The sequence below is a fragment of the Cavia porcellus genome, unplaced genomic scaffold (genome assembly GCF_034190915.1).
Source record: "Cavia porcellus strain 051 isolate PalLab524CR breed Dunkin Hartley unplaced genomic scaffold, mCavPor4.1 scaffold_2, whole genome shotgun sequence".
NCBI classification, from domain to species: domain Eukaryota; kingdom Metazoa; phylum Chordata; class Mammalia; order Rodentia; family Caviidae; genus Cavia; species Cavia porcellus.
The window spans coordinates 119,945,373-120,522,088 of NW_026947485.1; the positions used below are offsets into that span (position 1 = coordinate 119,945,373).

At 39.9% G+C, this 576,716-nt stretch overlaps 3 protein-coding genes, 2 long non-coding RNA genes and 1 other non-coding gene across 15 annotated transcripts in view; 2 read left to right on the forward strand and 4 right to left on the reverse strand.

Moving 5' to 3' along the window:
• LOC134472877 (uncharacterized) overlaps positions 1 to 4,742 on the reverse strand; it is a 14,079-nt gene extending 9,337 nt beyond the window's left edge. The window contains exons 1-2 of the long non-coding RNA XR_010042874.1: positions 4,631 to 4,742; positions 1,757 to 1,843 (exon numbers count right to left, since the gene is read on the reverse strand). This is a non-coding gene — a long non-coding RNA (uncharacterized LOC134472877). The remainder of the gene's footprint in view (positions 1 to 1,756; positions 1,844 to 4,630) is intronic.
• Positions 4,743 to 107,462: 102,720 nt separating this feature from the next.
• On the reverse strand, positions 107,463 to 123,760 carry Tmem167a (transmembrane protein 167A). Its single transcript, XM_003479469.5, has 4 exons — positions 123,605 to 123,760; positions 113,422 to 113,531; positions 111,018 to 111,052; positions 107,463 to 107,869 (listed from the first exon to the last, which is right to left on the reverse strand). The coding sequence occupies exons 1-4, from the start codon at positions 123,605 to 123,607 to the stop codon at positions 107,799 to 107,801; spliced, it is 219 nt and encodes a 72-aa protein (XP_003479517.2). The 5' UTR covers positions 123,608 to 123,760; the 3' UTR covers positions 107,463 to 107,798.
• On the reverse strand, positions 112,753 to 112,888 carry LOC111754527 (small nucleolar RNA U109). The gene has a single exon (XR_002789205.1). It is a non-coding gene; the product is annotated as a small nucleolar RNA U109 (small nucleolar RNA).
• Positions 123,761 to 123,821: 61 nt separating the features above from the next.
• Positions 123,822 to 383,255, forward strand: Xrcc4 (X-ray repair cross complementing 4). Of its 7 annotated transcripts, none has more exons than XM_013143659.3 (9): positions 123,822 to 123,885; positions 147,147 to 147,295; positions 153,708 to 153,883; positions 216,939 to 217,105; positions 226,080 to 226,232; positions 227,267 to 227,373; positions 230,173 to 230,232; positions 260,024 to 260,171; positions 346,638 to 347,249. In XM_013143659.3, the coding sequence occupies exons 2-9, from the start codon at positions 147,157 to 147,159 to the stop codon at positions 346,747 to 346,749; spliced, it is 1,062 nt and encodes a 353-aa protein (XP_012999113.1). In that variant the 5' UTR covers positions 123,822 to 123,885; positions 147,147 to 147,156; the 3' UTR covers positions 346,750 to 347,249. The 7 variants fall into 7 exon arrangements, with proteins under 7 accessions (XP_012999113.1, XP_012999114.1, XP_063101367.1 ...); XM_013143660.3 differs by lacking the exon at positions 123,822 to 123,885 and adding an exon at positions 134,756 to 134,833; XM_063245297.1 differs by lacking the exons at positions 123,822 to 123,885; positions 346,638 to 347,249 and adding exons at positions 134,870 to 135,372; positions 382,546 to 383,255.
• On the reverse strand, positions 171,482 to 180,567 carry LOC134475275 (uncharacterized). Its single transcript, XR_010046393.1, has 3 exons — positions 180,332 to 180,567; positions 174,923 to 175,081; positions 171,482 to 172,187 (listed from the first exon to the last, which is right to left on the reverse strand). It is a non-coding gene; the product is annotated as an uncharacterized LOC134475275 (long non-coding RNA).
• Positions 383,256 to 437,582: 54,327 nt separating the features above from the next.
• Positions 437,583 to 541,631, forward strand: Vcan (versican). Of its 4 annotated transcripts, none has more exons than XM_003479467.5 (15): positions 437,583 to 437,885; positions 448,899 to 448,974; positions 454,614 to 454,991; positions 458,970 to 459,144; positions 459,234 to 459,361; positions 475,572 to 475,865; positions 481,576 to 484,491; positions 499,543 to 504,708; positions 507,766 to 507,879; positions 511,614 to 511,727; positions 516,439 to 516,597; positions 518,543 to 518,625; positions 533,906 to 534,050; positions 539,239 to 539,421; positions 539,558 to 541,631. In XM_003479467.5, the coding sequence occupies exons 2-15, from the start codon at positions 448,905 to 448,907 to the stop codon at positions 539,683 to 539,685; spliced, it is 10,053 nt and encodes a 3,350-aa protein (XP_003479515.2). In that variant the 5' UTR covers positions 437,583 to 437,885; positions 448,899 to 448,904; the 3' UTR covers positions 539,686 to 541,631. The 4 variants fall into 4 exon arrangements, with proteins under 4 accessions (XP_003479515.2, XP_063101369.1, XP_063101371.1 ...); XM_063245299.1 differs by lacking the exon at positions 437,583 to 437,885 and adding an exon at positions 447,080 to 448,536; XM_063245301.1 differs by lacking the exons at positions 437,583 to 437,885; positions 499,543 to 504,708 and adding an exon at positions 447,085 to 448,536.
• The last annotated feature ends 35,085 nt before the right edge of the window (positions 541,632 to 576,716 follow it).

Here is a 576,716-nt window from a genome sequence, read left to right on the forward strand (position 1 = left end):
ACCTAGAAAATGATCCCATTTGTAATAGCTTTGAAACATAAAGGGCACACAATATGATGTGAACTTCTCATCCCTGATTGAATAAATACGCTTGCTTTCTATTTTATTCAGATTGGATTATACGTTAGTTAGCTTCCCATTGCTGGACAAGTTAGCTAACACCCTCAGTTTAAAGGAAAAGAGGTTGAGTTGTCTCACAGTTTCAGGGCATCCCTCCTGGTCAGCTGGCCTCTAAGACAGGAACATCATGGTGGATGGTGTGGTGGAGTAGATACACTTACTTCATGGAGGCCAGGAAGCAGAATGGGGCACAGTGTCAGAGAGGAAGAGTCCTGAGACACGAACTCTCATGGTCCAGCCAGACACACCTAGAAGCACGCTTTACTAATTTCCTGGGCAGCTCCCAATCCAACAAAGATTGACAATTACACCTAACACTAACCATGTATTTATGCCTTCTAATTTGTCTTTAATGATCATCTGTGTCATTATAATATGTTTTCCAGCTATTGCTAGTTCACTCCAGTAATTTAAACTATTGCCATTCATAAAGGCTATGGCAGCATCAGATTCAAATATGTTTGTACACCCTTTGTTATTTTAAAAAAACACAGAAAAAGCTGCTCCTGAACATAGGGTTAAGACATATTTCTCATGCTCTATACAGTAATATCAGTTAGCATTTAAAAGTAAGAAAAAGAAGTGAAAAAGGAAAAATAAAGAGACTGAATCACAAAACCACCCTATTTAACAACTTTTGTGGACTCTCCATCATTCAGAGGCTCTGTGAAGATTGACCTTGATCCAAGGCTGCTTGGAAGATAAAGGGCTGTTGGCTTCTCGCAACAAGTGTGAGCATCCCTGATGTACAGCAGCAGAAATAAGCGAGGCTAAGCACTGTTACCCTTGGCGTGGCCAGAACAAGAAAGAATTGTCTTGCCCAAGATGCCAGCTATACTCGCCATTGAGAAATCCTGCTAAACTAACCTCTCTGAATAAAACACAAGACCCTCACTCCCCAGCGCCTGCTTGGTTTTGCAATATCACCTCTTTCTACTTCTTTCCTGCTTTAGAACCCTCTCCATCTCGTCTCAGTTTCTTTCCTCTCTACCCCATGCCTTAACCATATCAAATTGCTGGCAGTTCTCCTAGATTTCCAAGAAGTATTGAGTTTCTCAACTTTCATTTGGTTTAGATTATTTGTTCTTCCTAGAGTAGACCTTCCTACTCATTTTTATGATTCAAGTTAATCATCTTTGTGGAGACTTTTTTGGGATCATAGATTCCTCCCATTTTACAAAACACTTTATATATATATGTCAGAAACAGTTCTTATTTTGTCTAAATCTTCCCAGTAGAGGTGAAAGTTCTTTAAGGGCAAGGAAGGAACAAAGAAGGAATAACTACTCATAGTTAACCCCTAGCAAAAGGGAAAAAAGTCTCTGTCACATAAAAGAAACTGTACAAACTCTTGTTGGAGGAAAACTAAAACCAAATTTAAAATTACCAGCTCTTTTTACCGGCATTGAAAAAAATAGAAATAAAGTGAATTAAGTCAGTAAAAAGGCCGAGGCAGGAAGATCTCAAGTTGTCGCAAGACAAGCAACTTAGCAAGACCCAAGCTTGATATAAGATTTTATTAAAAGATCAGGCTATAGTTCAGTGGTAGAGCACTTGCCTAGCATACGCAAGGCCTGGGCTCAATATCTTAAGCTCCCAAAAACGAAAAAAATAAATAAAATCAGAAAATACTGACCTGATGGTGTCCAAGGTGTGACTTCAATAAACAAAGAACTGCCATCCCAGAAAGGAGGAATTGTGGGGGGAACTTCCAGCAGGTTCCCTGAGGTGACAAGATAGAGGAGATGGAGCTGGTGTAGGGAAATGTCCTCAGAGATAACAAGTGACAGGTAAATGATAAGCCACAGGGCAAATGACAGGTTGCTAAGGCAATCCTTAAACTTCTGGTTTATTCCCAAATCTTAAGGAAAAATTCTGCCAACTCTCAGCTACAGCCATTTTGTGGAAACTCAGCAAAGCTGACCTTGTTGGAAGAATTGAAAATTGACTTTGAGAAGCTCAAATTTTTGACTATTATCTCTGATAATTTGCCGGAAGACTGAGAAGTGGCAATGACCTAGGACATTTCCCTGCTGTGACATCGAGCTAAACTTGTACGGGCTATTCAACCTCCACGTGCCTTAGTTTCCACCTTTATAAAATTCCAATAGCAACAGTACATATTTCACATGACTGAGTTGAGGGTTAAATAATCATACATAGAGCATTTAGGTCAAATGTATCACATACACTTGATTTTAGACGTAAGATCAAGATGCATTAGAGTTAAACTATTAGAAGTTAAAAAGTTTCCTGTTACAATCTGATCCACTGAATTAGAAGAATAATCAGAACCCTTCATTGTAACAAGAGGTGTATGTTTTTCATTGAAACAATAACTCAAATCATAACATCTTAGCTGGCATGAAATGCTAACTGACTCTTTAACACGTGTACTGTGTTTGTGTGCTTGTGATGCATCTTATTGGAAACAGAACTGTCTTCACGTTTATGTGTCTGAAATAAGTTTAAAATGCACAGCAGAGTGTCTTATCAAAGAAACTGAAATCTCCCAGACCCAGAAGACGATGTCTGAAGACAAAACTAGACCACCATCATTTCAAAGCAAAATTGTTCTGTGTCAAGAGACAGCAGCTGGAAAGGTGACATTTCTTCCTCTGGATTCTCCTGTGCTTTACCTTAAAAGCCTGACATTTTACAGTGAACACGGTGAACTCTCTAGGCTCTCAGTGCACAAGCATGAGAGCATATCAGTGTTTTCTACCAGCCGCGGACACTGAACTGTGTGTTTTCTAATTGTTCTTGAAACATCTCCATTGGACTCTGGCAGAAGGGGGACCTCTGTGGTTGGTCAGACAGCAAGCATCCCCTGAATGATTTATCTTCATCATTTAAGTTTTCTAGGGATGAAAGAAACTTTGGGGGGGGAGGGAATTCCTAAGTAAATATTTTCGAGCATCAAAATTAGATTTCTCACTAACGTTTTGAATGTGTCATCCGAAAGGTAGATGAGGTGCATTTATGTGGGAAGCTGAGCAGTGGAGTAGCCCACAATGAGTTCCAGATGCTGCTGGTATAAAGATCTCTGCTTCTACCTGGGTTTTGGGGTCTCACAGAGCGAGAAGCTCGAGAGGATGAATTTCATTTCAAAACTGAGGGGCTCAGAAGAAGAGGGTTTCCTTACCCTGTCAGGTGGTGCCAGCCCGCTGAACCGGACTGTCGTGGAACCAGGTTTGTGGAGAGATCAGAAGATCTCAGAGGAACTGCATGCACGAAATATCAATTCACCATAGAGCCTGCTACTGTTTTAGTTCTAGAGTCTAAATGAGTGCAATAATATCTCAGAAAACAACCAAAGTCAGAAATCACTTACTGGATGGCTCGTGTTTCGAGGATTTTGTCTACAGAGGACCTTAATGGCTTTTCGACTATTTGTTAAGTAAAAGGTTGTATTAGCCACAAATGCTTTATGAACTAAGTCAGGTACATTCTATGAGAAATTCTCTGTGAATTTTGCTGTTTTCACAGAGAGTTTCATGCATAATAATATGTTTCAATCAAACTTACTTCGTGTAACTCTGCTAAAAAGAATTTCGCTGGGTTGTGGTAGTATGTGCCTGTAATCCCAGCACTCAAGAGGCAGAGGCAGGAGGATTACCATGAGTTCGAAGCCAGCCTGGGCTACAATGTGAGTTCAAAGCCATCCCAAACTGCAAAGAAACTGTGTCTCAAAAAAGCAAAGCACAAAACAGACAAGAAGGAAGAAATTTCTGTGATCAAGTTTACAAGTTTTAGTCACGGCCTCCAATCATACCCATAGATGTTCTCTTACACCCAACTGTCCTTCCCAGCTTTCTTGGTCTTAAAACTCTCCCCTGCTTGACCACTCTGTGTGATCCCATAGAATGAGATCCTCATAGAATGCAGATGTGAGTCTGCTGTGATTCTTTTTCCCCTGGGACTCCAGATTGGCAAACAGTGGCCTGTGGGTGAAGTTCCATCCCTCTGCTTGGTTTTGTAAATAAAGTTTTATTGAAACAGAGTCACACACGCTCATTTGCACATGGTCTCTCACTGTTTGTTTGCTGTAACAGCTGAGCTGAGAAGTCAGTGCAGAAGCTACAGAGCTAGAAAAGCCCAAAACATTACTGTTTGGCACTTAATAGAAAAAAAGAGGCTAGACTTTGCTCCTGAAAACAAAGGATCATTTGTCTTTCATGACTTCAGTCCCCACACCTAGTGTGGTATCTGGAACATAAAATGTTTTTCAAAAATCATCATCCTTTTTTTTTTTTTTTTTTTTTGACTTTTTGAGACAGGGTCTCACCACATAGCTCAGGCTGGCCTTGACTCACTTTGCAGTCCAGGCTTGTCTTGAACTTGCAGCAATCCTCCTGCTTCAGCCTCCCCAACGCTGGGATTACAGGAGTGTGACACCATTCCCGGCTTCCTGCACTTTTATACAAATTTGGGAAGATGATGCTTATTGTAAATTAACAAATAACATGCCTGCCGATGAGTGATTCTGCAGAAGTAGACTGTTACAAACCTGGAGGACAGCCTCTGACACGGCTCTTCGTCTGGCGCTGAACAACTGCACCCTCACATTCAGTTCCTTCTCCAGCCTCACGGCTGTAGTTGAACATTCTGAAGAAGGAGTCTGAGAAAAGAAAGAGGTCGCCAAGAAATCCTCCCGCAAATGTAAAAATGTTTTCATTCCTTATTTTTCTGTGATACGGACCCCTTCGCAATAGCTTTCGCCCACACTCACAGACTAAAGTTTGTAAATCCTTGGAAAATCCCATAGAGGGACAGAAAGTATTGAAGTTACAAAGAGAGTGGACATCCTGACCATGCTGCTCTTATGCTCCTTGCATTTGCCTGGTTTGCATTTGCTTTCTTAGAGGACAAAGAGAGAAGGGGGCGATGTCATTCTGCCTTTAGTGTCACTTCTTCTAGCTACGGACATGAGATACTTGTACCAACATTTGCATTTTAATATGCTATGTTGTTAAGTATCCTATATAACAAATCTCTCTTTGTCAGTTCAATCTCTACCACTGTTCAACTGTCAAATATTGAACACCTGCTAAAGAGTGGAATCTAATCTACATGGTGTAAATTTATTATCAGAAAGCAACCACCAAAGGTCTTGCAAAGTAAAATCATAGAGACTGTGTTACACTTCAGGAACGTGAGACTTTAAAGGGCTCCTCACTCATGCGTGCATGTAACTGCTAAGTACAAGGGGGCTGAGCAAGCAGGGACATTCTTTTTTCTTTTTTACCCAGGCTGGTACGTACCTATAACTACTTTGCCCACCTGACTGGACGTCAAACTTCAGGGGAATGAAGTCAAAGTCATAAATGGAAAATTTAACAGAGGATATCCTCTGATTCGTAACTGAAAGTTCAATCTTTAACCCTAGACCACCAGTACATGTTTTTCAAAAGAGGAATCAGAGGAAGAGTGAATACTGTCATGTAAATCCACCACAATGCTGGAAGAAGTACCCAGAAAGCATGTTGCTGATAACCAAAATCACAGTCTTTTTCTAAAAACAATAGTAAATTGCAGTAAAGCAATGAAGTCTGTAATTTTCACTCCAATAGCCAGGCAATCCGAAAAAGAAAATCAGAGAACAGTTGAATTGTACATCACAAGTGACTCTCTCTGATACAATCCTTTCACTTCACAGATAAGAGAATAAACTAAAATTCACAAGAGAGGACAGAGGCAGAGGTTCTTGGGTTATTTCCCCAGGCTCTAAGCCAAAGGTAGAAAGCAGAGAATAGAACTGAATGCTTCTCTGCCTCTGGGTTTGTGACTTTCTAACAAGTTAAGAGAAGACTGTTTTGTGGTCTCAAGGAAATGATTTGCTTCACTCCTTCTGAACGTGAGGGGTGTGTGACTAACCTACTTCCAAATGCAGAAGGAGGAAAGGAGATATTGCATCCCTTAGGAAATGTCCAATTCTGTTCTGCTCTTTGCTCAACATCCAGTGAAAAATCCTCTACAGTTACTCCTCCTAAGCTTAGTGAAGTTTACACTGATAAATGTTCTTCTTTCCGTCTTGCTTTCCCTTTCTTTTTCTCACAGTCCACAGTCCTCTCTGGGCAGTTGAGGACACCTGCAAAGTTGTCTTTCATCTGTAAACACCAACCAGCCCACTTCATTTGCATGGTTGCAAGAACTGTGCAGGGTCTTGATAGTCTACATAGAAGATCTCAAAAACTCCATCAAAAGACTACAAGAGTTAATAAGCAAATTCAGCAGTGTAGCTGTATACAAAGCCAACACTCAAAACTCAACAGCATTCTTGTACATGAACAACAAACTCACTGAGAGAGAAATTATGGAAATAACACCTTTCAAAGTGGCATCCAAAAAAATGAAATACGTAGGAATCAATCTCATAAAAGATATAAAAGATCTATGCAATGCAAACCATAGTATTCTTAAAAAGGAGATGGAAGAAAATATCAGAAAATGGAAAGACATCCCTTCTCATGGTTAGGAAGAACTAAACTTGTGGCCATACTCCCAAAACTGTTATACAGATTTAATGCAATCCTTAACATACCTTATAGATACTCCCAAAACTGTTATACAGATTTAATGCAATCCTTGACATACCTTACAGATCTAGAGAAAATATTCCTAAAATTCATTTGGAAACGGAAGAAACCTAGAATAGCAAAGGTGATTCTGGGCAGCAAAGACAAGCAGGAGTCACTATCCCTGATTTGAAATTATACTACAAAGCTACTTGTGATGAAATCAACATGTACTAGCAAAAACACAAACCTGTGGATCAATGGAACAGATTAGAAGATGCAGACACAACTACAAAGACACTCAGCCATCTTATATTTGATAAAGGGGCTAAGTATGTTCACTGTAAAAAAGATAGCCTCTTTAATAGATGGTTTCGGAAAAGTTTGCTCTCCACATGCTGAAGACTGAAACTAAACCCATGTGTATCACCATGCACTAAAGTAAAAATGGAGCAAAGATTAAAATATTAAAATATAAACATTCAATCTCCTGGAAGACAAGGAGGGTGGAAATCTTGAAGACACAGGGATAGGCAGAGAGTTCATGAACAAAACACAAACCACATGAGAAGTACTTCAAAGAATCAACAAATGGGATCTCATCTTATTAAAAAGTTTTTACACTTCAAAGAAAATCACCAATAGACTGAAGAGAAAACATATAGAATGTGAAAGAATGTAGCCAGCTGTCCTTCAGGCAAAAGACTTATATCTAGAACATATAAAGAATTGAAAACCATCAGGCTTCTCAAATTCAAAGACCCAATCCTAAAATGGGCATTTGAGATGAACATGCACTTTTCGGATGAAGAAATACAAATGACAAATAAATACATGAAGAAATGTTGAACATCACTGGTCATTTGAGAAATGAAAATTAAACTAACATTGAGATTCCATCTCCCAGAAAGAATGGCTACTGTCAAAACCACTAACAAATATTAGCAGAGCTGTGGGGAAATAGGAACCCTTCCCCACTGTTGGTGGGAGTGTAGACTGGTGCAACCACTGTGGAAATCAGCATGGAGATTCCTCAAAATCTAGGGTTGGAGGTCCCATTCAATCCAGCTATTCCTCTCCTGGGTATTTTCTCAGAAAAACTGAAAATGTCACATCATAGCAATATATGTGCATCCATGTTTATAGCAGTACAATTTGCAATAGCTAAATCTTGGAAATGACCCAGATACCCATCAACCACAGAATGGATAAAAAAAAAATGTGGTATTTTTATACAATGGAATATTACTTAGATATAAAAAAGATAATCTTGAGGGTTAAAGGTAAATGGAAGCAACTAGAGACCATACTCATAAATGAATTCAAACTCACATTTATAAATATTTTGTCTCCCTAGTGTAAAAAAATAATAAAAATAAAAAGCTGAAACAGTAATAAGGCAAAAATGTACAACAGATATTGTAATAATGAAAGGGAAAGAAAGTGTTTATGAGGAAAGAACAACTGGGATTGAAGAAAGGAGAAAAGGAAAAAAGGAAAAATTCTATGTATGTAGGTATATACATATAACTGTATGTGTGTTATATGTGTGTAAGATAGATAACTACACTACTAATCTCTGTTAGTTCATCAAAAACAAAAGTTTGTGCTGCCATTGTTTAATTGTTTGATCACTTTTTATGTCTAGATCTTGTAACCTGAACAGCTATTTCTAAGATAACAATATGCAATATATTAACTAGTGTTAATTTCCTAGTAGCTTTTTGAAATGGTGCATCATTTCTATCCTTTTTTCTGCTTTGCTTTTCAAAATTAAAAAAAAAAAGAATTATGCATGGTCTTATGGAGTTCTTTGCTTTCCTCACAGGAAATTCTAGAAATTTTCTAGGAAGTAAGTGACTTTTATAGAAGCACTAATTTCTAGCAGATGTTTCTCTATAAAGGTGGATTCACCTTTCCCCTTTAAGTTGTGTAAATTGGCAGGTAATTGTCAATGACAGAAAGATTTGGTAATGGCACAGAAGGAAAAATAAAATTGGAATCTGAATTTTTTAGTACATATGTGACTTGCATTGATTACTCTTTATTTCCAAGAAGTAAACAAGAAATGAATCTGATGATGTATATAGCATTAGTAAAAAGGCTTGTTTAAATCAAATAAAAATTTAAAATTTTACTTTTAAAATTGACTCTTATCTCCATGAAACCCAAATGAAAACTGTAGATAAAATAATTGCACAGGTTTATCCCAATTTCTGTTATGTTTGCTTTTAATTACTCATAAGCTTGAAACAATGGAGTTGGCAATTCTCTTTAATTTTTTATATCAGTGGCTCTCAAGTCTAGTGAGCACCAGAGCTTATTAAAACCAGATTTCTGGGTTCCCATCCCTGAAAATCTGCATTTCTATCACGCACCCCACATGTAAGATTGATCCTAAGATAACAATTTGAAAACCACTGATTTAATACCAAAAAAAAAAAAAATTGAATTCTTTCTTGGTATAAGCAGATAACATAAAAGCACTCCAAAATTAGCCATTGGACAAAATTGGGGATTTTATAGATGCCTGGAGGAAATTGGTGTAGGCAATTTCACTTTACCTCTTTTTAAAAAGGTTACTTGGACCAAGTTTGATTTTAGTCACTCCTTCCCAGACAGTCTGCCAAATCTAATTCCCAATACAAGGATATGTGGAAAATGCAACAGAATGTTTATGACAGCAATTGATCTGTGAAGACCTCACCATGTTTTTGGAAACTGGAAATTCACAGCTCAAGTTAGGACAAAGATGCATCATTTTGGTAACAGACAAATGGGAAACACCAAGAGAAGAAGGGAGAGCTCAGCAGTTCTGTTATTAGACACTACCTGGGTGGCACTGTTCCCTTAGCCTTGTTCCCATCCCGTATGAAGTCAAAGTCTCTCCACAAAGCAGTCAAAATAAATATTAGCGAGATAAGAAGGAAGGAAATAACAAGAAAAGATTTATGTAAATAATTGCCTTGCAGCAGCTTGCAATATTATTGCAGTTTTGAGGCACTATAGAAATGGCTCCCACTTCTTTCTTTTCCATTAAAAAATTGTAAACATAAATAATGATCATTTATTTCCACACAGACAGTGTCGGCTTTAACAGTGCAGTCTGCAGAGATTCACTGGGAGAGACAACTGTTTTCAATCCAAAGAAGCCTCTTGGGGAGACAGATAGGAATAATGTAGCTTGGGAAATGCCTGAGTTTTGCTTCAGTGTGGTCTTCATGAATACTTGCTCTTCCTGAGATCAGCCCTCCCCTCACTCCAGATGAAAACAACCTATTTTGCAGTGGATCTTAATACCTTTTGTTTCAAACTTCTTGTGCAAAGCCTGAAGCAGGAACTGCAGGCGTCACCATATGAGTCCTTTCCAGAATGGCCAGAAAAAGTTGCAAAAGGACTTTATACTTTAAGGTGCAGAGGCACGACTAGGAGTCTTAAAACCCTAAGTGCAAAAGAGCGTTTTAAAGAGAAGAATGACAGCCACATCAGTAGTAATGCATCTGTATTTGCATCTGACCTAAAAGCCCTTTCAACATTGACAAGGACAGAAAGAAAAAAACATTAGCCAAACAAAGGTTGCTTGGAATGAAAGGTGAATACACAGCTCACTGTCTCATTGTGGCAGGAGAGTCTTACATCTGGGCATTGCCCAGAATCCGCCGTGGAAGGAGCTCTACCTTTAGGGTCATATATTTGTTTTCTTGCAGGCTAAACTCAGGGCATGGAAGACAAAGCCTTTTCATCTTTAATTGCTGTGAACCCACAGGTACTGAGTGGAAGATGGAGACTGAGCTGTCTTTCAACTCTGGTAGGTATGTATTCGGTAGACACTTTAGCAAAGAACTTCCCTGTGGTCTGCTAGTGGGTTTGTAATTTTCCACCCCCAGCAGAAAAGGTTGAAAAAAGTGTCAGCTTCATTACACTGAAAATAGGTCAAATTTTGTTGACAAAGTTTTGACAAAGGAAGACAAACAATATTTCAGTCTTAGACTTTTTATTCTGTTTAGCATAATATACATGAAGTTAGCGTAAAAGTTTACAGAGCTTGTTCAAACTAGAGAAAAATATCCAATGTTTCACTTAGAGCTATTTCTTCATTAATCTTGGGCCTCTGTATTTGTAACATGATGTGAATTCACAATTTTTGATTCAAACTTTGAATGCAACTGTATTATAGTGTATATTGTAAAAATATGGAAAACTGATTGAACGCATTGGCCTTTTGTAAAAGGAGAGTTGCGAAGTAATTTTATGGTATTTTCCAGATATGCTTAAGTCCGGTGTCAGCTGTAATTAACATAAAGAGAGCTCTCTTGAAGCTATTTACAGAATGAAATGTCTCTAGGGGTTAGTAAATTGCACACTTTGGAGGTAATTTCCATAGGAAGAAGCTTTTATACCTGACTCTGAAATCTCTTGCACACCTCCTGTGGAGCTCTGGTCCACTTTCATAAACAACATAATGACTACGTGTCAAAGACAGAGTGATAAACGGTGGGTCTTCAAAGACGCAGAAGGAACCTCCAAGCTTTCTTTCTTCTGTTGACATGTATAACATAAAATGAGATCACAGACATTTGAAAGTATACCTTCTTTGCAAAGGTAGGTAATTATTTTCAACACTACAAAGCCACTGTAGGTTCCTTGTTTAAAACACTCTGTTTATTACTGTTTTATTTGAGAAAAAGAAAATTCTTCAATGGCATAATAATTTTTTAAAAAATACAAATCTTTGAAAAGATCATAGTAAGTACCACTCCAGTGTGTGGAGGAACAGTATAGAGCATGATTTGAGTTTAACAATTGTTGTTTATTCCCTTGCAGAGAAATGTAGTCTTTGTTAACCTCTAAATCCTTAGCTATTACTGATGAGTAAGTGCAAATATGAACCACTGTATTTCCCTTCACACATATGACTTATGCTATACAGTCTTGGTGTTTAATATAATACAGATTTTATATGCTCTTTGTGGAAGAAACAAAATGTAGAAAACTTTGGGGAAAAAAGCAAAAAGCTCTTAATGTAAGTTCCCAAGAACTTACCAATTAAAGGCTATGAAAGAGGAGTCTGACAGGGTAGAGAGCCTCTCTGAGAAAAACAACTCAGATGCTAGAATTTAACACCATGGAGAAGACCAGATGAAAGAAGAGGGATTCTCACAACACAGGAAGAAACTGGGGCAAAAGAAAAAGAAAAAAAAAAAAGAAAGAAAGGACGGAAAAATGTGGATGAAAGGCTAGAACCAGACACTCTTGCGGGACTGGTCCCACACTGTGCTGGGCGCACTTTGGAGTCATATGACTCATGGTCATGCTGAAGTTGAGGTGGCACTGAAATTGGTGATTGGTGAGCCTAGGGCCCTTGGCGGGAGGAGGCAGTGCAACAGAGAGCAGAACCAACATGGAGAGCTGCACAAACCTGTGGTGAGTGCTAGGAATTGGGTGCCACAGAGGGGGTGACTGGCTGGACGACATATTGGAGTTGGGCAGGACAGGCCTGAACCCAGAACCACAGTGGCATCAGTCAGCCGCTGCTGGCCCAAAGAGTACTGGTGGGATCTGCTTGGGCTAGGTCATGCCTCTGTTTGGGACCCAATAGCCAGGGACAAAACTGTCCCAAACCTGTGACGGCCACACGGCACAGACTAACATGCTGAAGGCACTTGCTGGTTGACTGGCTCAGAGAAGAGAGGCCAGCCCACACTGCCCCTGCATGCACTTCACAGATCAACAGTAAACTGGAGAGGATAGCACTCCCCTAGCCAGCATGCTTCAGAAAAACCATAAGCAGTATAGAAAAGGCCCGAGACCTCCACCATACACCTGTGTGAAAGAAACCAGAAACACAACAAGAGAAAGAAACAAGAAAAGGCCTCTAGCTTCTGACTCAGGAAAAGTAAGTCCAGAAGAGGTAAATACAGAAGAGATCGAGAGCAGCAAACATGCAATATCAGACACAACATCAGCAGACATAAAGAAATAGCTTCAGGACCTCATAAACAAACTTAAAAGTGAAATTCTAATTCAAATGAGGAAAGATATAAAAAGGTTAATAAAAGAAATGCTAAGCACCTCTCAAGAAGATACAGATGAAAGAATAGAAGAACCTGGGAAAAGGAGAGAAACTTTAGATGAACAATATAAACAAAATCTAGAATACATGAAACAGATCCAAAGAGATTACCAGGAAATTAAAAACTGCATTGAAAGCTGGCAAAATTCCTTGACTGAAACTAAAGTTAGACTTTCAAAACTTGAAGATAGATTTGCAATCTGTGATCATGAAAGGACAGATCTCTTAAAAATAACAAGGAACCAGGAAGTAACAAAGGCTAGAAGACAAGAGGATCTATAACTTAAGAATAAAAAACGTGAGTGAAGAACCAGAAGTAAACACTAATGAAATACAAAGGCTATTCACAGAAATAATTAAGGAAAACTTCCCAAGCATAGGAAAAGGAAATGATCTTTAAATATATGAAGCATACAGAACTCCAGCCAGCTACAACCAAAACAGATCTACACCCAGACATATAATAATCAAGATCCCAGAAATTCATCACAAGAACAGAATATTAAAAGCAGTCAGAGAAAAGAAACAGTTCACCTATAAAGGAAACCCCATCAAAATCATGACAGACTTCTTGACACAAACTATCAAATCAAGAAGATCTTGGAGCAAAGTATTCCAAGTCCTGAAAGAAAATAACTGCCAACATAGATTGATATACTCTGAAAAACTGTCTCTCAAAATTAATGGAGAAACAAGATGTTTCCATGACAAAGAGGAACTGTGGGAGTTCATGGCCACCAATCTAACTCTACAAAAAAATACTGAAGAACATTCTAGATAGAAGGAAAAAAATCACCAGGATTCTAGCAACAGTGGCAGGGAGGCCTCAATGAATGGGCAGACAGTGGAATGAAGGAGAAAAGTAGGCAACCAACAGCAGAAAAATAGCATAGCAGAGATGAGGTGGAGAAGACTGGCTTATAATCTCTAACACAGATGGCCTTGATACACTAACAAAAAGAAACACAGATCAGGAGATAGGGTCCATTAAGATGCTCTGAATAGGAAATATACTCAACCTGAAAGAGGGTTACTAAACTGAAAGTCAAAAATGAAAAGATGATGCTCTATGTGACAGGAAACCATAGAGAAATAGGAACAGCTGGTCCAGCAGTTGCAGATAGGCTGGAAAATCATGACACTTTTTGCAGTGGAGAACTACTTAGCTATAAGGAAGGAGAACCTTGAGGCTTTAGTAGATAAAGCAATACAGCTCAAGATCAAGCTCAGGGGTAAAAAGGTTCAGAACCACTTAGGTAGATAGCGGGTTGCCCCCCTAATCTAAAAGCTAAAAGAGTTAATGGGACCCAAAATGTAAAAAGTACCCTGAGAAAGGGAGAGAGGAGGAAATGTCTAAAAAAGGAAGGCAGAGGACATTGTTAACAGTGCATCAGGATTTAAAAGCCACATTAGTCTTATCACTCTGTTTAGTTTGATTTTATTCTGTTCCAGTCTGTCTACTCGTATAGATTTGAGGGCACAAAATAGCAGGATATACTGTAGTAACTATCCTTAATTTCCTATTAATTTAACCTGAAGCTCTGTATTACTTACATTGTCTTACTATGACTAATCTTATTTGAATCTGGTTTGTTAGATCACTGTTTTGTCTTGATTTATTTTATTTGAATTTGGTATGCTTGATAGTATCAAGTCTAAGAACAGACGCAACTACTCTGAAGATGACAAGATACAATAGGATACCCATTCTGGTTTGATTATTAACTGCTTTTGAAGTCCTATAATGTCTCCAATGTTTTGCTTTTATTATTATTGCTATGTATTGCTATGTTCAATTATATTATGTCTGATGATATAGACAATTCTACTCATAATAACGAGACATCGGGGCTGGAGGTTTAGCTCAGCGGCATAAGCGCCTGCCTTGCAAGCAGGCAGCCGTGAGTTTGATCCCCAGTACCGATAAAAAGGAAAAAGACAAAAAAAAAAAAAAAAAAAAATCATAGTAAGTACTGTAGATCACCTAGTATTGTGGTTTAATAAGTGTTTTTTGTTTCATGCTTTTCTAGGAATTTGTGTTGTTGCCTTGTTTTGATTTGTTTTTCCCTCTAATACAGAAAGTATAGGTGTACATGTAGAGATTCATGGATATGTAGAACTTCTAAATAGTTTACAAGAATGGATTCTATAATGTACAATGTAATGAACAGATACTCTGAAGACACTAGGATACCCAGTGCTAATCCCATAGTGTCATGATATAACACCTAGCAATACTATTATGCTCTGTCCAGAGTGATATTAGTCTGTTTTCTTTTGTTTACTTTCAATATACGTAAAGATATGGACAGCTGTTTTGAAGAGAACGAGAGACATTATGGCAGCCATTGTTGCCTTCCCTATTCTCTGGTCTTGAAGACCTAAAATGCCTTCATCATCCTGTTTTGATCAGGTTAGTACTATTTGGTTCAGTATGAATTTATTGTGTGTGATGATATGGACAACAATTTGGAAGAAAACAAGAGACAATATGATAGACAGTGAAGATCTCCAGTGTCTTGCTTTTAAATCTGTGTTTCTTAAATTGTTTTCATATGATCTGTTTTGTTCTGTTTAATTTTATCCTCTTTAAAATAAAAAAGGCTATGAAAGAAAACAATTCACATTTGTAAGCAAATATGCCTTTTTTTTTTTTTTTTTTTTTTAGGATTTAAGGAGTCCTAAGTATTCCTTTTCTTTAAAATTAGCACCATGTGGGGTTGGGGATATAGCTAAGTGGCACAGGACCTGCCTAGTAAGGATGAGGTCCTGAGTTCACTTCCTAGTACTGCTCTCCTTCTCCCCCAAAAGCTAGCACCATATGCCATCCTGTTTTATCCTCTGCACATCATTTCCTGCGTACAAAGAGATATCACCAATGTTCATCAACATCTCATCCTTTTATAGTGATTTAGTATAGAAGTATTTATTCAGATCCAAGGACTTTGCATGTGTCAAAATTTACTGCACTATTTTAAGTGGAACTAAATGCCATAAACCAGGCCTTTAAAGGAAGAAATTATCCTGCCAAAACCAATTAATTACAAGAATACGAAATGTTCTGAATGAACTAGTTTCAATAGTAAATATTTCTGCAAGTGATAGAAATAATATAACCAATCCTATTATCTTGGGCATTTAGTTCAAAATACATGTCAGGTTCTTCAAGTTAAAAAAAAAAAAAAAAAAAAAACAGTCATATTGAGAAAGTGAGTGCCATAATACTATTGAATTTCTTCAGTGCTCTTTTTGAATTTTTAAAACACTCGCTGCCAGACATATCTTCTTTCTCCAGCCTTCACAACAGCTTCCTGAGGAGACAGGGCTGGCTGTTACCGTCCAAATGGTACATGGATGCTCCAAGTGCTGGCGTCCCTTGTCTAACTTTGCACCATAAAATATGATGAAGTCAGGCCTAGTGATTATTATCCAGATTCCAAGCCAATGTTTTATCTGTTTCAATTCCTATAATACAACTAGTTATGGAAATATTTTCACAGGGTATACATCCCCAAACATCTATTATACACAGATTCCCACTGAGCTGGTACGGCTGAGGAGTCACTGTTTAATAGTGACTTCCTTCTAGAAGTTTAACTCACATGCACAGGGACTGCCCACAGAAGGATTAATGCATAGCTAAGTAGGAAGCCATGAGGACCCTCCTCCCGCTGGGTCTAAATCCAGCCTTGTAGTTGGCTTTAAAATCTATTTGAAACAGATACAGGACTATTAGTAGATGTTGGAGTTTCTGAAAATTTTTGCTTTTTTTTTTTCTCAATTTTTATGTGTCCATATTTGCAGTATATTTCTCATGGAGAGTTGGTGCATGGACATCACACAACTTTGTTCTTTCTTCCAGCCTCTCCTAGTCCTTTCATCTCTTGGGCTCCTCCCTTTTTGCAAAAAATTTTATGTCCCTATTTCCTAGTACCTATCTTTTATCTTGATCTTTAATTTATTCATACTTTGGCTTTCTCATGTAAGAGAAAACATGTCATATTTAACCCTATGTGTCTGATTTATTTCACTGTGGTCTCAATTTTTGCTTTTTAAAAATACCTTAATAAAATGTTTCCTGAAATCTTGGCAGAAGACACACTTTGCTCTTCTTAGTACAAAAACTACAGCAATTTATAAAACATGCTGAATTTAAATTCTTCCTTCATAAGTATATTCAGTATTTCTAGATATCTTCAATATGAGGCCATTTCTATATCCAGCCCAGATATATGAAGTGAGGTGGGTTTGCCTGTCAAAACAATTACCTGCAGCAGACATTAAAAAAATATCACTGAAATGCCTCCTTGTGTGCTTGGTCAAACAGATCAAGGCAGGAAAATTGCACATGAAAGCAGCTTTCATTGTCCGAGGATTAACGCATCTTAGTCCTTATTGTAAACACAGGGACTTCAGCTATGGATTACTGTTTTTCTCTAAGCAAAGGTGTGAGAGGAAACTGACAAAATTTAATCCTAAAATGACCTAATTTTGAATCATAGACACTCTCTTCAAAAGGTGACGGGTAGATTTAGCCTGTTCTGCTTTTTTTTTTTTTTTTTTTTAATTAATTTCATGTGTTCGGGCTAGTGAATGTGTCAGCCTTCATGTTTCATCTCAGATGCTGAGGTCTGAAGGGTTCCACAGAAGTAGTAGATTTTCCTCTAATAGGAACCTGAAATGTTTTCCTTTCTGAAGGTCTGAAATACAAAGAGAGTTTAGTGGAAGAAGTGAAATTCTTCAACAAAGACTGCAATTCACAAGAGACAACTTGTGCCTCCAAAGGAACAACTGTGAATCCTGCAGGTTTTCTGTGTAGGGCACAGACCACTTTCTCCCAAAAGTCATCACCAAGGTAATAAACCAGGGAAAGTCTGTGTCATAGCTGTTCATTAAGGAAATATGGATTGTTTGAGAGCTGTTGTAAATTCACTCTTTGAAATAAATGTTTTATTCTAGAAAATTACAACGGTATCTGCATACATTAGAAAAGCACATATATCATATCCAAGAGTCTACTAACAATGAATGTACCAAAAAGACAATTTTTCAGTTTTTTGGAATGAAAAACATACCAGCATAATAATAAATGAGGATAGTTTAGGTACAAGATACAACAAAGGCATCAAACATTATCCCATTCAAACAGTTGAAATGTCCACACACCAGTCTTATGTTTCTGTATTCTGGAAAGTATAAAACATAGTAATTTAAAGATTTAAACGGCAAGAGTTAACATGTATTCTTATAGACATCATTTCTTAATTTACAAAACAGAAGTAAAATCTAAAAAAGAACACTGCTAGAAAATTTTTGACAAGTAATCAAGTTGCATTCTGCCATTTAGCTCTTTTAAAGTAGCATTCATTTGAACATGTTTTTTCCATGTAGTCTGAATAGATAATCTCCTACTTACATATAGGAAGTATATAAAAGTATCATTTTTGAGATTTTAATGTATATTTAGATTACTTTTCATATTTTTTCCTTGACTTTATCCAAACATGGAGCTCAGGGGGTCACAGAAATCTCTATCAGGGAGGGAAACTTGTTTATTGACACCCCTGGAAATTCAAGTGTGGATGGAACTGAAGCTCAAATGCTACTACCTGTTTCTGCCCATCTCCTGGTTCTTTTTTTCAAGACTGATTTTATTCTGCTTGGCTCTCAGTAGCTCTAGGCCTATCACCCCAGTAACAGTCTCTCTTCCTTAATCCCCATCATTCCCGGACCATCTTGAGTGTGCTGTCCATCTCCTAGTCAATCACGATGGTCTGAGGGGTACAGCACTGTTATTGGCGAGGGTTTAATGCTGTGTCTACTTCAAGAAAGACGGCACCCGAGTAAACTTCATGCAGAGGAAAGGGATGCATTCCCAATGGAAAGCGAGATGCGTGCCAAACTAAGAAAATAGTAACTGGGCCAGAAAAAGCAAAACTCTTCAAGTCACCCAGTCATGGGAATTTTTACAATGATGAAGACAGATGTTTGCTTAAGGACCATATTCTGAAGGTCCCAGGCTACCAGAGTTCCTTGGCAGCCCAAGGACCAAGAAGCAGCTGGATGGAAGGGGGACCACAGGCAGTGGTAACTAATGAGGGTACAGGGTTTGCTTCCCACTGTAGTGATGCACAGACCCTGAGGGCCTTGATATAAATCTGCAGAAGACAACAACAGACTCCCCTGGCCTGGGGGACTTGGTGTTTGATGGTTGATATGTATGTGACCACTAATATTATGCACAAAATTATGCAAAGTACATATAGATTTGTGCCATCTTTGAAAAATTTGTGCAATACTCTAGGAGTCTGTAAACTGCAGATGAAAAGCCACACTCTGGATCCAGGTTAATGTTTCTCTGATTTGCAAGCTGAGTGTGTTCCTAAACAAGTCTGACTCTCCAATAACAGAATATGAAACACGGAGCCATCACAGGATAGTCAGAGGAGCACAGTGGCCTCTGAGCACCCAGGATTTGTAGTTAGACTGCCAGGGTTCAGATCCTCATCTCAAAAACCCAAACAAACAAGAAACCGTGTGTAACCACTTTCTAGCTGTGTGGTCTTGGTAAAGCTAGCTGGCTTCTGTAAGTCTCTGGTCCTCGTCTTTAAACTGGAAAGTAAAGGCGTACCCACTTCACAGGTAGATGTGAGAGTGAATGAAGCTACTGCTTAGATGATATTTAAATAACTAACATGCAATCATTTCCCCAAAAAGTCAGCTACTCTCTCACGAAAGAAGTAAAAGATCTCTATAGGGAAAATTATAATACAATGAAAAAAGAAATTGAAGAGGATCTCAGAAAATGGAAGGACATCTCTTGTTCATGGATAAGAAGAAGAAATATTGTGAAAATGGTGATTCTCCCAAAACTGTTATACAGATTCAATACAATCCCAATGAAAATACCTCATAGATCTAGAGAAATCACTCCTAAAATTCATCTGGAACAAGAAGAGACCTAGAATAGCAAGGACAGTTCTAAGGAGCAAAGGCAAATCAGGAGGCATCACAATCCCTGACTTGAAGTTGTACTACAAAGCTAATGTAATAAAATCAACATGGTACTGGAATAAAAACAGATCTGAAGATCAATGGAATAGATTAGAAGATAGAACCACAACTACAAACACACTCAACCACCTTATCTTTGATAAAGGGGCCAAACATGTTCACTGGAAGAATGACAATCTATTTAATAAATGGTGCTGGAAAAACTGGCTCTCCATATGCTGAAAACTAAAACTAGACCCATGCTTATCACCATGTACTAAACTAAAATCTAAATGGATCAAAGATCTGAATGTTAAAACAGAAACACTAAATCTATTGAAATACAAAGTAGGTAAAACTCTTGAAGACATAGGGATAGGTAGAGAATTCATGAACAGGAATTAAACCACATGGGAAACATTTCCCAGAATCAATAACTGGGATCATGTTTTATTAAAAAGTTTCTGAATATCAAAAAAAATCTCTAGCATAGTGAAAAGAAAACCCATAAACTGAGAAAAAAATCCTAGTGAACTGTCCCTCAGACAAAAGACTTCTGCCTAAACACATAAAGAATTTTAAAAAATCAGACCCCCAAAATTCAAAGACCCAATCCAAAAATGGGCACCTGAGATGAATATACAGTTCTCAGATGAAGAAATATAAATGGCAAATAAATATATGAAAAAATGTTCATCATCATTGGTCATTAGAGAAATACAAATGAAAACAACACTGAGATTCCATCTCACTCCAGAAAGAATGGCCAGGATCAAGAAAACTACCAACAACAAATGCTGGAGAAGCTGTGAGGAAAAAGGAACTCTCCTGCACTGTTGGTCGGAGTGTAGACTGGTGCAACCACTGTGGAGATCAGTCTGGAGATTCCTCAGAAAGCTGGAATGGGAAGTCCCTTTTGACCCATCTATTCTACTATTCCACTTCTAGGCGTATTCCCAGAACTGCACACATCATACCATAGTGATATATGTGCACCCATGTTTATAGCAGCATAATTTGTAATAACCAGAACTTGGAAACAACCTAAGTGTCCATCAACTGAGGAATGGATAAAAAAGTTGTGGTATTTTTATACAATGGAGTACTACTCAGTTATAAAGAATGATTACATTGAGATATTTATAAATAAATAAACCCAACTCTAGACCATACTCATAAGCAAAATAAATCAAACTCACATGTATGAATACTGCATAGTCTACCTAGTATAAGAAATGGTAAGAGTACATAGAGTTTATGATAATCATCATTTCCCATCACATTGCTTTGAAGCCTTATAATGTTTGCATTCATTAGTTGGAATGATTTTATCCTTGTTTCTTTGATTTTATTATCTGTGATAATATGAATAGCTATTTTGAAGAAAACAAGACATTATAATAGCCAGGGCTGATTTAATATCATCTTACTCTGAAGTCCTACCATGCATTTGTTCTTCTGTTTCCATTGGTTCTATCATGTTGTGTCTTATTGAATTTTATAATGTGTGGTAGTATAAATAAATTTTATATGGAAAATGAGAGAATATAGTAGCCATTGTTCATTCTCTGTTATTTGCTTCTGAATGACATATAATACTTTCATTCTCTTGAATGGTTTTATACTATCTTGATATGTTTGATACTATTATATATGAAATTATGCTCAACTATTTCAAAGAGACATTATGGTAGCTACTGTTAATGACACGTTGTCTTGTGGTGAAACCCTGTATTGCTTACGTTGTTCTGTTCTGATATGCTTTGTTATATCCTCTTTTGTCTTAATCTCTTTAAAATAAAGAGATTTACTACTGTTATCCATGCATATGAAAACAGGAAAAGTCAAGTGTGTCCATCACCACATTTCAACCACCACCGTATGATGCTTAGCCGCAGGGTTTTCCTGTGCAGCTGGCTATGTGGCCAAGGGACACATTTGCCAAGCACTGCAGGTGTCTGGCTAGTTTTATTCATATTTATTGAAATCCAGTTTTCACCCTGATGTCATCCTACCTTCATTCACAGCCATCAACAAATCAACCCCAGGCTTCCTGCTCTCACTTGTGTGCTCCCAAAGCAAGATCTGGGTATCATGGGCATAAACTCCTCCTTTTGAAGACCAAGAGGTTCTGTGCTTCCCGTAAATCTCTGACCAGACCCATACTATGTGTGATCTTCTCTCCAGCTCTGTGCTGCCTCCTTTCAGCCTCTGCTGATCCAGATCCAAAATTCAGCTTGTTGGTTAAATGTTTGCAAATATTCAATCCGAACCAAGCACTTCAAGCGTACTAACAGCTTCCTGAAGTTTCACAAGGTCATGGGAAGAGATCACATTTCTCAGTGCCATTTGCTTGGACTCATCATCACACACCGTCTTTTTCTTTTGCTTTGACCTCTCTGAAAGAACGAGTAGGACTTACTTGCATCCCTTGAAATAAACTTACTGACTTCCAAACCAAATGATCCAGATAGAATTTTCCAAAAAAATAGTTTTCCTTCTGAGGAATTCTGTCACAGATAATATTTTTTGCTCACAGCTTTGCGCTGGGCTTTATCAACATGACCATTGGAGGGGTATGAGCTGCACACCCACTTTACAAAAGAGCATTGCAGGAGATGAGACAGTAAACAGACATGCCACCACCTAACTGTGTGCATCACTTTCCTGCTGTTGGGGCAAAACACTCAACAACCACAATTTAAAAGAGGAGAGGTTTGCTTTAGTTTATTCTTTTCATTTGATCAGCTGGCTCCAAGCAAAAACAAGACATCACAGCGTCATACTGGGAAAAAAGGGGTGCTCAATGCATGACAGCCAAGAAGCAGAGCAAAATGGGAAGAGCTGGGAGGATGAACACTCCCAGGTCGTAGCACCGGTGACGACCCCCGGCCAGGCTCCACCTCTGAGCAGCACAGTCTGCTGCCAAATTCATCCATGGATGAAACCACTTACACATACAGCATCCCAATGATCTGATCACCTTCCACACATATGAGAATTTGGGGAGCATGTTAGATCTAAACTCTGATGCCAACTCACGACAAGATGTAATGATACCTTAAGGTACCAGTGAAGAACAGAAATCTAACTAATTCATAATTTTTAAATGAAACATTAGTATATTTCAACACACAGAATGATTGCAGTTATTGAAGTAATGATAATGATCAGTCTGAAGACTGTGACTAAGACAAAGAATTTGATTTTCTTGTCTTAATATAATTAAGATTTCCTGAAATGATCCGCACTCTCAAGAGAACTCTAAAGTTACAAAGTTATTTACCTAGAAAGATAATCATGAGCAAACTCCAAGAAAGTTAGCAGTTTGATCTCTTTTTTTCATTAATATATTTCAAGTTCCTGGAAAGGGCCTGGCAAATACTAAGTCTACACTTAACAAATTAACAGAATAACTTCCAAAACTTCATTTACCCAACACACATGGGTTATATGCTTACATATCTGACTGGTTCTAGGTGAATTACATACACAATTTAAGTTCCCAAAATATTGGAATTCCCATTTTCTTAGGGAGATTAATAGCTCTTTACAGTGTAGAAGTCTTCCCTAATAATTGCTGTTTCACTTTCTTTATATTTCCCCTCACAACTCCATTCATGAATTTCCAGTTGAATTGCTCTCTTCACTGACGAATGTGTAATCAACCAGCATCTTTTTTGAACTGTCTGCCACACCCAAACAAAGTGTAATGTCCAGTTGTGACCCCTCACATCATTTTCGAAGGACCTAACCCTTCTCTAGGTCAGGGTAAATGTTTAAATGTTTGTTTGTCTATATTTTGAGGTACTCAGTTTGCTTTTCACTGATTTTTTTTTTTTTTTTTTTTTTTTTTTGTATCAGGGATCGAACTCACAACCATGTGCTTACCAGGTAGGTGCTTGTGCCACTGAGCTAAACCCCTGTGTTCTAAATTTATTCTTCTAATAATACCTGTTTGGTTTACTTCTGACACAGAAATTATTTATTCTTTAAAAAACTCACTCAAATTAGTTTCTAGTTTTCTCTAATTTCCTGTTCTTTTCTTTCTTGAGTTCAATTTACTTGAACTTATTTCCCTGAGATTCATTTATTAGTGCACTGAATTAACACACCTCAAGGTCACCAGTAGTCTCTTAACTTCACATAGAAATTAATTCATTCTTGCCAATATTCTGTAGATATGACCTGGTTTTGCCTCCATTAAGACCACCAAAAAGTCATATAATATTAGTTGTGAAAGGAAAGTTCTGGGCTATCTAATTCCGTGCAACTTAATTAGTTTAATTATTTTATAGATGGGAAAATTGGGTCCAAAAGAAATTGAGTGACTGCCTAAAATCACACAGTTAATGGCAGGTGTCCTATGATTCTGCCTCTGTGCATTTAACAATGCCTCTTCATATGTAATGCAGTCTACTAAATTCGATAAACCCCAGTACTTCAGGAAATGAGCACAATTCCGTAATGCCTGGTAAATTTCATATGCCACAACCATGAAGTCTGCATAAAATGGGCACCAAGTTGAACTAAATTGATTTTCAAGTCTTGGTGGAAATCAGCATAATTTTCCATAGTTGGACTACTTCTTGAACACTAATTACTACTACAAATTAATTTTAAGTACTTTTTGGATCACAAAGTTGATTTGATGATAGAAAAATGTTTTGGATACAATGTAGATTGCTTTTTAATACAATCAAATAGACATCAAATAACATGATTTTTGGTAGATTTTTCTCTCCTTTGATGTTGATATTTAAGGATTAAGATATTCATATGTGCTTTCTGTAGAAGTGGGCATTCTTTTGTTTTGCTTAGCTGTTACATGGTTCTCAAAACCTCCCAGGTCATCAGAGTCAGTCCTGGGAGCTTTCCACAAGTACAGAATTCTCACTGTGCCCCAAACTAGAACCCAAGAGCAAGTGAGATAGATACCTGTATTATCTCTAATATCTTTCATAACTTGGCTAGGTGGTCAGGTTAGGAAGGATAGCTCTATAACAATCTATAATACACAAGTCTGGAAATATTTTACTGTTAAAATGGAAGTCACCTGCAAATAAATCTAGCCAAATGCACAATGCATCTTTTCCCATGGACACTGAATGATAGGTGAAATTGTAACCACGACAAATGGTCACATTCCCTGTGCTGGTAAAAATAAACCACTAAACAAAATCTGAATTTCACTGACTCCAAGATGCCTGTGGTTGTAAGATGCATGGTTATTCATGTGTCACTACACAGAAAGAAGGGTATTAACTAAGCCGATACGGCATCAATTATAAGATGTCTTGAGGGTTCAAAGATGACTGAAGATTTGGGTCCTGAGCTAAAGGGAGTTCATTAAGCTTGACTCTCGTCCTTGCAGGTACAATGGTGCCTGCCCAGTGGAAAGTGAATAAAAGAGAGAGCCTGACCTTTAAGGTTTTAGATGGGGGAATCTGCGTGATGACACTAGCAAGACCCCTCTGGACTGTAATGAACTGATTTCTGAGGCTTTTCTAATACTAGAAATCATCCTGAGGCCCTCTCGGCTCCTGTGAGGTCTGGGCCTCCCGTCATCCACAGGTCTGACTTTGCTATGAATGTTCACAGGCGCACACACACACACACACACACAGACATACACGCGCGCGCGCGTGTGTGTCTGTGTGTGTGTGTGTGTGTGTGTGTGCCCCTGAGAGGTTATTGAAAAACAAAGCATCAAAAGCAAAATACGCTTAAAAATGTTAACTTTTCACAAAGAGCTTTCGATGGTTGTTTACGGATGTGGGAGGATTTAACTTTAGTGGGTTTCCTATTATCACTGCTTGCACCAAAACTGTAGGAACTGTATTTCCTATCAATTTATTCTCTTCTCTAATTGTAAAAATACTTTAGTTTATCTCACAAAAAATCAAGGTTTAAATGAAAAGTTTTACTTTTAAAAGAAGAGTAGTTGTTGAAAAATATGAAAATTGTATTCTGGGCAAACGAAACATCTTTTCCAAGTTTCACTCTGATATTCATCATAAATAATGGCACACTTGGATTTATCTGTATTTTTTATCTTTTTTATTTGTATTTCTTAACCATTGCTATTTCTTTTTTCTATTTTTATCTGTATTTTTAATCTGTATTTCCTTTTTTATTTAAGAAAAAGAAAGACACAGAAAAGAAACACAAAAAGCAAAAGAGACAAACAAACCCAAAACAATAACAGTATAGGTTTTCAAAACAAGATGATAGGAATTTAACAATGGTTGTAATACTGCATATTATTACCTTCAAAAGAGTTGCTTAGATTACCAGATATAGACACACAGAATTGATCTGATCATGAGTATTAACTGTTCTTTTCCAAGAACAATAGAATTAGTAGTATAGTCATCTTAGCTGTCTTATATATATTTGTGTGTGTGTATATATATATATATATATATATATATATATACACAAATTTATGTCTTTTCCCTCCTTCTTTCCTCCTTTCCCCTATCCCAGTAACTTTTCCCCTTTGAGGAGGTTTAACTTGTATTTATTAACCATGTCTACTTCAGATACAGCATCCTTCCTTATTTATGATATCACTCTCTATACATTTCAGAACTTTACGCTGGTTGCTCTGTTAATTCTATTCTTTGCTGGAGTGCTCTACCTTGATTCTGCAGCTGGCCTTCCTTAAGTGTGCTACAGTTTGGGACAGTGCTATCACCTATGCTTTGAGAATCTTGTGCAAAGCACCTGTCTTTGCAGTTTCTTTGGGAAAAAGTGGGAACTTCCGCCATATCCTACACACCATACTGCTTTCAGGAGGGAAACGGAGGTGTGAGATACACCCTGGGCAGCAGCTTCTTTCATGGCCATGGCCTGAGCCCTCAGGAGAGCTACCCTTTGACTTCGACCAGAGTGCTCATTTTTATTCTTCAATTAGAAACAGACTTCGTGTTTAGGCTGTGTGAGCCAAGGTAAAGAGATGAACAGCGCTCCATCTACATTTCTGTTCCCTGCTTGAACTCCAAATAATGAATGAGCCTATGCAGTACCTAGATCCCAACACTGCTTGACTTCTTTCGGCTCCGAGGCCCACCATTGGCACAGCTCTCTGCACTTTCTGATTCTAATTTCTCTGCTGCCTTTGATCCAGTCTGCTTTTTTGAGCGTTTGCGAATTCATTCCAAGTTTTAGTCTTCTGGGTTGCTTGCCCAGTTTCGACAGCAGCTGTACATGTGTGCACGCTGCTCATGGGCTCACCGAGGCTGGGGAAAGAAGGATTGAATGTCAGTTTGCCCTTTGCTCTTTTTCGTTTCACATTTCAGAGACCTGCAGTTTCTAGGTTTCCTGGTCTACTTGTGGGTCTACCCTGCCAGACACTGGCCGAGTAGCAGACAGGAGACAGTAGGAGGCCCAGTACTTCTCTTCCCTTTCTGTTTCTTTTGGAAACTCTAACAATGGCTCTATTTTCTCTGCACTTGGGCGCAGACTGAACCTCAAACTGGATGGCTCTACCTTCTTCCCTGCTCCAGGTCAGAGGAATGGCAGATTCCTGCTGTTTTACAGCTTTTGCTCATCTCATTGTCTCCTGTTTTCTTTTTCTTTTGCATTTCAATCACAGTAACTAATCTGTACTAAATTCCTTTCATTTAAAAGAGCTACAGATGTACTCAGTGGAAGAGAGCTTGCCCAGCATGTGCAAGGTCCTGGGTTCAATCCTTGGTACTGCTAAAAATGCAAAACAAAATTCATTTGCCTCTCTGGATGGTCCCTGAATGATGACACAAAGTGAGAGATAAAGTGTATTTTGAGGCCACGCTCTTGAAATGAATGTCTAGATATCTTACTATACTTTAAGAGCACAGTCTATGTACTATCTAAAATCACATAGAAAACCATGAATGCATACTTTCTTTTAACCCCACGATGACCTAGCTAAGTGACACCTCTGGTCATCACAAAGTAGTACTCATTTTCCTGTTGTCCTGTCGTGGGGCATAGGTGATGATGATCATTATCTAATGCTGCCAATTTCTATCTTGACATTTGCAACCTGTTCTAAATAAAAACCATTTAAAATGTGTAATGTGTTGCTGTCTAATGTACAAATGAATTCTGGTGTTAACTCTAGCCAGGATTGATAATTTATTGAGTCACTTCAGGACTGTCCTGCTTGGTATAAAACACATTGATCTGGCCAGCAAAAATCTTCAATTATCTGTTCATCTTTTTTTGTAATTTTTATTTTAAAGAGAATAAAATCAAGGAAAATAAAACAGAATAAAGCCCATCAAAATGAAACAGTATGACACAGGACTTCAAAACAAGATAATAGGAAATCAACAATGGTTACCATCATGGTTTTTGTAGTCTTCAAAATAGCTGCTCACATGTTCAGACATAATCAAATCAAACAAAATAGAACAAAATAGAACCAATGAAAACAAAACAATGACCACAATAATGGACTTCAAAACAAGATAATAGTAAATCAAAAATGGCTACCATAATATATCTTGTCATCCTTGAAACAGCCGCCCATACTATCAGATATAATAAAATCAAAGAAGACAAGACAGAATAAAACTTAACCAGACAAAACAATGAAAATATGAGGGGCAGGAGGACCTCAACTCTTCTTGTCTCCCAGCCTGTGCACCAGAAGGCTAGAGTCTGGTTCTCCCCCAGAGGTCTGCACATGGTGCCAACTCATAGGGAGGGCTGATCTGTTCATTTTAACTGCTCTGAAAAGCACATCACCTGTGGTTTCCAAATAATTTAGGGACATATCCTTAACTAGAAACTCTGAAGTGCTCAAATTTCTTTTTTATGGATATTTACACTGTTGAACTAAGATGAGAACACTAAGTCAGCCAGAGGATGATTTGCTCTTAGGTATCTGCAATTAGATCAAATCTATTTTAAAAAGTTCTTTCGTATATAGACATGTTTATGCCATAATTCATAAATATTAATGATAATTAGATATGACAATTCAAATTTTCAATTTAGATATTTCTTAAAGTTTAAAAACACTTTAGAAATTTTTAGGCTTTGAGTGGTTGCAATTTTATAGTTTTTAAAAAGTGGTGCTTGATAAAACAGCTGTTAAAAACAAACTGTTTCCCTAGTGTGTTTTAATTCCCTAAAGTATTCTTCCTGCCAGAATTTGGCTTTCAGGAAAGAGGTGCATAATGAACATCTTGGTTAAAACACCAAATCAAAAGAACCTGTTGACTTATTCAGTCTCAAAGTTTCCACAGAGCCAGGTCACGTGAAACCTGCTACTATGTAAGAAGAAAGTTTGTATTTTCCTTTCCGAACTTTTCAACAGATCTTTCTTCACTCTCTCAAACTCACTCACTACTAGAGTTTCTTTCACCCCCTGGCCTGATGAAAAAAAGTCCTACCCCCCCCCCACTTCCATACATTTGTCCTGATGGAAAAGTATCTTATTTCTGTGGGCAAACTCAAGACACCATGGAATAAGAGTCCCTTGGTGGCTAAGACCCTGAACAGAGGGAGTTGAGCCTGTGTATCATTTTCTACTCTAATTGACTTTCCTCAGCTTTCTATCTGGAACTGTGAGCACCCCACACATGTGACAGACCAGCTTGGCAGGCCATGTGAGCACTCAGGTTTTAGAAAACTTTATTCATGGCAAGGCTGGACCCACCTTGGAGACCAATATGGCACCTCGAGCATCAGCGTTTAGTCCCAGTTCTCCCCTTTCTGCTTGATTTTCTCAGCCACACATGTTTTACTTACCCTAGCCCACTGACGTGCTGAAAAATAAACACTGAGGTGTTAATGAATTAAAAAGTCTGCATATTCCTTTCCAACAACAAATTAAGTATATCTTCCTGCCAGAATTTGGCTTTCAAGAAAGAGGTGTGCAGTGAATGTCTTTACATTTTGGCTTCTGTTGTTTTTTTCATCAGATTCTCCAAGCTTTGATACCTGTGGGTTCACATTGCTTGGGTTTCCAACTTTATTCAAAACCTATATAACTTCCACAACCAGTTGAGACAAATCAGATGAAAGATTTAAACCACATCCACTCACCAAGCCAATTTGTTGCTATTTTCTTAGGTTTCTGGTTCCCCATCTGTGTGGCTTGGTTGGTGTGAGGCTGCATTCAGAAATGGGTGGGAAAATACTGTCTCACCAAAGGAGTGTTAATCATTTCCACTTAGCAGAGGCAGCATTTTTATTGTTACTTTCCGGATGGAATCTTTTCCCAAGGCAAGAAACAAAAACAGTATCCCTCCTACCTGCTTCTCTCAAAAGAATTCTGATCCATCTGGGAAATAACCATCCCCAAGAAATGTTTAGTGAATGTTCTTAGAGGGGACGGTCCACAGCAGGATGATCTGGATATTGTGGTCCATTGAATTAAACAGATGGACAGAATAAACTATGAACTTGGATTCTAGAGATTCCGGGCTCTAGAGCCAGTCTGCCTGTGGCAGCTGGAACCCTAAGACAGTCACACACAGCCTGCATCGACTGAACACCTACCTCTGCTAAGCATTTTACACTCATTTTGAAAACAATCAACAACACTACAACAGTTACTGAGCCCCATTTTGCAGGTAAATACAAAATAAAGCCCAGAGACAATCAATGACCTATTCACGTCCAAGCAGCCAAATGTATACCAAGCCCAAAACTAGCTCCAGATTTTATGTTTTTCTGACTCCAACGCCTCCTGTCTTTCGTTACACTATGGCAAATAATTTTTTTTGCCTGGGTTTTAGTTTTGAGTTATTTTAATCTGAAAAATAAGGTGACTGGGCTGTCCCTCAGGCCCCTTTGTACTCGGGTATCCTCTGATCCTGTAATTGTGTGTAATCTTTAAACCTGGAGAGAAGATAATTTGGTTCACTTCAGCTGAAACAATACACTTATTTATAAAATAAAGCTGAGCAGCCCAGATCAAGGGTCTGGGATTAATCTGGGGCAGCTTCCAGACCAAAGGGTTTTCTGGTGGGACGGGCAGAAAGAGCGGCAAAGTAGGTACCAGGTGGGAGGAGCCAATTTAACCCTGCTCTGAGCTCTGGAAGCTCTGGCGAGGACCCTCAGCAGGTTGGCCAGATTCTGGATCAGGCATGCTGCTGAGGAAAATAAAAATAGGCCCTTCACTCAGATTGTTCCGCCCCTGGGAACTCAGGAAACATGACTGACTGACTGACAGACTGACAGACTGACAAGACCTGATGTACAGAATTGCTTCAAAGCCCACAACTGAGAAACTGTCAAGAGATTCAAATTCATGGAAAACCAGGAAAGAATAATGTTTTCATGTTTCAGAGTTGGCCAAAATATAGTTTCCTTTCAGCTGTTCATTTCTTCCTCCTAAGTCATTTTTTAAATAGTTTTCCATCAAGGAGAATTTTGCTATGTAACTATGTGTAATTAATAGTTAGTATCTTTCTCTTCAGAATCTTCAAAATAGTAGAAAATGTCTTTTTTCAAACATATACTAATAAAAAAATGGTTCCTTAAAATGATAAATGTGTGAAGAGAAAGAAATGCTAATTACCCTCATTTGATCATTACACATTTATGCCCCATCCAACTGCCATGCTGTGTAGCACAAATATGTATGAATTATCACGTGCCAATTACAAACACGAAACAAAGAAAACAGATCCCTAAAAGTAACAAAAAAAATTAAAGAAGATACAGAGATGGATTAAAAGTATATTTTATATATCAGGCATTTACACAGACTTTATATATGAGTTCACATAGTTATCATTTCTATTGCTCTTCTTTGTTTCCTGGGGGTCCAAGTTCTGCTCTGATATCAATTTCTTTTAGTCTAAAGAACTTACTTTCTATTTCTTGTAATGTAGGTTGGTTAGCAGTGCAGTTTCTTAGGTTTTTTTATATGAAAGATCTTGATTTTATGTTACTTTTGAAGTAGGCATATGTTTACCGAACACAAGGGTCCAGGTCATCAATTCTTTTTCTTTCTGTAATTAAAAGCCATTCAAAAAAATTAAAAGTCATTTCATCTTTTAAAAAAAATCTGAAAATGTTAACTATGTATCTTTTCTAGTATCCCAGGGAGAAAAAGGCATTGGTGTAAAAACTGCTCTATTCTTGCCAGAGGAAGTGAGAAATTATTAAGAAAAGAATTCTAAGGCCCATTAAGATCAACAGCTAGAAAATGTCCCCAAAGAAATGCAGGCTGAAGCCGAAATATAAATAGAAAGCAAAATAAAAGTTAAATGATAGAAAGTAGAAAGATCTTTTTCAAATGGAAAGGGGGGGGGAGATACAGGGACAGGGAGGAAGGGAAAGGAGATTGGAAAAAAAGAATGTAAAGAGAAAGAATGGACACTGACTTTCTAAAATTTCTTTTATTTCAAAGAGACTGGCTCTTTGAAATAAAAGAAATTTTAAAAAGTCAATAAAAATGATATAGAAAACAGTATGATAAAATAAAATGATATGAAAACAATAAAAAACGAAATGATACAGAAGTTCAAAACAAGATGATAGGAAACTGACAGTGGTTATTATATTGCATATTATTAATCTTCAATATAGTCGCTCAGATTACCAAATATCGGTATGCAAAGTTGATCAAACAATATAAGCACTTGCTGTTACTTCCAGTGGATAAATAGCATAATTATCTTAGCTATCTTATGTGCATGTGTTTATATATTTATATTTTTCCCCTTCTTTCTTTTCTCCTTTCCTCGATCCCAGTTGTTCTTTCCTTTTGAGTAGTTTCTTCCCCTTTCACAATATCTGTTTTAAATTTTGGGTCTTATTTACTCTTTCAGCTTCTCACACTAGGGAGACAATACGATGTCTACATCTGCAAATGAGAAGGGAACCAAGCTTTGGAAGGAGCAGGGAGGGATGGAAGGGAGAAAGGTCAAAAAAAGAACTAAAATGTGCCACGTGCATGTACCAACTGCACACAACAAATGTAATCATCATGTACTGCAAACAATGATGCATGCAAAGTGGAATTTTAAAAAAGGGGTACAGCCGAGGTAACCAGACCAGAACTCTTCCTGGTAAGATTTCAGCATTATTTTCCTCTCACAGGACATTAATCATCTCCTCCTAAGTGCAGCTTTGGAAATGTGATCCTTGGACTCATAAAACGAATTACATCTACTAATATGCCAGGCACCTTTGGTCCTTTCTATTGTTCTCTTTAATCCTCAAGGTCAGTCTCTAAAACAGAGATTGTTTCGAAGCACAGTGGCTCAGTGACAGTGGAGGCGGCAGCTCTGGGATTGTGACTGACGCCTAGGACCTTGTACCTTCCCTCCTGGTTTTTGAAAGAGATGGGTTGATGAACAGGTTGTCTGTTAACAAAATCGCTGACATGATGTTCAGTGATTCTTTACAGTATCACTTAAGATGTTCCATAAGTCAATAGCTACAAAATATTTCCCTCACGTTGCCTGAATGAAAGTGTCAAATTTTGAAGTTAGTGGATAAAAGTATTTTAAGAAGGATAGTTGTGAAGAAATCTTTGCCTGAAAGTTAAAAATTGCTGTTGAACTGGATCACTTAAAAAGAAAAAAAGGCCAAGTTCGGGGCTGGGCAAACTGGGTGGATGGGGTCCTCCTATATTTTTAGGTGCCACCTTGGAAGACGGAAATCCTTGCCCTGCGACAGTGGACACCTAGATTCAATAAGACGGGTTTGCTCTAAAAGTAGACGCTGGTTTCCTAGATTTAAGGGAGCAAGAGATCAGAACAGAAGGAAATGTCAAGTATTTGCTGCAAACAATCTCCTGTCTCCCTTCTCACCATTAAGTAAAGTGGAAAATTTAAACAACTTTTGATTAAGTAACGTTCCTGGTTAAAGTTTCCCTGAATTTCTTTTGCCAAAGAAGAAAAGTACAAGCACTTTTGGCAAAGTGGCCCCAAGACCCAACTTTCTCCAGAAGAAAATGAGAAGTCACAGAGCACAGCCTGAGGTTTCAGCTGGAAAGGTCTGTGGAATTACGGGCACATCTGTCTCTGCTGACAACTCTCACTCTGACCTTTTGTGTGGTATACTTGGCTTCCTCCGAATATGAAGTCACTCTGTATCCACTGTGTGGGTCTACTTTCTGTGCTTCCAAATCTGAAAAGCACTTTCCACTGAAGCTGAGAGGAGCTGGGTAAACCTGGGGTTGGTTTCACCCAAGGAGCTACAGGCAGAGCTCCCTGGTGAGTCCTTGCTTGCCACGTGAAACCTGAAACCTTCCCTCACCTTCTTCCTGCCTGCTCCTGCTAGGGTTTCAAGCCTGATACTATTGGATCCTCAGAGCCTTACAACCTCAATTAGAAGAACCTCTGAAGGGTGATGAAAGAGGAGGAAAATAGTCTCCCGGATGCCATTTCTTCCCAGTCATTTTCCAGGCTGCTTGTTAGCTTAAAACAAAAAGTCCTTTACTGGTCTTAGCCATCACCTATTGTGTTTTCTGCTACTTGTACCCAAAACAATCCTAACTAACAATACACGCATTTTGGAAACTCTTCCTTCCAAGTGCCTAATCGGCTCACCAACAGCTTAATAATCACATTCCAACCGTGACATAGTATATTGATATGACACCTCAGATGGATTTCATTGGTTCCAGAAATGAGCAATGACACAGGGCAGTGTACAAATCAAGTGCCTTGCAGCAGCAATGTCCCACGTCTGTCATACGGGCACTTGGGAAACTGAGACAGGAGGACCGCAAGTTGGAGTTCCACCTAGATGATTTAGTCTGGTCCTTATCACAAAATTCAAACATTTTAAAGCGGGGAGAGGGCTAGGAATGTGACTCAATGTGAAGGGCCGGGTTCAACCCTCAGGTAGTGCCTCTACTTCATAGAGAAGACACCTACACTTCAGCATCCGTGCCTCTGTACAGGTGAGTGGGAACGCATAGCCTATTTATTTTCATTTAATAGTATTTTAATTCATTCTTTTTTTACTATTTAACTTTCTAATGAAAACTCCGTGATTGACAACCCTCGGGCATCAAGATTTACTAGGTTGAAATGTTGTTTTGCTCTTCTCAAAGAAGCCACATAATATAAAGAAGAAACTTACTGCGTACATGTATGAGTTCATCTTAAGTAAAGGCATGGGAGGTCTCAGAAATTAGAGTCATGAGCTCATTTCATTTTACTCATGAAAAAAAATACAAAAGCCACCAGAAAGGTAAGCATCAGACAAAGCTAGTAAAACAGGACAGGGGCCAGAGGGTAAGGGAATCAGGAGGACACAGCGGACGCGCCTGGCCCCTGGCTTCAGTTCCATCACATTCGCCAGACAGCCTCACGTCTTTGGAGTCTGCAATTCTCTGTGAAACTTGCTGTTTTTTGCTTTATTTTGCTTTTGTGCTTCTGGGGGTCAAATTCAAGGCCTTCATTCTGAACTATGTGCCAACCTGGTGTTTTGTTTTGTTTAAATTTTGAAACAGGATTTTGCTAAATTACCCAAGTCGAACTCAGACTTGTGCTGGGGTTAAGGTGTGCAGCACCATCCTGGTTACACTCTTGTGTTTACAGACAGAAGTTCGGCACAAACACCAGGAATGAGACAGAGGTAAGCGTGCAGCTGCCCTATGAGCTCAGAGCTGTTCTACCCTCTATGATATTTTTTTCAAGTCAAAACAAATTTGTAAACTAAGAAGTATTTCTTGGTGAGTGCCACCAGCCTGATTACTCCCACAGGCATTCAAAAAGCCTCAGCCATAAAAGTGCTGTTTGGAGGCCATAACTGGGAGGCCTCCGCCAGCAGGAGTGTGTGGAACAGCAGCTACTGTGAACACAGCCACTCCAAGACCGCCAGCAGGCTTCCCTTTACTTGAATCAGACGGTCAGACGGTCTCTTCTTTCTGTGTTTCTGCACTGACTCCTGCACTAAACTGGAAAGTCCTTTGCTCAAGCCAAAAAATTTTAAAAAAGGCATTTTTAAAATATATTTCGCATCTTCATAGTAAATATGCTGTCTTCTCACCATGGTACCAGATAAATATTGCAAGTTCTTTCTTTAAATCCTTGAATCAAAATAGACCTTCAAGGGACAAAAATTTGAAATCTCTAAAGATGTACACGAGGTCTTTTTCAGTCCCTCTTAGCCAATTCTTCCTTTTTCTTGCCTTTTTAAAATATAAGGAGCAAAATAAGAGTCAACCAGATTTTTATTTTACCAGTTCTAAAATGCAGTTAGAAAAACTTCACCCATTGCAACAAGTATCACTTTAGAGCCATTTCCCCCAAGGGAGCTGGCAATAGAGTAGATCTCTGGAACATCAGTCACCCCATACTGTCAGCTTTTCTCTTCAGGGAAACGACGCTCCTACATGAATGCTGCATGCATATTTTTTAAGGAAATTATTAATTGGAGAAGAATCAGGGAAGTGATCTGTGTTCTATAATCTGTGTTCTGTGACTCTTTTGCAAACTTTTAAGATTCATTGCTCTCATGTTTGTAACTTTGTTCTCACCAACTTCGGTCATGTAGTACCCCTCGGTTTTAACAGCATTCTAACCAACACACTTGCCCACTCACTGCTCTAAACCATCTCCGACCTGAGGGCTAATTCAAGGCAATCACAGCTGCCAGAGTCTGACATCTGCATCATCCTTAATCACACTCTGCAGCATTACATTTTATTATGAAATGAACAGCAAGCTTCATGTTAGAGACCTGGATGAGGAACCACACCATCAAGCTCAACAGGCATGATCTCCTCTAAGTAGCAGTTTTGCAAATACAAATGATTTTATTTCCCATCACCATGCATTGTGTATATTAATTCTATCAATGTTATTCATCCCGATGGCTACTCTGCCTTGGCACTAACTATGGTTTTAAGGAAATTGTTTCCCAGAACTCCTTCAGTGCTATTCTTTTTTTTTTTTTTTTCAGTGCTATTCTTCAGAGGAAAAAACTCACGGACACTTGGAGCATGATTTTTTTCATACCATTCTGCAAGACGAAGTGGAAGGCATTCCTGCCTCTATGAGAAAGGCATAAGAAAGAGTAGAAAGTAAAGGGGAGGGGGAGATGTAAAAAGCAACCATTCCACAGTAAGACCTCATTCTTCCAGAGTCACTGACAGTTACGAGACCCTAACCTGCTTCAGTTTATGTGGATGAATGAATGAACCTATTCACCTATATACTTACTTATAAAAGCAGGCACCAAGGAGAGAAGCTGATACTACGGGTTTTAGCAGTGAGGTTATAGAAGAAGAGAAATAAGCTTTAAATTTTAGGCAATTTGAGTCGTTTTACCAACACTTCAAAGGAAAAAGTGGTGGAAGGATCCCATAACATTTATCCAGACCTTCTGAACCCAGCAGAGTAAGATTCTTAAGCACAGTAGGCTCACCTAGGAGGAAATATCTTTAAAGCACACCATGTATTCCTACTTGCCCTAGAGGAAAAGCTCCACACTAATCTTTCCTACTGGGAACCTTTATGTCCTATAAACTTACCCTTTATGACAGTAGTTTTTGAATATGCTGCAGTTAGATCGCACCTTAGTCGGTATAGACACACAGAACTACTCCACATGTCCTGTTATGTACCTGGAATACGTTTCAAATAACATGTGTCTCTCAAAATGTTTAACACTTGTCAAGACTTGTGGTTTTTTTCACAGTATGAAGATGAGGTAGATTATAAATTCTCTTTCTGCCGTTACCATGTGGCAGTCCCATTTTAGCTGACAAATGGAAGTACTTGTCACCACTGTTGACTCCCATGGAAACATTAGTCTGAATTATGTGTATTATTCAAGGTAATCAGGAAGGCTTGTTTGGCATAGACCATGTTCGTGCCATTATTGAAGAAGCTGGGAAAAGCATCTCAGTGGTTGGCATGAACTATGTATGCACTTGGGTGACAGGCCTGGAATGGCACAAATGGGAAGATGTCATTTCAGAGAAAAAGGATGAAGACAAGTAAAGACCGTGTTAGGGAAAGAGCTGATGGTCCCATTCACCCGCAGGGGAGGCCCAGCACCGGCCTGGGGAGCAGGCTGCTGGCACAAGCACTGATACTGTCGGGATGGAATCGCAGGCAGGCTCCCTCTGTGAGGTTTTATACAGCGGCACTGACCAGAGGAAAGCAGATAGCAAGAAGCTGGAGGACGCTAAGTGTTGATTACTGCTGGTAGATGGGTGACTGGGACCAGAATTATTATCATTATGCCTGACTGCTGCCAGTCTTTCTCACCCATTTATTCTCTCAAGAAGAGTCTCACTGTTCTGCACCACTTCTGCGCTGTCTCCAGCCACTCAGAAGAGCACTGCAGTTTTTTGGTTCTTGCAATCCAAAATAAAAATTGCACCAAAGAATGTATAATGGGAGAGGCAGTGGCAGGTCCGGACCTTTGGTAGTGGGGTAGAAATGGCATGCGGCAATCTTCAGAAAATTCCAGCACACAGGGTAAAAACGCTTTTCCTTTAAAAATAAATAAATAAATACATTCAAAGCAAAGTTGGCTGATCAGGCCCAGCAGTTTTAAGAAACATTCTGCAGGAAGTAGCTCAGCACCTCTGTAAGCTGGGCGTACATATTATTTATAGTCATAGGTTAGTGCGATCAGGGATAAGAGATGGATGAGAAGAGGCTGCTTCATCAGCCAGGGTCCAGGGAGATCTGCAGTACTGCTGAAAAGCAAAGTGGTGATGTGATTAGAATTTCTCTTTACGAAGAGTCATCTAACAATTAATCAGTTAAATGAGAGGAAACGGGAAATAGAAGAGAAGTGAACCCAGACAGGAGACTGAACTATGCCGGGTGAAAGGAAATGAGAATTACATCAGGTGGGAGGGAATGAATCCGTAGAGAAATTAGGAGGGCAGCTACTAAGTTGCCAGACAGCAGATCTGGAGCTGTAGGAGACTATTTCCTATCAGGTAGGAGTGCACACAGAGAAGGGAAGACAACCAGATGGAAAGGAAGGGGAACCACCAAGAAAGACGCGAAAGAAAAGAGTGTGATGCCCAAGACCTTGGGAGCTGAAGGAACTGAGGCGAGGATGCTCTAAGAAGGAGCAGCCTCTGCCTCCTCTGACCTAACTGCTTCCGCTGTAGAGCGGGACACCCAGCTGAGGATGCCCAGCTGCAGCCCCGAATGCCCACGGCCAGAGGCGTGGTCACGCCCAGCAGGTCCCCTCTCACCACTGTGTCCTGAGGTCCAGCGCCAGGAGGGCGGCAGGAAACGCTACAGCGAGGACGAAGAGGGCTGCAAGTCTGCTTGGCGCCCGAAGGTCTAGGTTTACTGTTGCTGCTGCCGCGATTACGGTTACTTACAGACGCCGCGTTTTCTGTTTCCCGTTAGCTCTCCTACACAGTGTGTGGTACATATGAAGCTCTCAGTACATATTGCTGAATTAACTTAGCAGCTGCCCTTCCAATTCATCTACAGATTTATTCACGATTTTTCTTTTATATTCAACAAAGGATACAGTCATTAAATGTGGGTTTGGGGGGTTGTTTGTTTGTTCTTGTTTTGTTTTTTACTACACTGGGGATGGAACCCTGGACCTTCTCACTGAGCTACTTCAACAGTCTTTTTATTTTCATTTATGTCATTTTTTAAATTTTGAAACAGACTCATTAAATCCCTAAATTGCCCAGGTTGAGCTTCAATATTCAATCCTCCTGCCTCTGCTTCCCAGAGCTCAAGGATCATCATGCTGTTTTGTTTTCATGTTTTAAACTGAATTACAGTATCCCCAGTCCTTTTAGCCTTTTAGTTTTTTTTTTTTTTTTTTTTTTAATTTTTCTCATGAGAAAAGGCCTCAGCAGGTTCCCCAAACTGGCCTCAAACCTGGAATCCTCCTGCTTCAGTCTCTGGAGTACTTGGGATTAAAGGCATGTGTCCCCTTACCCCAGCAAACAACTGTGCATTAGGTTAATAAGTAGATGACTATGCCTGTCAAGAACACTTTTTATTTTATTTTATTTTACTTTACTTTATTTTGGTAGCAGAAATTAAACTAAGGGCCTCATGCTTGCCAGGAAGGCACTGTGCTGCTGAGCTACATCCTCAATCAGGAAACTTATTTTAAAGAAAGGGTAACAGTAGTAAGTCATGGCTTTGTCCTACTACTTTGGTAGAATAATCTACCAAAGTAATAAATGTTTGGTACCTAAACGTTTGGTAATTTGACTTGGGCTATTGGCCTACTTATAGTTGTTGGAAATTATATTTCCTTTTAGCTGTACACAGCCTGAAAAAGACCTTTGGGGAACAACTTGAAAATATATTTTTTTAATTTTTGTTTTTGTTAGTACATTTTCAGCAAATAGTGATTACAGACTTTGTGGAGAGTTCGTCCATGTACATCCACCCTGCCTTCCTCCATCCCGTGGTCCCATTCCTATTTGTAAAGGCTCTATCTCCAGCTTTCCTGTTAGCTATGTTTTCTTTTGTTCTTTATTTATACATTGACTTTCTTTTACTGAAGAATCCATGTGATAGTTTAGCTTGTATGTCTGATTTATTTCACTTAACATTATGTCTTAGAGTTTATATGTTTTCTTACAAATAACTCAAGAAATGATTTTTTGGCAATAAAATAACTACTTATTGGTGCTCGTATATAGTCATCAAGAATGGACTTAACCCTCCCACAGAGAGTTTACAACGTAGCAATTGAAATCAGGTATTAAAAAGTAACCAGCAGCACAGGGGTGCTACAAGAAATATGTAGCATGGCCCTGACCCAAGTAGCCAGGGACTGGATTGAAGCAGGGTAGAGGTGCAGGGCAGGCTTCCTGGAAGAAATAGCTGCTAACCCTTGGAGACAGCTATAGACGGAGGAAGGAGATCACAAAAATGCTTCCGAATGTCATGAATGACAGAGCTTACTCAGCACTAACATATGACCCACAGTTGTGCCAGAATACATTTTTGGAGCAAATTCGGACTGTGAGAAAGAAAGCCTCACTGCGTAGGGAGCCATTGGAAGCTGGAGATTGATCATGTGTGGGACTAAAGCAACGCCAGCCCTGAAAACACAGAGAGCCCACAACAAACCAGGTGAACAAGCTGTTCCAGCTCCAAGAAGACAAGGGGCCCAGGCAGCCAGGCAAACAAGTTGCTAGGCAGCGGGGTTGAAATTGACATCATCCTCTTGAGTGTATAAATAAAGGTGCTGCATGGTTGAGCAGTTCCCTCACTCCCATCAGGAGACCACCTGACCCCAGTTTTTGGCTCTTCTTTACTTTCTCATCCTCTCACTGTCCTTCCCCTTCCAGAATATCTAGAGCTGCAGCCAGTCACTGTATCGCTATGCTGCTACTGCTGGCCGGGACTTTGCTCCACCAAATTCTCTAATCCTCACACGCCATTCATGTTGAGTAGCCAGGGGAGACACACTGAACCTGTCTGAAATTTGGAGCTCTGAATTTGGAGGCTGCTTAGTTCTCTCCAGCTGCACAATGATGTCACAGTGAAGGACAGGCAGTGAGTGAGGCTCAGACCTTGGTTTTCCTCTCTCAACTATGCTGATTTCCTTATTTGCAGGAAAGCTCAGCAACTGACAGTAAGCATGTAAAATTTCTTGGGGGGAAGAAACTTTAAGCCTATATAGTGTTTGTCACATACAAAATGCTGGACACATTTAGACACTTTTCCCTCAAAACATATATTCTACCTCTTGAAATTGTTGCAAAGACTCTTGAATTCATTTACAAACAAAAAATATCTTTGAAATGAATAAATAGTATGTTTTTCAAAGCTACATAACTCTAAATTATGTATTTCTAGGCTTTTGGTCTTATCCTATATGCATTTAAAACTTATTGAAAAGTTTTACTGTAATTCATTATAAATTTTCCTGATCAACAATTGCTTAAAGTGTTGTTAAAAGTATAGGTGGAGTACGAAGGTTTTGGTTTGAAAAAATAGACATTATTCAAAAGGAATGGAAATTGATATTTCAGGGAATTTTAGCTTTTGAACATCAATCAACATGAATTTGTAAGTATAATATTTTAAAAATCAGCCTATCAAATTTGATATTGATTTTGAGAGATTAGAAGATCTTTTTCATTTACAAGTTGTATCCTTTCCTTGAATATGTCTCACCAACTAAATCAAGATTGTATTGGGTGTAATAATCATACTTAATAGTGAACCTCTTTTTTCCCCTTGTCTCCTGTTTCCAGGGATGTAGGCTTGAAATACAGAGTAACACATGTGAAGGTAAGAAATGGATTCTTAATTCCCAAGATTCACCCAGACATCAAGAATTCCCAAAACAAAGATTAGAGAGTGATGATCTCATTAACATATATGTGTGCATAAATTCAGCATATTTCTGTATCTTTTAGCATGCTGTCAGTGACAAGTTGTAAAGAACTCGAAATAGCTTAAACATCCGGGGATGATTGTTCTGCATAGCCATAAACCCAGAGATACGATGAATTTAAGGGAAGAATCCCTGGCCGATGCTGGCTAGCTTCCAGTTCTGCCCCCTGCACAGACAGGATAACAGGACCCTCGGGATGGACCAGGATGGTTTCCAATGACACTAAACCCAAACCACAAGTGACCACAGCCAAGAGAAAAAAAGAGATTTCAGGATTCCTTCAGAAATGGGAGAAAATTTCATTATGAATTCCTCAGCAACCTCAACTATTTGTCATAAAGGTTGCACTGCCAGGCCACTCAGTCAAGGCAGTAGGGTGGTGGAATTACAGCACACACACAAGGTTTCCCCTGAAGTATTTGACTCCATGAGAAAAGAGTAATGAAGAAAACCAAACCAGAGTTGCACAGGAAGGAAAAAGTGGAAAACACATTCAGTACATACAACTGTTCATAGCCTCTACCTTCTCTCAATCTACCCATTCGTTTTCTATGGTGTATTAACTAAGTTAATCCAGGTCATGAAAAATCAATGTTTCTTCTTAGTTATCCTTAGAATAAAAGTACAAATGTACAAAAGTACAAAAATATTAAACAAATGTTCTTGAGATATAAAATCCCTATACTATTGGCAAGCACCTATGTCATAAGGCATTAGACGAGGTTAAAACTTACATATGATGGGTGAAATAAGTCTAAGAAAACAGACTTCTGCAAATGTGTTTCATGTGCATATAATGATGCATGTAGTCTCTTAAAAATGCAAATCAAAAGATTTCCTATACACTAACATTTGAAAAATTAGATTTCTTACAAACCTTGAGATTGGGCTTTCAGGAGTGCTGTAGTATCAAGATTTTCACAATGCCAGTGGCTATCACAACCCATAGGTTAATTTTTCCCAAGTGATTTGTTCAGGATCTACTAATTAAAAAGAACACCCTCCCTGAAAATGAGAAGATTCGTATACTGCTAGTAATATTCACTGTAATTTTAAAGTGGAGGATTCTCAAAGTTCTCATGAAACTAAGAGGAAAACAAAAACTTTGTAGAAACCATATTTTGGACGTTAATGGCCTCATTAAAGTAGGATTTTTTTTAAATCTTAGTTTTTTAACTCACTGTCTTATAATTACCATAAAAGTAATCCCATTTATCTGTTCCAAAGAAGTAATTAAGCATTCTCTAAAACTAATTTAAGTCTGAAAATTGATTTAATTTTATAATTTGATTGTTTAGATATTTATAGAACAGATTCTATATATGCAGAAAGAATTATAATGCCTAACTCTCACCTTTAAGGAGTTTAATCTTTATTTGAAAAGATCCATCCAGAAAAAATTTTTAAGAAACAGTGAAATGCAAAAGATTATACTGAGTAAACTCCTAAGCTGTATATAATAGCATGTTGTAGAATCACACTAATAGCTAGTAAACAGTCACTGTGTTCCCAGGCAGTTTCCATAACGTATCATTTAATCTCACCACAACCCTATAAATTCCAGTTATTATCACTGATATTTTAAAGACAAAGAAATGAAGCCTGGGAGAGATGAATTTGCCCTAATTAAAAAATTTAGTAAAAAGCAGGATTAGAAATTAAGCATGTATTGTCAAATACTACAATGTTTGACTAATTCCTTATATACTAATATATTTTGCCTTCATGGTATAAAACAAACTGAATTAGCTCTGCAGAATTAACAGCACTTCTTAATCAAGGACGAGGAAAGATATTTTAGAAAGAAGGAGGACTACTATGAGTGAAGGCTCTTAAAATGCCCAGACTGTATCTAAAGTTTGAACAAGGAAATAGGGAAATAAAAGCAACATTGGGCAACACTGGTAGAGTTTGGACTACAGACCTTCACAAAGGCATTGCTTGCTTTATGAAAAATATCTCACTATAAAATAACTGTTAAAAATCTCTCACATCTCTCCTCTTTAGCTGCATTTTCCAGCTCCAAAGCCCTTCAAAAGAATCATCAGGGACCACCCACCATCTTTCAGATGCTTAGATTAAACTCCAAAGTGTGGACGTGCTCCTAATAGCTACAAGGTTAATACTTTTCAAATCCTGGGGCAGATTACCCAGGGAGAAAGCAAGAGCCGTTCTGGTGACCTGGAGACCCCGCCACCCCCAGGAGGCCTCCGCAGCTGGTCCTCCTCAGCCTCCCCTGACAGGGGAGAGCGCCCAAGCCAGAGACACTCATGTACATAGTGGCAAATTAGCTTTTTATTGAAGGTGGGCATCCTTCAAATCTGCATGCAGAACCCCTCTGGTTTCTAGTTTGTTGTCTTCTCACCATTCTGGTTAACATTTCTCTGGTTTGTTGCAGTCCTCCAAAACTTTTGGCACCTAAAACTAAGATGTGTAAATATTGATTGCTTCAAAAAAGTAGGGGAAAGCTATGCTGTATCTCCTAGATACCATGACTTCATTTGTGCAGCCTCAAAGTTTGACTCATTTTAGCAGCTGCAAATCTCCATGAGTGCAATCAGCTGGAAACTCCGAGTTCTGTTAGAGTTTCATCTTCTCCAACACGCACATCCATGAATGGCATTTTTCATTCATATGGTTCCCTATTTGTCTCTGTTTTGACTCACTGCATTTACATTTGTCCATTATTTGACCTGTCAGTGGCATCTTCAGGATTTGATTCTAGAACTCATCTTCCTCTTTCAGCCCCGTAAATTTGATGTCAGTGTCAGTAGTTTCTCTGTGAAATTGTAGAAAAAAAAAAAAAAAAAAAAACCAGAAAAAGAAAATATCTAGCTGCAGGGTGTCCTTCCTTCAGATTTCCAGATTAAACCCAGTCTTTCTATACTTTGGGGTTTTTTGAGAATGGGCACTTATTGGTCATTGACTCACCCATTGCTATTATAAGTTTTCTTATGTTGTTTTGAAGAATACAATGAAAAGAAAATGTTGGTTTTCTATGTAACGTGAAAATAAATTAGCATATTCATGGATGAGCTTCATAGGATGTGGCTGGTTAACAGAAAGCTGTATGTGTGTACATGTGAGCACATGTGTACACAGGACATAAGTGCATGCTTTCCTTGGGATATAATGCATTGCTTTTTCTGTTAGGAAAGTTTCCTAACACAAAAAAGATGAAGCATGATTAATTTAGTAAATTCTGCTGATACATAATACATGGACCAATTCTACTTGGTAATATATAATGCTCTCTATTGACTGAGTACTTCTAATATGCTAGGACCACACCAGATACTGAGAACACAGATGTTAATAAGATGCCACTTATGTTTCAATCAAGGAGAACTCTAAGGCACTGACAACCTATCTTGGTTAGAAAATGCAGGGGATTTAGCTGGGGCTGGGTATTTAGCTCAGCGACATAAGTGCCTGCCTTACAAATGTGTGGTTGTCAGTTCGATCCCCGGTACTGATAAAAAAGGAAAAAGACCAAAAAAAAAAAAAAAAAAAAAAAAAAAAAAAAAAAAATGCAGGGTATGTATTTAATACTGCCAGGTGCTAAAAGGCAAAAACAAAGCAGATCAAGGGAACATGAAAAGGGGATCTCACTGAGATGATCTTTATGTAAAATGATCTAAATGCACTAAGGCAACTTGAGGAAGAAAGAAGGGCCAAGACAGAGAAGACAGGAAAAAAAAAAAAAAAAAAAAAGCAGCACCATAGCAAAGTCTTTAGCTGACAGAGCAAGCAGCAAGAGGGTCTCAGAGACAGAGGAAGCCACAAGGAAAGGAAGCAGAAAGGGATGAACTAGGAACAAAGTGCAGGTAGGAGCCAGAATTCTTCTCCCCTGGATCCTGTCTTGTCATTTCAGGGGCCACTTGAAAATGCATGTATTTTTGGTTATCCAATAACCGTGGAGCCCTGTTGACACTGGAGACAGGCAGGGATATCAAAGATTTTCCAATATGATACATTCTGATCGGGGGAAACAACTTTTATTCAAAATGTCAACACCCCCTGAATAACTTTAGCCATTATAGAAACTCTGGATTTGACACTGAATGAGATAGAAAACCATCAGAGGCCTTAGTGCAGAAGAATTAGTGGCCTAACCTGTATTTTTTAAAGGCTGGATTGAATTGGAGATGAGAGGGACCAAGGCAAGAGCACAGTTAAGAAGAAGCTGTCGAAAAACCCATGCGAGAGATGACAGTGGCTGATGGCTCCTTCCAGCCCCGTTGGTAGGCAGGAGTAGATGGGAATTAGCTAGATTCCAAATAGATATAAATAAAACTGGCTCAATAAATATTGCTGCTGTATTAGAAGGAGAGTCAGACAGAGACAGGAATAAATTCAAAATTTTTAGCCTGAGCAATTACCCTGCCATTGATTGTGATGGAAAGCAGAAAGGAATATGTGACTGGGGCTGGAGGGATCAGGAAGAAAGCCCACCCGGGGCACAGCTTTGGTGTAAGTGTGCATGCATAAGCACTGTGCAGACACAGCTGCAAGGAGATGAAGGCAGAGATAAGAATGGCAATATACATACAGAAATGCCTAAATGTAGAAAGAAATCTAGAAGAGATTTTTAAAAATGTGTGACAGAGCTACCTTGGTTTGTTTGTTTGTTTCTTTGTTTGTTAAGAACTAAAGCGGCAGTTTAAAATAAGAGAAGCCAATTTACTTTAAAGATAGATAAGAAGGAAATGAGATGACAGAAAGCTACTCTGGATGAGTAGGTAGAATTTGAAAGGGAATTCTCCATCTACCTAGGTTTTTAAGACATTGATCTGTACCATTTTTTCTTACATTTCTAAGCTAGTTCCATTAAATCTTAATTTTATGAAATGTAAAATCATTATGCATACCCCCAGTATGACCCCACTTCATAAGGCTCTCTTGCGACAGAGCTCTGACTGGATTTTTCTTTTTTACTAGTCTCCTTTTCCACTCCTCTCCCTCTGATTGTTTACTCATCAGCTACCAACTGGCTCTCCACTTAACAGACGCCACTTCCAGGGACCTTAGCTCTCAGCCTGTCTCCCCTGCTCTCCTGTGGTCATTATCGCCATGCAGTGCATTTCCAGACCCCAGGGTTTCATTGCAAGAAGAAATGGTGAAATCGTTTGCAGCTGGATGCCCTTTGCAAGAGCAAGCCGCACGTACTTACAGGAGCTTTGGGGGACTGGAGGAGGAGAGAATCGATTGTCACTGCAGTCCTTTTTCCTGGCAACACCTCAAAGGCTGCCAAGTAAGAACAGCAGTGCCCAGCTGCCCTGAAAAGCTAAGGAGAGAGGGAGATTTAAGACTTGAATTGCCTTTCTCTTCTCATTATGTGTTATTTGTCAATCATGGATAAAAGGTAGCTTTTGCCCTCGAGCTCCCAGCCCTGGGCTGCTTATATCACATAGTGGTACCAGTTTTTTGTGCAACATTGCGAGAGAAAAAAAAATCAATGATTGCGCCTTTCTTAAGGTGGGCTTTTCTTCCTTGCTTGCTTTTTCTTTCTTTTTTTAACCAAATGGTTTATACTAAGCAAGCAAATCTTCTTGTGAGGGATAAAATGTTATCCTCGTGGTAAAAGATATTTTAGGTTTTTGACTCTATAAGAACCCATATGAGCAGTGATTTTCCTCCTTCTCTTGAAAGCCAAAATATCTGACATTTACTGGATTACTGTAGCTTGGTGGTAGGGAGAGCTTGTCCTCCTTCGTGCTGAGCTTTGCAAAGGAGCAATAGAACGCATCCTGTCACCCAGTGTGAAGAGCAGACCTTAAATAATAGACCCATTTTTTTTTTTTTGTCCGTTTCTTTTTTATCGGTACCGGGGTTCGAACTCACAACTGCCTGCTTGCAAGGCAGGCGCTCACGCCGCTGAGCTAAATCCCCAGCCCCCAATAGATCCATTTTGATGTCTACCTTTCAGATTTATATTATGACATGAAAATATGTCATTTGAATACTATATTCTTGTGTTATGGAAATTGTTAAACATTTTTAGCCCCCCTTTAGGGAATGAGTAGCTTTCTTATGGAGCTATAAAAAGAAGCAAAAACAGGAAGCTCAGAGAAGTTTGAAATGCATTTGGTAAGTACACATTCAGCCATATAACACATGGCTCCTAAATAAACCACCATGAAAATTATTCAAGTACACTCATGTAGGAAACTTTTTAGCATCCATTTTTTTCTCTTCTTGTTCATTCTCTATTTGTATTTATGTATTTAATTATTTTTGCACCTATTTGGTTTCAAAGTTTGCATTTTTTGGTTTTTTCATAAAAGAGAAAATCCCAAATGGAAGTAACACTGAACTTCTGTTAGTAGTTATTTAGCCAGGAACGTGTACCATAAAATTGGTAGTTGCAGCTTTTATTCTTTCATAAACTAAACATCCCCAAATAATTTCAGTAGAAATTAAATGTAACCAATGAATGCATTTCACAGGTCAATTAAAGTGCTAACACAATTGATCATTTGCAGTGAAAAGGAGCTTGTTGAAGTCAGCTGAACATTTTCTCAGTAGTATTACCTCTTTTCTTTGTTTCATAATTCCATCTAGGAAGCCTGGTTGGTGCCTGCTGGAAGAATTCAGCAATGGAAGTCCCAGCAAGCCAAGCTCCTGGAAATGGCAGTTGATTGCATCATTGTGAATTTTACAAAATGTAGACTCAGTTGGCCCACCTGTTTCCTCAATTTCTTATTTCCTGTGGGCAGGTAGGCACCCTGCAGGAGGTCAGGCTGAATCAGGAATAAAACCACGCAGAGACCCGCTGGACAGCCGGAACTGGCCAGGCTTCCGGCTGAGGCTGTGCCATGTCCGGCAGTCCATATGGTTCCCATCGGAAGCTAGGCAGGGCTGCGGCACATCTCTCTGTACCTATGAGTGTGTTTTCAGGACTCCCCTTCGGCTGGTTCTGATTTATGCCTAACTCACACCAGGCTCCCTAGAGCTGAACTTTGGTGAACTTGGTACAAGTTCAGCATTTGTAACCCAACCTGGAATTCCAGAAGTTCTAGGATTCAATTTGAAAATACAGATATGTCTACCCAAGGTCCCCAGCTTTTTACTGAAAGTGAAATGTGAAGCCTGTCACACTGAACACTTGCGTTTCCCTTCTTCATCTCTGAGTCCCCAACTCTGTGCCTTTCTTTTCCTGACTTTTCCTCAGCCAACTTTTTTCTTTCTGCCATATACTCCCAGCCCCAGTAATTACAAGGCTCAGTTCACATCTTCTTCATCCTTGGAGCCTCCCCAGACCCTGCCAGCTAGAAGTGATCCCTCTCTGCATGGATTTCCACAACTCTATGGAGGGAGTGGTCTCTTCATCACCAGGTATGCACGTGTATTGTCTCCCATACACAGTTGTAAGATATTTGAGGTCAGCACTGACAGGCTTTCCCCATTTAGTTGTTAGAAAGATTATGGCAGTCATTAATATTTGATATGTGTTGGAAGAATAATAAATGAATGAATGTTCCTTGTATACAAACACAAACACGACCGGACAGTAAGCCTCACCACAGAAGAATACAATGAAATGTAAAATTTAGGGAGGCAACACAATTCAGGATTTTATTGCTTTGTGTTCTAATTATCGCCAATCTTACTACCACCCAGAAGGGCAAGCACCTCATTATCCTCACTCACTGCTCTATCCCGCCCCTACCTAGCATAATGGTACCGGGCCCATAAAGGACTCACTAAAAGTTTGCTGAATGAGTAACACAGTGGATTTAACAAGCAAGCACTCTTTAAACTGTATAAGTGTTTGGACTAAGAAGGGAAATTTTTTAAATGTCAGAAGACTGTAGGATAGACCAGCAAAACAAATCCCAAAGTAAAAAGTCCTTAAGGCAAACTATTAAAACTTGCCTTTGAGTTCCTCCCTGCCCTGGACTCGGCCTCCTGGAGCTCTGAGCTGTCCTCCTATGCAGTATGAAGCCAGGCACGCAGCCACCTTGATAATCTTTGCAAACTGACCCTCTCTCTCATTAGCCCACAGCAGACTGTAAAAACTGATACTGGCCCTTGAGAGTTCTTCTCTAGTGCAGTCTCTAATTTCCAGAGTAGCTCCCAGGCGAGATAAAATCCAGACCTTTGGAAAAGAGATTAGCATCAAGCCCAGTGGGGATTTCTTTAATCACATTAAAACAAGATAACAAGTTATCTGAGAGAAATTAATCCTCACTTCTTGGCTGTGTTATTTGTGCAACTTGACACATGGGAACCCTTTTTACTGGTTATCTGGTCCTTTTCATTTCATGGGCTTTATTGCTATGACATCTAAATGTCTTTAATTTATGAGTACTCAACTGGTCCTTGATTAAAACAATGAGAAAATTTTACTATTATCTCACGCTTCATAAAACAAGTAATGAAATCAAATGACAAGTATCACATTTCCGATTAGAACTCTGGGTTTATAACATCAGGAACCCAAGCTGACAACACAGACAAATTTATTTAGTTTTGTGCAATTTGATATTAGCTAGAGCTACAAAAAAGTATACAGTGGGCTACTTTCATTCAGAAATGGATGAAGAAAATTTGATACATGTTTTAATGAACTTACTAAAACAAGTACTCTTGACTTTAAAATTCTTCATATTTCCAGATAGTTTTGTGATTTCTAAAGGCATCATATCCTATGATTTTTAAATAGTCTTCATTAATATGATTTCTTTAGAAGCAGAGAAGGAAGTTTAACTTCATTTAAGAAACTATATCTTATTAATAAACATGAAAAGTTAAGACTAAAGGGAAACAAGTTTTATATATTTTAATATTTCAAATGCCTTTATCAATGCAGTATTATTTATATACTGACTGTGTAGCTAGGATATGTTTCGCAGTGTCTAACACAAAAGAAAGAAAATACAGTCAAATCAGTTTATGTTCAGTTGTATGCAAATTATTGCTAGTGAATTACTGATTACTTTTACTTACCAATCATAAATAATGCTAGTTCTAAAAGATCGCTTTGTTAATCTGTGTTGTTACTATGCATAACAATTATATTAGCAATCAAATTTTAATAAAATTGCTTAAAAATCACATTAATATCATAGTCTCACTTAAACTCTCATTTCTTAATAAAACAAACGCCAACCACTGAGATCAGCCACTTACTTCATATGAAAAAGTTAGGTCACCCAGTAGCCTGTGATACGCACTCTGACAAAGCACTCACAGTGTACATCCTAAGCTTCAAACACACACTGTCATTAACTGTGTGACTGCACTTTTGAGCTGGACTAGTTCAATCAAAGGCATCAGGATTTTAATAAGGGAAGGCTTCTCTCAGTGTTTTATACTTTTAATTTTCACATGCAAATACAGAGTGACTACTTCCAGGATGAGTTCAAGCATGATTTTAGGTTCTTAGGGGTTATATTAGTCCATTCATGGGGGGTAGCCTCAAAAATCATCTCTTGTTCTCTCTCTTCACTTACAGAAATGTTGTAATTAGGGCAAACCTGTGTTATCACACATTTTGTGTTTGAAAATCAAAGCAGACTTAGGAAGTGAGCAGAGCAGCCTTTTCTCCCCATTTGGCACACTAGGAGGGTGAGGCCCAGAGCTTTACACAGATTACACAGTTGACAGGCAGATGACCCAGCAGCCAAACTGAGGGAAGCTGTTGAGAATGTGTGATGCAAAAAATGAATGAATGAAGCATTATGCACTCAGGTCAGCCCGCACCACTAGCCTTCCTTCTTACACTTCTTTCGGGAGCCCTGACTTGAGTTCCTATGAGTCTTTCATACTGGCCCCTTTTCCTCAAGATCAACACCTAAGTTAGGTAGGAATATAACAGGCAGTGAGACAGGCACTGGCCCCTGGGGGAGTCTGTGCAGAGGGTGAGGCATGTGACAATCATGGGTGGAGGTGCACCTGTGAAAGGCAGGCCTCAAGATAAAGAGGAGATGACCAGACCTACACGTCTCCCTGAGGGATAAATAATAATTGGAGATTGTACTATAGTTAGTATCACTTGGTCCAATAGAGTCTAGATAGACATCAGTCACCAGGTGGATGACCAGAACCTCCAGACCTGTATCTTCTTAAAATGTCTTTGTTCTTTCCACGTACCTGTGTGTGACCTGCTTCCCTATGGGATCAATATTATCTGAGTGGCTATACTTGTCATCTTATTGGTTGATCATAACTTTGTTTCCATGTTGTACTCACCTCATGATTTTGCTCCATAAACATTCTCAGAGAAGAGGGCTGTGTGGCAGTCATCTGCCTCTCAAGAGCTCCCTCTCAATAATCTGTTTAACCTTCACTGTTCCTTAGAATTCATTCTTCAATTTCGGGGAATGCAAAGTCAGCATTTTTGACATCTAGCAGGTTAGGAGTTACATTTTCCCCTATACCAGTGCATTTCTTTTACATATGCACTACTTATTTCAATCAATTTCTATTTTCTATTGAAAACTGTGTTTTATTATTACACACTTATTTTTAGATCATCAAGCATCTTACAAATTTTTCTTCCTTTCAAAGCAACAGACAGAAATCTGAAGACCAGGGATAAAATTCAGCCAGTTCAAAACCTTTCCTAGGAGGATATTTGTTTTGCACATTGTCATTCAACTAATATTCACTGAATTCTTCTCCAAAGTCAATTCTGTAGTCAATATTTTCCTATATATTTGTTACAGAGCTGAGCGTGGAACTCAAGGCCTTGTACATACTAGGCAAGAATTCTACCCCTGAACTACCCCTCCAGCTCATATATCTAAAGTTAAAAAAAAAAAGTTTATTGGAGAGTCATCAAAAAAGTATAAAATACTTAAGGACCAAGTCTATGTTCTGCACTGTCTGGCTTTGCACTCTCTGTGCTCCATTTCTAGAATATTAGTAGGCATCACAGAAAGAGGGCTTCATTATCTTCCAAAACAGCATCCCAGAGTCCCAGGGAAAGAGCCCACCCAGCAGGACTTTAATTGCCTCTTTAACCCTCCAAGTATCTCTGCTGTCTTCTCTTTTTATGAATGGCATGACTCATCAGACCACCAGGTAAAAAGCCCCAGGTCAGCAATCCAGCAGCCAAGGAGAGCTCAGAATACAGAAGCACTCTGAAGCCTCTAATTTCCAAATGCTCCTGTAGTTTATTCTGGCTCAGCAAAAAGTAACTTTTGAACAGTCCACATTATTGATACCACAGTGCTACCAGTTGAGATTCAGTTTGATATAACACACACACACACACACACACACACACACACACACACACACACAAATTGGCTTTCCATGCTAAGAAAAACAAAGCGAGTGACATTTCTTCAGAAATCCATACCTTATGCCATGAGCCCTTTGTCTGAGTTGTGGTCATATGTCAACAAGAGTGCTGTTTACTTTTTTTAACCAGGTGTCACATGTTTCAAGGCATCATCTATAACCATTTTCTGGAGTGAGCCAGGCAACCAGGACCATTTCTCAAGTGCAAATCCTGAGAAGAGGTCAAACTGGCAGCTGCAGTCTTTCTGAATGGGCTGTTGTGATTCAAATGTCTCATTTGGAAGGGGAGCTGGGAAGGTGACACAACACAGGAAGCAGGGAAGTGAGAGTGTTTGTGGGGGTGGCTGAACTGTGTGACCTTCTAGAGCTGCCCTCCAGTCCCCAATCTCTGAGGTCAATGAATGGGCTTTTAAGAAGTGCTAGGAGTTGCGGGCAAGCTTCTTGGGAGGTTTCTCTAACAGAAGAGAGAAAGTTAGGCCAGGAGGAGGGGGATATGATGAAAGAAGTTGCTTTCTATCATCTTCCACAGAAATGCATCCTAAGTAATTAGTAAAGTAGTACATGTCTATTATGGCCTTTACTGTGAAGGAAGGAAGTTCATCTTCTTAAACCAAATTCATACATTGGAGGGTGTTTGGGTAGCCGTAACAGGGAAAGATCAAGCTGATCCTAGCACTGTGTTACCTCAGTTCTAGGCACCTCTTACTTACTGTTAGAAAGAAAAAGAAAGTGGAGAAGGCTAGAAGTGGAGGAGGGAAGGAAGGAAGGAAAGAGGGATGGAAGGAAAGAAGACATCTTTACTTTCTCATGAAAAAGAAATCCTGTTTTTAATTGTGAAATTTTAATTCTTAAATTGTATCCTGAGTCATTTTTTATTTGCAAGAAACAGTATCATTCAGTCAGCACTCAGAAATGCCTACTGGATTTCCACCTAGAATTTGGTTTGTTGTATTATACTCTCAGAGATTCAGTTACATAAAATTCCTAAGGCGTAACTTTTAATACTGGCCTAAATATTCAAGTCAGGGATGATACTGATGATTACTGGGATTCTTTGAAAACATAATGCTTTGTTGGGCTAAGAGCATTTTTTAGACACAGTGTGTACAATATACACTTTGGAAATGTTCGAATTAGTTTAGACCTTTTATCAGTGAAGTTCAGACTGCCGCTAAAGCCAGCATTGGTGTGAAGGTACCATGAGGACCTATAACAGCATTTGAACCATGTCTGCATGCAGGTCCTTGAGGTCACTGGGGGTGCAGCCTAATTATTGTGGTAACTGATCATGTGCCAGGTCCTAGACCTCACTGTGAACTCTGAATTTATGTTCCCTGTGATATACAGCCCCAATTTTGACTCCAAAGGAGCTAGAAGTTACTGGTATTTAATCACTTCTGTTATATATTGAATGAATTTCTCATCCTCGATGAAAGCTGCCTCATAAGTTTTACGAGCCTGAAATTCCCCATGGGCCGCCTCCATGTGTACCCGAGTGCTTTGCATTTCTTGGATGAGGTGCTCTCCTTACAGCCTTTGAAGGGCCCTATGATGGTTTCCAGTGACTTCAGACCATGGGCGTCTGGGTACAGATGTCCTTATCACTGTCCTCTTGGGGCTGTAGATGTCACATCTCCTGCTGCTTCCGCCCCTACTGACTCCTAGTGTGACACTGCTCCCCTAGCACAGCTCAAAAGCTGAGCACGATGAGTTTAGGAAGACCAGATATTGGTTAAATTTTCAAACTGTATATGATAGAAGTTATATTAATATGCTTTATGTTTATTTATTGCTTTGCTGTTTTAGAAAATTTCTACAGAAAATGTCTCATTGAGCTCCAGGAATGATAGGCTCGGATGATAAGGCAAATTTCATTTTAGTGTGACTGATAGCTTTCTTCAAATTGACCTCTCCAAATGAAAGGGCAAGCTTCTCAAAGAAGCAAGTTCCTGGCAAGAAAGATGTTTTGCTAGATGGTAAAAATTGACTCATACAAACTTTGTGAAAAGATCTTTGATTTGATGAAAATTTGTACTAAATGATCCTACCATGTATTGAGGGATTTCACACTGTTTGAAATATATTTTCTAGAAAGAATAATTGAGAACACAGTCTGTTTAAATTTAGTTTCTTAATATTTTGTAGTTGAGCTCTCAGTTACAGGGTTTTAAGTAATTGTAGTTAAGCAATTCATAAATTTTAAGATTTAATTTCAAAAACTCAATAAAAGTCTGAAGTTATGTTGGCCTAAATCATGGTCCTTGGACTACACCAGGGTGTCCATGGTTTATTCTTTCTCAGACCAAATCAACTGGAAACAGATGAGTTAGGTACAAGTGGAAACAAGAGATGCAGACGACTGAAGCTACGATGCAGGTTAAGATCGAACAAAAGAGGTAGGAAGAGAAGCAAGCTGTAAAAGGATGTTGGGTGGCCAGATGAAGGGAGCAGGATCACCAAGCCACTATGAAGCCGGCTAGAGTGAGTTCACTATTGGGTCAGAAGCACAGGAATCAAACAAGTGCTACAACTGGTTTGCATCAAGAAGGAATATTTCTTCCTTATTCCCAGACTGGTTCCAGGGGTCTGGTACAGCAGATTGAACCCAGGACATTTGCACTGAGCCACAGATCCAACCCTATATTTTATTTTTCTAATAGTTTTTGATATTTTGTCTTACCAAGAGCAAAGCTGCCAAGCTGGGTTCAAACTTGGTATCCTCCTGCTTCAGACTCCCCAATGCTGAAATTACAGGAATGTGGTTCCCATGGAGGGTTTTTGTGACATACTCATTTAAGTTAGTCCAGCTTTTTCTTATGAAATCATTACTCTATGACTACTTCAAAAAAGATGAATTTGTGATACTGGTGTAGGTAGTCATTAAAGAATAGCAGAAAAAATGATTTGATAATTTGATAATAGAGGATTTGATAAAGGTGTAGATCAGAGTACAGTGTTATTCCATGTAAGCATCTGTTCTCTTAAGAACAGAAAACTAGCTGGGCACGATGGTTTATATCACTAATCCCAGCATTCAGGTGGCTGAGCCAGAAGTATCACCATAAATTTGAGGGCAGTCTAAGCTACACATCTAGGGGTCTTGCATTTCCTTTTTGATTATTTAAGGGTTATATAATTAATATCAAAAATTAATTATAATTCAGTTTAGTACTTTAAGAACCAATTATTCTGCCTCCTAGTCACTGTACTTACAACAAATCAGTAACAACGTAATTGTTAAAGGCTTTACGGTCCAGTGAACACACAAACACCTTCCCATAATTTAATCTTTTTTCAGTTGAATAGTGATCATTCATGTCTCTTTGAGCCAGTACATTTTCTTTATAATAAGGTGATTTTTCAGGTGGTATATAACATAACATTTCTAATCCCTTGCTATCTTTCATGTTTGACTCCAAGAAAGAAAATGAGTCTAAGAAGCCTTAGTTTCCCTGATTTCAGTACATTTACTGTTTTACCCTGGACTGATGTTTATAGGCATGCCTTCATAACAGTGCTAGAAAATCTAGATAACCTTTCACATTTTATTGTGTGTGAATCTGTCACTTGGAGATAATCAAGATGGTATAGGTTGTTGACTCTTTTGCCAGGAAGACTTACAATACATTACTAACAATGCTTTATAAAAAGGTTAAATACCTAGCACCCAAGTTTTGGTTTTCCTGGGTTCTTTTCTTTTCTTGTTGTGTTTTTGTAAACCATTCTTCAATAAAAGAAGCTAGAGATTGTTAGAGAAATACCTGCTTCTAAGGTTGGAGCCCGGATTATATAAAAGTAGCCTGGCACATCTTGAAATATGAAGAATTAAGAAAGTTGTCAAAAATAAAACAAAGCAATAAGTAAAATAAAAAGTACACCCAAAAAACCACAATGATGAGACCATGTCAAAGAGAAAACATAAGCCACCTGAAAGCCTGATGACGAATCCTGGAGTATTTCACAACAAAATAAAGTACTATAGATTATTACCCAAAGTACAAAATAATATTCCTGAGTCCTAACTGATATAAATAATATGATTGGATAAAATTAGGGAAAAAAATTAAAAGTTTATTTAGCTAGTTTTCTCTTAAAGGACTTCCTTCTCTTTATGATTGGCTATATATAATAACTTCCTCTAAAAGTGTAGCAAGGAAGAAACAAGAAACAGTAAGGCTAGGATGCAGCAACCTATCACCAGCACAACGAGGTGCGGGAGGACAATGTCAGGATTCTAAGTAAGGGAGACAGTACCTACATGATATAATTAATAAGAATAAGTTTACCTCTATGATCTTCCTCCCAAAAACCATATCCCTAAGCTCATGATGAAAAAAAAAAAATTTGAACCAATTGCAACCAAGGGACACACTATAAAAATCTTGACTAGCACAACTTTAAAACTCTCAAAGTTACTAAAAGCCACAAAAGTAGTAGAAACTGTCATAACTAAAATAAATAAAGCCTCAGAAGTCCAAGGAGAAGGGATGATAAAATGTAATAAGGTAGGTATCCTGGAAGGAACTGTGAGTGAGAAAAAAGACATTGTATTACTTAATTTCTTATCACTGGTACATAGTGATATTTAAGACTTAAAGGAAATTCAGTCTGTTATCAGATGGCTCTAAGTTCGAAACACCATTATAAAATGCTGCTCACCAGCCTGGGGGACCTCTCTCCCTCACCTGGGGGCCAGACCACAGCTTCCTGCTAGGACCAGTGAGTTGGACTGAGGCACAGAAACCCATCCCAGCCTGGGGAACCTCTCTGCCTCGCCTGGGGGCCAGACCACAGCTTCCTGCCAGGAACAGTGGGTCGGGCCAAGGCGCGGAACCCCATCCCAACCTGGCGGACCTCTCTCCCTCACTTGGAACAACACTTAAAGCTCGAAAATATAGGAAAATAACAAAACGAAAGACCAAAATGCAATCTCAAACATCCAGCCCATCCCAAGAAAGCTTAGGAGCCATGTGCATAGAAAAAAAATACATGCCACATACCTGAAACACCTGAAATAATAGTAACTGAAATAAAGAAGGAACTCTGGGAAGCCTTAAAGGAATTCAAACTAGAAATAATCTCTCAAGTAAAAGAGGAAATGATAAAAGAAATAAAAGAGATGCTGAACATATCTAAAGAAGACACAGTTAAAAATCAGAGGAACTAAACAAAAAGATAGAATCCCTTGATGAACAATATAAGAAACAAACAGAATATAAAAAGCAGATGCAACAAGATATACAGGAAATCAAAAATTCCATTGAAAGTTGTAAAAACCACCTCAATGAATGTGAAGATAGAATTTCAGACTTCAAAGACAAGATTGCAGCCAGTGAACAGGAAAGGAAAGATCTTTTAAAAATAACAAGAAATCAGGAAATAACAATTCAACACCTGCAAGATGACACAAAGAGGAACAACATAAGGTTGATAGGGATAAATGAAAAAGAAGGAGAGAAAATAAAGGATGTCAGGAGGATATTTAGAGAAGTAATAGCTGAAAATTTCCCAAACATGAGAATGGAAACTGATAACAAGATCAATGAAGCATATAGAACTCCAAATAGCCATAACCAAAATAAAACTACACCCAGACATATAATAATGGCCATCCCAGAAATTGAACAAAAGAATAGAATATTAAAAGCTGTCAGAGAGAAAAGTCAGATCACCCATAAAGGAAAACCTATCAGAAATACAGTAGACTTCTCCACACAAACAGTAAAGTCAAGAAGAGCACGGGGTGAAGTATTTCAGATCCTAAAGGCAAATGATTTCCAACCTACACTAATACACCCTGCAAAACTATCCTTCAGAATCGATGGAGAAATAAGATACTTCCATGACAAAGAACAGCTGAAAAACTTCATGATCACCAAGCCAACCCTGCAAAGAATACTGAAAGACAGCCAAGTTACATTTAGGGAAAAAAACCTCTAAACAAAGCAGACAATTAAACAGAATGGAAAGATAAAGATGCAACAGCAGACAGACAGCACGTCAACAATAAACCAATATATAACAGTTATAACCATTAATGTAAATGGTCTCAATGCACCAATTAAAAGAAACAGACTAGCAGAATGGATCAAGAAACAAAATCCAACCACATGCTGTCTACAAGAAACCCATCTAACCCAAAAGGATACTCACAGACTAAAAGTCAAAGGATGGAAAACAAATACTTCAGCAACAGGAACCCAAAAAAAAGTGGGGGTAGTTATAATGTTTGGAGACAATGTGAACTTCAAGCCAATAATGATCAGAAGGGATAAAGAAGGTCACTACATACTGGTTAGGGGAAAATTCCAAGAGGAAGAATTAACTATCTTAAATATATATGCACCAAATTCCAGAACACCTAGTTATATAAAACAAGTACTAATAGAAATGAAAAACCAAATTAGCAGTAACACAATTCTAACAGGAGATCTTAACACACCATTGATACCAATTGACAGATCAACCAGACAGAAAATCAGCAAAGAAATAAAAAAAACTGAATCGAACCTGTGAACAAATGGACTTAATAGACATGTACAGAGTATTCCAACCAACAACAGAATACATATTCTTCTCAGCAGTCATGGGTCATTCTCTAAAATAGACCATATATTAATTCACAGAACATATTTAAATAAATGCAAAAGGGTTGAAATTATCCCTTGCATGCTATCGGACCATAGTGCTATGAAATTAGAAATTAATGATAAAAGATACTGCAAAAATCCCACAAACACATGGAAACTGAATAACATACTCTTGAGTAATCAGTGGGTCACAGAGGAAATTAAACAATACCTACAAACAAATGAAAACACAAACACAACTTACCAGAATCTGTGGTATGCAATGAAAGCTGTCCTCAGAGGAAAATTTATTGCACTGAGTTCCCACATCAGGAAAACAGAACGAATACAAATAAATAACCTGATGTTATACCTCCAACATCTAGAAAAAGAAGAACAAGTCAAGCCCAAAGCCAAAACAAGAGAAGAAATTATAAAGATCAGAGCAGAAATCAATGCAATAGAGACTAAAAAAAAAAATCCAAAAAATCAATGAATCAAAGAGTTGGTTCTTTGAAAGAATAAATAAAATCAACAAGCCCCTAGCCAAACTTATTTTAAAAAGGGAAGAAAAAGCTCAAATTCATGCAATAAGGAATGAAAGAGGCTAAATCACTACAGACCCTATAGAAATACAGAAGATAATACCTATTTCGAAAACCTCTACTCTCAAAGTTTGATAACACAGAGGAAATAGGCAGATTCCTAGAAGCATACGAAGTACCAAAGCTAGGTCATGAAGATGTAAAACTGCTGAATAACCCAATTTGTATTAATGAAATTGAAAATGTAATTAAATCTTTACCTACAAAGAAGAGCCCTGACCAAGGAGGATTCACTGCAGAATTCTACAAGAAATACAAAGAAGACCTAATGCCAACACTCCTCAAACACTTCAATGAAATTGAAAGAGAAGCAATCCTTCCTACATCATTCCTAGAAGCAAATATTACTCTAGTACCAAAATCTGAGAAGGACCCAACTGAAAAAGAGAACTATAGATCAATCTCCCTAATGAACACAGATGCAAAAATCCTCAATAAAATATTGGCAAATAGGATGCAGCAAATCATCAAGAAGGTCATACACCATGACCAAGTGGGATTCATCCCAGGCATGCAGGGATGGTTCAACATATATAAATCAATAAATGTAATCCACCATATCAATAAAGCCAAAATCACATGATCATTTCTATAGATGCAGAAAAACTTTTGATAAGGTCCAACATTCATTTATGATAAGAACCTTGCAGAAAATTGGAATACATGGTCTTTACCTCAATATGATAAAGGCCATCTATGACAAACCAACAGCCAGTATCATAATAAATGGCCAAAAATTAAAGGCCTTTACTTTAAAATCAGGCACAAGACAAGGATGTCCCTTATCACCACTCCTATTTAATATAGTACTGGAAATACTAGCTAAAGCAATTAGACCAGAGAGAAAAATAAAAAGCATAAAGATAGGAAAAGAAGAAGTTAAATTATCATTATTTGCAGATGACATGATACTCTATATAGAAGATCCCCAAAACTCCATTGAAAGACTCCTAGATATAATAAATAAATTCAGTAATGTACTTGGATATAAAATCAATACTCAAAAATCAATAGCATTCCTATACACTAACAACAAAGTCTCATAAGAGAAGCCACACCCTTCACACTAGCAACCAAAAAAATGAAATATTTAGGAATTACTTTCCCGAAAGAAATAAAAGACCTATACAGGGGAAATTATAATACACTGAAAAATGAAATTGAAGATGATCTCAGAAAATGGAAAGACATCCCTTGCTCATGAGTAGGAAGAATAAATATTGTGAAAATGGACATTCTCCCAAAACTTTTATATAGATTCAATGCAATCCCGATAAAAATACCATCAACATACCTCATAGAACTCGAGAAATCACTTCTAAAATTCATCTGGAATAAGAAGAGACCTAGAATAGCAAAGGCAACTCTAAGCAGCAAAGGCAAAGCAGGAGGCATCACAATCCCTGACTTGAAGTTATACTACAAAGCAACTGTACTAAAATCAACATGGTACTGGAACCAAAACAGAGCTGAAGATCAGTGGAATAGATTAGAAGATACAACCACAACTACAAACACACTCAACCATCATATCTTTGATAAAGAGGCCAAACATGTTCACTGGAAGAACGACAGTCTCTTTAATAAATGGTGTTGGAAAAACTGGCTCTCCATATACCAAAAACTAAAACTAGACCCATGCCTATCCCCCATGTACTAAAATAAAATCTAAATGGATCAATGATCTAAACATTAAAACAGAGACACTAAATCTATTGGAAGACAAATTGGGTAAAAACCTTGAAGACATAGGAGTAGGTAGAGAATTCATGAACAGGACTCAAACTGCACGGGAAATACTTTCCAGAGTCAATAATTGGGATCACCTCTTATTAAAAAGTTTCTGCACATCAAAAGAAATCTCCAGCATAGTGAAAAGAAAACCCACAAACTGGGAAAAAATCTTAGTGAACTGCCCCTTAGACCAAGGACTTCTGTCTAAAACATATAAAGAATTTAAAAAAAATCAGACTCCCAAAATTCAAAGACCCAATCCAAAAATGGGCATATGAGATGAATAGACAATTTTAAGATGAACAAATACAAATGGCAAATAAATATATGAAAAAATGTGCATCATCATTAGTCATTAGAGAAATGCAAATTAAAATCACACTGAGATTTCATCTCACTCCTGAAAGAATGGCCAGGATCAAGAAAACCAACAACAACAAATGCTGGAGAGGCTGTGGGGAAAAAGGAACTCTCCTACACTGTTGGTGGGAGTGTAGACTAGTGCAGCCATTGGGGAGGTCAGTCTGGAGATTTCTCAGATAGCTGGGACTGGAAGCCCCATTTGACCCAGCTATTCCACTTCTAGGCATATTCCCAGAAGAACTGAAAGCATCATACCATAGTGACATATGTGCACCCATGTTTATAGCAGCACAATTTGTAATAGCCAGATCTTGGAAACAACCTAAGTGTCCATCAACTGAGGAATAGATTAAAAAAAAGTTGTGGTATTCTTATACAATGGAGTACTATTCAGCTATAAAGAATGATCACATTGAAATATTTATAAATAAATGGACGCAGGTTGAGACCATACTCATAAGTGAAATAAATCAAACTGACATGTATAAATACCAAATAGTTTCCCTAGTATAAGAAATGATAAAATACATAAAAGTATGTATTAATCATGATTCCCAATCATATTAGTTTGAAGCCATATAATGTTTTCACTCATTAATCGCAATGGTTTTAACCTGGGTTGTTTGATTTTAGTATCTGTGATAGTACGAATAGCTATTTTGAAGAAAACAACACATCATAAAAGCTAGTGCTGATTTAATATCATCTTGTTTTGAAGTCCCATCAAGCTGTTGTACATTTGTTTCCAGTGGTTTTAACATGTTGTATCTTACTGTATTTTACTATATGCTATAGTATAAACAAAATTTTTTATAGGCAAAGAGATAATATAGAAACCATTGTTCATTTTCTGTTAGCTGGTTCTAAATACCCTGTAATTCTTTCATTCTCTTGAATGGCTTTACACTGTCTTGATATGCTTGATGCTATAGTATATGAAGTTATACTCAATTCAAGGAAAGAGGCATTATGGTGACTACTATTATGTTAGATTATCTGGTGGTGAAACACAATGATGCTTAAATTGTTCGGTTCTGACCTGTGTTGTTCTGTTACAATGTCCTCTTTTATCTTAATCTCCCCCCCTTTTTAAAATTAATCTATTTTTTCTTATTTTTTTTCAGTTAAGGGAAAACTAAATTTAAAAGTATCAGGATATTTTATCGTAACTTTTTTGTTTTCCTATTAACCTGATTTGAAGCCCTGTATTGCTCCAACAATCTTGTTCTGACTGATTTTACTATATTCTGTTTTGTTTGATAGTATCAAGTTTGAGGGTATAGGCAACCACTTTGAAGGCAATAAGATTTACTATGATGCCCATTATGGTTTGACTATTATCTTCTTTTGAAGTCCTGTAAGGTCTCCAGTGTAGGTTTTATTGGTCTTGTTCTGTACTGTTTTGATCAATTCTATTATACCTGATGATATAGGCAATTCTTTTTAAAAATAGCAAGAGGCACAATGGTAACCATTTTTGATCACCTGGTATTCTGTTTTTGCATTATATATACCCATCCTTCTGTTCTAACCGACCCTGTATTGTTTAGTCACATTTGGTTTTATTCTCTTCAAAAAATAGTATAAGAACTGTGGGAGTAATAAAACCTAAAAAGTGTAATTGTTACTGTAAAAAAGAGAGGAAAGGAAGGTGGTCTAAGGGATATAACTGCATGTATGTTTGAGTGTGTAGGATGGAAAACCATATTACTGAGCTTTTGTTGGATCATTGAATGGAACTGTCTGCAATCTCACTGTATGAATGTCCACTTTATATGCTTTAATTTTATAATTTGGACAATTGTTTCTAAGATGACAATATGTAACCTATTGACTAGTGATTTCTTACTGTACATTTTTTCTTGAAATTCTGTATTACTTGTACCCTTTTACTGCTTTTTAAAATTTCCTTTCTTTTTTCTCTTTAAATAAAAAAATAAAATAAAATGCTGCTCAGCTGATTGTAACCGGGAAGTAGAACAAGGGAAGAGTACCAAAGAGGAAGAGGGGAGGAAATAGAGGCAGACCCCAAGTCTATACACAGTGACCCTCCCAGACACACATAGAAGCATACTCCATCAGTCCCACAGGGAGCTCCCACAGCCAATGCAGTCCGCTTGCCACCATAATCGTAAATCACACCTCTTGTCAACCACATACTCAAAAACATCTTCTTAAGCCATATTTAATCTCAAATACAATAGCAAGTTCTTAATTTTAACATACTATAACTATCCTGCGTATGACTGGGGAAACAATAATCTCTTCTCTAAATTCTTAATGTTTCCACCATTTTTCAAAAGTCACAATCAAAATCTCTTCTGAGACTCAAGGCACACTTAGCTGTGAATCTGTATAAAAATAAAAATAGGTTCTACAATCCTAAGGTACAACAACATAGGATGAACATTCCCATTCCAGAAAGGAAGAAGAGCAAAAATACAAAAGAATAAGAACAAAGTAAGCAGGGCAAACATTAAGTCCAATAGCTCCATATCTGGCTTCTAGGGCACATAATGGTAAGATGTGAATTCCAAATTTGAGGCACAACTCCACGCTTGTGGCCACTCTCTTGGCCTGGCTTGGTTCACTGCCTGCAGTATTCCTCAGCCAATATTCCATGTTCCTGGCATGTCTGACTTCCTGAGGTCTCCACTGTACTTGTGCACCAAAACTATGCATGAAGCATATGGGAACTCTGTATGAGCTCCATAGTTGCTCTATAAACCTAAAATTACTTTAAAATGTTATTAAATGAAACCAAATATTTTTGATTTCCTGCAAACTACAGCTAAGCAATAAATTTTGTTGGAGAGCAGGGAGAGAGGCTGCTTTCTTCATGATGGGTTGCTGTTTTGTTTGTTTGTTTGTTTTGTGTTGTTTTGCTTTGTTTTGTTTCCTTTTCTTTCTCCTTTATTTTCCTTTTCTTTCTCTGTCAAGCACCATGATTGCTAACAGGAATGTCTAGCACCAAGATTAGGGTTTGGCCATGGCATTGAGGATTTCTAGTGAAACAACACAACTCTTCACTACTTACTATCAGCACAAGAAAGGGACTTTGTCCCACAACAGTGGGGACAAGGAGTGAGAAACCAGCTCTTCCTGGTCCTGCACCCATCGACCAGCAGAAGCACCCTTGGGCCAGGAAGTCAGCACTCCCTCTGACTTGTGGCCACCAGCACTGGATAAGGAGGGCAGAGTGTGAGAGGAGCCAGTGGTATGGAATGGAACAGCCTGTCCTAGGTCCTAGAGGGGCCAACTGTACATTGGACTGGAAGTAGCCTTGTGTTGTCTCTGTCGGAGGTATCACAGCAACCAAGAGAGCAATGCAGAGACAAACAGGACAATGAGGCATAGGAGGGCGACATCCAGAAATCTCTTGACTGAAGGCTGGCTGTCACCCGTACCTCCAGAGACCAAGATCAGCCTCACTTCCAAGCCAGTGCTAATTCTACAACACGACTGGTGGAGCACTGAGTGAACACTGAACACCAGAGAATTTTTTTTTTTTTTTGTCTTTTTCCTTTTTATTGGTACTGGGGATCGAACTCACGACTGCCTGCTTGTAAGGCAGGTGCTTATGCCGCTGAGCTAAATCCCCAGCCCCGAACACCAGAGAATTTTGATGGGGGGTGATACTGGGAATTGAACTCAGGACCTTGAGCTTGCCAGGCAGGCACTGTGCCTCTGAGCTACATTCTCAGCCCAGCAGCAGAAAATTTTACTTCATTTTTTTTCTTTGTTTACGTGTATTGCTTCATTTTTATTGTCTAGTTGTGTTTTGTTTTTTGTTTTTCTTTCTTTTTAGATTTAAACATATATTTTTGTTCTGTTCTGTTTATCCTATTGATCTCTCTCCTTAGCTCTCTTTCTTGATCTTATATCTTAATATGAGTGAAAACTATCTAACTTTTCTGATTTGCTTCAATAATCTTTTGCTTTCTCCTTCATTCTTTTTCTCGTTTGTGTGATCATCCTTTGCCCTCCCACCTTTCTTCAACTGTATTCCTTTTCATCTATCACTCTATTTTGTCCCTTTAAATTTCCCCACCACAGGGTAAAAAATCACTCTTTGAAGGGGAAAACTCATTGCATACAAGTTCCTAATTTATGTGGGGTTTTATTGCATGATTGTAGATCTTGCCCCTATGGTTAAAGATACCAAATGAAGAGTTATCACAGTTAGGCAGTTTCAAGGCTGTTCTTGATGCTATTGTTATTGCTAATTGTCCTACTTTAGCCAAGATGTCAATCACTGTTGTATCCAATTGCTTTCCCTTCAGTAACAACACTGTCTAGAGCCATAACCATCATCATAGTCCAGAACAAAAGGACAGGGTCTAAGCCAAATAGATAGAAAATCTCATCCTTAAAAATTGGGGAGGTAGGATCTTGGCACAGACAGAAAGATGAAGAACCTCATATATGTAGAAAACATATCTGAGGAACAGATGTTTCCTAGGGAGGCTTTGATAACAGTGACAAAGTACTTACTATAAGAAATGTACAGGCATCAACACAGAAAAAATAAATTAAATTAAAAACTAGAAAATGACAAGCAATAGAAGTAAAACCCAACCTCAGATTTCCAGTCTATCCAGGAGAAGTCCAAGGAACCATGAGGAAGAGGGAAATGGAGGCTACCCTTGTGAAATTTCACAAAAGAGCAGCAAAAATTCAAAAATAGGTGCTTGAGACTATAGAGAAAATAAGATCAGAAATAATCTCCCAGATGTAAAAAGAGATGGTGAGCATAATGAAGGACTTACCCATCAAGTCTAGAGTATATGTATATTAACAAAAAATAGAGTAGCATGGGAAAATGATGGAAATCATGAATGCCCAACAAAGGAAAGAAACATAATTCATGAAACAGATTCAAACAGATATCCAGGAAATTAAAATTCCATTGACAGTTTGCAAAACCACATGAACAAAAGCAAGGACAGAATTTCAGACCTAGAAGACATCAATGTAGCTGGTGATCACAGAAAAAAAAAATCTCTTAAAAATAACCAGAAACTGTGAAAAAAAAAACAATCCAAAAGCTGTAAAATTATACAAAGAAGAATAATATTAGATTGATTGGAATCATTAAAAAAAAGCAAGGACCAGCACAAATGACATAAAATACTGTTTGCAGAAGTAATGGCAGAAAACTTCCCAAGTATCGGTAAAGAATTTGGCATACAGATAAGTAAGGGATAGAGAATTCTACTTAGCCATGACCAAAGTGAATCTACATTAAGGTGTATAGCAATCAAGATTCCAGAGATTCAGCATAAGAACAGAATATTACAGTTAGTGAAAATAAACAAATCATCTATAAAGGAAAACACATAATAATTACAGCAGACGTCTTAGTTCAAACCCTTAAGTCAAGGAGATCTTGGAGTGAAGTATTCTAAATCCTGAAAAAAAGTAACTTCCATCCAGATAGATGGACCCTGCAAAACTGCCTTGCAGAATTAATGTAAAAATAAGAGACTTCCATGACAAAGAACAATTGAAGAAATTCATAACCACCAAACCAGCTCTACAATGTGTCCTGAATGATATTGCAGAGAGAGACAATGGTGTCTACAAATCTAAGAACACACATAGAAAGAAGCCACCAAGCAGGGAAACAAATAAAATAGAAGGGAATGATGAGGAACAGTCAACAGATAATAATATGACAAGGATAATCCAATACATGTCAGTGATAACAATCAATGCAAATGGTATCAACTCACCAATCAAAAGAAACGTACTGGAAGAATGGACCAAAAAACAGATCCAACAACATGCTACAGATACAAAACATTTATTTATTTATTTATTTATTTATTGTTTTCTTTTGGTACCAGTAATAGAACTCATGACCTCACACTTACCAGGCAAGCACTTGAGCCACTGAGCTAAATCCCCAGGCCACAAAACACATTTAAATAAAAAATTCATAGACCAAACTCAAAAGATGGAAAACAATATTCCATGTAACAGAAACATGGAAAAAAGCAGAGCTAGCTATTCTATTTGCAGAAAATGTAAACTTCAAACCAAGACAGATTAAAAGAGACAAATACCACTAGATTCTTTCAAGAGAAAATTTCAAGAAGATACAACAAACATGAATATAAATGCACCAAATTCAGGGAACACTCAGCTACATAAAACAAATATGTAATGGACAAGAAAAATCAAATAAGTACTAATACAATTGTAATGAGTGACCATAACATCCCACTGTCACAAATAGGTAGATCAACTAGACAAAAGAATCAATAAATAAATATTAGAACTAAACCATACCCATTAAGAAATAGACTTGAGTCTACAGAGTGCTCCATGCCAAAACATCAGAATACACATTCTTCTCAGCTACGCATGAGACACTCTCCAAAACATAATATATACTAGCACATAGAATATATGTAAGTAAATGCAAAGGAATTGAAATTATCACATGCATATTATCTGATCATAGTGCTATGAAATTGGAAATCAACAATAAAAGAAACCACAAAAGCTCCATAAATACTTGGAAATTAAATAATACCCTAATAAACAACAAATGGGTCACATATGAAATTAAAGGACACATTGTAGAGCTGGTTTGGTGGTTATGAATTTCTTCAATTGTTCTTTGTCATGGAAGTCTCTTATTTTTACATTAATTCTGCAAGGCAGTTTTGCAGGGTCTATCTATCTAGATGGAAGTTATTTTCTTTCAGGATTTAGAATACTTCACTCTAAGATCTCCTTGACTTAAGGGTTTGAACTGAGATGTCTGCTGTAATTATTATGTGTTTTCCTTTATAGATGATTTGTTTCTTTTCACTAAGAAGAAATTAAACAATATCTATAATTAGATGAGAATGCTGAAAGAATATTTCAGAACTTATGAGATACAATGAAAGTAGTACCAAGGGAAAAATATATAACAATGAATACCCACATTAAGAAGATAGAACTAGCTCAAATAAACAACTTAATAATGAAGCCCAAACTTCTGGAAAAAAAGAAAAAATCAAGCCCAAAGCTCATATGAGGGAAGATATTATAAAGATCAGAGCAGAAATTAATGCAATCTACACTAAGAAAACAATGGAAAGAACCAATGAATAGAAGAATTGGTTCTTTGAAAGATTAAATCAAATTAATACTTAGCAAACCTTGTCAAAAAGAGGAAAGAAAAGATTCAAATTGAAGCAATTAGGAATGAAAAGGATAAAACTTCAAAAGATCCTGCAGAAATCCAGAAGATCATCAATACCTACTTTGAGAACATTTATTCTAATAAATTGGAAAACAGATAAAATGGCCAGATTCCTGGATATATATGAACAACTAAAGCTGAATTAAGAAGATATAACATTTCTAAACAACCCAATATCAGTCAATGACACTAAACATGTAATTAAAAACCTACCAAAAACCCCCAAAAATCTCCCCAAAAGCAGATCCAAAAGGATACAGTCAAGTTCCACAAGAAATTTAGAAAAGATCTATTGCCGGAGAACATGGCAGATACATTGCAGCAGCTACGGAGTCTCTCTGAGATACCCCACTTAAAATCCAGGAACGGTGTGGGGCGAGAAGTCCTAAGCAAGGGGAGATATACCCTGCCAACCCAGGAACGAACTAAACTAAGAAAAACCAACTGCAAACACAATCCCCGTGCTATAACAGGAACAGATAAGGTCTCAGCGCGGAAGCTGGAGCCCATGACACTGGAAACTGTGATTTGAATTTCCTGCAGCAGTTGCTGCATCCCAATCGGCATGGCAAGGAGAGAGGTGCGAAAGTTCTGAGAGTGGGAAGCGGTGAATGGAGTTGAGAGCGGGATTGGCCATGAGCCCTGCATCAACCTGTGGTGAGTGAGTGGATCAGGGACCCTTCCATAGAGTAGGAGGCTTCAGCAAAGGACATACTGGGACCAGGCAGACTAGCCGGAACACGATGCTGCAGTGTCCTTAGTCACATATTCCCCTCTCAAGCAGGATTGGTGGGGAGTGCCTGGCCTGGGTGTCGCTGCTGACTTAAGACCCAGTACGCTAGGCCAAACCATGTCCCAGCACCTGGAGGTGCATCCTAGCAGTGAAGCCTTCAGTAGGTTGACCTGGAAGGATGGGCCAAGCATAGGCTGCCCAGGTCTGTGTCTCCCTAGTACACTACAGTGGGCAGGAACACCTAGCCGGGGCAATTCAAACAAACTGTAATGGACAAAGAAAGAAACGGGGCCTTCTATATATGCTTGTATGGAAGGAACAAAAAATATGGGAAAAGGGAGCAACAAGAAAGGGTCCTCGGCCTCCAATCCTGAGAAACATGCAGTATCAGACATGGCACCAATAGACATAAAGTGTTAACCCAGAGCCTCATAGACGAGTTCAAAAATTAAGTTATTCATGACCTAAAGCAAGATATAAGAAGAATAGAGAAATGCTAAGCACCAGCCAAGAAAAAACAGATGGTGGAATGGAAGAACAGAAAAAAAAGGGAGAATTGTTTGATGGAGAAAATAGAGAAAACATAGAATACATGAAGCAGGTTCAAAGAGCTTACCAGGAAACCAAAAACTCTATCGAAAGCTGGCATAACAGCTTGAAAGAAACTAAGATAGATCATCTAAACTGGACGGCAGATTTGTAATGTGCGAGCATGAAATAAAAAACTTCTTAAAAATAACAAGAAAACAAACAGCAATAATACAAAGGCTTGAAGATGATAAGAGGATCTATAACTTAAGAATTAAGAACATAAAAGAAGAAGTAGGGACACAAACAAATGGCCTACAAAAGCTAGTCACAGAAATAATCCAAGAGCATTACCCTAATTTAGCAAAAGGTAAAGATACTCAGATGTATGAGGCATACAGGACCCCAGCCACCTACAACCCAAACAGAACTACACCCAGGCATATAATAATCAAAATTCCAGAAATCTAATATAAGAACAGAATATTAAAAGCCATCAGAGACAAGAAACAGATCACTTACAAGGGAACACCCATCAGAATTACAGCAGATTTCTCAGCACAAACCATCAAATCACGAAGAGCATGGGGGGAAATAATTCAAGCTTTGAGAGACCATAACCTCCAGCCAAGATTGATATATCCTGCACAACTGTCCCTGGAAATTGATGGAAAAACAATGTGCTTCCAGGATAAAGAGGAACTAGGGAATTTGCAACCACCAATTCAACTCTACAGAGAATACTGCAGGATATTCTAAAAAAGGAAAATACCAAGATTCCAAAAATAGTGGCAGACAGGCCACAATGAATGGAGCAGAGAGAGAAATGAAGAAGACAAACTAACAACAAACGACAGAAAAAGATCTCAACAGAAATGAGACAGAGATGATTGGATGGTAGGAACAGCTATTTTGGAGAAAACAAGACATCATAATAGCTAGTGCTGATTTAGTATCATCTTGTTTTGAAGGCCCATCAAGCTTTTATTCTGTCTCCATTGGTCTTAACAGGTTGTACCTTATTGGATTTTATTATATATGATAGTATAAGCAAAAACTTTTATAGACAAGGAGATTATACAGAAACCATTGTTCATTTTCTGTTAGTTGGCTCTAAATACCCTGTAATAATGTCATTCTCTTGAATGGTTTTATAGTGTCTTGATATGTTTGGTGCTACAGTATACGAAGTTATACTCAAAGATTTCAAGGAAAGAGACACTATGGTAACTACTTTTATGTCAGGATACCTTGTGGTGAAATACTATTTTGCTTAAATTGTTAAGCTTTGACCTGTGCTGTTTTGCTGTTATGCCCTCTTTTATCTCAATCTCCTTTTTTTAATTATTTACTTTTTTATTTTTATCTTCTTAATTAAGGGAAAATAAATAAAAATAGCAGGATACATTATAGTAACCTACTTTGATTTCCTATTAACTTGATTTGAAACCCTGTATTGCCCTCACCATCTTGTTTTGACCAATTATCCCCTATTCTGCTTAGCTTGATAGTACCAAGTTCGAAAGTATAGGCAACAACTGTGAAGACAATAAGAATCATTATGACTCCCATTCTGGTTGACTATTATCTTCTTTTAAAGTCCTATAATTAATGTCTCCAATGTTTTGGTTTTGTTCTTACTGTTTTGTTCAATTTTATTATAACTGATGAGATAGGCAATTCTTAAGATAGCAAGAGGCAGTATGGTAACCATTGTTGATCACCTTGTATTTTGTTTTTACATTATCTATTATGTCCATCCTTTTGATTTGACTGACTCTGTTCTTATATGTCGCATTTGCTTTACTCTCTTCAAAAAAAGTATTAAGAACTGTGGGAGCAATAAAACCCAAAATGTGTAATTGTCATAGTACAAAGGAAAAAAAAAAGTGCTCTAAAAGTTATAACTGCATATATGTTTAAGTGTATAAGATAGATAACCATATTACTGAGTTTTGTTGGATCATTGAACAAAACTGTTTGCAGTCTCACTATTTGAAAGTCTACTTTATATGCTTTAATTTTGTAACTTGTACAACTATTTCTAAGATGAGAATATGTAATCTATTAACTAGTGATTTCTTACTGTTTATTTTTTAAATTTTGTATTACTTGTACCCTTTTTCTGTCTTTTTTTCTTTTTCTCCTTAAATAAAATTTAAAAAAAAGAAAGGATCTAATGCCATTTCTCCTCAATCTTTTTAATGAAATAGAAAGGAAAGTAATACTCCCAAACTTCTCCCTGGAAGCAAATATTGCCCTAATATCAAAACAAGAGGAAGAGCCACCCAAAAAAGAGAACTATAGACCAATGAATATGGATGTAAAAATCCACAGTAAGATACTGGCAAACAGAATGCAGAACATTTTCAAGATTATACACCATGACCAAGCAGGATTCACCCCAGGAATGCATGGATGTTCAACACATGCAAATCAATAAATGTAATACATCATCTCAATAGAGTAAAGGACAAAAGTCATATGGCCATCTCAGTAGACATGGAGGAAAACATTTGCACCCATCCATAATAAAAATCTTGGAGAAAATTGGAACAGATGGTCTTTATCTCAATTTGATGAAGCCATGTATGACAAACCAACAACTAAATGGTCAAAAACTGAAAACATTCACTCTAAAATCAGGAACAAGACAAGGATGTTCACTGTCCTATTCAATATAGTTTTAGAAATGTTAGCCAGAGTAATTAGACGAGAGACAAAGAGAATAAAGACAGGATAGGAAGAGGTTAAATTACCATTATTCACAGATGGCATGATATTCTATTTAAAAAATTTTTATTTTAAAGGGGGTAAAATTATACACAACAAAACAGAACAAAATAGAACATAAGAAAGCAATGTAAGAGATATAAATTTCAAAGCTAGATGACCTGAGATCTTCACTATCATATTGTCTCTTGTTTTCTTCCAAATATTTGTCCATGTCTTTGCATACAGAGAATTCATACAAAACAACATAGTATAAAACTAATCCGAACAGAATGAGGAAGGCGTTTTAGGTCTTCAAAACCAGACAACAGGGAAGTCACTAATGGCTGTCGTGGAGTCTCTTGTTCTCTTCAAAATAGCTGTCCATACTTTCATGTATATTGAATTTCAACAAAACAAAACAGACTAAAATAACACCATTAATTAGAACAAAGCAAAACAGGTATAGAAGTATTTGTCTTCAAAGAGATAGTAGAAGGAAGTCCTCCCTATTTGCCACACTGCCTATGTTCAACCTCTCAAGGGATGTCCAGATCACTTGCTCCCTCTTGCTAAAGGAGGGGGTGGGGAGAAGATGTGATCTTTGATTCTCAGCCCGAGCACAGGCAGGCTCACAGCCACTCACAGTGTGTGTGTGTGTGTGTGTGTGTGTGTGTGTGTGTGTGTGGTGGGGGGTGTTGCTTGCTTTCCTGGAGCTCCAGGTCCCAGCATGGCGTGGGTCCCAGTAAAGACTGGTGGCTCCCATTCTGGGCTGCCACAGCCTGCAATGCTCACAGCCAGCCACTCCAGTTGCATTGTGCGGCTTCCTGGTGTCCCAGAGTCCTTCCCACGTGGCCCACAGCCAGCAGAAGTCCACAAAGGTGGTCTAGTGAACTGAAGAACTCTGCAACGTGCTCAGGACCAGATCCATGACACCAGAAGTTCCCATAGCATGATATTCTACACAGAAGACCCCAAAATCTCCAAAAGACTTCTAGATTTAATAATCAGATTTAGTCTCATAGCTGAATACAAAGTAAACACTCAAAAATCAATAGCATTCCTGTACACAAATAACCAATTTCCTGAGAGAGACATTAGGAAAACAACATCTTTCAAAATAGCATCAAAAAAAAAAAATTTAGGACTAATCTAACAAAGGAAGTAAAAGACCTTTACATTGAAAATTACAGTATTCTGAAAAAGGAGATTGAAAAGAATATCAGAAAATGGAAAGTTATTACTTGTTGTCCGGTAGGAAGAACTAACATATTGAAATGGCCATACTCCCAAAATTGTTATACAGATATTGTGCAATCCCAAACAAAATACCATTAGCATACCTCACAGAACTAGAGAAAACATTCCTAAAATTCATTTGGAACCAAAGGAACCCTTCAAATAGCAAAAGCAATCCTGGGCAACAAAGTCATATCTATCAGGGGACATCATAATTCCTGACTTGAAATTATGCTATTGTAACAAAAGCAGAAAAACAAGACTGAAGATCAATAGAACAGATCAGAAGATAGAATAAATAAAACTCCTGAACACACTGGTGTAGGCAGACTTTATGAGCAATGTCCCCATCTCATAGGAACTATCACAAAGAATCATCAACTGGGATCTCATGTTATTAGAAAGCTTTTATGAAGCAAAAGAAATCACCAACAGAATGAAGAGCCAAACCACAAAGCAGGAAAAAAATTATGCCAGTTGTTCTCCAGACAAAATCTAATATCTAGAACATATAAAGAACTGACAAAAAAAAATCAAACCCTTCAAATTCAAAGACTCAATCCAAAAATGGGCATCTGAAATGAATAGATACTTCTTGGAAGAAGTACAAATGGCAAATAAATATATGAAAAAATGTTCAACATCACTTATCAGTCAAGAAATGCAAATCACAACAATGCTGAGATCCCATCTCACTCCAGGAAAAATGGCTTGTGTTACGAAAACAACAAATAGGGGCTGGGGATTTAGCCCAGCGGCATAAGTGCCTACCTTCCAAGCAGGCAGTCCTGAGTTCAATCCCCGGTACCGATAAAAAAAGAAAAAGACAAAAAAAAAAAAAAAAAAAAAAGTAAAAGAAAAGAAAACAACGAATAACACTTCTCCAATGCTGCTGTGAGTGTAGACTGGTATAACCACCATGGTAATCAGCGTGGAGATTCCTCAAAACACTAGAATTAGAGGGCTCATTTACCAAGCTCTTCCCCTTCTGGGTATCTCCCTGGAAGAATTAAAAGCATCATACCATGGCAATATATATGCACCCATGTTTATAGCAGCACAATTTGTAATAGCTAAATCTTGGAAACAATCCAAATGTCCATCATCCAGTGAATAGGTAAAAAAAGAATTGATTTTTTTTAACATAATAGAGTATTACTCAGCCATAAAGAGAGATAAAAATTGAGACATTCATAGCTAAATGGATGAACCTTGAGACCATAATCATAAGAGAAATAAATTGGACAATGTGTATAAATATTGCATTATTTCACTGGTGTGAGAAACCAAAAATATAAATAAGAACAAAAATGTACAATAAATATTGTAAAATAGAAAGAAATTGTTCAAAAGGAAAAGGGAACTAGGGAAGGGGAAAGGAAGGAAGGGAAAGGAAAAGGTACTTAGCCATTATGTTTTTATTAAAAAATCAGTAAAAAAAAAAAAAACTTAAAAGTAATGTGCTGCTTGTAGTATGGAGACATATTAATTCCTCTGCTCCCTCAGGCAGGGTTCCACATCCTATTAAGAAGCAGCAGACTAAATCTGCCCTTGTCCAGTCTTGCAGTTATGGTACAGCACATGAGCAGAGGCTGGACGTACTTGAGATGTGAGATAAATTCAAAATACACTGGATTTTTGACAGCAATAACATATTGCATTAATATTGCTTCCATGTTATAATGATGTTTGGAACATGGAATTAAGCTTAATATATTAAATATGTATGTCACTTCTTTTTATTTATTCTAGCACAGCTCATAGGAGCCATTTAAAATTTAAAATGACACGAGCAGCTCAGGTTACATCTCTTTCCGATAGTGCTGGATTCAGTGGATCCCAAGAGTTCGGGAGAGTTTGTGCGTCTACCAAACACACACAAGGTTTCTTCCAGAAATTGTCAGACTCTGCTGTGAGTTTCTGGATCCCTACTGCAAACAACTGGAATTTGCTACATCAAAGCAATTTCTCAGAGATGAATTTTGCCACCGTGAAAAATCACCTGAAGAGATAAGAGGCTTTCTTGATTTTTAAAAGTTTTATTTCCTTGAAGGTTACCTTTAAAAAGGAATGCCAGAGAGTCACCTCTTGAAGGATGGGTAAGCCAGAAAATTAAAATGTGTAAGGAAATACATGTTACTACACGGAGCACCTCGAATGCTGATTTGGGTTTGTTGTTTAGCTGCTCGTTATGGATAATGCCAATTCTTTTAAACGTTTGGCCCATTTGGAACAACATTCTTAAAAAGCATGAAAATACTCCAAGGCAGTATCACATGACAAAAAAGCAACTGGCAGAAAAATGAAATGTTAATAAATTAGCTGTTTAGACAACATGCACTGTCAGACAAGCATCATGGACAAAGACTAGAGTATGTCTTACTCCACTAATAGTAAATTTCCTCTGCAAGATGAGTGAGGCAATATGGGCTCCAGCTGTTATGTGGGGAAATTGTGTGTGGAGGAGGGGAGTCTCGTTTTATTTTTAACAAAATTTTGCTAGACTTTCTTGAGTATATCATTTTGAGAAGAAAAAGAAGCAAAGCCACATGGAACATTTTAGTCTTACATAAGCAATAGAAGTAGATCTGACCATAATTCCTATATTTTACTGAAGTTTGGATTTAAGGGTCCTTTAATTCAAGGACTTGTCACGTCTACTTTCAGGGGCTGATAAGAAATAAACCCTTTGTGTCCCAGTAAGAGGCATGGGCACCAGGGATCAGTGTGGCATTGACCCACTTGCTCAGGCAGAACCGAGTGTGGGCTGTGGGTATGCACAGAGTGAAGCTGCTGAAATTTAGGATTTTAGTCTTTACACGAGGTCATTTTGGTTCGACTTGCCAGAGAGTTACCCTAAACCTGTAGGGGATAACCTGGAGCCTCAGTCTGTGCCTTGATCCTGCATCAATCAGCCCATAAGGCTCTGCAAGCCCAAGTTACTTGTGGCCACGCCCTCGTGGGGATAACTCAGGCCTGGGATCTTCCGTGAGCTGACCCTGTGTCCTGCACCAGCACCATCTCACCGCACCCCCACCAGTGCAGGCTGGATGGACGGTGCCCTGTCAGGCTGCGGAAGCCCTGGCTGACTGAACTCGATTCTTTCCTTAAGCAGGGAGCAGGAAACCTGCTCTCTGTGGCCTTCCAGTGACAGTATTCCTCCTTAGCATCACCACAGCCACTCCTGGGGCTTTGTGCTTTATTTTTTAAATTTTTATTAGCCCACGTTTGCAGCATAAGTGATTATACTCGTCATGAGGAGCTGCTGCAGGAGTAGAACACAGTTTACTTTTTCATCCTCGCTTCCTCCATCTCTTGGACCTCTCCTTCAGCAGAAGATCTATTCCCCGTTTACCAAGATCTATCTTTTATTCTGCTTCTTTGTTTCTTTTTTTTTAAACCAGGAATCGAACTCCCAACTTTGCACTTGCCAGGCAGGTGCTGTGTCTCTGGCCTTACTGTATTCTTTAATTTGCTTATATCTTGGGTTTCTCATATAAGAGGGTCATGCAACACTTAAGCCTACATGACTGATTTATTTCACTTAACATGATGGTCTCAAGATGTATCGATTTTCTGACAAAGGACTTAAATTTATCCTTTGCAGCTACATAGCCCTCTATTGTGTGTGAAAGCATATTTTTTGTCCATCTATTGGTGGACATATAGCCTGCTTCCATGATTCAGCTATTATGAATTGTGCTGCTCTAAACACGGGTCACTGGAATGTGCAGCTTTAACCCTTCCAGGAAGATCTAGAAGGGGAATAGCTGGGTCAAATGGAATTTCTATTGTGGCTTTGGTATGGCTGTCTGCATGGTTTTACTTTGCCTCAGAAGCTCCATTTGATCCACTCAGATCTCTGTGCAGAACCTGACATGCCTCCAGATCAGTTCTCCTGGGCACAAGGTGGCAGTCTTCCCATCGGTCCTCAGGCACGTGACAAGCAGGGACTGTGCCCTCTGACTTCTGCAGCTGTACAGGACCAATATATTCACTGCATCACTGTTCACCCTTTATCCCAGCTCTGGAGTCAAGGTCAGAGTTCAGCATCAGACCAGCTCTCCCCAACCTGGGCCAGCACTGCTGTCTGAACCAGAGAAGCAGCTAAGCAGTAGCTAGCCCTTGGCACCTGCAGGAGCAGTGGGCCCTGTAGCAGCTCCATCCTCACTTTGGTACCCAGCCCAGGAGATGAGGCAGGACTGATGACACTGGGACAACACAGAACACAGTCCCCTGCGGGAGCCCTACCCAAAACTCTGCACCATAGCAGCAGACACAGCAAACTTTTTGAGACCCCTGCCTCAGATCCCATGGTTAGAAAAATTATCTGAATTTCATGGTTTGCTAATATTGTGATTACTATTCAATCTTATTGTCATAAAAAGAGGATGGAGCCATTCAGTAACTAAGAGGTTATAGGGAATGTCTTAGTTACTTTCCTCACTGCTGAGACAAAATAACGGAGACTCAAAGTTTAAGGGGAAAAGGTTTACTTGGCTCACAATCTACAGAGGTTTCAGTCCATAATCAGCTGACTCCAGGGCAGGGTAGTGTGGTAGAAAGGCGGTGGGCAGAGGATAGCAAAGCAACGAGGGACCTTAACAGTGCTTTCTGCCCCTTTTATCTCACTCAAGAGCTACAGAGGGCAGGCAGCACTCACATTCTTCATCCTAGGGCCCTGAACCTAGCACTGCACAGGGAATCAATTCCACCCTCACACACTGTAGACACAACCACTTCTGCAAAAGCCCCTGCTGTGACCACAAGAGTCTTGGGGGTAGCGGGGACAACCAGACATAAGCCGTTAACAGAGTAATTCATGTGAATGGTTGTATAGTGAGAAATCAATGAACACATTATAATGAGCAGAACAAGACTGAGAACACTTACTTCTGGGTGGCTTCTAAGGAAGACCCAACTTTAAATGCACAGCTTGTGGAACTCAATGCGTTTTCTAAAATACATAAATAAACGGGCCACCATTTCCCTCTTGCCTTATCTCAGGATGGTTTTCTGGAGCTAAGGAAGCATCACTCTTCCTTAGTTCATCACTCCGCAGACGCGGGAGAATCAGTGGATCCCTTGTGGGGGCAGCGGTAGGCTAGAGACTTAGCTGCCTGGCCAGGTGCTAGGCTCTTCAGATCTTTCATCCCAGTGCGAAATCACACCCTGAGACTCTCTAGTTTTTCACTCTCTGTCTTATCTCGATCAGATCTGTGATTTCAGCATCAAATATGGTGCTCTGTTCACCATAGCCGCCTGGCTGCAGCCTCCTTGGGCCATCTGGATTTGTGTTTGTTGTCAGCCTAAGCCCAAGGGGTTGAAATTCATTTAAATAACAGCAAAACAGAGGGAAACCTTCCTTTCACCCATCCTAGGAAGTTGGGCAATTTGCATTAAAATTCACAGAATCTATTCAGGCTGGAGAGGAAGTTTTATTATAATTAGATATCTTTTTTTAAAATGCAAAAACCCTAAAATGACTACTTGGTACACATGAAAGGCAGGCTTCAGCAAAACTTTCCAATGCTAGCAGTGAGTTAGTTCTGATATTTAAAATAGGTGGCAATACTGTGGTAGTCAAGATGTTTTACTTTTTTGTGTAGATCTTTTTTTCCCCCAAGAAAGCAACCCCCTAAAGCATTCTGAGGTCCTAATCTCTTAGATGTTTTTAAGGAATGGTTTAGTCAATTAACAAAGCACTCCTTCCCTTTGAAAGTCTTTGAAAGCTACCATTTGTGGTGAGCAGGGAACATTGGTTAATCACATCTTAGGGACTATTCCTTTGTTCCTTGTGTGAAAGTGGTTTCGGGCAGACATTCTTACATTTCAGTACACAAGGTTTATCTTCTGAAAGTCAAACTAATTCAAACAAGCAAGGTGACCTTTAGACTGCAGTGTCGTTTTCTCCTGTCTCTTGGCAAAAACAGTTTGAGAAGTTGGACTGCACAAGAGAGATTTTCTCTGCTTTCTTTCATATTCATTTTCCTTCTGTCCAGCTACAAACTGTGCTCATTCTGGTCCTGTCAGCTCCAGAAGGGAGAAGACTCCTCTTCTTTCCTAAGTATCCCCAGAGCAGCTTTCATCTCCAGAGTTCACTTTGCTTTACTTAATAAAATCCAACACTTCTGTTATCAGAATCATTACGGGAAAGCAGTACTGGAAGAAGGAAAGCTCAATTTATTTTGGTGCCACATGTAATTATATCATTTGAGTGGGCTCTGTGTTTTTCTATGACCTTTTCTTTTTTCTCTTGCATAGTATTTCTGAAGGAAAACCCCTTATATGGGAAATCAAGACTGAAAACTAACACAATAAAAAAAATAACTCTTCACTGACCGAAGTAATTCTAGTACAGGTAATTAGCAAGAGTGTCAGGATGTCATTCTTCCCTACATAAACCAAATCCCTGCTGTTGTCACTTTGCTAACCCCCCCCCCCAACTAATCTGGAGCAAATTGCTTGAGCCAAATGGGCCTGTGACCTACTACAAAGGAATTTGAGTCTGATCATTTTAAAGGGCTGTGAGTCTCTGTGGACTGTAGACACAACCTGTGAAGTTTATAAGGTATAATCAAAAATACAGTGACTGTTTAAAATTTTTAAAATTGTCTTATAGCAAAAGCCACATTGCCATTCATCTTCCTCCCTTTTCATCCCAATGCACTTCTTCTGTTCTTGCCTCTTTCTGAAGCTGTTCTGGAAATCCTCTTTTATGACTGTCTATAGTTGTGTCTTCATGGTTGCTTCCATGTTCGAATGGCTTTAAACACTCACTTTCATGGTCATTTTTGACGTTGGAGAAGAGCCAGAAGTCGCAAGGTGGCAGAGGCAGGGAATGAGGTCGATAAGGACACAACGCTGTAGTTTCACACACCAGCCTTCTGTTGGGTGGCCCTCAGCAGTAGCATTCACTCAGTTTTGATCACACCTTATAAAGACACTCAGGAAAAAAGACTTCTAAAACTGCTTCAGAAGGTGGCAAATATGATGGGAAAAGTATGTTTGAAACAAGGGGGAAGATTTGAAGTGAATTACTGCCACTGTATCTTATACTGCAAGATTTTTTATTTAAATATCACCATATATTTTGATTGCACTTCATATAAAATGCATCTTCTACAACTAAAATCAGATAGCCAGTATTACACCAGCACATGGTAATACACTTAATGAATTATTCTTTTTCAAAAAAAGATTAAGATAAAAGAGGACATAACAAAACAGATCAGAACAGAACCATTTAAGCAACATAGTGTTTCACCACAAAACAACCCGAACATAACAATAGCTTCTTTCCTTGAAATATTTGAGTAAACCTTCATATACTATAGTATCAAACATAACAAGATAGTATGAAACCATTCAAGAAAATGAAAATATTACAGGATATTCAAAACCAACTAACAGAAAACAAACAATGGTTACTATATTATCGTTGTCCATAAAAAAATTTATTTCTCTTATCACATATAATAAAATCCAATAAGATACAACATGATAAAACCGATGGAGACAGAAGAACAAAATCTTGGTAGGACTTCAAAACAAGATGGTATTAAATCAGTACTAGCTATTAAAATGTCTTGTTTTCTTCAAAACAGCTATTCATACCATCACAGATAATAAAATCAAACAAGCCAGGATAAACCCATTCCAACTAGAGAATGCAAACATTATAAGGCTTCAAAACAATGTAATGGGGAATCATGATTACCATAAACTCTTATGTACTCTTCCCATTTCTGACACTAGGGAGACTATACGGTATTTATACATGTGAGTTTGATTTATTTCACTTATGAGTATGGTCACAAGTTGCACCCATTTATTTATAAATATCTCAATGTGATCATTCTTTATAGCTGAGTAGTACTCCACTGTATAAAAATACCACAGCCTTTTTTTTTTTTAAGGAGAAAAAGAAAAAAAAAGCAGAGAAAGGGTACAAGTTATACAGATTTATAGAAAAAAATAAACAGTAGGAAATCACTAGTTAATGGATTACATTTTGTCATCTTAGAAATAATTGTTCAAGTTATAAAATTAAAGCTTATAAAGTGGACATTCCAACAGTGAGACTGCAAACAGTTCTGTTCAATGATCCAACAAAACACAGTAATATCATTATCTATCTTATACATTTAAATATACATGCAGTTATATCGTTTAGAGCACTTTCTTTTCCTCTCTTTTGTACAATGACAATTACACATTTTGGGTTTTGTTGCTCCCACAGTTCTTATTACTTTTCTGGAAGAGAGTAGAACCAAAAGTGACATAATAGAACAGTCAGTCAAATCAAAAGGGTGGACATAATAGATAATGTAAAAGCATAATACTAGGTGATCAACAATGGTTACCATAATGCCTCCCGCTATCTCTAAAAGAATTGCCTACATCATTAGTTATAATAAAATTTGAACAAAATAGTAAAGAACAAAACCAACAAAACCAAAACAAGACATTATAGGTCTTCAAAAGTAGATAACAGTCAACCAGAATGGGTGTCATAATGAATCCCACTGTCTTCACAGCTGTTGCCTAAACTTTCGAACCTGGTACTATCAAGCAAAACAGAATAGGGGGACATCAGTCAAAACAAGATGGTGAGAGCAATACAGGGCTTTAAATCAAGATAATGGAAAGTCAAAGTGGGTTACTATAATATATCCTGCTATTTTTAATTTATTTTTCCCTTAATTAAAAGGATAAAAAAAGTAAATAATAAGGTGGAGATTGAGATAAAAGAGGGCATAACAGCAAATCAGCGCAGATCAAAACATAACCATTTAAGCAAAATAGTGTTTCACCACAAGATTATCCCGACATAAAAGTAGTTACCATATTGTCTCTTTCCTTGAAATCTTTGAGTATAACTTCATATACTGTAGCATCAAATATATCAAAACAATGTAAAACAATTTAAGAGAATGACAGTATTACAGGGTATTTAGAATCAACTAACAGAAAATGAACAATGGTTTCTGTATAATCTCCTTGTCTATAAAAGGTTTTGCTTATACTATCATATATAATAAAATCCAATAAGACACCACCTGTTAAGACCCATGGAGACAGAAGAACAAAAGCTTGATGAGACTTCAAAACAAGATGATACTAAATCAGTATTACCTATTAAGATGTTATTTTCTCCAAAATAGCTGTTCCTATCATCCAATCTTCTCTGCCTCATTTCTGTTGAGTTCTTTTTCTGTCATTAGTTGTCAGTTTGTCTTCTTCATTTTGTTTTCTGCTCTATTCATTGTGGCCTCTCTGCTGCTACTTCTGGATTTTTCGTATTTTTCTTTTTTAGAATATCTTGCAATATTCTCTGTAGAGTTGAATTGGTGGTTGCATATTCCCCTAGTTCCTCTTTATCATGGAAGCACCTTGTTTTTCCATCAATTTCCAGGGATAGTTGTGCAGGATATATCAATCTTGGCTGGAGATTATTATCTTTCAAAGCTTGAATTATTTCCCCCCACACTCTTGGTGATTTGATGGTTTGTGCCGAGAAGTCTGCTGTAATTCTGATGGGTGTTCCCTTGTAAGTGATCTGTTTCTTGTCTCTGATGGCTTTTAGTATTCCGTTCTTGTATTGGATTTCTGGAATTTTAATTATTATATGCCTGGGTGTAGTTCTGTTTGGCTTGTAGGTGGCTGGGGTCCTGTATGCTTCATACAACTGAGTATCTTTACCTTTTGCTAAATTAGGAAAATTCTCCTGGATTATTTCTGTGAGTAGCTTTTGTAGTTCATTTGTTTGTGTCCCTACTTCTTCTTTTATGTTCTTAATTCTTAAGTTATAGACCCTCTTATCATCTTCTAGTCTTTGTATTATTGCTATTTGTTTCTTTGTTATTTTTAAGAAGTTTTTCATTTCATGCTCCCATATTACAAATCTGCCCTCCAGTTCAGATAATCTGTCCTTAGTTTCTTTCAAGCTGTTATGCCAGTTTTCGATAGACTTTTTAGTTTCCTGGTAGTCTCTTTGAACCTGCTTCACGTATTCTATGCTTTCTCTATTTTCTCCATCAAACAATTCTCCCCTCTTTTTCTGTTCTTCCATTCCACCATCTGTTTTTTCTTGGGTGGTGCTTAGCATTTCTCTAACTATTCTGCTTATGTCTAGCTTCAGGTCATTAATAACTTCATTCCTGAACTTGTCTATGAGGCTCTCGAGATAGCGCTTTATGTCTATTGGTGCTGTGTCTGCTGTTGTCTCTTTCTCAGGATTGGGGGCCAAGGACCCTTTCTTGTTGCTGCCTCTTCCCATATTCTTTGTTCCTTATATATGCAAGCGTATATAGGAGGCCTGGCTTCCTTCCCTGTCAGCCACAGACTGATTGAATTGCGCCGGCTAGGTGTTCCCACCCACTGCAGCGCACCAGGAAGTTGCAGACCAGGCAGCCTATGCGGGGCCCGCCACTCCAGGTCAACCTACCTTCAGGAGCTGGGACCTGGGCTCTGCTAGCCTACTGGGTCTCAGCCAGCAGCATCCCGTGGGCTAGGCACTGCTCACCGATCCTGCTTGAGAGGGGGATACATGACTGAAGTCACTGCAGTGCCCTGTTCCCGCAAGTCTGCCTGGTCCCAGAATGTCCTCTGTTGGAATCTCCTGGACTGTGGAAGAGCCCCAGTTTTCCCTCACTCACCGGAGGTGGATACACGGCTCCCCGCCCGTCCCGCTCTCAACTCGGTTCACCAATTCCCGTTCTCAGAGCTTCTGCGTGTCTCTCTCCCTGCCAAGCCGATGTAGATGCAGTGGCAGGGGCGAGAAACCCAAATCACTGCTTCCAATGGCGCGGGCTCCAGCTTCCACACTGAGGCTTTATCTGTTCCTGTTATAGCACCAGGATTGCATTCCCAGTTGGTTTCTCTCAGCCCAGTTCGTTCTTGGGTCACCAGGGCATACCTCTGCTTGCTTTTGATTCCTTGCTCAGCTCCATTCCTGAATTCTAAGCTTGGTGTTTCAGAGAGCCTCCGTAGCTGCTGCTATCTGTCCTCCATATTCTCCCGCTACCACAGCCTTTTTATCCATTCCTCAGTTGATGGACATTTAGGTTGTTTCCAAGATCTGGATATTACAAATTGTGTTGCTATAAACATGGATGCACATATCACTGTAGTATGATGTTTTCAGTTCTTCTGGGAATATGCTTAGAAGTGGACTAGCTGGAACAACTGGAACCTCTAATCGCAGCTTTTTGAGAAATCTCCAGACTGACCTCCACAATGGTTGCACCAGTCCACACTCCCACCAACAGTGTAGGAGAGTTCCTTTTTCCCCATAGCCTCTCCAGCATTTATTGTTGGTAGTTTTTTTGATCCTAGCCATTCTTTCTGCAGTGAGATGGAATCTCAGTGTTGTTTTAATTTGCATTTCTCTAATGAGTAATGATGATGTACATTTTTTCATGTATTTATTTGCCATTTGTATTTCATCTGAGAACTGTGTATTCATCTCAGATGCCCATTTTTGGACTGGATCTTTGAATTTTGGGGGTCTGATTTTTTAAAATTCTTTATATGTTTTAGACAGAAGTCCTTTGTCTGAGGGACAGTTCACTAAGATTTTTTCCCAGTTTGTGCATTTTCTTTTAATTATGCTGGAGATTTCTTTTAATGTGCAGAAACTTTTTAATAAGACATGATCCCAGTTATTGATTCTGAGGAGTATTTCCTGTGTGGTTTGATTTCTGTTCATGAATTCTCTACCTACCCCTATGTCTTCAAGGTTTTTACCCAATTTGTCTTCCAATAGATTTAGTGTTTCTGTTTTAATGCTTAGATCTTTGATCCACTTAGATTTTAATTTAGTACATGGTGATAGGCATGGGTCTAGTTTTAGTTTTCAGCATATGGAGAGCCAGTTTTTCGAGCACCATTTATTAAAGAGACTGTCGTTCTTCCAGTGAACATGTTTTGCCCCTTTACCAAAGATAAGGTGGTTGAGTGTGTTTGTAGTTGTGGTTATATCTTCTAATCTATTCCATTGATCTTCAGCTGTTTTTATTCCAGTACCTTGTTGATTTTACTACAATTGCTTTGTAGTATAACTTCAAGTCAGGGATTGTGATGCCTCCTGCCTTGCCTTTGCTGCTTAGTGTTGCCTTTGCTATTCTAGGTCTCTTCTTGTTCCAGATGAATTTTAGGAATGATTTCTCTAGATCTATGAGATATTTTGATGGTATTTTTATTGGGATTGCATTGAATCTGTATAACAGTTTTGGGAGAATGGCCATTTTCACAATGTTTATTGTTCCTATCCATGAGCAAGGGATGTTTTTCCATTTTCTGAGATCCTCTTTGATTTCTTTTTTCAAGGTATTATAATTTTCCCTATATAGGTTTTGTACTTCTTTCGTGAGATTAATTCCTAAGTATTTCTTTCTTTCTTTCTTTCTTTCTTTCTTTCTTTTTTTTTTTTGGATGCTAGTGTGAAGGATGTAGCTTCTCTTATTTCTCTCCCAGTGATTTTGTTGTTAATGTATAGGAATGCTATTGATTTTGTCCAGCTACATTGCTGAATTTACTTATTATATCTAGGAGAATTTCAATGGAGTTCTTAGCGGTCTTTTATGTAGAGTATCATGTCATCTACAAATAATGATAATTTAACTTCTTCTTTTCCTATCTTTATGCCTTTTATTTCTCTCTCTTGTCTAATTGCTCTGGCTAGTATTTCAAGTATTATATTGAATAGAGCAGTGATAATGGACATCCTTGTCTTGTGCCTGATTTTAAGGTAAAGGTCTTCATTTTGGGCCATTTAGTATGATACTGGCTGTTGGTTTGTCATAGATGGTCTTTATCATATTGAAGTAAAGACCATCTATTCCAGTTCCCTGTAAAGTTCTTATCACGAATGAATGTTGGACCCTATCAAAAGCTTTTTCTGCTTCTATAGAAATGATCATGTGATTCTTACTTTTGGCTTTATTGATATGGCAGATTATACTTATTGATTTACTCATGTTGAACCATCCCTGCATGCCTGGGATGAATCCCACTTGGTCATGGTGTATGACCTTCTTGATGATTTGCTGCATCCTATTTGTCAATATTTTATTGAGGATTTTTGCATCTGTGTTCATTAGGGAGATTGGCCTGTGGTTCTCCTTTTCAGTTGGGTCTTTCTCAGGTTTTGGTACTAGAGTAATATTTCCTTCCAGGAATGACTTAGAAGGACTGCTTCCCTTTCAATTTCACTGGAGAGTTTGAGGAGTTGTCAGCATTAGGTCGTCCTTTGTATTTCTTGTATAATTCTGCAGTGAATCTGTCTGGGCCTGGGCTCTTCTTTGTAGATAAGGACATAATTACATTTTCAATTTCATTAATAAAAATTGGGTTATTCAGCAGTTTTACATCTTCTTGACCTAGCTTTGGTACTTCATATGTTTCTAGGAATCTGTCCATTTCTTCTGTGTTATCAAACCTATGAGAGTAGAGGTTTTTGAAATAGGTGTTGATGATCTTCTGTATTTCTACAGCGTCTGTACTGATTACACCTTTTTCATTCTTTATTGCATGAATTTGAGCTTTTTCTTCTCTTTTTAAAGTAAGGTTGGCTAGGGGCTTATCAATTTTGTTTATCCTTTCAAAGAACCAACTCTTTGATTCGTTGAGTCTTTGGATTGTTTTCTTAGTCTCTATTGCATTGATTTCTGCTCTGATTTTTATAATTTCTTCCCTTCCTTTTGGCTTTGGGCTTGACTTGCTCTTTTTTTTCTAGATGTTTGAGTGTAGCATCAGGTTCTTTATGTGAATTCATTCTGTTTTCCTGATGTGGGAACTCAGTGCATTAAATTTTCCTCTAAGGACCACTTTCATTGCATCCCACAGATCCTGGTAAGTTTTATTTGTATTTTTGTTTGCTTGCACGTATTGTTTAATTTCTTCTTTAATATCCCCTGTGATCCTCTGATCGTTCAAGAGTATGTTATTCCATTTCCATGTGTGTGTGGGATTTTTGCAGTATCTTTTTTTATCATTAATTTCTAGTTTCATGGCACTATGATTTGATAACATGTATGGGATAATTTCAATTCTTTTGCATTTATTTAAATATGTTCTGTGAGCTAGTATATGGGCTATTATAGAGAAAGACCCATGTACTGCTGAGAAGAATGTGTATTCTGATGTTGTTTGATGAAACTCTGTATATTTCTATCAAGTCCATTTGTTCACAGGTGTGATTCAGTTCTGTTATTTCTTTGCTGATTGTCCATCTGTCCTTTGGTGTCAATGGTGTATTAAAGTCTCCTATTATAATTGTGTTATTGCTAATTTGAGTTTTCATTTCTATTAATACTTGCTTTGTATAACTGGGTGCGCTGGAATTTGGTGCATATATATTTAAGATTGTTATCTCTTACCTTGAAGTCTTCCCCCATCCAGTATGTAATGACCTTCTTTAGCTCTTCTGATCATTCTTGGTTTGAAGTTCACATTGTCTGCAAACAGAATAGCTACCCGTGCTTTTGCGGGGGGGGGCTTTCTGTTGCATGAAATATTGTTTTCCATCCCTTGATTTTCAGTCTGTAAGTATCCTTTTGGGTTAGATGGGTTTCTTGTAGACAGTATATGGTTGGATGTTGTTTCTTGATCCATTTTGCCAGTCTGTCTCTTTTAATTGGTGCATTGAGACCATTTACATTAATGGTTATAACTGTTATATATTGGTTTATTGTTGATGTTATCTTTCTGCTGTTGCATCTTTATCTTTCCATTCTGTTTAATTGTCTGCTTTGCTTTGTGTTTTTTGCTATGTGTATCTAAATTGTCTTTCAGTATTCTTTGCAGTTTTTGGCTTGGTGATCAAGAAGCTCTTCAGCTGTTCTTTGTCATGGAAGTATCTTATTTTTTCATCCATTTTGAAGGACAGTTTTTCAGGATATATCAGTCTAGGTTGGAAATCATTTTCCTTTAGGATCTGAAGTACTTCACACCATGTTCCTCTTGACTTTATTATTTGTGCTGAGAAGTCTGCTTTGATTCTAATAGGTTTTCCTTTATAGGTGATCTGTCTTTTTTCTCTAACAGCTTTTAATATTCTGTTCTTATGTTGGATTTCTGGGATGGTGATTATTATATGTCTGGGTATAGTTTTATTTTGGTTATGGCTATTTGGAGTTATATATGCTTCACTGATCCTGATGTCATTTTCCATTCTCATGTTTGGGAAATTTTCAGATATTACTTCTCTAAATATTCTGTTGATATCCTTTGTGTTGTTCCCTTCGTTTTCATTTATCCCTATCAATTTTATGTTGTTTTTCTTTGCATCATTTTCTAGCTGTTGAATTGTTATTTCCTGATTCCTTGTTATTTTTAAAAGATCTTTCCTTTCCTGTTCACTAGCTGCAATCTTGTCTTTGAGGTGTGAAATTCTATCTTCACTTTCACTGAGACATTTTTGACAACTTTCAATGGAATTTTTGATTTTCTGTATATCTCTTTGAATCTGCTTTATGTATTCTGCTTTTTTCTTATATTGTTCATTCAGGGATTCTATCTTTTTGTTTTGTTCCTCTAATTTTTCTCTCTATGTCTTCTTTAGATGTGTTCATCATCTCTTTCATTGCTTTCACCATTTCTTCTTTTACCTGGGAGATTATTTCTAGTTTGAATTCCTTTAAAGCTTTCCAGAGTTGCTTCTTTATTTCAGTTGCTATTATTTCAGGTATTTCAGGTGTATGGCATATATTTTCTTCTATGTACATAGCTCCTAAGCTTTCTTGGGATGGGCTAGAGGTTTGAGATTGCATTTTGGTCTTTTGTTTTGTTGTTTTCCTATATTCCCTGTTTCAAGTGTTTTTCCAAGGCTTCTCCTGGGCCTGATGGAAATCAGGCCCTCAGCTCCTGGGATTTCAGCTGCCCAGTTCACTGGATTGAGAGAGGGTCACTGCGGGTGGTGCAAACAGGCCCAAGATCTGTGGAGGGGCTTATGGAGAAAGCTGGTAAATTCCTTGGCCCATAGGAGCAAGGATCTTAAACTCCCAGGGCTTGGGATGGTGCGCGGACACTCACCTCTGGCTGCCCAGTTCCCCAGATTCTAATGAATTATTCTTAATTAACCATCTCTTTGGAAAAAAATTAAATGTTATAGTTAAAATGCAAAATATCCTAAAAATGGTCAGTGCCAGGGCCAATGGGGAAGTGGATTTTAGTAGCTGTCTGCCAGTGTCACCTGTGTCTTTGTCCTCTAGAATTCAGTTGGTTCACTATGGGTTAAGCCCTCTCTATGATGACCATAACTCATGACTAAATCACATGATTAAAAATGGGGAACTACATCATCTTAGATTTTCTGAAACAGAAAAAACACTTAGAACTCATAAATAGTCTAGAAGTGGTTTTTTTTTACACTTGATGAAAAATAAAATTTTACAACCAAATGATTAGTAACAATAATTATTACACTGTATCTTCAATGTAGTTATTTAGTACAAGATTTCATAAAAAGAGAGACACAAGTGGGGTGTGGTAGTTCATGACTGTAATCCCAGAACTCAGGAGGCTGAGGCAGGAAGACTGATGTAAGTTCAAGGTCAGACTGGGCTACATAGAGACTCTGTCTCAAAAAAAAAAAAAAATTCAAATTATGCCTTTCAAGTGTCTGCCATCTCAACATGGTTCTTTTTTCTAGTATAAAAAAGGTCAGATTTCTATTATTTAGTGTGTTTTTGCCTACATTTGATTTTTGGCAGTAGCTAAAAGTTTGTTTTCATTTTCTTCCCCTGCTCCTACTTCTTCCAAAAAGAAAAGCACATTGAAACTTCTTATATCATAGACAAGATGACCAATAGAAACTCTCACAGCAATAACGTGGAAAACACAAAAAGCATTAAGTGATTGCAATCTAAGCATATGATGAAGATCCCTTGTTCAAACTGATTAGGATCAAACTGATTTGGAATTCAAGATATTTCCATGTTTTGGAATATTTGCATACATATAATGTGGTATCTTGGAGGTGAAATCTCGATGTAAGCATGAAATCCACTTATGCTTCATCTATACTTTGTGCACAGCCTGAAGATTATCTCATGATATTTTTAGTAGGCCTGTGCAGGGCTGTGACCCATGGTGTAAAGTCAGCGGACATTTTCAACTTATGACATCACACTAGTGCTCCAAATACTCCAGATTTTGGAGCAGTTTAGATTTACAATGTTCACATTAAGGATGTTCAACCTATAGCTAAAAAAACATAAAAGATTCTTATAATCTGAAAATAAAAAGGTAAAGAAAGTAGTTGTGCTTTTAAATTTTATGTGTAATGCACAAAGGTGATTACAGAATGCAGAGTAGACAGCCACAAGTGATAGAAGTATGTCATCTAGAACTGTGTAATGAAAGGCCACGTGTCTGGTATAATTGGAATTACCTGCCCTGGGAAGAACCGAATGGAGTTATTTTATATAACTGCATTGCACGACCTAACACTAATGATATTCACATATGGCTTTTTTCTTTAGCAATACTTGGATTGACCAACATACTGAATGCAGAGCTGCAGGAAAAATGTGGCCCTCATGCTAAGACTTTCTTGGTCTCACCTGGAGCCACAGTGTGCTGACAGGTGACTAGCTCTTCAGTTACTGAAAGCCTTGGTTCATTTAGCTACACGAAGGGGAGGATAAGCAAGTGGATTTCATAGACTTACTGTGAAGTTTTTTAAAATCATGACTATGAAGCCAAATATCTGACACAACTTATGTCATGAACATCACAATTATTATTATTATTATTATTATTATTATTATTATTATTATTTTTGTCTTTTTCCTTTTTATTGGTACCGAGGATCTAACTCACGACTGCCTGCTTGTAAGGCAGGCAGGCGCTTATGCCGCTGAGCTAAATCCCCAGCCCCAAACATCACAATTATTAACATAGTTTTTATCATTGCTATCTTTTTTTGATTTGTGCAACTGAATCAGAACATTGGTGTCCCTCTCATTGGAGCTTCAATCCACCTATGCCAGTGGTTAACATCCTTCTCGACCAGGGTGGGTCTCAACAAACACAGTCACCTGGAAGTCTTGCTCAAAACGTGGATTCCTGGACTGTACTCCCACTTTCTGCATCAGAAGTGTGGAGTAAGCCCAAGACTTAGCACTTTTAAGCAGTTTCCAGATGGTAATGATGCTGTTCATCAGGGAATCACACTTTGAGGACAAGTGTTTCATACAAGGGTTGGCAAACTCTTTCTGGAAAGTACCAGACAGTAAATATTTCAAAAGCAGTCACAGACAATACTTAGACAAATGGCTGGGGCTGTATTTTGATCATTTTATTTACATACACTGAAATTTGAATTTCATATAATTTTCAAGCCAGGAGATTTTCTTTTTGATGTTCAAAACATTTTAAAAACATAAAAACTAGTGGTATGAGTTTTCCTATGTTACATGGTACTTTTAAATATTTTAAACTGTGACTCATTTAGAACTTTGAGAAAGGAGACCTAGATGATAAAGTGGTAAGCAGCAGAGAAAACAGCTTCTCTGAGAGTCACCATCCAGACCCTGGAATATAGCACCAATAGGAGGACAAGAAGGAGGGAAGTGGGTCCACTGGACCAGGAAAAATCTGAAGTGCATATAGAAGCCCATGGAGAGACTCAAGTGAAAAACTTCAACCACAAAGAAGGCAGTATCCAGTGGCACCTTCTCTCTAAGATTGGACTCTGCATGAGAGGAGTGGCTCAAACCTGTGGGTGCATGGTCATGGTGGCAGTGATGGTGATGACTGGTGACCTTGTGGCCTTTGCAAAGAGATGCATCAGTGGGATGGAACTCCACCGAGAGATGCACTAGCTGGTGGTGAGTGGACAGGACTCGAGCCTCCCATGGGAGACAACAATTGGGTAAGAGCCATCTTGGAGATGGGCTGATTGAGTACAGAACCCAGAACTGCTGCTAGCTCCATCTAGCAGTTCCCAGATGGGTTCAGAGCAGGAGAAATCGCTCAGTTGGCAGCAAGCATAATATGTCTGGTTTTGGGCAGGCTCACTGAGATTATCCACTGCCCTACCAAAAAGCTACTGCTGACTTCCTGGGATAGATCGGCATGATTCAGGACTCTGTCTTCACAGGTTGTCTGCTAGTGAACCCAGAGAGAATCCTGGAAGTGGACTGCTTTGCTTCTTCATTTCTCTTTCTCCTTCATTGTTTTTATGAGTACGTTGTTCCTAGCATCTTTGTGGATGTGGTTATGTTCTGGTCTTCCTTTTATTTCTTCCACCTCTCTTTTCCTTCAGTCTTCTGTACCAGTTTCCCCAAGTTGGTGAGATCCCCCTTTGCCCTCCAACCTTACTTCTAATCTCTTTCTCTTCTTCCACGTCTCTATTTTCTCTTTAGTCCATTTTAAATTTTAATCCCTAAGGGCAAAATTGACACACTAAGGACTTATATACTGCATATAATTTTCTGGTTGGTTTTACATTTTGTTACATAATCACAAATCTTTCTCCTTCTGCCTCCACCCATTGGATGATGATAGAGTGAAAAGGTCCTATCAGATGCCTCTCTCTCAACCCTGAACTTCCCAACCACGTAAGCCAATGAATTTTATGTTCATCATAAGTCAGGTCATCTCAGGTATTGTGTTTATTATCATAAATGGACTAAAATGTAAGTATTATGCCTAAAGAATTGATATACTTTGATACTGAATACTGTTACTATCTTTTTCCTTCTGTGATCTCAAAAGCATCTGTAGTTTTGAGGACCACCACTAGAAAATTACAGGACTTGGTAATGGGAGGCTGAACTTAAGGGCAAGAACAAAGGTTTGGTACTGGACAGACATGCGGTCCAATTTTCTTTTCTGCTTTAACTTTTTATCTTACTTACTATGGATAAGTTACTTAATTTACTAAGCTCCAATTTCTTTAAACAGATTAACAGCCTCATCAATGTTGGCAGGTGTTTCCTAGGATTAAAAAATGGTGACCTGGAAATTTTCCTCATAGTTTCTGGCACTCTGTGTGCTCAGATGGTAACTGTGATTATAGTTCATTAAAAAATTCTTTGATTTAAGCAACCATCAAAATCTTCATAAATCTTTCTTTTCTCCTTTTTTCCCTTGAGAGATTCACTTTAATTTAGCATTACACCCAGAAGTAAAGGATAAAAGCGATTAAACCATTTCTATAATCATAAATACCAATAATTTAATGAAACTTTTGGTGTGGCAGGATAAAACGGTTTCTTCCTGTCTGTCAAATCAAAAGACCATTGGGGGGTAGAGAAATTATCAAGGCAGGCTGGCAAAAATTATAAGCATCCTTTGATTTCCTGTTACATATTGTTTCTCATTATAGAATGAGGCCCTATGACTTATCTAGAAACATCTGGATGCTTTGAGGGACCTTCCAGGAATTCTCTATGAAAGAACTTGAACGTAAGCATCTTCCTTTGGCAGCAAAGTTTAAGACATTTATTCTCCTAGACCAAGGTCATTTCCATACTTGGCCTGAACAAAAGAAGAGCAACGGGCAACGTCCCTATCCTGGACCACAGCTGTGAACCAGTCCAGCCTAGCCCCTCTGGTTCCCTAAGGACCAGCTACCTTCCTCCCTCTATTTTCCCATCTTCTCCAAGTCATGCCATTGGTGCTTACTCTAGACACTGCCCAGCATGTACCTCAGCCTCCAGTCACATTTAGAAGGATTACAAAAGTAAGAGATTTGATGTGAGAATCAAATAAAATTTGCCTCAAATTTCTTTTTTGTTCCACAGATGAGTCAAGGTGTGATTGTTAAAATGCTTAAAGAGAGAAAAAAAGTAGTGTTTGTTAAGAGAATTTCATGATGTGTTCTTGCAGGCTTTTCACTTTTGCTCCTGGGATGGGTGCATGCTGGGGACTGAACACCTTCATAAATACTGTAGGAGTGTCACTTTCTCTCCATGGTCACGTATACTTGTTTCCAGTAAATCTGGGCTATGTAGACAAGAAGATGGTACGTGGATTCAGGATTCTGTGTATAGCAGGACAGAAGTCTCCTGAGTACGATAATCTCATTATTTTGGAGAACACGATGCTTTCTACCTTTCTACTAAAGTCAGTCTCCAAATCCCTACTGAATGAATTTCCACTTTTCAAGTATGTAGCTGCTTTACTGTCTGCTGGAGTTCACTGAAGACAAGAAAACACAATGGTTGGCCACTCCTGTTGCAAATCAGTTCCTTTACCAACTTCTCATACTTTGCACACTTTTCTTATAGACAAGGGCTTGGCTGTCCAGTACAAAATAAGGCCCTTCATTCTTTGGAGAAATTGGGGTTCTTCAGAAATGCTCTCCTCGGGGATTTAGCTCAGCGGCATAAGTGCCTGCCTTGCAAGCAGGCAGTTGTGAGTTCGATCCCTGGTACCGATATAAAAGAAAAAGACAAAAAAACAAAACAAAACAAAACAAAACAAAACGCTGAAATGCTCTCCTCACTTTTTGGAAGTGAGTCCATCACAAAATCTGAACTTGAACAACAAAGAATTGGCACCGGAATAAGTTAAAATACTGGTCCAAATTTTTCATCCCATCCTGTGTCCAGGCCTTTTGCATCTGATTTCACAGCTCTCTGCACTCAAAGGGGGAATATTTTTCATGTGACTTTGGGCTTGACAAGACTTTCTTTTGCCAGTGGAAGATAAAGAGATGTGAAGCTCTGCCATGCTGAACTTCCGCTGTCACTATGAGGAAAAAAATGTCAGGTAACACATGGATTCACAAAGAATGAGACCAGCATACAGACTGGACACTCCCAGAAGTTCAGGGTGAGTCACACCTTTGGTAAAATAATCACCACTTAACTTGCTGATGCCCACTGGCAAGACTAAATGGTTTTTGTTTGAATACTGACTTAGGAATTGTTTTGCAGCATGTATGTGGCAACAAGTGACTGACACTTCTAATCGTGGGAATTTGAGTCAGTAGCCCTTGATGCAAGGGATGGAGATAAAGTAGAATTTATTTCACATGTAGAAATTCACATTCAGGGATGAACAGTAGAGGGATAGTAACAAGGTCCAGTGTCAGTCCAAAAGGCACAGTGGCATTAACATGGCTTGGCTTGTCCAGCTTTTTCTGTTTTACTGAATTTCTGAGATGCTCTATGAGGCAAATGAGAACCATTTGCAAGTTTATTTCCTGCATAACCTAGTCTGGGTCAGTATCTGTTATTGTTGTTTTTTGGTACCAGGGATAGAACTCATGACCTCGTGCTTGGTAGGCTGGCGCCTGTGCCACTGAGCTAAATCCCCCCGTATCTGTTATTTAAAAATAAGAGCCTTCAGGGCTCACCCCTACATTTCATTAGAGGGTGGGGACAAGTGGAGAGTTACACTGCCAAGGGGAGGGATAGTAAAGACATGGGTCTTTCGGTCTACAGTTCTGGGGCAGTGGGCAGAGCAGGTGCCCACTGTAGTGCTGGAAGTTCTGGTTCTGCCTCTGAAGATCATTCAAGGTTTTGGTGATCCATGCAGCATTTGAATAATGGGGCAGATAAGTTAGACTATGATTCAAAAGGAATGACTGAGTTTTTTTTTTAACCAATAAACTGTGCTCTATTTTGTAAACTAATAAATTGTGTCTCATTAGCACTGCTGTTCATTATCTAACGGTTCCTATTTGGATATCTTCTGATATGCTGAGAACTAGTGAGGAGAGGGAACAAATAGTTGAATGAAAAGCAAGATTTCAAGGGACAGGCATACATCCTATTTCATCTGTTTCTTCAATGTGCCATTCAAAAATCTTACTTCATAATTAACATCATTTCAAGAACATTGCTAATGTTCAAAGGCAACTCAACTACCACAAAATAATTCAGGCACAAATTTGCTGCTTTTCTTACTAGTTGTCTCCCCGACCCTTCTCTTTATTCCAAGGGCGGAAGGGGGTCCTGCTTCTTGGAAAGGCTTCAGTTTTTCAAACATCTCAAAATGCACATGATTGGATGCTATAATGAATGCCAGATTCTCCAGGATTTTAATGCGAATGGAGACATATTGGCTACTATTGTCATACACCAGAAAATCAGGGAAATTTATAAAGTTGAAATTTTTGCCACGTAACTCCTGAGAGATGTATTTCATTTAAGATAGGTAGAAGAGAATTGGATTTCATCACTCAAAAAATAAACAAATTTACTTGGCATTAATTTTTATTTAATGAAAGGCATTTATTTCTGGAAATTGGATCACCGTGTTGTATACATAAAACTTTCATTGACTAGTATATACATTTTAAGTTTATTATCTTTTGCCCTTATACAAAACCCTTGGCAGACTATTCTTAATGCATCTATTTTGAAGATAAGTCTGTTTCTTGTCAGTTCTAAATGTAAATGACTTGCTTCTCCCGATGGTTGAGAATGCTTGAAGTTAGCACATTAGAGGTAAATCCAGTCCATTTGTGCTTCTTCAAAGAACGGAGAATTTACATGATAGATGGAAGTTTACTAAACAGTGCTCACATTCGGGATCTCCCAAAGCAAATAAGGAGTGATCACGCTTTAAAGACTTAATTCACAGGAAACATCTAGTTTGACAAAGTGTGTGCGAGAAAGTAGAAAAGGAGATACAGCAACAAATTTAGAAAGAAAATGATGGACTTCATATTCTCATGGGAATGAAACAGAGACAAACCAGTAAAGCAAGTTGTTCTACATTTGATGGATTAAAACTATCAAGCACGTATATATAAAAAAGTAAAATGTGACTCACTCAAATGTACACACTTGCCACATATATTTCTACCATGAAAATATAGGTCTAAAAATAAAAGAAAAAAGTCATTGTTATTTCAGTGATTTATTCGGGTAAAATCATTATGTGGTAACCTATTGGTATGCCTGTTTATAGTTCTTTTCTTGTGAATGTGTGCATATATAAATCTATATGCATACAGAAAAACTTTCTAACACTAAGGAATTGTAGTCTAAAACGTATTTTGTAACAGGATTTTATCACTTAATTGGGTGAATTATTCAAAAAAATTTACTTATGTACATTTAATGGTTGTGTAAATATTCCATTTTGTAGAATAAAAACAAAGTGAATGTTATCAAAACTTATATAAATCAATTCCCTCCTAACCCCCACCAGTGGAACGGAGCTCTGGGCCCCAGGCACCCTAGATGAGGGTGAGCTGGCAGCAGAAGCTCTGAGACAGATGGCAGCTTTCAGGCGGTCCTGTCCGGATTTGCTGTGCTGTCTACATGGCCAATGGTACACCCCCAGCCTCGGCTCACCCCTCGAGCTCCTGATTCTGTCTCTAACACTTTCCAATGCCTAGTTTCTTTTTCCAGTCTGAGTCTCCACACTGAGAGTTTTAAAAACATAGCTGCCCTTGTCCATTGCCCTGAAATTTCAAATAGAACTGGATTCAGATATGATTGATAAAGCAGCTGATGCTTTCAAGAACCTCACCCCAGGAGTCAGGGTAAAGAGATAGAAATGTTTCAAGTGTGCTGCTCAAAACCTTCTTCGAAGGGTTATGATGTAAATGTTAATCTTTATAGAAGCATGATTTCAGGTTACAGGAAATGTGGAGGGGGGAGACATTTCTAAGGGTTCCCGAAATAAACAGAAGTCAGCAGTCAAATATTTTGTCTACATCTCAAACTTATCCTGAACAAAATGTCTGGTTATGTAGCTGTAAGTGGGAATTTCAGACCTCCTTTTACCTTGAGTGTGATATAAATTAATCCTTAGGGGCCACTGTTTATGGGAGTCATTTCCACAGTGGAAACGATTTAAGCACCCAGTAACAGACTAGTGATTTAAGTTGTATTGTGTTCTACAATGGAATATTTTCCCAATTACTTTTAAAACGGCAGAAGAGCAAATTGTGCACAGATGTTCATGATATATTGTTACATGCATGAAAGGCTAAAACTAGTATGTATCATTTTATTTCATTTTGTGAAAAATTATTTCATCTTTACACGAGTATCTTTGTATAAACTAAATGGTATTTTGCATTATGTGGATTACTGGAAAAGTTTTTCCTTTTTGTGTACATACTTTGCACATTTTCTACAATTAATAGATTTTAGTTTTGTAATGAGGGAAAATGGACCATCTTTTAGTTATGAGACTAAGATGTCATGGAGGTTTGTCTCCTAATTCACAGCATAATTCTGAAGGGCTCCTTATTGCACCATCTCCTGAGCAGAAGGCCTTTCAAGCACAGGGCTTGATATACAGAGGAAATAAAGCCCTTCTTGCCTAGGGACTCATACTATGCTATGAGGAACACAGTCAAGGGACAGCTGTGTGAGCCTGCTGCCTCAGGACGCAGCAAATAAAACCATGTGGTGGGCAAGAATGGGGGAAAGAAGGAGTCAAGGGTCTAGTAATAACGTTTTTCTTCTTATCCTGAGTAACTAGACATTTCCCTTTGGGTGGCCACTGAATGAGTTGATCTTTGCTGATATTCCTAGATAAATGAGGTTAATTTAAGAATCAGATCAAGAAAGGAATAATAACTATATACTCCATGTATGTGATTACTGCTGGTGTACTGCTATAACTCTTCACAAAGAACAAAATGAGCCTTCATGTAACTCCTGGAAATGATTCACAAATGCAGAACTTCGAGCCGCCCTGGGATTTCCAAGGACATACCTGGAAGAACGACTTCCCATTTTAAGTGCTTTGTCCATGTTCAGTAACTGCTGAGAATCGCTAAGTGGGGATCACCAGAGAATAGCTAATGCTACAGACACAGGACTGCTACTGGGGTTCAGAGCCAGAGGGCTTTTAGGGGTCTTTCAGCCCAAGCCCGGGGAGATGAGGAGTCTTGCCCACAAACTCTGTAGCTCCCATGTAAATGGAAACAGAACTACGTTTATTTTTCTGGGCCTGAGTTTATAATGCCCTTTGGCATTCATATCCTAACTGTGGCTGTCTATACTTCATTGAAAGGAAAAAGTGGGAGGAGAAAATGTAGTCTGAACTGTGACTAGAATATATGTAGAACACTAAGTATGTTGTTCTCAGTGACATTTGTTCCCTTAAAAATTAAATATAAGCAATGAGTTATTTCAGTTACAGAGCTTTATGTTCATTTTCTGAGATGATTTCCATGAGTAGTTAAAAGGTGACACATGTAGACGAGCAGGAAAGGGCCTGATGGGACAGATTAGAGGGTGTTAATATACTTAAGCAGAAAGACAACTTCTGTGGAAGAACTGCCGATACACGACTCAGGTAACTGCAAGGTTCTGCAGTCACCTGGTCTCATACGCCTCACCCGTCCCCCTTGGTGACTTCTTTCCTTATAACTCCACTGGGTGTGACGTGCAGAACTCCAAGACCATCTATCTTTTCACTGGACTCCTTCACAGTCCCTCTGTTTCCTGGCTCAGTTATTTATGTAACATGATTCCACATGGGAAAGCCCAGCTGTTAGTTTTAGAATCAGAAATAAGAGCACATTTTTATTAGATCTTTCATCTTGTCTGTAGTGTTTTTCTTGCTTTAAGTAATGCTAACAGCATGCTAGCTCGTCTAACATAACTCATCCCCCTGAATACATTTTCGGGCAAATGCCCTTTCTGTATTTCTTGAGTTCCAGAAGGAGGCTTATATCAAACTAAACTTGAAATCAATGTGTGAGACAGTGTAACCATAGCTGAGTCTGAACTCACACACTCAGGCTGAGCTCTGCAGAGGTAAAACAGAACTAGGCTGCAGATTGGTGGTAGTGAGATAGACATAAGGCAACCTTGTTTATGTTTAGAAAGTTTTGAGAAAGGTGAAGAATTTTGTTTGGCATAATTTAAGTTTGAGCTGTGGCTGGCAGGAAATACACAATGACTGTGTAATGTGTCAGCTTGGTGAACCTGGCCTGTTTCCTAAGGTCCTGATTTGTGGGACCCCAGGAAAGAACTGAGTGAAATCTGTTGAGCAGAGGTGAAGCACCAGCATTTTGTATATGAAACCATGGCTCTGCTGACAAACCTTGGTTAGTTGGAGTGGTTGATGAATCATCAGTAACTCTACTTTCCCTGGGATGCTATGCATGGGTCCTGGGCCAGACAAGAGGGCAGCAGCTCCCTTCTGCAGGACACCCACAGGTTTTAGTCTGTCCTGAAGATTTTACCCTTCCTTCCTGGATAAGCTATCCTGTGCATTGCAGCTCCCCAGACATAGCCAGCAGCCTCAGAGACTAACTGTATCAGTTCCCAGTTGTGTGGGTCCAAATCTTCTGCACGAGTCAGACAGCCCTTTCTGTGTCCCAACACCCTTCATGGTTTGGCTCATTTACTCTTTCCAGTTTACGCCATTCTTTGCCTCACCTAGTGTATTTATTTATTTTTTTTATCGGTACCGGGCATCGAACTCATGACCGCCTGCTTGCAAGGCAGGTGTTTATGCCGCTGAGCTAAATCCCCAGCCCCCGCACCTAGTGTATTTATTCTTCTTAGTTTTCTATCAACTTCTCCATCACTTAAGTCTCCGCTCGTCCCTGCCTTTGGGTCTTGGAATCTGTTGTGCCTTCTGCTCATGCTCTTCACCTGCAAACAGGTCTCACCCCAACCCTCACCTCAGACTGAACTCTCATCATCCCACCTAAGTCATCCCTCAGCTTCATTTCCTGAGTTCTTACTAGTTCCACATGCTCACCTAATGTTTGGGGTAGTATTCAGCTCTAGATTCCACAGCTGTATCTGTCTCCTTCATACCAAATACCCTGGCCTAGCATTTTTTGGCACAAGCCAACTCTCAAACCAAAGGATGTGCCCAGGCATGGTATGGGAGATATGAGTGACTCTACTTAATGCGTAGGAAATACAATTAATCTTTCATTCTTTGTAGTGGCCAAATGACGGTCCTGAGCTCTACCCTTATTTCTGGTCTTGGCAGATCAAACTAATTGCATAGGGATATAGGGACTATCTAAGGTTCTATGTCAAATGTCTGTGATTGGTTAACAGACTTAGATTTCTTTGAAAACAGGTAGGTCAGAAATATTGAAAAAATGAAGTCACTAGCACTGTGGATTTAGAATTGTCACCATATTTTGCTCTTGCTTTTCAGAAGTCTTAATAAGTACTAATAAGTCTCAGTATTTTCATGATTTCCAAGGTCAAATCTTTTGGTGTTATTTTGAACGATCTTGAGAATCACTTTAACATTTGGATACTAATGAGTCTTTTTTGGATATTGGCTTTTTTTTTGGTACCAGGAATCAAACTTATAACCTTGTGCTTGCCAGGCAGGCGCTGTGCTGCTGAGCTAAATCCCGGGCTCCAGTACTGCCCTTCTTGAAATGTTTTATGTCCTAAGTATTTCTTTATTTCTTTTGAAACAGTTTAATACTTTTGCACACTATTTTTTTTAGTAGCCTGAAATAAGATCAAGTATGTTGAAAGTGGCTGATAAGTTCCAGGTTTTGGGACTTTGAAAGCAAGCTCCAGGTCCGCACACATTTGTTCCTAGGTTACTTTCCTTGTAAAATAAAGTCCCAACAGCAGTGACTGGATACCACACAGTTCCTGTATGTCCCCATCTTCCAAAGTATACGAAGCAACTTATTCTTACTGCTACTGTTTACGTTTTTCGCTTTTTCTCCCCTTGAAAATTGTTTCCATCAAGGACATAATGTAAACCCTCAGAACTGAAAACATATTTCACTTTCTTGGATGTTAAGTTCAATGGTCTAAAAAGTAAAGCCAATGTGGGTTCTTCTGACGTGAGCTAGAAACCCAGCTTCTGCAGTGGAGCAGCGAGGAAGGTTTAGAGAGCACATGCACCGAAGGGAACATCGAACATGCCACTGTCCTAGTCACAGCTCCAGCTTCTTTGAGTTTAAAGTAACCAAATAACAAAGCTGTGATCTACTTTGTTAGGCCAACTCTTTCCAGTAATAGGGCTAACACCGGTTTGTGTCAATTCAATTCTGGGAAGAGTGCAGTAGGTAGACCATGCTAACGTACTTGACTGGTCTAAACACTTCGCACAGAAAGGGATTGCTATTTGCATAATACTTGAATATCTGAAGGCTCATCGTTGAAAACAAAGTATACACTGTCAACTAATAATAACTGTCAACTTTCATTCTGATTAGATTTTGATCACCTCTCTGGGAACTAAATGTAAGGTAAACCCACTGAATCTTCAGGTTTTTAGAAGAAACAGAGCAATATGATAGATTTGACAGCTTAAAGACAATAATAAATAAATAAGCAAGCAAGCAACATTACCACCCTGAAACTACTTGGCAACCCATTTGTTAAAATTTAGGTATAAGTCTCAGGAAATTTCTCCATTCCCACCTCACTATTTTTTTAGTAGTTGACAATTTCAAATTTTTAACCTCCAAAAGCTTTCACCCATGTAGCAATAAGACAAAAGAAACTCTCGCTGTTCATTTTGCTTTGCTGTACATGACGTATATGAACTAATCAGTAAGATTAAACTCAAAAATCAAGTGAAATGTATTTCCATCTCCTTTTTCTGATTCAGAGTATTCTGAGATTAGTTCGAGGTTAATAAATCAATGGAAGGCAGTGCATAAATTAACAATTATAAATCTATTTATTAGAAGTTAGTGGTGACTTCCGATTTGGAATGATGAGGCTGTGTGATATTCACAGTGCTCTCAGCAACTATGTGTGCTGAAAAGTTGTTCTGCACGGATGTCAACCTGGAGAATGGTTCCCAAGAATCATTCACTCTTGCTTTCAGTTTGCAAGGACTCAGGAACTTCTCACAGGCTGGAAAGAAAGAAATCTTTGCTAATTGAAAATATGTAGGGTGTGATCCTTGAGTCTCTTGCGCAGGGTGTGCTGACCACTGTGACCGCCCCCATCCAGCCCACCCCTGGACTGTAGAGCACTGTGCTCCTGCTCCAGAGTAAGGTGGACATGGAGATGTTAATTCTTATTTGCAGGTGGTACCAGGCTTCTGCTTTCTTCCTGAAGAAGTTAGGCAGGATGTGTTAGGCAGGATGACGAACAGACACCACTTCTGCTGAGGTAGGCAGCAGCAGGAATGAGAAAAGCACAGGGCCCTGTAGGGCCTGCCTTCACCCACCTTTGGCTCACACCATACCATGCTGCAAGCGGTGCAAGCTTGGCGCTGAGTCCTCAGCACAGCACGTTTCTGCATGACACCCAGGTCAGCGGATCCACCGCTCTCTCAGAAGTGAGCTCACACCCAGCTGAATGTCACCCTGCTTTACTTTCAGGTAGAGTCCTGGGATTATCTCAGTCACGCTAATACACTCTAGTGCGTGTCTGTAATTTCATCTGTCAACTTCCTTATGCCTATGAGCAAGAAACTGTATACTTGTCTGTTTTCAGGAATAGGCCACAGGCATTCCATAAACGCTTTTGAAAGAAATATAAATATTTTATTTGTAAGTCAATTTTGTTTTCTAAACAAAAGGAGGTTCATTTTTGACTTGTAAACTAGGAAAATTCATTCAATCCTCTATTTTGTCCTAGGGTAAAACGAATCATCTTAGTATTAAGATGAAGACACCTTCTACGAATTATACATTGCTGCTATCCCCTAAACGGAAAGCTGTTCTGATCACATGAGAGCATTCAGGGCAGCGCCTGGCACTAAGGAGACCCTGCCGGGCTCTGCAGCCTTAGGCCTGGTCCCTGCCCTCTTAGGAGGGGAAAGGAGACCTGGCTCCCCGAGGGCCCAGTGAAGCTCACCAGAACTCAACGGTGGCGCCAAACAATTCAAAGACCTGAAAGCCAGAAGAGCTGATAGGAAGCAGCGGACTTCGGGGTTCACCCTGCCTGCAAGGCAGGTGGCAAATCGGCGAGGAAGCACCTGCTGCCCAGGGTGGTGGTCTTTAACCCCCTCCCACCTGCACTCCCTCCCCACTCTTCCATAACAAGACTGATGTCTGAAACGTCTGTGCGCTTCAAGCCACCCCCCCACCATATGGGTTATGGAGCAGGATTCAGGAGTAAGTCTTCAGAGCGCAGAGACTAAAGACATCCTTAATGGCTCGCCTCCACAGCACAGGCCTTTCCCCTGACTCCCGAAGAGCTGCTGTTTCCACGGTCAGATGAGGCTGGATGGAACTGCACTGCTCTGCTGGGCATCCATTCGTGCCTTAGGTGCTCCCCTGAGGGCTCCTGAGGAATGGCTTCTTACTCACTTGCCGCCTGCCTTCTCCGAAACCCCAAATGACAGCAGTGTCTTCCAATGGAGTCCCTACTCTCCCCTCATGGGGTTTGCATCAGCGCACGGGAAAGCAGTTCACAAAGCTCCCGTGCAGCCCAGCTGGCGGCAGACCTGCATTGCGGACACCACCTGCTGGAAAGCTGACGTGAGCCCTACTGTGGGGTACTCTGAACCCCCAGCCTGACGCGTGTCCCCGGGGCCTTGCAGTGCAGCGAAGCGCAGGCGCAATGACCCTAATGGGACGCCCTGTCCGGGGTAAGACTCACCACTTCTTACTCCCACAGACATATCAAAAAGGTAAGACAGACACACCAACAGCCTACAACAGCTCTTTTTAGGGAAAACCAATGCTTTACTAGAAGTTTTCTAGAAATCTCCAAGTTGTTGAAAGGTCTGAAAGATTGGTGGCTTCCAGTTCATATTCTTTACTAAAACTGCTACTGAGATTAAAAATAAATTCTAATGAATTTTCTTTCTTTAAAAAGAAAAGTGCATTTCTTCTTTTAACCTTCATAGGAACTTTAATTGAAAATAATAATATGCAGTAAATACTACCTGTAGTGTTTAATTTTTAGCTAAGATTTAATTTCCTCTTAGCTTTGAAATAGTAACAATTTCAGGTAAATCTTAAAAAATAGTAATTAGAAACTTATAACAACTCTGTTGTAAACATCAGAAGTCATATTCTCAGGATTTCTCTCGTCTAGACAAAACCTGCTGGGCCTTCAAGACATGTATGCCCTCACACACAGAGCGAGGCAAGGAGCCCACCCACGGTCACCAAGAGTCCAGTCCAAGGTGGCAGCATACGCTAGCGTTAAAGTGCTCTACTAAAAATAAAACAAAACTTTGTCTGTTCTGGGGCAACTGAAGTAAGTGTTGTATTTTGAGATCCTGAGATTATAAATATAAGCCAAGTATTGGCTTCTCGCTCTGTAACTGCTCCGTTTTGCTCTTTCACTCTGAAAGCATTGTCTTCCCAGAGAATGTCAGCCAAGCACCCAGCTTCCTGCTGGCAGGCAGCCTGTGTCGGTACTCGGCAGGAGGCGTCAGAGGCTGCAATGTCCACTGGCTAGTCTAAGTCTCCTTCCGCTAAGGAACATTTTCCCTGTACTGCTTTTAAGTCACATCTCATTCATCTTCCTCCTTTAAGAACTGTATAAATATTTCTATCGCCAATAACGTATTAGAGAATTTGCTAAAAGTAGAGGTACTCTGGCTGACGAGGAAAATGCTGTGGCCAGAGAGAGAGAGTACTGTTCAGTATGAAATCAAACCAACACAAAACGAAACCACTGCTTCATAAAAAAGCTAGTACAAAAAAGAGGCTCATTTTATAAAGAGTAAGATTCCAAATCACAAAGAAAGGAACTCGAGTAATTTACTGATTTTGTTGCTTAAAGATACCTTACTAAAACTGGTATCTGACATGACACAATAACATTTGCAGAATGTAACATTGTAGTGACAGTGTTGAGGTTAATTGCTAAAGACTACTGAATTCTTTCCGTATAAATGCTTACATCTTAATTACTTATATAGAACATTGGTCCAGTAACATAAAAATAGAGAACAGCATCTGGAAATTTATCTCCCTCAGTGTTCAGAGATAATAGGGCTAGCACTGCTTTCCATTATTTTCTGCAAGCAGGTCCTTGTTCACACTGAAATCCACAGCAATCGAACTCTGGCATTTCCCCGAGCTACTGTATGAAGAGGATGCTGAAGGCCATCACGACACAGCATATTGCAACATAAGGACTCTTTCGTTCACCTGGTGACAAAGAGAGATTCATCTTGATTAACAAGTGACCACCAGGAGATAAGGTTAATATTAGGGGACGGAGATACACATTCAAGGTAAAGGTCTTGCCTATGAGGTGAAAAAACTGGGAGGGAGGAGAGAAACAAAGAACTGGAAGTAATCAAGCACCATATTCAAAACAGAATGGTCTAAACCACACTCGTCTATTTCTGAGAGCACCTCCTTTGCAGGTATGCAGAAAACATGAAAGGTGCCGCTGCTGTTAAGCTCAGCCACTAAAAATAAGCAAAGAGCACGTAGGACAGAGGTCCAAGGAAAAAGGTTTTCAGTAACTCAAAGCCTAAGAGTGTATCATCACCCCATAAAAGCAGCTTCTATTTGTACAAAATATGTATTATTTAGCTATTTTTCAACACTGGGAGCATTTATGACCCTTAGAAGGAGAAGGGAGAGAAAGCCGTCATGGACAGTAACAGCAGGATGTACTTAAAAATGGACTCAAAATGCTTAACGAACACTTCCTGAGTTATAGTATTTCTGAGTTATAGTACTAAGTCATCTATACATTGAGTATTTCTTACCCAAAGGATAATTACCCTAAGGATAATTATTTCAAGTTTCAGTATTTTTCAAATTTTGGAGTATTTACATGGAATCACTGGTTGAACTTCTTTAATCAGAAAACTTGAAATCATCCAAAATCTGAAACTTTTTTAGTATCATATCCATGCTCAAAAATCTTAAATTTCTGAGGAATTTGTATTATCAGATTAGGAATGCCCAACCTAATAATATGATTACTCTGGGTTAAAAATGTAGACCTGAAAACAACCCCTTCTGTGAGAGCTGGCGTCGCCTGTGCTAAAGGAGGGCCTGCATTAGGTCTTTCCTTTGTGTAGTGATGTGGACCTGAAGTCAGCTTCTGAAATGGTCCTGCACACAGAGATCTGTGATGTGAGCTAACGAAACTCAACTCAGCCTTTTTCTTTATTTTAAGAGGCTGTGCTAATTCAGGAGGCATCAGGCAAACATGAAAGGACAAAGCATGAATTTGCACCTAGAAACAACCCTGAAAAGGATCTGGTGTCCTATAGTAGAGACAGTTCATGATCTCCTCACAAATGCTCTACTATGATGTTTAAAATTTTTCCTAGTGAGTAAGACCCTTATTTTCCATAATGAGTTCAGCCAACAACTGCTGGAAATGTCAGTGCTGACCATCTTCACTCCCTACAATTCTCTAGTCATTTTCAAGGATTCCTTACTGAGCAGCTCAAACTACTGGGGCTGTCAGTAAGCCTGCATCTTTGTGTCTGTCCCATGATGACAGTCACAGAGAATATTATGCCCATGAAGAGGCACATGTGTGCTGTTGTTTCTGAAATTAAAAAAAAAAAAATCTACCTATGTTTAATGGACTGCATTCCAGATAAAAGAAAACAGAAAGTGATACAAAGTGTTTTCACTATGCCATTATTTCAGCTAGAAAAAGAAATCTTCAAACAATTTCAATTCTCTGGAGGTAAAACAGCAAGGGATCACACAAAACCCCAATGCACATAGATTTCAGACAGATTTCATAAGGAGGTGTGTAGCCCTCACTGGGGCTGGACTTCCTCACTGTCAAGGACAGTCTCATTAAAAACACAAAGGAAGCAACTAGTACTGTCTTTAAGTTTTCCATCTGCTAAAAATTAATTCCTGAGGAAGTTCTCTTCCTCAGCCTCTGACTTAGAATCCTTTAATTTACATAGGGATTTGATTTTCCTGTTTTTAATTTTCTTAAAAGAGACTACCATGTGGTAGAGCTGGCTGAACTTGGGTAAGAACGTTACTTCCCATCTGGCCTTGGGGCTGTGTTAAGTGGATGTGAAATGGTTGCTGTAAGGCGATGTGTAATGCGGTAAGATGATAGGCTAGGTCGCTCCCCTTAGCGTGGCACCCTTGGTGGATGGATCCTGGGTCAAGGAAAAGAGGAGCCTGTACTTGGCAGAGCAGCATGCGGGCAGCAAGGTTTTCTAAGTTACTTTGCCAAAAGAAAACCTATTGCATTCATTTAATTGGCAGAATGAACAGTTCAATGGAACCATTCAACCTAGGACATGTTGTCAAGGAGTAAAATGGGAATGATAAGTAAGCAAGCAAATAAAGCAGCAACAACAAGTCACTCCATTCCCCCTACAGTATTTACATGTATAATGAAACAAAAAGCCAGGTCGTATTTTAGGAAATCATTAAGATATCTATGAACTGGAGGTGTTAAACTTTTCAAGTAATAATTATAAACAAAAAAGGTTCCCTTGGGCTGGCTACTGAATGGAACTGTACACTTTGATTGGTTATATAAAATGGATTTAAAATACCTTAGTATTCCCTTTAGTAGTAAGCAACTTAACATAGTAACTGAGACAGGAATTCAGTCCCCTAGCTCAAGGTCAGCTTATCCGCTTTCTCTAGTTTACCTGGGGTGCCCCTCTGCCTGGTGCTGTCCAGGCACAGTTCTGTTTTCTGGTATCTGGGGTGAGCAGCCACTGCAGCTAGCAGTGTGGTTTAAACCCCACCTTACACATACCGTTAGCTGCCAGCATTAACTGTCCCAGGTGCTCTTTGTTCTCTGTCTTTCTCTTCTTGGTTCTTTTGGAAGCGATTAAGATTTCTCCTGTGATTTCTGGGTTTGCAGTTGTTGCGCGCTACCAGGCGTCAGCTAAGCCCATACCACATTATCTCTAAATTCAGGCCACGCCTCCTTCGTTAGAGACACTACTGCCGTCCTGGCCCGGATAATTCTGCCCTGAGCACCCTAGGGTGCTTGGCAGCATCCCTGACCTAAACCCACTGTATGCTCCCAACTGTAGTTTGGACAATCGAAACTGTCGTTAGGCTCTAACCAGGCCCCTGGTTAATCAGCACTCATCTGAGCTCCTCAGCACTCATTCACAGCTAAAAACAAAGATTCCTATGCCCATCTCTGTAAGAAAGAATGAAGCATGACAAAGATCACAGGACAAAGATCACAGGACAATCTAAGTTTTAGAAGCACTGAAATCTCCGGGGATAATGTTTTTCTGAAGCTGTCGCTTGGTTTGTACAAGTCTACAGAAAGGAACTGGCTGACACTTTATAGATGGTGAAATAGAGGGAAACTGAGGGCACTTACCAATTCTGGCACACTTCCAAAATATTCCCAATAGTCTGCAAAGAATGAAAAAGGAAAAAAGTGGCTATTGATGACTGGGAAAGTTTTATTATGTCAGCATCACATAGCAAATGAACTGTACACTGCCCTTTTAACCTTTGATGCTTTGCTTCAAATTTGAAATCTGCTTGTTTCATGTTGAGCCATGCATGAAAATAATACATAACAGTAATGTTAACTACTGGTAATTGGAAAATATGTGGTATTACGGGACAAAAGCAGGTTAAATTAATATGAACAGAAAAGTTTTTCATAAAGGCTTGCTATGTTAATTTAGTCAACTTTGCTTTACTGCCTTCAAAAGCAGGAAGTTTACATGCCAACTTGATTGAATATTAATTTTGAAAAATGATATATGAACACAAATTTGGACAAATTTTTGGATCATACTAAAAATTTCTTACAGCATATAGCATGTATTTAAATAAACTATAATCATGAACTATAGGGACAGTATCCTACTTATTTGTATCAGTAGGAGAAAGAGAAAAATGTGAGACTGTTATTAATATAAGAAAAGTTTCCTAGCATAGGTGAAACTAAGTGAATGAGTTTACAGCTTTGCAAAAACCCAATTCAATCATGAATGAACTGATATCTATATAAACCTTGTAGATACTATTTTGTTGGTTTAACAAAAGACTAGCTTTATAATAAGGGGTACTGTACATGGTTACACATTCAGATGGGTCTGCATGATTTGCTGCTATACTAGGATTAGCTCAAGAAGTTTACACATCATCATCCCCAAGAAATCTTTGACTAATCAATTATTTTGCCAGAAGAGTTAGGAGTAGAGGAAAATATCCATTTAATTAAGATCTCTGTATATTCTTCAGTTGAGATTAAATGGAATGAAGAAAAATACAAGCTTATATCAAAATACAGACATTCTATCTGGGAGGCAAAATAATTTTACTATAGGTACAAAAAGACTATATAGACAACATAATGAATTTAAGCTAACATAAAGGTCAGACAATGCTTAAGTCTAATCTTTTCTCTTTTTAATATTGGCATCCATCCTGAAGGAGAGGAATACACGAGTGGATAATGTATAGAAGCCTTTCCAGGGCTAATACTCTAGAAATAACAAAGCATTATCAAGAAATTGGCATAGAAGTATATTAAAAGCTTTTAAATGAATCAAAAAATTCTAACGTGGCAACTCAAGAGACAGTACCACTTTAGCTTTTTTGACATAGTCTTCTACTGAGACCTAGTATTTCTATAATATCCTAAATGCTGTCTATTAAAAAATTGGCACTATTAGTTGCTAAAACCAATACATTTAACCTGTTTCTATGGCTATGTATCAGTTAAGAAAATCTGCAGATCAGTGCTACGAGGGCTATGAAACTAGAAAAGAGACAAAAGCAGCTGCTAAGCTGTACATGTACAATGTGAAATAGAAAAACATGAAGGTAGCCCAATTAATGAAGTCATCAAGAACTTGTTTGATTCAATCTGTCTGCATATCACCTAAGCATATATAGTAAAAGTTTATGGTGAATCTCATGAAAAACATGTAATTGTAATAGGACAGAGACGGAGTCTGTAAAAATTTGTATACAACACTAACATGCAAATCAAAATAAAATGGTGCTTAACATTTGTAAGCAGAAACAAAGATTTTTAAAAAGCTTTCTAATAGTTTATTAATTTATATCTTGAAGTGTATAAGTTGGCATCCTTTTTATGTAGGAGAACTATACTACCACGCAACCTCTACTGAAAGGTTGGCAGCCCTGAGAACTCCTTTATTCATGTAGCATGTTACGGATGCATTTCTACTCCCAAAGCAAGGAGGGGCAGACACGTCCAACATGCAACTTGCCTCCTTTGGGAAGAATATTTTATGTTCTTTGGAGCACTGGAAAAGTACTAATGTGCTATTCTACTACTACGGGATATTCTGTAGTGACACAGATCCTTAAAGATTTTATTATACAGATAAATCCCAGAAAACTGTTCAATAATAAAGTACTGAAGAATAAGTACAATAGGAGTTGAGAGAAAAAGGTGGCATAGTGAAGACAATGCCTACAAAGGTGGGGTTTAGTTGTATAACTGATGGATAATCTTTTTCATTTTCACTGGGTTAAAATCCTTCATATGCATTTTTCCAATACATTAAATTCCAGGTCACTTCTGAGACTTATTGTTTTCACTTAGTAAGATATTGTGAATATAAAGGCTTTGGAATTTTATTTATTGATTTGAATTTTAAAAACAGGGAGCAAATAATGTAAAAAGATCTGCCACCACCTGCATTACAAATAGGATTACATTCTGTAGTGACTTTTATTTAGATTTTATGTCTACAGAAACTCATTTGGGTGATCAGACATCATGAGTCACATACCCAGTTTTGTTTTTGTCCAGGATGCTGGGTGCCAGGGATCGTATATAAGCACAGGTACATATAAGCAGCAAGATTACACTCAACAAACTCTGAAAATTGAAAATGGCAGACTAAAAAGAGAAAAAAAAATTAGTATCATAAGAAAACTACCTTGATAAAATAACATCAAACAATTCCACATTAAGAATCATGCTTTTATTTCTTTAAAAGGGCAAACAGAATGATGTGTCCAACTACACTTAAAACCAAAATAATGCAGGGCTCTAAAGGGGGTATTTTTTTCTCTCTGCTCTGGGCCAGGGAAAGCAGGAGATGGCAACAGAAAATATAAATTCAAGAATTTGAAAAATGTCACGAATTTAAAATAGCTGACAGTAGCTGAGTAGTACATCACGTAGGCAGACGTCCCCGACCTTGCTGTTTGGAAGAAAGATTGAATGGTGACTAAAGTTTCTTTCAATTTTGAACTTTTTCGGGGACAAGGATGCTTTAAAGGTAAGAGCTCACGTTCCATGCCCTGCGCAATACTAGACTATTAAACACTGCTGAAAGAAAAGCACCTGCTTTTGTTTTCCGCGGTTGACTTTTCAGTTCTTCATTCTTTAACAGTTCACTCCCTCTTCTAAAAGTTAGCACAGGAGCTGTGGGAACCTGTGCGTTTCCAGTCAAACACAACAAAGCACCCCTTCCAGTCCAAACACAATAGGGAAGCAGGGACACCCTTCTCAGCATCAGCTCAACCTGTCTATCACCTCTTCAAGGAGGCCTCTTTGACTCTACCTGGCTCTCCCCTCCTAAGTCACAAAAACTTTCTTTTCCATTTCTCATAGCAAACTAACACTCTACCACCCATTCTGAGGGGTATAGCTATAGTATCAAACTCTCGGTTGCTAAGTCCCTGAACTTGGCACAGAACAAAGAGATGTTTGAATATACAAAGGAGCTTGAAGAAAGCACAGGAACATTACTGTTTACAATAAAGGGTAACATTTCCATGATAGGCAGACAAAATAGGTCAGTCGTACATAGCAGCCAGCAATATGCCTATTTAATAAACCGACAAGTACTTCCTACAGGGGAAAAATCAGAAATAAGACAAAGAATAAGAATTGTAAGAAACAGAAAAAGGTCACATTGCATCTTGCAAATGACTGTTCACCTGAAAAGCCCCAACATGACCGGAGACCTTAAGGGAATTGAGGAAGGTGGCTAGGTACCTGTTGAGCATAATGAAATAAATGTTCATAATTACGCTATCACTCACACTAGAGGAGAGACAAAGGAGAAAAAGACTGCGAGTATGACAGGCAGCAGAACGAAAACATGCAGTGTGGCCTCAAAGAAAAAAGGGACAGAACCTCAAACTGGACACACACACACGAAAAAGAGAGGCCTCCCGTGTGGCTTTACTGGAAGGCACAGGTCTGTGTGGACATACACATTTAAAGTGAATCCCGTGGCAACGAATTATTAGTTTATATGAAAAAAGCAGAAAGGAGATCTTAAGAATGAGCCTTGTGAGAAGTCATGAAAACATTTTCTTCAATGTTTTACGTATTATCATCATAAATATGTACAAGCTACTGGAAAGAGGTAAAATGCACACGTAATAAAACAAATGGGTGATTACCTCTAAAATAGTTTCTAATTCTCAGCTTTTCTGGATTTCTTAAAATTTCCCACTGTTAGTCTTATGGTCTAAAAACAATAAATATGATCTTCAGTGATCACTTGAATACTTTTCTATGCAAATTAATGTCTTCATTGATACAGGAAAGATAACGTTGAACATGCCTTGGTTTGTAATTGAATTGGATTTTAACTTCGAACCCATGAAAACGAGTGATAACTGATCAGTGATACTGATCAGTTCTAGATGGAAAACAACAGAATCTCTCAATGCTTGTCTTGTACAGGTCATGTATATCTTTTTTGTGTGTGTGTGTCCAGTTTGAGGTTCTGTCCTTTTTTTCTTTGAGGCCACACTGCATGTTTTTGAAATAGTACAGGGCAAAACTTCATGGAATGCGAAGCACCTTTCCTGGTAGCCACAATGCCTAAATGTGAAGGAGTGAGTCTAGATACTGGAATTTACACAGGTATTTGGCAGGATTCCTCCACCACACGCGTTTACAGGTAAAGCCAGCCACTGCTAGCCCCCAAGGTTCGCCTAGCACAGCATCCACACACGCAAGGCAGGCATTATCATCACCCTCCTGCTGCAGAGGAAACACCAAGGGGGACAGCCCCACAGCCAGCACTGTGGCTCGTGCGAGTGGCAGCTTCAGGCCCCGGACAAAGACTGTTTTCAAAAGGAAAAGATTCCAGGAGGAGGCAGAACAGAGTGGGTCAAACCATAAAGGGCACAATTCAAATGGGCAAAAACATGGGCCGGCTCCACAAAGAGACGGAATCACATGGGGGCAATCCCCCCACAAGGAGGAGTTTGTATGTTCAAGGAATAATGCACAGACTTACTGTACTAGGCAAAACTGTACTAATAAAATGCTTAGGAAAAAACCTGCAAAGGGGGTTTATCAGCTTCTTGCGGACCATCTAGCTAACTGGGGGATCCCTGATTCATCACCTATTTCCTCCCTCCCCTGAAGATCCATTTTAGTACAGAGCTCTGGCGCCCCAGACCAGCTTCTCAGTATGCAGGTGGTGGGGAGGGGTTAAACCACCCAGTATGGTGAGGCTCATCTTACCCTGTTTTTACCTTTGTATGTTCGAATTTTTTTTCAAAATAGAAGATAAAACGGCACTTTGAAACATATCTATTATTAAAGTGGAGTGCGTATATACGCATTTGTGTTTGAAACCATTTACAAATGAAAACCATTTTGAAGTATGCAATCCATGATATATACAACTTTGTTCTGGGGAGTTAAAAGACTCTAAACTTTAAACAAATAATCTCAGATGGCAAAGTCTTTTAGACGTACTCAGACTCTGGTCACAAAAGTGTTTCTAAGTTAAGGACATTAGCCTGTCACCTACAGCAATCCTCTTAATGGTTAGCATCTGTTGTCCACTGATATAAAATTGTAGTCTCACAGATAAAGAAAACAGATGTTCCCATTGAGCAAAAGAAAAAAAGGGAAGGGAGGAAGCTCTGAAGTAAGAACACATGACCACCAAACAAAGGAAGAGGATAAAAAGGTACAGAAGTAAACCTGAGGTACTGAATTCAGTGCTTTACAGATTCTTTAAATTATGAACTTTTTTTCCCCTCAAAGTACTGTTTTTGTCTTACTGGAAGCGAAATTACTCATTCAGCGTCTCAACTTAGGAATTGCCCACTCTGCGATGCATCCCTACCCCCACAGGGAACAGAGCCAGAACCTGGGGTCTTCAGATCATACACATTCTATCCTGGGACTGCACCCCTCAAACCATACTGCTACTGCCTCCTCGGTTTAATGAGATTCTGACCAATCTCATCACTATGAAGAGAACAGCATGGCTGCTGCAAAACGGTGAATGAACAAGAATGAGTATTTTAAAAACGCAGGGAATACTTAAGATTCCATATTAACAATGGTGTTATTTAAAAGACCAATGTAAGTCAGACTGGGAGACAAAAATTCTTTCACGTCATTCATGAGAAAGTGCTGTACATTTATATTTACTTGCCAAAGATAATTTCAAAAACCACGTAGGAAAAAACAAATTTCTTTAGGTTTACGTGAAAGGCCTGGGCCGCAGGGTAAAATAAAGGCTTCTGATAATTTCCACACTATCTATCACTGCCTGGGAATCCATGTGTGTGCTGACTCTCAATCCCCCAAACAACCCTTCAGCCCAAGTTTTACACACTTTGCTGTAGTAGTCTAGTAGCCAACAGCATTACTCTTTGTGCTACAGGTTGTGACATTAATGTTTCCACAGTCCCCAGCTTACAGTCGTTTGGCCTAACAATGGTTTGACTCTACACATCCGGCAGAAGTAAGTGTTCAGGTCCAGATACTTCCCACTGCCTGCAGCAGGTGGATTTTACTGTCTCCTGACGCTTGGCAGCGACATGGAGGGGCAGCTCTGGCTGGCCTCATGATTGTGGGGGTGAACAACTGATACTCTGCACTGCTGCTACACTGGATGTTCCCTGGGTCTGGTGTATGGACTTGATTTTCTACACACATTTTCAACTTCAGGTACGTTTAGGAAAGGCTATACCCCCATTCGAAGTCATGGAACACCTGGACACCCAATTAGGAGCCACATTAATACACATAAAGGTGTTTAAGCAAGAAAGACTTCCTTAATTTTAAAGGTCTCAGACTTTTATCAGTAACACCAATGGAAAATTCACAGTATGTCAATTTATTAAAATACTGCCTAAGTTTTGCCAAGAATGGCTCAGGAATCTTATTAAGATATTCAGACATAAACAGGATATAACCAGATATGTAAGAACAATTTGTCTTATATTGTATGCCTTATTTCCAAAGCATGTTAGTGCTGAATAGGTAAATAAATCGGATAGTACTAAATAGGTTACGAAATCGAATGGCACGCTTTTTTTCTATACCTGCCAGGTATCATCACAAGGTGTGCTGATTTTCCGAGGTTTCTCATCCATTAAACCAGTGTAAACCAGTGTGAGCAGAGCAATATGTATTCAGAGGGAGGTGCTGGTTGTTATCTGGTATACTCCCAAGTGGCACTTGATTCTACGTTTCAAACAAAGTTTTCTCTCTTATTGGCATCCTATTTGGGGCTTCTAATTAATGACAGGACTACGGATAACATCAGTCTTGCAGCACTGCTACAGCCAGTCCTTCCTGCTCCACACAAAGAAAGCAGATGCTCTAAGGCTGTCCTCCTACCTCTATGAAAACTCTGTGACCTTGGTTTCAGTTTCCCTAAAGTCAAGCTGCTTATTTTTGTAGATGGTGATCAAATAATTTGACTTTGAAAAAGAAAAAGGGAACTCTGGGAAAACATCTTTCCCTGCACACTTCTTCCAAACTGCCCAAATGATCAATAAAAAAGGGACAGAATTTTATGAGCAAGGATATTAAAGCTTCATAAATTCATCTTAACATAGATGCATAGTTTCTTGACTAATGGAATAGTAAATAGCTGATACTTTACATAAGAATTGTAATTAAAAAAATAAGGCCATGCAATAATGAACTAATGTATCTTGAATTCAGATGTACACCTTATACCACTGGTGGTGAATGTATGGTACGGATGCCACAGAGGGCTGTCTGTATCACTGAAAGCTCTAGGAGATTCGTTATCACAGCCTTACACTTTTTTATATCTCTGTTTCTGAAAATATCACATTTTCCTCACACAAACAATAATGAAAAACAAAGACTTTATCCCTAACCGAACATGAACAACAGTATTATAAAAGCAAAGCTAATAGTTTGTAATTATCTTTATAGTCATACAAAACACAATCAGTACATTAATTAGCAGAAACTCACAATATATTACACTTTTTAATCTAATTTGCCAGTTACAAATAATTCTGCTTTTAAATTTTATTTTAAATACATAATTGTAAATCACTTGGGTAATATACTCAAAATAAAATATAACATCTTCACCCTGCTCTCTTCTCATTCTTTAGAATAACAAAATGATTATTAACAACCTGATAAAGTCATTGCCTTTCGTGCAAATATGTATTCATGAAGTTCTTTAAAAATGGGAGGCTGTTGTATGTATAACTTTTCTAAAACTTTCCTTAAAAGCAAACAACACTTTATTCTTTTTAGTAGTCTAGGATACTGTCTAACCTATAAACAAGGGGCTCCAGAAGAGAGAGCTCTGCATGCTCTATCTACTTCCCAGCTACTATGACTTGGCCATATTTCCTTTATCTGTGCACACTTAATTTATCTAAACCTGAAAGAAACTTGATGACTCAGTTACTTCATAACGTTATTCTGAGGTAAGTTACAATTAGTTAGGTCTTTTGTAATAATAACAATAATTCACGCACCTTCATTTGGGCTACCATTACAGTAGCTGCAATGATTTAACGGCAGACAGAGGCTGATCAGTGCAAAGCTTAGTGCTCTAAAAATGAAAATTACTTGCAGTGTTGACAGATCTACACTAAAATTCTCTTGTCTCATGCTCATTTGAAGTTAGGAATATTTTTTCCAGATTCAATTTTTAAGTTGTTTTATTGAGATGTAACTGTTAAATTTTCAGTCATTTTGAACGCTAACACTGTATCCATACTATATTTATCAAGTTAGATTGTAAAAATAAAAATTAGTGTTTGGATGTATAAATAAAAATATCAAGTCAACACTTTTAGAAATCTTAAAAATAAGCCACCAAAATCATCAGAAACAGTGGAGACAAAGGGAAAAAAATCTAAGCAACATAAAGGTTAAAAAAAGACAACAACTGAGAAAAGCAGCAAAACAAACATATTAATATGCTAGATATGCTTTGCTTGGCCAGTGATAGCAAACCTACTATAGAGCTTTCAATGATACAAACAGCTGGTTGTGGCCTTCCAGCCCCAGGTTCACCTCCACGCCCACAATGCTTGGTGGTTACTTTCTCACCATGCTTATCTACAGACTCACTGAAACTACAGTATTTCCATTAGCATCGGATTACTTTGCCTACATGTAGCTTATTTTTGCAATCATTGAAATGAAAATAGTTTAAGAAATGTGTTGAATAAAAACCTTCTTCACATATACTTTTTTCTTGGGAGTCTCAAATGCTGACTGCTTGTGTTGGAAATACGTTTTTGCTGATGTTATTAATTCCTCTAGTTTAACTCAAGTACACTTTAAAACAAGAAATGAATAATAAAGACAAAACTTTTAAAAGTCCCAATGCTAGCACTTTTACTTGTATTAGTTTACTTCTTTCATGGGAAACTGAAGTAGTTTATTTCTTTCTAGGACGGTTGAGAGACACAGATAGGATACTCCTGACCTCATTATGGTAAAAATACAGGTCTGGAAAAGTGGGCCTGCAGTTTATCAAGTGTAAATGTAGGGCAGGGCAGCCTTTTCTACCCAGTTTTTATGTGTAAACCACTACTGTATCTTCAGATGAAACATGGATATGAAGGGGTAAATGTTAGCCTGCAAATGAGCAATGCATACCCGCACCCTGTGACACCCGCTTGACTCTGCAAGGGGCTAGTGAACATCTGGTCCAGGTAATACATATGCATACATTTGTCCCTGGATAAATGAACACTTCTAGTCACCAGTTTCATCTGTAACAAGAGGAAGCTGGATGATCATTTGATCTCACTGGTCCTGTTTCTCCAATTTATAGAGAAAGATCTTCTCTATCTTTACTTCCTAGTTAAGAACTTTCATGGCTATGAGGAGAGCCAGGAGTAGCTATCCCACAACTCTGTTCTCCACTGGCAGGCAGTATTGGTGGTCTTTGCATTATTATTTTGTTGTTAAGAAGAAACCTATGGAAAGCCATGACTGCTTCACATGACTCCTTGATAAAATGCTTTGACAAGAGAAAGCATGTTGAAGGACAAAGAGCATTCTGCATTGGAAAAACAGTACTTTGACCAAGGAATCAAGAAATGACAAAGACTGACTAATAAAACCAGAAAACCGTGTAAATGCTGGGAAATAGACATAGTACAAATTCTGGCTTCTCATTGCAGTTGGTGGAACTTTTAAAAGCAACCAGTGCTCGCAAATGTAGACTTAACTGTTCTTCAATCTATAGTTTCTCAAAATTCCCCACAAGCTTTGACTTGCAGAGTTATGCATACATTGCTAATGGATCACATCTCATGAGATTTCTATTAGTTTAATAGTACTTTTCAAAGTGAAGTTCACTGAATTCTTCTTCCATGAGGTCAAAACTAAGTTTATAATACTAAGAAGATATTTCTCTTTTTACTGTGGTACTACTTTCACTGAAAAAGCAAGAGGGATTTCCACAATAGAACTACACTTTAACCTTCCCTTCCTGCTATACGAACTTTGTGACATTTTTTTCTTAAGAGTACTTAAATCTATATATGAAGTTAAAAACAAATGAACAAACCTAAAATGTAAAACAGTATCTAGGAAAAAGTATTTGGCCCAAATTCTTCTCTGACATTAGCAGTTTCTTGTATATTGTAGACATACTGAAATATATACATAACCCTGGGTATCTGTGGATTCCACATCTATATTCAACCAAGCATAGACTGAAAATATTGAAAAAAGAATTGCACATCTGTAGTGAACAAACCTTTTTCTCTTTATTCCCTTAATGCAGTATAACCATTTACACAGCAGTAACATTAGGTATAAATAATATAGAACTGATTTAAGGTACACATAAAGCTGATTTAAGGATGTGTACAGGTTATACACAAATACTATGCTGTTTTATATGAGGGGAAAGCCATGATAAAGCCATGATAAAGAGTCAGAAAGTTGCTTTGCAAGACTCCTTGGTAAAATGCTTTGACAAGAGAAAGTATGCTGAAGGACAAACAGCAAATTCTGCATAGGAAAACATATTTTGGTCCTTGGGAAGTCCTAGAACAAATCTCCCATGGAGGATAAAGGAACAACTATATGAAACTGTATGAATGTTTAAGGGCAACAGATCACTAAGGCTTATTTTATCCACAGTTCAGTTGTGTTCCTATTATCAGCACAAAGACTTTTGGCTTCTAGCCATTGTGATAAGAATGAGTCCTGGTTTCTTCATCCATGAGATACATGATCCTAGGCAAAGTTAGTTTCCTTGTTCTTTACTTCCTTCACCTTAACTATCCGCTTAGTTGCTGTGCGTTTAAACAGCACTACACAGGTAGCCTGATTTTTTCAACAGAGATTGATACATGAAAGCTATTATTGAAAAATAAGCATGGCAAGACAGTTTCAACACTGCTAATCTTAAAAGGAATATATCTGGGACTGGTATTATGAATAAAATACTGAATGGAATTTCAGCTTCTAGGAAAGACACATGAGAATTGAGTGAGTCTTCCTACTTTTTTAAATGAAAAAGGGGGAAATTTCTAGGTTAGATAACAGCTCATTAAGGATACCCTGAAGAATAAATGGTTCCTATCCCATAGTAGATGAGAAACGAGGCTGAAATGCAAAATAAAATCCTTACCAAGAGAACACTATGCCAATAAACGTCTTCTTTATCAGGTGGAAAACTAGTACAGGGAAGCAACTAGTACAGGGAACCAACCACAGTCAAGGAGGAACTTCTGGGAACACAAGTCAGTAACTTTTTACCATAGAAACTCTTGACGTTTATGGGGCGGGGGCGTTTTCGAGATTGTAAGAGGGATGTACAGCAGTCTTTCCCTATTTGCTTGTAAGAACGGAACTGGGCCCATAGGCCAGTTCAGTCTGCTGGCACTTACCATAACAAGTGTAAAACGCCTTTTGAACACAGCTCCTGAGACGTTTATCACTATCAGTTATTACATCTATCCCTAGCCACGCCGGCTATATAGTATTCTTAGCCTGTAATTTCTTCCGCGATTTTGTGATTCACAAGTTCAAGCTATTCGGAGAGGCCTAAACTACCAAAAGAATGTACAACACACAAATTAACACATCCCTGCCTGCACCACTGACGGAGGTGGGGCTGTCCTGAGGCAGAGCATCTTCAGAAGGACAATGAACTCACAAAAAGAAAAACCGCCTTCGCGGAAAATCAGAGTCTTTTAAGACCTAGTTTGTAGAGGTCTGGGATACAGCTCCCGGGCAGCGCGAGGTCATGAATTCCATCAAATAAATAAACAAAAACCTAGTTTGTAAAGCAGCATCTTTAGGGTTGAGAGCAAGATGAGAGAGGACCCACAAAAGCCACTGAAAACACAAGTTAAACTACAACTGATGTTATACCAACACCCGGGGCAAGGAGAAAGGGCAAGAGAAGGGGGCGGGGGTCGAGCGGCTGCAGTCTCTCCAGCCTCAAGGCCCGTGATCTATAAAACCGACGGCCTATGCCACACTGGCGCGGTTCTCGCAAACCAGGCAGCCAGGGTCCCGCCGGTAAGAGCAGCCCAGATCCTCCTGGGACCCGCAGGCACAGGCCACCTGACCCTGGGCCTGCGTCCCCGCCGCGCTCACTCGCGCTAGTGCCAAGGCTCCCTGGCCCGAGCACTCAAGGCCGCCGCACACCCGCCAACCCAGGCCCCGACCCTCAGGCCCTCTGAGAAGCTCAATCGCGCCCAGCAGCCAGTTCTTACCATAGTGAGGCCAGCGCTGGCCTAGCCACATCACCCTTCCGGGCCCAGGGCGGAAGACGTGTGCACAGCCCTCCTGTCCTTCTCGCGCTCTCTAGCCCTCCGATTGGGTTTATCACAGCACCTCCTCCAGAGCGGAGCTACTCCAACGACTTGATAGGCTTCTCTTTCCGGAAAAGGCGGGACTTAGGTGACGATAGGCGGGGTTGTGGAAGTAACCGGCACTTTCATTGGCTACCGACCCCGGCGTTTTTTGGGAGACCGGAAGTGGGGGTCACTGAGAGGTAGGACCCGGAAGGGGCAGTGGCGTCTTTAAATAACAATATGCTATTCTTTATCGTTTTATTTCCTTAAAAACTATTTTTTAAAGTTCTCTGATATTTATCTCTAGAACCGCGCAGTGGTGAGCTCTGGGGTCTTCCGCTTGTAGGCTCTGGGGGGTGCCAGAGGCCAGGCCTCCTCCGCAGGGATTGCACCTGTTGGGTTCCCCTTTTTAATTTCACATTTTGCACCCGACCCGTTCTTAGGAACTCAGAGCAGCTTTTAAACGGCCCGTGTTGATTGTAGAAATAGCAAAGAACCTGAATCCGAAGGGTTTTGTTGAGTAGGTTGGTCATTTCTCCACTTCCAGACCAGTAATTGATTCAGTTCCCTAAAGAAATGATGGAGCAGCAAGACAATTTGGATGCCAGCTTTTTCTTTTATAAAAAACTATAGCAAGCTTTTGTCACTTCTGCGTGACTTATTTTTTTCCTCAGGCAGCACAAGGTTCTTTTCAGAATGTTCAGAATTAAAAAAAAAATGGTGCAGAGGTAGATAGGGAAAGGAAAGGGAGGAAGCTCGTGAGTATGCTTGCAAAACTGTGAGACTTAAATATTTAGGGCAACACACTGATTAGAAGATTTGGGTCTCTGCTGTGGATGATTAGATGGTTTACTACTGTGCACAATGATTTTGTTTAGTTTTAAATCCTAAGGAACTTGATTTTCCAGTCCACTATATGGAATTATCAAAAGGTAGTCAAATACACACATTTATTTTTTTTATTTTGAGAGTGGCTAAGTCACTGTGTTACCCAGGTTAGGCTAGAACTTGCCTCAAGAGTGCTGGGATTACAGGTGTACATCCCAACACCAGCTCAGTTATGCAGTTGTGCTTCAGGCTACCTGTGAAGAGCTCCCAGAAGCTGAAGTTATTAGAGATCACAATTGATTAGTTATATTTATGAATTTAATTGATTGGTCCATAAATTATTTTTTGAAATGGTATTTCACCAGGCTGTCCTAACTAGCCTCAAACTCGGGTCTTTGCCTCTGCCTCACTGGCTGTGATTACATACGTGTGCCACCACTTCCAGTTTAGTTCATAGGTTTGAATGTAGTTCAGTTGAAGAAAAGTGGAGCATGATATGGGCTAGTTATTTTTAATTATTCTTAGAGGAGCCAGTAGTTAAGGCCCAGCACATGTGAATAATATTTGTTGCATTCGTATAAATAACAGTCTGACATGTGATGAGGTCTTTGGGGAGACAGTACTTAAGCTGCATGGTTATGAAGTCTTTCTGGCAGCTCTTCTTTGAGTTTTCAAATCATTTTGGTTCATTTTCTTACAATAAACTGACTATGACATCCTGTTGTTTGGAAATTATTGTGTTTCCTGCATCTGGAAGAATATTTTCAACTTTGGTTTCTTTGTTCCCTAGAATTATAAATAAAAATAGTACATATTTAATTTTTTTGTGAAGAGTATGCACAGGCTTCCTCAGTGTTGAGAGGATTAAATATGTAAGTCATCTAGCTACACATTTGGCTTAGAGTAGGCACTCAGTGAGTGCTATTATGTGTGCTTGGCTTTCTTTTTCACTAAAGTAAAAGCTCCCTGAGGGAAGGGTTAATGACAGAACAATGATTTGCATAAATTAGGCTCTCAGTAAAATGTTTTAAAACACTAAATTGTTACTGCTTTGTTACTGTCCTACCACTTTCTCCCCATTTTCTCTTTACTTTGTCTAGTATTAAGAATAATACTGATGCTTTTCTTTTACATTAATTGCCTCTTTTTCATTCTGATGTATTCACTTTATTAAAAGAGAATGTTTTTGCTTTGTTTCTGATTCTCAGCTAGACTCCATAGCCTGAGGTTGAGGTTATTTGTTTTTCAGTGTTCGCCTTTGTATTCCCCACCAGTCCCCGTCTAGTGTCCCGTCCCCCCTCTCCCCGTGGTCTGGGAAAGTTTAGTTTGACCTGTGTATTATTGGTTTTTTCTTTGTTAAGAAATGTTTCATTTAACCTCTCTACATTTTCAACCTTATTAATTTTCTCTGCAGGGGAATTATGTAGAATTCCCTATGCTCCATGCCCCAATTTCTTTATTGTTTCTTGTTATTCCTTTCGATAGCACTTGGGATTGAACCCAGGGCCTCCGCATCCCTCACACTTTTTCACATTTTGAGATAGGGTCTCACTGGCTCACCACGTTGCCCAGAGTAGACTCAAATGAGTGATCCTCCACCTCCCAGAGTGCTGTGATCACAAGTGTGCACTACCATGCCAGGCTCTGTTCTTCTTCAGTTTACTCTGACATGGTCACTGCTCCCATTCTTCTCTAAGATTCGCTTCTTAGTCACTATTGATCTCTGGATAATAATCATTCTCAGTCATCACCATATTTGGCCTGCTACCAACTTGGGATATAGTTGATTACTCCCTGACCTGTGATCCGTTTTCCCTAATGGATTTGTAGAACTATATTCTTGGTTTTCCTTTTGCCTCTTTGCTTGCTCATTCACAGTCTGCTTTCCTGGATCTGTCTATTCTCCTCACCCTTTTATTGTTGAAATGTTCTAGCACTTAATCTTTGGCCTACTTTTCCTTTTTGTGTCTCCTTTTGATGACATCAGATCTTTTGATTTTAAAAATCTTCATACCAAAGGCTTCTACATTCAGGTTTCTAGTCCTTTTTCTTTTTTCCCTATCCATTTGCTATCTCTGCATCTCCATTTATATATTTAAAAGATATCTCATTCAACCTCAAATGTACACTCTTCTTTTTTTGATACCAGGGATTGAACTCAGGACCTTGTATTTACTAACCAGGCACTTACGTGGCTGAGCTAACCTCCCGGACCAGTGTACTCTCTTCTTTCCAAATTTGTTTCACTTAAATTCTTTTCAAATTTGTTTCAACAGTTTTCTATAGTGTTTTTTTTTTTTTTAATTAGAGCTCTTGCTTAAATTTCTGTTGCTAGCAACTATCATTTATTATTTGAATTACAGTAATAATTTTCTCCTTGGTCTACTTCTTTAATCCTTCCTTCCTAAAGTTTATTCTCATATGCTAGACAGTGATACTTTTAAAGTATAAGTCAAAAACTGTGTTAAGATACAGGATTCAAAGTGCAATGTGTTGTCCTAGATTCAACACTGGAATAGAAAAAAAGATATCAATGGAAAAACCAGTGAAATCCAAATAAAGTCTATAGAGTTTAGCTAGTAGTAGTTGTATTAAGCTGATTTCTTAGTTTGAATAAATAAACCTTAGTAATAGAAGATAGTACCATTAGAGGAAAATGAATGAGAATGTATGGGCTATTATCTTCGTGACTTTGCTATAAATGCAGAATTAGACCCAAACAAAAAGTTTATTAAAAACAATGTAATGTTATTGTTTTGCTTGAAAATCTTTTGTGACTCCTAATCTAATTCATGGTAAAAAGTGGTTTTTCCAGTGATCTCTGAGACCCTGCGTGATCTGGTCTTCCCTTACCTTCCTTTACATGGTAGTAGCCAGCTTGGACACCATGTTTCTTAAATATTCTGGGCCCACTTCAGTGCTTTTTGTGTAGCTGTTTTCTTGCTTGGAGTAGTTTTCTCAGAGCTTCACACAGGAAATGCCTTCATGTCTTTTATGTATTTGCTCCATTGTCACCTCTTAGAAACCCCCCTCCAGCTTCCCTTTACTTCTTTATAATTGCAAGTTTAAATTTTGTCTACACCCTTGTCCTGCCTATGTATTCACAGTTTGTTGTACCATTTTGGTTTCTTGTTTTACTGAAATAATTATCACTCTGTAGTTCTCATATTTGTTGTATGGATTTGTAATGATTCGTCTTCCCCTTAATTTCCTGAAAGCAAGAATTTTTGCTTTATTCTGTCTTTTTTTTTGTTGGTAGTAGAACTCAAACTCAGGACTTTATGCTTGCCAGGCAGGTGTTGCACTGCTGAGCTAGAGCCTCAGCCCAATTTTGTTCTCCTAAGTAACATACCAAGCATTTGTCAGAAGTTTAGAAATACTGAATAGATTATGACTAGATGAAAGAAATGGATTGTTTGAATTTGTAATGACTGATTTGCTATCTGAAATCATTGATTAGGAGACTCTTGTAGTCAGCAGATATTTAATGTTGGTGACATTTGGCTGTTTTGGGGAGAACAATGCTGAGATTTTTGTTGCCAAAAAAAAAAAAAAAAAATCCTAAAACTTAATACTTCTCATAAGGTGTTCATATATTTGTGAAATGCCAGTTTTATATTAGCATTGGGAGATCCCAAGGTGTGTTTACAAGACTTTGAAAAAGCTTTATTTCAGTCATATGGACTTTTGCAATTAGGTTGATTTAATAATTAGTTTGTTAGCCTGATTTCTGTCACTTGGCACAACAGTTAGGTAAATAAATTTTATATTTAATCCGTTCAATAATCTTAGATAATGAGCTTGACTTCCTAAGTATTTTTTGTGATTGACATTCTAAATCAGGCCTCTCCTCTATATAGATCATTGTTGTAGACTATAAATCAGAGGTTATTGAAACCTTTTGGAGCTTTCAGTAATAACAGACGGCCTGCTGTAGCCCGCCTGCCATAGGTTCACCACTGCCGATTCTAAATCAATGAGGGGGCAGAGGGACATTTCTCCTGTGCTCCCTAAGGTTCACCTTAAGATTAGGAGACAAACAGACAAATACATTAACATGCCAAAGAAGAGCAAATCCCCAGGGGGGAAATGACATTAGTGTGATTACTCACCAGCCACATTATTCAGAAGCTTTTTCTTGGGGGGGGGGGTCCTAGAGAATGTCTGAGAATGCATAATAAATTATTTTAGGGTGACCTGAGGGCTTTGGTGTGCATTTAACAGCTGGAGACAAAATCTGTCTGACCTACAGAACACAGTGATTTGTGAATGTTCCTTTTGGGATCAAAATAGTAGGGGAAATGGTGTGTGACAAAAGTACGCCCAGTGTATCTTTCTGTGGTATGGATTAGTTAATGGAAACTTGGTTTCTTCCTTCGGGGAACAGATTCTAAGCAGGCAAGGAGTTCTCAGAGGAAAGCCTCTCCTGCATTCCCAGGTGCCCTGTTTGTGGTGACAGTCCCTAACCTTTACCAGTGTATCACATCTTCACCCAGGATTTATCGCTAACAAAATAGGAATTGGCTTAACGATGAATTGTGGAAGGCTCAGCAATAATAAATAAGGTTGAATATGATGATTAGGCTTGAGGTTAAGTTAAACAGTCAAAAGCAAACATTATTTAGAGGACAGCATCTCCTGATTTGTGTGCTACTTCCAGTTTTGTTTTTTCCCCAACAGAACTGAACTAAATGTTGATCTAGCAGTGTTAAACTTGGTCTTTGTATAAGAAAATGCTTTTAGCTCCCTTGTAATCGTATCTGAGCACTGAGAGTTTTATTGAATAAAGAAAGACTTTGATCGATTGGAAGAGAAACAAGAAATAAGATGCAGCTATTGTTGAAACTTATCAAAGTCCTGACAGTATAAATATTGACATGGGGAGGCATGTCAATATTTACCACAGAATTGGGTAGTTCCTGTTTAAGAAAAGTGACCCTCGCTTTGAACCGAGTATATCAATAAATAAGGAACATGCCCAAGTGAACAGCTGCCCAGAGAAAATAGGATTATGTGTGAGTAAACTTTGGTGTACTTAAAAGGTTAAATTTTAGACGTTTGTGATTCTTTTTGGTAATTTGTTGGTAGATACTTATCTTGCATACTAATATTCTACATGTGGGTTATGATAAGTGGTTTTTAAAAATAACACCACAGTTGCTATTTGTAGCTTTGTAAATTAGTTTGCTATGATACTCATCTATAATTGAGCTAAAAGTAATCTTGACAAATAGTATGTTTAGGAATCAGCCTCCAGTTTTTAACAGTGTTCTTACAGAGAAATTGACTCCAGTCTTGATTTAGACATTATTTTTGAACACAAAAAATGTATTCCTTGAGAATTTTCTAAGTAGCAGTAGTGAAAATAGAAGTTTTTGAAATTTAGATGTGATGAGAAAATCTGCCTTGGTTATCATCTCTTAAGTATATCTCAGAAGGAAATCTGTGCAATTAAGAATAAAAATTTGGTATTTTTAGTTGACTATCACTGTTAATTTCTTTTTGAATATCACTGTAACTTAACAAAGAATAGTTTAATTCAATGTAGCGACGTTTAGAGTTTTATCCAAAACTCCAACATTACAGGCTTCTAGAAGAAGGTTAAACTTCACATCCTGTGAATTACAGCTCCAAAACAGTTCTAAGAGAATATTCAACAGGAGTATCGGGACTTATGCCTATTTCTCTTTTGCGATAGAAATGTTTAAACACATCATAATGCTACATTCATACTATAAAGAAAATCCAATTGAAGTCAGATATTTTGTCAGAAGCTACATTTGTTTCAATAAACGTCTTGATGTGTATGAAAAGACAAATTTGTTTGTAGGTTTATAAATGACCCATTCTTAACCTGTTCTTTTCAGATGTATTATTCAAAGATAGAGGAGAAAGCAGTGCTTTTTTAAAATGTAAATTGACAGCTTCTTCTTTTAGAGAGAATTTTCTGGTATTATTGATAAGTTGTCAAATTTTGAAGAGAAAACTTTAGACTTAATGATTGGTGCCTTTTACAAGCTTGGGAAATAACTTTCCAGCGTGTAACCAAGACTTGAATCTTTGAACAGATTTTTACGTTATGATTTTTTTCTGGAATCATTAAGGCCTATTCAAAATACTCACCACTTGCCTTCTTGAACCCCCTTTTACCTGTTGCTTATTATGTGTGATAATAAGGTTTTCAGAATATTATGTGTTTCAGATTCACCAGTACTATAACCCTAGTAAGTTGGAAGTATAAGACTCCCTGCTTAGTGCTGCATATTAGGAGTTTAATACAGTGTTCCTGGAAGTGTACTTCTCACACCATTCGTGAAATATGTATGTCTCAGTCAACTTTCTTATTGCTGAGACAAAATACCTGATAGCCACAAATAAAATGGAGGAGAGGTTGATGATAGAACTGTGGGGGACCAGCGGTGGCTGAAAAGATAAGAAGTATGAAATATAAATGACCTTTATTTTGAGAATGCGGGGAGAGAAACCCCCAAACCCCCAGGGCACACCATCTCCACCCCGGCCGGGGTCAGTAATCTCTCCGTGGAACGCCTGGAGTGAGGCACATAAGTAGCCTCGGCTTGGGGTGGAACCTTAAGGGGGCATTAGGGATGCACAGGTAGCCCATTGGTCTTTGTTTGGCGCCAGAGGTAGATTCCTAAGGGTGGGTGAGATAGGAGCTCCTTGGCTTTACTGGCTATAGGGTGGGGCCAAAACCCTTCAGTTGACTTTTGGCTCATGGTGTCAGAGGTTGCAGGCTGTGGTTGGTTGGCTCCAAGGAAGAAAAATATTGGTAGAGGGGAAGGAAAAGGAAGCTGCTTTTCTTGCTGGAAGAAGAAAGAAAGGCAAAAAAGGCTGAGTGAGCAATCTACCCTCTAACACCATGCTGGGTGAGATCCACCCTCTGGACCCCACCTCCTCGTAGCACATACAGCCATGAATGGATTAGCTCATTAATGAAGACAGTTCCTGTAATCCAGTTATCTTCTGCAGGCACCACATGAGACTTTTGGGGTACATTTTCAATTTAAACCACAACAACACATATCATTTACTTTAAACTTTTTTTCGGGTGCTATGAGATAAATGAGGGTAATTAGTTATGCACTAATTTTTGAAGCCCATATAACTGAGAAATACTAATGAGTACTTATACTGAAGTCTGTCTTATTCTGAAGGTAGTTTAAGCAAAAGGGAATTTCTTGGCCTCATAATTAAAATGTTTATATGTATACATATGTAAGATATGTATTCTGGCAAAGCTGGAATTAAGTCTCTGCTACTGTCTTCCTGTTAGTTCTGCTTTCTGTTGTATTGATTCTGTTCTCACAGCTTCAGGCTCACAACCTTATAACATCAGATGTAGTGGGGAAGTCTGTGTCCTTCATGATGTGAGTAGAGGCCTTGGCATTGAGCCTGATTGGTCTAACTTGTCCTAACTTGATTCATACATTCATTTCTGACTCAACTAGGATATAATTTTGATTTGGTCTAGGTCTATTCTACTCCTAGGACCTGGAGTATAGTGAGGCTGTTCAAAGCCTGTGGGCTGAGAATTTCAAAGTGAGAATCATTCAAAGTTTGAGACTGATCAAAGAATCCATGTTGGATGACAAAATCAACAAATTCTCTCTACCTACTGGGTGAATGAATGACCAATGCTTGTAGATAGGTAGCAGTGGTGAATCAGCCAGAGGGACCCCGCCTCCTTTTTTTTTTTTTTTTTTTTAAGGAAGTAAAAAAGAAAATCTAAAGCTGCTCAGATTAGCATAGATTAAATATTCAAGTTAAATGTATTTGACCATTTGAATTAAGGCCATTTGTTATTTCCAAGGGCTGTGTAATACAAATTTGATTCATAGTGATTTTAATCTAAGATTGGATGATTTGTTTGTTTTTTGAGACAGGACCTTCCCATGTTGTTGGGCTGGCCTTTAAGTTCGCTATGTAGCCCAGGATGGCTTTGAACTCTCGGTCCTCCTGCCTCAACTGTCTGAGTGCTGGGGTTACAGGCTTGAGAGTGTATGATTCCAATGATATGCCAGGATAGGAAACTTCAGAAAATGTCAATATTATTATTACTATTTTTTGGTACCGGGGATTAAACTCACAACCTTGTACTTGTCAGGCAGGCACTTACACCGCTGAGCTAAATCCCTGGCCCTATTTCTTATTTTTTTACTATGAATATGATGTGCAGTGACTGAGCATACATATGAAGTGACTCCTATCATAAGTGTTTTGTAACACTTTTTTTCACATTTTGTCTTATAGAACAAATTATTAATATATAACTAATACACATTGACTAAATTCAGATTATTTTGATTTTTGACTATAGTTGAATGTACAATTTTTAAATTTCAGTGTCTTTGATACAGATTGCACAGCAAAATTCCTCAGTACTTTATACTCCATTTTCCTAGTTGTGGAGCCTGTGAGTAGGGATTTTTACTGAAGAGCCAGTACTGTCTCAGTTCATGGTTTTTCCGACAGGCTTCTAAGTTTTGAAGCATAAATTATTTAGCGTACATTTCTAATAGATGCCTTTTCCTTTCGTGTCGCACATATATCCAATAATGAACAGAGTCAACTTACCTAATGGTTAAATAATCTTTGTTGAAAAAACTTTTCTTTTCATACATTTATTAGGGGACATTTCAAACATATACAGAAAGAATAATAGATCCATTCTCAAAATAGCTTCAACTCATGGCCCATCTCATTTAATTTCAATCTCACTCAACTTTCTAAGTTATTTATAAATTACTTACTTTCAGTCAAATTGCAGGTGTTCTATCATTTCATCTTGTAAATATGTATTTTAATACATATCTCCAAAATCATAACTTAAAAATCATAACAATTTTATTATTAAATCTAAACAAGTAGCAGTAATGCATTAACCTGATCTCTGAATCTCTTAAATTTCATGATAAATGTTAACAGTTTATTCTTTAAATAATGGCTTAAGCACTATAAGTTACAGTTGTTTATGACTTTTAAATGTCTTTTAACCTTAATCCCCAATCCCTTTTACACTGAAATATATTTATTGGAGTTTCCCTCCATCTAGATTTTGCTGATTGTGTACTTGAGTAGGTTTTTTTGCTTGTGTAGTACTGGGGATTTAACGTAGGGCCTTCATGCTGAACTACATCCCCAGACCTGATTTCATTTTTTTATTTTGATATAAATCTCACCCAGCTATCCTGGATGTTGTTGAACTTTCCATCTTTCGTTTCAGCCTCCCAGAATGCCAAATTGCAGGCATGTGCCACCGCACCCAGCTCATACTGGATTTCTTTTTTTTTTTTTTTTTTTTTTGGCATGGTATGTCATGGTAGTAGTGTGGAGAGAATTTATAGGTTTTACCAAGGAAACATATTTAAACAAATGTGTTATGAGTTCTTTTCTATTTTCTAGTCCAAAATACAGTACAGTAAGTCCTCAGTTTATGAACATTTCAGCTGTGAACTTTTCCAGGTGTGCTGCATAAAACTCACTTTGTCGGCTTAGGAATAAATCCAGTTTATGTACAGTTCTCCCAGAACAGGGTTGAGACTGTCTTCTACTGTGTGTTATGCACACCCACACACATCCACACACACATTTTGTGGTGTTGGGGATTAAGCCCCAGGACCTCACACATATGAGGCAACCACTCCCCACCCCTTGTTAAGCTTTATTTTAAGACAGGGCCTCCTTAAATTGCCCACAGTGTTCTTGGATTTGTGACCTTTCTCGTCAGTCTCCTGAGCAGCTGGGATTACATCTGTATGATAACACATCAGTTTACTTATAATATTTTATAATGGGAAAATTGAAACTTTGTCATGTTCTTCCAATTGGATGTTCTGAAAGGAAGGCAGTCATCCTTTTTTTAAAAAAAGGAAATTTGCTGGAGTCCTTATCAAGCACAAAGGTTGTGCAGTGCTTCCTTGATGAATGCTTGATTGGTGGATGGAGTGAATTGTTTCAGCTGGCATCTTGAGGATTGATGTCAATTGATTATTTCTACCTAATTCAAAGTTTTATTGTATGTATATATTTAATAAGTCTGAAGCTGTTTAACATTGACTTGCTTTTTAGATCAGCTTTTTAAAGTTTACTTTGCAAAATTAAGCTTTCTTGTATGAAATGTCTTTATGTTTCATTAAACATTTCATTGGTTTCTTTGGGGAAGCATTCAGTTAAAATTGCAATTTTTTTTTTGTTGTTTTCTAAAGGTATCTATAACACTTTCATCTTTCTCCTGATGAGGAACTTGGTCCTGAGATCTGTGCGGTTTGAAGATGGCTGATGACTTCAGTATTTGTGCAGGTCTCTGATTAATTGCAGTGTCAGAACTCTTGGAAGAAGTTGACAGTCTTTTCAGGCTTTAGTCGCAAAGTGTACATTATGCTGTGACCATAAGAAAGGCCATGATGGGTTGATCTTCCTGATGGGTACGGATGGAAAGAGGCTGCCTGTACCCTGTGAAGCCTGCTCTCCAGCTGCCCCTGCACACGGTGCCACCTCTATGGAAGATGATGCCAGTCCCTGCCACTCCTCACTGGACAGCCTCTTAAGCCCTGAGCCTGATAACAAATGACTTCTAATTTGGACTGACTTTACTGCTTGCTTCTACAGCAGTGGAGAGGTGTAGCACATTGGCTTTACCCACCACAGCGGCTATGGTGAACATCCCTGTAACAAAAGACAGATCAACAAGAAAAGAATAGCAGATCTGTTTCACCAGAATTTGACAGGGATGTAGATGTGTGATTGGACAGAAAGGTTTGGTCTCAGATGGGAACGCTCCTCTGCAGGGCTTTTGTGGACCTCTGTTCGTCAGTCTCTGCTTGTCACTTTCCCTCTGGGTATGTGTGTAGGACTAGTCAGAGTAGTTCTTTGTGGCCAGCTTTTCCAGAAAAGGGAGAACGCTTTGGGTAATATTTCATCTTCCTAGCTTGCTTGAGGGAACTGAGTTTCTAGTTCTATGGTATACCCTAGAGAAAAGGTTTGTGTGGCCTTGTCTTGGGAGAAGGTTAGAGAGAAACTTGGCTCCTGAGGCTCCACTGTGTCTTGTATCTCGGAGTGGCATGGTGCCTTGGGAACATCATTTTGTGAGTCCCGACACTCCATTCTGCTGTGGGAGATGCCAAAACATTGGAATCCAGGAGAGTGAAACTAGAATTCTGAAGCTCCTTTCAAAGAATCTCCAGCTTTATACTCCAAGCTCCCTGTGCAGCGACTCTGCGTAATTCAGCTCAGGGCCCTTCCTATCCAAGAAAGAGTGTTGCTTTGAGCATGATTACCCTGATAGCCTCTTATGTTATACTGTCTTCTGCCTCTCGTGGAGGGGTACCATGATTGACAGGACTCTCGGAGGCTAATCAGTGTTATTCTCCAAACTCTCGGATCTTGAAAGGATGCATAGATTTGAGGAATACAATTAATGTTGGCTATTTTGGGAAATGGAACAACATAAGCAGAAAGCAGTAGCAATGACAGATTCAGAGTCCTTCCTATTCATCTTCTAGGTATGAGGCTTCCTTCTTGCAGGAGGAGTGCTGTGACTTTCAAGTGTGAATGATAGGTTTTTTTGATGCATTTCACTGCCGCTTAGTAGATCTCACCAGACTCACTGTTCTGTAAAGTGCTTATGGTATGTGTGTAAATGTTCTGTGGTTGGAGATGTGTCTGTTTTATTCATATATACCATTATTTTGTAATATTTTCAACATCTAGCTAGTATTTAACACCTAGCAGAATCTAAATATGTTTGGCTAGCCATATTTTAAAAGTCACTGAATTCTTGAGAAGTTATTTGGTTCTCTTTATTCAGTGGCAGTGAAAAACATTAGACTTGTCAGGTAAAGATGTCCTATTCAGAGGGCTTGGGGACCAAAGAGTTGGTTACAAACTGAGAGCTTTAACCTTTACACTTAATTGTTTTGTCACTCTTAGTATTTTCCATCACTAACAACCATTCTACAATTCTCCAAAACTAACTAGATGTCTGACGAGTCAGTTCTGACATATCTAGAGCAGTGATGGTGATTCTGTTAGGGCTGAGTCCCCAAACTGCAACCCAAAACTCACTTGTGTATTGCAGAGTGCCGACATTGCAATTAGATGTGAATGCTGAGCTTTTAGTTTAGAAAAAACAACTGTTTTCTGGTACTCAGCTGCCGGGGCTACTTGGCGGGTGGGCTGACAGAGAGGGCTTTGTATGCCTACGCAGCATCTGTGTCATAGGTTTGATCTAGAGTTAGTGTCAGATCCCTCAGGACCACAAGGTTGCCACCCTCCATGCCGGGAGGGAGTCCCAGGCCCTGTCACTTCTGACCGACTAGCTGTAAACCCCCTGCTTCCCTCTTCAGATCTGATACTTTTGCTCTACTGGTTTACAAAACTCAAGGGAATGCATACTGTTACCTGTCTGTCATGGTTTAGTGTGGAGGATGCAGACGAGGAGGAATGCTGTATCCTCGCTGATGGAGGAAGTACGGTACAGGGCTTCATGCCCCCTTGGGGTCTCCTACCCTTCCAACTTCTTGAAGTATTTTACCACTGTAAAGGGTCTGCAAATCTCCAGCCTGGTGTGTTGAGTGGGACTGGAGTGCAAGGGAGAGGAGGGCTGGAAGTTTTGAACCTTAATCATTTGGTGTTTTGAGTGACCAACTCCTCCACTGAGGCGTTTAGGGGCCAATCTTGTCACCTCAGCAGCATAAACTCAAAGGAATTTATTGTGAATAACAGATCATCCCTATCCCTCAGGAAATTTCCAAGGTTTTAGAACTCTGGACCAGGAACCAGGGACAAGGACCCAATATACACACAGACACACATGGTCTGCCAAAAAATGTTTGCATCAGAAACAGGAAAGCTTGTATAAATAGTTTAATACTAAATTTATTAAGACATTGTGAGATTAATACAAGTTACTTAGGGCCTCTACAAGAAGTGCTCAAGGTGGTGGCCATGAGCTTCCAGACATTTATTAGTATGACAAACTGCTGAAGTGTACATTCATTTTCTTGTTTCTCATTCTCTAATCTCTCTCTTTATGTGTATGTGTTTCTGTCTGTGTCTCTTATCTATTTTTTTTTGCTTAGAATCAGTTACTTAGTGCTTTATAAAAAAACATGAGCCAATATTTATATCAAGGGATTTCTGCAAAAATAAATAATAATAATAGGGCTTTGTCAGAGTGTTGAATCAGCAGAATGGCAGAGCAGTAGATACCAGTGCTTATTCATGCTAACTGTGTGCTCCTACTTGAGGGTACTCAGTTTAGCACAGTCCCCAGCCCTCATGCCACCAGCATAGGTGCTTAGGCTCAATCTGCATCACCCCTGAGGTATAGGAACTTTCACTTTTGCTAAAGACAAGAGGGTTGGACTTAACTTTCAGGTGTAAAGTTTCAATTCAGTTTGAGAATGTACCACCTAAGGGAACTCAGAACACAGTCTTTCGCTTGTATCTCGGAATTCCTTCCCACTACTGTTGTGTGGTGTATGTTCAGGGGTGTGGTTGAAATGAACTAGACTCACAAATTGCAGCTTGGGAAACAAGTATGCAGCTATTCATGCAATTAGGATATGAACTTCTGTTCTGTTTATAGCTCTTACCATTATTTGAGTCACGTGAAGTTGACATTTTTACATGTTAAAATTGTAAATATTGGCAATTTCATGATTCCTAAATATTTTTATATGCTTGAGTTAGCATCGAGAATTGATATGTTATAGGATTGACCCTCATTTCTCTCATGCTCCAATCTCCTCACTCACCCCCTTGTTTACCCTTAATAAATAGGCAGATAAATGAGTACAGTTGTAATTAAATGGTGGGTTTGTGAGTGGGGGAAAAGTACAGTGATAGTGTTGTTTCTTTTCTATGCAAATGCTGTTAGTTACATTCAGTTCTGCACTGCACATTTCCAAGGGAAAGATTGTCTATGAGTCTAGCTGATAATGGTTTATGGAAGCACTCTTTTTGGAAATTAAAATATGGTCACTGTCAAAAATTTTAAGTCTTAAGAAATCACAGTTACAAAGTTCTCATTGAAAAATGACTATTGCTTAATGAATGCTGTACTTCAAATACTTTTGTGACAGTGTAGAAAGTATCCAAAATTATAAGTATATGCTCATTCTACTTTTTGCCTGGATCATTTTTAACCAAGAGTGCCCTTTTGGTGATCATGAAGAAAGTCATAGTCTTGGAACTTCAGGTCCAATTTTATCCTTTTGGGAGGAAATTTATTCAAATGTTAGGTCATTTTATTGCTTTTATTTGTAAGGTAAAGAAAAGAAAGGAGGGAAGTGAAATTTAAATAAATCACTAAAGCTAATGATTATTAATGGTGTTTGTAAAAAAAATAAGCAGAGGAGATGATCAGGAAGCATATGAGGTAATTGAAAGTAGTTGCCTTGTTTTTTAGACTTCTAGTTTTAATGTTTTATTCTTAAAGCATCACATTAATTTAATGCCTTCCTTGAACATCTGTATGTTAGAAGCTTTTGAACACAACAATGCTAACAATTCTATTTTACTATCTTAGGATGCCCAGCCATCCTATATTAAAACAGGAAAATACCAGGCAAACCTTGACAGCTGGACAAGTGGCTACCTCATTGTCATTTTGAAATTATTAGGATGAAGTTAATTTTGACATAGCTAGAGAAATATGTTTTTTTTTTTTTGTTTTTTTTTTTTTTTTTTTTGTATTTTTCGGTACCGGGGATCGAACTCACAACTGTCTGCTTGCAAGGCAGGCCCTTATGCCACTGAGCTAAATCCCCAGCCCCCGAGAAATATGTTAATAATCCTGTCAGCTCTCTATAATTGAGGTTTAAAAAATTCTAGCTTGAAAATACTTCTGGCAGGTACTTTTTCTTGATATTTTTATTGTGTTGGAAATTTAAAGGTAAATTTGCTTTGTGGTCATTTTTTAAAAAAAATCTTAATTTACTTCTTTAAACATGAACAGCAAGTGGGCATGCTATTAATAAATAATGGAAATTCTCAAAATAAATGATTAATTAAAAAATACTTAATGTGGGAGCCTTACAAAAAGATACACATGAATAGTCAATGCTTTAAGAAAGAACAAATGCATGTATAATAGTACTTTGATCTGCATTAGTTTTTCTGCACTGTTTTGTGGTCCTCTTCTTGTCAGAAGTAAATAGTGGTGAGTGCATGAATAGTTTTTCGTTTTTATCTAACAATTATGCATGTCCTTGTCTCTCAATTTTGTAAAATAATAGAACTTTATGAAAAGTCACCATTCTCTTGATTTGCAATTAAATTTTCATTCTTTTGAAAAAATAAGGTCAAAATAGTATGACCAGGAGTCTAATTACAGACTATTAACAGCTTGTGCTGTGTGCTAATCTTTATCCTGAATTCACATTAGGTATCAGCCTACTTTTCTCCACAAGGGGCACTTAAGTTAATTGCTTCATTAGGAGCACACCTTCAGCCCTTCTGCTCTGCAGTGCAGCTCCTTGGCAGAGATGCAGAAGTTTGAACACCTGCAGCCCAAGCAGCTTGAAAAGAAGCCACCACTGAAGCTAAAGGAAAATAAAAGCAGCTCAAGTTCAAAATGGTGTTACCAATAATACAGTGTTGTCACTGAGCTGACCTAAGAGTTGGCTTCTGCATTGCTCCTTATCAGCATCCAAAAGGGCACACAAAATTCTTTGTGCACTAATTTAAAAAGTGTCTTGTTTATTCAGAAGCAACTGTGAATGGTATTTGTTCAGACTGTAGATCCCATCAACTGGCATACCAGCCAACAACTTATTTCTCTTCTAAGAGAGAAGCCAACTATCAAAGACACAAAGTACTAAAGATAAGCTTCTCAATTCTCAACTGTTCTGAGGTCTCAATAAAGCCACTGATGTTGAAACTGGGGTGGGACCTAACTGTTTCCACCTGCGTGCTTTTCTTAGATCTTTAGCTCCAACCGGGAGAGGTGCTGATACCAGCCTGACCCCAGTGCCCTTAGCAAACAAAACACAGGCTTTCTCAGGGTCCTAATCAGTGAGTCTCTCTACGGAAGGTTCCGCCCCTTTCCTTAAGTGGACCTGGGGCTCTTCCTATTTAGGGGCTGGTGAGAGCAGAGAGGTAGCTGTTTGTGCTCGCTGAAAATTCAGGAATTCCGAATTGCTCCTCTGTGTATTGGCTGAGTCTTAGAAATGTTTAATTTTGATATTGAATGACAGAGTGACTCAATTTTGATATTGAGTGACAGAATAAGGATGAAACCCTTTAAAAACCGGTTCAAATAGCATATTTTCAAAAATTAAGACTTACTTATTCAAAGGAAGTATTTCTGAGACAACTGAGGCAAAAATGTAGGACACCAAAGTGTCACCCATGAGCTCATGGCCCATGAAGATGTGGCTCCCATGTTGAAGCCAAATTTCCAATCCAAGTGTGCTAAAATCAGTAACTCTTTAAGGCAAAAATCATTTAACTTTGTCAGGAACTCCTAGAATTAATTAGAAAATTGGAAAATATTTGAAATGTGAATAATGCAAGGATTTTTTAAAACTAATTTGCTACCCAGTTGCCTTTGCAGCATTATTGAGATTAAGGCCCTTTATCTTACTGTAAAAGTAGTGCTAGAGACTGGAATACTGAATTTAAATGAATTTGTCCCTATAATTAGAAATTTGTCGCTTCTTTCAAATAGAGGTTAAAAAAAAAAAAAAAGAGGCAGCAGCAAAACCCACTGCTGTGTTAGAGCCATTCTAGATGTAGTATTTTGCATTCATGGCCTTAACACCACCAGTGGCTGTGGTTCTCGGCAAGTTTGGGAAGAGAGGATCCCAGGGAGTGACTCCGCCCGTCCCCTGCTGTGCCTTTAGAGATAAACGTGTGTAGGGAAGTTTTCTTGCAGCATCAAACTCCTCCCATAAATTATGGGTTTTGAGCCCCTGAGAATTATGTGAACCTCTAACTAAGTGTGATTTTCAGTGATTGGCATCAAAAAACAATAACACACATTTTTCCAGTAATTTTCAAATTTAAAGATTACAGGGCATGTAATTTACTGCCTGTCGAGTGTACTAATTGATCTAAACATTCACAAATGAATAAAGCATTTTAGAGTGAAGCGCATCTAGGAAAAGAAGACCTTACTGTAGGAAAAGTTTTGGCAAATACTTAAAAATACGTTTTTATATTCAATGATCATGATGTCAAATGTACAAAATTAAATATTTTAAATTTTTACATGCTTAATTGAGGAGGTTGTAAGTATTGTTTTATAATGTTGTCTTTTAATGGGAGAATAAATTGTTTTCCAAGTAAACTTTAGATAAAGATTAGAATTATTGTTAATTTGCCAATTTGGAGGGGACTTATCCTCTTAATTTTAGGCTTGCTTTCTTTAATTTTGGGATTTTTCTTTGGGTTTCTACATCCTCTAATATAAGAGGGTGCACTCTAGTTCTCTATAATTAACCATTTTTTTTTTTACTCAGAAGGTAGAAATTTATAGTAATTTAGTCCTTGCTAGAAATATGAAAAAAATGGTTGTTTTAATTTTTATATTCAGTATAAACTAAAAAAAGTAAGATGCTTTATTTATGAGACTGTAATAGTTCTGTGAAGTAGTGGGCAAGTTAAAACTCATGATTTATAAATTTGCCATTGGTAACATTTTTATTCAGTTATCAATGAAATGCCAATTTAATGTTTTTATACATTACATATATGCATATCTATATACACTTGAAGCAATTTCATATACCCTTCTTGCAAGTAAGAAAGTAAAGGATTTTCTTAGTTTTTTTAGGATCATCTAAAGATTAATGGTTTGCAATTAAAGAATAATTTTGTCTGGTACTTTTTCATATTTGAAGTATATACCTTGCTTCTGGCATCAATTTTTTATAATGCTCATTCTCTGCATATTTGTAACTTTTATGTTTTTTAAATTTTACCTTTTATCTTCTACAGCTTAAGGGCCTTTTAATGAAGTGCACATAATCCTAGGATATTCTAGAAGTAGAAAAAGTGTAGTTACTCACTTAGAACTAAATAAAATATGTCATACCAGAGTCTAGTAAATGAAGTCAATCCAGCCAAGTTTCTAGAATGATTTACCAGAAGAGTTTTAGAGATATAGAAAAAGAAACTCTAATCATTAGTAATGAGAGGAGAATCCGTACATCCCAGTTTTAATTTGTTCCCCCCATTATAATTTGGGTGGTACACCTGCGCAACCACAACCTCGGCCTTTTGAGAAATGATTGAACCATGAGGGCTTTCATTTTGTCATTTCATTTGCTGATGAGACTGTGATTCATTAGCATTATTGGGAGGCCATGGAAATGGAGGTGGGGCCTAAGAGGGAGTAGATTATGGGGCTGTTATTTCTCTCTGTCCACTTCTTCTCTTGTTCCCACATGGTCTGCTTCCTAGCTGCCATGGGTTGAGGAGATTTCCTCTGCCATACATTCCCGCCCAGTGTGATGTTTCTGCCTCACTATAGGTCTGAAAGCAATGAGGCCAGTTTACCATGTCCTGCAATCACTGAAAGTGTGAACAAAAATAAATCTTTCCACATTTAAGTTGTTTATGTTAGGTATTTTGTCACAGCAACAGGAAACTAATACCTCTGCTTGCCCTGTTTTTTTTTAAATAAGAGTCCTAAACTGATAGGTTTTTCTAAGGGTTATTCTAATAGTCTTGTGACTCTTAGATGGCACCTGGAGGCACACATCTGTCTTGATTACTTTTCTCTCGTTGCTAAGAAAAAATAACCAGCCCCAAAATTAAGGAAGGAAAGGTTTACTTAGCTTACAGTTTGTGGAGGTTTCAATCTCAAATCGGCTGGCTTCAAAGCAGGGTGACGTGACACTGGGGCAACACTTCAAGGCAGCAGCCAGCAAAAGTAGCCAGAACAAAAAATGGGTAATGGCAAGCCTCTTTTCCTCCCTTTCATTGTATGCAGGCCACCCCCTGCCCCCCAGAGCACATATGGCACTCAAAAGATCTCTATGCCTCCTCTTTCTTCAACTGCTAGCTGAAATTAATTAAGTAATTAATTTTCTTACAGTGTGGAGATCAAACCCAGAAACCCAATCATGCTAGGAAAATGCTCTACCCTTGAGTGCCACCATAGTTAACTTGGTAACTTTTAGAAAGTGGTTTCTTGGAGCCCCAACTTTTCTTAACTGTAGCTCTGCTGGACTTTGCATCCCTGAATAACAGATGAAGTCCTTGTACTATGCTTCATTTTGAAGTTTTAAGTTAAATGTCGCCTTCTTTTTCACTCATATAATGGGCATATTAACAGTAGCCCTGTTCATAGGGCTCTGGTGAAGATTAAAGAGTCAGTATATGTTAGGGTGCATCTCTGGATTATTCAGGCACTAAGAATGTCAGGCATGAAGTGTTACCATGTGTGAAAGAAAGGCTTTTCCATATAGTAGGTCTAATATGAAATGTGAACTAATATTTGCGGTAAACCTCTGTATATCTGTAGATAAAGATACAGAAGGGCAATGGAGAGATGAGCATAGTTTGTCTTGGGAATGTGAAACTAGTGGTTTTAAATGTAGGCCTTTCCTCCCCTCCCCACCTCGGTGGTATTAGGGATTAAATCCATGAGTGCCCTACCATCAAGTTACATCCCCAACTCTTCTTTAAAAACTTGAAACAGGGTCTTGCTAAGCTGCCCAGGTTGGCCTTGAACTTATGGGGTTTTTTTTTTTTGCCTCAGCCTCCCAAATATCTGGGATTACAGGTATGTACCATTGCTGCCACCTTAAATGTATATATTTCTGTAAATATTAATAAAGTTCTTGTAGAATTACAAAATATTTATATTCCTAATTCCTTTGTTGCATGTAATTTGGACTAGTAAATGTAATATATTTTATATAAAACAGCAGATTTTGCTGTTTTTGTTTGTGTTTTTTAGGAAGAGAATTATTATTTAGTTTTAAAGGAAGTCTGAAGAACTTTATATAAATAACTTCACAGTTTAGTATGTAATTTTGACATTTTCAAGATATTGATTTTACTGTCCTAAAACTGGGACAGATTTCTCCTAGGGAAAGAATAATTATCAGTGAGCATTTGTTTGGAACAGCCCCTCAGCATACCTCTCAACGGTTTTTTATAGGGTGATGCATACAAGCAGGCTTTAATCACCTCATAATAGTTGAGACAAAGAAAATTTTTCCTTTCTTTTCCAGATTTGTAATTGTCTATTAAGATCAGAGATTCAATAATAGAAATGCAGACTGAGTGTTTAGCTCAGAGAGCAGTTACCTAGGAAGCACAAGGCCTCGGTTTGATCCCTACGATTAAAAAAAAAAAAAAAAAAATTGAAACAGCAATTGTCTATCCATGTGCAGAAGTTTTTATGTTTTAAATGAGGGGATTGCTTGTTTAGAACTTTATTTTTTATAAAATGCAGATGTAGCCATATCTATATGTGAATAGATTGTTTAGTAGATCTTAAATCAGAGTAATGGTATAGCATTTGAGTCAATGAGAAATATACTTTCAAATGCCTAAAATTAAAGGTTGCCATAGAAATGTGCATCCTCTGTTCTTGAAAGGAAAACAATGTCAAGAGAAAGAAGACCTAAACAATCAGGAGATATGCCATCCTTACTGATTTGAGGGCTCCATATTATAAGACATCAGATCTTCACAAATTGTTCTTTTCAATCATAAATAGCTGCTTTTTCAGAAATTAACAGTATGACTTCAAAATTCATAAGGAGCCAAGCATAGTGGTGCCCACGTGGAATCCCAGCACTAGGGAGGCTAAGGCAGGAGGATCTCTGTGAGTTTGAGGTTAGCCTGGGTTATATAGTGAATTTAAGACCAGCTTCAATTACAGAGTGAAATCCAGTCTGTGTGTCTGTGTGTCTGTGTGTCTGTCTGTCTGTCTGTCTGTCTCTCTCACACACACACACACACACACACACACACACAATTTGTATGGAAATACAAAGGTCTAAGATTAACTAAAATGATATTGAAGAAGAACAAAGATGTTAGTTTTATAATACCAGTTCTCAAGACTTGTTATAAAACTAATTTCGATTGTTTGAAAGTCATGGTTAGACAGAGGGACCAAGGAGAATCAGTAAAGACTCTTGCTGTGATACACACGCAGCTCCAGTGTACTGGGGAGCTAAATGCGAGGGGCATAGTCATAAAGCTTTTGGATAACCCAGGGGAATATCTTAGTGACCTCTGATTTCTTAAGTGGTGTGAACCATAATGTAAGAAAGTTGTTGAATTGTACTTCATAAAATTAACTTTTTAAAAAATCTGACGCTGCCATTAAGAGAGTGAAAAGATAACTGAGAGTCGGAAAGCACCCAATGCATATATATAAAAGATTTCCTTTCCAAAATAAGGAGCAAATTAAAAAGGGAAGTGAATGCAGCCTGATAAGAACATTGATGAGAAAAAGACAACTTAGTAAAAATGTTAGTAGGATTGAGCTAAGACACCACAAACTTGGATATTCAGCTGTTCAGTTAATATATGAAAGGATTTAACATCCTTGACTTATCAAGGAAATGTGATTTAAAACCGCAATACAACCCCACCACATATCCATCAGAATAGCTGAAATGAGGAAGATGGAAAATATTTGCAGGAATATGGAGGAATTAGGATTCTCATGTACCAGCTGTAAATCGGTACAGCTTTTAAAGAAGCTTTTGGCCACAGAGGACCCAGAGTAAACCCGTGCGTGTTCTCTGATCCCACAGACCCTGCCTGTATTCCCAGCAGCAGTGACTGTTTGGGGGCAGCACTGTGTGTGTAGTCACGGGCCTCTTGTGAGGAGGAAGGGTACGTCAGTTTTACTTGTCTGTGTAATAGGATAGCACACAGCTTTGAGAGTGACCTGCGTTGTGTTAGTGACTTTGGGGGGCAGTATGGAGGTGGAGAGAAGGTGAGAGGGGACGCGCTCTGAGATCGTACTTGTCTTCAGCACTTCTTTCGTGGCTTTGTTCACTTCTAAAATTCATCTTTTGTATTGTTTATCTGTGCGCATTTCTGTCTGGAGATAACACTGCTTCAGTAAAACAGTTCTCAGACTGGCCAAAGAGTGTAATGGTCTCGTGTGGTGATACTCTGTGTCCCCCATCTCTGTCCTAGGCACCTTTCTCTTAGAGGAGGCAGCTCTTGCACTCTTAGATTGTCTTTTCCTGTGCTTTATTCTTGCTTTTATTCTCAGTCTTCTAGCCTTTCTGCAGATGGGACTAAGGTGCTTTGTCAAATGCACCCTCACTAACTGCAGTCCTGTTCTGTCCTGAGCTCACTCTAGGGTCCATTGCACCAGTCCTTGTGACCATTTCTGTTGACTCTTGGGAAAGGAATAATAAAATGTGCCCTGCCTGTTGTTGAGATGATCAGTTTTGCTTACTTGTGCTAGGTGCTTGCCACATCTGGGCCCTGCTTTTCTCACCTGTGAGAACCGTGATTCAGTGGTGAACAAGTGTGACCTGAGATCAGTGGTTGGCTGCATCATACAGTGTTTGGCTTAACTCACTTCCTTGGTATTTGTCCAGGAGAGAGGCTAGCCAGAAGACATTGTCGTGTGGTACAGTTTCTTATGAAAAATGTGAATTTTATTTTTCTGTTACAGGTAACCAGCAATGGAGAGGAAGATAAGCAGAATCTGTCTTGTTTCCAAACCCAATGTAACTCATTTTTTGCAAGTGTCTTGGGAGAAATCTCTAGAATCTGGTTTTGTTATTACACTTACGGATGGTCAGTCGGCATGGATTGGAACAGGTAACAGTTAAAGCCAAATTTCTAAAAGTAAACTTTAAATAATGTGCTATTCTTCAGTCCTCAGCGATACTTCAAATTAAAACATTTCTTCAGTCTATGGACGTAAGATTAGTATTGCTTTTGCTTTTATGTCTGTCCAGTTTTACATACAAATTTATAATTTTTTTCCAGTTTTGTATGTGCAATTTTTGTATAGAAGGATTTGTAATATTTATTGCTATTTCCACAGTAGCTATTAATAGAAAAATAAGAATGTGTTCCAGTTAATACTGGTTGCCACATGAGTCTGAGGACTTGGATTTCGTTACAGCTTGAAAATGGTCTCTTTATTGAAAATACAACTACTACCTTCCACGCTGATCTCTCCTCTCAGGACCCCAGGGAAGTAGCCGGAGGCAGAGAAAGTGGGTTGGCAGGATCAAGCCTGTGTGCTGGGTTGTGGGTGTGGAGTGGTAACGTTGGTTTTCGTCTTACTTCATCCACTTATTGTTTGAATTATTTTCCAAGGAGCAAGTACTGCAATTGTAACAAGCCAAAACAGCCTAAAGCTTTGTAATGTGGTATTCAAAATTATATATGGTATTTTGATTGTTTTATGAAATAAAGCTTTAGTTTTTCTTGTCTTTTTAAATAGTCTTTTAAAAATGTTGATAAAACAGACCATTCTCTGTGATCCCTCTATTGGGGTGGCTGAGTCAGAAGGATTTCTACAAGTTCAAGGCCAGCCTGGGCTACATAGTGAGTTCAATACCAGCCTGACATACATAGAGAGACTGTGTCTCAAAAACAAAGAAAATATATGCTGGTAATCCTCAAGTCATATATGAAATACACCAAGTATTAAACCAGAAAATTCAGAATTATGTTTTATTCATAAGATAAAATTTTAAAGTTTTTCTAAAAAATTTTATTGAAATATTAAAAATCTATTTCTATAGCCATACAATAGTATTTTTAAAGTTATATTCTGAATGATACCTTAAATAAAACATTTTTATGTTAATTTACATAACATTTATATTTTTAAATTTTAAAATAGTTTCCTCAAATTTCTTACTATAATTATTATGTCATCTTTAAAATTTAAATAGATTATGAAATTCTTTTTTCTTTCTTGAATGTTAGAAATTCAGTTATATGATAGTCGAACTGAACTGAGGGACTTTTTTTTTCCTGTCTTTTTGAGATAGAGTCTCGCTATGCAGTTCAGTCTGGCCTTAGGCTCACTTTGTAGCTCAAGCTGGTCTCTAATTTGCAAATGACTTTCCTGCTTCAGCCTCCCAAGTGCTGGGATTACAGTCATACTTGTGGATTTTTCTTGTTTTCATTTGTGTTTTTACGACAGAGTCTAAGATGTGTTGATGTCATTGTAAAATAAAGAAGTCCCCATGGTGCTGTTTGTAGTGTTCAGCATATTATCTATCGAAGCTGTCAGACTCTGTGTTACAGAAACCAGTTGTGGCTGGTTTTGCACTGTAAGGGAGGAGAATACTTGTCAGCCCAGTGCCTGCATCCCAAGGAACAGGTCCAGTGGATAGTTTGTGTTTATGGAGAAGAGGGTGCCTATGGCCAATGCCGCTACCAAAACAGTACTATGACACTGTGTTTTTGTTTTTATTTTTTGATCGAAAGAATCAAAGGGTATATTAAATATGGAATATTGGTTAGGAAAATAAAAAGAAAATGAACTGTTCACTTCAACACGTATTTTCAAGTGAAAACTCCAGTTTCAGATTTATAGTTGACGTTGAGCATAAATTCAGTATATTCTACCATTTGTTTTTTAGCTAATGGCATTTAGTGTGACAAAAATGTAATATTGAGCTTATGTATTCTCTGGTGATTTGTTAACATTTTAACTTCCTGTACTGAATAAGCTCTTCAGCAGAGAATTTTATATTGCTCTACACAGTCATTTTTTTTCAAAGATATAGTATAAAGTTCAAATTTCACATATGTTTTATGCTCTTTTTACTCATTTCTATTTTTTTGTCTAAATTTTGGGGTCAAAAATAGGTAAGCAAATAATAAATCTTTGCTTCTATTTTTAGTTAAGGCGCATTGCATGTATGCAGTATCGTACTTCATAGATAGGTCATAACATAATTAAAAACATTGAAACAATTAGATAATTGAAATGTGAAAATAGATTTCCTTCCTATACCCCATCCTGTTTTGTTCTTTTTTTCTTTCATTTTGTTCAACTTTTTGATTACCGCAACCTTCAATTTGGACAATATTTTTTCTCTTTTCATTTGAGTGAAATTAAAAGGATGTGGGGTTTCTTTTCATCTCCCACACACTAAAAGCTCTGCCTTCTGTCTTTCCCAGTAGCAGTGCTTTATCTAATGAATGTGTTGGGCGGCTAATTATCATGCAGCCTCTCCTCACTTCATTATTAAAGAGAGTTGTGTTGCAGGATCCTCACCAAGTAGGATAAAGATTGATGACCATTACAAGACTTGTGAGACCTGCTGTCGGCATTGAATGAAGAGTGATCCAGCTTTGGTTGTAATTTCATTATCAAGTGATTAGATGCACTTCAGTTGTCCTAAACATAGCTTTTAGGGACTTGTATGGAAATAAGGTGACACAGCTGAGTGGAAAGAATTTTACTAAGTGAAGTAACGAAGTGGGTTTATGATGTGATATCTACAAAAGTGGGGTGACCAGGCCAAGTGTCTGCTGAGGACGTGTGCGACCCTGGGTAGCGGAGCATAGGCACAGAAGGAGAGACCCCTCAGCACCTCTCAGTCACCTGCGGAGGCTGTGGACGTGCAACTTTCCTGACTTCCTGCTGTCTGTGAACCAGCTCCTTGAATTTTGGCTTGCTTGCTTTTATGCTTTGTTATGATATGGTTCAGCTGCATTTTTGATAAATTTTAGTATTTCCATTGCTTTTATTCCTGGTTGCCGAAGTTTTAGAGCAATGAATGCTTACAGCTGTGGTTTTTCCAGATGTCCTTAGCACAGCGTTTGATTGTGACCAAGTGGGTTTGCCAGTATTGGCGTTCTCTACGCCATCAGTTGTGTACATTCACTTTTATAGACAATGTTCAAGTGAGTCTTCATAACTGGTGCCTTTTAAATATTGTTTCTAAAAGGGAAATACAAATAGAGAGATGATTTCCTTTCATATTATCTTCCCCTCAAAAATCAAGTATTTCACAGTAAGAGCAAAATTCCTAGTGGGAGGTTATAAGAGCCTATCTGAGACAAAATCTAAGATGTCACTTAAGATGTCAGCAGTTGAATATGAGCTCAGTGTGGGTGGCACTTTTGTTTATATGCTTAAATGTTGTATTCATGGTCCCTAGAATAATACCTGACATGTAGAATATACTCATTAAATGTCTTTTTTCACTAGCTAAGTTGAATGAATATATTGTTAAATCTTTTATGAATGATATCCTTTCATGGTAATGAACTGCTAACTTGATGTTTTATCTATAGATATTCCTTATTTTTCTTTTGCATTTTCTTAAGTTCTACTAAAGCTACCCTAAAAATGACATATTTATTTTATATTTCTGTTTGTCTTCTTATTTTTTTTAGTTTAGAAGAGCTGCTAAGATTTTTGAAAAGTCAGTGTAGTTGTTAATGATGATTACCCTAAATACCTACTTCAGAGGGAGAAAAAATGTGAGTGTGTTTAGAATGTGTTCTAAATTCATACAGGAGAACAAGTTATGTTTATTCTTCCCTGTATTCAGAGTCTTTGTGAAATGTGAGAATTTGATTATCAGAACTTACAAGAAATGGTTATATAAAATATATGGACACATGATAAATACCCTTTTTACCTTGCCTGTCATGGGTTTCCAGATATTTAATAATATACAGAGGAAGGTTATGAAAAGATATGTTTTATTTTTAGAGGTTCTGTTATCAAGATTTTCTTGTATTCTGTAATATTTTAAAACTGACATGTTTTTAGAGTTATGGAAGTTCTGTCACTGAGCTATATCCCCGGTTAATTTATTCAATGCCTGTGTGTGCCTGACTTATAAGAAAGACACAGGGATCCCAGCTTCACCACTCACCTCCTTCATGACTCTAAATCATTCTTTGATCTCCTCTGAGCCTGTTTTCTACTTTGTACAACAAAAATTATATCTGTAAAATTGGCAAGATTGTGGTAGTCTATCAAAACCTTTAACTGTAAAAACACACTCTCATCTTTGTGATATCCTGAGCTGAGATAGGAAGCCTCCTAACTACACAAACGTTCCAATGGAGTGTTAGATTTAAAAAGCATACAAAGGAGCAGACCCATTGCTGCTTGGGTAAGAAAGAAGAAAAACCTCCATGCCATTGATAGAAAGCCAGTGTAGGTGCTAGGAACTGAAGTTTAACTGTCAAGTCTTAGCATATCGGAATTACATATGTGTCAAATTAATTTTCTTTTGCAGTGGTAGCGATTGAACCAAGGCCCCCATACAACTAGGCAAATGCTTTACCATGGGGCTACATACCCAGCTCTAGGTATGTGGCTCAGTGTCTGCGTAGTAGAATGCTAGATTGCAGGCCTCTTAGGTACATGAGCTTACCTCTAAATGTGAAGAAAGGAATCTGGAAGAGTTAGTCTGCTTACAAAATCGTCTTACGAAAACACGGCTGCCTGGCCTGGGAATGCAGGCTTTAAGGATTATGCGTGAATAAATTCCCAGAATAGTCAAAGTCAGAACCCTAAGCATGTTTTATGTACAATGTGGGGTTTAAAATTGAACTCTGCCTCAAGTGTAAAAACTCATGTTAAAAAATTAGTTTTCCAAAGAGGTTTAGAATTGGTGAGACCTAGAAGCACTTGCAGAAAGGGAAAACATCAAATTTCATTTGAGCCCCCTTCTGCTCAGGGTACTTGCCACGCTGGCTAGAGGAGAGCCAAGCTCAGACTGTAGAAAGCACAGGAAGAAAAGCAGAGCACACAGTAAAGGACCAGAATTAATATTATAGAAACCAAGCGTGACTTGAGAAAGTCTTAAGTACATTAAAACATTCAAATACTTAAAAGAAGGAGGCTTGGTCTGTTTTGTGTTACTGTCAGGAATCGCCTCATGGTGCAGTACCACTTCCCACCCTAAGGACTGAACCCAGAGACTCATAATTGATAGGGAAGTGTTCTGTCACTGAGCTATAGCCCATTAATTTTTTCTTTGAGATAAGACATGTTTGGGTTTCCTAGGCTGGACTCAAACTTGTGACCCTCTTGCTTCGGTCTCCTGAGTAGTTGGGTATGGACCGTAAGCTAATTTTGAAGAAAAGGGTTTCACCTAGGTCACAGTTTTGAAGACTGAAAGTCCAGGAATGGGTGACCACATTGGTTTGGCCTCTGGTTAGGTCTGATCTCAGATGATGTCACACTGTGATGGCCTGTGTAAGAGGAAACATCTTGTCTTGAAACTGGGAGCCAAAGAACAATTTGGGGGTCAGGCTTGCAACAATTTGCTCTTGCAAGACCTAACCCTGGTTCTCATGAGAACTGCTGTAGCTCCTTCTAGGGGCAGCATCTAGATGTCCTAAGTGCTCCCTATGCAGGTCCCACCGTCTCTCCCATGGCCATACTGAGGATCCAGCTCCCAGCACACAAATCCCTGGGGGACAAACACCTCAAACTACAGCAGAAGGTCGAGCAAGAACAGGACATTATGAAAGAAGGTCAGGGAGAACAGCTAGAATTGGAAGTACAGTTATTGAAATAAAAAACTCAATCCAAGGGCCAAGCATCAGTTTCAGAGATACCTAGAGGACTGCAGGATAGAGAACTGTAGTATGGTCTGAGTGTGGCATGCACGGCAGGAAGTTTCAGGCCCTTCTGATTCCTCATCACCTCCCTTCAGCCTCCGTTCCTATTGCTGCACACGAGATGCAAGCGAACTTCACTTTCACTTAAGGAGACTCTGCCCATGCGAGAACAATAGACGACCACTGGGTATTGCAGGGAACAAAGAAACGTTCTATGGAGTACTGAAGTTCCTCATCATTATAGGAAATAATTTCCCTGGCTGTACCTAAAAGAAGTCACCTAAAGTGGTAGTTTTTAAGATATATTCTGAGGGGTCTGGAGGTTTACCTCAGTAGCATAAGCGCCTGCCTCGCAAGCAGGCAGTCATGAGTTCGATCCCCGGTACCGATAAAAAGGAAAAAGACGAGAAAAAAAAAAAAAAAAAAAAAAAAAAAGATATATTCGGAGAACTGAAGAAGAATTCCAGGAATCTAAGGATTTTCGTATGTGATTTGAGCCTAATGTGTTTCTCAAAAATTGCTCGTGCCATTAAAAGCTATAACTCAGTTTAAAAATATGTAATGTGTAGATTGATATTACTTTTGTATAAATTATTTACATATGATAAATCAGTAAACCATGTTTCACAGTTTTTCATTTTAAAACTTTTACTGATGCTTTCCATAGTTTCTGAGTCCGAGATTGGCCAAGAAGCAGACGACATGGCAATGGAGAAAGAAAAATACGTGGGCGAGCTGAGGAAAGCCCTGGTGTCTGGCGCTGGAACTGGGGATGCATACAAGTTTGATTTTTCTGAAGGGGACTGTTGTTTCTCCTGTGAGAAAAACCTGAAAGATGTTTCAGTAAGTACCTTTTCCCATACCTTCATGCACAGTAAAATGTCCTGCCTCTGACGGAGCTGTGTTAATATTTAAGAACTTTTCGCTTGATACCCAAAATGCCTCAGAAATCAGTGCTTGGAAGCTATTTGGTTTCATGGTTAAAGTCATTAAGAGCTTCAGATTAATGAAGTATGAACAATAATTATTGGAAAATGTACTTTTAAAATGTTTTAAAATTTTGAGTGTCAGAATCATATGAATGAGTAATTTAGAAAAAGTGGAATCAAAAGTTTTAGACTATTGTGAGAAAGTTTTATTAATGTTGGGGAAATACTGAATTTTAAGAAAGACAATGTTTACAATACTTAATACTTAGGGCTTATTTTCCACTTTATTAATATACATTTGAAATTGTAAAATATCATAGTTAAGTGTAGTGAAACATATAATTCAGGATTAAGGATATATTATTTATATCATTATACTTAGACACACTAAAATAAACAAAATAACTTTCATCCCAACCTTCCCAAATCTTGCACTTTTCAGACAAGAATTTCTGCGATTCATCCTATCCATTTCCTGTATCGATTCAAAATAAGGGAATGGTTTTTAAAGGTCCTATAATTACCCATCTTTGTCACCATTGGCTTATCAGTTATGAGATGTATAGTGTAAATGAAGAAATTTTTACTATATTAAATGTATAGTTATTACATATTTGTTTTAGAACTAAATTTACTGTAAAAGAAATTTTAAACCACCTCTTTAACCTAGAATGATTAAGGAGTTTTTATCAATTAGGGAAATATTCACAGAAACACAAGGCATCATTGTTTTCATATATATATATATATATATATATATATATATAATCATACAGATGCTAGTGCAGACTTTGTTTAGTAATTTTTTTGAATTAATGTATTTCAAAGTAATGTTTTTTTTGAATTAATGTGTTTCGAAGTAATGTGTTTCGAAGTTATGTGTTTCAAAGTTTTATACTTTTTCTAATCAGCTTTACTTTATATAAGTTTCAATATACTGAGGTCCTTAAAATGACAATTTAAAAACATTTTGTCTCTAAAAAAGAGGATTTATTACTTTCTCATTTCTGGTACAGAAGAGCTGACACTCACAACTTACAGGAGGAGGGGTTTGTCTTGGCTCACAGTTTCAGTCCATGATTGACAGCTGAGCACACAAGTGGTGTGGTAGGAAGGGGCTGGGAGGAGGAGAACTGCCCACATGGTGGTCAGGAAGCAGAGAGAGAAGAGGAAAGCTGGGAAGGAAGGTACCCCCTTCAGGTCTTTTTTTCTTTTATTTATTTATTTACTTATTTATTTTAGACAGGCTATCATTATGCAGTTCAGGCTGTCCTTGAGTTCACTTTGTAGCGCATGCTGGTCCTGAACTCACAGTGATTCTCATGCCTCAGCCACCATGCCTGGCAACCCTAGCAGGTCTTGTCCTCAGTGACCTGCTCTCCTTGGTGTTTTCTTGTCAGTGAAGCACACCACCTGCCACTTACAAGTTAAAGGAGTAGAAATTTATTTTGGCCCACAGTTTGTGGAGGATTCAGTCCATAGTTGGCTGGCTCCCAGGTAGATAGGCATGACAGAGCAGAAATGGCTCATAACATGACATCCAAGAAGCACAGAGAGCTCCAGAGAGGAGCTGGGGAGGGAGACAAACCCTTCCAGGTCACACAACAGTACCGCCTCTTCCATCCAGCTGGACTCTTCACAGCAAGTCTGCTTTAAACCGTTTAATGCAGTCACCGTCCAGAGGTCCTGCTTTGATGGCCAGAGACTTTAGAGAGATGTTTAGATATAAATCGTAACACCTGCCTCTCCCCGCCAGCTCCTTGTCGTAGCACAAGTCATGCATAATACTCCCATGATTCAGTCACTTTCCAAAAGCCCCATCTCTGAACACATGAGGCTCTCGGGGAACATTTAGATCTAAACCATAACAGGTGCAGTAAGAAGTTTTGAACTCAATGCCAACATTTTGTTATTTATCACACATGTTCTCTCCTGTGGGCCAAGGCAAGAAGACTATATGAAACGCTGTGAAACTGCTGATAGTTTCTTCTAATATTTTGAAGGGGATGATTGTCAGATTGGGATGATGCCATTTCCAATTCACGAACATTAGTGTGACAACTGGCCTCCTTTCGTGCAGGTTCAGGGTTTCATCTGTTTGGTATGCACTGATGCATGTTCCAAGTTGGGGTGTGCCTGTTGCAGAGCTGAAAGGTTTGGCGTTTCAGACAGGGTGACACTGGGGCGGGGCTTGGAGCGATGACGTTAGGCAGCTGAAGGAATTGCTTGGCTTAGCAAGACACCTGGCTTTGTAGCTTCTGTGAAGAAAGGACTTCACAACTTCACGTGTTTTAAAATTGTGTGTTTTAAAATTGGCTTGGTGCATATCTACATGAAAGATGACAGTAACCCTGAAAGATTTTTTGTCTCACATCCTGAAAATAATCAGGTTTTTCAGGGCCATGGCTTTAGACTACTACCTTTTAAACAGATTTTCTCAAAAAAGATGGAAATAGCAGAAGATTCCCAATAATGCCAAAGTGTGTTGGATCTCAAAAGAAAATATCTTGAAGCAGTGAACATACATCTCCTTGTTTACTTATTTGTTTATGAGAAAAAGGCTACTCAGAATAGTTTGACAAAGGAGAAGTTTATTCATGGGTTAGCTTGGTTGAGAGATATTTTTAGAGGTAAAACTTTTCAGTTTTGCAGTTGGCCTTGTGGATTCCACATCACAAGTTTCCTTGGTCAGACAGGATGGGCTTCTGTAAACTGATTTCAAGAGTGACAATGTCTTGTAAATTCACCTGGTGGCACAGTATCTGCTGACAGTTTGAAACATAGCAGAGTCTTTGTTAAGGCTAATTGTGCTTGGATATCCTTCAACCTGAAAAGGAATTTGTTGGGCTGGGGATTTAGCTCAGCAGCATAAGTGCCTGCCTACCAAGCATGAGGTTATGGGTTCGATCTACAGTACCAAAAACAAAACAAACAAACAAAAAAACCCCAAGGAGTTCATAGTCCTTTCCTTGTTGATACACACATCTGGTTATGGCCAGAAATGACCTCCTAAACTTGGAAGAGAGGAGTGCACAGACTATGCACAACTATGGTTGCTATCAAGCGGATACCTCGGAGAGTCTGGGTTTTCAGGTATTTGCTGCTATCCATAAAGAAGGGTTATGTGTGGGTGATCCCTGCACAATGGGAACATTTTGAATATCAAGAGACCCCATATTAGGAACATTCTCACACGGGAGCACATGGCGGAAGGAGCTTCTGGTCTGCTGGACGTTGTGCTGCTGTGTACTCACCGCACAGTGTGGTAGCATAGTGTAGGCCAGTACGGCGGGGGACTTGATGTGTGTGTGTGTGTGTGTGTGTGTGTGTGTGTGTGGTTTTTCTGTGCTTTACATTGTGTTTTTGTGTCAAAGGTATATAACACTCACTTTGTTGAACTTACGAATGAATTTGACTTATAAACGTTGTCCTGGGATTCAAATCATTCCTAGGCAGGGATTTACTCTACTGTGTGAAAAGGGGAAGATGGACTTTGAGGAACAGCTGGCATTAACATTCAGGAAAGATCAAGACATTTATCATTCGGAAAGGTTTGCTTGTATTGTTGCATGAGTATTTCTCCAGTATTTTCATTACAAATATGTGTTTCATCCTATTTTAAGAAATGTTGCCACATACAGAGTGGCAAAGGCTATTCTGTATCTTATTATATATTGTAACTTCTATTTATTTATATTTTAAAGGAAAAATGCGCTCTAAATTCAAACAAACTCCATACATTTGAAATGCATTTCTCTAATATTTGAACGTGAAGTAAGATAAGTTAGCCAAAAGAAACAAAGCTGTCTTAAAAACAGCAGTCTCAAAGCTTATATTATTGCCATGTGTCCTTGTGGTTTGAGGGGCTCTGTATTCAAAGGGCCATTTCCAGATGAAATTGCAGAATTGGAGTGCTCCCCGTGGTAGCCTGCCAGAGGCTTCATCACAAATAGTAATGACTTTCAGGTTTGTGGGAGTTTGGTTGCAGAAGTGTCATATGGATGCCTGAAAAAGGAAGTCATAATAGTCTTTATTTTTGTGATAAAAGTATTTGTGTACATGTGCCATTTTTGCACTAAAAACTTTACAATTTCCTTATCCTTTTGGAATGTGGGAACTAAATTAGTAATGTTTCTGGTGCAGAAATTCTGTTCTAGTTAAGCCATGGAGGAGATTTTAGAACTACTCCTTATAAAACATTAATCATGTTAGTGATGCTCCTTTGTGCTTGAGGACTCCCTTTTGTTTGCTTCTAAGGAATATCTCAAAATCATAATATTTTAACTTTTGTTTTTATCAGCATTGTTCAGGAGAGAAACAGCTTACCATAGGGCCAGAAAGAGAAAGTCACATGTAAAAACTCTGCTGTCGATTGACTTTCGAATGTTGCCGATGTTAACGTTTTCTGATTGTTTTCAGCTCATCTCCTTTCACATGTATTCTCTTATTTCATCAAATGACTATTGTTACTGTGCGGAAGTAGATGCTGAAAATACAAGTCAGTAGCTAAGGAAAACTAGGATAGTACATTACAGCAGAATCCGGGGCTTTTGTCCTATGACTATACAATCAATTTATTAAGTGATTCTTTTTAGGTATAATTTACATGCAACAAAATTCACCTGTGTTAAAGGTATATTTTTACCACACAGTTCTTTAGTCCCCGATGACCCCTTTTATGCTCCAACTCTGCCATTTCTTTAGGTCCCCCGTTGCCAGTGGACTGCTTTGTGTCACTGTGGATTAATTATCTGTGCCTGTCTTGGCATTTCATATAAACGGTACTATAGAGTATGTGTCCCTGCTGGTAGCCTTATAAGTGTAATACAGGTTTTTGAGATTTATCATTGTAAGTCACTCATCAGCACTTCATTCACTCTGACTGCTGAGTGTAGCCCCTGGATGGATGTACCACATTCACCTTTCCATGGTTCTCTAGGTGATTTCCAATTGTGGCCTGGTGTGAATAAAGCAACTACATAAATTGCTCTGCATTTATGTGTATTTAAAAAAATGAAAAAACTTCATTGATACCATAATTAATGTACAATAAAATGTGAGTTTAAAAATGTACAATTAGGTAAATGTTACAATGTGTACCTACCGATGAACCTGTCACCATACTAAAAATAACAAACCTACAACCTGCCCCCACTTTTTTGCACATTGTAACTTTTCTTTCCCCACTCAGTTTCTAAACTATCATTGACTAGCTTTTCATCAATATGAATTAGTTTACATTTTCTATAATTTTAAAATGCAACCACGCATCATGTGCTCCCCACCCTAAATGTGCTCTTTCTCATTCAAAGTAACTATTCTGAGACCCTTCTGTGGTGTTTATGGTAGTAACTTACTCCTTTCTTACCATTTAGCAGTAGTCCAGTGTTGGATATACTCATCTGGGCATTTACTATGGATGGACATTTGACTTGCTTTTGGTTTCAGAAAAGAACATAAAAAGTTATTGTGAGCATTTGGTTATAAGTCTTTGCGTGGGGCTAGGTTTTGTTTTTCTTGGATAGTATTTAGAAGTAGAATAGTTGAATTAAAGGTTAAATATATGTTTAACCCTGAAGATTTTCTCATAGTGATTTTACTATTATTTTATATTTCTGTCAGCAGTATATGACTTCCCTTTCCTCCCCATCTCATTAACACTTGGTATGCTAAGATATTTAATTTTAGAAGAATTTTTTTTTTTTTTTTGGTACTGGGGGTTGAACTCATGACCTTGTGCTTGCCAGGCAGGCACTTATGCCACTGAGCTAAATCCCCAGCCCGATATTTTAATTTTAGACATTTTACTGAGTATGTTTTCATATCTTAATGTACTTTAAATTTGCATCTTTTAATGTCTAATGATGCTGCTTACATCTGCTTATCTTCTTTAGTTTGTTGAAATCCTTTTGCTTTTTTATATTATTGGGTTGTTTTTATTGAGGATTTTCTTTCCTTTTCTTTCTTTTTTTTTTTTTTTTTTTCTTTTGAGACAATATCTGAGTGTGAGTGTATGCTGGCCGTGAACTCACTATGTAGACCAGGCTGGCGTCGAACTCTAGGTGATACTCCTGTTTCAGCCTCCTGAGGGCTGGGATTATAGGTGTGTACCACTCTACCATGCACTTGAGTTTTGAAGAGATTTTATTTTTATATATTCTGGATACAGATACATGACAGTCATGACTTTGGAATACCTTTTTCCAGTTTGTGGGAGCAGAGAGAAAATTTTGAAGCAGTTTAATTTAACTTAATTTTGAAGCAGTTAATTTTTTTCTTTTATGAATTATGCTTTCAAGAATATTGTCTAATAACATTTACATAACACAAATCACAGAGGCTTCCCCCTATGCTTTTATGTATAAGTTTTATAGCTTTAGCTTTTATATTTAATAAAATCTGTAATGTATTTTGGGTTGATTTTAATATATGGTGTAAGTATGGATTGAAACTGATCTGTTTACATGTGGCGGTTTTTTCATATAGCTATTCAGTTATTCCATTTCTTAAACTCACTAAATTTGCCTTGGACTTTGTTGAAAATAAACTGAGTATTTTATACAATTTGTAATCAAACTAAGTACTTGTTTACATTTAAAAAATCGTTAGAGTAAAAGATATGCTGTTATTAATGCCCCTCAAAATCCTCCTGTTTGCTTCAGACACACTTTCCCCATCAGGCTTTTCCTTTCTGAGTCCTCCTCCCTGAGCGTCTTTACACAGGTGGTGAGCAGGACTGCTTTCCCCTAAAGTCAAGATTACCATGAAAGGGAAACGTTTGAATGGTTTCAGTCACTGGGGCAGTCACCACCGTGGGCTGCCTATCAGTGCCAGCCGGATCAAGCCAGTTCATGGCATTACATTTTATATATTCATGCTTCTTGTCTACTGCTTGTAAAGCGTTAAAATCTACAACTGCCAAAATGTACTGTTCGTTTCTCTGTAAAGTAATTCGAGGTATCGCTTCAGTGTTGTTGAACCTTTTTATTAGGTTGAAAACATCACCCTTTTGTGAATTGGCCTTTGCCTGACCCTTTATTAAATGATCCTCTGAGTTCATTGATGGAACCTTTGCAGAAGAATCTTTTTTTTTTTTTGGCATGGAGCATGGTGCCTTTGAGAGCCTTCCAGTTAGTTGCATCAATTGTAGTTTGTTTTTATTTCATAAGAACAGTCCTTTGTATGAGTGGCACACTCAGTCGATTTTCTCACTGGAAAGAATTTGGTTGTGTCAGAATCCTGACTGTGACAGGGCTGCTCCGATTGTTCATGTGTAGCTTTTATTATCAAATAAGTTTTCCTTTCTGTGCTACAGGGGTTGGCAGACCGCGTCCGTGGCTTGGGCTCCCGCCTTGGTAAATGAAATTTTATTAGAATACATGCGTGGCCTGTTGTGCATGTATTGTCGCTTCATGCTTTGTGCTGTGGTGCACATGTGAGTAGTTGCGTCAGAGACATTATGGAGTGCAGTGAGCAAATTACCGAACCCTGCCCTCTCATTAAGTATTTAGGATTCTCAAGGCTGGGTTTTGTGATACGTGTTTTACTTCATAAGAAACCGTGACACTGTCCCTAGTGGTTGTGCAGCATTTTATATTCCAGAAATATATAAAACCAATTGCATTCTCATCGTCCTTGGTATCGCTGGTGTTTTTATTGTAGCCATTCTGCTGGGTTGTCATGGTATTTGTTGTGGTCTGTTTTCTGCTGTTATAACAGAATCATGGAGACTGAGTGATTTATGAAGATCTGAAAGGTATTTTCTGACAATGCTGAAGGCTCAGAAATCTAAAATCAAGGCATTAGCAGCTTCTTCACTGCCTCTGAGCATGGAAGGAGGAGAAGGGCCCCGCTGCCTCCATCAGCCCCTGCAGAAGGGCATCGAATCCATTCTCAGAGGGAGGACCCTGGAGTGCTTGTCTCTAAAGTGTCTGCCTCTGCATACCGTCACATCAATGGCTCCTAGAAGCTGGAAATCTGGGAAGGAAAGCTTTTAAAAGACAGTACCTTGGCTTCTTTCTGCAGTACTGGGACTTGAACCCAGGGCCTTCACACTGAACCTCTTGTTTTATTTTTGAGGCAGGGTCTCATTGATCCACTAAGTTAACCATGCTGGACTTGAACTTGTAGTCCTCCTGCCTCAGCTTTTCATAGTGAGCAGTTTCTTATTACAGCTTTGGCTTTCATTGACCTTCTCCTAGCAGCTAAGGGCCCTGAAAGACTTTTCATGTATGTGTTTTGCAATCTATAAATCCTACTTGTTGAAGTGTCTGTTCAAATCTTTTTTTTTTTTTTTACCCGTTTTTGGTAGTTGTTATTTTTGCTTTTCTTTGTTGCGATGATAATTTGCAAATACGAACTTCCGGTCTGTTCTGGTCTGCTTTAAACTGGTCTGAGTTTTCACCTAACGTCATATAAGTATGCTTTATTCCATTTCTAAATTGTGCCATTTCAAGCTCTTCTTGAAGTGCATTATGACTGTAGTGATTATTTGCTTCACAATTGCTTTTGTTTGCAGTGTGGCTTGCAATCAGAAGGATTTGGCAAAATTCTGTTTTTGTTTGCAAACTGCATCAGGTAGGCAATGTGACCACCTTTTCCAAAACAGTAGATCAAATTAAGCTCATGAACCAAGGTCCCAGTGTACCATCATCTTAAATATGTCATTCCAACCTTGATAGCATGCATAAACTTAATGTAATCACAAGTTCAAAAAGTAGGGCTTGCTTGGGTGTCCCTCGACCTCAGACCAGCCCTGTGAGATGTTAGCTGTTTATTATTGCTGTATGGTTTGTGGAACATATATACTGGTGGATCCAGAGCTTCCAATAGTAAATGATTTTTCATTCAAAACTGAAAGCATCCAAATCAAGGAATTATTGTGAAAGCATATTTTAATGGTTGTCTGTTTAAAAGATGTTCCATTGTAATAATTAAAGGCTGATTCCTTTATTTGTGCAACTCCTGTTGTGACTGTGGTATTTTGCTGCACAAGTGATTTGGCAGCCACCCACTAGTACAGATATCCTTACAAGGACTGGCACAAGAAGAGGGAATTATAGAGACCTTTTCTGGCTTGTGACAGCTCTTGATCACTATGTGAATTGACAGGTAGTACCTATTTTTAAAAAGTGTTTTACTTTTAGACCTAAAGGAAAGTAAAGAAAATTGGAGAAAATATTAGAGAATGTGTGCGCGTGCGTGTGGCGGGGTGGGGGGGGGCAAGAGAGAATGCCTTATCCTTCCAGAAATCCTCACTTACCTCCTCTGTTCTGATCTATTTTCTCCTTTCCTGGCACTCCTGTAGGACTTCTGAAGTCCAGGATTAGAGTCCCAGTGAAGGTTGTTCAGCAGTAGCAGCTGCCGGAGGTCCTGGACCTCCTACCTGTTACACATCCTCCTGAACCGTGCGAAATCACCTGAGTTCCTCATAGTGAGGAGAGTCACTCTGTGCCCTGCGCTGTGCTGGAGCTGCAGGTACGGCTGGTGATTTTATGCAGGAGGCCCTGTTTTCACTTTGGTATTTTTTGGGTGAGGAAGCTGACGCTTTGCCATGTTAACAGGTCCCAAGCCAAATAGCCAGGGAGTGGCGGGGCTGGGGTTGAAAGCAGTTGGCATGACTTTGAAGCATGGAGGGCCAATTACCACGTGCCATACCATGTCTGTGCATTTGTGTGTTGTTGGTGCGCTCAAATGTTTGTTACGTAGGTCTTTTAAATTCCATGGCTTCCAGGGAGAAGCGCCTTGTACTTGAAGAAGTCAGCATTAATTCTATTCACACAGGCCAAGGGAACCCATTTTATGGATGGCAGGATGTAGACATCTCATGGGCTCTTTGCATTATTTCTAAATTGTCATCAGAGATTGCAGCTGTAATTTTATTTTTAAGTTCTGTTCGATGTTATTACAATTTCCTTTGGAGAAATTATTTATTAGTAAATTATTTTTTGCAGTATAGGGAATTGAACCCAGAGACTTACCTATGCTGGCAAGTGCTTATGGTACAGTTGGCCAGCAGAGAATTCTGTCAGCTTTACTTTGTCCAAAATGCCTTTATTTTGCCTTCAGTCTTGAAAGACCTTTGCACTGGACACAGTACACTGGATTAACATTTGTTTGCGTGATTCTGGGACTTCAGTGTGTTGGCTTCCTGCATTTTCATCTCTATTCTTCTTCCTGAGCAGTTAGCACTTCCTTGCTTAGCGTTCCCCTGGTTTATCTTCTCCTCTTTGACATTCACCAAATTGGTCATGATGTGCTTGGAGGTGGACTAAAAATGTCACTTTGTAGACTTTGAAGACAGACCTTCTTGAATCTGTAAACTTGTATGTTTTACCAAAATTGTAAAATTCTCAGCTACTTTTTTTCCAGAGTTGTTTTTTCTCCATTCTCTTTTCTTGCTTTTCTTTTTATAGGTTTTAGATAATCTTTCTTTCCGTTCTTCAAATTGTATAATCTGCTTTGCTTGTTCTTTAAGTTTATTATGTCCTTTCACTTCAATCTTTGATTTAAAATATTCATATATTTTCATTTCTAATATTTCCATTTGATTCTTGCTCATAGTTTTTATTTCTCCCCAGAGATTTTCTACATTTTGATTTGTTATCACATTTTAATCTTTGACCTTTGTTAACTATAATTCTAACTGACTTAAAATCCTTTTCTGCTAATTCCAACATTTGGATAAATCCATGTCACTCTCCATTGCTTATCTGTTCTCCTCAGTGTATTTTTATTTCATTTGTTAAGAGCATTTAGATTTTATACTGGATATTATAAGTGATACATTTTAGAGACTATATTATGTTAGAGGCATTTGAAAAGTTGTCACACAAATATATATATATATAATTTTTCCTGTTTGATTTTTTCCAAGTCTGATAATTTGAGCCTGATAATTTAAATTCTGTCTGCTGTGTGGTGGGGATTAGCTGAAAATTCAGGTCAGTTCGGTCTCCCTCAGCAGGATGCCTTGAAGTCTGTCTCATTGGTACCTGGCTGAGGGTTAGCCAGAGACCTGAACTGTTTGTCTGTGGAGTGGGGAGCTTCCTTTATCTGGCTCTGCTCTTTCTAAATTGCTGCCTCACTTTCCACATGCTATGATTTTCTTGGGAATGTGTCCTCTGATTTTTGAGAAGTGTAAGACTTTTCCTGTGAAATTTTAGCTGCCCTGTGTGGGAGAGGTTGGGCTCATCCCTCAGTTAAAAGCCCTAAGGCGGGACATGTTGTTTGGGATTCTGGGCATTGGAGTTTTGCCTTGAGGTTAGCGTGATCCCCTGTGGAGAGCATCCCTGTAGAAACCCCGGCCCAGGCTGAAGCAGAGGTCCAGAGTAGCTTCTGAGCTCTCCTGCCCTGAGGCCTCAGGGCTTTGCAATGTATGTTAGCAGGAGTGTGTTTATACTGCTAAACTCTCTGCTTCTTCAGAAGTTGGTATTCTGACCTGCTTGCTTAGAAGCAGTCTTTGTGCTGTCCTAGTTTATGTCTTGTCTGATTAAAGTCATGCCTGTATTTGAAAAGTAGAACATTCCCAGGGAAAATAAGCAGCTGGTATTGACACTGAAAAGAGTTTTATGAAATGAAAGTAAGCAAAGGGCCAGTTAGGCTGAACTTCAGGAAAAAGTATCTAATGGTGAGATTTGTGAGACTAAACAATCTGGCAGCGAAACAGTCTGAGCTGTTTCAAACTCAATTGGAAGAGTCAGGGGAAAACAAGTAATAGGCTGGGTCATGCCTTGGCTGATGGATAGGTCGTATGATCTCATAGCCACCTTTCCAGTGGCCGATTGCCTGTGGGTAATAGCAGGAAGGCCCTGTAGGTTTTGTATCATCAGTGAAATGTCTCAGTTGGAGTGGGAAAATGGATTTCTCTAAGAAGCTTGTAGCTGATAACACAAATTCCTCTGGAGGAGAAGGAACTATATGACACATTCGTTTCTATATGGTCTTTGTGAAATTCCACGATGACAGGGATTTGGTCTTGGGCGTTGTTGTATTCCAGCGCCCGGTCTAGTGCCTGGCACACACACACAAGCATTCAGCAAGCATTTGCTGTACTTCACTATAGAGTGACACGCTTTCCAAGTAGAGGTCCTGTATTGAAAGTGACAGATGTGGGGGTGCTTGCTATTATTGTTCATATTCTTCTGTTTCATTTTCTCAGTCCAGTAGCCTGAATTTAAGAAGTTCACTTTTTTGTAATTTCAGCCACAGGAAATATAAAAAATGATTTAACTTTATCTTGACTATGAATTTACTGCAAGAAAAAGAATATCAGAAATCCTTATTGGAGGAGAGAACATTAAACACAGTTTTTAATTATACTGAGTCCAAAGTCAGGGCATCCTGACTTTGAGTCCTGGCTGCAATTACTTGTTTTTACTACTTTTGACAACTTCCTTAACCTGTCTGAATCTCAGTGTCATAATCATTATCTTCAAAAAGTGTGGATACAATCAACCTAAATATTAATCAGTAGATGAATGAAGATATCTATACCTGTACCTATATCTACATCTCTCTCTCTCTCTCTCTCTCTCTCTCTCTCTCTATATATATATATATATATATATATATATATATTTCTTTTCCACTGCATAAAAAAGACCTTTTCTGCACAGTAGACTAACACTAACACTAAGTGCTGTAAGAAACAGAAATTCTTTATTCATAGTCACATGGATTTGCCTGGAGACCTTTCAGTTCCTGGGTTCCTCGCAATGACCTTGCACAGAGGGAGAAATACTGGCTGACACTAGTTGACCTTAGAGAAGCAGAGAGCAGAATGATTACCAAGGTTTGGGCAGTGGAGGCATTTGAAGAGTTGATTAGAAGATGCAAAATTTCAGTGAGGTAGAAAATTAAAAAGATCAGTTGCACACCATATTGTCTGTAATTAATAATGTACATTATATTCTTAAAAATCCTTAAGACAAATTTTACCAGCACTCACTGTAAAGTAGGATGAGAGGCCATGTGTGTGTTCATTTCCTCGATGTAGCCATTCTACAGTATTTGCATATTTTAAAAAATTGCACTGTAAATGTAAGTAGGGATAATTTTTATGAATTGAAAATAAATTGATTTAAAAGGTATCATCACCGATGTCTGTTTAGCATGGCAAGAGTGATTTTAAAGTGAGACTACTGTGTGAAATAATGTAGCCTCATACCAGACACACAGTGGGTCAGTGGTGGTGAATCCCGGAAGCCTGCTGCCGCCAGCTGGCAATGATCCCTGGAGGCTCTAAAGCATTCACCATCACTACCTAGGTCCTCAGGGAAAGACGCCTGCCCTGGAGGCTGTTACTCCATTCATTTCTATCTTCTATGTAGCTTCTTGTTTTTGCTTTAGATATAACATGGGACCTGTTATTTGCTCAATCACCTGGCACACTTTCGGTTATGAAAAGAGGGTTTGATTTCATTCAAGACTTTGTCCTTGTATCGGTTCTTGCTGGTTAGAGGAGCTTCTAGTGCTGTTTTCTAATTACATGGGGCTACTTCCTGGCTCAAGGGAAGGCGTGGTCTAATGAACCAGATGTGACATCATCAGCCAGCTGCTCATAGCTCAACTTTTTTTTGTCTTTTTGAGACAGGGTCTCGCTATGTAGTTGAGGCTGGCTTTGAACTCACTTTGTAGCCCAGGCTGGTCTCAAACTCGCAACAATGCTCCTGCCTCAGCCTCCCAAGTGCTGAGATTACAGGTGTGAGCCACCATGCCCCGCAGTAGCTCAACTTTTAATGTATGAGAATACAATACTCTGTTCTCTAAAGCTAATTCTTCTCTAGTATCTGCTCTCTGTAACACTATGTTCAGTATTTTCCTTGAATTTGTGAGGGTTAAAGTATGAAAAAGAGAATGAATTTTTCTGGACTAGCTTACTTAGGGCATTTTAATAATAAAAATGATAATAGTAGTGCAAGCAAAGGACGTAAGAAAATAGAAGAAGTTGTATCAAATGTTTCTGAAATGCAAAGGTGTACTTTTCTTACAGTTAACTGTACTACTTACACACCTACAAAGTAAAACGGTAGTTTATGACATTTTACTTTTGCAGCATTGTACAGTGATAGCAGTAGCCAGAATAAGCACTTTATCAGAATACTGTTTTGCTTTAAATATCAAATCCTATCTGGCTTGTTAATGTGACCATAGTGCTTTATATTTTCACTTTTTAACAGTTTCTACAACAAAGCACATGTTTATATTGTGCCCTTTGTAGTCTATCTGAGGAATCATGAAATGTGAAAAAAACTTTCTTATACATGGTATTCTGTTGTTCACAGAACTTATCTTGAGATCTTATTCTTTTCAATCAGGTACAGCAAGCCTGTTTTCAAATAACTTTACTATAATGAAATATGTTTCATTATCTTCTTATGTACAATTTTTTTATTTTTTGAGAGTTAGGAAATACATGTAATGCAAATATTTGTACATGCCATACTTTTGTTATATATTATACCTTAATAGCAGCATAATGATTGAAATAAACCTTAAAACAAAATGAATAACTCATTCAACCCAAAACTCCAAATATTCCTAGTATTCTTAATTGTAATTATTGCTTTCTTTTTTATCTTTTAAAGGAGTAATCACAGAAATTGCATTTCTATGTGACTCAGTATTTTAAAACATTCAGTCCTGATTTGAAATAGTATTTTGTCACAAAAGAAAGATTTAGCTCAGCAGTACAAGCGCCTGCCTGGCAGTGTAAGGTCATAAGTTTGATACCCGGTACCAAAAAAAAAGAATTAGAATTCTCTTGTTAGAACTCATTTATAAATGCACCGATATACTCACCCACTTAGCTGTTATCAGGGCAGTTGTAAATGCTCTGAATGGTAGCCCTCTTTCAGGGTTTTGGGTAGTAAAAACAGAGCATGTTATTTCTCTCCATTAAAATAACAGTTTGTTTGGTGTACTATGTTTAAACCAGCTGGGACACCACATTGGACCACCCAGGGAGAGCTGAGTGAGGGGTTAGTGAGCCTTGGCTGGATAATGCCTGCCACCTAAACAAATATCATTCACTGCCCATTCTGTTATTTAGTGCTTGATCTCAGTAAGTGACTACTTAGAAATTAATCTTTTCAAGTGGTCGAGTTACTGAAGTAGTATATTAAAATCTAAAAACAGTGGAAAGAAACTTCTTTAATACAAATTGAAAATCTAAATAATAATTGAGTCCTCTTAACAGTGACTAGATTATATTTTAAAAACTTCTAGTATGGTGTCATAATCATTTTAAACATTGCGCAAATAACTTCTTGTAAAATGTAATTATTCCTCATACACTATTTTATTTTCATTGCTGTCTCTATGGTTTACTATTACAGTGGAGTCTTTGAAAGTCTAAAAAGCAGTGTTTTTGATTTTATTGTGTATCCTTGAATTATGCCCACTTGCAGCAGTCTATCATAGCGAAGTCAGTCCATTACTTTTCCGGGTAAGCTCCTTGGTGCTAAAAGCTTCTTAAGCATGGTGGGGTAGGTCAGGATTTGAATGGCAGTGTAACTGTGTGGTCTGATGATATATTGTCTGAGTAGCCGGGGTCACTTGGAGTACAGACTGTTTCCCAAGCAATTTAACTGACTGCTCAATTAAGGAGAAAAGACTATCCAAGGCAAGGTACCGCATTCAGTGGTCACAGAAAGTGTAGGTGCAGTATAGACGGCCCTGTGTAAATATTAACTACTCATTGTGAGTATTGAGCACTTACTGAAGGCTCAGCATGAGCACTACACACACACACACACACACACACACACACACACACACACACACACCCCGGTACCTGCATCCCCCCTATACCAAACATCTTTGCCTTGGTGGAGGCTGAACAATGAATGAAGCTGTTGGACTTACATGCTCTGACGTTGATTTATTGTGACTGGAATTGTTATTTCCACAATAAAGATACCACTAATCATCCAGGATAGCACAGAATGTTTAACGATTCAGAATATAGATCTTAGTTGATTCAGAGCTTGTGGTTTTGAAAATAGTTTTAAAATAAGATTTATTTACAATGAAAACAAACACCATTATGTAAACATAAGCATAGCGCACTTTGTGACTCTTTGCATGTGGTCCTCAGAGCAGAGCGGTGGGGTTAGAGGAAATGAGTTGGTATAGATGGCAGTGGATCGCTTTACAACTCCAATGTCCGCCTGAGTTGGACTGAATGTCTCAGCCAGTGCCTAAGGTACAGTGTAAGTGCAGACACGGTTACCCTTCAGAGTTGCTGGCATCGCCAGCAGGTGTGGCACAGGCTGTCTGCAGGAGGCCTGGCAAGGTGGTTTTGCCTCTAGTGAGAGCAGACATTGCTGTTTCCTGTGCTGATCACCAAATGAAAACTGTTAGCTGCACCCTGAGTGCTGTGGTGTATCAGGATGAATTAGCGTTATGCAGCTCCACAAGGACTGATGTAAAAAGTAGTCAAAGTGATAAATGCTGGCAAGGGTGTGGAGAAACTAACCCACTTGTGTTGGTGGAAATGTAGATTGTCACAACCCTTTTGGAAAACAGTGTGGCATGTTCTTACACTTAACTTGCACCTAGCAGTGGTACAAGGGTTTTTATCCCAAACAGATGAAAACTGTATTAACAAAAACTACAGTGTTGTGATCACAGCAGCTCATTCTTTTTATTTTTTTTTTTTTTTTTAAATTTTGGGAAAGGGTTGGGCTTCCTAAGTTGCCCAGGTAGGACTCAAACTTGAAATCTTTCTGCCTCAGGCTCAGGAGCCGGGACCTCAGGGTGTGCCACCATGCTTGGTGGCAGCCTCATTCTTGATACTGAAAACCTGGAAACAACTCAGATGTTCTTTAGTAGGTGAATGGGTGACAACCGGTGCATTTATGGAATGGGACTCAAAAATAAAAATGAACCCATTACTGATCATAAAACAACTTGTATGAAAGCCAGGTATGGTGCTGCATGTCTGTAATCCTAGCACTTAGGAGGCTGAGGCATGCAGCCTGGGCTACATAGTGAGACCTTGTCTCAAGAAAAACCAAACCAAACCAGCTTGTATGAATCTCAAGGAAATTTCACTCACTGAAGAAAAAAAAAAAAAGCCAATTCTGGAAGACTGCATGTACTGTAATTTCTTTATATGAAAATTCTCCAAATGACAGTATTATAAAGACAGCAAACATGTCAGTAGTGGGTGTGGTTAGGAATGCAGTCACAGGAGATACTCTTGTGCTGACACAGTGTGTTGCAGGCTGCAGGATGGATGTAGGAACCTACATGAGAGAAAAATACTGTTATTCTAGGAAATAGGAAATGAATGTATCTTTGGAAGCATGCTATTCTCAACCTGCCAAAGTAAGCACTCCTGAAATACTGAATTGTAGACAAGAGATACAGTTATTTTTGAATTATTTTATGTAGATGATTTGATTACATATGCAAATACCACTAGGGCTTAAAATTTACTATAAAAAGAGAATTTGTATATTATAATTTATTATGATTCCTTTTAAAATAGAGCAGGAACTTTTATTAATAAGTTGATATAGTTCTTTTTTTATTATTTTGAAGGTGGTAAAATACAACAGAACAAGACAGAACAAAGCCAATTGAGACAGTGTAGTGAAATTGGTACAGAACTTCACAGCAGGTCATCAGGATAACAGGCATCACAGTATATCTCGTTATTTTCACAATAGTAGTTCTTTCAATCACGTATAGCAAAATAAAATGAAGTACAGAACATTATAGAGCTTGTCAAAACAGAATATTGAATGGAATAGTACCATTAATCAGAATAAAGAAAAACAGTAGTAAAAATATTTGCCTTCAAAGAGATGGTAGAAGGAAATCCCCCTTATTTGCTATGTTGCATATGGTCAACCTCTCAAGAGATGCTCGTATCTCTGGTTCCCATTTGCTAAAGAGGGGCAGGGGAAGTGGGATTTTGACTCTAAGCCCGTGACTGGTGGGCTCACTATTGCTTAACAGGGAGGCAAGCTGTTACTTGGTTTCCCAGAGTCCTAAGTTCCAACATGGCGTGGATCTCAGGAGATGCTGGTAGTTCTCCCCTTGGGGTGGCTGTGTCCTACCACACCACAACTGCTTACCAGGTTGATTGCTGGTTGCTTGGTTTCATAGCATCCTAAGTTCCAACATAGCATGGATCTCAGGAGACGCTGGTGGTTCTTCCTCTGGGGCTGCTGCAGCCGAGTTGATGTAGTTCTCTTACAGTTTCACTTATAATTAAAAGATAACATTGATTGACTTTGATGCTAAGTCTAGGTCAACATTGTATTTTCTTCTCTGAGAATTATATTTCTAAGTGACCAATTTTATTTATTTATTTTTGTTTGTTGATATGTATTCTGGAATGCCTTCTTTTAAAGATTTTTACCTTTCTTCCTTCTCCTTCCCCCTTCTGCTCTTTTTACTCTTTCCTTCTCATTCTCTCTCCCTCTTCTCCTTTTTCTCACTTTTTCTTAAATATTCTGCCTTTATTGTTTTTCCTTAATGTTAGAATATACAGCTAAATGTACTGTGTGGCTTTTCATTATCCTTGGCAGACTTTGATATTCCTTTCTTATGAATGAGAGTAGTGAAAAGTAAAATGTGGTCATAGTTTATGAAAATTATTGAAGGGAGGAAACATTTGCAAAAGACATCTGATAAAGGACTATTTATTCATGTATAAAATAACCAAATTAGACAAAGACTTCCTAAAACTCCAAAGGATAAAAGAAATAACTGATTAAAAAGTGGGCTACAAACCTTGACAGACACCTCATCCAGAAAGATAGCAAATAACTATGCGGAAAGAGGCATTGGGACAGAGGTGCTGCCCATGTCCTTAGAGAAATGCAGGTTAAGAGGGTGAGCCGTGGCTCCCCTGAGTTAAGCGGCCAAAGCCAGCTCTGTTCTGGTGAGGAGTGTGCGGGCAGGAGCCTTCATTCATTACGATGGCCTACAAATGGGTGACCATTTTGCAAGACATTCTGGCAGTTTCTTACAAAATTAAACTCTTACCACAAGGTCTAGCAAACCCATTCTCTGTCTTTTATCCAGAAGAATTGAAAACGTAGAGCTATACAAAAATCTACCCTTGAACAGCGTTATTCAAAGTTGCCGAAGCTTTGGTGCAATGAAGATGCTTTTCGGAGAGCAAATGGATAAGCAAGCTGTGTTACTCCACATGGTGCACTGTCACTAAAAGGCAGGAGCTGCCACGTCAGAAGAATCGTATACTTACAGAGTGAAGACAAGCAGTTTGAAAAGTGTGCATTTTGTACAAGTGCAAGTGGGTGACTTACTGGGACAGGTGTTGGGAGTTCCCAGGGGATCAGGAGGGTGGGGTGAATCACTGGGTTACGGAGGATTTTGGGTTGGTGAAACTCTTCTGTAAAGTATCAGGGTGGGTTCATGTCAGTGTACAAACACAAGAATGTCCACCACCAAGAGTGGATCCATGGACCTTGTGGGGAACCGCAGTGCAGATTCACCCACTGTGACAAGAGCATCAGGGCAGGGAGGTTATTAACAGTGAAAACTGTCTGCATGGGACGAGATGCCTGTGGGAAGTCTCTGCGTGTGATTTCTGCTGTGAACCTAAACCGTTGTAAAAATCTACTTTTAAAAGTACTTGTGAAAATAGAAGTGGAGACATACAGAAGTTTACTCTTGAGTACAAATGTGTGTACAAAATATAAAACATGAAACAACTGAAAAGAAATGAATTTTTCAACCCCGGTGTAGTGGCACATACCTGTAAGCCCCACACTCAAAGGAGGCTGAGGCAGGAGGATCACTGCAAGGTTGAGGCCAGCCTAGATTATAAAATGAGTTCAAGGCCCACCTGAACTATCTAGGAAGACCCTGTCTTAAAACGAACACACAAAAAAGCCCCCCAAAATTTTTTTTCAAGTGATTTTTTTCACATGTTGAATCCTGGTTACTGTATAGCCTTTATTTATGTACTCTCCTCGTTTTTTTTTAAATCAAACTTTGTATCTGAGAGATACTGAGTTTCGTTGCTTTTCATGGTTGTTACTAGTAGAAAACACTATTTGTTATATTCTAAATGTTTTACGATTTTATTTGTTAGATGAAAATACATATGGTACCCTAGTTTTATTTGCCTCTGAGAATGAGACGCATACTCTGAAGAAAGCTAGTTAAATTTTAGATAGCAGATACTATCTGTACCTTAAACTCAAGGAAAACAGTGGCCAGGAGGGTCCATGTGCTAATCACGCGTGAAATGACCTTTTGCACCTTTACTCTCTAAGTGGTATAGCAAGGGTACGAATGCAAGTCCTTCCTACAATGTATGATTTTGTTTTTTAGCCTGGAACCTAACTGGTGGAAGATGTGGACATTGACTTGTTTCATTTCACACGCTAGAGACTCCCCTTACATTAACTTAGGGAAGAAGTTACAGTGTAAGGGGCTGTAAGATATGTGGACCATCGTAAGGAGCTCAGGACAGGAATGTAGGTGAGCCTTACAACTATGGACTGTTTTTCCTTTCTTTTCTGTGAATCTGTTGCCCTCCCCCCTTTTTAAGCTGAATTTTTTCTCCTCAGTTGTATTTAATGGCTCAGGCAACCAAGAAAAGCCACAGTACTTCTTTGGCGGAACTTCCTGTTGGTTCTGAATTTAGAAAGCGTTTCCCCCTTGGTTTGGTCTGCTGTCTGCCCTGGGTAAATCAGCTGGACAAATCTGCAGGTGACTGCAAGGTGCATCTCAGCCACTCTCAAGGGAATGAGTGGCGCAGAGTTCAGATGATGTTCTTCCCTCTGCCCCTCTGGTCGTTTGAGACAAGTATTTCTTGGTTTTGGGGCTGGGCCAGGATGAAGAGATATGCACAATTTAATCAAGATTGAAAAGCATTATAATAATAACATATTTGGAAAATTAATGTTTTCTTTCTTTGCTTAAATTTTAAATGAGTAAACCCATTTTGTCAGAATCGTACCTGCTGGAAATACTTTGAAGTTAGGGTTCTCAGTCATGTCAGAGGAGAACTGTGATCCATTTGATGCAGGAGTTTAGCAAGCTGTTCTTTTGTTGCTCTTCCTTCAGTCATCCTATTTCAGTAGTTGTGTATGAGCAAGCACCAAATTAATGTGCTCATCTAGGATATGAAGATGGAAATGGTTGCATATCAATTCCAAAATAAACATGCACTGGGTGAATCTTGACTTCTGTTCTCAGCAGATTTCATTCATTGTAGGGTGGCCTGTGCCACAGTGATTTAGTCTGAATCAGGAAGTAGTTCCTTAGATGAGCGTAGTTTAGATATTTCTATAATATATCAAAATATGCACCTGAAACATTGTTAGACTGTGAGAGTAGGCATGACTAAAATGTAGTTAATAGTAATTTCAGCATTCGCTACTTAAAAATATTTACATAATTTTTATGTACACACTCATTTCAGTATCAAGACAAACATTAAACACTCCTTTTTTAAAAATTTCTTTTAAAATCATTTTCAAGGTTATTTTGAGCATATTTTGTCTAAATTGATTTTGAGTTTTGCTCAGTTTTCTCTACCTTTTTACAAGTTACATGAACTGAATCCTCTTGTCATTACATATTTGCTTGCTATGTAATTATTACTGTGAAGTGCCTTCTGGAAACTGGTAGCTTAAAAATAACAGTAAAAAATAAATTACTGTAATTGATCTGGTCATGAAATGTTTAATGAAAAAGGACTGTTAATTGTTTTATTTTGAAATGTGTAGATGGGCAAACCAACAGAATATATTTTATATCAAATCAACTCTTCATGTTTTAGTTATTTACAGATACTGTATATCCTTCAGACAATGCAGTGTGCCTTTTTATCCTTTGAATAAGTAACATAGTTGAAAAAGTTAAGACATTGCTCAAAGCTGTTCCTTGCCACCACTAGCCTGTTCCCTGTGGGATTTCCCAGGTGCTTTGCCTGTGCTGATTTTCAAGTGAAGCGGTGGGGCTTTCACTGCATTCCGAGGAAGATTATTTCATCACTTAATAGGCTTCACATTAAGCAAGTGATCGTCTTTAGTCATGTTTATATCATTATTGTGGTAGTATATCATTATATTTTTCTTTGTTAGTTCTATTGGCATTTCTGTATTTGTGTGAAGGTGATTAATTTTACAGAAAGTAGAAAGTCTAGTAAGAACTGATGGATACAGTGTACATGAGCCTCAGGAAGTGAATTTAGGTTGCTAGCAAATCTAAATGCTACTAATAATAATTTCTACCTACTGTTGTTTCTAAATTACTTAGGATTTTCATAGGTCTTTCCCTGTATTATTAAATAAAATATCAGTTATGATTTTTGGGGTGTTTTGAACAGCTTATATTTAAGACTATTCATACCTGTCTTATTTTGAGGCATGGAATGCATACATGCAAGAGAAGGGAATAATAGCAAAATTAATAAAAGGTTTCTTATGAAGGGTAATATAATGCTGTTTAATTTTGATATACAGTGAAATTGAGCTATTATCATATTATATAATTATGTAATCATATTTAGAATTTGTGCCAACATCTGAAACAAATTAACAAATATAATTTTTCTTTGCTTATAACAAATTATAACAATTTATGTACATAGTTGGATAAATAGTCATATAAAAACATCTCAGCCGTAGTTAGTTTATGTATCTTTATAATATGCAATTATATTTGTTAATTTCTTTTGGATCACATTGGAACAAATTCATAATGTAATTACCTAAGTTTGTGATTAAACTAATTTATTTTTCCCAAGGCACAAATTGGCATTCTATGTACCACAAAGGATCTTCTGCAGAGTTAAACTATTTACTAAAAGAACAAAGTGGTAAATTTAGTTATTTTGATTTTACAACCCATTGTGTTTTGTGCAAGAATGATTATGGGATAATAAAATTTTCTGTTTGAGGATGACTGTCCAAAATAAAACAGAAGCATTTGTGTTAGTGATAAAACTATATTTAGAACAATACATAAAATATAAAAAGCTTCAAAATCTGGCAGATTGAACTACCACGGGAAAATGCTATTTGTTAAATAGACCATTCTTGTTCTTTAAAACATTCTAGTGTGTCTTGAGCATTAAATATTGAAATATTCTCAGTGATATACTTTAGAAATAATAAAGTTACTCCTGAAATAGTCTAGCAACCCAAAATCAAATTAATTTTCATATCCAAGATAATACCTTTGAAAATAGAGTAGTTCAAGAAATCATTGAATTTTTCTTAATACACATACTTTTTGTTAATTGAAAAAAGCAATGTTGTAATTAGGCAGTATCTCAAACCTATGATGTAGACATTTCCAATACTAACATCATCAATGTTTATTTGGTAAAATAGCAATTGCAAAAAATTCTATCTTAAAGTGTAGGTAGCCTTCATTGTTTAATACATTAGCAATCTTATTGTAAGACTTTGGTTTAACTAGCTGGAGATACACACATAATTTTCTCCTTGTCTATTTCTGTTTTTTTTTTTTTTTTAGGTAAAATTTATATGCGCTTAGGCACAGGTCTTAAATACACAGCGCGATAAAGTTTGAAGATGTATGTACCCGTGTAACCAGCACCTTAACCTCAGCACAGAGTATCATGACATCAGGACGCTCCCTCTTAGCTGTGCCGTCATGGACAACTGCCCTGCTGGGTTTTCTTATGATAGCCTCTTTTTGCCTGTCCTTTGACTTTATATAAGTAGAAGCATACAGTACGCACTCTCATAGGGACAGTTTCTTTTACTGTGTGTCTGTGAAATTATTCCTTGTTGCTATTTACTGTATAGTTCATTCTCTTTTGTTGTTGTACAATACGCTGTAGTATTGATATTCCACAATTTGACTATACTTCTACTACTGGATGGACTGGTGTGATTATACTTTTCAATGTTGCAACTATAAAACTTGCCAGCGTGTTTTTTTGAATTCTTGAAGTTTTGTATTTCCCAAGTGATCAAAGATGCCCAAGCATTTTATCATATACCTATTGGTCATTTGTACTTTTTTTTGAGAAATATCTATCATTTCAATTGCCAATTTCTTTGACTGAGTTTTTATTTTTGGAGATGTATGTGGGATTATTATTTTTTATTTTGCTTGTTTTGTTTTGTTTTTAGTTTTCTGTCTGAGGAGTAACTGGTAAAAATTTTTTCTCATTCCACGTGTTGTCTCTTCACTCTCATGGTTGTTTTCTTTGCCATGTAGAAGCTTTTTAATTTGATACAATCCCATTTGTTAATTTTAGGTTTATTATGATGTTGATGTTCTGTTCAGAAGGTCATTGCCTATGTCTCCAAGTGTTTTACCTAGTTTATCTTTCATCACATTTAATGTTTCTATTTATCCAGGTGTGTATTTTGATTTTGAGTACAGGGTAAGAGATACGCGTCTAGATTTGTTCTCCCTTGGAAGATAGCCAGCTTTCCCAGCTCCACTTGATAAACGGGCTGCTTTCTGTCAGCTGTGTTATATTCCTGTCAGTGCTATTTTGATGTGGTTTTGGTGTCACCCTGTTTGAATATTGAGTCTACTGTAAATTCACTTGTTGAGTTATAAATACACACTTGGTAAATCTAGTTTGTTTCATAGCAAAGGAATTTTTGCTTTATGTATACCATTCATATGTACTCATTTTAGTTGGGGAACCATACATGAAATAAGATGGTGAATTATTATCCAAGTAATTTTTTTGTTAATATCTTACTTGAATTCTAAAAGGTAAAATGTATTATCCTGGTAGAGTGGTGCAAAGAGAATTTAAGAAAACATGTTCAGATATGGTTGTGATAAATTTTGACAGCTGTGATAAGGAGAAAGTTAAAATAAAAATTTTATGATTGACAAGCAAAAATGACACTTTAAATTATGATGTTCTTTCTTTAGTTTTTGGATTTCTAAGACTTCATTTAGTCCTCAATTTTTTCCACTCATCTATCCTTATTGGCATAATTGGTTATATGGCCTATTAACCTTTACAAATGCAGAATTTCCTTGAAATGGTTTAAATTGCTTTAAATAGTTCACAAGGGTTTTTTGTTAACAAGGCAGGAACTCAGTATGGCTTCACAAAGCTGAGAATATTAGAAGGAAATAACAGATAGACACAAGATTTTGGAGATGAAAGGCCAATTAATGATTTAATAACTCAGTCAATGGTATGGAAAAGGGGTGTAAGTGTTTTTAGGGGAGCTTGCTACAGGGCCAAACTGATTCCTAAGTAGAGACAAGTGAGGTTCCAGTTACAGGAGTCAGGCTGTAGACCAGTGCTGAAACTGAAGAGTTGAGATTCATAAGGAATAGCCCACTGAATAGCATGCACTGCATTCTTTCTCCTTTCATTCTCAAAATAAGAATCAGAAAAAATTGTGGATTCCCAGCACCAAACCCAACTGAAGAACAGCTGAGGGACTGTCCGTAAATCACGGGAACTAAATGGGAGTCTGCATAATTGAAAATGGAATTTTGCTTCTTCCTTTCTTTGCTGAGTTGCAAGAATAGTAGCAGCTAGCCTTACAACTCTCAAGTCCAAGGAGGAGTTGATCAAGAGGAGGCCAGCAGATACTGGCTCGTTGGGGTGGTCTCTGGATTCAGGGTCCACAGGATCTCTGTATGACCAGATTTGCTATGGCTTCTGCATATGGAGCTTCCAATCTGCTTTTCTCAGTTCTGTGCTTTAAATGTACATGGATAACCATGTATTGACATGCAGTGCAGAAGCTGTCAGATAAGTACAGTGATCAAAGCAAATAAAAATATAAAATAGTTTTGAACAGAGACCGTAGGGGACAAAGTCATTCTTAATAAGTTATAATGAGTAGGTTCAAGTAAGGAAGTTTGTATCAGAAATAGGAGAGATGTTATTAAAACATCTGTCCAAAATAGTGCCCTTGAGAGTTAAATTTAAAAAATGTTACAATGGTGAAAGATTAGTGGAGGAAGTGATCCAGGAAGTAAAAGTAAAAGAAGAGACGAATAATGGCAGAGGAAAGATAAAGAAAATTTGAGGATCAATTCAGGAAAATCATTCTGTAGTAAGAGTTTTAGGAAGTAGAAAGAAAATAAGAAACTAATTTTATAAAAGACAAAAATCTCTTAAAATTGTGTGCATATGAAAAATTATTTTTTAAAGAAAACTGTAAACTTTGAATTATTAAAAATATCTCCCCTTATTTTGAAATCTGTTGCCTGATTAGCCACTTATCGGGGATCCACACAGTCTGTTTACTCACACGCGATGTACATGTGTGTTCTCACAGGCAGATGTAAGTGCCACAGAATACTGCATAGGGGGAAGCACTCCTCAAAAGAAATGATAATGTGAGATTCTGTCTTTTGACTACAGTGAGGAAAGCTGATTACATTCACCCAATACCTTTAAATCTGTGAAGCGCTGTGGTTGTCATCAAGTCCAGGGCACTGCATGCTGTCCTGTCACGGCTCTTTCTGTGGTACCGTGAAGTCCATGGCAGCGGGTGGATGAGGTGATCTGATGGTTATTTCTCCAATAGAAGGAATATTTGTTTTCTTTTTAATAAATTCAAAGAATAACCATCGGGCATACGACAGTTTAAAGTAGGGTTGGATCTCTTTGAGATTATGAAAGAACCATTGTGTATATTCTGGTACCAACATAAAAGGGTTTTATGCTGATAACATAAGATCTTTGTCAGCTTATGAAACTGTCTTTGTCTTGAGTATATTTATTAGTAAATCAATAAAATTCACCTAATATACACTAATTATTTCATGCCAAGATATTGCTAATATGAAATATAAAATTACCCGGGACTTTAAAGAACAAATTAGCGAGAGGAAGTAATTTGTAAATGGACAAAGACAATTTTTACCTTTTTATGATTAATAAATATTAAATTTTGTTCCTCACAAGACAATTCTATATCATACAGAAAAATAAAAACAATTTCATATTTATAGAAGTCAAAGAGGAATTTTGTTCAGTATTATTGAAAGAAACTCCTATATTTTAATCTTATGAAATAAAGATACAGTAATCATAGAGAACTAATCTTGTATCAACAACAGCAAGCAAAAACATGAAAACTGTCTTTTTTTTCTGATTGGTGTAGCTATTGTAATTTCTCTTAAATTCTCTGCAGCCCCTCTCCAGATTGCTCTCTTCTTCTTCAGTGAACATGGGTGCACGTCATTAACAGCCTGTTCTACTGTACCCTAAACAGACAGATTAAGACAATAAATATGCTGGAAGTGAAATTTCTATAACTTACACAGTTTAGTGAAATTTTTGTTAGTACAGATTTTTGAGATCAGTAAACAGGGTTATTTGGAAAATGTGAAAGTAATGGTCATTTATCAAAGTAATAGAATGTTTTAGAACTTTTCAAAAACAGTAAGTCTATGTTTTTATTACTTAAAATGTTTATTTTAATTCTGCTTGTATGTTCAAGTCATATTTGGATTTATTTTTAAGGCAAAAGCTTTCCTTTCTCTAGTGACAGCCTAGTGGACGGTCAGGTACTGACTGCAGTGAGGTGATTGGGGAACCTGAGGAAGCTTGAGGGGAGTGGGGCTGTGCATTAGCAGGAAGCTGTACAGTCACAGATGTCCTCACGTGTGCTGGTGCCCGTAGTGTGGGTGAACTGGGTGGGCACACTCAGAGATGATTTGGACTTAGGATATTTAGTGAACGTGCTGGTACAAGGGTGCACATTTAAATTAAAAATCGTGTTATGGTGAAAGACACATCGCCACGAATCCCCCCAGGAACACCCCTCCACACACATACACACACGCGGTTTCCCATCCCTTGGCGCTTTCTGCAGCAGCCCTGGAAGTCTCCTTTTCGGAGTGTCTTTAGGGAGGGTGATCAAATTATGGCACATGCTGTTGCCAGGTGCCTTCCAGCAGAAGGGCAGCTTGTAAAATCATGATGCTGGGTCCTCATGTGTCCACAAGGATGTTCAGAGTGAGGGGGAGGGCTCTTATATGCGGAATTAGTGGCAGTGTGTCTTTTACCGTAATAGATTTTTAGAATTTAGACATTCATTGTGTCTTTCTACCATGCCTCAGCATATAGTTGTGCATGACCAAGATATGTAACAAAGTTGTCTTCCTGTGAAGAGCCATCGTATGCTCTCAGGTTACATCTCTTTTTGAGTTATTAATATCTTTCTGTATGCAAATCATGGACATTATTCTGTAGTCATTGATAGGATTATTTTCAGAGGATGAAAAATGCTTCCAAAAGTTGAAGAGTATAAGACAAAAGAGGCCTTTATTCCAGGAACATCGGGAGAGAGGACTGGGCGCTGGCCGCTGGAATCTGGCGATCTCTCTCGCGGACACTTGGCGTGGGGGAATATAAGTAGCCTAACCTTAGGGCAGTGCCCTAAGGCCATTAGAGATGCACAAGTATTTCATTGGCACACGTTTGGCGCCAGGGGCAGGTTTGGAAGGGTGGGGGGTATAGGGTTACAGGTAAATCTCTAGGGGCGGGGGAGGCAGAAGCTCCCTAATTCCGGCTGAGGCTTTTCTGGCTACAGTGTCTGGTCTGGGCCAGCAACCCTTTCAGTCATGAAAGCGAGGGATGGGGTTTGGGGGAGACTAAAATGTTGCATAAAAATTAATAACTGAAATAGATGATGGCAGGCCAAAAACCTCCTGGGGCAATACGTTAAAATATTTTTGATAGGGAAAACCATATGTCTTAATGGTTTTAACTTAGATATTTTGATACCATTTCCAAGTTATTTTTCACCTACAGTTCTAGGTGAACTTACCTTGATGTGGTAAGAGTATATTTTTATATGACCATTTTAAAATGTGTCCTATTATTAGGTATCACCTATGTTCCACTATGATTATGTCGTAGTTTCTGTAATTTTATCATGATTATAAATATATGGAATTTTATATTAAAATTAGTACTCTGTGAAAGGTTAATATTTAGCACTAAAGATCCCAATTTCACCTTCTTAGTATTTCACTTTTTAATGTCATAAACTAAAAGAACTTAAAAACAATCAGCCTTGGCTTTTATCTTCCAAAGTTTTAATCTGTTTGAAATGAAAGAAAAATTAAACATATCAAATTCCTTTTATGAAAACCTTATAAGGTGCTAACTTTGAAAGTATGTGACATTTGAATCGTATCAAGCAAATTATTTTAAATTATTTGAGGAAACAAAAAGAATTCAAGCAGTCTGTGCATCAGTGTACAGTAATTAATTTTAAAATTGGTGATTGACTATTTGATCATATTCAGAAGCACTTTTATGCATCTGTTATTGAATGCAGTTCCGCGGTGCAGAGCGTGTCATTGGAAAGCAGTCTCGTTAGTTCTCCTGGCTTTGTTACTGTCCTCCTGCCACACTGTAGGTACTGGTGGTGTCAGCCTCATGGCTCCAGTGTTAGATGTCCTCTAGTCCAAGGGAGGTTGTGTGTGTGTGTGTGTGTGTGTGTGTGTGTGCAGGTGTCACCATAGTCCCAGTGGTGAGAACCCTTTGTCTTTGGAGTGATTTGTCCTTTGTAGTTTCATGTTTTGCTGATGCATGTGCGCAGTGCTTACACCCCTCGGGGGCGCTGGTGCATGCACACAGCACATCCTCTGTCCTTCTATGTCTCCTTCCCTGTTCCCTCGTCCCTCCCCTCTACCCTGGATCTCCCCATTTGAGGAAGATCTGGCCCCCTACTTCTTAGTGTCTGTCTTTTATGTTGCTCTTTACTTATATATGAGTTTCTTGTATAAGAGAAGCTCTGTGGTATTTAAGTGTGTGTCTGATTTACTTCTCTTAACACGATGGTCTCAAGGTGCAGGACACGCTCCTTCAGATTTCTGGCCGTAGCCTTTTGCAGTAGATACACACGTGCAGTGTTCCCAAGATTCTGAATGTTTTAATGACTTGGCTGCTTATAGACTCTTGTTACCTTGATGCCACAGAAATAGTGCAGACTGGAACCTGTTTTTTTGTGTTCTTGTTTAATTTTACCCACTTAAGAGGCCATTTTTTTTTTTTTTTTTTTTTTTTGCTTTTTCATTTTAATCGGTACCAGGGATCGAACTCACGACTGCCTGCTTTCAAGGCAGGCGCTTATGCCACTGAGCTAAATCCTCAGCCCCAAGAGGCCAATTTTAAACTTGATTACTTGAAAATAATTTGATTTGCTATGATACTCTAAAGTTGTCATTTTCAAATACTTGCTATGGCGCCTGTGAGAACCAGGTGACTGTTCTAAGGGCTTTGCAAGTGCAGGCTCATTTGGAAATAACAGGCATGGGAAGTAGAGGTACTTATCATCTCGGTTTTGCAGGAGCAAGCTGCTTCAGAAGAAAGCACAGAGCTAGTGAAGTGGCCACCGTGTTTCTAATAAGATAGTATCTGATTGATGAAATCTAGGGAATCCGTGAACAATTATTAATACATGCAATTTTCATTTTGGCCCAAAAGTTTTATACATGACTATTCTTTTGGAGCCTCAACAGAATTAATGCAAATAGGTGTTTAAGTTGCTTTTAGGTTTCTCATGAAATAATATTCTTTCATTCATGTGTCTGTTTCATTAAAATGTAATAGAAAAAATGTAAAAGATTTTGCCAAATATTTTCTGTCTTGACCTTGAATCTGTACTTGTGATTTCACTGGAATTTGGTAACAGTGATCTTTTGGTTTGCTGATACCAGCAGTTTTTTGGTACTGTTGTCTAAAATTGTGGTTTGGCATCTGCCTCTAAATTTTTCAGTCTTTTTGAATAGCTATTGATTTCAAGTGTTTATATCAAAATTAGTTTACTTATTTTCCATAATTAAATTGCTTAATTGCTAATATCCTCTCATTTTTCAATTTATCATTGTCATTTTTAAACTAAATTACAAATTTCACTAAGCTATTCTGTAGTGAATCAAGAAAAAATTAAAGAAATTGTCTTTTATTTCCTCTTGTTTTCAGATTCCCATTTTAATGACTGCCAGCTGATAAAAGCAGACCATTGGCTTTCCCAGTTTGCATTAACTCGTGGCCCCACTTCACATATTCTCACTGCTGCAGGAAGGAAGCTATGTTTGGAAGTCTTCTGACTAACTCTTGCCATCTGCATACTAACGAGTATTAGACTTCACCAGAGTCATTTGATGACTTTCTCCTTGTTTGTAACACACTTTGTTTTTTCTGAGTGAGTGCATCTCTGAAGCTATGGGTTTCTGAGAAGATCAATGAAAAACAGATGGCTGTTTGCAGTGAGCTTTCACCCTGTGCCTGTGTCCCCTGTGGTCCACAGCTGTGGCTGGTGGGAATGATTCCCACTGTGGCATTGGGGTTGCTCTGCTCTGGTGTCCGTCCCCTTTGGAGGAGCTTATTTTCCAGCATCTGGGTCTCTCTATCCTGTATTGGCTTATAAAAGGAGAGAAATTTCAGATATCTCAGAAATCATGAGACTTAGGAGGTGTCTGGTGACATACAAGTGCCCCCATTTAGACTTCCCAGTAGTTGTACAATTTGTTACTCATCAACATTGTCCGACTTCGTACTGAAACCTATTTTAAAAGACAGCTCCTATTGACCAAACACTACAACACAAAATAAAGTAGTGCAGTTTGGATAAATTCTGGGAAGACCAAATATAACAACTTAGATCATGGTTTGTATGAACAGATTCCTCATATGGTGGCTTTCATGGGCCATAACCCTCAGGGTCTCTGATATGGACTCATCTGAAATTTATATAGCTATGAGTTTTGGTTTTGCAGCAGAGATTCATGTGTAGGAAGTTTTCTCGTAGGACATGAGCCGGTGTTCTGTGAAGGTCGATATAGCTACCTCTGAAATGCTCCCAACTCGCAGCTAAAGAACTGGCTTAGTTTTTAATGCGTATTTTAGCCAAAACTGATGACTGATGATCATGATGTGTGTTGTGAGGAAGACAGTATTGACTGCATGTCCTGGAGGCTGCTGCAGGGAGGTCCAGGAGAGCTGAAATCCCCAACTGAGAAAACACCAGTGCCTCTTGGGATGGGGGTGTTCAGAGGGCTGGACGCTGAGGGCGATTATCTGGTAAGTTCCATCATCTTGAGGGATACTTTTAAATTTGTATCCCCAGAGAATGATTTTCTTACAAGTGCTTGATTTAGGATAAGCTGTTGCTTTTTGCCTAAAGAGAGACTTTTTGGGTTTGTTCTTGGGGAAGAGAGTTGAAAGTTGACAAGAGAAAGATGAAACACAGTGACAGCTACCCTCACTGATATGAAGCGAGCAAAAAGACACACTGTGTCATGAGTTTCTTGTCTCCCTCCAGAGAAGACTGGGCCAGCCTGGGCCATCTCTCTGGTATGCTGGGACAGCCAGATGTTTTCCTGAATCTGAAGACTGGATATTGGACCTTACTTGTCTTTTAAGAATTTGGTCTCCTCTGTCCTTTTTGGCTTGCGATCTTGGTTAGAGCACAGTATAAATTTGAGAAAAAGAAATCTTTCTCATTTGAGGATGCAGTATTTAAAATAAATAGACTCTGTTTATTACTGTGGAAACCAGACAGTAAATATGACTATAAACAGAGTGATTTCAAAAGACCAAGTAAGAAAATGCCAACAGAACTGCAATAATGCTGTTATTCTTTCATAATTTTTCACCCTAATTATTGAAGTGCTTTATGAAATAATTGTATGATTTATGCATAATCTTTTTCCATGCATGTATCATTTTTATTTTAGAGTTTTAGCAGAAACAGCATTTTTTCCCACTGACTAGTGGAACTTGAAGATACAGTTTCTTATTGTCATTCACAGGAATGATTGAGGCTATTTTTCCTATTTGTTGACTGCTGCTTGAAATACCCTGTGGCCTTGTGTGCTGTGGCTTGCTGCAGCTCTGCCTTCTTCTATGGTTTTCTCATAGGTGTACGCTCTGCAAATGTAGTTGTATCTATTTGTTTTTGTATAGCTAATGTTATTTTTCTTTCTAGTGGACCATTTTGTGTCTGGCATGACATTTGGATAAAGCTTAGTGAGACCAAAGTTACTGAAAAATAATTTCAACTTGACTCTCATTTCTGGCATTTATGTTGCCCTAATTTTTAAGCCATCATATTTATTCATTTAAAAACCTTTGTCTCCTCCTAAAAATTAACCAGATTAGTTTTTAACTAACAAGTTTTTACAAATTTAGCAGGTAAAACTTCCAGGCTTTGACCATCTCCACTTTCCATGGTTGGAAGTCCAGTCGTGAACAGCTGGATTCTCTGCTCAGAGTCTCAGATGGTTGCAGTCAAAGCGGCAGCTGGGCCACATTGTCATTGAGTCCTTGGGCTCCCCTTCCAAGTTTGGAGCCGTTAACAGCATTCAGTCCACTGCTGCCTGTTAGCTGTGGTTGCTCAGAAGGCCCTTCTTATGATACCTCCATATTCCAGGCCAGCAACAGGAACTTTCCCGCAAATCTCAGATCCCTTCTAAGGAAAGACCCAGTCTACTGTAAGACTCACTTGATTTGATCAGGCTCAGCTAAAAGATTCTCAACTTTGCAATAAGTTAATCTAATTGTAGGCATAAATATTACAGTGAATTTACCAATTCTTACCAATATACAAGAAATAGAGAATATATCAGTATATCAGAGTGTTGGAAACTGGACAGTCATCTTAGAATCATATTCATTTCTAAGATAATAGATGCTAGAAGGTATGTTTTTTTCCATCTGCAAATGTCACTGTTTTGTTTTGTTTTTAAGTAGTGCTGAGATTTACCTAGAGCATCATTCATGCTAGGCAAGTGCTGTACTACTGAGCTACACTCCAAGCCACCATGTCCATATTCTTTACCTCCTCTAGTTTTGGAAAAGGAACAGTTTTCATTCTGTCCTAAATTTCAGTGCCTCTGTCTCAGTCTTTCCCACTCTTCCTGAATGCATGACACTGATGTATGTTCTCACTCCGATACTCAGCTTTCTTCTTGTATTGTCTTTCACTTTTTCCTCTCGGCTTGCTTCCAAACATCAACTTCTGGTGTGCCTGCTCCTTGATTGTTTTTACTCCAGTGACTCTTACTACATTTCTACTGTTCAGGTTCAAGCCCACAGGGTTTTGTTTTGCTAGTATTTTTTTTTGCAAATAACTGAACTACCTGTCTCTGGTCCTCCCTTCACCAGGGTGTATTTCTAAAGTGCAAATCTAATTACACCATTCTCTTATTGCCTTTAGCAATGGGCCAAATATTTTTCTTTTAATTTTTTATTTTATTAGTACCTGTTTATGCGGTGACCTTCGTCCTGGGTATCTGGCCCAGGCATGTGACACATCTTCATTAGCTGTACCTCCTTTCCCCCACCACCCTGACTGCATTTTCTTGGTCCTTTTCCTATTTACAAAAAGATTTCTCTCTCTGTTTCTTATTGTCTGTCTTTTACTTTGTCCTTTATTTATGCTTTGGGTATTATATAAGAAAAATGTACTATCTAAACTCATGTGACTGATTCCACTTAACATTATGGTTTTGAAGCTTTCTAAAATGATTCAAATTTATCTAAAGTAGTGCTTCATTGTGTGCAAATATCACAATTTCTTTACATTCATCTGTTGATGGGTGTATAAACTACTTTCAAAATTTGGCTGTTATGAGTTATGCTACCATCAACGTGGGTATGCCTGGATCACTGTAATATGGAGTGTTGAACTCTTTCCAGAAAATGCATGGAAGGGGAATACTGGGTGGAATAATCCATTTTTAGTTTTGTGAGGAATCTCCTTGCTGATTTCTTCAGTGGTGGTACATAGCTGTTGTACAGCAATTTAAATTCCCACCAACAGTATAGAAGGGTTCATTCTCTCCTGCCCCTGTGCTCTCTCCAACATTTGTTATTATTTGAATTCTTGGTGATAGCCATTTTTTTTGGAGTATGATAGAATCACAGTGTTGTTTTCATTTGTATTTTTGTAATGACCAGATATGGACATGTTAGGTATAGACTACATGTAGTCAGAAATTAAGCACATTTCCAACAATTAAAATAAAGAACGTATCTACAAAATACCTAGATTCCAGGCTCCCCCAAAATTAGAAATTGAAGTATCCGGGGCCACAGTTGCGCTAGATAGCAGTCCAGGACTGTTACCCATGGCTGTGCCTGCCGCAGGGAAATGGCCTGCGAGGTTTGTCATCCCAGCAACTGCAGTCATTCTCTACTGTGTCACCCTGGCCCTGGGGCACACTTCACTGTGTGCGCCCTGGTTGGAGCCTCCCCATGGCACTCGTGCTTCTTCCTAACCTCATCTCCTCAGTGTTTTCACTCCTGTTGCATTTCTGCTGCATGCGTACCTTTCAGTGTCCCCTGCCAGATTATAACTTGCATTAAGACTGAAGTGCACTTTGTGGAGTCTTTCCATCTAAGGATGATTCCTGGCACACATGAAACTCAGTTAAGTTGATTGGAATGGTACAAATTGTTCTTTACTCTAACATACCCAACTTACATGTGTAAATAGTGTTGTCTCTACGTATATGTGGGCTTTGCATTGCTGATTTCAACTATTCATAAACTGAATATTGTAATTTATTCTAAAATTACATGTGTACTGAACTTGTATAGACTATTTTATTGCCATTATTCCCTAAACAATTCAGTCAATTTATGCAGCCTTTGCAATGGATTAGATATTATGAGCAACACTGGATAATGTGTGTGGATTGATATACGAGTACATCAGCCTTTTATATATAAGGATTTGAGATTCTGTGAATTTTGGTTCTGCAGGAAGCCTCAGACAAATTCCCTGTGTTTTACTTTGCTCTTTATTTATACTTTGGGTGTCTTATGTAAGAAAAACAGGATGCGTGAGCTTGGTGATTCTGAGAGATGAATGTAATTGCTCAAAGGCAATAGAAAAACATGAAGAGTCTGTAAGAAAATTTTATTCCCTGTCACAAATAAGTCAGTCGCTTTGATTAGCAAGGAATTTGATTAGCAAGCAGCACTAGTGCAGTGCTGGTAGAAACACTCCAGCATTATCACTGTCTTGATCCCTTGAACTTCCCTGGATCCCTGGCAGTGGGACTTCCCTGCGTGCTGAATATTCAGTCTCCCAGAGCACACTGGGAAAAAATAGGGCTCCCAGTGTGCTCTGGGGCCTTCACTGCAAGGTACTGAAAATGCCTGTTCATGGATGTGTATTGAGTATTTTATAAATCTTTATAACTTTTCTAAATTAGCCTTCTAAGAATTACTAATCATTAAGCACATTTTAAACTCTGATTCTTTAAGGCTTTTACTAATAGTTTCAGAAATTGGAGGGTTAGATTCAAATGATAATATTACTTCCACTATAGTTCTTAATGGTTCAGTTAATACTTGAAAGTAAAGGAAGAAAGGAAAAAGTAAAAAAAGAAAAAAAAAGTGTGTGTGTGTGTGTGTGTAGTTTCTTATTTCATTGAAAAGAACTATGCTATATCATTTAAACAATATTTCATGCTTATGTCTTGTACTCTGAGTAATTATTATATAGCATCAGTTCACAATGTATTAATTATTGTTACTGTCTTATTAGCCTGTTATTTTTTTATTTTTATTTTTTTCAAGATAGGGTTTCAAACTCACTTTGTAGCCCAGGCTGGCCTCGAACTCACTGTGATCCACCCACTTCTGCTTGCTGAGTACCACCACGCCTGGCTACTAGCCTGTTTTGTAACTCTGTTTTATTGTTACTTTTACTTTTCTCTCTAAAATTAAAAAAAAAAATCTAGAAGGTTGAAATTTACAGTGTGCTGTACATTTTTTGCTTGCATTGTCCTGTTAGGTTTTACCTTTTTTTGTCCTTTTCTCTGAAGACTGTAGTTCTATTTTTCAAGCGTTGTATTGAACTACAGGGATACACCTCTTTTAGCCAGTATCCCACGGATGTGTTTTTAGGAGTAGCTGCTCATGTGAAGGAGGAATATAGACTGCTGTTGGCAAGGAGAAGGAAGTAATATTTAATCCAAGACAGGGAGGCTCCCCTGGGTTACTCACTGATGAGACAGCAATGGAAAAGCTGCGTCATCGCTCTTCTCGGAGTGTTACATCCTGAACGCGCTGTGAGTGTGTCTTTTTACCCTGCTTGTGTGCTGTGTCTCACACAACAGGTTTGAAGCTGCCTTCGTGTGCCTTCTTCCTCAGCGGAACTCTGCTGAGCTGACACGAGGTATCATGTCTTCTGCTTGTGTTCCAACAGCAGTTGCATTTCGTGATACTTTGGTTTTATTTTTAGATTTTGTTCCAGGATTTCTTCATTTTTTTAATTAATTAAGCTTATTGGTACATTTAGGTATATAGAATGATCATACTTATCATAGGGGATTTGTACTTGTACTGATATATCTTAATTCTTTTTTCCCCATTCTCTTACCCTCCCTTTAACCCTTCAACCCTTCTTATTTACGAAAGGATTGTTTCCATGTTTTCCTCCTTGTTGTTTTTTCTTTTCCCATCTTTCCTGTACCCCTCCTTTCTCCCTCTCCTTCCTATTTGAACATTTTCTTCCTATTTTCCAATATATATTATATATCTTGATGCTTGTTTACACTTTAGTTTCTCACACCAGAGAAGCTATAACTATTTTTGCATGTGTATCTAATTTATGTCACCTAAGAATATGGTCTCAAGGTGAACCCATTTAGAAATAGTTCGAGCTTACCCTTCTTATGGCTGATATATATATATATATATATATATATATTTATATATATATATATTCTTCTTTTTTTTTTTTTATCCTTTCATTTGTTGATGGACATTGGGGACCGGAAACAGGGAAGCTAACCTACCATGGACTGAAACCTCTGAAACTATAAGCCAAAATTGATTTTAAGTACTTTCAGTTAGTTTTCTCACAGGTATTTTGTCACAGCAAGGAAAGCCAGACTAATATGTGCTAAACCGAGTATCACTACAATCGAACAGGGCATTGCTTCAGGAATTTATTTTGAGGTAGTTGTTAGAAACACTGATCTTCAGAATTACTTCCTACTTTGTAGGGTCAAGTCGGTCAGATTTCCCAGATGAGAGTGGGTTGGTTAAGGGGAAGAAATGACAGAATGGAACGCAGTCTCTTTGGTTCCCAGTCATGCTTGGCTTCTGGTCCTACAAGATTAATGTGCTGTGCATTGGAACATTAGGTCTGCAGTTGGGGCCACCAACCTCATCTCGTGAGGACTGCCTGCTCTTTGTTGGCTTAAAAGCACCACTTTCTTGGTGATTCAAAGGGAACATGGAGTGTGACAGCTGCATTCATTTAATGTGTAGAATCCTGTTGGAGAGGGTTGAGTACCAGGCACTTTGGAAGCACTTAGCCATCCTAGTGCTCCATCCTTGTACGAGACCCTTCAGCTTGTGCATTGATCCGGCTCTGAACACCTGAGGGACATATTTGAATTTATACAAAGCGTGAATCTGTAAAAGCTTGCCATGAACTTGAAGGTGTTTACTTCTTCAGTTTAAACATTAAATCAACCATAGGAGTTGTCTTTCCAGAGGTGTCTGTGTGTCCCCTCTCATAAATTTGCATTAGTTTTCTGAGAACTAGCATCCTTTAGTTTTATGAACTGGCTTATTAGGTGAGTGTTTTTGCCCTTACTATATTGTAACCATGACAATAATTGCCAAAGCATTTCTACTATTTGGGACATAAATCTTTGATCTGACCTTTTGAGTCATTCGCAGGAAATGATCCTTTATTTTTTAAATCACATATTCATTTTGTATTGTGCAGTTTATTTTCCCATGGACATGACTTTTTGTATGACTTTTAGTCTTGGGATGTCCCATATTTTTAACCAGTGAGCACACCATTGAAAGAATTGAAATTTCTTTTTTTCTTTTCTCCTTTTTTTCTGTTTCTTTATTTCATTTTTCTTTTTTCTTTATGTCTTCTTTTTGAGATGGGTCTCTGTGTTCAGTTTGCATTTCAGATTGGTCTTAAGCTCACTTGTAGTCCAGGCTGGTCTCAAACCTGCAGCAATCCTCCCCTCTCAGCCTCCCAGATGCTGAGATTCCATGTGTGTGCCACCAGGCCAGGCTATGAACTGAGATTTCCAAGTCACCAAAATAAAGTGACTGCCATATTATTTAAATGTTTTTGTTGGAAATGAGTAAATGTTCTCATTTGAGATTGCTTCATAACAAACATTTCACAGAAATGGAATTGTATTATGCCAGAAAAATTGATTTCTTTTGAATACAACTAAAGTTAAATTTCTGGTTTTAATATTTACTAATAGTAAAGTGCTATTCTATGTAACATGACTTGGTTACATAGTTACCACAATGCTTGGTATTTCATGCAATATGGACATCATTTCATAGCAAATGGTAATTTTAATCCTATGGTATATCAACTTTTTTCTCAGGCTATGTTTATACTTTGCACATTTCAAAGTTAAAAATTCATCATGATGGTACTTAGTAGTAGTTTGTATTAATTTTTCTAAAATGGATTTATTAACATTGTGAACCTTGTAAAATACCTACTATGTTCTATTTATAAAAATCTGACTGATCCTGTTATGTAAATTGCCATGGACACATATACAGGAGAAACTAATGGAAGAAAGTTGGTTTGAATTTCAGTTGTTCATGTAGGAGTCTACAGAAATATGTTGCCTACATTTCATGTATTTTCTACATCATTTTAACCTTAGACATAAAACTCAAAATTGAACTTGTTACTATTTGACTCCAGAGATTTTTTCTATCAATATGTGTGATGTTTGCAGTGTGATAAACACTCAAGTGCTATTTGTTAGTAGTAATATTATTAGAAAAATGTTAATATTTGTAGACTTTTTTCTTTACTTCATTCCAGCTTCAGCTCATTAGATTTGTATTTGTTGAAACTAAAATGATAGACTTTTCTCTCATCCCATAATACTTGGAAAAAAATTTTAAAACATTTATATTTAAAAAGAAACAATATCTAAATAAGCATTATAATTATTTTTTGCTGTTGTCATCTTTTTTTTTTCAAATCCATATTATTCCAATATAAATAACAAGAAAAAAGAAGAAAAATAAACTGTAACAAAATTTCAAAGCACGTCAATCAGGGTCAACAATGGTACATACATTGTGCATTGTCATCTCCAAATCATTCACCCGGAACACAAGACATCTGTATGCAGTTGTCCAAACAATACCAGAGCAAATCTTTCTCTTTAGTGAACTCAGAAAAATCAGTAGTATAACTATCTTAACTATTTTTATATACATATACATGCACATATCCATGTTTTTTCTTTTAACTTGTCACACTAATGAAACAATACAATGTTTACACATGTATGTTCTATTTATTTCATTGAGTATATTCTCAAGGTGTATCCTAAATAAGCATTAATAATAAACTCACAAATATTAAATAAACTACTCGTAATTCAAAGTACTTTGATCATGGTAAATAACTGCAAATAGATGGTGGCAGTATGGTCACACAGGATTGTCTGTTGATTAGGGCTTGTAATTGTGCAACTCAGGATTGAACCCAGGATCTTCACACTTAGCTACATCTCTAGTGCTTCTTATTTTTGAGACAAGATCTCACTAAGTCACTTAGTTGCCAAGGTAGGGCTCGAAATTGGGATTCTTCTGTATCAATCACCCAGAGCACTTGCATTACAGGTGTGAAGATCACGGTATCCTCCCTAATTAATGTTGTTATAAACTGTTAACCTCTAAATCTTCAGCCAACTGTAAGTGTACTTCGTGAATTCTTTTATCTGACCAACGCATGTTTTTTGGGTGCTAAGGTAATTTGATAATGATGTCGTTAGGTATCACTGATAGGATTTCTAATTGTGAGTGGGCAGGTAGGAAGCAGAGAATACATAAAATTAAAAAAAGTAGTGAAGGTAACTTTGGTTGGTATAAAGTGTGAAGAGGAAAATGAAGCAAGATGGTTTCATACGTAACACAGAGTGGGGGCTAAGGAAGGCTTCTCTGGGTTTCCTTCCCCAAGAGGGCAGATGGGGTTCTGTGGAGTCCAGCTTCTAGGGACCTGTTCTGCAGCGTGGCATCCTTCTTAGTTGGACCAAAGTGCAAATGCACCTATATGGTGTATGATAGTGAGTCTAAGAGAAACTAGGCATATGAAATGTTGGGAAATGATTCTTGATATAATGGTTAGTAAAGTTAGAATATAACCCAGTTGCAGACCAAATCATTAAAATTATATTTATTCACTATTATGGATTAATTAAAACAGTGAGAGTAGCAGATATGGCAAACTTGAAGATTAAATATTTTCCTCCAATGAGTTCCCCCGCCCCATTCCTTTTTGTTTCTGATCCACTTTAAATGTTCTTTACAAAATATGTAAGATAGGTGTTTTTTCTTCTTTGTCTCTAAGTTGATCATTATTCTCTTGTTTTGAAACAATCTTTGAGGTAGTCTTCAATAAAAACAGATAAAACATGCACAAAAGCAGTGACTATAAAGGCAAAAGAGTGGAGCCAAGACATGAAGAGAAAAACAGCTTTTTCAGAAGATCTTTAATTAATGACTTATAACACTTAGGGCTGGGGATGTAGCTCAGTGGCACCAAACCTGCCTGCAAGCACAAGGTCCTGAGTTCAGTTTCCAGTACCAAAAATAAATAAATAAATAAATAAATAAATAAATAATACCTTAATTAAGATGTTTTTACTCCTCAAGGGAAGGTCAGTTTGTTATATTTCTCTCAAGGTCTATGAAATAGTAAAGCAATAAAATTATCAATTTCTTCAATTAAGAGAAAGCTTTTTTATTTTTCTATTTTAATTCTTCAAAGATATTAATCGTGAATCTCACTGTGTAGAGGCCACTGAGCAGCAGTGAAGCATGTGGCTGCAGCAATTATAGATTATACCTGTACGTAGGTTCCCTTATGTTGGGACTCATGAAATCCCAGAATAAATGTAACTCTGACGAGCTCAGAGAGACTTGCTGTAAGCATGCAGTAGAAGTGTGAGAAAAAGCATGAGGCTGGAGGTGGCTGGGGGCTGCACATATTCTAGGTATGGGTGAGACATCAAGCTTGAGAGATAAGCAGGCTTCAAGAGGGGGCTTTACCTCGCACAATCAGATTTCTTTCTATTTTAAAAGATCACTCTGGTAAATGTGAAGAGTCATGGTCCTCAGGCAGTGGGGGGTTGGAGCCAAGACAGGAGCAATTGAAGCACAGATAAGAGGACCTGGTAGAACTGTTTAGGATGTAGAGTTGATAAACAGCCACGACTGAGTGAATGAGGTGATAAGGAAACAGGAAAAACAAAAACCAAGTCAAGTTTGGTACCAGAGCTTTTAATGGGCAGTTTTGGTTACTGGAGATGAACCAGGGATGTGGAGCAATTAGATGAGTTTAGTGTAAGACACCACAATTCGAGCAGTCTCAAAGACATCCAGAGCATGGCAGAGCATGCTTCCGCAGCTGTCTAATCTGGACGCCTTACAGACAGGAAGCTGTTAACATCCCATTGCAGGTGAAGCTGTGAGAGTGCTTGAGATCACTCAGGGAGAGGATGGGGAGGAAAATGAGGAGAAAAACAAGGAATGCAAGCAGCTCAGGAGGAGGTAGCAGAAAAGTAGGAGCAGGTGGAGGATGCTGATAAGGAGAGTAGGAGACGCAGGACGAAAGCCAGGCAACTTAGTGTCATAGACACCGAGCCTGGGCGATGAAAATCCAAGCTGTGGCCTGGCCTTTATTTTGAGCATGAAAACAGAATTACAGCGGGGAATGTAGATGGAGAGGAGAAGGCCATAACATTGGAGGATTAAGGAAGATATTTTAAAATCTAAAAGCACGAACTAATTTAAAAGGCAGTAAAGAACAAGAGTTTGTAAATGCCAGAGATGGGATCATTAACTTCAAGGATTTTTTAGGGTTCTCATGACCTGGTCTTGTTTTGCTTTTCTGGTACATCACTTCCTACTGTCCACCTAGACATAATTTCTCAGAGATTTTGCTTTTGGTGGCTCGAATGCACTGCATTTGTGCTGACCCCTGAGCCTTTCCGTGGGCTCCTATACTCATGCACCCTGGCTCAGGATGCATGCTTTTACTCAGCTCTAGTCTCAGCAGCGTGTCAGCTCGCTTCTCCAGCGCACAGTCCCTTGCTATGTACTGTCACAGTACTCAGGATCTCCCATCACCCAGCAGCGCGCGGGAATGGCACAGCTGGCTCAGTTATCCATTTCCTCTCCTGGTGTCTTGAGGACAGGATGCATTTGTTATTTTGTGTAGAGTTTCGCCTCTGACATGTCTAGCACCCACCGTGTTTCCAGGTGTGCGCTGGATAGAGATTTGGAGGATGGAGAGTAGGACCCCTGGAGAGTCATAGTGCGTGGTGCTAGGGCAGAACTGGAGGAATTACTTTCTGATGTAATAAGAACAGCTCTTTCCCCCAAGGTAAGAGGCAAGGATTTAAAGATGGTAGAAGCCTCCCTAGTTCTATCTTTGAACATGCTGGATTGGGATATGCTGGAGAAATACATGGGGGCAGTATATGTAGCAGAGAGTCCCTTAGGATTCTGGGGGTCACATGTTTAACATCTTCAGTTGTTGAGCATCTGCTGCATTACTGCTTCTGTTTGTACACTGACTTTGCTTCCTTGTTCTCATGGAAAAAGCTGTGTGGGGCCCAGGCCTATACAAACTCATTATGACCAGTATTGAATTCTGTGGTTCCTCACTCACAGACAGGTGGGTAGGCTGTAGTCCTTGCTATACAGTTTCCAGTGGATCAGAATAATTTAACACTGGTCTACTCAGCTTTGGCATGGAGATTTCATTAGGCACGAACAAATCAGTTTAGATTGTGATGTGATAGATTACTTAAAAGATTTCAGAGCCAGGCATGGTGCACATGCCTGTAATGCGGGTACTCGGGACGGGGAGACTGAGGTAGGAGGATCAGTGTGAGCTCAAGAAAAGCCTGAGCTACATAGTAAGTTCAAAACCAGCCTGAACTACACAACAAAACTCTGTCTCAAAAATAGATAAATAAATAAATAAAATAAAACAGATTGAGAATTTAGAAAGGAAAGCTGCAGTTATACTCTGTAATTAATCGAGTGTACATACTTGACTGGGATCTGATACTGAACTCGGAGGCAGGGTCATGGGATAATAAGAAGAAGGGTGGAGATGGTGGCAAAGTGTGGACGTCTTGATACAGAGGGGCTTACTACGAAAGAACAAGCCAGACTTCTCCAAGAGCAAGATGACTATAGCGGTAATGTACTTTCACCGCTTCTCCATCAGCTAGTGCTTATTTGCCTAGCTACAGAAATGAGAAGGCAGATGTTTATTATCGATTCAGATTGGACGAGGTTGTGGTTGAGGGTGTTGAGAATGTGGGTGGAGGTGGATTCCATGGAATCTAAATTAGAGAGAAGCTCATAGGCAGGTGAAATTTAGAAAACAGATTGTCACAGTGTACAAGAGAGAATTGTGATAACAATACAAGAACAAGAGAGAGGTAAAGAGTTTTGGATTAAGGTTCAAAGTCAATGCTAGGACTATGCTTTTTAAAAAACCGCAATGGCTTCAGTTATCTAATGAGTGTTCAGAAGCAGACCCAAAATTATGTATCTAGAGAGGTATCACATGTTTATTTTTCCACTTTGATAAAAACCCCAAGAACTTTCTTATTTGTGTTGCATGTGATTTTGCCTTAATGTTATTGGTAACTATAAGGAAAAACCTGTTGAATACCACTTTTTCACTATTGTGTATTTGTATGTTATAAAATGTTGGCCAAAAATAACCATGTTGCTTTCAACATAGTCAATTCTTAGAAGTTCTTATAGATGATATCTGGCTGGACAGCATTAGGGTTTTTTCTCAGCAGGTTATTTTTTGCTTCTTGTTTATGAAAGAGCCATGCTATCACACTGTAAAAGGACTCTTTTATAAATCTATTGTTGATGTTGTTATCCTAGTAAGGACTACATTAGTCAGCTTTTCATCACTGTAACAAATACCTGAAATAAGTCCATTTAAAAGGAAGAAAGATTTACTTTGGCTTACAGTTTCAGAGGTTACATCAACAATAAATGCTCTGGAGCCATAGCAAATAACCTAAAAGTAGAGCTAGTTCACCTTATCTCAAACACTATTTGATGTTTGTTAGTTTTAATTTGTATCTCATCACAGATATAAATGTCTAGTTTTAAAAATAAAATAGTTCCTACAAAGCTTGCAATGAAAAATGACAAATTTCTACAATATCCCTCCATCCCTGTCCCAGATTCTACTTAATACTGTATTTGCCAATTCTTACTTACCTTCAAGTTTCTAAATAACTAGCTTATGTTTCTGTTTTCCCTTTTAAAAATGTTATCTATTACCTTTTAATAATTAAAGACAGATAAGTTCGCATTGTTTTCACTCCAACAAACATTTCAGTTTTCCTGTAACTTTCCAGTATAGTTTTCACTTAATCTTTTTAATCCCCATTTTTGGTTATGCTAATATTCAGTACCTTTCTCATTACTGCAACATTAAAGACTATGTTAACTAGCTTTCCATCACTAAAACAAATACCTGAGATGACTTAGGTTAAAAGAAGCAGAGGTTTGCTTTGGCTTACGGTTTCAGAGGTTTCAGTCTATGTTTGTATGACTCAGATGTGTTGGGCTGACACTGCATCGTGGAAGTGGCCTGTTCACCTCATATGACCAGGAAGGAGAGAACAGGGAAGAGGCTGGGGTCCCGAAACCTCTTCAAGGCTATAACCCCAGTAACCTGTCTCCTTTTATTATAGACAGCTAAATGCAGTGGAAATACTGTAGGCAGTCAAACACAGCTGGGCCCTTGAGGAATTCAGTGCAGAAGGTAGAAATGCATGGAGACTGGCTGGAGGCACATTAGAAGAAGATTAAAGTCACAGTGGCCAGATTCACATGCTTCCCTAAGGGATAAAGGAAAGCTTGAGATCACTGGTACCACTTGTTTGAGATTTCCTGTGTTAATAAACCATTGTCTCATTAGGGATGGGCTTCTCCTCTCACCCGCTAGGACTAAGACAAAGGCTAAAGACAAGACCAAGACTATAGATTATTGACCATATGCCCTTGCTACTATTGGATCAATATTACCTAGGCAACTGAATTGTAATCATATTGGTTGATCATAATTTTGACTCAATGTGGTACCCACCTTGTGATTTTGCTCTATAATGCTGCCTTCGGGAAGTAGTCTCATTGGCAGCCTATTTGGAACCCTCCTGTTTCTCAGGAGCTGTGCTGTTCTCCATTCCTATGCTCCATTCTCTTTTTCCAATAAAGTTTCTTGCTGTTTCCCTCCATTCCTTAGAATTCATTCTTTGACGTTGGGGAACATGCACTTGGTGCGCCTGATATCTAGCATTTTTCCCATGTCACTTTCTCTGGGTCTTAGCTCTTAAAGGTTGCCCAGCTTCTTAAACATCCACCACCATCAAGTAGTAGCATGAATCAGAGACCAAGTCTTTTTAGGTGACATTTCATATCCAAACTACAGCAAAGACATAGTGTGCTATCATTATATTTCTTTCCTTGAAAAACTTCCTAGAATTTTGAAAAGTAAATGTTTATACTTCTTTAATTTAAATCTAAACTTTCTGTCAATTCTTCTTGTAGTTTGTAGATACTTATACTGCATTAAGGGGTTTTGTTCATTTTTGTATGCACATGACTCATTTCTAGTGCATTCTCTGTCCTTTTCACTTTGGAGTGATAGGTTTGTAAGCCAGCCTCGCAGCTGCTTTACAAGATCTCTTTTCACTAGTAGATTGATAAGGTCCAATCAAGAAACTATAAGGCATTGTAGATACTTCAACAGAGGAGTGTAACCAGAAGACTGCTGGGAGAATGGGCATAGCCAAAAGGAAACACAGGCAAGAAGAGCTGAATGATTATGGGTAGAGGTTACACACCAAAGCTGTGGGGACAGGGTGAGGAGCAGGTGTTTTCAGAGCCCTCTGTTTAGAGCAGTGGTCAGTGGTGCTCACACTGGCCCCATGAATAAGGCAGCGCTGCCTGCCTGTGGGTGCTAAGTGAGAAGCACAGCCGAGCTGCCCGTGGAGCCTGGATGTGGCCTCCTGAGCAGGGTGGCTGCCTCCTGGCCTCTTTGAGGGTTGTGGTGGGACAATCCTGGTGAGCAGCTGAAGCAGAGTGTCACTGCAGGAGGTGGTGCTGAGGAGTACTCAACAAACAAACAAACACCCCTTCTAATTCATGAAGAAAACCTCTGTCTTCTTGGTCTTGTGCTGTATGACACCTGCTAGAATTAAAGGGAAAGCCAAGTGACCCCAGTTGTGGGAAATACTGGCTGCCGGAGCCAGGCTCCAGCATTTACGAGCAGCATGTAGAGGGTTGGCAGCGACTGAGAGGTAGCCCTGCCACACACATCTGAACTTCGCTGGGGCATGGCAGCTGCAACTTCCTTCTTCTGCTTGAGGAGAGGGAACCATCTTCCTTCAGAGATGACCTCGTACTCAGCCATGAGAGGAAACTCTCTGTGTTCAGTGCTTGGTTGTATTAATTTATCTTCTGATTCAAGTGAAAAGCAAAAGTCACCTAAATATTGTGGAATCTAAGTCTTAAGTTGTAAGACTTAGACTTAAATTTTGAGTTTCTTCAGCCTTGTGTTGCTATTGTTTGGATATTTATGTCCTCTCAAAACTCTCATGTTGAACTCAGTCTCCAGTGTGGCATGGTAACTTTCTCGGGGTTCCAGAGAAGTGATTGGGACCAGGGGTGCACCCTCAGAAGTGGGAGTGGTGCCCTTATGGAAGAGGCCCAAGGGAGTTTGTTGGAATAATGTTTTTCCTGCTGGCTTTTTGGTTTTGTTTTTGTTTGGTCCTAGAATTTATAATTATCTTCACGATGGGTAGTCAGTTACAGCTTACTTTAGTGTTAGCAGAGCTGAGATACCTCAGTGTTAATTTCTTTGTGTGTGTGTGTGTGTGTGTGTGTGTGTGTGTGTGTGTGTGACAAAGTCTCACTAAGTTACCCAGGCAGGACTCAAATTTGTGATCATCCTGTGTCAGCTTCTCTAAGTCCTGGGATTACAGGTGTGTAGCATCACACCAGACTTCATTAACTTCTAATGATTTTTTAAAAAGATTTTTGCAAGAAAATCCTGTGAAATGTATAGTTGCCATCCAGTATACTCCTGCAGTGTTTCTTAATCCCATCAAAAATAGATGGTAATTTTTATACCAAATATATAGTTACTTTACTCATTAAAAAACTTTGAACATTTTAAAACTTTTTCAGAAAGTAATTTCTCCTTATTTCTAGGTGAATAAGAGAATAAACATTGCTAGTTTTTTGTATATAAAATTCTGGATATAAATTTATTTTGGAGAGATTTGATATTATATTATAATAAATAAAATATTTTTTAGTATTCTCAGTAAATACTTTTGAATGAAAACTCTGCAAGAGAAGAACTGTTAGTCCACAGTTTAGGAAGATAATGATTAACTTCTAAAAAAATTCTTTAGAAATAAATTCATAAACCAAAGATAAAATTAACATTTAAATTTATATTTTATTATTTTATTTAAAGTGGAAGTTTAGAGATATTTTTATACCTTTTCAAGACCACCAGTTTTGAGCTTATTGGTGTGTATGGTTATTGATAATTGAATTACAGTTCACACAGTAAGCATTTTATGAAACACTTTCGTTTCTCAGACATTTCAAATATTTGTGTAATACTTTTTATCACTCATGCTGTTTCATCAGATAAGGGGTGGGGTTCAGTACTTCCTTAGAGGGGTAGCAGTGTGGGAGATTGGCTAAATACCTGACATTTTTGAATGGGAGAAGTTCAGAATCTTATAGTCCAGGCAAAGAAAAGCTTTAACTACTTTAATTTTCCTGGAGAATGTTATAAGAACTCACTGTTGTTAAACAGGGTAAACTGGTTTCAATTCAGAAAAGAAGTGACCCATTGCTATTTCATATCCTCTCGCGCTCCCTTCCTGCATGTCCCATCTTATGATAATTTGTCACGTTGTAACACCATCCAGTGTTTGCTTGTTGACTGTTTCTGTGAGCAACAGAAGCTACGCAACAGAAACAGTGACCTCAGCCCCAGCTTGCTGTCTCTGTTACAGCCGCTCTGGAATGCTTTTGTGCTGTGTTAAACCCATCAAATGATTTAATGGGCACATGGAACTCAGACTGAGGAAGGTGGGTTTCTAGGTGTTATATCTGTTACAGCTTATTTGCAGATTCCCTCCTGAGCTGCCCTTGATACCGTTCTCAAGTCTCCCACAGGACTCATCATTGCTTTACACATCATGGTGACAATTGCTTGTGCAGAACCCTGCCAGTCGATGTTAATATTGGGGTGGTAAAGTTAGGACTCCTGAGGGGCCCGTATATCATACAATTGTTTTGACGTGAGCAGTGCAGCAACAATGATAACCAAGACTCAATAGGCAATTATATTTTTATTTCTACTTATAGATTATTTGATGGTGTTATCCTGTAAAGGACAGATGTTCTCACTCACAGCTAGGCAAGGAGAAACTTAACCAAAGAAAATAAAAAGTAACTCCTGTCTAGATGAAGAAAACACACTGGCCCTGCATGGAGGAAAAGCAGTATTATAGCTGGCCCACCATATGGTTTCAGCCATAGACACCAAATGGGGTTTGGAAGTATTTGGAAAGAATTCTATTTGTACAAAGTATGTGTAGAATTCTTTCCCCACCCTTATTCCCTAAACAGTGTACTGCAAAAACTTAACTATACAGCATTTACATTGTTTTCAGTGTTTTTAGTAATCTTGGGATGATTTAGTGTTTGCAAGAGGCTGTGTTTAGGTTATATGCAGATAGTGTGTCATTTCATATGAAAGATTCAGGAATCTGCAGAGTTTGGTATCAGAAAGGATCCTGGGTGGCATCCCCCAGGGGCACTGACTACTTTGCACTTCATATTGGCATCTATTAAATCTTTGCCAAATAATATTCAAATCAGTGTAATTCCCAACTGTGCTCCCACATTTAAAAATGTGTTAGTACCAACTTCCAGCATTTTAAAACACCATTTTACAAGGTATGATTCTGTACAAAAAGCAGTACATATTTAATGCATACAACTTAATGAGTTGAGAGCAAAGTATATACCTGTGAAATACATTTTTTAAAGTGCATTCTTTATTTGGTATTTTGGATTTGCCTAGAATTCACAGTCCAAAGTTTGGAGATATTATTAGCAAGGTTAGCTGCTTGTAGGAGTCTTTCTTTTTCCACCTGGAGTACAAGCGGCCAAGATGAACTGGACATCTCGCCATGATAATTTGAAAGCAAACGTCAAACTTTGAAACCCATCTGCACACTTTTGAAGGTCCTTTGAAGGTCGGCTGGGTTGAATTTGCATTGCTGGATATCTGCAACTGAAAATGGGACGCGAACTTGGAGCTCGTGACTCATTCAAAGGGACTGGAATTGATTTGCCGGCCTGAGGATTATAAAAAGGATGAGGAGACCACCCAGTTGGTTGTATTCATTAAACAGATGGGAGAAATCCATGTCCCCCCAAGAGACAGGTGAGGACCCAAGGACAGGATCATCAAAGATGTCTCTCTCTTCCTTGAGGGCTTCTCTGAATACCATCATTTCTGGGATTTTTCTGAGACAGAGGGTCACAAAAGTCTGAACATAGGGGATTTTACTCTACCTCAAATGCTTTATGCAGAAACATCTTAACTGAAAAATAGCATTATATTTTAAACTGCCATCACATCTCTCACTGTTTTCTAGTTCATCCTGCACTCAATCATATTGCATTAGTAGATCAGGTATTCCTTTTTAAATTGGCGGGGTCAAACCTTTCCCCCATGGAGCAGTGAGGTCAGTGGAATCTGCAGGGCATGGTTCTTGAGATTTCCCATGGCTCTTGTAGGGTCCTATAGGGAGACAGCTAGGTCTCACATCCTTATAGTGGTATGCCATGCAGAAGGAGAAGGCTCAGGTTAAGCATCCAAGGTATCCCTTGTGAGACTCAAGTATTTATTAGACAGATGTCTTTGTTCAAAGCTAGGATGACACTGTCTCACACAAGCATAGACGAAAGCCCTATGAAGAGCATTTCATCTCTGTACTGGGGCCCACTGACTCCTTATGGAGAGGGCTTTGAGGCACCTGATGGCTCTACCTTGCCCTGCAAAACTCTGATGACACGAATGTGGAGTTCCTCCCCACTTGGACTCCCTTAGCCACTTTGAGCCGCTGGATGGCTCTACTTAAGCAAGGCAGAGGCACTTGAGGGAACAATATCTGATAGCGAACTATTTTTACCTGATAGTGAGAACTTTGATTCTTTGTTTAAGGCAGTAGAGAGAGAAACATTTTTTAAGCTAAGGATGAGAATGGTTCCACTGAGGCTCATAGTCACTTGAGTTAAGCTTTCCATACTGTTTCTTTTTCCGTTCAGACCTTTGTATGTTCCTAAATTACTGTTTTGTTATAGAAGAAACAAGGAAGGGATCTAGCCCAATTCAAAATAGTTAGAGAAAATCTACATGTTCCTTATAATTGGAAACTCAGCACCTATCCACAGCTTGGGGTTTTCTGGGGACTGTGAAAATCCAGCTGAAAACAAACATAGCGGAACCCACATGGCTGACCCAAAGTGACTGGCCAGTTATGTGACAAGACAAGATGGCAACCCTAAGGTAGCACTGGCTGTCTAGGGGAAAGGTGCAGATTGGAAATTCAACCCCATGTCAGTAAACTGGGGTGGACGGAGACCATGCTAATTTCCCAAGTGTAGTAAAATCTCGTGGAAAATCAAAATGCGAGGAGAGAAAAGAACATAATAACAGGCTCTTTGACTAGTTACCTCATACCTGCAGAGTCACTGCATACAAGAAAATGAAAGAAAAGAGATGAATATGGGATAGGCCCGTAGGCCTCTCTTGGCCAGAAGGAAAACACAGAGGCTTCTTTCCTCTATCCGAGAAATACACAAAGCAGTTCCCAGTGCTTCAGGGAGAGAGAGAAAAAACAATTGTGCCCAAAGGACGTTATCTACTGTGCTTAAGTTACTGAGTTTTGGGGTGCTAGAAGCTAGATTCTCTCCTGGGCAAAGACTTGCTCAAGACAAGCACAAACAGTAGTTTTATTAAAGTTAGGAAAAGAAACAGGCTTCACAGAGTGAGTTTGGGCAACTAAAAGTAGAAGAACACCCTGGGCATGGTGATGGGCCGCCATGCGAGAGAGCACTGTGGCCTCAGCAGTCCTTATTTCAGTAAAGGATGATGGAATCTGGATATCAGAAAGAATGTGCGAAGTCCTGTGTTAGTTTTCTGTTACCACTGTAACAGGGTACCCAAAGCAGTGATTTTTTATGTTTCTTCCAGCTTCCAGGGCCATTTAGCATCCCTTAGCTTGTGACTACATCCCTCACTACTTGCTTATCACATCACTTTCTCACTCTGAGAGTGTGCCTTTTACTCTTCTGATTGCATTGGGTTCACTGAATAAATCCAGACAATATTCTCTTATCGATATCCTATGTAATCATTTCTGCAAAGTCAGGATGTGGTTAAAGACTTTCGGATTCCCATATGCACTTCTTTGGTGGGCTGTTCATTTTATCACAGACCCTGACTTGACATGTTCATCTTCATCCATTGTAACAACTTTCCACAGACTTGCTCTCCTAGAACAACGTGAATTTGCTACATTCCAGTTTGTTAGGTTACAACTGTGATGCAGGAATCACCTCAGTGCTACAGCACTGCACCCCGCTCTGGAAGACTGGCAGGAAACACACTGCTCATCTGGAAAGCCACCTTCCAGCTTCTAGAAAGCACTCATATTTTCAAAGCCAGTAGATTTGCTTCTCTGCATTATGTGTTTCTATAATTGTAGCTGAGGCGGCTTTTCTGATTTTAAGAATTTATGGAAGTAAATTTGGCTCATCCAGATAATCTAGGATGATTACCCAGCTCATGGTCTATAGCCTTAATCGCTTCTGCAAAATCTCTTTTGGCTTTGAAATGTAGCATTGCAAGTTCCATAAGTTTAGGGAAGTATTGTCTGTCTACTTCATTCTGTAATCATTTGACCTCTTCAAATATAGGAAGAAGGCAGTTCGCTGAGGCACAGAAAGGCACAGAGAGAGGGAATGAGATTGGAGAGGCAGTGCTGGACCATATTTTCTATTGGAGAGTATTTATAGGAGAAAGGATGTAATTAAGTGAAGAAGTTGACCAGCACTATTCTAGATAACTTTCTAGGTGACAGGTTCTGTATCTGTCTGTGCTGTCTCTGTGCTCTAGAGCTAAACATGGCAACTCAGCACTGCAGTGTAATTCTTTTTTTTTTTTTTTGGTACCAGGAATCAAACTTAGGACCATGTGCTTGCCAGGCAAAACACCATGCCACTGAGCTATATCCTCATCCTTGCAGCATGGTTTTTATGAGTGAGGAAATGGTTTTTTGTGGGGAGCTGCTGGTGATTGAACCTATGACCTCCTGCATACTAAGAACATGCTGTATCACTGAACTAATTACACCTGCAGCCCAGGGAACTAAACGTTTTTATGTTGTTAGTTCAAATTTAAATAGTTATGTGTAATTAGGAATTATATTTGGACAGGGTTGACAATAGATGCATTTTGGAAAAAGTTTTCCATGATAGGAGGAGAAAAATGGATACCCACTGGGAGCATAGGGGTATAGGATTAAAGGAATCTTAATTTTGTGTGGATTGGTAATTCTAAGGCATATTTGTATTTATTATATATGGCTGAGTGACAGTAACCTTTTATTACAAGTGTGAAACTTCATGTGTTTATTGTCTCATGGCCTCTATGGGTCAGGAATACAGGCGGAACTCTGCCAGGCTCTACTAAGCTGCAGCCTGTGTCAAGACTCCTCTAATGGCGGAGGATCTGCTTTGAAGTCTGTGTAGGTAGCAGTTGGCCTAAGGGCTTTAGTGTTCGGTACCTATGCTGATTAATTTGAGTCTGCTAGGCCGTACCATGATTTACCCATGCAGGTCAAATATTCTGGGTGTATCTGCTTTGAGTGAGAATAACATTTAAGCCAGTAGATTTAGAAGAAAGCAGATTGTCCTCCATAATGTTGGTGGGCATTGTTCAGTCAATGTTTTGAGAATAAAAACTGATTTCTTGGGTTTCAATCACATTATCCTACCCAGAAAATTGTGATCTTGTTTGTTTCCAGAATTGGGTGAGCCAATTTTCTTAAATCTCAATCTCAATCTCTCTCTTTTTCTCTGTATCTATATTGTTGTACATATAGATACTGATATTGATATATAAATATATAGCTCTATGTATACATATGTGAGTAGATGAATATATAGCACTCTTTCTCTTCCACTCTCTTGTATGTATGATTTTGTGGGCCACAGTAAGAAGTTCATATTTTGTTTATAACAGAAATCATTACACACATACACAGAATAGGAATGGAGATGTAACTCATACATATAGCCTTTATTCTTTTAGAGCTTTTATCCCAGTACAAGAAAAGAGTAGTAAACCCTTTAATGTTATTTTTAAATTTTTTGTTTTTTATTTTAAAATACAAGAGAACAAGACAGAACAAAGCCAATCAAGGCAGTGCAGTGAAATTGGTACACAACTTCACAGCAGGCTACTGGGATAACAGTAATAGGTACCATAGTATATCTTGTTATCTTCACAGTAGTTGTTCTTTCAATTGGAAATAGCAAAATCAATCCAAATACAGAATATTATAAAACCTATCAAGACAGAATATTGAGTAGAGCAAAACAATTAATCAGAACAAAGCAAAACAGTGAAAACAATATTTGCCTTCAAAAAGTAGAAGGAAATCCCCCATATTTGCTATATTGCATACAGTCATCTTCCCGAGAGATGCTCAGACCTCTGGCTCCCAGTTGCTAAGGGAGGGGGGATGGGATGGGATGTTTGATTCTCAGCCCCTTAATGTTATAATAGATGTCGCCACATACTTACAAGACCACCCATAAGTACCAGATGAATGGTGAGCATCTAGGTAGAAAATCCAGAAAGGAGTGGCTTAATTAGTGAGAGGATGTATGGGAAGGTGTCAGACAACTGTTTTAGCTTTGAAGTTTGAAGTTGACATAGGACATGCTGGTAGCACCACTTCAAGCAGGAGGTAAATGCGAAGGTGGTACTGGAGCTGAGGAGAGGTTCCACCTGTAGAAACAGATTTGCAGGCTTGCAGCTGTTGGGTAACAGTGGGAGTGTGGCTGCACATACCAGTTACTCTGTAGGGAAAACTGAGATGGGGCGGGGCCACTCTAGGAGATGTTGCTACTGAACACTTGAGAAGATAGAAGAACACACTAAGAAGAGGTTATGGATGGGTATGATGAGATGTGCAAGACCATCAGGTATCCAGGGAAAGATTCCTTTATCACTGTGCACTGCCAGAAGATAGAACAGCAGGCAAATGGCAGGCGCCTTTTCCAGCTATTATCAGCTCCTAGTTGGTGGAATCCATACACAGAATTTCTCATTTTTCATTAAAACACATATTGAGACTAAGACAAATCCTCTAGGTCAGTGATGTCAAACCTTTTAGGGAACTGAATGCCAAACTGCAACCCAAAACTCATTTATTGCAAAGTACCACGCTCTAAACCTGAATATTGAGGTTTTAGCTTAGAGGGCGAAAAAAATAACCCACACAACTCCTACATTAACATCTTTAGTCTAAAAAGAAAAACACATTGATGTGCATGCCATAGTTCACCACCACTGCCCTAGCTATTAATGTATTTCATGTGAAACAAAACACTCATCGCTTCTATTTTAAGAGAAAAATGGAGTGAACATGTACAATATTTCAAATTAAAGTGGCTTTGAATATTTCCTTATCACATAGACTTGAAGTCTTCCTTGTTCTTTCTTTTCTCCATCTTTTCTGCTCTCAGACTATGTCACTTCCATCAGTGATATTTGCACTTATGAACAGTATATTAATTCTTAGGTGTTACTTAATATATTAATGAATATGACATGATTTTAGGATGCTAATAAATTTGTATCATAATAATTCAGCATACTTTTTGTGTCTAGGTGATTACATTTTGAGTTTAAGAACTTACAGCATTAAGAAATTCAGATCCTTGCTTGATCATTTGATCAGCTTGGCATGGTTTTTCAGGAGCCCTGAGAAGTCTATGCAAGATAGTATTTTATTGGAAATGTGAGATTAGTAGCCTCACAAACACAGTTCTCTTATCTCTTTAGGAGTCCTTATTGGTATCCTTTTATCAACCTTAGGTGCTTTGTGAGATAAATTATACCAGTGGTCAATTTAGATATGTTACTGCTGCTTTAGGACATTCATTTGCAATTTTCTTTTTTTTTTTTTTTTTTTTTTTTTTTTTGTCTTTTTCATTTTTATTGGTACTGGGGATCGAACTCACAACTGCCTGCTTGCAAGGCAGGTGCTTATGCCGCTGAGCTAAACCCCCAGCCCCTGCAATTTTCTTTTTAAAAATAAATTTAAAATGAAACTTTCAGAAGGTCAGCATGAACCAGAGTTCATGATTTAAAGATCTTAGTACATATACAATTGAGTCAAAATGTTTAATAGTTAGTTATTGTATAATTAGACCAAGATAATACTGTTTGATCACTGTTTTCCATAGCTTGTCTTCATTTTTATATCATTCGAATTTTACAGCTATGCATTACAACTCTGTATATGTCTACAGTAGATAAAATATTCTGTTATAAATTCCTGTGGATAAATTTTACTTTTTAAAATATACACATTTCTAGATATAGATAAATTTTTCTGTGGTATTAATAAATTTAAAACCACTTACTGAAAAAGTGAAATCCATTCTGACCATTACTTGCCCACTAATGACATTAAAATACCTTTATTCCTCTTTTTCCTGTAATTCACATCTTGCTACCCAGGATCACAATGTTGGGTTAGTTCTGTGTAGTTTTCTTGTCTACTTTGATAATAATCTGAAGCAGAAACCATGTAGTGGATGTGTTCTAAACATACTATCAAATGACACTTTCCTAATCCTCTGCCCCCAGAAACACTTAGAAAAGCTTCAGACACTTCCCCAGAATTAGTGCTAGTCATTGATGATATGTATTTTTGTATACATCACAAATAATATGCTTTTCTGTGACCATTCTGAAGAACCTGAAAACTGAGACTGACACATTACATTTTCTTTTATGAAGTATGATTTTTATTTAACCTACATATTACCATAGGTGAATTGCTAGTGATCAATTTTAACCCTTTTTGTTTAAACTATACTTATGCATAAAGTACACTTACATATATCTCTCCCTGGGCCCGGTGCTGGGGATTGAACCCAAGGACCTGCCCATACCAGGCAAGCTCTGCACCACCGAGCTACACACTTGATTCCTTAAATACTTAAACCACTTAGAATATTTCATAACTCATGTACATAGAATCACTTCCTGAATTCTTTTTCTTTGCTAAGCCCATTATATTTCCTTTATCAATGAGTATCATTCCATAGATACTTTCTCCAGTCTTTATCAAACATATAATGTGTCTAGAGCTACTGGGGACCTGGCCAAGGTCCCCAATCTCCCAAATGAGTGTACGAGGAAGTCTTAAATAAATGAGACAGGTGGTATGATGTTAGGGCTCCAGGAGGATCAAGACCCTCTCGTAGAGTTGGAGACTCTGGGGGCTGAGCCAAGGAATGTCTCTGAGTGGTCCATATTTATTTAGTTTTCAAACAAAGAAGGGGTTAGAATGGAAAACGCAGGAAACTGAGCAGGACCTTGGGAGTGGCTCAATGACTTTTCTAAGCAACAAACTATGTTAATTTAGAAGAAGTATCTTACATTAATTTAGGAGAAGTATCTTCGTTAACTTAGGAGAAGTATCTTAGAAGAAGTCTTCAGGTTGACTTTCACGACAGGAGTGAAATGCCTACAGCCACAATCTCTATCTTGTTAATTGGGGTTGGAGCCAGGTGTCCTCAACTGTGGCCTTATCATGCCCTATGAGGTGTCTCTTTGTTCAGAGGTCAGCCATGCCCCAGCCATGTCACAGCACTGCACATGTTCAACTTCTAGCATCAACCACTCCCAACACAGAGTAGTTCATGGTACTTCAGAAGCTATGGAAGAAATAAAAGATATATGGCAGTTGGCATGATAAGTTTGAAATCTAAAGGCAAAGACTACATTTCAGAACTAACCAGAGAAAATACCCTAAGCAGGCAAAAATCTGAATGATAAATGGCATGTGACTTAATGTAGACTATTCAGTGTAGGCTGCATCAAAGAGAATTTAACCTGAGCTTTGAGAAAATGAGTAACAAGATATGGCATTTAATCTTGGGCCAGAAGGACTGGCCAATGGACAGATCTCCAGAATAAACAAAGCCCTGGCCAAAGAACATGGATTAAGTGTTCTGAAATTGAGGATTCTTAATGAAGATTACATTAAAAATTCTAAAATTACGTTTTGTTAGCATGAATGAACCCATTAAGAGCCAATTCATGAGAACCACTATTATTATTATTAACCTTTAAAAAGTTCATCGTTTCAGCCTTTTTATAATGAAAAAGGAAGACATAGCAAAAAGTCTGTGATGCTAGACTGAGGGTGTGGTTAGCACATTTTCTGTACCCTAAATTCGTTAAAAGATTAAAAAGGACGATGGCCTAAAGATATTTGTTTCTGTTCCTGTCTCTAAAGGAAGGGACATGCTCTTAACATGTCTTTCATCTGTGGTTTCAGACTCTATTTGATAAAGTCAGGTTTTTATATTATAGGCTATTTAAAAATTACATAACTAATAAAAAGAACAGCTGTGCAAGTAGCTCCTCCTCTCCAACAAGAAATTAGAGTGCAACATTTGAAAATTGACACAATATAGCTTTTGTATAAATTCATTGATTTATTTTTGTTTATTTTATTTTAAAGACGATAAAACTAAATAAAACAGAAAAAAGCAGATCAGAAGAAAACAATGTAAGTGACACATTTCAAAGTAAGACTACAGGAGATCTAAATGGTGTCTATAGCTTCACACACAACAAATTCATACAAAACAAAATAGTATAAAACCCAACAGAACAGAGTGATGAAGTCATTTTAGGCCTTCAAAACCAGAGGATAGGAAAATTAACAGTGGCTAACATGTCTCTAGTTCTGTTCAAAATAGCTGTCCATGCCTTCATGTATGTTGAAATTAAACAATACAAAACAGACTAAAACAACTCTAAAAAAAGAATAAAAGCATTACTGTTTTTTTCAGCATGATGATAGGAAATCACAAATGGATACCATAACGTCTCTTTTTCTTTAGAGTATTTGTTCATTTCATCATATATAATACAATCAATTCTCGTAAAATGTTTAGGAGAAGTTCTAGACATGTATAAGCCTTTACATTTATACCTATCCTTTCTGCATTAGAGGGAAAAACAAAACAGATTACTAGAACATTAAAAAAAGACAAATAAATAGCAATAGTATAGAGCCCAAAACAATGATGATATAGGCCTTCAAAGCAAGGTGGTATGAACATAACTAGGATTTTTATTTTACATCATGATCTTCAAGAGTTCCTCAGATCACCAGACACTAACATGCACAATTGTTCCAATCCTATGAATGCTAACTGTTCTGTTCCAAGAACTTATAGAATTTGTAGCACGATCATCTTAGCTATCCTAAGTGTGTTTATTTAATTTTAGATATTTTTCCCTTCCTTTTTCTTTTTCCTCCTTTTCCCTGAGTTATTACTTTTTTCCCCTTTGAACAGATTCTTATCCTTTCACTGTAGTTACTGAGGATTTTGTATCTTATGTGTTCTTACTATTTCTTACACTAGGGAAACAATACAGTATTTACACGAGTGAGTTTGATTTATTTCACTTATGAGTATGATCTCAAGCTGCTTCCATTTACTTATAAATATCTCAATATGATCATTTTTATAGCTGAGTAGACCACCCTTGTATAAAAGTACCACATCTTTTTTTTAATCTATTCCTCAGTTGATGAGCACTTAGATTGTTTCCAAGATCTGGCTATTACACATTGTGCTGCTATAAACATGGGTGCATATATATCACTGTGATATTATTCATTCCCAGAAGAATTGAAAACGTCAATTTGTTGATTTTAAAATGATGTTTAATTCACCGCCTTTTTTGTTGCCCTTGTTGCCAAGTCACATGTAGGGCTGGGATGCAGAGACAAGCTGTGTGGTTCTGGGTTCCGCAGGCCAGGGTGAGGCCCTTACTACAGGGCAGTCTGTTCAGGTATGTGTGGTCCTCAGTGTTTGTTGCAGGCTCCTGACCCAGAATGGAGCCCGGAAGGTGGAAGAGTGCTTCCCATACTGGCTCGGGACCAGCGCATCCAAGACCTCTCTCCATTGGAGAATTGAAAGGGAAGAAACAGTTAATCTTTATCAGTATTGTTTGATGTGTGTTAAAGGACCAGAAAAAAGTGACTATAATTAGAAAATCATTCTAGAAAGTGATTGCCCACTCTTAAGAAGAAATGACATTTTAAATTTATTTTATACTGAATAGCTAAGAAAAAAAAGATTTAAAATTTCTCTTTGAAATTTTGAATGAATGTATTTGAGGGATACTTTGACAGAAGTAATTATTAGTGGTTTAGAATTAGTCCTTTCTTTGCTAGGTAAGAATAATGTAGAGGAAAGGTGTTTATCTTTGCATTTGTATTTCATAAATGCTTCACTCAAGATCGGAGTGTGAGTAAATTCTTTATCCATGTGGCATTATGAAATGCACAAGTGATGAAAAATTCTTTTTCTAAAATTGTCCATCTTTGTAAAAACTGCCTGACAATTTTGATAAGAAATAAAAGATAATTATGGAGTTGTTTAAATAGTAATATAATCTGTTGCCTAAAGATAAAAGCTTAGTTTTATTTTATATTAACTTAAAAAGTAATTTTCTATGGATGACCTTTGTCTTTAACATTTTTATATTTATATTCATAGAAACTTCAAAGGTAAGTGCTCAAATTTTCTTTCAATTTATTTATTCCTTACATAAATAAAGCTTCCTTATATAAATGTATACTTGTAAAATGGGTTCATTTTCATTATTATGAGAAAACTACACATGCTTCTGGCCATTTCATTCTAATTTAAAGAGAAGTATACGAATCAGATGTGACAAATAGTGTGAAGCGAGTTCAACTGAATAAATTTCTTAGAATATTTCCAAGTCTTTTTTGTTAAGCATCTTTCAAGTTGCTTAGTATAGGAAAAATATGAGTCTAATATAAATGTGTGTTCCATTGAAATAAAGGAAAAAATCATCTGATTTTCTTTGTTAAATGACAAGAGACAAGAATAAATTAATGCAGACATGATCTGCTTAGGTATTTTTAAAGTACACATATGAATTTATACATAATTTCTTTGTGACTTGAGCAATAATGTTTATTCCTTTAAAATCTTCTGAAATATGCTTGCAATGTTTTGTAAATGGTTATTGTTTTTCTCAACATTTTAAGTTAATATAAATAAATGTCTCAACACCTACAAAGCGTCAGTATCAACCTTTTGGCAGAATTTCCGTAGTTTAAATAATCTTTTACCCGTATTTCTCTATCTGAAGTTTAAAAGTAAGCTGGCAAGCACAATTTGTATAGAAAAGTTTACTTTCTGAAGTGCATCTAAATGGCACTGAATTAAAGGAATTGCCTGAAATCATTTTTAAAATTTCACTTAGATGTCAAGGGTTGAATTTCTAGTTTAGTGACTTGCACTTTTATTTGTAAATTGCGTAATAAACTTTTCTCTTAGAATTCAGTCACTGCTAAGTACTTCTTCATATGTACATTTTAAGCAGCATTCTGAAAAGTGATATATTTTGGAAATATTTTCAGTAGATACATGGCATAAGGGAATTAGTGATCTAGAAGGGAAAATCTAAAAACCCTAGGACATAGACAAAAGGCTTTTGGCTTTATTCCTATATTACTTATTTGGTGTATTAGAATCTTTTTCAAATTTGTAAGTTGGTTCTGAATTGAATTCTTTCTCTTACTATGTGCCTAGGTAGATTGCCTTCTTATATCAGAAACTAGAATAACAGCATGGCATAGTAGCATCTTGGTTTTTTACCCCTTCAGTGGGTAGAAAACTTACCCTGAACATCAATTTGCTTATCTCTATAATGGGTGAAGATTTGACGGTGGTAAGATGAGTTTGTACTTGTGCTCTGCTGGAGTTATATACTTCACAAGATGTGATGGCTGTGTAATAGTAATTATTTTTTATTTGTTGTGATTTTAATTTTAACATCAAGGAAATTTATAGTTGTTATTAATCATTGCATTTCATTATTCTCATCTGCTGAGTGAGCAGTGCATATATTCCCTTTCCACCACAAAAGCTGTATTACACTGTTTTATTGGAAACTGTCCCCTAGTAAAGGAATTACCATATTTGTAATTCTTACCCTTAAGTAAATATAGACAAGCTTGACAATGTTATGTTGCTAATTTGTAGTAATTAGTTTTAGTCTTTGGATAAAAGAGTAAGTACTGTGTGCTGTCCGCAGGCCTGTCAGTTTTCTAAAACTATGTCTGTTAACTATTACCAGAAGTTTGATGTTTCTTCAGTTATTCCAATTCACTATTTATATTTACAACATCATAGAGTTAAAAGTCCTCATATCTAAATCAGGCTTTAGTGACCAGGTGGTATAGCATGCCTGATGATATTTTTGTTGCTTTCTTTTCTACTAGGAGTGGGAGAATGACTTGATGTTGTAAAGGTTATTTTTAGGTTATTTGTTGATTTATATGAGACATTTAAGAGTAGGAAGCAGCCCAGTTTTTGTTTGTTTGTTTGTTTTTGGTCCACTGCATTAATACAAGGTCAGTGCACTAATTTGACTCTTATACTTCTTTTCCTTTCCAAAGAAGTTGTGTATGTTTAACACCAGACTGCTCAGTCTTGATATTATCCTCAAAGCAATCATGTTTTCCTTCCATTTCAGTTTAGGCTTGGATCCTTCAACCTGGAGAAAGTTGCGAACCCCGCTGAGGTCATTAGAGAACTTCTTTGTTACTGCCTGGACAACATCGCAGAAAACCAAGCCAAAAACGAGCATCTGCAGAAAGAAAATGAAAGGCTCCTGAGAGACTGGAACGACGTTCAGGGACGGTGAGTACCGTGTGCTTGCACTGCGTGGGTCTGGAGGAACGGTTTCTACACACGTGGTATGTATGGACCCGCCTCTTTCTACAATAAAAGCTGTTGTTATTTATACCCTTCTTGATATTATTAAACCATGCTATTAGTGACTAGCTCACGTGTGAAGAGTGCATTATGAATTTGAGGTCACTAACAGATTGTGAAAAATAAGTAGTCATTAAGGATCCAAACCCATTATTGTAATATTAATAAAACATTTAAGTAGAGAGGCGGAAGGGATGCCATAGGTGATGTGCAGGGTAGGTGCTTACCTTATATGATGTGCTGTGAAACTGACTTCTAGTTGGGAATCAAAGAATGGCAACTATATCAATTGATGTTTATTTTAGCTTTAAAATGATTTATTTTTCCTGATTGATTGTAAGTTCATAGGATAAGCACTTGTGACAGACAAAATGGTTGTGGCTACTGGGTAAAACTGGCTTTGCCTCTCATTTTTTTTAAGTGATGAAGAAAAAAAGTTACATAGCTTTCCAAAATGAACTTTCTCAAACAAACCATTCTCCCGGGTGGCTTGGTGCATAATTCACATTTGTTCTATTATGGAAAAAGATGTTTGAAGGAAATAAAGTATACATTGTGAACTCATATATTGTTACAGAGACCGTGCACTATGTGTATGTTTGCGTGTGTATAGTAACGCTTGGTATAGTTATAATGTATGTATATAATGATGGTAATAATCACTACATCCAGTAGATTTTTATCCTTTTATTTAAGCTATTTGCTCTCCAGTGTAAGAACACATATCTCATTTAGAATCTTTCTATGGCAGGCATTGTGATTGTTCTCAATATAGGACAGTTACTCAGGAAATAGACCAAACAAAGCAAAGAGTTTTCCAGCAATTCATGGATGTATATCACAATGAGAATAAATAATTATTTTTCTGTATATTCAATGATAGTCACTAATATTGCAAACTATGTAAAATTCCTTTTCTAAGCTCTGGTTATTAATATTTGATTTTCATTTATTTTATGAAGAAAGTATTTGTTTTGTCTTTTAGTTCTAAATTAATCTTATCTCCAGTTATATGTAGTAATAGGTAAATGATACAAAAACGAGGGCCCTTCCAAGTATTATGATGCCATGTGGAAATTAGATTTTTCCTTTAGCTTCTGTTTTATAATGAATCTAATGTATGTGATACAAAGCATTTTCAGGCTTTTGTCTGTAGTTTGGGTGTGTTTTCCTATGTCATATATGAAATGAATCGGATTAAAGGAGATGCACTGTGGTCGTGATAAGCCATTATATTTTTATATTTAAAACTCAGGGTACCCTTGGGGTGACAGGAGATCTGTTCCACAAATTACCCACAGACATGCACCCTAGGTACTGGTACTTGAACAAATTGCTTTAAAATGTCTGCCAGGGGTTGAAAGAGCTATTGTCTCATCAGTATTCAGCACCACTGCCCTGGAATTGAAAGCAGCAGGGAAGAGGACGCAGCAGGGAGACAGTCGCACCCTGGGCCGTGAGGCAGATCTGTGGGGATACATAGATTATGCGGACTGCAGATGTTTGATTTGCTCTTGGTGAACTACCCGGAACATGCTTTAGTCTCACTGTGGCTAGAGGTTTGCTATGCGCTCAAAAGCGTAGCCATGTCGCCTGTTGTCTACCTTACTGTGCTGTGAGGAGACTCCAGCTGTTTTCCATGGTGATGGTGGTGCTCATGCAGGCTCTGATGTCTGCTGCAGGGTCTGGGGTGTGACACTGAGGTGACTCTGCAGGCAGAGCCAATAATCCACTCCAGAGCATTCCAGGCTCTTGTCTGTACTTCGGATGTTAGATTAGCAGTTTTATCATTTCCCAAATGTAGTTTTGTCTCCTCTATGAGCAGAAAGTGGCCACATCGAGGAACTGTAAATGCCAAGTGTAACTGTAAGTGACCAAGCAGGACTTTCCTTCCCTGGTATCTTACCATCCTAGAAAATGAGCAAAGCATTTGTAGCTCCAGTGTCCATGAAGCAATAGCGTTGACTAAGTCTTTTTTTTTTCTTTTTTTATTTAAGGAGAAAAAGAGAAAAACAGAAAAAGGGTACAAGTAATACAAAATTTAAAAAATAAAGAGTAAGAAATCACTAGTTAATAGGTTACATATTCTCATCTTAGAAATAGTTGTTCAAGTTACAAAATTAAAACATATAAAGTGGACTTTTAAACAATGAGACTGCAAACAGTTTTGTTCAATGATCCAAAAAAACTCAGTAATATGGTTATCTATCTTATACACTTAAACATATATGCAGTTATAACCTTTAGAGCACTTTTTTCTTTTCTTTTGTACAATGACAATTACACATTTTGGGTTTTATTACTCCCACAGTTCTTATTACTTTTTTTGAAGAGAGTAAAACGAAATGCGACATATAAGAACAGAGTCAGTCAAATCCAAAGGATGGACATAATAGATAATGTAAAAACAAAATACAAGGTGATCAATAATGCTTACTATACTGCCTCTTGCTATTTTAAGAATTGCTAGTTATAATAAAATTGAACAAAACAGTAAAGAATAAAACCAAAGCATTGGAGACATTACAGGACTTTAAAAGAAGATAATAGTCAACCAGAATGGGCATCATATTGAATCTTACTGTCTTCACAGTTGTTGCCTATACTTTCGAACTTGGTACTATCAAGCAAAGCAGAATAGGGGAAAATCAGTCAAAATAAGATGGCGAGGGCAATACAGGATTTCAAATCAAGTTAATAGGAAATCAAAGTAGGTTACTATAATGTATCCTGCTATTTTTTATTTATTTTTCCCTTAATTAAAAAGATAAAAAGAAAAAAGTAAATAATTTTTTAAAAAGGGGGATTGAGATAAGAGAGGGCATAACAACAGAATAGTGCAGGTCAAAACATAACCATTTAAGCAAAATAGTGTTTCACCACAGGATATCCTGACATAAAAGTAGTTACCATAGTGTCTCTTTCCTTGAAATCTTTCTGAATATAACTTCGTATACTGTAGCACCAAACGTATCAAGACACTATAAAACCATTCAAGAGAATGACATTATTACAGAGTATTTAGAACCAATTAGCAGAAAATAAACAACGGTTTCTGTATAATCTCCTTGTTTATAAAAGTTTTTGCTTATATTATCATATATAATAAAATCCAATAAGATACAACCTTTTAAGACCGATGGAGGCAGAAGAATAAAAGCTTGATGGGCCTTCAAAACAAGATGATACTAAATCAGCACTAGCTATTATGATGTCTTGTGTTCTCCAAAATAGCTGTTCCTACCATCAGATCTTCTCTGCCTCATAATGACTATGTCTTTAGAGCAGTGATGGCAAACCTTTTAGAGAGCGAGTGCCCAAACGGCAACCCAAACGCAGAGTGCCAGCACTACAATCAGACCTGAATCCTCGGCTGCTGGGGCGAAGCTGGGGTGACTTGGTTAGCGAGCCAACAGAGAGGCTGTACCAGTGCCCACTGCAGGACCTGTGCCACAGGTTCCCCACCATTGCTTTGGATAATTAGAAATAGGCCATATGTGTACTGAGTTAGGTAACTGGGGACATAGAAACATGAGAATCATTAGATTTGAGGCCATGATGTTAGGCCCGGTCCCAGTTTAGGTTTTGGAGCAGACTACTTTCCCTGTCACTGTTAGCCATGATCAATCACTTCTTCCCAATAATGTTCCAGCTGCACATGGGGGTGAGGTAGCATTGCAGAGGGGAAAAGAACACAGAAAGATAGGCACTCCCTAGTAGCTATGGTTCTGGTGTATAGCTAGTGCCAAATAGGGAATGATACTAACAGAGACCGTTCACCTATCCATGTACTGACTAACAGAGAAATGTGCACAGTCTGTCAAGGGGAGAAGTGCATCACCACAATGTAGGAATGCTACCCCATTGTTTCCAAAGGTGAGAGTATCGCAGAGAAACTAAAGCACTCATAAGGCAGATAGTGTGTTTCTGGAGTTGTGGATACTTTTTTCCTTTACTTTTTGTGGACCTTTTTTTGCATGTACTTTGGTACTTGAATATAGGTTACTATTTTCATCAGAGCCAATTAGAAAGATAGTTCCATTTGGAATGATACAAACAAGGCTTGAACGGGAATGAGGAATTACAGGGCTAGTAAACTGAACTTTAATGCATAGAGTCTAACATATAGTTGCTATTATTTGTAGTTAGTTACTATTTGGTAATTATGGTTTTGCTCCATTTTGAACAAGTGGAATTACTGGATAAATTTTGTGCAATTTTAAACAAAGCAAGAAACATTAGAGAACTTGTATATGAATAGCCAGGTTATTAGCTATATTTATTTCACTGGGGTTTCCTACTTAATTTCAAATAACAGTTCTCAAGTTCCATGTTACTGAATAGCTCTTTTGTTTGCCCTCAGACCTCAATTTAGCAATTCTCTGGCTTTATTCTGAGTTATAGTTGTTAAACCCATAATTCGAGGCAGTTTCCAGTGAATTGAGTTGATACTCATGGGTTCATAAGAAGACCTTGAAAGCTCTTTTGCTTTGTCTTTGGGCTTTCTAGATGGAGTCGTATTATCTCCAGATGAATTCAATCTGATTTTTTAAAGAACTCGAGAGATACCGTCATGTTTCCTCGTAGCCCTTCACAGTGTTTAAGAGCAGTCACAGCCAGAAAGCCCTCCCCTGCTTCTCTTGGTAATCTGAGTCCTTCATGGCACAGTCGAAGGCCATTTCCTCTTGTCCTGTCGTCAGAAAGGATGAGGAACAGCTGTTCACCATCTTGTCCATGGCTTAAAGTCTTATTAAATCTTCACCACTGCTTTCTTTTCCAGTTCCTTTTGACATTTTTTAGCTTCTCAACTCTGCCCAGATTTTCTTCTGCTATACAACCCTGACCTAAATGTGAATTTGGCCAGGAGTGATTATTAATATCATGATTACTACACTGTTTTTGTAACATATATTCACATTTATGTATCTGTTGTTTGATTTTGGGCTCTACATTTAATGTGTCATTTTATTGGGGGTTTTATTTCTGCATGATGTTGCTTTGTCTTTGCTCTTATTTTTCTGTAACAGTTTTTGAAGTTTTTCTTGATTGTTTTGCCACCCTGAAGTATTTTATTAATATTCATTATTTTTCTCTACTTAGTTTTTCTAGTGTTGTGTACTTTTAATAATGGCTGTCTTTTGGCTGAGGTCCTTGATACCTCACTGCTGAGGTTACTGATTAAACTGTTGTCGTAATGACTGAGGAAAGGATGTACAGTCATCGGGCCTTTCCTGTTTATGGCTCTGTTCAGGTTGATGTTTGCCATGAAGATGACCTCTGAACAACTGAGGTCTGCTCTGTGTATATATGGGCTTGCTTTTAGTGTAGCTTTTCTGTGAACCCTCCGTCTCCCCAAATGAAGAGTCTCACCTAATAATTCCTGCCCAAAGCTTGAGGCATAGAGTTTGCAGGAAGGCAAGGTAACATCATAGTGGCACAGAAGAGAACTGGCATAGAAGAGGTGGGGAGGTTCTACGTATGTCCCACTCACTGCACAGTGAATAAATACACACCACTCTCAAAGTCCATTGAGAGTATGAGAGGAGTTAAATTCATGTCCTGTATGTAACTGTTCACAGTCACACTCTTTCTCAGCCAGCTGCCACTCTCAACTTTTCTGGGAAATGTGGTTTAGTTTTTGATTAGAAGTTTGGTTGCCAAAAAGTCTTAAAGATATACTAAAACCAACCACGCTTAACTCACATGATGCCATTTGTTCTGTTACTTTTTTTTTCCTATCACAGAAATGATGTTGTCTCTGACACTGTAGTTCTGATACTGGTAATCAGGTTAGCAAAATGTTTTATGTGAATTACATGACATTTTATTTTGATATTCTAAATATTAGAATATTGTAAAATGTTAATTTTAACAAAGTTTTAAGAATTAACTTGGTATTTGGTATGTGTACATAACCTTTCAATCCAGAATTTTTGAAATGATTCATGTGGAAATCAAATATGGATTTCATTAGAATTTACTAATTGACTGCCATTTCTAAAATTTTATGATTGCATAATACATGACTTTTATTGTATATTTTATGTATGTCCTATTCACACATGTAAAATTTGTATCATATTAGAAAACTGCATAAAAGTGAAAAGCATGCTTACATAACACCTTCTATCTGAATCACAAATACAGTTACATTTCCTTGCTTAAAATAAGCACCAACACTGGCAGTACCTCTTCACTTTTGGACCTATGTTTTTCCAAATTTTTGATGTTCTTTTTCAGAGGGCTTTGCTTGATGAAAGCAGTACTGTTAAGCTGATGTTTTTATAACAAAATTTTAGAAAAGCCAATGAAAGTGAAAAAGTATTGTCACAATGATGAGTGGTGTCAAGTGAGCAGAACATACAGTTCAGTCATGCAGGGAAGCATGGTATTGCAGGTGTCAGTGGGCACAGATAGGATATTAGAGTCATAAGATTAAAACGGCTGGAAAATCCTTGTGGCCTAATGATGTGGCTTGCCCAGCAGGTTGATGCACTGTGTTCTTAAGGCATTTGTGGTGACGCCAGTGTGAACAAACCTACCATGCAATCAGTCGCTTAAACAATAGCTCAATCATGTCTAGCAAGCACAGTACTTGATAATGGTAATAAAAAACTGTTGCTAGTTTATTTACTCCACTATACTTTTTATTATTACTTTGAACTATACATTTTCTGCATACTAAACACAAGAAGGCTATGTGAATCTGTACACTGTGATACACCCACAGCAGGCTCACATGTTTCATATTGAGTGTCTCTTGACTGAGTGAAGTGGCCATGTTGGGTGACTGACCTGTCCATTGATGGCGAACCTTTTGGGTACTCGATGATAAGAAACATCTAGCTGTGGCACATGTGCCTTGGTTCGTCACCACTGACCCATACATCTTTGTTTGTGTGAGTATTCTTTACATGGTGGTCATACAAAACCAAAATTGCCTGAATGATGCATTTCTTGAAAGGTATTCCCTTTGCCAAATGACATTGAACTATCAGAATCTCTGGCTTTCTGTTTCCATGTAAGGTGCCCCATTTAGCTTTCTCACTCAGCTGTTCCCCTGCCAAGTAAGGACATAAGCAGGCCATGGTACCTAGCTGGAATGGCATGATCTTTAAGATCCACATCTCCAAGGCCATGTGGTGCAGAAGATGTGAAGATCCAAGGACCAGCAATCTAAAGCACAAAGGATGGGTCTGCTTCCTGCCTCTGGATACCTTCAGTCCATAGTAATGTTGCACAGCAAAGTATCAGACCTTGCAGACACTGGCAGTGGCTTCAGTGTGGAAGAGCTGAGAGTGGCAAACACCAGCTTCTTAAGAAGGTGTCCTGGACTGCTGGAATCTGTGGGTATCCAGAGAAGGGGGACAAGTCCACCGAGTCCCTGCAAACCACTGGGCAGGAACAGTGCCACTGAAAAGTTTCCATTGGTCACCGATCTGGCAAGACCAGTCATGCCTGTCTGGAACATCCACAAGAAGGCCAGAGCCATTAGCAAGGGGAATAAACTTTGAGGTGTCTTCTATTCCATGTGTGGCCTGTGCCTGGCTTCAGAAATAGGGTGTTGAAAGAAAAAGTACAGTTCTCTGGGAGACATGAAAAGCATCAGTAAGGTGGAAGAAATAAGTGCATATTAACTCACTTACCATATTATTTACCCAGTAAATATCTACTAAGCATCTGTTGAGTATTCTGCTAGGCATTGAGGATGAAGCAGCCATTGAAACACTCCACATACTCTCTGCTCTCCTGGAGTTCACAACCTTAGCAAAAAGCATGCTGTAGAAGTCTGCCGTGCTTGGCTCTAGGTGTGCAGCCTCATATGTTCCTATTCATTCTACTAGAAATCAGCAGAGGCAGGTTATAGAAAACATTAAGGTGTGATGTGAAAAGTGTCGCATATCAACATTTTTGTTTCTAATTATTCAATGTAGTATGTCTGTATACATACATATTGCTACTGATCCATGTGTTTGAACAGATAGATGGATAAACACCTATGGGAAAAAAAGTATACTAAGTGTTATTGGAGGAAACAACCAGATCACATTTTAAAGAATATTTTACATGAAATAATTTATATTTATATATAATACATACGAGTTCATTTATATTACACACACACACACACACATATATATGCATGAAGTGTATGCAACTGCTGTTTTTTCTACCTTATATATCTCTTGGGATATTAAAATAAATGCAGTACAATGTTCTGTTAATTCATATAGGAGAATTGCAAAAAATATTATGATAAATAGTTTTTAAACTTTTATCTGTTGTATGTTATAAAATTGAAGACATACATTATCTTACATTTTTCTATTTTATTAATATCTCAGAATATCAAGTAGGATACTTTAATTCATTATATCTATGTGTGTATGTGTTTTATGTATATTTGCATATGTGGTTATGTGTTACTGAAGTATAACTAGTAAATCATGTTCTTCTTGTGGAGCAGTTTGTAGTCTAGTAAGATAATCCAACGGATTAAATTTATCAGTTTATCACAAACATCCTGGTTTCTATTTTATATTAATTAAATACTGAGAAAACAGATGACACATGTTTTTGAAATTCTTCATATGAAAACATTCCTTTGCAAATAAACTGGAAATGTGAATAAATTATTACATTTAAGCCTTTAGATTTTTAAAAGTTTCATTTCTACTAGTTTTAAATTTGATCTTTGTCTCAATATGTAAATTAAAAATACTAATAAGCAGTAATTTTCAATGACTCATTAGCACACTCTAAAACTTCTAAGTCAGTTGAAGTATATACACAAATGATCTTAATTCTGTTTTTCTTGATGTATTTTTTTGAATCTCATGTATTATACTGAATAAAATTAATGTTCAGAAAAATGAAATGACTTGTTTAATATTTTTAGATTTGAAAAATGTGTGAGTGCCAAGGAAGACTTGGAGACTGATCTTTATAAGCGGTTTATTCTGGTGCTGAATGAGAAGAAATCAAAGATCAGAAGCCTTCACAAATTGCTAAATGAAGTTCAAGAACTGGAAAAGAATATTGAACGTGAAAGGTATCACCTTCTGGTTTTGGATGACAAATGCATAAGTTTAAGTAGAATTTCTTCACAAACCTCATGGAAGTTAGGTGCCAACTTGTAATACTCTGAGAGTACCTGGTGAGCTGGGTTTGATAATCAGACTAAGAGTCGGGTGGCTTGGGCTAGAGAACTGTCAAGGAGATCCTTACCTGTCTGACTTGTATCTCACTACGCTTAATTTACAGAACCCGCAGGGGGCCCATTTAAGTATTAGTTAATTAATTTTTAGACATCAAACATGAATTTTAAAAATTCCTTCATCTATAATACTGAAGAATTTTGTGCACATTTGATGTGTAAGTCATGGTTCACTGTAGCATCAGGTGATAAATATGGACTATCAGGGAGCATTACTCATGTTATCTAAGAGTGTGGTCCTTTCTCTTCCGGCTAACAAATTTTCTGTGAGATTGGGTGTGCATTTGATTCATAGGGAAAAATCATAGGTGGCTGGTGGCTTCAAACACAATTTTTTAGACATTAGCAAATACACAAGATTGGGATCTATTTCCTAAACCTAAGAAGAAGCACAGCCTTCCCTATTGCAGAGTCTAAGAAACCTGTTCGCTGTTACTTGGTCCCAGTTCATGTACTGGTCTGGCACTAAGGTTTATCATGGTGTGACATAGGGCAAGTCTTTTAAGCTCTCTGTGCCTCCCTTTTGGGACAGTCATGTGGAACTTAGAACTGGTTTGGGATTACTAAAAGACCACACATTCACAAACCTACAGGGGAAATCTGGTAGGCTAGGATTTGATAGAAAAGTAGTAAGTGATAACAGCTGATTCAGGAATTAATTGTAGCGAGCATTAACAACATCCAGATCATTAGATAAGAGACACCATTCCTGGGAGTGTTAATGTACAGTCTCCACAGTGGTTCTTCTGAGTCATACCTATTTCACTGCATGTTTTTCTAGGTACAGCCTTTTTCTATAACTGATTATGGGTAAATCTGACATCTAACCAATTGTCATACATGGTTTTCAATTCCTCCTTCGTTTCTAGAGAAGCTACAGCCAGCTCGGAAACCCCAGCTGCCCGCGACCCCCTCTATGATGCGAGTACGGATGAGGGAAGTGGAAGTGAGTCTGAGCCCCCGGCGTCAGCTCCAGGTGAGCAAAAGAGGCTTCTTTGCTTGGTTGAGTATTCCTTGGGCTGAGTACATATTTGCTGAGCAGCCACGATGAAAACTGCTACAAGAAAAGATCTTCTGTAAAGACTGTAAAATGCAGCAGTTCTTTAGCAACAAGGCAAGCAAAAATGTGCGCGCACACACACCAGGGTATACTGTGGTGCATTAAGCAAGGATCTCAGAGCTGGGTGCTTTCAGTGTTTGAATTCTGTCTAATGAAGGCAACATAGGGGGCCGTATGGGGTCACTCAGAGTGGTTTAGATGACCACAACTTGAGGCCTCCTCTCCCTCTTCAGGAAAGTCTCACGTTGGAGTCAAACGAGGTAGAGAAGAGAAGCGAACAGGCAGGAAAGCAGTCCCCAGTGCGGGGCAGGGTGACTGGAGCTTGGATCCCGGCAGTAGGGAGATGAGCAGCAGGCGGGGTCTGTGTAGACCGCAGGCAGGCTCCCCTGAACCAGCAAGGGCTCTGAATGCGGTGTCCTGGGGGCAGCAAAGGCTCCTGGGAGGAGGGACAGGGGCCGGCGGAGTGGCCAGGAATTAGGACTTGAGGACTCTCAGCTGCGACTGTGGAAGCGGCGCTGGTGACCTCAGTACAGCCCTGCCAATCAGGTGATGAGGGACAGAGGGAGGGGAAGGAGAGGACTGGAGATGAGACTCCAAACCCAGCAACACTTGGACAGTGTCACTCCACAGAAAAGAAAGACATGGGCACAGCTGGCAGGAACAGCAAGAGAAGGCAGTGTTGTGGTTTTATCTTTAGAAGGAAGAAAGCATACACTTTTATGTCCATGAGAGTGACCCGAGAGCAGGCACACAACCTCAGGGCAGCGGCGGGGGAGGAAAGGCCGCGGGAACACTGTCTCTGAGGCCATCAGGGGGGATGGACTGCGTAGCTGGGGGAGGAGCCCAGGCACTTGCCTTCATGGTGACATCCATGGACAAAGACCTGAGGTAACTGGCCATGGCCAGGACGTGGACAGAGGCTGTTAAAGCCAGTTCATTGATTTAACGTGATTCGAATCAGATTTGACTTGGATCACAATCATTCTCTCTCTCTCTCTCTCTCTCTCTCTCTCTCTCTCTCTCTCTCTCTCACATGCTTTTGTATATGAGAATTAAATTTCTCCTCATTTGTACGTTACGCTTGTTGTACATTTCTCCCCATTGGAAATGGAATCATTTTTAACAGAATCACACGCAGTCAAAAGCTCAGAAAGGAAGAGAATCTGTACTGTTTCCAGTTTGGGCTTTCTGAAGTGTTCTTAGGTTCAGTGGCCATTGAATTTGTTCCTTATTCACAATGTCTTTCCAAATGTAAAGTGGATGAAAATTATTGTTGAAAAGAAAATATATGGTTAAAAACGGGGATATGAGAAGGAGATCTTTTATGTGTTCAGTCTATTTTAAGCCAAGATTTAAGCTACAACTCTACTATTTGAAATTTGGCAGAGTTTTTCTGTCTTCTGCGTTTACTCTGTATATTTGCTGTATTTTACTTATCATTATTGCTTTACCTCATATCTAGTTTACTATGTATTTAATACATACTCTGGTTCAAATTTTTATTTTTCCATTTACTTGTTTTTGGTAAGTTTTTGATGTCAGGAATTAAGAGTGGTTTTATTAGAAACTTTATTTCTTTTCTTCTTTGTGAGAAAACAATATTCAGGAAGCTGACATATGCTACGATACAGAATGAACCTTAGATCCAAAATGTTTGATACTGAATTAGGTATAAGAGTTCATAAAGATGAGGGGAAAATCATTTATATTAAATAATAAAATGGGCTCCCTTATAATTTACCAACTTCTATAGAAAGAGAGTGAATCGTTAGTCTATGATATATTATCTGTTTTTGCTTTGAGAGGGTGTTTTATTTTGTTTTTGAGCATTGTTCTGTTGTTTGGGCTTTCTCTATAAGTGCGGCTATGTGTTTGGGGCAGACTGTACACTTTTCTTCTTGGACTTATTCACCATCTCCTTATAATACAAATGAATACATAGTATGTGTGGATTTACTGTGTTTACTGCAGTTTCATGTGTGCTTTCTCTACAGTAAAAACAAAAGAAAGATTAATGGGGATTAATAAATTTACTCTGTCTTTGACAAAGCCATCTTTTCAAATGGCTAAATGTGTGATTTGATAACAATTTCATTGTAGAAATGGCATTTTCATCATTAGTTATTAAATATCCCATATTCCTCATGAATTGTTCAGATTGTCACTCAATTCCTACATACTAGAAGATGTTTAGTAAAATCAAAATCGCTTAATGATTGTTCTGCATTCACTAGGAAAAAACTCTATTTTTGTGTATATATCAAGAGGCTGGGTAGAGACACTGCAGTTTGAAGGAATTTGATACATCACATTATCTATGAGTGAAAAGTCCATTTTCTTGCCTTCATCTTCTCCCAAGTTTAAAATTTTCCCATGTCATTATGATTGCAGAGGGAAGAATTAATGATGAATAGTCCAACCTAATAATCTGCACTATGCTGTTGTACAATATACTCTATAAAATGAAAAACCTCCAAACTTTTACTTTATTGGCTAAAGTGAGGTGTCCATAGTAAATTACAAGTAGAAACTTAAACATTACAGGCAATGTCACCCCACACTACATTTTGTATTTTTCTGTAGCAATATTTACTTTCCCTATGTCTTGACTTCTGGAGTTTCTAGATAGATCGTAATAATATTAGTGACCTTGTTTCTTAAACTACAACTTCATTCAAAGTCCCTGAAGTTTATAGGTTTTTCATTTTGTTTCAGATCAAGGTTGTATTGATAAGACAGTTGTGGTCTCTACAGCTCAAGCCTCAGATTACAAAGGTACTTGGGTCTCCTTTTCACCATCTACTTGATATAAAGTCCATGTGGCTTTTGAGATGTTCTAGGAGTTTCCACCTCTCCTGCCTACAGAGTGTTGCTGTTCATTAGAAATCTCTTTGGTTATTGAAGGTGTTGTAAAATCCTTCTTTGCAAGAAACTATTTTTTTCTTTGGCTCTACATTGAAGAAATATCCTAGTTTATCTTCATGAGTAAACAAAACTCACCATAATATAGAGAGATGAAAGCACTATAGCAAGGGACCAAAGCTTATAGTACTTCCAGCAGCTGGCTCTTCATTTGCCTCACCAACAATAACAAAAAGACAATTGAACCTTATGCTTGTCTTTTAAATATTGTTGTAAAAATAAAATAAAATATTGTTGTACAATCACTTCAATGCACTGATAACAGTAAAATTGTAAAAATAGATTTTAAATGTACACTAATGCTCTTAAGAATTTTAGCTGTTATTGTGAAATACTTCTCAGTCTTAATGTAATTAAAAAAACATACAAATATATAGTGGAAAATTAGATTTATTTCCTAGACACAGATCTTTTCTGTGAAGCATTTTGAAGTCATGCTTATTTGCTTTCTTAATAGTTATCTGTCACAAAGTGAATTATTTTAATGTCTCATTAATTATTTTGATAAATGATCAATGGTTTTGAATAATTATTTCCTACAATGTAAATTGACATTTCTTACAATTAGCGAATAATTGAAGCAGCCTTATTTAAATTACAAATAAGAAAATGTTCTTCTAGAATGACCTTTCTTATTTTCACATTAAAGGTACCTAGGCATTAGAAAACAACATACTCTTTCTTTCTGCTTTTCTGCATAGTTATTAGCCTGAGATTTAGCACATTAATTTAATTAATCCTGCTTCTTAACCAACAGGAAGGTCCCTGTGTAACTGCTATCAGTCATTTGAGCTCCCACTTAGTTGGTGGGTTTCCTGTGAGGAAGTGTGGTTATAGAATAGCCTTTTTGAAAATAAATGAATGGCTATGCCAAACAGTCGATGAATACTGATATAGTTGCTTTTAAAAATAGAACAGAATCCCAAATTCCCAAGTATCAAAGGGCTTGTTGCTTTGAACAGTGAATGTCTACCCACAGAGGGGACAGCAGCATGTCCTGCCAAAGAGATTACTCAGAGACCCAACTTGAGAGTCACAGATGCTGCCTCCAATCTTATCCAGCAGGATTGTCATTGACACACTTACTAATGTGTTCTCAATAAAAAGCTCGATTCAGTAAAACCTGTCTCCAAAGAGAAACAGCAATTTAAGTATTTATTAGCAACCATGGGCTTTCATGTGTAACCATTGTTGCTAGAAATGACATCATGCACTTCAGAAATCTAGATTTTCTACCATTCTAGATTCTCTAGATTCTCTAGATTCTCTAGGGCAAGTTCACCAGTTTTTCTAGAGCAGAGTCCTAGAAACATTAGTTCATCACTTTTGGTCACACAGGAGAGAAACATGAAGTAGTAAAACTTGAAATTGGTAGCATTTAAATGTACAATTCTGAGCTAGAATTGCCCTTAATATGAGAAGCTTGATATAAGAGACTATTAGGGATACCTTTTATTCCTATACAGAAGAAAAAATCCTATTTGTATATAATTGCTCCAGGAAGATAGACTACATTATCAGATTGAACAAATAAAATACTTCACAATACTTAGCTTCAGAAAATAATTCTAGAATGCAAATGTTTGTATTGAAGTTATTCCTCTATATGTTACTTGCTTCATATTCCAACATTATTTATTTACTTGCAAACTTTCAATATAGCAATAGTTTCTAGCAAATCTGGTATTAAAGGGTAACTTTATTATGACCTCATAGGCAATGAATGACCTTTACATCTTTATATATTCTTAGGGAGACAAAAAAGAAATTTTGCTAAAAGTATTTGTCTTTGTGTCTCTGACTATGGATGGGTATAAAGTTTGGCAGATAGCTTCCTCTAAAAAGAAAAGTAAAATTGACCAAAAAAAGAAGTAAATAAATATTTCTAATTTTTTAGTGTACACTTGCAATACATAATAAATATATTTGTCGTAGCAAATTCATACATATACGTATGTTAGCCAATTGGCAACTATTTATGTCTTGCCCAGGACTCCCACTGCTGCTGGCTGGCCCCCTCCAGATCTTGGTCATTGTGGAGCTTTTGCCAGTACCTTGCAGATTATAAAAGACTGGGACTTCTTGGTCTGGGCCAGTGGAAGCTCACTGCATTTGCAACAGAGGATCATGCTTACACCTGGAGACACTGTCAGTGGAAGTGATGAACTTGGCCATCAGTGGATACATAGGCTTGGCCAGTGATGCTTGTAACCTAAGGTTGTGCTTAGGATTGGAGGATGCACATTCCTGGCTGAGGTGGGTAATGGAAAGACCCATGGCATTTTTGTAGCCACGCTGAAGGTGTATATATGCATGTAGAATGGAAAAAGAGAATCTGAACTTGTGGTGGATTCCCCCACCCACTTAAAAAATAGGAAAGAATTTTATTGGCTCACAATAAATTGAGCACAAACTCTATCATTTTTTTGGCTTACCACTTGGGCACAGAGGCAACCCACTGGAACTAAGCTTAAATGATAAAACAAAACAGAAAACACGAGGAATCAGTGGCTGGCCATCATAAATAGGAAAGATTTCAAACTTAGATTATTAAATATACAAGTAAATCAAAGATAGAAATCTTCAGAAGGAAAAAAAATCAAATTTCAGGTGATACATTATTTGACTTGTCTAGCTTTCAACAATAGTAGCTACAAAGAAACTGGAAAGTGTGATCTATACTTAATGAAAAAAAAGTGGTCAACAGAAACTTTCACATTGTCCCCAGATGTTGAATTTTATAGTCAAAGACTTCAAAGCATAATTATAAATATATTCAGAGAACTCAAGAAAAACATGTTTAAAGCATTAAATGAGAGTATGATAAAAATGTATCAACAAATAAAGATTCCAAATAAGGAGGTAGAAATTATTTTTAAGAAAAGAATAAAGTGCGATTCCAAGAGTAGGAGATATAAGAGTTACAACATAAAATTAATTAAAGCAATTCAATAATAGATACAAGGTGCCAAAAGAATATCACTGTACTTAAAGGCATGTCAGTAAAGCAAATGACTTCTGAACAAAACATAAAAAAAAAGAAAGAGAGAGCGAGACTTGTGAGACAATATCAAGTATAACTAACACTGCATGAGTAGTACAGTTCAAGAATGGCAGGGAAAAGAGAAAGATAGGAAAATACTTGAGAATATAATGCCCCAGATTTTCCAAATTTTATGAAAAACATTGTGTCCAAAAATCTCAGTAAACTCTAAGTAAGAAAACTGCCAGCAGATGCATGTGGCACATATCAATATGGCCAGACAGTTTTGAAAACCATAGAGAGACAGTCTCAATAGCAGGCTCCATATCCCCATATCCCCTGTCGTCTACCAGAGGAACATCCGTGTAACTGACACCAGACTCTTCATCTGGGGCGATGGAGGCCAGTGTGCAGTGGGATGACGTCTGCGGAAGCAGAAAACAAGGAAAATGTCAAAGTATCTTTCAAAATGAAATTGAAATCGAGATGTGTTATTAATTAAGACATTTATTGCTAATCTAGAATATCATCAGAAATGCTAAAGGAAACACTTTTGGTAGAAAAGAAATGACATAAAATTGTAGTGTGAATCTACAGGAAGAAATAAAGTTATTTGAAAACATATATTTGGCTTAAAATCAAATTCCTATAAATATACTTTTAAAAATTCTTTTAATGACTTTGACACCAGATTGTACCATCCAGTAGTTACCATGGTGATGTCAGGCTTATATATGTATGACAGGAATAGGACAAAGTGGAGCTTGGACTCTACTGGAGTGAAATTTCTATGTTTAACTGACCGTATGACAACAGTGATCTAAAATGGATTAATAAATAATGCATGCACTTAGTAATTTTAAATATTTCCTCAGTGGAAACCCTACAGCCAGATGGCTTCATTTACATTTTCTTCTTAACTTTAAAGAATAAATTAATACCAGTCTCTGAACTCCTTCAGAAAATAGAGAAGGTAACACTTTTTATCTCCTTGTATGAGGTAAATATTATGATAGCGCAGGCAGACATCTCCTGAAATTAAAACTAATATCTAATATCTGTCATCAGCATGGATGCAGAAACTCTAAGCAAAATATGAGCAGTGAGGCTAGAAATACACAGAAAAAATTATAGATTACAGCCAATTAAAGTTCATCTTTCTAATGCAATGGAAATTTTGCATCTGAAAATTGATTATTTTACCTTGTTAATGGAATAATGTACAAAAGCCACATGACCTTTTCTGTAAATACTGAGATCACTTGACCACATCAACACACATGGATAGCAAATACCCAACAAAGTAGCACTGTAAGAAAACTTCTCAAACTGATAATGTTACTTGGGCCAAAACTCACAAGTATTATCAAAGTTAATGCTAAATATGGAATTTTCCCCCTTTGACATCATTTTATTCAACCTTGTATTAGAAGTTCTACCCAATCAGTTAAGTGAATAAATAAGAGCCATCTAGATTATAAAAGAAGAGAAACTATTCAAGATATGCTAAATATTCACTAATGAACTATTACTGATAATAAGTTAGGCATGGTTATAGTATACAAGATCAATATACAAAAATAATTATTCTTCTATACACTTAGAAAACACAGTTCAAAAATAAAGAAAATAATTACTTCACAGTAACATCAAAAATAGATTTTAAGAATCTAGAAACAAATTTAACAAAAGAAATTCAAGACCTTTATATTAAAAACTATGAGATACTATTAAAAGAAAGAAGACAAAAATAGATGTAAAAAAAATCTGTGTTCATATACTGGAAAACTTAAATATTTTTAAACTAAATACTCAAATTGATAACAGTACAATCCCTAACAAAACACCAGCTGTTTTGACAGAAATTGACTCACTCACAATAAAACTCACATAGAAATCCAAGGGAGCCAAAATAACCCAGATACTATTAAAAAACAGCAAACATAGAACTGTTCTTGATTTTGAAAGTTAGTATAGAGATACAGAAATCAACACAGTATGGTGCTAGCTTAAAAACAGCTAATATCAATAAAATGTAGTTGAGTGTCTAGAAATAAACCTTTTGATTATGGTGAGCTGATCACTCACAAAGTTTCCAGACAGCTTAATGAGGAAAGGGTCTTCTCCACAAACAGTTCTTGGACATCTGAGCATCCACACAGTAAAAGAAAGAATTAACTTAGAAATGTACTCAATGTAAAACACAGAAATTAACTCAAATGGACCATTGTTCTCAGTGTAGTAGCTAAAACTGAAAGAAAACAGAAAATCAAATTGTACTCCCCAGTCTTCATGAAGCTCTTCATGTAAGCAGGTTTTAGGTCTTATCTCTGAGGACCTACATCTGACCTTGAGCATGGGTATAATGAAGTATAATTAAACATGTAAAGTGATGTATCACTTTTTAAAAAATTCATCACAGTGAAATCAACTTAGAAATGCCCAGATCGTTTATTAGTGTATCCTAGCAAAGTGAAGATAAACATTTTTATTGGCCTTATAGAAGTGAAAGCCATTACTGAGTTGGAAGAAACATGGTGTCTAAATCAGCTGAATATCTATACAAATGGAGCATGTGGGACTCTCATCTCTCTGTGACTGTGACAGAAATCTCTACCACAAACAGCACATGTGGACCTGTGTGCCAGCTTGTCCACATTGCTTACGAGCTGTACTTAAGATCAGAAGGTTACCAGCGCTGAGTTCTGGAACTCTGCCAGCCCACCAGCACTGATGTGATGCTTGCTGCAGCGGGACTCTCGGAGCTGGGGATGTGTAGAGGATGGATACCAGCAGGCTGGCCGGGCAGATTCTGAATGCATGGTGTGTGAAGGGGAGCGGCCCAAAGGCGCTCAAGGGAAGGGTGCAGTGTGAGACCCTAAAGCAGCCCAGCAGTGCTAAGCAAAGGAAATCCTGGTGACACTTGGGATTTTGTATGGAGATGGGGAAGGGATATAAGATATCGTTTATAGGATGATAAAAGAACAAAAACAATTCTTGTCACGTTACTCTTTAGGGTATCTTGATGGTAGCATCTTTTTGTAATTTAAACAAGTAGATTGGATGAAATCTTTAAAAAGTTACAGTTTATGGATGCTTGCTATGAACTAAGGTACATCTATTCCAATTTCCCTTCAGGGACATCAGTGCTTTGGGTAATTGATGAGTATTTAAACAGGGCCTCTAACGTCTCATTTCTGCCCTCCTCACTATGTACTTCCTTTCATCTTGGATGTGGCTCATGGTATCTATCAATATCCCTTGCGAGACAACTAGAAGTGTATGAGTTTGTGACTCCTGCAAGATGACACTCATGCTCCTGGCAACTGCTATGACAGCTGCCACTTCCTGTGTGTAAGGGATTGAGGCAGGAGCACTCGTGTCTGTAGATGCTGAGGTCCCGTATGCCTCCAGAGGTAATATTTGCACATAATCTACACTTAGCCTTCTTGTTAGGAGGCTCTTTATAACTCAGTCTCTGTGCCCACAGATTCATTCAACTGCAGGAAAAAGGTACTAAAAAATAGTTACTTTAATGAACAGCTTTTTAACCTTTCAATATTCACTAAATGATAGATCACCTATTTGCCTATTATTACACTGTGTGGTGTGTTGCAAATTATCTGGAGATGTGTTTGTGTAGACCATATACAAGGCTCTCAGCATCTGAAAACTTTGGAACCCATAGGGGTTCTGGAATGAATTTTCTATGGATGCTGAGGGATTACTCTATTTTACATAGTCTTGGAATAAGGTTTTAATAAGTTGGAAGTAAATCTCTCTCTAGGTCAGCACTTGAAATGCAAATGAACATTTTCATGAATCGTAATACTAAGGTCAGTTGATGAAAAATGTGAAATCTACCTAGGATTTTAAAAGTTGCACAGTAATTTGTGAGCATCAGTTCATAATCAGTGCGCAGAGTTTGCAAAATTATTTCAAAAGACTATTTTGTTTAATTTTTTTTTTTTTTTTTGTCTTTTTCTTTTTTATCGGTACTGGGGATGGACTCACGACCACACACTTGCAAGGCAGGCGCTTATGCCACTGAGCTAAATCCCCAGTCCCTATTTTGTTTAATTTTTGAGAAGTAAACCTTGGCAGTAAATGTTCTTCAAAAGAAAAATTGATTATCCTATTGTGTTCAGAACTGATCCGATCACTGGATGCTTGTTTCAAGTATAACCTCTCTTCTCCAGGTTTGTTGACATGTTTCCCTGTAAGGCTCTTTGTAACAATCTGCTTTTCCTTTCATGCTAAACTGTCTCCTTTTTCCTTAAGATGTGGTTAGAAGTGATGGTCCTATTAATAAGACATTATTTGTAGCACAGTATTATCTATGCTGTATCAGTAGTGGCAAAATATTGGTGGTATCATGAGTTTTAACCTAATGTACCCAGTTCTTGTGGTAGGGAGAAATAGGAACCAGCTCCATTTGAGAAGGGGTGAATGCATATTAACCGAATCCCACCCAAAGCGATTAAAAGCAGCAGAAGCAACTCCAGAGGGTCAACACTAGACTTTACCCTTTCTACATCTCTTACTACGAAGCACTGCTTCCTATATTGTTGGATGTAGAATTTTAAAAATGTATTAGTAGGGAATTGGGAGCCATGTCACCATCTGAACAGTAATCTTTAGAAAACACATTGTGAGACCTGGCTTGCATGTCAAGGCTTCGGCATGTGCAGTGGTCCTCCCAGGTATGGGGCTAGCAAGGGGCTATGGTGCTTCTGGGATCATCTTGGTTACCCCAAAACTGCTGAGGCTCATCACAGGGGTGACAGGAAACCAGGGGTGGTTTCTGGTAGTGTCAATTTGAGAACAAGGATAGATTCTGAGGAAAATACTGTCAAGAAGATAAATTCGGTCCAGAGAAATCTTTATACTTGAGACTAACATTGCCAAGAGACAAAATTTAAATATTCTTTGCAAAAGATGAGTTTTCATGGACAATTTGGACAACTCTGAGTGGATAAAAATTAAGCTAGTTTCTTTACTTACCTATAGTCAGTATTAATATGAATACCATTAATATGCATATCATTAATATGATAATTGGTATGCAGCTTTCTTTTCATTACATTAGGATTATAGCGCCCACCATTTTCTATGTTTCAATATTTGAATTAGTAGAAGGTTAATTAATTTCCAACAGAACCGAGAAATGAAAAATTAAATAAGGGCATAACACTATTTGATAAAAGTTACTTTTAAATTTGTCCTATACTAGAATTAATTTAAATGAAATTAATTTAGGTCTTTAATAAACAGTGCCTCCTGAAATGGCTCTGTGCATTCATTTTTCCTTTCTATCGATTATCCTGTTGTATAATGATACTCATAGCATATTCTGTTTAAAATGTGAACTTATGAAGTTAGGTAATATTACATTTTAAAATAAAAATTTAATAGTATCATTTTGGGGACTTTTAAAAAATAAAAAATAGCATTACTTCCTGGCAAACTATAACTTTCCTTAATAAAAGTAAATTTCAAAAGCTGATTAATGTGTCCTTCCATATGAAAACTTAAAGTTTTTTTTAAAACTTTCTAATTACACATTAGTACTTTCTTTGCTATCTTATGCTGCAGTGTTACAATGTAAAACAAAATGAGTTAGAATTTACATGGTTTCTTGAGTGATTGTACAAAGCATTATATGCCTGCTGTAATTTCTACTACAACGAAAATCAGAATTAATGAATTGTTTTTTGATTTCTAAGTTGACAGCCTGTTTATACTTTCTTTATTTCCAAAGATAAAGAAAACAAACAAAAACAGATCTGATAGGTAGAGAGCCTTCCAGAGATACACTATCAGTTGGAATCTTTATACTCAAAGCCAAGTTCTTATAGCTTCTGTTACAAAGAGTATGATTGGCAGTTAGGTCCCTGAATAACTCAAAATTTAAAAATACATTGCTTTGAGAACATAAAATGAAGATACCAGCAGTATGTTAGCACTTTTCTCATATTTCACCTCATGTTTATTTAGAAGCAAAAGATTAAAATCAAATTTGATCTTTAAGAACTATCCTCTGTTTTCTCTTAGAAGGAAGAGATGGTATCTCTTGAACCACCAATTCTTTGTAATTCTAAAAAGGAAAAAAATTACCCTTTTCTAAAAAGAATTCTTTTTTTAGCATGAGGTGTTTTGCATTGTTCTACCTTCTTGTTTAAATATCACATAAAGTATGACAGTCTACATATTTTAGATGATACTACATTTTAATCCTATTTTCTTATTTCAATTTGAGCATCATGAAAATACATGTCTGTGAAGAGAGGGATTACAGCCTAGTTTAATGGAAAAGATCGAGATTGTGAGTTGAGAGCTTGAAGCTGTTCTTTTTTTGTTATTATTATTGAGAAAATGATACCAACTTCACCCATATGTCAAGCAGGGATTCTGGAAGCCATACGTACATAAAAATATTTGAAATGTGTGGGGTACACAGACTAGCATTATTCTTATAAGTGGTATTCATTGAGGCTCAAGTAAAAATTTACATTTGACAGAACTTTTAAGTGAGCCAGTTTTGTTTCTCATTCTCTTTTTTTCTGTATTGTAGAATGTAGTTGAGTGTTCCTACTGTGTTACCCTGTTCAATATCTTGTACAGAGTAAGTTTTTAAAAATATTTTTATCAAGTGGTGAATGAATTTTTGTAGCATAATGGAATATATTTGAGAGAAGAACAATAAATTTTCAACTTGATTTTTCTTTTTACAGCATTTTGCCTGCCATGTTATTTAAATGCCATTCTTCGAATGGTGACAGATTCGGGCTCTTCTCATTAATATCTGGAATAGCCTCAAGACTACCTAAGAGTTTATTTTAGCCAACTCACATTGCTAAACAAAGCCCAGCAGTTATGACTTTTCTTTGGCACAATTTGCTGCCTACTTCAGGAGGATAAAGTATGGTTTATACAAGTTGTTTTTCTCGAAGCTTCATAACACTTATTTAAACACTGTGTTCTACCAAACTAACCTAAAAGGCTCCATTCATGCCCATTCTTTGGCCAGCGTGCCACTTACTCAAATTCATTGACTGGGATTGCTCATAAACGGCCAGGGAGCCCCACAGCCACAGCTTCACCACTGGATATAGTCTCAGCAAGTCACAGCTCTTTGTGGTGCTGGGCTTCACAGTGTGTGGTGTGACAAGCTGTTTTTAATGCTGTTCCCGACAAAACTTACTCCTTTGCTGTGCAGGTTAGCCTGATTTTTAAATCTATTTGGTGGACCCCACCCTGAAGAAAACTTTTTCGTTTCTCATATCCTTTCCTTTCCATGAAGTGATAGCCTAGAATATTGTAAAAGCCAAAGGTCAAACTAGTTATGCCTCCTTAAGATATTTTCAGGTGTGGTGTTCTCCATCACCCTTTCCACCTAAGTCACTTTATAACAATAATTTCCTACATTCCTGATAAACTTTAGACTATGTAGCAAAGTCACTCTTTCAGTTAGTTGTCTGCATGTCTGTGATTGTGAACTCTGTAAGAAAGCTGATAAAAACATTTTTCATCCCAGCATTGGCACGGTGCCAGATGGAGTCACCCACATATATTGTCAAATTGGAATTGTCCTAATACTTCCATAACAGATCCATGAAAAATTCTTATAGGAATACCCCACGAAGATCTTGGAGGAGCTGTTGCCCAGAGCCATAACAACCAGGAGTAGGACCTGGACTGTTCATAGTTCTCAGGTGTTGGAAAAAATCCTAGGTGTTAGAGCATTGGGATTTTAATTTGCAATTAGCTGCCGGCTTTGCTATAGAAAATGGAATACTTTGGAGTGTTTGCGAAACCTGTCTGGACAAACTCTTGTATCCCCCCCTCCCTGCTTTCAAAGCAGCATCTAAGAGTTAGAATGACTAGGATTATTATAATCAAATCTTGTTCAAGGGTAAGGTCACTTAGTCTTGTAAGTTTCTGGTCAAAACGAGTAATGGGAGAGTGCGCTCATATTGATTTTATGCTGCCCTTTGTGGGATATCGTACAGCCAGTGTTTTCCATAATTTATCTCATTTCATCGTGGCCACAATCAATATCAGGCCTCATAGCTGTCACATCAAGGAAGAGAAGTAGGTTGTTCAAGGTTACACAGTGATTAAAAGGAACAGCCAAAATTTGATCTTATTCGTGAGGAGAAAGCAAAGCCCAGGCCATTAAAAGCCCTCACTTTGTTATTTAGACCCTTCCTCCTTAATCAGCATGTTTCATTGCTATGCAAATCTTAACCATTTTGTTTACGGTTACTAACCAGATATAAAGTAATGAATACTGCAATCAAAAGGCTAAGTTGCCAGGTATCCTGCCAGAAAACAAATACCTGTGGAGGCATCATTTAAATGCCTATTGGATATACAGAATCAATCTGTAAAGAATCTTTGTAGTTTAACAAGGCTAATGTCAATATAAATCCTACTTATTTTTCTAACGAAATGAAAAATCACATATTCTCTGCCACTCTGTTCAATAGGCCAACAGAAGTATCTAATTGATTCTGATTTTCTCTGGGAATAATCCAAAGGCAGAATAAGGGCCTCCTCTATTTTCCTCATCCTTAGGCACTTAGAGGCCATTAGTACGCAGTTACATCACTTCTGGGAGGTTCTTTTAGTTGAATTTAAGTTGAAGCCTTTTTGACTCCTCTTATCAAGGGAACACAGTCTTCTCCAGATTAGACAGGTCTTCCTTGGCTTTGGCATTATCTGGAAGACTTGACTTCTTGGAATATAATTCTAAGTTGTAACATACAGAGAGAAATTCTAGCTATTGGTAAGAATTCCTTACTTCATTACAGCACAGCTCTCTCTGCCTCCCTGTACTGATGAGGGATTTAGTTCCAGTTCAGCCCTTTCCTTAGCTTTCTGACCAAGGCAGTTTTTATTAATGTTGCTGCATCTGTTTGGCTCACTTGTATAATTTAAGGAAAAGAATGAGACAAGCTAGATCTAAACAGTAGTTCTAGTTTTCCAATGCTTTTAAGACTTACGTTTTATCCTCTAACCATTGGGGAAAGCTGCCAGTGTGCCAGGAGGTACTGCACAGTGTTGTGTGGTGGAAGCTGTTCTCACGTTTTCTCCCAATTATAGTCGTTCCAATAATGCTGTAAGAAACTATATAAATCACTTACTGCCAAAATCACAGCTGGATTTTTCCCATCTGTATATGGAGAAGCCCTGAAGTACTTGATTCTGCCCATCAGAAAGGATAATCCAGAAATGTCATCAAAGGGGTCAGGAACTCCACCAGGGAGGACCAGAACATTTCTCCCATAGCACCAGGAGAGTGTGTGGTTCACTTTGTCTGCATAATTAAGGGCTCAGCACAGTGGGGTGGAGGGTCTATATTTTTCCCATGCTTTGGTATTGTATTTCACCTACAGGTACATAACTTGGCTAATTTTTTTTTTTTTTTTTAGGTCTCTTTAATCCTCGGTTTTCCTAGTAATGAAATAGAGACTATAGGTTTAAAGATATTTACATTTAAGCCTCTTTTAACAGTTACAATTTTATATTATATATGAGCCATTATTATATCTAAGTAAATATTCATATACTACAGTTCCTCCTATGTACTCAAAAAGAATTAGTTGCTGCTAGCATTGTTATTAATATTACTGTTGTTATGGGAGTGATATTGGCAATGGTAAGAAGCACTACTGATAAGTACAATGTGTTGCTTAGTGTTCTGTCTAGTAATTTAAATTTCTGTCTAGTAATTTAAAAATGATCCTAGAATTAAATAGAAATTGACAAGTGATGTGTGAAGAAATGTAGTGATGGTCCTCCAGAAATGAGCTCTTGGACCTTAGTGGATGCTTTTGAATTTCGAGAGGGATCTGCCAGCCTTCAGGAATAGTGAACCCTCCTGCTTCTGGGCATTTTCAAAATCTGGGCAAAGCTGCTCTGCTCTAATTTCTTTTAATGTTTACATGGGTCAGTAGGTATTAGTAAATTCTCACAGTGTTCTTTCCTGAACAAATGTTATCACTTGCAACCTAATATAAATAAAATAAAAATCAGCAGTAAAGAATGAAATAGAAAATATAATAAACACTAGTAAATAATATACCCAGTGTTCATTGATGTGTACATGTGAGAGAATTATAGTTGCAAAAGTAATGTTGCTGATAGTGAAGAAAGCTTGGTCTTTCCTTACGAATCAGTTTATTTTCCATAAAAAGAAAACTTGAGTAATCCCTTAGCAATAGGATCCTGCAGTTCATTAATAACAAGACAAATCAGCTTTGTGTCAGGAAATGTAACGGTGATTAAGATAAAAACTGTTGGAAGTTTAGAGAAGAGGCAATATAGTGTTAACTTCTCGGTTCGGCAGTGGCCAGTTGCTAGGACACTAGAAATAGGTGTCAATGATTCCCTGTTTCAGGGAGCTCCTAAGTGGGCTCCAGTGTCTTTAGAAAAAAAATGTTATATTTCTATTCATACTAGACTATGTCATTAAAAATTAAATACCTCACAATTCCATTCCCACAAAATTTAATATCTAATTAGGAAAATAGAAACAATTGAAAAGTAAAAGAAAGTCTCGGTCAGTACTGAATTTAGTTTATTTTTTCCAGTGTTTGTGAAGTGCACCTAGGTGCTGGGCCTGAGGTCTGGCTATAGGACACCGATTTCCACCAGACAGTGCTGCTGTCCTTGGCTTCTCCATCTCATGGAAGAGGGAACCATCTCAACAATTACAATGCCAAAAAAAAAAAAAAAAAAAAAAAAAAAAAAAAAAAAAGCCAAGCAGAAATAATAGTGCTTTGATCATAGGCTATGCTCAATAGATCTGAAATAAAAATGATTATTAAAAATGAATTTTTAAAATGCCATATAGAAAATGTAAAGATGAAAGGAAACAACCATCCATCATTTATGGAGAGACAGAGTTTGAACTGTACGTGAGAGAATAAATGGGAGCTAAAGACTGGGCGTGCTAAGAAAGCATCGTAGAACACCAGCTAGAGAAAACCATGCAAACTCACGAGGGGATTTAAGAAATGAATAAGTGAGGTAAATGACTACATCGTACACCTTTTAAGCAGTGGGAAGGAGTGGCAGGCTGCAGGCTCAGCATGTGTGCACTTGCGACCAGAGGATCACAAGGCAGAGAGGAGTTTAAAGGGTACTGAATCCCAGGAGGGAAATGATTACCTGAGCTAAAAATAGTGTCCTCAGTGATAGCTAGTGAGAGGGAGAGACCACAGCTGCCAGGAAGCCAGGTCCAGGGGCCTGAAGGATTTACCTCCTCCGAGGGAAAGCGCTGTGGCTCCTCTGTGTGCTGTCTTAAACCAGCAGCTAGATGGGAGGGCTGGCACTAAAAACCAGTGTAAAGCGTTAGATACTGGATTTGTGCTCTAGGGGCCTCAGATTTATAGTGTCAAGGAAACAGTAGAGCTGCAGAGCACAGAAGTGGTCTGTGTGTCCTTCCTTTAGCCTGACTGCTAAAGCTGCAGATGTGTGAAGGTCACCAGAGAGCCAGGACCTCCTGCACTGGGAGTTCAGAAGCCTGTGCCTTAAGGACTCTCTCAGGAAGAATAAGGATTTCTGAGGAGTTTCTTAAAAATCCAAATTAAGTAGCCAGCAACCAGTTGTTACACTGAATTAACATCTAGTGAGTGAACATCTCCAAGATTCTTCAAGAGTGAGCTACTCATCATGTTTCAAATTCAGTAATATAAAATAAATATAAAATAATATAAAATAAATGCAAAAAAATTAGGTTGTAAGGTTTCAAAGTTAACCCATTTATTTAATCACTACAAGCTTTAATTTATGTTAAAATCCAAGGACCTCTACATTATAGACCTGTTTATTTGGAAATGAATATAAGATACAAGTGCATAGATTCTGATAAATAGATAAATTCTCAGTACACTGATCTTTCTTCTTTTTTGCCTCAGAAGAAAAGTCTGTCTTTCAAACAGGACTTTTGTTTTAGGTAAGCTTACTGAGACCTATAGTAAGAATGTGTTTCCCCTTCTAATCAGAGTGCACATTGTGTGTGTGTGTAAAACTGCCACACTACTTCCCCTGCTTCACACCTGCAATTCGGTATTCTCTAATGTAATGTTTTCTAAATGATGGCTGTCACTCACTTTGTTTTATAATTTACTGATGGATCATGACCCGCAGTTTGGACATCCCTACCCAGACAGTTTTCCACCTCCTGCATCTCCTCCAGTGGTTTTCTCACTGGTGCTTCTCAGAGATCACCCCTTCCCAAGTGAGACTGAAAAGGTGAAATTCCATGGGACTGTAAATGTGCACAGTTCTCATTTATCTCACAATAATAATTGAGGACCCTCCCTTGCTTTCTATGCTCATTTTGGAAGTTGTTAATCTGGTTACCCTTCATTGATTCCCTAATTTTCAAGTATATACGTAATTGATGGTCACTAGTGCTGCTGTACATCCATGCCCTATTCCTGTGGCTCCTGTTACAGTCCCTCCACAGTCACTCTCCTTGATAATGGCTGGCACTTATGAAGAACTTTACATGCCAGGCTAAGTGCTTTACACATATTCTATGCTTTTCTTGCCGCACTGTGAACCGAGTTCTATTCTTCTCCACCACAAAGTTACTTTGCATACGATTACGTGGGCAGGGAACAGGAAAACAGGGGTTCTCCTCCAGGAATCCTCGTGCCTGACAGGAGGACTCTGTAATGGCACACTGCTGCTTTTACTTTCCACCACGGTAACCTTCCTCCCTCTTTTGCCTCCTAATCTCTCCTCCCCACTTCTCTGCTCTCCTGATGTCTGATGGCTGTTGGAAATCCATCCTTCTCTGGCACAGTGAGATAATAGTGTGGAAGGCGCAGTGGTGGGTGTACCAGTGCCTTCGTGCTTGCATTCCTTTGAAGGAATGATGTGACGCCATCAAGTGAGTTTTACAGCCGCGGGGAGGGTTAGTGAAAGCTCCAGAAGACATGAAAATGCACTGCAAGAGCCTCTAGCTTGTTAGCACTAATGTAACAAACACAGCAGAAGGGCCCGGCTGAGTTCCTCTCAAAATGCGGCCAGGCGGGCCTTCTCCCGCGCCCTGCTCTCCACCTGCCTTCCGCGTGCCCGAATGCACCTGGGGCTGGCCTGTTCCCGCCAGGACTCAGGTCCCATTAGGTCAGGGCTGACCCATATGATCTCATCGTGCCTTGATGTCCACTTGAAGGTCCTGCTTCCCTCCAGTCACCTTCCAAGGCACACTGGGAGTTTAAGACGTCAACGTAAGAGTCTGGAGGGAACACCAGTTTATTAAAAAGGGACTTATCACTTGCCAAATAAAGGGGCAGTGTTCTGCACACCCCGGAAAGCTCTGCGGACCAGGAAGGGGGGAGGGGCAGTGTATTGATCCTGCCGAAGGAGGCAGGAGAAGGGAAAATTAAAAGCACGTTTTCACACTGGGGAAGAAAGGACCAAACAGGAAGATGCGCTGGATCTGTCGGTGTACCCGGACCCCCCTGCTGCAAGCTACGGTTGACTTTCTGGCCTGAGTGTCACGGCTGCCTTGGGAAAGGGGGCAGTAGTGGGTGGGTGTGGTAGGCGGAGGAGCACTTAGACCTACCCCATCTTATTTTTAGACAAAGTTAAATTGCCTTGGGGATCAAAACAGCTCTAATTTAAAGATACTATTAGCCTGTTTTCCAAAGCTTGTCCCTGGCACCTCCCTTGTTACTTGCTCATTATGTGCGTGCAGCACTAGCGGTCTGTTCCTCGCTCTGGCTCAGTTACTCCTGTTAGTTCATGAATTTGGACATTATTAAGCCCTGGACGTTCATACTTCTGTCCTGCAGAGCGTGTGGAGCTTTTGGTTTGGGTCTGACAGATAGATCGCTCCCTGGCGAATCAGTCGGGCCCCCTTTTCTCTCAGCTTGCTAAGTGTAGCTCGGGTGCGGCCGGTGCTCTAGGGCTGTCACCTGAGGGTCTGCCTGTCCGGTGGAGGGCTTGCCTCTGCCAGCCAGAAGTGCTCTGCGTCCCGCAGGTACGCGCAGGACATCTGGATTTCCATTCAGGTTGGGCTCCTGGCTCCCCAGCCAGCTACTTTCTGCCAGGCCTAAGCGGAGTGGGGCTCCGAGCATGCGCAGTGTCGTATTTACCCAATAATTTACTCTCTTGGGGCTCATTTTTTGCGCAGTTATCTCTTCTTTAGTACTCTGCCTCATAAATTCCAACTGTTTTAATGGCCCCAGACTCCAATTTCTGCCTTCTCCGTTGAATGCAGTTATTGTGTGCTGCCTGGACCAGGCTTCCTCCCGGTGGCGTGGAGGTCCGCAGGCAGCTGGAGGGTGAGAGACACACTGGCTGCGGGGCTCACCGCTTCCGTTTCCGCTCCTGCAGGACCTCGGTCCTGCTGGCTCTGGAGTCCAGGGTTAGAAACCTGTGAGTTCTTTCCGAGAGACTGACGGTAGCTTGCACACGAGTTCTGTGTAAAATTCAATGCAACTTCTTAGAGGTTGCCTCTTGCAGAGATCAATTTTTTATCTTTCATACCAATATCACTGTTGTTTAAAGCAGTCAGGAGTGCATCTATCTACAGGCAGCCTAAAAAAGATAAATCACGTCAGCTTGAAACATTAATGAAAGCCACGCTATAAAAACCCCCTCCTAAGAAAGACAGCATGTTAAAATCACTTGTGTTGAGCAGAGTGTTCTGAGAATGGTTCTATTAAGAAAGTTTATTTTCTTAGCTTTTGATGTCCTCGGGTAACAAAATCAACATTCTTCTGCGTTTAATGAAAATAAGTTTGGAAAAAGCAACAGGTGATTTGCCAATTTAAAAAAAGCTACTTTGGGTTTAAGTCATGAGTGTGCCCTGTTTTCTTTATTATAATTACTGAAACAAGAGATTTTGAAATTAATGTGTTGCCTTACAAACTTGTAAAAACGGAGTCTAGGAAGTGGGTTATAGGAATTTATTGATCTTTGGACCTATGATGTTTAGTGTAATTACCTAGAGTTAGTATAGTTTAATGCATTGTCTTCAAACGTAAATCAGAAATATACTACAAAAGCTACTACAAAATAGGAATATAACTTTTATTGTTATCAGAGAAATAGTAGAAATAAAGGAAATGATATACAATTAGTTAAAATTACTTTTTGAATAATTATGTAATGGTTTTTGGGGGGAGCTGAAAATTCATTGATGTTAAAGTGTGCCAGTTTAAGGCTAGAGATTTAGCTCAGTGGCATAGGTGCCTTCCTGGCAAGCATGAGGTCATGAGTTTGATCATTGGTCCTGCAAAAAAAATAAAAATGAAAAATAAGAAATAAATAAATAAATAAAATGTGTGCGTTTATATTACCAATAAACATATCCATTCACTATCTGTACTTAAAGTGAATAATTATTTACCTAAAGGAACAATTATGGATAGAGAAGTAATTGTATGAATGACAATTGAACACATTTCATTTGTCAGAAAAGACAAGGATGCACATTTTCAAGAAGGTTCAGTAAATCTGTCTGCATCTATTCTCCTGCCTTCTCGTTCCTCCTCACTGTTTTCTGTATTTGTCAGTCTCCTTCCCTCTTTCCTTCAGCAGTAGTCACATGACCTATAAATAAATGGATTATTGTCTATTAATTACTCATTCCTCAGGGTCACTGTTTCTTTCACTCGTGTTTTCTATAGATCTGTCTCTGTATCTACATCTGACTCTGTCTGAGCAGTAACACAAATACAGACGTTTTCTCCTCTTTTTCCCAGCTGTGTTATGATAACCTCCCAGTGTTACTGTGGTACTTGACTAAGATATCTGGTAACGATTATTTACAAATAACGTACTCCTTTGTACAGCACTGGAACATTCTCTGCAGGGACATTTAAATGCTGACTCCAGTTTAATATACTAGGCTTTGAATTTAGTACTGGCCTTTTAAAGCGAATTATAGACGCATTTTTTTAGAAGTCATGTTTGAGAATAAATAAATCAGTCAAACTTTATTTCATTGTTTTTATTCAAACCTGTATTTTATTAGCATAGTTTTGCTGCCTTTCAAATTCTACTTATAAATGTTTAGTATTTTCTTGATTTAGTTTTCATTCATCAATGATTTTCATGGCAAAAAAATATGTACCAAATGACATTCATTTAGCTTTCAGCTTATTTTGGAAGCATAAATATCAAAAATCTGAGCATAACTGAAGCTTTTGTTTCATTGGAAAGACTTTCTTATCAATTTTACACAAAATGGTAGTGCTAAAAATTTACTAGCTCTCTTCCATTGTAACAGTTTTTCCATTTTGTTTTAGAATTCACATTAAGGTAAATGCATTTTGTACAAGATCTCCATTTTTTGAATTTCATAAGTAATAATGTGGATAACCTTATGACTTCTTCTATGATAAGTCTGTACTTCCAATTCCAAGATAGAAACGCCATATGAGATTGAAATTTGAACTTCCTGTTCATTTTGGAATCACAGTAGACTGGTATTACAGATAGATGAAGAGATGATAGACAGATAGTGAGAGAGGGATAGTAGACTGGAGATATATATTGGCTTGGGTAAATACAGATTTTTATGAAGGGAAAAGAGAGTGAAGTTTCCACCCAGCTCGGCTGATTGCTTGCCAGACCAGTTACCAGGTGTTTGTCCACTCAGCAGTGGGTTTAATCAAGCCCAACTAGAATCATACTAGTTAGAGACACTTTGGAATCAGCATAAAGAACTGAGGACTTAGGGGTACTGGAAAAGAGATAGGAAACCCTATTTATCTATCTATTATTTTGCTCTTTGTATTTTGGATTTCTAATGTTTAAGCTCCTGTGACTGATTTATTCCCTTAGCATTATGGTCTCAAAGTGCATCCATTTTCCTACAGGTGGCTCAAGTTTGTTCTTTGTGACAGAATAGTATTCCCTTGGGTGTAGATACTATATTAGGTTTATCCATTCATCTATTGTTGGATATGCAGGTTGCTTCCAACATTTAGCTGTTATGAATTGTGTTGCTATCAAAATGGGTGTGTATGAATCATTGTAATATTATCTCATTGGAGAAAGATACCTAGAAGAAGAATAACTGGGTCAGTAGGATTTCTAGTTTTATATTAGTTTTTAAAAATTTTTTTAGGAATCCAAGATGATTTCAATAGTGGTTGTATTAGTTTACACTCTTACCAACAATATAGAAGGTTTCCTTTTTCCAGACTCAGCAGCATCTGTTATTATTTGATTTCTTGATAACGGCCATTCATTCTGGTTTGCAGTGGGATCTCAGTATGGTTTTAATTTCTATTTCTCTAAAGGCCAGCAATTTTGACATTTCTTTACATACTTGTTGGTAATTTGTACTTCTTTGGAGAAGTGTTTGCACATTTTATTTGCCCATTTTGTGTTTGGGTCTTTTGTTTTGGAGGGCCTGTTTTTCTATTGCAGATATTAGTCCTCTTACTGAGAAAGACTTGGCCAAACTTTCCCCCATTCTTTAGGTTGTCTGTTAACTCTATTGGTTGTTTCTTTTGCATGCATATAATTTTTCATTTGAAATGATCCCATTTGCTGATTTCTGGTATAATTCCTGTGCAACTGAAGTTCTGTTCAGAAAGTCCTTGCCTACATCTTTTTCTTCAAGGGTTTTATGCATTTTATCTTCCAGCAGCTTAAGTGTTTCTGTTTTAACATTTTGATTTTTGATATATTTTTATTTTGATTTATTACATGGTGAAGTATATGGGTCCAGATTCACCCTTCTGTATGTGGGTATCCAGTTTTCTCAGCTCCATTTATTATAGAGGTTTTCTTTCCTCTACTTTATCTTTTTGGTCTCTTTGTTAAAAATCAAATAATTGAAAGTTCTTTGGGTTATTTCTACATCCTTTCTTTTGTTCCTTTGATTTACATATCTGTTTTTGTGCTGGTACCATGCTGTTTTTATCACTGTGGCTTTATAATATAACTTTAGATCTCAGACAGGTATGATTTGTTACTCAGGGTTGCTTTTGTAATTCTGAGTGTTCTGGTTCCATGTGAATTTTAGTATTATTTTCTCCCATTCTATGAAGAATGCTGTTGATCTTTTGGCAGATACGTGAGTAAAATCTACCAATAAAGGAAAGGATCATACATCAAAGTTCAATATGGCTGTAGAGTAAGTTGAATCTGGAAAAGTGTATCTTAAAGTACTTCAGAGAGTTTTTTCTTTGTCTTAAAGGTAAAGGGAAATAATGTAAGATGGGGTGTGGATTTTTAGAAAAATTCCATACATGCATCAGAGAGAGTTATTATTAACTCTTCTGGTTATGTTTCAGCTATAGCAATAATCCTGGTAATATTTTGGATACAGAGAATGACTAAGCAGATTAAAGAAATTTTTTAGGTGGTGTTGATTAGATTTGTAAATTTTGAAAGGCATCAAGATTGACCTCTAGTTTGGATACTGACAAGTTATATGTCCAAGAACATTATTCCTGGAGACTGCATAGTGCATACATTACTAAGACAACAGAGGCAAGTGAGGAGTTAACACATCGTCAGTCTTTGCAAATGCTCATGCACATATTCATAATAAGCTGTAGTACACATATTCATAATGAGATGTAATACACATATTCATAATAAGCTGTAATAAATTTCCCACATGTTCTTCTTCTTGCCACATTGGTCCTTAAAATAACTTTTGCTTTTGTCTAATTGTATTAGTTACAAAAGGATATACAAATTACTTACTTTAAAAATAAAAACTATGCAAGGCTTTCATTGGAAAAATAAAAGTTCATAAGTAATAGTAGTATTGCATAAAGAATATTTTGATATTTGAAAAGGAATATTATAGTATAAAGTTTCCTAATTTGGATAAAACATCACCTAATTCTAGCATAAAATCATTTCAAGATGACCTGGAAGCATCTAGGAATTTTATTATTTATTTATTTATTTTAGTACCAGAATTAACTATTTGGACTAACCGCTCCACACTTAGTTTTTAAAAAAATCACAGAATTGTTAAGTGACCTGCTCAGACTCATTTAGACAGTGAATGGCAGACCTAAGTCTGGGATCCTTCTAACATGTTGTATGCACTCAATGTAAATATACCTTACTTCATTTGATGTTGGCCCAAAGGCCAAGAGACGATAATATATCATCCTAGTTATTCCACCATTTGGTGGGGAACTTTTTCTCTATCCTTCTGAGTAAAAATATTGACATAATCGCCTAATCATTTGAAAGCTAACTGTGACATGCCTCACACTGCAAACTGGTAATCTTTTCAAAAATCATTCCACTTTTCAGTGAATTTCTCTGAAATTTAGCCTCATATTTGCCTCTTCAATGAACCATTGCCAAACTTATACAACAAAGGCATTAACCTGATTGCAGAAAGTAAAGTTTAAATAAGTACAGAGAGACAGCTTTTCTTAATGTATCAAAATTCATCCAAACTTACTGAGTTTCAGTACACAGGAGCAAAACGAAGCAGGTATTGTCACATAAACTCCCTCAGATCCCTCTTTCTGCTCGTGTTAATGACAAGAGTTTGCAGCTCATGCCCCATTCTCCCAGGAAGTCAGGCAGCCTTCACTTTTGCCACTTTCTTTAGATTCTGAATTTGGCTTTCTAGTTAACTTGTTAACTTGGCCCAGTTGTAATTACCCAGCGACAATGCAGATAATATGCTGGTAATATAATAGTTTAAGAAAAAGAAACTGAAAGATTTCTTATTCCTGTTCTCAAAAGAGATGTTACATTTTGTGTCTGTCCAATTTTTTTTTCTCTCCATGAATCCTCTCAATGGTTTATTAAAAAGTAAAACGTATTATTTATTATTTATTCAAAGCTCATCAAAATAAGAAACAATAGAATTTCAAAAATCCTTAGCAGTCTCCATGCACAAAACACTAGCTGATGTCATAGATTGGTTAAACTCCATACCTGCCTCATGTGCAACAGTGAAAGCTATAAGCATCTCCAGAACATTCGTGACACAAGTAGCTGTTGAAAGCTAAGAAATTGTAGTTTTGTGTTCTGAGAACCTCTGAATCATTAAAAGTGCTTTCCAAAGCTTGTTAGTTTTAGCTGCAAAATGATATAAATTGAAGGCTTAGTATTGCTCTTTCATAAACTACTCTCTCTAGTAATAGATTTATTTTCTAGATGTTACCTTGACTGACAGAGGCAGGTATAATCAATAGTGTAGTATTTCCCATAGATAAAAATAACGTTAAGAAGTTATTTTTTATTACATCTATTTGTATTTGACAAAGTATAGCAGCCAACAGTGGATATTTATGGAGGAATTACTGTGCTGATATAGCGGTGAATAGAACTCTCAGCCCAGCCTTCATGAAGCTTGTAAATATTAGATGAATTGTTGCTAGTGCGATGAGATCTACAGAGACATGAGGCTGAGGATTATGCAGAGGACCATAGAACATGGTACAGTTTGAATGCAAATTTGTTGTTCAGGGTCACTCGGAAGCATTCTCAAGAGCTAATTTTAAAGTGGTATCTTTTCTTAAATCAGCTTCCTGAGAGCAAGCTGCCCTTTTAATTTGCTCTTGGGAAACCTATCTCAAAGTAATATGATAATGGTATTTATGCTCCAAGTAGAATATCTGCATAAGGAGAAAAACAGCATATGAAGTCAGGTTATGCTAGGTGTTTGACATGATAAGAAAACTGCAGATTTGTTAATTATTTCAGAAAAGAATGATGAAAGTTTGGAAAACTGTGCTAACACTTTTAAATGATTCATTTACAATTTCTGTATGCATTATGGCTTTCTTATGACTGGTCACATTCTTCTTTCCTCTTAATTACAAACCATCTGAGTGTCCACTTGACAGTGCCTGATGAACAGAACACTTGTTAAACATCTATTGAATGAGTGAAGGAACGAATGAATCCCCAAAGACTGAAGACCCCAGTTCCTATAGTGTGAAATTTTAAAAATACTTTTTAAAACTTAAACTTTGGATTGTTCCTTAGATGTGGAACACTACTAATACAATCAAGATGTTCTCTTCTTTTCCCTTCTCCCTCTGTCTTCCCCTGCTCCTCCTCCTCCTCTTCTTCCTCTTCTTATTTTTCCTTCATGCGATGGATACTTCTGGAGTCTGTACTTTGTCGTTGGTGGCCCTCCCTGCTTCTGACATTGAAAAGTTGGGATTTCCCATTTCAGTAGATATTTGTTATTAACAGATTTCCAGCTGTGCTGGCTAACTGAGAAGTCTGATTCTGGAAAAGGGCGCATATATAGATGTGCATCCACTCTCATACTTGTTAGTGGTATGTTAATTATCAGTCTGTTTAGTCATCTCAGATTAATAGGGTTAGACCATTGATCTCTTGTGTAATGTGGTCCTCAGTTACTCAGATTAGATTGTGGAAACTGGATAATGGTTTGAAAAAAGGCTATTTGATGGATGGTAAGGGAAAATAACGTTTGCTTGTTTGGTCAGATTAGTAACTTCTACTTCAAGATAAGTTCCTTCACACATTGCTTTTGAAGTCTGGTGTGGCCCATTTTACCTGCACTTCTCTCCTGTCTGCATTCTTGTCTGAGAGACATGCTGTGGAGGCAGGAGGGAGCTTAGCACACTGACTTGATTTTTGTTTTGTTTTGGATTTTTATTTTCTGTTTTTGTCATTGTTGTTTTATATTTGGAAAGAATGTGTTTTTTGAAGTTTCAGGTTTAATTAGGATTATTTTTAAGGTTAAATTTTGGTTTCTTCCCCTTACTATTTTATATTACTATTTCAAAAATAAAACATAATGTCTTATTGATTAAAAAAAACTTAATGAACACTTTCAAAATGAATAAATGAGTAAAACAGCCCAAAACTGTCTTAGAAGTCTGTGTACTTTATATTCATAGCAGACAGCATGGTTTTGTTACTATTAAGTTATTTTAAATTTGGAAAGTCACTAATTTATATATTTTTGCTTCTATTATTTTTATATTTGTGAAACCATCTAGAATAGATACTCTACATGTTCTTCAAATTCATCAAAATGATCTCAATTTGGCCATTTATAAGACCACACATATTTTGTTAATTATACTGTAATGATACAAAATATACCTGCAACTTATTGATTTCCAAAATAGTTTATAAGTGTGTAAACCGATTTATAATTGATTACATCAGATTAACTTTGTCTCATTGTCTCAGCAGTTGTGGTCAGTAGCCCTCTCTTGACTGAGGAGTTCAGAGCTGCTGTAGTGCACACAGGAAAATGGCAGAATGAAGGCCTGGCTCGAGTACTCCCTCTCTGCTTTCCCCTGCATCTTTTCTGGAGGGTCATAGTGAGTTTTAATTTTAAATAAAAAATAAAATTCAAGACTAATTTTTTAAAATAAGATTTCTGTTTTCATAATACAGAAACAACCTCACATACCTTTAGTCATCTGATCCTTGACAAAGAGAAAAATCATACACGAGGGGAAATTGTCTGCTTCACCAGTGGTGGTAGGAAAGTGTGTTTTCCTTGTGCCAAAGAATGCAAGTGTCTCCCTGGCTGTCTGTACTAAGAGCACAGCAAAACAGATGAAAGACCCAGATATAAAAACACAGACCCTGAAGGTGCTGGAAGATAACAGGGCAAACGCTTAAATCTATGGGCACGGGAAAGGGTTTCCTGAGCAGAACTCTGGTAGTATAAGAAATAACACCAAGAATGAATAAACTTGGGATCATATCAAATTAAAAAGCTTCTGCACAGCAAAGGAAACAACAGAATGAAGAGATAACTACCAATTGCTTCTGATGGAGAACTAACTTCCAGAAAATATAAAAATTCAAAATGTGAATCCTTCCAAACAAATAGTCCAATCAGAAAATGGGCCAATGGGAAGAAAATTTTAAAAAAGAAAAGAAAAGGAGCCAATGAACTGAGTGGACATTTCCCTAGAGAAGTACAATGGACAGGGCCAGGTGTTTAGCTCAGCAGCACAAGTGCCTGCCTGGCAAGCATCACGTCATGAGTTCGATCCCCCGAACAACAACAAAAAAGGACAATGAACAGTAAGGATATGAAAAAAATGTTCCACATGCTTAGTCATTAGGGAACTTCAAGGCAAAACAACTGTGAGATTCCATCTTACTGCAATCAGAATGTCCATTATGGAGAACACTAAAAGCAGCCCATGCCAGTGAGGCAGTGAGGGAGGAGAGCTCTACTTGTATAACCTCTATGGAATTCCACATGTAGATGCCTTGGCAGCCTAAGCATGGAGACTAGTGTTGATCCGACTATGCCTCTTCTAAGTATATTCTCAGAAGAGTTAAAATCATCACGCTATAATAATAATGCCGTAGCTAAGCTCTGGAAACACCCTAGATGTCCCTCAAAAGATGAGTGGGTAAAGAATATATATGTTGTTGTATTCAGCCATAAAGAATGAATTCATGTTATTTGCAGGAAAACTGGTGAACTTTGAGGCCATAATGTTAAATGAAATCAGACATAGGAATCTAAATATCATTTGGTTTCTCTTATCTGAGAAACACATAATGTATAAGTAAAGAATAAAATAAAGGAGTGATGACAGGAAATGGGGAGGCAGGGTTTATCGATACAGGAAAAGGAATCGGGGAAAGAGGTGAAGGGATATAGAGGTAAGGGAAGGGATTGACAATGATCAAACTATGAGATGATCTGTGTACCTATGTACATGTATGTACATATGGATGGATACATAGATGAGATGTATACCATGTCCCCAAACAGGCGCAACCATTATATATTGCAAACAAAAAGAAACAATTGAGTGACATATCAGCAGTATAGCAGAGATTCTTACAGTAGGTTGTTCGTACTGTGACTGAAAAAGCAAGGTAAAAGAGAATAAAATATGTGATACAACCTAAAAAGTTAGTGATTAAATGCTTAAATTCTTCAGGAAAGAGGAAGATTGTTATGGGTTGGGGCTGCATCCTCAGGGTGACTGAACTCTGCCTGAGGAGAACACACAGATGGACCATGAGAGAAGCAGAGGACATGCAAATGGGGGGCCGAGGGGCTCCTGGGAGGCTGCTTCCGAAGACCTGTGGCCAGTGCATTTACAAAAGCAGTGAAGGTCACATCGCAGGAGGGTTTGAGGAATCACTCATGGTTTTGTTTTCACTTTTGTTTTGGTGCCCCCATTTGCAACAGCACATGTTCATTTCTCATGGGGAAGGGAATCTCAGAGCCTGCATTCTGTAATATAACCTGAGAGCTGCTTTGCCGCTGTCATACACAATGTGCTTTAGCACCGTGTGTGTACGTGTGCGTGTGTGTGTGGGCTGAGTAGGTAGGAGTGATTCCGGTCTTTATTAGAAGATTAAAGACTGTGCACAGATGTGCATCAAAGAAGAAAAAACCCCACAAATGTGATGTAATGAGAGCCTGACAAAACAAATTACAAACTTGCAAAGAGGATTTTTAAAAATACTGGATTTAAGAGGCTGTTGGCCAAGGACGGAAGTTTACCAGGTAGTTAACTGCTAACCCTCCCATTCTTGGCAGCTTAGACACCGGTGTCATTTCATTTTGACACCGCACACACCCAGGAGAGCAGCTCTCTCCCCTTGTCCGAGCTCCTCTGCCAATGTCCTGCAGCTCTCCTGTTAAACAGTGTGGCTTTCCCTGGAGCCACCCTTCACAATAGCAGGGCTTGTGTAAAGACTCCCATTTTCTGGATCCAGTGAACCTAATGACAACTTGAAATGCATCCCACAGCTGTGCCAAGCAGCATTTCAGCTGCGGTGGCTTAACTGGCAATACTTTTATCCTTTTCTTTTGTTTTCATTTAAAAAAAATTTCCCAGAAATTGTGAAAGGCACATTGTTGTAACAAAGAAACTAATGATAGTATTAAAAGCTGAAAAGTTGTGAAAGTGGAAAAATCTTCTGTGGCCTATACCAAATCCATACCCTTTTCCCTGGCTTTGAGTGTTCTGAGTTTCTTGAACCTACTCCTTTCTCCTGTCTCCCTTTTACTCCTGCTGTCTGTCCTTGTCTATCTGGCATCCTCCTCTCCCAAACCCCGCTCTGGCAAGGCCATGCACACCCTCAGCACTCTGAATGTTAATTACCATTTCCCAGGGCTCTTCAAGTTCTTCCTCATCTCTAAACCAATTAAGTGTAGCCTGCTGAGCCTAATACAAATGGATGCTTTTTCTTTAAAAAGGAGATGTGTGGCATGAAAGTGAAACTTTGAATTGTCGCACATAGAAATAGACATTGCTATGTCCACAGCAGACTGCTTCCAGGACTCCCGTGGATACCCAGATTCTTAGATACTGAGGTCACTATGAAATGGAGCCTACATCCTCCAACATCTAGACATTTATAATACCTAATACAATGTAAATGCTGTTTCGGTGGCTGGGTACTGTTTTGGGAAGAATGACAAGAAAAATATTGTATATCCAGTACTGACGAATTTTTTTTTTGCATATTTTATATCCCTGTTTGATTGAATCCATGGATGTAGAGGCTGACCCATGTGGATGCTGACCATGTGCAAAATCACAGACGGTGGAGACACTTTGGAAGTTCCTGTACTTCCTATCAATGCAATTCAGTGATCTTTCCTTATACGTGGAACAGCTTTACTTGTTTGGAGATCAAAGTTCAGTTCCACTGCACAGTCACTGTTCAAGCAACCACTGTCACACTAGAAGTCCAGTATCCAGACTCAGGAGCAGAAGCAACGTGAGAATTATTACACACATTATTACAGCTGAAGGGCAGAGTCGGGATGGGTAGAAATTTGAGAAATATTTCAAACTTAAGAATTAGGGTCCGGTCATTGAATAGTGCCTCTTTTTCCTGGCTTTTAGCATTGTAGGATAGAGAGAAAAGAATAAGACGGAATAGTTGCCTTTTAAAAAATGTTTTATTTTTTGAAACAGGGTCTCATTATGTACTTCAGACTGGCCTTGAATTCACTATTTAGCCCAGGCTGGTCTTGAACTCATGGCAATCCTTCTGCCTCAGCTTCTTAAGGGCAGGATTCCAGCTGTGTGCCACCACACCTAGATATTATAAAGATAGAAAAATGTTAAAAAGTCTTTTTATTTTTATCAGTATGTCCTCTGTGTGAGCAGTCACAGAGCTCACACTGCGCTCTTTGCCTTCTCGTCCGTCTTCGAGCCAGAGCCCACGTTTACTGTCGGGGAGACTGGTCCCCATGTCTGTGGGGCTGCCCGGCAGTCACTTCCTAGGCATCACTGTAGCCTCTTCAGGGGGATCTGTGACAGTCACCCTAAGGGTTGAAGCGCCGGATGATGACATACTTCACAGTTCCCCTTCGAAGTACTGCTGTATTCTCAGGCTAAGTCGTGCCACGCTAGACTCGCTAACTAAATGTGTGTTAGTGAGTGGGTACAAGGGGAAGAAATCCCGAGCTCTGTCCTGAGCACACACTGGGTTTAAAACTGCGAAATGACCTCTGAGTTTCTCATCGAAGTTTCCATATCCACTGATAATGTCGATGAGCATCACCCTGGCTGCCTGACTGGTATCGCCCCTCAGTAGTTTATGCTGCTGGTAAAGTGTCGCACACCCCACCTGGGTTAGTGCAAAGCTGCGCAGAGATGGGAGAATGGTTTCCTAGGTCCTGATGATGTGTGTGCTAAGGCAGCAAGACAGACACGAACGTTTCTGGGATTACAGCCTTCCTTTCTCTTGTTTTAGCCTCTTTAAACAAAGAAGACTCACTTATCTCAAGCCCTGATGTCACAGACGTTGCGCCAAGTAGAAAGAGGAGGCAGCGGATGCCGAAGGATGTTGGATCAGAAGCCAAAGTGGCTCCTCGTGGGACGCCGCTTCCGGAAAAGAAAAAGTGAGTCACGTTGTTCTTTCTTTTTTCCAGACAGTGTGTGAGATGCCATTTTAAAAATCAATAGAATGTTTAAAGTTGTATTATTATTTCTGAATTTAGGGTTTTCTTGAAACCAAAAATTGTAATTTTGGAAACTATAAGATGTTTGAATCAATATATGTTCTCTTGCATCTGGCAAACTACTATTAATATTTAATACAGAAATGCCAAAAGCATAAGCGAACTTTTTCTTATGGTTTTTACAAATTAATTTGAAATGGCATGTGTGGTACTGAAAATATTACAATGCATCTTGTGTTCAGTGAAGTGTTTTAATCTAATTTACTGCTTAAAAGAGATCCATATAGCATTCAAATAAGCCCCTTGATTTGATTATATGTATTTTTAAGTAAAAAGTCTCTTTCTAGTCATCCATTTATTTCTATTAACTTTTGGCATTTATTTTATTTTTCGGCTTTTTACTCTGGTTCAGACTACCTTCTATCAATCTACTTTCTAATTTAGTTGAAATGAGTTGCCAATCACAATAATTAACATTTCATAATGGTAAAACCAATGAACACTTACAAATAATATTGTCAGTTAAATCCAAAATGGGTGTTTGTATCAAAATTAGTGAAATTTTCATTAATGTAGCAAGTAGTTACTGAATACTGATCACAAAGCTGATGGTGTTATCACAGTCAGGGGTTTCAGAGTGTGGGATGAGGACCACGCGGGGTTCTCAAGATCCTTTGCAATTCCCTTCTTCAATCCTGTACCTGCGTGAGGCTGCATTTTCTGAATGTCGTTCAGTGAAAATAACATGTCTCAGCTAATTGAATGCAGAAGCTAATGAGAATCCAACTGTTTTTCATCAAGCCTGCCATCAAATGGATTTACAAAAGCTTGAAACAATGTTCTCAAAATTTTTTTGTTTGAAAAATATATTTCATGAGACTATGTTATTCAAGTTATCAAATAACAAATGATTTGTGTTATTGTAAATAAATATTTTTCGCTTTAATTTCAAACATGGAAAACATACTTCAGATAAACAAAACTATAGACTCTTTAAACACTTGAGTCCTTAAGAGTTTGTGAAAACAAAAGATTCTGGGAGAAAAACGTTTTAGAATTCAGGGGAGCAAAGACTGGGTCCCAGCTTCATGCCTCAGAGAGCTGCAAGCTGAAGGAGAGGTTTTACAGTTTCTAACACAAAGATAAGCACAGCAGAGCAGCTGTGGGTTTGTGTTTGTCTGTTTAGCATTACAGTTTTATGAACACAGTCAACCTGCCTTATCTACACTGTGTAAAATACTGTCTGTGTACTTCATGGTGACCATTGTAGGTAGCATACTGGCGCATGGCTTGAGGATCTATACGGAGATGGGGTAGGCACCAAGCTCTCACTGGTTTAGTTCATCATCTGGAGCTCATAGGGCTCAGTGTCTTGTTTGATTCCTTCACATACTGAGTCAAAACTATTTCCAATTTACAAACATTGAAAGAGCTACACTGTTTCTAAAGATTATTGTGGGAGGAATGAACATTACCATGATTAATACTGTTCGGAGATCGTTGTGTTTCCTTTCGTCACTGGTACGGTGTTCATCTTGAGGTTCAGTTATGAGCCAAGCTGATTTGGGAGTGGAAGTCAGATATAATCTGGTCTTCATACAGATTTCAATCTGTTTGATGAAGACAGTGTGTTTGCTTCTACAGACATCTTTATCATTAATATTGTGTTCCTTTTCTCCCATTTTTTTAAAATTTTATTTAAGGAGAAAAAAAAACAGAAAAAGGGTACAAGTTATACAGAATTTCAGAAAGAATAAACAATAGGAAATCACTAGTTAATAGATTACATATTGTTATCTTAGAAATAGTTGTTGAAGTTACAAAATTAAAGCATATAAAGTGGACTTTCAAACAGTGAAACTGCAAACAGTTTTGTTCAATGATCCAACAAAACTCAGTAATATGGTTATCTATCTTATACACTTAAATATATATGCAGTTATATCCTTTAGAGCACTTTTTTTTCCTCTCTTTTGTACAATGACAATTACACATTTTGGGTTTTATTACTCTCACAGTTCTTATTACTTTTTTTTGAAGAGAGTAAAACCAAATGTGACATAACAGAACAGAGTCAGTCAAATCAAAAGGATGGACATAATAGATAATGTAAAAACAAAATACAAGGGGATCAACAATGGTTACCATACTGCCTCTTGCTATCTTAAAAAGAATTGCCTATATCATCAGTTATAATAAAATTGAGCAAAACAGTAAAGAATAAAACCAAAACATTGGAGACATTACAGGACTTTAAAAGAAGATAATAGTCAACCAGAATGGGCATCATAATGAATCTTACTGTCTTCACAGTTGTTGCCTATACTTTCGAACTTGGTACTATCAAGCAAAGCAGAATAGAGGAAAATCAGTCAAAACAAGATGGTGAAGGCAATACAGGGTTTCCAATCAAGTTAATAAGAAATCAGTGGGTTACTATAATGTATCCTGCTATTTTTTGAAATTTATTTTCCCTTAATTAAAAAGATAAAAAGAAAAAAGTAAATAGTTTAAAAAAGGAGATTGAGATAAAAGAGGGCATAACAAAAAAACAGCACAGGTCAAAGCATAACTATTTAAGCAAAATAGTGTTTCACCAAAAGATATCCTGACATAAAAGTAGTTACCATAGTGTCTCTTTCTTTGAAATCTTTGAGTGTAACTTCGTATACTATAGCACCAAACATATCAAAACACTATAAAACCATTCAAGAGAATGACATTATTACAGGGTATTTAGAACCAATTAGCAGAAAATGAACAATGGTTTCTGTATAATCTCCTTGTCTATAAAAGTTTTTGCTTATATTATCACATATAATGAAATCCAATAAGATACAACCTGTTAAGACCCATGGAGACAGAAGAATAAAAGCTTGATGGGCCTTCAAAACAAGATGATACTAAATCAGCACTAGCTATTATGATGTCTTGTTTTTTCCAAAATAGCTGTTCCTATCATCCAATCTTCTCTGCCTCATTTCTATTGAGATCTTTTTCTGTCGTTTGTTGTCAGTTTGTCTTCTTCATTTCGCTTTCTGCTCCATTCATTGTGGCCTCTCTGCCACTGTTTCTAGAATCTTGGTATTTTCCTTTTTTAGAATATCCTGCAAAATTCTCTGTAGATTTGAATTGGTGGTTGCAAATTCCCCTTAGTTCCTCTTTATCCTGGAAGCCCCTTGTTTTTCCATCAATTTCTAGGGACAGTTTTGCAGGATATATCAATCTTGGCTGGAGGTTATTATCTTTCAAAGCTTGATTATTTCCCCCCATGCTCTTTGTGATTTGATGGTTTGTGCTGAGAAATTTGCTGTAATTCTGATGGGTGTTTCTTTGTAAGTGATCTGTTTCTTATCTCTGATGGCTTTTAATATTCTGTTCTTATATTGGATTTCTGGAATTTTGATTATTATATGCCTGGCTGTAGTTCTATTTGGGTTGTAGGTGGCTGGGGTCCTGTATGCCTCATACATCTGAGTATCTTTACCTTTTGCTAAATTAGGGAAATTCTCTTGGATTATTTCTTTGAAAAGCTTTTGTAGGCCATTTGCTTGTGTCCCTACTTCTTCTTTTATGTTCTTAATTCTTAAGTTATAGATCCTCTTATCATCTTCTAGCCTTTGTATTATTGCTGTTTGTTTTCTTGTTATTTTTAAGAAGTCTTTCATTTCATGCTCCCACATTACAAATCTGCCCTCCAGTTCAGATAACCTATCCTTAGGTTCTTTCAAGATGTTATGCCAGCTTTCAATAGAGTTTTTAGTTTCCTGGTAATCTCTTTGAACCTGCTTCACGTATTCTATGTTTTCTCTATTTTCTCCATCAAACCATTCTCCCCTCTTTTTCTGTTCTTCCATTCCACCATCTGTTTTTTCTTGGGCGGTGCTTAGCATTTCTCTAACTGTTCTACTCATATCTTGCTTTATTTTGTTAAATACTTTCCTTTTGAACTCGTCTATGAGGCTCCAGAGATACTGCTTTATGTCTATTGGTGCTGTGTCTGATACTGCATGTTTTCTTTCGTCATTCTCCTTTGCATTCACCTTTCCTGGATCAGTGTTCTCAGGATTGGGGACTGAGGTCCCTTTCTTGTTGCTTCCTCTTCCCATACTTTTTGTTCCTTCCATACAAGCGAATATAGGAAGCCCAGTTTTTTTTCTCTTTGTCTGTTACAGTTTGTTTGAATTGCGCTGGCTAGGTGTTCCTGCCCACTGCAGTGTACTAAGGAGACACAGATCTGGGCAGCCTTTGCTGGGCCCACCCCTGTAGGTCAAACTACTGAAGGCTTCAGTGCTAGGGTACACCGCCAGGCGCTGGGTCCTGGATTGGGCTAGCCTATTGTGTCTCAGTCAGCGGTGTCACCCAGGCCAGGCACTTCCCACCAATCCCGCTTGAGAGGGGAATATGTGACTAAAGTCACTGCAGCATCCTGTTCCGGCTAGTCTGCCTGGTCCCAGTGTGTATTTTGCTGAAGCCTCCTACTCTATGGAAGGGTCCCCAATCCACTCACTCACCACAGGTCGATGCAGGGCTCCCTGTTCTCAACTCCTTTCGCCGATTCCCACTCTCAGAGTTTTCACATTTCTCTCTCTCCCTGCTGTGCTGATTTGGACACAGCAGCTGCTGCAGGAAATTCAAATCGCGGCTTCCAATGGCGCAGTTTCCAGCTTCTGCGCTGAGATTTTATCTGTTCCTGTTATAGCACCGAGATTGCGTTTCCAGTTGGTTTCTTTTAGCTTAGCTTGTTCCTGGGTTGGCAGGGTATATCTCCGCTTGCTTAGGACTCCTCACACTGCCCCATTCCTGGATTCTAAGTGGGATATCTCAGAGAGCCTCCATAGCTGCTGCTATCTATCTGCCATGTTCTCCCCTTCTCCCATTTTTAAATGATTATCTCAGGGCTTATCTTATGTACTCTTACCTTGAAAGTTAAGCCACATGAGCTTTATAAATTACTCATTAATTGTATCATTGAAGTAATGTTAGGCAAGACTCTCAAGAGAAATGAGAAACATGTATTAGTTGTCACTGAGACTTTTGAATAGTAAAGAAAGTTTAGCATTTATCAGTCAGTTGCTGAGTGGTTGATAGCCTGTTTTACAATTCCACTTCTTTTGCCAAAGTGAGGCAAAATGCTTGTATATTTTATACTTTATTTCTTATACTTCAGTATTAGTTCCACTTTGAATAGAGTGGACTGAAATTTTATGTTTCTTGAAAATTTAAAATACTAGTTCTACTAGTAAAATACTAGTTCTACTTTTCCATTTATATTCTGGAAAAATATTAGAAGTTTCTAATCACAAACACCTTTAATTCTACAAATATAAGACATCCTCAAATAATAACAAAAATTAAAATCAGGACCTATCACCCTGCCTGCCTACGTACTCTTATCTCATTGATGATATTGCCTTTTCACCTGAAGGTGCTCCAGCTGTGCCTCCCAAGCAAATGCAGGTGTGGTTGGCTTTGTACTTAGGAGTTAAGGGCATTGTCCCAGCCCTCTAAGCCTCTCATCTCCCACTGCGCAGGCCCTGCCTCTGGTACCTGATGGAGCCTCTGGTTCCTCCAGACATGGTCCCAAAACATCATCTCTCTAGTTGCCTCTCTCTAGTTTCTCTAGTTTCGCATCTCAAGGGTAAAAACAACCAACATGAGGTTGGTTGATCAAGACACTGATCACATGTGTCTTGTTTATTTATTTAATTTTTTTGGTACAAAGCTCTAAGCAAGTCATTGGGTTTTTTTCCTGGCCTTATTTTTCTCACCTACAAATGAAAGGCTTGAACTAGATAATCTTTAGAGTTGTTATGCCTTTTCCTGTGCACCATTTTAAAAATATGAATGTGAAATAAATGACTTACATAAAAGAAGTAAATTAGGTACATATTTATTAGCCATTATCAATTAAAATTCATCATGCAATTAAAAATGCAAAATGAACGTGAGAAAATTATTCGTCATTCAAATGAATGTACTTACAGGTTTTTGTTATGTAAAATTTTAGTATTTTCAAAATACCTTATCATAGGTTACTTTGTATTTGTAAAGAAACTGCACATTATGATGTGAAACAAAAGTATAATATTTTAAAATGTATTCATTTATTTTAATGCTGGGGCTCAAACTGAGGCCTCTGTTCATGCCAGGCAAGTGTTCTACCCCTGAATGGAGTCCCTAGTCCAATTTTAACTTTTAAATTTAGTTGAATGCTTATTATGATACTGTGTCTTTGGTTACAACATGGTATAGTAGAGAGAAAGATACAAAACCAAGTCAGAATTGTAATAAATGCTCTATCATCTTATGTAAATGTTGCATAAACCTTACAAAGTGAGGTAAATTCACCCTTATTCCAGATATGAAGCAACCAGGGTTCAGAAAGATACAGTGATTTTCCCAGAGCAACATGGCAAATGTTCTATTCCCAAGTCTGTGCCTGGTCCTTTTCCTGAAGATGGCCTGTAATCTGGGGAAAGGTAGAGGCACATGTTTGTAATTGTGTAATTGCAATAGCTTGGTGAGGGCCATTAGCATCTGTGAGGGTGTAAGCCAGAGTTACTGGAATTTTATCCCAGAGTTTTCACTGTGCTTTCGTAAGCATGACTGAATTTAGGGTCATTCACTTCAGTACAAGTGCTGAATCATGCAACATACAAACTTGTTTTCACAGGAAAATGTATTTCAAAGCTAGTATGAAAATATTAAACCAAAATTTAAAAAATACTGTTGAGGTATGTTTGTATTATATGAAAGATGGAGAAACGAATTCTATCCCTCTGCCTAATTATGTCTAAAATTACAGGAATTAAATATAAGCAAAGAATGTTGTTGTATAATGATGCCTCATGTCTGTCCTGTCTCTCCATTCTGACATATTCTTAGCTCTTTTCTGCATGCTTCCTTGGTAATAATAACAACAAATATATGTTTTTGCTCCAAACTAATGTAAAGTTCAGGTAAAAAGCAGTGACCTTTCAGAATGTCTGTGCTTTGAAACACAATTTAATGGTGAATAGCAACATGATTAGTGAAAAATCTAGTGCATGATTTATGTTCTGTAAATAAATTAGAAAATTATCATATGGGTAATTTCTCAACAGATTTTGAGTTCTGTCATTTGATAGTCTGACCTATAAAACAAAATTTCATCCTTATAAAGAAAGTAATTATTCTTCAACCATAGAAGAAAATAGCAACAAAAAATGAGGAGGCTAAAGTGCATTTGTAATAGAATACTTTAAGTATTCTAGTGCACTTTTACAAGTTCCAAAAAATTCTACCTTTGATGTAGTAACAATAATTTGTAACCCAACACAGATGTAATTTTCTAAATTTCTAAATGATAATGTGTCAAGTGGAGGCTACTTGTTTTATGGGATAGTAATGTTTTATGATGTTAAAAACTATATTGTGCATAGAGGTTAAATAACTTACCTAAGGTCACACAGGTAGGCAGTAATTTTAAATAGATATTCAGTTGTTCATAAAAGAGAATAAGATACCCTCCTTTACATTGGTGATGTCTTTCGACCTAGCAAAACACGCCCATAAAACCAGCTTAATCACCAGTAATTATTTCAGTATCATACAAAAGTAAACAGTGAGCTCAGCATTTACCAGTCACTTCATTTCAGGAAACTCCTGAGCTGTGTGGTGCCCCTTTAATTTACTGTGCTGAAGATGGTATTGCCTGCCTCTATAAAACTTGTTAAAGTTGATTAACTGCTTCAGAATACATTCAAAGGACACTGAATAGATGTGACTCTTAAAGGACCATCGCCTAGAGCTTCCAAAATTCTAAATACTGCAGACCACGTGTGTGATACCCTACCATATTCGTGTTCCTCCTCTTTTTTGGCCACATTCAAATAAAAAAGTGAATTCACTAAAAGTGAATGTAATATACAGTTTTGTTTACTCCTCAGCAGTGAGGAACCTTTTCATTTCGTGGTTCAGATCACCATAGCTTTTGACCCCTTGTGTGTCGTCCAGGAACCCTGACTTACTTCCTTCTCTTCCATTGTGGTGCTGTGTGGGACCTCCGACGTCTCTGGCAGTCCCTTCTAATACTGCTGTTTCTGCTCTGCTCCTCCAAGGGCCGCGGGAACATCCGTGCTCCCTGGTAGGTGGCCCAGGAGCTGTGCTGGCCACAGTGCTTGGATGTGCTGTTCTTGGTTGGGGATGGGGAGCCCAACTGGGCCCCTGCTCACCCTTCAGAGCAAAGCACCCCTCATCCAGCCTCAGGAAGTCCATCCACGTGAATGGAGACAGCTGCTGAGGTCATCCATAGATAGGTCACAGCAAACTTTGGCGGAAAGTGAGGATTTAGTGGAACCCTACCACAGAAGACATGACTGGAATTGTCACTTGGTCTCCCCGCTGAAGAATAGAGAGGAGTAAAACAGTGGCATAGGCGGTGCCCACCTGGGAGGTGGGGGTGTGCGGAGCGCAGAGGGAGAGGGAGGAGAGGGCTTGAGGTGCCCTGGGGCCTGCACCTGGATGGCCCTTCCTCCTGGAGGAGACCCTGCTCCTGCTTTTCACTTTGCAGGGAACTTTTCTCCTCTTTTCTCACCCTTCAGTGCTGCTTGTTGATGCTTGTTCAAATTTATCAAATAATCAGATAAAATTGAAAACTAATAGTTTGGCCTTTGTTGTACTTCTTAGAACTATTGATTTAAAATTAGTATCTAAAGTGAGTTATTGTATTTTGGGTTTTTTTTCCCCTTGGTTTTTCTTTTAAACTCTATTTTGAAACCACTCAATGTTGTACAATTGTGGGTTCCCAATAATATAACTTTCATTCTTCTGAAACACAGGAAAACAGCAAATTGAAGACAGGTGGTAGTTTATGTAGGGCGCCCACAGGGACGATAGCTTAAACAGTCAAATGGTAGAGATCCAGAGGTGCGGAATCGTACTGCCACGTAGGCTTTTTCTGATATAAATGCTTTCTTTCTTTCTTTCTTTCTTTCTTTCTTTTTTCCAGAAATATGTTTAGATTGTTGATGATTTCCCACTTTTAGGAAGTGGGAAGACTCTGATTCTGGTATACATTGATAAATATTCATTTAAAAAGTTTGGTGAGACTAATCCACTCAATATGACTGTACGTAAGGAGCAGTCACCCTGTTCTGTCAAGTGGTGTTGGTGCTGAGTTAGAATTCAGTGCGACCATATGCTCTGTGTTCTGTTTACCATCTTGCTTCAGACTAGCACTTGGAGAGGTGCTCAGGATGTCCTCTTAATTCTTCTGAATATTAAACAAAATGAACAAGTGGCAAAGACTATAGAAATTGCAATATTTCTTTTATATTTTTATACTTTGGCAATATCAGGTGAAATGGGTGGCTACAAAGAAGACCATTGTAAAATTATTTACTCTAAAAATATATCATGTACAGAAAATAAAAATGTCTCAATATGTATCTAAATAAAATAGGGTTATTGTTGGGCTTTGTTTGGCACCTAGCTTAAAAGGTGAGTGATGTCATGTTTTATCACATAGTATATAGCCAAGGAAGATTTTTTCATTTACATCTTTTAAATTTAAGATCTTTTATTATTTCTACTAATATCTTACAGAAGCTAATACAAATAGGTCCAACTCTGTATCAGTAAGTAATTCTGTTGATGTGTTCTTGAATTTACTTGTGGTCAGTATTTGCTGGATTATTTCAAAGAAATTGATGAATCCATTCATTTTCCACTCAGTTAGAATGAGTCAACTTTCCAGTCAGATCGAAATTATCAGGTGGGGAAGAGAATCAATCCTCTTACCTGCCTGATAACAAAATGCTCCTGTTACGTGCTGTAAGTGGTGTCTTAATCCTCCGTGCTTGTAACTCTTTCAGCCTATTTTTCAGCCCTGTATACTCTGCTCTTCCTTTTTCTAAGTGTTTGGTCTCTTATTTCTGTAGGTTCTCTTTCTCAAAGACAAGTTGGTTTTTAAAGGGGCAGGAATGACCCTATGATCAAAGGCTTAGTTTACTCCTCACCGAGATTCATAAATGAGCACTTTTTTCTCGTAATCAGGACTTCGGGCCTACACAGGTGGCTATGAAGAGACCAGATGATTCAGCCAAGCCAGGATCACTCTGGAGCCTGAGCTGGGAAGTAAAAGGGAGAAATATCCCATGTGTGGCCATCATCAGAGCTGGCAAGGAGCTCCTCCAGACAGGGGAAGAACTGAATAGATTCCTGGGAGCACCCTGCCTCTAGCCATGGGGGTGGGCAGGTTGTAGGAAGAAAGTGGAGACATTTATTCACATTAGGTGACTGAGAGTTCAGAGCACATTCCTGTGCATGGCACGCACAGTCCTCTTTCTGTGGATACTCTAGAGGGTGTTCAGTGTTTCCTAATTGCTCTGCACCGTGGCTCCCATAGTCCTTTGTGTTCTTACCCACAAAGAGATGGAAACTGGCATATTAAAGGTGGTAAGAAGCCCCATAATTCAATTGATTTTAATTTTTCAACTATTCTTAAGCATAATATTCTTGCAATCTGCCTCAGCCAACTAGATAGACAGACAGATGGACAGATTTGGTAGCAGTGTTCTCCAGTGTATGGACTCCAGTTTTTGAATATCAATGATTTTCATCATACGGAAAAATTTTGACCCTAACTATGGAATGTTAGGCATTAAGATGAATTATGTTCCTTTGGGCGTTTCTTGATCTCCCTCCCACCATCCTTCTAGTAACATTTTCTGCTTACTCACAGACAATCCTCCCAAGAGTAGCAGCAGGCTTGTCTTCTAAATCCCAGTGATCAGAACACATTGGAAAAAGCCCTAAAGTAGCAGTTCAATAGCATCTCATCTGTAGCATAAAACCACTAAGTAGTTACCACAAAGTACAAATAAATGCTTGTGTTGTCTCTGGATACTTTTATATACAGTCTTTTTTCCTGCAAATTTGCAAATCAAATTATGCAGCTTTCATGCAGTTCACACAGTGGGCCAGGGGCGTGAGTTCATCTCCTGTGTGGTAAATGTCTTTTGAGGGCAGAGTCCCAACACTTTTTTAAAGTTATCTTAAAAATGTTATTAAAACTTTTCAAATTTAATTCTTTGAGCTATAGCAACAGAATTTAGTGGCATAAGAGTTTTAATCAACCTAGAAGTAATCATGTAGTATTCCAGGTGAAGAGAGGATGGTAGCCATGTGATGTAATCTGGAAGGTTCCATCCTCTGAGTGCAGTCCTTGGGATCCAAGCAGCAGGAAGAGATGCAGTGATCCTCTCTAAGCCCCTCCCAGGGTCCTCCACCTCCATGGGCTGTGGTCCAGGACTGCTACCTTGTGTATAAGGTGTTGTCTTCCTGGGCCTAGAGGAACTCAGTCCTTTGACTTTCAGTGCTACAAAATCCTAGACCGTCCACAAAGGAACTGCGCAATGCATGCCCTTTTGTGTTTACCACAAGTATCAGGCTCCTCTGGCTTCCAAACCAAAGTGCTTTAGAACTTTAAAGAGCTCGCTTCTTCTGCAAGCCTGTTGCAGTCAAGTCCAATAGAATTTAAAGTAAAATAGTCAGTATTATAAAGATTTTTCTTTTAATGCCATATTGAAGAAAGCTGTCAGTTTGCCTGCAGATTCAGTTCTCCTTTATATTGCTACTATCACCATTATAAATTATAAAAATTAAAATTTAATATGGAGAAAGGTTTGTTAATCCATTTACTTTTAATAAAATGAAATTCAATTTATTTTCCTAATTATAAAAGTAGTAAATTCTGATTCCAGAAAAATCAGAACACATAGAAACAAGAGAATAATCCAATGGGAAGCTCGTGATCCCACCCACCCCGAGAGACCATTGTCCTCCGGCGGGCATCCTGAACTTCTGCGGCCCTTTCCTCTTCTGCACTTGATTTATGAAGATAAGCTCATGTCATGTATGGTACAACCCTCTATGCGCCTCTTAGACATGTATTGTAAACATTTTCCACTTTAATAGACATACTCCTTTAATATCATGAATAATATTCCCTTGTTTAAATTTTTGTATTTAACCATTAAAGAAGACTCCTGGCTTTCTGATAGTGCTTGATTTTTTTTTTTCAGATTTCATCTTTTATTACCTATTTCTGACTTGCTCTGGTTTGCAGGAGAGGTCCAGAGGTCCTTGAATTGTGTTGCTTGAAAAAAGCTTCTTCTATCTTCAATATTAAATTTTCATTTTCCTTACTTGTCAGTTTCCTTTTAATTTCACACATGAGGTTTTGTATTTATGTAGTTAGTGGGCATTTGTGTCTCTTTCTAAATAACGGTAACACTTAACATCTGTTAATACTTCCTGTGCCCTAAACATTGTGCTCTCCCTTTACAAATGTCATGTCACTTGCCTGTCCGGTTTCACGGAGCAGGGAGCTCAGACCTGGAGATGCCAAATAACTTCCCTAAGGATAAATGACTTTTCTTGCTGCTTCTATGATCATCTTATTCTAAGAACAATACTGTTTTCTTTAAGCTACCACTATGCTTCTTCAAAGCTAACAAGAAAACTAATAATGATTTGATCACAGTGTTCCAGGTACTACGTTAAGCATTCGAATCGCATCCTGATAATTCTTTTGGTTTTCACTTCAGCTCTGCATCCGGTCTCTATTTGTGTATATCTTTGTGAACAGCAGCTGAGTTCCGGTGAGTTCTGATGAGGCAGACTGTGAGCTTTTCGGGGATTTATCATGGCTCACGGATTTAGGCTGTAGTTGGCTGCTTCGGTCACTGCAGTCCGTGATGAGGCAGACATCAAGATGGAGCAGGCATGGGGGGCATAGCTGCTCACCCCCTGGCAGCCTGGCAGAGAGGCACTGAGGGAAAGAGGGAACGAGGGAGGAATGGGACAAGATGTGTCCTTCAAAAGGGCACCTTCAGTGACTGATCTCCTCCAACTGTGCCCCACTCAACTGAACTCATCAGTAGATTGGCACCATCATGATCCAATTACTGCTGGCTTCGCAGTGTTAGGGGGAAAAGCCTTCAAGGCGGGAGCCTTTGGGGGACATTTGCGGTCCACACTGTGAATGATCACTTGTGCAGTGTGTGGTAGCTCTGTGAGTACTGGCTGGGTGCAGTCCCTCCGTGCCCCCATTCTAGATGCATGTGGGAGTCAGAAGGACCTCATGGGTGGAAGAGAGCCTCAGCGGGAAGTGCTAGGAATGTGATGCTCTGTGAATTTAAAACACTGTTTTCCCACAGCACTTTGGCTGCATCCTAGAATTATTTTTTCTGAGAGTGAAATTGTGTTTATGAAAATTTCAGGACTACAGTAAGCCCTGTCTTTACAATTCTTATGGAAATGACGGTTTCCCATACCCTTTTGTGTGCGAACTCAGCAAATCTTTCTTTCCATTCAGCAATCAGATGAAAATAATACATTAGAAGACTGTGTTTTAACAGCAGTTTATTCAATTTGAGATATAAATCTGAGTGATATTTACTGCATATATTGAAGTTAGTGCTTAGAGAGGAGGGGTCGGATTGCGTGTACCAATTTCAGATGTAGTATTTGGTCATTCTGTTTTTTTCTGTTTTCATATTTTACCCTCATTCTTGGCATTGAATAATTCATTGTTTTTTTCTAATTCAACTCACAAAATATTTGGAAATTGAAATTCTGTATTTGTTTAATCTAAAAGGAGATTGTAATCATCAGATTGCAATATCTAATTCTCAGATTTTTGATATCTGAACTTTAAATTTCTTTAGTGTCAAATTAGGAGCATAAAAATGAGTGTTCAGTAAACTTACTTTGGTCACTGGAAACAAACCTCACCTTTTATACAACTTTAATTTTATCACAATGTTTATGTTCTTTGCAAAAGTAAACACAGTGGTGCTTTGAGCACCAGATAGGTTGTTATTAGTTTCCCTCTGTGTTTACCTAACTGCTCAGGCCGAAGCCTGCCTCTCCTGGCCACATGTTTTGATTAATGGCTTTTGGAGTCTGGCCAGAATACACTGATTATGGTCAGGGCACTTCAAAGATGATTTATTAATTGTGTTTGCAACTCAAATAAGTAAAAATCGATCACATGCATTGTTACATGTTTGCTGATAAAATCAGGATTTACATTTTAAAGTTTGGTTGAGTATTTTTTAAGTGTATGGGAAGAATAAAGCATTAATACTTTTAAAATATATTCACTGTTAAGCACAGCTTTATAGCCCTTTGAAGCACTATTATTACCTGTAGCAGACTCAGTCTCATAATTGCATTTAAGTTCTATTTTAACACAATCTCTGGATACTGTATTTCAATAGAACTTATAAAGGTATTTAAAAATGTATTTCGATGTTTCTGACTCAGCCTGGAACAACCCTTGCTACAACTCCCCCAGGCCAGTACATGTATTTAAATTTCAAATTACTGACAGGCTCAGATTTCTGTTTAAAAATAAATTTAGTAGGAGTTTGCTATAATCTTTCAGAGTTTCAGGTAAAAGGAATTTATCATATGTTTCTCATGTATATGCTTCTATCATTTGAAAGATATTAACACATAAAATTTCCTTAAATTCAACCTGATAGTAGTTATTGTTTCAAAACACTTTAAACAATGTAGAGTAATATGTAAATATTTATTATACATAGTCAGAGGTCATTAGTTGAAAGAAATGACTTCCTGTTCATAATTTATATTTCAATGTTAAAAGAAAAACAGGCACTTTTAAAATATTTGCTATGCCTTGTTTATAATTTACATTGCAGTACTAAATTCTATAAATTAAATTATTAATGTAACATATAACTAAATGTACAATAAATGTTTGCATTAAATATTTTATCACACTAGAACTAAAGTGGTTTCATATTGTCTAGTTGTGCCAAAATAAAAAAGATATGAACTCCAATGTAACTAAGATGTTGAAAAATGGAGAAAAGAAATCAGATACGAGAATAAAAACAATAAACATTAGAAACCCTGGAAATATATAACAATCTATTAGTATTCTTCAAGGATTTTGTTATCTTTTAATAAACCATTACTAAAGGACAAAGAATGTATGAATACTTTATTTAAATATTGTTTAGAAAATATTTTTATGTTTCTGTTTCAACATTGAAAGGCAAATTTTAGGACATGATTTGTTAGTTGAAAATGTTTTACAGTACTCTTGATTGTAAACCATTCCTTTAAAACTTTAATTTTTGTAAATCAAATTTGTATGTATTCCCTTTAAAATGCTCCCTGTAATAGTGAAGATTATCAGGGTAGTAGGTGAAGCGGTTTTATTGTTGCCAGCACTGACTCCTGCGTACCCCACTCTAGTGATACAGAGTCACAGCTGGACGGGGCGCTGTCTTGAACATTCTTTCTGCGTGAAAAAGGAGGAAGGCTGATCAGTCAGTGGTGTATTTTGTGGGGGCATGTTTTATTTTCTGACTCTTATCTGTAAGCACTCCCCGTAATGTGTCTAAAGTGTACCGGATTTCACAGTGGAGGCCAAATCTATGCAGTGTTAGAGGAGCAGCTGGAGGACTATGGAATAAGATAAATATTCCAGAGAAGCCTGGCCAGGAGGAGGTTTTTTCTGAGTTTGGTTTGGAAGATCAACATGTTCCTAGAGGCAGAAACCAAAGCAAGGCAATGCAGAGATGATAGCTGGACCCAGTCTGCAGGCTCCCGGAATTTCCTTTAATAATGCCCAGTTCACTGCCTGCTGCAACTGCAAGGTCAGCAGGCCTCGCAGACCCCAAGGGACGGCCATGTGACACGTGGGAGGAAGTGAGAGGTGCCCCCCTGACTGAGCAGGCGTCTCCACGTCTCTTTCTCACTTTCAGTGCATCTTCCACCTTCAGGGGAGGCACCCTTGAGGAAGACCGAGATAGGAGTCGCGGACGGTGGCAGGCAGCGTGTCTTCCATGGACGGCTCAGCCCCTTGGACTGTCTGGTGCAGAGAAGCAAATGTCTGTCTTGCCTGCAGCCCTCATATATTTTGAATCCCTCAGAGAAACTTGGGATATGCCCTGCCTTGAAGGAGAGAACCATAGATACATGGAGAAAGTCTGGGAGAGGACCAGTGGACCAGTGTCCATACCTCACTGCACACAGGAATAGGAGTAACGCTGGCGAGGTAGGCAGAGGTACGTCCCAAAGAGACTTAAATGCTAGACTTTTATCTAGGCATCTTTATAAAGTGAAATAAGGAGCCTTTAAAAGGTCTCGAAGCAAAGAACGGCATCGTGAACAGAGCTTCTGGAGAATTTTCCTCAAAACCTTGTATTGGATGGATAGGAAGTTTTCTGCTAAGTACTGAAGACAGGGAGATAGTGCAGCAGTCCGGGAAGTGTCTCTGAAGCACCGTGATTGTCATGCTAGTGTGCTTGTAAAGGAAAAGACGGATTGAGAAACACTTCACGTTACCATGGAACCCAGGAAATGCATTAGTTACTGACGGCTGTGGGGCAGGCATGCTGTTTCCCAAAGAAGTCTTCTGTCCTAACTTTAAAACTCGGCTTAGCCCGAAGTTTGGCTAAACAAACTTTGATGTCCCTGGTAATTCACTTCTCCAGACTAGAAAAGTTTCCTTTTCCGTGTTGATGTATTTATTACTCGAATATATAGTACGTAATGCATTAATGTGATATTATTTTACTTCATTGTATATATTTTGTGTTTACAATTAATTTTGCTTTTAAGTAAGTACATTAATCGGTGTGCAATCCTCAAATCATGCTTTGGGAAAATTTATCACTTGGAAGGAGCAGGATGGGTTCTGGAAACTCTTTCATGTAGGGTTTCTTCCTAGCACAGGGAACTATGGTTTCTGTACCTGTATTTTCATTGTAATCTCAAATCACGGAGTTTCTCTTGCTTGGGGATATATAATAGTCTGTTTAAGGGATTACAGAGAAAGTCAACTTTTTCACTGTCAAAGTCTATTAAGGTTATCCTGTTGATTTTTTAAAAAGTGTTTCCTCTAGGATATATGACTTTTCAGAAACTTCCAGATATTTGAGGATGAGGTATGAACTAAATTTATAAATGAATGACAAAATAGTGAAGTAATATAAGATGTTGGCATAAGAGCAAATTGTCTTGTATACCCCAATTTAAAGCAAATCATGAAAACAATAATTTTCCACTTATTAGGTTTATTTCTGAGTAAGCAAATAAATGATACCATACAAAACATGGAAACTGTTGAAGAGGACACTTTTTATCTGTTCTCATCTGTGATGTGGGCAAGTACAGCGACTGGAACTCTGAACTCTTATGGAGTAATTTGATGATCATTCGGTCTAGACTGTTCCATATAAGCTACTGTGATTATTGGCTTCTTTCATTTCATCCTTAATACAGCAGTGCCACGCATGGTGTAATGGATGCACAGCTCCAAGTGGGGTAGCCAGGTACTTCACCTCTAGGAGGGTAGCTCAGAGTTGTAGAAATGGACTGAAAAATAGTTACAATTCCGTGTGCCAACAAGGCTCCGCTGTCACTTGGTTCCAGGTGCATTTGGAGTGTCCTGTAAAAAGAAACATTAGAGGACAGCACAGTGAACAAAGGAGAAGGTATTACCAAAGATAGATACATGTAGAAATACCATATTTAATAGAGTCTAGAAATTTACTTCTAGAATTCGATGTAAATTGACAAAAACAAAAGAAAGGTGGATGCATGGGTGCTAGTAAGTCCTCAATAATTATGTGTTTAAAAAGGTAAGATGAAGTAGCTGCCGTCTGTCTGAGTCTTCCTCAAATGGTCTTACTGTCTGCATAGCAAGGACAGCCTGAAGTTTGAGTCAGTTTTAACTTGTCCTACATTCAGCCCACTTGTCAATCTCGAACTTCCTGATACTAAAGTGTCACCTGGGATTTTACCACTGGTTTACCACTTCCTTGCAGTTTTTTCCACTGCCACAAACTCAGGGCCAAATATCTTCTTTCACCCAGATGAATGACTGCAACCTGCATGCTTTTGTCTTCCATTTTCACTTCTTAAATTCTCATCCAGTGGAGGCAAACCTATGGCACACACGGCACACCGCACACTGCACACCGCAGTGGGCTGTTGTCATTAAAAACTCGAAAAGGTTCACCATCACTGCTCTAATTCATAGCCTACGGCGAGCTTCTGAAGGCAAAAGACTGTAACTTTGTACGCGCTATCTCTCCTGATTCCTACTCCTTCCCTCCAACATTTCAATGTGTTCACATTGTAATTAAAATCTTAACCCACTATCCTATGTTAGGTGCTCTAGGTGATTTTCATGAAACTAATTGGGTGATTCAGTCATTTGTTAAAGAAATGCCGGGACTAGAAATGTGGTTACCATGTATGTGTAAGGCCCCGAGTTCAGTCCCAAGCTCCAAATGTAAGTACACAGGTGCAGATACAGACCCAGAAACAAATATAATGCACACATTTTAATGTGTTTATCATTCACCTTTACAGTGTCAAGAAGTGGTATAATAGTACAGAGAGAGTACTAAACAAGAGACAAAGGATTTCCTTACTTACATGTGGGATGGAGCATATCCTAGTCAGGGGAAGAAAGGAATCAGTCTGTGTGAGAGTCCTGAGAGTCACAGAAGCCTGAACCCTGAGAGCTCTCTATGGTGATCTATAAACTGACATGTGAATGACAAAGAGATGGTCTTGCAAAAATCGGGCAAAGAGCATTCCAGGCTAAATGAGCAGCTACTAAAACTTTCTTAAATCAAGCCTGAGGTTGACCTTTTGCAGGGACAGAAAGAATGCTAATGCAGCAGGAGTGTCATCCATGCAGGTGAATAGCTCACAGGCAATGAGAGCTGTGTCATAACAGACTATACAGGAGGAAGAAAGTCAGATTTTTTTGCCTTAAGTCCTTAAAGGGTTTTAGTTAGGAGAGTGACATTACCCAATTACTGTTTTATACCGGTACCAGTTATAAAATGGGAGACATACTGCTGTGGGCAGGGGTGCTACTTACATTCTTCACAGCCTTGCACAGTGACTCTCATTGAAGGAGGAGATGGAGAAGAGGGCTGAGAGCTTATTCCAGGAATGGGATGATGCCGCTGATGGTGACCAAGGACACCAGGATGCTTGCTGATGGAAGACTGGTGGAGGGCAGGAGTAAGATAGGGGAGGTGGTGTCACGCGTGGTGGTGCATGCCTGTAACCCAGCACCCCGAGGCTGAGGCAGGAGGATCACATGTTCCAGCCCGGCCTGGGCAATTTAGTGGACTTGATGGTGTCCTATGTAAAAATGAAAAATAAAGGGCTGATGATATAGCGAAGTGTCTCAGTACCACCAATTAAAACAAATAACAATAAAGTAGAGGCAGTGATGTGAAAGAAGAGAATCAGTTCTCTGCTCTGCGCTGATTTTGCCTCATAACAGGGATGGGGAGGACTGAGCCTGGGATGACGAAAGGAGGGGCAGACTTAGTGGTGCAGGGGTTACAGTTCCATCTGTTCTGAGTTAAAAGACGAGCAGGGGCTAAGCATCCATGCAGATAGAGGTGCAGGAGGGCGGATGACTCTGTGCAGTTATTGTTCCTGGGGATTGGGAGTGAACATTTGGGACCGTGGGTGTGTGCAGTACCCTGTGTCCTTTGTATTAGAAACACTGGTTAAAGCAGCTCTGTACACTGAAGGAACAAGTACTGAACGTTGCTGATCAGGGTGACACAGGTTACGTCTGGCCACGTCTGTATCGACTGACCCAGGTATTCCTTGTTTTTGTGTGTGCCTATGTGTGAAGACACACGCATTCCAGAGCAGCAGAAGCTTCTCACACACTGTAAAACCCTCTGTACTAGATACAGAAGCCACTTTCAGCAGTGCAGCCAACCAGCGAGAGCACAAAAGTGTAGAAAACCCACACCAAGAAGAGCACAGAAGAGCATGAGTGTAATATGAGAGGGGAATCGAGAAGACAGTGCCTTGCTCCCCCTCAGCTGGGCACAGGTATACCATGCACCTGGGGGACACTGTTCTATCCACCCAGATGCCCCAGATGGCAGAGAAAGTTCTCTGCTGTTGGTTCTGGAGTTAAACACAAATGAGCACGCGAGCTCAGAAGTACAGAAGCTGCAATGAATGTGGGTCCATAGTGGTTGAATTAATATGTACAAGCCTTGGGGCCTGAAGAGATCCTCCAGATTTTGAATAAAGATGCCCCAAATTGAGTCCAAAAACACTTCAGGCTGTGAGGGTCAGAATCTACCTACACTGCCAATTAGAGGCTCAACCCAGCATCACAGGAGGAAAATAATGTAATTTTGATATAATAGAATAAAAACTATTTCAAGAAGTAAGGAACAGACCAGGCATGGTAGCACTCACCTGTAATCCCAGCTCTTGGGAGGCTGAAGCAGGGGGGTTGCCAGGAGTTCAAGGCCATCTTGGGCTACACAGTGAGATACTGTCTCAAAAAAAAAGAAGGAAAAGACAGTTCACTTTCAGCACTCTCAGATCCTGCTGAAAACTTGAGTATAGTAAAAGCGGAGAAGCAGGAGGCTGTGCAGATGAGGCAGAGATGGATGACCAGCGAGAAGTGGGCATTAGAATAGAGTATGGGTGAGCCACTCAGTAAGCTACACTCTCACGGCAGCAGGCTGGGGCACAGTAGCCCCTGGGGCTGGGGGCTTACAGAAGGTTTATGTTCTCCTGCTTCCTCGCTTGTTTCCTTCAGTAGATAAGAGAATTTATTTTTGTTTTTTATAATGACCAAGTCAATTAAAAGTATGTTCTTGACCAAGAACTCAGTATTCTCTGGCCTTGGATTTCTCTTGTATTAAATGAGGGACTTAATCACACAGAAGTGTCTGATGGACCTCATAGGTCAGAAAACACCATGTTAGAATGGCAGAAAGTATAGATTCTAAAACCCACCCTTCACCACCAGCCAGAGGATGGATGTCCCATCTAACATTTCTAGACTGTGGTTTCCTTAACCAGTACAGAGGGTAATCATACTCCCTGCCTAGATGTATGGGAATCCTGAGGTGATGCGTGCAAATTTCTCAGCACAGCGTCCAGCACACAATTAGCACTAGGTGTTCTTAAGGGTTTTAAGTTATGACCATTATTCTGTCATCTCATCTGTAAGACACTGTGAGTTGCGATTCATGTCACCTGTTCCGCAACTCTCTCTGCTCGCTCTTAGTGTACCCAGTGTGGAATCATTTTCTCTGCTGCTACTACCCACAGCGGTCATTTCTATTAGGGAAGTCGTTGGAAGCCTCACATTTGAAACAGAATTCCTTGAAGGAGATAATTTTTTAATGCAAAATTTACTCAACAACTTCTTGGAGATCTGATATTTTCCAGACAGTCTTCAGGGATACAGTAGTAAATAAAATAAAATCCTTGCCTCTTGGAACTACAGTTGAGTCAAAAATAAATCTTGTACTTATCACAAATTTCAACTCCTTTACAGAATCTTGCAGCATATATTTGCCAGTTTATAAAAGCATTATTTAAAAAATTAATTGAGCAAAGAATGAAAGGTTTTAGAAGAAGACAAGACAAAGGAAGAAGGAAGGAAGAATAAAGGGAGAGATACAGAGTGGTCAGGGAGGGAGTTTTACAAGGACAGCATAGAAACGGTAAAATTTAATTTTTCTGGCTGGCTGGGTTCTTGTAAATATCTACCAAATCTTTCTTGGAAGATTACTGCTAATTATTTTTAATGACTTAAACTTTTTGTCATTATTTAAAAACATCTTTTATGTAAAGGTTTTTAGGTCAGTGTCTTTGGTTAGTATATTTTGTCTGTGTCTTAGATTTAAATTCATTCAGAGCCAAGGCCCACATTATTGGGAACCAGGCAGTTCATTTTTCTTGGGGAGCTCAACAGCACACAGATAAATGGGGAACTCCCACGTAGTCTAGCAGTGAGAATCAGTATAAAGTGTCCAAAGGTGATGCTGTATCATGTGACCTTGATGCCTGTCCTGCTGATGCCACGTGTCTCCGGTATGTTCAGAGCCCAAATGTCTTTGCCAACTACCAAATCGAAGCCAGGAAGTGGCCCAGGCACAGAGGGCACAATGCTGGACCAGCCAGGGCTGCTTCGTGGTGGTGTGAACCATGTAAATAAATAAGGATGCCTTGGCCACTGATAAAAACCAAGCAATGAGGGGCTCCCCTTCACAGAGGAAGGTCGGAGAAGGTCTCCTTAGGAACCTGAAATTTACTCCCCACCAAAGGGATGTAAGCACAGAGGTGGTTTCTCCTCTACCCTCTGAAGGCTTGGGAATTGAATCTGCGGAGATAAATCAACTACAGACAAATTAACAGGAAAAAGCTTATTCGTGTATGAAACGAATGGGGCCATGGGAAAAGTGGGAAATCTATAACCCAGGGATATTTAGAGACTCCATTCCCTTTTTATAGGGGGGAGGGAAGTGCACAGACTGGGGAGATGAGAGGGCCTGCGGTGAACCTGTGAGGAAGTCTGTCTTTGGGTCTGTGGTCCCCCTCCTGTGGCATGCATCCATCTCCCCCAGTGGTGAGATTTCCAGCGAAGGCTTCACAACATGGGAGTATCTTCCAGAAGATGTGGAGGACCTGGCATTTAGGTAGATAGGAGACTTTTAGAGAAAGTCCCTCCTTGCCCTTGACAACACTAAGCTCTTTCTGTTAAAGCAATGAGCTGAAGGGCTGTGTGCTGGGGCACAGCTTGCCATGACAAGTGGGCAGCAGAGGGATGCAGAGGCACCGGTGAAGGACCAGTGAGGCAATCCCATGGAGGAAAGGGGGAAGAGTGGTGTATGAGCTGAATGTGAGGATGGGGTCAGACTGTGCAGGGATTTGAAACCAATGGACTTTACATTTTATCCAAGTATAATCTTGTCCATTAGAAACTTCTCTTCCTTCTCCATGTCTGCCCATGATCTGACTGGATACCTGAAGCAGCTCACTTAGAGGTAAATGTTTTTCCTACATCGTGGCTGCTAAGCACCATGATGCTGGGGTTTAACTAAGAGAATGCTGTGATGTTTACCTTTAAAAGTTTCTGTGATTGTGTGTGGAGAACAGATTCGAAGTGGGACTTAGGTTAACAGGGAAACCATTTAGGAGACTTTGGGGAATTCCTAGTAAAGTTGCCAAGCCCTGCCATTTGACTTTTCTTGGGAGAACAGAGGAATCCAAGAGGATTCCTATCATTTAGCTTGAAAAGCTGGGTCAAAGATGTAGTCTGCAAATGTGAGAAGGACTGGGGGAGGAGGACCATAACAGACATGAACGAAGAGACATTGAGATAAATGGCTAGCATTCCTAGGAGAAAGGAGATCTGAGGATAAATATTTGGCATCCTAGACCTGTGGGATTTATAGTTATGACCTCAGAGTGAGAATTGCATGGGTGGGTGTTTTCTCTTCCACGGTGTGATTCCCAGTGCACAGGGGTTTACAGGGCAAATGCAAGAGCAGTAAGGATGGCTGCTCTGGTGGGTCAGCTCCGTCCACCCTGTAGCCTGGAGGGATCATCACAGCTGTGAAAAGGAGATCACTCAGGCTTCCATAGCTATTGTGGATTATACCTGGGTCAGTAACCTCATGGTTCCTTTCCAAGCTTTCAGCTCATTTGAATGATTTTATTGTACAATCTGTCCCTGGCAACTATAATATCACAGCAGAAGTACATATGTAGGTAGGTAGGTCAACATAGATATAATATGGGATATTATATATACTATATATATATATATATATGTATATACTCTGTGCATTTTATATTTCAAGGAGGAGAAAGCTCTAAACACATAATTAAATCACCCTTCCAATTGAGTTGGATTCTTCACGTGTAGCAAATCAAAAGCAATGTTCAAAGGCCTTTTGAATCACAGATTCTGACTTCACAGTCTAGGAAGGTAGAGAAAACAAGGACATCTGAAACCATAAGGAAGCAATTACTCAGGCACCTGGACAGTCATGAGTTCTGTTCATCAGTGATTCCCATCGTGCACCCTCCTGGGCTCGTGGTAAAATTGCCCTTTGTGGCTGTTGTTGAGGGAGACACTTAGATTAGTTCTTGGAACAAGTTTTGATTGAAAGTGACATATGTGACTGCTGAGCCAGCGAGCTGGCTTTCCTTCTGCCTCAGTGGCCACTAGGATGGGTAGCTACCGTGTCAACTTGGGGCAAGGGATGAGGGCAGGGAGTGGAAATCCCCAGGCCACTCGGGATGAGCATAGGATGAAGGAGACATGGAGTCTTTACTTTTGGAAGCCCCCGAGAAGTCAGGGCGTGTGTTACTACATGAAGTCCAAGATATTCTGAGGAATGCAGAGACTGTGTACATGTGTATATCCTAAGCACCATCACCTTCTAATGTTAAAAACTAAGGAACCATGAACTAACATCAGCTGAAAATGAATTACCACTGCTCTGAAGTGATCCTGGACTTCAGGGGCACTGCAGTGTTAGAATAAACCGTTACTTTACCCATGTCATTACCGACCGATGTGTAACATGTGTCCAAAGGCCAGAACCGGGAGGTTTTACCTTCTCAGTACCACTGTAATTAGGTAGTACAGATGCTGTAGTACAACTGGAACTTCTTTGATTATTTTGCAGAACTCAATGTAATATCTTGTTGGGTAAAGAGAATATAATACTGCCAGCCTTCTGTCAAGCAGGTAAAAGGAACATACTATTCACAGAGCTGTTTGAGAAACGCCCTTTTGTAAGCTTTTCCTGTGCCAGTCTGATGCATGGAGGGAAGGTTAGAAGAGAAAACACCCAGAGATTTGACCTCACTTGGCCCCACCTAATGACTTCACTTTCCATTCGGCCTACTCTTTGTCTGCTCACTCACTGAATGAGAAGAACATTTAAAGGCACTCATCATATCAGAGCTGTAGTCCCCACTCCCACCGAGACTTCGGGGTTTAGCCCTAATGCACATGGTGTAGAGATGAATAAATGGGGTTATTTTTAGTCATAGAATTGCTGAGCTACTGTGTTTCTGCTGTGTGTTTAGTGTTACCCATGGACCCATTTGTAATGCAACCAAATGTTACAGGCCGGTACTTCACTAACATTAGGAACTTACCTCTCCCGTTCTGGAGCTCAGGACTGAGGGGCTGGCATTCGTGCCTCTGAGGACCTTCTTGCCAAATCCTCTCTTAGCAAGAGGCTGTGCTGTGTCACCCTGTGGCAGAGGGCAGACAGGGAAGCAGAAGACCTACACCAGCTCCTGCCAGCCCTTCTATAAGGAACTGACCCATTCATTCGAGATTTAAACCCTCCCCAGAAAAGCCCCCCCATCCCAATGCCCCACGGTAAGGGTTAACAGGTAAATTTTGAAAGGAACACCACCTTTCAAGCCAGAGCTGTAGTACAACTGGAACGTCTTTTTTATTGGTAACTGTTCATAGTACGTAATGGTTTCGCTCATGGTATAGAGTCGGTGCATGTACATAACGCGTTCTTTTTACCTCCCTTCCTTCCCTCCATCACTTGATTCCCTTCCCATGGCCCTGTTTCCTACTATCCATCTTTTGATCTTGGATTTATCTTTACCCTCTATTTCTGTGTGAGTGGACATGGAATATTGTCTACTCTAAGCTTGGGAGGTGGGTTTTCTTCATGGTCACTGGCTGGGCCCCTCTCTCTTGCCTTATACTTTCTCTGCATCTCCTCTCTGCTAAACCTCACTGAGTTAGTGTCCTGTTCGCCTGGACTGTGCTAATGATATCTACAGGAGAAAAAAAGAATCTAGGGTTTAAAGGTAGTGTTAGCATAGAATCTCTGTTTACCTTATAAGTTGCAGAATAAACAGTATTTCATTCGAAAAAGCTATCAGTTACACTGGTGTAGTTATAAAAATATCAAGCAAGGAGGCAGAAGTCCTGAATTCAAGTTTTAGTTGTATCCGTCATTTGATAACTTTGTTCCTTGTTTAACTGTTTCCAGTCTGTCTCCTTTCCACTGCCTTGGGTGGGGCCCTTCATAAACACTTCCCTTATAGACTTAGCTCCACCCCTGAAGCCACCCAGGTCTTCCCAGACCTGACTGGCAAGTCTCTCGGTGAGTCCCTACAGTTTTTAAGATAAAGCTCAAGCTCTTAGTTTAGTATGCCACACCTCTCATAAGCTGCATCTGGCCTGACCCTAGTTCTGAGATGGTGAAGTGGCCGATGGTCAGCAGAACTCAGCTCATTTATGTCTGGTCTCTACTTCATACTATGTTTTCTTCAAAATCAGGTACTGATATTAATTTAAACATAAGGGATTTGAAGCTTCTCTTGAAGTTAGGAAGTTACCCCGTCACATGACTGCTCCCTCTAGAGAGGACATTCACTTCAGTACAACCCCGCTTATGAAGTCCCCCCACTGTGCCTGTGGGTGTTTGAGTGTATACTCTCTGCTGGCCTCCTCTCTACACACTTTTTGATCTGCATCATTTGTGCCCCTCACTTTCACCAAGGTCCTCCTAGGGTTCGTGATCACTGTTGTCTGAAATTTACCCCGCCCCAATCCCTGCCTGGTTCTTTGTCCCATTGGCCCACTTGCTCCCCACAAAGTGCAGTGCATGTGTTGCTCGCCCAGCCCCTCTTGCCATGTGCCTGCCTCACCTCATTTACCAGCCACTTCCATGGCACTCACGTGCAGTTCCTGTTCCTGGGTTTCTGTACCCTCTGTTAGGTTATAAACTATGTGGGCACAGACACTGTGTGTCTGTGCTCACCATGTCTTTGTATCACAAGTTGAGCTCCACCCATCACGCTGTGGGCTGCCTATTAAAATTTCTGTTTTTATCAGTGCACGTTTACAGTACAGACTGTTCACTATGGTCTCTTCTCACAGGAAGGTCTGCTCTATGCCACTCATTTTCTGGGAGCTGGAGTTAGAGCCTGCTTTGAACAAATTGTAAGCAAAATTGAGGCACATACTCAACAAAACTTAAAGAAATTTAGAGCCATCATGGAGTTATCCAAAAGGAATGGGGTGTCCTAGAGTGTCAGGTAACAAAGACATAACCCAGGTTACCTTTGGGTAGTAACATTTCTTACTTGGACTTACCTGTTTTCTACATAATTTGTAATGCACACAGAGTACTTCTGTAACCAGACTGAATGATGATTTTGTAGAAAAAAAAAAAAACACAGAAATTGACAGCAATAAACATTCCATGAGCTTGAAAGTATTTTTGGTTTCTAAATCATAGATTTCTAACCTGAAATTTTTCCTACTAGATTCCCTCAGTGGTAGACAACATTAAAAATGCACAGTCCAGTCTCCTCATTGTGAATGCAAAGAAACAATAATCCAGAACACTGAGTGGTTTGAAGCTAGACCTAGTATGTTGTGGGCTTCTGATTTCATTGCTTAGTCTGCTACATACCCAATTTATAGGATGGATAGCTAGAATTATTACACCATTTATTTACCTCTATTGCATTAGAGCATCTACCATTGTGTTATGCATTCATTTTTTCCTGTGAGGGAAAACTAATATTTGTGGTGGACCAGAGGCCAAAGTTTCTCTATTTAGAAAAACTGGCACGAACTAGGACATAAAAACAGGTCCTAAAACTGCCACATGACTCATCGCTCTGATTTATTCACTTGGCACTTTTAATCCATTTTATTCCACTAATTAATTAAATGTGTACATTCAGTCAGATTTAGATTTTGGAACTGAGCCGAATGGTTCCAAGTATTATGACTTTGACTTGTCTTCAGCATTTAGAAAGAAGACGTTCGAAACATGTTCCATCCACCCCACCTTCCTCCTCAGACATGAATGGTCTTGGAAGTGCTGTATTTCCAGATCTTTACTCATCTCAGAGCTATCTCACTGTGCTCACAGTGACTTCCTAAGAGCGTCATGGCTTTGTGCAATATTATTTTTATGTTTTTGTATGTCAGGACCATCCCATGATCCTTTTTCATTTTAGTATTGAACTGTGTAAATTGGGTATCCAGTTGAACTAGGAGAGTCTAAGGAAATAGTGTGAGGTAATGCATTTCAAATACAGGAGAAGAAGAAGGTTCTGAAATGTCAGCCACTCCCATAATCTCCCTGTGAGCCCCCAGCAAAAGACTGACTACATAATCAGAAGAAAGCCATGGAAGAGCTTTATTTAAGGTGGAAACGTTACTGTTCATTATTGATGATACTACCCATGAGAAAATATCATTCTCTTTTGTTTAATTGGTATAATAAAAGAAAAATCAGTATGTCCTATAACAGAATTATAATCAGTTTTTACCATGTTGCACTTTAATTCAGAGAATGGGAAAATTTTTTAAGTATCTCAGAATCCTGATGTTATGACAGACTCAAAATGTAAACTTTCACGCTCATCTCACAGAACACATTTTGCTTAAAAGAATTGTAATTTACACTGAAATTATTTGTGCAGTATGTTTTAACGAAATAATTCCACATGTAGAAGATTGGGGGTGACTTTTTTTTTTTATATTTTTGACACAAGATCTAGCAATGTAGTTAGTTCAGGATGGTCTTGAAATCATTATGTAGCCCATTTGAGCTGACCTCAAACTTGTGTGATTCTCCTGTCTCAGCCTCCCCTGCCCTGGGATTACATGTGTTTACACCATGCTTGCCTAGGGATGAATTTTTAAATATTTGAAAATGTCATAGCTTTGCAACCTTTTTTTCTGACTTAACCATTCTAATTCTTAAGACTATTGCTTATTCACTCTGAGAATAGTAAAGAAGTTTACCCATGTAAAATAGAATTAAGATTGTAAATGACCAATTTAATAACCTCAGCCAATAAGCAGATATATTTTCTTATCACCTTTGATCTATCAAGGTGTTTCCAATGCAGTATTCATATACAGGTAAGATTGTGCCAACTGAAGACTTCAGTGTCAAAATGCTTTTAAGATGTATGTTGTTTAAAATTTTATGTTAAGTACTTGTAGCATATTCTTAAAGAATGGTTGCATTACCAAATGACTTGCTAGGTGGTGTTTCAGAATGATGGTTTATTGTATGGACATATAAAATGGTAAGGCTTTCAGAGCACACATACACATATTATTTCTTCCATTTAGTTTTACACAAACCTGTGAAAGAGAAAAATTTATTCACAAAGAAGTGACAAACTCAAAATCCTATGATATTCTATGACCCTGCTCCTTGTCCAAGCTTGAGTCTTGTAATCTTTTAATCTCTATAAATAAATGAATCTATTTATCTTAGAATTTCTTATAGCTTAGTAACAGCAAGCTATAGACCTATGTATGCATGATAATAGCAGGGGATACAAATAAAAATATACAAACATGTTCTATTAGCACACAAATAAATGTGTGCAAATGTCACTGTTAGAAGTGGTTGCATCTAGGACAGGTAGAAGCTGGCCCTGGCACGGGAGAGGAGCTTCAGAGGGAAAATTAGGCTTTTCTGAACCACAATCTCAATACATTCATGTGTGATGTGGAGTGAAAATTTTAAATTTTAAGGAATATGCAGGTAGTTGTGGGAGTCACTGAGCTGCAGTGACAAATAGTAGGAAAAGTCAGAGACAGAGTCCCTGCTCTTTTGTGAATAAAAAAACAGGTCATTAAGCTGCTGTCTCTGGAACCTCTGTGTGATATTTTTCATCGCCTGTTTTGCCCTACTGGTTGTGAGAAACAAAGGACTCGAAAGTAGGCGCCTTTTCTGCATCCTCTCACTGGCTCACAGTTTGGGGAAATACTCAGCGAGGAAAGCTGGCTGTGTGTGCTCTTGAGCAGCACATTTGGATCAGTCAGAGAGGGGATTGTTTGTTTCATTACAATGACCCTGATAAATTAAAAGTCATAAATTCAGCTGAAAACCAAGAGTATGTTCTTGTAATTCCGAGTTGTATAATTGTCTGTGGTCCCGCTGGTATTTCCTCTGGGCTTTCTTCAGAGGGGTGGAGGCTGGGTACGAGAGTCCCCTCTCACTCCACCCTTCTGGAATGTAGCCGCCGATCTGAAAAGGCTGAAAACATAACTTTTCACAGCAGTTTGTTGTTTCTTCTTTCAAAGTTTGCCCAAATCAGACGTGGGTTTGGCTGTGATATCCCCTGCCCTTTGCATGTTGCTTTACAAAAACGAGACGATCTAGCCCTTAATTCCTGGTGAGTAAGGTAATATCCTTGGGTGAGGTTCTAGAGGTGGAATAACTTAGCCAAACACATCTCTGACTGAAGTCCAAATGGCACCCCAGGGACCAATGGACTGGGCCAGTCCGTCCGAGCGAATTTCAGTGTCCTTTCTCGGCTAATCAGCTTCATGTCTGAAAACCCCTCTGAAGCTGCCGGATTCTTCTCTGACTTTTCTGCTCACACCTGTGCTTTTCTGCCTGATAACTTATCATCATCATTCTGTGAGCAAACCAACTAACAGCAGTCTCTGCCCTGACGTGGTGGCTCTCTGATGTGATTTTCTGAAGTACAAGCTTGTAATATGGATATCCTATATGTCTAGGAAAGCAGTTAGTGATGGCAGTAATAGAAACAGTCACCCTTTATTTAGCACTGCTGTGTTTCCATCATCACCCCATGCAAATTCTCTGTTGGAGTCACAGCAATCTGCAAAGTAGGTAGTTTTTGTTATCTAAGTTCACTACATGAAGAAGCTGAAGTAAGCAGATGGCCCAAGGATGCAAAGAAAAGAAAGAACTGATTCTACGAGATAAACCTGCCCAATAGTAAATCTCATTCTAGAGAAATGACAGCCAGTCAAGGTCCAGTGAAACACACTGCTATCAAAATCAGTTCTCCACAGCCTCCCAGTTTCTTAGTAACTTTGTGTGATCTGTGCATTAAACAAGTACGAATTAAATTATTGAAAGGTACCTGCAATCATTTTGCATGGCATTTTCCTGCTCAAAAGACTGTATGAGGTGATATTTTTCAGGTGTTCATCCTACTCTATCTGCTGGTTGTGTAGTTTTATCCTAGAAAAGACTTTTGTAAAAGCTGAGTACCACTGGCTTGTCCTTCAATAGCTAAAATAATACCAGTATGCAGTCATTGGTTTGGAAAAGTAAAATGATTTATATCCAGGTGAAATTATGCTTTGATTAAAAACTGTTATGAATACAGGTTTTACAGTCAAGTTCAGCTCTCTACCTGCTGTTTTGACTTTTACCGAGTTGCTTCATGTACTAAATTTCATTTTCCTCCTCTGTTCAAGGACATAATGAAATGTCTTAACTGAGAGTTGGTTGTTTTCTTTTCTTTGGTTTTAGTACTGAAAGAGATGATCTAGTGGCATTAGCATTGTGGCTTGACACCTGACAATGTAAAAATTTATTGATGCTGGTCATCAATCATTGCAAGATTTTAGTGAAAGTTTAATTTTCATTCTTAAATTGCGGATGTGTATGAATATATGGTGTAATCTTGAAATGCTTAAAAAGACAGTGTAATTCCTTTAATCAGTGGTAAAATGGAATTATAGTAACAGAAGTTACTGTTTAAGACTTTCAACATGTGAAAGTGAAAGTATTCTTAGATCATTTGCTACTTATATCAGATGAGAAAAATTATTATTGAATATTGTTATTCTATACTTTCAGCCATTGTCACAGTGGCAGAGAAGCAGAACCAATACTGTGTTTGTGTGTGTGTGTGTGTGTGTGTGTGTGTGTGTGTGTGTGTGTGGTGTGTGTGTGGTGTGTATACATCTGTATACATATAAAAATATGGTGGTTTTTTTAAGAAAGTGGCTTACACAGTTGTGAGTGGCTGGCAAGAGTGAGATGCAGATGGCAAGCAGACTGGCCAGAACCTCATGGGAGTTAATGCTCCAGTCTTAGGGCAGGCATTACTTCACACAGATGTCACTCCAGTCACAGAGCACACTTAAAAGAACAGATATTCCACAGAATGTGTTCTTAACGTGTAATGGAAATTAACCAAAAGTTAGTTACAGAAAAGTGAAAATTCCTAGATATTTGGAGATCAGATTATATACTTTTAAGTGTTTATTAACACCAGTCAGAGGAAAAAAATAAAAATTTTAAAATATTTTGAAGTAAATGAAAATGAAACTACAATTTGTCACAATTTGTAAATGCAACAAAAGCAGTGCTTAGCGAAAAATTGATAGCCTTAAAAAGGCTATCTTTTCAAAAGGTGCATCATTAACATTAGCAAACTCTTGGGTATTATCAGTTCAAATATTTTTTCACCCCTGTTTCTCTTCCCCACTACATGTATGGTACACCATCTTTGAAAAGAAGATGTAAAATCAATAACCTAAGCTACTACGTTAGGAAACCAGGGAAAGAAGACTAATTTACTCGGACAGCAAGCAGAAGGAAAGAGATAATCAATATTAGAACAGGAACCACGGAAACTGAAAATAATAAAATCAGCAAACCCAAATGGCGTTTTTTAAAAAGATATACAGTTTATTGCATTAGATGTTGAATGTGAAGTGCTGAGTAGTCTGGTCACATTTTAGACAGTGTGCATTTATTCACCTAAAATTAAGAAAATTAAACATTAAGTTCAATTAAGAAAATTAAACATTTTAGGAAGGACTTTAACACAATGCAGAGTTTCAAAACATAGAAGCCCCTAGTCTTTTGAATATTATGTGGATAAGATCATACCAAACAATCAAATCATTATTTAGGTTAGATTTCTAGATAACTGTCTGTACCTTCATTCTAAGCTACTTATAAGATGATCAAAAAGCCCCTGTGATTATAAAACAGTATTGTACATTGTCAGGTCGGAGTGGTCAGACTTCCAGGTAGTTAATTTTGCTTTATTTTCACTTTGGGTTAATATTTATGGAATGAGCACCCTTCCCCACACCCCGACTCTTGGATTGTTTATAAACCCAGAATATTCTAAGTCAGCTGAAGAAAAATATGTATCCCGATGTTGTTGCATGAAAGATTCTATATCTGTCAGTTAAACCAGCTGAATTTCTGCTTCAATGAATCCTGATTTCCTGCTTCTTGATCTACACATTCCCAAAAAGCATACTGAGGTCTGTAAGAGTGAGTTTGTCTGTTTCCCTGTCATTTTTGTTCCTTTGGCCACAGGTATTCTGACACCCTGATTGGGTGCATATCTTGGTATTATGGGGTCTGTGGTACCCTTTTGTCCATGCACCTGAGAGCGTCTTCATCGGCCTCACCGTGAGGAGTGGTCTTGCTGAATATGGAGTTCTGGTCCCTGAGTTCATTCCGTGCATCCTTTACCTTTCAGACTTTGTTCCTCTACAGGTAGTGTACTTCCCTCCCCATCTCTGACTCCTTTCAAGATTTCCTCTTTGAATTAGGTTTTCTGCAGTGTTTAATACAACATGCTGAGGATTATGTTGTGTGTTTTTTTCTGGCATTGATCCTGCGTAGTAGTCTCATGCCTCCTAGATATGTGGTTTGGGATCATTAACATTGGCAAACTCTTGGGCATGATCAGTTGAAATATTTTTTCAACCCTGTTTCTCTTCCCCACTACATGTATGGTACACCTTTTGAAAGTGGATATCCTGTTTCATTTTATCATTCCTATTTCTCTTTTGAAGTAGTTTCCACTGATCTGTTGTTAAGTTCACTGCTCTCTCTTTAGCTGTGTCCACTATACTGATAAGCCCTGGAAGCTATCTGTGATTTAAGTGCTTTGACTTCACTGTGTAATTCAGGCTGACCTTGAACTCATGATGTAGCCCAGGCTGGCCTCGAACTCATGGCGATCCTCTTGCCCCAGCCTCCCAAGTGCTGGGATTACAGGGTATGTCACCACGCCTGGTCATGATTTTGATTTCTAACATTTTATCTGGATTCTTCTTTGGAGTTTTTAATCAATCTGGTTACATTTCCTGTCTAGTTTTGCATATTGCCCACTATTTCTGGTGAGCTCCTTTTACATACTAACCACAGTTGTTTTAAATGCCCCAACTAATCTGAGTATCTGTCATATCTGAGTCTGGTGCTTGCCTTTACTTTTGTTTTTGTCTACTTTTTCTTGTTTCCTAGTGTATATTATTGTTGTCTTCATTGTCATTGTTGTTGTTAATGCAGTTCAATACTGCAGGTGCCACATCTAGTGATGGAAAGGGAACTGGTGGCCCTGTAGTCTGAGCATTTATCATAGCACGAGTAGGAACTGCATGGTATCCAGTGTACTGGGACACTGTTGTCTGCCATGTCAGGAGGTTTGGTCCCTGGCCCTCTTGTCTCTGTCACCTCTAAGCCTGTGTCTCTCAGCTCCTTCAGGCCAAGTCACTGTTTCTATGCAGAGTCCTGATCGTGTGGCAGTGTGATGTCTGGGAAAGGCCTTCACTACTTTCCTGACTAAATCTGAGGCTTTCTGCACACCTGTATCTTGGGGCTGAGACGTCCACATGCATTTCTCAGTCACTCACCTTTTCTTCTCTCCCTTCTTAGGTGAGACCAGGGGGTGGGAAGAATGGGCTACAGCATGAGAAGCCCACAGTCCAAGTGGGAGAAGTGGCAGGTGTCCACCCATGTGGCCAGCGAGGCTCCTTGCCCCTTGGAAAGGACAGTGCCCTTTCCGCTGCAGAAGCCTCTGAGCTTATCTCACCATAGTGACTTTTCCCCTGCCCTGCTGGAATGGCAAGGTGTTTGCTCTTTGTGTGTTAATCATGACAAACTGGGAGATCAGTTGGTTGTTTTTCACAAGGATCAGTGTAATGACTTTCTTCACATAGTGTAAGTGAAACAGACATCTCCCTTAGATTGAATAAATGTGTTTATCCATAAATAAGTGTGACACCAGCATGCTCTTATTTTGACTTAATTTTATTTTTATAATTGATAGATTATAAAAATAGTTCTGTAAAATAGAATTATAGGTAAAGGGGATACTTTTCTTCTATTTAAAAATTAGATATATATCTGCATTTCATTCACTTTACACATTTTTATTGCATAATTACTACACTTTAAGTACAGTGATTATAATCTATACTTGGTATTTTGAAAAGGTTATCTGCTAAAAATCCAAGTTCATTATGTTAGTACTTCAAAAAGTATGTCAGTAGGGCTCAGCCTGGCAGTTTGTCTGAAAAATACTCAGAAAAACTGTTGCACTTATTATTTACATGAAGGGAGAGTTTTCAATGAACTTCCTGTTAAATAGTTCACACAGTAATTTACAGAGCTTGAGGAATTTCTAAATTATTACAAAGAAAGTCTAAGTTCTCTGCAGTTTTCTTTTCTCTAACCTAAATAAATGACACTTTTGCCTCCTCGTCTATGTTCAAAATTCAGAAATTTATAAATTATGGCAAAATTCCCACCTCTCATGAATATTAGAGGTGAAAGACACCTTCCTCCTTGGGCATTACAGAGTCATTTTTAAAAATAAGTCAGAAGAATATGAATAAATTCAGACAGAAAATAAAGTGAACTTGGCTGGGTAGTTTTTAATCTCTCTAAACATCTAAGTGTGTATAGCACAAATGCATAAACAAAATGTATGAATAGTTTCCTGAAATTTATGACAATTCCAAAAAGAAGACAAAGTAAGAATTGTGGCAGGCACTCCGGAGAACTGGGAAGAGTTTGCCAGGTGTGGTTGTGCATTCCTGTAATCACAGCACTCAGGAGGCTGAGGCAGGAAGATCACATAGTGAGTTTAAGGCCAGCCTGAACTATATAGTGAGATCTGTCAAAAAAGAAAAAAGATAGAAACAAATCCAAAGAGTTTAAAGATGCAGGTTCTAACCTTTGCATTGTACTATAAATTCATGTAACTTCAAGTGTCTGTAATCCCCTCCCTTCCTCTTAAAATTTCATTCTCAAATGAGGACACTGGTGTGGGTAAATAGTAAGAGCAATTTTATTTATTTTTTTTATTTAAGAGGAAAAAGAGAAAAACACAAAACAAAACAAAGCGGTGTAAGGGTACACGTAATACAGAACTACAAAAAAAAAAAAAAACATAACAGTAAGAAATCACCTGTTAGTAGATTACATATTACCATCTTGAAAATAGTTGCTCAAATCACAGTATCAAAGAATACAAGGTGGACATTCAAACAGGGAGACTGCAAACAGCTGTGTTCAATGATCCAAAAACATTGATATAGTCAGCTATTTAACACCCCTAAACACACTTGCTGTTGTATCCATTAGAGCTCTTTTTCTTTTTTTCTTTTTCTTTTTTTCCCTCTCTTTTTTACAACAAAATTTACACATTTTGGATTTTATTACTCCTTAGTGCTTATTACTTTTTTGGGGGGGGAGAGAATACAGTCAAATATGGCAAAACAAAGCTGTCAGTCAAAACCAAGGATAGACATAGCACATGGTGTAGAACAGAGTACAAGGTTATCAACAATGGTTATCAACGTTGTCTCTTGTTTCCTTAAAAAGAATTGTCTATCTCATTAGATATTATAAAGTTGGACAAAACAGTAGAGAAAAAGACCAATAAAACTTAGGCATTGTAAACATTACAGGACTTCCAAAGAAGACAATAGTCAAACCAGAATGGGTATCTTAGTGAATTTTATTGCCTTCAAAGTAGTTGTCTTCAAACTTGATACCATCATATAGAATGGAACAAAGTCTAATCAGTCAAAACAAGATCGTGGGAGTATTACAGGACTTCAAAACAAGTTAATAGGAAATCAAAAAGAGTTACTATTTATATATATCCTAATTTTTTAAATTTTTTCTTTAATTAAGACAAACATAAGAAATGACTAAATAATTTTTTTAAAAGAATAAGGGGGAGATTGAGATAAAACAGGACATAACAATATGACAATAGAGGTCAAAGCATGACTGTTTCAGCAACCTAGTACTTCACCACCATATAACCCGACTTAATAGTAGTTACCATAGTGTCTGTCTTTTTCCTTGAAATATTTGGATAAAACTTCATATACTCTAGCTTCAAATATTTCCATATCAAGAAGCCCAGAATAAAGCCTTTCTAATTAATGAGTGAAAACTTTATAAGGCTTCAAGGCCACATAATGGGGAATCATGATTACCACATATTTTTATATATTTGAATCATTACTTACATTAGGGAAACTATTTGGTATTCACACATGCGAGATTGATTTATTTTACTTATGACTATGGTCTCAAGCTGTGCCCATTTATTGATAAATATTTCAATGTGATATTTCTTTATAGCTGAATAATACTCCATTGTATAGAAATACCACAACTTTTTTATCCATTCCTCAGTTGATGGACACTTGGGTTGTTTCCAAGATCTGGCGATTACAAATTGTGCTGCTATAAACATAGGTGCACATATATCACTGTGGTATGATGCTTTCAGTTCTTCTGGGAATATGCCTAGAAGTGGAATAGCTGGAATAAATGGGATTTCCAGTCCCAACTTTTTGAGAAATCTCCAGACTGACCTCCACAAAGGCTGTACCAGTCTACACTCCCACCAGCAGTGCAGGAGAGTTCCTTTTTCCCCACAGCCTCTCCAGCATTTGTTGTTGGTTTTCTTGATCCTGGCCATTCTTTCAGGAGTGAGATGGTATGTAAGAGCAATTTTAGATCATGAGTTACATCATGCTGGTGATAGTCCACACCAACGTTACGCGATTATGCAGTTAGGAATTTTGTGGACATCCTTACTGGATCATTTTTAATCAGATTTGCCTGGGTTTCCCCTTCATATTTTTTCTATATTTTGTGTTGGGAAGGGTGGGAGGAAACACAGTGAAGGTACAAATAGTTTTCCCTTAATGTAAGAGCAATGCTTTTCTTATATCGGAATTTATGGCTCCTCTGCCGTGTGAGTCAGTGGGTCAATGCTTGTGTGTAGCAGCTGGGAAGTCAGCAGGACAGAGTGGCTCCCTCAGGCTTTATCTACCCGCCTGCCACAATTCGCTGTATAATTTACTTCCTTAGGTTAAGACAGCCCAACCTATTTTTTAAAAACATCTGTGCACACCTGATTACTTACCAATTTATCTCCCCATCATCGTAACTCATTACAGATGCTTTGCTCTGAACTCTGATTAGGAAGCAGTGTATGTGAAAACTTTTGATTTGGAGGGACTGCAGTAAGTACAGCGAAACCCTAAGGAGGTACACACTCCTCAGGAGGGGTAGATGTGATCTCTAGGTATGTTTATATTAGATCGGATATATATTTATATTGATGGTTACGTGGTATAGGGTAAATTCAGGACCAGTGGGCTTCCTATGAATGACATAGAGAGAAAAGTGAAACGAAGCTAGAAAAATTTATAAAGAAAAGTATAATTTTCATAATTTCTTATAGAGTAGACCCTTCTATACAGTTAGTTCCTAAAATGATTTTAAAAAAAAAAAAGCGTCTAGCAAGTTACAGGTCCCCAGGTCACCTGCTCTGGGAGCCTTGCAGGATCACCCCCAAACCCACCACTCCCCACTCCACCCCCAGAGTCCTGGTACACACAGGGATGGCAGCTTATTCGGGCCAATGTTTCTTAACTGCATTTGAATTAGGGATCCTTTTAACTGAAGCACTTCGTGGGAACTGGGGAAATGCTGGCCCAAGCAGTTTCTGATTATAATTATTATTACATCTACTAAGTCCTCCCCAGAATAATTGGGACTAAATGTTTCTTTGCTCAAGAAATCAGAGGGCTTCGTGGTATATGATATTCCTTAACCACAAAATTAAGCTCAAAATCTAATTAAAAACAAATCTTTAAATATGCGTTGGCTTTTCCCACTGTTTGCCTTTGGTTAATGAAATGTCAATATTTTATTTCCTATAAGTGACAGTTTAAGTGGTACTATATTCCCAAAATTAATGAAATGATTTAATTTCTTTTTGAGAGTAAATTAATTTATAGTTTTATAACTTAAACAAAGTTAAACTTTCCTCACACTTCCAAGCTGGTTAACACCCCAGAGAAATGAAGAGAACATTCTTTCCTTTCCTTTTCTTCTTTTTACTTATTTGTTTTTCTTTTCTTTTTCCTTTATTTAGACATTTGAGCAGTAGCAACTAACTAACTCACTTTTAAATCAATTCAGTTTAATCATATGCATCTCTTTTTTATTTATTTCTAAATTATATGACAAAATATATTTCAGATTTCTCTTAGTTCACAAGAAAAGACAGGAAGTTGTCTTTATCTTATTGTAGATGTCATGACGGGATAAAGCGGTCTTTTTATACACAGTAGCCTGGGTAAAATCAGCCATAATTGTCATAAACAATAAGTCATGATGAGAGTTACAATAGGCCTGTTTCTTTCTCAGTATAATTTCATTTAACAATTATAAAATGTAAATGAGGATCTGGAGCTCCGTCCTGGTCAGCTGGCCAAGCTCCCCTGGCTGTGGACTTATCCACAGCAAGCCACACCAGGGACACTGTGCCTCTAGCCATGGCCCGGGAGAAACCCTTTGAAGTTCATGCCTCACTGTTCCTCTTGTACACCGCCATCATTTCTTCCCTTGGGAAACGACTTCTTTCCCATGACCAGATCACGAGGACTTTCACTCCATTCCTCTGTGAGTCCTTTGCTCAAAGTTAGCTTCCTAAAACTCTCCCAGATTTTTCTCATCCCTTTTATGCTTCAAATGCCTTTTTAAAAATTTTTACCTATTGTCTTTGCTTGAAAATTCTTTCGCTTTGAATCTTTTGTTGTCCTGTCCTTCAAAAATTATCTCTTTCACCACCAGGCTTCCTGGGAGCCCAAAGGAGCATCTTTCTCTTATCCCAGGCTCTATAGGCTATAATCCAGCCAAGCACTGCCTGATCCCTTCCCTGCCTCCCTTCTCAGTTTGTAAACTGACGGTGGAGCCAGGAAGCCTGTGCCAGGTGTGGTTGTGGCCCTGAGCGTGGCACTTGCACCCTGAGTGTCAGGCATGCGGCTTATGTGTTACACTGATAAACAAATGAGTGAAGGGGTTTTTATGTCAGACTACTCCAGGAGAAAGGCTAAAATATTAAGTACAGCAGCCTTTCTGTTTTGGAAGAGTAGATTGCAAAAGTTTCCTTTACTGCTATAAATGTAACCACTACACACATATATTTTAAATTGGTTTTGTAAAAACAGTTACATATATTGACATAATGTCTAACTCTTCTGGCTTCTTTGAAAATCTCTTTTCAAAAATGTTCAAGGATGATTGACATTTATTTTCTGCCTGCAGAATAAATAGTTGTAAACAAGCACACTCTGTGAGCTAAAGAACAAAATAATGGCAGAAAGTAAAAAGTACCAGCTGTGGTGACTCACACCTGTAATCCCAGCACATAGGGAGGCCGAGGCAGGAGGATTGCAAGTTCAAACTCATGCTGGCAACTTAGTGAGTTAGTAATATCCTATCGCACAATAAAAAAAAAAAAAAAAAAGAAAAGAAAAGGAGAAAGAGGTGGAGGGTGTGACCCAGTGCAAAGACCTAGAGCTCTCCAAACAGCAAAGAAAGACAACTGACAGTGGGAAATTATCTCCATTGTAGCTTGCTCTAAAAAGGAATGTACCCTCAGTACTCATGGCTAGTGTTGAAACTCCGGGTGAACTGGTAAGGGAGAATGATTTGTGTGCAGGGTACAACTAAAGAATTATGTGTGCTTTAAAAACTACAGACTGAGATGCCATTAGAAAAATCCTACTTGGAAACCTTTTAAAGAATTGAGCAGTCTTCTGGTTGTCTTATTAGCTCTTAGACAATAACAGTATTAACTAGTAGAGATAAATTACCATGTGTCAAAACATCAGCCCCATAAATCAAACTCTGGATCAAGGCCTGTATTTTAGGTATTTGTAAATTATTAATAATTCATTACTAGTTCACATACATCAGTTAGCTTTAGTGAGAATGCTTTTTTTTTTTTCCTAGCACTGAAATTTTTTTCTCAGCATGACTTTATAAAGCAAGAGATTTCTTTGGAAGTACTAAACGACATGATGGTAAAAAAAAATCCTGAATCCATTTATGTGGGTCAATATAAAAATTGAAAGTTGAACAGTTCTTCCCTGCATTACAGAGCATACTTCCTCAAATTTCTGTTTTATGTTGAACACTCTTACATCAGGAGATTAATAAATGAAGATGAGAAGGAGGGTAAGGAGGTTGCATACTCCACTAATTCAAGAATCAATTAACTGAATACGAATCAGTTTTTCCTTCTCAAAGCTTTTAATATCCTAGCATATATGACAGACTCTCAAGGGTGCCATACGGTGACGCACTTGCAAGACTTTGACCCCAGAACTGCGTTCTTGCTAAACATCATGTACTCACATGGAACATATTTTCCACCACAAACCTAATGTTTTTAAGTGGAGAAAATAGTGATCCTCATGTTATAGTCCTAGGATAAGAAGTTGTACATTATGATCATCCCAGAGCCCGCTCACGGGAGAGCAATATTATGCATAACCTGGCAAATGTAGCAAATATTTACCTTGTGTGCTATATGCTAAGAGCGAAGCAAACAAAGTGGAGATAGAGGCTCATGGAGGAACCAACTCAGAGTACTCAGGAAGGGTTCAGGCCTGGGGTAGCCTGGAGGGGCTCGGCTTCTGAAGTGACCTACTCCACGGCTGCAGAAGGATGGGGTAAAGGCTCTAGGGGAGGGGCGTGGTATATTAGGTGCCTGCGCGGGAAATGATACACACATACACACATGGGCACGCCATCAGAACGGGATGGTAGACAGGATCCAGACCCACAGAGCTCAGATGCTGAAGTTGGGGAGTTTGTAATTTATTTGTGAGCTTTGGAGTTTCTGACAAGGGCTTAGCCAGGGAGCCTTGCGATCTGATTTACACTGGCAGACCGGGAGGGAGCTCAAAGCAGAAGACCAGAAGAGGCTGGTGCTGCCCAGATGAGAAGGAAGATGAACGGGCGGAGTGCTGCTGGACTCTAGGGAGAGCTGGCAGCTCTCAGGCCGGAGATGAGAGGGAAGCAGCTGGTCAGCGTGAGGCTGGCCTCTTTCTCCTGTTCCTGCCATGGAGCAGAATCAGCAGTATGGAGCACTGCTTTACTCCAAAATACATAAATTGGACCTTCTCAAGTTCAGCAGTGTGTGTAAGGCTTCCAGAATGAGTGGCATACATCCTGTGTAAAATCCCTGGAAGTCACATTTTCCCTCTGCCCTCCTTGTCCATTGTGTTCCAATGTTTTAATTTATCTCAACATAGTTTCACTTTGAATGAACCTCACTGGCTTTCCCCTTAATTATGATAGGATTGTAGAAGGCTGCAAGTGAAAATTAAATCACAAGTATGAGAAATAAGGATTTCGGGGGCAGGGCTTATGCCCCCATAGTTTTCTCCGTACGGCTCTCCTTATTGCTATCATTTGTACCAGCCTGATGTTATTTCTTAACATTTTAACTGTGCTTCGTGCTATTTTTGGGCTTAGAGTCAGTGACAAATAAAACTAAAAACAACACTAAGTGATGGGGAAGCTCCTCTATGGAGACTGCTTGTGCCACATGGAAGTTTTGCACAGATTAATTTCTAACTTCCTCATTCAATCTGAATTACATGTGCTTTTATGTTAACCAAATTCCATGTTAAATGAACACTTTTAAGAAACTAAACAGTTTGACTTAGCATTTAAAATGCTTCTATGCCATGCATTTACAAGTGGAATTTCCACAAAACGCCATGCTTAGGAAAACTCGACTTTCCCAAGATCACTGAGTGAATACACTAAAATATGTGAAGATACAGCAACACCTCAGTTCAAGAGAACTCACAATTCACAACAATGCACAAAACATTCAGTTTATAAACAGAAGCATTTGGCAAGTTTTATTCTATTGGTGAAGACCACATGGGGTGAGGAATAGGACTGTAGAATCCTGGACCAAATTAGAGTTTTTACTGCTGTCAGTTAACAGGAATAGCAGTCAGCATTTTTGCCTTTGACTTCTGCCTCAAAACTTCTCTTGGTACCTGGTAAATATACACATTTTTATGCTTGTATGTATCAATTTAAAAAATTTAAATTATGCAGCAGTTTAAAGAGTTTAAGTAAAAAGAGAAGACAATTCCACAAGACATAAAAACCTTTTAATTCTTTTCTTTCTAAGATTCCTCCCAATGCATTTTTTTGCATATTTAAGAAGTTTATTCTGTATTTTTCTAAAGAACAAGGCATTGTTTTACCCATATAGCCTGTTTAAGCTACTCTACAGATAGATAAATATTATCTACAGATAGATAAATATTATCTATATAATAATATAATAAAATATATAATATATTATTTGTCATAATTATTATGTTATAATATATTATATTTGTATATTAATAACTTATAATATATACTATATTATAATAATATAATAATAAATATATATTTTCCCTTCTTGTATTTTTGCCTTACTCTCTGAGATTATTTTCTAATTTCACGAAGTGTATTTTTTGGTGAAATTCTCCTAGAGGTGAACTTTCTTTACTGGCTTGAAAATATTTTTACTTACTTTTATTCTCTTAAAAAAATTCTACTGGAGCTAGAATTTTAGACCATAAGTTATTTTCTTTTTACATACTAAGGAAGAGTTCTGATGGGAATTTGAGTTGACTGGCAGTGTCAAGGTCATCACTCTGATTTATTTTGTCTTTGCTCTGTGGCTGTTTTTATGATCACCTCTTTGGCTCTGCTCTGATGAGGTTTCATTATGATACATCCAGGTAACCACTTCACTGTAGTTATTTCAAGGATGAGGATTGATGACTTTCATCAGTTCTGAAAGTTTATCAGCCATTGTTTTGCCAAATATCTCTTCTGACCTATTCACTTGGTCTTTTCCTGTTGGAAGTGTAATGAGACTTAGGTTAGACTTTCTTTCTCTCTGTTTCTTATCTATTAACCTTTCTTTACATTCCATTTCCGTGATTTTGTAACAGAAAGTGACCCCCTTCCCAAGTCAGTATATGTCAGTTTCTTCATTGCCCAGATGATTGTTCCTGTTCCAGTTCTGGTTGCTTTTGTCTCCAGAAGCAGCTGGTCACTGTGATGCACAGCTGGTCACTGGGATGCACATTGTGTATACCACGCCCCAGCTGACAAGCCAGTCTGCTTCTGTACTTCCTGCTTGGTGATACCATAGAAACTCTAGACCAGCAGAGATCAGGGCCTGGTGTTTGGGGAATGATCCTGATCACTACCCGTCAGCGTAAATAAATCTGACTCTAAATCCTGGGTGTTGTTTCAGTGTTTATGCCCACAATTCTGCATAATTTGTCCTAGCCCATATTGTAGTTTAAGAATTCTCTCTTGGATCTTGTACAAAAGGGAAGTGGTCCAAAGGAAAAATTACAAGCGTGAGGTGAGGAGGGTGAAGAGGGTGAGGAGGAGAAACGGAAAAGAAGTAGAATAAAGTTATGCCACACAGAAGAACCTAAGCATCTCAATGAATATAGACATTATATGCCACAACATGAGCATAGATTAATAATATCATGAGAATGAAAAATGGGACAGGGAATTAGCAGAGGAGGGAGGAAGGAAGGGGATTTTAAAATACAGCTGTACTGTGGATATGTAACCACTCCCCAGGACTACTGCAAACTGTGAATTACACACATGTACTTAATAAAATAAAAACAATTTTCCAAAGAAGTCCTCTCGCTGGACATATTTGATCTCTGTTAAACCTGACTATTGAATCTTGAATGTCTGGTATTATATTTTTTTCATTTTAGACACTGTGTCTTTATTTCCAATCTGCTTTGTCAGTCTTTATACTTTCCTGTTGTACCTCCTAAAAGCTTATCTTTTATTTTAAATGTACTAAGTGTGGTTATTCTACTGCTCTGTCAGTTGTAATATTTGTATCTTCCCAGACACCTTCTTATTCCTACTCTTCTGTTCCTCTATGAAGTGACTTTTTAGTGTGTGATACCCATTTTTCTGGGGAAGGCTTTAAGGCCAATCATAAAAGTGTTTTCTATAAAAAAGATTTGACTTTGCTTCTGCCTCCTGGGGAACTACTGGTCTTAGAACACTTTAAAATACCAAAAATTTATGGTTTTAGTTGTTTTTGTTAATTTTGCTTTCAGCTATGACCAAGGGCAGGTTTGTAGTTACAAAGGTGATCACGGCATCTCAGCTCTGTACCAAAGGGCCTCTTTTTAGACTCCCATTTGGATAGGATTTGGGCATGAATACTCTTCTACCTGCTGTGCCACAAAAGCCCAAAAAAAGAAACTTTAATCCACTCAGATCTAGTAAATATCCTGCAGTAAAAAAGAAAAAAAAAACTTCAGTATCTTATCCTCTCTATGTGTCTTCCAGTATATTATTACCCAAGGATTTCCCTCTCCACTGCTACTGAGAAAAGAACTGAATGTGCGTACACACACATCCCACATTTGCAGTCCAGATACTTCCTGATGAAAATTAGAAAAACCTGGAAGTATTATCTATACACCTAGACTATCATTGTCAGAAACAAGCATTCAAATGCTTAAGCTTTGGAAATTTAGCAAGAATTGCAATAGAGGTATAAGGTAGAATAGCCTCATGGATAAAGTTAATGAGATGGCTAAAAGATGGCTTATATGACACACAAATTCATCTTTAATAGAAAAACTATAGAAGATGTAGTTCAAAGACAGAGATTTCATACAGGTTCCTAAGATAATGACAAAGAGCACCACCAACAACAAAATAATAGCTACTACTTGGAGGGACTTACAACAATTTTCCACCTTTCAAAGTGCTTTAAATGCATTAACTCACTTAGTTTTTACAATAGTTCTATGTAATTATTAGTGTTTTTCTTTATTTACATATATCTTACTCAGGATAAAATGAAAACGAAATGTCCACTTGTAAGAACAGTTATTATATAGTGTAGAAGCCAGCATGTAAATGTTGATTGGTGAATAAGATGCCTTTATTATGAGAAAACATTAATTCTAATTGTGGTGATATCATGATAATATTATGTAATAATAAACTATAAGGTGAATAAGTAATGACTGCAAAAAAAGAGATATTAGACAGAGCTTTTAAAATTAGATCAGTTAGGCCAGGTGTGATGGCACATACCTGTAACCCAGCACTTGGGAGGCTGAGGCAAGACTGTGGCAAGTTCGAGGCCAGCCTGGGCTACACAAGGAGTTCAAGGCCCTGAACTACATCACAAGCCCGTGTCTCACTAAAATAAAATAATTAGATAAATTAAAATAAATTAAATTTTTAAAATTAGGTATTATACCTATATAATTTGTGAAAATGAAATATAACCTAGCAAGATAGCAAATTCAATTAGAGATAAAGAATGTCACATAGCCCATATATATTTAATGTTCTGTGGAGTGATCTGATTTTAAGGTACTGATTCAAATGACTTCAAAAATGCTTACAAATACAGTTAAAGAAATCTTTCATACTACTGAAAACAATATTGTGCATGATGCATAGAAATAAGGTAATAATCAGAAAATATAACTAATTACATTGGACTCAATTATAATCAAATCTTTATTAACTGACATAATTGGGACAAAGAGTAGACTGAAAGGAAACCACAAATTACCCAAAACTGTGGTTAAAATGAAACTTCAAAAATAAAAAAAGTATGACTCCCAAGTGAATTTAGTATTATTGCAGAACTAAATCCACAGATACCATCCACAGACAGAAAAAGTAATGCTGGTACCCAAGAACTGCACAAGTGCACGTGATAGGGTAGCCAGCAGACACTGGCTGTGAGCAGTGTCCGGGTGAAGAACCCGGTGCTGTGAGCTCGGAGTCTCGCATTGGCGCATTTGGTCTGATTCATGGCTTCCTTCCCAAGCTGTTTGGCAGTTCACTGGACTGCACCCTGAGCTCCACCGGAAGTAGCCAGGAGCAACCTATGGCTCCACCAGAAGTAGGGAGTAGCAACCTGTGGCTCCACCAGGAGCAGCGAAGCAGGGCTGAGGCAAAGGGCCTAGTCTGCCTGGCTGTTTTAGACAGCAGTACAGACTTAGCGTGACTGCAGATGTCTTTGGCACTGTAGATGACTCACAATTATTTTAATTTTTGGTGTAGGTGATGCATAGTAGTTCACAAGTGTCTCTGAGCCACTGTTACTGTAGTTATCATCTATCAATCAGTGCCCCCCAAATATCTGGTCATTCAGACAAGCTCATGGATTTTGTATGTCTACTTTGCTTCGATAAAATTTTTCCATAAATTTTCTATAAACTATTAATCTTTCTGTAGATAAGTAGCTACATAGGACTGTGCAAAATATATTTAACTTGCTTGGGAAAATTAAAAACTTTTAAGATATATTCAAGTTGGCTAGTACGTTATGGCTACTCAAATTAAATTACTGAACTGCAGGTAAATTATTGCATTAAAAAATTTAGAAAAAACATTCTAACTTATTAATATCTTGGTACCATTTTATAATGATTAGGGAAATAAAAGCTTTAATGTGTTAAATTTAGTGCCTCTTCAGTAACTCAGTCAAGCTGAGACTACAATTTGAATTTAACTATCATTTTTAGAGTTGTTTTGTGTTTCATTTGCATCTTCTAAATTGACTTTTTAAATAGTAAGCGTTATTGTTTAGAACAGTTTAGGATTTGAGATAGTATAGAGCATTCTCATTTATCCACTGTTTAGCTTCCTTTATTATTAACATCTTACTTTAGTATAAGACATTTATTATTGTTAAAGAACCAACACTGATACATTCTTACTTACTAAAGTTCATGCTTTATATATGGACTTTTTTTTTAATTTTACCTAATTAAACTAATTTTACTGGCTTTTTTTCAATATTCCAGAATGAAGGGGAGGAAAAAATGCTTTGCAGTAAAATAAGTTTAGAAAGTGCTAACTTAAATAAAATTAGAATATTACATGCTTGAAAAACCAAAAAACCTTTACAATATGTAATTTAAAACTTGGAATAGTCTTCAATATGTCATAGTTCCCAAAATGGTTGGGCAAGTGAACTTCTTAGGCATAGAATACTTCAAACAACTTATGTCTTGAATGAAATCCTTGGGAAAATTTTTCCCTACACATACTAATCTTGATTTGGTTAATGTATGATCCAAAATCATTAAAACTCAGTTTCTTTAAAATAATTTCTGGAAGAATGGTTGAGAAATGGATAACAGTGTTTAGTTTTTAGAGGTATCTATTAGATAAAAGTAAAAGAATAAAGTCAAGATCTGTTTTTCTTGTGTGCTCTACTTGGTATCAAGTATGTGCATTATCTGCTAAACTTAACAAAACTTTTGAAATTGGGTTGCTCATTAATTCAGTCTACTCTGGAAAATGAACACTTCCTATGTAAATGTAGTTTTTCTACCGTAACTATTAATGATATATGTCTACAACAATAGCATATTGTTGCTGACCAGAGTCATACGCATAACCCCTTCTCAAACTGGAGTTCACAAACTATTTAACATAAAGGAATGAGTCCTTTAGGAAACAAATAATACAAGATGTTCTCAGATAAGATCATATTCAAAAATCAGGAAATTATCCTGCCAAGACATTCATTTTTGTCATATAATGAACCGTGTTGTGTGCCTTGTTGAATATAACTTTTAGCTTGATAGAAATAATGTTATTTTAAAAGTTGGTTACTCTGGAGAAGTTAACCCAGATTTGCCAAAGAATGTCAGTGTAAGGGTTCATTAACAATGTGTTCTGCAAGGAGGGGTTCATCAGTACAGAAAAGTAAGTTTCTCAGCAATTTCACAAAGCAGTGATTGTCCAGATAAAATTATTGTAATATACTTGGTCAAGGGGGCCTCTCTTTTAGCATATTATAGTGATTTATAAAACAGTGATTTTATGCATTTCTTTTCCATACACTTACATTGTTATTTCCAATGTTCTTATTAGTCTACCCTTTCATAGGAAATACATTGCAAGGCTTTCTTGATGCCACATTGCACATCAGGGGACAGACACAGCAGTCTGGGAACCTACTCCAAATTTTTTTGGGGTCTCAGGATGCTGACATCTCCAATCTCTTGACTCAGCTTAGGAACAGAATTAATTAAAAGATAAAAAGATATCTCTTTAACTATATTTTAAATAATATATAAAGAATTTCTGGATACTCTCTTCAGAGTCACAGCACAGTGAAAATTGATTTATAGACAGATTCCACTGGAAGGAGAAGCTACTACTTTATCTACAGCCTCTGTTTATATCAGGAAAATATTAACAACGTATTTTACAGACATTTTCAGGTAACATCTTTTTCATTGATGCTCACTTAACCAGTAAAGGAAGCAATACAGGTGAAGAAGAAAAGTACTAACCCTACCAGGTTTAAGTTAGAAAGTTCCAGTGAATTCTCTCCCAAGAGTGCAAGTTCTTAGTGAGCTGGAGCCCTGTGACCTCCGTCAAGTGCTCTCATGGTCTACCTGGGCTGGTACAGTATTCATGGTCTCAGAAACCTACACTCAAAGCCTCCAGAAATGGGAAGATGAGCAATTATTTAATACTATGGAACTTGCCATTTGTATGTCCATTTTGCTTGGAATAAGCAAAAAAAAAACACATTTACCTCATATGGAATCATTATTGAATTCCCATGTTAGGCTTTCTAGTTGCATTTCAAAACAGAAACAAACTTAATAAAAACATAAGATGATTGAGTGAATCTCTCACAATTGTGTGTTCTTCTCTTCAACTGGATTTTGTGAAGTGCCAAATGATTCAGATTTTATACTTGCATGAATACTAAATAATAAATCAAGAGGAGTTCCTGGTGCCAAGGAAATGGAGCGACACGGTGTTGGTCCCTTTCAGTTGGTCCTTTGCGCGGTTGGGGGCTGCTGAGTAAGGCACGTGTGCTCTGATGGAGAGGGGACCTTAGGAACAAAACCCCAGAGCGGTGCACCTGCCTGGGCTCCAGGGAGGGAACTGATCTGGCCACGGGAGTCAGCATCTGTGCACCGGGCCAGCTGCAGCAGCGTCTGTGTTACGCACCCTGCCTCCTTTTCCTCCACAATGCTCAGACTAGACCAGAATAGAGGATGGACTCAAAAGGAAAGAGGGGAACAAGAAAGGGATATTGCATAATGTAAAGCATCTGCCTTTGCTCAGACCTTGTTTCTGTGGGAGGAAGTAGTCAGGGCTGCTTGTGTTCAGAATTTAGTGCCTTTACTGTGCCGGAGGGAGATGTAACTTCATTCTCACTACTGTATTCCAAGCTCATTTTTGCCGCGTCATGAAAAGGACTGTGAGTTTTTTTCCCACGGTACTCCAGTTCACTACACTTTCTTACTTATGAAAGAGTTTTAGAAGTACTCAAGGAATTCTGATGAGGTTTTTAATCTCATTAATTTGAAGTACTGATGTTTGCTCCTTTGTTTTAGATGGTAACTGCACGTTATTTGTGCCAGTCATTTAGGGTGTGGACAGGCAGTTGTACAGAATAAGTAGCATTTCTATCTGTGCTCATACCACAAGCATTTCTGACAGATTCCACACTGTGTTCAACACAGAAGAGCTACTAGCAACTGCCTGGGTGTAGGAGTTTATCTAAGAGATGAACAAGTACATAGAATCTATGTACGTAAGGCCAAGAAGGATATGTGTGTTAAGAAAATTATACAGAGTGCTTTTATTTTAGGAGAATTATAAGGAGACTGTGCTGGACCAAGAGGGGCAGGATTACTCAGCTCTGACACAAGTAGTATGCAATGTGGGATGCTGGGATGAAAAGTTGTGTAGGAATAAGTTAGCATCTATTATAAAATCTTACCCATTTATATTTCTGAGAACATAGAAATTGTGTATAGAATATATATTTACATGTTTACAAAATAATTTCCTAGTTTCATTAGAAAGAAATACCAGAGCTGGGCACAGTGGCACATGCCTGCAACCCCAGCACTCAGGAGGATTGTTGCGAGTTTGAGACCAGCCTGAGCTACAAAGTGAGCTCAAGTCCAGCCTGAATTGCCTAGTGAGACTGCCTCAAAAAGACAAAGAAAGAGGCTGGGGATTTAGCTCAGCGGCATAAGCACCTGCCTTGCAAGCAGACGGTCGTGAGTTCGAACCCTGGTACCGATAAAAAAGTTTTAAAAAAAGAGCAAACAAAAAAGACAAAGACAGAAAGAAAGACAGTAAGAAAGAAAGGAAGAAAGAAAGAAAGAAAAAAGGCAAATGCCAGAACTTGTCTCATACTTAAACATGATTTTTTTCCCTTCATTCATAGACTCCTTTTTAAAATATTTCTCTGTGTTTTATAATATAGTAAGAGTATTTATAATTTTGGCATGTTCTTTATTTTATAGAATAGGGTTTATATATATATATATATATATATATATATAATCATAGCTTAATATAACAGTAAATTGAATCCTAGCTATTTTAAAGCAAAATACTTTTTACTAACATTTACTCTGCATATAATCCACATCACTCATTAAAATTTAGATTACCTAAATCAATCTTTGTCTAGTGTATTTGTTAATTCATAATTATTTTTGTTAGCTAACATTTTTATCCAAATACCTACAGTTCACATATGGCAATTCATGGTATCAGCATCATCATTTTCATTTACATAGCCAGTCGCAAATATTTAGACTGTTATCCATAGAAATATGATGTGCAATGTTAGAAACTTCTTCATAGAAACCATGTTCATCAGGAGGGGAAAGGGGAGCAAGGGAAGGGGTTGATAAGGAATTAAGATGCGGCAGGTACACATGCCCATTCCCCACGGGACTGTGATCATCACATCCTGCAAGCGTGCACTAATAAAAAGTAAAAATTTCAAAACATAAGCATCAATAAAACTGAAGGTTTCCCTGGGCTCCATCAGATCACTTATGAGTATTTTCAGATATTTTATATTCTTTTTTGAACAGAAAATATTATGTCTGAGTCTGCTAGAAAATGGTTTGAGCCTTTAGGGCAGAAGTGTCTTTTTACCTACCATCTTCTGCCAGCTCTCTGGAGCTGTCAACTTGTCTACATTCGGTGTAAAAAAAACAGCAAGTTAACTGTAATGAGAATTGCAAAGCCAATTTCTGTTGTAAGATATTTAGAGAAAAAATAGATGCGTTCAAGATACTCCTTTACATCTGTAGTGTGAGTTTCCTTCCCTTGGGAATGACAGACACTCCACTACCTGGATGCACAATGCAAGGTGCAGACTGTGTGGATTTGTTACTAAAGGTAAGAGCCAGAGTCTTGTGTGGGGAGGATTTCACAAGATCATACATCTGGTGGTAGTAAAGGCAGCAGGCCCCAGGAACCTCAGGTTTCCTCAAGCTGAATGATGGGGAAGGTTTTGGCACACAGGAAGCATGCCTGTGACTCACTACAGTAACAGGGGATTGCAGTTTTAAGGGGAAGAGAAGGCCGTTCCTCTGAGACCCAGAGGGGCCAAGGTGGGAAGTTGGTCCATGACAGCAAGAGTCAGGAAAGGACAGGCCAGGCGGATCCGGAAGGTGCGTAGGGGAGACCCCTCCTGGCCAGTACTCTACACTGCATTCTTTTTGGGTCATTATTTTACATTTTTTTCTGTCTACCTGTTTGTGGCAGGAAAGCAATGCCTTCCTCTTCCTCTCAGAGATAAAACAGGAAAGCCATCAGATTCCTGATGGAGGAGGCTGTGGCCCCTCACTGCGGGTGACCCTCTAAGGAGGAGGGCATGGTAGGGTGGGGTGCGAAGCAGTTCGGGAGTCACCAGATGCTAATCCTTGGACCCTATCAAGCCACGTCACCTGCAACAGTGGTTTTCACAGCTGAGAATCCATCAAAGATCTTAAGGTTAGGAGATCACCCTAGATTATCCTATGAGCCCTCAAGGAATCATAAGCATTTTATTATGGGAGAACAACTCAGACAAGAGAAAGCAGGAAGAGGCAGGCTTTGAACCTAGAGGAAGGGGTCCTGAGCCAAAGCAGGGCAGCAAAATGCTCTGGATAGGGAGGGGCCCAGGAAGCCAACTCCGAGCTCCTCTGGGGGAGCATGGTGTGTCTACACTTCACTTTCAGCTCACTTTTGTCTTACAGCATCCAGTCGGTGGCACTTGGGCCATAGAAATGTCACACACATCAGAGATCAGGTGCTCGTGAAGTCATTGGCCACATGGCTCTGGGCTCTAGTGGGCCTCTGGGGACCACAATCAGCCTCTGCTGCTAGAACACAAGAAGACACTCTCCGGTTCCCAGAAAGCCCCGAGCCATGGCAGCATCAGACCTGGGCCAGGGCTTAGGAGCGAGTGTCCTAGCCATCGTTCCTCGATGCTCAAGAGAGGGCCTGGGAACTCACTACAGAAAGCCTTCTCGTTCTCCATCTGTTCTTGGCTTATTGGAGAGATAAACTCCAGAAACAGTAAAATGAGTCAAAAAAATGTATTTTTCTGCAAATATCTCACTACTGTTACAGAATGACTGGGAAATGCAGGTTTTAGCTTTGCAAGATTCCAGAGCAATAAAAATCCACTCTAAAAGAAAGTGGAGTGGAGGTGAGTGGATGCAATGCATAGAATTGAGCACAAGTCTTTAAGGTTATTTATGTGACCATTCTATTGCTGCAAATGTTTTTACAGAATTTTGGATTAGCAGCGTTAAGTTCCGAGCCAAGTGTAGAAACAGAGCTGATGCACATGGGGGGGGGGGCACACACGCAGCGAGTTATCTGTGGGAATCCAAGCGGTGAAAGTACACTGGAAATGGATTCAGAAGTCTTCCCACAGGGGAGCACTCTGAAGGAGGGGTTTCCTTTCTCCCAAGAGGCCAGGGCAGAGGGGAATGGACTCACGTGTGTGGCTGTGGGTGGCTGGAACAGGGTCCGCACAGAGAAGGGGAAGGAAGGGCCAGGGTGGATGTAGTTGCTTGGGGGCCACACAGCGCCCATTCAGGAACTGCTTAGTGACGTTGTCACAGCGTAGTCAAACCACTGAAACAACTAGTAAAACCGCTGAACTGGGAAAGGAGTTAGGAAACCACACTTGCAAAATTCACTTCGGGATGCTGAGATGGCATCCAGAGGGCAAAGGGCAAAACCCTGATACCAACTACCAATGATCGTGTCTTTCTAAAACATAAGGAATGATACAGGTGGCTTCCCAGCAAAACGAAATCCACAGCACAGAAGCGTTTCAAATAAAAAATAACTGTTTCTCTGTGCCTATGGATTTTCTGTCTAAGGATTGCTATTCACTTCTGCATCCTGCTGGAAAGCATTAATTCTGTTATAAAGACCATATTACTACCTGCGTAAAGTGGAATCAGGGCGTATAGATGGTACTGACCCTGTTCAGTGAAATATTCTAGTGTACAGCACATTTAACTGTAGTGACCCCTGAATCTAATCATATAGGTTTCCCATGATGCATGTTGCCAGTCTCCTGGGAGCAGATATTTATGTTTGTGGGATTTTTTTCTTCCAGTTTTTACCTGACTGCCTGTTTACACTTCTGAGTTCATTTTTGCTCCTCTCCTTTGCTCATTCTGCCCTGGCCACTGCAGCCTTGCACCTATTTATCAAATGCATCATCTCTCGTCCACTTTGTGCAGGATTCCTCTTCCTTCAGGTTCCTTCCCCTCCTGTTTCAGCCTTTGGTGAGACCATCTTTCCTCACACTGTGAACTACTCTAATCTCGCCCACTCCTAATCTTTTTCCTTCTCAATTTTTTTCATTGGCCCTGTCTTTGTAACGTTCTATATTCTAATTTATAGACTTCTTTTTACTGTGATACAGGCTTCATGAGTAATTAGTGTTCACTGTTTATTAATAGCTATCTGAATAATTTCCAGATATCTTGTGCACAACTAAGAATGCAATCTTAACTAAAATCTTTTTCCTTGTTATTTTTTATTAGTCACATTCTTGTGCTACATTAGATACCTCCCCTTCGATTCTCAAACATCTCTCAATACTGAAGACTTTTCCTTTAGTAAATATTATTTTCATATAAATTATTTTAAACAGCATAGTCATAGTATATGACAGATACCAGTTTTTAAAAATTATACAAACTAATTAAATAGATAATATTCTTTATCCTAATAAAGACATAAAAAACTATAGTCTTTTACTTTGATAATTCTCCTTTAATACCATTTTTAGATAATTAATCTGGTAAAAGAAAATCATTAGGTTACACAAGAGAATGTTCTAATTTTAAATGAAATTGGTAGTTGTAATAGTCTCAATTATCTGTGACTAAAGTGGAAAGTGTAATGATTACAGTTTAAATTTTTCTCTAGAGTTTACTTTTTAAATTTTTATTAGTACATGTTTGCAGTACATAAATTTAAATGATGTCAATGATAGCAGCTTTTAATAGTCAAGGTTGATCCACTGTTACTGAGCAATAGTTTTGGACATTGCAATTGCGGTAAATTTCTATCAGTTTCACTTCATTTTTAGAGTTGCAAAATTTACCACAAATTTCATCAGATATTTTGGAATGGTGTAGTAGAATATATCAAGAAAACTCCAAGTTCTCTTGAAAAGTGTTATCAGAATTTTTTCATTCCTATTCCTCATGGAAACATTTATGTATTCTAGAGAAAACTCAGATTGAATTGTCTTCTTAGAAAAATTATATTATTGCCTCAGAAGCTTGCATATTTCTATTAGGTCACAGAAGATATTTGTTAGTATGTTTGTATGTCAACCTTTGATAATCAAATTTTTATTAATCTGGTAGAGAACAAGAATAGATCATGCTACAAACAATTTAATACCTCAAATAAAGCGTGCAGATGGGTAGAACTGTCTGTCTTTCAGATACACGCGTAGAGTTTTTATGCTGTTGAATAAAACAATGACAGTGGTATTCCCTGAAGATGGGCCTCTATCAATACATTCAGCATCTGTGATCAATATGCAAAGGCATGGACTACACTGTGATACTGTCATTCATGGCCCTTTGTGAAGTCACCAGAGTGGCACAAAGACCAGAAAACCAGCCAGTATCCACCGGAGACATTCATGAAAAGAAAAGTTGAAAAGAGACTTTGAGATATCTATTTGATTTCTGTGATTTAGTGGGTGTTTTGTCTGTTAGTGCCTGTGATTTTAAATAAGATGACTATTTGGGTTGTATTTTTGATTATAAAAATAATAAGCCTGATAGTGAGCTGTATCTTATTTTACCATACAATTCATAGTTTCACATTTAAAGCTCACTGAAGTATTTGTAAATGGTGCTGGGAAGAAAATGTCTTCCATATCTGAAAATTTCTGCATATTGTTAGACTTTGAAAGTGAATCTACTTGTAAGAGAAGTTCAATAATTTACTATACAGGGATATTTAAGCGATCGCACTTAGCCTGATAAACCCTCCCATCATTATTTTGCAATCCTAAATGCTGTTGAACACTGTGAACTTACAAATCTCCATGACTTTGCACTCAGAATTTCACAGCCTTTCTTTATATGTGATCAGCACCTCAGTGAAATCTTGCACATCTTTGCTTTTTGGATAATTACAGAGCCCCTAGCCTGAGTTGGGCAACACACTGAGGATTGGGATCTAGTGGGAGTAAGAAATGTCTCCTTGCTGAGTTCAACCAGCTGAATCAGGGCTCCCCAAGATGTCCTTGGCCCCCTCCTTTGATCAGGGGAATGTTACTGTGTATGGCACAGACTCAGCAGATGTGGTCAGGCTTTTGAGATTCTCCCAGTGTCCTCCTGCACTCTCAAGGTGGACCCGCAGGCAGTGGCCTCATGAGCAGGAGGCTGAGGTGAAGACCGTGATGGGCGGCAGAGGCTGAAGAGATGTAGCTCTGAGTCAGAGACTGCCACAGCCCAGAAGGGGACAAGCCATGGTGTCTCCTGATGGCTCTAGAGAGGGCCCAGCCTGCTGATTTCTCCAGTCTGTCCGAGGCTTACTGATGTCAGTGCCTGGACCCACCGCAGGTCTTTGTGGGTAAACGTGCTTTGTTGAAGCTGCCCAGTTGGTGCTGATTTGTTGCTTCAGTCAAAGGAACTAAGGTGCAGAGAAGCAGAGGAGCTCAGTCCTGATAGGCCTGGGCCTGGGAGCCTGCTGGGAGGTGGAGGCGGGAGGCAAGGCACTGGCTCTGCTGGCTCCAGTTCTGTAAAGCACCCAGATCTACACTGAGGCTCAAAGCGAAACAGGAGTTTCCCAAGGAAGGTGGCCCTGTGCAGAGACTAAGACAAAAGGCACGGCGAGTTTTATGCTACACAACTGTATTTTGAAATTTACATTTTAAAACAGGAAATATTAGCCCCTAAGATAATTTTCATTGATTTTAAATTTTCATCCATCATAGTTATGAAAAGCATTTAAGACCGTGAAGCATTCTTAGAAGGAGTAATATTATATATGGCACAAAGAAGAGAAGAGAATATCGCAGTGATACGAAAGAATAGTGATTACTTTATCCACAGCTTCTGAGGATTTTAGAGAAGTTATTATGTAGAAATGTTAATTAAGCCATCTCAAAATTACCACAGGTTAATCAGTTGAAGAGAGAGAAATTATTCTAGTTATATAAATTCCCACCTTCTCAAACCCTAATAACACTGAGCTATGGTTCTTATAAAAATATTTCCTATTAGTTTGTTTTCAATTATTTGCCTGGAAGATTTTAGCCAAGTGAATAGTAGAAAAAGATGATTTCTCTCTGTTCTTTTGCCAAAGTAGTTCTGATAATGAGTAAACAAAATGTCTGATGCTATGCGTTCCTCCGTTTTGTTTTCCAAGAATTTTTGCATATTATATAGAACTTGCATGAGTTTTGAAATCTATTTTCAACATTGATTTAATTATTTGAGAGAGAAATTAAGTGTTTCAGAGAGAATAGCAAAGAAAAGACCTTACCAACAAAGGCAGATCTGCTATATAATCAGGTGGCAATAATGCGACTGTGAAGACAAAGAGAGGAATAAAAATAAATTATATAAAGGACAATTAGATAATCAGAAATGACATGAAAAAGGGGGAGTGCTGGTGATTTTAAGTTTGTGCCCAGAGCCAAAGAACCTGAGTGAGCCGATCACTCCATATGGGAATTTCATTCCCGCAGCACAGCTTTAGGTATGATCCAGGTTTTCAATTTTGTAGGAAAGGAAGCCAAATACTTCCTAGTACTTTCCAAACTATGAGAAAATAAAAGCTGGAGGTGACATTTAGCCCAACAGTATGCACTGGTGTCCTGTGGAAGCCCAGGGTTTCCTCACCTCCCGAGAGTTCGCATCTTACCTGGAAGCCATGGTGCGCACTACCCCTTCGTAGACCTCCCTGGCTTCCAGCCCAAACATGCTGTTATGGAGTCATCCTCTATGCACCCGGGTTTGCAAACTCAGCCTATCAGGGAGGTCTCATTTCACATTTTATTTTTGGCAGAAGGTTCTCAGGGATAATTGCCTTCAGTGCAGTCTAAACATTTTGCTATTCATGAAAACGAACCCTGAACGGCAAGGGAGATAAAATTCATTTAAACAGATGGCAGTCTTCTATTTGTCTATGTGTTTCTATCAGTGATTGAACAGAAGCCTCCTGTTAATAAAACTTTCACAACATTTTCTAAATATGCAGGGTAATTTTGCTTAGATGATTGTATTGCAGGAAATCCTCTCCCATTATTCTTAGGAGCATAGCTTCTTTTTTTCCTACGTCTGTTTCTTGGAATACCTATAAAAATAATTAGGAAAATAGCTTAATGGTAAATCAATCCCTAGAAAAGTTTGTATAGTAATGCATGCTAATATTCACTTACATTTCTAACATCTCACAATTTTTACTTCTAGTTTACGCAAAGCAAGACTTCTATAACTATTCTAAAATTGTATTTCATAAATGTTGAAGGACTCTGCATATTTTAGTATGAAACTATACTTTTCTGTTAATTTTAAAGATCTTTCATGAGGTGGTCTCATTGGCTACTCTTTTAACAACAAAAATATGGCCTTGTCCTGCCTGTCTCTTAGATTCTGTTTACACCAACATAAGCTCAAAAACTTGTCACTCCAAAATTATTGATCTTCTCACGTCTAGACAACAGTCACCATTTGAATATAGTGAGAATATGAGATTAAAAAATAGCTACTAGCAGGGCTGGGGATTTAGCTCAGTGGCATAAGCACCTGCCTTGCAAGCAGGAGGTCGTGAGTTTGATCCCCGGTACCGATAAAAATGAAAAAGACAAAAAAAAAAAAAAAAAATAGCTACTAGCTTAATGGGTTGCTGTATCAATCTGACTTTTACAGAAGTCACAGCCATACTTGGGAAAGTGCTTAAATGTGCTTTAAATTTCAATAGGGCTTATCCTCATGAAAGCTGTAATAGAAAAAAGTAAACATTGTCCATCAGTGGTTGGGGTTTTGCACATTTGTTTCTGTTAGGTGTATAAGATGGGATTGGCTTTTGTCATGCCTGCAGCTTTCCAGTGCAGCTGGAGGACGGAAAGTGGTTTGTGTTATCTAAGCAGAGGAACATACTCTAGGATTTCCCACATTTAAACGCCAGAGGTCTGTTCCCAGGGCTGTCTCTGTTTCCCTCCCAGCCCACTCTGGTGATTAGCTCTAGGCTTTGCTCAGGCCATGACCTCTTTGATATTGGGAAGTCATCTTAGATGACAGATTTTACAGATTTTGATTGAATCAAGATAACATAAAAGTTGCATTTAAATTCGAAAGCAAATCTACTCCGTAAAATCAGACTAAAAATAATTTGAAAACAGACTGATGAGGAGCTTAGAAGACCAATTTTCATCTCAAGTAATCACATCAAATGGGCTTTCTCCCCACCATGAGGTCCTCACAAGTGAAATGGGAATGCCTTGAGTGGTTACTGTTAAGAAGTTACTTCTCTAGCAGTCTGCTTTAGCAAGTAGTCATCTCTCATGGCCTCTGCTGTGTTGCTTCTCCTAAGTCTGCGTTTCTTTCAAGCAGTGAGGCTGGATTGCCCTCCCTTACCGTCAGAATTCTTACAGAGCCAAGTTTATTGTGTTTTAGAAATGACGATCTTATCTGTTTTCAGCCAGGATTTTTTATTACCAACAAGCAATTTTCCTCTAACTGCCATTTTATTTATTCTTCATATTAGAATCTGTCTCTACTTTTTAAAGCATAATTGAAAGAAATTAAATAATCTTCTTAATCAAGCGTGAGCCATTTCACATTTAATGTTCTTCATAGAAAAATCCCTTTCGGATCTATATATTTTGCTAGCTTCACATTTTCCACTCTAACTTTGAACTACAGTATGGTTTATTTCTTGAAGTTTTGCTTTGACAAGGGTAATTGTCATTGCATAACATGACTTTCTAGTTCTGTATGGTTACATTTCTCTTGGTATTATTGCATCAGTTCTTACCAGAAAGCAGCCTGTAACCTCTTTCTTCAAGAACATAAAAAAAAACAGAAAATCTAAAGAAACATATTAAGCTTCCCTTGACAGTTTGACACTAGCAAGCCTTCTTTTCTTAATTGCTTTTGTCCACTCCCAGAGGATTGCTAAGAAATTCTATTGCTGTTCCACGGATATATATGTCACAACCATGTGCTGAATTTTAAAAATAATAAGTAGGTCATAAAAATAATTAATGGCATAAATGTGCATGTTAATGAAAAATAAAAACTCGTTTTAAATGTTAAATTATTGGAAACTGCTCTTTCAGAAAAAAAGAGTGCTTTTAAATTTTTATTTTGCTTTATTGAGGCACATTGAACATAAAGTAGAATTCATTGCTTCTTAGGTGCTCTGTTCTATGAACTGTAGCAAACTCAGACAGTCAGACTGGGGAATTTTCTGGCATTCCAGAAGTTGTCTCCACGCTTATCTGTAGCCACTTCTGTCTCCTCATGCCCCCTCCCTGAGACTGTTAACCTGATTTGTGCCCTAGTAGCTTTGCCTTTTCCAGAAAGTTGCATAAAATTATAAAATATATAACCCTCCTAAGTCTGGTTTCTTTTGTACAGTACAGTGTCTTTGCTATAATTCTGTACACCACTGTATCAGCATTTCATTGCTGTTTATGAGCAGTAGTTCATGTGGGAATCTACTCCAGTTTGGTTATCCATTTTCTTTATTCACTCTTTTACTAATTATATCACTATTATTAGTCTAAGAATTAACTCATTATTTTAAAGTACTGTGAAGCAGGTTCTCATTGTAGACTTTTAACATAATGATTCAGTGCTGCAAATTACAGCGTAATGTTGCTTAATGGTAGAAATAGACATTCAGATTTGAATCTTATATTCTGTACTTTTTTGATCAAGTCATTTAATGTTATAGTTTATATCCAGATGTCCCTCTAAAGCCACATGAAATCATAGGTGGGACCTTGGGCAGACGGTGGGATTATAGGTGATAGTAGCCAACTTGCGGGTCTCCAGGGGTGAGGAGTGGGGCTGTGACTGGGAGGGTGTGTCTCCCTTCCTGCTCCTCCGGACTGCTGCTTCCTGGTTGCCTTGACCTGAGCAGCTGTCCTCCTCCAGGCCCCTTCTGCTGTGCCTCGGAATATGCAAGGACTGAACCTTCTAAAGCATGAGCCCAAACAAACCTCTCCTTCCTTAAGTCATGAGCATAGAGTATTTGTGACCCAAAAGGAGGAAAATACCTGAGGTGCTCCAGCTGTGATCGGGAGGCCATGATAAGGCGACTTCCCAGGGCTTCCGGGGAGACTAAATGGGTTAGTACTGGTCAGTACTTACAGCAGGATCTGTCTTGGCATGCTCAGTAAATGTCACTTATGTTTCACTGTAGATTTTGAAACACCTTACATAGTTGCATGTTCATGTCCCTAATTTAAGGAGGAGATGGGCTAAGAAAAGCTATCCTTTCCCCAGTGTCACAGATCCAAGATTTCAACCCAGCCTTTTGGGCTCCAAATTCGATGCTTCTTTGATGAATATATAGACTGTTGAATCTTTTTCCAAAAATATAGCAAAATAGGCATTTTGAGGGACCCTTCCACTAAAATAAAACATAGTTCTCCATAAATATTTCTGATGCACACAAGAATGCATTTAAAATGATGCAAAACCTGCAAAACCAGCACAAAGTGAAGCCAAAGCAGGCACCTAGCTAAAAGGGATAAATAGACAAGTGGGCACCCCAAGGAGCTGGTGGGGCACAACAGCTGGGAGACAACACTGATTCCTGGGCACCCTGGGTAGTGCCCCGTCTCCCAAGAAACATACATGTACCCTGCAGGAAAGTCTGGTGGTTCCTCATGGGACTCAGAAACTCAGTGTTATCAAACTTTTCCAGAAAGTAAAAGGGAAAAGACCCTGGGCTCCTTCTAGGAGCCTAACAACCCCTTGATTCCAAAACCAAACCAAAACCAGCAAGAGTTTTCCAAAAGGAAAAATGTATTTATTCCATCTTACTCCAGATGATAAATGTTAAGACTTTAGGCAAGATCTGGGCTGGGGATTTAGCTCAGCGGCATAAGCACCTGCCTTGCAAGCAGGCGGTCGTGAGTTCGATCCCCAGTACCGATAAAAATGAAAAAGACCAAAAAAAAAAAAAAAAAAAAAAAAAAAAAAAAAAAAGACTTTAGGCAAGATCTACCCACTAAATCTACCAGTGTGTTGTTTAAAGCAGTACATGTGTGTGCATGGATGTGTTCGGTTATCAAGAGTGTTTATGTTGTAAACTTCCTAGGCTAATGTGACCGTAGTTCACAAGACTGCATTGTATGCTGGAATTTGCTTCAAAATGCTATAGAATAACAAAAGATAACTATGTGAGGTCATGGATATGTAAATTAGCTCGATTATAATGTTGATTTTAAAATATATTCGTTGGTAGAAACATCAAATTGTACACATGAAATATATAATTTTTGGTCCATTAAACTCAATGAAGCTGAAATATGTAATAAAATATGGGTTATTTCAAGAAGAAATAAATAATTATAGTATGTTGATTTATAGCAAAAACTATGTGATAAATTTAATTAGTACAAGGAAGAAATTTAGTAACATTCGCTCAGATATCATAAAATATCTTTGAAAATTAGGAGTTGTTAGAATTTTCTTTTATGCTCAACAAGGAGCCACACAAAATTGAAACTGTTGCCATGAGGATGTCATGTTGATATTAGTATTCAGTATTAAATGAGAGAGTCTTGCCAGTACATAAAGAAATGAAATTTATAAGTTTTGTAAAAAATAAAAAAGCAAGAAAATTTTTACTATTCACAGTTCATTTGCTGCACAGAAAACTTAGAGAATCTAAAGAGTAATATTTTGAATTAATGTGACCATTTAACCATTGGCTTAATATATAATACAATGTAAAAAGCAAATGTATTCCTACATACCAGCATCAGGTTGTTAGAAAGTGTAATTCAAACTGGATAAAGATTAAAATTTAAAATATAAAGAAAGTTACACAATTTGAAGCATAGGAAGATTCAGAAAAATTTTGAGTCTCCCCAAATTATTTGTAGATTCATTCCATCTGCCATCAAAATCTCAACAAGATTTTATCAAGTTGCTCCTGCGTCTTATGTAGAACAAAAGGATAGGAACAGCTGAGTAGTTCTGGAAAACAGGTCAGTAAGTGAACTTCTCTACCGGATACATGACTCACGATGTAAGAATAGCAGCTAACAAAATGGGACAGAGACCCTGGCATCCAGGGAAGGAGACTGGGAGAGGTAGACAGCACACTCAAGATCCCACCCAAATTTGGCATGTGACAATGTAGTAATGCAAGTCATTAAGGAAAAGATCACCACATGGCTAATATACTAGGACAACTGGTTTTACTTTTGAAAGGTAATGAAGCTCATTACCCCCTACCTACCTGAAAACAAATCGTAAGTGTATTAAAAATACAAATATAAAAGATGATTGTTTAAAACTTTTGGAGAAGATGCAGGAGAATATTTTAAGGTCTTGAGAAAGAGGAGACACTCTTAAGGCTAGAAGAGCATATCCCCATAGAAGAAAAAATGTATAACTTTGCTTAAAATAAAGATTTTTTTTTGCTCATAAAAAGGTATAAAGAAAATGACAACCCATGTGCTTAGAGAAAAAATGTTTGCAACATATAAAAAACAAAGGATTTTTGTATTTCCCTCCAAGTCGATAACTGAAAGCCAAGCAACCCAATGGAAAAATGGACAAAGACTTGAACAGGTATTCCAGGAAAGAAGGAAGATACCAGTAACTTGTAGTTTTTTCTTTCCTTTCTTTTTAATCGGTGTATATTTGCCTTGAGGAATTGTTACACACACACTTCTCATCTTCATCATTTTTACCTCTGCTTGCCCTCTTGGCCTTCTGCCCCCACACGCTTCCCTTAAAAACATCTGAAAGGGTGATCAGTGTCAAGCCCTTGCCACAAGGCTGTCACCAACAGCAAAGGGAAAAGGAAGTTTGCAGGAGGGAAGCGTGGCTGACACCACTTTTGATCAAAGCGAACCTCATCACTGGTGGTACAAATGGAAACCGTACACAACTGATCAAATGCAGCAGAAACAGGCCAACACTTCGGTGACCGGCCTGTGAAAGGGGTATGCCTTCCCTTGTACTAGGCAGAAATGGCAGACAGACTCAGACTGGCAGGCGGCCCACGAGGCAGTGGCCAGTGACTTGAAGTTATACTACAAAGCAACAGTAGTAAAATCAACATGGTGCTGAAATCAAAACAGAGCCGAAGATCAATGGAATAGATTAGAAGATACAACCACAACTACAAACACACTCAACCACCTTATCTTTGATAAAGGAGCCAAGCAGGCTCACTGGAAGAACGACAGTCTCTTTAATAAATAGTGCTGGAAAAACTGGCTCTACCTTTGCCGAAAACTAAAGCTAGACCCATGTCTATCACCATGTACTAAAATAAAATCTAAATGGATCAAAGATCTGAATATTAAAACAGAAACACTAAATCTATTGCAAGACAAATTGGGTAGAAACCTTGAAGACATAGGGGTAGGTAGAGAATTCATGAACAGGACTCAAACCGCACGGGAAATACTTCCCAGAATCAATAGCTGGGACCACCTCTTATTAAAAAGTTTCTGCATGTCAAAAGAAATCTCCAGCATAGTGAAAAGAAAACCCACAAACTGGGAAAAGATCTTAGTGAACTCCCCCTCAGACAAGGGACTTTTGTCTAAAACTTATAAGGACTTAAAAAAAACTCAGACCCCCCAAATTCAAAGATCCAATCCAAAAATGGGCATCTGAGATGAATACGCAATTCTCAGATGAAGAAATGCAAATGGCAAATAAATACATGAAAAAATGCTCATCATCATTGGTCATTAGAGAAATGCAAATTAAAACCACACTGAGATACCATCTCACTCCTGGAAAGAATGGCCAGGATCAAGAAAACCAACAACAACAAATGCTGGAGAGGCTATAGGGAAAAAGAACTCTCCTACACTGTTGGTGGGAGTGTAGACTGGTACAATCTTTGTGGAGGTCAATCTGGAGATTTCTCAAAAAGCTGGGATTGCAAGTCCCATTTGTTCCAGCAATTCCACTTCTAGGCATATTCCCAGAAGAACTGAAAGCATCATACCACAATGATATATGTGCACCTAGGTTTATAGCAGCACAATTTGTAATCACCAGATCTTGGAAACAACCCAAGTGTCCATCAACTGAGGAATGGATAAAAAAGTTGTGGTATTTCTATACAATGGAGTATTACTCAGCTATAAAGAAGTATCACATTGAGATATTTATCAATAAATGGGCACAGCTTGAGACCATAGTCATAAGTGAAATAAATCAATCTCGCATGTGTGAATACCAAATAGTTTCCCTAATGTAAGTAATGATTCAAATATATAAAAGTATGTGGTAATCATGATTCCCCATTATGTGGCCTTGAAGCCTTATAAAGTTTTCACTTATTAATTGGAATGGCTTTATTCTGGGCTGCTTGATATTATTGCCTGTGATGAAATGAACAGCTATTTTGAAGAAAATAAGTCATCATAATAGTGCTGATTTACTATCATCTTGTTTTGAAGCCCCACCAAACTATGGCTCTTCTGTCTCCATTGGTTTTATCATGATGTATCTTTCTGGATTTTATTATATGTGATAGTATAAACAAAAATTGTTATAGGCAAAGAGATAATATAGAAACCATTGTTCGTTTTCTGTTAGCTGGTTCTAAATATCCTACAATGCTTTCCTCCACTTGAATGGTTTTACACTGACTGGATATATTTGAAGCTATAGTATATGAAGTTATATTCAAATATTTCAAGGAAACAGGCACTATGGTAACTACTATTAAGTCGTGTTATTTGGTGGTGAAGCACTAGGTTGCTGAAACTGTCATGCTTTGACCTGTATTGTTATGTTGTTATGTCCTCTTTTATCTCAATCTCTCCCTTATTCATTAAAAAAATTATTTAGTTAAAAAACATGTGTAGGCATAACACTTTCCATTTTAAGGCAAAAGAATGAATCACACATGCTGTAGGGTCGGTTCCTAGTTTTGAGGGCCAGTGAGAAAAATGGCAGGTGGAGTGTAACCACACCAGGGAATTGGGGTGTTTCAGTTAGGTCACTCCAGGAGGAACGCACATTATCAGTATGCTTTCTTATGTGTACATTGCATAGTTTATATACAGTATATCAAGTACTACATTAAAATATTTTTAAATAATTGAAATCACTGGAGATGTGAATTATAACACAGGCTTGGGTTTTCCCCTTTAGTGCTGTGAAGATAGTATTTTAAGGCTGGAAGGAAAGGAAGGGCAAAGATGAGGGAGGTCTGTCCATCTGTCAGGACATTTATGACCAATGTCTTCAAACAGTAAACAAAAGAAAGTCCCAGAGCCACAGCAATAAAGGACAGCATCAGGTCCTTTCCCAAGGGCATGGTCATCTGCAATTCTGTAAAGCTGCCTCGACCTCCCCAGCCGGAGAAGCACAAGGGTAGTTAGCCCGACGCCCAGCGCTCTGAGCAGGGCGTGGGTTCCCAGGCAAAGCAACCCTTAGCAGGGCTTTCTCCTGTGCTGGCCTTCTCTGTCTTAAAGAATCTACTTGAAGCAGAAAATCAGACGCCTTCCAAAAGACTGCTGTTAACTAAAGAGCTCATTTTCCTGTTTGTCACACAGTGCCCAAACACGTGAAGAAAGCAAGCGTGTCAGTTATGTGAAAAGGTGAACAGAACACCTTTCTGAAGAACAGACCCCTGACCCGTGACCCCTCAGGTCCCGCGCTGTACAACACGATGCTTCCCAGCAGCTTGGAGATGTGCTTTGTTTACCTGCAACTCATGCGGAGATACTGATTCAACATGTGAACCATCCGTGCAAAAAAATATTCACAACAGTTCCACCTTGAGCTCTCATTTGGAGAGGTCATAAATGAATTTTTACCCTCATAGTCACTCACTAGATGAGATAGGAGTTATGGGGCCACAAAACATTTTCCTTTCTATTGAAAGGAGGTGACAGCATGTGGACTTCGTGGCTTAACCATCACTGAAGAGGAGCAACAGTGCATCTATCCCAAAGACACTGGATTGAGGACAGAATCACCACTGAACTTGTCAGGAAGACACTAGAGCAAACCAGCACAAGGGGTTTATGTCTGACTTTGCAAAGCAGCCATTTTTATGTTTTCTGCTACTTCTGGATGGCTGATAGCGCCAGATGGCTTCCTTGTAAGTGGACCTGCTACTAATAAGCTAGGACTGATGTGTAATTACGCTTTCAGTGCTTCATCTGCGAAACACCCTGGGTTATTTTACATGGGAGCATCTGGCTCACATGTGTACAGTGGTTACCCCGCGGTGATTGACATGTGTATTCTTCTAATAAAGTCCCAGTGGCACAGATGTGAGCACTGCCTTCTGCAAGCAGAACTTGCATTTGAGAAATGCTTGCCCCTACCCTTCCTGAAATGAACATTTCAGTCTTATGCATGCAGACACACATGGGCACGCACACACACACGCACATACATGCATTGCACTATAACCAGGACATAGCATAAATATTCCATGCTATATATTCCAGTCGTTGAACAGATATATGTAAGGAACTTTATCTTTTCTAACATTTATTTATACCACAGCATCTGTTTTGGATTGCCGGCTTGAAGAAGGCGGTGGCCATGTCAGCTTCACATTAGGCAGACAGCATCCAGGAAGGCATAGTTCTCTTTTGAGTCTTTACTAAGTTTTTGTCACTCAAGATAGTGATGCCAATGACTTTAAGAAAAAAGGGCAGTTTACAATCCAACCTCTGTGCTTTAAGAGCCATCTGCTGTACATGCTCATGTTTTCTACTTCACTCACTGCAGTTAGCCAGGTAGCACAGAAAGCTATAGGTTTTTGCTTTTGTTCTTGTTCTGTTTTAGCATGTTCTTTCCATGTTCTTTCCATGATCCTGGCCACAGACTGAACTGGATGAGAAGGGAATCAGACCAAATCAGATTCGGTGGTTAGGTTCCACATTGACCATATGGGGAAATTTGATCCGGTTTTCGTGCAGTCCAGTTTGCAACCAGAATTGTGGAGAGAATTAAATTCGTGAACTGAAGCAGCACTGTAATTTACTTCTTGTTAGAATAATTATCTAGTGAGGTGCCGTGTGCTATTTTAAACAGGTAAAGTTCAGGGCAGATTTCGCGAGGCACGTAGCGTTCTAGCTGAGCCTCTAGGGTGGACAGAATGAGAGTGAACCTGGGGAGTACCGGGAACACAATCCAGGCAGAGGGGAAAGGGAAGGTGTGGATTAGAGGCCGACACAGGTAGGCCTGGCCTCACAGCCTTTCAGGCCCATCTTTTTTCTTCCTGAGGGCCAGGACTTTGAACACAAGCTCTGCACATAGAGCTCTATCCCCCGTTCTTTTTTATTTTTACTTTTTTATTTTGAGACAGGGTCTCCCTAAGCCTGTAAGTTGCTCTGGCTGAGCTCTAACTTGCAATCTTCCTGCCTCAGCTTCCCAGAGTGCTGGGATCTTAGACATTTTATAAACTGTGAGATTTTGGTAAGTCTGTGTAATATGTTACTTTTTTCCTCATACAGAAAATAGAGACTGTATGAACTTCCTGATATTAGGACCATGATACATGTATAGAACTTAGCAAAGTGCTGGCATAAGAACATTTAATAAATGTTCACTTTAACAATTTTAAATATATTGCAACAGAATTTTAAATGTTGAGCTAAAAAACAAAAGAGACAGTAATTTTAAAAACACATAGAAAGCTCAGGCAATATACAAATATCTAAACTTCCAATTGAAAATTTTATTTCTATGGAAAAAGTTAAAACATTGTCTTTTCCCCCCTTAAGTTATTCTTGTCAGTTATATATATGGCAGCATTGTGTCAAAGTCTAATCATGCTTGGATTAAATTATTAATATAATATTGATAAAAACTTTTCAATGCAGAAGTTACCTTTGAATTTTAATCCGTTTATTGTTCCTCTCGTAGTAGGTCATAAACTCTGTAGGCTGTGATTCTCAATCACTTGGAAAACAATTCTGTGCCTTATTTCCAAATTAATAATTATCTTTTACTTCATGTGTACGAGACTTTGGCCTTGGCCCACACTCATAAGCAAGCATAAGCATAAGGAAATGTAAGAGACTCATCATTTATAATTGGTGAGATGGTCTAATCTAAATTTCCCAAGAAAAATGAACAAAACTCACACTTCATTTACATTATCTGAGGTTCACTTATGATGTGCAACACCGGAACTTTTTGTGACTGCTGAGGAGGAGCTGGGGGCAGTGGTAATCATCGAGAAAGCAGAAGCCTCACTGGTCACTTCCTAGGTTGCTCTGTGTACTTATTTTACTAAATGTCGCCCTGCTCCCCAACATGTAACCCTTCTATTCCAAGTTTAAATGAACAATCATTGTGGGCGTTTCCAGAAGCTTACTTATATCTACATGGGAGTTGAATCTTCCCATGGTGAGAGTCACTTCAGATCAAAATAAGGCTCACCGTAAAACAGTTTAATCTCAAGATTGTGAAAACACGCGTTTGCTACAATCTTAAAAGGGATAATTCTCCCGCTAGCATTTCTAGTGGTAAGAACTTTCAGGAACTGGGGTGTTACAAGCCACCTTTTCCAATTAGAATTAAATATGCCTGTTGCCTTAAAACCCTTACCTGGGAGGAGTCTATTCGAGGACATTTATTGTTTATATTTTTTGCTTTAAATCCAGCTGCAATTGTATTATTAGGTCAACTCAATGACACGGAGTACTCTAAGGTTAATAAAAACCAGTGTGTAGGCCCATAATTATTGACAAAGAAAGAGATTTGCCAATAAAGTAACAAAAACATTATAGAGTATTTTTCATAATATAATTACTTTTAAAAGCATATATATGTATTTATATATACTTATGCATTATATATAATTATATATGCATGTATAAGTTTCAAAAGACCTGCACCAAAATGGCAGTACATGGAGTCACACAGAAGAATTGTTATTTTGTTCTATTTTTCTGAAGTCTTTGTAATATGAATATACTTCTCCACATACCAAAAATGCACTTTGTGGTTACTAGCATCTGCTGACACTGTGTTGGACTTGGAATTTTTCAATTTAAAGATCTAGTTCCCTTAAGAAGAATATGAAAAATTTAGTATTTGTTCATATTGAATGTTTTAGTATTAACTATTTCATATTATTGAATATTTGAGTGTGATGAGCACTCAAAATAAATTAAGAGGAAATAATACTGAAAATTTAGCTTTATAACTTTAGATGAAACCTAGAAGCTACATTTTCCTCTTCTGTCCTAAGAGTACAATAATAGTATTTGGACCCAGAAAGGACTTTCAGATGTGAACATAGCCTATTACCCCATGCTAAAATTTTGGATATTTGTATCAAGTTTGGATTAGAAGGATCTGTCATTATTAATAAAATAAAATTTAGTTAGAATATAAATAATGATTTATTTTAGATATTCAGTGGAATGATACAGCACCACTCCACTTTTTTAACAGTTGCTAGAGGAAAGAAAATAATTATTGCTGCTATTAGTAAAATACTTTTAATCATTAGCATATCTTCAATTATGATGAAAAATTATATAGTATAGACCAAGTAGTGTTTGTATAGAACACGAAAGTTTTAAATCTACAAGTACAAGTATTCCTTCTTTTTTAATTTTAAGGAGAAAAAAGATAAAAATGATGAAACAGTTTCAAAACAGGTTAGGGGGACAGTTACAATAATTAGTACATTACATATTGTTATCTTTGTAGTAGTCATTCAGAGTACGAAAGATAGGCATGATATCTTGTGGTATTTACAAGATAGTTAAGATAGGTATACAGCTAGTTTCTCTTAGTTAATTGAAAAGAAAGGTTTGTGCTAACATAGTACAAATTATTCTTTCTGCAAGAATAAATTTGTTACTGGCACTATCTTTGGGGCTTTTAATTGCCACGGAATAGTTTAATTGCTTAAGTATATTTTTGATCAACTAGACTTTGAAATTTTCAAGGATAGTATTTTTTAAAGTCTTGGTACCTCAGGATTGAAGTGATTGAAGTTAAAAATCTACCTATTGACTGAAGTTAAAAATCTATAATTTCAGTCTCACAATTGAGTTGACTATTAAAGTTTTTACGATTATTGCTTTTTAGTAGTTTATCATAGTTTTTATTTTATCATAATAGTCTTTTTGGAATAATATAAAAAACTGTCATTTGTAACATTTCTGAAAAATGTGCCCTGAGTTTAAGTTTAAAAACAAACTTTTTGAAAAAGCAAGCATTTCTTGAGTTGTAAATCTTCTACACGTGAAAAACCATGGTTCCTGCCTTCTGAGAACCTGAGTTCTTAGCAGTGTGCTTTATAAACTGTCTCTTATAGTCACTTTGAAATGTATCAGTTGTAGAGAAGTTACCAATAAGAGAATAGGAATTATCAAACATCCTTTTTTGTTTTATAGCATGATGAGAGGGGTCATGTTTATGGGAAATCATAAAAGGTTGCACTTTAGACAGTGATTTGAAAGAGTTAATATTTTTTAAGAATTAAGTTTTTTTTTCTGTAGAGACTCAGTAACATTTTGGTGGAAATATGGAGGTTATATATATATATATATATATATATATATATATAATTATGATCAGATTGTAGACTTCAACTAAACATGTCCCATGCATGTTTATAGCCTGTTCAGTTTTTGTGTTTGTCTCTTGGGTAATGCATGTGAGTATATGGATGACAGTTTATCTAATCTCAAACAAACACTAGAATTTCTTGGTTTAATATTTTTATTTTTGCTTATGCTTTCCCAGTTTTGAAATGTGATTCTCCTTCTTGACTGGTTATTTTGAGATCGATGGTGATAATCTCCTATTGATAACAGGGACTGTGTTTCTTTTCAAACTAAAGAATGAATGGATCAGAAGACTTTATTTTAGTTTTAATTTACTTGCATTAATGAGAAAGGTATGATTGCTTGTTGGTCAGGCTATTACTCAGCAGGCGGATAGAGGAGATTTAAATTGAGTAACACTCCTCAAGCTTTAATAGTAATAGAATGTAATGAAACTTAAGTAACTTAATGAAAATCCAAAGGGCAGTTTGATAGAGAGAGAGAGACAGAGAGAGAGAGAGAGAGACAGAGAGAGAGAGAGAGAGAGAGAGAACCATCTGTTGTGGGATTTTAGCTGTTATGATGGCAAGGCTTCTCATTTAACCACAATCTTCCTTTCCCAAGCATTCCAGTAAAGTGGGATATAACTGAACTAATGGTGTATAAACCAATGGTTCATATTAATATGAACTTGTAAGCATATAAATTTCTAAATGTCTAAAACTACTTAGAAAAATAACTTAATTCATATTGGAAACCACTGGCCAAAATTAATTGTCCAAAAATTAAAATTTCCATGCTGTGCCCTACATGAAATTTAAATTATCTTCTTACGACTTTTCTGTCTTTCTGATCCAGATCGATTATATGCAACTCATATATGAAAGCAGCAGTAGTCTTTTTCACATCTTTAAGAGATAAAAATGCAAATACCATTAATGACAATCACTTTATTCAAAGGAGGTTCAGTTCTTCATTCTTAGAAATTACGCCAGGTTCTAAAAGAATCAGCATCACTGTTCTCTTACGTCTTCCCATGTGAGATGCACGGATGAAACTCTGTGGTAGACACTCCTTCCGTCGGGCAATGGCTTTGTGTGTGCCCTGCCTTTAACCCGGGGGTGGGCGACTTCTGCAAGTGTGGAAGCAGTAGAGTACAGTAGCCTGCAGAGCTGCAGCAGGAAAGAGCTACCCTTTGCTTAGGGCGTTCACTTTTACCTCAGAAGTCTGGCCGCCCATGCCTCCTGGCTGCCAGAAGCCGAAGCCGCTGAAGACGCTCTTGTCCTTGAGACACAGTGGCAAGTGGGTCCAGCCTTCGCGTCTCTCCTGGGTTTCCAGGACCCCAGGAGATCATGACATTACAGAACAGAGGCAGGCCGCCCACCCCTGAGCTCCATCCAAATTGCTTAGTCACAGGAGTGGTGTAAAGTGGCCTTTGTGTTTGCCACTGAGTATTAAGTAGTGTGTTACATAGCAGCGGTTACTGCATGACTTTACTGGACTTAGGGTGTGCTTTGAGCAAATAGGAGATGCCTACCTTCTCCCCGGGAGACTCAAGGGCAGCTTCACAAAGGCTGTGACATTTGAATTTGCCTTTGATACACAAGAGCCCGCTGAGTAAGGTGACAAGGAGAGTCTGTGCAAAGCTGTGCAAGGAAGCTGTGCAAAGTGTGGAGACTGAGAAAGAATGGTGCGTTTGATGGGTGAAGAGAAGTCGGAGATGTGAAAGCCTTGGAAGTTAGCACCAAATAGTAGCCGTCAAGCTAGAAATTGTGCCCTGATTTTTCTTTCTGCTGTGGCACCAGAGTTTTAAGCAGAAGTCTTGTAGAAGTGGCAGGTAGTAATCAGATTTGTCTTACTGAAATATTACTAGTTAGCAGTAGTATGAAAACGCAGCCAAAAAAAAGAAGTGAAAGGCAGGAGAATAGGAATAATTACACACTTGCGACAACAGGCAAGGCTGAGATGTCACTTTCTTATAATATCAGAACAGGATCCACCGTAACACTGGCTGTTGGAACTGTTAAATCACCTGATTATTCCATTTGTAGGTTTGAGGCTTGCTAATTAAATGCTTCAACCAACCCTCCATTTTGGTAAATAAAACCAATGCATTTGTAAACTACTGGTTAGCTAAATTTGTTAGTATTTCTGAATGACATCTAAAACTCCTCCATTCTGAATTTTGGGACATTATGATGAAATCACCTTATTTTTATATTTTTCTTAAGTCACCGGTAGCAGTAGGATATCTAATGAAATGCGAGCACATTGTGTCAGCTAATGCTCCAAGGAAACTGTGTGTGCTGTACTTTGCTTCCTCAAAATGAGTTTAATCTGGAAATCCTGGTAATTTACATACACAAAAGATGCGCCCGGTACCCTTAAGAGATAGAATGTGTGAGTGTAAAACAACTGCACGCAGGTCTGACTTTGACAGCTTTGATATTATTTCACCCATTTCGAGTGTGATAAAGTTTATTAATGGCATATAAATTTCTATTCCAATCATAATACCACACAAGTAAAAGACTTTTCCAGGCCAAAACGATTTAGAAAAAACAAAAACTGTCTTTCTCTGGCGGTTCCTGTAATCCTGAGCCCCAGGCCCCCTCCCCATTCCTGCTCTCCTGCCTAGCACCCACTATGGGAAACAGCGGTCCTTTCAAGCATTCTGTGCCTCTCCGCATTTTGGTTTTCCTTCGCGGTCTGGTTATGTTTTAAACATCAACTGAAAAGTTTAATCTTTCTAATTCAAAATCAAAAGCCGCAGCCTGTGATAGATTACTTCCATCTGCGCCGCTAGCGCAGAGCCCTGCCGCCTCGCTGACACGTTCGCTTAGGGCAGCCGGAACATCTCAGGGTCTGAGCGCCACTCTCTTTGTGTTTACCCGCGACTCCCAGCCGAGTTAGTACCTCTGGCACGGAAATTGTTTCATAGTTTTTTCACTTCGTTTAAGTTACTGTGTGAAGCCTCTGATGTTACAACGTGTTTGTCTTCGTTTAAACTTCAGTCTGCAGAGGAGTCTGCGGCGGCCTTTTGTGGAGTGGCTCAGGAAGTGTCAGCAGGCTCTGGTCCAGGAGCAGTGCCTCTGAGACCCACAGAAAGGTCCTGTGACCCTGAGGGTCCCTTAGCAGCCTTCCCTCTTCCTGAGAGCCATCTTAGCCAAACAGGGCAGCCTGCAGCCGGGGTTCCTTGCGTTCTGAGGGACTCAAGGCAGCTCAGAAGGATTCCTGCCCTGGGTCGATCACTTGCTAGCTTGCACCCCAGCTCCCTGGCACCCCAGCTCCCTGGCACCCCAGCTCCCTGGCTTGGTCTCCGGCCGATGAGACACATTCACTAAGTAGTGGGTGGCTGGGAGAGGACAGTGGGGTCTCCAGTGAGTCTCAGTGCCCTGTATCTGCTGATCTCTCAGGAGGTTTCCCAAGCGACAGGTCCCCTTGCACAGACCTAGCAGATGGCCTTCCACCTGCCCTAAGGGCTTCTTTCAGCTCTGTGCCTCCCAATGTCCCACTCTTTTGCTCATCCTATTGAATAGCATGTTTAATCCAGAAGATTGGGATAATCACTGAGCTCTATATGAAGGATAATGCCCCTCCCCCAAAGTCCACATCTTAATCCCTGGAGCCTAAGAATCTGTTAGGCACCTGGCAAAGGAAGTTAAGGTCGGGATTGCATTGAGGCTGCCAATCAGCTGACTGTAAGTTAGTCTAGTTAGCCTGGGTTGTCCAGGTAGGTCCAGTATAATCACAAAGGCCTGTAGGTCCCAGCAAGGAGCAGAAAAGGAACCCAGCAAAAGAGCCCCACAGGTGAGGTGGTGGGAGGGGCACCTACTCTGCTGGCTTTGGAGACAGGAAGAAGCTGGGCAGAGCCAAAGAACAGCTCAGGCACCGCAGCCTCCAGAGACAGGGCCAGCCCTGGCAGCAGCTCGATGTGAGCCCCGAGAGCGCTGCAGGCTGCTGGTCCCCAGAACTGTGGGATGATCGGCTTTGTTCTAAACAGCACCACAGGAAACTGAAATGACAAGAACCTGCATGCAACTGTGGTGAAGTGCTTCTGGCTGCTGGTTCACCCGGAGTCCCCAACCTCTGTAACTGGCACTGCTGTTTGTGCGTGTGTTTGCCACTTCTTTGTAGCTAAAACTAGTTTGGTCCACTAAGTTTGGGGGTTCAGGCTGCTAGACATTGTATTTCAGGGAAGCAAACTGAAATTCCCAACAGTTTAGGAGAGTAGCCCCTTGGTTGCTATAAATTCTTCTCCACCATGACCAGACACTTGTATATCCTTCTAGATCTGTTGTAGACATACAAATATAGATGTAATCCCATTTTGAGAAATCTAAGGCATGAAATGGTTTGCAGAACCCCTTTTGGAGACATGCGGTATGTATCTGAGCTTTGTGAGAAGAGAAAGCTCTGGAATGGAAATACAAAGTATTGGCCCCGAGGATGAGTGTAGTACACAGGCTGCAGATTCTGAAGTGAAGGAGAGAGCCAGGCCAGAAACCTGGCTGTGCCGCCAGCCTGCCCAGTCCCTGCCACGCCTTGGCTTTTGCAGCTCTGGGTGGGTTATTCACCTGTCTGCGGTCCTCTTCCTGACCCTGTCTACATCATATCTTCAGCCATCCGTTCATTAGTTAATATTCTGTGGGACATTCATGTACCAAATCTTGTACCAGGTCAGAGAAGACAGAGCCCCACCCCAGCAGCCTCTGCCCACCCACAGGAGGCGCCATTATAGCACAGCGCACAGCAGTGAGTGCACAGATCCCCCTACCAGGCTTCAAATTAACCTCGTGCAGAGCAACTTTCTGTGAAGGTGATGGTTTTCTACTTTTATAAACATCTCCTGGCAAAAGTAGTTGTCCTCACTACCATTTCAGACCTTAATATAAAACAAAGCCCGGTTATTGCAAGATAGTTTAGGCACGCATTTTCTAAAGAATGCTTAGACTTATCAGTTACCCAGACACTACTAATTATCTGCGTAAACAACACGAGTGGCACAATATTGCAATTTACTATGAAATGGCTGGACATTTTTGTAGATTATTGATGTATTTATCTGAATGATTGATTTAAAAATCAAATCACACAAGTCTATTTTCAAATTCGTCACAGATGTGTTTTACAGGGAGATTTTGGAATTGTCATCCCTTCCTATTATCCATAGCACATGTAAGTGCATTAAGCACTGAATGTATCCACTATTCATTAGTCTATTTCATTCAAAATCACGTATTTCGAATACATGCTTCTATATTATTCTTGCGATTGATGAATTTAAGCAACAAGGTCATATTTTATAAGAAAATACCTTTAGGGCATCAGTTAAAAATAAATACCGCTGTTCCTTTGTTTGCCACTTAGGTTGCCAGAAAGAAAGAGTCAGTGCCTCTCCTTCACACCCTCCTGTAATGAGCAACATGACCCGGAATTCCAGACAAGGTGCCACGCTTGCTTCCCTGGACCGCAATGGCTCCAGTCTGTTAATTTACTTAGGAGACGCTTTTGGATTTTATAAGGTCAACTGGACATTGGTAGTCCTGTTTATTCTGACATCATTATTTTTAAGATACTGGCATTTAATTTGAAAATTCAGTGGTAATTTTGGTGATGCCAAACCTGTCAAAGGATTATTCACAGCTTTTCTATGTAAAAGATGTGTCTATAGTTGAGATTCTTCCTTAATAAGAACCCTGTTATAGACAGTATTATAGCTGTCTAGTTTTCTAGTGGCACCAAATATTTGCTATTTTCATTTGGATGGTATTTTTTAGGTCATTTTAATGAAAATTTGATTTGATACATCTTAAAATGAAACCATTCAAAATTTGGCTTTTAATAGCACTGAAGAGCATATGTCCCAGCCACCTTTGAAGTCTGATTGTCACTTGGTACTTCTCCTTTCCTCTCCTTCGCATTCTGTCTCTCTCTCCATGGGGAAACATTAACCCAAATCCCAGGCGAAAGTTGGACATGGAGTGGGAAGATCCCCAGAGAAGTTTGTGGTAAAATGAAATTGTACTTTATGTCCTTTTTAAATTTTAGCATAAGAGGAAAGACCTCCTGCAAACACCCCGCCTCACTGGCTAGGTAGGAATTGACCATTAGGAACATTTTCCCTGCAGATGCTACATGCCCACGGTTTAAGACTTCATCCTTCTCAGAGGAAACACCTCCTATTTTTCTTTGCTGAAATGAATAGAAACATCCATCCTGATTCTTTTAACCCCAGGTAATTCACAGTGAGTGAAATGATTTACCAAAAATGTGTTTACAGGTTCTGCAAAGTTGTGTGGAAGGCCTGCCTTTGGGTGGCAATGAAAACAGCCCAAGTTGTGCACACACACAGAAAAGCTTGGTCCTTGTGCTCTGTTGCAAAACTGCCCTGGCTGTGCTTGGTGCTTTGAGGTCACTTTTCAGTCTCCTCTTACACATGCTTCTCATTAGCTGTCTGCCCCTGCAAGTTTGATCTCCACTATTCCGACTAAACTTTTTTCTGTGACTGTCTCCTCATTGCGTGACCCTTGAAGCTCACCCACCTGACCCTAGTGGCCAGAGAGACAGTGGTGGCTGCCACCTGCGTGCATCTCCAGACATGTACCCTGAGCGCCGTGCCTGGAAAGTTAGCTACTCAACATACATCTCATGTAGATGTCCTTATCACATCTAAAACTGAACTCTATGCCTAGTTTCCAGCCTGCTTCTCTTCTGTTACCAACCTCACAGTAACTCAGACTATGAAATCTAGAAATCCACTGAGAACATTGTCATGGAGGAGCTGAAAACCCCAGGGCCATCTTCTCAAGGAAGAGCAGCTACGATGCAGAACTGTTCTGCGTCTACACACATGCATACCCGGACCCGTACTGCCCAAATGGTACATAAACACACACCAACATTCCAGATTAGTGCTGCATGTTCCTGAGCTGTGAATCAATAGTATCATGTATTCTTCTTCTTTTATGACTTTCATTTGCACAACGGTTTTGAGATTCATGTGTGTGTATAGCTGTATAATATTCTACTGTGAGAAAATTCAGTAATATTTATGCCCATTTTTTTGAGAGACATTTGGGTAATCCTTACTTTTTCACTATGAGAAACAGCGCACTTATGTTGTGTACATCTCCTGATACACACACACACCAGTGTCTCTCCAGAGGAGCGCAATTCCTGAGTTCCAGCTTCATACATCTTTGCGTACCTTGGGAGTTGCTGACAAATGCTTGCCAAAGTGGTTTTCAATCCCACCAGCAATAATTTACCTACTTGTTTGTCATCCTCTGAAACCTTTGATATTGTTGTAGATGTTAATTTTTGCTAGTCTGGCATAAAATATTTCATGGTGGTTTTAACTCACATTTCCTTGGCCATATTTTAGTGGACTTGAAATTGTTATCATATGCATACATACCTCATTCTTCTCTCCCGGGAGCTCCTATAGTCTGCATGCTTTCTCACTTTGCAGAGTCCTTTTAGGAATTGTTTGTAGGGTCCTTTGGGTGCTAATCTTTTGTTAGTGGTGTACACTGCAGGGTCTGCTTGCTTCCCAGTCTCTGAAAGATCTCTGAGGATGAATAGAGGAACTGTTAATGCAAATGAATTCACAATTCAGGAGTCTATATCTTTGTGGTTTTCCTTTTGCTGTCTTAAACAGATAAGCCTCATTGTCCCAGGATACTAAACCTATTCATTTAACCTGTGTCTAAAAGCTTCACCTTTCTCATGTAAGGGCTTCTTTCACCTCAAATAGAATTTCATGTCTGTTTGCACAGGAAAAGATTTTGTCTAGGTATAATGGATTTTTCAAATTTCAGTACCATTGTTTATGTCAGAAGTCAAATGAGCATTTTTCTTTTTATTTCTTTTTCAGGGACAGGGACAGTGAATAGGGATTAAACTCAGGGCCTTCACAACAGCCACAGCCCCAACTCTTTTGAATTCTGAAACATGATTTTGCCATGTCCCTGTTACTAGGCTGGTCCCAGGCTTCATCCTCCCAGAGTGCACTCAGCTATAGGCTTGACTTTTTACTGGTACATTTTAGATATGCATAATGATCACACTGATCCTTTTTTTCCTGTTCCGCTATCCTCCCTTCAGCATCTCTTCCCCTCTTTATTTATGAAAGTTTCATTTCCATTTTTTCCTTCTATTTGTTTTCATTTGTTTCCTTTTCTCCTTCCTCCTCCTCCTCTTCTTCGTCTTCTTCTTCTTCTCAATTGAATATTTTCTTTCCATTTCCCAAAATCTGTTATACATTTTGGTTCTTATTTATACTTTCAGTTTCTCTCACCAGAGAAACACCATGGTCTTTATACATTTGTGTCCAGTTTATTTAAGATGCATCCACTATTTGGCAATGTCTCAAACTTACTCTTCTTTATGGCACAGTAGTATTATCTTATATTTAAAAAACACTACTTCTTTTTCCATTCATTGACTGATGAGCATCTGGGCTGTTTCCAGGTTTTAGATACTACAAACTGTGCTGCTGTAAACATGGGTGTGCATATGTCACTGTGCAATGATGCTGTAAATTCCTTCAGGAAGATACCAAGAAGAGGAGTAGCTGGGTTGAATGGGACCTCTAGTTTTAGTTGTTTGAGAAATCTCCACACTGATTTTCAAGGTGGTTATACCAGTTTACACTCCCACCAAGAGCGGAGAAGGGCTCCTTTTCCCCCACAGCCCTCTAGCATTTGTTATTGATTGGTTTCTTGATAATTGCCATTCTTTCTGGAGTGAGATGGGATATCAGGATTATTTTAATTTGCGTCGCTTGAATGACCAGTGATGTTGAATATTTTTCACGTATTTATTTTCCATTTCTACTTTGTCATCTGAGAAGTGTTTATTTCAGGTGGCCATTTTTGGACTGGGTCTTTAAATATGAGGTGTCTGGTGTTTTTGAGTTCTTTATATATTCTTGATATTAGTCATTTGTCTAAAGAACAGGGAATAAGTTTCAAGGAATTTTCTCACTCTGTGAGTTGTCTCTTCAATCTGTTGGTGGCTTCTTTTGCTGTATGAAAGCTTTCTAATAAGATGAAATTCCAGTTGTTGATTCTTTGTGATAATTCCTGGGTATTTGAGTTTTGTTTATAATGTTTTTGCCTATACCTATATCTGTTCTCTTTTCTAGCAGATTTAGTGTTACTATTTTAATATTTAGACCTTTAGTCCATTGCTATTTTAGTTTAGTGCACAGTGAAAGACATGGATCCAGTTTTAATTTTTGGCACGAGGATCGTCAGTTTTAACAGCAACATTTATTAAGAGGCTATCTTTCTTCTAGGGAAGGTATTTGTCTCCTTTGTCAAAGATAAGGTGGCTGGATATGTTTATGGTTGTTTTTGCATCTTCTAATCTGTTTCCTGGGGTCCTGTTTTTCTTACCAGTAATATGCTGCTTTTATCACAGTAGCTTTGTAGTATAATTCCAAGTCAAGGATTATGATGCCTCCTGCCTTGTCTTTGTTACCCAGAATTACTTTTGCTACTCTAGGTCATTTCTGGTTCCAAATGAACTTTAGGATTGGATTCTCTAATTCTGTGAGATATGCTATTGGTATTTTGATGGAGATTGCATTATATCTGTATAACAATTTTAGAAGTGTGGCCACATTCACTATATTGATTCTCCCTACACAAGAACAAGGGGTTATTTTTTTAATTTCTTGATACCCTTTTTAATCTCATTTTTCAGAGTACTGTAATTTTCAGTGGAAAGATTTTTTATTTCTGTTGTTAGATTGATTCTTAGGTATTTCATTTTTTGGAGGCTATTGTGAAAGATGTTGTTACCCTAATTTCTCTCTCAGTGAGTTTGTTATTTGTGTACAGGAAAGCTATTGCTTTTCTAGTGTTGACTTTGTATACAGCAACACTACTGAATTTGGCTATAGAATTCTATCAATGAAGTTTTGGGGGTCTTCTATATCAGGTATTATGTCATCCACATGCAATGATAATTTGACTTCTTCCTTTTCTATCCTTATTCATTCCTTTTATTTCTTCTGCTTGTGTAATTGTTCTGGCTAATGTTTGCAGAACTATATTGGGCAAGAGTGGTAATAGTGGATATTTTGTCTTATTCTTGACAAGGAATAAGAGTGAACACTTTCAGTTTTTGTTCATTTAGTGTAATATTGGCTATTGGTTTGTCATAAATGGCTTTTATCATATTCAGATAAACACCTGCTATTCCAATTTTCTGTAGTGTTTTTCTCGTGAATACATATTGGTCTTTATAAAAGATCTTTTCTACATCTACTGAGATGATCACATGGTTTTTGTCCTTGGCTTTGTTAATACGTTGTATTACACTTACTGATTTGCATATGTTGAACCATCCTTATGTCCCTGGGATGAATCCTACTTGGTCATGGAATATAATTGTCTTAATGAGTTGCTACATTCTGTTTGTCAGGATCTTATTAAGAATTTCTATGTCTGTCGTCATCAGGGAGATTGGCCTGTAGTTCTCTGTTTTGGTTGGGTCTTTCTTTGGTTTTGATATCAGGGTAACATTTGCCTCCAGGAATGAGTTAGGGGGCATTGCTTCACTTTCAATTTCATTAGAGAATTTGAGGAATAGTGGCATTAGCTCTTCTCTAAACTTCTTATAGAATTCAGCAGTGAATCCGTTAGACCTTGGGCTTTTCTTTGTTGTTAAATTTTTAATTACACCTTTAATTTCTTTAACTGATACTGGTTTATTTAGAACTTTCATATCTTCTTGATTCAGCTTTGGTAATTCATATATATAAAGGACTCTGTCTATTTCTTCTGTGTTCTCCCTCTTATTAGCATACAGGATCTTGAAGTAGGTATTAATGACCTGGATTTCTGCAGGATCTATTGTGATTTTACACGTTTCATTCCTAATTGCCTGGGTTTTAGTGTGTTTGTTCCTTTTCTTGATAAGATCAGCTAAGTATTTGTCAATTTTATTTCATCTTCCAAAGAACTAACTCTTTGTTTCATTGATTCATTGTATTATTTTCTGAGTCTCCACTGAATTATTTTCTACTCTAATCTTTATCATTTCCTCCTGCATATGAACTTTGGACCTGACTTGCTCTTCTTTTTCTAAAAGGTTGAGGTTTGACATTTGGCTGTTTATTTGAGCTCACTCTGTTTTTCTGATCTGGGAATTCACTGTTATAAATTTTCCTCATAGAACTGCTTTCATTGTGTCCCACGGGTTCTGGTATGTTGTACTGGCATTATCTTTAATTGTAGAAACTGTCTAATTTCTTCTTTAATTTTGTCTGTGACCCATTGTTTATTCAGGAGAGTATTATTTAACCTCCATGTGTTTATGAAATTCTCATGGTTTCTTTTGTCATTAATTTCCAATTTTATAGTACTACAGTCTGATCATATACATGGGATAATTTCAATTCCTTTACATTTACTTTAGCATGTTTTTTGGGCTAGTATGTGGTGCATTTTGGAGAATATCCCATGTGCAACTGAGAAGAATATGTATTCCGATGATGTGGGGTGGAACACTAAATAGACATTTACTAATTCCATTTCTTCAAAAGTTTCATTCAATTCTGATATTTCTTTGTTGCTTTTTAATCTAGTTGATCTGTCTATTTGTGACAGTGTGGTGTTGAGGTTCCCCATTATAACTGTATTAATTTTTATTTGATTTTTCATCTGTTAATATTTGTTTTATGTGGTTGGTATTTGGTGCATATATAGTTATGATTGTTATCTGTTCCACTTGGATTTTTCCCTTTACAAGGATGTAGTGACATTCATTGTCTCTCTTAATCAGTTGTGGTTTAAAATCCACTTTGTCTGCAAATAGAATGGCTTTTTCTGGGTTCCTGTCACATGGAGTGTTGCTTTCCATCCTTTGCCTTTCTGTCTATGACTTGCTTTTTTGAATCACATATGTTTCTTCTGTGCAGCATAGTTTTTGGATTGTGTTTCTTGATTCATTCTACCAGTCTGTTTCTTTTGATTGGTGAACGGACACCATTCACTTTGATGATTATAACTGGCTGTTTAAAATCTGTACCTGCTTTATAGTCATTAACCAAGTCTTACTGTGGTCGCTGTCTCTGTGGCTGTCTGCGCAGTTCTCACTGACTTGCTTTTTTACAGAGGCTTGTCACTTTTACTGTTCCCACTGCAAAGTCCTGGTCTTCTTCTCCTCACATTGCTCTATTCCGGGTCTGAGACTATTTTTCTGCTGTTCATTCTGCTTCCTTCCCAGAAGAAGCCACACTTGTTAAGTATAATGACGATATTAGTTATTATGGATTTTTCTTCCTTGACCTCTGGTTGATGCCCTGGTGCATTTCAGAACTATTATTCTCAGAATATGTTCCAGAGAACAAGTGATTCACCCCAAAACATACCAGTGCTTCTTGAGCAAGAAGATTTGCTATTCCAGCCATGGTGATACTTTTTTAAAATTGACTGAGAAAAATTCTTAAAAATAAGTTAATATCTGAAAGTTTCATATTAGAAAATGTTAGTATTTCAATTCCCAGAAAGTTAACATTTTAGAGACATTTTCCCTAAATGAGACACTTCTTTTGAGAAATCGTTTTTTAATTGACCCTATTAGTTACATATGATAGTGTGTTTTTTATTCAAACTGTAGGGTGTGTGTGTGTGTGTGTGTGAATTTTAATGCAGTATGAATTTAAATTATAGGACATAGAAATATCTGAAATTATACTATTGAGAACGTAAGCCAGCTTTTACTACATCTGATGTCAGCTGGACACGTTTCATTTTATTGTCTTTATTTGACAAAAAAAATGTATGTTTCAGCCTTTACAACTTCTCATTCTGCCACAAACCTTTCCTCTGTTATTCATTTATTCCACTGATATTTTTATTTGAGAATCTGTAGTTTGAAAAATAGTCTATGCTCAAGTAGTTGAACACAACCATCTCAGAAATCAAAGGACTGAAGGCGTTTCAAGGTAATTTATGGTAACTTTCCACAAATGAGATTAAGAAGCTAAAATGACGCAACCAAAACCGCAGAGTGTGGAGAATAAATGGAGAGCCCTCGCCCCAGATTGGAATTCCCTTTATGGACTATGTTGCCCAGAGAAAACTTTTTAAAAACCTACCTGAACCCTAAATATTGATAGAATATTTACAAAGATGTCTAAAGGGACAAATCACTCTTTGTGAACTAATGTGGTATGGTCCTTATCTTCAAGCTATTTATAAACTTCTGAGGATAATAAGACATATTTTAAAAGATTAGATGAAGTGAAAAAGTTTAACTGAACTCTTCCTCAGCATGGTATTGTGTGTCTGTCGCGTTTCCTGTATTTGTTATATTTGCTGCTTACAGGGTACATCCAGCAAGTACTGATTAAATAAATAAAACTATATATTGGAATTTAGGGTGTAGATATTAGGCACTCTAAATGCTTAGAAAAAAGAGAAATTAGCCTGAATGTGAAAAGTTAAGAAAAAATTTTTGTGGAAAGTTAAGAATTTAAGATGAACTGTAACTAATGGCTGTAATTCAGGCAGAAAGGATTGCGCAGGTTTCATGTTTTCTTTAGCTTGCTTCCTAGGAAGACTTCAGTTACAGGTTCTCTAAGTCAGTTGTTTTCAGATTTCACCTCTAAGCATAATTTCTTGGAATAAGTATATTTATGGGAGGGGGGAGAGATGTAGCAATCGTGCAATTACACTTGAAAGAGAGATTCAAACCTGTGTTCTGATGATCCATGAGTTTTCAGTGCTACCAAGCTACTATGATTCCCCATTGCTTTGAATTTGGAAGCATGGTTATTACTGAGAGTGATTGGAGTCTAATCAGGATCACCTCTGAATCTGCCTCTGCTTGTTCACACTAGCATGTTATATTCAGGCTCCTTGGAGAAACAGTGGCAAGGCGTGTCCAAGGACATATACCTGTGTCCCTACGCTTTACCTTTGCCAGAGCCATGTTGTCCTCAGCTCATGGGCAGGACTGTGACCAACCCATTTTCCTGGGACTCAACAAACATGCACATAGAGAGAGGCCAGCCCAGGGGAGTAGTGATCGCTACAGGACTGCACCAGCATGAAGCTGAGTGTTCAAAATGAAGGTAGGCGGAATGTCAGTCAACAACACGTTATTGGCATTTCTGTAAACATGAAGACTCAATTTTCACTTTATCCCACTCATCAGTGGATCACTAGCGAAACTTAGGGAGCCAGAGAAAAATATGAATTGAGATGGAATCATAAAATAGTTTAAGAAAATTATGTATCCTAGCAATCATAAAAGCAATTACGTATCCGGAGGATAGAGTGTTTTATCTCCTGATCTTGATTGTGACTATTGTGTAGGCCCTTGAATTCCTGTTAGCTCAGAATGGAGACAGACTAATTCTAAAGCAATTAAAGAAATGTAATTTTCTTTCTCTTCCTTTATAATTAACAGAATAGAGAAATCGTGGAAAAGGATTTGACTGTCACTTCATGTATGCATATTTTCATTCTCTCTTACTGTATAATGGAATTTTTTAAAAATAAAATTATTTTAATTTTCTTCTGACTCTAGGCTTGACCCTGCAAGGCCTGAGATGTCTGAGAAGGAGCACATCTCCGCTGAGAACACGTCTTTAGAAACTGTGAGAATCAGCAGTCAGGGAGACCTCTTTGATGAGATTTAACAGTCCTGAAAGAATACTTTGCTGTTCGTAAGACCACATTTTTCTACTCATTTATTTAAAATGAAAAAACAATTTCCACTCAGCAGCAGCCATTATTGCACCTCACATCTTACCGACACAAGTGAGCAGCATGTAAAGTAGTTTTCTCCTGTGCGTCCTACGTTGTTCTAAACTCTTCACTCACATGTCTGTGGTTGCATAGAATCTCAGGCTTCTCCCACAAAAGACACATTTACCTACTCCTTCACACGTATGACATAGCATAGCTGCCTGGCCTCCGATCCAAGAAGATTTGGCAATAAGGCAAAGTAAGCGCCTTCCTTAAATGCCCACATTTCTTTTCAAGTGACCATATTCTGAGCAGTATATTTGAGCATTTTAATTTGTGGGTTGATCTATAAAATATGTTTTGCTTTTGTTCATACATGCTTTGAAAATATGCTAGCAAAATTCTTGACATGTTGAAATTTTTGTATTAATAAATGTGTTATTTAGCTTAACTTTTTCTCCATCACAGTCCTATGTCTTTATGAAGTGCTTATTAGTGCTAAAGCATGTCTTCCAGCGGTCACCAGTATCACCACGCATTGCCACAGCCCTCCTTGGCGGTAACTATTTTACCCACTCCACCCAGTCACACCTGGCACCTTGTTTGACAGTTCAGGATTCTCCTTCCTAAGCTCCCATTCTGTGTGCACTTCTCTCCACGCAGCAGCATCCATTCCCTGGGGGGCCAGTTCCGGTGGTCCATCAGCCTCAGTCCATGGCCATATCAGTCACTTGTCCTCTGTCTCCACTTCACTTGTGTAGCAGCATCTGATCTTGTCAGTCCTCTTTCTGGTCATTTGGGGGATTTTTGGACTCCTTTGCTGATTTCTTCTTCCCAACAGCTCAATGTCTGAGCTGCCGGGCTCAGCCTTCAGCACTCTTACCTTAGGCCCTCAGTGTCAGCCTAGATCACCCTAGGTTGTGTGTGGCTGAAACCGTCTGCATGCATCTATGAACCAGTCAGCCTTGTCTCTGTTTTTTTTTTGTTTGTTTGTTTTGTTTTGTTTTTGTTTTTTAATCTGTACCGCGGATCGAACTCACAACTGCCTGCTTGCAAGGCAAACACTTTATGCCACTGAGCTAAATCCCCAGTCCCAAGCCTTGGGCTCTCTGAGGTCATATTTATACACAATCACACACAAGAAGAATATATAAAATCTGTTGTGAATTTGTCACAAAGGAAGTTTCTTGAACTTTCTGGAAAAAAAAGTATTTGTTTGTATCAACCCTTGTACGCTGGGGATCATTGTCAAGCACACGAGAGTGCATTTGTCTTCAGAGGGCTTGGCCTTTCTTCAGAGGGCTTGGCCGGCCCAAAGCAGAGCTGTGACTACATCTCAGCCCTGACGGATGTGTCCATCTTCTCCATCCATGGAACTTTGCGGCCGTGACTGACTCAGGTACTTCTGGGGAGTTTCCTTCACTGTGCATAGTTCTGTCTAGAATTCCTGGTTCTGTCTCTCTGCCTCTGGCTTTGTCCCTCTCTCTCCCCCTCCCTCTCTCCCTCTCCCTCTGCCTCCCCCACTTTCTCATAAGCCCCATCATATCAAAGATAAGGCCGTCTGATTTATCTCTCTAGCTCTCATACCAAGATAGTGGCTGGTCTCCTGGAAGCTTAATGCTTGCTGAGTGAGTAATATATGTCTATTCCATAACAGGCATTCAAATGCTGTCTTTTAAGTTGCTAAGGCATTTTGAAAAGAAATTGTTTGAAAGACTGAAGCTTGACTGGATGATTTGTTACAAAGAAATAATTTCCAGCAAGCTCACACATGCTTTGTGATTAATAAAAATAAAATGCACATGTATGTATATGCTCATATGTTTGACTATAGAGAGAAAATCAAGATGAAGCCACAAATTATTGTTTATATACAAGGAGCAAGGTTTGACTAAATCAAAGGTCTAGCAAAATACTATGAATAAAATTTTCCTATATTTTAATTTATTTTATAGCTGATATTTAAGAGAAAAACTATCAACATATGAAATATAAACATATGATAATAAAATATAAAGTTCCACTCCATCACATCAGAACTGTACTATATCTATATTTTTTGTACCCAGAATTGAACTCACAGCCTAGCACTTGCAAGGCAGGTACTGTGCCACTGAGCTGTATCTCCAGACCTCCACACTATAATATTGCTACATTTCAAGCCTCATCCTGGACCTTTCCAAGGGTGTCATACATGAAGGAGACCACAACTTACTAAAGTCAGTATGCAGCCATGTGTACATTTGTGTGTGCATGTGAACACACCTGCAGTGAAAAAGAAGAAAGTCACCAGGAAGGCAAGAGAACTGTTTGCTGAGTAATTATAGCAATCCAATCAGTAAGTTCGTAATATTTTCAAAATTTTGGTTTTATTTCTGAGGGCAGTGGATCTTTCTACCATTTACGGGTTCTCAGATTACTTTGGTGTGTTAGAAAAGATAGAAAAGAATATATAACAAGACTGTAACCGTGGGCCCCTTGTCTGTTTCGAGTGAGGAAGAACAGACACTGTGCCTTCTGTTCCCTGCCTTCTGGGGCACCTGCGGGTCTGGTGGGAAGATGGCCATGCCCTGCCATTCCCTGCCCAGTTTGTCCTCACACTTTCCATAATCTACACCCAAAAACACAGTGCTACAGAAGAGCATGGAAAGATAAGGGGCAGGAATTGAATTATGAGGCAGGAGAGCTTCTTTTGATCCCTAGGATCCTTACTTCTTTTTTTTTTTTTTTTTTTTTTGTATTTTTACTGGTACCAGGGATCGAACTCATGACTGCCTGCTTGCAAGGCAGGCACTTATGCCACTGAGCTAAATCCCCAGCCCTAGGATCCTTACTTCTAAGACAAGGAGACTATATTTCTGGGGTTTTTCTCCTCTTAATATGTGCAAGTCTTCACCCTAGCAGCAGACAGTGTGCCTCAGGCCTCATTAGTGAAGTTCATGAAAGAAAAACTCCTTTGTCTGGAAGGGATGTCTTCATGATGTGGTTTTAAAAGGTCAGGCAACAATTTTAGAAAAGTTTTGCTTAGTAGCCTATAAATCATAATTATAAAATACAGCACTCTTAGTGTTTTTGAGCCAAACAACTCTTCACTGGGTAATTTTGATTCAACAAATGTTTATTAAGGATCAGTTACATACAAAACACAGAGCTACGCCACAATGGAGGGGTAAGGCATGCTCCGTGCCCTCTACAATGCATCTGTGCCCGTCTCTCTTATGATAAGGGATGCAGATGAGCACCCTGTTGATTGCATCCTGGGTACCAGGATGTGAGATGTGGGACCTCTCAAAGAATGGAGGATACAGGCCAGAGCTTCACTGGGATGGGCGCTGTCACTGCCATGTTACTAACTTGTGATTTCCAACAGAGCTGCTGGCTGTGGATTAGTGTCCATAGCAGACTCAGATTCCGCTGGGAGGTGGACGGCACTTGGGAGGGGCTGGAGAGTGAGCTGAGGGTGGGGTTGTTTGCCTTGCATGAGTGACAGCTGCTGGAGCAGACAGGAGTCAAAGCCTGGACCTGCAAGTTTGCATCCCCAAAATAAGGGAGGCAGCTTAGCGGGTACAGCCAGGGCAGTGCTGAGATGTCCCAGAGGCTCCAAACCTCAGACTAGGCTGTGTGATGGAGACCTAAAGGAAATCACGCTGTGCAGTTCTGATGCTGCCAGAAAACATCGGACCTTCCTGGGCGTCCAGGACCAGGAAAGGAAGGCCCCTTGAAGGGCCTCCTGCTAGACATTGCCCAGAGCAGCAACACCCACCAGCAACTTTTCCTGTTTATGTCTTTAAGCTCAGTATTATTTACATGACCCATCCAATGTGAGTCAGGAGCTGACATCTGAATCCAGGAAAGGGCCCATGAGCTCACCTGTACTAGGAAACCCAGAAAAGAAGTAGTTAATTGCTATACTCTTTGTAAGGGAGAGTGACACCATCACAAAAGAACTGTTCCTGAACCCATTTGTAGCTATTGTCTGATTTTGAAATTCTCACTGCTGATCTGACAGCTTCTAATAAATCCTTCTCAGAAGAGCAGATTTCATTTGCTAGTACTCATGATGTAACCTAAAATGATTTTCTCTGTGTCTATCTTAGAAAAGGATACCTTGAAAAATACATTTGCAGTTATTTCATTAATTAACCAACCACTGTCTCTTCCTGAGTCTCAACTCTTTTTTTAATCTGCTCAACATAAAATGCTCTCCAGATTATACTGATTCACTTCTTCCTTTCATAAATCCGTATCTTTTCATTTACTCAGCATTGTCTTCTTTGTAAAATTTGCTTTTCTATTTGCATAAATTCTGCATGAGTTTTCTTGTTCATACACTGATTTGTCTTCCTTTTTTTTTTGGAGGCCTTTCATCCTAAATTTTCATCTTGCAAACTTACAGAGAATCCATTCCAAAAGGCTCTTACATTTTCAGGAAAGGAGACAGGTATTATACTTTCTTACTGAAGGGCAGAGGCAATGTTGGTAGCTAGACTTCCAGTAAACGGAATATTAACTGGCCCCAAACCACTGTTGACTTAGACATTCAGTTGTGATCTGAGTAATGCAGCCAGTTGAATAAAGGTAGGTGGAAGAGACAATTTTTATTTTCATACGAGATCCTTTTTACCTTGCATTTCTCTAGAAGCTGAGCCTGAATAAAGAGTTTGTAGAAAAGAAATGTGCCTCCTGATGAACGCCCAGGAACCAGGAAGTGAAACTGGAGCTTGAAACAGGGAGGGAGGAAGGCAATGCAAAGATGCCTCATTCAGACACCACCCGTGGCTGGCACATTGCTGCATCCCACCAGGATCTTCTGAGAAAGCTTCTGAAAGCTTTCCCAAAGCCACACGTGCAGGGGGTTTAGGGAAGGAGCAGTAATGACCCATCAGTTGCTTTTCCTCATTGATCCAGTGTATCCTGGAAATGTCACCCCATAGTTCCGTGCCCTGTGTGGAGGTTCGCTGGGTTCCTGCAGGTGACCAGGAGAAGCCAGGCACCAAAACTGTTCAGTCCAGCGAGGCCCCACAGAAACTATTGCCCAAGACGTGACTGGCATTGAGGGGCATCCAGAGGATTGGAAGCCCTCTGCAGGGATACCCAGCACTGCCCCAAGCTTTCATTCTATGTGGGTAGCATGTGCCTAAGGGCTGATGTGCATTACAACACTTTCTAGTCACTGACTGATTTTAGTGATGCTATAAAAATATCTATGATCTTTGACAATATGGGATAGTACCATTGATTTTATAAATTAAAAAAAAATTCAAGTGGGCCAATTTTCACAGTTGGATATCGTCAAGAGGAAAATACATGCATTAATCCATGAAATACCACAGAGCACCCTAATTTTTACTCAGCCTTACTGAATAGCGTCAATAGAATGCTTTATGATAAATCTCTCTCTGTCGCCTTCTCCTATGGAATCTAGTGGACACAGCATGAGTCCTAGACGCTGCTGGGACGAAGTCCATCTAAAGATGATGAATTTGTCATTAATGCTTGGCTAACATTTTAGGGCATTGGAGCTTATGAAATTTTCAGAGGCATCTACTCAATAATATTGGGAAAAAGTGTTGGTTTGCTTTTCAAAAACTATAATTCTTTGAAGGAGTAATTTTTCTTTGCTTTTTTATTTTAAAAAAGCAAAATAGAAAAACATGGTAGAAATGGTATTGGATTTCAAAAAAATAATAGGAAATTAACACTACTTGCACATTGTTATCTTAGATGTAGTTGTTCAGGTTATAGATGTAGGCACAAAAAATGATCCAACAACCAATGAAAACACAAACTGTTCAGAGGAGCATTTAGCTTACTGTGGAAGATGAAATCTTCTCAGTAATTATGGTTTGCTGCTCCATTCATTGATTGGCATTGGCCAAGGAGTGTACATAAAATGATAGATTTGAGTTTAGGTGGCAAGGTCTAGTTCCTGCTTCTGTTTATCCTTTCTGGAGGACGCAATCTCTGCTAGGAGGAGAATGTGTGCCAGGCAGACACTGCTCCTCCCACCCTAAGCTCTGATGACCTGCAGATTAGAAATAAACCTGGTCCTCAAGCCACAGCCAAGGCCACTGTGCTGGAACCTTTGGAAGAGCTGTCTGTCTGAGCTCACGCAGATAACCTGAGCTATACTCAGCTGTGCTTTCTACCTTACTGTAAGGGGCACAACTGCTACACACAGCCACTGACACATGGATGTTCTGTCATTTAGCACTATTTCACAATTCATGAGAATGCAGTTGTTCCTACAGAAAAACAGGCAATTTTGCAACATGTTTAGGAAATTTTAGTACACGCCTGAAACAAAATAAGTTGTCTTCAGCCTGTAACCTGGTGACAAAATAAACAAATTAGAAATGTGAAGGGCCAGATCAAGCTTTCTGCCAGCTGATAACAGTCCATGAGATTGTGTGGCAGAGGTAGGTCATTAGCATTTCATTAGACCAGCACATGATGGATTAACTCAGCTACATAAAACCAGCTGATTGGCTAATTGACCCCTTTTTGGTGCTTGGTAGATAAAGCTCTTTAAACTTCAACTTTCCTAAGTCAGGCGCTGTCCTGAAAATTTTTGTGAGCTCTTGCAGGACGTATTTTCACTCATGATGTGTCCGCTAGATCCCATAGGAGAAGGTGACAGGGAGAACTCTATCCTAAAGCATTCTAAAGTCACTCCTTTAACCCTCTGGGCCCTGAACCTTGCTCACAGTTTACCAACCCTGCTTTATCACTGTCATCTCTGCAGACCCAGTCATGGAACGGGTCCCTTTTTTGGATTCCTGTGACAAAAAAAAAAGCACTCAAATTTCTGTTTGTAGCAAAGGTGGAGTGGTGGGTGACAGAGACGCTATTTACCCTAAAGAAAACAGGAAGCCTCTGGTGGATTTTATCCTAGATCTGTTCTCGAAAGTCTCTTGGCTTCCTGCTCAGGAGTTTCCCGCTGACCCCGTCTGTGTGGGGTTTGGCCTCCTGCCTGGCCATGCGGGCCCCTTACTCTCTTTCCTGTCTCCCACTTTCCTCTTCGCTTTCTCCCGTTCCTCTGACTTTCTCAGCACACAGCCTCTTAGCTGTCTTGTTCTTTTGCTCTTCCCTCATTTCTAACAGATGGTCACTTAATGCGCTTTTAGGTAACACACGTTCTGTAGTGCTGAATATTAACCTCATCCCGTTTCCACCGCTGTAAGGCATGCCATGTCCGGTAAAGGGCAGTGTTCCTTCTGGGCAGAGCTAGATGTGATTGAAAGAATTGAATGATCTGATGAAGGAAAATGACTGGTGGCAAGTAGTAAAAATAAGAAATGGAAATTCCAGAGGAAAGCACTATCTATCTACACAGGTGCAAGAGAAAATCTGTCCCTGTGTTTTGAGTATGTGCACACATTCATTTTCTGATTTATTTACTCCTATTCTTCACCAAAAGGTACAGTAGAAAGTCCTCCAGACTGACCAAACTGGTGTCCTTTCCTTCAGACTTAGAGTGTCACAGAACAGGGGCATCTGAGTTAGAGACAGCTTTTCACATGCAACAAGTTATCACCGAAAGAGTATGCATAATTGGTAAAAAATGCATATTCTGCAAGAATTAGGGCATTTGAGAAGGGGCAGTTAGTAACAATGTTAGTATTTCCTTGTGCGACTGTGTAGAAAGTACTGCCATTTCTAAAGGGCATTTCTCTCTTAGTTTGACTTTTTCAACAGCAGCCCTATTATATTATACATAAAATAGTTAACTTTCATGATTGCCTATAATTAGCCAAGGTTAACTAAAGGTTTGGGACCAATGTATGCTTTTATTTTCACTGTGTTTTGTATCAATAATTTTCTTTACTACAAGATTTGGAGATTTCCTTCAGCTATGTTCAAGGGTATAGGTCTTCAGCTTACATGAAACCCTCAGCTCTTGTGGAGGCGAAAGTCCTAATGTGAGCCTGACAGGTGCTCACCGATTCTTCTCAGGTTGCTGGGCAACCTCGCCCCAGGCTTTCTGCTGGGCGCTGTGACCGTGGAAAGGAAGGTGCTGTCACTGTGACCTGGTCAGGTGTTTGGGCGCCTGGACAGAGAAAGCAGGTAGCCGAGTCTGAGGACAATCAAGGCGTCGCTGCATGCTGGTAAAGTGAGGAGCTCATGGAGCTCCTGCTCCGAGGAGGCCACCTGCTATGACTTCTTTGGAAGGCCACACAGAGGACAGGATGGAACCAAAGGAACCAGAGAGAGGAGGCGGTAAAGTCTGGCTGGGTGCACACAGCCACACTGAGCCACAAAGTCAGGGAGCCAGGCTGTCCGTGTGCACGGGGTGGGGAACCGAGGGCCGCAAAGGCAGAGTCAGTGCCTTGATTTGGGCACCATGAATCATGGCATCAGCCCTAGCGAGCAGCTGTAGATGGACCTGAAGGGAAGTGAGTGCTTGACCTGATCACATCTGTGCTTCTGACTGGGAAAGCTGAAGGAACCGTGAGGTACAGGCATTTGTGCTCAGAGGTCTCCCCTTTCTCTGCAGGCAGTGGGGCTGTTGATGCTACCTTTAACCTGTTGAGGAACTCTCCAAACTCCACCTTATACTGAGAACATTCCCTGATTAAACTTGCCCAGTTCTCATGGGAAGGTCCAAGCCCACTGGAAGGGGACGCTAAGCCTGCCCGCCTCAGGGGCAGCCTCCTCAGGGCTCCCTCCTCCGGCCCTGGTCACTTCTTCAGGAGTGATTATAGCAGTGCTGCTATCCTGCTGCGGAACTGCTGTCCTTCCTGGGGAACCCTCAGCTCTGCCCACACCATTTCTTTAAAAGTGAAGGTACATGTTTGGAGCGATTGTGGTCCCTGTCACCATTCATTCATTTCAGGTTTTACCTCTTTGTGGTGGCAGTAAGGGGAACCGTGCTGTGGGAAGCAGCGTGCACATTTCTTCCTGAGGGCTTCAGCACTTTCTGGCAAAGGTACTAGTACTGGATCCAGTTCTTGGGGGGCAGGGAAGGGATAGGGGTCAGTACACTGGTTCCAAGTGACGAGTGTTAAGTAACGGGAAGCATCGTGTCAGTGAGGGGTGGGGGGCACATAAATCCTGAAAGGAGACACTGTGAACTTTTTATCCCTTGGGATTTTTTGATCTTAGGTCAATTAAGAACTATAAAGTATCCTTTTGCTCTATGCAAACAGTGGCAGCAATTTAACTTTAAAAAAAATCAAACTGTTTTGTTTCTAAGCTGCCACAGAAAATTTGAAACAATATTTTTTATTGGACACACATATCAGCTGCTATTTCTCCACAAATTTCAATTGCATGAGGAGGAGCTTTTTCCACCTACTAATGATTTTTGCAGTAACTGAATTCTGCAAGAATATAAAAAAATTATTCATGAGTCAATCTTCCTGTACAGTTGAAAATAATTAGGTTTTCTATCACTTCCTTTCATCTCCTTATCTGAAAAACATTTGCAACCAGGCCTCCTATGAGTGCAGCTAGAAAATATAATAGAATCATTGAGAGTTTCTTAAATGAAACAACTCCTGGCGTCCCAGGAGCCCAGACACAGGTGCCAGTGGCCCTGCCTGGAGTCATCCATCAGGCCGCTAATAGCTCAGTGCCAGCAGCCTCGCCTTGAAGAGAAATGCAAGGTTTAGTCCTTATTTTATTCCACTTAATTAAAGAACAGCTGAAAATCCTGTCTTGCATTTTCGACACATGGTTCCAATTAGTGCCGCTGAGCAGGACGCTGACTTTGATAAAAGCACTGACGTGTACCTTGGGTGCCTGTACAATGTACCCTTTCATTTTACAAGGTGGCTCTCGCGCGGTTTTAAATATCTTTTTTTAAATGTTAACAAAACCCCAGGGGTATAAGCACAGAGAAAGGTGAAGAGAGGCAAACACAATTTTGTTTAGATTTTGTTTAAATTGCCCACGTAGACTTCTGGACCCTGTGTGCGCCAGGGTGCTTATTTGGCAAAGTCTGCATTGGGCATTTGCAGGTTTGTGTGCAAAAGCATTGAGGCTCCTGAGAGCTGCACTCCGAGGCCATTAGATGTGGGCTCTGTTACCTCAGGAAATACCACTTCCCTACTGTAGACTTGCTTCATGTGCCGCTCTGCTCAAGGGGCCACAGTAATGCCCCTTCAAATAAGCTGTTTCAGACCACACCGGAACTGATGGGAGATTTGCCCTTAGGGGAACCCTTCCAGTTAGCTTCATGTGGTTTGAAGCAGGAAAGTAAAACTGGTTTCCAGAATCTAGGGATAGATGTAGAGATGCTTCACTGAGGTCATCACATCCCATCTTCTGCCAAAATAAAGAAAACTCGTAAGAGGAAAAGTAAAACAATCAAGTGAAGTGCGCTATGACTGCTTCACACGCTGTGCACGCCAGCTGCCATGGGGACGGTGGGGCGATTTCCCCCTCTGGGCTGCAGGAAAGCATGATGTCTTCAGGCTCAGAAGGCTGACACACTTTTCCTGTGGCTCACTGCCAATTGCTTTAGTCTGAAACTTATCTAAAAGTAGCCAAGGCAAAAACGAAAATCTGAGCAGAGCAAAACTGAATAAAAGGGTTCCTGATTGCTAATTTCAGGTTAGGAAAAAAGAAAATAGTGACTGAGGATGTAGCTCAGTGGCAGAGCACTTGCCCACCACACATGAGACCCCATGTCCCATCCCCACCAAAAAGGAGGAAGAAGAGAAGAAAGGAACAGAGAAAAAGAGATGCGTTTTCCCCTGCCTTCAGTGCTGGAGACTGGGAGCAGAACTGCCAGGTGTCCTATCTTATCTTACATAACTATAAAGTCATGCTCCACTTTCCTAGGAGGGGACCCAAATAGGAGGGGACCAAAAGGCCACAGAAGTCTCCTTCCCCACATGCTTTTCCCTCTATTGGGTGAAGCTGGCTCTGTATCCATGATACACCTTTTCTGGATGGCTGGAGGGAAGGGGCCCCTACCCAGACCACTAATTCTTTTTGAGTAGACTTATTTACACATAGATGATCACGATGCATCATTAGCAAATAACTTGAGATTTAGAACACCTTTCAGTCTCAAAACCATGGTCTGAACCAAGCTGTGTCAAAGTACATTTCCCATTTTCTCTTGAAATCCACTACAGTGGAATCATTATTTCTGCATTCTGCTGAAGTCTTCCTATCTGGGTCATCAAGGCTTTCATGTTGCTAAGTTGAGTGCTTGTTCCGGAGTCCTCCTCTTAATCACCCTGCAACCTTGGTTACTTAAAATGCTTTGTGCTTCATTCACTCATCTCTTTTTCTTTTTAATTCTCTTCCAATTCCAGCAGCAATTGCCTCTTTAACACTTGCACTTCTTCTCACTTTCTCCAGTCCCTATGAAGCTCCCAGTGCTTGGATGTATCTTAGGCTGAACCTTGGCTCTTCCTTTGTGCTGAATTGTGTTCACCCTGACTTCATATGTTGAGTCTCTCTTCCCTCATCCATGTGATGGTAACTGGAGGTGGAAACTTTAGGAAATAATTAGGTTCACGAATCAGCAGACTGGACCTCCATGATGAGACTGGTCCCTGAGTAAGGAGAGAGAGCTCCATCTCCCTCTGCTATGTGAAGACCTAAAGAGCCGGTAGTGCTCTGTGGACAGGGCTGATGCATCACTAGGAACTGAATCAGCCAGAACTGGAAGAAAGCAGATTTCTGTTCTTACTCCTCCCAGTCTATGATATTTCGCTGTGGAGCAGGAGCTGACTAATACAGCTCCCCAAGTGATCTCACGCAGACTGGGCTTCAAGTAACTTTCTACAGTGAAAAGCGTCAACTGCCTCCTCACTCTTTGTCCTTGGATGTCCAATCGATGCATAAATCTAATTTTACATGTCCCTCTCGAGCATTCTCCAGTAGCTTTCCTTATTCCATCAATGGTGACACCGTCCCTGATTCGTCTTTGATTCGTGGAACTCACTCACTACCAACTGCCAATTCATAGGCAGATGCACTCAGGGTCAGATTCTCTCCTATGGAATCCAGAGCTCCGATGAGTCAGCTGTGCTTTCCCTGAGTCGGTGACGCAGCTGCCTTCATAGTCTCTGAGGGAAGCACAGGAAGCTTCAAATGATACTCAGGAGCCAAGTTCTTTCCTCAGAACTCTCCCACTCCACTCTTGCACACTCAAGTGGAAGTCAAGGGTTTTGTCATGGCCTCTGATACTCTGGACATGGCCTGCCTTTATCCCCGTCCCTGGTTTTATTCCCTGCCTGCCCTTTTTCTGCGGTAGTCACATCCATGTCATTGCTATACAGTGACCTTTTCCAAACACTGCCCTTCCTGGCTGGATGTGCAGGCCCTCCAAACACACACAGAACTGTGTCCTGGGCTCCACATACCTGCTCATATTCCGTGTTGGCATGGAGGCCTCCCTGACCACACCATGGAAAATGGCCCCCAGACAGGCCACGCTGCACTGCTTGCCCTGGGTGCTTCGTGGTACACATCACGCATCCAAACCTGCTGTGTTACAGTGCAACCACCGCCTGACCATCTCTTCACAACAGAGACAGTACGCACAACCGGAATGGCCCGATCCATTTTCCCTCTGGCAGTCTTGTGCTCAGGGTAGCATGGACTGACCAGTAGTCCATGCTACTAACTCTAAGATCTTGATGTAACATAGACAAGCTGAGAACAACATAAGTGTGGCAGCACCTACAGGGAGAGAGAAAGAAATGGAGACACAGAGAGCAGCAGAGAGAGAAAGAGAAAGGGAGAGGTAGAGACAGAGAAAGTCAGACAGAAACAGAGAGATAAAAAGAGATGAAGACAGAAAGACAGAGATACATAGAGAGCCAGACAGAGACAGAGACAGAGAGACAAAAAGAGACAGAGAGACATAGTGAGAGACAAGAGAGAAAGAGAAAAGGAGAGATAGAGACAGAGAGATAGCAAGAGATGGAAACAGAAAGAGACAGAGACAGAGAGAGACAGACAGAGAAAGACAGAGGGACAGAGAGCCAGAGATGTAATCCACATGTTTTGACAGGGTTCTCCTGGGAAGAAACAAGACACTATTGTAAAGCAGCACAATGCATATAAAAAATGGAAATGTTTTCAGCTGGTCTCTCCCAAAAGCTGTCTTCAGAGAAAGGGTGCTTTTTATTTTAAAGCATGTCAACTTTATATAGCCGAAGAGAAGACCCGTCCTTCAGGATGAAAGTGCCTGAATCCAGGTTGTAAAGTTCTTCTCCAAGAACAGAGATTATTTATTTTTCAGAGTATGAAAATGAATGAGAGGCAGGGGATTTTGCTCAGTGGCACAAGCACCTACCTGCCAAGTGTGAGGTCCTAAATTCAATTCCCAGTACAAAAAAAAAAAAAAAAAAAAAAAGTTATAGGAGCAACAGAGTAAGAATGACTGGGTTTCTGGCAGAGAAAGCTGTCTGCTCTGTGCCCACCTTCCCAAGATACGGAAAACATCAGAGCAGCAGGTTCTGTGGCTTCTCCATTGCGGTGCTTAGAAATCTTGACGCAGGCTGGTGTCACCCAGGAACCCCTATGGCATGTGCCCTCTACATGTTAGTGATGTGTTGGTGCCCACACTGTACCCTGGGCTTCCCTTCTCTGTCAGGTGACACTTTGACTATGAAAGGGTTGCACGCTGCACAGTGACTTCACCCAGCATCTTGCCTGCACTGTGAAATCACAGTGGTCTCGAGATTAAAGATGGTAACATTCTGGCAAATGCAGAACTGGGAGTAGGGAACAACCTGGGAAAACTCGATAAGTGGTTATCAGAACATAAATTGAATCTCACTAACGATGCCCTTGAGACCCTTTGATGTACTGGAGCCATCTCTTGTTTTTTCTTTTATTTCTGTATCGTTGTTATTGCTATTTCTGCAGATACCATGCCACTGTGGAAAAAAAGTTTTCTCTGTCTGCCCCACTGTGTCGCTATCAAAACCTCCACTGTGGTAACCATTTCCCACCTCCCTGCTAAGAAAATATCCCTGCCCGCCTCTGGCCTGTAACATGCCTGAATGGCGAGGTAACGCATTGATTCCAAAGATCCACGAGTGTGCGCTTTCCCTGCTACTCTGCCTTTCCCATTAGATAGCTGAGAGACCTCAGTTAATCTAACACAGAGCTACTGATCTAGGATGTTAGGCTTGGGGCAGTTATTCCTGCAGATTGGTCCTGGCCTTGGTCCTGAGTGTTCTGAGTGTGGCAGCTGCTCAGCAGCCAGTCTGCATGCTATACGGTGACAGCGATACTCGTGCAAGAGCTTCCAGCTGTTTTTAAAATGTGGCTGGGGCCCCATATTTCACTGAGTCCTTCATGGCACCTCAATGGCTCAGACAACAGAAAAGGAGTTGGTGTGGCTGAGGAGAGAGCTCTGCAAGCCGTGGATCTGGGGAGTAGTTGGAGAACCTTGGGAAATGTCTTTCCTCCTCTCAGCGTTAGTCAAGTCATCTGTAGAATGCAGCCCTAATTCCAGGTGGCTCTGAGGACTGTGTGATTAGCACTATGCCTGGAGCTCAATACTGGGGTGAGGGGACAGCTAGATGACCCCTGCGACTGCTTGCATCTGAGCCCAGGGCTGTGCTGGCAAAGGACAAAGCCTCCTCATGCTGAAGAGGACCAAAGCCCCGGTGCCTATGACTAAGTCATCACATCCCCGGGGACAGAATAACAATCCCTTCCTTGTAAGCAGGGTTAAATCACTCTCTGGTGGGGCTAAGGATGACTAACTGGCCAACACAGCAGAAGGGAGTTGGCCAGCAGTGCAAAGCACTGTTGAGAAGTTGATTGTGTCCCGCTTACAGAAATTCAGGTCACTGATATGCTCTCATCCTTACAGCTGCTACAATAGTTTTTCACCCAGAAGACATTTACTTCCTTGTGGAACAAAAGTTCCATGCATGAGAGATGGTTATGGTTTGGATCTGAAGTGTCCCCCTTCCCATCCAGCCTCATGGGCTCACCGGTGGGGCTTTTGGAAGGAGACCGGATGGTGGAGACCTAAAGCTTCAGATTCCAAGGTCAAATCTGGTCCGGAAGGCAGTGACTGGGGCTGCTCCTGAAGGTTCAATCTCCCTCCCGTGCTGGCCCTTGATTCCTGCTTCCTGGATGCCCGGACAGGAGCAGCTCCCCCACACTGTGGCTCTTTGCCATCTGTCCAGTCTTGGAGTCGGCAGAATTTGGACCCAAACCTCTACAAACTGTGAGCCAAAATAAACCTCTCCTCCTTTAATTCATGGATGTCAAACACTGTGTCCCAGCCAGAAAGAGAAAAAGGACTAAGATAGATACACTAAGTATACTTTTCTGGGAATTCTTTACATACTTCCTGAAGTGAAACACACTCCATTAATGGTGTACTAATAGCCTTTTGATACAGCAGATGGTGTTCCCGTATAAGGGATTAGCATGGGAACACTTGCAGGACTTGGTGGGTGACAGATGACGGGGTATATGAGCTGAAAAATTCAATTTGAAAAGGAAAAATTGTCCCTTGGACCATGATCTTGGACTTGTTTTGTTTTCCTCTCAGACAGCACAGTGAGATATGGCACTTCAACCAGGGGTCTTAGAAATGTTTCTGGTTTTAAAGAAAGATGTAGCCATTTGTCTACTGAGAGTCTCTGGAATAAAGTTTCTCATTTTTATATATATTGTATTCTTTGTAATGTGTTTCTCTAGATTGGATCATGATGGCAGTGACCTTGCCTCCCCCCAAAAAAATAACCACTGCCAATAGCATGTGCTGCAAAACTACAAAACCAACACAATAAGATCAAAAAGTTTCTTATACCTTGTCGACCTGTACTGATTTTAGCTTGGTCTGATTTGCTGACCCTAAACTTAAACTGTATCGTCCAGCCTTTGCCAAAATGCTGAGAAAAGACAAGGCCCCTAACTCAAATGTTGGCTACTCCAGGGTTGCTCTTGGCCCCTAGCCTTGCCTCGGCCTCTCTGCTGACAGATTCTCCTCTTCTGCACTGCAGAGAGCCTGAGGAGGGGGTGGCAGCAGCTGGCACCGAGTGTGTGATTCCTGCTGCAGATTGGACCACACTTCAGCTTGTAGATGGTAGAACTCTAACTGTGCCTTTGGCCTGTCTGTCTCTCTGTCTCTCTGTCTGTCATAGGAGGTGTCCCCGAGCTGTGGCATTTCCCCTCTGCACACCTCATGTGGTGGGTCAATCAAACGTGTTCCCAGATAAGGTTCCTAGGACTGGATGAATGGCTGCTCCAGGAGAGCTGGAACTTTTCAGGGCCCCTGTGACCTGTCCACCTGAGCTTCTGATTTTGAAAGGGATCAGCAAAGTCCAGCAGAATTTGTAACCTCTCTTCCACCTCTGCCCACATCTTATTCGGACTCAACACTTTCCAAATCAGTGAATGGCTCCAGTGTGTACCTGGTTGCCCACGGCAGAAACCTTATTGTATTTGATATGGGCTCTTTCATCTCTGTAACGGAGCACTGTTCCCAGTTCTGGTCCCCAACCAGTTTTCCAATTGTATTGTTTCTTCCGTTGTCAGAGCACAATATTCCTCCCTCTACACGGAAGAAACAGCAGCACTAACTGTTACATAGAGTGGGCGTGTTATCAGCTATTGTGTAGGACCGGTGTCCCAGCCTCCTACTAGGCTTTCTTCCTTTGACTCCCCCCAATGACAGCTCTTTCTCCCACTTCAGCTCCCCAGTTCTTACACCCTCCAAAGGCTCAGCCCCGCCTCAGTCTTCTCGACATATCTTACAAGGCCTGTCATGATGTGAGACTGTTTCACTACTAGTGACATTTTGTCACCTTCTTCCCCTGAAATATCCTGCCCGTGATTAGACCCCACTCCTCCAAGTCTCCCCACTCTTCTTCTGCCTCTGTACTCTTACATGGGCTGAGGTTTGGGGCTGAATGCCCTTTCTCACTAACTTCCTCATCTGGGGCTGACTCCTGGTTTTTGGTCAAATCTGGGAGGAAGTGTCACTCTGCCCAGGAAGTTGTCCTTGACCTTTCGAACCCATTTAGGCATTTCTCAAAGGTTCCCTCTTCCTCAGTGCTGCTTACTCACTGAGATGCAACTGCACAAGTGCTTTTCTGATGACTGCAGAAGGTCAACCTTGAGGACAAGCACCCTTCTGTCTTTCTACACCACTGCTATCTTCCCTGTGCTCAGAGAAAGGCTTTCTGAAGGAATGACAATGGGGGAAGCAAAGCCACGAGCGACCAGTATGTGACCTGCACCTGGGAAAGCCGGAGGTCTGGGAACCGGGAAGTCGAGTGCAGAGGACTAAAACTATGACATGATTATGCATAGATAGAAAATATAGACAGGTGGGTTGAAAAGTTATGCCATGAAAAGAGGAAGACAGGCTTCCTATAAAAGGAGAGAAACATGTAAAGGACATATACATGAAAGATTAAGGCAGTCACTTGAGATAAGGTCACAACTGTCATCCCAAAGGCAGACACACAGAAAGGAAAGCACAGCTGGACAGAGACCCACCAGGGTAGGGACCTGTTGAAGTTGGAGACTGGTCATGTGTGGGCCTAAAGCAATGCCAGTCCTGAAAACACAGCGAGCCCACAGCAAGCCAGGTAAACAGGCTGTTCCAGCTCCAAGAAGGCAAGGGGCCCAGGCAGTCAGGCAAACAAGTTGCGAGGCAGCAGAGTTGAAATTGACATCATGCTCTTGAGTGTATAAATAAAGGTGCTGCAGTGGGTGAGCAGTTTCTTCTCTCCTGTCAGGAGAGTAAGGGCTCCACCTGACCCCAGCTTTCCTCCCTTTTCTTTATTTTCTCATCCTCTCACTGTCCTTCCTCTCAAGAATATCTAGAGCTACAGCCAGGAGTGACACACAAGTATATTTTGCAGCCCAAGTTCTAACAAAATGTAGGATAAATGCACTCAGAAAAAAAATTTACAGTGTTACCTTGTGCTCTGTGCAACAAGTGAAGCTTTATTAGTAGAGGTATTTCTTCTTCTTCTTCTTCTTCTTCTTCTTCTTCTTCTTCTTCTTCTTTTCTTCTTCTTCTTTTTCTTTTCTTTCTTTTTTTTTTTTTTTTCTTTTTTTGCCTATGGTGATCCTAAAGAGAAACATCTGGAACTGAGATGAAGAAAGTCCTTTTGATTTAATTTTCATTAAATATTTATATCTTCGAAGTATGAAGAGCCACGCAGCACACAACCACATATCCACCACCCAGCTTAAGGAATAAACTCTTACTACATTCCATGGGAGACCTGGTGAAGCTTGAGTTAAAAAACTTTTATCCCAGATGTTCAAATCTCCACTCACTCAAGGTACAACTCATTTTTTAGCATGAAAAATGTTTCCACTGTGGAAAGTCATAACCAACTTGTCAGAGTTTATACAGAAAACATTTTCAGTAAACACACCAGAGTGCAGAGTTTCGGGGAGCAAGTGTGAGAGCCGGGAGGATAAAAGCAAGGGAAGACCTGCAGATGTGCCCCGGGCCTTCTCATCGTCATCAATCATAGGGCTGTCCCGCTCCGTGTCCTCCACCAGCGGGTTTTGGACCCCTGAGGGTAGCAGAATTTATCGTGAGAGTCTGTGAATCCATATGCACATTCAGTATAGAGAGACTAAATAAATACTGTGTCACACACACTACTATTGTTAAAGTGTCTACAGACAAAATGATGAATAAAACACAATTTCACCTACTTGCTTCACTGAATTAGCAGCAGTCTTTGATCTTCTCAATCTGCAGACCTTTGAGTTATGCTTTCCAGCTCAGCAAGTCCTCATACTCACACAGTGGGGCTGCCAGCGACGGTTGTTTGCTAGAGATGTGTATGAAGCCACTGGGTGAGCATTTCAGCGGGAAACAAATGTTTTATCTGACTTTTAAATAATTATTTGCATCACACAAAATCTGTCCCTTTAAACACTTGCAATATGTTCAAGGAACAAGCTTGCTTTATGCATTCTTTGTATTTGGAGAAGGCTTTTACATAAATCCTTCCTTCTTCCACACTCAACACAACAGTGCAGTCAGATCTCTGACAGAGCCACAGAACATTCCAGAGCCAGGACTGTGGGTCTGAGCAGGGTTTCACCATCTCTTTGGAGCTTTCCTGGGACGTCCCAGTGCAGAAAACTGGAGGGAGGTGAACTGCCTTCTGTCTCCCCACTTTATGTCGGTGGAAGACTCCTGTGCGTTCCTCATATTTCCCCATGTCATGGTGTCCCAGGATCTGTCCCTACAAGGGGTTAAAGATTACATTTTGAGACGCTGGCAAAACAGTGCTCCAGCACATTACTCAACTCCAGTCAGACGTCACTGGCTATCGTTTGAAAAACCAGTGGGTGTAAAACTCGCTGTTCCTTTCCGACTGTCTGTGAGATAATCTTGGCTCTGCCTTTCCTACCAGGATGTAGCTGCCGAAAGCAACAACTCCCATACCCACCTCAGCCATGCTGAGCTCCCAAATAGGAGAGGCAGAGGTTTCTCATTGCTAACTGAAAACATTTCCCCCCAAGACTGCAAATAGCTCCCACGTGTGCTGCAGGGAGAGCTCATTCCCCAGCACACGCACATGCGCTTTGGCACACTCGGGTTGACGAGCTGATCTGGAGTCCCCAGTTGTGATGTTCCAACCTGTGACTCACTGGCCCAGCTCTGCTTCACTCACGCAAGCATAACCTCGTTTGGAAACTTATCTTCCTCCTCAAAGCGGCAGCAAGGGCAGATGCTTCAACTAAGCCCAGTCCACACACAGGCAGACATGGTCTCCAGCAGACAGGGTCCCACACTGGTGAGATCACTCAGCTGCATGCCTAACCTGCCCAGGGTAAGGTCTACGCCAGACAGACGGCGCTTTCTTCTGCTCAAGACTGGTCCTTGCCCTGGTTATCCTCCTCTGTGGTGGTCTTTGCTTGGAAACACAGTGAACACTTTTTCTCCTCATAACTGTACTTCAGAATATCCTCTAAATCGGGCATTTTTCTTCAGTTTTAGTTTGTTGCTTTGATACATAATTTCCAGATATCTGCCAAAATTCTTTCTTAAAAAGTTCTCTTTGCTTCTCAGATTTTTTCATAAGACGGGACTGCCATGTGTTGCCCGCAAGGGCCCTTTGCTTTTTGGTGCTACTTGGAATAGAGAAATGGCAAACTCATGCTGACGTGGGCTGGAGAGCAAAACCGAGCTTAACAGCTCTAAAGATGACTCGGCTATCTTTGCCCTCAATCACTGCAGAGGAACTAGGCCGAGTGGAAATATGTATTTAATGTATAGTAGAAAGCTCCAAGGAGAGAGCAGATGTCACTTGAAAGTGGCAAAACAGAGGCCTCTCACCTTGTGTATGCCCACGGGGGACTTCCCACCTCCTACTCCCGTGCCCCTGAAAGGCAAGTTAGCTTGCCAAGACCAACTTCCTTTCAATAAAAAGGGAAAATTAAGCACTTCAGTCATGCTAAATGCTTTGATGTCCCACTTTAATGAGGAACAAATTAAATTAAATTTAAATCCCTTAGAAATTAAAACATATAGCAAATTTTGATAACTTGTGGGATATAAAACAATAAATGGTTATTTTCTGGAATAAGTTTTTAATGTTACTTTGCTTCTGAAGGGTCAAAGGAATAAGGAGTGACTAACAGGATAAAAAAAAAAAATTGTGTGCACAGAATAGTAGAGTGAAACGTAATTTTATAAAAATCCCCAGAGACATTTTTTGTGCCTAAATGGGTCTAATCTGTTGGCCATTTTGGCTTTGAATTCATCCCATTAAAAATACTCTGATGAAGATTACAAATACTAACAAGATACAAACAGTGTATTAATGTGCTTGAGGTCTCTTTCTTCCTTTCTTTCTTTGAAGCTTTGAAAACTACTCAGTAGTTATTATAATTAAAGATCATTTGGACACTTGAGTTCTCTTTCACCATGATTTTGGGCTGAATCTCCACCAAGGGGAAGTAGCCATGGTGCTAATCCCAACTTGGCAGAAGTTTTGGGTTCCACCCCAGCAGTTACCAAAACATTTGCATTTAGTTAGAACACCAATTCCTCACTTCATAAAACCAAATCTCTCCTCCATCCCACAATAACCTGCTCAGAGGCCACAGGACAGGAAGGAGATGTGGGAAGATTCCTGTCAGATGTTAGGAGATGACCAAGACACTTCCATTTTTTGAGTCTCCTTGAATATTAAAAGATAAAAAAGTCATGACAAAAATCATAGCCCATTTTAACACCTCCAAATCACACTGTAACACATGAATAATAAAATAGCCTTTAGAAAGGGTAAGAGTTGAGACCTTTTGTGAATAAAAAGCCCTAGGTAAATAGCTTTCCTGAGGACTCCTATCTCCCAACTGTCAGAGATCTTGCTTAGAGCTGACAACAATTTCCAGAACCATTTAGTCTCATTTTCTAGGTAAGGAAACTGAAGCTAAAGAATGTAAATGATGATGTACTTCGAGCACAGCCAATGAGGTGAGGCCAGAAGTATGCCTGTGTCTCTCTGCAGGTAGAGGGAACAGGGAAGACCCCTGTTAGGGGTCTTAGGGGTCTTAGGTGGGTGGGTCGATTGCTAGCAATGGATAAGGTAATAAATCTGGAGAGCATTACCACATTGAAAATAACTATTGGGCAATGGAGTCATTGTACACTGGGCTGAATCATGGCCAGATGTGGCCAGGCAAGATGGCAGATGGTTCCACATTATTTCAGTCAAGACTACAGCCATGACATTGTAGGAAAGGCAGCTTCTTCCTTTGAGAAGTTCATTATTTCTGGTGCTCCATTCTGTTTTCAGTTTTGCAGTTGGAGATGATCTATGAGTGACAACTTTTTCCCCATGAATTATTAAGCTAGAAAGCAAGAATGTTAGACACTGGTTTTTCTTTTTATCTTTTTTTTCTTGAGACGGACTCTCTTCTGAGTCATGCTTTAATAATTTGGATCTTAGCAATGACTTTCTCTATTTGGGGAATTTTACTTTTTATGGAGAGCCACAGTAATTCCTCCCTTTGAGATACTGGAAGCAAGTACTGGGAAAGCTGCATTTTGTATCTTTCCCATACTTCTGGAATTCTAGAGTCCTTAATATCTTGTCCAGTCATCTTGAACCACCAGGTGGGCAGGTGCTATGGACTTCTCTCCTCATGGATCAGTTCCAGATGTTAGTATAATACAAACGTGACATCTTTTTGGCCAATGATTTTAAGCACCAAAACCTATGTCCTGAGGATGTCAGGAAATGGACCCCATACCACTGTCTGTGAAAACACAATTTAATACAGATGTTCTACCAGGCAATTTGGTAACATGTAAGAAAAACCTCAAAATACATTTTCTAATTCATAATGGCAGAGTGAACACTCACCTACCTTGACCTCTCATTTCCTCCAGAATTCCACTGAATTACAAATCTAGTTACATCACATAGACTACCCTTTTATCCACATCTCTTGGTGCTTAGTAAGGGAAATCAAGTCAAACAATTCTAAAGAAAGAGAACTTGATGCGCAAGCAATTTCTTGGAGAAATAAAAAGGTACTATTAGGCAGAATACAGTGTGAGCCCTCCAGGAACAGGGGAACTATAATCCAGAGTAGAGAATATCTATGTTGTTTTGATGGTGGAAATGCGCACAATTTGTGAATCCATAGAAAATTTGGGATTGGTTTACAGAAGAAAAGCAATGATCCCCCTACTAGGTACAAAGATAATGGCTCACTTTACAGAAGAAGAAACAGCCCAGGGGAAAGACAGGGCCCAGTCTATTAAAAACATACTTCAGAACTTTTGAGTCTGGTTTTTTTAAGGTAGGAATTTTGCCCTTTATCTTATCAACTAAGCTAATTTAGAGACAGTATCTTTAAGAGATTTGGAGTGTGATGGGGCTGGAAGAAAAGAAGCATAAACAAGCCTGGAGTCTCTAGATAAGAAAAGCCTTGACTAAATTTGAGTCCAGAAATTGAAATCTTAAAAGTAAAATTTTTAAGTCATGATTTTCCTTGTCTCCTTTTTACCTATCCCTATTTCTCTATCCTAACTCATGCCCCCTCTCAAGACTTTGATCTCTTATTCTTAAGGAACAGAAAGGCCGAAGGGCTGCCTTCCCGTGGCTGTTTCAGCTTAAGTGGGACAGTGACTCTGCCCAGCCAGGAATCCAAAGTCTCATGGAGACTGCCCTAAAGGAGACAGAAGAACACCAAATTCTGTTGTTCAAAGAACCATCAGTTTTTGGTAGTCTGGAAAAGGCGACCAGGACATCAGCAAGTCATTGGTGCTTAAATTTGATTTTATGACCATGTTAAACAACCAGTGGCCAAAAGTTAAAAGTGGAACACTGGTGCATAGTGCCTCCAAAAAGTTGTGGAACTCCGACAAAGTTAGGCCCGTGGCATGAGCCTTTAATTTTAATATTAACTTCTATTTGCTCAGAGGAGTCAGCCCAACTATGATAGGTGGTGTTTAAGAGCCTACGTTTCCTCCCCATTTTGCCGATAATAAATCCAATGTCCTATCTGTCTATCTGTGTCTGTATTCAAATCCAGGGAAGGCTGCTGAAGGCTTACACTGGGGGCTGCATGAGGAGCTTGTAGCTTCTCTAGCTTTTACTCTGCTACGTGTATCATTTTCCAGGACAGGTCATGGTCTTGCTTGGCCACATGGCTTCCCTTTCAGGCATGGGGGGATGACTCTGTTTAGGGACCTTCTGTCTGGCATGATGCCCATTGGTTGATTCCTGTCCTCTGGGGTCCAACAATCTCCTTGTTCGGGAGATTACTCACCAGAGTGGTAGGGGTCTTTGAGAGGTGTCCTGTCATGTGTTGGTCCTGGCTGACCCTGGAAGGGCTGAGGCAAACATGTTGGCTGTCCTCTTAGCCTCGTTACGGGCCTGAGTTTTGGCCTCCAAGTTTGTCTTGTTATGGTTCTTAGTTTTGGGCTCTAAGTCGCAGTCGTTGAGCTATTTATAAAAATGCTGGGCGATCTAAAAAGCCAGATAAGTTAGCAATATCCATTGCTACTGCCATCCATAACACTTCAGGGACTAAGGACAAGTTATTACTGGCAAAGCCCAGGACCTAGGATGCTCAGGGCAGAACCTGAGCCCTGGAGTAAGCCGCTTGGAGTCAGAAGGTGTCGTATTGGGTGAGACAGAAGAAATGCTGCTGAATCTACAGAGGCTGCCAAAGCAAAGAGGACTGGGAAAATATCTGCCTTCTTCCTTCTCTCTTCTCTCCAGTGTCTTACCAATGCTTCCCAGCGGCTGAACCTGTGGGGATGCAGCCAGGTGGCAAAGAAATACCCTTTGGAGGAGTGGCTTTCTTGTGATAGGGAGCAGAGCAGACAGATGGCAGGAATGACTAAGTGCAGAAAGGCAAACGTCTGGCCCTGTAGACAACACAGAATAGGGTGTGTACATCCCTGAAGGGTGAGCCTTATAAATTCCTTGAATATAAAATGCAGCTAGGAGGCATTTAACGGAGGAAAAGAGGGAGAAGTCACCAGCCTACAATCAATTGAGGGCTCTGAAAAGGAAGACAGTGCATCTGCCTTTGAACTCCAAAGATGCCCGTGTATAGAACCAGTAGGCACAAGTCGGGTGAGGGAATTAAAGACAGAACTGAAAACAGATTCTTTGGGGTCTGATACACCAGGATTCCTCCAGACAGGCGCCCCATCTGCAGTGTATACACATCGAGCAGACAGGCTACATTCTGTCCCCAGGCAAAACATATGATGAAGCTTTTGTAAAGAAACTGAACAAACCGGGGAAAGCTAGAATTTCTAAATTGCTTGGTGCTCCAGAGGAAAGCCATTCTCATTTTAGGCATTTGCAGACCGTCTGCCCTACAGTCAATTCCCAGTCCACTCTCTCTAAATCAAAGTGACAATCCGGTGTTGTCTGGCCATCAGGAAATTCCAGTAGGAAAGGGAGAGGAATAATAAGAAAACAGTTCTACCAACAAAAAAACAGAAACACACACACACACACACACTGCGTATCCTACATTACCTTCCTTAATAGCAGACAGAAGTCTCTAGCATGGAGGGAAAATTAGCAATGTGAAAAGAGAAATGTCCAATATCAAAAAATAGGAAAATATCCCTGGGAGAAGCTGAAAGAGTTTAGGAAACAAAAATAACTTGAAAATCATTCCTATAAACTTTATTTTAAAATTCAAGGAAAATTTCATTTATCAAATAAAAAGTAGCACAATGAGAAAGTGATCTTGAATAAAATAAATATAGTGCAAACACTAGAAATTTAGTAGATACACTTGAAAACAAAATCAAGGAAATACTGAAAATTTAAATGAACCAAAAAAAGCAAAAACAGATAAATATGAGACAAACTAAGAGGGTCTTAGTCACCTAATCAGTACCTCAGAAAGCGAGAAACAAAGAAATGTTGGAAATATTCAAGCAAATAATAAAAAGATATGTGTGACAGCCAACGAAAAGTCAAGAATCTTCAATTTGGAATACATTCCTTTCCAATGTATTCCAAACAAACCTGTGAGAGAGCTCTGCCTAGCCACACTGTAGTGGTCAATCAGAACAGAATAATTAAAAAGAAAAACCTCAAAGCATCAAAGAAATCATATGTTACAAAGAAAAGAGCCTCACTAATGCCTTTAACATTTCACGGCAAAATCCTTCTCTACCTAGAAAACTGTAACTATGACGCCAGGTGCAATCGCTAAGCACACATACCAGCAACGCGTAGTCTCTTGGGAAGCTGCCTGAGTGTGATCACCAAGTTTTCTCCACCTAGGACGAAACAGACAGCAGACTCTTCCCTGCAGACATGCAAGAGGGGTCACAGGCCAAGGGAACATCCAATCCTAAAAGGAGTGGGGGACAGTAAGAGTGAAGAAAGGCTACTGGGATCATGTGTGGCTTGTCATGAGCTAACATGGCTTAGAAGATGAGGAAACAAATAACAGCAGAAATACAGTTAGAAAGTAATAGAAATCCCAAGGAGAAATAATCAAATAGGAAACAAATTAAATGCTGCAATTTTACGGCACCTCTTTGACCTTCAGTTTAGGAACAGTGTTCTTTGGGTAGCCAAGGTCCTATCCAAGAACCTCTGGACACAGCACTAGAAGATGAGGACCCTGCTTCATGCGGCACATATCTGATTTTGCTTTAAAGTATAACATTGCAAAGTCTGTCTGTCTGTCCATCTATTGGTCTGTCTGTCTCTCTTTCTCTCTATATATTTGCTTGGTTTTGTACTTTAAGAAAAAGAGTGCAGTGGGTTTATCAGTGATTGAAGAGAAGACAAAAGTGCCAACTACTCAGACTATGTAAGTATCAAAGAAAAGTAAGATGGAACAAAAGTTTTCTGAGAGAAAGGAGGAGAGAAAATGGTAGAACACCAATGATCTCATCTTCAGGGGATCAGAAGTATGAAGAAATACCCAAATATAACACAAATTAAGGCTGAAAGTAAAACTAAGGCAAATATTAAAAGGACGTGAGAAGTATAAGGGACAAGGATGCATCTCTGTCATCATCTCAGGAAGTCCCTGCCATTTGTCTAAACTTTCAAACCAGTAAACAGAAAAATGCATGTATTGTCCAGTGCTTTGATTTTCAGAAGCGTAGCCTGTAAACCAGAAAAAAATGGAGTCACTAGCTGAAAAGCCAAATTTCAGCTGACCTATAGGCATGGAATTTATAGTTCACTAAGATCTGTCTATGCTTCATGAGCATTTACAATTTGAATAGTGCTCTTCTAAAGCAGCGTTTCTCAGTCTAGGCTGGGATGGTGAGAGGCAGACAGGGAGATTTTAAAAAGTGCTAAAAAGGAAGACGAAGCCCGGGCCCCACTTTAAGAAATTATATCTTAAATAGGCCACATGGGCTTGAGAAATCACTGTTTTTGTTGTGTGGTTTTATTTCTTTTTAAGAATTTCTGAAACATTTAAAATGTACAGTCAGGCTGAGAAGCAGGATTCTAGAATAACAGTGGTAAGGGACCAATAAAATGAAAACAAAGATGATCGGGGAAATTCACCCGAGGGTCTGCGTGGGCAATGGCCTAGGCGTGGAAAAGAGGACAATGTCACTTCATCATAGTTCCTGATCTGCACCGTGATGTATGAATTTACTTGTCATGTGAAGAAATTCTGATCCAACAACTAGGCTGCTCAGAATTTTCTTGAGAGTAACTCAACAGCTATAAAAAGATTTATGTTTATGGAATTTAATTATCGTATGGTCCACACTTTTAAACAGTATATATTTCCATAAGAAACACAGCATGATACCACAGTAATTGATGCACTGGTATCAGTTTGTTCTTGTTACAGAAATTGCTGTAAGTCCTGAGACATCCTTCCCTCTTCTGTAGCAGGAAGGTCTTTGATATGGGGTTGGACACATGGATGGCAGGAGAGATTTCCTACCTTCCCTGGTAGCTAAGTATACTATATTTTATGTTCCAGCTAATTAAATTTCAGGAGAAGTTGTGTGCACAAATTCCAGAAGGTTTTCTTTTTGGAGAAGATGAGCCACTATTTTTCCCTGCCCTTCTATTCCTGGTTTGAGTATGTCACTCTAGCTGGAAAAGTCATTCTGGATAATGAGGTGATCTGAAGGGGAGGAGGAGCCTCTTTAGCAGAACAACAAGCAAAGAAGATGGGCTGGAGTGCAAGGCCCTGGGTTTAGTGTCCAGTGTCAAATAAAAAAATATATAATGTAACAGAAGCTAACATAGCTTGGTTCTCTGGTGCCATAAAACACCCTTCCATTTGTGAAATCCTTTTCTCTGATCTCCCTCAAGAAAGGAATCAAATTCTAACTCACTTAAACATTAGCTTTGCTGTCCTATTACTTGTGGGAACATCATTCTAGTGAATACAAAACTCACAGCATGAAAAGCTTAAAATGAATTTATTGAAGCAATATATCTTGAAATAGAATTTTGAGAACAACCAGATATAAGATATATGAGAAAACAGAAGATCTGAACATTACTGATCTATTACAGCTAATTAATGGTCACGCCACCAGATAATAGTAAAATATACATTCTTCTCAAGTGCACATGGGACATTCTCCAAAACAGATCACATGCTAGATCACAAAACACATCTTAACAGATCTAGGAAGATGCACATTTTATAGGGCATCCTTTCCAATCACAGTGGAATGAAGCTAAAAATCAATTAACAGAAGGAAAATTGTAAATTCTACAAATATGTGGAAAGCAAGCAATATACTTTTAAACAACCTGTGGCTCAAATAAATCACAGGGAAATCAGTATTTTGAAACAAATGAAAATTTAAAAAAACTAATAAAAGCTAAAAAGAATTCAGTGAAATCAGTCCTAAAAGGAAGTTCATATCTGTGATATATACATTCTAAAGAACAAAGATCTCAAATTTACAACCTAGCTTTAAAACTCCAGGAGATAGAGAGGAACAAGATAAACACAAACTGAGCAGAAGAAAAAAAGTCACCATGATTAGAAAAAAGATAAAGGAAATAGATAATTTTAAAGGAAAGCATCAAAAAAAGTAAAACCGAGGTTAGTTTAAAGGACCAACAAAAAGAGATAATACTAAAATAACAAAAATCAGATATGAAAAGAGGATTCTACACCAAACAAAAGACTGTAAGAAAGTTTCAAGAACAAATTGTATGCCAATTAATTGAATAAAATAGAAGAAATGTGTAAATTCATAGAAACACATAATCTTCCAAAACTAAATCATGAAAAATAGAAAATCTAAATAAGCCAGTAACTAGACAAAAAGAATGTTGGTAACAACAGTGACTGCAATAAACCACCTCCCAATAAGGTAAGCTCAGAGCTGACTCACTAGACTACAGAATTCAACCAAACCTTTAGAGAAGAATTAATACCGACCCTCACTAACTTCCACCAGCAACTCCACGCTCATCCTACCCCTAGCATTACCCTGGTCCTTCTTGAGACATCTCAAGAAAAGAAAATTAGAGATGAATACCTCTGATGCAAAGATGACCAATAAAATGAAAACAAACAAACATAACAACACATTAAAAATCCTACACACTGTGAACAAGTTTTATTTCTGCAATGAGAGGGCATTTTTACATACAAAAATCTAAACACATAATGAGTGTATTAACAAAACAGGACAAAATCATCTTTCATGATTAAAATATTCAATAAATTAAAAACAGAAAGAAATTGCCTGGACATCATAAAGGGCAGATATGAAAAGGCTTCAGCAAATATCATACTCAGTAGAGTAAGACTAAAAATTTTCCTTCAGGATTAGGAACAACAAAGTTGCGTATCCTCACCATTTTTTGTCAACACAGTATTAGAAGTCATGAAGCAATTAAGGAAGACAAAGAAATGAAAAGCATCTGACTGTAAAAGGAGAAGCAAGGTTCTTTTATTGTTGGTGTTCTCGGATGATGAACTTGTATGTAGAAAACCCTAAGTATCACTCGTGCACGCACACACACATGCATGCACTTACATGCAGACAACTCAGTGGGTATTGTGGTGCATTTAATTCTAACACTTAGGAGGCCGAGCCACTAGGGATGTAATTCAAGTCCAGCCAATGCAACTTAACAAGACTGTCTCAAACTTCTAAAATAAAATAAAAAGGATTGGGAGTATAGATCACTGGTAGAGTGCTTGCATATCCGGAGCTCAGGGTTCCATCCTCATTACAAGAGGAAAGGAAAGAAGGAAGCAAGAAAGAAAAAAGAAAAAAATCCAATTTACAATAGCATCCAAAAAATAATAAAATTACTAAAAATAAATCTAACAAATGAAATTAAATGCTTGCACAAAAAAATACAAAACATTGCTGAAAGAAAACACAAATTAGTGAAAGAGAGTCTATGTTCATGGATTATAAGACTATATAGTTAACATGTAAATACTACCAAAGCAATCTACAGATTCCTTGCAGTTCCTATTCAAATTCCAGTGGCATATTTTGTGGAAATAGAAAAAATTATCCTAAAATTTGTATGGAATTCAAGGCACTTCAAATTGTAAAGAAAATTTTGCAAAGCAAAAACAAAAACAAACAAAAAAAAAACCCAAACATTTGGAGGACTCTCTTTCAAAACATTATAAAATCATAATAATTAAAACTCTGGACTATTTGCATGAAGACATATATACAGACCAGTAGAATAGAGTAGATAGTCCTTTCTTGCCTCTGTGATTGTTAACAACAGTCTTAAGGCCACTCAAAAGGGAAGGGTATTCTTAACAGATGATGGTGGGAAAACTGCTTCTCCACAGGTAAAAGAAGGAATTGGAACCCTTCTACTATTTATACACAGGCACTGAAAATAGGTTAAAGTGTTAAATGTAAGACTCAAAGCTGTAAAAACCGCAGAAGAAAATAGGCAAAAAGGCTTCATGATGCTTTGTTGGTGATGACTGATGGAAGTGAAACCAAAAACACAAGCCAAAGTGGAAAACTACTTCAAACTTGAAAAGGTTCATGCATCAAAGAATATAATCCACAGTGTGAGAAAACAAGCTACATAATGGAAGAAATACTTATAAATCATGTATCTGATAAAAGATTAGTATCTAAAATATATCAAATGCATCTACAATGCAGCTATGAAAACTAATCTGATTAAGAATGAAACCTTGAATAGATATTTATCAGAAGATATTTAAAAATTGCCAGCAAATATATGAGAAGACATTCAATATCATCAGAGAAGTGCAAGTTAAAACTATGAGCTATAACATCACATCCATTAGTATGGCTACTGCAGTAAAAGAGCAGAAAACAACACGTGTTGGTGACAAGGAAATTTGGACACTTGTGCACAGTTGATGGAATACAAAATGGCACAGCTATTGCAGAAAACAGTATGGAAGTTTCTCAAACATTAGAAATAGAGTTACCATGGGATCCAGCAATGTATTTGACGGTGTGTATCCAAAAACTGAAAGCAAGCTCTCAAAAGAATATGTGTACACACATGTCCTAAAAGCATGATTACAGTAGTCAAGTAGAGAAGCAACGCAGATGTCTACCAATGGGTGACTGGGTATATGGTGGTATCAGTACACAGTGGAATATTATTCAGCCCTCAAAAGAAAGGAGACTGTCATATGCTGCAAGCATGGATGAAGTTTGAAGACAAGCTAAATAAAAAAGTAAGTACTGATTCCACTTATATGAGGTATCTAAAATAGTCAAATATGTGGAGACGGAAAGCAGAATGGCAGGGGGTGAGGGGAATGAAAGTCATTCAATGGGCAGAGTTACCATTCTATGAGATTAAAAACATAGGGATCTTTTTTTATAGCAATGGGAATAGACTTATCTAAGCTGTACCCTTAGAATGAACATGATAAATCTGATGCTTTTTAGTATAATAAAAAAATTATAAATTTTGGTTGGTGACTCTGTCAATGTATCTGGATGTAATTAAAATTATAGAGGATGACACATTGAAAAGCAAGTAATGGTTATCAAGCCTCTAAATAAACCTTCTTTTCTTGTCCTTCCAGACTGTCAAATATTGATATATTAGGCACCTAGTATTTTCAGAATTATTTTTTAAAAATGGCGCTGCTTCCATTTTGAGAAAGGTAGAAGGAAAATTCCATTTGTGATACCTATGAGTGAATCTATATTCTGGAAACCTATTTTACCAAAGAAGCAATTACAGAATGTACACATTCTTCAACAAATTCAAAGCTTCCCTATCCCTGCTCTCCATATTACTGGGAAGAAGAAGCAATAGGAAGACAGCCTAGAGCACCGAAGGTAGAAAATCTCGTTATTTTCAAGAATCAAGCTTTGCTTCATGAATTCCTTTAGCTCACCAGCAAAGCAGAGGTGGACCCTGGGAGAAGGAGTGGGGTGAAGTTCCTGCTGTGGGCTGGAGTGTCCACCTCATGCAGACCCTCCCATCTTAGCTCCAGGTTGCTGAAAAGAAGTCGTTCGCTATTTCGCTTTTTATTTTAAACAACAGGCCAGATGGCATCTATAAAGGTGGTAAGAAAGGGTTAAAGTAGGAGATCTTCCACATTATTAAAGCCAAATGTTCAGAAAAGGAACCTCGCTATAAATGTCAGGATCCCTCTGTTACTCTGTAAAACTTAAAGATCCTACCAGATAATAAAGTTTATCAATAAACCAGTGAACGTCGTGATCGGAGGGTTGGTGGGTGATGCTGGTCTGGGACTTCTTTGTGGTGTTTAGCAATTCCAAGGAGACTGGTTCCATATGCCAATGCTGTGTGCTTTTTAATCCTGCAAATATTTTATAGGGTTATAAGACTCTTAGAAATCCAGAGTTGTTGAACAAACCAAAATTCCAGAAAACATTAATAAAGGCATTGTAGAAAAAAAGGACATTCAGTATTTCCACCAAGTATTTACAAATCCTACCCTCAATCTCACGTTAGATTTTGCATATTAGTGTATTTCTTCTCTTGTTTTTGGGTGAATATACAGTGTTCATGCATCATCACCATCTTTTTTTCATTTTTGAGTCTTCTCAATTTTAAGGAATAACCTTGAAATGTGACCTCTCTAGTTCCTCTTTTCTGCCCCATAACTCATTTACTCAGTTTAGAATATATGTTCACTCTGTCAGAGAAACTGACTAAAGATTATATTTTACTGTGAAGCTAAGAACTTTTTCACAATTCGGTAGGGTTTTGTTACTATAAGGGAGACACACTTTACGTGTTTCTGTCACTTCATGGTGTTTAAATTTAGAGTCCTGAAGAAGAAGGGAGTTATGGAGGAAGTGGGACTAGAGGGCCAAAGGAAAAGAGGAAAAAAGAAAAGGGAAAGGTAAAAGAAAAGATAAGGAGAGAGAAGACAAACAGGAGAGAGGAGAGGAGGGGCCGGGAGAGGAGGAAAAGAGGAGCAGGGAGGGAGGAAGAGGGAGAGCTCAAAGGAACACGGTCACCCAGCGGGCTTTTCAGCTAAGCGCTTCTCTAAGTATTAGCAATAATCCAAATCTTTTTTTTTTTTTTTTTTTTTCTTTTTCCTTTTTATCAGTACCGGGGATCGAACTCACGACTGCCTGCTTGCAAGGCAGGCGCTTATGCCACTGAGCTAAATCCCCAGCCCCTTCCATCCCAAATCTTAAACAAATATTCAGATCTTCAGAATAAAAATAAGACACATATAAAAATAACCTAAAATTTGCTTTATTCAGTCTAAGAGTATGTTTTCTGTAAAGCATAGAGGTGAAACAGTGTCGCTGTTTTTGAAACAGAACTTTCAAATGCAACTACGCAAAGGGAAAATAAACACCAATTCTTACTGTCTCAGATAATTTACGTAGCGAGCCGCACAAAGCTTTTGAGAGGATTTATGCTGACTTAAAAACATACTCAATATCCAGGTCTTCAAAAATTGTGCTAGGCTTGCGAGTCTACAGCACATGAAGAGTGAAAACTGCCTTAAGATGTTTGTTGGTTTTTCTGTAGTTTATATGTAGCCAGCTGGCGGGTGACCTCTCCGTGTAAATATCCAGCTTTTCACATAATCAGGCCCCCATACTACCGTGTTCTGACATCATCCTGGGAAGCCTTTGATCACTAACTCTTCAAACCATACACATCGACTTAAATAACAATGAGAAGCTTGCTCCTTACCCACTAAAGCCCACTGCCCACGTCACCTGTGTGTATCTATGCGAATATATATGTTTGTTGTTGCTATGTCACATAAACTTTCCAGAGGGTTAGCAGTGCAACCAGAAATACATCCTATTGGAGTCTAAATTTCAGAATTTTCAAACATGTTTTCCATACCTCTGGTGGAACATATACGTAATGTAATGTAAGCTCACTTTCTCTACAAACGTCTTTAGTTAATATTTTTTGTCAATGAATATTTTTTAAGGAAATTGAAGCGCAGGGGTTAGAGACCCTATGACATATTATTTTTCCACATGGATGGATAAAAATAAAGCTTAAACTGTATTTCTCAGCAATCTGGGAGCCAGGCTATACAAAACACAGTGATCTCCTAAATAACTTTTTAAAAAAGGTTTATTTAGTGCCTGATTGAGATAAATGACACAAGGCAGCTGTAAAAAGAATTCTCACTCACCACTGACCCACAAGCCATGGGGTCATTTTTCATTTTTGAAAAATATCAAAATAAACTTAACACCAAATCTTTTACAGTTATAATGATGCATGATAAATTCTGCATCAGAGGGTATTAGCTATACTTCTTAAAGTAAAAATTCATGAAGTCATTCTGATTTTGAATATTGATCACTACCTAAACACAAGTCATTTTCCCATAGGCCTCTAACCCCGTAAAGCCCAGAATGGTACATGGTCTATATCAGATGGTAGAGAAATATATGAGTGAATAAATATAATATTTGAATACATTAAGTGATTGAATATTTGGATAACTGAAGTGGTGTCATGTTCACTAAAGATATATAGTAATAATAAATAGATAACACAAATGAAAGCTTACTGGCTCCTTTTTTGATGTAAAAGGCATTATGCTAGGTAATTAATATGCCTTTCTCTGCTATAATGATCTAAATAACCCTACCGGAGGTGATGGTTAGACTACCTCACATGAAAACCTCTGGCTTAGAGGACAGGAATAATGTGTCAAGGTCACATAGCTAATAAATGATACAGCCTTAATAACGTTCAAATCATCTTGGCTCTGAGGTATACATTTTTAAAACTATGCACCACATTTTTTCTTGACACACTGTGGTTTTATTGCAACTTTGTGGTCTTAAAGTCCAAGTTCTAAACTATAGCTATAAATGGGAAAAACCCTGCATCTTACTGCTTACAGAAGGATGAAGTATTTCCAGGAAGCATTAAGCATTCTATCCACAGATAAGTGTTTTTAAAAGTATAATATGTACAAATATAGATATCAGTCAGTCCTAGTCTTTTTCTGCATGGTACATAAGAATTTATCTTATAAACACATTTTACAAATGAGAAAAGAAATGGAGATAAGGATTCAGTGCTGCTTTTTTTTATACTAGCAAAAATATCTAGAAACTGTCTCTAATGAAACTCAGTTTGCTGGCCAAGCAAATTATGCACACGTGCTGAATGGCTACACAGTTTTTAAAAAGACTGATGAATAAAATTCCAAGATTGAGGAGAAAGTAACAACTAAGTACACAATTATCTACCTTCTTATTTTACTATATCCCTGCTGAAATTTTCTTCCACTGTGTAACTTTCAAACAATAGTATCAGTAAGCCCATGATAATTTTCCTTTTAAAATACTTTTAATCCAAAATATTTTTACTCAATGCAGAGATAAAACAGCATGCACATGTATGATGCATCTCAAATTTCATGATTAAACTACCTATCCAGTCTGAGCAAAAGTTTGTACCCACACGAACCCAGAGCAACAATAAAACATTTAAACTATTTCATCTGTTCCAAAATTTGATAATGAACTTTTTTTCATTAGAAAGACTCTGCTCATATTAAAGGAACAATGGAATAAAGGTAATATGTAATTTATCATGACAAAAACCCGTTACTGACCTTTGAAACAATCAAACTCAGACAATGTTCCCGATGCTAAGAGTTGAGGCTGAAGACCCTGAAATTAATGAAGTGGAACAGGTGTGGAAATCAGGTGGCTTAGAGCCATGCTGACTTTTGACTTGGTAGTACACACTCAGGTTTTGGCTGTTATGAACCCTTCTTGGGCCTCAGCTTCCTCAGCTGTCAAGTATGACTACTAACAGTGTCTACCTCACAGCACTGCGAATGCCACAGGCGAGAATGGTGTTGGAGAGGGAGGTCATTCAGCAATTTCTCTTTCTGTTTGTGGTCCACAGTGCTTTAAGTGTCTGGATTCACATCAATAAGCAGATCTGAGAGCGATGGTGAGGAGAAGTGACCGCACTGCTGTCAACAACTACAATCCTTTCACATCTCAAAGCTGCTTCAAAGACTGTTTCTGATTGAAAGTTCAAAGCTTACTACTTGCATTTAAAAAAAAAGAAGTACCAGACCAATTGTTTCTTCATGTGAGTGCTCATGGAGTGCCAGTCAGAATTAGACTGATTAAGGGACATATTCGGGTAACATTTCAGGGAAGAAACACATGACTGTAATGCCTTTAATGCTGTTTCTCATAGAGGAGAGGCACGGTTTTCAGGACCAGCACGAAGAGGTCTCTGAACTCAGTACCTGAATTTTTCCATGGTCATTGAGTCCTCGTCACAGGCAATGCCGCGGTCACAGTTGGTCTGTAGTATTGCAGCCGACTGCTGAGGCCACGTCTGCTGACCAGGCCAGCTCTCTGAGCTCTCCTTTACTATTGGAAGTACAGTGAATTCATTAAGCTTTTTCAGAATCTGACCACTTGTCATTATTTTTAAATTTTAATTTCTTTATGAAGAAAAACATGTTTATGACTCCAACTCCAAACACTTGACCATCTCTTTTTTTTTGGAGGAAGCAGTGATGGGTTTACACAAGAAACCAAAGTTTCAGAGTTCCTTTTTGTATTCATTTCAATGCCAAAATACAAACTGACCACGGATCCCCAGACTGACCACTTTACATTCATTTCGTTCACAATAAAATGTGGGGCTCTAGACTAGGGTGTGGGGGTGTGGGATCAATGTGAGGGCAGAGATGAAATATTTGTGGTACGCAGTGGCCCCTGGGGAAGAAGTCCGAGTGTCCCAACTCTGTGATCTGCCTCTCTCACGGCTTCCACTTCCTGCTTCTAACTTCTGTTCAGCTTTTGTGAAGCTACTCATTTCCTGACGTGCTGGTAAAGAGCAAAATAAGAGACCGATAACAGGAAGTAGGGACATAGATCTTTGCAAATGGGAAGGGGACTAAGAGATGGAGGGAGAGGAGGAGGGAAGAAGGAGGGGGAGGAGGAGGGGAGGAGGGGGAGGGGAGGAGGTATAAAACAAATTAGAACGAGCTATGTACATGTCCCAGTTCTCCATGAGAAGTATAACAGTTATGTGCTACCAGCACATACCAATAAAAACAAAAATTAAAACCAAATAATAATGCCTCTTAGCGGGCAGCACCTGTCGCCTGCAAATCTTTCCATCTCTACATGTTTGGTGAGATTTCTTCTAGGTACTACTTAATCTTCCTAATCCTGCCTGTGCCAGCACTGGCTGAGATAGCTATGCCTGTGTTAAGGGTTTTCCAGAGCAACAGGACCCAGAAAAAACGTCTCATGAGAAATTCGCTGTCAGGGCTGGGAGACGTTCTTCCATTTACCATCTACATGCCGAAGGCCCAGGAAAGCCAGGGGTGCGATTGGTAGGACCCTGAGGCCTGCCCGATGGAAGCTACCCACCTGCTGGAAGGCACCTGCCTGAGGCCCAAGATGTGAATCCTGGGGCAGAAGGTGGGTGAGCCCCACTCAAGCAGCAAGGCAGGAGAAAAGAGGCAGCTTCCTCCTTGGGTCATCTATTGTTCCACTCAAGCACAAGAGGTTGGGACAAGGGCCCTGCCTGCGTAGAGGAAGGACATCTTCATCAGTGAAATACCTTCTTCACAGACCAACCCAGAAACAGTTCAATCTAGGCGCTTCATAGACAGTCAGATCGACCAGAGTATTAACTGTCCCATGTTCATATTCATACATGGTTTTTGCTTTTGTCCGTGATGCTGGTTTAATAGGATAGATCTAGGAAGGAGGAGACCATGTCCTCCTGGTTTACAGATGAAGTCCCAGCACTAGCACTGTGTGCCCAAAGCAAACCATATCTTAATATGAGTGAATGAAGGAGTGAGTGAGTGAATAGTGTACTTTCAAATATGGGGTATACCAAGTATTTCTCCACTCAAACTTTCAGAAGAAAACCAGGTAAGACAGAATTGAAAAAAGTGACTGATGGAAGCGAGGAGAAGCATGTACCAGCTTCCACTACATTTTGTGAAACAAAGTAAGGCACTAAGTGTTGGGAGCCGTGGCCGAGCCCGGTCGCCTTACTTGGCGGACGTGAGGCCTGTAGGAAAGAGCAAAGCCTGAGCTAGATTACCCCTCCCATCGAGTGTGCTAAGATGGCGCTTATCTCCTGCTTCCTGCTTGGTAAACAACCCGCTCTGTAAGATAGTCTGCCTAGCAACAACTGATGTTAGCCAATCAGCCCGCATCGCGCGCTTTGAACTGATTGGCCACTGTAACCCTATAAAAGTGAGTGCCTCTCCCGCCAATAGAGAAGAAGCACGGAAGGAGCCGCGGAGAGCGGACCAGTAGAGGCTTCGGGACAGACTGTAGAGAAGAAGCACGGAAGGAGCCGCGGAGAGCGGACCAGTAGAGGCTTCGGAGCGAAGCACGGAAGGAGCCGCGGAGAGCGGACCGGTAGAGGCTTCGGCCGGGAAGAATCCCGGGGCAGACTGTGCGGAGAAGGAAAATAAAGAGAGCCTAGCCACTGCCAGATCTTGTCGTGTGTTCTTCCTGCCGGCCGGGAGCGACACCGACAACTAAGGACTGATAAGTGTGCCTCCATTTACATGTCAGCCTGGGAGACATGACATTACGGGGCAGAAAATAGACCAGTGATCTCCAGGAGTTCTGAGAGAGGGACAGGGAAGCTGCACCCACCTGGCAGCCAAGAGCACTTTAGGGTAATAGAGTTGTTCTGCGTGGCACCTAGGTGCCCCAACCCAGCTCTCTGTTTTTGCCATGACTCAGATGTACACGGTGCCATCTGCCTACCAACGTGAAATGAAGCACCTTAGATGCATAGAGGGCAGGAGGTGCCACAGATTGTGATGGGGCATCTGTCTGACTGGTGGATAAGATCACTTAGGAGTATCGGTGAAGAAGAAGCGACCTTAGCAAAGTATCCTGACTGAATCTACGGAGCTGCGAACAGGAGGAACAGTGCACAGCTGTGGTTTGTGGGTGAATGCATTCCCCTAGTCCAGCAGTTCTTAGGGTGTGCAAATCGGAGTTGTGATAGAGAAAGACTAGCTTCTCATGGTCAGAGAAAGGAGGTTCCGATAAAGGAGAAAAGGCTAGAATGGAATTCGTTATGCTGGTTGGAATGGGAGCTGTGAGAATAAACTCATGTTTATTTAAATACAGATATATAAATATGCAGTATATATATTGGCATATATACAAATGAAGAGATACAGAAACATGTATATTTATATATGTTGTGGATAAATGCACAGATATAAAAGTATATAAACACATATACTTCCTGGTTATTTTTGTTGATGTGTTGTAGAAATTGTGACATACCAGTAAAAACGTGACTCCAAGCTTGCTGATTTCCCTTCCCTTTCCTCCCTCCCCTCCCCTCCCCTCCCCTCCCCTCCTCTCTCCTTCCCTTCCCTCACTTCCCTTCCCTTCCTTTTTGGTCTTGTATTTTCTTCTCCTTCTCCTTTCCCTTCTCCTTCTTCCTTATTTCCTCCTCCTTCTCCTCCTTCCTATTCTTATATTTTGAAGTGGAGCTACATTCCCAGCACTTTTCTTTTATTTTGAGACAAGGTATTATGTACTAAGTTGCTAAATTGCCTGGACTGAGTTTGAATCTGTAATCTTCCTGTCTCTCAAAGAGCTGGAATTATAGGCCACCACGCCAGGCTCATAGATTTCTAAATACAATTCTTCAATAAAGAGAATGAGGGTTTCTTGACAAAATTGTTGATTCTAAGATTACATTTGGAAAGTGAGCCTGCAATATCTTAGCATTTGACGTTAGGGATGTGGTAACAATAATTTTTTTAAACAGGATACTGGTGTGTCACAGGAAATAACCTAAAAGAGCTACAAATAGCTAAGGCTATAAGAATTTGGGCAATAAAATAAATAACAATACCACTGGATTATAAAGCTATGCAATAAAATAGATATCATGAGTCCAGACAGAAATAAGTGATTAAATAAACAAGTACATACATCTGAAAAATAGAATTACAATGAATACCTGTAGAAGAATGTAAGGAAATAGAAAGTTACCATTAGAGTGCCATAGTATTTGGCATATTGGTTTTAGGCAAAATCTATTAACAAGACTTAGAACTAATGGGTAAAACTTTAGGGGGAAACAGGGTGCTTTCATAGCCTCAGAGTATCAACCTTCAAAATTTGTTTAGTTACTGTGGTGATTTTAACATGTCCACAAAATGCAGTTAACTTCCCTCTTCTGCTCTGTTGGCTAAACTTAGTGACCTGGTTCTAATGAATAGAATGTGAACCTGGAAAAAAGTAAGTTTGCCTTTCTGTAACCTAGCGCCTGCCAGGCTGACCAGTGGCTCTTGGTGAACATCATCACTGAAAACACATCAGCGTCAGATACTTTCTGGCATGATATTTGGAGAAGGGTCCACAACCTCTGTTGATTTCTTTTCCCCAATCCTCAGTCTAATCATGCAAAGTACCAGAAAAACTCAACCTGCGCGACGTCTTAACAAATACCTGGTCATACACAAGAGAAGAAATGCAATATTATAACTTGTAACGGATTTATTTCATGTAAGGTGGTTCCATTTACCTAAAAATGCCTCGTTTATCCTTCTTTATGCTGGAGTAGTACCACATTGTATATGAATACCACATTTTTCATCCATTTAGCTGTTTCTGGGCATGTGGACTGTTTCCAAATCCAAAGTATAAAGAGCGAAATACAGGATAGATACTAGGAAGCAGAAGAACTTTTTCAAATGGAAGGTGGACCTGGATGGGGAGAGGGTAGAAGGAAAGGAAAGGAAAAGTGATTTAAGAAAAAGAAGAATTGAAAACCAGAAATGGGAAGTGGAAGAGGGTTTAGAGGAAGAGGAGGGGAAGGGAAGGGTGTAAAAGAATTAAGTGATGTATGTGTACAAATTCGCCATGATGCATGTGTTTTGTTATGGACTGAAAACAGAAAATTCTTGATCACAGCAGCATCACACTCATAAAAGGTAAGGAAAGGCCAAGAAATTGGCACAAGCTGCAGATGACTAAAGAGATATGACATGGAAATATAATGTGCTTTCAGGAACCAGATCCTGGAGCCAAAAAAGATAGGAAAAGCAGAGAAGCTGGGTTTACAGTTGCAGATGATGTCAACATGAGCAGGAGCTTGGAGAAGGGGGCACGGAGGCTCTCGGGCCTATGTTTTGCAACTCCCTTATCAATCTAAAATTATTCAGAGGAAAATATACAAAAGAATAAAAATAAGATGGCAGTGAGGTCACCAGATGTGGAAGCCATAAGAATAATGCCAGGCTCCGAAGCCAAACAGTCACAAATGATGTCCAAAGAGGGCAGAGAAATGCACCACCATGGTGTGTCACAGTTCCCGCCATGTGACCTGCAGGGCACTGACCCTGGCCATCAGGTCCACTCAGGGGGGCAGGGTCCGCCCTGGCCATGAGTGCAATCTTCTATTGTGGGAAAAGTCCCTGAGACTTGCGCTTCCTGCATCAGAACCCGCCTGCTTCTCCCGGAATCCTGGGTGTGCTGTGTGATCCATGAATGACACGGGTTAGAGACCTGGGCTGCCAGTGTCGGGAGCATTCTCAGCTTCTCAGGATAGAGGAAGACCCCAGGGTGTGAAGGGAGTTCAGAGCTGCCAGGAAGAATGGCACACTGTCCTGTCTTGGTATGATTAGAACTTTCAAGCCAATATAAAGAAAATCTGAACAATGGATTCAGTGTGTTTCACTGTATTGACAGAAACCTACATAGAAAAGTGAAATAAAGACAAGACTGTTTCTTAAAGCTTTGGAGGGAAAATGTGTTTTGATTTGACTTGACTTCCCAGTATTCATTTTCTTACAGTTCGTCATTTCTATGTCTTATGAATCCTACATCTTTATTGAGAAAAAATAATTCCAGAATTATTTACAGAATAAGAATATGTCTTCCTCTTTCATTAAAGCCATTATATGCAAAACTTCTTCTTAATTTTTTTGTGTCAGGCCAGGGATATAGTTCCATGGCATAGCGCCTGCCTGGAAAGCACAAGGTCCTGAGTTCAATTCCTAGTACCAAAAAAATATTTTTTATGTCATTTTTATTAGTGTGTATGTTACACAAATCAATGAGTTTTATTTTGGCAGATTTGTGGCATACTTTGATCATTTCTTAAATTTTAAATGTTATTAATTACTAAATACATCAATGATGCAGTTTACAAGAAACCAAAGAGCTATTGATTTGTAATAAAGTCTTCAAACTCAAACAAGGACTCCTTTATTTTCTTTTCTCTTTCCTATTCTTCCAGTGACCTGTGGGCAAGTTGAGTTGCGGTGACTGTGTTGCTTTTGGTCACATTTTCGGTCTCTATTCCCACGACATTTGTTTCTTTTAAAAACCTGTAGGCCTGCCTAGATTTGAACTGGAGAGTACAGAGCTGATAAACTCTAGCCAGTGATTGCATCCTGGCCTGCATGAGAGAGTCCAGCATTGACCATGATGAACCATCCAGCAAAAGAGAAAAGGCAAACTTGCTCTTCTTGACATTAATCATTAGCTGTTGTCAGGGGATTTGCAAGAAAGAAATGGACGCCCTGTGTGACATTCACTGCAAATGCCCTCACCCACCAAAGGCCAGGCTCATAATGAAGTCACCTCCTCCTTGCAGCTGTGTGAGGACAGCTGGCCTCGACCTGACTCCTGTAACCCAGCTGCGTTTCCATGATGTCGCCAAGATGGAGAGGGCTTGGGCGATAGAAAGCAGAGGCCTTCTGCTGAACTTCTTGTTGGTTTCTCTCATAAACTAAATCACTGACGTGTTAAATTAGGAATTAATAAGTAACAAGGATTTAACTTCGTCTACAAAAATCCCCACCGGGGGGCTGGAGATTTAGCTCAGCAGCATAAGTGCCTGCCTTGCAAGCAGGCAGTCATGAGTTCGATCCCTGGTACCGATAAAAAGGAAAAAGACAAAAAAAAAAAAAAAAAAAAAAATCCCCACCGAGCTTTGGGTAAAGGGGAGCGGAAACGCCTACCGTGACTGAGATCTCCAGTAATTGTGTCCAGTGGTTGTGGCCTTGGGAGTTTGGGACCAGTTAAAAGCTGGAATTTTTCTTATCATATATGTCTGAAAGTAAGACCAAGAGAAGATTTTTCTGATTGTAAACACAAACTTGAAAAATGGGGTTATTAAAATGCACTCAGCTTTATTATTGCCCCAAGCTTTCCTACATGATAAAGAGAAAGGAGACAAGGTCACTGCCTTTAAAACAAGGTGGGAAGTGTAAGCCTTACTGTCCCAGTAAGAAAATGGTAAGAGTGTTCATGATAACAATGGCAGTAGCTAACATAGATGGAGCATATGCCATGTAAATTTAAAACAATGTACCAAATATTTCGAATTAATTTTTAATCCTCAAAAAAGAATCTTTGTGGATATGCTTCTCTTTATGTTCTGATATAATAGATAAGAAATGGGGCTACAGATACTGCAAGCAAATTGCTAAGTGACCCAGTCATACCCTGAGTCTCTGCATGGCCCAAGGTGCCTCTGATTGGCCAGGGGAGGGCAGGGAGCCCCTCAGCTTCCAGCAGGTGCATGGGGAAAGCAGCCAGATTGGGTGCTGTGCTCTGCTAGAGGTCAGGACTCTTGAGAAGATCAGCTGGAATTGGGCATCCAAGGAAGCTCGGCACGTGCCTCTTCCCAAAGTTATATCGTTAAACAGAGATTGTTATCTCTTGTCTAAGGAGAAAGTTTCAAGTTTTTGCTCTTGGGGCCACAGGGAGAGAGTCACACACAAAATAGCTTGAGAAACTACCTGCTGTCCTGGCAGGCCTGCAGTCAGCTTGTAATGCTGGCTCCTGGTTTTCAAACTGCCTCACTCTTTCAACCTGGTGTTGGTCTTTTAGATTCTGCTGGTAAAGTCATCCCATCTTTTCTTTATCCACCCCCAAAACCACCCCCTTTCATACTGGAAAATGTATCTCTTTGTCACTTTGATGGTATCTTAGCAAACTGAGTTGTTGTGAGCTATTCATTCATTTTATTGATTTGATTTTATTAAAAATTAAATCCTTACTAATTTCTCTAAAGGAATATATGTTGCTAACTTTACAAAATCCTGAAACAAGAAAATGAAAGATTCCTAAATACAGTTCTCAGTGTTGTTGTTGTTTACTATGGAAGATTATCTCAGTACATCAAAAAAAAAAAAAAACCCTCTAAGGCAGGTGCAAGCATGTCATGAGAATTAAATGACTCACAATGAATGATTTAGTTCATCAAAGCATTTGGCATTTCTTACTGTGTCTGCTTTGGAAGAAACCAACCTTGCACTGGGTGGCAGGAAAACAGAGCCAATGACTGCTCATTAGTCAGAGGTGCAGCTTAGGCTCTAAACTCAGGATCCAGAGGCAGCTTGCTTGGGTTTTGTAAGCTGTGTCCTTGGGCAGGTCACCCAGGCTCTTTGAGCCCGATTCTCCTCAACTGTAAAACAGAAGCAGGCTTAGCACACCATATAGGGCCAATGAAAGGATTAAGTGATGTGAATCCTAATGGCAGCCGCAGGAGATGCCTGCTACTCTTTATATTTTATATGTGAAAGGCACTTAGGGTGGTGCTTGGCACATGTTAAGTAACTGACGTAAATTAACCACAGTCATCAGTGTCTGGATCACTTTTACATGAAGACACAGCCCTGACCCCTGAAACTTAAAGGAGGAGTTTTACATTGGATCACAGCTTCAGTCCATAGTCAAGAGGATTCGAGGGAAAAATAGGATGGCAGAAGGGCCCAGCAGAGGAAGATGTGCTAAGTCCATGACAGCCAGGAAGCAGAAGGACCTGGGCAGGGAGATGCATCCTTCAGGACGATGCCCCATCTTATCCATCTCCGCTGCTATCCCACTGATGACAGACAAAGTTCTCACAGCTAAGAGTACTATGAATTCAGCTTCCTTCTACTGGAGTCTCTATTTTATGGGTATTGGTTAGGTGAAAAACATATTTTTTACCTAAGGCTACAGACACAAATTTGAGAGCTTTTTAACAACATGTGAACAGTGCCTCATTGGTACCTTTATTTTCTCAAGAATGAGAATAGGTTTTGTGCTTGTTATGAGGATTCAAAAAATAGCTCTACTACATGTGAAAAGAAATATCATATACTGAGTTTAAAATCAATTAATAGCAAATTTTCTCGGTGGTTCTGTGAAAAAGGAAAAAATTATTTAAAAAGACTTAACTTATTTTTGAATGCAATAAAATTGTATTGATACATTTTAGATATACATCATAATAATAATATCCATCATAAGGAGCTTGTACCTGTGCATAATATATCTTGCTATATCTTCTTCTTTCCCCAAGCCTAATTTTTTATTGACAAAAAATGAAATATTAGAACTATTAACAAATTACACTTTTCTATGCTGCTTCAGGCTGTCACCCTTTTGTAAAATCAGAAAGTCATTTGTAAGTGAGATAAGCTGCATGGAAGAGCTATACATTTGAAGCACATTGCATTAAACCTGCCTCCTCGAGTGAAGTCCCTGTAAGTCTCTGTTATTTTCCATTGTATGCACTGACAAAGACTAAAGGGAAGAGGGCTGTCACCAATCGCTTGAAAAGCTCGATGAATAATTGCCTTCTTCTCGAGAGAGTCCTTTGCCCTAAAAGCCTTCAACTCCAGATCATCTGTCTTTAGAGCTTCATGGGCACACAGGCCTCCTGTCTCTTCTTCCAAATTAAGGGCACTCAGCAGAGCTGCCACATTGGGCACTAATGAATTGTCAGAGACTAATCTGCGCAGTAATGAGGACTGGAATCTGTCATTCATTCTCCTGGGAGGTAACAGTTCACACACCCTTACATCACCCCATTAAAATAACTTATTAGCTGCATTGCTTGTCTGCTGCTCTTTATTAAGAAGGTGTGATCAAAGAGACATGTTTTTGAACAAACGATGCGATTTCATTTGCATTGTTCTTCGTTTTGTTTTTCTGGCTGAATCTATACCGTATACACTGCAAGTAAACCTAAGCATTTTTATATGGGACATAGGTACCTTAAAGTGGTATCAAAAAATCCTGACTTTTTACCTATCAAGTCAAAAATAAAGTTAATTGAGAGTCTGCAATCAGTTCAAAAGTGGGAGGAACTCGTGCACCCCATTCCCTGCATTTCTTTCTCTTGAAAATACTTGTTTTCATAAAAGGCTTTTGTTACAGGCATGTTGTGTTGTACTCTGACACTGTTGCTGAATAATTCTGAAAGTCAAACTGGGGTGGGGTAAATTTAGATGGAATAACCGGGAGCTGAGTGCAACTTTTACCAGAAATCTACCAGATTATGCAAACATTTTGTTGTGTAATTTTTGCCAGTGCATCTCCCGGACACCATGGGCTTTGATGTCATATGGAGAGTCCTGATGAGCCAGATTTCCTTTTTGATAATTGAATGATCTTGGGGATATTATTTAACCTTCTTTATTTCCTTCACGTGCAGAATGAGAATAAAATTATCCAACCTCATAGATGTGGCCCTCAGGAGGATTGTATTGCTTGTGCCATGTAAATTTTCCATAATATCTGTTGTTATCATGGTCACCATCATGGTTCAGTTTCTTTCAATGACTCAGACACTTTTCTTATATTTTTAAATTGCAAACAGTTTGGTTCACTTTTGATGGACCTTTTGAAAATTGCCACTATAGATTAATTTACAAGCATTAGAAAGCAACCTGGAGACCTCATTAAACCGAGCAGACACTTTTGCATCCATGTGGCCCTTTATTTATTTACCGGTCTTTCACTGAAGAGGATCCTATCTTGCATAGGTCTATACCATTGTGATTTTAATGAAGTTCCTTTAACTTTAAAACTTCATGTTCTTCACCTTTGGAAAAGAGGTAAAATACCTCCTTTTATGGCACTGTGCAGATGAAATCGAGTGAATGTTGTAAGCCGTCTATCAACATGCACGGACAAAGATTTAATGAACTGCAGGGGATGTGATTGCTCAGGACACCACTGGACCGCCTTCTCTCTGCCAAGGCAGCCCTGGGTCATTTCCTGACAGCTGTGCAGATGCAGGCCATGCCTCTCTACCTTTTTCTGCTCTCTCATGTGTTCTCAAAAGCCTGAAGTCCCCAGAGATCTAACTGGAGTTGGGCTGGTTTGAGAGCAGAACCTTCTAAACTAGGCCACATCATACTTAAATAGATTGTATAACTTTGGCCTCTTCAGCTCATTCTTTTAGCAAACTATGTACAGCACCTGTGCTAGTGTCCTAATTGTTATGTTTTATGATCATTAATTATCATTAAATCAAATTTTAAATAACATTAAGATTCATGCTATTAATAGCGAAGAACATAAATCACTCATAGACTTTCCAGCTACAATGGTTCCTTGGTTCACAAATTTCCTTCTTTCTATGATTTTGGTCACAGAATTCCTTCCACTGCAACCAGAATCATGGAAAGAATGAAGTTTGTGAATCAAGACACAACTGTATCAGAATTAAAAAAAACGATCTAAGCATCTTATGGACAACAATCCTATGGACACAGTTATTCTATAAGACATAGAAGAGATTTTAGTTCTTTTTGTGTTTTTCAGAGTTCATAAATTCATAAACACCTGACAAAATTTCACCCAAATGCTATTTAAACAAATTGGACTCTTTCTTACATTTGGTCTTTGGCATGAACTCTGAAGAGTTTATTCATGGAAAACATATAAAATGAAGTGTTATCTTTCCATCATTTTGCATGAAATATGTCTTTCCACATTTATATTCCCCACAAATCTTATCACAGTTTTCAAAAATGAAATGTGATTTCTTTAAAAGAAAATTCCTTTAGAAATCTTGAAAATGCACATAAAGGAAAAGATCTAGTGTTGTCTTTTTTGTCTAGTCTGTGACATCCTCCATAGACAGGTTGCCTCTTTGAAGAGAAGAAAATGTAAGTCATACAACAGCACTGATGTTTACAGTGTCTCATAATTCCCGTCCTATACTAAACAATGCTTTCCATGTATTAAATCATTTAATCCTCCCCTCAGTCCTGAGAATTGGTTACCATCGCTATTTCCATCTTACATCACAGCAAAGTGAGCCGCACAAAAATAATTCGCTGAAATTCACACAAGTAGAACTAGAAATCAAACACGGTGATTCTTACACTAAAATATCACCCATCTAGTACAATTATTTGGCCAAAGGCCTTTGCATTTGTTGACATCAAACTTGTGACATATCAGTTGTTGTTGTGGAGTGCTATCTTGAAGTGCGGTACTGGCGTGAGTCCTCACCAAAAAAGAGAAAGAAAGAAAACGCTGTCTCTTAGTGTGAATTTGCTCAATTTAAGAGAAACACTTATGGTTTTCTTAGCTTGTGATAATTTGTATACCTGTTTCAAGTAAAGCAAATGAGAGAGGGTATTTATAAAATCACATTATAAATTCCCGATTCAAACTTGAATGGATCATTACTTTTGAAGGTAATCTGGTGACTGAGTGAATCAGGCTTGGAGTTCAGAAGCAAGCTCTTATACCTCTTTTATCTTTTATTTTTTCATTTTTTGTCTTTTTGAGACAGAGCCTCACTATGCGGCTCAGGCTGGCCTTGAGCTCACTTTGTAGCCCAGGCTGGTCTCAAACTCGCATTGATCATCCTGCCCTGGCCTTCCAAGCACTGGGATTACCGGCATGCACCACCACACACAGCTCCCATACCTCTTTTAGAAGAAGCTGAACTGGGAGATAAAACTGTAAAAGTTGACCCCTCGAATTCCGCAGCTGTGCGGGTCTGGGAGGGTACCCTTACTACAAGCAGGATCTGATTTGACTCAGTCATTTATGATGATTCCACCCCTTTCCAGTCCTACTTGAGAAAGCAGTGCCTAAGCCAACCAGAGCACAGCCTCTCCCCCACCACCACCTGCTGTCATGGGCTCAGGAATATGTCACCTCACTGTCCCAGTCCCGATCAATGGACAGACTTGTCCCAAGCTAAAGGAAGTTATCTTCTCTCCCACGAGGGCACAAGTTTTGGGAGTGAAGTCACCACCGGGCACAGCAGAGGACAGAAGGACAGGCTCCAGGCATGGGAACCTTCTTCAGCTGCTGGGCCAGTCAACCCAAGCCCACACTCCCTGGAAGTTCCCTTTTGTAGGAGGCAGCACACTGCGTCTTAGTTTAAGCTTTTTTGAGATTGACATTCTGTTAATTTAGCCCAAATGCAGCTTTAAAACACATCTCTATTCCTGAGAGCCTGCCACAGAATCCCGGGTTTAAAGGAACGACTAGCACCTGTGAAGTTTCAATCACTGGTAATTTGGTTCCAGGAAATGAAGTGATCCGATTCACCACCACATTAGGGAACACACAACAGAATACATGCGTGTCGGTCACAAAGGAAGCAGTCACATGTACCTTTATTCTATAGCTTGAATTATTATCTATAACCTACATTATCCACACTGCTTAGATGAAGGGGCAAAGGATGAGAGTGGGTAACTTTCTTGAAGTCTGATCATTTGGGGTAGGAAGAATGGGGTGCCCAGGTTCTAGGTTATTTCAGTCAGAAAGAATGTCAACTTGTAGCATAGAACGTGACACGCCACCTTACATGTTACACTATCACTTCTTCCTCCCTGCTTATCTGATGGCCAGTCACCATGTGTGTGACGTTTTGTAATTCTGAGGCTTGCATTTCTCAGGGTTCTTTCAGTTCTAGTATGTGGGTATGTGTATTTCTGCAATATATATGAAACATTTAATTTTGCCTTTAATTTCTTTATTATCTCCGAAGTCTCCTTTTCTTGATTTGCTAACTTATAACATTCTAATGAGATTCTAAATGGAAAACATTTGTTACTCATTCTGGGGCTGCAAACTGAATTCAATTTGAATAACATAGCAAAGAAAGATGACTATCACATGAGAGTGAAGCCGTCCAACGCAATGTAATGTCTATCGCAGATGACACAGTCTCTCTGGAGCACCATTTGTTGCTTTCAAAAGTCTTAAATTCCTCAGAAAATGCTACTGCAAATACTTCTAATTCTCATAAAACAATTGGTCTGGGAAATTTAAAGACTCAAGTAACCAGAAATCTTTTCCTGACTCAAACTGCCTAGTACTTTCTCCAGAGTGTTTTTTGTTGTACTTTTAGGCATTAACCTGAGATTATTTTTATCACCTTCAAAAGCTGGAGGAGTTCAAGCCCCAGGGGCCACGTAAATCATGCAGAGATGTTACAGAAGCTAGGGCTGAATCATAAGGCTGAACAAAACAAGACACCTTGGGAAGCAGAAAAGGTTACATGAGGCTGGCCATTGTGCTAACCCAGTTTAACTTCCAAGCACTCAGAACCAAAAAAGAAGTACAGCTTCCTAAAGCCTGTTCTGAGGGTGGGTAATTTCAGTGTGTATTGAGTGACAGGATTCCATGGACATGGTATGCAGAATTTATTGGATTAAAGATCCAGTATGTGTGGAGGGTGGCATCATAAGGGAATCAAAAATACAGCTTGGAAAGTATTGGTCTATGACGTGGAAGTGCTCCATGTGAAATAAATTATCCATATGAAAATAAAGAAGATATAGCAGAGAACACTTATTTCCCTTTACCCATTTTTGTGTGGAAGTATGGCTTTGAGTCATTGTTTAAGCTGATATAGTAATAGCAGTTTGCACAGCATACGTAGTTTTTTTTTTTTTTCAAAGTAGGTATATCTTCATGTCTTTTTATTTTTAAGGAAACCCTGAGACAAAAATTAGAAAACTGTGGACCACAGGCCAAGTTTAGCCTGTGACCTATTTTTGTATGGTACAAAAATAAGAAATATTTTAAAAGTTTGTTAAGAAACAGAAACAGAAAAAGAAAAAAGGTATATGTGTCACAGACAGTATGTGGCATGCAGAGCCTACAACGTTTAGTATCTGGAGTTTTATAGAAACATTTTGCCCATCCCTGGACTTGGTTAGGCGATCGCACATTAGTCACACAGGACACCCAGAGCTCAGTGATCTCCCCCAGAGAAATGTCAATGCTATGTGCCCAAAACAGCTTGGCGGGAGTCTCTGCTTCTCAGGGTCACTGGGAACCAGTCCTCACAGATCAGAATGTGCTGAATGGTCACCATGGCAACGGGGACCAGATGTGCTGAATCCTGGCTCTTGGAACTTCCTGGGTTCTTCTCCCCACTCCAGTGGCCACGCCCATCACATAGCTGCAATGGTGCTGGAGGAAATGCATCCTACTTGGTGCCTGGAAGTGGTGTATTCAGAAACACTGGCAAACAATGCGAATGCAGGGTGCACACATGCAGGACAGGTGTGTGTGTGTGTGTGTGTGTGTGTGTGTGTGTGTGTGTACAAGGCTTGCTCCAAAAAGAAGGCACTGGAACCACTGCCACAAAACCCAATTTCGATGCCTTCTTATCTATATATTTATAGAGCTATTCCGATTGTATAAACCGATATGTAGACACATTTCTATTACACAGGACTTGAATATCTGCTCTAAACATGTATATTATATGCTCTATAAGAAATCATACATATATACAATAAAATAGGTTTCTGAATATCTATATATCTATCAGGACATCTCTACTATATAATTACTAGGTTATTATATGAGATATGCTCATGTAATGGAGAGCCCTCTGATAAATAGCTTGATACAGATTGATATATATGGGATTCAATACTGAATATTTCTTAGCTATTATAGGATGGGAATTTAATACATATTAGCAATCCATAGTACATGCATTTCAGATGTCATATATGTATGCGTGTGTGCATATACTCTGTCTTAGTGGTACTGCTCGCTAAATATCTTGGTATTTTCTTCATATACACAGGCAAACACAGAGAAGAAGAGAAGTATGCATATGTATACATAAGACTGTCATGTATGAGTTACAAGAAGAATACGAAAATAAATTTAAATATTCTCTTTAAACGTAGTATATTCTAGCCTCAAAGAGTCTAAAGTTTCTTGGTATACAACAATACCGTTTTCCTCAAATCTGTCTGAATTTTAAATTATGTAATTTGTAAATTATGTAATTTGCTTTAAAGCTTATCATTTTAAGGAGCTACTTTCTGAAAGAATTGAAGGAAAAGGATTAGGAAGAAAGAAAGGATGGAGGGAAGAAAGGCAAGAAAGTAGGAAGAAACTTTAGTGATGAAAATAATCAACATTTAATCAAAAATTTTAAAGTTGGACCTTTTGTGTAATAAATTTGCTTAAAATAAGGTATCACAGGTTTTTTCAAATAACTGAAAACGTTTGGAAAATCACAAAAGGATAAATATTAGCATTAACAAGAAGCATATAGTTGATTTTATTGTGTCATATTCTATAGGCGAAGATGGTACAGTTGGTTATGACAGGTTTCTGGGTGGTTTCTCACATGCGTACTTCTTGTTCAATGTTGAACCCACTTCCTTTCTAAGGAAATGTCTTTTGCTTTGAGATTGTGCTTGAGGGACACTTGGAGGAGTTCAGGTGGGAAATACCTACTCTAAAAGAGAACAGTGGAACTTCTGAAAAAGAGGACTCTGCTTGTTCCCAAGGTCACTGTGAGAGACAGAGTCCACACAGTAGGTTGCCATGCACCAGGCCACACTAGTCTGTGATAGTCCAGCTCTGGACATGTGCTGGCCACAGCACACTGCTCAGCAGCAAAACTAGAAAACTGTGGGTGATAAATAATTAAAGGAGCCATTTTATGGGTTTCACATCTGCATCCTTTCTTGGATCAGAGGTGACTGATTTTTAGGCTTGTACTTGGCTTTTCCATCGGCATAAACTGTCTCTGGAGGGCTATCACAACTAACAGCACAATTCACAAATGATTTGTTCCTGGTGGTGGTGGTGGCAGGGTGGGTGCAGGGATCACTGAAAAGGAGAACTCTTTCCAGGAGAATGAATCAAAATATTTAAAAGGAAGAGATCTTGTAAAACACTCACCCTTGGAAGAGTCTGAGCCTCCTTCCATCTGTGTTTGGGGAATGGTTAGCAGCAGTGTGGGAAATCAAACAAAAATGGAGAGCAGAGATTTTCTTTGCTTTTAAAGACAAGGATGTTTGTTTAAAGGAGAGTAAGGGTGGGGCAGGGAAGAGCCAGGGCTCCTGAGTAGGGAAGGGGACCTGGGGAGACTAAACCAAAGCCGTTTACATGAAACATGCCTACCTACCCACAGAGATGAGGCATAGACAGTGTCCAGTTGTGGCTGTTATCAAATCCATCTGATGGGGCCTGACCATGAAAACCCCTGATCCCATCTCTGTGGACATCTCTGGATTTTTGCCTTTTCTTTGAAAATCTCCACTTTTTCATTGAATTTCTTCTGGAATTAACCTGTACCACTGAGGAACAGGACTAACCAGCTTCAAAACCTCTGAGTTCCATCTTGAGAAAGGAAATATAAATGCTAGGTCACATTGTTGCTAGGTCACTTTCAAGATTCCTGGATTTCAGCAGCTTAGAAAGGAAAAGGAGGAAAGTATTTTATCAGGCAGCTTCCAATGTGATAAAAAGAACCACAGCAAAGATGGTGTCTTAGTCACTTTTTACTCAAAATACCTGAAGCCTAAAGTTGGGAAAGGAAAGGTTTATTTCTTACAGTTTTTGGAGGTTTCAGTCCACACTTAGTTGGCTCCAAGGCAGGTGGGCATGGCTGGGCCACAGTTCATGGAGGCTGCAAACAGCAAACAGGAACCAGCAAAGAGCAAGACACACCTTCTTCCTACCATTACATCACATCCTGCCTCCACTCCTAGGTGGGTGTAGCACTAACACCCTCAATCCAAGCACTAAACAACGCAAATGCACAAAGGCACAATGCAAACTCATGAGGCCTGGGGGACACAGACATAAACCATGACAGATGGGGACCCTTTTTCAGTAAGGGGTACAACCATCCAGTAAAGAAGGGTTCATTTTGGTTACAGTTATGTCCATTCAGAAGAGTGAAGCATTTTATATGGCTCATAAATATAACAAACAAATCTTCAAATAGTCAATGTTTCAAACACTTAAAAGGATTCAGTTACATTTTCAGTACTTAATTATCTTCAAAACGAACTTGACCATCTCAGCTTTTAATCAATGAAACACAGACTGTTTGATTCTTTCTAAAGTTATAAAAATAGTAAGATAAATGTAGAAAGTCGTATCCCCTCATATTTAAATCTTTTTTATTTGTATAAATTAAAGTATATGTATGTAAAAGCATAGTTTATATATTTGAAGCAAAATTAATTTTATTTCAAGGATTGTACCCCAATGTACAATGTATCATTCAATTAAGATAAAAAAGTCTTTGAGTGTTGCATCAGTCTTATTTTGCTTCTATTTTGTTGGGTCACATTTAATCACTAACGGGTTAATATTCTGTGCACACTGTGCCTAAAAATAAATAGGTCTGTAAGCTTCGTAATCCTCAAAGGTGCCAAAAAAGACAAATATTTCCCTTCTGTAAAAATACATTTCTAATTCTGAAGCGTTAGTTAAGCCTCCCATCAAGGATTTCTGTGATGTTTGTTCATTTATCTAAGACACATTTTTTCAGATTTATGAATATTTATGAGCCACAGAGTTCAATTCAGCATTATAAGGAGTAAGAGGTAGTGTTTTCCAGATGCAAAGGGTGTTTTTAATTCTCCTGCTTTTCTAGATACTCGCTGGCATCTTGTCATGCTTGAATGAGCCATTCAACATACAGCTGCCATCTAATCAAAGTACCTGAAGGCAGAGTGAGAGGAAGTTTAATGAAGCATAAACTGTCTGTTCAGTTGGTGATACAGGCCCTTTACTGGAGCATAATTAAATAAAACATAGTAGATGCTCTATTCATCAGTTCCAACTACCTTCTGTTCTGCAGACAGGAAACCGACGAGGTCCATTAATGTCTTCATTGTGATGTGAGATACATGGAGGGTAAATGTATTCACACACAGAGACACACAGTAGACACTATGTGTGTGTTTGTAATCAAGAATGTACCATTGCCTGACTCATGCTTCAGAGCTGGCAGCGGATACTAACATCAATAAAAATGGCATCACTACCTATCAGAAACAAAAGCCTGTGTCGGACACCAACACAGCTGGTAGCTTTTAACGAAAATGTTATCATGCACATCTCCAGGCTGAGAGGATGGAAGGGCATTAGAAATTTGGAAGGACAGCAACCACCAGAGTGTTTTGATGGAAGAAGAAATCCTCAGCTACCCTGGAACAATGAATTTTTGATAACGAGTCATGTCGTATTTCTCAGTCTTGTGAGTGTGTCCACTAGGTGACTCCGAGTGGGCAAGCCAGTGGCCTAGTCCTTCAGAGGAGAGGAATCAGCTGGCAGTGAGGGGATTGGCAGGAGCCAAGCACACTCTTTCCTCCTTTGTAATCAATTCTCAAGATCAAGAGGCTCTCAAAATAGGAATAACAACTGGACTAGAGACCAACCCTATCCAGGACAGAAGGCAATTTGTTAGGAAATCAGTCAAGTTCAGAAAATGGGAATAGCAATTACAAGAGCCAAAAACTCACGAAGGGTATACTCTGCACTCATACATTTGCTATTCTAGAAAATGCTTCTTGAGTATCAAAGGATATAGGTGCCAGTCACAAGGTATACAGCAGTGGACATGCCTGCCTCTGGGGTTTATGATCTAGTGGTAAGTGATTGGTGGTTGATGCCACAGACTATCACCTGCCACTTCTTGTACTTGTCAGGATCCAACTCAGCATCACTCATTGCTCTAAGCTGTGACATTTCTTCAGACTTATTTAATTTGGAACAGTTCTTTAGTCCTCCTTTCATTTCCTGGAGCTTGACTCAAAAAAAATTATATAGTCCTGTTAATTTGGTTGTCTCCTGTCTGTTAATATTTAAGAATCAGGTGATGGGTTGGGAGAGAAACACTATCATACTTCCATGTCCTGCTCAGCGCATCACAGTAAGAACACATCAGGTTTTGGAATAACTCAAGCATAAATCATAGGGTTTTTTTTCTTATTATTCCATACTTTCCCCATAACCCTATGGTCTCTAACCCCTGACACACCAGTCTGTGGACTGTTAGGAAACAAACCACACCGCTAGTGAGGAGCAGGTGAGGGAAGGAAGTTTCATGTGTATTTACAGCTGTTTCCATCCCTCACTCAGATCACAACCTGAGTTCCGTACCCTGTCACACCAGTAGCAGCATTAGATGTTCATAGGACCATGGACCTTTTGGAAACTGCACATACAAAAGGCCTTGGTTTTGAAGTCTTTGCAAGCATCTAGTCCATAATGATTTGAGGTAGAGCTGAGGAAATGATGCTAGCGTTGAGGAGCACCTAAGATATAGAGAGGTTTGACTACACAGAGACCACGAAAAATCAGTTACTTGCAGAATCAGATTCAAACCCCATCAGGAAGTGGCAAGTGAAAAGTCGCATGCTTGGCCAGGTAGGTAATTATATAGCTGTATCCGCTGTATGATTTTAAATAAGAACCTGAAACCTATTTTAGTCATATGTGGCTCACTTATATACCTGGTTCTGCATTGCAATAAGCTGTATAATTATTTTATGATATATTACAATGTAGTAGTAATAGAAATGAAAAACACAATAAATATCGTGCACTTGAATCATTTCCAAACCACACCTGTTTGCTGTTCATGGAAGGAAAAAACTGTCTTCCACAAAACCAGTCTCTGCTGCTACAAATGTTGGAACCTAACCTCATCAACCTCTAGACTTTAGATATCTAACCATCCACCTGAGTAAGACATCTCTCTTACTAATATTTACCTACTTTGAACTTTTCCTCTAAACTCCAGGCCTACAAATACAATTGCATGCTTGACAACTTTACTCAAATCCTACAAACATACTTCATACTTGAGACCTACAGCTTCAAAGTCATCATCTTCTACTTAGATTCTTCTTTATTCAGTGCATCCCATCTCAGCTAAAATCATCACCAGCCTGTCAATTATGCAAGCTAGAATCCTGAAAGCAATCTTTGAAATTTTTTATCTTCTCTCTCCCATGAAATCAAACTTGTCCTCAAGTTCTATCAGTTTTACCCAGGGCATAGTTTCTTCCTCCCTCCCTTCCTTCCTTCCTTTCTTCCTTCCTTCCTTCTTTTCTTTCTTTCTTTCTTTTTCTTTCTTTCCTTCCTTCCTTCCTTCTTTCTTTCTTTTTCTTTCCTTCCTTCCTTCCTTCTTTTTCTTTCTTTCTTTCTTTCTTTCTTTCTTTCTTTCTTTCTTTCTTTCTTTCTTTTCCTTCCTTCCTCCCTTCCTTCCTCCCTTCCTTCCTTCCTTCTTTTCTTTCTTTCTTTCTTTCTTTCTTTCTTTTTCTTTCTTTCCTTCCTTCCTTCCTTCCTTCCTTCTTTCTTTCTTTCTTTTCCTTCCTCCCTTCCTTCCTTCCTTCCTTCTTTCTTTCTTTCTTTTCCTTCCTCCCTTCCTTCCTCCCTCCCTTCCTTCCTTCCTTCCTTCCTTCCTTCCTTCTTTCTTTCTTTCTTTTCCTTCCTCCCTTCCTTCCTCCCTCCCTTCCTCCCTCCCTTCCTTCCTTCCTTCCTTCCTTCCTTCCTTCCTTCCTTCCTTCCTTCCTTCTTATTATTGGTACCAGAGATTGAACTCATGACCCTGTGCTTGCCAGGCAGGCATTTTACACCACTGAGCTAAATCCCCAGCCCCCCCCCCCATGCATATTTCATATTATCATTGATTTCTCTCATTCTTTGCTGACAAAATTTCACCTCAAACCAAGCCTACTTGGAATAAGACACTAGCTGTTCCACCCACACTCACCCTGGCCCCCTCCAACCTTTAATAAATGTTATTTGGTCAAGTCACTCTCCAACTACCTTAACCATTCCCTCCTCTAAGTCATTCCCAACACTGTTAGGAGGAAGATCAGAATCACTGAGGGCCCTTTAGGGTACTAGGTGATCCGACCCTCTCTACCTCTCTACCCCATCTCAAGTTAGCAGCTGTCTTTATATCTGCCTTCCTTTTAAAATTCCTAAATCAGTTCTTGACCCATTAAGCCGTGGTATATACTGTTCACCTTATCATAACCAGGACTCTTCCACTCTCCAAGTTAATCCCTTCTCCTGAGCTCTGTTTCAGGGCAGCCTTTCCTGCCTGTCTTCCCACAGAACAAGATGTTCTATTATATGCCTTTACAGAACAGATATCACAGCAAATAATGTACCATTATAAATAGAAATAAGTGCTCTGTATATAAAGTAGTAAAGTACCACAAAGGCAAAGATTATGTTTGATTTTGCTTGCTGTTCAATAGGGTAACCTGAAGCACTTAGCATATGGTGGTAGGTAGTCTACAGAGAGCCATTGAATAATTGGATAGTATAACCTGTAAAGATTTGCCATACAATTCAGTGGGATATCCAGGAAAAAAGATTGTCTATTAGAGTGAAACTTCTGCCTTGAAGATCGCTTCTAGAACAGTTGGTTTTGAAGCCTGAAATATTCAGGGGGCATGCCACAGTACAAATAAAAAGTACTCCTTTTAATCCTGATGGGGTATTTTTTGGAACAATTTCTTGAATGTAATAAATTTAAATGTTTTATCAGGTTATGAGATAGGTTCATAAACTTCATTTTCAAAGCATTAACAATGATGAATGAAGTAATCATGATATTGCTATATCTACATTTAAAAAAAAAATCCAGGCTCTTATTTCCTCAATTTCAGCCTTGACCATCTCTGATTAACCAAACAGCCTGGCGGGATGGACTTCTGCACATCCTTTCACCACCACATCCATCAAGTAGATGAGTTAATTTGATTAGAGTCCTCTTGCAGCTAAACTGCATTTCTCTTGGATTGAAGATCTTCCATGAAAACATAGCTAAGATTATTTTTCTATAATGAAATTTTGTCATCTAAGATTAGGCTGCAGTCAAGACTTGCTGAGTAAAAGAATGTGATTGCATGCTGTTAAAATTCACTCCCACAATTTCAGGCTTTTGATTCTTCTTTTTGGAGACACCATTTATCCTAATAACATGAAGGAATGAATCACCCCATTCAAGCCACATGCACAGTTGTGTTTAAAATCAATGTCAGCGAATCCGATTGTTTTTGAATTTTTAGCAAACTATGCTTGTTATTTTGATTAATACTACAGTTAATTTTTACAAGTGATCTGCCTGGGGGTGGGGTTAAAAGGAATTTTCAATATCTTATCTATTTTGTAATTTTTATATAATTTGAATTTTAATAATGAACATGTAATACTGTTGAATTTTGCAAATTTTTAAAAGGAATTACCTGGTGAATTTTGCAAATTTTTAAAAGGAATTACTGGTGAGTTTCTTTTTCAAAACCTAAACTTTAGCTTTTTCTTCAACTTACAGTTCTATAAATCAGAAGGTTTCATCACTTTTACCTAACATTGAGAAGTGCTGATAAATTATAAAATGTTGATAGTAAAACTAATCAGAGTGATTCAGACATAAAGAAAACAAAGTGAACTAAAATTCAGAAGGTGATTGGCCATTTCTAAGATACAGAGAGATCTATGGTTAATTTCTCTTTTCTTTCTTTGGTTTCCTTTTTCTTTTTGAGTTTAAGCTGACCTTGAACTCTCAATGACCTTCCTTCCTCAGTTTCCTGAGAGCTAGGATTATAGCATGCACCACTATGCCTGACAGTTTACTTTAATTTCTAATTCAATCATGGGAGGCAACATTGGGCAGAGGCCAGTATAACTGAAAAACAAAAGCAAAAGCAAAAACAAACAAACAACAACAAAAAACAGCTAAACTTTCAATGTGCATTTGGCATTTGCATGTGTGAAAAATCAAATTCCAATGAGGACTAGATTCAGTGCGAGTCTCCACTTCCCCACACAACTCACCCCAGGGCAGTGGCGCCCGGGGCCTCTGAGCACCTCCGGCCTTCTGTGAGAGGCAGCAGGCGGCTGAGTGGGCGCAGGTGGAACCTCGCACGAGCTCTCAAGCCTACACGGAATGGGCTATCTCAGCCCTCCGAAGACTAGGGCTCCAAAGAGCAGTAACCATCCAAGATAGCTGAAACCTCCACAAACCCAAAATGCTGCCTCTCATGTTCTGGTAAATGATCTCTTTCCCACAGTCAGGAAGCTGGTGGACAGGCAAAGAGCACAGAGGGCTTGCGAGCTTCGTGAGCACACAGGTCTCAGGTCCTGTGAAGTACAGGTGTCGGCTCCATCACCATCAAACAAACTGGGCCGGACGGCGAAAGTTATGACAAAACCCAGACCAGATCATCTGTACATTAGACCCATGCAGTCCCTGCACCAGCGGCACTGCAGAGGCAGGGCTGGCCTTATTCTCTGGCTAGATACAATCCAGTCCCTATTGTTGATCTCCACACCATGTTGGGCAAGCAGTGTGAAAGCCTGAGTCATGTCAAGGCATAGGAAAATCTGACAGAGTCAAAAGGAGAAGTGGTCGTAGACTCAGTAACACTGTTCATCACTTTCAGTTGTCTCTCCCTCTCTCTCCCCCGCTATCTGTCTCATTCTTTGTCCTCTGATTTCTGACTTTATTGGCTTCCCCAAACTTTGTGCTCTATCTCATTCCCTCAAATAGTTGAAGCAGTGTGTATTGTAAGATTCCTCTCCCTGGGCTCTGGGCCATAAAGCAGTTCTAACAACAAGCCTACACCTCCGTTTCTCTTTTCTTTGGCATAATACTTCCGTAGTTTCTGTTGACCAATGTCTTAAAAGTATTGACTACTATGTTTTGGTCACAACTTCTAATTCTTTATAACGAGCGAATGTATCCAGCCACTTTAAATATACTATAAAAGGAGCAAATGTCTATCATTGCTTCTTGCTATTAAATCTAAAGCATAAATAAGAAAGTTAATGAGTAGGCAGAAGCTAAATACAGAGTGTGACAATAATTTCATTCTTCCACAATGCTCAGCTGCAAACTGGAGCTTGTGAATGGTCAGCTTTTTGGAGCCATCTACCACTTTGCTACCAGAATGGACACTCCCACTGCCCCCAGGGCCCCTTATCCAGTACAGCATCCAACACCACAGTCACCTCTTCTCAGTGACCCCCTGCGAACTTCTTGCAGAACCGACACAAGGACTACAGAACTGAAGTACTGGGCAGATATTCCTCAGGGCGTAGCCAAGCAGACATTGATAGTGAAGACAGACTGAGGATGAGGGAGCAGGCAGAGCTCCCGGAACATGTAGGGGTCTTCATGAAAACTGGTCATCAACCAAAACGAGCCACATTTGTTTGAAATCTTTGAGCATTCCCAAAGAAGCAGATAAAATATGTTGTATTTTAGTTGATCATGTAATAATCCTGTATGAAAGACGGGTGCTAAGCCTGCTTCACAGTAGACATCTGTGAATACCTGGTGGGCATGGCTTCCTACTCCCACTGTGACAAGGAGTAGCTCTTGTCCCTGAGAACTGTATCCCTGGCTTCACCAAAGCCCTCACTGCTGTTTCCTCCCTACACTTACACCACTCCTCCCAATAAAGCAGTTTGGAACTAAAAATAGATGTCTATAACTAATTTACCTGTGGAAAATATGCTAGCTTAGTAGCAGTTGGCAAAACAGCAAATTTTTATGTGGTAATTTGTTATTGGCAGATGAAATTTTACTCTGTGTATCCTGATTTTTCACCTAAGTACTTCCTTTTTAACGAGAGCAATTTCATAGCATTTCATGACAGCAAAACACCTTAAAGGTCAGTTTTAGGACCAGATTGTTCTTTTAGGACTAGCTTTTTTTTTAAATTTAGTGTTTTGAATATACACTTTTATAATCTATTTTTCAATGGATTAGACTTTTCTTAAATGCAAATGATTTTATCCAGCAATTTTTCTTTGCTTCTCTTGTTTGAGCCTACCAGACTTTTTTAAATTATCATGCATGTTTATCTTACCAAATTCACTCCCACAACAATTATTTCACTTTCTAAGAACTATTAGATGAGCGAGAAGCCTTTCAGCTTAATAATCATTCATTCTTAGAAAGAGGAAGTAAACTCTGCCAAGATTAAACAAGCCCAAACACCACAGGTTCAAGGTCAGTTTGAAATAGTAACCACAGTTTTTGATTGGATCTGATCTTGGCAGTGTCAGCTTGTAGGATTGCAGGATTGCCCCTGTAGGGGAGATGTATATACAAGGCTGAACAAAGGGTGACAGGGAGACCAGTTTAAACCGGCAAAGCATTCAGGAAAGGATTAAGAACTCAGGTTTGTTTCCGTGAGCACAGATCCGGAGCCCTGGATCTCAGGTCCTGTCCTGTCAAGGGCTTTCAGAAACATCAAACTCATTTTCTGCAGTGAATGAATAGCGGGCATAGAAGTTTACCAATGACACCTTCATCCTCCAAGGGAACGACCAAAAACAGGAGATGAGAGTTTAAAGGACAGAGTTTAAATGTTAAAAAAATAAACCAAACTAAACCAACCAACCAACCAAAAAACCAAAAAAACCATTTTCTTCATTTACATGATATATTTTGTTGGGCCAGAATTTCTTCACTGCAGGTAACAGAAGTGTAAGAAACACAAGAAAAGATATTCTGGAAGTGTTTTCAAATCACTGAAAAGACAATGGGGGTATACATTAAAATGTTGTCCTTTAAAGTACTACTACAAAAGAAATCCCGACAGTGTTAGATATCTAGAAATTAGTTTTGCATTGTCAGTGAATCTTACTGAATTAAAGAATTGAATTAATTATATTTCTTGATGGGTCACACAACTCAAAAACACAGACCATAGTATTTAAAATAAAAACCTTTAATTCTGAAGTATAAAACAGGAAATAATTCAAAAATCTAAACATTGTGGCTTAGTATAAAACAAAATACCACGGAGCCATCACAAGGGTAAAGGGTAGAAAGTGTCATGTATTCACAGGGACTTCACAAGCTTCAGGACCCAGGGAATGGTTCATGAGTAATGTGTTTGGAAAATAAGAGGAATATTGTGAGTTGCATCTTTAAACATTAGCAGCCAAGACACGTGGCACATTTCAGCCCCACGGAAACAGTCCTAGTAAATTAAAATCAATAATATGTCAAGATTTGTATTTAATTGAGTGAAACATTGAAGATGGGGGTTAAAGAGTCCAACAACAACAACCAAAAAACCCTCAGCTTTGCCTGGCTTCATGATAATGTTATGCTGTTAAACAGGGATCCACTCAGAGAACACAGAAATTTTGTCTACAGGCAAAATTTGTGTAGGAGTGGATTAATATTAGTCTAATGCAGCATCTGTTTTCTAAAATAAAGGAAGAGCTTGTTTTTCTCACAGACAATTACGTTGTGTTTTCGCTTCTGTCTGTTCCAGGGTCCAGGGCTCCCTTGGAGCTGGAAGTGGTTCCTGGCAGCAGGGGCTCACACACAGCTCGTCTTGGCAAATGGGTTCCAAGCCAGCTCCCTTTCTAAGGGACCCACAAATACAGCCACGACATTCCCCCACCCCCAGACACATCTTCAACACAGGTTGAAGTGTGGGTTTTTAAGGTTTTTCATACTGGTTTTGTTAAACATTGATAAGGGTAAAATCATAGCTGGGTAAAATTATCAGGTAAGCTCACAGTCTTTCTCTTCCTCCTTCTCCCTCTTGCTTTATCAAGAAGGAATGCACGTATTCAGAGAGTAAACTAAAAGACAAAACCCTAGGAAGCAGGAAGACAGGGCTTTTGCAAATGGGAAGGAAATCTAGAGATGGAGGGAGCAGAGAGGAAAAGGAGGAGAAGGTGAAGTAAAAAGAATCAAGGTGCTTGCATGTGTGGTGTACCGACTCTGCAAGATGAATGTAATCATCATGTATCACAAACTTGCACAAATAAAAATATTTTTTTAAAAAAGAGAAAGAATGAAGTTCTATTTGTGTGCTCTTGTTAACAGATTCCAGGCTGTCCCTGCACTGGAACTGTTCCTTCTCCCAGCAGAGAGCAAAGTATTAGAATCTCCTTGGCCAGGACAACATTGAATTGCAAACCAGATTCTTACATCCTGACTTGGTTACTGAATCCATGGCTTCCCTACCAAGGGTTTTCCTCCTCACCTCTCCTGGCCCTCTGGCTAGCTTGGCTGGACTCTGGTGTTGCTGGGTAAGTCATCTGGCTCAAGTATGAGTCCTGGACTAAGCCTTGTCAGGGGATAGTCTCCCTAGGGCACACATTGGTTCCAGCTTAATTCAGTCACAGGTTCACTGCCCCCAACTCCTGCCTGTGTTCAACTCCCTGGGCTGTGAACCTGAGAACCCAGCTCCTCTTCCACACATGCATCTTCACCTCCTTGATTTTCTCACTTGTCTCATAACACGTTCTGCTCAGGGTACCAAGCAGAGCTAGCCACAGGTCGTTGTACAATGCACTGTCTGCATTGCTTGTTTCTCCAGCTACATTCCCTCAGGGCTAACGGTAGACATGCTCTGTTTCCACACCCTCAGCAGCCAGCTTTGTGTTTGGAACTGAATACGGATACAATGCACTTTCACTGATGAAAACTTTGAACCTAGATCAGGATGATTGAGGTGACATGGTGTCCAGTCCTGAACTCATCACACTTTGATCCTGTAATTGTCAGCCAGTAATGAGGTCTGCTCTGTTTTCAGCTTCCTCACCTGCAAAACAAGGGTGAGCAAAATGGCCTCTAAATGATTTTCAGCTCCAAAGTTCTTCAACTCGGCTCAAGATTCAGATTTTGACGGTGAAATCTTTCCCCATGGTAGCATGGGGCATCATGTTACATGGCTATCATAGTTGTTTTTGTCACTATTACAACTCTTTTAGACAAACACTATTTTTTTTTAAGCCAATGGTTCACATTTACCTTTCTCACATTTGCTAAAAGGCTTAGCAGCTTGCTCTGCAATTACAGGACCAACCTAAGAGAGGAATCGCCACCTAGTGGACAAATTCCTAGGTGGTGGCCTCCCGGGCAGGGAGAGTTTGCTTTGTTCTCAGCTGGTGGGTCCCACCCAGGGTTTCTCCTTCTTACGCCTGATGCTAGGCTTTGCTTTGTCCACATCCCCAAAGTACTCACTGCTGGAAGAAAAATGTCTGCTTTCCACCTTGTTTAGTTTTTACCAATTTGTTTCACATTTACAAGGTGTTAGGCATTTTAAGGGAACAGATAAGGTCTGGAGAAGTCACTCTGGGTCTTTTTAGTTTCTTATCAATCTGGTTAAAAACAGTCCTTGAGCCTTCAGAGCCGCCTTGGCCAGACAAGCAGAGAAGGGAGCCCAGGGTTTCCATCTGCCCAGCAGAGCAGACTAGAGCCCAACCCCTTCTGGCCACCCCTCACTGAGGGCTCAACGTTTTTTGCTTTTCCTTGACTAAAAGGAAGCCTTTTAGCAATTAATCTAGGACTTGGGATTAGTAGAGTTATTTCCCTGTGAAGTGAAATCTGTGCCTGGATAAGGGTTTTCCTGAATTAAAGGATATCTAAGTGACCTTTTCTGAAAATGAACAAAAGGACATGATTGTGCGAGGTTTTCTTTCTCCACCTCTGAGAGAACTACCCACTCAGATGCCCCGTTGAGGTTCAGAGACGCTTAGGAAAAGGTAGTCTTGGCTAATTTACGAAACATTAAGAGGATTGCTATCTACCTCCCACCCAGCTTCGGATGCCTCCAGGGCACCTTATTTAATTCTCACAGCAGAAACATGCTCATTTAACAGAGCTAATGATTCCCTCCAGCAGCCCCAGGTTGCTAGCTATTTATAGAATAATTGCACTGCAAAGGCTCTATTTCTTTTCACAAACACATTTTCCCTGCTTTTCATTAATTTTTCTCTGCCACTAAGTGCCTTCAGCCAACTCAGAACATTTTGATGTTTTAATTTCGGTTTCCTGCAACCACCAATCTAGCACAAAAATTTCACTTCTCTGTAACTTTCAATTTCTCTGACATTTCTTACTATGTCTCAAAAAAAAAAAAATTCTGAGAACTTAAAAATTCTCTGAACCTAAAAATAATTCTTTTATTGATCCTGATAGCTATTCAAATTAAAGTTGTCTCTCCCTCCCTTCCTCCCTCTTCCCCTTGTTTCTTTTCTTGAAAATTCAAAGCAATTCCAGTGAAAGTATTAATATCATCTTTAGATGTATTTCCCAGTGTCAGTGCTGCCATCTCTCAGCACCCAAAGCACTCTGTCCAGATTTCTAAGCAATGTGCTTGTCCCTCTGTTCTTGAACAGATTTTAGAGATTTGTTCTTCCTACTTGCACTTTCCATAACAAGTCTGTAGGACCATGCAAACAGCAGAATAGGAAGTGCTCTGGGAAACTGAGTAGGGATAACTGTGGAGCAGTGATGGCGAACCTTTCACAGCTTTCAATCATAGCAGAGCTGGCTGTGGCACTTGTGCCATAGGTTCGCCATCCCTGCTCCGGGGTTAGTCATGATTTTTCCACCTTCCACCAATGAAAAATCTAATACAAAAGCCGTCTTTGTCCCTGCAATGTGTTTCACACCCTGGACAAAATCCCAGCAGAGAACATAGACAAACTAATTTCAAAAGTAATGTACCAATAAATAGGTATGAAGTACATACCTGTATCTATGGGGTCATTTTGGGTATTGAGTAGAAAATCCAAATGTAAGGCACAGTTTTTGAATTCTGAGAACTTACGCTATAATTTGAATGTAAGGCTAGTGGGAAACTTGTGGGAAACAGATTATGTAGCATGAATAACATTTATTTTTCCCTATAGAAAAGTAAAATAAAATTCAGGCTTATTGGTTAAAGGATATGATGCTAAATGTTTTGTAGGTACTACGCTGAATAAAGTTGGTATGTTTTTAACAGATACACAAGAGCTCAAACAGAAAAACCTGATGTAGTTGATATAATGGAGGCTAGATTAAAACAGTGAATATGACCTTATTTGGGAAAATAATAGGTTCTAAACAGACAACTAAACTAAAGTAAATTAAACAGTTAAGATGTTAAGGTGAGATCATGCTAGTTACCAAGGCAAGCCCTAAATCCAAGGACAGGTGCATTTATTGGAGATGAAATAGAAGATACAGACACAGAGGAGAAACCACGTGGATAGAAATTATACAACCATGCACCAGTGTGCTGGAAGAGGTACAAAAATCTCCCCACCAGCTTTGAATGGACAGTGGGCCTGCCCAGTGCCTTGATCCCGGAACTTAGTCCATAATCATGAGACTCAGTTTCCCTTGTTTTAGGTCATCAAATATGCAGTAATTCATGGTGGCAACTGAAGGAGACCAATACACAGGATGTCTTGGGCAGTTCCTACTGCCAAAACAAAATAGCACAGACTGGTAATTTATAAACAATGGAGATTTATTTTTCATGGTTCTGGAGGCTGAGGTATTCAAGATCAAAGTGGCTGCCATAGCTTGTTGCCTGGACAAGGCCTGGTCTCTGCTTCCAAGGCTGCCTCTTCTGGAGAAGAGGAAGGCTGTATCTGCACATGGCAGATGGGATGGAACAGTGAAAGGAGTGGCCTATTTTCCTCCAATCCTATTATGAGTATTAATCCCATTCACAAAGCCAGAACCCCAACTGCCAATCGTCTCCCAAGTGTCCCCCTTCCCAATGCCATCAACCTGGGGATTAAGTTCTGAATTTTGGAAGAACGTAACACTCATGCCGCAGCACGTGATAACCCAGAAGAAAATCTTTTGGATGGATCTCATGTTACCCTCTGTAAGCCCCACTCTATCTCTACTATAGTGAGTGGGAAAGTCAAAAGAACTTCTTGGAAGAGCAGTGTCTTTGGAGAGATATCTGGGGATGATAAGATTTAGTGACAGTTATCCACTATATTTGCTTTGCTTTCACCTTTTCCCTCCAAAATCCTGAGTAACAAGCACATTCAAGAATAAGCTTTGGATGGGTCATCTGTTACTTTCAGCCCCATCTGTCTGGCTTCTTCAGGCAATCCTGGTTTCAAAATTGTATTGATTTTCTTATATGTAGCTCAGTTCAGAAAGCAACAACACAGTGCTTCGGAATATTCCAATTCATCTTGGTGAGCACTTTGCTCTGCCACACTGTTTAGTTCATTGTTTTTGGAATCCTGAAAGCTGGGCTTAAATTGGATGACCAAAATCAAAATCACACATTGTTGAGATTCAATCTTGGACAGGCAGAATTAAAAGCATTTAAGATTAAACTTTATCAAATATTCATTGTTTTCCATCAGCACTTTCCACTTAATAGTCATCTTGGGGGAAGATTTGAGCTAAACATCTGAAATAATGAAATTGATTTGCACTCAGTAAATATTTGTTCAATAAATGAATTTATTCAGTGAGGAGTTTGACAGTGACTTTTGGTAAGCCTTGAATTAAGATATGCACACACAAAATAAACTCATTAAAACTGAAGCTATCTGTAGCAAGTCGCAGACAGATAGGGAATAAAGCCCTATGCAGAAGAAACAGCCGCAAATCCTTACAGAGCCAAAGAGTGAGGCAGAGCTGGCATTAGGAGGCTGAGCGCAGACTGAGAGTTGTTGGAGACGCTTGCAGCTGATGGCTACAATACAAAGCGTTGAACTTCCTGCTGCCAACCAGCTCATATTTTTATATGCAGCCAGGCACATAGAGGAGACCACTGGCTGTTGTAAGAGTTAGCAATGAATTCCCTAAAATGGAAAGGAAGGGAGGAAGGAAGTGTTCTGTGACACACACACCTACCCCATGTGCAGGCTACAGCCCACAGTCTGGGTCTCCACTTCTGAGCTCCTACATTTGTCTGTATTCCTCGGCCTTGAATTTCTCTCCAGCCTCTCTTTTTGCTCCCCATCCTCCCAGCTTCTGGGACCACTCGTGGTCTGGAAAGCAGCCTCTGAGGCAGAAGTGGTGTAGTACGGAAGCTCTGGGAAACCGAACGACCTCTGGACAGGTGAACAGGTCAGAGGGCCAGGAAGCAGGCCAGGAGCCGGTCAGCAGCGGTGGGTCTCAGCCTGCCTTTCCAGCAGAACTCACTGTCAGCAAAATAACTTTCAAGATTTTTAAAAAGGCATCTGGATTTCTCAGAAATACATGATACAGCATTTCAGGTAAAATTATGCTGCTTTTCACACACATATTTTTATCCAATCCATGCGCATATTAATTGAACTTAACTTGCTAAACCCTGGCACTCAGTTGGGAGATGTCCCAGTCACTGTGCTTAGGGGCACAGTACCTGACCCCCATAGTTTAATGCAGAAGAGGCTGATTTGGGCTCCTGTTTCATCCTGCAGCTGACTAGCTCCCAGCAGAGCGGCATGGCACGAACACACCAGGAACATGGTGGAGGAAAAGTCACTCGTGGCCTGGTGGACAGGAAACAGAAAAGGGAGGAGCCGGGGAGGGAGAGAAACACTTCCAGGCCGCATCGCCGCTCACCATCACTTCTAGCCACATCTACCTCTTACCAGGCCGGTTAGCTGGAAACGCAGCGGTGTCCTCCTGTGAGTATGGAGGCCACAGCCCTGCTTATGGACACGGCTTTCAGAGGACATCGAGACACAACTTGTAAGAGGTGCACAGCAGAAAATTTCTCCTTTCTTCAGTAATATAAGCTACTTGCAAACTTTGATATTCTCCTTAAATTCCTTCAAGCTTTCTTTTGAGAGTAGAACGCAGAAAAACATCTGATCCTTTGCCGCATCTGTAACCCCTTTGCTGTGCTTATGCCCACATTGTCACTTGTATTTCTAGTACGTAACTAGAAGGTTCGCAGTTCCATTTAATAAATGCTAGCATGGGGTAAGAATTCCTTATTGGAAATGCTTGAGCCATGAGTATTTCGAATGTGGGGTTACCTTTTGTGAACTTTGGAATATTTGACTATACCAAATGAGATACCTATGAACGGGGTGCACAGGTGGAAGGTAATTTCATACAGTAATTTTACTGTCTCTATGGTTTGCCTATAACTTGTCATCACACAAGGTGAGGTGTGGGGTTTTCTACTGTGGAGTAATGTTGACCCTTCAAAACACTTCACGTTCTGAAGCATTTCAGACTTTAGAGTTTGTAATGGTAACGGACAATACCTAAGTACATAAAAAAGCCCCAGAACAACAAACCAAACAGCAAGAATAAAGAATAAAACTCCTACCAGTTGAGCCTGCAGATGAGGTAGGAGAGTAGTACTCAAGGAAATGCTCATTAGCAGGATAAGAAGCTTTATTACTGGCTTGTCTGTGTTGGTGAGAACACAGGGAGCTGGTTGCACTAATCAGTAAACATCCACAGGCAGTGCGAAATGCCTGCACCTTTGCGACCTTGCTACCAGCCTGCCTGTCACAGCTTGGTTCTGATGAAGAGTCAATTGCGTAAACCTGTTTTCAATCACCCATTCTGTGACATCACATTGGAGTCTCAAAACTCTCCATGTTGGTAATACAGAAACTCCAGAGATGGGGAAATGCTAGAAACTGGTGGTTCTCCACCTCAGTGCACAGAGCTGTTTGCCAGCACAATCTAGTTATATCTGTCTGGTTCAAATACCCCCGGAGAATTCACTTTTGCCTTCACTAGTTACAAACTTTAGGAGAGAAACAAACTGGTTACTATGATTAATTTCAGCTTGATAAGGCAAAATTAAGAGACATAGTTCTGAAAGAATGCTGTCAACTGCATGTGAAGACGTTTCCCTCACAAGACTCCAATCATCCATCCCCTCGCCCATCTGTCGTCTGTCTGTCCATCCAACTGTCTATCCATCCATCCATCCATCCATCCATCCATCCACCCATCCATCCACCCATTCACCCATCCAACTGTCCATCCATTCATCCATCCATCCATCTATCCATCCATCCATCCATCCATCCATTCAGCCATCCAACTGTCCATCCATCCATCCATCCATCCATCCATCCATCCATCCATCCATTCAGCCATCCAACTGTCCATCCATCCATCCATCCATCCCTCCATCCATCCATCCATCCATCCATCCATCCATTCAGCCATCCAACTGTCCATCCATCCATCCATCCATCCATCCATCCAGCCAGCCAGCCATCCAACTGTCCATCCATCCATCCATCCATCCATCCATCCATCCATCCATTCACCCATCCAACTGTCCATCCATCCATCCATCCATCCATCCATCCATCCATCCACCCACCTGTACACTCATCTCTGGGTTGGAGATAGGGCCCGCTAATTTCAGTATCTGCCAATTTCTGTGGTTTCCCCAGCCTGCATGAGAGAGTTCAGGGGCGCTGACGACCCTATGATATTCTTAACTGGACTACTTAAAGGCACTAATAAAGGTCTCTCATTCATTTGGCTTGAGTTCATGCTCTGTAAATTGATTTTACTATAGATTCAAGTTATTTCTGTGGTCAGAGATATTTTGGTGGCAAAATTGATTTTTCAGTACTGTATAATAAATCATCCATGTAGCTTTTTAAAAAACGCTTCACCACTTGAGCTTTCTTTTGCCTTTATATTACACTTCTGACTGCTCTTCTGTTTCTCCTCACTTCCAGGCCTTTAGCATGAGAAAGTTAATGTGTGAAGCTCTTGGCAATGGTGCTCGTTTTTTTGTAGGTCTTTCACACTCAGTGAAGGTATTAGACTTCCTTTTATTTTTTTGTCCTAGGAATAGAACTCATGACCTCGTGCCTTCCGGGCAGGTCCTGTGCCGCTGAGCTGCATCTCTGGCTGCTGTTTCATCCCCAGCCTGGACTTGTGTTAGAGAGATTTGTCACAGACACCTTGCAGTGAAGGTCTCTTTACCTCAGACAACACTCCCTGGGAAGGGCTGCTCCACATGTTGCTCAAGCTTCCAGGAGCCAATCTCCTTCTTTCAAAGTCTGACCCTCACATACATACATGCATACACTACGTGGGGTGTGTATGTGTCAGTGTTACACCAAAGACCAGAATAACATTCTCCTTGGATTCAGCTTTCACTAAAATCATATGAAGAAGGGAAGATCACCAAGGAGGAGTGGATATGAAAATGTTTGCCAGTTAGAACGCAGAACCACAAGGCCCGGGAGCTCCTCTCTGGCTCCCTACAAAATGACAGCCCAGAGGGAACCAAGATGACCTCTGCTTTGGGTTGCTGGGGGGGTAGCCATAGCTTTCCCTGACTCCCCCAAGCCACAAAATGCTCTCAGGCCCAAAATGTCCTGTAGATATCAGAAACGATGGGCAGTATCGCCTGGTCTCTGTTAATCAGGCACTCGATTGTCCAGGGCAAGCAGGTTCTCCTGCTTCACAAGAGACCACCTCGATGCTCTGCATGAGAAGTAATGTAGGAAGGCGGTGAAAATGCCTCCAAGTATCCCAGGCAGCGCAGCTGACACAGAATGGGGTTTCTAACACGCTAGCCACTGAGTCCAAGACTTTGACTTAGGTTCTTGCAATGACTTAGGTTCTTGGGCCGAGCACTGGGCAAGTCCTAGCCCTGCTGTTAACTCCAATGCTAATGCAAATCACAGAAAAACAAGCAGCCAGCCAGGGAAGTGTGACATCTCCTCTTGGTTTCTCTCTTCTCAGAACTCACCAGTGAAAACTACATTTGTTTATGTTTAATCCACTATTACTGAGATCTAACATCTACACATAACACAGTATGAGTAACAGACTGTCTGGTTCCCAGTGAAAAACAACAGACTAGAAAGTGCGGTGGGGGACTGCCCGTTCGTTCACAGTCCCATCTTGACTGGTTTACTCATTAAATTGAGCTGCTCACCCAGTGAGACGGAGGACACAAGAGACTCACTTCTGACCAAGATGGAATAAAAAGCTTCCATCTCTTCTCCTGCCAGAAACAACTAAAAACCTGGACAAAATGACTCAAAACAATTTAACACGTTTTTTTTTTTTTAAAGTAAAACATGCACCTACTGTAAGAGTTGGTTATTCCAATCTAATTTACCCAAGAGAATGAGAATATGTCTGTAGAAACACTTGGATACAAACATTCATGGTCTCTTATTTACAGGGGCCAAAAACTGGAAACAAGTCTAATGTTCACCAATACGTGAATGGAAAATAACCCAGCAATATATCTTGTACAATGGAGTACTACTCAGCAATTCAAAAGGAATGACCTGGTAACGCAACATGGTAAGTCTTCATTTTAAGGAGCCAGATAAAGCAGAGTATATGCTGATGTCACTTTTATAAAGGTCTAGGGGTGCACACTAATCTGCAGTGGTTGCCTGAAGGTTCAGGCAAGGGTAATGGGAGTGAATAATTGCCAAAGGGCGTGGTGCCTCCTCTGGAGGTGACAGAGCTGTTCACTCTTTCTTTGGTGTGCATACATGTGCATCAAACATCGTTAAAAATATTGTATACTTTTAGCAAGTGGTATTTACCACGTGCCACTTAGAAATACCTTCTAAACTGTGGTGTGATGTACGTATCATAGAATGTACCATTTTAACCATTTTTAAGTGCATTTTCAATGCATTCATACTGCCATTTTGCCTTCCCTGGAGGCCCCTGGTCCCTGCATCCCAATTAAGTTTAAGGTTAGTGTTAGTTAGTTATTAGAATGCTTAACTAATCATGTACTAATTAGTCACAAAGTTGACTGTTTTTCTAAAATGATGCCACATAGAACAGATGTTTTTCTCACCTTTTAAAGATAAAGATAGATTCCCAGGCTCCTGCTAGATCAATCCTTTTGCTCCCCACGCTTAGTTGCCCCCAGGCTCGGGCTGGGGAACCCTAGGGTTAGGGACGCTACTGTGCAGGTCAGAGGGCTGAGGTCGTCTTTTGGAGGGGAAGCTGAAACAAAGTTACTTTTCCAAGCATATTTAGCCCCCCTCAAAAACCTTTTGAACTCAGGAACTTGTGCCTGTTTAACAAGAAAATTAGCGCACTAATGATTTTAGCTTCATTTTAAGAGCAAATCAAAAGTATCTCTGAAGTAGAAACCAGATGTGTTCTTTCTCATCCATTTGTTCACATTTCCTGCTTCAGAAATTAGGGGTGCAAATTAAAAAATAAACAAACACACAAATAAACAAACATAACCCTTAAACTATCACCCTGGCTCTGAAAGTCTCTGCTCATACATAAGTTATTGTGTACTGGGGTAAATGTCATCAGGAACATACAAATGGCAAGAACTAATTCTCCTAGGAGTCCAAAGCTGGGAAAATACAAGTTTTTGCGTGTGTGTGTGTGTGTGTGTGTGTGTGTGTGTGTGACGACTTCACAAGACTTTGTGAAGCCGAACAGTCTTTATCCAGGCCTGGAAATCTTGGTCCACTGCTCTCCAGGCAGGTGAAAGTGAGGGGCAGAGAGAGAAGTGTGGGTGTTCCAGAGTGGAGCCACCCCCAAAGTCCAGCTGGGCGACCTGATGAGCATTTCTGTTAACTCCCTGTGAGAAGCATGGTCGCCATTTGGGGTGGAAATTTCCAGCAAGTCAAAGCATTCCATAAGAGTTTGTTAGGTTGTTACAATTTCCCTTCAGACTTAAGCATACTACCTTGGACACTTTATGGACATGTAATTTTTTAAAAAAGCAATGAACTTGACCTGGCTGGCTGTGCAGGCACTGCGGGTCACAGTCTGCGACTTAGGATTTAACGAGCTTGGTATCTCTGAGTGGTGACTCAGGAAAAGGAAAATAACGCGGCCTGCACAGAAGTCTTAGTGGGGGACTGCTCCTCGCACCGTAACAAGAGCACAGCAAAGAGCTGACCTCGTGGATGAGTGCTGGGAAACCAAGTGCACAAGCCTGGCATTCCTGTGGAAACCTCACAGAAGGACTTTTCCCTAACCCCGCTCTCTTCCAGAATATGGAACTTTTCAGAGCCCAAAACACTGACTACTCCTTTTGCCCTACATTGTCTTATTCTTCTGAAATCACTGTCCTGACTTTTGTTAGGACATGTTGAGTGTGTCATTTTTAGCACTGTACAAATAGAGGTTTCTTAGTTTTCTTCTTAAGCAATCCCTGGCTTTACTTTTATGGATTATTGACCCAATTTATAAACATTGCATTAACTTTGGAGCAACTCCCAAAGACAGCTTTTTGTTTGGTTTTATTTTTAAAGGCCAGCGTTTCCTGAAGGTTTCAGAGCTGCAGTTCGTGTTTATTATGGCTACCTCAGGGACTGATAGGCGTCTGAGAACGCGGGTACAGTTCTGACAAAACGTCCTACTGAGCTAACTAAGAACATTCCTATCTGTGGACACCAAGGCTGGGGCTATCGCAGTGTTATTTTAAGCAGGAGGAAGGGGGGAGGTAAAAAAAAAAAAAAAGCATTTAATTGAGCAATAGCAATGGAACAAAACACCAATTGATTTTTTTCCATGTTCCTATGTGAAGCCAAATGAAGTAGAGGCCAAATTATCAAAATAAAAATAAAATATCGCAGAACAGTGTTTATCAGAATGTCCAGGATGGGAAGGATTTACAGAGCACTTGACCAAGTCTCCATGCACTTCAGTGTGATAAGTAGTTTGGACGCACACTTCCTGCGCCTTTTTCTGTTTCTTTTTTCTTTTCCAAGAGGAAGGGGATTGGTGAAGTCTGAGTTCTGTTCAGCTTCTGTTAAGGAAGGGGAAAAAATTAACGGGTGTCCTACGGAATTAGCAACACAATCCTGGGAAAAGTGTAGTGTACTTGCCCCTTAGAAATTCAGCTGCCCCCTTTTCCTGAAGACAATGCTCTGTGAGACAGAGAGTGTCTTAGGTCTAAAAAGATGGACTACATCGCAATAAACCCATGCTACTGTGCTTTCCTGAGATATTCGAGCTCCATCCCTGTCCTCCTCTGCCCCAATGGCCTTCTTACCCTGAATCTGGGACCCTCTGCCCATCTGCAGACGAATGCAATATGCAGCAGCAGTGGAATCAGCTTTATCTCAGCTGCTTAGAGTCGTTTCCTTTCTCTCTGCACTTCAGTTTCCTGCGAAGCCAGAATGACAGTACTTGCTTTTCAAGAGTGTCATTAAGATTATGATTTCTCTATATTTGGTGCTCAGCGAGGAGTTCCTGTATTTGTATTACTGTCCCAATCGTGTTTATTAGCATCAGTCATTTGGAGGATGAATGAGATTTAGAGCTCAGCTGAGATTGTTGGATGAAAAGAACCCTAGAAACAAAATATTTTGATTTTTATAACAGGGAGGTAATCTGATGATTTGATAAAATCAAAATAGAGCTAGAAGTCAAAGCTGGCCTTGTGTATTTACTTGAACCAATTAGGACATTCTTCTAACAGGGGTGGCTGCCTTACTCCATTGAAAAACTACTACTGGCTGGAAACCTTTTGAACGTAACCTCACTGGGCTAACGGTGTTACAAAATCCCTGTTTCAAGACGGATAGCAGAACTGTCCTGTGCTCTCTGTAACTCTAGCAACTGAGTCAGGCAGCAACTCTGGGGACCTTTACAGAAGCTGTTTTTTCCCTTCCCACCTGAGGAAGAACTGGGGGCCACTCAGCCTTATGGGAACAAAGGTAGTTTTGAACAATCCCAGTAGATTCCCAAGCACCTCTACTAATCTTAGCCCATGGTACAGTCACACAGTACTGCGATGTCTGTGGTGATAAAAACACTATTCATGAGTAGGACAATAGCCTTGAGGGGCTTTCACAATGTGGAAAAATGACTTTTCAGTGCAGGAAAAACTTTTCATCAATTAATCTATGGAACCTGGGTGTTATTAGAAAAGTGTCTCATAGACCTAAAGAGGTGAAGTCCATCCTCACAGCTACTAACATGAGGCACGTGTGTTTTGGAGCAACGGGCAGATAAATTCAGAACAGTTACATTTCCTTTAAATGCAAACACCGGACACAGCTTTTCTTAAGCCCATGGGGTGGCTTGATACACTTTCATGATAACAACCAGAGATTCTACTTGTTTTCTTAAGCTGCAAATGATTTCAGTCCTCACTTAACTGCCTCTTCCAGTCAAGGTGCAGTTTTAAGTGCAGAAAATACAACTGAACCTATCAACCAGTGGCTCTCCAAATGGCAAGTATTTTGAATCAACTAACTTTGAATCCTATATTTAATCTTTCTTTCATAGCAAGTCTATGGTCAAAATGAGGCTTACCAAGTGGAGTCAGTTCATCGCCCTTTCCATCCTCAAACCACACATTTGGTTCCGAGATCAAGTAATTCTCAGAACAGAGGGCTTGGGGGAGTGGGTTGCCAGTGTACCTGTGAAATAGGGGTGCCCCACCTACACCCGATGCCTGGGAGTGAGGGACCCTGCACAGAGCCTCCTAACTCCCCGGAGCCTGGCTTTCCGCTCCCTGGCTCTTAGGTTTAAGGCCAGACGGTGCTTCTCTGAGAATGTTACACAACATTCAACACAATCCTCCTCTCTAGTTTTATGTTTACAATTCTTACTTTCACTTCTAATTAAGCACTGAGGCTGGTTCTTCAGACTGTTTTATCTGTCTCTAGGCAGTTTGAAATATTACTGTATTTCATTTTCTAATGAAAGCAACATATTTCCCCCCTTAGTTTCAGTTTCTAACATTCTAGTAGGGGACGTTTTAAGGGTGTGGCATCAATTCCTTGAGACTTCCTGTGTTCTTCTGAGAAATGGGACTGTGTTCTGGAATACTGTGTACATGCAGATGCCACACACTGTGAAAAAGGAAAATTGCCTGAAATTTATGTGATAATGCAACTCTGTCAGGTGGAATGCAGATGCAGGGTTTGTGACCAAGTTTCAAAATTACAATGTCTTACGCTCTACGCTTGTAAGTGTCTATGCCTACAAGTTGTAAGTTAATTTCTCTGCTACAGAACAATTTGAGTGGTTGCATGTGAGCAGTTTATAAGTGGCATGTGTGGTTCATAGTATAACAGAAAATACACCCCCCATACCACCAACCAGTATACTTTAGTTTGTTAGTTGCTAGGTAATAGTACTGGTTACAGTTCCTGTTACTTTTGTCTCCTAGAAACGGCTGGTCACTGTGATGCATAGCTGCTCACTGTGATGCATATTGTAAGGATCAGTCCCCAGTTGACAAGCCATTCTGCTTCTATACTTTCTTCTTGCTTATCCCATATAAGCTCTAGATCCCCAGAAATGGGAGCCTGATATTTGGGAAGTGATTCCGATCAATGTCCATCAATGTAATTTGCCCCCAAATCCTGGATGCCGTCCTAGTGTTTTGGTTCACAGTTTCAATAGCATCAGGGTTGCAGACTCTTCCTTTATGGCTTCTCTGCTGTTATTCTGGTACCATCCTCATGTGTACTCCTCTCCTGTCACATTGGCCAGAATGTAGTCTTATGGTCCTGCTCCACTGTAGGACACATGGAAATGCTGTGTTTTTGGCAGCTTGACATAAAGCAAGGGATGACCTCTGAAGTACAATTAGATAGAGGAACCACTGGAAGTCTCTGTCGGGGGAGATGGTATTCTCTCCCATATGCAGAGATAGTCAACATGTGATGAGGTAATGTTCCCTTCACTCATTGCAAGCTGAAAATATTTTAGGTCAAACATGCAGTGAGTACCCCATGCCTATCAAGCACGAGGGCTTAGCAACATAAGACACTGCATTGCAGGAGCTGTTTGTCCTTGGATGTGTGGATGCTGGCAACTCTGTTTCACCACCACTGTGGAACATCCTGAGGGTATCATTCTGCAGATCCTAGCTGGGAAAAGATCAAAATTCATAGCACACTTTTAAAAGATTTTTTTTATTATTGTAATTACTATAAAATTTACATTGACATACAATTGTACATATTTATAGGACACCATATGGTATTTCCATATAAGATCCAAAATGTGAGGTGCAATTTCTACTGCATGTATATCAACTTCACACCATCACACAGTTGAAAAATCTGTAGTTGGACCATTGTAAGTGGGAGACCATCTGTACTACATAGAGATAGTGCAAAGATGGAGTTTTTGGTAAAATAGTAAAATTCTATACTAATGAAAAGATAACTATGGAATCCAAGAGTAAAAAAAGAATGTGAATTCTTTAAATCTTAATAATTATTGTCATGCTGTTGAAATTGACCCTAAACCTTTATTGTGATCCAGTGAGCACAGTAAAAAGAATGGCAACTTTGAGATGTGGAAGATTAAATCTCACCCTATTGATGGGCGACCAAGAGACAAGTAGAATGTTAATCTCCCAAGTGTTAGACACTACAGGAAGCTGCCTCTTCATTTTCTTTGTTAGGAGAGAAATTGATAATAAAATTCTGCTATGAGTTACGGAAGTTGTACCTTTAAATTTAATTTTCTTAGCCTACCTTTATAGATCACCTTATTTAGTTTCTTCAAATTTACAAATTAACTAATGTACTTAATTTGCCTTTAAATTTAGTTTTCATCTATGATCACATTAGTGAGAAAGCTAAAAAATTAGAATCTTCCTTTTGGCTATCTTTACTAATACTTGGAAAAGTGCTGATTGATTTTCATACAAACTAGTTCTCAGCTTCTTTATTTCACACTCCATATTGTTATAGGAAAAAATTACTAGCAAAAACCACAACAATGATGTATGATAAACTACATTGACTGGCAAATTAATTCATTAAGAATGCTCCTGTGTACCTGTTATGTTGCACATTTTGGAATTTACTCACAGAAATCCCTATTTAGTAGGTTTAGAGAAGAGCCCGGGTATCCATAATGTTATGGAAATACAATTCACTTACCATTTAAAGTATACAATTAAATGATCCTTAGTGTAATCATGGAGTTACACATTCACTGAGACTAATGTACTCCAGAACATTTTCATTACCACAGAGTAATGCTGTTAACCACTAGACAATCCCACACACCACACACAGCCACTAGCTTACTTGCTATCTATACAGATTTGCTTATCGTGGTGAAAGACTCATGTAAAGAAAATCTTTTGATATGTGGTCTTTTGTCACTAATTATTTTCCCTTGTATAAAGTCGCCAAGGTTCACCCATGCTGTGCACTGTGTTAGTGCTTAATTCTTCTTAATACAGAATAATACTCCATTATATGGGCATACCACATTTTATTCATCCATTTTTCCACTGGTGGACTTGGGGCTGTTTCCACTTTCTCCCTATTATAAATGATCCTACTGTAAATGTTCATTACCAAGTTTTTGTGTGCACATTTGCTCATTCTCTTAGGTGTACAGCAAGGGATGGAATTGTGGGCTGAAGTAGGAACTATTTTAACCTTTCAAAGAACTACCACACTGTTTTCCAGAGTAACTGCTTCACTTCATGTCCAATCCCCAAACACTGTCACCAACGTTTGTTATTTTCCGGCACTTTGCTTTTAGCCACCCTGTGACTTTGAATGATACTTCCCTGATGGGTGCTTACCCTACTGAGCACCTGCATTTGTGCTTACATGTTTTTGTTACCCAAGAAGTTATTAATATAACATTTTTTGGAAAATTCTTTGCCCATTTTATATCTGTATTATTTGTCTTTTTTGTTGTTGTTGTTGAGGTGTAGTGTTCCTTATGTAATCTGTATAAGTCTCTTATCAGGTATCCTACTTGTGAACTTTTACATCACTGTGTAGAATATCTTTTGAATTTATTGAAAGCACTTTTGAAGCACCCAAGACTAGGTTGTTACAAAGCAGTGAGATTATGTCTAGCTTCCTGTCTCACTGTGTGATCTCTTCAGCTTTCAGGGACCACTGCCATGGGTGTCATCCACCCTATCGTGATGTGGCCAGGGAAGTCCCCACTGGGATGTTGATGTCATGCTCCTGAACATCCAGGAACTAAATAAAACTCTTCTCTATAAAAATAGCCAGTATCAGGTGTTTCAATACAGCAAACAAAAACATATTAATACAACAAACAAGCAAGTCCACAAAAGTTGCAGAATATAAAATCAACATCCTAACTCAGTTACATTTCTGTATATTAATAATAATCTATTCAAAAATTAAGAAAACAATTTCTATATTAATATAAGTAAGAATAAAATTAAATGAGAAGGTGAAATATATCCATGGCGCCAACTACAAAGCCTTGACAAAAGACACTGGTGAAGCCACCAGTGGAAATACCTCTTCTGTTTACAGATTGAAAGATTTGACATTGTTCAAATGTTTCCATTACAAGTACTGTAGTTTCAATGCAAGTCCTGTCCAGATTCCAATGACACATTTGTAATAGTCCATTTTCCATTGCTAGAACAGAATGTCTGATTGCTGAGTAATGTACAAGAGGAACAGTTTATTTGGTTCACAGCATTGTAGGTCTCAGAGCAGCTGGCATCTGTCTGGTTCTGCTAAGGTCTTATGTCTCCATCACAGCATGGAGAGATCACATGCATAGCCTTGAAGCAAGAAGGACTTGGGGCAGGCTTACATTTTTCTTTTATTGCAATAACAATTCGGCTTACAGGGAACTAACATAAGTCCTATGAGAACTGATCTCCCCTGACGGGTGTACCCTGGTGCCTGATTACTTCTATCAGGCTCCACAGTGGAAGTGCCTACCACTTCTCCTTGTTGAGGACCAAGATTTCAGCAATGAATCCTTGGGCACACACTCAAGCTACATCCAAACAATAGCAGTCTTTTTAAAAAAATCAGAATTCCTATGAAACTCAAGATTCTGAGTAAATACAGCCTTGTAAATAAGGACAAAGCTGGATGAATCACACATCCTGATTTCACATTTTAATACAAAGCCATGATAATCACCACAGGGTGGTCCTGGCATGAAAACAGACACACAGACAGATGGAAGTGTGGAAAGCCTAGAAATAAACCCATGTACCTACAGTCAGCTAACCTTTGACAAGTGCATGAAAAATACTTGATGGGCAAAGCAGAGCTCTTCAGTAAATGGTGTTGGATAAAGTGAATATTCATATGCAAGGAAAACAAAATTGGAGCTCTTTCTTACACTATATGCGAAAATTTAAAACAGTTTTTCAAAGATTTAAACATAAATAAAACCTTAATATCCTAAGACAAACAGTAGAGGAAATGCTATATGCCATTAGTCTTGGCAATGACTTTTTGGATATGACTCTGAAAACACAGGCAACGAAACAAAAAATAAATAAGTGGGACTGTATGAAATAGAAAGATTTCTGCATAGCAAAGGAAATCATCAGCAAAATGAGATGGCAACCCATGAAATGAGGAAACATATTGGCAAAACACATATAGAATGAAATATGTATGTACTTTATATATATTATTATACATTTATATATGTTATATATATATTTAGATGTAGTTATAGATATATTATTGTAATTTATATATTATAATTTTTACATAACAATATATTTTACAAATTATAATTTACATAACAATATATAAATTATATATATTTTTGGAATTCAAATAACTTAATAATAAAAAATAATAATAATCTGATTAAAAAATAGGTAAACTACCAAAATGGACAGTTTTCCAGTGCAGATACACAAATGACCAAAACGCATATGAAAAAAATCTTCCTCACTGCTAATCACCAGGAAATGCAAACCAAAGTCACATCATCTTACACTCATTAATATGCCTGTCATCAAAATGTCAGAAGAGACTACACGGTGAGGATGTGGAGAAGTGGAAATCCTTTGTATTTGTTAATGGAAATGGAAATTGGCACATCCATCATGGAACCAGCATGGAGGACCTCAAAAGGTTAAACATAGCACACCTCACAATCCAGCACACTCACTGTTACTGCTGTGTTTCTCGATGTGTACCTCAAAAGTCAGAATGTTGGAGAGTTATCTGCTTTTCCGTGTGCATCGCAGCATTAGTCCCATAGCGAAGACACGAAAACAGCCCAAGGGTTTGCTGCCAGATGAATGAATAAAGAAATTAGACAGCCAGACAGGCAGACGAGGGTAAAGAAGAAAATCACACCACTTGTGACAATCTGAGTGAGCCTGGAGTACAGGATGCTGAGTGAAATAAGCCAATACAGAAAGACAAATGTGACTTCATCAGACCTATGTGCACAATCTAAAGAAACTGAGCTCTCAGAAGGAAAATCACCAGGAGCCACAGGGTGAGAGAAAGGGGAAGCTGATGGCCCAGGGGTGTGGGACTGCTGCTCTCTGATGAACACATTCTGTTGCCCACAGTGTGGCACAGGGAGGAGTGTGGGCAATGCTGTACTTTATGTGTGCAATTTGTTGTAAGAGATTTTAAGTACATTAACTAGTTGGCTTTTGGACGTCACTTCACAATTCCTTTCATGATACATATCAAAATGTCACCTGAAATGTGTGACTTTTAGTTGTCAGTTACACTTTACCAAAGAGATAAAAAGGGAAGAAGAAGAAGTCCAGACAGAGCAAAAGCAGAGACCCCAGAGAGGCTGTCTTGGCTTCGGTCTCTTTTCAGAATCCAGAGGAGGAGGAGAAGAGGGATGAACAGGGCTCTTCCTCCCATGCCAGGGTCCCTCAGCCACCATCGAGAGGCTTTAGGCAGGAAAAGCCTTAATCAGTATTTGAGATTAGCATCTTCAGCTATGTAAGCCAGATCTTCAAGGGTTAAAAGTGGATGGGTAGTTGAGGAATCTTCCCAAGCAAGGAACCTTCATCTCTGTGGGGTTGGGACCTTTACAGATCAGTTTGTTTAGTCATTGAAAATAACTCCCACTTTTTAAACTACTGAGTTGATTTTGTCAAATGACCATATTCTCAGTAACCTTTAAAAAAAAAAATTCTAATTTCTTCCCTCCAAAAATCTTCACTAGAGTGTGTAGGGTTTTTTTTTACAGCCCAACATGCCAGTCTGCATTTGTGAATGGTGGAAACATGGTTCTTTCAGAAAACACAGCTTCCAGGATATAAACTCCTGGGGAACCTGTAGGCTGAGAATGCATGTGAGCAGCACAGAACTAGCAGAATTCTTGCTCAGGACCCCTTAGGACCACCCAAGCATGTCACCACTCTCCCTACTGGACATTTGGCTCCCAAAGCTGCAAGGCAAAGGTACTTTCTCATCCCTGCAGCAATGCATCAAGTGGAGCCCAGGCGTTCCAGTGAGTCCTGGTGACCCCAACATGGAAACCTGTGACAACTTGACTGCCTTCTGCATTTTGGTTCCCATTACTTCCAAAATCCTCGTGCTCTGACTCTCTGTTCCTTTACCTCAACTCTCCCTGTCTTGCACCTTCTTCTTCCTAAGCCCTGAAGAACACACCGGCCTCCTGAGGAAACCCAAACCTGTCCCTGGTAGGTAAAAAGAAAAGGAACGTAAATCAGGTAACAAGATGCCACCTTCCTTTGCTGTGTTCCTGTCATCCCTGCCCTTCCTCACTTAGAGCTGCACCCTGGGACCCTTCAAGCTAGCGCCTGCAGTCTGGTTTTTATTTAGCTCATTGGCCGTTCCAGGAGCTAGAAGTACTGGACCAGGAACTAACTCCACAGTCCAGTTGGCTGAAACTAAGCAGCAACCAGCTCTCCGGCTTGACACACTCCTCACTGTTCTCCACCATCTACTGAGATGCCTGCTTTATTATTGTGTTTTCCTCACACCCTCAGCTGGCATTCTTGTGTAATTCTCAAGGCAATATAGGTATCAATTCTTACAAAAGCATTGTCAAATGAAGTTTGTAGGAAATAGAGTATAATAAATCTAGCCCCATCTCTCTCTCTTTCTCTACCTGATGAAAAAGCTTGATAAACACGTTATGTGTTTGTGCAACATATAAGATCCTGCTCAGGTGAATTTATAGCTCTTCTGATCACACTACCATGAGTTTAAGAGTCATCGAGGGTGCCCAGGACAACAGTTTTCCATTCATATCTGGCTGGTTTTCCCAGGAGTTGAGGTGGGAGGGGGTAGCCCACATCTGTCGTCACTGGGAGGGAGAAAAAGCAGGAACTCAGGCTGGGGATTTTGTGAGTGAGGGAGCACTGAGCAAGCTAGAGACAGGAGAATTGGTCTTCGTGTGGGAGAAGGTGGGCTTCGATGGAAGGATTTGCATTCCTCCACAGTACTTCAAGATTTGCCACCTTATTCTGCACCAACAGGGTAGAAAGCCATTCTAGCCAAACCTCGGTAATGAGGAGGGTGTTGGGAATTGTAGCAGGTGTAACCCACAGCCCCTCACCCTCATCATTTCCATGCATTACAGCCCAACCTTTGATCACAACCCACAGCGCTCACTGATCGTTTTCTTTATGGAAGTAGCCTGGAATCCTGTCTGCTTGCATACATGGTGAAAGTGACAGGAGAGTAGCAAACTTTGGGAAGTTTTCAACCAACAAATGTCTAAATACGTTAGCTCTCTTGCACTTTTTATTAGTCAGCTCCCCTGTGGCTGACACACCCACAATGTAAAGGAAGAAAGGTTTGATTCAGTTCACAGGGTTAAGGGATTCAGGCCATGATCCTCTAGCTTCCAGGCCAAAAACATCATGGTGGGAAGGTGTGATGGAGCAGAAATGCTCAGTTCATGGTGGCCAGGAAGCAGAGCAAGGGACAGCAACAAAGAGGAAGGGGTGTGTAGTAGCCAAGATCACACCTCTGTGACCCACCCATGCACACCAGGCAGTGTGCTTTCTTAATCTGCTTGATGTAAGGAAATTGACATACCATGAACAATGCCTGCACTCTTCACGAGACACCTCTGAGGTGTGTGCTCTAGACTGTTTCTCAACATACTTGGGGGCGTGTGCTCGTTAGCCTTTGGGCAACTAGCTTGAAATGTGCCCTTCACTCACCATCTCTTCTTTCACTCTGCTCCACTGATGTTCCGTTATTTCACATCTCAAATAAGCTACTGGCACTGGAATCCTTGCCTCACAGTTCTCTGCTGTGGAAATCCAAGCTGAGGCAGACATCTTGTGAGATGGCATGGGCTCCCGGGAGGAGGAAGCTCCACACAGTTGCCACCAGAGAGGAAAAGGAACAAAATCACCCTCAAAAAGTGCTGAAAAGGGGAATGGGAAAGAGTACTGCACATTCTCACCCTATTTTTTAAGGGAAGCTTTAAATTGGATACATTAAAAATCACATTATCTTAAACTCTATAGTAGTTAAAAAGAATAAGAAATTTTACCAAATTGTTTTGTTTTTGATGCATAGCTTTGATACCTGTGCCCAGCAGTCTGTGACCTTTAGTGATATATTGTTCATCTGTTCTTCTTAAGATGGCATTTAATGTTTCTTTCCACCACTTACTTTTTTCTCCCCCATACACACATAAAACCAATATTTGATTTATCAACTCTGGAAGAAGTTCAGAAACTTAAATACACCTCAAATGATTTATCCAACAGTTTTTATTATGAGGAGCTAAGAAATGTGATTTCTTCATAAGCAATAAAGATGCCTGGAATTCAATTTCACAGCATAAGTGCATGGGACAGATTTTCTGGTAAAGATGTGCCAGACTATCATTCTTCTCTGATCTTTTTGTAGTCAGTGGTACATTTTGAAAATGGTGACTGATCAAACCAGCTAAAGGAAACCAAAATACATACATACTTTTTCCTCTAAGTTCATTAGTCATTATCCAGAAAAACCTTAGTAGTCTAGTGAATTAAATTTTTCTACAGAGATCTGAAGCCCTTTAAAGGTGAGAGTCAATTCTTACATTTCTGAAAAACAACTGTGTTTTAAAACAATGCACAGAAACTGTACTCAGTTAAACTGGACAAATAGACATTGAGAGCAGTCTGTGTGTGAGAAGTGTTTGCTAAATCATAAATGTTCTTCTAATTCTTGTGTGATTATGAAAATATTTGATGGCCATTGTTTTCTGGCTTCCAGTCTTGCATCCTGCCTCCACTTACCAGGCAGGCACGAGGGACGCCATGGTATCTGTACTACCTGTGCAGCAGCTTCCTGAAGTCTTTGTCTCTGGGTTCCAGTGTGTCTAATTAAACACGTGGAGACTGGTAGCCACTGGAAACAAACAGCCAGCTTTGAAGACTTGCTACTTCATGAAACCTCTGCTCCACTCTCTGCTTCGCCTCCTGAGATTCTAAGGTCTCTACCGCTTCCTTGTGTTCAGAAACCAGACTCTCAGTTCTTCTGGGTTCACACAGACAAATGTTTTGTATTTTTTAAAAAATGACCTCTCTCCATCAGGCTGTGGGGAGGGAAAAAAAGGGTTGGAACAAGTAACTAGGGAGGGGAATAAGATTGCTACTGTCCTTGGTTCCATCCAGTCAGCCCCCTCTCTTCCTGCCTTGATCTTTGGCTTTGTAAGAATGAGAGCCTTGTTGATGCCCCGCTGCCAGCAGCGTCCCTGCGTGAGTGCAGATGTGCCGAGCTGCTGGCTGCCTGAGAACCTACGTAGACAGCCTCTCTGCTCCCTCGTGAAGTCATCTGCACTCCAAGCCAGCCTCTCCCAGCGCTCCATGGTAGAACTTGGCCTTAGCTTGCATAGTTCCGACGTGATGTAGACGGTCTTCTAGCTGAGTTCTGGAGCAATCTACCCAATCGTGTTCAGGGCATTTACAGGAAAGGAGAAAACTGTTCCGTTGAAAAAAACATTTTGCTGTTCCATTGTAGTAGAGGAGCTGGGGAGACATAGGGCCAGTATCTGATTGCTGGGGGAAAACTTTGGGTGGTTTTCTAAGGTCATTTTTCTGTGTTTCATTTTTCTCAGTAGAAAAAAAAAAAACAAAAACCTTGCAGGTTAAAGTATGATGCTTTACCTTTTGCAGTATTTCTTTTATTTTTTAAAGGAGACAACAGAGACTTTTATTACATTTCCTAAAAAAACCGAGAAGGTTTAAAGTGCTGGGAGAATGTCTGTCCCTAATCTGCAGGCTTTTTTTTTTTAAGCAAATGATTGGGATGCAGTCTTCCAGACTTGGCTCCTTCTGCCCACAGTCTTTGGAAGGTGCGTAGATAACCCGCAGCATTCTCTCCCACCACAGTGCACATCCTGCTTCCTGGTACCCAGAACCATTCAGAATGGAACTGAAATGTGAACTCTTGGTTTTCTGTTTCTGAATAGGCCTGGAATCTTGTTGACCGTCCCTGGCACAGCCACACAGAATGCCTCGTCCAGGACCGCTTCACCTGATCAATAAAGAAGAAGTCTGAAATGGGATCCTCTTGGACCTATGGAGAAGGGTTAGGATGAAGATAATGAAATTCCCTGGAGACTCACCTGCCATCTACACCTCCCTTCTCCCAGGCCTCGGTTGGCTGCCCCAGAGCTCGGCCAAGTTCCCAGAGACGTGATCCAGGCAAGGAGGCCAGACTCCTAGCTTTTGTTGGTTTCTTGTAGACACCAACACTGTAAAGGAAGACCTTGGTTTATCTGTGCCTGGGATCTTCGTGTTCACGTAATCAGCATCCCCAGGGAGAGGACATGACTTAAAGAGGGACTCCTAGAATGAGATTGCAATTACCATTTGGTTTAGACTTGAATATAATGGATAGGTAAATCGAGTTTTGGTTAGAAAAGCTACAAAAGTATTTTCCTTTTTGAAAACTTCTAATCATTTTGTCAAACTTGAAGAATCAGAAGTAGCTGCTTTCTCATTCTCTTTGAAGAAAGCAGGTCCTCAAAAGAGCGACACACAGGCATAAGGTAGCTGTAGATAATATCCTGGCTGCACCTGGTGTGATTCCCCTTTTTTTCCACTTTACTCTTTATCTTACGAAAGGGGGGAAACTGCCTTAGCAAAAGAAAGCAAAGATACAGGGCATATCATTTTATTTGAGTTGACAGTCTGCAGAAGTGTTTAGTTTTCTAAATAAACGTTACAAGCTAAAGAAGAGACAAGGCATGCGTATAAAGCTTTTCAACACCGCCAGTAACTTGATTAGTAGAGACTGCCGAAGAAGGTGGCTTGGCCTGTACCACTGCTCGGTCAGTGCTGTGCTGTCAGGAGTGGTATAAGCAACTAAGAGTTACGGGGTCTCATTTGACAAGATAAACGGAAACATCTCAAAATGCGAAGAGGATCTGACTCAACATTACAGAAAATGTTCCATCATGTACAAATGGTATTATTCACAATGAATGCTAACTCTTAGGAGCGCCTCACAGATGGATGTTAATGTACCATTAGTTGCTTGTTTCTGGCCTGTTTCTCCTTTGCGGGACTGTTGTATTGAACTCTGAAGGCAGCGTGAGGTAATGGAAAAATGATAAGCTTTTCAGCAAAACGATCTTGGGAAGTCACTCAAATTCAATGGAATGCAAAGGAGAATAATAAGATGTATCTGGAAGCCCTTTAGTGAAAGAACTATCCAAATGCCTGGAGTATTTTTGCTTAGTTCTTCCCTGACTAATAAAGTCATCTTGAATGAAGAGCAGTCTTCTGAGAAAAGCCCCGTGTTAAAGGAGTGGTCGATTTCCACACTTTAGTTTATTTGTATGCTAAGTGCAAAGGCTAACCTGACTCTATGGCTTTACATTTAATGTCAATCTAATGTCTTTACATTTAATGCAGTCGATTTTAATGTTAGGAGAGGTAGTAGAAATAATGTATACGGGTAAATAAACCACTGTAAAACGAATGGATTTCCAAATGATAGGACTGGTAGTTTACCAAGCGTAGTAAGTTGACAAAATAGAGACTAACACTGTGCCTGGGAAACAGCCAGAGACACAGTACCTGCCTGGCAAGCCCGAGGCCATGAGTTCAATTCCTGGGGTACAAGAAGCAACAAATAGAGAGAGAGGGTGGGGGGGGGGAGAGAGAGAACACATACAAGAGACCTTGGAGAAATGGAAACACAGGCCAGATTTAAAGGTTTACAGAGAGTTTTAAGGCAACCCTATCAAAGAAATTCACAGTGAAACCTGACTTTGTCCTTTAATCACTACTGTTCTGAGGTCCTGCTCTTGGTGCAGTTTGTTGAGCAGAACCATATTTGTGTGGAACAATAAAAGTTCACCATCCCTTCCAGGACCCCTGGAGGTACCCTGACTTGTACCCTAGACCCGTTTTGTTCCGTTGTGTAAAATCATACTGGACTTCAAAGGAAAACCCCAAATCCCTGTTTTCTGAGGAGCAGAAGCCCTTTGTGTCAACTGGTTGACCCTTTGCTCCTAAGGTCCTCTTGGAAACCTTTTGTGACACAAGGCTAGAACTCTTTGCCAGTTTCCACAGCAGGGTGCACCGGAATGAGGAGGGAAATTTGCCTAAACACAGGACAGATTTTGGTTGTATTTCCTGTCAGTGTGGAGTGTGATGGATCGATCCACGGAGTCTCAGCTACTCAAAAAATATTATTAAACATTTTGCGAGACGGGACACTGTAAAAGGGGCAAGAAAGGAAGGAGGGAGAAAGGCAGGCTAGATTTATGTGGGGAGGTGCGGATTTGTGGCAGGGGAAGAGGATTCTCTTTGAATCCAACAAGGGATTCGCCCGGGGGAATTTCCTGTCCAGTTCTTTATTACCGGGGTCTTTGTGTGCGGCGGGAGGCCGCCCGGCTCCCCGTGGCGCGGGTCCCCGGAGAGGGCGGCGCGGGGGAATTCTTACACTTTCCCTGCAGGGTTCAGCAGGATCTCATTTTCTGTGTCCCTTACAGGTTGGCAGGCGCCTTCAGCGTGACACTTCTGCAGCTGGGACGGGCGGGCTCTGTGGGCGCACACGCAGGCTGTAGCCAAGTTCTTGGTTGATTTTACAGAGTTTCGGCGGCTCCTAAGCAGCACGGATTCCCCTCGATTGTTCTGCGCCGGCCTGACCCGCAAGAGCCCGGGGGCTGCGCTCCCCCTCACTCAGAGCTGGCAGCGTGGGGGGCGGGGAGGGGAAGGGGCGGGGGTGGAGGGGAGCGCAGCGCGATGTTCCCGAGCGAGCGCGCCGCTGCACCGGGCGCGCGCTGTCCCCAAGCCGATTGGTACTTGTGGTCAGGAAGAGGCGCGGGGAGGTGGGAGTGCCGGGGAGGGCGGCAGGCGGGCCCTGCGGCGGGCGCGGGCTGCTGCCTTTCCGGCCCTGCGCCTGCTCTCCACAGCCGGGCTCCTAGGAGTGGCTGGAGCCGCGGGGCGCTTCTGGAGCCCGTACGTGAGCCCTCCTCCTCTCCCTCCGCCTTCTGCCCGCCGAGTCTCCTCCTCAGCGCTGACGGTACAGTGATATAATGATGATGGGTGTCACAACCCGCATTTGAACTTGCAGGCGAGCTGTCCCGAGCCTTTCTGGGGGAAGAGCTCGAGGCGCGCAGCCGCCGCGGGCAGTCGTAGGCGCGGCGCTCGGGACCCGGACTCGCGTGCGGCCAGCAGCGCATCCTGCCTCGTCCTCCGGCGCCGTCCCACGCCGCGTCCCCGGGCCACTGCTCTTCTATGTGACCCGCTCTGACCACATCGAGCCCACTCTCACTCACAGCGCTGCGGTGAATTTTCCCCCCAAAACTGCAAAAAGCCGCCTTTCAAGGTAAACACGTTTCTTTTGTTCCCCCTTTAAAGGAAAAAAAGAAAGAGAGAAAGCGAGAGGGAAAAAAACTTACAGGGATAGAAATCGCATGAGGTTTTTTTCAAAAGGAACATTGCGATTGGGAGGAGGCTTTCAAGAAGGCCAAGAGAGCCGGCTATCAGGCGAAGTTGGGAAGCGTGCACTTCCCGCAGGTAACTTTCTCCAGGACTCCTGGAGAGCACGCAGGGGATCAGGGCGCTGGGAAGATGCAGACAAAAGACGCCGGGTGGGTGGGGGCAGAAGGACTAACGGGACGGGGCAGCGCCGTCGCTGTCCTGGAAAGTCGTGGGGTTTGAGCTGGAAGGAAGGGAGGGACCCTGGCACCTTCCTCGGCGGCTACTACCGCAGCCACTGCCGCTATTAACCGACTTGAGGCAAAAGTTTGAATGGGGACCCGCGCGACTCGCCCACTTTCGGGTCCCCAGCGACGCTGACGCGGGCCACCAGGCTTCCTGGATGCGGGCGTGGTCCGTGCCCCGCGTTCCTGGAAAGCCGCTCGCTGTGGCTCCGGACCGTGCGCTCCAGGTCCGTGGCGGGACCCCTGGGAGCGCGCGGGGTCCTGGGGTACGGGACGCGTGGCCCCGAGCGGCGCCCTTCGGACACTTGGGGTTGACATTCGACTGCACCCCGGGTTCTTTTGTCCTGCGCGCGGTGCTGGCGCAGCGGTGACCGCGCAGGGAAGGGGGTGGGGCCGTGGAGCCCGAGAGGCCCGGGAGGCCGAGGCGGGAAGCTTGCGCTTAACCAGCAGGCGTTTGCAAGGATTGTTTTTTCTTTTCTCCTCACAGTGGAGAAATTTGGGGGCTGCCGCTCGGATCTGAGCCGGTACAGCAGCCTGGGCGCGCTGCAGACAAAGGTGGCCCGAGGGCCCGGGTGGCAGCGGTGCACGCCTGGTCCCCATCCCCGCCCCCGCACGGCGCCCGCTCAGTTGAGCAACTTTCCCGGCCCGGGTCGGGCGTGTCCCAGAGTCCTGGAGTCCGGAGCCACGGGGGCGTGGGCGCTGCAGAACGACTACCCGCGCGTCCGGATGTCCCCGCGCGCTCCCTGTGTCACTTGGTGGGCGCGCGCCGCGCTCCGCCGGGTAGAAAAGTCAAGTCGCCGCTTAACGCTTCGGCTCGGGGTCCCACTACATCCCAGGAGCTAGCGCCAAGGGGCGCCCCGCGCCGCACCTTTGTGTCCTCTGCGTCCCCACTTTTGCACCTCCCGGCCGGCGCGGGCCCGCGGCGTCCCCTCCCCCACGGGACGTTTGCACTGCCCGGGAGACCCCCGCGCCCCAACGCGGAGGGAGGAGCGAGCGAGGCGGTGCGCTCCTTCGGGTCCGCCTCCGCGGGGGCCGGGACGGTGCAGTTAGAGTTCCAGAAGCCGGGGTTTGTGATGGGCCCGGGCGCCCCCTGCCGGAGCAATCCTGCGCGCCGGAGGAAGGGAGTCCACACCCACCCGGCGCGCGAGCCCGGAGCCCTCATACTGGGGCTCAGGGGTGAGACAGAGCGCGCGTCCCCCTGGCTCCGAAAAGGATGGCGAGAGAGCACACCGGGGTCTCAGCAAGCCCCAGGGGCAGGGAGCGGGTCAAGATGCGCCACGCACGTGGAACCCACGTCCCAAATGTGGAAGTCGGGGTGCGGGTGGGGCAGGAGGTACGAATCTGTGCCCTGAAGCCCGCGAGCTGCATCGCCCACATGCATCGATAGAGAGGCGCAAAGGCTGCGGTGCCCCAGCTAGCGGCTTGTCCTGGGTTTCCCACTCCGGGACCCGCCTTGGACCTTGGGCTGGGCGTGGCAGGAGGGGTCGCCACGCGGAGCGCGCGGGTCTGCGTCCCGCGGGACGCGGACGGATTTGGGGTTGGATCGGGGCTTCCTCGGCAGAGCCTACTGGTTCCCAGCGCGGCGCCAACCTCGGTGACTGCCGGATGGTCGCGAGCGCTCGGGGAGAGGGCGGATAGGCAGGAACCGAGGCTGCGGGAGTCCGGGCGGCCAGCTAGCGGAAAGGAGCTCAGAGGGGCGCAGCGCCCGGGCTGGGCCGGAACCACCACTGGCCCTGCCCTCCGCGCCCGACTCACCAGCCGCCACGCGGGCTGCAGCCCCAACTCCCGCTCCCGGCCCAGACGCGCGTGACTTCCTGCGCCCCAGACGGCGGTGGCCAGGAGAGCTGCGAAGGCCGGGGAGGCGGGGCAAGGGGCGGGGCGGGGCTAGGCGGGTTCTGGCAGCTGTGGTCTGGTCACCATGGCTGCGCACCTAGCCCTCTACCCAGCTTCCATCCAAACCGCGCTATCTGCTCTTACTAAAAGGCTTACTAGGTTGCCCAGAGCTGCGATTGAACTGGTGAGCCTCCTGCCTCTGCCTCACAGAATAAAGGTTGCATGGCTGGCCACCATGCCTGGCTTTTTTCTTGCTGTCTTTGGAGGGGTATAGAATTTTTGCCTTGAGATGAAAAGGTGAAGATTCACTTCAAACACCCTCCCCCACCTTTTTGGCATACAAATGAAACCACTTTATTCTGCACTCCGTGTATTCTAAATATATTTTTGAAATATACATCTGTCTAAAGACTATTTCTTAATTACAAGATTAATCAGGTTCCACAAGTTCTAAAACGCTTGTCTAGAACTGCAGAAGTTCCCCACATGAGATGGATGGAATTCCCTGGGGAAGCATAAAGGGGAAGGGATTGCTGGTCTAACAGAGGTCGCAACTCAGGAGAACACAGCTGGGGACCCTGAAGAGCAGGGTGGGCCCTGAATCACTGCACCCAGCCTGGGAGCTGGTGGAGAAACTACTCAAAGGAAGCCATCTGATTCTCCTGATCCTTCCACTTTGGAAGAACTGGATTTTAAGGATCTGGTGCTTTGAATTCTTTAGCAAATTGACCCACTTTACTCTTCTGTCTGGTTCCTTTCCAGTGCTGCTTGGAGATTGTGGCCAATTTATTGTGAATATCTTTGTAGGAAGTCCTAAAATAGCAGGTGGTGAGCTTGATAGACTAGGAGGGCACCAATGGGGAAGACAGAACTGGTTTCCCTTTGGGGAATTGGTGTTTGGGAGAGCAGGCCCTGGAGGTGCCCCAGCGACTTCCCCAAAGGTCCCTCTTCTAGTTCTGAGCTCTTAAGTAAAAAACTACTCTGATATTGTTTGAGTTGCCACCACTGATACTGCAAAGGTAACTCAGATCCCTGCGAGATTGCAGGCAGTCTGTTGCTGGCTTCAGCCTTGGGGTTGGTAGTGGACCAAGTCTGAGGTCCAGGACAGTCGACTGGATTCATGGAAGAGTTCACAATTTGGTTTTGCTTGGTAGATTTAAAAAAATAAAATAACATTCGTCCTAAGTTGTATTCCCAGTTTTTAAAAATGAATTTAGAAAAGACCCTGCTTATCCTTATGTGTGTTTAAGGATGTAGGTTTCTGCTTTCTTTTTGCAAATTGGAGGCAGACAAATCCATGATCCCAGACATCTGTATTTAGCTACTAATGAAACTCACTTGGGGAGGTCTACGGAGCTAACTGGGCCGAAGATGATCAACCGTGAGGATTGCTTTCTCTTATTATGCTTAAATGCTCTTTTTTTGTGGGGAGTAGTTACGGGGGATCAAACTCACAACCTTAGGCTTGCCAGGCAAGGCTGTGCTAAACCCAGTGCTGTGTGGTTAATGATTGGCCTAAATGAGCATCACAGCCTTTGAGAGCCCAAAGATCAAACTAACTCTGTCTCCCAGGGTCCTATCACTAGGGCCTCTTTCCTGGTAGAGTTTAAACAGCCTGGTTACCCTTACCCCTGATGCGGCAGGCACTGTGTTAAAATGGGACACAGTGCTGGGAAGGGGTTCTCCAGACACTCCCCTTTGCACCACCCACCTGGAGAAACCGGTTAGGTCCTGGAGGGCTCCTAACTCTGTCTGAGGGGCGGTGCTGACTGTGCCTAGGCTCATTCTCTTACTCTACCAGAAAATAGGAAGCCTGCGCTCCCTCTGATTTGGAATCAGAACAAGGGGAAGTGGAGATAAGTATCTTGGCTGTGCTCCATTTGGCTTAGTGAGTTTTTGCTGGTTTCCTTTCTCATTCAGATATCTATGTACATGCAAGGGTTTTAGACAAAGTGCTTGTCTTCCAGCTGCCAGGCCAAAGGGGCTTGGTTTAATGAGTTTGCCAGTTATGTTTCCTAAGTCCCGGCTAGACCTAGCATCTGTATCTCAAGGACAAATGGAGGTCTACATTTATGTTTATTTCTCTATCTATATATAGCCTATTTGGTTCTTCTAAGAATTTTAAGAGATGTTTATGTGTCTAAGGTGAAATTATATATTTATAGTAAACATATAATGTAATAAATTACAACCTTTTGACTGTTTAATTACTGATTCGATAGTCCTTGAGGTTTAGCTGAATAAGCTTCAGACTTGGAGTCAGAAAGTTTGAGTTGGACTCCTCAGCTGGGAAAACCAAGTTAAGCCAGAATTTCTGGCTGCTCAGCATTGAAATCTACAAGTGGATACGCAGTTGAAGAACGGAAAACTGTGAAAACAAGGGATGCTGATGTATCATGCTTATATGATTCATACTGATCTAATTCTATAATGTTACTCACTACTTAAACTGTGACATATATTTTCAACTACACGTATGAAATGAGCCTAAGAAAGGCACATGCTTTTAAAAATTAACTGATTTTGGGGCGGGGATATAGCTCAACAGGCATAAATGCCTGCCTGTCAACCCCAAGTCCTGAGTTCGATTCCTAGTACCAGAAAAGAAAATAACTGCTTCATCGATCAGAAGACAGAGTCCAGAAATAGATACAAATGACATGGTCATAAATAAGGACTATTCCATAAATAATTTAGGTAGCATTGACTAGTTAACTCAAAATAAGAACCAATCTCTACCTCATTTGTCATCTAAAGGAAATTTAAGGTGAGTTCAAATGAAATGGAAGGAATGATTTTATTTGCAAAATTCCTAGGGAAAAAGAACAGAATTAGAGGAGACCCTGAGATTTTGAAAAATAAACTAGGAGGCAAGAAACTTGCGTTAAGCAAAATATAAACCCAGAAGCTGTATCAGAAAGTCCTGGTAAGTCTGATAAATACCAATGAGATGATCAACAAGAAAGCAATAGATCTGGCAGTTTTCTTCAGTAATAATTCTTGATATACTGGGACAGTTGTGGAGTAATGAACATAAACCCACATCTATCTGTAAAATGGCCAAAATTTACATACAAGTGGTGTCAGAGACATGTAATTGTTTTTCACCACATAAAGATTTGTGCAGTCTTGTTAATGCAAGAAACAGCACTTAAAACACTGTTAGTATGATGTTCCTTTCTTTATCACCTACAGCAAAGAAAAAGTAACCCGAGAAGCGTCTTTGTTGGTTGGGTGATAGAGAAACTTAGTCTTTCAGAAAACATGGGAACAGAAATAGGCCCATCTTTAGAAAGCTGTGCATCAATCAAGATCTTTTTCTTCTTTTGATTTGGCATCAGAAGTTTTAAAAGATAGACATCCGTCCATTGAACTAGCAGTTTTACTGAGAAGGTCTGTCCTTTACATGTTGGTACAAAACTTGAGAGCATCTTCAGAGCTTATCATAGGGGACCTGTTGGGTGAATGTTGCTAACACACCCATCTAACGGAAAGCTTTGCAACTGCCTGAAATGACAAGGAAGGCTTTGGTGGTGTGGAAGATGTATTACTGTTATTACTGTTATTGTATTATAGTCCATGTCTGCAGTACATAATGTTCACACTCTGAGTGTAGCCTTGGTGCATGACCTGACACATTTTCATTCCTTTCCGCAGCCCTTCCCTCTCCATCAAGAGATGGAACATATATTTTAAGTGAAGAAAGTAACATACGAAAAAGTATATGGACAGTGTGGGTCTAGTCATGCAAAAGTGGGGATATATTCGTTGTTTTAACCAGTATTTTCCGGGAGCCCTAGGCATTGTGAACACAGGAGTGAGAAAAGTGTCAGATGCTCTCCTGATGTCCCGTTACAGTGGGCAGGAAAAGGTGACTCCTTAAGGCTGTATGTGCCAGGATAAAAATAAAGCTTGAGAAAGGGAGAGTCGTGAGGGAGGGGCTTTCTGGGCAGGGAACAGAGCAGCCCTGGGGGACAACAACATAGAAAAAGCCGAGCCAGGCCCAAGTTCTGGAATCCAGGACCAGATTAGTGATGAAGTCAGGCGGCCCTGGGGCCACTGGGAAGTGGGTTAGGGAAACTTCAAGTCTAACCCTGGAGCTGCCTCCCTGCGTCTCACCAGGGCTTCTTGGAAGAAGGAATCAAAGAGAAACATGCTCGGCAGTGCTCTTTACATCTGCTGTGTCTGGGGGAACTAATTAGCAGAGTGGTAGACAAAACCACTGTGTCTGTGTCCTCAGGTCACCCTGCTTAGCTGGGCTCCCCTAAGATCAAGAGTGAATACTAACCATCTGTTTAATAGAACTTTGGGCACCCTGGCTGGGCCAGCCCACCCTGTGGGATGCACAGACTTCACTCTAGTGGGCTGGGGTCCTGCTGACTTTGTCTCTTTTGTCTCCCAGGCAACTGAGCAGTTTCGTCAGCTACACCTTCACTGTGCGATGACCTCTTCCTGTTCTCATTGACTTTACTGAAGTGGGAGACTAAATATAGGCGCCGCTATCTCACCAGGTCATTCCAAATCCTAGCCCTGCTATCACCAGCAGCCAGACAGATTCTGAAGCGCAGAGCAGAGCGGGGCTGGACGGAGCCAGAGACAAAGAGATTTCCAAGGGCTTTCCTGCAGAATCAGTCAGACGCTGAAGTCAGACAGTGTACCATCCCAAGGCACAAGTGCAGCTTTAAGAAAGTTAGAGAAGTGAAAGGCACGTGTGTGGCATGTGGGAGAGACCGTACGAGGGATTTACAAAGACATAAACAGTCACCCTGTGACTCCAGCACTGGGAACTCGGGAGCCCACAGGCCCAAGTAGAGGCAGAAGTAGATGAGGGCTCAGTGGGTGGGGACCCGAGGAGTGGCCGCTGCTTGGCTTCTGTATGAGACTGTCCAGTTAAAATGGGCACTCCAGGGTTTCATTTGGGATATTTCAATGATACTTGTGCACTGTTCCAACGGACTTTAGTGCTTCTGATCACTTTCTTACTCTTTTCCATGCACCGCCTTCCTTCCCTTAGTTTAGTCTTGGAGGTAGTCTTAGAGCAAGCCATGAACATATTCAGTAGACTTACAGAGGTGAGGGATGATTTCCATCCTTCTTTCAAAAAATAAAGGCATTTTCCTCTGGATGAAGCATGGCACCAAGAGTTAGACTTTTGAGTGTAGTCTTGGGCAGATTAGGAGGCGGGAGATGGGTTCCTCGCCAGGCTCACACATTTTCCTTCTGGTTTTGTTGCGATATGATATTCAGCCCTCTGGACACCAATGAATATCAGGCATTACATGGGTAAACGCCGGGCGGCTCCGAAGTAATCTCAGTATGTTTCCCTCACCCGTGTCAGCAGGGGGGGCACCTTACATTGCACGAGGAGGGGTAGTCATGCACTTAGCACCGTGCTGCTCTTCCAGAGTCTGCCCTAACGTGGCACCACTCAGACACTGGGAATTAGTAAGTTGAGTAAGTTAGTAGCTCTGCCTTCCAGAAGCTATTGTTTGACAGAGGAGATGAAACATGATTGCACACAACACTTCTAAGTATAGAGCAATTTATTATAATCATGAAGTTGTATACTGTTGTTATAGTGGTTCACTAAGGCTGTAATACAGAACTTCAAATGTTTTCTTTTTTATTATTAAGATATGAAGCCAGAATTAAAACACCTGTAGAAAGCCTGAATGAGTAATCTTAATAATGAATACTGAGAACTAAACACACTGGATTCCTCTGAGAGAGATCTATATCTATATCTATATCTATATCTATATCTATCTATCTATCTATCTATCTATCTATCTATCTATCTATCTACCTATCTATCTATGCATTATGTTTATCAGTTCCTCTAGTCACTTCAGTAATACACACTTGCAGTATCAAATAGCTACCGAAGATGATGCTTAGAGAGGAAGCAGGATGTATCCAAAAGCCAAGAGTCTAAGTGGAGGATATAGAACTGAATTCAGGGTTGTTTGAAAGTGGAGATTAAAATTAACTCTAAAAGTTTTCAGAAAAAAAGAAAAAGAAGGCAGAGGAGACTAATTTTGCTTGAAGAAAAGTAGGAAATTATTGCTCACCTGGATTCAGTTAGTACTTATGGACTGTGTTACTTAATTGTTTATGATATAACATAGGCTTTCATCTTGGTTATGAAATTGATAAGTATATTTTTCTAAAATATTGTAATGTCAGTAAGATATAGGTAAAATATAAAGCTATAAACCATGATGACTTACTGGAAAGTTCAGAAATGTCAAAAATCCAGAGAGTCAAAAATGATAAGAAATCCAGAAATGTCAAAAATTATGACTTCCCACTTAGGATTTAAAATAATCTAATAGCATGTATCACTGACTAAATAATAAATAACACGTGTGACTCTCTTGTTTTATTTAGGCCTACCCAATGTATTCTTTTCTTTGGGAGTTACCAGTTGAGCTATAGACAGAAAATGTGAGATATGGAGTATATTGCATTTAAAATTGCTCTGTAAGGAATACCTAGAGTTACGGATTTTTATAATTTTGTTTTTGGATGCTTCCCTAGAATGAAATCATCAATTTTTACAGAGAAGAGGTTCTTTGGTGTACTGGAGTACAGGGTCTCATGGCAGGATGTGTAAACCACATGGCACAGGTAAACCACAGCTGTCCACCCTGTGGCCAGGGAACAGAGGAGGGGGCACCGGGCACCAGGGTCCTACAGCTCTGGGTAAACGCATAGGAACTCACCCAGGCCACATCTCATAAAGTCTGCTTGGCCTCCCAGTAGCCCCAGTCTCAGGACTAAAGTATAACACCTGGGCCTTAGGACAACTTTTAAGGTCCAAACTATAGTAACAATAAAAGAATGGACAATAAAAGAATCTATCAGCTCAGATGAAGGAAAGCTCCAAGAGATGGCCCCTTTGGCTTGAGGATTTAAACCTTGTCATCCCTGGTTCATTTTCAGCTTGATTCCAGAGCCGTCTCATCCACATATGGATTCAAGACAGCTACAGTGGTTTTTTTTTTTTTTTTTTAGAAATTTTTTTTTATCGGTTCCGGGGATCGAACTCATGATCGCCTGCTTGCAAGGCAGGTGCTTATGCCACTGAACTAAATCCCCAGCCCCTAGACAGCTACAGTAGTTTTAAGAAGGCATCTTATCGTGATAGTATCCAGCGGACAAAAGTGGCCACCTCTCTCTTTGAGCTCCTAAGTTGAATAAACCTGTTTCAGCAGCCTCCCACCCTCAGCTGAGAACAGAGATTGATTCCTGTTTCATTGACCAAAGTTCCATAGCCACCACCATTCCAAAAGCAATCACTGGCAAAAAGAATGAGACCAGTGTAACTGATTTAGCATATCAGGATCATCCTCCTGCCCTGGGGTATGACCCAGATTTCTCTAAGCTATATAGCTTTACTCAGAGGGCAGATACTAGAATGGAACTGTTGGGTTTTTTTGTTTTTGTTTTTTGTTTTAGAAAGGAGAAAGAGGAATGGCTGTATTTTTTGGTACCAGGGATTGAACTCATGACTTAGTGCTTGCCAGGATTTAGGTGAGCTAAATCCCCGGCAGAAATACCTATTTGGAAACCAACCAATAATGATTTTTATAGACCAGTCCTCAAGGTAGCAGAGAGAGACCAAATAACCTACCTTTGAAAAGATTTGCGCTTTGATTTCTAGATGGTCCCTTTGTTAGTCAGCTCTGCATAACCACGGAAAATACCTGAGGTGCCAGCTCAGAAAGAGACAGGATAGCTTTAGCCCCAGTTTGGAGGTTCCAATGTGTGATTGATTATGGCTTGTGGCAAGGCAGTATGTCACGCTGGAAACATATGGCAGAGCCAGTGCTCAGCTCAAGAGTGCCAGGAAGCACAAAGAGATCAGGGAAGAGAGAGACCAGTGTCCTCTAGTCCCTTCAAGGACACGCCCTCCCTTGCCTATGACCTCCAGGAGTCCCTGCATCTTAAACAATTTCCTCTACCTTCCCATAGTGCTCAGCTGAAGACCAAGCCTTTAAGATCTGGCCATTTAGGGACATTTAAGACGCAAACCCAAGTGGTCTCCAACACTGGAGCTGCTTTTCCTCCTCATTAAAGCAGCCCTGGAAGGGGACCACTGTGAGACTTGGATTGCTAAATGTCACACAGTGAATTACAGACTAAAGTCAGAACAGGATTTCTTGGCAGTCCAGGCAGGCTACTTTCCTTCACCATTTACTCTGGAGAGTTGGGAACTGTTGGAACTGCTTTCAAACTCATGGCAAGCACTGGCCACTTTTGTAATTAACAGCTCTTTAGAATACTCTCCTTAGGTTTGCTCAGCCAGCTGGAAACAGGCAGAGCCCAAACTCTGAAAAGCCCCGCTGAGGCCTTGTTCTCTGCTTTGATATCATGTGCCTTGTTGGATGTAGATTTCTTCTATTCTGCATCTTTGCTGTTGCTTCTTCGTCTTCATCTTCTCTTGTTGTCTCCACAGCCAGCTTCTTATTGCTAAAGGTACCTTTTTCCCTTTGCTTTTGTTTTTTTTTCCCACCAGATCCTCACTGTCAGTGGCTCAGGCTGTGGCCTCCAGGATTATTCCTCCAGCCTGCCCCATTGTGGCTTTGATACATATCCCTATTGTTGTGTGTCCCCAAAGTAGATTCTGGGGTTATTTTGGTAACTACTGCCTTGGGTGAGATTCAAGCTAATAATGAGAGGGTTGAGATCACTTCTCCTACTACAAGTTTCCTCCTGTTTTTACATTCCGAGAAGTTGCTACTCCTGCTTTTCCTACACCAGATGCGTGAAGTGGCGTGATATGTGATCGGCTCCGAGGCTGAATGCTCGTGATTTACTTCGGTTTTCTTTATTCTCAGGACAAGATGTTGGTACCTATCAGAAGCATCATGTGGATCTGCTCCACCTTCGTGGTAACCCAGGCACTGCCTGCAGGTGAGTGTGGAAACAAGTTCTTTCTTGCTGGCTGACCTCACAGTTTCAGTATTGGGGGTTGGAAGAGCAGTGTGGTCGCCTACAATAAAGGACTGACTTTCTATCATCTACTCAGTGCAGTAAATTCTTAGTTAAAATGTTATAAGATTGAAAGCAGTGGTTTTAAACCAACCAAAATAAGGTAAGGAGCAGAATGCTGGAGTTCTCAGTGGGGTTCCATCACATGCAGATTCCCCTTTAACTCATGAATGGCATGGGAGATGTTTAAAAGTGCTGCCTTCTCCAATACCACTTCATAAAGACTGTTTCTTATTCTAAAAAGATTATTAAACACTCAGGAGGTTAAGTTTTGAAGAGTTATGAATACAAAGAGAAGGTTGACAGCTAGGATTTGCACTCATCCCTACTCTTTTCTTTGTTTAAAAGTAACTTTGCCAATACACAAGCATCGCTTTTCTTAGCTTTAAGAAAAGGTAATAGTTGCCAGGCAAGGTGGCACACGCCTACAATTCCAGAGCTTGGGAGGCCGAGGCAGGATGATTGCTGTGAGTTCAAGGCCAGCCTGGGCTGTGTAGTAAGCTACAGACAGCCTGAACTACAGAGTGAAAAAAAAAATTAGAAAAGCTGGTGGTGATGCTTCTCAGATTCCAAGCTCATCATTTAATGTGTTGAAGAGACACCCCCGAAACTCTGAAGGAAGACGCTTTGTTGGACTTGACTGGCTGCTTCTACCCAGTGCGCCTCTTCCAACCCTCTTTCCTTTTCTCCCTTCCCCCACACCTTGCTTCTGGCTTTCCGAGGCCATTGGCACATACATAGGCTGTTATCCTGGCTTTTCCTATTTGATTTCTTTCACTTGCTACTTTTTCTCTTCTCTACTGTTTTGTTGTAATTTTTTTTTTTTTTTGTACCGGGGATCGAACTCGCACTACGACCTTGTGCTTGCCAAGCAGGCACTTATATCACTGAGCTAAATCCCCAGCCCCAGTGTAACTCTTTCTTCAAGACTCAAGGTTAAACATCACTCGATCTGCTCATATACCTGGACCCCCATCCACCAGCCCATCTATCTGTCCATCCATCCACCTGTCCATCTATCTGTGCCTCCATCCACCCTTCTAACTGTTCATCCACCCATCCGTCTATCCACCAGTCCATCTATGTGTCTGTCCATCTACCCGTCCATCTATCCGTCCATCTAACCGTCCATCTATCTATCTACCCATCCATTCATATTTCTGTCTGTCCATCCACTCATCCATCTGTTCATCCACTAGTCCATCTTTCTGTCCATCCGTCCACCCGTCCATCTGTCTGTGCTTCTATCCACCCTTCTATCTGTCCATTTACCCATCTGTCCACCCACCAGTTCATCTGTCAGTCCATACACCCATCCATCCACCTGTCCATCTATCTGTCCACCTACCCATCCATCTTTCTGTCTGTCCATTCACCCATCCATCTGTCCATCTGTCCACCAACCCATCTATCTGTCCATGCATCCACCCGTCCATCTATCTGTCCATGCATCCACGCATCCATCTATCTGTCCATCCATCCACCCCTCCATCTATCTGTCCATCCATCCACCAGCCCGTCTCTCTGTGCCTCCATCCACCCTTGTATCTGTCCATCCACTCATCCATCTGTCCATCCACCAGTCCATCTATCTGTCCACCCATCCACCCATCCATCTATCTGTCCATCCATACAGCCTCCCACTCATCCACTCATTTATCCCCAGCGACAGTATGTTTTGTGCACTTTCTTTGAGCCAGGTGTTCCACTGGGTGTCCAGGGGTTTATGAGTAGATGGGCCGTTCACACAGTGTCACAGCCTTCACTGCACCTAGTTCCCTGGTTACATGAGGCAGGGAGTGAACACATGACCAGTGCAGGTCCTGCTTTACTGGTGAATGTTAAGCAGAGCAAAATCACAGAGAATGACTGGGGCTGGAGGTACTGGTGATACCACCCTGAGAAGGCAAGGAGATGGATGGCCATTAATGGAAAAGACAGTAGTGGGCAAAAGTCTCTCCACTGACACGTAGACTTTTCCCTTAAAGGAAGGACTTACCTGTGCAAAACTTAGCAAAGCAATGCACACAGGTATAGTGTAGCTCCTTCAATGTTCTTAAAAACAATGATATGAGCCAATACCGAGTCACTTTTACCTATTGGGCTCTGTTCTTTGTAAATTCATGATCGCTACTAAGGACTGTAATTAATCTGAGGTTAATTTAAGAAGACTTTTACTTTTTCCTATGAAAGACAGAAATTGAAACTATAAAATCTATAAAATGTTTCCAAGTTCATGAGATACACCGCAGTAACTTGTTGAGTGGGTTTTTTTCTGTTTATTCCCTGGTGCCCAAGGGATCAATGACCAGAATTGGTGAACACCTGTCCCCCGCTTTATTGTAACACAGAAGTAGATCTTTGCTTTAGCGGTACTCATATGTTAGATTGCAAGCCATCCGCATGATGGATTACTCAGCATTGATCTCTTGTTTTATTATTCCTCGTGCAGTGAGACATGGAGCCAAGAAGGCAGGCCTAAAGGTGGGCAGAGAATGATACTCATTAAGGGAGTGATAAATCCCATTTTTGATCTGACACTTACTTGGCCAAGGTGTGTGTGTGTGTGTGTGTGACTTGGGCAGATGGAATCTACATCATCCTTGCTCTGCAGAATCCGCTGACTGAATGAAGTAACTGATTGCAAGAACTCTTTACAAGAGTTCTCTCCCTCACTGGGTTCATTTAGACTGGGGCCATCTGGTGGGAACAGAGAACATTTTTGTTAGAATTCATTTTATTACAGATATTGTCAGAATTCCAGACAACTTTCTGTAGGTAGCAGGTTGTTTAAAAACATGCATAGGTGATGCTGAATTTTTTTCAGATATTTGGATTTAGTGAGCTTACTTCTTACAACCCCATGATTTAAGACCCAAGATTTAATAAAACAAAAGATTTGACCACACAGCTTTTTGTTAATCTTATTGGTGAGGTTGGGTTCTATAGGAATATATAGATTTATATCCAACCAAAGCTTTTAATTAGAATAATAAGCAGTCCCTTAGGAAATTGCCTTTTGACATCATTGTGAAAACATTTCATTACAGGATGGCTGTTAGGGAATACACTGCGTTTCAGAAACCTCCCTGTGGGACAGACTCAGGGGAGCTGCACACTTGTCTCCTGCACCTAGAATTCTGAAAATAATTGAGCATTAAATGTTAAGATATTAGAAGGCACTTATTCTAAGCAATTTTATAAGGAGATGATAAAGTCTCACAATTTGTTATGATTAAAGTTGATGGTAAAGCTGTTTGTTTTTCCATTAAGAAATCAGTATTTTATTTATGCTTAAGACTCTACATTTCATTTGCAGTGACTAATTCTTCAGGAAGGAAGATGAAATTTCCCAGGACATATGATGAATATAAATTAGATAAGGTTTTTGGATTACAGGTTTCTCACCTCTACTTTTCTTCTCTCTCTCTTTCTTCTCTCCTCTCTTTCTCTCTGTCTTTTTAAGACAGGATTCATGGTTTCACAGTGCAGTTGAGGCTGGCCTGAAACTCACAGTGATCCTCCTGCCTCAGCCTCCTGAGTGTTGGAATTACAGGCATGCACCACCACACCTAGCCTCATCTCTTTTCTTAAAATCCTTATTTTTGATGAAAAAAAATTCAAGTTATCTGTGTTGTCATCATTTCTCTAAGTGGATACAAATTAAAAGAATATAAACCAGGCAGATTTTACTTTTAAGATGTCCCCTGCGGATTTTATGAAATTCTTAAAAATGTCATGAGATTAGATTTCAGTTCAGTTAGTAATTAAAGACTTAGAAAGTAGGATGAGTGTAGATACTGAAAGGGAACTAAAAGGAACATGCTTTCTGTGGTTCATTTAGGAGCAGAGGAAGAACACTGTAAGTACCAAAGCTAAAGGGTTTCTATCTTAGAAGAGGCGTGTATTCTGGTCAGATCTGTTCTTAGCCAGCTGGGAGCCAGTCCCTGCTCCTCTGTGGAGCATACTTAGTACAGAATGGAACCAGTTCTGCTCCAAGGATGAGCTTTAAGTTACAGACTTCACTGTCTAAGCCAAGAAAGGTAAAAAACCGAGATTATCACCTTGATATTACATTACCAAAGGGGAACAATTCCAGTAACATTTTAAGAAGTAACTTGCTACAGTTCATAGCACACCTCAGGGTCTTTTTTTGTTTAATTTTGCTCAGCACCTTAAATCTGGACAAGCTATATGTAGATCAATAAAACGATAAATGGCTGACAGCAGTGACCATTATACTTTTGGAACAGATTAGTGATTTCTATCCTCAATATAACCATCCTGCATTATTTTACATTTATTTATAGCATATATTTTATAGCTTAAGTCTTGTTCAGGTAAATGTTAGTGTTTAGCAATTTTTTTTTTTTTTTTTTTTTTTTTTTTTTTTTTGCTAAGGAGCATACTATCTACATGCTATCTTTCTGGGATGTTCCAAATGACTTATCCCAATAGAATTCACCAGGTTACTTCTCATGCATGCCTATGTTGGGACTATGTTGCCCTTACTTTGATTACTGGCCCAGTTAGCCGCATGACAGATTTTAAATTACAAAATCAGCATTTTGTGTCAACTGGAGGCAGATGCTAAGTTGCTGACCATATTTCCCTGAGGTGGGCCTTGCTGTGCGTTCACAGCCATTCCTGTTATCACTAACACCTTCTCCAGGTGGAAGGACGGGGCTGGAAGCGGAGGAGGTGGAGGGCAGGGGCGTCCCCTCCCATGCAGTGGTGTGACACTGTCATCAGTGTGTTCTTTATAATTAAAAGTTTAAGGGCTTGCTCAGAAAATAAACGCTTTTGGAGGATGAGAGGACCCGAAGCAAACCTCTCCAGGACTTAATGATATCAGCAAGAGCACAGGGATCTCAGCTGGATTCCTGATTGTCAGGAGGGTCAGGGCAAGGGACCCTTGGATGGATGTCAGGTCCCTGCCTAGTTTCTTTTGTTTTGTTATGCTCACTTCCCTTTTAAATTGTATTTCCCTTTCCTCTAAGGTAACTTAGCAGCCTTCTTTGCAAGCCATTTCCTCTTGGACCTGTAGGTGCAACTTTCACCTTCCAAATGCTGTTCCCAACAATGGTGTGGGCTCTCCAACCTGACCCTGCGGCCTAACCCACCCATCTAACCAAGGCTGCGCCCCTGGGCCCTTTCCTTCTCCTATCCCTTCTTTTCTCGCTCTGCTCCCTGCCCTCCCCCTCTTTTCCTCTCCCCTCCCCCTCCTCTCTCTTCCCTCCCCCTTCTCTCCTGTCCCCCTTGCACATTAAACCAAGCATCTGCCCCCTTTCAGCACGGCTCTAGCCGTGAACCCACCTGCCTGCCTGATCACCCTTCTCTTGATCACTCATTTTTTGTATTCAATATTAAACTGATTGTACAGTTAAAAATGAACTCCAGCACTCGGTGTGGAAGGGACACCAAAGTCTGCGGCTCCACTGCGGAGCTGGGCTGCAGCCCACGGTGTCCTGCATGAATCACGCGGTCTGGTTCCCTCACCCCGTGAGGCTTCCCGCCCACGCCCACGCAAGGCTGGGCTGTAACCCCCCTTTCCGTCCCAGGCCCCATGGGGAATGGCGCGACGGTGCAGGGCTGGCTGGCTGGGACCGTGGTGCTGCCCTGCCGCCTCCCGGAGCTGTCCACATCGCGGCTCGCGGCCCAAGCTGGCGGCGAGTCCCTGCGTGTCAAGTGGTCAAAGATCGAGGTGGACCGCAGCGGAAGAGACCTGAGGGAGACGACCGTGCTGGTGGCCCAGGACGGACACGTGAAGGTGGGGCCGGACTTCCAGGGCCGCGTGTCGGTGCCCTTGCAGCCCGCGACTGCGGGTGATGCGTCCCTGATCCTGGGCGCTCTGCGCGCCAGCGACGCGGGCCGGTACCGCTGTGACCTGCTGCTGGGAGTGGAGGACGCGCAGGCCACCGTGGCGCTGGCCGTGGATGGTGAGGACGGAGGGATGGGCGGGTGTGGTTTGAGGTCAAGCCTGGGCTTGAAGGCCTGGCCATGGGTATGGCCTGGGTGGATGTGGGCGGGACCACGAGGTATGGGCAGGGCCTAAGACCAGGTGGGGTGGCTGTGGGGTGTGGGCATGCCTTGGTGGGCGTGGCCTGTGAGGGGTGTGGCTGTGGGCCTGGCGCAGGGCCAGGCTTGGGGTGCTCTGCGGATGCTGGCACTGTGCTTGTCCATGCACTGTCCTGTACACAGGGCTCCTTGCACTGGCGGAGCTGTGTGACTGCAGCATGGTAGACATTCAAGTCCCTGGCCACTGTGAGAGCCAGTGCTGCTTATCCCTCTCCAGATCTCCCTGTCCGCCTGCCACACCCCGGGGTTCTTGCCATGTTCTTTTTTATTTTCATCTGTCCGTGTTTGAAGAACATGATTACGTTACTCAGAGGGAGTTGGTGCATGCATCTCAATATTTTTTGCTTTTCATCTCTTCTCCCTCTCTCCCCTTTCCTTTCACCTCTTGGTTCCTTCCCTATTTGCAAAACATGTCTCCCTGTTTCTTGTCACCTTTTATTTTGCTGTGTGCCAGCAAAATAGTTTATACTTTCAATTTCTCGCGTAAGAAAAACTGCAATTTAAGCTTGTATGTCTGTTTTACTTCACTTAACATTATGGCCTTAAGATGTATCCATTTTTCCCTCCCATGGCTCAGTTTATCCGTTTTTATGACAGAGTGGTACTCCATCATATATAAATGTCACACTTCCTTTACCCATTCTTATGCTGATGGGCAGGTAGACTGCATTCAAGATTGAGCTATTACGAGATTTTTCTGGAGTCTATTTTTGTGTTTTCAGTTGTACTGTCTGGCTGCCTAAGTCAATTGAGAACACTGCCCTTTTATGATCATTTTCACTTTGAGAAAGAGTCCCAAAGTCCCAGGGTGCCAGCCCTGGTGAATAGGTGGAGGAGGACACAGCCGCGTTGGTGAGAGGCTGCCTCCCCCTGGGTGGCTTTGCATAGCGCAGCCGTGGTGCTTTTGATCACATCTGGTAAAGGTACTCAGGAGAGGATTCCAGACTGCTGGGAAAGTGGCCAGAATGATGGGATACGTGTGTCCAAAGTGAGGGAGATGAGTTTCGAGGAGGATTCCTGCCACAGTGTCTTTTACTGTAATAAAAATTTTAAAAATGTAAACATTCATTGACTTTTTAAATGATACCTCTTACCGGAAATACCGAATACCTCAAAACATGGTGCTTGGTTTGGTAATCACTACTTCAGTGCTGAGATTCATTAATTAACCTGCAAGACTAAACATGCTGATCTACATTTTGTTTTACTTTTCCATACGTGTGTCTGTCCCTGTGTGACGAATACACATCTATACATATATTTACACATTGCATTCCGCTACTGGTTATTACAATCTTTGCATTTACTTTTATGTAAATTTCATCTTAAGGTTTATCAACCCGTAAGATCCTTAATAAATACCAGAGTACCTACTGTACTCTTTAAAAGTGTCTTTAGAGTAGCCAGGACTCAATAAATATTTAAATGGATTCAAAGCAAGACCTCAGTTAAAAAATTTCCAGGTTAATACACCAGTTTTTATCCACTGGGTCTTGCAGTGAGAAATGTTAGTTTACCCCCATTCAGCGGTGGTTTATGTCAGTTGAATTTAAGTTGGGAGACAAAGCAAGGAAAATTGCTTTAATTGGGCACAGACATAATGCCACAGTGCTTGGAAGCCAAAAGTCTTGGCAAGTTATTAAGCAGAATTCTAAAGCCAGACATGATGGGACAGATTTTCTTATAACCCTCCATTTTCCTATAAAATATTTACCTCTCAGAAATATATACACAGGATTCTGTTGAAACTCTTTCTTGTTTAGCCAAAAGGAAATACTCTGAATTTCAGATGTGACCAAGTCATTTACTGAGCATCGTTTTAAGTTCAGATCCGACTGCGCCTCTCTGTCTATCTAGTTTTATGCCATCCGGGTATCTACTAAACTTCCTGGCTTCTTCTAACCTTTTCAACCTTCACTTTAGTTACCTAAGATTGCAGTACTGTGTGATGTAGTTCTCTCTTTTAAAAATTCCCCAAGGAGTTGAACAACACTTTACAAATTTTCATCATTAAAGAATCAGCAGTGGTTTTGCCCCTTGTCCCTCTGAAACAATGCAAATTCTCCACTTAATCTCCTTAGCCCCAGGGTGTCTTCAGATTACTCCAGCCACTGCAGTTACTTAGCCAGAGCGATGTCCCCTGCCTTGGTCTAGGTCTAGACCCCTCTGTTCCTTTTAGTAACAGTCTTCAGTGCTCATGGGGGCTTTTTAATCACCAAAAAGAGTATTGGAAACTTTGGTCAATACGGAACTGACCAAAAACCAAGAAGATTCTCGCATGGGCATCACAGTCATTTTCATCTGCTTCTCATACTTACTGGATGGTATGACACACACTTTCTGGCAAAATTAGAGAGGATCTGTAGAGGTGGAAATAGGTGCCTGGTGATTATTTTGTCATAGAAGATCAGAAAAGAGCAAATAGATGTGAGTTGCAGTGTGTCCACTCGGGGGCCACACAGGACTTCCTGTGCTGATATGGACCACAGGGGCTGACCTCTGAGACGCTGATCTGTCCCCTACAGACACACACCTGTCTTGGTAGAAAGAGACAGTCTGAGAGCGTGGCTATGTGGCAGACAGCCTGATAGTCAGAAGGCAGGCTGGGAAGACAGCCTGCTGGAAAACCCCCAGAAACTATTAGGAATAAAAAAGAGGAGAGTAACATGTATTTCAGATGCCTGAAAGATGACAGCGAAAACAACAAAAAATTTTTTCACTGATGTGATTCAATAAAACTTCATCCATAAGGCCCAGTTGCTTCAATTTCCATTTTCTGGTGATTTCTGTGGCATGTTTAGACCCACTTTGATGTCTTGTAGAATGAGTCCTGTTATTTACCATAGAAACAGAAATTGTTTTCTTGAATGGAAACAGAGGCCAGGCATCAAAACTCCACCCTGTGCTTCCTTCACCCACTCAACAACTCCCTGAGCCCTGAGTACAGGTCAGAACCTATATTCAGCTTACAAGTTGGTGGGCAGAATTGGAGGCAAGATCCAAAACACTTCACTTCTACTCAGGAGGGCTGGAGTGATTTATTTCAGGCCTTCTTTGGCATATAGATGTGAAATTTCATCTGTTCTAGCAGAGACCCTAACTTATACTAGCTGAACAACAAAAATGATAAAATTTGGGTAATAGCTAGTTGCCTAGCCAGCATTTCATCCTTTACCTAATAGGATGTTTAGATCCGTTAAGTAATCAGTAATTTTTAGCTCTTTTATGGGTGAGGAAATTAAACTTTGAAAGCTTGACTTGGAACAAATTAGTGTTGGAAAAAGCCTTTCCTATAAGGTACAGTCTGTGTCCCTTCCACCCCAGTGTACTCCTGGGAGAGTAGGGCTCCTTTGTTTCATGGTTGGTGGAAGTGGCCTTAGTAGCTGTGTCACAGGATGGGTCACTTTTTTCCCTCATTTGAGCTGGCCCTGGGGAACATGATGAAGTAGGAGGTACTGGCTTCATGGATCCCTAACCCTCTGCATTTCTACCAAACCCGCTCTAGTTAGATGCTCCACGTGCCCGAGAAGGCCCAAGTGCTGCTTCTGTTTAGGACAGCAGTCTCACACTGGGGTTTAGTGTCTTTTGTCTTTTTGGGTTGTGTACGAGTTAACAGAAAATTCCCAGCTGGAAAATGTTCAAATAGAGCAGTGTGGGATGCGTAGGTGAAGGGGGTTTGGGGAGATCCCTAAGGGAACACGATTTCTGTGCAATAAAATGATTATGATGGTATCATGACTGTCTCTAGTTGGTTTGCTGTGTGGCTGCAGTGAGAAGTTTTGCACGATCCGGAGGAAACTGCCTGACGCCCTTGTCATGGTTTGCTCTTGTGTTTGCAGGGGTTGTGTTTCACTACAGGGCGGCAACCAGCAGATACACACTGAACTTTGAGGCTGCCCAGAAGGCTTGTGTCGACATCGGGGCTGTCATAGCCACCCCAGAGCAGCTCTTTGCTGCCTATGAAGACGGTTTTGAGCAGTGTGACGCCGGCTGGCTGTCTGATCAGACTGTGAGGTGAGCGTTCCCGGGGCCCACATGCTGTCTGTCAGTCATCCCTGGGGAATGAGAAGGCAGTGGCACTTACTAACCCTCCATGTCCCCAGGTACCCTATCCGAGTTCCCCGAGAAGGCTGCTTTGGAGACATGATGGGGAAGGAAGGAGTCAGGACCTATGGGTTCCGTTCCCCTCTGGAAACTTACGATGTGTACTGTTACGTGGATCATCTGGATGGTGAGATGTCTAAGTTTCTGTCACTTCGCTGGAACTAGGAAAATGGGGAAAGCCCCGGGGTGGATGGGGATTGAGCCAGTCTGCGGACTTGTTTGGGCCCCACACAGGAGCACTTTGCTGCGATGACTGTATGATTTTGTGGTAAAAGAAGCTTAAAGGAGAAACCAAAGGAGGCGTGTGTGCGTTGCTCTGTGGGTTGGAGATGCCCTGGCTTAATGGCAGGTTTTCCTACCGCACCGCTCCTGGGCTGCTTCCAGAACACGTTTAGAGTGTTCAGAATAGAAACTCTAAAGGTGGCTCCTATTCTGGTGAGGACTCCAGATAAAAACTCTGCGGTGGCAAACCATTGTGCGTCCAGGTGTGAGTAAACACCCCAAGACTCAGCTCCAGGCCTCCTTAGCAGGAGACAATGCCGACTTCTCACCTGTTCACATCCTCGCATTGGTATTCTGAGCACTCATTCATTTATTCATTTATTGAACCACGCAGTGCATGAAGCTAAGCCACGTATTAAAAATGCATTAAAAAATACCCACTGCATGGTGGTACCCTGCAAGTGTGAAGCTAGCTGAGGTAAAGCCCTCTCATGAAGATGCTTAGCATCTGATGGATTTGAGGTCTTTCTGCCCCCAGCCTGAGTCAGAGGTTCTGAAGATAAGTTTGGGTTCAGTAGGGCCCCTTTATTTAACAAACATCATGTGTGTGGAAAGCACATACAATTCGAGTTTCTATGAGTTTTAGGGAGGAATTTTCAGATATCCCAGAAACCTAAATACATATGTAATATTACATTGAGTTCTACTTTCAATTTTGACTAGGTACACAAATAAAGAATTCTGTCAAATTGTTTGTGCATAAATTAAGAATATTGGACTGGATAATTTTTTGATACCTTCCAACTTTAAAATCTTTTTTTAACTTTATATTTTTATTAGCCTATCTTTATATATCTAACGATTAGATGCATTGTGGTAAGATGGTATGTGACTCTTTCTCCTTTTTTCTCCCTTCTCTCTGTCTCTTGGTCCTCTTCTGAATTCCAAAATACTGTCTCCCTTTTTAACATTCTGCAATCTAGTTTATTTGTCGTTGGTTTATTTGGGTTTTGCTTTGTTGAGGTAGGAATTTCACTCTGTTGGGCTGACCGGTCTCACACTCCTGGGCTCATGTGATCCTCTTGCCTTAGCCTCCTGAATAGCCAGGACTGCAGATGCACACCACCATGCCTGGCCCGGGGTTCTAGAATTCTGTCAGTACAATGAAGGATCCTGGTACCTAAAAGCTAGAATATTAGCAGCTTGTATTTTTCTCATGCCTTGACTAGTTTAAGGGTGTAGACTCCTCAACTTCAGAATTCTTTCAAGACCAGAGAAGGTTTTGGTTGAAGACCCAGACACTTCTGTCCCTATGTAAGTATTGCTTAAAAGTCTCTATGGTGGAAATCCTGCCAGGGAGCCTTTAGCCATAGTGTACCCACTGAGAGCTGGTCCTTTCGTGTCTGCTGAGTGCAGTAACCAGGGTCCTGGAATTAGGCCTTCAGAACTGTGAGATTGTGAGCAAAGTCCAGAGCAGAGGATTCACTGGTCTCAACAGAAGTCCCTTCCCACCTCCAAATGTTCCGTGTAAAATCAGTCTCCGCTCCAGTGTAACCCAATTCTGCATGAGATTACTTGGCATGAATGTTCCTCATATTTGATATCTGAAAACTTGTAATGTGGAATGTGCCATAACAAATGCAGCAGAATTCAAAACTTTTGTTTCAGTACATAAAAGTTGGAAGAGAAAGAGAAAAACAATAAGCATGACTCCTACATTGGCCACTGGTTTAAATTGGTGTCAGCAAAATAACAAGCTTTTGTTTGTTTCACAGAGAAAGTTTGGCAATTCTGGGGAATATTCAGAAGGCTGATGATGTCACTGATCTAGAAATCTTTCCTTTCTTGTCTCTTGGCCCTTGCAATAGTTAGTGAGTCTGTGGACGCTGTGCTTTCCTCTGCTGACTTGATATTGGGCTGGGATGGAGCTAAAGAGAACTTTTATGACTGGTGATATAAGTGGAGGATCACGGACCCTTCTGATAAGGTTCTCTCATTTCTTTAGTGAATTATATGTCTTCACGTTGAAGTAATAACTATTGACTAAACTGTGAATGGATGACAATTCTGTGGGAAGTTGAATGCACAAAATTACATCTAGTAGTTCGCTTGTCACATTAATAAAAGATTATCTGGAGCTGATCCCAAATTCCTCACAAAAGATTTACATCCATTGCTGTATTTGTAGGTCTAGTAATTTCCGTCAATATTTTATTGCATTTTTGGGAGCCAAGTGCATATGCCTAAGAGATGGCGAAGGCAGTAAAAACCAATGTCCATGCACTCAGAATAGATGGAAATGGCACAGGAGTTATGAGCTGGTGTACACTTGCTTCAGATCAGAAGCTGCGTATTCCAGATGGTCTAGTGAAAAAGTCAGGTAATTATAAAATAAAACCCTGCCCGAAAAGGTCATTAATTTTCTGTTTTAATTTGTCATGAAAAAATATTTAGGTGACAGAATGTCGACTTGTTTTTTTTCCTTTCTTGTTTTATAATTTCATATTTGACATAAGTATTTTATATAAAATTAAAATAATTTACCTTAAATTAAAGCTAGCCAGTTTTCTGGTGTGCTTTTCCTAAGGAAATGGCTGTAGCTTCTTTCTGCATAAGAGTGCCATGTTTAATTCTATTTTAAGCTATAACCCACCAAATGTAAAAGAGCAGTGGCATCAGCTACATACACCAGGAGCACTGCAGTGTCAGCCCGTGTTGTTTGAAGTGTTTTTAGAGGTTACTGGACACGAGTCTGCAAGTGGACACTGTTGTTAATAAATTAATGGAATTAGGATTCTAAAACGGGAACACAGACGTCAACATCCATAAAATGTTTCCTATTAGGGAGCTGAATTAATGTTTCCCATTAAGTAGATTTGGAAAACGTTGAGATCGCTTTAGAACGGAGATGATTAAATGGTTCAGAAAATCAGATTGTAATTGCAGACCTGCTTTGAGGGACGACGGAATTGCATCTCAGCAAACGCACCATGCGTCTGCGATGCATCTCACACGTCTGCACCCCTAAAGCTCAAAGTTTAGCCACACGTGAGGCACAGGATATCTGATCACGAGGCTGAGGAGGCGGGGCAGTTTGCTGCTGACGCCTGGCATTAGGAAGAAACAAAATTCAAAATTGCAAGCATGGTTCCTTCAGAAACCATACTGCTGTTTCGCCTTCGTGAAGTCTGGAAGTCGCCGATAGAGCCACAGTCCATTTGGGATGAGAATATCTAGGAAGGGTAAGGGCAGCGCCTAGGCATTCTGCCTGCTGGTACCAATGGGAAGCACCTCACTCCAGCTCTTCCCTTTCCTCCTGGTGAGACCCTGGGCAAAGTTTACCTCTGGGAGCTCCACTTTCCTCCCCGGCGAAATGAGTAAATAATTTAGTAAATAATGGCTGTTATGAGCTTTGGGGTGTAAGACAGGTCCTTTCCCCCAGTGAGCTCACAAGAGCAACTCAGTGAAACAGCAAAACACAACAGCAAAATTCTTCTGACAGTGCATGGTTTTAAATATTGGAAGAAAACTAGGAAGCTATAGGGAAGCTTCTTCCCTAGAGGTTTCTAAAAAATAGGATCCCTCCGAGGTGTTCCGAGTTCAATACTCTAAATTAACGATGCTTTTGAAAGATATAGAGAGTAAGTGGGAATCAGAATTTTTTGCAGAAGCATCAGTTTTTATTCTTTTGGTACTGGGAATCGAACTCACAACCTTGCACTTGCCAGGCAGGCGCTGTGCCTTTGAGCTATCTACCCAACCCAGAAAGGTCATTTTGAATGTGATTACTTAATGCTTGAACATTATTGAATAATTAAAAATGACACTGGAAAAATAAAAACTCCTAATTGTTACTCCTAAATGGGTTGAAAGTTTCTTCCAGATGAGAACATTAGCTTTCCCAGGTGGGGTTCGGAAGTAGTCTGAGGTCTAACTCCGCACAGCATCTTGACACATAAACAAGCCCATTCTCGGAGTTGGGGCATTTCAAAACCTCAGAAAGGATTTTGGAATTCATGTGCCTCTCCGATAGCTATATTCACTACAAAAAGATTCTTAAATAAGGCACACAAGATGGATTAGAAAGAATAAGACTGTATAATGTAAATACTTCAGTTTAAAAAGCACATCAGACTTAAGAAAACAAACAACAAACCATCCAGTTTCTTTTCAATGAAATTGATAGATTGACTATTTATTTAGTGTCCTTCTGTTTTAAGAACTTGAAAGAAACAGGTTACAGGCATCTTGTCCTCCCAGCAAATAAATCAGGGGTTTCTGGCTGAGGTCCTGCTGTTCCCTCTCATGGCTGACCTACTTAGATCCCTTGAGAAAGAGCCAGCACTGCCAGTCTTGTGCCCAGACCTGACGCGTGGTCAATCTCAGGGCTCCTCTCCCTGTCACCTTGGAGACCCAATCCTATCCCCTTATGGGCCATATTTGCTATGCAGTTTGCACTTTGACTTTTATTTCACCTAGATCAGTGATGGCGAACCTTTGAGAGCTTTCAGTGGTGACACACACCTGCAGTAGGTCCGCCACCAGCGACCTAGATTATGCTCTACTGTTGCAGTCCACTGGCTTCTACGCCCTGATAGGACTGTGCTGTGGGCTGTCTTTCACCCCTTGTGCCTTTCAAGTCCTGGTTGATTGCTTTCACCTGTACCGTCTCTAACCTCGAATGTAGGTCTGTAATCACCTTCTTGCCCTGTTATTTGCCACACTTCCCTCTCTTCTAAGAGAGAGGGACCCATGCAAATCCACGTTTGGATCTACAGCATGCTTTTGGCCTACAGTGGTCCTCCATAGGTGGAACTGAACACAATTCCTTGGCTTCAGTTTCCTTCCTAGATTCCTTAATTTCATTTTTGTTCTTTTTAATAGAAATATTAAGTCAAAATATCTGTGGAAGGAATAGGGCACAAGAGAATACCAAAGGGGGGTAAACCAAGTAAATAATAATTGACACTATTTAGTTCTGTACATCTAGACCCAATCTCTTTTCTGAATTTCACACCCATTTGTCTAGTTTGTAAATAATCTTTTGTGTTTCACCTCTGCTTTTGATTCTTACAAACAGTGCTTATGCCTTTAATAGTAGTCCTCCAATGGTCCTGTTTGACTGTGTCATCTCTCCGTACAGCAGTGGGTGCTGGTTGTTTCTTTGGCTACCTTCACAATCACTCACTAGGCCTGGAATTCATGGCCCCTATTCATGGTCTACTCACCAACCTTTTCTTCCCTCCCTTTTCCCTCTGCGCATTCTGTGTTCTCCTCTCAGAGAACAAACACCTCTCATCCTCCAGCCTTCTGATTTTACCTGTTCTTGAAAACTTACTGCTTCCAAGATCCTTTCTTTGGCTGTCAACTTACACTGAGATTTCTTGACAAGACCTTCTGCTTTATTTACATGTAGTTATAGTTTTGCGTTTTTCAAATATAGTATGTTGTAAGCTGTGCTCATGCAAAAGCATTCTAAGGTCCTCATAGATACACGGCTATAAATGTCTAGATCTTTCCCAACTGTAACCAGTCATGGACATGTAACAGTTACCCAGGAAACGCTTGCTGGTAATTGCAGAGTTCTCCAACCTCTGCCTCTTTTGGAAACTGCCAGCCACTGCCACTTTTCCATTTTGATAACATTGGAAAAACAAACGTTTTATTCTGTTCACCGAATTTTTAAAGATCTGTTTTTAACATTGTTAGATCACCATAGTCCTTTTTCCCTTTGACTTTCTCTTCTCATTCTTCTGCGATGTCTTTTAGAAATGATTCCTTCTTGGGGATCCTCTGTTCTGGCTTCTCAACATGATTTCCCATTCTTACCTCCCCAGTCCTGTGCAGGAAATTGTCCTCTCTGGGATGGATTCCTTATGCGTAGGTCCAAATTACAGGTTGGTTTTCTTTTTCTACTGGTTCCTGGTGTCAGAACCCAGGAAAGCTCTGTCACGTCTGCAGGTTCCCTGATATGCCTGTGCTGCTTTAGTCACTGTCAGTGGGAAACAGTACCTGACTCCCAGTAATGAGAAGTTTATTTGGCTCATAGTTTCCAGTGGGCTCAGTCCCGGTTCAGCTGACTCTGTGCATGGTGGAGGGGACTGGTGAAGGGGAGCTGCTCAGCATGGCAGCCTGGAAGCAGAGTGCAGGCAGGAACTGGGAAGCGGGAAACACTTCCACGCCTTCCTCCTAGTGACCCCTCTTCAGCCAGGCCCCACCTTCCAGCAGCCCATTCAGCTGTGGACTCTTCAACTGATGAGTGAGCGTGGCACCTACATAACACAATCACTTTCCACAAACGTGAAACGTTTGGGGAACATGGGGCTGGGGATGGAGCTCAGCGGTCAGTGCCTGCCTGGCAAGCACAAGGTCTTGAGTTCAATTCCTGATACCAAAAAACATTTGGGGTTCATTTTAGATCTAAACCATGACACATGTCATCTCCGCTGATAGATACAGAACCAGAATTAACTTGTGTTTCTTTATGAGGTCTTTTAGAGATGAAAATCTAAAATGTGAAGGAACGGCCTGCATGTTATCAACCTAGTATTAGAATAAGCCTTGTTTCTAGCTTTTTAGAGGTTTTGATTAGAGCAACACCAATCTGGAAACTGTATGGTTTCTACCCTTTTAATTTCATTTTTGTTGTTGCCTTTTTGAGATAGGGTTTCACTGTTCAGTTCAGGCTGACCTCGAACTCACTTTGTAGTCTGAAGCTGGCCTTGAACTCAGTGATCCTCCTACCTCAGCCTCCTGAGTGCTGGGATTACAGGTGCTGTGCCACCATGCCCGGCTTCCTTTTAATTTTGGACTGCTTTTTAATGGAATTTGCAATCTGTAGTCTACAGAACATTTCAGAGATGAGGGTTATCTAAGAGTTGATGGCCTACATCCTTCCCCAGTTTATTCAGTTACAACATCCCACATCAGTTAGAAGAGCTTCTTGGATGCTGTGGTTTGGCAGATAATGTGGAGACTGAGCCTGAGTTTCAGAACCTCTCTGTACCCATTGATACAGGTGCAAGCAGTTGTGGAAACATTTTTGTTTTCTGTAAAACTCCTAGAATCATAGCTGTCAGCTGAAGCCGGGGCTTCTAATGTAACTTCTTGCTCACATCCTTGATAGCGGAGTGGAGATGAACCTGGGACTACTTATGTTCAGAATTTGGGTAGTCTACCTAGGAGCCACTGAAGAGGGTGGCCAGGCCAGCCTGCTGGTGGCCCCTCTGAATGTTGGGGCCTCACTGAAGTGGTAGTTTCAGTAGATTTGCTGTGAAGGCAATTCTGTGAGCAGAACAGGGAGGAAAGTAATGTGTGGTTGCATTTTTATTTCTCTTAATCCTTGGAGACTCTTCTCTGGTACTTTGTGAAAAATACATTTTTTTTGCAGATGGCAACTGGGAGGCATGAAGAAGTTAGGTGATTGTCTCTGTCTTTTCAGTTTTGCTATGGTAAACTCACAGGACAATCACATATTCCCTAGCACAAAAGAAAGGAGTTTTTCCAGTTGAGAAGATGCAGACTGCCCTCAAACCTCCTTGACACCTCTGATTTCACAGATGAAAACATCTTTATCTGAAATTGGCCATAGTGGCATATGTCTATATTTCCAGGGCTCTGGAGCACCAAGTTTGAGCCCAACCTGGGTAACTTAGGGACCTAGCAAGAAACTGTCTCAAAATAAAAAATAAAATAAAAACTATGAAGGTCTTAAAATGTACCTTGGTATGAAACCCCTGGATTCAATCTCTAGTACTGCCCCAAAGTTATTTTTACTTGAGTAATAAATACTGGTTGGATTCCAGTGGTTGGTTGGGTTATGATTACAATTTGCAGGTCTAATTGAGAGAGTTGTTGAGGAACTTCAAGGCTGTCAGTGTGCCTGTACCATTGTCTACCTCGATCAGGATTATATGGAAACCCTAACTCCTCCACATCTTACCTCCTCTTAAATGACATTTCTGTAAAGCTCTTAGGGTGGGTATGAAGTACTGTCTCACTGTGGTTTTGATTTGCATTTCTCTGATGACTAAAGATGTTCAGCATCGTTTCATGTGCTGGCTGGTCATTTACCTATTTTCTTTGGAGAAATACCTATTTAGAACCTATATTACTCATCTTTTCTTTCACCCATCTGTACCAATTAAAGAAAAGTTTATTTTGGCTAATAGTTTCAAAGGGTTCAGTCCAAGATCAGTGGACTCAGTTGCTTGCCCCCTGGTGGCCAGGAAGCAGAGAGCAGAGTTAACCATGGATGAGAATGCTTTCTCTCAGGTCAGGTCCCCCGAGCTGGCTGTCTTTTAGGACCAGGCTGTGCCTCCAGACAGCATCAGCTACACACACATCAATCTGTGGGGCACAGCACCCCATAGTCTGTCGCCTTCCAAAATCTCATCTCCAAATGTGAGACTGGGGTGGGGGTATTGTTTTGGATCTGAGCTCTAATAGAACATTTCCCATCTTAATTTATTTGTTTGTGGTATTAGGGACCGAGTCTGAGGCATTCTACCACTGAGCTACATCCTCGGCTCTTTGAATTTTTATTTAAGACAAAATGTCACTAAACTTCTCAGTTTGGGCTTGAATTTGTACTCCTCCTGCTTCAGCCTTCCAAGTAGAAGGGACTGCAAACATGTGCCTGGTTTTCAGAAACCTGGCCCACTTGTAATTGCATTGCATTGTTTTTGCATTATTGAGTAGTAAGAGTTCTGTACACGTTGTAGATTCAAGAGTCTTCTTATCTACATGATCAGCAAACATTTTCAACCAGTCTGTGTGTTGCCTTTTTAAATTTTTGAAGGGTCCTTTGGAGCACAAAATTTTTAATGTTAATGAAGTCCAATCTTTCTGTGTAGCTCTGTGTGCACATGTGCTTTGGTGTCATCTAAGAAGATATTGTTAAACTCCTGTTCTTAAAGATTTGCCTTCTAAATTTCAGCTCTCTCACTTTTGTTTTGGTGCATTTTGAGTTAGTTTTTATATATGGTGAGATAGAGGTTCTAAATAAATTTTTGTCCCAGCCCTGCTTATTGAAAAATTGTTCTTTTTCCATTGAATTGCCTTGACATCCCGTTAAAGATTGACTGATCACAGATGCATGGGTTTGGTTTTGGATTCACGATTCTGTTCCACTGATTTCTAAGGATGTTAGTGCCATATCATCTTTACTACTATGGCTTGGCTGTGAAAATGAATTAAAATTGAAATAGTGTGAGACTTCTAATTTTCTTCTTTTCAAACCTGTTTTAGCTGTTCTGGGTCATTTGGATTTCCATACGAATTTTAAAGTCAGCTTCTCGGTTTCTTCTAAAAAAGACAATTGCGATTCTAACAGAATCTGTTCAAGTATTTGTGTACTAGTACATTGCTATTGCTATTGCTAATGCTATAAAATAGGCAACAAGAGGCTGAATGCTTCAAAACTCACCTTCTCTGCTTTGAAGCCACATTATTGCATTTCTTTTTCAGCCTAAGATGAATAAGAAATCTGATAGGTAAGAGTTAGTTTTCTAGGATCATTACTCTCAAATTAGAAAATTTCCAGCTAACTCTGAAGCTGACTCTGGATTGCAACATGCAGTGAAGTTACTTTGGCAAACTCTACAGCTTTGTTATTACTGTTAATGGGAGGTTGGCTTTTGTACAATGTATAGGACCAAGTCTTAGGAGAAACTGACATGATTTTGAATTATTTCTAAATACTGGCCCGTTAATGGTTGTGTAGCTGTGTTGGTTAGCCAGACATGTACAGATGATGGATTTTGTGTTTCAGAGGGTAATGAGTCTTTGTTGCTTTGATGTAGATACAAGCAAAAATGAAAGAGAGGAGAGAGAGAGAGAGCACAAAGGAGAAAGACAGAGTAAATGGAAATTGATTTCTATATTCATGAGTCTAATAAACCTCATCCATGTTTTATTGTATTTGTGGAAAAAACTAAAAAGTCACTGTTCAGAGGCAAGTATTATACTGAGTTCTTATTGTCTTGACATATTTGGTGAGTGGATTTATCTTATGTATATTTAAACACTTATTTCACACGTTACTTTCAATGCACCACATCTATTGAGGCATGCATACATTTCTTACTTGTGTATGAGTTTGACTCACATAGCAAGGAAATGTAGCAGCGATTATGTATTTTGAACTTTTACAGTGGTAAAAAACAGCAGGAACAGGAAATTCTGTTCTCAAATGGGTAAAGAGAATCAATCAGTTGAGAAGAACTGATTTTCAGATCAAACAGTTCAGGAGAATGGAGTCGTGAGCACAAATTACCACTTAACACACTTCTCAGCAAATGACTTCCTCCAGGAAATTGCGGTGAGATCTCAGCTTTGACTACCAAGGATTGCCTTCCTCAGCTGCAGTCCCGGAAAGAATTGCATAATTATCTGTGATCACCTTCTCCTTTGTGATTGCAAGCTGTTGTCTTGAGAGGGAAAAATTGTACACTAGCTTTGCTCTAGACTTAGGCTCTCTAGTAATTGTGCAGAGTGTCTTCGGGGTGTGAACTCTAGCTTTCGAACATCATAGGTCACGCTTGAGGGTTCCATTTGCTTTCTTCTTTGGTTGCCATGTGGGTGTGTGCCAGCTCTGAATGTGCCCAGTGGCTTTTCCACTGAGCAGTCAGAAGTGTAGAGAAAGGACAAGTTTGGAGGGAACCTCACTCACAGCTGGTGGCTAATTTCCCACATTTCTGATGATGGCGCTTCCCATGAGCAGGATGGATTTAGTTTGTGGGGTGTCACAGTATACTAAGAGTCTCACCAACTGCGGCTTCTAGTTTCTTCCAAGAATCCCTAGAAGTTGATATGAGAAGCATAATTCGAATCTAGAAGGATTTAACTTGAAATTTTAGGGAACAAGATGAGTTGAAATATGGTCTGGTTATCGACAGAGATATAAAAATTATCCTGTGTGTGAAATTCTGTGTCTGATGTATAATTTATATGTACATTAGTTGAATGTGACCATATGCATATATATGTCAGTGACATCTTACAGATTAAGTTGACATTTTATCTTAACTAACAGATCATTTTGTATACACAATAGCTGTTTTATGAATTTAATGACATTTTATTTGCTCTCTTTAATAAAGTATTTTCCTATAAATAGACAACCGCGTTCTAAATGTACCCTGTAGGTACATATTTGGTGACAGTCCTATCCTGGTAGCTGCTTTGATGAGGCTGTTACTGGAACTTAATGGTAGACTTCCATCAAACTGTAAAATAAGATTATTTTTTCCAGGAAAGAAACAGTCTGGTAGATCTAAAATTGCCTTAAATTGTTCAGGTACATGTGCACAGGTGTGGAGGTAGGACACAGTCTAGTCCTAGGCTAGTAAATAGGCATTTTTCTTTCACAGAATGTTGTATGTTCCCCTTCCCAACTGTAAAGTGGTACTGTGATAAAAATTTGGAAGGAATTTTTATTATTACCATCAGAGGCAAAAAGGTACCTGCAAGGTACACTTGAGGAAGAAATTTGCAACGTTGGGCCAGTTAAATGGCTTTGAGGCAGAGCAGCTAAGCGAATGTGCTGACTGTTTCGCATGACTGCAACTTTGCTGTGATCAGTGGCTTTCTGGTTTGTCTTGCTCCTTTGGTTCCTGATTTGGCTTCGCCTCTGGACTTCAGATGTTACCTTCTGACACTTTCTTACGTGAACATTCACTTTTGAGTGAGGTCTGGATTTACTACGTGACAGGCATACATTCTATTTTATTGCGTTGTACTGTAGTTTAAGAAATCTAACCTGTAAAGGATTCCTGCCTGTGGACTTGGCAACTGAAAGTAGATCAGTAAAAACGTTGACAATGTTAACATCTTCACCACCTTTTCTTTAGTGTAAGAGAGATATGCGTTTAGCCTGAGCTGCCTTTCTGTGTAGCTGATGGTACCGAAAGGCTTCCTTCTGTAATTTATTATTGAGGAGAAGCTACTGCTTTGAACTTGGTTGGTCCCTGCTTTACTTTTTGCAAAATGAGCTTCTTTTGAAGAAATGTGGTCCTCCTGTGCCTGTCTTAAATTGCTGTCTTACACCACTGCATTAGTCAGATTTTCCATTGCTGGGCACAAAATACCATACATCCTGAATTTAGGGAGGGAGGAATTTATTTTGGCTCATGATTTGCAGAGCACTCACTCCATTGTTGGCTGGTTCAAGGCAGAAAGAGCTCAGTAGAGGAGTCTGACCAAGTAAAATGGGGCAAGCCATGGCATCCAGGAGACAGACAGAAGGGAATCACTGGGAACAGGGGTAAACCCTTCTGGTCACAACCCCAGCGACCCACCTTCTGCTGGACTCTACTTCCTCAGGGCACATGCAGCCATGAACTCATCAACAGATGAGTCCATGAAGGAACATAGCACCCCCACAACTGATCAGCTTTCAAATCCTTCATCTCTGAACACATGAGACATTGGGGGACCTTTCCGGTTCTAAACCATGGCCACTGTTGAACGGGGTTCGGCTCTCTGCCTGTCCCACTTTGTACCTACTTTTCATCTCTGACACAACCAACTTCAGGGCTACTAGGCTCACCTCTCTGCTTGGATTCCCTCACATTAAGACCAAGCTTCTGTCATGACCAGGTTTATATAGGGGCCATCGGAAGCCTAACACTAAAATTATGTTTGTTATAAATCAACCAAGGGTCCTAGTCTCACTTGGAACAAATGTCTTTAGGGCAGTGTTTTCTAAATGATTCCATAAAACAGATTCATGTACAGCTGTCTTGGTGTGAAATATTTGGGCACTGATATGTAGGTAGGACAGAAGTTTGGACATACAGAGTATTACATTTGCTATGGATTGAATAGCAGTGATAGGAGATTAAAGGTCCAGGGAGATAATTCCATAGTGTACAGTTCGCGCTTTAGGTTTCTCAAATAAACAAGGTAGTGTTCATGCTAAAGAATTATGATTTTAAAAGACCTAGGGTCAGAATTAAAGTAAATTTCTTTTATCTTTCTTATTATTCTGAAATAAAGCAACATCTGTGCCCCCTATGAGGACTGAATTTGATTTATCTTTTGAGGTGAATTCTTTCAAGCATCACCTGCAACTCATTGTTCTGGTTAAATCTTCCTTTTTCTATCTGAGTAACATGAAAAAGAATAATGATGGCTCTTTCAATTTTTAAAAATATATTATTAATTTGTTTGGCAAATTCCTACATATAAATGAAAAGAAGGAAAATAAATGGTTTGCTAACAACGATTTCAATCAGTTAGTATAATTATTATTTATCTCTTTGCTTTTTCAAAGAGACCAGTGGAAATTGTATCTTCTAAAAAAAAGTGAGTTAAATAATTGATATTTTGATATAAAGTCAGATTTAATGAGAATTTCTACAGGAAGAGTTCTGTAAGTGGCTATGTACTAATTAGTACGGGAATTCCTATTTAAAAACACCTGTGTGTATCTACTGAAACTTGACTTTCTTTTAATACTCCCAGAACATGTTTTCTGTTTAAAACTGGAAACCAGTTATCATATATCCTTTTTCCTCATTAACCCTTTGGTCTGGTCTTGTTTGGAGAAGCTGGTGTCCTCTAACATATAAGCTAGTAGTACTACAAAGAGAAACAGAGTCTACTCAGTTGACAGTATTTCTGACTGATCATTCATATTACATAGGTGGAACAGTGCTTTTGTTTTAAAGAAGAGGTGTCTCTAACAGTTTGGGAAACTAAGGTCATGAAGCTGTTAATCCAGCTGCAATAACAAGTCTGAGTTCGACCTTTGAGTCCCACGCATTGGCACACTGCCCTCTTTCACACTCTCGTCTCTTTAGGCCTCATGGCAGTTGACATTGTGGGGAATGGGCTGGCTCAGGGTGACATCATCTCTCCATCTACCCTTGTTCTTGGTGCTTGGGCCAAGTCCCTCGTTCAGATGTAATGTCTGTTCCCATCAGCAGCTTCCCAGAGCTTTGCAGCAGACTTAAGTTCTTGGGAAGCATGGAAAAGAGACCTCATTTCTTAATAAAAATTGGAAGCACCATTTATTGATCAAAGGTTATTGAATCCATCCTATGTGACTGGGTACCATGATCTTCAAGCTTTAAAACTGAATGGGGGAGAGGGGATGGGTATTTTTGTATTTCTAGATGCCAGATAACTATCCTTAGCCAGACTAAATAATTAAGTATAAAAACTGAGTCTTACTTTACTATTCCTTTCAGCCAGGCTCAAATAATTTTCTCTCTGTTCTACAAGTTGCCTTTATGAGGATCTGTTGTATTTTCTTCAGGAGCAATTTTAGAGTTAGAGTGAGAAAATCTTATATGTATACTTTGGCCACTTTTTTCCCCATGACTAATTTTTTGTTTTTTGTAATGCTATCACACACCCAGAGGAATGGTGCTATTCATGTTAAACAACAGCTTGTTGTATCTGGCTTGGGTCAAGTGAAGACCTAAGTCCTGAGTGTTGTTGGGATATCTCAGGTCCACTACATCACAGAATTGGCTCTTGCCTTGGTGAGATGGAAACAGGACCTACAGCTGCTAAGATAATGGGTTATCAATGTTTTAGCTTCCTTCCTCTCGTTTTTATTTCTCCTTCTACCTGTTCTGTTTGCTTAGGTGTTTGCTAATTCTGCCTCTGTCTTGTAGCTCATACATGTCTTGTGCTCAGAAATGAAAAACATCATTTAGTTTGAATTAATTTTGGCAGATTTTATACTAGTTAGCCCCTCTAAAAATGTCATTTTAATAAACGCTGAATTTTCTAGAATGTTTTATTATAGCATTTAAATGATCACAAATGGTCCTTTTCCTAATTGGACCCAGTCTTTCCTTGTTAGTCAGTTAGTCAGCAAGTATGAAAGTCTCTTTTACCTAACCAGAGCCCTGGTGGCACTTACAGTGCCTAAAAAATTAGAGCCATGTGCTCATGCTGGGCCGAAGGATTCCAAAAAGGATATTCTCTGGACAAAGCAAGTAGGAAGAAAGAGTTCCTCCAGAGGGGTTTGGCCTCTTGCTGTCTGAGTGGGAGCTGATGGTAGCACCATATGGCCTTGGTGGTAGGCTGCCAAACTGACAACCACCCACATAGCCATCAGGGCGGCCCTGAGCCTGCAGTGGGAAGTTGGTAAACTGCACGCCATATTGTTTCTGTCCTTTCTGACTTCAGACTCCTGGAAGTTTTCTTAGTTAATGGTTTGGTTTAATGGAGTTAATCCACTTTGATGGCAGGGATATGTGAGAAGGAGTCAGAGGATTCCTGTTGGATTCTGAAATAAACGAAGGGAAGTGATATGGGTGGCATTTCAACATAGATTTATTTTTCTACATGAAATTTTATTTAGTAGATTTTTTCATTCAAGAGGAAACCCATTCCTTGGTCAATAATCTGAAGACTCTCTTAGATTTTTTTCATTTAAAAGGAATTTATTAAAAAGATTTATTGTGTGGGCGGGAGGGACCCAGGAGGCAGCAGTGCCCAGCAGTGGCTGGGGCCGGCGGAGCAGGGAGAGAAGAGATCCCCCTACCCCCAGCAACAAGCTGATTCGGAAGAACACAGGCTGAGATGATAGCAATTGAAGTAAAGAAAGAACTTAATGCTTGTAGTGTTTGATTGACTTTGCAGATCTAAAGCAGGTAGTCTGAGCATCTATTTAGAGGATAACAATATGCAATACAGTAGTTATTGTGGATTACAGTATGCAGGACAAAGAAGTGTTGACAAGAAACTCCAGCTCAATTACTTTATATAACTCTTACGTGCAGTACTGTAATTATAGCAGTACGTAAGTCTACATGACTGTACTGTACAGAGCAATCAGCAAAAATGACAGCACTATACAAAAAAAAAAACATGGACATTCTATAACCAAGAAGTATCAAACTGTACAAGAGCACAAGGCAAAACAGGTCCGACCAGCGTGCTTCAGCTGCAAGCCTGAACAGTCATGAAACCAGCAGGCCCTCCGATGAGGAAGAAGTGTTATAATTATAACAAAATAACCATATTTTTTGCTGTGCAGTGTCAGAATCTGTATCGCACCATGAATCTGTATCCCCCTTCCCCATATTTATGCAAACAGGAAAGGAATGAATGGTAAAACTTAGGGCTTTTCTTCCTTTTTCCTTTTTTTCCAGGTGATGTATTCCACATTACTGCTCCCAACAAGTTCACCTTTGAGGAGGCTGCCGAGGAGTGCGAAGCCCAGGATGCCAGGCTGGCGACCGTGGGGGAGCTGCAGGCGGCCTGGAGGAGGGGCTTCGACCAGTGCGACTACGGGTGGCTGCAGGATGCCAGCGTGCGCCACCCTGTGACTGTAGCCAGGGCCCAGTGTGGAGGTGGTCTTCTTGGGGTGAGAACCCTGTATCGTTTTGAGAACCAGACAGGCTTCCCTCCCCCTGATAGCAGATTTGATGCCTACTGCTTTAAACGTAAGTGTTTGATATCTTTTTTAAAATTACAGATAAAAAAAAAAAAAACATGCTTCAGAAGCATGCACTGGTGTTGAGCTGGCCCTCAGAGAGGGTGCCAGGTCCAGAGTATGTGCACAGAACGGAAGCGGTTCAGTGACTTGCGTGAGCATGCGGGCTGAATGGCAGTGACGTGCTTAAAACAGCAGGAGGTTGAACAAATGGCTTTGCAGCCGGGCTTAGGAGATGTCAGGTCAGCTCTTGACTCAGAATCACGGACGTGCTTCTGAATAGTTACTTTATCTTCACTGCAGTCCTTCAATGCAGTGTTTTTGTTGGTACTGTGATACCTAGGCTGATAGTAGCTGAGTGAAATCCTTGAAACCTGGTTATTTTATCTTTCTTTATTATCACCCTTTCTCTGAGATGGTGAAGTTAAATTTCAGTGATTGCAGGTGAGTATTTAGAGTTGATGTGGATAATCATATGGTCCAATTCCTACCTAAAAGTGAACCGTGATATTGATAAGAATGTCCATGTGTCCCATTTTATTCCAAGTAATAGAATATGTGCCTTTTGATTACATTCTCTTATGATTAATTCTATATTGATGATTATTAATGTGATTATTTCTATAATCATAATGATTCATGATAAATGCTATATTGAATTAATTCAAGCACACTATGTCCTCTTTGCAACACATAACATACATAGGGTATCTTTTCTAAGTCCACCACTTAAAACTAGTTTTAAATAACATTTTTTAACATTCGTGATATCATTATTTTATGCATTCAGTTGTTCTTAAATTATTTTACCAAAATTAGTTGCATGATGGAGTATCATGACTACAGATGGCTTGAAACATGCGAGTAATCCAGAGTCTTACTGTAATAGTTACTGTAGGGTCTGTGTTAGGCTAAACGTGCAAGTTTTTGGTGACCTTGCCTATCTCCAACATAGATAGTTTGATAAGTTGACTAGATTTTACATACATCTTGTAGAAATATGTAACTACAGTGAGCAGAGGGCTCGTTAGCTATTTTATACTTAGCTTCTCCAGTGAAATACACAGGCATGTTTCATCAAGGAGAAGGACCCAGAATGGCTCTGTCTAAGTCGTCCGCACAGTAGATGTCAGTGCCATGGAAAGACTGTATTTCTCTTACTTTTGTGTCCTGGCCGAGAGGCTTCGGCTCTGAGGCTCTGAGGGACAGGGTCTCGTATGTTGTGTATTAGCTCCATACAAACCAGCTCACTCATAATAGGCTGAAGAAAAACTCCAGCTTCCCAGGCCCTGAAACAACAGTCTTCCCTAATACTTTTCAGGACAACAGCAGTAACTAAAATCTTATCCTGAAAGCAGACAGACAGACGTTCCTCGGAGCCACATTGTCACTGCAGTAATTATCAAGTAATTCAGGCTCTAAAATCAGTGTTGAGCGATGAGATGAAGGAACAAGGTCAGATTAATGCGTGGGAGGGAAGGGGACAGAGACCCCCACAGGACAGGAGGAAAGAAGAGAATTCCCCACCCCACTATTTTAATTATTTTTGGGGGTGCAGTCTAAGAGTGGCATTAGAAAATTTTTAAACAACATGCCTCACTCCCTGAAGGTAGAACGGAAATCGAGGCTCATCTGTAGCCACAGAGATTAGTATAGAAATTCAGCCTAATGTGCCTTATTTATTTAAATGAAGAAGTCACCCGAATGCATGAAAGAACATGTTTAGATTCCAGTAGAATAACCACCCACTAAAAATCTACATAAAATGGGAAAAGGGACTTAAGGTTTAGATATATTTCTTTTTGCTAGTTCATTAAATGTGTGGAACTTGGAAAGAGAAGGCATTCATATACTGGTGCTTTTCTACCTAAATTGGAGTCCCGAGTTTTGTTACTTCTTCCTTCCCTGAAACCCTATCTTATTCAGAATTCGTTCAGCCCAGGAGCCATTAAGAAAGTCTAGCCATGGCATAAAAACCTTCCTTACACTACACACAGTGCCAACTGCTTCCCAAATTTCTAACACATTTTGCAAGGATTCTTTTAATATGCATTATCAAAATGACTTGACTCTTGCCCACTTTTCCCACATAGTCTGGGAGTGACTAAATCCTGTAGGGTAAACTTTATGAGTTGTGGCCCCAGCTCCAGTTCCAAAAGCCGTTTCAATGCTGAACAGCTGCTTTAGCAGAGGAATTTGGAAATGTATCCACATTTTCTCATTTGCTTTTATCAAATATAGAAAATGTTTTTTGTTAAAACCAGTTGGTGAATGCACATTCCAAATCTTAGTTTGCTGTCCTTCCTTTCTGCCAGTACACTCATGAAACAGCACATTTACAGTTATGATAATAACTATAGCTAAAGTTTATTCTGCTTGTGAAGTTTTGACAAAAAGGTAAATGAATATTCTTGTGTAAGTTTCCCTCTCTATTTTCCCTTGATGACTAAATTAAACTCTGTACTTTTTATTTTTGTTTGACCTCAGCATTATGCAAGTCTGTGAAGGTTAGAAAATCAGGAAAACATATAGGGTTTTGAATGTCCACCCTATCCATCCCCAAATCAAACTCATTCAGGACTTACGAGAATCTCACTTTGTGTGTTATTAGTGATTCCCAGGAACAAAAGACAAGGGCATATTTCCTTTATAATCCATTCTAATATTTACAGCATGGAGACATTAATTAGGGAATAATTTGTACTTAAAAATCTGCTTTTTGGAATTAGTTGGCTTTCACTCCAAACTTTTAAAAGATAGTTTGAATTCTAAGCCCACTTTTCAACCTGGTCCCTTTCCTCAGCCATGAATCCAGAGTCAACCTATTGAGTATCAACCACTCTCGCCACTTCTCCGCATGCCTACATTTATTTATGAGTATCTCGTTTCACAAGAAGACCTGATTTAGAGTTAGTCATTTCTCCATCAGGTAGACAGTGTGATAGACTATGATGTGCTAAGAGGGCTTCCCATTTTATTAGGAAAATCTGCCTCATGTCTTCCAACAGAAGCGCAGAGAAGATAGGCTATAGAACATAAAATGCCATAAGTACAGTGATGTAAACCATCTGTGTGGCAGACAGCTGCAAAGATTGGAAGGGAACTTTTGTGGGAAAAGAAGTATGCTGATTTTTGCTGGCTCCCTTAATAATGAAGTGGAAGGAACACTGGTAGTTTTCCAAGACCAGAATGTCTCCATGTGAACACACTTTCTGGAAGAACTTTGCGGAATAACCCAGTTATGTTTTCATCTTTATGATACTCATCTGTAATACAGCCGTGCTCATTTTTAAGATGTCGCTTTGTAGATATTTGTGCTTTTTAGAAAATTATTTCCTTTTTTGGACCAGCTGAAACAAATGACAGAGATGGTCAGATACAGGGAGTTGGGATGGAAGTCAGCTGTGAGGTCGATGGAACAGCCTTGCAACCCCGAAAGGAAGTCTCAGGCTTCTCATTCCAAGTCGTAGAATTAATTAACTTAATTGTAAACAGATTTTTGCAAACTGGGCTCTAAAATTATTGAAGAAAATCTTTTTTTCTCCTGCAAACAAGCTTTTATAAATCCTGGCTTGGGAGGCAGATTCCCTGAGAAATATTGCTATTTTCTTACCACGCAATAAGGCCAGAGGCAAGGCCACAGCGAGCTGTACAGTAATAATTGACAATGACATACGTTTATTTAGTTTTTAAAATCTGAGTCCATTTTTAAAACACTATAAAAATATTTTCATAATGTTGTAGAGACTTTTGAGCAAAGAGCTTGTCTTGGAACATAGGAAGACCTGACTCATAAGCCCTTTGTTTGGCCTTAAAATAATATCACCTTAAATTAATTTCATCAGCAATGGAAATACTCAGAGGGAATAAGTAAAATTAGCCTTTTTGTTGTTATTGATAATAATATGATTAAATTTTCTCTAATATGCAGCATTCTAAAAGTTTATATTATGTTTCCATGGGAGTTTCTCTGTACATATTTTTTACTATTTCCCCAAAGAATTCAGTTTTAAGACAAACATGAAATTTGGCAATGAAATGAGGTAACGGTGATGGAATTTCAGAGGATAGAGAATTGAATTAAAAGAAAAATAGTTGACCACATTTTTGGTCTTTAAGTTGTTCATGTCAATCAAAGTAAACCAATGCCTCTTCCAGGAAATGAAGGGGGGTGGAAAGGCTTTTCTTAAAAGAGAAAAAAAAAACGATATTTAACATGTTTTTAAAGACCTCAGTTCTGTTTTGTTTAGCTTGCTTTAGTGGGAAGGGATACATAGTGATAGGCTTTAAAGAGTATTTCAGTATACAATAACGCAATGACCTCTGAGTTTTCGTTATAAAATTGAAAAACTTAGACTTTTAAATGATCTGGGGATAAGCACAGCTGGAAACAGCCCATGCTGGATAAATGAAAGGAACCCATTATTGCCTTATTCTGGCTTACAATAAAATCATACCATTCTATCATTAAATTTTGACAGGACAGACGCAGTCCCAAGGTACCCAGTGTTGTTTTTCAGGGGTTTCCTTTTGTCGATTTGAGCTTTGACAGGCATTACGCATTTTATCAGGGAGAGCAGGCATTGCCACCTACCCAGTGCAAAGTCTTAGAGGCGGCCGCATAGCAGTGACAGTAGGCTTTCTGAGACTGGTTCCTTGCGAGTTCAGTGGCACCTGACTTTTGCTTTTCGAATCTTCTGATTTGTTTTTAAGCAGCAACCTTTAAGTGCCAGGCTGGTGTGTTTTCCCCCAGTTGAGGAATTGAGTTGAAGACATGGGTGTTTTCATGCATGATTTAAACTTGAAGCAGGCCAGCCATTCCCTAGAATTCTAGAAGCATTATAATGTAATGTTTCATGATGACAGGTTACTTTATAGCGCCTGAGTCCCTGCTTCCTCATGCTCAGGGCTGTTCCAGTGATTTGTAATTACAGACCTAAAATATATCATGTGGGTACTCTCTTCCTGTGCGCTTCTGTGTCATCCTAAAGAAAGACGGGGACCTAGGCCTGCCAGAGGTACAAACAGAGTGTGCAGACGCAGAACAAAGTGTAGAACTACAGCAAATGCCTGCAAGCCTCTGCCAGACGCAGTTGATAATTTATTAGAGACCAGCCTACAGAGTTGAAAGGAAGATGAGGACGCAGTGTCCAACACCTGGAACCAAATGAAGAGTGCTATTAAAAATTTAATATCCTGTTTTTATGGAAGTCTCCACATTGTGGACGGCATAATGGTTCCTGTGTAAGCCTGTTCCATTTGATGTGGCTTTTTTGTTGTTGTGCAGTCTGAGACACTCCTTCTCCCCCGAGACCCCATGCAGTTGAGAAGGAGGGAGTATGTGGACCAAGCTAGCACTAGGGCACTGTAGCCTGCAGAATGATCGTAGCACCTTGTTCTCCTGCTAGGTTTCAAGTTCCCACTATAGTTTCTAACAAATAAACTGTTGTATCCACACTCTTGGACCCCTCCTTTCCTTTCATTGTCTTTGAGAATAGTCTTTCCTACCTGTGAGTAAAAACCATTATACCCTTTACAATATGAAACAAGTAACCTATTTGTGACTGTTAAGCATTCAGTTATGTGTCTTTGGGTTACAGTGTTGAGATTCTTCTTCCATCACAAAACACTTTGGTCCATCCAAAAAAAATACAACACTGGGCATGCAGCTTTTTTTATGAGTGACTTGTCTAATCAACTCTTTGAAATTATTTTTCTAGCTAAACAGAATGTATCAGAGGCTACCACGATTGAATCGAATATCCTCGCAGAAACTGCATCACCCAGTTTATCCAGAGACCCACAAGTGGTCCTCCACAGAGCGACAACTGTAGGCACTGAGTTACCTAGTATCACAACAGAGTTCCCTCCTGCAGGGAACATGATCGGTTTTGAAAAGAGAGCCACGGTTCCAGCTCAGGCTGTCACACACCTGTTAGCCACTGTAGCGCCCACCACTCCTGCTGAAAGTGCGGCAAAGCCTTGGGAGATGGACTCCTACTCACCTTCTGCCTCTGGACCCCTTGGAAAAACAGATCTATCTGAAATTAAGGAAGAAGTGCTCTACAGCACAACAGTCACCTCCCAGCATGCCACTGATTCATGGGATGGCACCATGGGAGACACTCAAACACAAGAATCAGTGACACAGGTTGAACAAATAGAAGTGGGTCCCTTGGTAACGTCCATGGAAAGCTCCAGACACACTTCTTCCCAGGAATTGCCTGTAACCCAAGCATCCTTTGCATCCACGGAAATGAAACTGGAATCCAAAACTACAGGTCCATCTGTAAGCACTGCTCCTGAGTGGATAAGCACAAACCACTATGGGGTCACCTTGGGAGAAGACTACAAGGAAGATAGGACACTTACAGTCAGATTGGGTCAGAGCACAATGGTCTTCAGCCAGATACCAGAAGTTATCACGGTGTCAAAGACTTCAGAGGACTTGAAGTCCATGGCAGCCCCCACCATTGTTCTACCTGTGACTCAGCCTGAGCACGACAGCTGGGAAGAGAAGCAAACAGACAGTCAAGTAACTGAAGATACATCTGGCCAGGCTCTCTCTACTACGTCTTTCTCATCCTGGCATAGTACGGAATCATTTCCTTATTCTGGTGATAAAACATTAGCAGAGGAAGTGTCCACAGATATTCATCCCTCCTCACAGACAGAAATGACACAAGGAAGAGAAAGGACAGAGACACCGAGACCAGAGAGGAGAACTGAGACTTACACGCTTTACGAGGTACAAGGAAAAGTCACCAAAGAGCCCTTCACGGGTAACGTGGAAGAAGAATTCTCTGGAATGAGGGCCTCTACGTCTTCCTCAGAGCAAATCCATTTTACAGAATCTTCTGTGGAAATGACCAAATCTTTAGATTCCTCAGCATGGACAACAACAGAGTTAAGTGTGAAGCCAACAGCAAGAGATGTGGAGGAAGATACTACGCGAACTCTTGGGTTAGACACCGATCAAGATATTCCCAAGGGTGATGAAGACAGTCCTGCAGCTCATGGGACCCGCAGTACCTCAAGTATGGCTGTGGTCACTGTAACAAAGGGGTCGTGGGATGAGGGTAATGCAACATTCATGATTTTGGAGTCCACAGAGCAGACAAGTTCTCCCAAACAGTCCTCTGTCTTACTTACCACTTCAGGAGTGAATGGAAAGGATGAAGAAACCCCAGGTTTCACAGATCGTGGAAGAGATGCATTTTCTCCTTTTCCAGGTAGCACCCAAAAGCCAACAGAAAAATTAACTGAGGAACACTTGACAGAGGAGGGGAAAGTCACAGTGAAACTTCAGCCCACTACATCCATGGGTATTACCGAAAAGTCCACTTGGAGAGATTCTGTGACTGAAGACAGAGTCCCACCTACCACAAGCACAAAACGCCAAGTTATTTATACCACCCTGGAAGGAAGTGCGCTGGGTGAAGAAGATGATTTCTCTAAGCCACTGTCTACTGTGCTCTCATTTGCACCTTCCTCAGATGTGGGAGGATTAGCATTTGTGGATTTCAGTAGCACGCTGGAGCCCACTACTCCTGCAGACACTGCCCATACCCTTCCTTTTCCGGTAATGCCCGGGACAGACTGGGGAGAGCCAGCTCCCTCTGCTCCATCAGAAGGGGAGGTTCTAGCTGAACCTTCTCAAGAAGTCATTGAACAGCCTTACCTGGAAGCAACGATGGCTCCTGAAACTCTGACAACGACAGTGGAGACCATGGCGGAAGCAACTCAGGAGGAACTTCCTTGGGAAGAACCAATAACCAGGAGACCAGATCACATAGTGACTTCAACAGTCGCCATGCCCACAGAGGCAACGACAGGACTGGACAAAGACGACGGGGAAGGGTCAGCATATATGGTCCCAGAAGATCAATTGGTGACAAGTGCTGAGAGAGTCCCAGTTTTAGAAACAACTCCAGATGGAAAAGTTGAACATCTAACCAGTGCTGTAACTGAGCACAAAGCGGAGGTGGATGAAATGGTCAGGACAACACCAGGCATCAAGCCGGAAGTATTTGTCAGGCCCGAGTCTGGAGAGAAAGAAGCAGAAGGCAGCAGTCCCACAGAATTCACGTCACCCTCAAGTCCCTTCAGCACCACGCTCAGAGAGGAAATCACTACCAAGCAAAGGGAGGAAACGTCCTTGGATTATATCGATTTAGGCTCAGGATTGTTTGAAGTGCCGAAAGGCACAGAATTACCATGGTTTTCAACAACCGAAGCAGTGGTTCCAGGTGATATCACTACTGCATCCGGTGCAGTAGACAGGCGTCACCCCACTTCCACAGCCAGGCCGTCCTCAGTGCCCACCGAGGAACCCTTTCTCATCCACAGGGGACCTGGAGAAGGAATCACGCAGGACCTGCTGCCCCTTGGAGAATCCACGTCTCCCCTTCCTTCCACTACACTTACTGATCTCATAGCTAAGAAAACAGAAGCGGATATTGACAGAGAATATTTCGAGACCACAAGTTCTCCTACACAGCCCCAAAGAACACCCACGGTGGAAGGCAGAGAGGCTTTCAGATCTCAGGCAGTCTCCACTCCACAACCCCCAGAGGGCACAAAATTCCACCATGACATAAATGTTTATATTATTGAGGTCAGAGAAAACAAGACAGGTAAGTTTTTGCTTTCTAGACATACCTTTCAAGGTAATCAGAGTTTTACCTTGAAAGCTACTTTAGCAGAAAAAAAGTTTAATCAACATACCAAATGCTGTCATTAGAAGATGCCTGGAGTGTGAAAAAAAAAGTATTAGCTTCATATATTTGTACAAGAATTGGAAGAATATGTTAAACAATTTGGAATAATGTTAGATCCAATTTTATTTTAAAGTTGTAAGAAGCCCTGCTTTGTCATCTAATATAACCAAACCATCATGTTACATCACTTCAGTACATGCAGAACAAAGTGTTTTAATTCCTGTGTCTTTCCATACATTACTACTCAAGCGTAGCACTAGACTGTGTTAACATTCCATCGGTCTGTAACTATTAACCTTTAGTACTTACAATGTAAACAGCTAAAGTGATTTTGCCTATGTCTAGGGTGGACAGAAAGACATCCAAAGGTTTGCCTTGTTTTTTCTCTTTCAGGATTTTACAGGTTTATTATATAACTTGTGGGGTGGGTAATGTTATTTTAATGAAACTCAACATATATCCTTCACATACAATCTGAGCACATACAATCTAGTTTAGTTCTAGGCATTGCTATAATTGTATCAGGTATAATTTCAGAAGGAAGATGTAAGTATATCTTTGCATCCTAAAACCAGGCTACACTGTTTATATTATGACTTAACTGTTTCATCTCTAGGAATATTTATGATGCCTTCTATTTCACTCAACTATTTTAGCTCTTGGCAAAATTCTTAAAAGCTGTTTGTTGATATTGATCAATATTGCAATCGCCAGTATCACACATCGCTTGTTTTTGCCTGAAGGTGAGACCACACTGTCATTTACATTTGGTCAGCTGGGTTGAGTTCAGTGGATCAATTCAGGTTCGCTTGTTTCTTTTTAGTAGATAACTGATTTTAGCAGAGTACTGTATTCTAATGAATAGAAAAGGTAAACAGACAAACACCTGTTTTTCCTTGACTTGGCTCTGAGAAGCTAGACTGAAAAAACGTCTTTTGACATCAGGGTGTCTTACTGATGAAATCGTCCTCTTGGGGTGCTGTTACCTGAACCTCGATGCTGTCCTCAGTAGCTGCCCGTGGAGACAGATAGGGGCTGTGATTCCAAGCCATTTGGCCTCCAGCATGATGGGGACTTTGCTGCTTCTGCTATCTGGAATGATGTCAGTGAATTCATGAGGCCTGGATAGCAGATAAGAACGTACTCTCCTAGTTTTTAGAGTATTGGTCTTTACTTCTCAGTACAGTTGAAAGAGACTAGGAAAGGAGCATGATTTTCTTGCTAATGGTGCTGTTTCTTTTCTATAGTCTGTCTTTCAGAACTGAAGTAGAAAAGAGAGGAGTTACCAAGAAGTGGGAAAGAGGGTTGCTGTTAGTAGCGCTAGAGAAGGAAGATATAACTATAAAGAAGGGAAAGAAGTAAATGATGACAAATGCTTCATTTGAGAATTTAAAAGTACTTCAACTACTACATACAGATTTTCTTAATTTGCATACTGTGTTCATGGAGATACTTTTAGTCTGCTAATAAAATGTATTCTGCATCCAACAACTCTTCTAAGTGGGAAACCGAGCATTAATAAGATTAAGCCAATCTGTTACAAAATGGGAAAAAGATGAAATTCTTCCTAGAAGAGTTGGCTATCATGAAGGAAAAAAAATGTTCACAAGTTGTTAGTCATAGCAGGTCTGAAACCGTTTGTGTGACAGTGTGTATTTATAAGTGTATGGACCTAGGAGGCATGAATAAGGGTTTCCTTTCTTTTTTCCACTTCTAAAATATGGGAGTATGCTTTGCCTTCAGAGTAATTTTGTTTTGTGTTGATGACGTTTGGCCAGAAACCTCCTTGGAGTACTCGGTTATTGCAGTAGGCAGGATTCCATAGTGCGTGTATGTGTTCATGTGCATTGCATGTGTGCATGCCTATGCACGTGTGCCTGTGTGTGTGTGTGTGTGTGTGTGTGCGCCTGGGTGTGTGAAGGTAAATTGAGCATTAGCGTATCTATGGACTAACCTACCTATCATCTCTATTTTCCTGTGTTCTACCTATGCTATTCCTAGGACAAAAAGCATTGTTGATTGCCTTCCTGAAACTCTGAGCTCACTTATACTAATTTCATTTATTTCCTCTGAGAAATTCAATTTTCCAACATTTTGAGCTTTGGCAAGGAAAAACTCTACAGCAGATGGACAATTAATGGGTTGCAAGGCAGGTGCATACATTAATAGGGGAAAGCACATGCATGCCTAGAAAGCCAACATTTTTCTGTATCAAGAAACAATTTTCCAGACTGGAAAATCTTTGATGCATGTGTGAACTTGTAAAAATGAATCCATCGGTGTAGAATTGACCTTTACATCTACTGCATACCTATGTAAGTGAAAATAACCACCGATGCTACACTACACCAGAACATGTGTTATGTATATATATATATATATATATATATATATATATATTTTTTTTTTTTTTTTTTTTTTTCTGCACTCAACAAGTCATATAAGTCCTGGTGTTTTTTTTTTTTTTTTTAATACTGTGAAACAAAACATGCTACTCAGGGCATGCTTGTCCTTTATTTGTTGAAATGGGGATCTTAATAACAACTTAGGGTGCTGTTGCCATGGGCAACGAGAGTTCAGAAAATCTGAAGGAACTTTTCAGCTCATAAAAATTTTATGAACTGAAAAACGCCATGGGGCGTGTTTAACCATGGTGCTGGGGATCCTGAAAACTCCTCCCGTCTGTGGCAGGAGTCATTTGCACACCTGCATTTGGGGGGAAAAAAATCATGGAAGGATTTGTTTGTGAACAAGACTTGGGGGTTTGGAGGTGTAGAAGAGTTTCTTCGATTCCAGAATTTGTTTTTTGAAGAGTGCTTCAGGAAATCATGTAAAATGACACAGGTTAATGTATCAGAATTATGAATGTTTTAAAAAAGTGATACACCTTTAAGTCAAAGAATAATCTAGAAATCTAAAACTGTTAAATATCAATATTACTAAGGCTTGCTGATGTCATCTTGTTAGTTTCTTTTTATGAAACTTGTTTTATAACTTACATCTATTCAAATGTGAGTGTAAGGCAGGTGAAAAGCCGATATTAAGCTACAGTGATTTAAAGAGATATGGATAAAATTATCAATGTAGTGATTTCACAGGATAGTTAGATTTTGAGAAAGATTGACTGAATTAGAACTCATTTTGCTGAGTTTCTTTACAAAGAAGTGTAGTTTACTGCTTCTGTCATTTTGAAATCACTTCTATCTGATTAATCTCCTCTACATGGTTTTTGTACATCTGAGATATTTATATAAAACTCCAAGTTTATTTGCCAAGTTTTCATTTTTGTAGAATTTTAAGGAATCTTTTATATAGAACATTATTTTTAGATTTTTTTAAAAACTAGAACATCAGACTGCTTTCTTCAACAATGTCTTATCCAGGGCCCCAGTAGCCTGATAGAAGAGTGTTGGTCTGGTTGATATTTGAGGGGACAGGCAGGAGCTGTTCTCTTGGGCCCTGTCCCTCATCACCTCTGGTACTTTCTAGAAGAGCACACACCTCAAACACATAGCTGGAAAGGAGAGTTGTATCATCTCAAGCAGAGATAGTGACTCATTCCTGATTGAGTTGATTTTTTTAGGGAAAAATGTCTTTAGAATTGTTCTGGCTGTCAGTACTTTTGTTCCAGTATAAAGAGACACACTAACATTTGCCTTTGGACAGTTGCATATGTGGTGCTACATAAAGCCAGCTATGCAAAAGTAGTGTTAATCTTACCAACACTAGTGTGTCAGCAAGACAGGACAGAGTCACAGTGTAGGGCGTCACGGGTATGTGTGAGTCCGTATCTCCACGCTTCCGCTTAGGGCTCTCTGGACAGTCGGACCACTTTTCTCATGCTGAACACCTTTTAAACTCAAGAGACAGATCTAGGGAAAGCAGATGGGCAGGCGGACACACTGGGCCTAACTCTAGGCAGTGAGTCCAGTAGCCTTGGCGCTCTGAGGAGAATTTTGGTGGTGAAGTGATATTCTTCTCTGATGGACAAACAGGGACCCTTTCCCTGCTGCTGCAATGCTTCCAGGTCCATGCATGCCTGAAAGACCAAGAACTCTGGGAAGGCCATCTCCCAGGGCTTCCCCCGGTTTGTTAAGAGTGTATGATCTCAACGTCGGTCCTGCCAATCAGGACTCTCTGCATTGCCACGCTCAGATACCTGGCACGAAAAGGCAATCGCATGCTGCTAGTCCACGGTTCTGTGTCGCTTCTTTCCTGCAGAATTGTGGGGCGCACAGGTGGTCTCCATTGCTGGGTTCCACCTGTGGTTAACTCTCAGAGAAGCAACAAAGTAGCCTAGCCTTTCCCACCTTTGGCTGCCTTGACTGCCCCAAAGGATTCAGCTCTTGTTCTATTACTCAAGTAAGGTTAGATTAGAAATTGCTTACCTTCCATGTCTTTTGTAGAGTAATGAAAGCAAGAATTGACCTTCATGCTTCAGAATTCTGATAGAGCTTAACACTGTACCATAGCCTAACTTCCTTAAAACAATTCTAAATGAAGTGTTTTGTATATATTACACATATGTGCACATATAGACACACATATTCACCTGTAGAGTTTCAGCTTTAAGACTGTTCTGTGAATAATAGTTTAGACCAGTGACCTTGAGGAAAAAATGTAAACAATTCAAAGTTTGTTTCAAAAGATGAAGTCTATTAATGAAAGAGGTGTTGTGTATGTAGGCATAGCAAACTTCTTTTACTTGTCCTAAAATAAAGCAGTAGTTTCTAAAATTGACATTTGCAATAATAGTTAACCATTATCGAGGAGGTAGTGGTATTTCCAAAGACAGCTACCTTGAGAAAGATGAGCATATCTTCTGGCAAAGAACAGCCAATCAAAAGTCGTCTTCAGGTTGCTAGGTACAGTGGCTGCTCTGGAGGCTGAGGCAGGAGGGTGGCCAGTTCAAGACCAGACTGTGGAATTTAATGGAGTCTAACTCAACATAAAAAAATAAAAACAAGAAGACCTGAAGATGTAGTTCAGTGATAGTGTATTTACCTAGCACCACCTGCACACACACACATACACACACAGCATACACCACAAAAAAGGAAGAGAAGGGAGTCATTTTTAGGTAAAGCTCCAACATGCCCAGTCCTTTGACCAGTACAAATGGAGAGGTGGGCAAAAGGATCTCAAACCAGCATCTTTGCTTCCAAACCTTTAAGTGCATACTGAGGAGACAGTATTAACATACTTAAGGGCAGTTGTGGTACAAACCCCTATAATTACACAGCAGGTAATGCAGAGTAACAAATTGTGAATAAAAGACGAGGTTAGCAAAAGCAGGGACTGATGAGGGCAGAAGGTTAAAGTATATTTCAACAAAGAAGAGCAGGAGGAGCAAGAGCAAAAGCAGCAGCAGCAGAAATGTAAGCTAGTCCTTTTTGGAAAGGTAGAGTAAAAGAAATTACTGGAAATCACTTACTTGCTTGTTGCTTCTCAACATTGGCTTACTACTGGGTCTGAGAGAACCCAGATATGACCCGCTGTCCTTCTAACTAGGCCTGCAGAAACCTGGTCATAGAGATCAGAGACATTCAACCAGCTTCCCCAGGAAGGGCTGTTCTTACAGCTCCCTGGACTCCAGTGGTTCTAGGAGTTTGGTAAAGATGGTGTCTTCTGTAGGTTAAGTGTGTTTAGCTTTTCCAAATATATTCCCATGTGGTACTGCAGTGCAGAATTGTGCACTCATAAGGCAGAGTGGCACAACAGCTTCTTGTAAGGGAGCACCCACGTGCTGTTACAGTTGATTTAAAGGGTTCTGACATCTGCATTCAAGTGCATGCTGAATCATTGGCACCACAGGGCCAGTGCACCAAGTCAGGGACTCTAGATTTAGTCTCTTTGCTGATTTGCAACGTGGATGCAGGAATTTTTACATTTCCTCATCAGAGGATGGCTGTCAGGAGGATTCTTATAAAGGATATTTCCTAACTTTCCCCAAATCACAGAGGTTATGTAACAAAGAAAATACACATGCATTCATTCATATGCACATATGTGTACATGTCTCTGTGCATATACAAAACTATATCTTTTCACTGTCCAACAGTTAAGTAATTAGAGTGTACTGACTGCGCCAAATTTGGGTTTTTAAAAGATCCGCTCTGCATTGTTCTGAATGAACAGGGCTAGGTGATCAGTTGACTCCATAAACTGTGTGGAAGAGGCATTGGTGTGGTCGAAGGAGCCTTTGGAAAGGAACTTGGATTCATTGTCAGCCCTGTCGTTGGTAATCGGCTTGGTCTTGAATGAAACATTGAACCTTCGTAGCCTCAGTTGTGACATTACAGTTATATAATGTAACTCCAGCCGCACAGGATTGCTGTGAGCAGGTTACTCTTTGAGAGCCTTCTGCCTGTGGATCCCTGGGTCATGCTCCACACTAATCATGCCCTTCAGTGATGGAAGCCCTGAGTCCAGCAGCTGGGGTCCACTGTCTACACATGCCTCCCAGCTCAGCCTGTGGAATTTTTATCACACTTCTTTTGCTTTTCAACTTTTTGGCGAAAATCAGGTGTAGTTTTTCCACACTCTCCAGGAGAACATACACTGTTTTTAACTAAACAAGTGGAAGTTGAATTATTTTAAAATCCAAGATGATTTAGTGTATGAGAAACCATTCTAATTGCACTTTGACACTGGGGGACCAAAAGAACATGCTGCATTGGTGCAGACATCTTTCTTTTCAGGAAACAGTCTTTTCTGAGTCTTTTCAGGACTCAGCACTGTTTGAGTCCTCCGTGGCACATGATGGCTTCTGGTGATGCCTCTTGGTAACGATCAGAAGCAGCTCTAGGTTTTATATAAATTTTCAGTCCCCAGCACTGCTCACCACCCAATTAACTAAACATTGACTCTGTAGGCTCCCAGAGAAGAATTTGTTAGCTTTCTGTCTTCTTTGGTGTGACAATTGGCTCATGACTTGGAGAACTACAAATTTAATATTTTCCTGAAAAGAAAGGTGTCTGCACCAATGCAGCGTTGATGTCCCCTGGTAGTGGACCTGACCTCCTCTTCCGTATTCACAGAAAGCTGCGCATTCCATGGTGTGTCTGTCTTCAGAGAAGCCCCCAGGCCTCTGCACAGGGAGTGCATTGTCTTAGATCTCTTAGGTCATTCATTTGTTCAATAAATTCAAAGTGTGTTCACAGGTCCAGACAGGGTTCAAAAGTTTTGGGGGCACGGCATAGCTAAGGGTTCCATTTTTAAGGAGGGAAAGCTGAAAATACTGTGTTTTAAAGAAGACATCTTTTTTGGTCAGTTTAGAGAAATTTTTCAGTATTACTCCCCAATGAGGCCAGTGTTTCAAGTACAAAAATAGTTGCTTATCAAGGGACTTTGTTGATAGAGAATTCCAGAATGGGTTGTCCATGAGTGAGAGCAGGGAGGCACTCTGTGTGCTTTACTGAAAACTGTTTTGCAGCTTTTTCCTTTGCATCAAAGTATTCTGAGATTTTTCACAACCTAACAGAAGTGATATGAAATAGTCTTTTGTACTAGGCACTTATGCGGCCACTGAGAACCCATGAGCTTGTGTTGTTTAGGGGTGAGAACCAGTGCTGGTCTCAGATGACCGGGAAGGAAACGCAGCTATTGGCCAAAAGAAGGGTGTAATTATTTCTAAAATGAGTGACTCGATCCCTTGGAGAAAAATTAATTGTGGTGGACCTTGTAAATACTTGTTAGAATGATCAGGACAATGTTTATATCCTTTCTCCATTTATAATTTAAGGTTTAAATAGGAGATGTTAAAGCAGAAAATACCTTTGGCGAGAGGAAATTTAGGGTTATATTTCAGAATCTAGGCCTTTGAAATAGCACTTTGAAACCCTGTGTCTCTGTGCTTTTCCTGACTCTCTGGCACGCATGTAATTAGTGTACAATAAATACATTAATTGGTTCTTAGCATCTATTTCTTTTTTTTTTTTTTTTTTCCTTTTTCTTGATGGCAGAGATTCTTGGTGTCTTTCGGGCACAGTTTGTTTACTTTAGCCATATGCTGTGTGTGATGGATTTGATTTTTTAAAACTGAGGAAAGAAAAGAAAACAATGATGAATATTTTTGAAGTATCTAGCAGCATATTTTACAAGCAGCATTTTCACTCTTGAGCGCTTACTGTCCTGAGCTTTACAGGGAGCCTGCCTACCTTAACATGTACAGATAAAAACTGGCTCCCATACGCAGTTCCACAACACCCTTTAGGGGTTCACTGAAATAATGTCATGTGACCATTAGGTGACTGGGGAAAGGAAAATTGCGTTCCTCATGACTCAGTGGGGAAAGCAACCAGCAGTATTAATAAGCGCGAACTGCTTGCTGTGACATATACACTGCAAGCTAATGTGAAATAAATTAAGAAGAACCTGAGGCAGGCAGAGTTTCAGAGCCAACCTCAGAGGGAAGTCTGGGCCCTTGCCTACCCTTCAAGCATGACTCAGTTTACCCCAGAGGGCTGAGGTCATGCCAGCCAGGGACCAACAGCTGATGATGCCCCATGGTGACCCCTGATTGAGGCCACCCTGTGGGATAGATTGAGGGGTACCAAGGAGAGGGGACCACACACTGCTGCTAAGTTTGAACAAAGGAGGGGCACAATTAAAAACACAATGGTGTTTATAAGGCTAGCTCTGGCTATCGCCCAAAGGTCTGAAGAGGACCGCAGGAAGGCTTGTTTCACTTAAGTTGGGCTTTTGTTTACTTCTGAGTTCTTGATTGTAACCCAGGCATCTTTCTCTTATTAGAATATTTGATGAAACTCACCTGTCATTTATTGATCTGTCTTATCTTTTATCATCTACTATCTATTTCTCAAATAATTTGGCAATATTAGAAAACCAAAGTGAAAAATATAATAAAAACCCAGCTCCGTGGGTTTTCTTTTTTTGCTCTATGTCTTTTTTAACTTTTAAAGAAAACTTACAAAGCTAAATTACTTGGATTACTTTTTTCCAGATAGCTCTTTTTCTCATTGTTCAAAAGTCACTCAGAGGTATCAAGATTTTGGAAAGTGCTCTCTAGGTAACCTTGTGCTGAAGCCAGAAATTGTGAAATCCCATGGTCCTTTTGTGTGGTCAGGAAGCGTCCACACCAGTGCTGCCTCCCAGTGCACGTGGCCGAGAGGGCTGCACCCTAACACATCCTCTCAGCATTACTGGAGGACTGTTTGCGATTGGGAAAGAGGTGATTCCCATTCCTCATTCCCCTTCAATGGGAGGTCCTCAGAAGCACTCGTACTGTGTATATGCATACATGATCCTTTTCAAGTATGAAATTAATGAATGGAAAATTGAAATCCTTGCTGCCCAAGAAAAGACTTGGTCAGAGGACCAAGTGAACCCCAGATGTCAGTTAATGGGGAGACGTGGGTCCCAGAACTGTCTATTGATCTTTATCTTAGTCTCTCGTGGCCAGGAGGGTTGAGTATCCACACAAGTATCACATGATATTCAGACATCAAAGTATTAAAGGATGCAAACACATTTGAGAGGACTTGGGGAGATGTTAATATTATGCTTACTGCTGTCAATTAAAAGAAACAGACTGAGCTGGTGCCATTTTTAGTTGGTGTCAATTTTTGAAAATGGTGAGGATTCAAGATACCTGTATCTGCTCAAAATCAGTTGGTTTCCTTCATTTTTTAAGGTACCTGTTAGTCTTTTATTTTTATTAATAAAATATAAAAGATGCATGAAATTAAAACATTCAACCTTTAGGTATGTGTCTGGAAATCTATCTTAGGGGATTTCAAACTTTCTTTAAATTCTGCAAGTAATTCTTAAACGTGTCAGTTTGACTGTCTGCTATATTTGAATTAGGCAAATAAAATATTTTTGTTATATATTTGAATGAAATCCATTTTAAAAAAGAAATACAATCCTAATATGTCTCACAGAGTACATTATAACTTACATTTAATTAAAAGCCTTTTAATTTAAACCATAAAATTCCCCAAAGACAGTGTGAACTTTAGCTAGCTATGCTTGCATTTTGGTAATGATGTTTTCTGTCTGTAGTGTGACCGGAAGACTTGTGCTATGTCTACAAAACTCTGCCATGAAGTACTTACAAATACTTACAAATACTTGAGGTCAGCTAGCAATAAAGCTTTGTGCGAAAAGCCATTAAAAAACCTATTAACCACGGTACCACTATACCGAAGTCAAGCTGTTAAAATACATTCATGTAAACACAGAAAAGATTATACACACACTCTGTAGAGTTCTGTGGCTTGACTCTTGAAATCCAAATAAAAGTTATATTATCCTTAGAGGAAAGTTCTGACACAGAGCAGTCCTTCATAAGGACTTGTTCATCTCAGAGATTGGAATGTCAATAACTCTATTAGGTTGCTCTGTTAGTGTGAAATAAAGCAGGTTGGGGTTGGGAACCGGATGCCGCCTGCCCAGTGGCAGGCACAGGTAGTGCCCTCCCCCACGCCACAAAGAAACAGCTGTGGTTTGCAATAATTACAGCTGTTGCGATTCTCTAATAATACATGCTGTGGGTGGGGGTGGTGACCGGAAAGAGGATGAGGAGGTAATTTTGGACGGTGGATAAACAAAGAGGAGTAGCGGGAATGGGGAACTGGGAGGGATTCGGGCCACGCGGCTGGAGATAGCTTTGCTATCTCTGTGTCCAGGACGTAGACTTTCTACCTGTGCCTCCCCCTTGGCGTGAATTGCTAAGTGTGTGGAAACAAATCAGATATAACTGACAGCACAGAAGGGAGTCAGATGCGTCGGCAGAAAAACTTAACCTCAAAGCCCATGGTAGTCAGTAGCCTCCCCTTGAAGGCGATATTCGGAAACAGTTGTGAGAATATGCCTTTCAGTAAAAGGAGACAAGGAATCTTCACTCTCGGTCTGCATTTGTTTCTTTATTTAAGTTGCATTTAGAGCAACATTGGAAATAACCTGAGGATCATATGTAATAGAATTCCACTGTGTTAGGGATTTATATTATATATTTAGATTTTAGCTGCTTGTGTTGCAAAAATAAATCAGGTTAGCTTGCTTCTTTACAGTTATTGTTCTACTATTCATGGTATATAATAACAAAATATTGGACGTTTCAAGTGTACACAATAGCGTTAATTTAAGAGGAACAGTTGACAGAGCTTATCAAATGAGTGTTTTACCTATGTATAGGTTTTCTTCACAATCACTGCTTATTGTGGTGTGATGATCGTTCTGTGATCATGCCAGGTCAGGGTTTAATGAAAAACAAGATTCAAATAAGTGTTATGTTTCTGCTTTTTGCTATTCTGAAGGCAAGTCTGATCAAACACTTGAGAGGTAATTGAGGAAGGGATCCTAATCTAAATTTAATGATGGGTATATTTGCAATATGTACACTCAGTAAGTTTCCAGCCTGCATAAGGATAAAAGAGTTTGGTTAGTCCAGGTCTCTAACTTGTTGGCAAAATGTGTGTCAGCAGGTAGGATGAGAAGGTACCCATGAGTCCTTGTAAAGCTAATAATAAGCCAGTAGTAGCCATAGGGTCAGGTACATAACAGGTGTTTAGCAAATTTTGTACAAGCAGCTAGCTCCTGAGGAGAAGTATGTTCAACATGGCACCCATGGGTGCAGTAGTGCATTTAATTGCAGACAAAATCTGAAATGGAGCAGTGATGTGCTTGAGATGTATATGCAGATTCATATGTTTATATGGCTGTGATTAAAGAATTGTGACATATATTTCAGTTAGCAAATAGAACACGTTGCATCTACAGATAAGTTTTCAGTAAAATGGCAGTCTAAAATGCAACAAAGTTGTATGGGTAGTAGAAACTCTTGGAGCTCTTTGTCCAGGTGGAATGTTCTATTTCTGTTCATTGAAACTAAAATCAGAGAACACAAAGTAAATGCCACAGTCTCTAATGAATAGAATCAAGTAGGCTTAGTGTGAGTTGGTATTGTTAATTTAGAAGTTGAGTTTTTTTTTTCATTTTATAGACCAGAAAAAAGAAAAACTATATTTCATGGAGCATGGTAATGTATGTTACTTTCTGTATTGTGTTAGCATTTGACATGGCCATGCCTCAGCCAGACAGTCTCCTTCTCTCTATCCTACAAGTTTAGAGCCACTCAAAAGACCTGTAATCATTCACTAAGAAGATGGTGGGAGCTGTTTATATCAGTTTTATTTGTCTAATTTTATTTTTTTATCAGTACAGGGGATCGAACTCACGACTGCCTGCTGCAAGGCAGGTGCTTATGCCGCTGAGCTAAATCCCCAGCCCCTAATTTTGTTTTTTGAAATAAGAAATTTACTTCTGTATCCACGTCTCTATACTAGCAGTGATGTTTTTGCCCATTTCTGGCCTACAAGTTTGAATATTCACAGTATTGAGCAGTTCTCCTCTATTTACTTTTGCATTTGGCCAGAGAAGCTTGGCTCTCTAGCCGAGTTTAACTCCATTATTTATTAGAGGATGTGAAGCATGGTAGAGATTGTTTATATGCTCAGCACTGACTCATTTCTTTAGAAATTCTTTCTCCATGTGACTGAAGGATGCTGTGGAGTGAAGCAGACTTAGTGAGCCTTCTGTAGCACTTTTTAATCATGAATTCATTTATCATTATTTGTGTTTAATGAGCCACCAAGCCAGGGTTTCATGTAAATTGAGAGCGTGAGCAGTTTCAGATAGGCAGGTTTTAGAAACTCCAGGTAACTCCTGAGAAGTTTTAGAAAATAGTTGTTACCGAGCCTGGCTTTATTTATCTGTCCCAGATACTCTTAATAAGGAGAAATGACCTGATTTAGTGATTAGCTTGTTGATGCATTGTCTCCAGAGATTTGTGTATGCAAAGGGCATTAAACATGCACCTTTTAAGCATTTCATTCCCATTCTTTTTCACTGCTCAAAGCTCATCTTTTTTTTTTTTTTTTTTTTTTTGTCTTTTTCGTTTTTATCAGTACCAGGGATCGAACTCACAACTGCCTGCTTGCAAGGCAGGCGCTTATGCCACTGAGCTAAATCCCCAGCCCCCTCAAAGCTCATTTTAACACAAACTGTACTAAGATACTATCTGAAGATTTTATTATGTTCTCTTTTAAGACGTGCAGTGACCACTGTCAGGTCAGTATAATAACCTTTGCGACCTAATGTTGATCAAGCTTAATCTTTTTAGTTATCCTTTTTAAAAGAGCAAAGTATTGTCTTGAACTTGACCGACAGGGATATCTGCACTTAAATTAACCTATATTTGTTTTGTGCTTTTCAGGTACACTACAGTTAGGTGTTAAGCTCACTTTTCTTTATGACAGAATTATTTTCTATTCATTTGAGCTCCATACTCCTTAGCTTACATAATTGAAAAGTTGAGCGTCTGAGTAGGATAAGATGGAGATGCAGGAGATGAATTCTCACGGGTAAAGTTAAACAAGAATAAACAAGGGAGGAATAACCCTGCTCTACATAAACAGTTTTAGGGGAAGAGTTTGGTGAAGATATGCTGGATACCAAGAAGAGTTTTTTTAGGTATTTTTGTGTCAGATAGAAAAAAGGGATCTAAATATTGTACCTGTCCTCTTGTTTGCATAAAAGTCTAGTGACCTTTATTTTTTCCAATTTAAAAAGAGTTGCTAAGATCCCATCATGTTTATACTGATAGTTCATGCAGTACTTCTGTATTTAAACTGATGCATAGTAGGTAGGAATATGAACAGTGTGGTACTGATCTCTCCTGAGGAGGATTTTTTTCTTTTCTGGTGTAATTGTAGATGGTGGATATTGGCTCCTCCAAACATAAGGGCCAGTGGTTTCTTGTAGCTGAGAGAGTCCAGGAGAAAAAATTTTCTCCCCTAAAGATGGTGTGGTGGGCAGGGTCGGCTCTGCCTTGGTTACTCTCCTGTGTGTGTCTCAGGTTCAGCCTAAGCCCGTGTGTATTGTGGGCTTGTGCTATGGTTGAATTTCCTTCCAGGATGTGAAGGCATTGCATAGTCTGGTATCTTCTTCATGGCCCAGGGAATCCAAAGCCTCTCCTCATGTGGGCCCAATGAAGTACAGCAGTGGTGGTGGCCATACCCGCTCCTAGGAGAGTTAAACTCCACTGTGATGAAGGTGAAGCCTTAAAATTTCTTCCTTGATGGTACTCGAGGCAGAGAGCTTTGCTGATACATTTGTGATGACAAAAGTTCACTGAGTTTACTGGCTGGTGCCATTTTGAATTTCTAATCCATGAAATGCGCTGGTGATAAGTAGTATTTGAAGTACGCTATTTAGGTGTGACTGCTGAACTTCCTTTGGAGAAAATGTTTCTTATGACAACTAAAAGTGACCTAGCTCTGGTCACATCCAGAAAGGCTAAGAGTGTAAAGGGACAGAGGCTCTGCTCTCCTTCTTGGTCTTTTCAGTCAACTGTACTCTCAGGACTTCCTGTTCCCAAAGATGGGATGTAGTTGAGTGTCTGTCTCACTCCTGCCCTGGGTGGCTGCGTTCTGAATGGGCTAAGAATAACTCTCCTTCTTCTGCCAATCATAACTTTCTTTTAGACAGATTGCTCAGAATCCTGCAGGGAACTCTTCTCAATGCCTTGTTGGATACCGAATATCAAAGCATCTCCCTTACACATAGAACAGTAATTAATTACCTATTGTAGAGGGTTCGGTGAAATGGTCTTCATTTTTGTTTTTACATTGCTGTCTTTCAAGATTATAATGCGGACGTGATTCCTTGCTTCATGTTAAGATCTTTGTTGTTTTGTGAACCACACTGCAGAGTTTTCCTAACCTGTTTGTACAATCACAAAAGGGACTTGCTCTCCTTGTAGTTAATATGAGGCAACAGATTTTGAAGACAGAACCCATGTGTAGCATGGCCACTTCATGTGGACAGCTCTTGAAGCCTCCTGTGTGTGTATAAATGTGATCAACCTTGCTGTCGATTTCTTCTGTCATTCTCTGCCAAAGCTTTCATTTAAGTGTTGTGAAAACTCTTTGTTTTTTTCAGGTCAAATGAGTGATTTGAGTATAAGTGGTCATCCAATAGATTCAGAGTCTAAAGAAGATGAACCATGTAGTGAAGAGACAGATCCAGTGCAAAATCTGTTTGATGGAATTTATCCCGGGATAATCCAAATAGACATATACAACGGTGAGGAGGATGGAGGGGAAGATGAAGATTGCACAAATGCTACTGATGCGACCACCACACCCTCTGTGCAGTACATAAATGGGAAACAGCTTGTCACCACTGTGCCCAAGGGCCCAGAGACGGAAGAAGCCAGGCGTGGCCAGTATGAAAGTGTACAACCTTCTCAGAATTTCTCAGACAGCTCTGAAAGCGATGCCCATCAGTTTGTTATACCAGAAACAGAATTGTCTACTGCTTTGAAACCTAATGAATCTAAAGAATCTGCTGAATTGCTAGAAATGACATGGAAACCTGAAACTTACCCCAAAATGTCCGAAACGTTTTCCAGTGGTGAACCTGATATTTTCCCTACAGTCCCATTCCAAGGGGGAAAACACCCAGAGGGGGAAGAGTCAACCACAGAGACAGATCCTGGACTTGAAAATGTGGCACCTGGAAGTGCTGAGCCTTTGCCTCTGTTTCCTGAAGAGTCTTCCGGAGAGACTTCCACTGACCAAGTGTCTCAGATCATGGTATTTTCCAGGGCTACAGAAGTAACGCTGGGTGAAGAGGCAGACAGAAGTAGTGCTGTCACGTATACTCCGAGCAGTATGGTTCCAAGCTCTCTGGATCCCATGTCACAGGAAGGCTCAGTTACCCTAACAGGAAATCCACAGCCTGATGAGCCCCTGTCTGCTACAGAAAGTGGGGTTGAAATAACCCCCGGCCAAAGTGTGGAACACTCAGGGAGTTCTTCACTTCTATTTCTGGAGGGCTCTGGGGAAGTAGAAGAATACACAGATAAAATGTTTACCATGGCAGCTGACCTGTCACCGAGAAATACTACAGATGTACTCATTACTTTAGAGACCGGCAAGGTCATAACCACAGAAGGCTTTTCAGATATTGTAGCCACCACCGTTTTTTCCAGTTCTGAGCTTTCTTCTGCAGCAGTGGAGTCTCCCAAATTTGTAAGTGAAGCAGATACCTCCATGCAGGTTTTCAGTACAGCTCTTGAGGGAAAAGGAGAGAAAGAGACAGAGGAGGAGGAAAAGGGAACTACTGGTATGGCTTTTACAACTGAGTCGCTGTCACCAACACAGAGATCAGATCAACTCATTCCATCCCCTGAGTTAGAAAATGCAAATGTAGCTACCTCTAGTGATTCATCCATCCGGCAGGGTTTTATGCCCTTGACAACGCCCACCCAGTCTGAAAATTCGATGCCAAGCTCTCCCCTTTTCTTTACAGAGCCAGAGCTTGTAGTTAACTCGGGGGCACAGCCCTTTGAGCACAATAGTGGCAGCCGAGCTGGAGTCCAGGAAGGGCTGACCACTCTCCCAGGTAGCCTCGTCTCTCTCTTTATGGAGCAGGGCTCTGGGGAGGCTGCTGTGGACCCAGAGACCACCACCCTTTCTTCATTTTCATTAAATTTAGAGCCTGAAACTCGAGCCAAAATGGAAGTGGCCAGCACTTGGTCCCCGCATGTGGAATCCACATCCTCCTCTGAACCAGCGGGCCGAGTTTGGACTGCTGTCACAGACAGTGAAGTCACTGAGCCTATAAACCAAACATCCGAGGGAAAATCGATTTCAGAATCACCAGAAGAACCAAACCATGGGGGAGGAGTAAAGGGCTTTTCTACAGGTTTTCCTTTGGAGGAAGATTCCAGTGGTGAGTTTACAGAGTACTCCACAGTGTCTCAGCCTGTCACAGAGGTGAGTGAAGGCTCTGGAGATGGAGGCTCTACAAATACCCAGATTTTACCCTCTGTAGTGTCCACTGCTGGGCACAGCCATCACAGTTCTGATGCAGGACAGCCCCACAGCACCACATTAAGCACCTCAGCCCTCCTCTGGGAAGAGCTGGAAGCCTTTGCTGAGGGCTCCGGTGGCGAGCAGCTGATCACAGCCAGCAGTTCTTTTGACCCTGTGCTTCCCACTGCAGTGGAAAACTTCTCTGGTACAGATTTCCCATTTATTGACCAAGGATTGGAAGAAGTAAGTGTGATTCATGAAGCCAATCAAAGACCCACCATTTTACCTAGCACAGGGGCAGAGAGTACTGCAGAGTCTGCAGAAAAGAAAGATGTAAAGGTTAACAGCACAGTTTCAGTGGACTTTCTCCAGACAACTGAGCCAGCCAAGTCAGGGACCAGGCAAGAAGGCGATCCCTTGAGACAAGGGGTTGAAGGTGAATCAGCTTCAGAGGAACAGATTCCAGAACATGCATCTCTCAAACCGGAACAAACGACCTTTTATTCACAAATGCTTACTGAAACTGGACTCCAAACAACAGATTATTCCACAAAGAAAATACCTACCACTGATAAGCAAGTGGAGGAGGAAGGTGTTTCCTCAGTTCCCTTCTCTATTCCACGTGCAGATCCAGAGGCCTCGGAACCCTACACTCCTCTCCCCGAGCTTCCTGAAAGGTCAGAGTTTTACTCAGCTTCTGCTGCCGTGACTGTGACTGAATGGACTCCAGCTGAAGTAGTCACAGATCCATCAACTGAGGAAGAAGAAGGCATAAAGCTCTTTCCCCAAGGTGTGAGACCAAGCATTAACAACCCGGGTACTGATCTTTTATTCTCTGGACTGGGATCAGGAGAAGAACTTTTGTCCACACTGCCTCCAATGTCAGTGAATTTTACTGAAATGGAACGAATCATTAGCACATTAGATCCCCAGACTCCTCAAGTGGAAAGTGTAAAAACAAGTGTGTTAGTTGAAAAAGTAGAAGACTATGAGAGAGTGGAGAATGTGGACAATGAAGTGAGATCCTTCATTTTCAAAACAGACAATGCCACCAAATCTGAGGAGGCAGCGCCCAACACAACCTTACTAGAAGTTTTGGGTGGCCCAGGATCAGAAGAACCAACTACCGCACCTGTGTCTTTATCCACAGACACGGAACATCCTCTCCATGAGACCCTCAGGTGGTCAGAAGAAATCCAGACCTGGAGACAAGCTGGACCCGAGCAAGTTTCTCCTGAGAATTCTTCAGCAACACCTTCCACAGTTTTTGTAGCTAGAACTCATGTTCTTGAAATGACCAGAGAGTTTATTACATCAGCACCAAAACCATCGGACTTGCTTTATGAAAATTCTGGAGAGGGATCTGGAGAAGCGGATACTCTTGATTTAGCCCACACTTCTGGAACTACTCAGGCAAGCAGGCCAGAGACCACCACATTTGTTTCCGACAGATTCCTAGAAGACCATCCGGAAGCCCCAAGTGCTGAAGCTGGAACTGCCCACACCCCTCCTCCTGCATCCACGATACTGCCTCTCCACATGGAGCAGAACAGAACCATCCCTGATCCAAGCAGCATCCCAGCACACACACAGTCCCCCCAGAGGCCCACAGAAGATGGGGCAGACAGTTTCCAAGACCATTTTGTGGGATTTACGGATTCTACCTTAAAACCTAACAGAAGAAAAGCCACTGAAAATATTATTATAGATCTGGACAAAGATGATTTCATGTTGACCGGTACAGACAGCCCCATCCTCGATATCCTCGAGCTGCGAGATACCACCACTATCATAGATATTGACCACAGCAGACCTGCAGATGAAGATGCCCTCGGGATGCAGACAGACCTAGATCCGGAGGTGCCAGCAGGAAGTGAAGAAAGTGCCCAGGCCACCCAGGCTCAAGAGCAGCACGAGGCAGCTGGCACCTTGTCTTTCACTGAGAAAGCATTTGAGGGCTCTGGTGAGGATGCCAGCGACACCCAGGCAGCAGATAACCATCCAGTGACTTCTGAGAGTAAAAGCCAGTTAGGTCACACAGGCTTCAACTCTCCCACCAAAATCTCTGTCCCTAGCATGGCAACCGAAGTAGGTATTTTGCTTCCCACAGTCACTTCGCTGCCTACGCCCGGTAAATCTGCCACAGTTCATCCAGAGATCAAAGAACCCAAACCGGAAACGACAGGCCTGGATGACATATTTGAATCAAGCACTTTGTCTGACGGGCAAGCTATTGCAGACCAAAGCGAAGTAGTGTCGACACTGGGCGATTTGGAAAGGACACAGGAAGAGGATGAAGAAAAGAAACATGTAGGTCCTTCTTTCCCACCAGACTTCTCTTCAGGGGATGAGGAGCTGTTGACAGATGTCACTCCCTATGTAAGTATCAATCATGTCCACCTCCTGACTCAGAGCTTAACGGAAGCCCCTGCCGTGCAGGGAGGACCCAGCCCCTCGGTGGCTCTGTCAGCGTTTGAAGAGTTGTCCCATCAGACACCATCCTCTCCATCCTCTATCTTCCCGGGCAGTGGAGCATCAGAGAACACAGAGGTCCCCCAGCCGAGTGTCCTGCCAGGTACAGACGCCATCTCCACTCTGACATCTCCAGAGCATCCTCAGAATGAGGTTCACACAATTTTAGAAGCCACTTTCAAACCATCAGGTGAAGAGCAGGTCCCTGTAACCAAGCCTCCATCCTCCTCTCCTGACACAGAACTTTCAGAAGATGAGAGCAAACCCAGGGTATTTGAAGAAGCGGGAAGTTCTCCCTCAGAACCCATTACCAAGGAGGCAACCAAGGCTCCCCAAGATCCCACACACACAGACAGTGGTCCATTTTCTGGAGAAACAACAGAAGTGCTCCCAAGACTTCCAACCTATGGAGTTGAACCTGTTCCTACAGCTGGCAGGGAGACTGAATCAGAAGGTGCCCCACAGTGGCTGCATTCCACTTCCACTTCTGTGACCTCCAGGGTTGGGGCAGATGTGGTGCCTCAGCCCAGCCCGCAGACTTCTGCGAGCCCCACTGTCCCTTTTTCTTGGGAAACAAACCCGGAAACACATGCAGCAGCTTTTGTCCGAGGGGAGCACTCCACTATAGCAGCACCAGAAAAGGAAATGCCAGCCGGTTTCCTTGATTCTAACAGTCAGGTGACAGTCAGCACTGTGGGATTAAACCCTGAGCTCATCACATCATCATTTTCCCTTCCGGAAACTTCTAATGAAACTCATTTCCTGATTGGCATTCATGAAGAGGCCATGGAGGGCACAGCCGTCTATTTCGCAGGTAAGATCGCAACCTTGGTACATCCGTTTCCACACCCGGAAATGGTCCCTTGATGCTAATGTACAAATTGTTATGGTGATGATGAGTCCATGGAGATTTTTATGTTGTTCATGTAAGGACAGGTCAGGTCACAGTACCGAGCTTACTATGAGGTGTGGTGAAAGTAAGTACCGAGTTTTTCTGAGATTTACAGATCTAATTTTGTAAGTTTTCTGTGTTCCAGAAACAACATACAGTTGAAAAATGGATAGAGTGAAATGATCCTAAAATTTCAGTGTGTTTATGCTCACAACTAAAGTATTGCTGGGTCGTAGGTCCTATGCTTACACATCTTAGTTTTAAAATTTAAAGTCCTTATTTTTTAAAACCCTCCCATGATGGATGTTATTATGGCAATCATCAAAATTTGCCATGTCTTTAGCATTTGAAAGGAGTAATTGGTTTTAATAAATGCTTCCCAGCTTGGGAAATAGCAGTTATCAGTGTATACTCTGAGGTAATTTCTTTGTTGAGAAAGTCTGTCCTTTATTTTTAAGCCTGGCCATAGTGGGTATTTATTTAGTTTGCCTGCTCATTCTGCCTGTTGGAAGATTTCTCTGTTTCCTGAGTATACTGAAGGAGTGAATCGAATTCTGCTTTGCATAGAGCATTTCATCCTGTCTTCACAAAAGGCCACAAAGCAGTTATTAGCTCCATGTCAAGGTATAGGGTGTGGCGATTCCGAGAGGGTCAGTCACGTGACACACTTGGTGAAAGTGGAATTGGAACCCAGTCCCACCCCACTCTGAGGTTACAGTCTTTTTACTGCTTTTTCCTGCTTTCCATTACTTTATAGAAATGAGCAACTCACATTGAATGATATATAAACAGAAGCCTTGAAATACAAGCTTAGTAATCACTTTATTTTTAAGCCCGTGGATATGAAAAGTCAGCTTTTATAGAATTTGTCTGGAATGTTCTTGTTGGGAATGACTTGGCCAGTAGACCCTATGAACAACCATCACCACTTACCTGCTACCTAGAAAAAGAAAATCAGTACTTTAAAGGTTGTGTTGATGAAAATAAACCTTGGATTTTAATAAATATATTTTATGTCTCAGCTGTTGTTAGAATTCTTATTGTGGTTATATTGATTTTATTTTTTGTGAGACTGAAACTTTATCTTGTGCTTCAAAAACATTAAAATGGAAACTTTTTATACACAGATTGAAGTATTTTGTGAATAAAATTTATCAAAGGTGGTTTACACTGGATTCTTTTTTGCTATCATTCTGTAACCAATAACCTGGTGACCTGTTCAATATATACTGTTTTGTAATTAAGTTGAAATGTACTTCACATTGTTAAAAATATGATACAGAAACAACTGGTCCTAATGAGAGAGAGAGAGAGAAAGAGAGAGAGAGAGAGTTAAATTAGTTAACCGAGTGAGCCAATTAGTTGTCTGCTCCACTGTGTTTACCAGGAAGTAGATTCTGCGTCTTCACTGCAAAACAAATTGGCACTTTAGCTCACATGGGAATCTCTAGTTTATCTTGCAGATTCGACTTTAAGAGACTAATACAAACTATTTAGGGAAAAATAAAATTCCTACGTGCAAATTTTTCTCCTAATGAGAGCTCTTCAGGTCCTCAGGGAGCCCCATGGCCCATCCAGCCTTGTTCATGGCCTCAGCGTGGGGCCCCACGTGTGCGGAGGGGGGGGTCAGGAGGAGAGCTTCATGTTGCGTGGCATCTCCCAAAGCACTGTTACAGGAGTGTCACTTGATTCCACACAGATGGAGCTGTGTCCATGATTGTGACCTTGTCCGCAGGCTACTATGCTTTCACACAGCGAGAGCTGACATTTTGAGGGAGTTTTAATTATTTTTTGATCCCTAGGAGAAAATGCCTTAGAAAATTTGGGTTAATTTTTGGGAACATTTGATGTATGCATGCAGATTTACCTAACTTTGATGTGAACCCGAAAAGCAAATGTGCCACCAAATGTGTCTTCTTAGGTTGTCTGGAGTTTTATTCAGCACTAGGAAAGTTTGGATTTGACTTTAGTTAGACATTTGCTTTTCGTGTTTCATTATCTCCAGATTTCAAGACTTACGAATCTTGAAAATATGGTTGCAAACCGTATATAACCCACCTAATTTCAACTGTTGTGTAAAACTTTTTATTGTCAACTGTATTCTTGAGCACTTTGAGAATTAAGCAGTTTTGAAAAATATTCAAAGAATAAATGCAAGTTGAAAGAAAGTAAAATGCACACTTCACATGGTATAAAATATTTGCATGTGGGATATATGTTTTAAATTATTTGTCTTCATAGATTACAGTGATATTTAAGAAGGGCTCATTCTATTTATGTTTTAAGAAGAGTGTAACAAAAATTGGGGTTTTGTTAGAGGTGAGGTTTTTGTATTTGGGTTTGTTTGTATGCAGTAGAGTTTAATCGATGTGTTGCTTTTCTTCAAGTATAGTTTAAAGGAGTACATTTGGAACGTGTTTTTGGAAAAAGCATATTAATGTAGCAGAAGAGACTTCAGTGCACACTTTCGAAGAAAAACAGTTTCTGACCATTAAGTGGTAAAAGGCAATAATAATTCAAATGCTGGTAACAAGCCAACTTGCTAAAAAGAATGCATGTTCTGTGTATCCAGCCATGTCACATGAACTAACCCGTTTAAAAGAATACATTTTCCATTCACTGTGCACATACGTGTAATCATGTTTGACTAAAATCAATCGTCATTATCATGCCAACTAAATCTGCCATAGAATATGTTAGTTGCCAGATACAGTATGAAAATATTGTTTAGACGTAATGATTGAAAGCCTAGAAGTGAATAGATGCAATCTGTAACCATTAGTTATGATGCCAAGAAACACTCCAGAGTAAAGTTAATGTTAATTTCTATATGTAGCATTTCTAAATTGCTATGGGAAGCTTATATTGTGGTAGCAGTCAGTGGTTGCATTTTATGCTAAAGTATATTGAAACGTTAGTGATCTTAGAGATGAGCTTAATTGTATTTTTGTTGTTCTGTTCCTTTCTTGAACGTGACAGGACCTGATCGATGTAAAACCAACCCTTGCTTGAATGGAGGCACTTGCTACCCTACGGAGACGGCCTACGTATGCACCTGTGTGCCGGGCTTCAGTGGAGATCAGTGTGAACTCGGTGAGATGTTGTGGACTGACAGAGCTGGTCCTTTCCAGAAGCTGGACTCAGTGGGGGACCCCATACTGTACAGCCAGTCTCAGAGGTCTCCGTGTGTACGCGGGCTGTGTGCTAAACTAAGTTAAAGCCCGAGTGTCATTGTGTACGGCTGGGGAAGGGGCCAGGAGTTCCCTGATGTCTTTTAATATAAGCAATACTAGATGAGGCTCCTGCGGCCTTTGGTGCCTCTTCGTGGTTTTCTTTTTTCCAGTACCGGGGATCGAACTCACGACCGCATGCTTGCAAGGCAGGTGCTTATGCCACTGAGCTAAATCCCCAGCCCCTCCTCTTTGTAGTTTTAAAAGGCAAACTTTGCAGAGAGAGAGAGAGAGAGAGAGAGAGAGAGAGAGAGAGAGAAAGAGAGAGACGTATTAATTAAAACTCTTCATCCATCCTTCACTTCCGCATATCCATACATAATCAACTGAAATGGATACAGTTTTTCTTCTTAGAAAACTGTTTAAATAGGCAAAAATAAAATGAGGAACTCTAGTTCTTATGTTTTGGATGACTTGAGTCTCAGGTGTGTGGTGGGACAGATGTCCTGCTTCTCTGCTCCTCTGGTCTAAACCTGTCTCTGCCTCAAGGAGTTGTACCATGTGTTTCATGTCCTCTCCTTCAGTTTGCAAAGAATAAAACTCTTCTTTTTATTAGACCAGTTCATTTTACTCATACATGCACAAACTTCCATATATATAATTTTTTTTCTTTTGTCAGGGTTTCACTGTATATTCAGGCTTGTCTTGAACTCACTTTGTAGCCCAGGCTGGCATTGAATTCTTGTGGCAATCCATCTGTTTCAACTTCCCAAGTACTGGGTACATTTCTTTATATTTTTTTCCCTTAAAATTTGTTTCTTAGTTTTGATTTAGCTAAATACAGCCTCACTTTCCGTGGATTCTAGTTGCCCAGGGCAGTGGTTCTCACAGTGTGGTCCCCAGATCAGAAACTTCAGCATCACTGCGAACATTAGAGATGCACCCTCCCTTTTCCTCTGAAGCAGGTGCTCTGCACAGGGCCCACGGTTCGTACCCCACCCTGCCCTCTGGTGACCCTTGCCAGGGATGCTGATCCCTGCTGAGGTCTCCACATCGCTGGACTGGAGTGCAAAGTGTAACTAGTCAGTGCTTTGCTGAGAATGAGTGAACAGTGGTAGAAAGAGTTAGAACAGGCTGATGGAATGTGTTGTCTGAGTGCCCCTTTCTAAAGCTATATGACTTAGTCCCACCAGTAAACCTTGAATGACACAGGAACACTGTGAAATTCCAGGCTTCATACTTAAAGAAGTACTTGTCCCAACAAAAGCCACATAGCACAGGCTGCATTTTGCGCTAACTGGTGCGAGTGTAGGAGAAACAGCAATGGATGATGTTTAAGAGAGAATTGTGCCTTCAAGAGTGTCTGAGTTACTTTTCTCATCTTGCTGAGACAAAATACCCAATGCTCCAAGTGAAGGGAAGAAAGGTTTATTTGGCTCACAGTGTGTGGAGTTTCCAGTCCGTGATCAGCTGCCCCCGTGGCAGGGTGGTGTGGAGAAGGCAGCAGTTCATGGTGGCGGAACCGACTCTGACAGCGTTTTTCTGCCCCCTTTTATACTCTATCCAGGCTGCTGGGATTAGGGTGCTGCCAAACCTGTGAGTGAGCTGATCTCACTCCCTTAACTCCAGCACAACACACCCTAGATCCAACCACTCTGAAAAAGCCCCAGGGCTGCATGAGGGGCTGGGGGCACATCTAGACACAAACCATAACGCAGATCAAATTTACAGATATAGCAGTATGCATCTGGCCCTCATTCTGTGTTCCATTAAACTTGATTAAAATACTTCAGTTGCATTAATGTCTGTGATGCTTTTAGTACTGACTGGCACTGGACATGAATAGGAAAGTGCTTCCTGCCATCACTGCATTATCCTGTGACCACCAAGGCCAACTCTTTAGCTATGAACCTATGGTACAGTTCTTGGATATTTAACTTGCTTTACAGATTTATTTTCAAAAATACTCATTAGAATTAAATTCTCTGTGTAATAGCCAAATACCATGGGACTATAGTCATTGATTTCACTTAAGGGGCCCATGGAGAACTGGATAGAAATATCTTCTTTGAAAATTGACCGTAGGCCAGGGCAGGTTGGGTAAATGGTTGAGGGAGATAAGGACACAATATAGGAAAGCCATGAAGTTGCAGACTCTATTAAGGGGTTGCAAGTTTGTATAGAGGCCTCAGAGCGACCCAGGGGGAGAGGTCATAGCCACAGAGATTAGCAGGCAGGTTGGAGCTAGAAAATGTTGATCTGGGAAGATCCTGAATCCAATGTGCTCAATAGTTTCACTTATATTCTACTCATTTGGTTCTGACATATCTGTGAGGTGTGATCAATAAATATACATGAATGCTTGAATTACAGAAAAACATGGTAGTAAAAGATGTGTTGCTGATGAGCTCCCCTCAGAATGCCTCCCCTTGCTTTGAGCACACTCATCCATCATTCTTGACACTTTCTTCTGTGTGTGTGTGTGTGTGTGTGTGTGTGTGTGTGTGTGTAGTGCGAGGGCTCAAACCCAGGGCCTTGTGCATGCAAGACAATAGTTGTACCCCTGAGCCACATCCCCAACCCCTCTGAAGCAGTTCTAAAAGTCCGCTTTCCTGAGTGTCTTCGCTTGTGTTATCGTGGCTGCCTTTATGTCCTGCATGAATTTCTGCCGCTGACCGTCCATGGGTAGTTTGACATGGGAAAAGAGCCAGAAGCCACACCGTGCTAGCACTGGTAGCTGCAGGAGATGACTGTGGTGTTTTGATGAACCTGCCTTTCTGTTGGACGGCGCTCAGCAGGAGCAGCATTTGCCTTATTTTGAATCACACTTCATAAAGACACTCATGAAAGTGAACTTCCAGAATTGTTCCAGGGACAGGCAAGAAGGGTGGGATAAGTATGGTGGAGGTGAGGGAGGGAATTTTGAGGGCATCCCTGTCCTGCATCTGTTACTGCAATACTTTTTAAAAATTTAAACCTTTGCCACATATTTGATCACATCTTGTACCTGCATTAGGATGACTGGAGGGTTGGATGGGTCACTCTTTCTGTCCTGGGGTGCTGATTTCGTGGGTCTGAGGTGGGGTGGGGGTGGAGTGTTTCTAGTGTTCTCCGTGATGCCAGTGCTGATGGTCCACATCAAGGCCCACTGCCCCAGGTAATTGGCTTCCGTGGAAAGTTGAGAAGCAGAAGAATGCAATGATCAGACAGAAAAGATGCCTATCAGCAGGAGAGAGTCCCAGGGGTTGTAAGGCCAGGTGGGTGTGTTGAGTCTTTCACATGTGTGGGAGTCAGAACACGGGGAATCGCAAGCAGAAAGCCATAGAAATTCTTTCTCTATTTCAGGGCCCATTTCAGGGATAGAGATAGGGACCCTATTCTGATTATATTTAGAATTTTCTTAAGGTAGCCAGATTCAGCAAATAAAAATATAGTTGGCCAATTAAATTTGAATCTCAGTTTAAAAAGGACCTTGTCACAGATAAAAAAAAATATATTAAAAAATGCTGAAGAGGAAGATTAACGCAGACACTGCAGATGCAGTCAAATTTTTCTGGCCATCCATTCTTACCTGTCAGCCTTACACAAAGAAGGATTATTCCATCCTTTATGAAAGTGTATTTGGGGGCTTTTAGCTGTTTCTGTTATCTATTCCAGACTTTGATGAGTGTCACTCTAACCCGTGTCGGAACGGGGCGACCTGTGTGGACGGCTTTAACACGTTCCGGTGTCTCTGCCTTCCCAGCTACATTGGCGCACTTTGTGAGCAAGGTAACAGCTCCTGGGAAGTTTCGGGGATGCACACTGTTGGTTGATGTTTCCCCTAATGTTGGCCTTGCTGTGTTGTCTTCTGTGTGGAGGAGATGCCTGTTTTCCCTGTATGTCACATGCACCTGGGCCACGGTGGTGCTTTACCTTCGTTTCACTGGTAACTGGAATGGAAGTCTCACAGCACTGAATTGGAGGACATGTACTCAATGGAAGGAATATTGTTATGTGGATTCTTTCTGGGGACAAAGGAGGCATTGACTTCATGTGGCCTGAGTACCAGAGAGTATTAGATTCTGTGTTAGTTGCCTATATTTTCTTTCCCTAAGGCCTTGAGACTTAGACTGATTTCCCATGGTCAATCGTAGCTGCAGGATGAGTCAATACGGCTGTTAAAATGTGTTACCCTTGGTGTGGCACATACTACCATGAGTCTGCTCGCTAGAAAATTTTCCTACTAATGAAGCATCCACTATTTTTTTTTTTCTGAATTAAAGAAAGGCCCAGACTCTCATGATCCCTGTACTTTGCATTTTATGGCCAACCGAGGAGTATGTTTTGGGTGGTTAATGGTAACAGTTCTCAGTCCATCAATCAGAAACAGATTGCATGCTCAGCATACTCGGTTTGAGAATGTCGATTTCCCCTGCTGAAAGTTATCCAGTGGTTTGGCTTTGAGAAAAGTGCTTAGTGCCAGACTTCCATCCTCCCAGACAGAATGAAAATGTGTTAGACACCCAGACACATCGGGCCGGCCCCACATTTGGCTTTGCGGTGCTAATCCAGACGTCACTACCATTGAAGCAAAGCTAAAAGCAGCATGTACTGAATTACCGTCACAAAGCCATGGGCGACAGCGCTGTTTTGGGGTTTCTCTTTTTTTAGGGGGTAGGGTGGGTCTTTTTGTTTTAGAAATTTAAATATAAAAACAGACCGAGCACAATTCTCTTTTTAAACTGAAAAGTAAGAAAGCTACCATTTCCTGAAAAAGACGAAGGGATCACACACTTGAACATCCAAACATGTTCAAATGATTCTGGCTTCCCCTTCGAGTACAAGGAGGAATCCGGAATTCATTTGTTCTACAAGTCTGTATGAACACCCACTACTTTCCAGAGGCTGTGCTGCGTACCAGAGTTTGATCCCTGAATAAGACCATTGCTGATCTCAGTCCCTTAGTGTAATTCGTGGTGGAGAATGAAAAGGAGCCTGTTTGTTTGCTGGTTTGTAGTTTATCAAATGCTCCCTGGTGTGGTGCTTCATTTGGTTGATGTGAAGTTTCTTTGCCTTCAGTGTTAGGAGTGGAGACTCAGAGAAGAAAAGTGCTCAGGAGTGCACAGCTAGTGAATGAGAAAAGAGAACCTAAAATGAATTAACTCCTGCGCCTGAGTTTTCCCCAGTGTCTTCACACTTTTAAAGTACTTCTTAAAGATGAAGCACTTCTTGAGTGTGTCTAATGGATTGCTTGTGGCAGATTCTTGGAAGGGACTTTAAGGCCAGTTAATTCCTCCCTCTCTTTTAAAAAGACTGTTTGAACAGAAACAACTTTAAATTGCTTCTTCCTTTTCTGCCGCACCTCAATTACAGGTCCATTCTATTCTCTCCGCAAGCCCGTTTGGCTTTCCTGTACTTTATTTGCTGAGCAACTGCTATCCCCGTGTGTGTTTATCTCACACAGCTGTGATCCTGTGCTTTATTGCCAGGATACTGAAACATTTCTTTTTTCTCTTCTTTTCAGGTTGCCTAAGAACAAATGTTTTCTTTATTAGCAGCAGCATTGTTGTCTAAACAGTTTTCTGTCCAATATTCTGTGGTGACCATGTCAGTATTTCTCCAGCTGACCTTGACTCTCTGCACTAGGAACTTTTTAAGCTGCAGTAACTTGGAAATAGGAGGACGTATTCTGGCAGAAAGTAACAGATATAAAAGCTCGAAGGTGCCCTTGGACTGGTACAGGAATATCTGAGCACACACGGACAGCTGTCCAGGTTGGACAGTAATGCTTATCAGGGTGGAGGTGTGAAGTGTGGACAGTTTCCTAAGGCTGGACAGCTGTGTATCAGAGGTGTTGAGAAAAATCACCTGAAGGCGTAAAAAGATAGATTTCAGTGTAGCTGTCACAGTGATATTTTTGGCTTCTGTGGTCATGCCTATGAGCTCAAAGACTCTAAATCTGAGTCTTTGTAATGGCAGCAACATTGTTACCAGTGACACACATCTGCATTTTATGAATTCTTTTGGTAAAAGACAAAAAAATACTTCACGATAATCTGAGTTTTAATGACAAAACCTAAAAAGAAAACCAAACAGAAGTCATTCAGGCAGACAGCAATCAGAGTGCATAGAAGACTTCTTTTCTTATATTTGAAACTAAAGCTCTGCTAGATTCTGTTTCTTTTGTGTGCTGGATCAAGCCCAGGATCTTCAACATGCTAGGCAAGCACTCCGACACCGAGCTACAACCCCAGCACTAGAATTTTAAACTGTGCATCTTAAAATACACAATAATTTCCAGGGTTAAGGAAAACTATGGTACTACAATACCACAGTATTGACTTTGGCAGTGAAAATGTTCTAAAATTTATTTCCAACTCTTGTTCTTTTTAAAGTAAGCTCCTCAGATAGGGAGATCTGTTTTCTGCTCCCTTCCCATCCCAGTTTTGAATTCTTCTAAATGAACTTCCCGCAAAGAAAATTACTGTCCATCGGACCAAAACATGCTTCACTATGGAAACCAAGTGCTGATTCTGTACCAATCATCTGGCCGCATCCTGCTGCTGTCCTGTGAGGTTGGGTGATCTCTAAACAGCACTTTAATAAAGCCCAAAATTTCCAGTGCGCATTATTCAAAACAATTAGTCAACAGGCTGTAACTAAACAACGGGCCTAATAGACTAAACTGCAGTGGGGATGGCTCAGAGATAAGCGGCATCTGTTCTGAGGGGTAAGAATGCACGGCTCTCTCCGGATGCATATGCTCTTACAACTAAGGAAATAAAAAAGAGCAAATACTGCAGCTGGAGAGTGACAGAGCACAAAGCAGGAGGCTGCTTGTGTTTTAATTTGGCTACCAAAACTAACCTCTGAAACCTTAAATGGAATCGGTTGGTTTTCATTACAATTAGTAAACTCAGAGAAGATAGCATGCTCGTTACATCAGCTGAAAGGTCTCCGTGGGGTCTAAACCCCTACAGACCAGGCAGTTTTGCTAGTTTTTGTAAGTAACTATTTCATTATATTTGTGAGCTGTAGTTGGTGAAAGTCCAAGTCATTGCCACTGATCATTATTTAATAATCTACCTGTGAGTAAGTAAATTTGAGGGAAAACTGCCAATAAGAATACACTACTATGAGGAAAGCTATTTTCTTGAGACTAGCCCAAGAAAAAGTACAGCTAAAGATTACGGCAAACACAAAATTTAAAAATATTTGAAAATATTTTCGTCTCATTGGGATACCAGTTTTGGGATGCTTATTTCAAATGAGAAAAACAGACACACATACAAAGTAGGATCTGCTCAAATTTTTAAATTCAAAAATTTAAATTTTTAAATTCAAAAATTCTTAATAGAATTAAGAATTGATGCAATTGGACACATTGCCATTAATCTCTCTCCTTCTTGCTACTTTCTGCAGCAGCTCTGGAGTCCTCTTTCCTGAGTGTCTTCAATTATGCTGCCCTGGCTGGCTTGATTCCAAAATTAATTCAGAACACCTTCCTCTCTTGATCATTTGATTTGACTCTGAAGAAGAGCCGGAAGTCGCTGGGTGCCTGATCCAGTGAATAAGGTGGATGAGGCCACAGCGTCATGTTTTTACAAACCTGCCTTTCCGTGGATGGCAAACAACGGTGGCATTCACTGTATTTTTGTTCACATGTTGTAAAGATACTCCCATAAGAGGACTTGCGCATCTACTTCAGAAAATAGCTGAAACAGTATGCTAAGCATTTTGGTAGCATGGGGAACATTCTAGGGGGATTAGTGGCAATGTGTCTCCAACTGTAATCAGCTTTTAAAATGTAAACATCCACCATATATTTTGATCACACCTTGTGTGTGAATAATTTGGTGAAAGGGGGCGTGGTGATTTGCAGAATCTAGGCTGTTCCATTTTTAATAAAAGCCTATGCATTTGCCCTGGGGATATGCTGTTTATAATCTGTTTATGAGAAGCAAGAGAGCACACATTTTAGCTATTTCCCCAGAGCTGCCTACTCTGAGTTTTTCCCTCTGTGTAAATCCCACATGACAAGAGTCTGTGGTCTGCCAGCTGTCCCTCTGGTTGGTGGCAAAGGACTACTTCCAGAGCCTTTGAAGTCATTATGCAAATAGAGTGCTCCTGATCCAGTTAGTGGAATTCTTATCTTATCACTCCCCGTTCTCTTAGATAAGTTGTGCAGGTCAGGAATTCACTCCAACTGCTCTCCAGGTTTTTATGCAGACAGTACAGCCTGGGGGGTTCCGCCCGACTGGCTTGCATCAAGAACACAGCAGTTAGATGTTGTCCTTCTGTGACACTCCAGCCTCCCACTCCAGCGGAATCCCCAGGGCTCACTGTATGATGACCTGTTTATCATTGGACCTCTTTCACGAATCAGGGCTTCAGGAATTGGTGTGGATGTTGGCGTGGCTGTCCTGTCTACCCTTGCGTTGGGGAGCCATGTGTGAATGGTGTAGGTGAGTGTTATATGCTCGCACCTGTCTCTTCCCAGATACTGAGACCTGTGACTATGGCTGGCACAAATTCCAAGGGCAGTGCTACAAATACTTCGCCCACCGACGCACATGGGACGCAGCTGAGAGGGAATGTCGTCTGCAGGGAGCCCACCTCACCAGCATCCTGTCGCACGAAGAGCAGATGTTCGTGAATCGTATGTACCAGACAGACTTGAGTTTCGTCATTCATTCTCACCATGTTTTTAGTTTTCTCTGAACCAGGAAAAGAGCAGTGGCTTTCTCAGTCATGATGCAGTTGACTAAACCCGTCCTCTGTGAACTAGTTAAAGCCAGTGTGATTTACCTAGTTCTCCACTGTGGGAAACACTGCTCTGACACATGCAGGGATTGTGTAGTCTGGCAACTGTAATGGACGAAATGGTTGGCAGTGAGTTGAATCATAAGGAATTGCTCTTTTTTTTTTTTTTTTAACTTAGAAAAATGGCCATTTCTGACAGCATGGTAAAATTCCATGGTTACCTTCCTGGTCTTTGTTTTGAATCTTTGCATGTGTTGGCTAGAATTGAAAATGAAATGAAAGAGGAAGTTACTTTTTGTCCAGCTGATTAAAATCGAAGTGTGAATAGCATCCTAATCTTATCTTCTGGTTCTCCTCCAGGTTTCTATTTTAGACCAAAGAAAGTGAGCTACATGTTAGGAACAGGAATAGATGGAGATAAAAAAAGCTAGTGAAACCAAGGGGCAGGATTGTTTAATAACTTCTTATACTTTAGTTAAGAGGGCTGCTATTTTGGTTTTTCTTTGTACTGGAAGTTGAACTCAAGACTTTGTACGTGCCAGGCAGATACTGTGCTGCTGAGCTGCATTCCCAGCCCCAGGGCTGCTGGTTTTTACAAAGAAATTTGTAGAACACTTTCACCTACGAGCCCCTGTGCAACTCTGAGAAACATGTTCCTGTGGTGTTGCCTGCCTTTCTGAAGTTTACTAATTACAAAGTTAATGCTTTCATATTTTGGCCATTGTCTTATCACATGGTAGAAAGATATTTTTGAGGATAGTGTTTCAAAATTTTCTGGCATAGGTGTTTGATGTTTAAAAAACTTAGGTTTCCAAAGTGAGGGAAGAATGGGTCGGTCCCAATGTCTGGGAAATTTTAGTGAGTCGTTGGATTTTTGCCAATGGCATGGATTAACATGAACAGAGTAAGTTAAATGAAAAAATGCACTTATGAGTGAATATGGGAAATATTCAATTATAGTAAAAGGCTAGGGAAATTATTGTGTACGACTAATAGTTTGAGGTTGCTAAGAGTTTAAAAATTGTCTTTATAGTTCAGAGTACACTCGCAGAACAACAGAGGCTAGGAGAAATTTTTTTGTTAACAAGCAACTAAATAAAATTCCAGTTAAAAAATAAGATGCGCCATCACTCTTAAAATACTTTAGTATATTCATCGGTATGTGGGAAAGGTAGGAAGCATACTGATATAGGGAAATGAAATTCCCAACCTACCAGGTCCTCCAGTATGAGTTCCTGTTCTCTAAAATCAAATAATGAGTTTTAAGAACAGTAGAGGTTAAGATCAGAATATATTTATTGAGAGACAAAAGCTTCTAAGAGAGTGAGATAGATGGGGTCTTGAGTGGGTTGCCAAAGCCCACCTATTTAGGGACTTTTATAGAGCAAATCCATGAGGCGAAGCAGGTCTAAGCTGGGGAAAGGTATGGGAACTTACAAGGTGGATGTAAGGTGGAACGGAACTATGGTTAACCAGTAAGATTAATTGCTCAGGTAAAATTGATTAAATTGGGGACAAATGAGGAATCGAGTCGTATAGCAGGTGGGCATGCTTGTAGAGAGCAGTGAGTCTTCCCTAGAGGGTTGGGATAGTGACTTCTGGCTTTCTCAGGGTAACAGAGACCCATTTAGAAAATCAGCCCTTAGGATGTGGGTGCATTTGTTGGGTCTTTTGTCTTGAGATCTGGCCTCCAGTGAGAGGTATCTGTCTCCCCCACAGTGGCAAGGTATCTGGGCTTCAGCACTGGCTGCTCTGAGGACCCAGCCCTGTCTGACTGTCTATAATATTTCTGTCTAGCTCAGTTGCCTATAACAATGTCTGCATTTTTCCTCATCTTTTAGGTGTGGGCCATGATTATCAGTGGATCGGACTCAATGACAAGATGTTCGAGCATGACTTCCGCTGGACTGACGGCAGCACGCTGGTAAGATGCTGACTGAAAGATGCAGTTCTGGGGTCTCAGGGCTGCTGCGAGCCCTTTGCGTTTGACAGAGGGTGTGCTGGCAGGGAAACAGCTTCAAAGACTGGCTGAAGTTCTCTCGCTGAAATAGAGCAAGGATACAGAAATATTCCAAAGGAGCTGATTGAATCACTGATGTTTTCTCCCGTAGCTGCTGATCCCTTCAAAAGAAGGGTAGCAAATTTCTATTGAAGTGGAAAACTAGACAATGAGAACGGTCTTGTGTCTGTCTTTCAAGCAGTTATCTTCTGCTTTTTAGAGCTTTGAAGCTAAGAGGACGAGGATAGATGTAGAGAAAGGCCTTGAAAAATACCTTCGAGTCACCTGCAGGGGGATCTTGGAGTTGTAGTGAAGCTGCTTTGAATTGCTTTTAGTAAACACAAATGGTCTAAAGCTTTGGAGATAGTCTGGGTATGACCAGCTAGGCTGGTGGTATGTAGTGCTGACGTCCACTGGGATGACCAGCGAGACTAATTCAAAATGGTTCTCACACTTGTTATGGCAAAACTTCCAGCAGCTGAATTTCCTGAATGTCCCCAGTTAATTCTTACATGCAAGCAATACTAGGATCCACAATGCTGGTTAAGATGACAGGTGTAAAGTGAATCCTAAATTGGATGGACACATGGAGATCAAATGTAAGTTTTAGGTCCTTTGCTGTGTGTGTGAATTACTTAGGTCCCTTCACTGACCATCTCCCACTGGTCAGGATTTAATGACTTTGGCAAAACATAGGGTTCATCCTGGAACAGAAGCCAAAGTAATCTTTGCCTTTGGAAGTTGTCCTCCACTTAGGGAGGCTTCCCTGGGGTCCTAGGGATACATTCCTCAGTTCGTCTGTGTCCAGGCATCTACTGAATTCATCTACATCACCTGCTTTAAGGTAAAGGAGGGGAAGGTCAGTTAGGTTGAGCTCTTTGTCCAGGGTCACAAAGCTGCTAACTGGAGAAGCCAGCCTTGAATTCACCGAAGCTGTCTCTCCTTGTCTTTAAGGAGACAAGGTGTCTCCTTTTCTTTAAATACAATATCACGTACTCTTCTTTTGATTTGAGTAACTGAAGATCTGTTACTAGATTTCACCCATCGCTGCTGGTTTGTTTTCTTTGTGATTCCTCTCTGTGTTTGTTCAGCATTCTTTGTCATTCAGATTTTGTAAGGTCTTTGAAAGATGGAGAAAAAGTAGGAAGAGTATATTGTCTATAAAGTATATTTCCAGTAAGATACAGGAACCACAGCCTCCGCATTGGCGACCCATTTCCTCTAGTTGTCCCAGCTAGATGTTGATGTGTCAGCAATTCTCACACCTGTACACCTTCATTTTGCTTTACTGGGGGCTCCTGTCTATGACAGAAGCTAGAATGCCCAATGCTCAAGGCACCATTGCTGCTTGGTCTCCCAGGTCTGGGCCACTACTTATCTCCCAGTGTACCTATTGGCTAGATTTCAGTATGTTCCAGCCCAAGCTCAGTATGTCTGCATCTGACCAGTTGGAGTGCATGCAGAGGCTGTGATGTCACCACACACTGACCAGACTAAACCAAATTTCAGCCCCTTTCTCATCTGTTCTTAGTTATCCAGAACTGATTTGGATGTTTGCATTCTTAGCGCATGTGTGTTACTAGATGTTTATTCTGATCTCTGTGTTAGCAGATCACCTCTTCAGAGAGGGCTCCTTCCCCTGACTTATTTCTCACACTGCCTAGGACAGTGCCTTGTCCCTTAGCCTGAGAGCTTGGCTAAGGAGACTGAACATTGGCTTCTGCTGGTATTTAGTAGGGCATCTGTTCAATATCTCCAGGAGGTTGTCTCCTGCACCAGACTCATACAACAGTTGTCATTTCTCCTTGTAAGAGGAAGGCAGGTCAACTGTCTTTGATCTATGTCCATCAATTTTTAATGGAGACACAAAAATCTTGCGAAAGAAATAATTTAATCACTATTTCCTGGAGTCTGGACTATGCCTCAGTTTGGTAGGTGAGCAAGCATGAGCTTTGCACTGTCTGAAAGGAAATCCTGGTCTGCCTGTGAAGGTGAAGCAGGAGGTAAGATCCTGGGATACAGACAGCTGTGCCCCTAACTAGGGCCGCTTCTGATGGAAGCCTAAGGACCAGGCCTGTGCCCAGTCGGAGAGAACTTTAGGGTGGAGAAGGCAGGAATCAGGTCTGTAAACATGCAAACTGTATCCTGGGAAGGAACAAGGGCATCCAAAGAAACTCGGCCAGCCCCTGGCTTCTCCTTCCTTCGCTCTTTGTACAGAGTCAGCGTGCTAAGGAGTATCCCCGAACTCTGACCATTTGGGAATAGTAGTGACCATCTGCCTTGCAGCCGGTCTCCCTCCCATCTGACTGATCTCTGGCCCACTTTCCTGCCTTTGAATCCACCCTTTCCTCTGTCCTTGCCTTTTGGAGATGGCCTAGGTGTCTCTGAAACTCGTTTGTAGTTTTGTTCTATGGTCACCGTCCCTTAACAGGTTCCATATGTGCGCCAGCCTTGGAATAAAATAGTCTCCTTTGTCTTGCCATTTACTGAGTTTCTTATTTTTGGGAATATTCCCAATAGTTGCTCAAGTCTTCATTGTGGTGTTTATGCTTGAAAATGGTGTGAATTTGACTAAATGCAATTTTAATGATTTCATTTACACTTTAGAGTGATTTCTCCTCCATACCCTTTCCTCCTCCTTCTCCTCCTCCTCCTCCTCCTCCTCCTCCTCCTCCTCCTCCTCCTCCTCCTCCTCCTCCTCCTCCTCTTTTGTATGACAGCCTTATTTAAGCTTGTGCATGTTGGGAGTTAGAGCAGTATTAAAACAAAAAGAACTTTTAAAATTTACCTTATATTTTTGTGTGATATTCAGTCTTACCATTCAGGCAAAACCAAAAGTTAATGTTAGGTCTGTTTCTTTTACTGAAATAATTAAACATTGGTTCCAATAAACTTGCAAAATAATTACGTCATATTTAACATGATTATGCTCTATATCTGGATTAATTCCATGCATCAGTTTATACTAAATTAATAATGTTGTTTGGCTCAGTCATCTAAATGGCCTTATTCTTTAGATTGTTTCTGATTCATTCCACATTATTGGCCTCTACAATTGGATGTTGATATAATTGATAAAATGCCAAATTCCTTTTTCTGTTATATTTTGAAAATCTCTTTCATTGTTTACTTGGGGCATTTGCCCAATTGATTTTACAAAAGTGTACTCCTGGATAAAATCGTGTTGAGCCTTACCCTTGTGATTTATGTTTAGGTTGGTTTCTCCAACCTAACACATTGCAGTTTTCACTTAGTCCCCAGTTTTCTTCCAATCAGTTATTCTTTAACTCAACTATTGATTGATAAGTAACCGCAAAATACACCTAGAGATTTATGAGTGATGCACACTTCACTTGAGATTACGTCTCTTGTCACCAAGTTATGTCTTCAAAGAGATTAAGTTAAACCATTCAAGTGAAACACATTAAAGCTGTAGAACTCAAACAAACTTTCTTATCTGGTGTCTGTCCTGTTAGCTGACTTTTAAGCTGCCCCTTTGCCCAGCTGCTAAATGAGTGGCTTGTCCAGAGTGTTTTCCCTCAACTCTATTCCCAGGGTCAGGGACTTCACCTCCCTGGGCTGTGAACTCTTGTTGCCCAATGTTTTCCTGCTGCTCTTGGTATAAAATCCCAGCTATCAGCCTGAGGACAAAGCCCATCGGCTCCTCGGACTTCCTGAGCCAGTGCATCTCGAAGAGCGTTTCTAGAGTGAGTGTGACCTCTCGCTCTTGTGGAGCTTCGAATATCTCGCCTCAGTGCTGAGCATGTTCTCGCCTCTTGCTCTGATTTCTTTTGAGGACATTCAGATACCCTGCATGGCCAAGAGCCCTCTCCCTCCAGGAAGTCTCCTCACAGTCCCGTCTTCCGTGTTCTCTTTGTCCTCTTCCCATCCAAGCATCCAGTCCTGTGGAGCTGACGTCCAGAAACTTCTAAGGCAGGACTTACCTTCCATCTCTGTATTTCACCACCCAGTAGGGCAGTTGTTGTAAAACAGATACCTACTCAATAGTTTTGCAAGAACCAGTGATAATCCTTATACCTTCACAGCTCACTTACCTTTTGGATCCATTATGACCACACGAAGTCTTTGGGCGCCACCTCTTTGTGACACTTCTTGTTAATCCAAGTTGAACACTCTGTTTACATTTGTGCCAATGTGAGAACATGGAAGCAAAGGGAAATATTTTCCTCAGGATGAAAGATACATAGCTGAGCATGCAAGAGGCAGTGTCCAGAGGAAGGCTACTGGAAGTGCTCACACCGTGTCCACGGTTGTCTTGGGAACCCTCTTGTAACCAGTTTTTGGAAGTTAAAAATGGATAGCACGCTCTCCTCCTCTGCCACCCAGGCTTGTCCAAGCAACTTCAGGAAAACAACAATTTGGGGACTATTTTTTTCTTCTCAAATAAGCACTTGTTTAGCCACTGTATTTCCTGTGGAAAAATTACCTTGAACAATATTATTATTTATATCTAAAATCTGGTTAAACAAGTAGGAAGGAATAGTCACCTTTGGATGCTATCAACTAATTTTATATTTAAGAATGCGTGGCACAGAATCCTCCACCTGCTTCAAGTTGGACAGAGACTCACCTATTGATCCCTTGTGCAAGATTAACCACTTCAGTACAAAGGAAACCAAGCATCAGGAGATATGTAGGAATTTCTCTATCACTACACATCCTGTTAAAAATCATTTCCGGTGTTGCGTTGTGTTTTATTTTGTTTTGACTAAAGACCTTGAGATGGCCATGGGACAGCACAATGAAAGACACAGCAGAATCTCTTAGGTGCCCAAATCATGCTGCTTTGTGTAACACAGCTCTCTGTGAGTGATGTGAAATCAAACTCTGGACCTCGGAGATTGAAAACTGTTGTCATCTCGCTCCCCACTCTTGGACCCCCGGGGATAAAATTCTCAAGGGGATTCTCCGTGCTCTGTGTTGTTCATGTCTCTCCTCCCACAGGGACCAACACCCAGCTGTGGTTTCCTCATCCCTAAGTCTGCTGTTGGGAGGCATCAGAAAGGCCTCTTCAGGATTCATCCAGAATATTCTAGAACAATCTAACATTCACAGATTCCTAAGTGTTATATAGGCCAGCTCTAAACAGCTCATCTTGCACCTTGGTCACTGTGGTGTAGACAACAGAGGGGTAACTGGCACGTAATTACTTGTACAGTTTTCCTTGGGTGCTTTCAACTCCTACTTACTGTGAAATGGAACTGAATCTTGACTTTTTTCTCATCATGATGAGTAAGGTCCAGTCCTGGCGAGTGGGATCCCTGAGAATTTCCTTAACACCACTCCCTTCCTCCACCAGGGGCTAGAGTTGATGTGGAAGAGTGGTCCAATGGGTGTGGGCTTGACTTTAGAGCCAGAGGTCCTTTATCTTCTTCTTAGAAATAAATGTTATTCTGTCAAGCAAATTATTGTGAGAAAAACCAACTATGAAAAGATAGAAACCATAAAGAATTCAGGAAGAGACATAATTCAGAAAGAGCCTCTTAGTGAGGGACGGAGAAAAGGGGTAACAAGTCACTGGCTGCAGACCATTATTCTTCTGCTGTGTTGTTATTACCCCCCCTGTAAACTCAGAGTTCTTGTCCACCTTCCTCCCCAGATGTCCATGGAGGAGAATCGGGGTTGCTACCTAGTCCTGGGTACTCTCAGCTGGTTTGGAGGTTTCTGCTGGTCTGCAGCCCAGGACTTGAAGAAAAACAATGCAAAGCAGAAAAACTTAACTGCTTTTTCCAACCTTTCACCAGCTAGCAGAGAGGATTTGAGGTGGTGCTGATGCAGATGGGCAGTGTTTGGGGAGGGGGTGCTGGTGACCTTGGTGTTGGCCATCCTGTGTCGGCACAGGCCTGGGAAAGTCAGGCTGTTTCCCACCTGAAAATGCACCATGGTGTCCCTTAATGTTTTGAAAACTCTACACCTCCCTCCAGAGCCCATAGGGTTTAAATTTTCTACCTGAACATCTGGGAGGACCTTCTCTAAATGACTCACAGCTGTGGTGTGGTTTTCCCTCCAAGTCCAATGCCACTCCTCCGTGAACAAGTCACACTGCAGATCGATATTAATTTAATTATAGTAAACATCATAGTCTTCATTATGTTCATCTAAAAGCCAAGAAAAACATAGGTCCTTTCCTCCTTATTTACCCCCTTCCTCATGAGTGGAGGATTTTCAGATTCCTTATTACCTGACAGCACTGAGTTCTTACTGAAAGTTTTTACTTGTGCTGTGATTTAATTTGAGTTTTGAATCTATATGGGAAAACTTAGGAGCCCTAGAATAGCTCTAGGACCCAAAACCTTCCTCTCTACTTTGCTGTTTTGGGGGTTCAGATAGCTGGCAATGGGTTGAACAGTTGGAAAAACAGTCTGTATTTACCCCGGGAAAATCATTTCACAAAATCATGCTGTAAAAACCAACAAGGAAAAAAAAAGTGGGGGGAGAAATTTTATCAATGTAGTGGTTCCAGGGACGGTTTACACATAGTGCTTTATGAAACTTTAGGATCCCATGCAGATGTTTAAATTTAATCACTAATTAGTTTAAGGCAAAGCATAACCATGAAGGAGGCCAAAAAAGACTAGGACAAATCCAACGTCTTTTGGCATTTTCTCTTTGTGTTTGTATCATTGGCGCAGCATGGCTGAAGACCTGTGCAGACAAGCTGCAGAGAAGGAGCCCATTGGCACCGATCTTTGCAGCGATGAAATGCAAGTTGCTGAGGGGGGTGTGGACCCCATGAACACGCTGTTGATAACTGCTGCTCTGTAGCGCAGTGAGCTCACACTATTACACAAGATTAGTGCTGTACTCAGGAATACGTGAGCCAAGATCCAGAGACCTCCACATAGTTTTCCTTCCCTTCAGCACAGGGGTGGCAGGATCCAACTCTGCGCTGCCAGGAGAGTGTGGAGACACCAAAACAAACGTCCCTTTCTCCTTTAAAACAAAGCTGCTCTTTTCAGTTGTGGGCCAGTGAATTACCCAGTTTAGCTAAAAGACAACAGCAAAATCATAACCCCCCTGAAGACATAAACAGAGAGGACCCAGAACAGAGAACAAGGAGCTGGAGAGGGAATATCTACCTCACAGGGCACTCATTGCCCTGAACAAGTTAAATAAAGTGAAGGTAACCATACCCTACAGACTGCAGACAAATGTCTCTGTGTACCCTGGCCACCGGGGGTGCAGAAGGGGTCATCTTAACGTTACCAGATGTTTTGATTTCTGTAATAAGCAGCTCTCATGCCCTTTTCCAGATAACCATTTGACCAGTTTACTGAAAGCCTGGGGCTGACTCGGTGCTGGTCCTGAGCTCCTTATTTAGTGAAAAGCTAGTTTCTTATCAGCATGTGTCTCAGAGTCCTGGGAAAGTGCTTTCTGTGTGGGGTTTGCTTGCTTTTGTTCCTGGTGGTTATTTGCTTGCCCTTGGCACTGGCTGTATTTGGACTGAGTTTGTAGGTCTGGGAGTTCCTCTATGGCGCTAGCACCCTGCGTGATAAAAGGAATTTGCATGAGGAGATTTGCATGGTACCTGAGGACAGGTATGATGTTTGCAGAGCCAGCCAGATAGGTTTTCTGACTTGCTGTGACTCACGTTGGGGACATTCCACTGGTATGTGTGGATATTTGTTAGTTTATGTTCTGCCCTGTTGTGGGTGGAAGCTCCAGACTCCTTTGCTTCTGAGGAAACTTCATCACTGATAGAAGTCATCAGATAAATTTAAAAGGCAAAAGGAATCTCACAAACGACTGAAGGTGAGTATTCTTAGTGAAAACATTCAATTTATGGCTATGCTGGTCAAAACAGAATAGAGCAGTTGCATTGGAAATACTACTTAGCAGATACCTACCTGCCTTCTGGCAAATACTTTCACCCCTAAAACCAAGATCACACATCTCAGATAGCCCTTTAATCTTTCTTGCTATGGGAGTTAATAGTCATGATTGTTGGGAGGGGGGTGGTTATTTCAGTCCCATTGGATTTAGTCACGGGGGTGGAAAATGGTAATGGTGTGTGGATGTCGCCATCTGGTGGTCATGCTGCATTTCATGGTCAAAACAGCTTTTTCAGGACTCTACCCAGCACCATGCAGGGACGGTATTCCCTGTGAATTAAGTTCCTCCAGTTTGGAATAGTTTACAGTGCTAGGATTGATTGCATGATGTCGTAATGTACAATTTAAATGTGGGAAAGGTGGGTTTTCAAGTCCAACATCAAGCTAGTGCTTGCAATCACTTGCTTAGTAGATCTTAGCAAGAAAGGCGAGTGTTTGGACCGGTCTTTCCTGAGCTTTCACTTTAGACACAGTAACAGAACCCAGCAGAAGGTTTTCCTTGGCTGCTTTCCTTGGCAGGTGATCCTAGAAGTCTTTTGCGGTTTTTGTACAAAGTATTTTCCCCCTGTGAGTCAGATTAGCAGTGTCTGGGGTGCGAGAGGGTAGGTGAGGAGTACTGAGAGGATTGTTCAAGGAAAAAAAAAATATCCAAATTATGGTTTAAAGTTCAGCAAACTCTACCAACAGTAATAGCAAAATATTGTGTCATCAGATGGCTTCTTTGGGTAATGCCAGGTGGATTTTAGTAATGGAAGTGCATGATTATTTAAATGTGCTTAGCCAAATTGTAATAGTTCCATTCATAGTCTCCTCTCTGCCATTCCAGATAATCTAAATTACAGTGAATTTTGAAGACTAAAACATGAGTGCATCTAAGCTGAAAAATCACAGCTAGGTATCTAGATGGATAACACAAACTCTTGGCATTTAGAGGAATTTTCTTTTAGATTTGTGCCAGGCAAACCAGTTTGCCCATCTGAGGGGGTCTCTTGAAGATTTTGGTTCTTCCCAGCTGTATTTTGGCAGGAATTTATCTGTAACAGAAGTCTGTGTGAATAGGGGCATCCCCAGATAACTCCAGAAAAATCCTTCTTTACTGCCAGGAAATGCTGGCAGTGGAGGGTGTGTGCATGTATGTGGGAGGGAGCAGAGATTTCAAATTCATCTCGAGGATAGGTAAGAGTTTAGTTTTATGTAATGTCTATGAAAGTTCTGTTTCCTTTTATAATTTATGTTGTGCCACTTAGGAGCCAACAGGGAGGAAAAGACACCAAGAAATTCTAAAACGGTTGTCTGACTCTTTAGGAAAACAGTAACCATTGATTTTTCTTTTTGGTAGTTATTTTACCAAATGAAGAAATCATCTCAGTTACTCTGAGACTTTATTCTGAAATAAAGTCTAGTTATTGTTCCAGTTTTTATGGAAATACTTGCTATACATTTTTTAATGATTCTGGGGGAATGAAGTAAGTATTCTTACTGAGCTACACAGCCATTTAAAGTTTTCTTCTTTCTTTGTGAATTTCTCTGGGTAACTTGCTGAGTTACTCAGGCTGGACTTGGTAGTTTGATTCTCTACCTCAGCCTCCCGAAGTGCTAGGATTCCAGGTGTGTGCCACCATGCCTGGATGTAAAACTTCTTAGTTGTAAGGTCATGAAACAAGATTTAAAGACAACATTCTGCAGTATTCTAGGGATTCTTTGACTTTGTGTCCCCAGGATTTTGATTTCCAAACCAGCATTTTTTTTTGTAAAGCTTCATTCTAAGTCTTGGTGTGGAAAAACACAAATGGTGTTTGTGCTAGGAATTTTGCAAGGAGCGGTAAGAGCTGGTCATCCTCTGGTTCGAGGACCTCTGTTCCACCAGCCTACCATGCTGGCCTGGCCATGTGTTTCCTCTCAACCCTGTGAATTTATACGGACCACCCAAAACCCAGCAGTGTGTAACAAATATCCTCGGCTTTGGTTTCTTTCACTGAAAGTAATGCTCAGTGCTCAACCCAAGCAAACTTCTTTTTTTTTTTTTTTAAAGGAAAAGGGAAATAAGTGTTCTGGTTGCTTTCTGAGCCTTATAGACAGGTGAAAAAATGCTTTGCTAACCTCAGCAAGAAGGCAGCTACGCATCATGCAAAAGGGAAAGGGCAGTTAGCTGTGACCAAACTTAGCTGGTGATGCTGGTTATCTGCTGAAGTATTGGGATTGTTAATCATGCCCAGTGGAGTGTCTTTTAAAAGATAGAAAGTCGTCTGGTATCTCTGACTATCGGCACCTCCCAGACACTTTGTAATCACAGGTTCACCTTGAACTGATGCAAACAACCTCTTAAGCCAGGACTCTGGCCATGTAGCACTGCCCACGCTCGGTATGTTGACTAAACCAGGTGGAAAAATTGCGGAGAAGAGGAACAGGGAGTCACTGTCCCACCGTTCTCAGTCCAGTCCTCAAGGGGCTGAGGTCGTGGTCCAAGGGCTGCTGTTGTAGGCAGTCTAGGAAGCCTTTGGCAGACCTCCAGGATGAGTGTCTTTTTCTACATTAATGTGAGTCAGAGATCTGTTCTTGACACTAGAGATTATTTGGAAAAATCATTCAAGCATTTGTAGTTTGGATAGACATGGATGAATACCTTCAGTCTGCTTTGAGTTTTTCTGCCCAGTGTTTTGGACTGGTCAGCCATGAGATGACTGACCATCAGTACATGGAGGCAATTTTTATGTGAAAGAACCACACTTTTTCCCCAAGGAATTACTATGTTTATTTTTATTAGTGCTGTATATTGCTATTAGTGCATAGTGATTACATTGATCTCAGTGAGGTGTGGCACATATACAGGTTTTGAAAAATCACTTGATTATTTTGGCAGTTGATTTGTTTGAATCCATTTGGGGGAAGTGGAGAACAATAATTGAAAAGTGACTGTATTCAATTTAATTGAAGTGGCATTTTAAACACATAGATCCAATCATTTAAATGGAAACTTAAAATTGTTTTTATCATGTAATGTATAGTATTCAGCAGTTTCATATGGGATGTAATATGATCATCTAATAAATAAGAAAATTTTAGACCCTTTATAACAGCTACCTGAGTTCTTTAGTTTCTTTTTTAGTGTATGTTTGTGATATAATTACATTCATCTTGGAGAATTGGTAGTACTATATATATATGTGTGTGTGTGTGTGTGTGTGTGTGTGTGTGTGTGTGTGTGTATATATATATATATATATATATATATATATAAGTCTCTTAGTCATTATTTTTCCTCCATGTCATAATTTTCCTTGCTATCATAAGAGAATGAAAGCACAAAGTAATTTAGGGCTCTCTCTCAGAAGATCCAGTTCTTATGGGTCAGGCTACGGTTATTGTGGCCCCTGGGGAGGCTCCAGGAGTTTGGGGTTGGGAGAGGGAATCATGAATAGCCGAGACACAGACATGCAGAGGCATAACCAACATTTATTTTTGTCAAAGGCATTAAAATGACTTTTCCTGACCTATGGCAACTTGTAGGGCTGATTCCCGGTTTGCCTATCCTCGCTAGAAATGGGACAGTGTAGAATGGATCACCAGAATTTGGGCTCAGTATCCCAAGTTAGGAAGAAGAGCTTTGCTGAGAGTTTTCCTGCTCATTCCAAGAGTCTATATTTCTGGACATAAGAGACATCACATGTGAGAGAGGTTCTATTATATTTCTGCAGCCCAGATTAATTTCCTAAGGAGGGATTTCTTCCTAATATCTAACTTCAGAGAAAAAACACATTGTGAAACCTAAAGTCAAAGATTTATTTTTGTACTCTGTCTCCCCATAAGTAAAAGAATTATAGAGGAAACAAAGAAAGTTGTTCAGCAAACTTTCTGAGTCAGTTTGGCAATAATATGGAACAAAATCACCGTGTCTCAGCCAAGATAAATCCACACAGTGAGGCAATAGCACGCTGGTCCTGGGGGTATCAGACGGTTGTCCAGACACCTCGGGGCTAACGTTCAGCCCTGCGCCCTTCCACCGAGCTCCACCATGCAACAACAGGAACCCCACATGATTGCCACAAGCCATGTGTAATTCCTAGCAACAACAATTAAATCTTCTGCAAGAGGCTGAACAGTTTAAAGCCTGAGAATCACTTCAGTGGCCCAGAACCCCGGTCTCATTCCAGTGTGCAAAGGAGACAGTTACTGCTTCTTCTCCCTCCCATCTTCCTTCCTCCTCCCCTACCCTTCTTTTTCCCTCCTCTTTCCTCTTCCCCGCTCCTCTGCCAGCCCTCTTTTGTAGTACTGAGGATTAAACCCAGGGCCTGTCGCTGAGCTACAGCCCAAGCCCAGAGTCATTTTTTTATTTTGAAACAAGGTCTTGATAAGTCACCTAGGCTGGTCTCAAACTTTCATCCCTCCTTCTGCAGCTTCCCAGCGTTCTGGGATTATAGGTGTGTGTCATCATGTCTCGCTGGAATTTTCTAGTAGAATTCTCCTGGAAGTTTGTCTTAAGCTAAATTCAGGCTTTTATGGTAATGCATGCCCCTTTAGTCTGTATTTGGGACTCATTTTTTAATTAAGGAAGTAGAGACTGGGAATAGAAACACCTTCTCCCTTGAAAAAATCCTGAGATGGGTCCAATGAGTATCTTCTCCTATTCCTCAAAGTACTATATGTACACAGGTTCATAATTTGTGTAATGACTCCATTTAAGATTATGCTGTTTTTCTATGTGGTTTTATAATTTTTTGTTTTCACAATTTCCTGAACACTATTATATATTTCAGGCTTTCTACTGACGTAGAACCATCTGCCTTCACAATGGTCATGGTCCTTGAGGAAAGAGGGCAACGCGCGTCATGTAGATTTTTGTTCTTTGAATGAGTTTTTATATGTTAGTTTTAAAATTTTTATTCTGCTTTAATTCATCTTGTTAAAAAAATCTTGTTATGTGTCTGCAAGGGACAGCTTGACTTTTACCCCCTGATTGGGTTACCCAGCAAAGTAGTTTCAAAAACAACATGTCTTTGTGGTTGAAGAGTGAAGGATGATCAGGAAGGGGAAGTAAGGAACCAAGGAAAGAGAGGAGAAACGGAGAAAGAACTGGAAGGCCAGTTTGGAGAAACGGTCACTGGATAGCCAGGGAGCCTCTGGGCACTGTGCTTTGGTGGCTGTGGCCCCACACACCCCAAGGGCCAGCAGGGAGGGACTGCCGTGGTCCCACCCAGGGTTCCAGACTGCAGTTTCAGTCCGTCTCGTTCCTGGAGTAGGTTTTCTCCAAAGAAGTCAAACCACCCTCCATTCTGTGTTTCATTAACTTCCCGGGGTGCTTTCAGTTTTATTCCTCCTCAGAACTCTGCTTACTGCGGCAGGGGCGCTCGGTGATGGGGGAGACCCTCAGAGCAAAGCTAAGCGAAGGGGTGGGAAGAAAAGCAGCCTTCGAACTTGAGGTCTTCCCCACTTTTAGCAAAGATCATGGTGTTTAACACGTTTGAAGGAATTAAAAGACATTTTTTTTCTGAGAATAAAAATATTCTCTAGTAGAATAATTATATTTTTATTGATTTTAAACAAGCTTGATATCACAGGAAACTTGTTTGGCTAAAGGGATGTTTCATGAAGTTGGCATGGTACAAGGAATTGAAAATTAATATACAAAAATAATTTTTTTTTTACTGAAAATACTACAAACAGCCAAATAAAATACTTTGGTAAATGAAACATAAAATGATTCTGACATACCATGCATCTTAAAGGACATAAAAATAACCACAGTATCATGTTGGGAGTACATAAAGAGAAAAAAAAATTTAATATGATTTGAATTTAAAACAGTTGTCTAAATTCTTTGATTATTTCATCTCTGCCTTTGTTATTTGCAAATAAAATCTCATTACTCATTTTATACCTTAGGCAGATTTGAATGTAAGTTAAGGACTTTCAGTCAGTCATTTTAGCTGTTGTCACTTACATGTGAATCTGAGCTACTGTCACACTGAGGAAGTTTCCCACCATGAGTCCCGTGGGTGCCAGATGTGACGAGACACAGGAGTAGGCAAGACAGTATGGAAAGTGACACGCAAGCTGAGTGAAAAACATTGGACACACTCATCCATCCGTCACACACTCTAGTTATGAAGCCCCCACCTAGGAGCTGGCCTCTCACTTAGAGATCTGCATGATTTTTATCGAATCCACCTTTGTTTTTCTTGAACAGGCCTAGAAACAGTGTTTTTCATATAATTATGCATTGCTGTGGAGGCATGCTTTAGAGAAAAGAAAGAAATTCGAAACAGAGTCTTCAGTGCTCAGCAACTCAAAGCTCCACATTTTTTCCAGTTGTGCTAAATCATTGTGAGATACACAATGCACAGCAAGCACCTAGAGGAGACCTGCATCCATTATCGGGGTGGATGATGTTAGGTAGGAAGCAGAGCTGTTCCCGGTCATCCTTGTTTAGCATGGGAAGTCAGTGGCACATCTAAGACATGACATACAGGTAACTGGTGGAAACGTCTCAGAAGAGTAAAATCCTTTTCAGTAGTCTGAGTGCAGAGCACAAGGAAGAAAAACATTATAATAAGATGAGTGTTTGAAAACACAACCCTTGTATCAGTATGCACACATGTGTAAATGTTCCCACTAAGAGAAGACAGCTTCTAGATTAGGTCGTGGAGGAGGAGAACTCAGCCGTGTGGCACGAATGGAAAGCACATTGCCCACAGCAGAGCAATTCTGAGAGATTGCATATAAGGAGGTGAGCATACGTTCATCAGATAAATATGACTTTATTATTGATATGTCAATATTTTAACCCAAATACGTGATCAAGGAAAGTATTTTATAGTGGGAGAGATAAGAACAAAGGCTAAAAGTTTTACTGCACTATGATCCAACCAAATACTGTATGCACATGTAAATCCCAGAAGAAAGCAGGTTAGATTAGCGTAAGATTGGAACTTTTCTCTATTTTTACTTCCATTTTAATGTTATTATAGTTAAAGGGCCAGAGATTAACTCAGTGGCACAAGCGCTTGCCGGGCAAGTGCAAGGTCTTGAGTTTGATCCTTGGTACAACAACAAAAAATGTTATTACAGTTAATGTGATGGGTTTCTTAAATTGAAGGTGTATTGTACATGTAGCAATTTAGGAAACTAGACCAAAATTCCTCAAAGACATCACATTGTCAAAATCAGGTATTTATTGAAAAAAGACTTTGAGATACAGACACAGCTATTTTCTATGCGGAGTTGGAAGTCCTTAATGTGAAGGCGATTTCAGCGCTGTGGTCCACTCCAAATCGCGGGGTCACCCCTGGCAGATCACTGTAGCACTCTCTGTCACCTGACTATTAAGCAGTTATCATCCCTCTCTGTTTTCACAGCAATATGAGAACTGGAGACCCAACCAGCCAGATAGTTTCTTTTCTGCTGGCGAAGACTGCGTGGTCATCATTTGGCACGAAAACGGCCAGTGGAACGACGTCCCCTGCAACTACCATCTCACCTACACCTGCAAGAAAGGCACAGGTAACAGTCACCCGCTACTGCCCCGCGATTATTTCAGCAGGAGGTGGAGGTGTCAGACTTCATCCCTGTGTGCTATTTCTCGGTGATCTGGAACACACCACCCTTCAACACAGTTCAGAAGATAGCATTTAGTACCATTCTGGCCTTAGGCTTTGGGTACTCAGGAGGGCAGTGTGGCATTAATGTAAGAAAATGCTTGATAGTATCTTCCAGACAAACAGCTGCTGCTGGCTTTATTTTAATGAGAGAAATATTAAAAAGATACTTGCCAGCAGTTAAACATTGGGATGTATCTTAAAATAATCTAGATTTTGGAGTTTTTTAAATAAGGAAGTCTAATGTCATTTGGCCGCACTCCAGTGTGTCACTGGATTGTATGAGGCAGTGGGAACCACTGTCTGCTCCCAGTGTCTGCCGTCTCTAGTTCATGCACCCTAGTTCGTTCAGTCTTGTCTGGTACACGCTGTCTGATCTCTGTAAACATCTCAGCTTTTTAATCATTGTTTTATACTTTTAAATTATGGACTAAAGTGTCTGTAGTTGAATACTTTCAAGATATGATAAATCCACTTGCATGAAAGGTCCATGCATGAAACAGAACAAAAAAATCCTAAAAGCGGTTGTTCAAACATGTGTTGTGTTTGAATTTCTATAAACTCTTAACAAATGAAAATCTAGTGCACATTTCCAGGACCTGTTTTGATAGTAATAGTAGATGTCTGCTCCCCAGGCTGAGGCTAACTCACCTCAAGTTAGAGGATGGAAGGTGAATGCCAGATGGAAACCCTCCCTGAGTTGTCTTTGAATGTAAAAATGATAACACTAAAGAGGCATGTTCTGTACATATTTTAAGAAAGATTCAGACATCAGCAGTGAATTCCATTAGAAGAAAGGGAACACAAAGATGCCCAAGCTGTCTTTTCCGAGGACACCAAGTCTTTTCTGCTGCTCCCTGCCCCGAGGTACTGCCCTCCCAAGCGGTCCTGGCCCTGTGCTTCACCGCCTGTCACGAACTCCTAAAAATAACAGATCCAACATTTGCTGCTCTCCCTTTGCCACTGCAGTGAGTCGAGTGTTTAATTACCTGTTTATCTCCCTCCAAAGTCACATTTGCCTCTGTGCTTCTCCAAATGGTTGCTGGAGTCATGCCTTGTCATTTTATGGTCCAAAAACTTACATTTCCTACTTTATTTTCTGCTCTGACAGTTTCTCAACAACAGTGCTGTTGACATTATGAGGGAAACAACTTTTTTGTTTGCTTCTTGATGGTCCTTGGGAGTGAACCCGTGACCTTTACACTGAGCTCAATCTCCAGACCGCCTTGTTTTTTTAAATTTTTAAGTTTTGAGACAATGTCTCATAAGGTCACTCAGTTTCCCAGGTTGGGCTTGAACTTGTGCTCCTCCTGCCTCAGCCTCGAGTGCTGGGATTACAAGTGTGCACCTCTGGGCCTGGCTCAGACATTTTTTTACGTGCAGTGCACTGGAGAATGTTGAACTCAGTCCCCGTTTCTGTGTGCTGAATGTCAATAGCTACACCCCCAGTCCTCATCCCTGTGCACCATGATGGAATCCCCCAAGCATCTAAGCTTGGCCACAGGTCTCCAGCAAAGGGATAAGCTGAGGGACCTCGAAATTCCTCCTGGTCCAGGACCCCTGCACTGCAGCCAGAAAGAGTCCCAAGAGCAGCACTACCGGGGTGGGGTGGGGGGAGTGGGTTTTATAAAGCACTGGCTCTAGTCCACGTGGGAGGAAAATTGTTTTCATTTTCTCTCCCTGCTGCCTGAGTTTTTATTTATGTGTAGTAAATAAATAGGACAACTGTACAATTGATGTGTTTAAGCAGCATTTATTATTTCCTTATCAACCCTCTGGAGATTTTTATAAATGTTCATTTGTTTAATAAAAGAGAACCCTTTCTCTTCATCACTTTAGACAGATGCAAGTGGCTCTCCTTTTAACTATTAAATAATTACAAAGGATAATATATAGACAAATACATTTTTAAAAGAAGAAAGCCACATTACCTGCTGTCCTGTCTCTTTGGAGTGCCTTGTGGGCTCTTTCTGATACCATTTATTTACTCCACAGTTCCTGAGAGAGATAATGACCTTATGTCCTTGCTTTTCCCATTAGTAATAAAGTATGTGCTTGCATCCCCAAACAACAAATTGTTGAATTTTGCAGATATCTGGACTTGACGTAAGTGGAGTGATGCTTACATACTCCCTACCGCACTCTTTTGTGGTTCAGCCTTCTGCTTGTGCACGGTCTCTCTGCTGATTATTGTAGCCATGCGTTTTGTGTTTTTGCTGCTGTATAGAGCTTCATTGCTCAACTCTGCTGTGTTTTCTTTACCAGTTCTGCTCTCTGTGGACATTTGGGTTATAGGCAATGTTTTTACTGTGCTAAGCAATATTGCCTGAATATTCTCCAGCCTGTTCTTGGTAGGTGTTTGTGAGACTCTGAGGTCACATGTCCAGGAGTGAAGTTGCGTAGTCTCTTGGGATGTACGCACCTTCGAATTTACCAGAAAATGCCGGATGACTTTCCATAAGCGGTTACAGCAGTTGGCACACCCACCCGCCACGTGTTTCTCTATATCTTCTCCAGCTTTTGATATTAGAGGACTTGGACATGTCTGCCAATCTGATGGGTATAAAATGTTATATGTTGTTACTTAATTTTCATTTTATTGATTATTTTGTCTTATATTTATCAGACATGGAAAGATCTTTTGCTTTTTTGGTAGCTTCTTTTGTTTATTTTTGAAATTTGTTTATATATCTTTTACATACTGATTTGCTAGAGTTTAAAAATACTTTATAATTCCTTGGCAATTACATAGCTGCAAATACCTTCTCCCCCTTTGCAGGGTGATGGAACCTTACCTTGTAGAATTTTTTGATGAATAGAATTCTTAACTTTATTGAATATGCCTTTATGGCTTAAACTTTCATGTATCTTAAGAAATCTATAATACCTAAAGTCATAAAGAAGCCTGTCCTTTCTAAGTACTTTATAATTTTGCGTTTAAATTTATATGTTTAAACCATCTATAACTGAACTTCTATGTCTTCCCGGAGGTACCAAGTTGTCCCAGTTTTAATTCTACCTTCTGCTTGCATTGCCGTGTTCTTGTCAACTATGAAGCAAGTATGTGTGGATCTGTTTCCAGTCTGTCTTCCTGTCGTTGCCTCTAACACACTCACCACACCATTTTGGCTTTTTATAGTCTTTACATAAAAATAGTTTTGGAAGAAGTACAGTTGTTCTCTCACAGTCATTAAAAACAAGTTCTCTTTTGTCAGTACAGTGCAGACTGCCCTAAAATGGATTCAACTTAGCATTTTTAATTCACTTATATGACCTTGGTCTCATTCCATGTGATGCTACCTAATACAAGGAGTGACTGAAAAATATGGTGGATGTTTCAATTAAAAATTAGTATAATAAGACACACTGCCGTTAAGTTGCCTCAGTCCCCTTCAGTTCATATGCTTTTGCCTCATCATTCTTCACTTTGTGAAGCAGTTCTGAACATTCTTTTTCATGTGGGTCTTTATGAGATCTGACCCAAAATACAGTGATCCTGCTGCTGGGTGCCACTCAGCAGAAAGACAGGCTGGTAATGCACTTTCATCTACCTTACCCACCAGAGCTGGCATTGCGCGGCCTCTGACTCTTTCCTAAAGTGAAAATGACCAGGAAAATTAAGTGTTTTGAACCGATGGAGGACTGAGGTAGACCCAGCAGTGCAACAAGTGATGCTCTTGGAAGACGACTTCCAACTGCTTCTGAAAATGCAAGAATGTTAGGTTGAGTGTCTTGAAGGAAGGGAGGAGATTTTGAAGGGGGTAGAAGGCAATGTGTCTCTTAATTTAATAAAGATACTGTTGATTTAGAAACACACTGTATTTTTGTTCACAGTACAATAAAAGTAGTTTGCAGTCAAGCAAACTATATCAAGATTAAGCAAAGGAAAATTAGGGAATGAAATAGTTAAGTGAAACTCAAATTTGTCCTCATAAAAGAATATGTTTGTAGACAGCCTTCAGAAAATGAGGGGAAATTTAATAATTACCATCTGTTGGTATTAGAGTTTTGACGTGAAAACATTTTGGTACCAAGTTTTCTGGTAACTTTTCTTTCACTGAAGTTTTTCATTTTTTTGTGAGATATGTTATGTTCTTGTGGGTGAGTGGTGTCTAAGCAGAAAATGCCCTTAGGGAGAATTATATCCAAGTGGCTGCTCTTCCATTGGAAATGCATAGCAAAACACAATAATTTCTAGATGGTTTTTAAAATATAATGTAAAAGAAATGCACTAATGTTGCATAAAACTATGTTAATATAAATTTGGGTGAATTACTTTTCCCAGTTCCTTGAATTTCAAAATAGAGAGGGTTCTTTTATTCCTGCATCTTTCATTATTATTATTATTATTATTATTATTATTAATTGCTAAGCTTGTGGATAATGGGAATCTTTCATTGCACTTTAAAAATGATAGCTAAGAGGTCAAGTTTTATGCGTACTTACTCCTCTCAAGCATTTAAATTGCATTAAGATAGTGGCAAAACTGATGTGTGGATATGATTCATTCTCTTCTCTGTCCCAGACATAAGATGGAAGAGAGCAAAAAGCAAAGTGCACCTGACCGTGTTTTACTTATATTCGGGGGTGTACACGCGTCTGTCTGTAAGCACGATGGTATTGTTATAGACTGTAAGTTTTTACAGGAAAGTGATAGTAATAGTTACTAGTTATAAATCCGTTTTCATCCCACATGAAAGAAGGTGACAGATACAGCTTGGGGAATGGCCGTAAGGACAAAACCAGTGGATCACTTGTTGGCGTGAGACAGGTGCTTTTCAATTGGGAAAATTTTCAGAAAAGTAACCCAGCCAAAAAGCTATATATGACTGTGTGACCATTCAGTCCTGTGATTTTCAATAAAATATACTTCAAGCACATATAACCCGAAATTCAAATGAGGCCCAGAGCTTCCACTAAAGTTTTTTTGGAACTACTTCTTAAATCTGGATGATGGCTTTTATGATGGACGGTACATGGGGTTTGGAGAGAGATAGTCAGACAGACAGATACAGACAGAGAGACACAGAGACAGAGAGAATTGATTGCAGTTGTTACATTATTTGGAAGTAACCCAGTTCGCTCTCTCTTAGTTGCTTGCGGCCAGCCCCCTGTGGTAGAAAATGCCAAGACCTTTGGAAAGATGAAGCCTCGTTATGAGATCAACTCCTTGATTAGATACCACTGCAAAGATGGTTTCATTCAGCGCCACCTTCCAACGATCCGGTGCCTAGGGAACGGAAGATGGGCCATACCTAAAATTACCTGCATGAACCGTAAGTGGTCCTTTAGAAAGAACGGACAACCATGCTATAAACACTTCTAGCCATCCTCATTTTGCGGCTTTGGTATCAGAGTTTAGGGTATGGAGCAAGTAATGTTGTTGTGTTTTCTTTCTTTCCTTTCATGTAGCATCTGCATACCAAAGGACTTATTCTAAGAAATACTTTAAAAATTCCTCATCAGCAAAGGACAATTCAGTAAACACATCCAAACACGATCATCGCTGGAGCCGGAGGTGGCAGGAGTCCAGGCGTTGATTCCTCAAAGGGCAAACATAGGTTTTCATCTTTTCAGCCAAAGTCCTAACTTCCTGTGCCTTTCCTACCACCTTGAGAAGTGTTAATCAGTTGGTTTCGATTTGTGGACCACCGTCCGGTCATGTGGGGTTGTTGTGCTCCCAAAGCATTTTTAAATGAAAGTACGGGCATCCGAAAGGAAAGCAAATGAGACAAAAGAAAACGAGGGCAGAAAGTCACCATTTCCAGCCTGTCTCGTGTCGCTAGCGCACTCTCTGCCTCTGGCACGGATCATTTCGTGACGTCTACCAGCCTACTGTACTATTTAAAGAGCTCCATGTCAGCACCGGTGGCCATGTAAATAAGATGATTTAATGTTGATTTTACGCCTGTATATAAATTAAAAAGTCACACTGAATTCGGGCATATTTAATGATGATTATGGAGCCTTCAAGGTCTTTAATCATTGGTTCGGCTGCTTTGGGGTAGTTCATTTAGGTTGGAGATGGTTTTCATTTGCCCTTTGGCTGGCAGCGGGACAGCTTTTCCTGGACAAGTAGCAAACGCAATCTTGGTCACTGCGTGTCTCAGCCACAGGCGCCATCCGCTTCTGCATGATGCCGAAGCCGGAGGGCTCTGGCATGGCGTCCATTGCTGCAATCCTTTTCCTTCAGCTTACGTGGAAGGCCTGCACAGAGGACTTTTCTATGACCAGAAGCATTTTTTTAAAGGGGACAAAGTGCTAATTATTAACTCAACCAGGTCTACTTTCTAATGGCTTTTGTAACAATAACTCTGGTAAGATTACATAGGGAATCAAGACATTTTTGATGGACAGAGACCGAGGGCTCAGGAGGGAGGGGAATTGTTAGAACAACACACATGCAAAAAAGCAGAAAAAAAAATTTTGTATATATAACCATTTTAATCTTTTATAAAGTTTTGAATGTTCATGTATGAATGCTGCAGCTGTGAAGCATACATAAATAAATGAAGTAAGCCATACTGATTTAATTTATTGGATGTTATTTCCCCCAGACCTGAACGTGGATATAGTACGCTAGGAATTTTTCAGTGTTAGCTTTGTATTTTGCTCACACGGTTTGGAACCATACAATGTAGGTACTTTGTCCCTGATTAAATAATGTGATGGATAGAATACGTTAAGTGCTAATTAAGGAAAGAGTGGACAAGTGTGTAGCTTTGGGCAAGTGGCCTTTGGCCATTCTCCACAAGGTTTCTGTGTAGGATTAGCCTGGGTGTTTCGTCTCGATAGGTGCAGTGTATGTATTGAAATTTGTCCTCAACTCTTCCCATTATTTTCTCCCTTCTATTTGAATAAACAGACTGCTGAAGTTGACTTTTGAATCATGATCCACTTAATTTAACGGTTAAAGAAAACTCTGTAGTGCAAAGAAAGCAGGAAGCATAGATGACAAATCAAACGCAAATAGAAATGATAAATGCTTGGAGAGAGGGGTGTTTAACCCGAGTTAAACGGTACACAGGGTTCACAAGGACTGAAACATCCCAGGATACGCACAGTTAAGGGTGATTTTGTGTGCTTATGTATCCATTCACAGTTTAAAAAAATTTTTTTAAAGAAAGAGAAAGAAAACTAGATAAAGAGCAGACAGGTTGGCCCGACGTGGACTCTCATGAAACCTCCTCTGCCCTTGAAGGAGAACTGGAGCTCACCATCGCACGCAGTATATTGCGGGAGCCCCCTTGGTGCCCTCGTGAAGTGTGCCCGCCCTCAGGTGTAGCAGCGCATGTGCAAACACCATGTGGGCTTCCTAGGTCTTTATTCCTCCTTTTTCATTCCGATGCACATAACCCTCTCCTGTATTTATAACATGTATAGTGTAAAATGTGAATGATTTTTCTTTGTGAATGAAAATCTAAAATCTTTGTAACTTTTTATATCTGCTTTTGTTCCACCAAAGAAACCTAAAATCCTTCTTTTACTACACTGTGACTTGTCTGGTTATTTACAACATTTAAACCTAAATGTGTACCAACGCTTTCGTAACCTGATTCCATCATGGAAAACAAGCCATGGCTTGGGTGAAATGAATTTATTACAGTCAAGGGGTTACCTGTATACCTGCAAAAGCTGACATATTAACTCTTGGTAATGTTTTCATCTCTGTACTGTGTTGATTTCAAATCTGAAAGAAGTAGGAAATATGAAAATTTGTTGTTCACGTTACAGGATGTTTCCCTTTAACCAGGCCAGGTGTTATACATTCATTATCTACTGTCTGATGAAGGGTCAGATGCAGAGAGCTCGGGTTATTTCTTGAAAGGTTACATAGTTGGTCTCTGGTGGAAGCAGAAGCCTTTCGAGACCTTGCATGGTGTTTTCATAATGTGTTCCCTGATTGGTATACATTTAGCAGGTGAGTTTACTGTCTAGATAATCATACCTAATTATCAAGAGATAAAAAAGTCAAATTCTCATCCATTTAGCTATCCAATCGTTTCTTCATGTTTTATTCATTCACTATCTGTTAGGTACTTTGTATGTGCCTGGCACAGTTACGCCCTGAGGATTAGGCAGTGAATGAACTAGATAGATTCTGCCCACAGTTTTTATACAGAATTCATTGCATGGGAATTGTTTGAGAGCTCATTTATTTCAGTATCTTTATAGATGATCTGAAAGAATAAATCCATTCTATACCTCATAGTCGCATGGCAATAAAGCACAAAGTTGGGCTGAAAATTATTTTGTGGTTTCTTTCGTGAAGTATCAATGCTACCCAGGGAGTTGGGCACAAATAGAAAAGAAGAAATTCATTTCTTTTTTGGAGCTATTTCTGTCATTATGCGGTCTGTCTTTTCTTTTACACTTGCTAACTAGAAGTAATCCAAGGAAGTACATAAGAATCTGGGTTACTTGCAGAGATGCTCCTTTCTTCATTAAGATTGATTGATTGATCTAGGTGCTTATAGTGAAAGATAGAGGGTGTTCAGAGTACAGGATCAGAGTGGGAAGCTTAAGGAGAAGTGTGTTACTCATAGTCAGCTTCCATGCATTGCACACTCTGACACATTACAGGAGGTCCATGGCCCTGCCACAGGGGACCACTGAAGTGAAGAGGATGTGTGGGGTAGCTGAACTGGACACCTGACGAGAGATAAGAGATTGTACAGGGAGAGATGTGTCATTTTACTGTGTTAGTAAGTAGAACTTTGTTGACCGTCAGAAAGTTTTCAGTATAAAGGAGCAGGAACTGGATTAGCCCATGGTCTGTTTGCTCAGAAAGCATACATCATATAGAATGAACTTTAGAGATTTGGGTATTGATAGAAAAATAAATTATAAAAATGTTCTTGGTTAATTTTGCTCATGACTGTTTCCCAAGAAAAGCTTCAAAGAAGGGAAATGCATTCTAGATAAAGTTTAAAAATGTCAAGTAGACTCTGTGTCTATTTTTAATTTGTTTCTTTTCATGGTCTGTGGTTGTAGAAATGCAGATAAATTTCCTCAGAGAGAGGGTCACTGTGAGGTGCGAATACCAATATTTGTGCATTTTTCTTTTCTCTGTACTGCAGATTTCATTTGCTAAACAAACCAGAAAAATTCACCCAAACAATTCATTTGTAAAACCAGTCTAAACAGAAAGTTTACAAAGGTCCTTGAATGAGTCATTCAGGACTGTACAATCTTTTCTCATTATTTATTATTTCTGTATGTTTGGGTCCCAGCTGAACAAGAAAGAGCAAATGCCAAAACAGTACAATAATAATTTTTGTTGAGATATTCACAGAATAAGCACAGTCTGAGTTTTAATTGGAATTTAATTCAGAATTTTGTTCAAGTCCATCAAATGATCTTTGCCAAGGATTCAAATTTACTGCCCTAGGCAGTTATTCTAAATGATTTTCGATGGTGTTTATTCTTAAAGAAAATTTTAAAAATAGGTGCCTCAAAGATTTTAAGTTATCAATGAAAATATTTTTCATCATAAACAATGATAAAGAATGTTATTTGGGGCATATTTCAAACATTACTATTCTAAAATAAATATATAACATCATTTCAAAATTATATTTGGCAGAACTTAGTGTTTCATATGTACACACCACTGTCCTTTCAAGGAATATGTGAACAAAAATTCTCTTTTTAGCAGCCAGAAATTTTGCAGTTTTCTCATCTTTGGGATGATTTTTTTCACTCCTTCCATGAAATATTATAATATTAAACATTTATGGATTTGAAACTTACTTTGATTAAGCTATCAAACATGCATGGGTCATAATTTACATTTGAAATTTGCAAATTAGTTTTTATAATGAACTTAATCGATAAAGGTTAATTTCTTGAACTGAGATTCACTGTAATTTGGTGATGTAGAATAGATGAAAACAATAGAAAGTCATAAAATTTGAAAGTGAATGTATAAATTATAAGTTGTTATAATTTATAACTCAAAGATCTGAGCAGAGTTGCTTTTCCCAGTTTATGACTTCCATGGATAAATATTAGGTAACAGTAGAATGTGGCATGGATGAGCATGTTCTATTCCTGTTTTTATACACATAAACACTAGGAAAACTGTTTATACAAACAAGCAGCTGGAGATGATGGTTTTATTATGCAATGCCACCCAAATTATAAAGCAGTTTCTGACTTAGCGCCAAAAGTCACTTAGTGATTGATCTATCAGACTCTATTTTCAATTACATCTCAGTTGATGTCACAGTAAAGTTTTCTTTAATTTTTTCATAAACCCCTGACTGGGGGGGCGGGGATTTGTTACACCGTTGTCAGAATCATTAATTTTTAATTTTCTTGTTCATTCAGAACTTTTACATTCCATGCTAATGCACCCTAAGACTCAGAGTGCACAGGCGGTTTAATTCCTGTAGTTGTCGGGTTTTAATTTTTTTTCATTTTTCCATTGGTCTTTGAGATGTGAGATGTGTTCTCTGAAACAGCTGCATTAGTGTCACCTGGGACTCATTGGGGTGCAAATCCTCAGCACCCACCCTACTGAATTAGAGTCTTCAGGAGTGAGGACAGCAATCTGCATTTTTGCAGAGCACCCCAAGTGATTCCAAGGCGATGTGCAGTTTGTCAGAACCCAGAGGAAGATGCAACGGCACATGCGAGCAGCATCAACCACACACTGCCTTATGATGCTGAGTGCCAGGAAAGATCCACGATGAGCTTTATGGCTCCACAAACTGCCTTCCTTTGTAAGACCATGCATCACACGAACAGCCTGTGGGTGCTGTCTTGGTAGCCACCCCTGCTTTAGAGACCCATAAGCCTCACAGTCCATTAAAGCATTCTTGGGTTTTTGGTGCACGGGTCTGAGATTGCATTCTGTTAGGTGCTGATAACTTTCAATATGATTAAAATATTCATTTCATTAAAAATGAAAATACAGGAATTAAAATGAATTTAAAAACCGAGGAAATCAAAGGATGAAGATATAGTGTAACGTCTCAGGCAGCAACTGGAACTTTGAATTCAGTAGTGAGCTCTGAAAGTGGTCTAGGTAGGAGGATCTTGTGGCATGATTTGGTCCGCAAGTTACTCCACCTCTTACACGAGATCTTCTTCCATTTCAGCCAGATTGAGCTCCTCTGTGCAGCAATACATATCGAGAATTTACCACGATCTAGGCACCACACTTGCTATAAAAATAGAGCGATAAGCAGGACCGGCGAAGTCCCTGTTCCCATGAAGTGTAGAGTCTGGTGACTAGAAGTGGAAAGAGATGTGATTTCTCAAAATGTTGTTAGCGCCTCCATCCTCGGCCATCTCTGTTCTGCTTTTCGTCTTGGTCTGATTTCTTTCATAGCCAGTTTCACTGCATCCCTACACTGTGCACTCATGTGACACATCATGCTCTGTATACTTCCAGTTGAGCGGTTCTCCACGTCTCTCCTTAGCCAGATAGGCTAATGTGTAAAGAAGAGAAATTTGGGAGCTCACTGTTCTGAAGGCTGCAACATCCAAAAGTGGGCTACAGGCACCTCCTAGTGTCTTGGAAGACTTTTCTGCTGGACATGGCACAGTGGAAGACATCCATGGAAAGCACACAGAGTTCCCGGCTGGTGTTTCACTGCTTATAGGATTAAAATCCAGCAACCCTAATGTGGGGCTCCCTTGTCATGAGCTCATTTAATCTTAATTACCCCACCAGCCCATCTCTCACTGGTGTTGCAACAGCAGTTAAATCTCAGCATGAAATATTCACACTGTAGAGTAGGCTCTGCACATTCTTCTTTAAGTTAGGAGCCTAAGGGTTCCACATTCTAACTTAATGCCTACACTCAGTCAATCACCAAATTCTATTAATGTTACTTTTGAAAGTTTCTTATATGTATTCCTGTCTTAAATTTCATAGTCTTAATATCTTGAGATGCAACACTTTAAAAATTGGCTTTTAATGTACTGAAGAGTATTCTTCAAAGCAGGAAAGTTGGAGTCAGCATTCTCCAGTGCAGAATGCTTTGGAATAGATTGTCTTCACAATAAAACATAATTTCCTATGTGGAGACTTTATCACCTATCCAATATAATATTCTGCACAACACTATCAAGCAACTATTGTAGGTATTATGTGCTTAAGAAGGAAAGGAATTGACTTAGAAGCTTTAAGCAAATTGCTTTTCTTTTTTTAAACTTTTCTCTTTAGATCAGATTTTTTGCTTTTTGTTTTTCCTTTCCCTGTTTACAGCTCTGCTCAAGAGTCAGACATTTCTGGTAACATTTACGTAGAGGGTAGAATCAGCAGACTGGAAATGGGCTTTGACTCGTGTGACCTAGGCTTGCCCTTCCCCTTGCAGATATAAAACCCATCTTTCTCCAGCTTTGAATCACAAGAAATTGACGGCACAGACTGTTTCTATTGGCTTCCCATATGGGGAAGGAAATGTGGGCAGGAAATCTGGACAACAGAAAATAGTCATGTCAGCTTGGGGTCCCTGTGGGATTGCCAGGGGTGGACAGTGTCCCTGTAATGATCACCAGCTCTGATGAGGCAGCGTCTGCACATCACCTTTCTGTCTCTTGATGTCTCTGCTTTCTCACCTTGACCTTCGAGGACTGGAGTAGTAAGTCTCCATTGTGGTTGGCCCAGGGATACTCCACGGGAAATTGGGGTTTGTATAAACTGCTTATATTTATCAACAGTCCCCTTTTAAAACTCTTCCACTTATCCAATCTAACTGATTGGATTCCTGAGTGACACAGTGACCTCTGATGTGTTTCCTGCCGCCACAGGATGAGCACACTAACTACAGAGCAGTCTGGAAACCTTCACACTGCCTCTCCTGGGTTTCCTCCAGCACACTTGATTTTGTGCTTTTATGTGGTTCTGTCTTCATTCTTTTGTTGCAACCACTGAACATGAACCATGTGATTGTCACAACTGCCAGGCATTTTTCTACTCCAGTGATGCATAATCATGGCCACGCAGCTGACTAGCTGGCCCCAAGACTGTGTTCTCTGGCTTAAGCTTCCAAAATAGAACATGAGAGCCCTTGGCCTGAAGTCACAATCGAGTTTAGTTTTCAATGTTTGCTTTATAATTAGGAGCAAAGACCAGAGTAGCGAAAGTTACATATGTGCCTAACAAGTTTCTCAGAGTAGATCCCGAGATTTTTGAGGCTTTATTTCTGCACATGAGAGAGTAGAATAAGAACAGATAGAGATTTCCATTTTTAACCCATCAGCAAATTTTGTTTCTTTGGATAGAGAAGAATCTGTTCTCTTTGCTTTTGGAGAGGCTATCAGGAATTTGGAGGTCTTTAAGTTACACAAGTTGGAGACAAAGTCCCTACTTTGGAATGAGCTGGCAAATGTCAAAGTTGAGCCACTGTGCATTAAAAAGTAGATATTCTCATCTCTTACGAAATGTTGTGTCTTTTAGATTAGACTTTTACTTTAATGCATGTTCTCTTTATTTTTATCTGGAGTCTTGATTCCAGAAAGTGGAAAATTCTTGGCAGGGCCTTTCCACATCCAGAGGGAAGATAGCTCTCAGACACTGTGGCGGATGTGTTGAGGCCAAAGAGGAGCTGCTCGGAGACATGTGGGCAGGGGCCGAGGGATTCTGGATGCTGTCTGATAAAGGCCAACGCGTTATTGTTCAGCTATCTTCAGATTCTTTGTTTCCTCAGGTGCTCAAGATAACTTTTTAAGACTTACCTTTTCATTTCCAAATTGAAAGATGGAGCAGGCCTTTGTGTGAGTACAGTAGAGAGATGGAAGGATCACAGCAGGTTTAGGAAGCCAGATAGATACACATGGTGTGGTTTACCACTGCAGGGCAGAGAGGCTACCTGGGGTCAGAGTCACATGACACAGGACACAATTCTTTAATGGGGTGTGTCAATAAAGTTTGGACAGAGGAGCATAATTAAATGCGTATTTTTCAAATAACGTGTGATTTGGGGAATGCTGTTTTAGCAGTATAAGGAAAAGCCATTTATCTAAATGTGGGAACATCTGTATTACGCAGGCTTTCTAATAAATGATGCTTTCCTTACTTAATGTGTAATAATATTTTTCCTTTTAACCGAGTTTCTTCTCTTTAAAGTATGAGGCAAATTGAGAGATAGCTTTCATTCTGCACAAGGCTATATCATTAAAAGGAAACTTTGAAGGTAAAACTGGAACAAAGAAAAAAGTAACCCAGCAAAAGAAGTAGAAGACAATTAGCAAAGCAATTTAAGAAGAATGAGTGGTAGAACAATAGAATGGTTTTGAGGAAAAATGGAGGAAAGAAACAACCCTTGCTGGAATTCTGAAGGCTACTTTTCTAGGTTGAGCCCAAACATGTCACAGTGATACTTTGATTATAAGAGGAGAACAAAAGAAAGGATGTGAAGTACAACATACAGCATGCAGAATTGAGAAAAGGAGAAATACTACAAAGCGTTTATGACAAAAAAGAGAAGACAGCTCATGTGGAAAATGAATAAGGATTGGAAACTTGCTATCACAGGACAAATGGTGACAAGGTGCTCGGAAAGTATATGATTACAGAAAGATGAAATACATTTAGAATTATTTTGTATTACTCTGCCACAGGAAAGATAAGCTTCGGATATTTTTAGGTAAATTAAATGCACCTTGAGATCATTTTTATAGATGTAATGCCAGACACATATGTTCAGATATGACATTGTGTGTATGTGTGTGTGTGTGTGTGTGTGTGTGTGTGTGTGTGAAACCAAAAAAGATAAATGAATACCAAAATAGATGACAGATCCTGGGAAATATTAAGAAAGTGTTCAAGTGGGAAGAGGAACAATGGAGGAAGAGAAAGAAGGATAAAGGAAAAAAAGAAAACATGAGAACAAAATGGAAACAAAGCACATAATTGCAGAGTGGGGAGGGTTAAAGGGTGGGGAAAGAATTTGAGGGAAAAGAATTAAGAATTATGGTATATTATGCACAGGTAAGAATTCCCTGTGACAAGTGTGATCAATATGTGTGACAAATATGCACTAATACAAAATAAACTTAGGAAAGTAAAAAAAACCCTGCAGAATGAACCCTGTCTACCCAGGAAGGGGTGTCTAGGAAAGGGATTAGAGAAGGGTAACTGAGAATGAACTCAGGTGGGAATGCACAGCATGGAGGAGAGTGAGCCCCATGCAAGCAGTTAATCTTCCTGCAATCACCTGAACTGTGACTCTCCCTGTGGGGCACCGCTGGGTAGGCACTAAATTATACCTTGGCTTTTTCTGTTCTCCATTCATCCTAAGTAATACCTATTCTTTGTGAGCTTGTTGGAAAACACAGCACATCACAAAAAGGAAGACGAACATTCAAGACAGTATTTATACCAGGTCACCACTTTTTACCTGCGTGGCTGTAAAGTGTGTATGATAGCTGCATACATGAAGAGCTATTTATTGAGTGCCGCCTACTCTTTGGGTGCATTACTGTCTTTTTGCCAGAATATAAGCTCCCTGGACACAGGGCCACCTCTGTCTTTTCCACACCATGTTCCACTCACCTGTGATGGTGCGTGGTATGGGGTAGACAATAAATATTTCTTCCATGAGTGACTTAGGTCACTGCTCTTACTAGTCCCATCAATTTTACTGTCATTCCTATGTCCTGATGAGGAAGCAGAAACCTCAGAGGACCGTGGGGTGCTTAGAGCTGCCCAGTGCCTGCGAAGTAGGGCTAGGAGTGACACCCAGGAAGCCCTGGCACTCCTGTAGCTGAAGGCTGGCGCTCCTCAGGCAGAGGGAAGCTGGTGGGGACAGAGGTGAATGGGTGGTGGCACTAACATTCCAGGATGGAGGGAGACTGCTCACCTCCCTGAGCAAGTTAGTGGTTGAGCAGTTCAGTTTACCAGCAGTACAGGAAGCTGATGACTAAAAGCAAGGTTCAGCCACTCACCTCCTGCTGCCTGCTCCAGAGTCTGGACATGCCACTTGCGGCTGGCTGGCTGCTGCTTGAATTAATGGCCAAGTCTGTTGCCAATAAGAACTGCATATACTACAAGGATTTCATGAATACAGTAAAATAGAATATTTAGAAAGGTATGAATACAGTTGATGCCAACCTAAGCCTGCAGAGGTCCAGGGAATGTCAGTCCTTTGTTAACGGATATGGGTACAACCTTCAGAGTGGCCTATTTTTGTGAGTCAAATATATGGCAGGAGACTTGAAAGGGAACCCGTCTTCTGGCAAGATATGGGCAAATCTCCTTGCGGCCATCAAACCTGATCCCAGAAATCAAGATTTCATTGCACGAAATCTGCATACACAGTCCATGTTAGACCACTAACAACACCCAGTTACACACCTTGTCATGTGTCCTAAGATTGTTCACAGTAGCACGTGAAATGTCAAAGCGAATAAAGATCACATAAAGAAAATGCAGCAGAAAAAAATACTAGGGCACTGCACGCTAAGCTTTCACAACCCTTATGAATTTCTTCAAATTTTACAAATGAAAGACCACAGATTCATTCCCGGGTGTGTGCATTTTTCATGCATTGAATTTATTTCTTTTGCACAATTGCCACACTTAAGGACCCATTCTATTTTATTTCTTGGGTTCATTTGTGACTTTATTGCATTATTTTTATGGGAGGATAATATTCCTCTGGTTTCTAGTAGTTGCTCCTGAGAAATAAAAGTTTTCAGCTTTCCAGAAATGGTCTGCCAACATCCGGCACCTCTTCCAAGATGCGGAACACGCGCACTCTCTGTCTCAGGATTGGACCTTTCAAAGCACAGGAAGCTGTGTTAGAAACAGGAAATCACATGTGAGTTCAAGTGGGAGATTGGGGCTCAGAACAAGATTGTATTTGATCAACAAGCAGTTTATAATAATTCTGTGCCAAGTAAGGATCTCTTCTTATAAATATTGCTTCCATTTTTTTCAGTACTGAGAATTGAGCTCAGGTTCTTCGCCTTGAGCTACACACCCAGTCTTTTAAAATTTTGAATCAGGATCTCCCTAAATTGTACAGTCTGGAGTAGAATGGCAATCCTCTTGCCTCAGCCTACCAGAATTGTGAGATTACAGGCACGTGCTTCTATACCAAATATCTTTTCTGAAGTTATGCCATTTGCCATCTGGTAAATAGATTTACAGTGTACTGACATACTTCCAAAAAGTAGTTCTTTACTGAACTACTTTTGAATGTCCCAGGTACTTGTGTGGGACTCGGAGACTGTGTCCTGATGCTCAGAGTGGATTATTTATAAATTCACAATGCAGTGTGGCAAGTATGGGGTGTTAGAACACTATATATAGTATTATATGTATGCATTTTTAGATACATATATTACTATACTGTTGGTGACATGCATCCATTGTTCTAATGAGACTTCATTTTCAAATAATTGAGTGATCTGATTTTACAGAGTAATAATATTCTATTTAAGTCTAAAATCCAATTTCATATTCTTTCAAAGGAGTCATTATCTACCGAAGCTGTGTTGGTAGCCTCGAATATTAATCCACTAGAGAAGATTAAATATTAATAAGAGTGTGAGGCAGGTCATTTTCTTCCTTTCTTAGATTTAGGACTTCCATTGTTTTTCATCTTGAGAACGTGCAGCAAATGTACATAGACCAAATGAAATTAGGGGCATTAGTGCATCATAATTAATGCCAAATGACAAAAAGTATAATTTTGCAAGGCTGCACCGAAATGAGTTTTTTGGACCCTTGTTAATTATCTGCAGTTTCCAGTTTAATATGAACACCAACTCCTGAAGCTGACTTCAGTCAGCTTCATTCGTGTTTTAACTAATTACTGTTTAATAATGTATTATGCATCACACAGACATTCAGAGAAAAGTCAAGTTTCAATTACCAGTCGCTGCAAATTATGGGCCTCTAGTAATTAGCTTCTACCATGTAACCCACAATGGACCCGACCCAAGTTAACAAAAAGTGAGAACAAAACTGCACAGCCTGTTCAGCTGGAACAGACTACAGCAATGTGCACCTTTCACTATGTTTCTCTGTAGGAATTAGAGAATTGTTTGCTTCACCTTTCTGAGTTTCCCTCATGTGTAATAAAAGAAGTAACAGACTACCTGGAGTGCTGAAGGCGTGCCGTACGCATGTCAGGATTTTTATCGATGATCTGCTGTGAAATACTTTTTAATCCTGTCAGATGATTATTTCTAAAGGATGAAACCACACACACACACACACACACACATGAAATATTGATATTTACAATAAAATGTGAAGTCCTTGTTTGACCTAAGAGGCATTATACCAGTAGCTTTCAATTCTCGGTTCATATAAGAAGTAACCCCTGAGAGAGGATGGGTAGACATGAGGGCTGGGCGTGGCGTCTCTGGTTTGAGAAGCATTTGTAAGTTTCCCCTGCAAGGCCAGGTGCACTCCCTGCATGTTATACTCTCTGGTCATGTCCAGAGCTTCGTCACCTGTGTGCCGTAGAGCTGCTGAGTTCAGATCCTTGCATCAGACTGGAGCTGGGCTCCGCAGGGAAGCTTAACCAGCTCTGGGGGTTGTGCCCAGTGGGTTTTGCCTCCCGCAGCCTCCAGCGCCCCTGGGAGGTTGTCAGACCTGTGGGCCCATGTCTCCACCCAGAGGGCCTGCACCTGAGCACACACTTTAACATGGGGGGGGTGGTAAACACTTCCCAGGAGCACCATGGAGCCGGTGTTTCTCCAGCTTCACCTCAGGTAGGAACCCAAGGGAACTTCAGGCGACACAGGTGCCTGGCACTTGGGGCAGGAGGCCTCCAGGACTCCAGGACTCCCTGCTCCCATGCGGACAATGTTGGCCACATTTCTGGAAGAAGTTTTTGTTGTGAGTGAAAGCTGTCTGCTTCCACTGAACCCCAACATTGGAGGTATCTTTGGCCTCCTCTACTGCCCCCCTCACTGGCGTCTTAGAGAGATCACAGGAGCTGAAAAAGCTGAGTCTGACTCTCGCTTCCTTCTGTACTGGGGTCTCACACAAAGTTCCCCAGTTCCCAAAGTGATGTTGGGCTCTTTGTGGGGGTCTAGGCATTGCCACTGGTCAGTTCCCTCAAGGCTCTTTTATAGAGAGATTTCAACAAAGGAATTTTGTGGGAACAGAAGCATCCTGATCACTGCAGTAGTACATGCCTTAGTATAGATCTGAATGTGTGACCTGAATCGAACTGCTTCTCACTACATCTCGCTCTGTTGCCCTGGTGCACACCACCCACTGTCATTTCTTGCCCTGATCCGAAGCCACCTTCTCTTCAGTCTGTTCACTCTTAACCAAACACATCCATCACACAGCAAGCAGTCAGATAAACCTTAAAAAGGAAGGTTAGTCATGACACTTCCCTGCTCAAGACCTTTCTAGACTTAAAGCAAAATCCCCTTGGAGTGAAACACCATGCTTTCCCCCGGGGGCTATGTGCCATGCTGCATTCCTTTCTGCAGGGCTCTGCTGGCTTGCTGTGGATTTCTGGCTCCTCCCACTTCCATCTCTTCCCCTTGTGTCTTAAGCTTTCTGAGTTTGGAATCTGGGAGGTTCTAGTTCCAGCTTTCACTCCTTGCTCTTCAGAACTTTGCTCAGATGTGCTCTTAGAGAAGATTTCAGTGATCGTCACACTCAGACAGCTCCTTCGTCTTCAGTCCTTCCCCTTCACTTGCTGTTCAGTTTCTTAATGTTACACTACTTGGTGACTGGAGTTTTATTATTCTTTTTACTGTTTACTTGTTCCTTGGTTGTCTCTCTAGCTTGGAGTGCTCATGACAGTAATGACGCTGGGAGCCTCACAAGGATTTGATGAGTGGAATCTTTTACATAGTCTGAAAAATGAAAGAAGTGATACAGGCAGCTGAGTTAGATAAAAATATTACAGGCAAGCAGGGCTGGACCCTCAAAGGAGCAAGTGCAGAAGAGGAGATACCTTGCAGCTGTGGGGGAGACAGATACTATGCTGTGGGCCAGACCTCAAGACAAAAGAGAAATCAAATGCACCCACATACTTCCTAAGGATAAGTATCAGGGATTGATATTCTAACTAGTCTCTATCACCCCAAGGGAGCCAAGAGTCACCAGTCCAGGAAGAGTCTCTGCTCTGTATGCATGCCCCCTTGCTGTGTGACTGGTTTCTCCACTTGTCCCCAATTTAATCAGTTTTACCTGAGTAGTTAATCTTATTGGTTGACCATAGTTCTGTCCCACCCACCTTGTGAGTTCCCATTTTTCATCCCATTTATACCCACCTCACCTTGTGGTTTTGATCTATAAAATCCCTGGAAAAGGCAGGGTCCTTGGCAGTTCGCTTGGGATTCTTTCTATGTCTCCCAGACAGAAGCTTTCTTTCTCTCAATAAATGTATTCTGCTCTTAACCTCCATTATTCTTAAAATTCATTCTTCAATTTTAGAGAACACAGAAGTATACTGGTCATCTTGTAGGTTGAGAGATTCTTTCTCCTGTATCAGAAGGACCAGGTAGAAATATTTGCTTGGTGGGGCTAGGGATTTAGCTCAGTGGCATAAGTGCCTGCCTTGCAAGCAGGCAGTCGTGAGTTCAATCCCTGGTACTGATTTAAAAAAAAAAAAAAGAAATCTTTGCTTGGAGATTGTGAATTATTTATGCATTTTGGATGCAAATAAAAGTACATCTTTTAAACCGTCTCCTTTGTTTTCCTCTCTCTGGGGTCACTGTCCAGTGCTCCCCTGTAGGTCAGTAGCTTAAACCATTCCCTTTACATTTTATCTAGGTTATGTTTTAGAGTTCTGAAGGACAAAAAGATAAATAAACATGGTCCCTTTTACCTACCTGGTGGGAGCTCTACAGCTCCACACACATGATCTTCCTCAGTACAAACATTGCATCTTATTCTTAATGCCAACTCAATGGTCTACACTTTTTGGAAACTTTCTGGACATGATACCGAAGATGTAGGCATGCCAACGTAGAAGGGTCCCCGTAGCATTTCCTCTTCAACTTTATTTTTCTGGGACTCATCTATGTTATTTTAGATCCAGTTGGTTTAAGATAAGTAGGGGAATCGGCGTGGATCCCAAACTAGCTGCCCGGGAGTCCAAAATCTAAGATATAACATGACCCATAAAGAGGCTTTAAACAGTTCTTATTTTTCACTAGGCCTGGTAAAGTATGCATGCTAGAAATGGGAGCTTACTAAGTAAATATCTGTAAGAATTTACTATTTTTAAGTTTGATTTAATATTTTAAAGTTAAGATTTTTCTGTAATTTGAAGTCATCCCTCAGAAATATGTTTAAATACTAAAATTGAATCGATGTGAATTTTTGTTCAATGAGAATTTTCAGAATGGCTCAAAACAGTAAAAGATACTTTCTATAGAAAATCAGGCTTCTATTACATTGATTTTTAGGCAGAACCCTTTAACGGAAATATCCATCTTGCCTTTCCACAATGGAGCAGTGGGTAATTAGATAGGAATCCATACACTAACACTGACACTTCCCTTTTCCATGCTGAACAAAACAATTATTTTCCATCAGTTTAAATGCGGAAAATGGATGAATTTGTTATTACGTAGAAAATGCTCTGTTACTTAATCCTTTGTACACCAAAAGAGAAATGCAAAGTGAACTGAAAAAGCCTTTTCTGTTGGTAATTGCTTTGGTATGTGCTGCCAGGGCTGCATTCAGGCCTGATCTAAGGCCAACAGCTCGTGTATAGAGACTCTTGATGTGTTTGTTACCCTATGGCAATAGGCATGGAGAATACAATGACATAATGGAAGAGGAAACAAAACTAAATTAAACCAAACAACCAGTTCTAATACAAAATGAGGGATATTAATGAATTCATCTGAGCAGGATTTAAGTTTGAGATGTCACTAGAGCAGCGGAAGCTGCCTTTCCTCGTGACTGGTTTGCCCATGTGACCTGACAGTGCCTTTACCTTTGGGATAGTCACTTGGATGAAAAGCTTTGTTGAAACATGGTGGCTAATGAGCCACTTTGAAGACTTAACTTGTGAAAGTCGCATGCTCTGGAAGCCACTGGGAGATTTCTGTTAATCAATGAGTAGAAAGGAAGAGAGGATTATGAAAAAGGAGGAAGGGGAAAGTGATTTTCTCAAACTTACATAAATTCATTCCAAAATGATAGGGTTAAATTGCTCCCTCCCAACGATTCTGGGGCACTGTAGCAAACATGAATGTGTACTCAAATAATTCAACAAAGACATAAATATATGACATCCGAGAATTACTGCCCATCCCTCTCCTACATGGTTTTGAAAATTCAAAAGCAAAGATGAAACTCCCTGGGGTTTATGATGTGGCAGGAGGAGGACCCAGGGCTACACCCCGCGCTGTAAACAAGTCCATTGCAAAGCAGAGGAAGGGTGGTGACCTGGGGGTGCATTTTTTCTTTCTAAATTGTCCATTTGAGTGTCTTCTCTCCTGATTTTCATCTTCATTCTCAGTTTTTCTGTTTGACCAGATTGTTATTTTACAAAACTCCCTGTAGTTTTACTCCCCTTGCTCTCTTGTTTTTGTGTGAAGGTATCCTGGGTGTTAGTGCACCCCATAAATTTGGATAGCACAGATGTAAGCAGAGCCATAGAAGCTGCAGTAGATTACTCACACAGAGAGTTTTTTTCCTGAGAGGCAAGCATTTCTTACCAAACCATGATTAGATGCTACGGTAGGGCACAACCATGAGCACATTTGCCTTCTATGACTTTACCACACAGCCCACTAGTTTTGGTGGGTGTCTCCTACTTCGAGCCCATATTTCAATGTCTCCACTGAAGTTTTGTGACTTTAGTGGTGTTGCTCCACTTCAACAGATCTTAAGGTGGAACCTCTGTCTTCTCAGCACTGTGTGCTTCTTGAGTCTGTGGTCCTCTTCAGCCCTCTACATGCCCTTTGTGTGGAGTTTCGGGGATTTCTCTGCAGCTTTGGACATTAGCTTAAGACTTGTAGGGAAGACCTGCTTCATTCTCTGATCTTCTTTTCCCGGTTCTTCTTGTTCTGTAGCAATTTGCTTCTCAAGGGTGAACCCTAAATGCCAGGGACAGTCTCCTCCCTGCCATGCTTCCTACTGAGGTCTTGTTCCCAAATCCTTCAGTACTGGCAACCACTGGCAGGAGGAGGCCAGGGGAGTGTGGAGCTCGCCTTCTGCACTTCCGCTCCCTCCTGGATTCCAGACCTCATCCAGCTGACTGCTCCGCCAGGTGGTTGTTTTGCATGTCTTATTGTGTTCTCATGACTCTGCTTGGCCAGAGGCGGCTCCCTTACTCTTCAGCTTACTGATTTCCAGCCATTTAAACTGGTCCTAACAGGTCCCCAAGGAGTTTGATGATGCTAATATGCAGTAATTACCTCAGTCTTCATCTGCACCTTCCCAGCAGCATCTGACACAGTGGGCACTTCCTGTCTTTGTTACCATCCACGCCCTCTGAGTTTCCATCCTCTCCCTGTGGCTGTTCTTCCCCAGCCTCCTTTGTCAGTGGAGTGCGTCTTTCCCCCACCTTTATTCCAGGAGTCCTCAGGTATCCAATAGGAGTCTGAGCTGCTCTTTTTTCCTTGCTCTGCAGTCCTCCCATAGGGAATCTCATGGGCACAATCTGCTGAAAATGTTCACATCCACACTTCCAGCCCAGGTCTCCTTTCTAAGCGTCACACCTACGTTAACAGCCTGTTTGAGGTTGCCCCTTGGACGGCTTGTAGGATTTCCAAACTTAACATGGCTAACATCAGACCACTTTTTGTGCTCTGGGCTGACCCTTCCTACCCCTTTTCCAAGTTGCCCATCTCAGCAAAGGGTATCCTCTGGAGCCTCACATAACTCAAGTGCCAGACACTTGAGAGGAATCCTTGATTCAGCCCTTGCATTTCAATACACCAAAACTAAGTAGATTGCCTTGTTTTATTACTAGATGTTTGTAGTACACAGTGATTGCATTCAGCGTGGGGTGACCTATAAACATGCTGCATCTTGATCAGTTTTACTTCCCCACTTCCCAGGTCCCCCTGATGCTTTTCTAACCTCTACAGTGTCTACCTCCCAGGTTATTGTGTGTTTTTTTATTTTGTTCTTTGAATTATTTATATTTTGTGTCTCTTCCATTAAATAAACCACACAATATTTAAACGTTTGTAACTCTCTTAGTATGGTCTCAAAATCCATCCATTTTTCTACAATTAACTCAAGTAGATTACCTTTCCGTCAGACTTTCAACTCTGTGCCAGCCTATCTTTGTCCTGGCTGATGACCTTACCAGTGACCTTTCTGATGCACTGCTCTTGGCTGACTTCACAGTCTTGGGGGAACGGAAATGCATTTTGTTATGTTACTTGGGAGCAGAGGCGCTACGAACCCTGAATTCTCTCTACTTCAGCATGCAGCAGATGCAGCTATTGGTGGGTAAGACCAGAGTCAACAAATAAAAACACATTTATGGTCTTTGTGCTTGATTTTCGATGTTCTGTATATTTACAATCAATTTTAAATGATTTGTAAGAATTTGAGAGCTATGAGGTAGATTCTATAAAGCCTATATTACAGAAGACAGTTACCGTCTTGTAAAATTTTGTTTGTACTTTGTGAGTGGTCGATCAATTTCTATCATATACAGGCTGGGATCTTTGGCCTTTAGAAATCATGGCTAACTGGAAGTGTTAGATTATATTGCCATCTAATCTACTAAAGATCTTAGATACTGAAATGTCTATTAGAAACACTATGTTTCAGCTAATAAAACATAAGAATGTTTTAAAAACTCACTTTAGAAGTCCTGCAGACAACATTGCCTAGACTGTCTTTGGTGATCTTGAGTGGTCTCCTTGTCTATGTTCCTGTCCTCACATGATGGGGATTTGAGGGCTCTGCAAATGCACTGTAGTATAGAGCCCTGGCCATTCCTGTGCTCTTGGAAGCACTTGACTTGTACAATTTTCTTTAACTTTTAACACTATTTCAGATATCAGATTAAAAAAAAATATTCATCAATACTGGTCATGGGGGCCTGTGCCTGTAATCCCAGCATTCAGGAGGCTCAGGCAGGAGGATCTTTGCAATTTTGAGGCCTGCCTGGGCTACAGAGTGAGCTCAAGGCCAGCCTGGAGTGCATAGTAAAACCTTGTCTCAAAAAGACCAAGGTAAAACAAACAAACAAACATAAAACAGAAAGAAAGAAAAAAACATAATAGAAAAAAGGAAAAAGTGGCCTGACGACACCACACTAGTAAACAGGGCAAAGGACTGCCTTGTCTATTTCCAAGGGTAACATTTCCTTCGAGCTGGATCATTCTTCCCCAGTGGGTGATTGTTTTAGGTGACACTTCATTTCAGGTGTCAAATGGACTGGACTGTTTATGCTTGAGTATCTTTGCCTTGTCCTGCTATAACAGAGTACCCACTTCTGAGAAATGTGTAAAGAGCAGATATGTTTTTTCTCATTTTATTGCAGCAGAAATCTTTCAACATCTGGTTAGGCTCTGCCTGACAACACTGTCACACTGAGACTAAGTCTCCAACACCAAGTCCTGGAGGAGACAAATCATTCATTCTGTAGATCCAAGCATCGGGCTTAGTGTTATCCCAGCATGCATCTGTGATGGGTCTCAGAAAGACGTGGGCATGGCAATTGTTGGACAGAGTAAAGCAGATGGCCTCGCCAGTGTGTAGGCCTCACCTGGGTCACAGAATGTCTGCACTGGACAGAAAGGTAGAGGGAAGTGAGTGCACTCTCTCACTGGAGCTGAGACTTTGCTTTACATTTGGACAAGAACTTGCATGCTGGCTCTCAAAGCTGTATGCTGGAATTTACACCTCTGGCTTTCTTGGCCTTGCAGCTCAGTGGTGAAAGACTATCAACTTCTCAGTTCTATAACTGATTCAATATTCTCTGCCTCTGTCTCTGTCTCGGCCACTTCCCATATCTCTGGGATGTGATACCTGACACCAGCAATTAAAAGCAGGAGAGATTTACTTGCCCCTCTTTTCAGCCCATAGTCCCCTGATTCCAAGGCCAGCAGGCATGGCAGGGGGGCATGGTGGAGGTGCTGCTACTCTCATCTTGGTGGACAGGAAATAGACAATCAAAGAAGGAGCTGGGAAGGAGATGCACCCTTCCAGGCCATCTGCTAAGTAAGTCATCTCTTTCAAACACACTCCATCTCCAAGCAAAAATTTAGCTCTAAACTGATGGGGAGACTAAGTCACTGATGCATATTGCATCCACATGATCCAGGCATCTCCTCAGAGCTTAATCTGTGAGTACATGACGAGGCTTATGCGTACATCAGCTATAATCATAACACTCTGCCTCTGGAAACCACTTTACTTCTGGCTGTAGGCATCCTTGACATTGTCTTCTCATGGTGAACATCCAGGTCCTACTAATGCAGGCTGTGGCCAGCTCACTCGACCACCTCATGATTTGCCTCTGGAGTGGAAGAGTGGGAGCCTAAGTTGGCTTTTGTTCCTTGACTTTAGGCTAGACTCTGTCAATGCCTTATTTCTGGAATGTATTTGCAACTAGAACAAAGAAATCATACAGAAGCTAAACCTTACATTACTTATTAACATTTTCTTCTCCAAATCAGATCTTGGGTTCCCTTGACAACCACAAAGCTCTTCACCTCCAAGACAGGTCAGTGGTTTTAGCATTTCATGTCTGAATCCTGTCACCAGCACAGTTCCTTGATACTAGTAATCTGGATTATTGCCGCAGTGGCCCCAGGTAGAAACATACTTGTTCATTTACCATTTAATATCATTTGAACCCTACTGATGAGAAGACCACACCAAGAAAGAAGGGAAAATCATCACATGACACCAGATAAATCAGTGTATGTCAAGGGATGGATGGGGATTGATCCTCTCCACTCAAGGCCAGTAGTCAATAAACATTGCTGTTGGAAGCATCAGAGATGGCTTTCTAGTTACCACAAAGATGAAAACTTGCGCATACATACACAGTTCTAAGGCCACAGATTCAGTTGCTTGGTAAGTTGAATTAAGTCTCCCAGAATGTTATGTTTAAGTCCTAAACTCTGACTCCTTTGAAAATCATCTAATTTGGAATTAAAGCCTTTCGGATGTAACCAGGTTAAAATAAGGTCACATTAGATTAGTGTGGATCCTAGATCCAATGACCAGTATCCTTATGAGAAGTGGGAAGATGCAGAGAGACTCATGCAGGAGTCTATGTGGAGATGGAGGTAGAGACAGAAAGGATGGAGCTCTAAGCTGAGGAAGCCAAGAATTGCAGGCAAACATCAGAAGCTGGGGCAAGATGAGGAAGGACTCTCCCCCTACAGCTCTATAGCTGACTTTATTTCACACTTCACAGTTCATGGGAGAATATGTGTTTATTGTTTCAAGGCACCTTTGGGATCATTTGTTATGGTTGCCCTAGAAAAGTCATAAAGTGAGCTACAGTATTGAATATAATTTTGTTTTCCTCAAATTCAACCTGATGTTCATGACTTCACTTTTCCAAGGGATTTGGGATCTTCCCAAACCCCGAAACACTCAGAAGCAGGGATTTTGGAAGGCGATGAGGTTAGGGGCATTTGTAGCTGACTTGCCGTTAGGAGCTGGAATCAGCTGGTAGAGGCAGGTCACAGGGGTGTGACCTGGAAGAATTGTCTCCCTTCCTGTTCTCTCTCTGCTTCTTCTGATGTCCATGAGGTGAGCAGCTTCTCTTAGCCACACTGCTCTGTCCTGATGTCCAATCTCAGAGCCAGCCAGCTACGGGCTGAAAATGAGAGCCAAAGTAACCCTCTCCCCGTTTCTGCAGAGGGCGTTACTGTGTCTCATTGAGGAGACAGTGACTAAGGCACCATTTTCCTCCAGGCTGCATTTCTTGGCATTCTTCTTACCCATCAATCTAATCTTTTAATTTCTTAAACTTTAGGAACACAAAGCCCCCAACATTTGATAAATTACCTGGCTTTGGGCTTTGTCATATCCACCTCTGAGACATGAACCCAGATTTTTGCTGTAGAGGACGAGGGCAAAGAAAACAGGAAAATGCTGGAACAAAAACAAAGAACATTAGTTAGTTAATGAAAACTGCTGCCTGAACAAATGTGAAGTGGAAGAAAAAATATTCCTGAAGCCAAAGAAACAGACCCAGATGCAGCAATGTGAGTTTCTAGCTGAAACCACAAGTTATATTCGGTCTCAGTGAGACATGGTACTTTCACTTACTAAAGCAGGGGAGTTAGGAGACTTACCTGGAGTTCTTGAGAAACTTAACTGAATAGAATATTGTGTGCAAAGTTGTAGTGTCTCCTTTTAGTCAAATCATGCAGAGGATGCCCAATGGTCAGGCCACAGAAATGAATGGAGTCTGAGTTGATTTCCAAGTTCTTCCTAAAAATCTGTGCTGCATGAAGGCCTTAGTTACTTCACGTGGAAAATCAGTCTAAATACTGGCTTCCGCTGCTGTTCAAGATGCTGCTCTGGGGGGTTTCTGCTCTTTACTTTTGTGAAGGAAAGAATAGCCCAGTGATGAGGAATAGGCTTCCAACTCTTCCTTAGCGTCACTGTTACTGAGCTTTTGTGTTTGCCTAGATCCAAGTGAATATACTGCAGAAAGAAAGACATTTCATAGTTTAATCTTCCTGGCTCTGTAATGGGAGTGCAGTCAAATTCCTCTGGAAGAGGAAGAATGCTGCAATCTTTTCTTTATAATAGATTTCCAGGTTTGTTCTTCTATAAGGGGTTGTTGTGCAGAGGTTAAGCTACTACATGTCACAAATGGGGAAGTGTGTGTCCTTGCTTGCTAGGGTTTGTCCTTCAGGAAGAGGTAATGATCTTCTAGTGCTTCTGTGGTTGGTGGGACCACCAGTGCCATACCAATGCCAGGCTACAAACAGCGCTACTCATCTTGAGAGCAAGTGCCCAGGGAGGGTACATTTTCCTCGATCCTTAACTACAAAGAGGACCCCAAATTACAGATTGCTTGAAAGGACTTCACCTTGAGTTCTGGCCATGCAGGATGGAGAGGGGAGTGAAATAACATGAGTGATCAGAAGCTGGGACTTCCCTGTCCTAGGGATTACCTGTGTCTTGATTGGTAGGTAGTCCCTCTGTTGGTCTGTGACAGTGACAACCTGTATCAGGGTACTCAGGACTACCTATCCACTCACAGCTGTGACACAGGGCATTGCTCTATGCCCTAGAAAGGCAACAGCAAACAAAATCAATAGTTTCTATCATTTTAGAGAGGTTTAGAGAGCATTAAGCAACCTGGAAAAAGGAAAGTTAGATGTATATGGGCATGCAGGGAGTGTATTTACCCTGATGAGCTAATCTTTTAAAAATTATTTCTGTTTTGTGTTTAAATGTTATTTTATGAAATAATAACATTACCATACAGAAATTTGTATTCTAATATTCTTACTGGAAAAATTAAACAGCAGCTTTATTTTGGTGTTCTAACATACTTGGGGAGGGCAAACTTTCTTATTTCTAAAGTTTCATACTATGCGGACTACTGGGTCTCTTTCCCCTAACAGTGCACAGTCAGAGCCCAAAGATGCCTCCTAGTGAAGACTGTTGTCCACAACACATCTGCTACTGAGCCAGTATCACTGGAGAAGTCATCAAAGCAATGAGAGGCAAACAGCCTCCAGATAAATCAAAACTGAAAACAAAAGCAAAACCAGAATCATAAACTGGGTAACAGATAGCATTAAAGATCCCCCTAGGAAAAGTTTTCCTAAAGTTGGCCGAGAGATTGTGGATATGTATTAAATTTGGGTGTCTAGAGTTGCCTTATGAAACTCACTTCTATTTTGCATGGTGTCCTAGTGGGATTTAACCTATTCATCATCTTCTAATGAAATAAAAAGAGAAAGAATTCTCTACCTAAAATAACTGAGCCTAACAAGTAAACACAAGGATCTCTCTTCTTGTCAAAGTCTCTTTGACTGAAATTATAACATGCATACTCTAGAACAACTCACGACAATATCAGCATCTGCAGCAGTATCCCCAAACCAAGAATTCACTGTTCTTCCTGGGAGCAAATGCTGACATTAAGTCAAGAGCATGGGTAAATGAAGGAAATTGTGGTTTTCTTTAGAATGGTGACAGGGGAACAGGTAGAAGGGACTGAGCTCTTCAGGACTGCTACAATCAGCAGCTGGGATACTGCATGTCATGAGGTCCAGAAACAGGAGAAGAACAAGTGGAGCAGAACTCTCCAGTCAAGAGAATTGGGAGGGAAACAGCAGTGGCATGAGCTGCCAGGTGGAGGCACATGGGGTCTCTGGGTACCAAGAGTGTAGATAGGTGAGTGCTGCAAACAACAGAAGAGCCGTGTTAGACACGAACATATGTCACACAGAAAGCCCCTCAGGTGAGGACCACTAAGACTGTCCAGACAGCCGCCTCCACCTCCATTAAGACCATCCAGGCAGTCACTGTGCCTCCATACTGCTCCCAAGCATGCGTCACCCCTGGGTGGCCCATAGCTCAGGCTGCCTGGTAAATAAAGACTCAGACATTGCAGCGCAGGGCAACTTTGAAATATTATTTGAGCCCCAGAACTTCCCCAGAGAGCAGCGGAAGCTGTGATTTTTGCCTCTCCTTCACCAAATTCTCCCAGAAAACTTGATTTCTCTGGCCCCGAGGTAATATTAAGAGACGAGACCTGACTGGTGCTAGGTTTTTCCTTGGAGCAGTAGAGAAGCAAGAGCAGAAAAAGGAAAAAAGGGCTTTTACTACGGACACAAGAGGGCTGAATTGAGTGCACGGAAGCTGCTGGCTTTTATTTGCTTTGACAGTGGGTGGAGCTCGAAGGGCCAGGCAGAATGACATATTGACAACTGATTGGGGGAATATTGGCCATGCATGAAAAGAAAGAAGTTCAATTTCGGTTTGGAAGAAGAACACCAAAATCAATATTGGAGGGGTGCACTGTTGCTCAAGGGACCATCACCATGTTGGGCAGGCACAACGCTGAGTCAGGCAGAGCTTCATAGGAACAGAACCCATCAATTGGGTCAGGAGGGCCTCCCCCTGATAAGTGACAGGAGTGCCCCTATACAAGAGATCCTAATAGCTGACCTGCACTCCAGCCACGCACAGGCACAGCAGGAAGCTACAGTCTATCAAGCAGAGAGTTCATCTCAGATCTTGAATCTGTTGGTATCCTGATCTTGGATTTCTCAGCCTCCAGAACTAGGAGCAAGTTGATTTCTGTTTAAAGTTTACACAGGTTCAAGGCATTTTGGGGCATAGCAAGCCAAATGGATTAAGATGGCAAATGATACCATTCGTGGGTTGCTACAGTAGAAGTACCTAGAAGACACGGATGGCTTTGGGACTGAGTAAAGCCTCAGAGAATTTGAGGTACTCACATTGCCATGAGAACAGTAATGCCTAAGGACAACTTGGTATGAAATAGAAAATGAATTTCCTAACAGGTCACAAACAGAATGTTGGCAGAAGTCTGGATGATGAAGGCGCTGTGAAAATGAGGAACCTGTTAGAAACCGAAGGAAAGGTTATTCTTACAAAGTGGCAGGAACCTTGAGTAGATTGTTTTCATGTTAGTTTTGAGGCTAGAACTTCCGAGGGATAAAATAGGGTATTATTTGGGAGAAGTTTCTAAGCAAAGTGTTGGGGTACAATATGGCTTCATTTGATTTTTTTAAAAGAAATACAAGGTCACTCCGGGAGAACATGGTGGACAGACAACAGCAACTACTGAAGGCTCTCTGAAAGGCTCAGCTCAGAGGCCAGAAATGATGCGGACTAAGGAGATACGAACCAGTAGAGATATGCTCTGCTGACTCAGGAACGAACTGGGCTGAGAGAATCCAACTTAGGATACAGTCCTGGCGCTAAAATAGGAACAGAAAAGTCTCGGTGTGGAGGCTCCACCCCGCGCCATTGGAAACCGTGATTTGGGTTTCCCGCCGCCCGGCGGCTGGCTGCCTCCACAGCGGCTCGGCAGGGAGAGACGCGCCGAGCTCTGGGAACGGGAGTCTGCGAACGGAGTCGAAAACAGGACGGACAAGGAGGCGTACACGAAAACTGACTGGTGGCGAGGTGAGTGAGAGAAACTGACCCCCTACCACAGTTTGACTCAAGCGGAGGACTTTCTGGGCTCGGGCAGTCCTGTAAGAGCAGGGCACAGTGGCAACTCCAGCCACACATTCCCCTCTCGGATGGGATTGGTGAAAAGTGCCTGGCCTGAGTGACGCTGCTGGCGGACTCCCTAGGCTGGCCTAACCCAGATCCCAGAGCCTGACGGTGGCCCGGAGGAGCGACTGACTCCTGCGTAGGCTGCCTCCTCCGCAACTCCCTGGTGCGCAGCGGTGGGCGGGAACAACTAGCCAGCGCAATTTGATCAGGCTGTGGCTGACAGGCAGGGAAGCCGGGCCTCCCATGTAAGCTTGCATTTTATAAGGAACAGAAAATATGGGGAAGGGAAGCAACAAAAAAGGCTCCTCGGCCCCCAATCCTGAGAATCAGGCAATAGTGGACACCGCACCAATATACATTAAGCGCCATATAGAGAGCCTCATAGACCAATTCAGGAATGAAGTTATCAATGACCTGAAGCTAGAAGTATGCAGAATAGTTAGAGAAATGCTAAGCACCACCCAGGAAAAAGCAGATGGTGGAATGGAAGAACAGAAAAAGAGGGGAGAATTGCTTGATGGAGAAAACAGAGAAAGCATTGAGTATGTGAAGCAGGTTCAAAGGGACTATCAAGAAATTAAGAAGTCTATCCAAGATTGGCATAACAGCTTGAAAGAAACTAAGGACAGACTATCTGAACTGGAGGGCAGACTTGAAACATGGGAGAATGAAGTGAAAAACTTCTTAAAAATAACAAAGAAACAAACAGCAATAACACAAAGACAAGAAGATGATAAGAGGAGCCATAACTTAAGGATTAAGAACATAAAAGAAGAAGTAGGGACACAAACAAGTGAATTACAAAAGCTACTCACAGAAATAATCCAGGAGAATTTTCCTAATTTAGCAAAAGGTAAAGATACTCAGATGTATGAGGCATACAGGACCCCAGCTACCTACAACCCTAACAGAGAAACACCCAGGCATATAATAATAAAAATTCCAGAAATTCAATACAAGAACAGAATATTAAAGGCTGTAAGAGACAAGAAACAGATCACTTACAAGGGAATACCCATCAGAATTACAGCAGATTTCTCTTCACAAACCATCAAATCACGAAGAGCATGGGGAAAAATAATTCAAGCTTTGAAAGATAATAATCTCCAGCCAAGATTGAGATATCCTGCACAACTGTCCCTGGAAATTGATGGAAAAACGAGGTGCTTCCAGGATAAAGAGGAACTGGGGGAATTTGCAACCACCAATTCAACCCTACAGAAAGTATTGCAGGGTATTCTAAAAAAAGAAAAATACAAAGAACCCAGAAATAGTGGCGGGGAGGCCATAACGAATGGAGCAGAGAACAAAATGAAGAAGACAAACTGACAGCTACTGACAGAAAAAGAGCTCAACAGAAATGAGACAGAGAAGATTGGATGATAGGAACAGCTTTTTTTGGAGAAAATGACATCTTAATAGGTAATGCTGATTTAGTACCATCTTGTTTTGAAGTCTCATCTAGCTTTTGGTCTTCTGTCTCCAATGGTCTAAACAGGTTGTATCTTATTGGATTTTGTTATGTACGATAGTATAAGCAAAAACCTTTTAAAGACAAGGAGATTATACAGAGACCATTGTTCATTTTCTGTTAGTCGATTCTAAATACTCTATAATGCTGTCATTCTCTTAAATGGTTTTACATTGTTTTGATATACTTAATGCTACAGTATATGAAGTTGTACTCAAGGAATTCAGGGAGGGAGTCAATATGGTAACTATTTTTGGGTCAGGATTATCTGGTGGTGAAACACTATTCTGCTTAAATGGTTATGTTTTGATCTGCCCTGTTTCGCTGTTATGCCCTCTTTTTTCTCAATCTCCACTCCATTATTTACTTTTTTATTTTTATCCATTTAATTAAAGGGAAAAATATAGCAGGATATAATATAGTAACCCACTTTGACTCTCTATTATCTCGATTTGAAACCCTGTATTACTCTCACCATCTTGTTTTTGACTGAGGTTCCTCTATTCTGTTTTGCTGGATAGTATCAGGTTCGAAAGTTTAGGCATCAGCTGAGAAGATAATGAGATTCATTATAACGCCCATTCTCGTTGACTTTTATCTACTTTTGAAGACCTACAATATCTCCAATGTTTTGGTTTTGTCGGTTTTATTCTTTACGGTTTTGTTCAATTGTATTACAACTAATGATATAGGCAATTCTATTAGAAATAGCGGGAGGCATTATGGTAACCATTGTTGATCACCTTGTATTATGTTTTTATATTATCTATTATATCCACCCTTTTGACTTGACCGATTCTGTTCTGTTATGTCACATTTGGTTTTACTCTCTTCCAAAAAAAGCAATACGAACCGTAGGAGTAATGAAACCCAAAATGTGTAATAGTCACTGTACAAAAGAGAGGAAAAGAAAGTGCTCTAAACTATATAACTGCATGTATATTTAAGTGTATAAGATAGAAAATGATATCACAGAGTTTTATTGGATCATTGAACAGAACTGTTTGCAGTATCATTGTTGGAATGTCCACTCTACAAGCTTTAATTTTGTGACTTGAACAATTATTTCTAAGATGGCAATATGTAATCCATTAACTAGTGATTTCCTACTGCACATTTTTTTCTTCTGTAAATCTGTATAACTTGTACCCCTTCACTGTTTTTTTTTCTTTCTTTTCTTTTCTCCTTAAATAAAAATTAAAAAAAAAAAAAAGAAATACAAGGTGAGAGAAACAAAGATTAAGTCTATAATCAAAAGGTAAGCAACATTTAAAGATGTGGAATTTTTCCAGCCAGCCCAAGTGGTAAAGAATTAGAAGGCAAGGTCAGGAGAGAGTGTCAGGGTGTGGCCATGCCATTGTATGATGAAAATATTAGGGTGCAGGAAATCAAAGTCTATTCCCCGTGAGTGACAAGGGGGAGGACTCTAGAGCACTTCAGAGGTCACCAGCCTTGTCACCCCCCATCACAGACACAGATCTCCATCTGAGGCCTCTGGGACAGAAGGATGACAAAAGAAGGGCTTGCTGCCCAGGGCCTCCCCAGGCTCTGATCCCTGCGTTCCGGCAGATACCACATTCAGCTCCAGACACCTCTCAGAGGACAGGAGGACACTGGCTGTCACTTTGACTACCTCCGTGCATAGACTGTGTGGGCAGAGCAGCCAGAGATGCCCCACCCAGATGTCAAAAAGTGCTCTTGAGAGTCCTGGGACACAGGTGGAGATCTGCCACAGGAGCAGGGCCTCCATGTCAAGTCCCACTAGGGCAGGGTGTGTAGTACCACAGGAGTGAGGTCACAGCTGGGACTCCTCACAGAGGCAGTGGCTAGGGGCCTGGGGCTGGCGGCCCTTCCCGTCTGTGTTCAGTGAAGCCAGGAGAGAGGAACTGCAACCTGGCAGAGCAGTAGACCAAAACTCCACCCATGAGAGCGGGGGCAAAGCTGTAGGAGCGCGGCCACCCAAAGACCCGGCGTGTCTGAAGGGTGGACCAGCGAGAGAAACAAGAATCTTCTCCTGCTTTTGGTTTGAACACTTCCCTGTTGATTTTTGGAGTTATCTAGAGCCTATTACCCTTTCCTACTTTCCCGCTTTTCCCTTCTGACACAGGAATGTCTGTCCTAGTTCTCTTCCACCGTTGTGTTTTGGGGGCATAGAACTTGTTTGATTTTAACTGGAAAGGAATTTGCCTCAGGATGAAAACTTGATAATAGAGAGATGAAACTCTGGACTTTGACTTCTTCAATGATCCTAGAATGAGTCATAACTTTGCAGGCTATTGAAATAAAATATATTTTGATGGGAGAAAGGCGTGGATTAGGGAGGCATGGGGATAGAATCTTAAGATCTGAGAATTTGTGTCTCCTCAAATTCTAATGTTGACCAGTGCTGTCTAGTGTGGTAGAAGCAAGGAGTGGGGCCTATGGGAGGTGAGCAGACCAAGGGGCTACACTTTTGGAATTAAGTGTTCCCGGGAAGGGACCCACAGGAGCTGGTCTGCCTTTTGCTATGTGGCATCACAAGAAGGTGAAGCGCACAGCCCTTGCCAAGCATCACATCTGCAGGTGCCTTGATTTTAGACTTCTCAGTTTCTGGAATTGTGAGTGATACATTTCTATTGTTTTTAATAGCTTATTCTAATGGCCATTTTTATTCTAATAGGCTTATTTTAATTGGGTTAGCAGTCCAAAAAGACTAAACCACGCTGTTTAGTAGAACAGCACAACAGCTATCTTCTCCCTGCTAATTTCGCTGCCTTCTGTCTTCTAAAGAACTCTGCAGTAAATGTGGATACACTCATTCCTCCCTCAAGAACAGCTTGTTGTCGACTACGTACAAAACAATAGACTCTAACACCCAGAAGGGAATTCCTACAGTATTCTAATTCCAGACAAGTAGGTGAATGCTTAGTTTTCAAAATCTATTTTAAATTTCACTCACTCTGCTACTGTTTTTTTTCTGCAGCTTCCTCAGAGAAAGTCAATCTCTTCTTTTAATTTGGTCATCAAACAGTTGGTAGTAGTGTCATCCCAAATGTATGAGAGAGATGGAGAAGAACAGGGGCCTTGGGGTAGGCAACATGCAGGATACTGGTGAATTTTGAATAAATGTTAGTAAAATTCATTGAAAGTAAGTTTTTTTTTTTTTACTAGTACCATGCATTTTTCTCAATAATATCATCAACAAAATATTCCTTCCTTCCTTCTCTTCCTTTCTTCCCTCCTTCCTTTCTTCCTTGGGAAGTACTTCTGGCCCTGCCCCATGCACATGTGCTGTGAATCCCTGCAGATCCCTTCACAGGCTGAACTTCATGGCTCAGCGAAACCAGCTCAACAGTTAATACCTGTAACCGCCTTGGGGAGTGATGCCTCAAAGAATCTGGGGAAAGAAGAGGATATTTACGAGGACAGAAACATCCAGAGAGCAGTTCGATGTGGAGTTGGGAGAGAAACCAAGGCAGAAGGACTGGTGTGGATTCCAGCCCTTGCCCGGAGCCTGAGCTTTGTTTACCTCCTGACTGCAGGCATCTGACAGCTCTGGCCCACCGAGGCCAACAGGTGCTTGGACTCTTCTCCTATGGGCGCTCCTCCTGATACAGACGCATTCTTTTCTTTTTCTTTGTTTGGGCATATTTTCCCCTCACAAATCTCCTGCTCTCAACTGCAACGCTTTTCTCTGAAAAGGAACTTTTAGTGCCTTATAGTATAAATCAGTGCCATTAGCTCAGCACAAGGCCCCAGCGACCCAGCTGCTTTTGGGACTTTGATTTATAGCCATGTGAATATGTTCTTTCCAAACTGACACTCCTGAGTCCTCAAATAAAGGCTGTTGTATTTGTGTAGTATCTGAGCTTGGATTGATCAACAAATCTTTTCCTTTTGGTTTTCGTTATTGACTGACTTCGAGGAGCTTATATCTTTCCTTAGGAAAAAAATCTGCAAACTGAAGTGAATGGTAGCACCTATCTCATGAAATGGTAGTGAGGATTGCACGGAATCATGTGGATCTATGGCCCTCTTTTTAGCATTTGGCACAGGAAAAGTGCAAGGAAATGATCACATCTTATTTTTTATGTTGCTAGATGGTGAAAATCGAGAAAGATCCTTGGATCCCTGCAGGAACAATTATGTGCCCTGGAAAACTAGGTAGCATGAGAAGCCACCCTGGGGTTTGATGAATTACAGCAACTGGATGCAAAGCAGTCCCCATTCCCAGCAGATTTTTCTGTCTAAGAGCGAATCAGCCCTATTCACGGTAATCAGTAGTTTCTGCTAGCCCTTTCACATAACCTTAACATCTTCAGCATTTCATTTGCTCATGTTTTTCTTCTTCCTTCCATATCCCATTGTGGTGCTAATTTTTACTTCTTTTAAAAGGATTTAAGAGTGGCAAGGATCCTCCAGATTGGATTCAAGTGAGGAGAAGAATCGTCCCATCTCCCCTTTCTTCCTCTGAGACCACTGCCCTCCTGCAGTCCTGCCTCTTCCCTCATGCCTTAGCCATTTCTCCTGAAAACACCTTGCTTACAATCTCAGTGCTTTACCTTCAGAGTAAAAAAGGGAACAGAGCTCTGATCAGTCAATTTTTATTTCATAAGCAATAACAATGACAACAAAACCTCACTGCCTCACCAACTAGTTGTAATTGTAAGCCAGACCCAATTTCCCATAAAATTCAGACAAATAAAATACTGGGACACAAACTTTCCAAGCCAGAATGATCCAAGGGGATGTTTTCCACCATTCCCATGGGGTTTCATATTCTCTTAAATTTGCTCATTCTTGAATATTCTCAGGCTCTCCCTTCCACACCATTCTCAGAATCCTAGCATCCTTCATTGATGGTCTAAGGGTATAAACATTGTTTTTAAACTCTGTGTTGATGGCTGAAATTCAAGGTAAAAAGATTCTTCATGTTAACTATTTTTAAAATGCATGTGTGTGTTTGTGTGTGTGAGTGTTCTCACACATGTGTAGATGTGGGCAAGTAGGCATAATTTCTGGGAAAAGGATCATAACTATCAGCAATATCCCAAAACTCCTGCAAAATGAGTCACATTTTGCGGGACTCTAGTGGTTCACTCAAACCCTTAGTTCCTATTTGTCCCATTGCACTTATATTATCCTCAGATATTTACCATTCTACGTAAATATTTCAGATTTCAAAGAAGAACTGTCTTTCTTTCTCTCTGCTTTGGGAGTGGTCTTTTCCAGCTGAGTGCTATGTAAGACATTTCAAGTCACTTGTTTTCAAACAGTGCAGGTGCATGGTAATACAAAGAAGCAATAGGCATGGCCTTTGCTGTCCAGTTTTTCATAGGACAGGACAGAATATGTGCTCAGCACCAACAGCTAAATAGAAAGATCTATGGGACAAACAGACGTGGGGATCAGATTAACCATTTGAGACAGGTGACATTGATATATGCCTTGAAACATTTTGGGGATTTTAAAGAATGAACCAGTGTGGGGGGAGGAAATTCTCAGCTAAAATGGGAACAACAGGTAATGTGGCAGTCTCCGGTGCCTGAGGTTTGTACAAGAGGCAGGACCAAGCATGGGAGAGTGTAGCATAGTCAGGTGAATATTCCCTATTGGATGGCTTGGGATTCCAGGTCAAATTACAGGTGCATTCCCGTGGGCATGCATGTGTATACATAAACACTTTTACCTCTATTCCTAGCCAGAGAAAATGTACTTCAGGTACAAATCTGCCTGCTTTTGCTAAGAAATTCCAAGGTTGTGAGAGAGGAGGAGGCAGAGGTGAGCACAGAGATGCCATTGGAGAACAGAGGAGCCCAGTGTCTGATCGCTAGGAACACAGGGGCATGAGTAAATTGGAGAAAAGGAGACAGTTCCTTGAGTTGTAAAACAGAGCTCGAATCGGTGAAAGTGGAAAGAAGCCATGCTCGTAGTGTGCGTTAGTCAACTCTCTGTGTATCATAGAAAGCACAAGGAATACTAAAACACTTAAATACTACTGGCATGCTTATTTAAGCTGGAACCTTTCAGCTCATTTCATTAAGAAGATGGTTGAGGATTGTGGAGAACACTGCACAGTGCTCACAGTTTATGTCATGCAGTTACACATGCACGGTTTATGTTATGCAGTTACCTTCCTAAGGAAACCTTATTGTTCATAGGCAAAGGTCAATATAAAATGAATATTTTTTGAAAAGATGATCTCACAATTCCTGTGCCCTTTAATATATACCATGATAGTGGAGAATACTGTGCACAGCGCTCGCAGTTTATGTCACACCTTGTTCCACCCACAGCTTTTTAGTGTCTTCTCAAAAAGGGCTACACGATATTTTCAGTGAAAAGCCTAATACTTTTGGCAGTGCCTACAGGCTAAACAATGTAAGATTCATCTTCCTAGAGTCGTTTGTATGCTATTGCAGTCTGTGAAAGAATCAGACGTTTGTATCCTTTGCCTGCAGGTTCTTACAAGCCATTTAGCTGTCAAATAAAGTTAGTAAATGGGCTTTTAATTTACTATATATATCAGTAGCTGAGGATAATGTGGCAACTATCTGCAAATTGGCTAATGGAACAAGCTAAATTTGGTTGTTACAGCTGTTAAAGGAGGCATGTTTGAGTCATTGCTTTAGTTTGCAGAACTAAAGTGTTTTTAGGGAGGTATTAAGGTAGTAAAATTGAATTAAATTTAGTGAGCAGAGATACTATGGAAAATTTTTGTCCTGTAAGTACATTTTATCTAAGCCATTCTCCGTGATAAAGGAAAAATATACAGATGGCATTTCGTTTGTTTTGTTGCCAAGTCGTGTCTCCTAGTTGTCTTTCATGATGATACCTTGTTTGTAACTGTCTGTGACTTGGTCTGGGTAGGTTGCTGATGTGAGGTTTAAACCCAGAAATCCTTGGCCCTGCAGGCAGGAGGATATCACTGGATACGGAATTTATCAGAACGGAGGGAGGTTTCTGATGGGGCATTCAGCTGGAAGTTGATTTCCTCCTATCATTGGTCAGAGTAGTCTGTGGAAAAAAGGTAACGTTCTTGGTGAAGTTCTTCTAGGGGATACATGGGGATCAGAGACAGAATTCATTAGTTTGGCCTTTACCAGACTCTAGATCTATATGATACAGACTCATTGCAGAAAGACTGAACCATGTTATGAAGGCTTAAAATTATCTGTCATAACTAGTGCAGTAGTCTGCACACAAAGATGTGACACAGTCTAGGCAGGCCAGGGTAGGGCACAGAAAAGGAAAAGTGGACAATAACACCGACCCAGACAACCAGAACAGGGTTATTCTCTAAACTCGTCTCGTAGAAGGACAAGGATATCCCTAAAGTACATGAGTGAAAGATTCAGGTGTCTTTAGGAAAATTATATACTGAGTGTCAATTTTTGCTTGGGTGGTGGGCTTGCATGAGTTGCAAGGTGTGATGGAAATACATACAGTGAATGTTTACATTGACGACACATCCTGGTAAAAGTCGTACTGCAGTCAGTCCCTGCAAAACGCTCCCCCTTTCTCCCACACAATTGTCCCCTCACTTTTGCCACTTTCGAGGCAGTTCTGGAAGTACCTTTCCTAAGTGTTTTAATGAGGTGTGCTCAAAAAACAGTGAAGGCTGTTCCCGAATGCCAATCATGGGAACACAGGGTCATCAAGCAACATCTCTGTGTCATCATCCGTTTTGTTCACTGAGTCTGGCACTGTGTGACTTCCAGCTCTCCCCCAAAGTCAAAGTGGTTATAAAAGCTTCAGCATTTTGAATCGATTCAGGACATCAAGGTAGCCGGGACACAAGACCTGAAGACAGGAAAGGGTGCTCCAGAGCTGCTGCAAAAAGTGCTAGAATGATGGGATGATTGTGTTCAAAGCCACAGGGAGGACTTTGAGACAGATTAGTGAAAATTACATATTCACTTCAGTTTTTTTTTTTTAATCATACCTTGTATTTTAACTGAAAGCAGTGGAACATCTAGAGAAGACAGTGACTTTATGGAGAGGAATAATTTGTGAAGCACTTGCAGGTGAAAAGTGGATGCCTGAAGATGTGGTACAGATATTGTACCTCAAGGACAAAGAGGGTTTGGGGAGAGGATCACCGCCAAGGAGAGAATCAGGGGCCTGGTGGGAAGATGTACTGCTGTGAGCCATTCTGAATAAGATTCTGTGATTCCCAGGGAAGTTTGTTAACAAATTGTGAGTTTCCCTTTGGCTCACCAAGATACTACAGCACGTTGTATACCAAGAATTCACACATTTGCTAAGACATGCTCCATTGGCTATCAGAGATGTATGCAAATAATCGAACAATAAAGACTATGTCCGCGTTCTGAGATCTGCTCTTTACCCCTTCCAGTACAATTGTCTAATGTTAATCAGAACATATGCTTGATAACGCACTTGAATCTCTGTCTGGACTATTTAAAGGGCAGCTGTACTTGCTGGTTTAACATATCTGTGACTATTTTATAGAGTGAGCTGTAACTGCTATCATTTATAAAGCACATTATTAATCCAATTCTATATACTATTAACATTCACTTTGAATTCTGCTGCTCTATCTAGTTGGACTTCTAAGGCTTCACATACTTCACCAGTTGACAATTTAATACTTTGTACAAATGTTTCACTTGTTCAAAATAAAATCACAACTTACCTTTTTATCTTGGAATTTCTTGTCTATAAATGCAGCCAATTCAAGTTGTGGATAAGTCCAGACACATACAGTTATAGGATATTACTCATGTGAAAATATCACGTGTTTCCTTAACAAAATTTAGTATCAGCAAAACTATTATTGCCCAGTCTGTTACAAAAAATCCTCCACTCTTATGCCTCGCTATGCTTTTCTCCCCAAAATGAAAACTCAGCCAGCATTTGCTAAAAATGTTAGGCACTTCATATGGGGCACTCAGTGCCCAAGCATCTGGTATGTAGAGGTAGCAGAGACCTATGTCAAGATTATTCAAATAGTCATGCTATCAAATGCAATTAAATCAGTGCATCTTGAT

Bases quoted from the DNA above. Each gene is read 5' to 3' on its own strand.
- Tmem167a (XM_003479469.5), bottom strand. The intron at 111,053-113,421 runs GTATGTGACTCA...CATTCTTTGCAG, and splicing joins CTGGACAAAAACAAAACTGG to ACTATTGGGAATATTTTGGA. The intron at 107,870-111,017 runs GTAAGTGCCCTC...CTTTGTCACCAG, and splicing joins TTGGAAGTGTGCCAGAATTG to GTGAACGAAAGAGTCCTTAT.
- Xrcc4 (XM_013143659.3), top strand. From the start codon at position 147,157: ATGGAGAGGAAGATAAGCAGAATCTGTCTTGTTTCCAAACCCAATGTA. The intron at 217,106-226,079 runs GTGAGTACCGTG...TAATATTTTTAG, and splicing joins TGGAACGACGTTCAGGGACG to ATTTGAAAAATGTGTGAGTG. The intron at 226,233-227,266 runs GTATCACCTTCT...CTTCGTTTCTAG, and splicing joins AAGAATATTGAACGTGAAAG to AGAAGCTACAGCCAGCTCGG.
- Vcan (XM_063245299.1), top strand. From the start codon at position 448,432: ATGTGCCTTGTTGGATGTAGATTTCTTCTATTCTGCATCTTTGCTGTT. The intron at 459,145-459,233 runs GTGAGCGTTCCC...CCATGTCCCCAG, and splicing joins CTGTCTGATCAGACTGTGAG to GTACCCTATCCGAGTTCCCC. The intron at 507,880-511,613 runs GTGAGATGTTGT...TATCTATTCCAG, and splicing joins TGGAGATCAGTGTGAACTCG to ACTTTGATGAGTGTCACTCT.